This window comes from Pogona vitticeps, chromosome 3, assembly GCF_051106095.1.
Source record: "Pogona vitticeps strain Pit_001003342236 chromosome 3, PviZW2.1, whole genome shotgun sequence".
NCBI classification, from domain to species: domain Eukaryota; kingdom Metazoa; phylum Chordata; class Lepidosauria; order Squamata; family Agamidae; genus Pogona; species Pogona vitticeps.
The window spans coordinates 71,792,726-72,322,392 of record NC_135785.1 but is presented as its reverse complement, the minus strand read 5'-3'; the positions used below and the strand labels follow the sequence as shown (position 1 = coordinate 72,322,392).

Below are 529,667 nucleotides of genomic sequence, written 5' to 3'. Positions count from 1 at the left end.
CATGGAAAGAGAAAGGACAGTTTGGAGCTGGGGTGGAGAGGGGCAATATATCTAAGATTACATAGTCATGATCCAGTTGACTTCCACTTAAACTAAACTGAACCTTGGGTTATACCACAGTGCAGCATTTAAACATAAAGTACAAAATAAAACATTACAGGCCATAACTTGTGTCATGGTTTGGGATCTCTGTCAGCTGTACCTTGTGAGATGAATTTTGCTGGTACCTTTGGCTCTCACTGAACATATGGAAGAGAATTCAAGACCTGCTAATCAGGGATTACCCGGTGATTCTAGCTAAAGTACGTACGTGTGTAGGAAGTTGTGGGTGAAGAGAGATTCTGTGTTAACTCCCTAAAAGGAACTAATGACGGAGACTTTGGGTTTCTCTCCTTTATCAACTGATGTTACAGTTCTGCTCTCACTCCTTCCACATTCTGAAAGCTCGAAGACACTGCTCAAGCTTTTTGTTGTAGCAGTAGTATACTTTATAACAGTCAAAGACCAGTAAAACCAAATCAATATAAAATAGATACATATAATTATAACTTTGTTCAGTTTCAGGACAATTTAAAGTGGCAGTGATGGGGTAATGATTATGACCATTAGCACCTTGGATAAAACTGGCTTTTTGAACTGTATCTGGAGTTGTACAGCAGCCCAGATTAAATCCTCTACATTACAACAAGATTTAAGTCAGTATGGACTTGCTGTTCCAAATATTGGAAAATATCACCACACAGCTGTTTGACTCACCGTGGTACAGTGATTTCAAGAATTTCAATCAATTTCACCTTCTTGTGAAGAGGTATGAAGTTTTAGAGGCTTCTCAAAAGAAATGGGTTTGGTCTAGTTAGTCATTACTGTATGTAGGATATCACCCAATTTCATCGAGAATTCTATTATCAAGGTTTGGAATAAACATTGAGAAAAATTGCTGTTATATGCCTTAAAATGAGAACCAACTTACAGCAACCCTTAGGGTTTTTCAAGATAAGTGAGATATTTATAGAGAGATTTTACTAGTTCTAGGGACATGGTGGCACTGTGGGCTAAACCGCAGAAGTCTGTGCTGCAGGGTCAGAAGACCAGCAGTCGTAAGATTGAATCCACGCGATGGAGTGAGCTCCCGTCGCTTGTCCCAGCTCCCACCAAACTAGCGGTTCGAAAGCATGCAAATGCAAGATCAATAGGAACCACCTCGGTGTGAAGGTAACAGCGCACTGTCTAAATCGCACTGGCCATGTGACCACAGAAGATTGTCTTCAGACAAAACGCTGGCTCTATGCCTTGGAAATGGGGATGAACACCGCCCCCTAGAGTCGAACAGGACTGGACAAAAAATGTCAAGGGGAACCTTTACCTTTACCTTTTTACTAGTTGTACAGCTCAGTGAGTTTCCGTGGCTGAACAAGGATTTGAAGTCAGGTCTCCTGAGTTCTAGTCCATCACCCTTTCCACTACACCATATTGGGTATCAACTAGAGATACCGGTAATTTAGTACCTGGTATATCTCCCTTAATGCCTGAAATTGGTAACACTAGGTTTGGTAGAGCAAGAGAGTTAAGTGACTATTCTATCTGGATGAGCGAGATCATTTGTCAAGATTTGGAATTTAGTGGGACATACCTTTATTTAGTTGGAACAAAAATCTAATTCTCACCTTGTTTTATCAATATTTGCACACTAGAAGTTTGAAACCAGCTATATTAGAAAACTCTCCCTGTTTGAAAAAGCAATTTTGTTGGGTAGTCAGAAAGAATGGTTATCAAATATATAGAAAATACGGCTGGAGAGTTGACAGAGACAAAAAAAAAAAGAAATGTAGCAATAATTTAGTATAACAATATCAGACGGACAGTGGGTATATACAATACATGTTAGAAATTCATGCCAGGGAATATTAGTTATATAAACTCAAGAGAAAAAGTTTATGAAATGTAATATATGGCTTATTACACTCAAGTTAGAATACATAAAATGTTTCCTGGTGCTCATTTATGGTAGCCCTGTCATATGGGTAGAAAGTATTGGATGGATGGGATTGGTAACATATCAATATTATAATGATGATGATTTTGTGCCACCTAGCCAAGTTTGACTTATGGCAACCCTTTTTTCAGGGTTTTCCTGGTAGAGAGTACTCAGAAATCCATTCCCTTCTTATAGGGGCATCCTGAGACTGTGCAACTTATCGCAGGAGACTCTAATTGCAGGAGGCACAGCGGAGAATTGAGCTCCCAACCTCTGGCTCTGCAGATATGCTCACATTTTGAAAGAGGAAAGGGAGCTCACCTGTGCTCTGAATTTCTTACCCCAGAATGCTATTAATTTATAGAATCATATAAATACAATCTTGCTAGTGATGGAAGGTATTCCCAGTGCTTTTTGTCACATCCCCAGTCCTTCCCTCATTTTACAGCTAATTGCACAGTTGGGCACACAACATCCACCTGGAGAAAAACAAAAACCACTTCTGCAGTTGCCTTCATGCAAGTAGTTTCCCCATGGAATTTTAACTGTAGCTTTCTAACACACATCTTCAACAATAATTTTTTGCTTTTTTTCAAAGTTTCCCCCCCCCTCCTCACTGCATGGCTCATTATGTGTACAGGACATTAAGTCAGAGTTTGAGAAAATGACTTCTTTGCACTATAAGAATCCTACATGCAACATGGCCAATGGCCATTACTAATCTTTTAGCAGGATTCTTGATTTTGGAAAAGACAGCAAATATTAGCACTCGCCCAAAAGGTAATGTATATGCTTCAGAAGGTAAAAGAATGGAGCTGAACAAAGAAAAAGAACAAAACAAAAAACACCAAGCATGTTTGAGGAGAAGAGGCAAGTGATAGCAATTACGTGCAATTTAGAAGATTTTTCATACCATATGAAGCAAGAGAGATGGCTTAAGGTTGGGCCCATTTAATACAGCAGATATAGGAAAGGAAGTGGAAGTCTGCCAAACACAGACATTTCATGTTTACATTAGTTAATGTAATTCTGTCTCAAGCACTGCTTCCTAAATTGTGTTATAGTACAAAATTGTCTGGAATCCTTTTCTCTAAAAGGGTACACAGTTTAAGAGTACAATAATAAGAGTGGCACTGAATCAGTCCACAGGACTATCTAACCTGGTATTCTGTTCATGCAGTGACCACCCAGATTTCTATAGGAAGCCCAATAGCAGGATATATCAAATGCTGTTTCTGTCTTACATTCCTCAGCAATTAATACACAGAGACAATGTACCTTTGCTAATGGAGGTGATATATAACCATCCTAACAAATAATATTGGCCATATCTGGGTTAGAACAATGTCAAGAATGTACTATGTGCAGAAGCCCACTGATGTCTAGTATTGTTAAGATCTGGTCTGATCCAGAATGGCTCTTCTTAATTCTGAGTGCCACTATAGTTTCCTAATTAATACAAGGCATATCAGCTTTGAATGTGACCTTTTTCCAAAATTGCTTACCTAGACCTCTTCAAAATATACTTCAGGGCACAAATATACATAAAATGTACAAAAAGGTTTTATTTGTCAGAATTTACACAGCAGCATTAACTTGACCCCCATGCCAAACGGGCCTGTTCAAAATGTGTGATTGCCACCAGAAGCCTTGTTAAGTGTTCCACCTCTTAGAGAGTTGACCTAGGTAGATATTCAAGGCAGACCGTTTTTAATGTGCCCACAACATCTTTCTTGTGACATTGCAGCCACAGAGAGGTTGATCTAGTGTACTCCTCATTGTCCTTTTGACAGTTGCAGAAAACATTCCACTCATCTTAATGTCACTCTTTAATTAAATTATTAATTGTTGGCTGTACAAAGTGTAGTTTCTGTAGTTTTATGTTTTATTATTGTTCATGGGGTTTTTTGGGGGGGGGATTTTTGCATGTTTCCTCAAGGGCCCATTGTGTAGAAACATAATGTAAACCTTATTTTTTAATGAGGCAGTTTTGGCTTGCCAGAAATCTTTTCTTTTTTCCTTTACATAGAATTCAAGATGAACAGCACTGTTTGAAGGCAAGTCAGTCACAGCTGAATATGGTAATATTTTGTCACATACACACAATCCTGAACATTGTTTGTAATCAGTGATATAATGGAGGCATGGCTTACAGCACTGAAGCCTCACAGGATCTATAACATCATCCACCATCACCCTCAGGCTTTCCTCTTCTCTCTGAGCTTAGCTGTGATTCTCTCAATAGCCAAGAGAGAAATCCATTTTCCCAGAAACTGTACACTGTTGTCGAAACTTCTTTTTCTTCTCAGCTCTGTGGAGCCAAGTCTTATTAAAAACCACACCAGCTCAAAAGTTAGCTTATGTTTGGGTGATAAGTGTGTGTGGAATTACAGCCTCGGCTAGGTAGAATATATGTTGCTAGAAATACCAGTATATTAATGCTTACTTCTCTTCCAAAATATAATGCTTCTAATATGTGTTAAACTGTTTATGTGAAAATATGAACTGGTGCTACAAAGAGGATTAAATTCTTGCTACAGTTATTCTGGGATATAAATCTCAAAAAGTCTTCAACATTATTATTTAAAGTCATTACTATAAATAATATAAACAATTTAAAATCAAATAAAAAAAGACTGAACAGTTTCCTTGGAATGTAGCTGTAAAGAAACTGATAGGTTGTCTAATGATTCTTTGATATGATTTTGATTTCTTGTATAAAATAGTTGTAGTTGTACAAGAGGTAGCTGTGTTAGTCTGTGCAAGCATTATAAATAAAAGTAAAATAGAAATAAAAAGTGTGTGAGGGGAGACAAAAACGTGGTGGCATCTTAAAGACTACTTTTATATTTTTTTAATGTGAACTTTTCTGGACAAGTCCACTTCATCAGTCATAAAAGAAAAGGTTTAACATTGCAAATATTTATACATGGTATCAAAATAAAGATATCCAATACAGGGATCATGGTTAGTTTATTTTTATTTATTTATTTAATTATTTGATTTTTTACCCCACCCCTCTAGACCATATCTATTCGGGGCGGCTAGTTGGTAAGAAAGTCAGTGTGTGCTTAACATTGTGGTGATAGCATCTTTGATATGCAGGTCTTTAATTGAAGCTTGTGTTGTAAAGAATGTAAGAACTTCTGTCATAACATAACAATGGTAGAATAACATGAATATTAATTAGATTGGCTATTTATAGTCATTGATGAACTGTATAAATGGTCATTTTTGTATAAAAATGCAGCTTCAGTTCCCTTGGGAAAGTAGACATCAAAGGAACATCCATTACAAAGGGGAGAGGCCAGGCAAGCTGCTGAGTGTGTGAACCTCTGGTACATAATGTGAAGCCAAATGGCTAGAAGCAGACCCTGATATACAATTGGAGAGCAATTACTGAAATTGAACAATTTCATGAAGATTTACAACACCTTCTAGAACTAAAGTAGGGAGTCAAGAGATAAAAGGAACAACAGGGAAGTTTGGCCTTGGAGTTCAAAACGAAGCAGGGCAAAGGCTAATAGAGTTTTGTCAAGAGAACAAGCTGGTCATCACAAACACTCTTTTCCAACAACACAAGAGGTGACACTATATATGGAAATCACCAGATGGGCAATATCGAAATTAGATTGATTATATTCTCTGCAGCCAAAGATGGAGAAGCTCTATACAGTCAGCAAAAACAAGACCCTGAGCTGATTGTGGCTCTGATCATCAGCTTCTCATAGCAAAATTCAAGCTTAAACTGAAGAGAGTAGGAAAACCACTGGGCTCCTCAAACCAAATCCCTTATGAATACACAGTGGAAGTGAAGAACAGATTTAAGGAACTCGATTTGGTGGACAGAGTGCCTGAAGAACTTTGGATAGAGGCTCATAACATTATACAGGAGGCAACAACAAAAACCATCCCAAAGAAAAGGAAATGCAAGAAAGCAAAGTGGCTGTCCAAAGAGGCCTTACAAATAGCAGAAAAGAGAAGGGAAACAAAATGCAGGGGAGATAGGGAAAGTTACAGAAAATTGAATGCAGACTTCCAAAGAATAGCAAGGAGAGACAAGAGGGCCTTCTTAAATGAACAATGCAAAGAAAGAGAGGAAAATAACAGAAAAGGAAAAACCAGAGATCTGTTCAAGAAAATTGGAGATATTAGAGGAATACTTTGTGCAAAGATGGACATGATAAAGGACAAAAATGGAAGGGACCTAACAGAAGCAGAAGACATCAAGAAGAGGTGGCAAGAATACATAGAGGAATTATTTCAGAAATATTTGGATATCCCAGACAACCCAGACAATGTAGTTGCTGACCTTGAGCCAGACTTCCTGGAAAATGAAGTCAAGTGTGCCTTAGAAAGCGTGGCTAACAACAAGGCCAGTGGAGGTGATGGCATTCCAGTTGAACTATTTAAAATCTTGAAAGATGATGATGTTAAAGTGCTACATTCAATATGCTAGCAAGTTTGGAAAACTCAACAGTGGCCACAGGACTGGAAAAGATCAGTCTACATCCCAATACCAAAGAAAGGCAGTGCTCCAACTATCGTACAATTGCACCCATTTCACACACTAGCAAGGTTATGCTCAAAATCCTCCAAGGTAGGCTTCAGCAGTATGTGGACCGAGAACTCCCAGAAGTACAAGCTGGATTCCGAAGAGGCAGAGGAACTAGAGACCAAATTGCTAACATGTACTGAATTATGGAGAAAGCCAGAGAGTTCCAGAAAAATATCTACTTCTGCTTCATTGACTATGCAAAAGCCTTTGACTGTGTGGACCACAGCAAACTATGGCAAGTCCTTAAAGAAATGGGAGTACCTCACCATCTTATCTATCTCCTGAGAAACCTATATGTGGGACAGGAAGCAACAGTTAGAACTGGATATGGAACAACGGATTGGTTCAAAATTGGGAAAGGAGTACAAAAGGCTGTATATTGTCCCCCAGCTTATTTAACTTATATGCAGAATACATCATGTGGAAGGCTGGACTGGAGGAATCCCATTCCAGAATTAAGATTGCCGGTAGAAATATCAACAACCTTCGATATGCAGATGATTTATTTTAATTATGTATTTATTTTATTTATATCCTTCCTATCTGGTTGGTTAAGACCACTCTGATGGCAGAAAGTGAGGAGGAACTAAAGAACTTGTAATGAGGGTGAAAGAGGAGTGTGCAAAAAACGGCCTGAAACTCAACATCAAAAAAACTAAGATCATGGCCACTTGTCCCATCACCTTCTGGCAAATAGAAGGGGAAGATATGGAGGCAGTGACAGATTTTACTTTTCTGGGCTCCATGATCACTGCAGATGGTGGCAGCAGCCGTGAAATTAAAAGACGCCTGCTTCTTGGGAGGAAAGCGATGACAAACCTTGACAGCATCTTAAAAAGCAGAGACATCACCTTGCCAACGAAAGTCCGAATAGTCAAAGCTATGGTTTTTCCTATAGTGATGTATGTAAGTGAGAGCTGGACCATAAAGAAAGCAGACCGCCAAAGAATTGACGCCTTTGAATTGTGGTGCTGGAGGAGACTCTTGAGAGTCCCCTGGACTGCAAGGAGAACAAACCTATCAATTCTAAAGGAAATCAACCCTGAGTGCTCACTGGAAGGACAGATCCTGAAGCTGAGGCTCCAGTACTTTGGCCATCTCATGAGAAGAGAAGACTCCTTGGAAAAGACCTTGATGTTGGGAAAGTGTGAAGGCAAGAGGAGAAGGGGACGACAGAGGATGAGATGGTTGGACAGTGTCATCGAAGCAACCAAGATGAATTTGACACAACTCCGGGACTCAGTGGAAGATAGGAGGGCCTGGCGTGCTCTGGTCCATGGGGTGACAAAGAGTCGGACACGACTAAACGACTAAACAATGACGACCACACCCAAATAGAAGGGAAACCAAAAGAATCTGGGATTATTTCAAAGAAATCATTCCAGAGCTAGTGTATGCAGAATTCACACCCCTGAGGTTTTGAAGTGTGAAGGGAGAGGATTAAGGAGAGAAGTTTCAACAGAAATCTTGGAGGGATAAAGAGGGGAAAGGGAGACTAAGACTGAAGATGGTCAGTTAAGAGTTTAGCTGGAAAAGGGTTTTAGTTATGCCTGCAGTTAAAGAGATGGAACTTAGAAATTTGTCAAGTTGTCCTCAGGCTGCTGAGAAACCAGTGCTAGCAAGGAAAAGTGAAGGACCTCAGCCCATGAAAGAATAGATTTTTTTTGTTTAGTTTTCTTGTATGCAATTCCTTTTGCTAATGTTCAAAGTCTTGTTTTGTTTTGCATGCATTTCTTCAATATTTCTAGAAGCTGATTCTTTGATTTTGTAACTGTTTCCATTACCTTGCAGTCTTTATTTTCTGGCTTGTAGCCAAGCGTAACCTTTGTTTTGGTTTACCTTATTGTTATTTCTTTTTAATGAACTTTTAAAAGACCTTTGGTCTGGAGATTGTTTTGAGGGGTCCAGTTTAAGTAAATCTCATGCCTGACCAAATTTATCATGACTGCCATTGAGTTTTGAGAGCATGTTAAGAGTTCCCTTTGCTCTGTCTAGTAAAGGGTAAACTCTGTGCTCTGGTCCTTTTCTGGAAGGGGGACAGTGGCCGTTTTTCTAAGACCAGCACTTTCTCTCTGGAACCATGTGGAGTAAGGTTCCGATTCCAAGACAGGAAATTCACCTGTTCCAAGGAAAAGCTCTGAACTCTGTGTAATCCACTGGTGGGGCTCAAAGAGTGGTTCTATGACAATAGCTACCATCAAATCCTAGTTATTTTTAAACCTGGAGATAAAGATCATCAGTGTAAGTAGAAACCAACAATTATAGACCTCTAGCAGAAAAATCTAAGAGCTAGAATCTAACAAAGAGTTGCACCTGAGTCCAGTGAAATAAGCAGGCTTAAAGCTACTTAGCTTCGTCACACATGGCAGCCAGGAAACATGTTCTGTGCCTTTGAGTTACAACCGACTTATAGTGCCCCTAATAAATACTACTCTTAATAGGACTTTCAGGGTAAGTGAGATATTTAAGGAGTGGTTTTACCGGTTCTACACTCCTAATAAGTTTCCCTGCCAAGTGAGGATTTAAATCCTAGTCTCCAGAGACCTGGTCCATCACTATTGATTGATTGATTGATTGATTGATTGATTGATTGATTGATTGATTGATTGATTGATTGATTGATTGATTGATTGATTGATTTGATTTGATTTGATTTGATTTGATTTGATTTGATTTGTACCTCACCCATCTGGTCTTCCGACCACTCTTATGTCCACTACAACACACTGGGTATTCCAAGAAACGTACTAGCACATTTATAGAAATGCTGGAGCAAGTACAAGAACAAAGAAACAAACAAAAAAAAAAAGGATGGGAAGAGATAAAAGGAGTTGGGAAAATATGAGAGTTAGGTTTCTTCTCTACAGATATTTTCTTGTGGGGTCATTGTTAAATTGCATAGCATAAATCCAATTGCTACACTCAGCTGAAGTAAACCTGTTTTATCAATGGAATTTATATACAGTAATGTTATCATTCAGGAATTGATTCAGTGAGTTTGCACTAGCTTGGACTAGTAATTGGTTTTCAGTTTGAAATGCCATATTAATAAACAGATGAGAAAAGTGGCAAGTTCTTCCTTTAAAATAGCCAGACCAGGGGTGGGCATTCTGTTGCCCTTCTGATATTGTTTTATGATAACTACATGAAGTTTAGCCTGGCATAGTCAAAGGGATGCAGAGCTGCAATCCAGCTACTGATGTTATGCTATGTGCTGTCAAATCACCTCCGATTCACAGGGACTGTAATACGATTTTCAAGGTATGTGAGATACTTAAGGAGTGCCATTGTGAAAACTGAATCTGTCATTACTGGGTCTGAAGCAGCAGTTAAGATATCAATTCTGGCTAGGATTGTTATCTCTCTCAAGTTCTGCCTATAGAGATATAAGATCTCTTTAAACACTGCCAGATTATGTGTATGAATTTTATTTATAGCTCCAAGAAATCAAGAATTTCTCATACAGTTAATTTCCATAATTTAAAAAAATGGAGGATTGGGGCCCCCAAATTTTATGTCTATTATGTACCATTCCAGATAAAACAAATATTTTGTATACTTGTTGGTTCCTGCCCTTCTACATGTCTGCCACTGGAAATAAAATCTCAAGATCTGGAAACATAGAAAGAGCTTTTATTTTCCTGTATAAAATGTAATTCCATACCACTGATAACCAATCCGTTCCTTAGAAATTTAAAACAATGAACACAGTGTAATAATTATAAAATCAAAATGAAACACATATACTACAAATTTAACTAAAAATAATTAAAATGAAATGGAGGCAACAGAACTGATAATATAAACATTAAAACAACCACGTCACCAAATTACTTAAACAACCACATTTCCAAGATGACTTGTTAAACATATGGTTTCCTTTTATTATTTAAATTAATAAGAATAAAAAGACTTCTTTTTCACCACCCTCCGATGTCAGTACTTAGTGTGATGCTCCAATCTGCTGCAGATTACAATGGTGTGAAGACACTGTATCAGATTATACATTTGTAGTGCAAGACCTGTGCTATTTTGTTATTGTTGTTATTTCCATGTTCTTTCAATAAATATTTTAAAAAAGGAATGCCATTGCCACTACCCCCTCCCCCACGTGTGTTTGCATGGCTGACTAAGGATTTGAATCCAGATTTCCTGAGTGCTGATCCACTACTCTACCCCCTACACCATTGACTTGTTCTCAGCAACCAATAAACCCCTTTCTTTTAGGAAAGAGAAGGAAGGCACCGTTCCGTTCTGTAATGTTTATTACATATAAAGCAAATGGTGCAAGGCACTGTTTAGTAGCTGAAGAGTTAATGAATACAAATGGCTGGTGTTATGATACAAGGGTCAGTGGGATCATGTAGCTACAAGAGTTGCTTCTTGCCATAAAAGAAAGACATTCCTGCCTTTCATCATCTCAGCTTTTCTGTCACATTCGGATGGTGTGTATAAAAACAGATGCTAAATATAACTCGCTAGGAATGCCTATGGGCTAATGACAGATTTGTCTACCTACTGAGCATTTTCTACTGAGTGTGTCAGACAAATATGACAGGAAAAAGGTAGGTTGATCTGCAGAACCCCCAAGACTTCTTCTTCTTCTTGTGATGTATAAAGCAGTTTTATTAATTTTGGGATGGGGTTGCAACAGACTTTCAGCAGCATTTCTGAAGTGTCATTTAGCACAGTCAAAGCACACTTCTTTCCCAACACCATTAGATACAACTAAATGGCGCTTGTCAGGCCTCTCCCAACAGATTTTGCAGCCCGAGGCAAAACCACAAATGTCATCTCTCTATACCCAGCTATTTCGGCATCTACGAGGTAAGAGCATTTGGCTCCCCCAGGAGTAAAAGTACAATGCAAGCTACAGCCCATGAAAGCTTATGCCACATAAACCTTGTTGGTCTTTAAGGAGCCTAAAGGTTCTTTGTTGTTTTTTCACAACATACCAACATGGCTACCACTCTGGAAATCTCAACAACAAATTAAGTTTGACGCCCTAAATCAGCAGCCGCCTAAGACTGACTAATGGCAGGGCTAGCCTTGATGGTAGTTATAAGAGAAGGGTTAGCAAATGCTCATCACATTGTATAAGAACAAAGGCGACAGGGCGGCTGCAATAATTACTGTGGCATCTCTCTTCTCAACATTGTAGGGAAGCTGCTTGCCCATGTTGTGCTGAAGAGGCTCCAGGAGCTTGCAGACAGAGTCTATCCAGAATCATAGTGTGGATTTTGAGCTAATAGATCCACCACTGACATGGTATTTTCCCTCAGACAGTTGGAGGAGAAATGTAGGGAACAACGACAGCCACTCCTTGTGTCCTTCATAGATCTCATGAAGGCCTTTGATTTGGTTAGCGGGCCTTTTTAAAATACTTCCCAAGATTGGATGTCCACCTCAACTCCTTAACATCATCAGGTCCTTTCATGAGGGAATGAAAGGCACTGTAGTTTTTGATGGCTCAACATCAGATCCCTTTGACATCTGAAGTGGAGTGAAACAGGGTTGTGTCCTCATGCCGACTCTGTTTGGGATCTTTTTTGCTATCATGCTGAAGCACGCCTTTGGAACTGCAACAGAAGGTGTCTATCTCCGGACACATCAGATGGAAAGCTCTTTAATCTCTCTAGATTGAGAGCAAAGACCAAAGTCCAACTGAAATGCATGCGGGACTTCCTGTTCACCGATGATGCAGCCATTGTTGCCCACTCTGCTGAAGACCTCCAACAACTCATGAATCGTTTTAGCAAGGCCTGCCAAGACTTTGGACTAACAATCAGCCTGAAAGAAACACAAGTCATGGGCCAGGGCGTGGACTCACCTCCTGCTATTACCATCTCCATGCAAGAATTGGAGGTTGTTCATGAATTTGTGTACCTTGGCTCAACAATCTCTGTGCATGGCAGGAGAGGAAACTGAACATGTTCCATATGCGTTATCTCCAATGCATTTTTGGTATCACCTGGCAAGACAAAGTAGTCTTAGAACAAGCTTGAATTTTTAGCATGTATACATTACTGAAACAGCAATGTCTACATTTGCTTGGGCATGTCGTGAGAATGGCTGATAGTTGGATTCCAAAAGATCTCATATATGGAGAATTAGTGCAAGGAAATCGCCCCAGAGGGAGATCACAGCTACGATACAAGGACATCTGCAAGTGGGATCTGAAGGCCTTAGGAATGGACCTCAACAGATGGGAAACCTTGTCATCTGAGTGTTCAGCCTGGAGGCAGGTGGTGCATCATGGCCTCTCCCAATTTGAAGAGACACTTATCCTGCAGGCCGAGGCAAAGAGGCAGTCCCAAAACCAGCAAAATCAGGGAGCTGGACAGGGGACAGATTGTATTTGTCTCCAGTGTGGAAGGAATTGTCACTCTCGAATTGGCCTTCTCAGCCACACTAGATGCTGTTCCAAGTCCTCTATTCAGGGCACGTTACCATAGTCACTCGAAACTGAAGGATGCCTAATCTATCTAATCTAAACTGGCAAATGCTGGGTTGCAGAGTAAAACACATTGCTACTGCACCTTCACGCTACCTCTCCTTTTAAAAAACAAACATGCCACCATTATCAATTCCCATGTACGGTTTTCAGGGTTTTCTAAGTACTGTAGAGAGAGTACTTGGAAGCAGTTTATTATTCCCTCATTCTAGGGTACCCATGGACTGTGCAGATTGCCCAAGGCCAAACAGGCTGACTATTCTCTGGGAAGGCAAGTAAGGAATTGAATTTCTAATCTCTGGGTCTGCAGCATGCACACTACCTCACTATTATAGAGAAAATATCCCAATCTGGCAACCAAACACCATCTATAGTTTTAGATGTTCACCACCAGATCCAGTATGTAATAGATAATTTTCAGCAGTCATGAAAACACAACTGATTATTTTCAAGGAATGCGGAAGAAATCAGTTTAAGATGCAGATCTCTTAGGTGACTATATTTCCTTCATACACCTTGACATGCTCACATCCATTATTAATTTAAGTGTCTTTGAATTTAATGTCACACACATGACTGAGACTGAATTTGTGTAGGCAGAGATGATTACGCAGTTATTAGTCACATCATCTGTCAAAGCTGGTAATATAGGCCTCTAGGGATACCTTTAGCAGTTTGCAGTATATTTGGGACTTAAGCACAGGTACTTAAAAATATGCGCCATTTAATTCAACAGGCCTTGCAAGTAAATGTGCATAAAGATGGGCTGTAAATGTTTCTGTACTTATAAAAGAGACCATTTTCATACTGCCATTCAGTGCTACTTTTTAAATATCAAATTGTGCATGGCTTCAATTAGGCAGGAAGTGCATATAGGTCAGGTATGAATGTTACAGGATTTTAAAGACTGTTTTAAAGACCTCTATTGTCAAAGAGGAGAATAATGCACCAGTATTCTGTACATAAGAGGTAATGTTAAATGACGTTATTTGTACTCCTAGATGGTACTGCTTTGACAGTGATTGAAGCGGTGTCATTTGCAAGATGCATGAGGCAGTCCTATACATGTTTACCTGGAAACACTGTGTAGTAGTTATATCTGTGAAGATTCTCAGTCATCCAGGTGAGGTTATCTGGAAGTTGAGTCATGGTAAGTATCATGTTTAGGACTGCAGACTAGGCAGTGATGTTAAAAAGCACTAGCACTGCCTTCATGTTTTTTCTTTGCCTCTGGTCACCCCAGCAAATCCTAGTTGGTCCAAGCTGTTTAAGAATTTCTTGTACTGTACATCTGAAGCACTGGAAGCAAATACCCACTTTACTGGAATGTTTCAGTGCATTTTAAAAAATATTTTGGGCCAAGCACAATAATACTGAAACAAATGCGAAGAAACAGAATATGAAGAAACAGAATGTTTTCCTGTGGACAAAGGTTTCAGACAAGGGTGCATTTTAACTCCCTGTTTGTTCAAACTGCACACAAAATATATCAGACAGAAAGCTGGATTCGATTCAGATGATGGAGTGAAAATTAATGGAAGAAACATCAATAATTTAAGATACATGGGTGACACCATATTACTGACAGAAACCAGCAATGACTTGAAGCAACTTCTGATGAAAGTTAAAGAAAAAAGTGCCAAAGCAGGACAGCAGTTGAACATTAAGAAGATTGAAATCGCGACTGCTGAAGAACTACACAACTTTTAATGTTGACAATGAAGAAACCGAAATTGTTAAAGATTCTGTTTATCTCAGTTCAGTCATCAATCCAAATGGAGACTGCAGCCAAGAAATCAGAAAACAGACTCAGAAGGGCAACTATGAAGGATTTAGAGAAGATCATCAGGTGTAAGGATGTGTCACTAGAGACCAAAGCCAATTTCATTCAGACCACTGTATTCCTGATGACAATGTGCAAGCGTGAAAGCTGGACAGTAAAGAAAGCTGACATTTTAAAAAATGATCTGTTTAAAATGTGGTGCTGGAGGAGAGCTTTGTGGATAACCTGTACTGCCAGAAGGATGAACAAGTGGTCTCTAGTGACACATCCTTACACCTGATGATCTTCTCTAAATCCTTCATAGTTGCCCTTCTGAGTCTGTTTTCTGATTTCATGGCTGCAGTCTCCATTTGGATTGATGACTGAACTGAGATAAACAGAATCTTAAACAGAATCTTTCAGTTTCTTCACTGTCAACATTAAAAGTTGTGTAGTTCTTCTCATTCCTGGACTTTCTCTGGAAGGAAGAATGAATGTTTCCATATGTCTGATGATGTGGACGTGTTCACAAAACTCACCTTAAAATATAAAAGTTAGTCCTTAAGGTGCCACATGATTTAATCTTTTTTATTTTGCTTTATTTTGTTTATTTTCAATTTGCCTGATATGAAGAACCTGAGGCTCTGATACTTTGCATACATCATAAGAAGTCAAGATTTCCTAGAAAAGACAATAATGGTAGAACGTTTTGAAAAAGGAACTCATTACAACTATGATACTTGTAACATTTAACTTTCAAGATATGTCCCTTATATTAAACTTCATGCCAACCAGATCAGTGAAACCTCCTAGCAAAGAAAGTAGGTAAAGCATGATGCTAGTAACAGATTGAGAAGACCTGTACATAGGATAAGAAGCTAAATACTGATCCTAATTCACTGAATGTACGCTGCAAAGCAAAATGTGAGTAAGGGGGAAATTGAAATCACTACTGAAATAGCTCCTTCACAGCACAAGCTGTGTATGGCCTTAGTTGACCTCAGTAATATGGAGAAAGCCAATTCAGCATGTGACATGAAATTCTAGACCATTTATCAGGAAGGGAGAGAGAGATGCCATGGATAGTTTGTGTGGTGGATGTACTGGATGCAGGCTTAAAACATATTCTCAGCCAAAAGCAATGCCCATAATTAAAGCTCCGTAAGTTTTAAAACAATACCATTACAAATATATTTAACTCTGCATTTTACTGAGCAAAAGGGATTTTTAAAAATGTTACAGTTTTTAAAAATTGTTTTTAATGCTCCATCCCATCTGTTATTAAAAAATGTTATTTGAAAAGCAGAACTGTTAGAAAGTTGATGAAGGTAATTTGATATATTAAAAGATATTTCTGGAAAAGGAAATTTATTATAAAAGCTAATATGAGGTTTATTTCTGAGTAAATAAGAGAAGTGGCTAGCCTAAAAGAGGTGATAAAAACAGGGTCATGTAACTAGGACTCGATCATTTAGTTCTGCTGGTAAACAGCAGATTGAATTTCAGCTGAAGGTGAATTAAGCAACAGACTGTGGAGACCATATTTTATTAGGATGTTATATCTCTAAGGAGGTGCAGAGTGTGTTAGTCACTCACTACTGTAAAGGGCACCAAAGTGACTACATTCCTCACCTATTTCCAAAATAAGAAGTGTTTATTAAGATCACATGCTTTTGCTCCAGAATGATCAGTCTAATCAGAGATGTAAGAAGAGTTCAGATCCCACTACTCCATGCTCACATGAACTATAAGGTTGCCAAACTTCGAATCCTGTAATATTTGAAAAGGAAAGTTGGCCCGCATCTGCAGGCTCACACCCCTGTCACAGCTTTTGTACGGGTGGAAGGAAATGGTGCTACAGGTGTAACCAAGTAAATATCCCTAGGCAGCATTCCATTCCATGCAACCTAGGCTAAACCAGTTCAGCTTCCTGTATCTCACAGCGGCCCCACCAGATTCCTCTGGGAGCACATGAGACAACTAGATATCTGTCTCCTGATACCCCTCCCTGCATCTAACATTTATGTTAGCATAAGTGCCATAACAAAATTTAGAATAGCAAATAGCTGCTAGTTATTGACTCCCTGATTGAATTCCTAGGACTTTTTAATCATTGTCTGCTGGTCACCCCAAGTCATGCCACTGGCAAAAGTATTCATTCAATTGGCTTCTCGCCGTTTTTTGATCTGTTCATCACATGTATACATACACGCATTTTGTCCTGCGAGCTCAAGGCAGTGCTGAGGCATTGTTCCTCTCCACTTCATCCTCACAATAATCCTGCAAGGTAGGTCAGGCTGAGAGGTAGATCAGGTTGTAAATAGGCATCATATGAAACAAAATAAAAGTGGTGCGTGACAGTTGGAGAGAGTGGAATAATGACAGTGTTACCCATTGTGCAAATAAGCTCTCATTGGCATCTTAGAAAGTTGTCAATTCAAGGGAAAGACAAGATTCATTAAAAGATAATTAACAACAGCAAGAAACCTTTACTTTCTTATTTTAGCCTTATATATTAATAGTGAGAATGTGTAATATGAAGAACTCCATCTTTTAAACAATGTCTCATAGAAATGATTCCCAATATTCAGTCCCTTGGTGTTGGAGTATAGTTGCCATTCTTTCTGATCACTTCAGTAAAGCATCTGGTGTCCTAGTACAGTATCACACTTTGTTGTTGTTATGTGCCATCAGTCAGAACTCACTTATAGAGACCCTCATAGGATTTTCAAGGTAAATGAAGTCTTTGAGGAGTGAGCTTACCAGTTCCATCCTCCAGTGATTTTCCAGGGCAGAGGCAGGTAATCAAAACCAGGTCTCCCGACTCCTATTCCATTACACTATCTACTAACTACACCATACTGTTCTACACTAGAAAACCTAAATAAATATGTATTTCTCTATAAATATGTATTCCAGACTTGCCCTTTTGAGAATTACTTTTCTGGTTTGCTAGCTTACTGACATAAGAAGTGACTGGTATGGACATTCAGTCTCTGCTAGGGAGCTTTGTTTTACTGAACTGAAATTCCCATAGAACTCAACTTTTTATACTCGTTTATTTTCCTAATAACATCTAGTTAGAGGAAAAGATACTGCCTCTCATACTATTTTTTTTCCTGCACTGAATATTTCATATGCTCTGAGATACAAGAGATTCTACTCAGGTAGGTAGTGTGACGATTGTGCCACATCACTCCTGTCATTCATATTCAGGATCTCATTTGCATGAGCCTATGAGAGGAGTGGAGGGGCGGAGTCAGGAGATATGAGAAGGTTTGGCAGAAGAGAAAAGAGGAGAGAGAAAGGAGGGATACAGAATTTGCAGAGAGTGAGATAGTCAGGGAGATAGTGAGAACAGATATTAATAGAGATAAGCTGGTCAAGGTTAATAGATAGAACAAGTGTTGATTAGTTGTGTGGCAAGATATATGATATTTTAATGATTGGATTGTATGCACTAAATAAAGAACATCTGTGATTCTGATTTAATTTAATACACTTTAATAAACAAGTTCTGTTGGCAGTAACCAGACAAGTGCCTGACTAAAGTTCTTTATATATTGTGGATAAAGGGAAATCCACTGGTGGCAGTGAGGAAAAGAGAGAACGTCACAATTGGTATCTGCTGGTGAGATGACATAGTGTGAGTCCTTTGTTCAGGGAAACAAGCAGGGGCCAGATGGTAAATGTCACAGGTAGCATTAAACTGAGTTAGGGTGCACTTACACATTGAAATATTCCTGGGTGTGCATTGTGTTTAGTATAGTTGAAATCAATTTAAAAATATCTTTTTACATGATGAGCAGGCTTTTTTTGGCGAAGGAGAGTGTGGGGTTTTTTGTTTGGAAAGTGAGGTATTTTAGACAACTTTGAGGGTGCCGTTTATTTTAACTTGATTGTGAATGCAATTTATTTTGAATCATTTTGGCATGTATGCTCATCTTTGCTGGAATTTATTTATTTATTTATTTATTTATTTATTTATTTATTTATTTATTTATTTATTGGACTTATATACCGCCCCATAGCGCTACAAGCACTCTCCGGGAGGTTTACAATTTTTAATTATACAGGCTACACATTGCCCCCCCAGCAAGCTGGGTACTCATTTTACCGACCTCGGAAGGATGGAAGGCTGAGTCAACCTTGAGCCGGCTACCTGGGATTTGAACCCCAGGTCGTGAGCACAGTTTTAGCTGCAGTACAGTGTTTTAACCACTGCGCCACGAGGCAAATTGTGTCTGTGGGGTTTGCCAAGTAATGGATGCAAAGATCACAGGTTTTGGGTTGCAGGGAAACCTTGCAGTCCAATCTGTTATATTATTTTTCTGTCCATAATACTGAACTTATGCTATCCCAGTTTGAAAGAAATAAAACAAATATTAAAAAGAACACTGGCAGCAGCAATGATGAGTAACTGTGAGAGCCAGTCAGCATGAGGGCGGGCACAGGACAAAGTCTCAAATGCAGCAAGTTTGTGGCTGTCTGTCCACCCTCGTGCTGGTTGTCTTTCACAGCCACTTGCCACTGGTACCACAGTATTATTTTTAATTTTTGTCCTGTATTTCTTTCTAACTGGGATAACACTATTTCAGTATTACAGATAGGAAAAAACTAATAGATTGGACTGCAAGATTTCCCTGCAGCTTGAAACCCAACCATTACTTAGAATACCCCACACAGCTCAGCATACATTCCAATGTGAGGTTCGGCAGTTGCAGGACAAAGCCTCAAATCTAATGATTTTAAAAGCCTCAACCAAAACCAAAACTACTACACAACTTTAAATTGATTTCAAAAACCCAATCCATCTCCTGATTTATTTCAATAGTGAAATTACACATTCAAATTGATTTGTGGGTGTGGAACAGAAATAAATTACTAGTTCTTTTCTTTTCTCTGTGTTCTTCTTAATTTCCTTTCTTCATGCTTGGATATTTGGCTGCATAATAATGGGAATTCTCCCTGAAACCTCTCCCCTGCATAATGGATCACATGGCTGCAAAACGATCATTTGCATTTTTATGCCTTTAACAATGTCTTTATTAATTTCTGTGCTTCTTAGGCTTTGGGAAAGAAAATCCAGAGTACTCGCTACCACCCAGAGGTGAACTGAAGGGAAGAAGTACTTAGCAGAAGGGCAAAGAACTCCTTGGCTGTGCAGATCAGGGTGTGTTAGGAGATCCAGCCTTCCTGAGTGGTAGATCCCTAATTATCTTGGAGAACCACTGTAGGAAAAGTCATTCCTTCTGCGCGGAAAGATTTGTAATATGTGGCAATATGATCCATGAGTTAGAAGAAAACCTTTGAGTTGAAGGACTTTATGTCGGAAAGCAGCATGGGTTAGCTGATTCCAGAGAACTGAATGAATCCTTGAGTGTTAACTTGAGGTTGTCCCAGAACAAGACCCATTAAGGGCATTATCCTCGTGTATAATCTCTACACTCAAGGATGGGGAGCGTAGGATTGGGTATGAATATACTTCCTCCTTTCCCCACGCTCTCCATTTAGAAATTATTGAGAACAGTAAGGAGTAGAGGGGAGGTAGCACGAGTCTCCCTGCTGTCTTCATAGACAGAGTTTACAGAGAGTGCCAAGTCAGAACTGCAATGTACTCTGAAAGGTGCAGAGCTTTGGAAATGTACATATTTGGACTACAACTTCCAGAATCCCCAAGCCAGCATTCCCAAAACCAAAACGTTTCCATGTTCTGCAAATGAGAACATTGGTTTAGTAGAAAATTTATCCCCTCGGAATACCTACGGTTCCAACTGGCTTTCTGGCATGAGCAGGGGCCTGTCTATTACACAGCACTGGACAAAAGCCATAACACAAGAGGATGAGCCTGCTGATCTATTCATTGTTGCGTCAGCAGAATGCAGATGCTTTCACTTTATTGAGTTAAGCAGTAAGCCTATTTGGTTCCTTCTCATGCCATTAATTTTGTTCTACATGTACTTTCCAAAGTGGCAGCTGGAATAGACTGGAGACAGGCTCTTTTGTGTCTGTCTATAAATAGTATAGAATTTTTCAAAATACATCTCTGGAAAAAAAAACTCTGATACAATGTAAGGGCAGTAGTGGGAGGGGTTTACATTTCCCATTGCACAATTTCTCTTTCTTTCTTTCTTTCTGAGCACTGAACAAACAACCCCTATCCCATGCCTGCCCAGATAATATTTTGTGACGGTTTCCAAGGAACAGATTCTATATCTCCATGTATTCAGTTCCTTGGATTGTTGCACCACGTCTCACAAAGATACGTACAGTAGTGCAAAAAGCTCTGAGAGACACTGTGACATGCTCTCCAGTGATCCTTACAGAATCAGATATAGAAAAAAGAATTCAATAGACAAAGAAAAGTCAAATCATAAATGACATGTCTCTTTGTGCCTGGTCATGCAATTTTGTACAATAGTAGTTACAGACGCCCAGAGGAATTTATACCTCACAACCAGCTCCTTGGTGATCTTGGATGTTCGAAACCAGGGACGTTTCTGGAGTTCCAAAACTATACTCAAGGCTATCCTTTGTAGACTAGTTATTACTCACTTCCTCTAGGGTTTATTACAGCCACTGAACAGGCCTCAAGGCCCAAAAGGTAGAGATGATTGCCACTAAGCCCAAACGCAAAACAATTACAACAGCTTTCTTTTTATTGTTGACCAGACCAGTTCCACAATAACACTGCCTGTCTAGAGCAGGGATGGGGAACAATTGGCCCTCTAGCTGTTGTTGAATTCCAGTAGAACTAGCTATTCTGGCTAGTAATGGGTCAGGATAGTAGTAACAGTTCTCCAACATTTGGAGACCAAATATATTTCACCCCTTCACTAGAGGGCAGCAGCATTTTCACTAAAAAGGCAGTAGTGTTTGAAAGCCTATTGACCTCCATTTCAGAATATTCATACATGTATTTATCAATCAGAAATGTCATATTCTGATGATGGATTTTTGTATCTCTTTCTGCCTCATAATCAGATGTTATTTCAAAGTCAACTGTTATTATAGACTTGAATGTTATATGATGGGCCATTTCTGTTTAATACATACAACTGCATTTCCATCTGGCTCATTAGGCTCATTACCATTTGTCACAGACCTGATGATTGCTGATGTATTTAGAAAAATAAAAATTTTAGCCATAGTCTTAGAAATAAATGCTCAGACATTTTCAGAACCTTTGAAACATGTAATGTGCATACTAATGACAGGCAAATTGTGATAATTATCGGTAATTACAACATGAAAAAGGAAATGGCAGACATGCATTAAACCATACAAATGAGAAAATCAACATGTTAACTCATGCAGATCTCTTCTAAGTGATAAACAACATGTGATGCAATCAAAAGCTTCATACCTACAGAAAACTAGTCACTTCTCCAAAAGCTTTGTAGCGCAGTGGTTAAACTGTAATAATGCAGTCAAGCTTCTGGCTCACAACCTGAGTTTTATTCCGACAGATTCAGGTAGCCAGGTCAAGGTTGACTCAGCCTTCCATCCTTCTGAGCCTGATAAAATCAGTATCGAAGCTCATGAGGGGGGAAAGTGTTCCTTGCATAATTGTGTTATAAATCAGCTAGAGAGTGCTTCACCACGATGGGGCAGTATGTAAGTCGAAACAACAATATTAGGTCAAACGCGGTCTGCAATGTGTGTAGGAGGATTTAGGAATCTTTATTTAGACCCACAGGATTTGTCTCTCAATCCCCAATTTTAATAAAAGCATGTTCCACTATAATTTAATACGACTGTCACAAATTATGGGCAGCAGGGCTACCATGCAGATGCTGGATTCAAACACGTACAGATGAAATACATGATTTTCATCAGGTAATGAAATCATCCCCAGTTTTTAAATGTTATCTATCACAGAAGTGGAAATTAGTCAGTCTTCTAGTTTAATATATAATTTTTAGAAAGTAACATACTTTCATTGAAATAGATTTTGTCTTAGTGCTTCTATCCTGGTTGTAACCATTTATAAAAAACAAATCATGTAAAATAAGTAGCTTGCTTGTTCTCAGAAGCGGTGGACAACATACCCTCCCCCACCTGAGACTGGGTGTGTCTCAAAGCTTTTGTTTAAACTGAGGAATCCCATTGCTGTATACAGGATCTGCTGCTTGGCACATATCCCAGCACAGCACACCACACTACAGTATGTCGTTAGGAGGGACAATTACATGGTAACTCAAAAAATGTCCTGTGCTGTAGAAACAGAGAGGGCACATGGGGACAAAGAACATTATGTTCAGCAAGCTAGAACAGTTGCCAGACCACAGGTACAGCTGTCAAAACAAAGGTGTCTGACTTATAATTCTGAAAAGAAGGATGTTACAATATTGCATTGAGTGATGACATTTTTCATTTGTGAAACCAGACAATATTCTTTAAAGGTTCTAAGTCGCTAAACTTATGTCTATTTAATTATAGATCTATTCTGTGTTTTTAAATTATTATTATTTTCATTGTTGGTGCAAGTCAGGGCTACATATGTGGCGCTGTGGGCTAAACCGCAGAAGCCTGTGCTGCAGGGTCAGAAGATCCGGCAGTCGTAAGATGGAATCCACGCAACGGAATGAGCACCCGTCGCTTGTCCCAGCTCCCGCCAACCTAGCGGTTCGAAAGCATGCAAATGCGAGTAGATAAATAGGGACCACCTCGGTGGGAAGGTAAACAGCGTTCCGTGTCTAAATCACACTGGCCATGTGACCACGGAAAGATTGTCTTTGGACAAAAAACGCTGGCTCTATGGCTTGAAGAGCGGGATGAGCGCCGCCCCCTAGAGTCGGACACGACTGGACAAAAATTGTCAAGGGGAACCTTTACCTTTACCTTTACACTTTTTTTTATGCCTTGCAGAACTATGAAGTTGGGTAAACTGGGGGTGATTTACTTATTCCAGACCATCCAACAAGATCTATGGTGGGAGAGGAAATCAAAACCAGACCGTCGGTTTGTGATGAAAAGCCTAGTGTTCAACACACAAGACAACTCTCAATGGAACCTAACTTCTGAAATATGCATGGATAATACAGTGGTGCATTGCTTGACAATGTTAATTCGTTCCAGCGAAATCGCTGTAAAGCGAAAACATCATCAAACAAAATAAAAAAAACCATTGAAACGCATTAAAACCTGGTTAATGCGTTCCAATGGGCTGAATACCTGCTCGTCCAGCGAAGATCCTCCATACAGCAGCCATTTTCGGTGCCTGTATAGCAAGGAATCCGTCCTAGAAAACAGCGGGGGGGGGCATTTTGAAAGCCGGTGGTCATTTTGAAACCCGATGATCAGCTGTTTGCTGATCGTCATAAAGCGAAAAATCAGTTCCCGAAACAGGGAACCGATCAACGTGAAGCGAAATTCCCCCATTGAAAACATCATATTGCGATCACAAAAGCGATCGCAAAAACGTCGACAGAATGCGGATTTGTCGTAGAGCAGGGTAATCGTCCAGCGGGGCACGACTGTATCCCTAAATTGTTTCATTCTAAAAGTGAATTCAGGAGCCAAATTGTGAAAACTTTTCCAGTAAAAGGGAGCAACAAAAACAAAATACTTGTATGCTAAAGGAAACCCGTATTTTGCAAAACTGTTGATCTTACAGAAGTACCTGTTTGTGACAGTGCTTGGGAAAGATTGCCTTTAAAACAACAACAACGCACACGCACACACAGCTTTCAGAAATCCCTAGGCAGCACAGCCAATTCCCATCCTGCCGCAATGATTCTGGGAGTTATAATCCAAACAGGCCAGTGAATATTGGGTATGCTCAGTGACCACAGAATGCAGAGTTATTGCTAGGATGCAAACAGAAAGCCTGGTGAGGGCAATGGAATTGAGTGTGCTGAAGGAGAGCATGGCTGGTTGGCACTCTGAAAAAAAGGAACACTCTGCATTGTGAGCTCTGCTTTCCTGCAGATTTTACTTGTTATGATTAATATAGATGTTGAAAGACTAAAGATGTGTGTTATTGCAGTGTTACTCAGATGTACAGTAAATGCCACCACATTCAGTGGCATATACTTGCAGCTTGAAGTGGGAATGTATAGGATTGCAGTCCTTTTCTCTGTTAATGATGTGTGCAAGTTAGAAGATCCTGTGCCAGTAATAGACTGCATGGAAAAATATTTCTTTCTGCTTGACCTCAACTGACAGAGGATCGGTTTCATCAGATGATGCAAAGTTTTAGCACTTTGAAGGGGAAAGACCATTAGTGAATTCTTCTGCACTCTACATAATTTTATAAATTGCCTTAACAACTCTGCTCTGCTTTTCAGGCCTTTCCTTCTTAGCATATATGAACATATTAATCTCTCTCAATTAATCTGTACTTGTGATTCTCCATCCCTCTTTCCATTGCTGTCAGGCGATGAACACTAAGAAGACAGGAATATAAAAATGGATCTCCTTGCTTGTGTTTAAAAAAAGGAGTAAGAAAACAAACACCACTGAAGGGTAAGGTAACATGAAGCTTCTTACAATGAAGACCAAACGATGGGTGTGAGAATAGTATTCATATCACTTCTGGTGAGAAATATGAGCCAGCTGGCAAGATCCCAACTGAGGTGAAGCACAGCTGAGTCAGGTGACAGGAGAACTGGCTCCATTTCATGTGTAAGATTCTGATGGGAATGACCTATGTTGGCTGAGTTTTTCATGTTTGGTCTATCTGAGGTGCAAAATTTAAAAATGGCAGATGGTACACTCAAGTTTTTTATGTTTTGAGAATTTTAAATATAAATGCGTGGACTAGTAGCCAAGCAGGATATGGAGATAACAGTTAACCTCACCCACTTAACTCCTGTTGAATTCTCTGCACATTGATAAGAGGAGATTTGCAGCTCCCATGCAACTAGGCCAGAACTACAATGAACAGAACTGAGGCAATGTCCTCAGACTGATGATTTTATGTTATAAAAAGAGCAAAAGGTTAATTAATTTATTTGTCCTTTTCAGCGTTAGGGAGGAACATTTTTAACATAAGGTGATAAAACAATTTGAGGAGCCTTTGTTACTATAGATACTGACCAGAGCTTGGGGGTTATTTCTGGAATATGGCCCCCAGAATACCCACGCCGCCCCGGCTATGTTTATAAGATGTTGTAGTCAAAAACAGGTAACTTTCCAAGCTGTTATCTTAACATGCTGGGGTAGGGTGGGGCTGAAAGAGCCACCATTGCTCAGGCTGCAAAACATAGCTTGGGTGCTGTGCACTGTTGTGGCAAGTTAAAGCAGTCAAGAGGGAAATGGAATCCAAAGGATGGTGGAAAGTCAAGCAGGCTGAACCAGGGAAGTTCTGCTTTGTTAGGTTGGCTGTAGACTGAGCCCATTGCTTCGTTGCTCGACATTATGTTCATAGAATCTTCTATAAGGAGCAGGTTGAAACTACAGTCGTGCCCCGCTTAACGATTATTCCGCATTACGATGAATCTGCTTCACGACAATGCTTTTGCGATTGCAATTGCAAAACAATGTTTTAAATGGGTTTTTTTCACTTTGCGAAGATCGGTTCCCTGCTTCGGGAACCGATTCTTCGCATTACGATGATCAAAACAGCTGATTGTCGGGGTTTCAAAATGGCCACCTGGTGCTCAAAATAGCTCCCCGCTGTGCTTAGGGATGGATTCCTCACTATACAGGTGCCAAAATGGCCGCCATATGGAGGATCTTTGCTGGACGGTGAGTTTTTAGCCCATTGGAACACATTAACTGGGTTTTAATGCATTTCAATGGGCTTTTTATTTTCGCTTTACGACGTTTTTGCTCTACAGCGATTTCGCTGGAACGAATTAACGTCATTAAGCGAGGCACCACTGTATGGGGGAAATACCATATATGTTTTCTGTTTGTCCTTCCCTTCCCAGGGAGCAAATTTATAATGCCGCACAATCCAAATTTCTCTGGTCACAGGGGACAAAGGGTGAGCCTTCTTCACTTCTTTCTCTATACACTGTCCTTCCTCCATTGACACCTTTTGGCAGAAAGGAAAGCAGACTATAGAAAAGGGTTCTGCCACTAAAACTACCCTTTCTAAAATGGATTGTTCACCAGGAAAATAACTTATTTTTCTAAATGCTATTACTTGCTACCTGTGCTAAATAGAGTATTGAGAAATACAGCTGGGTGCTTTGCCATTTAGACGTTTCACTCCAACTATATTAAAATTGCAGCATGCTGGAGCCATAAAGTACAAGGACAAGCAATCAATTCCAAGGAAATGGATGCAATCAAAATGTTCTGTGACAAGAACCAAGAAATGCCAGCTGGAGGTAATAAATGAATCAAAATACCTATAAATATAATGAATAATCATTGCTTATGGAAATTGAGAATTCCGTCTCTTTCTTTTATATATATTAAATATATTATATATAAAATATATAATATGTGAATAGGATTTCAGCAATGGTGTATAAAAAGATATGTCATCATGATTCTATTAATCATTCCTAAACAGCATTGTAGGCCTTTGGTCACAAGACTGGGGCGCTTGTTACAATTAAGTTCCTGTCTACTTTGCTTGTTACAATTAGGTTCCTGTCTATTTAACCAAAAGTAACTATCTTTTGGGGTATTGACCCATTCAATCACATGGTGACCATCTTCTACAGAGACGGAATTCTCAATTTCCACAGGCAATGATTATTCGTTATATTTATAGGAATTTTGATTCATTTATTAGCTCCAGCTGGCATTTCTGGTTTCTTGACACAAAACATTTTGATTGTAATATATGCTCATATATATATAGACACAAAACATTTTGATTGCAATATATGCTCATATATATATAAAAGTATTCTTTTTATATTCTTCCATACTTACGAGTATAGAAGACAAGGAAAAAGAATACAAGATTAGTCCTTTCTATTCAATCAATCCCCAGTGAACCAACAATCCATGAAATCAACAATGCCTCATACATACATGTGAAAAGATTGAAGACTTAGAGGAAAATGAAAAATGAATATAACCTTCTGGAATTTTATATGTCCCTGTGAGAAATGGGAATCTGAACTTACAACCACTGGAGATAGCTTCTTCACACCTCTTCACCATCTTCTGTTTCTGTAACTCCTGTCAGTAGTCCTTTCAAAGAAGGACTGAGATCAAGAGAACTTAAAAGCAAGGCCTACCTCCTCAAACCTTATCATTGTATATCTATCTAGGCTCCAGTTGTATCTGTAAATAGGAACTCCTTGCCCAAGGATATGCAGATTCTGAAGCAAGGAAGAAGGCATGTAAAAATGATCAAAGCGGATTAAACATAAATATGCGATGGTCACCCCAGGTGTTAATAGGCCATTCATTTACAGGAATTGAGCATCTGAGTCTTTTGAAGCTTAGCATAGTCTTATGGAGGCTATGTTTGGTTTCCTGGTCACAGCATTAATTGTGAGACCTGCTGTGTATGAAATTGTGCCAGGGAACACAGGAAGTGCCTCCTCAGATTTACTCAATTGCTCTACTTTGGAAAGTAGAGCAATTGAATTAGTCTTTATTATCTTCTGTTTTCTTTTTAATACTGTGGTCCTACAGCACAATTTGTTTTTTTATCTGGAACTGGGCGTTTTTATTATTATTGACCTTTTTATCTCCCTTATTTTTTCTTTTTAAAAAAATATACAAATACTTTCAGGCAAGTGTCTGGAAGGTGACTGTGAGAGAAGTTATGGTACTAACTTTGAAGTCCTTAACCTTAGTCATACTGCTGAAACTACTAATATTGATTTTTATGGGAGCTGATGACAGACGTGGAGCCTGTACTGCTTCAGACTGATCAAGTGATCTTATCCAGGACTCATAGCCTTCCACCACCTGCCCTCTCTGGGTGCATCCACTCAGAGAAAGTGGGGAGCAGTGTGACGGAGTGGCTATAGTGAGGAGTCTGGCTGGTGGGTTCTGTAAACTACAGATCCATATATGCACCCCAAATAGTATTATACAAATCAGTACACACTGGCACAATACACATTAAAAAGTTGTAAAGGTATTTAGTCATTCGGTCCACTGATAAATTGATGGGAGTTGATTTGCATTTTCATTTTTTCAGGATCATGCAGTTGGCAATCATAAAGGCTCATAAACTCAGTCTATGTTGTTCTGTAGAGAGCTTCCAAGCTGCTGGGAGGTAGCTCAACACGACCTGAAAAGCTGGCATCTCAAATGAGGTGCTGAGTGGAACATTAATTCTGATTACTACATTACCAGAGAGGACAAAATAAATTGATCAAACATGTCGCTTTTAAAAAATGTAAATGGTCAGTTATGGCCATTCTGACATTAATGTAAAGACTGCAATATTGTGGGATGAATTATGTTCAATGGGTTCCCAGGTCACATTCTTTAAATTTGCATGAAGAATATGTGCCTTCCACATTTGAGGGGCTACATGTTCCCCAGTCCTGAAGTAAAATGATGTTTTAGCTAGATAGCAATTTTTTTACTCATTCCTGCAATGAAAATATTTTCAATGCATCAAGGCAGGAAGAGGCAGAGAGCCAGCATGATGTAGTACAATGGTCCCCAACCTTTGGCCTCCAGATGTTCTTGGACTTCAACTCCCAGAAATCCTGGCCGGCAGAGGTGGTGGTGAAGGCTTCTAGGAGTTGTAGTCCAAGAACATCTGGAGGTCCAAGGTTGGAGACCACTAATATAGCAGACAGAGTGACAGACTGGGATTTAGGAGACTGGGCCTCAAATCCTAGTTTGTTCATGAAAACTCACATGGAGTTGACAATGTTAAAAACACTCCTTGAATGTCTCATGCACCTTAAAATCTTACTAGTTGCCAAAAATCAGATTGGACTTAATGGTACATAACAAGGAAAAGGCTCTGGGACTATCAAAAGTCAGGTTAGCTGCCAGCAGTTCACAACTTTAAACTCCAAATACACTATGCAACATCACCATTGCTAATGATACAAAGTACTAATTATGTGCATTTACCACATGGATCCTCTAGTGCAGTGGTTCCCAACCTTGGGTCCTCTGATGTTCTTGGACTGCAACTCCCAGAAATCCCAGCCAGCACAGTTAGTGACAAAGGCTTCTGGGAATTTTAGTTCAAGAACATCTGGGGACCCAAGGTTGGGAGCCACTGCTCTAGTGAAAAGGATTGTAAGTTGATAATTGGTCAAGAAGAAATGTAACACATCTTTCTTTCACACCATGTGCACTCCTAGTACCCTGCAGTACAATATATTCTACAACAGAGTTTTCAGAAACAGAAATCCCATTATTTAGCATAGTAAATTGCACTAGAATAGGCCTATTAAATCAATGGGAATTTAGAAAGTCATTCCTCTGTAGGTTCCATTGACTCAAATGGGCCTACTCTTATTGCCACTCATTACACTAAGCAACAAGATTTCAGCCAATATGTCAAATCCTGTTGCTCTGCTATACTTGTGGAAGGCAAATGGCATAAAATTTAGTTGCTCCTAGCTTGCAATTAACAGGTCCCCACTGAGAATCTCAAGAATGTGCCAAACCAGTGTCAACATATGTCCCCTGCAAGAATCCAAGCAGACGCTTGTCAACTGCCATAAAGGAGTGACTGAATGTTACATCATTTGCCTTCTGCAGGAATAACAAAGCAATAGAATTTTCAGCCTATAAAAGGTCTTCCTTTCCATATTTACTTACCATGTCATTATCAAACTGATAAAGCAGAGCATGCTGCATTTGAGATAATTTATATGATCTGACTACTGTCTATTTCAAATATAATGAAACATTTAAATTAAGTTATAATTTCTATCAGAACTGGAAATTAAAGTTAAAGATTTGTTTGATAGTTAAAGATAGTTCTTTCAGCAGGATCATTAGTTTTAAGAAGCACAGTATAATAAAAAAACTGTTATATGGCAGAAAAAAAACTATACAGAATCTTGCCCCTTAAATTCCTGGCTAATAACAGGCTATCAATTTATAGTTAGTTGTATCCAGTTTGCATTCTTGTCCCTCCACTTTGTTCCTCCACCTCTTCTTTGCCTTCTGTGTAAAGAGGCAGTCACATCTTGAAGAAGTTAGGAGGAGACCAGCACTTTGCTAGGGCAACAAAGTGATGACACAAAAAAATGGAGCATGTAGGCACAACTGCAGAAATTGGGGTCCGCTGCAGTACAGTACTTCTCCTCCCATCTTATGCAGCAGCAGAGAATGTGTCACCACTACTTCCAACTGGAATGTAACTTATTAATGAGCTTATAGTCACTAATAAGAGTTTAGCGGTAATCAATATTAGTTACTGCGGTCTTTTGTTCTATAGTTTAAAAGAGGAAGCACAAATATATTTGGGATTTCCATAGTTTTATCAGAACACACTTTAAAAAGCAACGCCATAGTTCAACAACATTTCTGATAAGTTAATCAGCTAGAGTATGTCAGAGAAAATGACAAAACTGTTACGCTAAAATATTGTGTGGCTTTTGTAAATAGAGTTGTTGCCGCTAAATATGGTGTAGTATGCAAAGTAAAAGAATATTTATTAACTTGCTACCAGTCTTCTGTTGCAAGGGTCATAGATATTAGTTATGTGTGAATAAACATGAAAGGACATTTTAAGCTAATGGGTGATCTTGTTTACCCTCAGCCAGTGCAAAAATCAATATGAAGTTCTGTTAATCACTTGTTTCACTTGAGGAAAAAAAATTAACATTGCTTTCACTGGCAGATGCACGATGAAGCCTTACTGACAAATATTAAAAGATAAAGGATTAAATAAGATTTTATTGTCACATTTAACTGCTTTGTCAGAAATGTACATTAAAGGTTTCTGAGTGATAAAAAATAATTTTTCTTGAATGAACTGAGATGGCGACAGCACATGTTCAACAAACCAGCACTACAGTTGCTTGCAGATACCCAAAGTTAATAAAACCCTAGAACACTTTCATTAATTAGAGCAGACTGCAGAGATGAAAAATAAAATGCACCATGTTAAGGCCAAAGAATATGTTAACATAATGAAAACAGAAATTTTTATAGAATCCCAAATGTCCAAGGAGACAGAAATGTTTACCATATTTAAAAAGTCACTTGGTTTTATTTAGTACAGAAAACAGGAAGGCTAACAAATAGGGGAGGGAATATTTCCTACTGAGTTTTTAGCCTCCGGCAAGAAGATATCTAAAAGAAGTCTTCTTGCAGTGAAGAGTGGGATTGCATATGGCTAATATGCATTCTCACAGACCAAAGGGTTTGCTGTTCACTAATTGAGGAACAAGATTAATCAGATATAGAATGGCACAGTTTCATTTCTTTGGGACAAATGTTACTGAAAGCATAAAAGTAATTAAAAAATGTAAGTGCGTTCAAACATTCTTTAAGAGTCCATATTGTGCCTCCAAAATCACAACCCCCAACCCAACAAAAGCTACAGGTTAAATTTAAGTGGAAACCCTAGGATAGTTCACTATTCAGCCTCTTCCATTCCTCATGACTTCAAGTTGTATAGAACATATCTGGATTATTATTATTATTTTTGCAGGTGCCTGTCACCACTATATTTTCAGCATTTGTACAGTTCTAAGACAACCACCTTGACAGAACTGACCACATCATCTTCTGCTATGTGCTCTTCATATTTTTGGAGCAAAAATGAGATAATCAGGATACTGCGGCAAAGTCACTTTAAATTCACCAAAATCAAAGTAATTATGTTTGAGACATTCATTGATGATTTACTGGTAAATGCTTTTCTACGTAAAAAGGCAACCATAATTTTAAGTGATACACATTAGGCTAGTAGAAAAAGATTGAAACTTCCTCTCTATTAAAAGAACATGCAAAGAAGATAGTTCACATTTGTTCCAATCAGACTTTTTGGAATTAACAAAAGTTTATTTATTTTTTCTGGTAACGATCTATTTGGCTTTACAATTTAAAAAGCCGGCAGATCAAAGTTGTTAGAAATAACCCCCCTAAAATTCAAGGCATGATAGTGCACGAGGTAAGCTTTGATTTGAGATAATTAAAGACTGTGCTTAGTTGCAAGATCCCATTTTCTTATGGAAAACACGGCAACAAAAGCTACACATTTCATATTTCACTTTGCTTCTTTACCAGTATATCCATGAATCTCATCAATTAGTACAGTTTGATTATCGTAATGATTTCATTGCAAAAACTTGCAAAAATGTATCACAAAGTGAATAAGCCATCTATGTTCAAGTCTTCTACATTTGCTGTGCACAGTAATCCACTTCTGTAGCTCATTTTCTCCAAGTTAAATCCCAAAATACTTCCATAACAATTAGGAAACATAGTGCTATATTAAGCTTATGTTCTATTAAATTTGGGAGATTTGTGTATTCCTGGAATCTCCATCCGCATGTGCCAAATGTCGAGAATCTCTTGTCTGTGCGTATTCACTGTCAGATGACTCTGTAGGTTCAAGCAAATTCTCACAGTCACTGTCTTCCGATTCATTAACATTGTTACCGGAGGTTGTTTGAGAAGAAGATGGTATGGATGTTCCATTGCCTGAATGCTTCAATACGGTATTTGTGGAAACATAACTAGAAGAGCCCACTGCTTGAGGTCGAGGCATAAAAACATTGCTTTCTAGAACACCAGGACGTATAGCACTGTCATGATTGATCACGCTGAAGTCAGCATAAGGAGGAGGAGGGTCAGAGGAATCTGATTCTTCAGGATTACTACCTTCCACTGCAAATCCAGCATGAGACATTCGTGGGATGAATATAGACTCCAAGGTATCATTTGAGAGTTGCCTACTTAGAATGGTCTGCTGCAGTCCTACAACAGTGAAAAGTAAATGTAATTATCTGTCAGAGCATAATATTTTGTTTAGATACATACTAGTATACTAGTACATATTAGAAAGCATGGATAAAGGAATTTGGGAAAGGAACTCAAAATGTGGGTGATCTACTTAACTGAGTTTTACCAAACATCACATTTTTAAAAAAGTGTTGGATGTATAGTGTAAATTGAACTGTTTTCTTCCAAAAAATCGCTTTGCTAATGCTACCATGATCCATGTAAACTGTTTTGTCAAAATTAAGTCAATCAATTAAATTAACTCAACCTGATGTAACTTCCTCAGTAAGGGCAATCACACAAGCTTGATAATAAATCAACAGAGGTGACTCTCATTAAATTCCACAAAAAGAAAAGCGAACAATGTATTAACAATGTATACAGCATACATTTCAGAAGAGCAGACTAAAGTTTCAGAAAAACAAACACTGTGTACAATTTAATTTAATCTGTTTTTTATTTCAATTATTGCAAGACGTACTATTTTAGAAGCCAAAAGAATTTCTAGGAGGACCTAAATCTTTAGAACACAGATTACTCATCTCATTGTTCTTTATATTTAAATGTTAATGAGACCATCTGGTATATCTCTGAACCTCTAAAATGAATGACACAAACCTGGTTTTCTACTTAATGATGAGCTAGAACAAACCCCTGTATATCATGAGAATGCCACCAAGAAAGGCACACTGCTATCAATTTCTCTTCCTTTATTGCAAAATAGTTAAACGGCAGCCCTTTGGTTCCACTATCACTGTACATCTGGGCACTCGTGCTCCACATTACTGGAAAGTGCTGGTGGAGATGTATTTCTGTATTAGCATAATCCCATGTGTCATGACCTTCTAATTCGTGCAGTCTTTAAACTGTTATGCTGTTTTTGATGGCATCTCCCTGGCAACTGGCCACTATTGCTTTTGGGAGAAAAAGGAAAAACAGATAGGAGATCAACGCATCCAGCTGTGTTAGAAAGCTGCTTCATCACAACCAGCACTCAGCCAGTGATAGAAACACCTTTTACTGTTTTTATGTATGGCAACAAGACTTCCTGCATACACTGCCCTTTTATCCATTGCTTTTTTGTCAATTACAGAGCTGTCACTGCTCTAACAATTTGACAAGGAAAACCAAAGGTGTTTACTGGATAATCTTTTTAGCAAAATCAATGCTTCTCAACAGTCAACTGCTACAATGTGAATTTGCAGAGCATGCTCCATTGTCTGAGCATTCTAAGCAAAGTGGACTTGGTCTAGACCTGCTCTTTCATTGACAAGAGCAATCAAATGAAGTCAATGGTTCCCAGTGGAAGACAGATTTTTGCTGTTTCCTTGTTTGCCATATTCCCCACTGCCCATCCTGACTTGGGGTCTGTAGGCCTATGGAGTAACACTTGAAGAAGCGCGGAGAAGATAGACCTGGCAAAGATTGTTTATAGATAGGTATCTGCCATGACAACAGGCAAAACAATCCTAAGTAGGCACTGCATCATCTGCCACTTCCAATCTCATGTTACTTTGTGTTGCTCAGAGCAGGAGGTTTCACATGATTCTACAGGTGGTATGGCAATAGAAGCAGCCTTGGATCCAGTAGATCGAAGGCCATTGGCACTCTGCTTTAGAGTCTATCACTGGTAGACAATCTGGACCCAGATTCTGCTGGTATACTGAGGAGAGAATGTCCTACCTTACCTTTCCAAGCAGTGAACAGATGATTAGGACTGTACTCTTATTTTAGTAGTAAAAAATTAAAATAATGGAAAAGAGAAAAATAAACAAGTTGAGGTATAACACATTATTATTTCCATACTTTACACTTCTGCCATCCTACAGTAACATCACCTGTTTCTTGTCTTGTGTCTACTACAAATAATCTGTTCAGTGCTGCTTCATCAAAATAATCCCCCTTCACAAGGCAATTTACACGTGTGTGTGTGTGTGTAAATGGCAAAGCGCGACAGTAGTCTAATGTATTCAAATAATTAGAACACACCAAAAAACTGCAAAGAAGCAGAAAACAACTACAGTGTAAGTTGTCATACTGAACTTGAATTCAATTTAGGGTTCCATACATATGGCATGGACATTTATTCTATCAAGATAAGGTGTAAGACTCTAATGAGAAATCCAGATTTTAAAAATATGGATCACACATCAGTTACAACAAATCCTGGAAAATCTAGTATGAAAGTGGGAGGTATTTTCTCAGAATGCCTCTTGCAACCAGGTCTTGAGTTACAAATTTAAATGCTGATCTAGCTTTCCATTTGCACGCTTGTTTTCTTGAATTCACATGTAGAACTTAGTGACTATTAAACTGATTTACCAGGAATTAAGCAGTTCAATGTTAATGCACTTCCAGAAAGATAATATTCTTACGGTACTCAACACCTCTTAAGCATACATACCAAGTACTGAACATTTGCTCATGGAAACTAGAAAACTAGTACAATTTAAGAGCCAGGTTCTACCAACCATATTATTTCCCTTACAATCTAACAACATAATCTGAGAATGGTACATAAATAAACCACTAGGAACCATTGACATTAAATATGTTTAAAGCAATACATGAAAAGGCAATTACACATGAAATGCACATCTTCATGATGCTGCACTTCCACTGAGCACTGTTTTATACACAAAATCAACCATCCTTATTACAGTTAGTGATGAACAGTGATAAGGTAAATATAATATAAAATATATTGTCCAAAGTAGTGTAAGAAAATAGAATAATGGGGTAATATGTTGTGACAACATAGTTACTAATGACTATATTGCATTATAGGTGCCAGACATGATGATCAAGATGTCAATTATGGATTTGGTAAAACAAGTCCCTGGAGAATTTTAGTTGCCACAGCACAAAATTTTGCCACATGCAAGAAAGTGACTGTATTCTGGTCAGAGAGAAAACAGATACATTAGAATACATCCCATCAGCCAAGAAATTTCAATTTACAAGGGTCAATATATATCACAGTAAAAGAGACAGTACATATGGATGTGAGGTATTGATTCTGCATCTCCAGGTTCAGAGGACCCCTTGTAATGAGAGTAGGGAATGTTTTGGAGCCTTTCCTCCACAATTGTAGATGGGAAGGCATTTAACCAGGCCAGATTAAAGATTCTCTTGTGATGTAAGAGCAAATTCGTGGTAGTAGTTAGGAGTGTTGTTTTAGGTTGATTCTAGATTGTGGTGATGTTCAACACCTAGAATTTATTGCTTGAGAAACTGATGTATCTGTTTCATATCCCACAGGGATAAGGTAGTGCACGGAAATTCCATACAACTGAAATTTTGTGGACAAAGATTGCTTCCAGCTGACTGGTAGTTGCCCTGTAGAGTTAAGGGAGTTAGGTCAGATGGGAAGAAGATTAGCTGCAAGTCAGACATTGAAGATGGCTAAAGAGGCCCTGGCTTTAGCTTCCAAGAATTCCACTTCTAGCTGGAGAGCTGCGCTGGAAGTGCAGTGAAGTACATATAAGTCTGCTTTCAGGAATTTAGAATTGGACCAGTTCCAGGGAGGAGGAGAAATAGGGCAAAGTTGAGAGCACCATATTGAAACCAAGTGAATGACTTGGCCCAAACATCTCTAGAGCAGCTAGTATACAGTAACCTCCTTTAATGGGAAAGAAGCCAAGTATGACAGATACAATTCTCTGTGCTATCTGGGCAGCATGATTTGTATGTGCCTTACTATCAACACTTGAAAAATACCTAAATACTTGAAGCTCTTTTTCAGTTCAAGCTTGTGACCATGTATGAACTATTTGTACAACTTTGGTCTTTTAGCAAAAACCAAGATCTTAGTTTTCTGGCAATTTGTCTGCAGCATTTGTCATAACAGTGTTGGACAAGGGCTTGCAGAGCTTTTTTAAACCATGGGCATAAAAGTCCAAATCATGTACTACTACTAACAGGGGCCTGTCCACAAATCTAGGACAGAATTCTGAATGGTTAAGACCTGAGGCTGGTGAGTTGATACAGAAAGTAAATATCAATGCCTTACTTACTCTATTAAATGTTAGCACACTACTTGCTAGGTGACCACTACCCCACCGAGTTTACATATGATTTTAGATGCTTTTTCCTCCTTGAATCTCCTTCCCGCTTTATCCATTAAACATCAGTTTGGAATTTTTTTACAGACCATCTAGCAATTTAAATACCCAGCTAATATAGGAGGCACATTTAATCATGAGTCACAGAAGAAGGATGAAGTTCTCTACTTCAAAACGTATTGGCCTTATACTTAAATTGTTTAATAAGTTATATATTATAAGGTTAATTGCAGTGGGCTTACTTCTCCCCCACCAGGATAAAATATATAGCTTCCTACGTAGTTTTATTTGCAACCTTGCATGTCATGTGTAGTTTGAGTCTGCATGAGGACCGTTTCTGGGCTCATGTGATTGTCTATTTATCCAGTTGTTCCTTCCAGCCTTTGAATTCAAAAAGAGCCCTGCCTACCTACTCAAAAACAGCCCTGCTTTTTCTTCTCTTTTGTCTGTTGGAAGAAGTTGTTTGTTTTTTATTGATATGTTTTGGTTGGTTGCTAAGTATGTTTGCAGTAAAGAAAGCAACATACAGTGGGCCCTCAACTTATGAACGGCCCTAGTTGCGAACGTTTCGGGTTACGAACCCAATCTCATAGGAAACTATAGACCCTACTTGCGAATGCGGAATCGAGTTACGAACCAAAAAAAAGGAGGGGGGGAAGGGAAAAAAGAAAAAAATATGCCCCTAGTGGTAGGAACAGATTAAGCAGCTTTGCATTAGTTCCCCTATGACAGGGGTTTTAAACTCAATTTACCTGGGGGCCGCTAGAGGCAGAGTCTGGGTGAGGCTGGGCCGCATCAGATTTTCTGCCAAGCGGAGCAAGAGCCCGAGGAAACCGCCCAGGAGTTTCCTTAGCCGACAGACAGGTGGGCTGGCTAGCAGGCTGCATTTCTGGATGGAGGGTGCAAGAGGTGCTGTCTTGGGAGAGAGCCGGCGAGCGAGGCAAGGCTTTTTTTTACTCTTGACAGCAGAGGATGTGTGGGCACTTGGGGGGGGCAGGCAAGGCGAGGGCCACAAACTATCATCTGGGGGGGCCACAAATGGCCCCTGGGCCACATGTTTGAGACCCCTGCCCTATGGGAACTAATGAATCGACTTGCGAACCACCCCTCGATTTAAGAACCAAAAACAGCCAGAACGGATTAAATGGTTTTCAATGCATTCCTATGGGAAATGCTGATTCGAGTTACGAACTTTTTGGGTTATGAACGGACTTCCGGAACGGATTAAGCTCATAAGTCGAGGGCCCACTGTACACAAGTCTGCAATTTCAAGCAACTGTAAGTTGTGGGTGTTTTTAATTCTTTCTCCTACAAATATCTCCAAGTGAGTTATTGAGACTTCAAGTACCAGTTAATGAGAAAGGGTTGGGCTATATGGAAAATGTGCAGCAATTCTCCTCTGCAGGTCTCTGTATTTCTACTGCATAGCAAAGAGAGACTTTTACAGAAATTCAAAACTCTGCAACAGTTATTCATAACTAGCTTTAAATACAATGTGAACAGTTCTTAACTGGAATGCAAAATTTCCAGGTCACATCTTAACATTCCACTATATGCCTGAGGCTTCAGATACAGGCTGTTAAATTTCAAGGACATACTTTATTGTATGACTCTACAGAAGTTAGTACATCTTTAATTTCAACAGAGATAAAATCATTCTCATCATTTTGGATGCTACAGCTACAGACCAAAATCATGTTGTCCACCGTGTCCACCACCAAAAAGAAACCATGTGCACAACTGCAATGGTACTGTTCCCCATTCTGGTGTGCTGTCTTTGTGCAACTGGTCACATAACTGGGTATATGCTAGTTGCATAATCAGAACATGACGGGTTCTCTGAGGGAGGGTCCACTGGAAAGGGGAAAATGTTTGTGAAACTGTCCTTGCAATTTTGTGTCTCCCCAACATGATTCTGGCTGTACTATGTTTGTTCTGATCCTTCCAATAAACACTTCAATCCATATGTTTTATCATCTAGAGTTCCACTGACATAACTCATCTCAGGAACCTTCTGCATTTGTAAGTGGGCACCCTCTTTTGCTTTTCCACATATAGCTTTTCTAACTTGGCCCTGCTATCTCAAAATTATGGACTGCATATGTATTAGCATTAAATAGTTAGTTCTCTGTCCTTAACTCTTCTCTATTTGTTCTACACCCTAAAACTCTTAAAATTCAGTCAGGTAAATTGAAGACCCCATTGTAAAACAGAGCATAACGGATGAGTGATGCAGCTATTTTAAAGACTTACTTAGTTCTTGTTCCTTTTCATTTTTCCTTTGTGAAATTTGCCTTTTTAGCTTATTCACCTCAGCCTGGAAGGATTCAACAGCTCGTTCACTTTTCTCTAAATCTATACATACTGCCTGAAAGAAATAAAAGGTTAGGTTCAGCTAGCATTCAGCAGTCTGAGTAGAAATACACTGCAGAAGTTAAAATGTCAAGATCTACAAAACCCTAAACAGATGTTAATAATTCATGCCCTAATAGGATACCACTTCTGTCCAAACTTCAATTACTATAGTACGGAGGACATTATAAGCATCCTCTTAACAAGTACGGTACTACAGTGTTTCCCTGAAAATAAGACTGGGTCTTTATTAATTTTTGCTCAAAAAATGCATTAGGGCTTATTTGGGCTCGTGGCACAGTGGTTAAACCGCTGTACTGCAGCAAAAACTCTGCTCACGACTTGGGGTTCAATCTCAGGTAGCTGGCTCAAGGTAGACTCAGCCTTGTATCCTTCCGAGGTCAGTAAAATGAGTACCCAGATCACTGGGGGGGGGGGATGTGTAGCCCGCATAATTAACTTGTAAACCACCCAGAGAGTGCTTTTAGCACTATGGGGTAGTATATAAGCAGCACGCTTTGCTTTTTGCTTTGCTTTATTTTCAGGGGATGTTTTATTTTTTTCAAATACAACAATCTACATTTATTCAAATACCATCATTTATTTTATTTATTATTATTAATTTATTCCCATTCTCTTTCCCCCTTCTTTAAATGTACCTGGTGCCACTTCCTCCAGGGGTGCCTCTGCCGTGGCTAGGAGGCGCCATGGTGGTGGCTCGGGTTCCTATGGTGGTGGTGCCTGGGCTGAGGCTCCCGTTGGAGCTGGCGGGCACTGAGTTTGTTTTGCGGGAAACAACTGCAGCAATTGAGGGGGTGGTGTTGGTGTGGAGGATGGCGGGGTCCTGAAGCCGGTGAGCCCAGTTTAGGAGAGAGTGGCAGCTGCTTCAACACGGCAGTGGCCCTGCCAGCAGCACCAAAGAGGGAGCCGAACAAGAGGAGGGTTAAAAGATGTATGGTAGGAGAAAGAGGGGAGGGGGAAATAAAGGCAGGTTGGGGGCCTGACTGGCTGGGAACGGAGCTCCGCAATCGCTTCCCCCCTCCAACCTTGTGCTTTGTTAGCCTCACCTGGGCGCACACTGGAGGGGGGCATGCATACTGCAGAGGCGCAAGCCCCAAGAGCCGCTGGGAACTTAGTAGCAAGGGAACAAGTTCCTGGCGATGCCCAGCCCCTCCGCGAGCGAGGGAAGTGGGGGAGGGGGGAAGAAGTTTTAAGTTTCTCTCTCAAGGGCTTGGACGATCCCAGTGAGTCCCTGGTGGAGGGCAGGGTTTCACTTAACTAGGGCTTATTTTTGGGGTAGGGCTTATATTACAATCATTTTGAAAAACTATACGAAGGCATATTTTCAGGGTAGGATTTTTTCGGGAAACATGGTAATACAATGAACAAAATCCTGTTGGTTAGTTATGGTGGTGAAGTGCAATAGCACAAACTGCTGCCATTTAATGAGTTGTCACTTGTACTTCTCATATTGTGCACCATCTCACATGACTGGTGTGCAGTGAGGGATACAAGCACAGATTGATTAATTCACAACAATCAACCACTGCAATTACATCACTGCATTCAGATCCTGGCCACTGCACTGACATAACACTACATTTCACCAATTTATTGACTAACGTGGTTTCACATACAAGTACTATTAAAATGTGAATGGCAAAACACAGACATTGACTTTAAAAATAGGTTATAATCTGTGCTAATATCAAAGAAAGCATCAACCCTTAATCTCCACTTCTTGAATATGAGAATAATAATTTAATACTGGATTTTTAAGCCACAGTATATATGCAGTGCAAAAAATTGTCTGAAGCTCAACATCAAAAACTAAGATCATGGCCACTTGTCCCATCACCTCCTGGCAAACAGAAGGGGAAGATATGGAGGCAGTGACAGATTTGACTTTCTTGGGCTCCATGATCACTGCAGATGGTGACAGCAGCAACGAAATTAAAGACGTCTGCTTCTTCAGAGGAAAGCGATGACAAACCTAGACAGCATCTTAAAAAGCAGAGACATCACCTTGCCGATAAAAGTCCACATAGTCAAAGCTATGGTTTTTCCAGCAGTGATGTATGGAAATGACATCCGGACCATAAAGAAGGTTGACCGCCAAAGAATTGATGCTTTTGAATTGTGGTGCTGGAGGAGACTCTTGAGAGTCCCCTGAACCACAAAGAGAACCTATCCATTTTGAAGGAAATCAACTCTGAGTGCTCACTGAGGCTCCAATATTTTGGCCATCTCATGAGAAGAGAAGACTCCCTGGAAAAGACCCTGACATTGGGAAAGTGTGAGGACAAGAGGAGAAGGGGACGACAGAGGACAAGATAGTTGGATAGTGTCATCAAAGCTACCAACAAGAATTTGACCCAACTCCGGGAGGCAGTGGAAGACAGGAGGGCCTGGCATGCTCTGGCCCATGAGGTCACGAAGAGTTGGACACGACTTAACAACTAAACAACAACAAATATATGCACGAGGGATATGTAATAAAGAGGTGGAGGAACAGAGCTACGCAGTTTCAGATGCAGTGCTACAAAACCCGAGAACAGTTACAGTCAGAAGTGCTGTTACAGCTTGTTCTGGTACACCAGAGCAATAGAAACTGTGGCCATTACCTAAGATAAATGTGAGAGTACTATTACTTTAGCTGTTGTACTACAAAGTAGATGTACTGTAGAAACTGAACAGCGATGGAGCCAATGAAGATGCATTTCAAGAAAAATGTATTTATTCTAGAACCTTTCAAGAACAATTGCATATATTTAGTGACTAAGAACCAAGGAAAATATATTCAAGAAGTGAATTTCTTAAGCAATCTTTTAAGTACTCAGAAGTTCCACAAGGATAAAACACTGACCAATTCTTCATTTGGTGCATACTTAAGTGGGGCTAAAGAAGCAAAGCCAAAGACCAATAGCTCCATAATGCAGATTTCCAAATCTTCCCATCCACAGATACTATACAAGCTAAGTTCTGCCATCATAATCAGAGGTACTGCAGTACATCTCTACTGCAATAATTAAAAAGAGTTACCTGTACTTTTTCCTGAAGTGCATTATAAACCTGATATATAGCCCTGATGTCTTTCATCACGCCATCTTTATCAAAAAAGTCGGTACTACAAAAATATCAAAAATGAGTTAGAAGAAATCATACTTTTATCCATCACAGAAGCTTACAGCCATGTGAAAAATAAAATATCCACTTTTTAAAATTCTATTGTTTTATGTATCAGGATTAGAGATGGGGGCTTTGTATTCGTATATGAATATGAAGCCTCCCGGCACAGGTGGCCGACCTAATTACCTCCCATCCCCCACCAGACCACTTAGCACGCAGCGCATGTGACCAGCATCATCTTCTGCACCCCAATAATTGCAGTAGCTCGGCTGCTGCAGCCCTGCCTCCTTACTCACCCAGCCTCTCTGACAAGTGGGTGGGAGGATAAGTTCACCCATGAAGTGGCTGGGCAAGGGGGAAGGCGGGGCTGCAGCAGCTGAGCTACTGCCACGATTGGGGCACAGAAGATGATGTCAGCCACACATGTTGCACTTCGTGTGGTAAGTGGTCCTGTGGGGGTCCAGGGGTGGGAGGTAATCATGCCGGCCACCGGTGCTGGGGGGCTTCATAGTCGTATATGAATATGAAGCCCCCATCTTTAATCAGGCTATAATAAAAATCATCCTTAGCGGGTTTGAAAATTAGGTAAATACAATCTCAGATGAACAACAACACATGACATATTACACCATGCCATGATTTATTGATTTATGATTTGTTGATTTTTGTTATGCCCTGGTATCTAAAACCATAACATTCAAAGAGGGTGAACTTTCTTTTTCACATGACTGCATATTTATTCAAAACCTTTATTTTAGACAAGTGTAGATGAACTGCTGAAGGGATCTCCCAAGCCAGTCATTTTTTTAAAACCTGGTTTTAAACCCATTAATGTAAGAAAAATACTTTCTCCCTAAAATAGTAGACTTGCTGTAAGAACTACCATATTCTTTTCCTCTCCCATGTTTAATTACACCAGAGGTAATGTACGACTGTCTTATTAAGGATTCTTACAGATTTCCACAAACATTTTGCAAATGCAGATGTTTTGTAGCTAAACATTTACTGTAGTTATTACATTTTCTTGTTAACACATTTATTTTTAACTTATTTCTCTATTCCTAAACTGTAGGTACCAGTACTGACAATCACATCTATTCATGATTTAAATCCACATTCAACTCTTAACAAGTCAAAATTAAATACAAAATAATCCTTACCCATGTTCCTTAATAACTTTGGTATAAGTTTGGGAAGTATTTGGCACTGAAGAAACCTTGTATTCTTGTTGACTTGTATTGCCCAAATTAGGAATAGTGAGTGACACTCTTTGATTATACCTAAAGAAAATAAGTTTAGAAAAGCATTTTGTTTAGTCTTCATGGATTATTACCATGTTTCCCCGAAAATAAGACAGGGTCTTATATTAATTTTTGCCCCCTCCCAAAACGCATTAGGGCTTACTTTCAGGGTATGTTTTATTTTTTTCATATACAACAATCTGCATTTATTACAATCCAATCATGTAATCTTCTTCTGGATGCTGCACAATGGTTGAAGGCGGGGTTTCACTTAACTGGGACTTTTTTGGGTTGGGCTTATATTGTGAACATCCTTAAAAATCATACTAGTTCTTATTTTCAGGTTACGTCTTATTTTGGGGGAAACAGCGTACACTCTGCAATATAATTTCCTTAAAACAAATAATGTTAGGGAACCTGATGCCACTGGACCCAGGTATTATCAAAAAACCAAAATCATACTGTTGATCTCACAACTGCAGCTGTCTTTTAAATAACTGCCTAATTGCACTCACTAAATGTTTATTTCATTGATATATTGCTACAGGTACTTTTCAAGATATTGAAAGAATACAAGATTATTTTTGTTAGCTATCCATAAGTTGTTATTGGCAATACTTGAATGTTATGATGTTCCACTGCATCGTTTATGGAAATCTAGCTCTTATTTTATGTAAATCCATCTCTGCTAACAAGCTGTCACTTGTGAAGGGGTCAAATTAATACATATAATATATATCTTAGCCTAACTATAGCCACCTTGCTTTCTGTAACTTGTTTTGATACAAAAATGTGTAAACCTACTGTGTCAGGGTTTCTGCTTAGCATAGAAAAAAAAGACAAAGGAGGGAGCCTGCCTGAATTGCTGTTGCCTGCAATCTAGTCTAACTGAGAATGTGTCCTTGGTTAGTGATAAGGGACCTGGGAGTCTAACTGCCCAGAACTGGGAGGTATGATGTCTGCAAACCCTCCCTTCTTCCCCCCTGCTGCACGTCCTTTGTCTCCCCTTACTCATTTGAAGGCTTATAAAAGTATATTCTGTAAAGCTTCTTCTCCGCATGTTTCTGCGAGTGAAGTTGCAAATATTTGCTTGCTTTTAGCTGAAAATAAACAATATCCATTGGATCTTTCTGTCTCTGACAGATTGATTAATTATTAGAGACAGGCAAAAAGCCAGGAAATAGTCTCAGCACCCTTCAACACCCTTGTTAGAAGTAACCACAAATGGCAACCCAAAACCATGGTTTGTTGGCTTACAAATTCTGGTTGGTTTAAACCATGTTTTGGTTTGATATCTGAACCTGCAACTATGGCTTCTCCTTGGCTTGCTTTCCCAGATACCAACACTGAAACAGAATGTGATAAGAAAGAAAAGGAACCAAAAATGGAGAAAGGGAACCACAGCTTATTTGGTTGTCTGCTGTGTTTAATACAAAGCATGACATCATAAAGTGCAAACACAACACTCTGACCACTATACCACACTGACTTTCAGTATAGCTCTTTGCATTAAAAATCTATTTATTTAGTTCTTATTATAGAAGCACAGGCCAGCAGTGGAAATTTTGGAACAGTAAAAGCTTCCCCACCTTTGTGAGGACCCAAAGGATTCTACAGGTCAAAAGGAATCCCTAGAGAACCTCAGATCTGTGAGGGGGAGGGAGATGGGGAACTTTTAAAATTAAAGATAAAAGACCATGGATGATGACAACATCAGCATTGTACACACAGAGCTAAAACAACAGGAAACAAATGGCTTTAAAATAAAGAACAAGCTTGAGCATGCATTGCAATAGATTATTTGGCTGCTGTAGGAACATAATACTGGATTAGATAGGCCTGGTTTGATCCAGAATGCCTCTTATGTTCATCACTTCACCTATACAGATTAGCGTTTGTAGCAATGTGAACTATCCTCAAACTAATGTGTAAATACAGGCCAAACCCAGGGCTATGCGTACAGTTTTTCCCTCTAGAAACCGACCCGAGTTTTTTTGCAACTGGGACAAATGAGAACAGCTTTAAAACATTCTTGAAAAGTCAGAGAAATGGGAAAATATTGTCTGTGAAACCAGAAATGAATGTTTTATAAAAGCCCAGTTAAACCAGGGTTAAAGTAAATTTTCCAGTACTTTTGGATCTGAAATACATTCATGTCCTTATCATTCACTGCAACAGATACTACAGTTGGAATAAACTACTTTTTCTACATCCCAGAAATTGATTACCTTCGGTTTGGTCTAAAGAGAACATATTCTAAAGCATGTGTTGAGTTATTTGCAGTAGAGATGAAACTGAAGAGAAGGAAGACAAGGTCAGGCACTCCAAGAATCTGTGTCAGCTGTTTATGGATGATGTGTTCTCTATATGACATCTGTTGTTGAGTGTTTCTCCTAAACCTGTACCATCCAATAACGTTCTACAATGAAGAATGAGAGAAGAAAGCATTAACCAAAGACAAGAATAATTTCATATATTGATATCTCAAAAGTACAGCTATTAGAGATAAACCGGAATCATAACCTGGCATCAGAATTCTTAAACACAATTATTCTGATTACAGACATAAATGGCACATTCCCTATGCTAATGTATCATTTAAAAAGTGGCATAATTGCCATTTGCAGAACATGAAACCATTTCATATAAAATATAATTTCATGTTTAATGAAGGATTACATTTTGTAATGAAAGAATATCATTCCACTGATAAGTTGGCAGACATCACTCAGCTTCAAAACCTAATAGATCAAATTCTCCAGCTACTACTTCCTGAAGAAGTGGACTAGTCCATAAAAGCTCACATTAAAATATAGCATTTTTTAAGATACCACAATGTTTTTTCTTCATTTTTCTTCTGTTGTTGCCTGATATGCTAGCATAGACTAACATAGCTCCCTCTTCTAAAACTATTTTCTTGACGTATACTTTTGGGACAACTATCTACTTGCATGTCTTAATGAAGGACATATAATGCAGCTTTACAATGAGTCAGAATATTGGTTGCCCTAGGCCACAACAGAGCAGTTTGAGTGGGGTTTTAAAATGGATTATTGTGCTTTACTGCTTTGAATGTGTTTTTGGTGTTGCTTTTGTTTACTGTTATTTAGTGTGGTATTTGATCCTTTTTAGTATTTGTATACTTAATGTTTTTAGCTTTAAATATAATCTATTAATGAAGCCACCATGGGTCCTTTTTTTATGAGAAAGGCGGGATAAAAATATTTTAAATGAATAAATCTAAATAAATAGTCTCAGATGTACAGCCAGTCAGATTCCAATAAAGCCTTCCCATCTCCTACTATTTGAATATTCAACTGCTTATACTGGGGACTAACCTTGGGACCTTCTGCATGCAAACTGTATGCTCTGCCACTTAACTATGGAATAGGAAAAACAAGACACTACAATTATATGCGTTACAAATGCATGTTTAATTACCACTTGTGTTTACACCGTTCTGCATTCTGTTACAGGTCCAATCCAACAAAATGCTTAAGGTGAGCCTGAAGTAAACTCTATGCAGTTTGTGCAGATTCTTATTTCATAGCAAAAAGACACTCCTAGTAGTACCATTTAGCATGGAGTGCTGGTGCCTCAGAAAGCAACTCAAATAGCTCTTATTAAACACAAACTAACTATAGCTTCAACCCGGAGTGCTCACTGTAAGGACAGATCATGGAGCTGAGGCTCCAATAATTTGGCCATCTCATGAGAACAGAAGACTTCCTGGAAAAAACCCTGAGGTTGGAAAAGTGTGAGGGCAAGAGGAGAAGGGAATGACAGAGGATGAGATGGTTGGATAGTGTCATCGAAGTCATCGAAGCTACCAACATGAATTTGAAACAACTACGGGAGGCAGTGGAAGACAGGAGGGCCTGGCGTGCTCTGGTCCATGGTGTCACAAAGAGTTGGACACAACTAAATGACTAAACAACAACAACAACAACAAACTATAGCTTTCCTCCCCCAAAGCCAGCTATTTTTAAATAGGAGCACCGGATAAGGAAAGTCCACATGCAGAATTCTGCCACTTTCCAGTTCAACAGTTGATTTTTCCAGTTTCCAAATTATGAAATCTTGGGCAAAATCCTGGTGTGTGAATTTACACCACTGTAACCCAGATCAGTGCAGGAAGTATTTAATTTAAACTAATGGAAAGTTCTTCTCTCCCACACTTTCAGGTTCTGAGGCTTCCTAAGGCTCCTTTTTGTTCTGGGGAAACCTTTGAGAGCCTCAGAATGTAGCAGGGGAGCTTTTAATAATAAAAAATAACTCTGATTGCTACTGCTGGAATCAGGACCACTGGTGATGATCCAGCAGTGATTTTTCACTACTAAAGACTCCCGCCCCCCCGCCCCAAATCCAAGTCACTCTCCCAGGTTCCCAAAGGCTTCCTCAAGGTGAAAGGGAGTCCTAGGGAGCCTTGGAACTTGAGGGGATAGGACACTCTCCATTAGTTTAAATTAAATATTTCTAGCACCAATCTGTATTATTACACCAGTGTACATTTATACCAACAGGATTTTGTTTGTTATTTACAAGCCGCCCAAGCTTAAGTAGTTGTCCACAACTGCAGCTGCACCACAAATATTAACTAAAATTAATCTAAAGCTCTGGATGTGTATGCATAATCTTTGGTATATATTTACACAGCACTTGAAAAAATTACTGTTTCTTTTTTCACATACAATAGATACTATTTTCAGCGCATGAAATATATCAAAACATAAAAATTTGGAAAAGTCATAATAAAACATGCAACAATTCTATACTGCAAACAGTTGAATGCTGCCTTTGCTGGAAATACTAGCTTACTTTTAAGAAAACTGAAGCAGTAATGATCATTTTGATCTTTTTCAGTAAACTGCTGATGAAACAGTTGTCATAACCTATATTAACATTTAAGTTTATTTGTATGCCATTTTCCTCCCAGTAAACTGCACCTGACATGGCTCAAAATCAACCTTAACATATGGTCAAAATATATGTGAAGATTCTCAGCCATCCAGGTGAGATTATCTGGAAATGGGACTTCTTTCTTATTAAGTTGAAACATTTTGCTACTCATCCAAGATACTTCTTCAAGAAGCTACTTGGATGAGTAGCGAAACATTTCAACCTAATAAGAAAGAAGTCCCATTGCCATGACTCATCTTCCAGATATGGTCAAAATACATTATCATTTGAAACAAAGAATTGGTTACAAAACATAAATACATTCAAGACAGACAAAACAAACAAATAAGTATAGAATGTAATTTTGATTATCTGGACCCAAAACATAACATGCATAAAGCAAATTCAAACTATCGACAGATAGAACTAATACAAAGTACAGTGGTGCCCCGCTTAACGATTACCCCACTCCACGACAAAATTGCTTCATGACGATGTTTTCGTGATCGCTTTTGCGATCCCAAAATGATGTTTAAATAGGGAAAAAACCGCTTGACGATGATCGGTCCCCTGCTTCGGCAACTGATTTTTCGCTTAACGACGATCAGAAAACAGCTGATCGTCGGGTTTCAAAGTGGCTCCCTGCTGTGCAAAATGGCTCCCTGCTGTGTTAAGGACAGATTTCTCGCATTACAGGCACCAGAAAATGGCCGCCCTATGGAGGATCTTCGCTGGATGGTGAGGTATTTCACCTATTAGAACGCATTAACCGGTTTTTTAAAAGCAAAGCAAAGCAAAGCGTGCTGCTTATATACCGCCCCATAGTGCTTCAAGCACTCTCTGGGTGGTTTACAAGTTAATTATGCAGGCTACACATTGCCCCCCCCCAGCGAGCTGGGTACTCATTTTACTGACCTCGGAAGTACAGAAGGCTGAGTCAACCTTGAGCCAGCTATCTGGGATTGAACCCCAGGTCGTGTGCACAGTTTTGGCTGCAGTACAGCCGTTTAACCACTGTGCCACGAGGCTCCCTTTTAATGCATTCTAATGGGTTTTTTTACTTTTGCTTGACGACGATTTTGTTCTACAGCGATTTTGCTGGAACGGATTATCATAGTCAAACGAGGCCCCACTGTATTTATTCTAATTTTGCGGCAATCCAAGGTGTCACAGCGGCCTAACTTAAACAAAGGTCAAGGATTGGGTCTTGTAACTAAGCTAAATGGTTCACCAGTGGCTCCCTTATCTTTAATTCTGAGAAAGGAAGCAGTAAAGGGGAAGTGGTAAGGAACAACAATGATGTGAGCTCCCTCTCCCTAGCCTTCCAGATATTCCAGCTTTTAATGCTAGTCTTTATTGCACTGCTTCTCACTAAATAGGAAGGCACTTATTCACTCCCTTACTAAAATAGTTGCATCAAAACAGAAGCTCTCGCTAACTTAATGGGATACAAGTACATTCAATTTAACTCTGGCATGCTATTTATCACATGATACTTAAAAGCTTTTCTTCCCTCGAGTCCTCATGCTTTCCTAATATTCTGCAAATGAAGCATTTTTGCAGGGACTAAAAAAAGCAACCTGAAAGTATCCCCCCACCTGCAAAGTCAACCAACTCTAGAATCTGTAACCCAATACAATAATTCACTTGCATACTCAAAACTATCTCTCACATTCGATTTCATATTTTACCTTCCCTTAAAAAACAAACAAAAAAGAATTGCATTATCTGTACCTAAACAAGAAATGTTTTGTTCATAAAAGCCATAATAATTCTGTCTAATGTCAGCAGGAACAAAAGCAATGAATTCCTCTTGTACTAAAAGTGTTGATTCAAACATGTTTATTGAAAGGAATGTCCAGTATGTTGCACATACTGTATAGTCGCTTGCTAGATGGATCTTTCTGTGGCAACTGACTTACAGAGAAGCTTCCTGCATTTCACTAAGTATGCACTAGCAGAAAGCTTCTAGACAGAATGGACTTTTGCAGAAAAATGGCTTGCCACACAGACATAGCCTCCTCAAAAAAACAATTTAAATCAATCTCATGAATTATAGGCCAGTACTTAATGCCTATTTCTTGGAAAGGATTATCAAGTGTGCTGTTGCTGAGCAGTTCCAGAGGCTGATGGATGGTATGGATTTCAATCAGTTTCAACTAGGCTTCCAGGTGGTGGCCTCAGTTTTGTCTCTTCACCGTCCAGCTTTCACACCCATACATAGTGACTGGGAATACAATAGTGCGGATTATTTTAGCCTTGGAAACCAAGACAATATGAGATGGATTGATGTAATAATGGAAGTCGTGTCCTTTAGTTTTCAAGACATGGGCAGGGCTGTTATAAGATTTTTTTTTCTTGCAGCAAGCATGAACATTCCCAATCCTTCCCAAAAGTACTACTCCCTACCTAGAAAAGCTGGAAAAGAATCACTGTAGGTCAGAACGGACTTGATGGCACAGAATTTATAAAGAAAGAAAAAAGAAAAGGAAGCAACTCTGGCAGGGCTTTTCCCCTCGTCTCTCCCTGCCTTTATTCGTATTTATTTTATTTTGCTTTCTTGTGCTTGCTACATTCATGTATACATCCCTCTTCCTTTTTTTTCACGTGACCTGCTTCCTGGTGAGGCTTCTGTTTTTGTTCAGTTGCTAGTTTTCAGATTTTCAGCAGATTGTTTGGTAGGACAGGGAGCAGACTCCCTGTGGCTCCTCAAATTGCTTTGGGGTGGCATTCTACTGTATATTCCAAATAACAATAGAACAATTCAAGAGAGGCCAGGATTGCCTGGTTCAGGTATGATCCTGGCTGTACAAAAAGAAATGGTAATGACCAACAATATTGTGTACTTACTGATTTGGAAACCCCATTTGAAATTGGGTATTTGGCTCACTATAGGAGGTTTCTTGTTGTTATGTGTCATCAAAACATATGGCAACCATATAAATGAGAAATCTCCAAAATGTCCTGTCCTCAAGAGCCTTGCTCAGCTCTTGTAACACTGTGGCTTCCTTAACAGTCAATCAATCTCATATTTGGTCTTCCTCTTTGCCTACTGCTTTCAACTTTTCCTAGCATGATTCCTCCCCCCCCCCACATTATTGACTAACTATTGTTCACAAGGGAAGTGCTACTCTGTTGAAACTCAGGATGTTTCTTCTCATACGATAACCAACAGTATTATTTTGAAACCAGTCACACAGGCTGGAAGTATGAGCCATTGTTCTGGTTTTTCTGTCTCTGGGAAATGTCAAAATATGGTGCAAAGAATATGATCTTTTCTATGGAACTTTTGTGGAATACCATAGATCTCTACTCTTATCCCAGATGTCTTACATGAAAGAGGTAGGAAAGATTGTCCAATGTTCTGGAATGAATAATTACCACTATATTAATTACTTTGACTCATGCAACTTTTTTCCTTAACTAGGTGTGGATGACTCCCCAAGATCAGTATTAAAGGACTTAAATTACTCCCCAAGATCAGTACTAACTAATTCCACCCAGGTACAATGGGACTCAACATCATCAGGTCCTTTCATGAGGGAATGAAGGGCACCGTAGTTTTTGATGGCTCAACATCAGATCCCTTTGACATCCGAAGTGGAGTGAAACAGGTCTGTGTCCTTGCACCAACCCTGTTTGGGATCTTTTTTGCTGTCATGCTGAACCACGCCTTTGGAACTGCAACGGAAAGTGTCTATCTCCGGACTAGATCAGATGGAAAGCTCTTTAATCTCTCTAGACTGAGAGCAAAGACCAAAGTCCAACTGAAATGCATTCGGGACTTCCTTTTCACTGATGATGCAGCCATTGTTGCCTGCTCAGCTGAAGACCTCCAACAACTCATGAATCGTTTTAGCAAGGCCTGCCAAGACTTTGGACTAACAATCAACCTGAAGAAAACACAAGTCATAGGCCAGGATGTGGACTCACCTCCCTCTATTACCATCTCCACGCAAGAATTGGAGGTTGTTCATGACTTTGTGTACCTTGGCTCAACAATCTCTGACACTCTCTCCCTAGATGATGAGCTGGATAAATGCATTGGGAAAGCAGCTACCATGTTCTCTAGACTCACAAAGAGAGTATGGCTGAATAAGAAGTTGATGGCATATACCAAGATCCAGGTCTATAGAGCCTGTGTCCTGAGCACACTCCTGTACTGCAGTGAGTCTTCGACCCTTTGTACACAGCAGGAGAGGAAGCTGAACACGTTCCATATGCGTTGTCTCCAACGCATTTTTGGTATCACCTGGCAGGACTAAGTTACAAATAGAGTAGTCCTAGATCGAGCTGGAATTTTCAGCATATATACATTACTGAAACAGTGACATCTACGTTGGCTTGGGCATGTCGTGAGAATGGCTGATGGTTGGATTCCAAAAGATCTTGTGTATGGAGAATTAGTGCAGGGAAATCGCCCCAGAGGGAGACCACAGCTGCGATACAAGGATATCTGCAAGCGGGATCTGAAGGCCTTAGGAACAGACCTCAACAGATGGGAAACCTTGACATCTGACTGAGCCTGGAGGCAGGTGGTGCATCATGGCCTCTCCCAATATGAAGAGACCCTTGTCCAGCAGGCCGAGGCAAAGAGGCCGTCCCAGAAGCAGCAAAATCAGGGAGCTGGACAGGGGACAGATTGTATTCCTCTTCAGTGTGAAAGGGATTTTCACTCTCGAATTGGCCTTTTCAGTCACACTAGACGCTGTTCCAAGTCCTCAATACAGAGCACGTTACCATAGTCTCTCGAGACTGAAGGACGCCTAAGAAGAATGGGACTGTAGGTGAGGAAAATAATAGGTTCTACTGTTCCTGGAACATAATCACTTATTAGAGTTTATGAGGAGACAAATTAAATTTACAAGGAAATCATTCTCCTATATTCATTATAGTTTGTTTACTGAGATCAGATAAGGAGGATGCTGACTTCAGAAAGCAATTCCAATAGTTGGACATTTTTATCTCCCATCTGTCAGGTCCAAGTGCTTGGACTAGTTACAACTTATCTTTTCAGAGGCGTCAATCTTTAAGCATGCTGCAGTAAGGTGTATATATTTTCTTAATATCCCTTTTGACTGAGATATACTGCCAATTTGAGATTGTTTGGTCTTACCTGAGTTTTATTGTTGCAAATTGAAGAAATTTTAAAAGTGTGATTATGCTTCAACTGCATTTTGTGAATTGTTTACAGATAAGCACTTTTTCGTATAGTCTGATCTAAAACAACACTGCAAACATGCAAATAACTCTTCATGCTTTATGTTCTTTTCCTATATACTGTATCCTGATGTCACATGAATTTTTTTACACTCGACTGTGCATGTACCGTACAACACTTCTTAAAAGTGGTATTAATTATAGACATTGCAGATCAAGATTAACTATCTTCAGTAAGTTTTAGTCCAAACATGTGAAGTTGCTCCTTAATGATCAAGCATGATGTTTTTCTCCAGATGTATTGGTACTTTTCATGAAGACGCACAAACTTACTTTTCTCCGATCTTTAAGAATTCTGTCCAAATTCTCTTCACTGACTTTACCTGCATAGTCGTAAAAGCTTAAAAAATAAAAACAGAAGATTGGTTTATATATCAAACAAAGCTATGTACAATGGAAAAAGTTACTGATGGATTGTATTGGTATGTTTGAGCTGAACAGATTCTTCATTCATTATACCCAGTGCAAATTAAATCATATAGGAAAGTTTTATGAAACACTTAGCAACAAAGTTATAAAATTATGCTCCTCCCCTTTCAAATAACATCTAGGTATTAAAGACTTTCATAGTGACAAACTATTTTTTTAAAGGACTGTTTTGTAGTAGTTATTTAGACAATCTGGCTTGACATTTTGGCTGCATATCTGTTCAGTTACATTGCTGCATTCACACTATTGAACTTAAGAATACTTGCATTAAAATCAGATGCCTATATTGCAGCTCAGTCAAGTGTTCCTAGTGACAGTGCAACATACTGTGAATTGCAGGATCTACTCTATGCATAAAAATATTTATTCTGGAAAATGCATACATGTTTCGATAAAAGTAAATCCTGCCCCCTAATTTACCTTTTAGTGTGTTAGATATCTTGTAAAGGTTAATCTTTAACCACACTAAATGATGTTAAGGCGTGTGTGTCAGAAACACAGGTATGCAACATACATATGCCACACTCAAGTCTAAGCAACACTCAATTCCCCATGGTGTGTAAAACATAAACAAACAAGGGCTCAGATGATACATTCACAGATCTCAATATGAGATCAATTTAAAGCAGATTTTTTTTTAAACAAAGACTATGCATTCTGGTAATTTATCAGAAAACAAAATGCTATTTCTTCAAAAGCAGGTCAGGACAGAATAGCAAATATTCTGCCTGCAGTTTAAAGCGTAACAGGACAACTTCAAACTTTCTTAAGAAATCACCAGCTATTATACATTTATATAGTTATCTCACTGATGTCATTACTTAACTAAACTACAAAGTAACTAGGTAAATTCAGAAGCTTAAAAGAAATATAATTGTATCCCATGCTTAAAGAGTATTTGAAATGCTTTCAAATGTTTCTCATAGCCTTTTCTGCAACGTTTAGCCTCTTCATAAAAGAGCATTTACCATATTTTTCCGTGTATAAGATGCTCCCATGTATAAGACACTCCCTCCTTTCTAATCCAAAATTAAGAACTCTAAGTGAGGCTTAGCAAGTGGAGGGGTAAAGCATGGATCAAATTTATTTATTTATTTATTTATTTATTTATTTATTTATTTATTTATTTATTTATTTATTTATTTATTTATTTATTTATTTATTTATTTATTTATTTAATATCCTACCCATCTAGACCAAAGTTCACATTCTTCTTGGCAAGAAACTGGAGGGGGAAAGCAGGGATCTAAGTGCCGCACAATCACTTTGATCCCTTTTCCCCTCCTTACTTCCATGTATAAGACAACCCTCATTTTTTAGTCAAAAGATTTTAAAGTATCATCTTATACACAGAAAAAGACGGTAGTTTATTAAAGTATACTAGTATACACGGTGGAGCAAACACAGTGGTTTAAATCCAATTACTATACTAGTCTCTACTAGAGAAATCTCTAGGACTCATTTGCTGGATGATCTTGTAAATCCCACAGATTATATGGTCTGCTCCAGTTGGGCCTAGCGATTGGATTCAGGCCAGTCTGTCTAATAATAACACTATTTCCCTTTCATGGTATTAGAAGAGTAATATTTGGCACCTAAACCAATCATGAGTAAGTTCACACAATCTGAACTATTCAACAATGACAAAAGAATATTGTACAGACTTGTAATGCCACAGCTACATTTGCCCCAAAGCAAACTACTATCAGGTTTTGTGTTCTCAAATTCTGAGATATGTGCAGATTCTCACAGCAGGCTGTAAAAGAATGTAAAAGTAGGGGAATCTCCACTGATTATGATATATACTCTCAACTCAAAAGCAAATTTGGCATAAAAATTCTTTTACACATAGTACTTATTTATATATTATGTATTTCAGGAATCAACTCCACAAATGTATAAAGTGGTGATACTACTAAATCTGGCAAGATTCTTCAGATAAATCCTTTAATCAAAGACATCCATCACATGAAGCATGAATTTATGTGCTTCTTGATCCTATACAACACAACGAATTAGTTATACATTTTACACATATAAAGATGAGTGTTCCTAAACAGAGATTACATGGAGATAAGGTTTGCATGCACTAAAGAAAAACAAAACAGTTGAATTGAATTTGAAAAAAAATCTTATTTCTCACTTGGTAAGAATGGGGCAACCTCTGTTATTATGCGTGTCCATGTAGACGTACATACATCTAGAAGACAATACCTCAGGTATTTCAAGTTTCTTAAAAGTATGAGGTTTTTTTAATGATTAAAAAAACCCAACAGTGTTTATAAGATACCACCAGCAGTGACATGTACTTAGTACTTTTTATGTGATGTATCTTTAGTATACTTTAGTATAGACTTTATCTGCAACTTGGCTTTCCATACTTTGGGGGGGGGAGTATATACAGGATGGTCTTCCTCACCAACATTAGAGATTTCTGTTAATGATGGAGTCACTAAATCTACACTTCACAGGATAAGAAAGAATAGGTGACAAGAGTAACTTACCTAAAGAGTTTGGAACAAGGTTCATGATTGTGGATTTCTGCAATAAGAAAACAATGCATATTTCGGTGATTCAAAACAAAGGCATTAGCTAGAGTGATATATCCCATATGTATCCTTTCTATGCTTCACACTAAAAGCAAACAAATTCTTGTTGCACAGAAATTACATGGCCAAAAATGTGTGAAATATTCCTGATGATCACAGTAGCATTCCTATGTAAGATGTATAGGACATCTTCAAGCCTCCTTCAGTTGGGTTTCCACTTTTCACTAGTACACAGGAACGTCTCTCCCTGGATGTGAACTTGCTACTACTCAATCAGATACCCAGTATCCTCCTTCACACTTTTGTCTCTACACACTTCAGATTTCTGTGCCCTTTCTTCAATCTGCACTTTACTATGTGGAAAATTTTTACTTAAGCATTTTGTTACAACTCAAACCCTTAGATAAAGATCGAATTTCCTTCTTTTCCTTTCCCCACTTATTTGAGCTCTGACCAAGCAGCCAATATAGGTCTTCATGTGATAAATGTCACTAGAAAACAGAGATGTTTCAAACACAAAAGTTTTCCTTATGTTCATAAAACAGTGGACAAAATTATGTTGAGGTAGCTATGGTAGTGTAAACTGGATCTGAGCAGTGGAAATAAACAAATTCAAAGCTTCTTATTCCCCTATTCCAGGTTCCCAGGCTTCCTAGAGCTCTCTTGAGGACACGGAAGACTTGTGGAAAAAAAATTGCCACTGCTTCTCTGTCATCCAGTGACTTTCAAAGGCTTCCTCAGCACAAGAGGGAGGCCTAAGGAGTCTCGGATCTTGAAGAGAGTGAATAGGTAGCGTTCAATTAATTTTTTTAATTTTAAAAAACATTGTATTAGTTTTTCAATCTATCTACATTCAATTTGTGCTTGTTAAACATCATGTTACATGGTTGCTTATACAGTGGTGCCTCGCTTAGCGACGTTAATCCATTCCGGAAAAAACATTGCTAAGCGATTTCATCGCTAAGGGAAATTAAAAAGCCCATAGAAATGCATTAAAATGCTATTAATGCGTTCCTATGGGCTTGAAACTCACCTTTAAGGGAAAATCCTCCATAGCGCCGCCATTTTCGCTGCCTCTTAAGCGAGGAAAAACAGCAGGCGGCCATTTTGTTTTCCCAGTGGTCATTTTGAAACCGCTGATCAGCTGTTAAAAAAGGGTCGCTTTGCCATGATCGCTTCCCCGCGATCATCGCAAAGCAAAAAAACCCCATAGGGACCATCGCAAAAACTCCATCGCTAAGCGATTTCATCGCTCAACGGAGCGATCACTATGTGAGGCACCACTGTAATTGTTTTTTGCATGTTGGTGTCTTCTTAGTTGTCCCTTCAAAATCTATACTTTTTTAAACATTTAAACTATTCATGCGACTACTGTAATATACAATATTGGCTACTATCACAATATTGCTCTCATAGCATACAATGTTCTCAAAATCCTCTAATAATATACAGTGGTGCCTCGCTTAATGGGCGACTCGTTTAATGACGAATCCACATAGCGATGAAGATTTTGCGATCGCAAAAGTGATCGCATTGCGATGTTCCCTATGGGGAAAAATCATTTTGCGATGATCGTGAAAGCGAACATCGCAATTGTCCCATTTTTGCACAGCTGATCAGCAGGGCTTCGGGATGATCACGGGGAAGCACTTCCCCCCATCATCCCAAAGGCCCGCCGATCAGCTGGGCGAAAATGTCGGCTGGGGCTTTGGAAGGCCCCATTTTCCCCCAGCTGATCGGCGGGGGGTCCTCCCAAAGCCCCAGCCGGCATTTTCGCCCGTTTTCTAGCCCTTTGAGACCTCCGAAGCCAAAAAGGCAGGGAGAAAGGACGGGAAATTCGAATTTTCCGCCCTTTCTCCCTGCCTTTTTGCAGGGAGCCATGTAGGAATGGCTCCATTCGCAAAAAATTGGCATTGACTTGCAAATGGAGCCTCAACCTTGTTCGTAGGTCAAGTTCTGTTTGCAAGTCAATGCCAATTTTTGCCAACAGAGCCGTTCATAAATTGAAAAGTTCATATCTAGGGACGTTCGTAAGTCGAGGGTTGACTGTACCTAATAAAAGTAATCCTGGTTCCAAATTTATATAATTTTGAGGTGATTTAACCAACAAACTTTGTATTTTATACCGTATCTAATGTATGTTCGTTAAGTGCAATTTGTTTTACCTCATCCTTATATCTAGCTTAAATTTACCTGAAGAACCACCGTTATGCCTTTACCCTGATTACTGATCCCTTATTTCAGTTTAAATCATTTTTCTAATATATAGGATATGCCCTCTTATAATTCCAGAAGTTAGGTATATACAGTACTAATATTTTATACTAATTATACTAATAATATTTTTTCCTTTTTCATCTTTCTAAGTAACTCCTTCTCTTATTTGTCTTTTCCCAATTCTTGTTTCTATCTCTTTAAAAATTCTGCCATGCCTTGTGCCTCCTGAGAACATTGTATACATTGGTTCTATCTCCAATAGCTCTTCCAGGCATTTTTAAAATTAGATCTGTTTTTTCTCTCCCCTTATCTTCCCTTAGCACATCTAAAATTCTCCTCAACCCCAGGGTTAGAGTTAAAACTCCTAGAGTTTCTCCTCTAATTTCCTCCACCCCTCTTTTGATTGGCACACATCATCCACCACCCTCTCATTTCCTTGTTCATGATTCCCTGTCTCCTGTTGACTATAGTTCTTCTTCAACTGCTCCTTGAATAATTTCACCTCTTTGTTATGGGATCTCTCTATTTCTAAAATTGTTTGAAGAGTAGATTTTGTTTCATCCCAAAATTGTCCCTGTTGTGACATTATGTTCCAGATGTCAAATAATTGTATTCCAAGTAAAAGTTATCCAGATGCTTAAAGTAATCAATCCAGTTCCATCAATACTTGCTTCCATAGGTCCACTTTAATAGACTGATCATCTTTAGGGTTAAGCTTGAATCCAGTCTCAGATGTAGAAAGCTTCCCCCGCCTAAAGGCTCAAGGTCCCGTCAAGTTCAGAACCCAGGATACAGTTTAGAAGTTCCACTTTGGCTGGATTTGGCTTTCTAGGGTTAATTTATTTGTAGTTCACTTCAGTTCTCAAAAAGAAAAGGAATTCCAAAGAGCCATAAAGTGTTCAAGGTCACTGATTCTAGACTTTTTGCCAGCACCTTAGACAGCTGTTACAAGCAGCATAAGCAAGTTTAGTTTCCCTGAGTTGTTGCCAATGTTTTCAGGAGTAAGATTCTTAAGTTTATAACGACAAAGTAATACCATTCCTTCCTTGAAATATAGTTAAATGTCTAATTAATATCCAAGTTATTTTCCTAGTGTCTCCCTTCATCTCCTCCTCTCTCCAGATTCACCGCTGCTCAGTCAGTGGTGGGGAATAGAAGGCGCTATTTCTGCCATAGGAATTGTCTTGTCCAGGGATAGTAAAGCAATACAGTTACAAAAAATTCTCGCCCAGTGGTAACACAATGTTAATTAGGCTGATTTATCGCTTCTCCATTGCTGGCTGCTGACAGCTTGGAACCAAGCTCGTCCAAGCCGCTTGTTTCTGCCTGCTGGTTGATTGGGGAGTTTCCCAGATCAAACGTGGGTAACCACCATGCCCCCCCCATGATCAACAGGTTTCTCACCCATTTCACCACCTCTTCGGGGTGGTTTTAATGGGTTAAAACCAAACAGGTTGGAATTCAGCCTAGGAGACGGAGCTCCATCCTCCTGCTGCTGTCTTGTCGCAGCATCAAGCCGGAAGCTTTCTGTTAATTTAAATTAACTATTTCCAGTGCCTGAATTCAGTTTACATCAGTGTAAATATGCCAACAGGATTTTGCCCCCCAAAATGTAAAGGACTGCAATGACAATGAAATTAAGGTAAATGGTTTTCATACGGTCTTTTATCTAATCTTAATCCAATTCTAATTTCTCAATCCACATGCAAAGTTATCTAATCCCAACTCTTTCTTTAGCCATCTCATTTATTATCACAACACTTGTGAGTCCATCTCTATTTTCAATCTGACTCATCCATCTCTATTAAATTCTGCCCATTTTTAATCTATCACCTTATCTAACTGAACAATCACTCACATTTATATTACATCCCTCACTGTCCCCCTTGGGCTGGGGAAAACAGTCCATGGAAATATGGTTCTATGGAGGCATTATCTTCCCTTCCAACTGCCATAATGGTCTTACATTCCACATTCAACCAGCTGTCATCTGTCACTTAGTGCATTCAAACCATCGTGCAAAAGGCAAACTTATCTACCCCATTTCCCTGAAAATAAGACCTAACCAGAAAATAAGCCCTCATATGATTTTTCAGGATGCTCGTAATATAAGCCCTATCCCCCAACATAAGCCCCACTTAAGTGAAACCCCGCCCATTGTGCAGCAACCAGAAGATGACATGACTGTACAGTATTTGAATAAATGAAGATTGTTGTACATGAAAAAAAAATCCCCTGACAATAAGCCCTAATGTGTTTTTGGAGCAAAAATTAATGCAAGACCCTGTCTTATTTTTGGAGGGAACACGGTATATACAGCACATACACAAACAAATATATAAGTGAGGAAGAAAATCTTCATGGTATACAATAACCCAGTAAAATGAACTAAAAAGTAAACAAAACCAGTGGCTGAACTCTTTGGAATACAACATATAATGTCTATGGAGACTTCTTAACTTGACACAATTTGTATCCAAAAATTACACCTTTTGTATAACAACACAACAGGATTTCAGTGAGTAATTCTTCTGAAAGGCAATAATATGGAATTATCTTGGACAAATAATTATCACAGTTCATTGGTCAAAATAGAAATATGCAAGTACTGTACTGTAATGTTCTAATGATAACGGAGAAAATTTAGCACCTAAATATAATGGCATATTTCTGTAGCAATGAACTGACACCCTTTCTCTTTAAAAAAAGAACAAGAAGGCCTTCCAAAATGAAAATATATATGTGGGACTTTATACACCTTCCCCACCCTCCCAATTCAGGATAAGTCAAGGAGCATTGGTGGACTCAGCTGCACATGTCAGTGAAGGAAAACTGGAGTGGAACTTACTACACTTTTCAGTCATTCCAAGCTGTTATGCAATTAATGATGGGAGGTTTTACATGAACAATTAAATTGAACTATCAGAAATAAATTTAATAACACCTACCAATTACTTGCAGAAATTCAGTGTTGCTGATTTGAGAGTCACTAATACTGAATGTTTCCTCTTGTCTCACTTCTCCCAACAGGAATCCTTCCTACAAAATTGAAGATAAGGATTCTGATTAAAGACAAAAGGCCTGTAACTAAACACCATTTAATTTTACCATCATGTAGTTTTCAGTTACTTGCAAATTAAATGATCTTATCTCTAAAGTTCAACAATCATCATACTTTAATATAGGAAAGAAAAAAGTTAGCACTTGAACTCAAGCCTAACAAAAAAAGAGGAAACTCAGTACCATTTCTCTGAAAGCTGACATTTGATTTAGCTGACAATACTATCTTTAACATTTCCTCAGTGAAGCCATCTATAAATTGCTCAGGGCAGTCTATCAATTTTTGTAGCATTTAACCTAAAATGGAGAATGAGAGAACTGAAAGTTCAGGTACAGTGGACCCTCTACTTAAGGAATTAATCCGTATTGGAATGGTGGCTGCAAGTCGAAAAGTCTGTAAGTCGAATCTCCATTGACCTACAATGCACTGAAAACCGATTAATCCCATAACCAGTGGTTTTTATTCTATTTTTATTCCATTTTGGTTTTTTTCTGGTCTGTAAGTCGATTCTCTGGCTGCAAGTTGAATCTAAATTTTGCAGCCAGAGACGTCTGTAACTCGAAAAGTCTGTAAGTCGAGCCGTCTGTAAGTTGAGGGTCCACTGTAAATAGTTGCTTGTCGCTGTTGCTGTGTAAAATCAAGTCAATTCTGATTTATGGCAATTCTGACTTATGACATCCCAAATAGACTTTTTGAGGTACCTGAGATGTTTAAGGAATGGTTTATCATTTCCATCCTCATCACGTTTCTGTGGCTGACCAGTAATTTGAACCCAGGATTCTTGAGTCCTAGTCCAACTATACGATAATGACTGTTATCAACTATATGACAATGACTGTTATCAAGTCTGAAACGAATAGTGGGTTTCAGTCTAGGCCATTTGGAGTACAGATGCAACACAGTGAAGGAGCCCCCACCACACAGACCTGCTTGCTTCTGTTCTGCTTACACCAACACATATTTCTGAGATGAATATAGTGATTAGACAATTAAATATAATCACTGCATGAACAAATAAAAAAAGACAAACAAATAAGAAATAAAGTAAAACTATTTATGTAAACTGAATCCAAAGTTTGCTTCTGTTTTCCAGAGATCATAGGAACACAGCTTTTCTGTTTCCTGGGTGCCTGCTGTATATTCCAGTGTTCAACCAGGTGACTATCAATTATCCAGTCGGGGAAGACTGAGTATCTGATGGACAGTGCAAGTCAGATCAGTTATGTGACTCCCTTTACATGATCGCATAAGGCAAGAGGATTCCGGCCTATGTTCTTTTGAAATTTCATAACTTCTTCATATAAACCGTAGATTATTTCCAGTTTTAAAATCTTGCTCATATGGATACCACCCAAGTTTGCAGTCTACAACGCAATACTGAATAGCATGTGGACCTCTTGTGGGGAATATTAAAAGGTCCCAATAGGAAACAATATTGGTGCCACCAGTTTGCTCTATGTGGACAATAAAAAATCCATCTTTAACAAAAGATTGACATTTCTCGATTTAAAGGCTCATATGAAGGCATGTGCACCTTAATTTTTTTTCCAATTTCCAAGTCCTATTTGACCCAGAAAAAAGATCAGACAAAAATGAAAATCAAAGGTAAAAGACAAACTACTTTGAATAGAAGATGTTTTAATAGCAACTTTAGAAGCTGTCTTGTTCCCTTTATCCCAGTTTGAGCTTTAAAAAACCCCCAGAAAAGTCAAGCTTTTAATATAACAGTAATAACAATCTGCTTGGTTCTAAAATAATACAGTGCAAGGCAAGGAGTTCCCTGCATAATGCAGAACCAAAAGACAACAGAGAACACAGAAGTCTAATAATATATAAAAATTTACAAGGCAGCAACTGCGCATTGGAAAATGAAGCCAGAATGTTGCTATTTTTGGCTTTGGAACAGCTTGCACTTACAGAGCCTAGCCTTCCACAGCAGACAACAAGGTTCGCTTGATCAAGAGTCAAAATCATTTAGGATGAACACATAAGGTTTATTCTAAGGATACAAGAAATTTGGTTTTTGCAGCTTTCTTACAGTACATTCTTGCTACCTTCAGGAAATACATGAATGCATCTTTTAAATGTCTTTTAAAACTGATTTATCACAATGATTGTAATGGTTTTATTGTTTTAAATTATGTTTGTTAGCATGTCAAGTGCTATTTTTTAGTGGGAACACACAAGTAGAATAAGACACTTTTTCTTTTCAGGGAAACAGTTAAGTACCAAGTGCAGATGCATATTCAAGTCAATCACCCATACTGGTTAATTAACCCACTAAACCATATATTTGGTAATTTTTGGATCTGTATTCTGCCTTGTTGCTGGTTGGATAGCTCAGTGACTAAGATCTCTGACTGTGGAGTCAGAGGGTTGGAGTTTAATTCCTCACTGTGCCTCTTGAGAGAAGAGGCACCTTCCTGTACAGATTTCAGCAAGCAGCATAGCCTCAGTGTCCCCAGAAGAACGGAATGGTAAACAACTCTTGAGTAGTGTATACCCTGGAAGATTTGATGGCACATTATTATTCTATCTTGTTAGCTCTCAAATATGCCATCTAAAAGCTTAATTCAACACAATTCATTTCAATTTAAACCATCATTAAAATTAAGTCAGTTTGTAACTGAAAAGATTATTAACTGTAAATTGCAATATTTTAAGCACTATTATGAAAGTTGTTTCAAAAATAGTTTGGGATTCTTTACAGCAGACTTTCCAAATGTGGTACCCTCCAGATGTGTCTGGCAATAATTGCAATCATCCTTAACCAGCATGGTGAAAATTGAGTTGAAAGACATTGTACTCCAGCACATCTGGAATTCATCAGGTTGAGGAAGACTATTTATAACAAAGGATCCTGACAGGCACATCTGGCTGTGATTTTCAGAACTTTTACGTTTCTTCTGCACCATCCAGAGCTCTGTGGAGCTTGGTCTCGTGAAGACCCATATGGCTTAAAAGCTAGTTTATGTTTGCAATTTTTATGGATCTGACAAATTTATCCTGACCCTTCCCTTCAGATTGTGTACAAGGACCACACAATTTTTTTCTTCATAAAACCTGCCACTTAGATACAAAGGCTTCTGGTTTCTTTCAGCAGGTATACTTTTGTAAGGCTCTCACTGAGAAAACAGAAAGACCAGACTGAATCAGAGCAAGGCTGGTCTACTCTAATATTGTGTTTCCACAATGACAGAGAAGATGGCTATAAGAAGTCTAAAAGTGGGACATGACTGCAATGACATGCTCCTGCTTAGGTACTCTAGTAACTAGTATTCGGAAATATACTGCCTCTGATCTTAAATACTTTAAATAGCCATCCTGACGAGCAGCCACTGATAGCCTTTTTCTCCATTAATTTGTCTAATCCCCTTTTACAGCCATGGTACTGTACTTGGCATTCATCAGTACATCAGTTCACAATTTATCTGAGCTCAGCATGAAACAGTACTTGCTTTTATTTGTTCTGAATCTGCACTCCTCTGTCACTGGATAACTCTGGTTTCTGATATTCATGTTGAAATTATGTCAGTATTGAAATTTCCACCCAGAACTCAATAATGTTGTGCATGACTTCAAAAAAAAGTTTTGTTGAGAATTTTTTTTGCTGATGTGAGTTCTAGATAGCAATAGGATTACAAATGAACTGCTACCAATTCTGCTAGTTTCAGATAAACACTATTATCCAATAAATGCCCTGGGACTGAAACAACAGCTTCAATAAAATATAACAAAAGACAATGGTTGAAATCCAATAGTAAGCCACAACTAGAGTAGGCCCATTGAATCAGGTCCTCTATAAGTCCTACTGATTCCGTGGGCTTACTCTTAATGTGACTTACCACTGGATTTCATCTAATAATTTGGCACGATGTGAATGATCTTCTCATTTGGACCACTTCAACACATCTCTCATGTGTTGCTATCTAGAGGTTCCTCTTTTCTTCTTTGGACTCCAACTCCCAGAATGCTCTAAGGATTCCCCAGGTAGAATTTTTGGAGCTTCAGCTCACAATAACCCATTTATATTTTGCTTTCCCGGATAAGCACCTACCTCAGAAGCTGCATGGCCTTCTCCAGTCTTCTGTCTAAAATGCTTCCTGGGGGTTGCAGTTCATCATTAGGCAGCATCTGTACAGCCTCCCAGGTGGCAAGACAATGACTTGCAGGACACAGAGTTGCAGGCTTTTTACACTAACAATAGGGAGCAAGACCAGAGAAGGACATGCAGCTTTGGAGACTAGCCCCTCTTGAAGTGAACAAAATGTTGGTGTCTATAGATGTGTGTCTGTGAGCTGAAATTCCTGGAATTCTACCTAATGAATCCTTGGAAAATTCTGGAAGTGGAGTCTACACCCTTATGGTTATCCCCTCCCTCCCCATTTCTTAATAAACCACAGATCACATGTAACGGCAGACTAAAAAAAAAAGTAACAGCTTATTTTATATTTTATTTATTTATTTATTTATTTGATTTTTACCCCGCCCCTCTAGACCATGTCTACTCGTAATGGAAAAAACAGATATGATAGGACAAACATTTCAAATTTACAAAATATTTTATTTAATTAATTTTTAGTTACATCCAGGAATTTTAAGCCTTCTAGGAAGTACATAAGTAAAAAAGAAATAAACACAGTTCTGCAAGTAATGCTAAAAGCAGCAGACAATCATGTATCACAGTAATTACAACAAAACTAGCTAAGGTGACAAATCTGCCTGAACAAGATCAGTTTTTTATGTGATATCAATTGTAAGTGACATGGCAGGAGCCAAGCTTCTCTAGGAAAAGTGCTGAACAAATAGGACTCTTTTTCTATCAGAATCTAGGGCCACAGGCAAACAAGCCTCAGAAGATGATCCTAAGTTTCAGGCAGGATAATGTGTGAGTATTCAGTCCTTCACATAACCAAGCCTATCCTCTGTGTGTATATAGACTAGGAGGTTCTCAAACCCTAGGAAGTTTATAAACACATTTTAGAATTTGGTTTTTTAAAGCTATAAACATAAGCTGGTTTATAAAATAACATTGTTAACACCAGATGATTTAAATATCAGTAAGTTAGTTCTATACTAAATCAGTGTTTTCTATCAGAAACACTGAACCAAGAAAGTACTTTCCGGTAGTTGATAACCATTGCTAGTGATGGCTACCAACTAGTTGGGGCAGCTACATCTGTTTCTTGAGACATCTGATCTGGCCACTGCGGCACATACCCTAGGTATTTTCTAGCTGGATTATTGTAACATGCTCTATGTGGGGCTGGCAGTGGAAAGTGTCAGGAAACTTCAGCAGGTTCAAAATGCAGTAGCCCAATGGCAGACTGGGGCTGATTACAAGGATCACATCCCCCCAGTTATAGCAGCTCCACTGACTGCCAATCAGTTTCCAGACACAATTCAAAATGCTGGTTTTAACCTATAAAGCCCTAAATGGCCTGGGTTCAAACTATCTCAGAGACCATATCTCCCACTATGAGCTGGCTCAGGTGTTAAGATCACCAGGAGAGGCCTTTCTCTTGGTCCCACCACCTTCACAGGTGCATCTGATGGGGATACAAGAGAGAGCCTTCTCAGCTGCTGCTCCCAGACTTTGGAACTCCTGCCTACAGGAGGCCACGTGGCCCCATTTTTGCTGTCCTTCTGCAAGCAGGCCAAGGCAAGCCTTCCCTCAGTAACTACCTCTGTATGATTTTTAGATGGATTGTTTTGCATTACTGCTTTGACTGGTTTTTCAGTACTACTTGTGTTTTCCATTTTTGTGTTTTCCATTTCTCTGAATAGTATTTAAAAAAATATTTGTATATTTATTGTTCTTAGCTTTAATATTGTCTTTTAATGATGTTCCCCACCATTATACTACAGTAATTGTTTTCAAGTTTAAATATTGTCTTTAAATGTGGTAAGCCATCTTGGGTCCTTTTCAAGGAGAAAGGCAGGGCAAAAATATTTTAGACAGACAGACTGGGACCACAATACAGTAGTGTGTTCCATATTTTAAATATACACTTTATGAAGCACTTCCTCTTATTTGTTCTGAATCTCCCACCAATCAGCTTCCTTGGATGATAGGAAATCTGTAGTACTGGATTTCCAGTACTGTACTATGAGAGAGAAAACTTTCCCCAACCATTTTGTCCACACAAGGCATGACTTTATATCTCTACCATAATTCCCCTTTCCTTATTTCCTAGGTTTAACAGCCCTGAACTGTTAAGATTTCCTCATGGGATACTAGCCCAGTCCCTTAATCATTTTGGATGGCTTTTGGGGCATATTTTCTACCTCTAAGGTATTATTTTTGAGATTTTATGACCAGAAACACTTTTATAAGTAACAGATTCATCTCTTTCAGTCTGGAGTTATACTTTGACAGTACAGTGGTGCCTCGCTTAACGAGCGCACTGTTTAACGACGAATCCACATAGCAATGTCGCTTTTGCGATCGCATTGCGACGTTTAGATAGGCAAAAACTCGCATTGTGATGATCGGTAAGTGTTTCGCACTGCGATGTTTTTACAACGGCTGATCGGCGGTTCCAAAATGGCCGCCGAGTGCCCAAAATGGCCGCCGCAAATGTTTTCGCGCCCTGCCCTCGCTTACCGAGGGTGCGAAAATGGCGGCGCTATGGAGGAACCTCGCTGAACGGTGAGTTTGGGCCCCATAGGAACGCATTAAACTAAGTTTAATGCGTTCCTATGGGGTTTTTCGATCCGTTTAGCGATGTTTTTGCATAGTGACGATTAATCCAGAACTGATTAACATCGCTATGCGGGGCACCACTGTATTTAGGTTTACCAGCAGCACATATAATCTCTGTTATTTACTGAAGTATTATACTTTGGACAGCAGTGTGAAGATACTAAAAAATCCTCCCCTATTTTCAGGAATCCATCCACCTCGACGGTGTATATCCTAATAAGTTCATTACATCTACAGACATAGTGAGTTACTGCAAGCCTATGTAGCAATGCAGAGTAAACAAAATGAGGGTATCAATGGAATCTCACATTCCCAAATGTCAATTCCTTTTCAAACGTTCAAAATGTAGTTTTCAATAGATGCCTGTTTAATGACTGCCCTGATGACTTCCAGAATTGCTCTAACGAATATGGGAATAAGTGTTGAGTCTCTTCCAGAACTAATAGACTGTGGATCTTCAATACCAAATCCTAAATTCAAGCAGGGAGACCAATCTAGTGACTGATCCCCTCTAGCAATCTAGACTGAACAAAATGTAAGGATATGCTCACGTAATACTTTGCTACACTTCTTTGTGGAGTGAGACACATGGTTTGAAAGAGAACATATAATATAGTAAATTCGCCCTTCCTCATCCCATTTCTACATTTATGTGGAAGAACATTTTGAGGAGGTGGTGAATGAACAATGGCAATGAACAATGGACAGATATAAAGGCAAAGTACTGCAGTGACAGGAAGCTCCCAAGAAAAGGAGTATAGGGAAGAAATAAGGTATAATAGTGCATTTAGCATCACAATATCAAAGTACAAAAAGACAGCAAAAAGTGGAGCAACCGAACTAGCTTTGCCATTTTTAAAAATGTGTTTAGATAGAGATGTAAGAAACTAGGATTGAAGTAGACCAAGTATAGAGTCAACCTATACTCACTTAATATAATACCACTTAATATAATAAATATAATAGGTACTTATATTTACATTTTTATTAACATGGCATACATTAATGATGTACACTGTTTAGATCCACAGATCTTCTTTTAATTACTACATCAAACAAGAATGAAATTCACATTATATACACAAACTTTTTTCAGTATGAATGTGTACACTAAATAAAAAATACTCTGAAACATTTATTTCCACGAAGCAAAATATTAATTCTTGCCACTAAGAAAGGTAATGTAATGTAAATGCAAGAGTAATTTTAAACTTGAGATCTTTGTTTCCATAGAAACTGCAATAACCAAAAAATCTCAATCCTATTGCACTTCTTGGGATTTGATTTAAAAAAAAAAACACTTTACTTATGAGAATAAGCTGCAGTGTGCCTCAGGCTCATATCCACCTCCACTCTCAGTGGCTGAAGAAGATCTGGAGCCGTTGCTTTGGTTTCAGTCATCCAGAGACAAGCAAATGCTGGTTAATCTTAACTATGATTTGCTGAAACAAACCAACTTCAAATTATTACAATATTTAATGTAGAATGGGATGGATAACTTTTGATGTTCTTGCAGCTATGCCAGATGGGCAAGATATCACAAGCCTGAATTCTACTGCAACTAGTTCTCATAACATTATAATGTAGTTTAGCATTAATTCTCTATGTAAATATAGTAAGCAACATATATGATCGCTTGTTACTGTAATATTGGTTCCTATTTAATTTTAACTGCTGTCTTATAATTAAATTAAGTAACATCTAAGCAGAACAGTTTTTATACTGTCATTCAAAGGGAAAAACAGATTTTGTTACAAAACGTATTAGACAATACAGAGACATTAACTTTGAAGATGACATAGAGCTTTGAAAATTGCACCATGCTGCAATTTTGCTATCTTAATGGTTTGGTCCATTATCACCATAATCCTGAGTGGCACTTAATTTCTAATCCTGCTTCTTAACATTATCTGTCTTGTGTGGAATCTTGCTTCAATTATCCACTTCCATCAATGTACTTATTTCCCCAAAGGTTCATAGCTTATCATTAGCAAGTTCAAGATTTAAGTCTTGGTATCTATTTCATGTTTATGAGGCATAAGCCAAACATCTTTCAATGTAAAAATAAAAGAGGAAGTTGACTTAAAAACCACATATAATAACTTATTTCTCCTATTCTAGTTTAAGATTCTAAATTAGTAAAATGGCTAGTACAGTATCCCATTGGTATACAGTATATGTAAGGTTTGCATAACTTGCTGAGGCTAATTGTGACTAACAGAAGGAGTGAATGGGCACTTCTTGGTTCTGAAGTATGATGGCGACGAGGCAGACCACTGAGATGCATGCTGCCACCTCAACAAATAGCCATGGCAAAAAGCTATGACTAAAATTATGCAGAACTTACACAAATACCAAGAGGACTCTGCCCATTTGAAAATTACCCTGAAAGTTACATGGCAGCCATTTTGCTACATCTTAAAGAAATGGCAATAGCAAAAACAGTAGTCTCAATCATCTTCTTGTTCCCCTGAGTAAATCTCAAAAATGCAGCACAAGAGGAAATGGAACATCTGTATAAAGTTTTAATACAAGACTAGCCTCGGGAGGTGTAACCTTACATATGTATGCATATTAACACTAGATGACAATGAATATATAACCTGATGGTTGTTGTGGGTTTAACCTACTAAATATATAACCTACTAACCCACTAAGCCGCTCAGAGTGGTATAAATATACCAGATGGGCGAGATATAAATCAAATAAATAAATAAATATGTTTACAGATTTGTGCTATATACACTACCATCACTCCCTCTAAAAGAAAACTTAGGTAGTAAGTAATGATAGAAAGAAGGCTATTGAAGAACAACAAAGAATTATCAGCATGTTTCAGAGATTGTTGAGGTTTGCAAAAATACAAAGGACCTTTTAAAACAACCTAATTACCTTTTCTCACACACACTCACTCACACAACCAACCACCAATGAGAACTGAATATTCACAGAATATTTAGTGTCAACTGGAAAGAAAAACAGGGGAAGGCAGAAGAAAATTTTCTCCTTCAAGTCACTGTAGCTTGTAGTAGCTTAGAAATGGTAGGGCAGACTGACAAAAATCTATATAGGAGTACTCTTGCTAGACGATACTCCGCGAGTTAGATCCCCCATAACCAGCAATATCACAGTTCATCTGTGCTCAAAAATGAAGCTTTAAGACACGCCATTACAGCTACCTCTAAGTATTTGAAGCCTCATTTTCAAACATTTAGTAGTACAGGCAGAAGTGTTAATGAGATATTTTTAACTCCTTGGGGACAATGGACTACTTTGTCAAGCAAAAATGCCATCACCATCTACCATAACAGAAAGAAAATTATTTCGTCAGCTAGGCTCTGCACCCTAATTTTGTAGCTGGCGGTCCGTATCAAAATAGCCCCTCCTACATCATCGTGCCCCTAATCAGCACACCCAGGCACCCTGTACTACTGCGTCCCCGAAAGCCTCCATTATCAATATAGCTGTTCCATATTCTCCACATATGCTGCTCCCCGCCCCGCTTCCAATGACTGCCCTGCCTCGCTTCTCCTCTAAACACTTTCCCCTCCTTCTCACGACGCTTGGAACCCGCCGCCTTCGCCCATTCCTCCTCCTGTCGCTGCCTTCCCCTCCTTTCCTCACACCCATTTCCTCTTCCCTGTTGCTGCCTTCCTTTCCCCTTCCTCTCCGGGCCAAAGAGGGGGCAAAACGTTGGCCTCGCCACCCTCCGAGGAAGAGACGGCCGGCGGGCACCAGTACTTACGTGGTCGGCGCTGCTATTAGCGCTGTAATAACAGACAGAACTGAACGTGTAGCCTGAAATGGAAGCCGCCATGATGGAGCCCCACCACCACCTCCGACGACGATCCCACCAGGCACCGCGCCTGCCCCTCCCCGGCCCGCCTCACGCCCCGCTTTCCGGCCGCGCCGCGCGGCTTCCTGGGAATCGTAGTTCGCAGCCAAAATTCCTCAGTGGGATTGAGCTACCCGCCTGAAACCTCATATTCCTAATTACTTTCACAAAATATTTGGAGATTTGCAGCTTGGACTCCTTTTATTTCTTAATTACTTTCACAAAATATTTGGAGATTTGCAGCTTGGACTCCTTTTATTTCTTATAACCTGAGGCGAGGTGTATATGGCATATCCACCTAATGGCTGTAATGATATGTAAATATGTTTAAGTTTCTTTGTCTAGAACCCATAGAGAAGAATTGGCCTGTTGTATGTATGTATGCGGGAATTTTCTCCTGTTCTCCTCCTTTCTTTCGTATTGCAACTGTATCCTATGGAACTACAGTAGCTGCTAGTTCTCAATCCACAATTAACCTAAAGGATGAGGTCAAAGGAGCAGTGAAGTCCTCCAGAGGCCTAGAGAGGCAAAGAAAAAAAAACATTATGGGGGAGCAGGAGCTTCTTCTCGAGGAGACGCTCTGGCCTGCCCCCACTGCCTGGTTGTCTGTCACCGGTAAAGCGATGGGCGGCAAGGAGGAGGAAGGATTCGAACCTTCGGCGTTGGGGACTAAAGAGCAGTGAGTGGGACGGGCAGGCGCCTCCAGCGGGAGCATCTTATATTCGTGGCCCTATACCATAGGGAGAAATCCAGGGTTAGCCCTACCGAGAATTGACCCGCCGAAATCAATGGACTTCGTTCTGCCCGTGGAGTCCTTCCCGTTTCAGTGATCTCGGTAGGGCTAAAGTTGGATTGATCCCTTCTTCGAAATTAGGAATGTAAATTCTCGTAATTATACGCGTGCTTAATGAGGATCTAAGGTGGGCTGTGATCATTTGATGACTGTGTCTTGAGACAGGAGGCAATCTCATTTCAATTTGTTAGAGGCAGCCAAAATATGCAAAAATAAAATCGGGTTGGGGAGAATAGCAGCAAGCTCTGAGCTGGACTTTATACTGATTACTGTGTTTTGGGATGTGGTAGAACTTGTTTTTTGGATTTTAGGACTTACTGAAGTTCATAATGTTTTTCATGTTTAGAATGGAATCATTTAAAGAAATGAACTAAAGTTCAGAAGAAATTGCCACTGATGGATTCAGCCATCAGACCAAAGATTTTTTGTACTAAATCCTTAAGTCTCAAATTGAACTGTTGAATTTTCAATCACCTTTGTGTTGAACATAATCAATTACTATCTCTCTTCTGCCTCCCCCCCCCCCATCCATCTTTAAAACCTGTATGATAGTCAGGTGCAAAACGTTCTCCATGTTGGGAAAAGCTGCACCTATTGAATTTGGCCAGTGCAAATTTCTTCACATTTTGGACAAAAGAGGTTTTGAGGTTTCATAAAACTGGCTGGAGAAAAACTAAAAAATGACCAGTTTTCCCCTTTTATCATAGAATTAACTCATTGTTTTTGTTATGTGATTGAATCAGGACTTGTCCAAGATATTTTGCTGTGGGGGAGGGGCAACAAATGGCACCGCCCAACTTATCTAAGTCAATGTGCTTCTTACCCAAAGCCAGGGTGTTTGGCACATCCCTCCAGCACCTCTTCTCATATCCAGCTGTAAAAATAGTACAATAGCAAATACCCGAAGTTATTGACAATGTGTTGCCTTTTCACAACAACTGAAATTTCCCCTGAGGTGACTGGTCACTCTGCCTGATACTAAAGCCAGGTCATGTTTAATTTGAGTTAAACATCTTGTTAGCATCTTTTAAAGTGTTTTCTAAGGTGGTAAGAACGATGTATATGCAAAGCTTATTCTCTCATTTTTTATTTTATCTTTTTCACTGATTTTGGAATGGAAACTAAACTAAATATAGTACTAAATGGGAGGAATCACTGGTTTTTGTAACTGTCTGGATAGCAATGTAACTTTTAAAATCAAACCCATTTGTTTATTAAGCCAGTGTACATGTATAGCCCTATGGGATCCTGCATTTTTTTCTGCAGTGTGTAAAATACAGTAATGAGAATACATAAGGGCATGGGAAGAGTTCCTTTCCTTCAGTTAAGAATAATGAATAAAAAAGTTGTACATCTGGGAAACTTCCAGATAAAATAGTATTATTTCCAGGCAGGCTTGAGACTTTGTGTCTAAAAATATCTACAAATCAAAAATTGTTTAGAGCGTAAGACAGAGAAAAAATAGAAATTGGGAGGTGGTTAAAATGCTTTGAAGTCAAGTTGCATTACAAGGTCAAGGTGACAAACATCTGTCTCTCACTGGTTGTGCTTGGAACCTAATCTTTTAAAAGCTACCCCTTTTATGCCACCAACTTTCGATAATTTTGATAATTTATAGTATAGGAGCCATTCCCATAAAGCTCTTACACCAGTTCTTGAGTCCTAAGAGAATATCCACTATATAATTGTATCAGTCTGTTATCACTTCAATGTCATGAAAGACTCTTGAGATTTGTAATTTGGTGAAGAAATCTGTCTAGTAAAGAATTCTGCTTTTCTTTGGCAATGTATTTTTCTAGGCTCCTTTCTACACCCCACCATATCACTTTTGTTGTATCCTGTATGTACTTACCTGGGAGCAAATCTTACTGAAGTCAGTGGAGCTTTCTTCTGAGTAGGCTGGTCAGACTTCAGCCGGAAGAATTGTGCCCAGTTTAAAGTCACAAAAAGAAGAATATAGATAAACTGGAGTAATTTCTGAGGCAAAAAGCAAAGCTGGTCAGGGACATGGAAAACAACTACCTGTATAAGGAAAAGCTGAAGCAACCTGGTCCATTGTGCCTGTGAAAGATGAGGCTGGAACATGGTAGTTCTGTTCAAATATCTGAAGGTTTCTCACAAATAATTGGGCAAAAATGAATTCTTTGCTACTCCAGAGGGTTGGATTTGATCTAGTTGGTTGATGTAAAAGGGGGAGTCAAGCTTGCCTGAACATTTAGAACATTGTTTGGGGTAGGAACAATTCAACAATATAAGCAATTGCATAGGGGCTTGTAGTCTCTTCTTACTTATTTACAAAGGGAAGGCTGGACAGCCATCTTTTGGATTTTCAAACTTTGAATACTTAAATCAAGCAAGATATTGGAATAGTAGCCTATAAGACCTCACTGAATTCTTGGAGTCTTGTATATGGTACCACTGTCGATCAAGCTGCATTTGGGATGAGTCATCACCACCTCACACTGAAAATAATTGTGTGGTGGCGCTGTGGGCTAAACCGCAGAAGCCTGTGCTGCAGGGTCAGAAGACCAGCAGTCAGTCGGAAGATCGAATCCACGCGACGGAGTGAGCACCCGACGCTTGTCCCAGCTCCCGCCAACCTAGCGGTTCGAAAGCATGCAAATGCGAGTAGATTAATAGGGACCACCTCGGTGGGAAGGTAACAGCGTTCCGTGTCTAAGTCGCACTGGCCATGTGGCCACGCAAGATTGTCTTCAGACAAAACGCTGGCTCTATGGCTTGGAAACGGGGATGAGCACCGCCCCCTAGAGTCGGACACGACTGGATAAAAATTGTCAAGGGGAACCTTTACCTTTACCTTTAGTAGACTATGTTGCATTTGTTTCAGCTTGTCCTTGAGGTATAATTTGCTCTTAAAGAGGAGTAGATAAATTTTGCATATACATATATTTTAAGTCCCCTTTGTCTAATTGTCTCTTTAGATAGTTGGCATCCTTGCAATCATGCCAACTAAATAACATTCAAAAGTAGATTTACACTGAAATACGTCTCAACTATTAAAAAACAGCTTTCCTAGCTTCTTGCTTGCTTCTGGACCCCGCTGAAAGTGTTGGTTTAACATGTTTAACATAGGGACGTTCCGTTCACCAGGACTCTCCATCTGTCCTACAAAGGTCTTCAGGAAGGGAGAGGTGCTTTGAGAACAGGTCTGAAAGGAGTCACCAACTTGAGGAGTGCCTCTGAAATGGCAACGCTGTTTGTTTTGCTCATTTATTATCTTTTCTGTTCGTGAAAATTCTGTACCTTATGTGACTGTTTCTAAAGGACCACCAGTCTGTCCCAGTCCCAAACCTGAGGGTTTATTAGGATCATCATCAGACACCCTTCTCTGAGTGTTTCTGTCCTAGAAGATCCTGCGATGTTGCAGGTGGAGAAAGGGTTTTTCCATGGTAGCACTTTAGCTGTGAATGAGTTAGACCAGAATTGTTTGCCTGGCATCCAGGATGTTAATTTGCAGGTGGCAGACTATTCACTACATCTTTTATAATCAATTGGATCAATGCTGCTCTTCTACATTGTTTTGTTTTGTTTTTCTTTTTAAATAGTATCCTCATGGCTTGCACTGAAAAATTTTGTAGATTGTTGGGGTTTTTTTAGTTTCTGCAAAATCTCCTTAAAAACATTAATTTCTAATATGTGTTAACATTCAAAAATAAATAAACATGCAGTGTAATCCTAGAATTTCTCCTCTTAAATGATGTCTTGCGGTGCTTACTCCTAGGTCAACATGCATGGTATGCAGGCATGTTAGACAAGATCCAGTTTAGGATTGATAATAGGCCAAGAATGAATCCCTGTGGAATTCAGTAATTAAGAGATGCAAGCCGTTGCTCTGTTAATGTCTCTGTTCTTTTCTTCCGTAGTTGGGATGCAGTATATGAACGAGAACTGCAAAATTTTAAAGAAAATGGTGATGTTGGTGAGATCTGGCAAGTATCAAAAATTGTAACATAGTTCAGTAAATGTCTGTACCTTGTTTTCTGTCTGAAAGTGCATGTAATAAAATAAAATTGTACATCTGCTCTTTTGCTTAGATTACTGGAAATGTGATACAGAGGTTTGCATGAAAAATGCCAGTTCTTGTCTAGGCTAAACCTGTTGCAAATTAAAATACCTAATTGTCAGCTGACATCTGTTTTTTTATGGGAAATGAATTGCTGGCTACAATCTGCATCGTAGAAGCCAAGTATTTCTATCCCCAACATTTGTAAAGATTTAAGTAAAAGATGCAAGCAAAAATGCACTGCTGCCTCATGTTTCTGCAGATATTTTTTTTGTAAAAAACACACCAACAATCTCTCTTGTATTATATCAGCCTAGCAGGTTTCAGAGCCACATATTCACTTGCAGAATTAAACTAAACAAAAGTGCAATGTGATCTGTGGAGACCGATGCCTTGATGTTGACATGATGTGGCTGTATTGTATGAGACTGACAAAGCTTGTTTACCTGTCTTGTGCATAGACAAATGGAATGGGTTATCTGAACCTTTGTTTCTGATTAGGTTTGGTGAAGAGAGCATGACTCGTTTAATTAGATGGATAGAAAAAAAAGAGATACCCCGGGACAGCCCTGTGCTTGACATTGGAACAGGAAACGGTGTTTTGCTGGTTGAATTGGTTGGTATTTGGAAATACAACACTTTGTCATGCAAAATCTGAAATTATGAACGGAGAAAGCAAGAGCTGAGCATTAGTAGAGGCATCAATTGTGATGCAGAACAACTTCTTACACTGTTTCATTTCCACACTGTATTATTTAAATACATGTTGAGTCTCCATTGTAAGTGCAAATGTGTTTTGTCATACCTACATTTCATAATTTGTTATAAAATCCTGACTTGTATGTTTGCTCAAGTCAAAAGGAAGTGATTTGGGTATCCAAATTCTATGTAGTTAAAAGAGTTTCTGCTGGATCTTTCTGACTTATAAGTACAAAAGCAGAGTTTCTCAAGCTTTCAAAAGAGTGTTACCAAAAGAGGGGATGGTTAGATTAATTCTGAATACCTTGTATCTAGAAAACCCTGAGAGAGTACCCTTTATGATCATTATTAAAATTTCATATGCAGTAAAAATGAATCAAAGTGAGAGCATATTTTACTTTTCCCATGAGAATAGCTGAGGATGGCCTTATGTTTTACGTACACTTAAACAATGCTTTAAATTGTACTCTGAGGTACGAAGAGGGACTTTTACATGTTCCACCTCGGTTTGATGTGTGATTTGTCCCTTTGATTAGTATTCATGCACTGCTGTACTAGAAAAGTAATCCAAAATGAAAAACATAGAATATTAGAAATATGAAAAATTGATTCATATTTATGCAACCATTGTATTGTATCAAAGGACTCTGAAACTACCCTCATTTCTGAAATGAATGAATTCGTTGCCTGAAATCATGCCCTGAAACAGCAGTAAGGAGACTGTCCATCTAGTAGGAAATCTGCACTTTGACAAGTGTTCTAGATCAGTGTTCCCCAACCTTGGGCCTCCAGATGTTCTTGAACTACAACTCCCAGAAGCCTTCACCACCACCTCTGGTGGCCAGGATTTCTGGCAGTTGAAGTCCAAGAACATCTGGAGGCCCAAGGTTGGGGACTACTGTTCTAGATAACAAAATAATTGTTGCAACTGAGTCAACTCCTCCATATGTTCTATTGACTGAAGTGGGCCTACTTTAGCTGCAGCTTACTTTAGCGTTAAGCAACAGGAATCTAGCCAGTGTTTCCTGCTCTGCTTTATTTCTACAGCATAACTTGATTTAATTTGTTGTAATTCTTATGTTTCAATTTTGTGTAGGTTTGCTTTAAAGTAAATGCAACATCTAAGGAAAGGCGTTAAGCACTTGATCAATCTTTTTCCCTTTCCTCTGTTTAGGCCAAATCAGGTTTTACCAAATTGACAGGAGTTGACTATTCTCTTTCTGCAGTGGAACTTTCAAAAAACCTAATGGAACAGGAAGGACTACCACATGTTAAGTTGCAGGTAAGCCTCATGAGGTGAGGGTGTTGTGGAGGTGTAGAATCTGGCAAAATGATTGATTAGATTTGAACATTCTCGTACATGGAGAAAGTTAAAACATATAGGGTGGGTGAAATTTAGGAGCTGAATCAGTGGTTCTCAATCTTGGGTAACCCAGGTGTTCTTAGACTGCAGTTCCCAAAAGCCTACAGCACCAGCTGTGCTGCTCAGGATTTCTGGGAGTTGCAGTCCAAGAACAACTGGGTTACCCAAGGTTGGGAACCACTAAGCTAAAAAAAAATAGTGGACACCGGCATGATGGAAACATATTTGGTAAAGGCAGAATAGCATAGAAAAGCATGTCTTTCTCACAGAGCTAAAACCAGTGAAACCAATTTATGGTTGGTTCATGGTATTCATTGGGCTGGAGTTAGACTAAATTTGTTGTACCCATTGAGACAATGGGTCAAGACAGTAATGACTCAGGTTAACTCATATTGATTTCACTGGGTTCTTGGCATTTTTTTCATACAAGTGGGAACTAGTTTATGAAATTTGAGGATGATGACAACCTTAGATGGTTTTGAAATGTTACTAGATGTATCTATAGAGCTGAGGAATCTCTCTCTCTCTCTCTCTCTCTCTCTCTCTCTCTCTCTGTGTGTGTGTGTCTGTGTGTCTGTGTGTCTGTGTGTCTGTGTTGCTTTTTTTAATGGTGGCTATAATTCTCATAATCCTCCAAAGTTAGGATTCCATGAGTTAGCTACATACTAGTTCCAGGAAACCTCCAGGATCAGAGATGTCATTTGAGATCAATGCTAGTTGTCGAAGTTGGTCATATTTCAAGAGAGGCCTTTATGTGTTGTTTGTAATATCCCCTTAAATACCAACCTGACCACTATTGGAAGCAGCATGTGAAACTAGACTAACTTTTGTTCTGATCTAGGAGGCTTCTCCTTGATAATCTCTCAGCTTTGAAATTTACTGAGACTGTACATGTGTACCTGGCAGTAAACTGCATAGAACTCAGTGGGATTTACCTATGAGAATTCTGTGGAGAGTGATACTGAACTCTCCAGCAATCACTGTGGAGAGCAATACTGAACCAGCCTGTGTTTCAGCCTTATCACTGTCACACAGCTGTTGTGAGAATAAAAGGGGTGAAAACGTTGTACACCACCCTGAGATCTTTGAGGAAGGATGGTGCATAATGGTAACCAAAACAACTGTTCTTAAGTGTAATTGGAGTAGACAAATTGAATCAATGATACTTTGGTTAATCATTTATAATGCAAATCCAATTGATTTCAGTAGATCCTATGAATGGGTACCCATTATGGTGTAGTGGCAGTGCTGGACTTGCTGTTGTTGTTGTTTAGTCGTTAAGTCGTGTCCGAGTCTTTGTGACCCCATGGACCAAAGCACACCAGGCCCTCCTGTCTTACACTGCCTCCTGGAGTTTGGTCAAAGTCATGTTGGTAGCTTTGATGACACTGTCCAACCATCTTGTCCTCTGTTGTTCCCTCCTCATCTTGCCTTCATGCTTTCCCAACATCAGAGTCTTTTCCAGGGAGTCTTCTCTTCTCATGAGATGGCCAAGGTATTGGAGCCTCAGCTTCAGAATTTGTCCTTCGAGTGAGCATTCAGGGTTGATTTCCTTCAGAATGGATATGTTTGTTCTCCTTGCAGTCCAGGGGACTCTCAAGAGTCTCCTCCAACACCACAATACCAAAGCATAAATTCTTCGGTGGTCAGCCTTCTTTAGCTCCCACTTCCATGCATCGCTACTGGAAAAACCATAGCTTGGACTATGCATACCTTTGTTGGCAAGGTGATGTCTCTGCTTTTTAAGGTGCTGTGTAGGTTTGTCATTCCTTTCCTCCCAAGAAGCAGACATCTTTTAATTTCATGGCTGCTGTCACCATCTGCAGTGATCATGGACCCCAAGAAAGTCAAATCTGTCACTGCTTCCATATCTTCTCCTTCTATTTGCCAGGAGGAGATAGGAGCAGTGGCCATGATCTTAGTTTTTTTGATGTTGAACTTAGACATTTTTTGCACTCTCCTCTTCCACCCTCATTAAGAGGTTCTTTAATTCCTCCTCACTTTCTGCCATCAAAGTAGTATGAACTGCATATCTGAGGTTGTTGATATTTCTTCAGTTGTTCCATATCCAGTTCTAACTGTTGCTTCCTATCCCACGTATAGATTTCTCAGGAGGCAGATAAGGTCAGGCACATCCATTTCTTTAAGAACTTGCCATAGTTTGTTGTGGTCCACACAGTCAAAGGCTCTTGTGTAGTCGATGAAGCAGATATTAATATTTTTTTAACAGCTCTGTTTTTTTCCTTTCTATTATTTTCCTCTCTTTCTTTGCACTGTTCATTTAAGAAGGCCCTCTTGCCTCTCCTTGCTATTCTTTGGAAGTCTGTGTTCAATTTTCTGTAACTTTCCCTATCTCCCTTGCATTTTGTTTTCCTTCTCTTCTCTGCTATTTGTAAGGCCCTGTTGGACAGCCACTTTGCTTTCTTGCATTTCTTTGGGATGGTTTTTGTTGCTGCCTTCTGTATAATGTTACGAGTGTCCATCCATAGTTTTTCAGGCACTCTTTTTACCAATCTATTTCCTTAAATTTGTTCTTTGCTTCCACTGTGAATTCGGAAGGAATTTGGTTTAGATTATACCTGACTAGCCCAGTAGTTTTACCTACTCTCTTCAGTTTAAGCTTGAGGTTTTTCTATGAGAAGCTGATGATAAGAGCCACAATCAGCTCCAGGTCTTGTTTTTGCTGACTGTACAGAGCTTCTCCATCTTTGGCTGCAGAGAAGATAATCAATCTGATTTCGGTATTGCCTATCTGGTGATGTCCATGTGTAGAGTCGCCTCTTGTGTTGTTGGAAAAGAGTGTTTGTCATGACCAGCTTCTTCTCTTGACAAAACTCTATTAGCCTTTGCCGTGCTTCGTTCTGAACTCCAAGGCCAAACTTCCCTGTTGTTCCTTTTATCTCTTGGCTCCCTACTTTAGCATTCCAGTCCCCTAGAATGAGAAGAACATCTTTCTTTGGTGTCAGTTCTAGAAGGTGTTGTAAATCTTCATAAAATTGTTCAATTTCAGTCACCTCAGCAATGGTGGTTGGTGCATAAACTTGGATTATTGTGATGTTGAAAGGTCTGCCTTGGATTTGTATTGAAATCATTCTATCATTTTTGAGATTGTATCCCAGTACAGCTTTTCCCACTCTTTTGTTGTCTATGAGGGCTACTCCATTTCTTCTATGGAATTCTTGCTCACAATAGTAGATATGATAATCGTCTGAATTGAATTCGCCCATTCACGTCCATTTTAGTTCACTGATGCCCCAGATGTCAATGTTTATTCTTGCCATCTCCTTTTTGACCACATCCAGCTTCCCAAGGTTCATAGATCTTACATTCCAGGTCCCTATGCAGTATTTTTCTTTGCAGCATCAGACTTTCCTTTCACTTCCAGGTGCATCTGCAGCTGAACGTCCTTTCATCTTTGGTCCAACCACTTCATTAGCTCTGGAGCTACTTGTACTTGTCCTCCGCTCTTCCTCAGTTGCATGTTGGATGCCTTCTGACCTGAGGGGCTCATCTTCCAGCGTCATATCTTTTAGCCTTTTGTTTCTGTCCATGGAGTTTTCTTGGCAAAGATACTGGAGTGGCTTGCCAGTTCCTGCTCCAGATAGATCACATTTAGTCAGAACTCTCCACTATGACCTGTCTGTCTTGGGTGTCCCTGCATGGCATAGCCCATAGTTTCTCTGAATTACTCAAGCCCCTTTGCCACGACAAGGCAGCAATCTGTGAAGGGGAGTGTTAGACTACAAATCATAAAAGCCGAATGATGAATTAAATATGATTCACAAGTCTCTATTTTAGTTTCTTCTGTTGCTCTTTCTCTCCCAATTTCAATTTGCACACTTAAAACAAACCTGCAGAAGTCTGATTGCAGGGTGTTACCTCATTATTGCTGACTTTCTCCATGAGAAACTTGCATCAATATATTCATTGCAATATTTCAGTAATGGAGCTTGGCATATAAGCAGAATATGATTTTTTGTTTCATGCTTATGCACAAGATGAGGAAACAGTGTAAATCTGCACTGGATCCTGGTGTGCTATTTATGTCATCCACTGAGGTATACATAAGCAAGCTGCAGTTTCATACTGATGAAAATAATAATATGAACTATAAAGCTGATTTAAAGGAGTCCTAATCAATTCATAGAACTGGTTGCAGTTTTAATCTTAGACACAACCATACTGATAAAATATATAAAAATACATAATAAAATGCTCACACAGCTTTCAATTAAAATACAGTGGTGCCTCGCTTAGCGACATCAATCCGTTCCAGGAAAAACGTTGCTAAGCGATTTAATTGCTAAGCGATTTTAAAAAGCCCATAGAAACGCATTAAAACATGTTTAATGCGTTCCTATGGGCTTAAAAACTGAGCTTATGCAAAGATCCTCCATAGAGGCGGCCATTTTCGGTGCCTCTAAAGCAAGGCAAAACAGCGGGCGGCCATTTTGTTTTTCCAGCGGCCATTTTGGAACTGCCGATCAGCTGTGCAAAAAGGGTCGCTTTGCCATGATCGCTTCCCCACGGTCATTGCAAAGCGTTTTTCCCCATAGGGGCCATCACTCTGCCGATGGCCAAAACCCCATCACTAAGCTATTTCATTGCTTAATGGAGCGATTGCTAAGCGAGGCACCACTGTATCTATATTCCTGTCTAAATGTGCCAATTTTTTTCATTTTCAAGATGATCTTAGTGATAATTAGGTATAGTGAGTCTAGATTTTTTTTAAAGTAATGTGTGGTAAAATTAACAGCTGTAACTACCTTGTACAGGTAGAAGACATTTTAAGTCCCTCAGATGAATTATCAGGTTTTCAGATTTGCATCGATAAAGGGACTTTTGATGCCATCAGTCTGAATCCGGACAATGCATCAGAGAAGAGGAAGCAGTATGTGAAATCTTTGCACAAGGTGTTGAGACCTGGAGGCTATTTCCTCATAACATCTTGTAATTGGACCAGAGAGGAGCTGAGCAAAGAGTTCGAAGAAGGTAGATGGCTTGCCTTACAACTGTATATATCTGTTTGAAAATATGGCCTTGCTTTTTTCTGGCTTCCACATGGCATAGGTGTTTTTGATTGCCACAGTAAAAGTGCTTGCTTGTGTTTGAGCCATGTTTCTGAGGTAGAGCTGCAAAGATGCAACCGAGAAATAATGGGATTTTGGCTTAAATCACATGGACCTGCACTCCCCATGAGATGAAGATCAAACAGCATAGCAAGCAACACAATTTCACTTTTTTCTCTGGTAGTAATGCATAATATGCTTCTGTGGCATGTTAATAAAGCTCCATTTCTGAAAAGGTACACTGAAGATCTAAAATTCAGTGAAATATGTAACTTTAGTTGACTTCTAATTTTCATAACCATCCAAAATTATTTTGGCAGCTTCACGGAGTTTGAGGGCCAGGCTCACAGGCTTTTGAAAGATAAAGCACATTACAGTTGAAATCCAGTGGCATTTCTGAATTCCCATGTGCATGGTGCTTCTGTCTTCTGAGTTATTATATGGTAACTGCTATTCATGTATTTGGAGTGATGTGGTGATGCTACGGGTTAAACCGCAGAAGCCTCTGTGCTGGAAAGTCAGAAGACCAGTAGTCGTAAGATCGAATCCACGCAACGGAGTGAGCTCCCATCGCTTGTCCCAGCTCCTGCCAACCTAGCAGTTTGAAAGCATGTAAAAATGCAAGTAGATAAATAGGTACCACCACGGTGGGAAGGTAACGGCGTTCCATGTCTAGTCATGCTGGCCACATGACCATGGAAACTGTCTTCGGACAAACACTGGCTCTACGGCATGGAAATGGGGATGAACACTGCCCCCTACAGTCAGAAACGACTGGACTAAATGCCAAGGGGAACCTTTACCTTTACCTATTCATGTCTTTAACATTATAATTCTGTAATTCACAGAAGGGACATAAACAAACTGGAGCTCTTTGCTCCCTGTTTTCAGTGCAGTTTTTTTCCATGCTACTAGAGAGGCAAGCTGCTTTTTAAAAACTGATCTGCATCTTATTTCTCTGGCTTTGGAAATGTTGGTGATTTACAGCGAATTGGTTTACACATCCAGTTTTCTGTCGTATCAAAACATCATGTCTGAATTCTAACATGATACAGTGGGGTCTTGACTTGAGAACTTAATCCGTATTGGAAGGCGGTTCTCAAGTCAAAAAGTCTGTAGGTCAAGTCTCCATTGACCTACAGTGTATTGAAAACCGATTAATCTTGTAACAGGCCGTTTTTGTTCCATTTTGGTTTTTTTCTGGTCTGTAAGTCAAATCTCAGGCTGCAAGTCAAACCTAAATTTTGCGGCCAGAGAAGTCTGTAACTCAAAAAGTCTGTAAGTCAAGCCGTCTGTAAGTCAAGGGTCCACTGTATGTAAGTTTGGACTTCAAAAGCAGTAAGCCTTCCATGGGCAATCCTAACTTTGCTATGGAGAGTAAGGATTTCTAGCAAAGAGATTTGGTGAAGAGCTGTCTTGTGTTTTTTTTTTAAGAACACATTTCTGATTGCCATTGCTGCCTCTCACTCCCAGCAATCCATATTAGTTGAGGATCCTGCTTCAGTATTTGGAAGTCAAATGTGCTTTAGTTAGTCTTCCTGATGAACAAAATAACTATTTACTGTTGCCACACAATTCTGTTATCTTTGCCCCCTCCTGACACTAATCCTACAGTTTTCAGCTTGTATGCTTTGTTTTCTTCCCTTTCATTGCCTAAGGGGGGACAAAAATTTGATGCCAGACATTTCAGCTTCTGTCTCCAAATGTAGTGACTAGGGATAGTCACTACCTGAAATCAGAATTCCTGGCATGACAGTGTCCTGTTATCTGCTTCTAGACTATATATTAAATTAGCAGTCATATAAAAACATACATAGCTTGCTGGTTTGCGTGTGCTTGTATTTCAATTAATATCAGAATTGAAAAGTTATTCAATAGGAATATAACTTTATTACTTTTTAATAAAAACATATTGTATCTGACAGGATTTCTTCTTCTGGAGGAGCTGCCAGCCCCCACATTCTGTTTTGGAGGAAAAACTGGAAGCAATGTCACTGCCTTGGTTTTCCAACAGAAAATGTGACATTTATTACTTTGGGCAAAGGCTGGATGGAAGATTCCTTGACTTGAATTCTGAATAAACAAATGAAATAAAACAGAATTGTAAAGTATTAGAAAGTTTATAGGTCTATGTAAATATGGTTTCTATGAAACATATGTATCTTGTGTGGGTGTCCCTAATGATTGTTTCCGAATAATAAAATGGCACCTTTTTCATCTCCAGTGCATGTCTTATTAGACAGCTAAAAAATACAGTTGGATGTAAATTAATTGTGTCAAGGAGCAAACATGTCACATTTAGGGTTTTAATAGAATAATCCATTTTCATTGTCGTTTAGTCATTAAGTTGTGTCCGACTCTTCATGACCAGAGCATGTTACTATTTGAAAATGAATGTGCATTTTGATAAGCCTGTTGAATAAAAATAGATATGTTCTTACATGGATAAAGCATGCTGGCTGAAATTCTGTGCTTAGCATAGTAAGTTGTACTAGAGTAGACCTATTTAAATCAGTAGGGATTTCGCTAGTGAACTCCTGTGTGCATCTGTTCCTACAGGGCTAAAATACCCTGGCTGAAATTCTGTTGCTTAGCATAGTAAATTGCAATGAGATTAGGCCCATTTAAATCAATGGAACTTACGTAGGAGTTGACTCACCCAGTGTCTGCTGATTCAGTAGGCGCACTTGAATATGATTTACTACAGGAGTCGTCAACCCCCGGTCCACGGCCCAGCGCCGGTCCGTGGGCTTCCTTTAACTGAGTCGTGGACATGGATCTCTGCCCCCCCCCCCCGCATGCACAGGAATCGTGTGTCATGCTTGCGGAGGGGCATGTCGTGCTTGTGTGCATGCACACAAGCGCAACATGGCCACCTGCAAACATGACACGCCCACCCACTCAAAATCTGCCTGGCTTCTAATTTCAGCCCAACCTGGAGTGGGAGCGGCGGCGGCGGCACCTACTTGACGAACGTGGGGCTTCCTCCCCACCTTGTAGGGGCTGGGTCCTGCCTGCCCCCTAAAGTGCCCACGCATCCAGAAGGTGAGCCCTCTCACTGCCCACCTGTCCAGAAGTAGATGTTTTTCTGGAACTCTCTGGCTTTCTCCATAATCCAGCATATGTTAGCAATTTGGTCTCTAATTCCTCTGCCCCTTCGAAATTCAGCTTGTACTTCTAGGAGTTCTCAGTCCATATACTGCTGAAGCCTACCTTGGAGGATTTTGAGCATAACCTTGCTAGCGTGTGACATGAATGCAATTTTCCGGTAGTTGGAGCATTCTTTGGCACTGCCCTTCTTTGGGACTGGGATGTAGACTGATCTTTTCCAAACCTCTGGCCACTGCTGAGTTTTCCAAACTTGCTGGCATATTGAGTGTAGCACCTTAACAGGGTCATCTTTTAAGATTTTAAATAGTTCCACTGGAATGCCATCACCTCCACTGGCCTTGTTGTTAGCCATGCTTTCTAAGGCCCACTTGACTTCACTCTCCAGGATATCTGGCTCAGAGTCAGCAACCACGCTACAGTGGTGCCTCGACTTAATGAATGTTAGGGATGAAATACACAGGCCAATCATGCAGAGTGGGCAAATGTTTCAGAAATGAAACATTTCTGTTTCATTTCCAACAACTACACTTACGGCTCTGTCAGAAAGGGGGCATCCAGGAAAGGATCCCCACAAATGCTGCTCTTTCCGATCTGTGTGGGAAGTCTGTTATTGAAATCCAGCTTACATCTGGCTGCCCCCTAACAAACCCATTTATCTCCATTTAAAAACAACAGCAACCTCTCAAAAGTACCACGTCAACTGCCCTGCCGGACCTCACCATCTTAAACCTACACTGCCCAGGTAACTCCTTAATGTAGTTTCCAGAGCTATAGACAAAACAGGAAGCAATCCTGTCCGTTGATAAAGAGTACATCTCTACAAACTATGAACCTGAATGGCTGAGAAAGTCCACGGTTAAGCCTGGATGAAAGGTAAATATAAGTAATTTTGAAAAGTCAAGGTCTCTCTAACTCACTCTGCTCCCAATGGCTGTTGAGGCAGGAAAGCAGCAAGTAGGCAAAGATCAACTGTCCAGAATTAGAGCACTGTTGCTCTAGCAATCATGTGACCTCAGAGGTCATGTGACACCTCTCATTATGTCCTCAGCAGTATGTCAATAGTTATTTAAATGTCTCTCACACTCTTAAGCCCAACCAGGCTGCTTGCAAGAGTGAAATAAATTCTTGTCCTGTGGATCATAAATACTGCATGGGCTACTGCCGGGCTATTTTGTTTTTGTTTTTCTTATGAACTCATAAATTATAAGTAGTATCTCCAAATGAGCATCCATTAACTATCTTAGTTAATGACATGAAGCTATTTACCTACTCCTTTTTAGGTCAAGAATGGAATATTAGAAGATGTTGGAAAACTAATTGCCATTCAAAGCACTATTTATGTCACAGAACCCTGGTCCAAATTCAGAAAATGTTAGCACTAAAATAAATCTTTCTTTCTCTCGTCCTGACTTAGGGCACACTCCTAACTAGCCAGGCTGGCCTTAGGCTGACTGAACCAGACTCTCACAATTAAGAGGGAGATTCCTGTTAAAGGTACAGTGTGCTATTTCCCCCAAATGCAAGTCCTTTCTGCAGCTGCCATGAAACCCATTGCAACACCAGTTTGTGCCGTAGAAGGCTAAGCCCCTCCTAGTGCATCTGGTGCAGTCAGAGTGCCCCCATGACATCTGCCTTTCTCTCATCCACCCACCCACTGTCTGAGAGAACCACAGGAGGCAGCCAAAGATAACTTCTGTTTATTGATCTATAGGATGGCCTCACATTACTCCCTCTTCCCCCTGCCCTAGCACATGATTAATGGCAAGGTTAGTGACTAGAATTGTGTAAAGTTATACTTCAGGCAAGAATTCTTAGGCTGTGCTTTCCAGGGATCCTATAGTCTGTTGTCCAGCGGACACAACTCTACACAGTTCTACACAACTCTACACAGTTCAAGGCCTGGACCTTTCACTGTCCATCTTCTTTCTCTCCTTCCTGGTTGGGTAACATTGAGTTTGCACTTGGACTCTCTCTCCTGTTTTTACTCATGACTGGACAGCTTGAGTCCCTTCTACAATTCTAAATTTGTGGCTTATGATTGGAGGGCCAGTTTGAATCCCTACCACTGTCGGTCCACCTGCCCCTTACCTCCTGGTTCATGATGGGGGGGCAATTTGAATCCTTCCCACCCTGGCCTCTTGGCTCATGATTTGTTGGGCCAGTTTGTATCCATCCCAGTGATATCTTGCCCACCCCGTACCTCCTGACTGATGATTAAGGCACCAGCCTGTATCCATGCCACTGTCTTCCCAGCCCCCTCATCCTCATGAGTCATCCCATTCACACAGCTCATGATTGGCAAACTATACTTTCCTTCCCACCCTTCCCATCATTATCATTGAAAATAGGGTTTGTGTCCCTCCCTTTTTCCCGACTGAGATTCGTCTGGCGCCGACACTGATGACATTTCGGCGCCAGGTCAAAACCTTCCTGTTCCAGAAGGCTTTTAACTGAAATAATATTAACTGTGGGTCTGATGGCAATTTTATATATATTTGAATTGTATTTTAATTGTACATATCTTTATTGTGTTTTAAATGCTGTAAGCCGCCCAGAGACCTTTGGGTAGTGTGGGCGGCATATAAATTAAATAAATAAATAAATAAATAAATAAATAAATAAATAAATAAATATCCTTCCCTAGGAGCATGGCTCGGAGCTACCTTGTCTAATAAAGAAACTTGACTCAGAGTTGTTGTACATAGCATTTTATTGGGCAGATATCTCTCCTCAGAAGCACCCTTGTATCTTAGACAATGAGTAGACAGACAGCAGAGAGACATGTACAAAGTGCCTTTGTGTAGCTGTGCTACAGCTGATGCATAGCTGTCTGACCAGACCAGCTGCAGGACTCGGGCAGTTCAGTGGTTGCTGTCACACATGGGTGGGTGCTTTTGGAGCTGCACCTGTAGCACAGCTGGCTGTTGATTCCAAATCTGGATCAAGGTGAGTGTACCGGTGAAAACCATCCTTGAGCCTCGTCAGGAATTCATTTGGGGATTCCGTGGTGTTTTTTTTTTAACAATCTCATATAGTCTGTGAAGGTTTCACAGCCTTTGGCACTCCTAGTTTGAGACCATGAATTACAGCATTTCTTGCTGCTTTCAGCAGGCGGGCCCCAGCAAGCTTATTAGGATTGGGATCAATATCTCGGGTTATGAGGTCTGCTGCTTCAGGCCAATCAACTGTTCCATTACCATCGGCTATTTGTTGAACCCTATGAGTAGTATACAAGGTGTCAGTCTTAGCAAGAGCCTGGCATTTCTCATCTTCGCTTAGGAGGCTGCTCAGAAGAGTGGTGAGTAGTAATGATCCCTTGGATCAAGTCCAGGTACTTCTGAAGGGCCTCTCGATATGGTGGAAGATCTTGTTTCCAATCAAATAAATCAGCAGTGGGGAATGGGGTATGGGCCAAAACTAATTTATTTCCCATTGGAAGCTCCATTAAGGGGAGAACTTCCACAGGTTTAGGTGTAAAGAGATCTGGGGGAGCTCCCTGTGTTGTTTGTTTACTACACTAAGCAATAGGATTTTCATTGCTGCTGTATAAGTCAGGATAGAATGGTTTGTGCTATAGTTGATTGTAAGTATGAAGACATAGAAAGGAACAATAAACAAATTCATGTATAAACAATTATGTATTGAAGTTACACAAAGGACATTTCAAAGAGACAGGCACCAATTGATCCTAGTCATGACCATAGGGAGGGCAGTATCTCTCTTTGATGCAGCTAGATATATGGTGATAGTTCTCACTGATGGATCAAAGAAACCTGCTCTAACTGATTCTGTCAGAAAATGAGTTTTGGTTCTGGGGGCGAAAAGTTCCTTAAAATCAACAAATAATTTTTCTCAAATCTCCATTCTCATCTCTCATCTCCAACTTCTCCAATCTTCACTTTTCTCTCCTGTTCCCTGTGACTTCTACACTCTTCTGTCCTCCATAATTTTTTCCACTCTCCCCTCTGCGCACCACTCTGTTTCGACCTATACCATCTTCCATAATCTCTACCTTCTCTTTGCCATCTTAAATGCATTGGTGTTGTACTTGAGGATGTGAATACGTGCCTGTCACAGTGGTTGTAAAAGTGAACTTTTAATGTTAGTGAGTGGGGCAGAGGCTTCTATGTATTATTTTATTTCATCATTTTAGGCTTCCTTTCTCCCTGTGGAGGGATCCAAGACAGCTCACAATATTAAAACACACAAAACTATTGTAATGGTAACAAAAGGGTGTGTGTCTCAAAATAAGACATTATGTGTTGGGATCATTCATATTAATACATTCATTCTTTTTCTATACCGCCCATCTGGCAACCACTCTAAGCGGTTTACACAAAGTATAAAGAAAAATTATACAAAAGCAGACAATAAAATAAAATAATCAATACAACATTAACACATGAAAACAATATCAACAGCAATTGATATTGATATAAATCCTTGTATCTAACAGCTACAAATTGGTCAATGCAGAAAGGTGATTAATGGCCACACAATAATAATTGTTGGATGATGATTTGGAAAACTAGAACACTTTTTAAATTGATTTCAGAGAAAATAGGACTTGCCATTTAAAAAATGTTAATTAAATGTGCTTCTAATTCCATGTGAGTGATAAATGCCCCAATGGAACTGCATGAACATTCTGATTATATACTGCATGATTGCAATTTTAGAAAATATTCCCATTTTCTTCAGTGGCAGTATTCCATGCAAAATGTGCACGACTGGAAATCAAAGCAAGAATTCTTTGATTACCCTGTTTCCTCAAAAATAAGACCTAACCTGAAAATAAGCCCTAGTATGATTTTTCAGGATGCTCGTAATATAAGCCCTACCCCACAAAATAAGCCCTAGTTAAGGGACACTCCGCCCTCCACCATTCTGCACTATTGTGCAGCAACCTGAAGTTGATGACATGACTGTATTTGAATAAATGTAGATTGTTGTACATGAAAAAAAAAAACATCCCCTGAAATCATCCTTAATGCATTTTTGGAGCAAAACTTAATATAAGACCCTGTCTTATTTTCGGGAAAACATGGTAGTGACAGATTACTGCTGCCTCTGAATTACACCTGCTTCTCTTTTGGAGCAGTGAAACAGGATATTGACTATCATGTTGTACTCTAGCACAAAAATACTATATATGAACAACTACTGTTTCTTTCTACTGTAATTGCATTTCATTTTTACGTCTTCTAGCTGAATAGATGGCTTAGCATGTAGTTAGAGACCAATAGTGAAAGTCTGCTACTTTAGGAAAATATGCAGTTCAGATTTTAATTGCATAAAATTCATGAGTATACCTAACCAAGCATGATAACCTTGGAAGAATTAATAATTTCCCACCTGCTCTTTATTTTCTGTTTTTCTGATTTTCAGATTATAATAATACAGCTGCCTTGACGGAACACAGCCAGTTTTTGCCTAAACATAAGCACAGATTTTCAAATAGCAATAAATATGGCATTTTAGACTTCCAAGAATTTCCAACAGACAATCTGTCACATTTCTGCAGAACAGCACTTTCAATTTTGTCTGTCAGTGATATTGTAGGGAAATTTTATATTTCAGTTGAAATAAATTATTTCTAGGAGTCAATTAAGTGAATTGGATAGGAGATTCTGTTCAGCTCAGCCTCCTCTTTTCATCCCTTCAGATTTGATTCAGATTTGTATCCAATTATTAGTCCAAGCTAGGGTACATTGACTGAATGAACCCTGAATTGTAAATGCTGTTGATTCAGTGGGCCTAGTCTAGTTGAGACTAGCCATTAAATTTAGATTTTAAAATCTAAGAGAGGGACCCTATGTCGGCCTGCTAAGACCCGTTTTGATATTTTTTCCTCATCTACAGTACTTTGGGTATACTTCCCAGGTCAGACGTCAACTGCCGTATGCATATTTATCTAGTCTATGTTCTCCTTTCTTTCTGTGGGTGAAATACCACACTCTCAGTTGGAATAAAATAATCAATGGCTGAAATCTAGTAGCAAATCACAATAAAGTAGGCCTATTGAATCACTAGAACATACATAGGTGTTCACTCCCCAATCTCCACTGATTCAATGGATCTACACTAGTTAAGTTAATACTGAATTTCAGTCAGTGCTCCATGTACATTTTACTTTTTCTTTTACAAGACTAACATCTCTTTGACGACTAACATCTCTTTCACGGTGTTTTGTAAATCGCCTCATACTGTAAACAAACAAACAAACAAAAAAGAATGCAACACTGTTGTCTGGAAAACATTAACACTGGAATGATCCCCTTCCCCCCCCCTTCCCTCCCCTCTTTTCCTCCATTTACTCTGAGATTAATCGATGCCATCTGGTTTTCTTTTCTTTTTAAGGTTTTTGTTGCCAGTTTTAATATTTCTATTTTCATTTGTGTTTTCTATTTTATGAGATTGTAACCACCCAGAGTGAATGAATGAATGAACGATTGACCAGTAAATGTTTCATGCTCCCCTACTGTTCAGCTGTTCAGTGGTCATGCTAGTGAATTAAATAAAGAAATATCTCATTAATTGTCCTTTTCAAAGGGACAGTTCTCAAAGAGCTCCAGAGACCTACACACCAGATCATGACATGAAGAAAAATTCAGAAAGAGCAATAGACTTGAATAGACTTGAATGATGGTTGTGTTGATAGGCTTTCCTAGAAATCTGATTAATATTATTTATCGGAATATTACTGCATTATAGCTCCCAACTGTTTGTGTTACATCTTGCTTCAGTATTAAAGCTGCACTTTTTCTTCTCAGTTTTGATTCAAGATTAAAACACTTTGTAACTGTCTAATTGAAAATATCCTGTTCCTGTCCACTTTAGCCACCACTTTAGCCCCCCAATAAAGCAGTGTTTAAATGTTTAATTTCTTGCTTGGTTGTTTTGAGTTTATCTTAATTCATATTTCTCACATGCTGTAGGCCAATTATATGTATTATACAGCATTAGACTTCCGTTTTGACTCTGTGCTCATCAGCAACTAGATGTCCTTTCAGCTTTAGTTTGGTTACTTCATTAACAACAGTGCCATTTATACCTGTCCTTTACTGTTCTCTAGTAGTTTCCAACCTCAGAGTAGCATTTCCCAGCATAATCTCGTTTCTTTTTGAGTTGTCTCATTGTAAGATTTTCAAGTTGTAAAATATTCAGAAGTGGTTTACCATTGCTTCTTCTATGCAGTACTAAGAAAAGTTAATTTGATTGTCACTCCTGTTTTCTGTGAAAGATCCTGCACGATTGTCACTTTTTACTACTGCTGCCACCCAGAAGCTGTTCTTCAGACATTTTTCTGCCCCACTACCATTAGGACTATCAATTTTGTTCTGATAATAAGTGGGGCTCGTCAGCCTTGGAAGGCAGCTGATCTAGGAGAAGGAAAACTCCAATTTCAAACCTCCACTGCCTTGTGGCTATATCCACTGATGGAAAAAGGCTTCAGGGGTTAACCTAGAGGCAAAATCCGGAGCTGGAGTCCCGAAGGTAGTTCGTGTCATTCTGCCAACTCCTGCGACATTGCTGGAAACAATTGTACAGTATTGGCTCTTGCCTTTCCATTGGACTATTTCAGCAACGTGAAGAGGGGGGATTTGCTGCTTGGGTAACAGCCTATCCTCCATATTACTTTACCAGGCTTCATGCTCTGGAGAGGACACTCCAGCTTCGCATACAGCGTCAAAGTCCTCCATACAGAGCACGTTACCATAGTTTCTTGAGACTGAATAATGCCTATGTACTGTAATAAGTCCATTAAGGGTAGATGCATCTTAGTCTCAGCTTTGATCACTCTGTCTTTGCTGATTGTGCTAGGAGTCCAGTCTCATAGTGGAGTCTAGTCTCCCAATGGCATTGCTTTCACCTTCTCTGACACAGTCAAACCCTCTCACCACATCAAGGTGTGCTTCCAAAAAGGGGTACAACTTTATAGCTCAAATTTAAACGTTTGGATAATTATTTGAGAAGGACTTCTGTACAGTGGTTCCAAAGCTTAGCATTTAAACAAATATCTTAAATATAGGATGAAGATGTGAATTGTTATGTCATTTTAGTTCTCATTACTGTTAACGAAAATAGGTGGCTTAATGTTCAGTGCAGTACCATGTAATAGATGTGGTTTATGGAATGGGCTTATTTCACTGCGTAGGGTACCCTTGCAGATCAATCCCTGGCAAAAGGGCTTTCCTGCTGCAGAGGTGGTGATATACAGCCTGTTTATAAGGAACTAACTAATCAGCAAGCTGAGGGAAAGCTCACCAAATTACAGAGCAATGTCCTCACTGACCCTACTTTTATGATGATAATATTGTGTGTGCTTTAAGACTGTAATTGTGATTCATGCTTTTGTTTCATTTTAGACCTGAATATGGATTATTATGGCTATGATCAAATGATATTGATCTAGGCCCTGTTGTATTTGTTAGCCCTTAGTTCTCAATAAACATGCACCAACTTGTGAAAGCCCTATGCAAACAAACTTTAATGGAAGAAAATAAGGAAGATGGAGTAGAACAGCAAAGACTAATAACGGAAGCACTATGAGTAGCTTCTGAGGCTTTTCTCTCATGCCAAAAGTTTACTAGGAGAGCAACATGTGCCAGTAGGAGTCACTCTAGGCTTCTTAATTGAAATATTCAATAAATTAACACAAAGTATCATTGCAACCAACGGTACTAATTTATTTTAATTTTAGATGACAATCCCTGTTTAAAGAACACCAGGGCAATACATTTCAGTTAAAAAAAAAATAACTGTGTCTGCAGCAATTGGTATTATTTTATTATTTACTGATGAAAATCAATATTCTGATTATCAACATTTCTGTTTTTGCTTTTCCTGGCAGATAGAATGTATTGCCACTAACTGGAAAACTGTTAATAATCTTGCAATATCTCTGTGGTTGAAGTATGTCATCTGGCCCTTATTAAAAAAATTAACATCACAAATTTGTGCTAATTATTTGGCATACAATAGAAATAGCTGTTTAGATGCTTGGTGTCTCTTTATAATGTATGTATCTGAGGATTCCGTTCCTCTATCATCCATACATACTAATTTGTGGAACAATGTGTTTTGAATATGGGGTAATTTCTGCATGTGTTTTTGTTTTCTACTTTTTCTTTGTGGTTGTTTGATTGTGTAATGTATAGTTTGGTTTTAATAAATTTTTTAAAAGAGTTAAAAAACAAACCAGGGTTTTTAAAATATAGACAGATTGTTTGTAGCTTATCCTTCATGTATTTCTGGACAATAAAGGATATTTTAAAAATAAATATCAAGTTTGAAAAGAATAATGTGTACAGTACTTGTTTCTCATAGACTGTAAAATCAGTTAGCTGGGCCAGCCTGGAATATTCCTGGTATATTGTCTGAGAACTACAGATAGATGTTTGTTTCAGTGATACACAGTTGACATAGCTTTAATGTAATTGTCAAAAATAGACTTAATGGCAAGTCTTAATCTGATCTACTGGTATTGTAGTTCATTTCTAAGGTTAACTACTTCGTATCAATACATTATTGAAAATGCTAACATGGGATTGCAATAATGAGACAATGAATTGTGCATGTGTGTATAATAAGTACTTAACACTTAACTACATTTATTTTTCCCTCTTATGTTGCCTGTTCATGCTTTCCTCTGCTTTGTGTCAAAGGACATCATAATACTCTTGAAATCATAAATGCATAAGGATTATTCTGAGAATTGCTTATACAGAAAAAATAGTTTAGTTCTGTTACATGTTGATCTAAAATATCATACTTTAATTTAGCAAAGTGTCTTCACAGTAACCTTGGGTTAATTGGTTATTATTTTCATTTAAAAGTTAGGGAAGTCTGTCCTGGGTGCAGAGTTGACCTGCAATTTGAACAGATTCCTAATGCCCCCCACTTCAGTATTTTGATCAACCCTTTCAGCTGTTTATTTATTTAATGCATTTACATCTTCCTCTCAAGAGCTCAGTGCAATCTTTAGGCATCAATACTTTCTGTTATTGTGTGATTTACTACTAAATATGTGCAACCTAAGGGTGTTACTCTTACAGCAATTTTGTGAGGAAGATCAGCTGCAGAGAATCTTATCTAAGCTTGCTAGCAAAATTCATAGCTGAACACCGATTGAAAATCTGTACTGGGTTTCCTCACTGAAGTCAAAGTAATAATAGAATCCCAGATTACCACAGGATATGGTTAGCACAGAAACTTCCTCAGAGTAATTTGCAAAATGTAAGACTGTATGCCAGTTCTAAATACAGTATAGTGTTTTGGTTATATAACATATTCTGATGAGTGATATCACTATATGGACAATAGTCCCTGTGGAAGCAACTTCTTATGGCTGGGCATAAGAAACAGCAGTTATCTCCACTGAACAGCTAGAAGACATTGAATTAAATTGTTCCATGCATGCTATTACTAGTAAATTATCATTCAGTGGCCATTTATTAGCTCTGTGCAGAACAACTGAAGAATAAATTTTATTTAATATAAATCCTTGGGTTAAGAAAACAACTACACAACTCTGTACTATACTTAAAGCTAATTTATAGTTCTTCATCAGAGAGGTTTTGTTGGTCCTGGAACATTTTTCACAGACAAATTTGGAAATCTGTCCTTGTGACAACATACATCTACTTACAGATGTTTTTTTAAGATTATTTCATGCCTATCTCTTATGTTATAAGATACCGTGAGTACATCTACAGGTAAATATAGATAAATTATAATGACGATGTGTCATCAGGTTGAACTCAACTTATGGTGACTCTTTCCAGGGTTTCTGAGGTAGAGAAAACAAAGAAGTGGTTTATCATTCCCTTTTCCCGAGGCATCTGTGCAACATGCTCGTGGCTACACATGCTGGCTCTTTTCCCTAGAAGCACAGTGGGGAATTGAACTCCTCATCTCTGGCTCTGCTACCTGAACCACTGAGCAATGTAGCCAGCTGCAGAGAGATAGACATACATGCAAATAACATATAGGCAGATAAACCAGCAAGCCCAAGCACTCAATGTAATTTTTCTGCATTTGCCCTCCAATGTTTATAATAAACTACACACAGCAGTATGTTTCAAAAGTTGCTTTTTTACTGTCAACAAATGAAGGAATTTTTTAAAAAGTGCTTTATTTAGAAATTTACTGTAAATGAAAGTTTTCAAATGGAATTTTCTACTAAAAGGGGGTTCACTGGAAGTACAGACCTGATGGAACAAATTATATAAGGCCTATGGTTTAAAAGGTTTGTGGGAGGAAACAATATACATAATTAACTGCCCAGACAGGCCTTGGTAGCCAGATGGGCAGTATAGAAATCCAATAAATGAATATGGCTGCTAAGGCTTTCTACCCAGAATCCTCCAGGTCACTGTATGGGATTCTGGGGCTCATTCCTGTGTAAGGCACCAAACATATGGGCTCCTGAAAACAATTATTCCGCTTTCAGGTTGAAGGGCAACCCTTCCACTATGTCGCAGTGCTTCTTTTCCAAGTGGTTATTATTGTATGCCAGGGCTTCAATCCGCTTAGCTGACAGCCATGTCCTTTGTCCTGGAAGCCCTTTGCCCAGGCCCCGATGAGTTCAAGATGATGCCTGCGCCGGTCCATCTGTACTTAATAGGGAGGGAAGGATACTCTTTTACCAGCTTCCCCCTCACGTTCACCCTTTGTCGACGTTACCAAAAAAAGATGTGGGCATTGAAGGCCACCTCAGTGTCAGGAAAGCTTTATTATTATTATTATTACTATTATTACTATTATTACTATTATTACTATTACTATTATTATTATTATTGTTGTTGTTGTTGTTGTTGTTGTTGTTGCAACAGGCAGTCGCTCCTCCACTGAAACAGAAATGCTAATCCAAACCAGCAAACAGGCCTGGCTTCTCTGAAGGAAACCTGAGACGGCTTTGTGCATCCGTTCGACGTTTGGCAGGGAAAAAGCAGCGGCGTGCCCAGGCCGGCCGAGACAACTCCTGTTTCTTTCCCCGGGTCGCACCACCACACCGCACACAACAAGGCGCCTCTTAGCCCGAAATGGTATGAAGGCCCGTTCTTCACGCACCCGCATACACCTCACATACACACACCCCTTTCACATGCAAAAGCAGCCACGACCTTCCGCGGACCCCCTCCTTCCCTCCCGCCGCCCTGACGGTCTCCACACTGAGCCGGTGCAGAGTCGGTCCCGCACGACGCCCAACCCCGGCAGCTGCCGATTGCTTGGAAATCCCTCTTTCGCCGTGCAATGGGCAATCACGCCGCCGCAAGAGTCCCGCCTGGACTCAGCCCCGCCGTTCGGTGCCTCTTCGTTCGTTCGTTCATTAGTGGGGAAAAAAAGCGGTGGTGTGTGTATGAGACTTGGATGGGGGGCGGGGCGGGGACGAAAGACCGGCTGAGAAAACAAACCAGGAAGTGACAACCCGATTTCCTCTCCCTGGGAGGAGCGGCCCATTCGGAGCGGTTTCAATAGGGGGAAGCGCGGGCCCGTCTTGGGATGAGGTTAAGGTTCAGACTTCACCCAGCGACACGCGTCATGCTCGATAAGCCGGCAGGTCTCGGCTTTGTTTCCCCGCCCCCAGGCGCAAGAGCTCTTGCTCGGGATGGCGTTTTCGTGGCCCCATGCCGACTTTTCGTGGCCAAGTCCCTCCCCGCTCTTTCCCGTTTCTGTTGCATTGGTCTCGTCCGGCGGTGAGGGGGGGGGAGCAGATATTGTTACAATGTGTAGAAGAGGAGAGCTCAGACACTTCCAGTCCCCTCTTGGACCCGGAGAGAGGAGGAGCAGAAGCTGCCTCTATGGCTTGAGGTGCAAGCGGTTTATTATCTGGTATTCCCACCCCCTCCCCCACCGCGTGTCTTTGTGGGTTTTATTTTGGGGAGGGGAACCTGTAGTTTGGGTTTGGCATTGTGATCTGTACCTGAAAAGGAGATTGGGAAGATGATGAGAGCAATCAGAGGTGGAGAAGCGAGCCGTGTGAGACGACGGGGGAAAAAAAATTAGTATTCATTTACTAAGGCTTCCAACTTCATCATACCGGGTTGTCATTACCGGATAAAGAAGATACTTTCGGCTGAAGGAAGATGACAACTGTTGGGGGTTGGGCTGGTAATTTCTTGAAAAGTTTTAAGGATTATCCTTTTATTTATTGAACTTTGCGTGTAACTGGATAGCTGGGCACAGAGCAGCGAATGACTGGCCGCTTTGATTGATTGATCTGAGAACCATGCACTAGCTATAGCTGCTGCTTCCCAGCGTGCTAAAGAGTTTTATTCTCCTCCTCCCCCTCCCCCATCAGAGCTGTTACTTTTTTTTTAAAAAAAGCAGGATAATAATAGTTTCTTGTATGCTTCGCATTTGCACATGGCAGTAGGATCTGTCCCTGAAAGGGCTCTTGCAAAGTCACATTTTTCCTACGCGTCATTGATTTGCTAGCTGTATGAGAATTCATTGCCCAGGCTTCATTTTTTTTGCCTTCCCTGTTAAAATAACGAAATCAGACTGAACAGAAACAATCTGGCATTGCTTTATTGTTGTTTCGCAGCTATGTTCCTAGCAGCATGTTTATATCTATCCATCCTGCTGACTCTTGCAGATTGCATTTTAATTGAACTGTATTTTTGCTCCCCCCCCTTTTGTGGTAATCTTTAAGTATTGTACAGTATATCTTAGTGAGTGTGGTTTGCATATTATAGTTGGTGAATCTTATGCGAAAGTCTTCCTCCCCAGCACAATGTGTTGGACCCAAAGGGGTGATACTTACAGCAGAGCCATGAAAATCAATGGGACTTTAAAATGCGAAGAGTCTTGTGGCATTTTGATGATTCATAGGCTTTCAGAAATCGTAGCTGATTTCATTAGATGCATGATATGTAGCCTCAGTTGACAGAGATTGATGCACGTGCTGGGAGGGGGAATGCAAAACTAAAAAGTGCCAACATCATGATAATCTTAATGATTTCATTAAGTCTATAATTCTGTCTGGATCTAACCCAGTGTCACTGACACTAGCATTTCCAGGTGTGTCAGATATATGTTTGCATGTATTCAGATAGCTTGCATTTCCATTAAACTTGTTTGCAGTGAATCAGGTCTTAATTTATTTTTGTGGGGAGGCTGTAGTACTGTATGTTTAATAATTCTAAATGGATAGACAGGGTCATTTTTATATCTCAGCTAATAGTACAGTAACTTAATACTCAATTATGTATCCTGGTTTACAAGAATTTTTTTTAAAAAAGCCCAATTACAGTACTGAAATAGATATAACAGTATTAATTGGTCCCAGTGCTAATAGAGCATAATACATAAATAAAATGTTACATAAACATTAGTGAAAATAATAGCTTGTCTTGTAAGATCATTACGTTTGTTTGTTTTTTGCTTGTACTGTGGCTTAATCATGCATGTTCTCTGAAGCAATGTAGTCCAGGCTGGGTTTTGATTAGGTGGGTTAACAGTTGCAGACATTTAGCTGTGAAAATAAAGCTGAGGAAGCTGTAAAATTTAGATCAGACACCTTATTTGTTCCACAGTCCTCCTTTTTGGATCAAGGGAATAAGTGCCATTGGTTGTGATGATATAGAGGTATGCTCTCATCTGTATTCATGTATGATTCTTGACTTCTAACTCTGTCCTGTGCTTAGTAAACCAAAGTACTGTAGTACATAATTTCATTGTATGAAAACACACAGAGCAAACCAAGGAAGGAATATAATGGAAGAAGAGACATAGAACCAGAGAGTGGTGCTAATTGCATGCTTGCGTGCATGCTTGTTGGAGGATTAGGCCATAGCCCAAGTCGTTTTCAATATAAAGGACATCTTGTTTTTGGCTCTATTGATTAACACTAAACCATATTTTCTAACTGGGTTAGCTAAATCTACCTGCTTATCAAGCAACTTTGTGGTTAGTGGACTGTGATTTCTTAAGATCCTTTCTTGCTTTTGAGATTGTGGGAGGATAAAGCAGCAAGTCCTCTCAAGTAAGAAAATTTCTTGTTTCCACAAGCACAGCTCAGATAAAGTAAGCTATTGCTACAATCATACTTGCAATTACTAGGGAATGAGGTCTCTGCTGAGGTCTAAATAAACATTGGACTGTGGGATAGTAAAAGAATATCTTTATTGAGAGCAATCTGTATTCACAAATGGTACTATTAGAGCATTAGAGGATGACAGAACCCTTTATCGGGCTGGATATTTGAAAGAAAAATGCTAAAGGAAAAAGTATATGTAGGTTGTGGAATTGGCCTCAGAATTTTAAACGGAAATAAATGAACATTTATACCCAAGACTAGCACATTTCTTGTGGGAAAGTCTGTTGTGTTAATGTATGTGTTAATCACCACATTAATGCTCCTCCATCAGTAAAAATACTGATTTGTCACAGTTTAAGTAAGGAAGAGAAAACCAGCAACCAGCATGGGTGCCAGTCAGGATTCAAATGCATTCTGGATGATCCTTTTAGGATTGCAACCTAAACAGTCTCACTAGATATTAAACACCATTTGAACTCAGTGGAATTTCCTTCCAAGCAATGTGTTAAACCAAGTGCTAATTCTTTTGAACAAACCTGGGTTGAAGATCTGTGTTGAAATCTTTTTTTTTCAGCAAAGCCAAATTTGCCAACGGAGTGTCTGGATGAGTCACTGTTGTTATATCTCAGTCAAATCTATTTGCAGGTTGGTGGTTATGGCCTGTCGTGGCAGAATAGCAAAAATTTAAAGATGTCACAACAAAATCTGTATTTTGGAGCCAAGCATAAAAGAATTTTAAAAAAAAGTTTAGCAAAGACTGGTGCAGTGCATATAGTTATAGTCTCTTGAGATGATTAGTCAAATGCAGGATTCATTCTTGATTAGTGAAGCATTGGATGAACATTTCAATGAAATGTGAAGACTATTGTATTGTATGCCTGAGGAATATTGGAAATATGTTTGGTATGGCCTAAGATTTTATCAATCCACTCTTTCTTGTAAAGGGAGCCCAAGATAGGTTGCTGCCTTATGTGGAATAGACTGTGTAATCCTATGTCTGATTCTGGGCAGGGTGCACAATATTCAAAGATTTTGGCACCTGGGCCAGAAAATCCCACAATTTCCTCTCTTTGTGTCTAACAGTAAAAATGCAATAATAAAAAACAAACTGTCTGTGTCATCTTAAAACACATAAAATCTGCTGCTAGCCATCTGTCTCTGTCAATTAAAAAAATTATCTTCACTTGTTGGCAGTTTTTTCTTCATAATGAAGGTGTTTATGTGGAAGTTCCCTCACCCCTTAATTATAGATTAACAATATTCCTGAATTTGGCTATTTAATGAAACTGTTGGGCTTAAACCCCATGGTTAGAATGAAATAGAGGGAAATAGATTCAGCTAGGATCAGTTAGAAGGTTTATAGCAATCAACTGAGAAATGTACAAAATGGTCTTATTTATTAATGTGGTACACTTTGTCTGGGTCCAGGTTTCAGTTGAATAGCTCAAAAAGCCTGTATATAGATCAGGATTCAACAGTGTGTGAGAGCCAGTGTGGTGTAAATAGAGTGATGGACTGGGACTCACAAGACCTGGGTTCAAATCCTCCCCTTAGCCATGGAAACTCGTTTGTGTGTTGCAGGGGTCAAGCCACTCTTTAAACATCTCAGATTAAGACTGTAGGAGTGTTGCCATAAGTGTGTAAGGCTTGCAACAACAGTATAATTCTGCTGCTTTCACAGCAGAATTGGAAGGGCTGATCCCCTTCTTCAGCCTTCAGTGCAGCCTAAAAAACTCATGTAGAAAGCTAGACCACTTTGTGGAGCAGTTTTTTGTTCACATGCAGGGCTTTAGGGGAAGCTGAAAAAGGTCCCAGATTTGCTGGTGGAAGTACAGTAGTTAGATCCTGTAGAAGAATTCTTCTTAGCCATAATGATTTCTCCCTTATTAAAACAACATGAAATCATCAAAGCTTGCAATGCCAGGTTGTTAATCCCCCTTTTTTTAATGCAGATCATTTCTAGAAGCCTTTGGTCACTTTGATTTGGCTTGGATGTGGACCTATCTGCATAGATATCAATGTAGACAAGTTATTTTTAAAATGAGACACAATTTATTGTGTAATATGTTGATAAAAGGGTCTCCTGCTGTAGATTCAACCCAGATGTTAATGTTTTTCCTCTAAATGCTGAAACAGTACTGGGAGTGTATCTCACTAGGTTAAAAGTGACATTAAAGCTGCACAAGTAGGACCGGCTTGCAGTAATTGGGATCTTAGAAATCCTCAGTTCCCCCCTTGTGTAGCTGTATATGTGTCCCTGTTCTCGCCTTACCACAGTGCTGAATTCCACCGAGCTCTTGAGCACTTGATTTTCATGTCTCTCCCTTTAAAGAATTGTTTGCTTTGTGGTGATAATATGCATGGTGTCAGCATGGTCTGGCCTACTTGTTTCTGCCAGATGCTTTCAACGTTATCAGTTTTGATATTTAAGATGTGAGTGTGTGGAAAGAAAATACTTCTGCACCAGCTTTCAACAAATATAACCCACATTTGGTAAATTCCTGTGCTGTGAGAGCAGCCACTTCACTAGAGGAACTACCCAAGTTGAATCAAGTGGGCACTCTTTTAAATCAAGTGTGGGTCAAATACAAATGCCATAAATTGGTGAAGCTTGGATGTCCATGCGGGGAAAAATATGGCTCATCTCTCCAGGAGCACCTGGGCCATTCAGCTCTTATAAAATGCTATTTAACTTTGCCTATTTTTCAGGATGTTTGGCAGTACTGATGTATTAAGGTATTTGTGTATATGCTTTTGTTAGAGAAGCCCCTCTTAAATAGTTTTTTAAATTATAGGATTGCTTGGTCTAATTTACTAGCAACAGTTGTGCTGCTGTAACAAAAGATCTGCCTGAGCTCAACAGACTTTGATGAATCATGGCCATGATATTTGCTAACGAAGCCTATGGCTATTTTCTGTCAAAGTGTTTTGGCTTCAGCCCCAAAGTCCCACTTACGACAGACCACCAAAAATTTCCCATGTAAGACATGGTGTGATGGGTACATGATGCAGAGTTAAGGAGTTAAGAGCAAGACAGAATTCGGCTACCATTTCAAATGATATGCGAGTTATGTGAATTAGCTCCATTGTGTACTGTAATGTGGCAGTCAACTGGCAAAGTGTCACATATTGGATCAAGTAGACAAAGAAGGAAGATCACTTAAAAGCACTTGAGCCATTATTTAAGCTCTTGTCTTGTGGAACCTGGTCTAACTCTAGCAGGAAGCTTGTAGCACTGGTGGTTCAGGCAATAACAGGATGAAGGGTCGCTCCTGTGGACCACTTTTTTGAGAACCCCCTTGGTGCCCTTATGAAAACGCAACTTCTTGTATTACCAAGAAAGTTTTAATGAGCAACAGCTTTGTTCTTTAAAAAAAAACTTCATTGCCTTTTCTGAATTCCTGTCGTAAGAGGTTTTGCTGGCTAACATTTTGAATGGCTTGAAAAAGTAATTGAAGGAACTCATGAAAGATGAAGCTATCAGTGGTTACTAGTCATGATGGATATACAGTATACTCTTTCCAGAGCCAAAGTGTCTGCTGGTAGGGAAAACGAAGTGCTAGAGAGCATGAGGGTATAGATCCACTCACGTGCAGCTGGTGAGCAGACTTCCCATAGGCAACTGCTGGGCCACTAGGATGTTGGACTAGAAAAGCCTTTGGTCTTGTCCTTTTCTTACTTTTTTATTTAATTTGTATACCTGTTCATTAGTGGAAAGCACTACAGTGGGGTCTTGACTTGAGAACTTAATCCGTATTGGAAGGCGGTTCTCAAGTCAAAAAGTCTGTAGGTCAAGTCTCCATTGACCTACAGTGCATTGAAAACCGATTAATCTTGTAACAGACTGTTTTTGTTCCATTTTGGTTTTTTTTCTGGTCTGTAAGTCAATTCTCAGGCTGCAAGTCAAACCTAAATTTTGCGGCCAGAGCAGTCTGTAACTCAAAAAGTCTGTAAGTCAAGCCGTCTGTAAGTCAAGGGTCCACTGTATTCTATGTGATTTGCAACATGATAAATAAAACACAACAAAACCATAAAGTAGTAAATAAAACTGATTGGACAGTAAAACAAAAAAATGCAATATCCAAATATTTATTTATTATTTATTTTATTTATATCCCGCCTATCTGGTCAGTTAATAGAAGGCATAGCATGAGGCATCATATCAGGCAGGGCTGCATTGGAAGGGCTCTGAAAAGGAAAATTTTCAGAAGGCTTCTAAATGTTGGGCGGCAGGGCACGTCCTTAACCCCCATGATTAGTTCCACTAGGAACAAGGCTAGGGCTGGTTTTCCTGTCATAATGATCTGTGTTAAATTATGGAGCCAATATTCACCTGTCTTAGCTATTTTAAGATAATTGTTTAAATTAGGGAAGATGGGGACTGGCATGAAGCTGTATTGAGGGCTGACAAAATATAGCATCTTAACTGGAGCCACCACTTTCTTATACTTCTGGAGTAATCCCTCCATAATCATGTGTCTTTATTGAAGCAAGGGGTAGGGAAGAAAGGACACACATTTTCTAAGTCACTGTTGGCAAAACAGACAGATGCTTGATTGGGAAATATTCAGTGTGTATATATGAAAATGATCCAGCAATCCTAGTTTCGTAGTTCTTAAGTTAATTTTCAATACAGCTTTGAATACATTTTGAATATTGTGTGAGGAAGAAACCACCTTATTATATGACAGGGTGACACAAGGTACCTTAAGTTGCAGATTTGGTGGTGCTGTTCAAATAACTGCTCTGGGGTTCCAATTTTCTGCATCAGATGTTACAGTGTTTTGGGATAATTCAGTGGCTCCCAACTATTGTTCCCCAGATGTTCTTCGACTATAACTCCCAGAAATCCTGGCCAGTATAGCTAGTAGTGAAGGCTTCTGGGAGTTGCAGTCTGAGAACATCTGTGAGGTTGATAACCACTGGGTTAATTGTAAAGTAGAGTAATTTTATTTTCTTTCTATGTTTTTTGCAAATCTTTTGCTGTCATTTCTCTTTAATATTACATGGGCAGGTAACCTTAGTTATCCAGTTCATGAATGGTCTTATGTAATGCACAGTTGATTTTTAGAATTTTGGTTTGTAAGGTGTTAAGAGCAAGACAAAGTCCTAAGCTATAATTTCACATAATATGTGAGTTATATGAATTACCTTAATGTATGCAGGTGATTCTTTTCTCACTTTTAATGTTTGAATCTAGCCTAATATTTCAAACAATGTTTTTGCTCAGCAATTCCCACCCTTGATATGATGAAGATGCAGCACTGCAGAAATTGCATCAACCAATATGTGAGAATGTTATCTTGTTTATATAAGTCATAGGTAAAATGCGTTTAGCCAAGCTGATTGACAAAATCGATAAAACAGTCTATTTTTTCATGTTAATGGTAATCTTTCCTATTGTAGTATGTTCTTATATAAGTTTTATTGGATTTCTCTTCCCAGGTAAGGAGAGGACTTCGGCAGCTGCCATCTCTGCTGGCTGAGGAAACAAAGGATATCTCTGAAAAACCTTGGAGATCTGAGCATTTAAAGGTACTGTAGTTTTCACAGCATGGCATTGAGTGTCATATGTGTCTATTTGTGCAATTGGCCTTTCACCTGCAAAACAGTGGAGGACTGATTTTTCCCTTCTTGAAAGTGAGTTTTAAATAGTAAGTTTCAGTATTGCTACTAATAAGCTTATTTTTCAATGATTAATATTTCTGGAGCTGGTGTGGTATAGTGAACAGGGACTTAAGAGAACTAGGTTTTAATTCCCAGTGAACCATGAAATGCTCAAGGATTGTGAGGATAAACCAAAAAGTGAACATAGATACTCATTTGGATGCATAGTATGGAAAATATTCAGGTTATGATATATTTTATCAGTTCATAAGGTCAGAGTCACATGGACTCAGCAGGGCTCCAAGAAAAATCTCTCTTCACACTTTAAAAAACTTCTCAGCCTAAACTGTATACTCTCTTAGTATGGCTGGTCTGCCAGCCATAAACACCATGGCTAAATTCCATAAAAGAAGGGAATTATTTAACTTAGCTAAAGCCAGCTGTCACATAGTACGTCTAACAGTCTGAAAGCAAAAACCACAACCAAGGTTCTCCTGTGCGTTTTTCTCTCTCTTTCTCTCTCTTTCCCTTTGGGGTAGACTATATACTCAGCATATTTTGCAATTTGCTTCTCCAATTATTAACTCTCAGTTTCAGTAAAATAAAGTCAAATGTTAGAATTGGATGTGGCCCAGCTTAATCCAAGAATCCTGGTTCTATCTAGTACTGTGCATTTTTTGGTGTAAATTATGTATCCTGTTTGGATTTAGTAAGTGTCACTTCTTTCTCTTAAAACATTTTGGAGAATGCATGTTGATTATGAGGCAGACTTTGGAACTCCCTGTTTAGAATTTTTAGGTGAACTGACTGAAAAAAATTTGATCTGTTGATGGCTGCCAGGAATATAAAAACATATTGGCTGAAATTCAGTAGTGCAGCATACACTGCATAAGGTTGATGACATCATCAGCTATGGGAATTTTTTGGGGAATTAGAAATTACTGCTGGAGAAATCATCTTGTAGGTGGTAATTATTGGAAATTGAAGATTTCCCTTATGTCTCACAGCCTCCAATGGCTTTCTCATGACAAAAGGGATCCCAAGGGAGCTTTGGGACTTTCAGGAAGAAATCAGAAATTTTTAATTTCTGAAAAATTGCAGTGACTGATGACATCATCAGCCTTATATGGAACAAAGTACTCCACTGGGCTTCAGCCATCATCAACTTGCTGAAAGTTGCAACAATTCAATTAAAAAAGAAAAAAGTTCTGTTTTCTTTGGGATAGAAGTAGAAAGCTTCTCTTCTTACTTCTTGATATCCATGATAATTGTTTTCATCGGTGTGTTGCCTATGAGAACCAAGCAGATATGAAGAAAGCATATTGTGTGCTTAGCTGAGCTGTAATGAACAAACATCTGTGAATATTTAAAATTTTAATTTTTGTCGGAAAAAGACGCATCATGTAGATTTTTAATAAGCGGCACTGTAACACTAAAACAAGGGAGAAGAATTCTGTTGTTAAAACTGATATATTGTGGAAATTAATGAGAAGAATGGCAGACTGTTACACTGCTAAGATCACATTATGTACATAAGCCCCATGAAATAGTCCTCATTTGGCATAAATATGCATACTATTGGGCTCCCAATCATAGAATCATAGAATTATAGAATTGTTGAATAATTGAGTTGGAAGGGGCCTATAAGGCCATTGAGTCCAACCTCCCTGCTCAGTGCAGGAATCCAGTCATGCTGTCCAAAAAGACAAATATGCAATAAGTAGTAGAGATTTTATCCAGACTACCTGGTTAGGCCTCAGATATTAATCGGCATCAGAGGTATTTGGTTTTGTTCCTCAGCTGAGCATGGTTTCTATCAGTTGTAACTGTCTCTCTCTGGAGTTCTATCAGATGATCTATACTTCACTTTTGTTTCCGTGCATTCTGTTAGTAGATAATGGGTTATATTTTGTTTTAATTTGAAAGCATTCATAGACTATTGCCGAGCTTTGAGTCATGTTAAGTCTACAGTGTTGACAAATTTTCTTTTTCCATTGCTTTGCTTTGGGTGCTCTAGTTTATTCAAAAGGATAAACAATAAAAAATGTGTGCATATGTGAATAAACATGTGTTGCCAGTAAGGGATATTTGGAAAATAAATTCAGAAATCTTATTTTTTAGTGAAGGTGAGGTCTATATGAGATATAAAAACTGAACAAAATGCATTGACTTTTACAAAAAGAAGCAACAGATACATGTACAAAGTTACCTTTTAGCCCCCCCCCCCCCCAAAAAAAAAAGGTCAGATCAATCTTCTGGAGCTGAAGGATCCTACCTGAACATGAAATTAGTGGAACTAAAATGGAAGTACATAAGCCTCGCCTTGAAAACATGGAATAAAAATATCCCAAGTACTAGAAACAGGTAACCCACAGGTTTACTGTTATTGGCAAAGAAAACCATAAGGCGGGTGTTTACAGTGCAAGACAATGCGGTTTGCTCACAAAGCTGATAGGGGTTTACTACTTAATAAGAATAAAGTCATTGTGATGTAGTGAGTAGAGTAATGTGCTTACTACTCTGGAGACCTTTTTCAAATCCCTGCACAGCCATGGAAACTCACTGTGGGGTAGCAATGGTAAAAGCACTCCTTAAATGTCTCACAAACATTGAAAGCTGTTAGGGCTTCTATAACCGTGACTCTGAGCTCCCTTCCAGTTGCTCCAGAGCTTGTGGCCGACTAGCCACTCCTGGCAGAGGGAGGGAAGACGAGCCTTCCCTCCAGGCTGACTAGTGGCTAGTCAACCGTGAGCTCCGGAGTGATTGGAAGGGAGTGTGGAGTGTGGGGCCGGACCCTCATTGTGTCCACCTCACCATCTCTATTGGAAACCATAACTGTAGGGTATATCAAAAAAGTTGACTGTTTAGGAAAAAATGCTGAAAAAAGCTTTCCTTTGTGACAAATAGGCCATGATCCTAAGGATCCATACTTGGAAATCAGTAAGAGATAATGAAAATCAGATAATGGAGTAATCAGAGTACTTAAGAGTACAGTATTTATTGCAGAGAGAATACAGAACATAAAAGTAGCAGTGCTGTCTCAAAGATCCATTAATCCAGAATTCTGTTCCCATAGTGGTCAGTTGTGGTTTTATTCAACCAGAATGTAAGTATAGCACTGTCTTTTCTGCTTGTGTTCCCTAGCAACTGGTACTTAGAGGTGGACTGTCTGTGTTCCTGGAGGTAATATATAGCCATCATGCCAATATCCATTTGTTAGCATCATTCTTCATCCTTGTTTGATCCCTGTTTGAAGTTTTCCAAGCTGATCACCTCCCCTGTATCTCTAACAGAAAATTCATCTGAAGAAGTGGGCTATAGTCCACGAAAAGCTATGTCAAATAAAACATGTTAGTCTTTAAGGTAAATCAAAACTTCTGATTTTTGCTGAAACAGATGAATACAGCTGCCCATGCTCCAGCAGGCTTGTAGATCAGTTATGTGCTGTGTGGAGGTGTACACCTTTTAATCTATCTAGAGTCATGTCTTAGTTTTAGAGGAGGATGTTGGAAGATAAGCAACCATGGAAAATAAACATAGTGGCCTTGAACAGCATTTAATGACTGAGTTGGCACAAATCATCTGGTCAGCCTTCCACACAGTAGTGCAATAATTGTGCTTCTGTTCAGTTTACAGTAACTTCCAAATGTGTGTCTTTACACTCTTTTGTGCAAATGTGCATAAATCAACATATATAAATTACAGCTCTCTCTTGTCCTTTTTTGTGATGCAAAATTTGTGAACCTAGAATCTGGGGCCTAGATGAATATGAGAAGAAATGTTACGTGTGAGTGGGGTTGGAATAGAAATGCAAGCTTCACATTTGTGCCACGGCAATTTTTAATCTTGATGCTCTTTTGCCCACATGGTTTGAGGTTTTCCCCTCTTTCTCCTATCACTCAAGAACAGACCTGCTCTTTTGCACTCACTCCCCCACCACCCCCAGTTCAGATTCTGATAATGGTTTCTAAAGAGAGTGGAGTCAGCACAGTAACTCATCTATGAGGGCGTTCTTGGTTTTGGAAGGTTTTCTTCTTCTTCTTCTGAGGTGCTTCTAAAGCATTTCTGGTTATCCTTTACTGCTTGGAACACAGGAAACCTTTAAAACATTGTCTCAGTGTCTATATGTTGCACACAGAATGGCACAGGAAGTAAGTTTTGAGTTTGTGCATGTCCAGCTTGCCTCGTTTAGAATACTAAAGATGACTGAAAACAGGAGGACATCCTGTGTTCTCGATTTTGAAAACAACAATAACGAAAAAAACTCAAACCTAGACTGATGGTATGCCAAAATGTACATGCCTTATTATACATCTGCACACCAGGATAGTGTGTGATTCGTTTGAAAGACACCAGAAATGTAGATGTTTGTGATCGTGCACTTGAGAAGATTTGGCATCTTGCTTGAGAAATACTCAAGCCTTGAGATCTCGTATGCTAAAAAAGTGAGCAATCATGCTTTAGTGTAATATTTCTGTGATGCTTGCCTTATGCAGAACCATTCATAGATGGGAAGGGAAAGAGTTTCTTGCAGATGAGCATTTCCTTTCAACAGTTCTCTATCGAAATCTCTCTTGTGTAAGTATTCCATTTATTCATATGAAATGGCTTTAGGTTATCTGTCTTTTGAGTCAAGTCTTCACCAGTTTCTGTACCTTGTAAGTGGGTCACTTATGTTAGGAAGTACAGTATAATTTTCTACAGATTAAGGTTTCAAATTGGTTTATTTAAACTCGTATGTGTCTGACCAAAGGGCAATATTACAGAGTGGGATAGTTATGGCAGGTAAAGTCGTGGAACTTCACTGAACCAGATGCACTTTAAAATATATCTTGTGTTAGACTCCACAGTATTATATAGATTCATATGTTGGTGCCCTATAACATAATTGAGAAGGCTTGTAGTTTTTTTTTTTTTTTTTTTTTTGCTGTAGGTAGTTCAATTGTCTCTTTTTTATGGGAAAAATTTACACACTGTTTTATGAAAACAGGGTGTAAATATAATGTGGTGCTTTTTTGCTGTCATGCAAATTCACTTTAAAGAAAATTCACAGTGGAAATAGCTCATACTTGGAAATATTAGAACCACTAAGTATCATATCAGTTACAAAGTGCTGGCATTTGACTTGAGGATATTTTTCTAAGAGTACCCTTTCTGGGAAGAGGCGATTCTGATGTACATTACAGGACAAAGTAAGTCCATGGGAAAGTGGTACTTTTATTTTATTTTAGGACATAGAGGTCTTTGGCTCATTACTCCCACCTCTTTCATTTGCTGTGTGTTCTTATAAGGGTGAGTGGTTCCCCCCCTCCTGCCGAATAACAGGCAAACTGAGGCTGAGAGGGCAGTATGGCCAGGGCTGTGCCGTCGGTCCCACCATTTATGAGCAATGTGTTCTACCCTTGTACTTTTCTGCACTAAACCATGGTGACGGAGCATGAGCAAAGAGCATATGTAGCGAACATGTGATGCAGGGCAAAGTAGAGGAGGTGTACTCTGTATTATTTTTCAGCAGAAAAGAGAAGGAGGAAGAAAAGAGAGTAGCTGAGAGAAAAAAAAACTGGAGGCAAAAGTCATTTACAAGGAGATAAGCAGATGTCAAACAGATGGGGAAACAGACAAATTAAACAGCCAGAGAAATCATGAGATGGGAAGTGGGGCGAGTACAGGGAGGGGTGACAAACAATAATAGTTACATGCTCTTTGATAATACATTACTTCGTAAATGAATTGGAGAGGTAATAACCCATACCACAAAATCATTTAGAAACTCTCCAGGGTAGAGAAGTCCACAAAGCAACTGGTTTTAAAAATACAGCTGTATGTATCACAGGCCACAGGGGGATATTTATGTGAAGGCCTGTTGTTAAAGCCTTGGCAGTGCTTCACTAGGTGGGGCGGCTCCATTTTGTATGATAAGTATGGCTCTTTGTTTTGAGAAGCAGGAAGTAATGGTAAGGGAGAGGGAGAAAATGTACTGCTTTATCACATAGCATTCTGCATTTAGTAGAAAGTGTTTCCAACCCTGGTGATTTGTCCTTTTGTCCTCTTTTGAGATATCTGAGATGACAGCAACAAAAATTGATCTGTCATAATGAGTGGCACTGTGATCAGAAGGAACAATTGATTGCCAGTTTAATAGTCAGGAAGAAAGGTTTATAATAACTCTTTCCATCTCATTCTTTTTAATAGCTGAAGTAGCTAGATCGTTAAATTTCATGTAACATTTACATCCCTTTTTAGGCACCAAAGTCTTTTTTGATTTCTGCTTGTATCATGCTATAATTTAGATGATACTATAGATAAATAAAAACACATCTGGTTCTCCAGATGCCGATGGTCTACTGTTGGCCATCATCTCTCACCACTGGTCAAGTTTTCAGAGGCTGATGGGAATTGAAATCCAACATCTGAAGGGCCAGAAGTTCCCTACCCTGATGTAAAGGAATTTTATCTCAGAACAAAGAGCTGTACTGAACGACTGGCACAAAATTCAGCCATGGGCCACCAGCAATTTCAGTGGGTTTTGGTAAGGATTGGACCTGCAAAAGACTGTGATAAGGCTTATGCCAAAAAACGAAAACTTCTCAGCGGACTGTGTACTCTTTTATTCTGTGATATTATGTCATTATTATACTGCCAGTACCCATGCTAAACATTTAAATGTTAAATTTTAACGCAACCTTTGAATCTTGAAGGTGCATTTGTATGCTGCTTCAGTAAATGTCTTGTTACTTCTTCAAGTGGGCGCTACATTTTTTATGACTGTAAGGTTTTTTATAGTTGCGTCCTATTTGTATTATTGTAGTGAGCTGTAGATTCGGCTGCCTTTGGAAAATCTCTGGAATCTTCCACAGGTCCAGGAGATTCCGAAAAACACAACAAAACTATTGACTGAGCCTGTTATACTGAGAATAGAAATTCTTTGTCACAACAGCATCACTACTGGTTCATTTCTGGGCACGGCTCAGCATGTCTCTTAGGGCCTATAAAGCAATATATGTGGCTTAGGTCCTAAGCCTAGCTGACGGACTGTCTCTTCCAATATGAGCATGACGAGTCTTAGGATCCTCAGAAAAGCCCCTTCTCTGTATCCCACCCCACTTCTACAGTGCATTTGGTGAGGACAAACACTTTTTGATGGCTGCTCCCTTCTAAGCAAAACTAGGCTGCTGTCCTTTACTAGCAGGTGAAGGCATTTTTACTTAAACCAGAGTTTGAACACTTACCAGGATCTCTTAATTGTGAGTTCTGCTTTGCTGCTTTTGCTGCTTATACCATGTTTCCCCGGAAATAAGACAGGGTCTTATATTAATTTTTGCTCCAAAAAATGCATTACAGCTTATTTTCAGGGGATGTTTTATTTTACAGTCATGTCATTTTCTTCTAGTTGCTGCACAATGGTGGAGGGTGGGGTTTCACTTAAGTAGGGCTTATTTTTGGGGTAGGGCTTATATTACGAGCATCCTGAAAAACCATACTAGGGCTTATTTTTCAGGTTAGGTCTTATTTTCGGGGAAACAGGGTAACTGGATTAAAGTGGTTTTAAATTATATTAGTTGTGTGCACAATTTGTCTATAATTGTGTATAATATGATGATTCATTTAATATTGCTTTCATACTGTGATTTATTATTATTTTATCTGATCTATTGGCACATAACAACAATTATTATTTTTGTGGTTATTCCAGCTGTAAGGTTTGTGTACCATACTGTATTAGGAGTCTATAGAGTCTTCTCAAAATTTAAAACATATATCCTTCCCCCAGAAGCTTAATGGCTACAAAGTAGAATACCAAACACTTCTTGTAAAGCACAGATTTATTTATTTATTTACTGAACATAAGGAGGGAAGGAGTCTGCCATATCTCCACTAGTAACCTGTTACGGTGGGCATGTTGTGCTTACACAGTGGGTGTGTCGCACTCGTGTGGTGGAAGTGTCGCGTGTCGCACCTGCAGTGGTGTGTGACGCATGTGCGAGCGTGACACCCCCCGCACAAGTGTGACACGCCCACCGTGTGAGCGCAGGGGTGCCCCTGTCCCCCATGCATAGAGCTTGCTCCCCCCCAACCAGTCTGTGGCCCAAAAATGTTGGGGACCGCTGATATAGAGGCCTTAAGAGAAGGACTTCCATATTTGTTGAAATGTCTCTCCCAGAAATCAGCTACATGTTTCATTCACTTCTCTCAATCTATGATGCTAAATGCGGCCACACTGAGGGAGGCCAGAAAGGTGGAGACAAAGAATTGGGCTTTCTCAGTGATGGCCCCTATTTTCTGGAACAGGTTACTAGTGGAGATATGGCAGACTCCTTCCCTCCTTATGTTCAGGAAACTGTTAAAAACAGAACTATTCAAAGCTATCTTCGACAACTGAGTATTCTGCTTAATATTAATATATTCTGGTTAATTTTCCCCACTTTTTTTCTCTCTCTTCGTTATGATTTTTTCTTTAATTGCCATATTGCCTGGGGCTGTACAGCTTGCCCAAGGCTACACAGTTGGCTCTACTCCCAGGATGCATAGTAGAGAATCAAAGTCCTGGCTCAACAGCCTAACTTAACTGAGCTATCCAGCTTGCTAGATGGAATATACAGTACTTCATAGGTTTTCCCTTATCACTGTCTGTGACATATTTCATTTGTTCTCATTAGATGCTAATTTGTAGATTTAGAACATTGGTAGTTATTAATATGATCTGCAATTTTCAAGGAAGTATACAAAAACCACATAGTTGTTTTGTGTGGCAAATCTGGAATCCTAAGAATCTTAGCTTTCGTTTAAAACAATAGCACCAGCTGTCTCTAGCTATTATGGTTGTGAGGAAAATTTTGAAAGGCCTTTGATCCTCTTCATTGTTATCAGACTATATTATGTCAAACAGGAATTTTCCTGACCGGGATACAGAAGAATGTATACTTCTATGAGCAACAGAAGAAGGAGGCTTCTGAAGAACTTTTACAGTAAAGTTTCCGTAATTGAGAGTGGATGCAGATGGTTCTTTCTTTCTTCCAGGAAAAATGGGAAGGGAGCCTTCCCACCCTCCTATGTATTTATACGTTAGCTGGAAACATCGGAGCTGATGCTTTTGCAAACAATGCACATAGGGTCTGTCTTCATGGAAAAGACTGTAATATATTTACTATCTGAAGAAGGTAACAAATTTTACAGGCATCAAGGCAGCATGCAGTTGGCATTCAGTTTTCCAGATTTGCACTAATTTGGACAACTTGCAGGTTTTTGACTCCTCCTTCATTTGGAAATGTTTGTATCTACTAGCAGTATGAACATATAATTTTTTTCTGACAGACTGAAAACTCTAGTGACACTGGTCACTTTGTAAGCAAAGAAACACTGAAGACGTGGTTCTGTGGTATAAAATAAACATAGTTCTTTAATATACTAGCTTTGGGGAAAAATCCTGAAAACGTTTCAGTGCAACGGAAATACAGTGTTTTGGCTTTTATTTGATCAGTTCTGAATAGAAATTCAAGTGGACTGGGCATGAAGAAGGCAGCAGTCCTACACTAGGACTTAGAATAAAGTCTTGGGATCTCTGCCTGTGAATTACTGGAGATGTTTAAGCTTGCTCCGTAAATGTTGCTCTGTGAAATGTGCTCCTCATCTTGAACATGATACTCACTTGATCTAGATTGTAATTACTGAGATGTGTCTGCCTCTGCTAATTTCCACATACCAGCCCAAGCAGATGCAAGCTGCGGCTTATCAAGCTTACACAGTTTGCATAGCATCTTCCTGTCACCATTTACCTATTCTATGGTAACATGTTGAACTGTGAATGCAAGCTTGGGTATTATCTTGGAACAGGCATATTTACTGTTCCAGAACACAGTTAACACTGCTGCTCATTGTTAACAGAGACAATCTTCCCTACTTTTAGCTGCATTAAACAGGAGCAAATAAAGTGTATGCTTGAATAAACTGTAGAGCAACTGGTTATACCCCCTGCACCATTTATTGATACAGTAGTCTGATTCACATGTCACAGAGCATGCAAGCTGGTTTGTCCTCCTTCTTTACTTCTGCTTGGCTCACCCTCCTTTTGGTGGAATAAAGTAAATGAGCCAGGGACTCCCTGTATTTTGTTTAGTATTGTATGCCAAAGAGCAAGAAGGACAACATATCCAAGGTGTGGGTTCAGACATGAAACCAAGCAGACCATAGCCAGAAAGTCTAGTTGGTATGAAGAGCCAGTTGGGAGCAACTGACATGTAGAAATAAGCCCACTCACTCGTGGTACACAATAGTTCAAAAAAAAATTCTGGCTTGCTGTCACAATGGAACATGTCCAATAAATTTATAGTCATGTATTTATTGTAGGAGACTCTTTGAGGAAAGGGGAATTCCTTCCTTCCTTTCTCCTTACCACTACCAAACTGTTAAATTATTGTAACTTTAATTAATTTAACTATCACTATTAACTGACATTATTTATAAGGTCTATTGTGTTGAGCTGACGAGGTGCAGGTTGTAATAGTCCCCATAATAGGTAGGATCTTGCCAGAAATGTTTTCTGTGGTCAGCTAATCAGAACTCCAGAGATATTTTATACTTTCTGTAAGTGTGTGGGTGCAATTACTCAGATAATGCAGAATACTGTTTGCTATTTATAACCTTTATTCTACCTTTTATCTACTCTCTGGTGCATACTTTCTAGCTAGCATTATTCAGCTTCTGGCCACATAAGGAGTCTGATTCTTGACTCCTCTTTTTGATTTTACTTTAATTCTACTGGGCGAACAAGAGGTCAGCATTGTTTGCTGCTTTATGCGGGGGGTGTGTGCCTCTTGTGACACATATTTTAAACAGCACAACAAGGAGCAGAACTAGTGCTTTACCACATGGGCTGAGCTCTGTTGCACTGCCATTGCTCTTGAACATAAAGAGAACTGTCTTAGAGCAAGGACAGCCAACCTTGGCTAGGCCCCCAAATTCCATGTAAAGTGATGACTGACACGGCTGCTAGATATTCTGGGTTTGCAGATCAATTCTGCAGGCTCTCTGTCACTCAGTGATAGTCTCTCCCACATGCATAAGGGTCCTCGGATGTGAAGGAGGATATTGTTGTGTTGAATTAAAAGATAGCAACATGTAGCTTTACACCAAATTACAGCCCAGTTGTTGGTTACTACTGTGTTGACCTGCCTTTTAGCCTCTTGTCTGTTTTTCAGAAGTCATTTCCTAGTCGGCTGTTCCCTATTTGCTTATACAGTAGTAGGCTTCTGGCCACATACTCACAAGGGTGTTTGGTGCCTGGAGTTGACTCTGACCCTACATATTGCATGATGGTGTTCAGGGTTTATTCCTTGAATGTCAGGGCTGGCCAGAGATGGAAATGGTTTCCACAGGCTTCAGTAAAGCATGGCTCATAGCAGAAGTGCCATAACATTTAAAATGTGGGAAAGATAACAGTAGAGCCTTCCTGTACAACCTGGAAAGTCATGCCACAGCTTTTTATTCATGGGATGGTTCTTTTGGACAAGAGAGCTGTCTACAGTGTTCAGTATTTAATCTAGTAGAAATGGATAGTAAACTTTGCTGCAGGAAAATGAATTTTCCTGTCAAGGCCCTCTGCAATTTCTTTGGTTCTGATACTGGCATGTCACAAGTCCTACTCCTCCCCTCCCCCCGGCTCTGCATGGTTTTGAAAACTGGAGGACTGGAGTCCCTCATTTTATTTTACTTCCCTTTATTTAAAGCTTTTCACTTTGTTTCATGTCTCACTGATCAGATTCTTTGGGTGAGCTCAAGGTTGCATACTTGGTTCCTCATCAACACTCCTTATATTCTCATAACTCTGTGGGAGATTAGATTGAGACACAGTATATTTTCCCCTGAAGTCTACTTGAATAGAGACTTGAACTTTAATCTGACTGAGTTCATTAACACCTCTGACTAGTTGTGTATTTGTATGCAGATATTACAGTATAACATACTGTTGAATATGTAGGAGTCCCCCGATTACCATGTGTCTCTGGATGCTATTGTCCTTGCCCTGAGTTCTAGTGTCAGTTCTTCTTTGCACTCAAGGTGTCACAACAGTTCCACACGTGTTTTGGGCCTGAATAATCTTATCATCACCTCTAGATCCCTTCAGGTGATTTTTAAAATGCATTCTTAGAAATAAGATTTCCATCACCAAAACGAAAGTTAGAATATTATACACTGATCAGTCCATTAATTTGCTTAACCTGTGCATGAATGCTAATATAGAAATAACAGACAAAATCCTGTTCATGCAGGCATAGTGTAAAGTTATCTTGGCAACAAGCAATCAGTTGTGCATCCTTGGCGTGATCAATTGTGCAATGCACTGGTGAAAGTACTTCATAGATAAGCACATCCACTTGAGTGCTGTTCTAACCACTGCAGGCACAACTTGACATTGAATCTACATGGTTGCACAATAAAATTTTGCCCACTATCTTTTGAATTTTGCAGAAGGCAAGCCAATTTTCCAACCAAGTCACCTGAAATACTTTTTTTTGCCTAATTTGTACCTCATCCTTAAATCTTCCAAATGTTCCCCTTCAATTAATGTATGCCCAATGTTATTCTCTTTCTCTCTCTGGGTAGTGATAACAGTTGAATTGTGGCTGAAGTTTGTATAAAAAGAAATAGAAGTTTTACTAGTAAATTATTCAAGTGAGTGGATTTGGACATGAAGTTATCCCCTTATATTCTTGAAGAGGTCTGACTCCTGTCCTCTGAAGATGTCTGCCACAGAGACTGGCGAAATGTTAGGAAGAAAAACCTTAAGAACATGGCCAAACAGCCCGGAAAACCCACAACAACCATCTTATCCCTTTCTCTCTGTTGCTGCTGCCTTGTACTCTGCTTGTTTTCAGCTGGGTTTACATAAACTCAGCTGGATCCTTATTAGTGATACCTAATGGTAAAACAAGGACAGGGACAGGGACGTGGTGGCACTGCTGGTTAAACCGCAGAAGCCTCTGTCCTGCAAGCTCAGAAGACCAGCAATTGTAAGATTGAATCCACGCGACAGAGTGAGCTTCCTTCGCTTGTCCCAGCTCCTGCTAACCTAGCAGTTTGAAAGCATGTAAATGCGAGTAGATAAATAGGTACCACCTCGGTGGGAAGGTAACAGCATTCCGTGTCTAGTCACGCTGGCCACGTGACCACGGAAACTGTCTATGGACAAACGCTGGCTCTATGGCTTGGAGATGGGGATGAGCACTGCCCCCTAGAGTCAGACACAACTGGACTAAATGTCAAGGGGAACCTTTACCTTTACCCAATGGTAAAAAGAAAAAGAGGGAGAAAGTTATTTGAGGAGCAGGTTTTCTCAATGATGTGGGGAAAGTGGCTTAATATCCTCCTTAAACACCCAGAAGAGATTTGTTTTGCTTTTGGGGTTTTAGTTTTTTTCATTTAGTTGAAGTGAGTTCAGAGGCACTCGGAACATCTTATAAACAAACAAACAAAAATCACCAAACAGAAGTGGATTCCCTTAGGGTGCTCAACTATGCAGATCTTTGTAACCATGATCACTAATTACTGATCATATGCAGAAGTCTGAATTATGCAGGGAGTCATTTTCGTTCATATAAAGTCCAAAGAAAGTAAGGGGTCTCCTAGACTAAGAACAGTAGACAAGAACAGCTGTTCTTAGCTAGTGAGCATAAATATCTTATAGCTGTCCAGTCAGAATTAGCCTTATTAAGAAGCTATTGTTTTTTGGAGCCAGTCTCCAAGAAGTCTTCTAAAACCACTGTTGCTGATTTTAGGACCTAGTAGAAGTTTGAGAAGCAGCGTTTCTCACACTAAATTCCCTTGAGATATTGAAGGTCATTCTCAGCTCTAATTATTGGTTGGTAATGACACATATTTTCCCTTTTATAATTCTAGAACAGTCTGTCCATAAATCATTTCTCCTCTTGGTGAGCTGATGTCATGGCCTCCCTTCTTGGTGGTTAGATTTATTCAATTTTCCTTCTCATCAATTTCCTTAGATCTCTAGTTGTAGTGTTTGGGGACTGAAATCAGTGGTCTCCGTATCTTAATGGAAGGGAAGATGCCAGAAATTTAGGCTGCAAACTTGTCCTTGAGGAATTTACTGTTCCTAATACAAAGTGTACAACTTGCTTTGCACCTAGAGTAACTTTGGATGCTTGTTGTGAGCAGAGCTTAGAAAAGTAAACTTTTTTGGACACAGCTCTTAGAATCCCCTAGTCAGCAAGGCCATTGGAATTATAGTCCAAAGTATTACCTTTTCAAACTTGAATTATGAGTTAAAGACTCCTCCTATATTGACTACCTACAGTATTTGCATGCACACACAGAGTGAGTATTCAGATTTTTTTAAAAGGGAGTTGATATTATCCTGTTGGTCTGCAGTAGTAGGACTGCTTGCATTGCTGTATCTATTCTGATATACTGCTGCTGCTAAAACTCCCTTAAAGTGGAGAGATATTAAGACAATACTGTATAAGAAGCCAAAACGCTGATAGAGAATTAATGAGATAGTAATTGAAAGTGTTTAAATACTTGAAAGATATGATGGAAACAATCTTTTACTGTCATGTGAGGATTAAGGTTTATTTTAAGGCATTGTTCAGCATTTGAGGACCAAATTAATTAACAGAACTAATCTATTTCAACAAATGGATATGGCTTCACTTCTTGAAGATGTTTTTGGATGCCCCATTTTGTACTGGAGCACATGCATTACCAAACCATTTCTGGTGATGCCTATTTGACTTCATTTCACTGTTATGTTTTGTTAGTGATCATGGTTCATTTCAACTAAAACATGCAGGCAAACTGGTGTGGATCTGTTCACATTGTACAGTTATTGTATATGTGTGCCTATAGAGAGAGTCAGATCTTTTACTCCAATAGCCTAACAATCATTCCACCCCCACCCACCCCATCTGTGACACAGGAGATGAAATGAGCTGTTTCTTTTCTATGGAAATTACAGTATATGTGTATATGTGTGTCTGAAAACAGAGCAGTGTTTTTAGTGACACTTGATAAAAATAAATTGTCATTGCCTTTTCTTCCAAAACCAAGGAAATGCATAGCAACATTTTGTTGCTGGGATATTGTTCCAGAAGCAGATCTATGATAACTCCGTCCCTTTCTTCTTTATTACCACATTGTAAAGACTCAGTGTGGGATTTTTTCATGGATATGGAAAAACAATTATTTGCTGAAAGTTTCCAATTTCCATGTATTCAGTGTTTATGGTTATTCCTTCCAGTATTTGTGATAGTCGTCTCTATAGTGTTGTTGCTATGTGTAACTAGACAGTGTTATGAAACTATTCATATGGTGATATTTTTCAGAAGAAAGGGATGATAGGAAAAAGTTAATGGCATACCTACATTTGCAGGAGGAGAAGGGTTAGGATAGTTGCACTATATTGTTTGCTTCTGCCTTAGACACAAATCATACCACAGAAGCAAGACTCAGAAAATGTTGATATAGCAAGCAGTATGAACAGTCAAGTAAAAACATTAAGTCGGCTTATGAAAGTGTTGATTACTTAGCATATAAGCTAGACATTTATGTGAAGGTATTTAAGTTCTATGTATATAAGTGGAGACAACTTACTCTAAACTCATGAAACTAAAATGTCTGCTTCATATACCAGACCTGGGACTGCAGCAGCTTCAGGCCTTACGCCTCTTCCCTGATATTTTTGTTCTTCTGTCAAAGGACAGTGTTGAGTGTTTGACAAAAGGTTAATATTCATGAGGTATAAGATGTGGTGCTCTGCAACTTACTGGAGGAGTAAAGACCAACGAAGACCTGTTCTAACTTCAGTGGGAATGGAAGGGCTTGCCTAATCAGGAACCCTAACTGATTGATTCACACTCATCCTAGCTGTTATGATGCCCTAATTTAATATTCCATAATCAAATATGTTATACTGCAGATCCCATCAGGATCAGCTAGCACATTGGCTCAGAATAATGGGAGTTGTAACCCAGCAGTCTTAGAGGGCCCCAGACCAGGACAGGCTTTCCTCGCTGGCTGTTATGACACAAGGCACGGATTGAAACACTGCTGTGGTGGATACAGTAAGCCCTGCCACGATGGCTGAGTCTCCCCTGTCAAAACTGAGAAGGAGGAAGAAAGACAAATCGTGGCAAATCTAGGGAAAAAGAAGGAAGCAAAGCTGTGTGATCAGTATTATCTGTTAGTATTTCCAACGTTGATACCCCAAAGAAGATAACGTGGTTCCTTACTAGCCAGTGGCACCTTCTGTCACTGCTTACCTTTGGATCCTTCCCACATTAGATCACAAATCTAGATTTCTGTAATGTGTTTTAGGTAGGGCTACCCTCAAAGATGGTCTGGGTGGTGAAGAATTCAGATGCTTGACTAACAAATGTGAAGCCTACACTGCGTATTTTTTCATTGTCTTCCAGTTTGTTTCAATTGAAAGAAAAGAGTTCTTTGTATTTCCTTTCCTCCAATAGCCATTGGAACATTTTTGAGGTACTAGATTTGTGTGAGCTAACTTAGTCATTGTGGTGGCCCCAGAGCTGTTAAATGCCCTCTCTGAAATACTCTGCTTGTCGGCTTTGCTTGGTGTCAGGTGATCAGTTTGATTGAAACCCCTTCAATGCGTTCCAATGGGCTGGAAACTCACCGTTCCGCGAAGATCCTCCATAGGGCGGCCATTTTCGGTGGCTGTCTTGCGAGGAATCCGTCCCAGAAAACAGTGAGGAGCCATTTTAGTTACCCAGTGGCCATTTTGAAACGGCCGATCAGCTGGAGGAAAATCGTCGTTTTACGAAGAATTGGTTCCTGAACCAGGGAACCAATCATCACAGAGCAAAAAACCCCCATTCAGACCCCATTCAATTGCGATCGCAAAAAAATAGTTGTAATGCTGTTTTGTCGTATTGTGGGGCAATCGTAAAGCGAGGCACCACTGTGTTACATTAGTATTTTTCACAGTAAACATATGGAATATCAGTGATATGCTATTTCTAAGCACCAGTCTTCATATATTGTAGAGCCAGAAATTTAATAGTAGACTTTCAAAACTGAAACTTTTACATCCTTCAAAGTATTAATGATTACATATAAAGCCCTAAACGGTTTGGGACCTCAATATTTGGCAGATCGCCTCCTCCCACCCAGATCTACCCGAGTCACCCGACATAGCCAGCAGGGACGGCTGAGGGGACTGACGCCGAGGGAGGTCCGGAAGGAGAAAACAAGAAACCAGGGCTTCTCGGCAGTTGCCCCTCGGCCGTGGAACACACTTCCCACTGAAATTCGGCTGGCACCCTTGCTGGGTGTGTTCAAAAACCAACTAAAAACATGGTTATTCAGACAGGCCTTCCCCCCAGTCACCTAAGTTCTCCCCCCCCTTTTTTTTCCTGGTTCTTAATGTTGCCATCTTGGATAGTATTAATTATAATAATTGCGTTATGCTAGTTATTTTTCTACATTGTTTTAATGTGTTTAAATTTTTGTAAGCCACCCCTAGTAGACGTCGTCTAGAGGGGCGGGGTAAAAATTGAATAAATAAATACATACATAAATAAATAAATCCCATTAACAGAGGAAGTATTATTCTGTAAATTCGCATTTGCATACACATAATCATCCAGCCAAAAAGCCTCAATGGGTGGTTCAAAACAAAGTAATATGCTATTAAATCTTGAATAAAATTATTTGTTTGTAGTCTGTTTCATTTGTTATATGAGGGCATAAGATAGCATAGGTTTGAGCTCTGGTGATATCAAATCTCACAAATGCTGCTTTCAGAAAAGGAAGCCAAAAATGTTCTTTTGAAAGATTGGCTTGTGAAAGAACATATTAAATCTTTCTTGGAGGAGACGGGTTCGAATCCTTATTTTCTGTATAGTTAAAAACAGAAGAGTTAGGCCTGCAATTTCCTGTCCTTGAGGAGGCAAATTTAAGTTATATTCAATAGAATATATTCAGTAGAACTCTGGCTTGAGCTTTGAAAAACAAATATTTCTTTTATTATATTCTTCTCACATGGTTGCTTAGATTTATCTTGGAGGGCATGCTCTTCACAACAGGATGTCCTTTCAAGAAGAAATATTTTGCCTGTACTTGCAAAATCATTGTTGCGAGGTCTTTTTTGGTTTCTTACAAAAGTATTAATCATTACCTTGGGGAAAAGACAATTATCTATGGAGATCTCATGCTCTCATTTTAGATAATTCTGATTTAACAGCTAGATTGCTCCTCAGAAGACTGTAGGAGAACTTTCTAGGTGCCATAGTACTTTGTTACTTGCTAGTTTAATGCACAGTCTAATAATCATCTTCCATAAGTAAATGCCTCTTGGGGAGGAGGGGGCTTGGTACAGCCAGTGTTCAACACTGTCAGGTGTCCCTTAAGCATAAATAGTATCTCAAATCCTCAGTGGTAGAACATATGATTTGCATGTAGAAATACATTTGTGTTTGCTTTTTCCAAAGGATTCAAGTTGTTCTTCATTTGAAACAGCAGGATCCCCACTCCTGAGATTTGTTGAAGTACCACCTGCTGGAATGGTCATTGTTGAATTAAAGCAGTGGTTGCCAACCTTGGGTCCCCAAATGTTCTCGAATTACAACTCCTAGAAATCCTGGCCAGCACAGCTAATGGTGAAGGCTTGTGGGAGTTTTAGTCTAAGAACATCTGGGGGCCCAAGGCTGGGAACCACTGGACTAGAGGGCCCAGTGGGAAATGCAGTATTAGGCAGATTTGTATGTCTCTTTATCCAGGCTTTAGGGACAGTAACTCCTAGAATCCTTTAGCCAGGAGGATTCTACCCTGTTTTCCCGAAAGTAAGACCGAGCCTGAAAAGAATAAGCCATAGTATGATTTTTCAGGATGCTCGTAATATAAGCCCTACCCCAAAAATAAGCCCCAGTTAAGTGAAACCGCACCCTTCACCATTGTGCAGCAACCAGAAGATGACATGACTGTAAAATAAAACATCCCCTGAAAATAAGCCCTAATGTGTGTTTTTGAGACCCTGTCTTATTTTTGGGGAAACATAGTAGGAGTTACTGTCTGTAATCTGTAGTCCGAAATAGCAGACCATTGAAGCATTACCTTATATGTTAAAGTACCTCACATTCATTGCATTATACCAAGGAAGGTTTTAGTTGTCACAAGTGGAGTAAATATGAAGTTGTAATAGGTAGTGGCACTGGCTGATTTTAACTTCCATTGTTGATTTATACATTCCCTGCCCCAAGTAAATAAAGCAGAGAATAATTATAATCTTAGAAGTGCAGAGCTGGAAGGGACCCTTATGGATCATCGAGTCAAGCCCCTGTCAAGGAGCCAGTGTGTGGAATTGAACTCCCAACCTCTGGCTCTGCAGACAGATGATTTTTAGGTTTGAAAGAAAGGGAAAAGCCTTCCCTTTTGGTGTTTCTGTCATATCCCCTCCTCCCTAACCAGCACTGGTTCCAGCTGCTCCCAGCCACCTGGTTTGTCTCTTCAACATACAGTTGGGATGTGATCCTCTTAGAGTGTGTCTGCACTAGCCAGTTGTAGCAGTTTGATTTTACTTTAATTGTCATGGCTGCATCCTACAGAATCATGGGATTTATAGTTTTGAGCTAACTCTCTAGCACAGAGTTCCAAGTATCTTTCCAAACTACAATGCCCACTATTTTGCAGGTTGGAGTCATGGCTGTTGAAAGGATGTCACTTGCTACAACCATTTCATGTGGGTACACTTACAGTATTCTGCTCATATTTGGCATGCATTTTTGTTAGGATTATGCTGATGCATTGTGAAGTGGTGAGTTGTGTATTGTAGCATTTCCGTGGAATGTACTTCTTCACTGCAGACATATTGCTATTAGAGGCATATGCATGGCATGGTTCAGTCTATTCTGCTGGCAGGCTAGATTAATGTGATGAACGCTCCCTCAGAGGTAAGTGACTGGACCTTTAAATTACTGAAAAAATGTCATGGGAGAGGGCAGTAAAAGGTCATTGGCCAAGTAATTGCGGTCTGTGCATATTTCTGCTTTTGTGAGTTCAGCAATCAGAAATGCAACCTTGTGGGTCCGGTGTCAAGGTTCAGGGTTCTTTTAGGTCAGTAGCTTTGCAGCTTTAGCCACCAGGAATTAGGTCAAGAACAAGGCCTCCGAGAGGTCACAGTCTCATCACATATGACCTGTTGCAGGAGATACTGGCCACCAGCTGTTAAGAGTGGACACCTCCAAGCAGCAAATGTTTCAAGATATGTGGAAATGTAGAATTACTGTTACATAGCACACAGTCTATACTTCATTTTCAATAAAACTGCTGGGCAAGGCGGTGGGGGAACCAGTCTTATATAAAGCTGGCCGAGTTTCAGTATCATTAACTTTTTGGGTTTATACTGAATAGGCCTTTGAGGATGCCTGGCTTTCCATGTGGATCTCTGGTTGGGTATTCAGTTTATTCTTGATTCACTGATAACCAAGAGGAATAACCAAGGAACCTACAGTTTAAAGGTACTGAAACAAATAAGTTGTACATTTCATTTCCCGCATACTCTCTTTTTAGTAAAAAAAATTGTAGCTGTAGGATGAACCTACTCGAAACAAGTTTTTGAAGAATATTTGAAAGGTGATGATCATGGATTGTAGTGTAGCTTAATTCCCACGTAGGAAGTTCTTTCCAAGTGTATAATTCAGCCGTAGGATGATACGTGTGATAGTTACCATGTGTAACTGTCCTCTATATAAGACTGTATGATGTCTTATAGAGGAGTGATCTCTTTGTAGGTTTTTATCAGTCTGAAAGACTCTTCAGCAAAGAGAGCAAGTGGTGATATTTCAAAGGGTCTGCTTTCCGTATGAGTAAATCTGGGTCCATCTGTTTTGTTTTTGAAGAGTGTAATTGTATTTTAATGTTTTTACTGTTTCTGTATGAGAATTTGAGGGAAACTAATAAATAAAATACTCCTTTTATCCATCAGTTTTGTTCCATAGTGGAGAATGCATTGTGCTTTCACATCTCTGTACTGTATCTTGCTTTGGTTGTACAGGATCAGGCAAATTTGCTTTCACTTTTGCTCTTGTTCATATGTTGAAGTTCACCAAGATTTGCTTCCTCCCCCCCCCCAGCCTACATATAATTGGTCATTTTGGCAGGGGAATAGGGATTGTAATCAGGAATTGATTACTGAGAGAGATGCTTACTCCCCTTGTCTTTTACACGTTACAGAGGGAACACATGGAGACAATGCACAAATGATCACTGCTGTTTTTACAGTATTGTTAAATGTGGTCCCTGTGTATCTGAGCTACACAGAACAATATACTCAATTTTGAAAGGAAAAGAAGAACCTCTCACCAGTTAAGCTTTGTGCTTTTGTGATATGCCTTTGGACTGTGAGATCAGAAGCAGTCTCATCAGTGTGCACAGTTCTGGCCATTGCAGCACAAAAATGATACTATAGTTCAAGAAGGATATTGCAGAGTCATAAAGTAGTAGAATTGGACAAGGCTGTTGAGTTCAACCCCTTGCTCATTGCAGGAATCCAAATCAAAATAGATCTGATCAATAGTTGTCTCATTTTCTCTTGAACGTTTCCAGCATTGGAGTGCTTACCAACTCCTGAGGTAATGGGTTTCCATTATTATACTTTTCTAACAGGAAGTTTTTCCTGATATTCAACCGAAATCTGGCTTTCTGTAACTTGAGCCCATTATTATGTGTTCTAAACTCTAGATGATCAAGAACAGATCCCAGCCCTCCTCTTTATCACAGCCTTTCAAATATGTGAAAAGTGCTATCATATCTCACTATAATCTTCTTTTCTCAAGGCTAAACATGCCCACTTCTTTCAGTGTTTCCTCATAGGGCTTGGTTTCCATTTCCTGATCATCCTTGTTGTCCTCCTCTGAACTTGTTTCCAGTTTCTCAGCATTCTTCTTAAAGTTATGTGTCTAGAACTAGACACAGTACTCCAGATGAGACCTAACCAATGCCAAAGAAAGGAAAACAAGTATTTCATGGGATTTAGAGACTATACAGTTGTGTTCAAAATTATTCAACCCCCAATGCTGTAAAGGGGTTTAGGGACTATAGTGTACATTTGGAATTGTATTCAGAATGAAATCCTACAAGGACGTTTTAAAGAACCAAATGCAACTAAAATAACATCAATTGTTTATGTAATACAGTAGTAAATGTTTCTTTTGTGGTTTCTTCATTGCCACAATTATTCAACCCCTTAAAGACTACCACTCTGAAGAAGAGAGGTTCATTCAGGTGTTTTCGAACAGGTATTGAAAACACCTGTGGATGTCACCCAGCACCAATCAAGCATAATAAGCACCAATTAGGCAGCTTTAAAATGACTGTGATACTCAGCTCCTTCTAGTCATTTACTGGTGTGGTTACAAACATGGTGAAGTCAAGAGAATGGTCCAGGAAGACAAGAGAAGAGGTGATTTGTCTTCACAGGAAGGGCAATGGCTATAAGAAGATTGCAAAGAAGTTAAACATACCAAGAGACACCATAGGAAGCATCATTCGCAAATTCAAGGCAAAGGGCACTGTTGAAATGCTACCTGGTCGTGGAAGAAAGAAGATGCTGACTTCGACTGCTGTGAGCTACCTAAAGCATAGAGTGGTGAAAAGTCCCCGTGTGACTGCTGAGGAACTGAAAAAAGATTTGTCAGATGTGGGTATAGAAGTTTCAGCTCAGACAATAAGGCGCACACTGCGTAATGAAGGTTTCCATGCCAGAACCCCCAGGCGCACCCCCTTGCTGTCTCCCAAGAATAAGAAGAGTCGACTGCAGTATGCCAAAACTCATGTGGGCAAACCACAAAAGTTGTGGGATAGTGTTCTGTGGACTGATGAAACAAAATTAGAACTGTTTGGGCCCATGGATCAACGCTATGTTTGGAGGAGGAAGAACAAGGCATATGACGAAAAGAACACCTTGCCTACTGTGAAGCATGGTGGAGGGTCAATAATGCTTTGGGGCTGTTTTGCTTCTGCAGGTACAGGGAAGCTTCAGCGTGTACAAGGTACCATGAATTCTCTTCAGTACCAGGAGATATTGGATGAAAATGTGATGCAGTCCGTCACACACCTGAGGCTTGGGAGACGTTGGACCCTTCAACAGGACAATGATCCCAAGCATACCTCCAAGTCCACTAGAGCATGGTTGCAGAGGAAAGGCTGGAACATTTTGGAGTGGCCATCGCAGTCACCAGACTTAAATCCGATTGAGAACCTCTGGTGGGACTTAAAGAAAGCAGTTGCAGTGTGCAAGCCTAAGAATTTGACTGAACTGGAGGCTTTTGCCCCTGAAGAATGGGCGAAGATACCCGTAGATCGCTGCAAGACACTTGTGTCAAGCTATGCTTCACGTTTAAAAGCTGTTATAACTGTAAAAGGATGTTGTACTAAGTACTAAGATTGAATGTCACTTGGGGGTTGAATAAAAACTAATAATGATGTGAGCACAGAAAAGACATTTGTGGTTATTTCATTATAAACTTAAGGTTATATTTCTCTGACCTACAAGTGCCTCTTTCATGTAAATGTATGCAAGATGACTGAATGATCAAAATCAATGTCAAAATGGCCAAAACATTCAATTTCAGTGGGGGTTGAATAATTTTGAACACAACTGTACCTCTGTTAATGCAGCCTAAAATAGCATCTACCTTTTTTTTTTTTTTTTGCAGCCACATTGCACTGTTGGCCTCATATTCAGCTTGTGATCTACAACAATTCCAAGATCCTTCTGGCTTGTAGTACTATATTACTGAACCAAATACCTCCCAACGTGTAATAGTGCATTTATTTTATTACCCCTAGCTGTAAAACTTTGCACATATCTCTGTTAAATTTCATTCTGTTGTTTTCAGTCCAGTGCTCAAGCCTATCAAGGTCTTTTTGTATTAGTTATTTGTTCCACAAATTTGATAAGCATTTCCAGCAGCTCTTCAACGAAATCATTAATAAAAATGTTAAAGACTACTAGGTCCAGGACTGAGTATTGTGTTACCCCACTCATTACCACATCCCAATTTAAGAAGGACCCATTGATAAGCACTCTGAGTACAGCTCTGTAACCAACTGTTTATCTACCTTGGAGTTGTTCTATCCACACTTTGTTAGCTTGCTGAAGAAGGTGTAGGAAAGGGAACCCAAAATGATCAATGGGGCAGAACTGCTCCTTTTTGAAAGAAGGTTGCAAGGTTTTTGTTCTTTATTTTTTGCTTACTCTTCCTGAGTAGGGTGGAACATGATTGACTTTATTAAAATTGTGAGTGGTATGGAGTATTTTGGCAAGGTGAGATTGTACTCTTCCCATACAGTAGTTCCAAAATCTGGGATCATCTAATAAAGTTGACTAGTGAGATGCTCAGGGCAGATAAGAAGCGATACCTTTCCACAGTGTACGTTGTGAAACTGTGGAATCTCCTTCAAGAAGCTATAGTGGTGGCTGTCAATTTGGATGGCTTTAAAAGATAGTCTGATTTGTGGGAGAGCAAAGATATCAGAGCTACAGTACTTTGTAGGAAAGTAACTATCAAAGGTACTTTGCATACATTATGGGAAGGCAAGATTGCTGGAAAAGACAATAATGCTGGGCAAAATTGAAGGCAGAAGGAAAAGAGGAAGGCTCCCCCCATCTCAAAAGGATGGACTGACTCCCTAAAGGAAGCCACAGCCTTGAATTAACAAGAGCTAACTAGGATTGTTGAGGACAGGACATTTTGGAGATCACTTATTAATAGGGCTGCCATAGATCAGAGGCAACTTGACAACACATAACAGTAAGAACAAAGTGATCAATGGCTCCTAATCATGATTTGGTTACAGATTACTTCAGATATACTTTGTCTTACAATTCTCAGTTGCTGGGAAGTATGAGGAAGTGGCATCTTGTTGGCTGCTCCGGGAGGAGAATACCAGATTAAAGGGACTTTGGGTGTGATATATGTTTTTATTTTGATATGCTTGTTTAACTTTCCTTTGTAGGACTTACATGGTAACCTCAAGAATTAAGTACTGGAATATGCTGTACATTCAGCTTTGCTTGAAGACTGTTATTGTGGTTATTGTAGGATTTGACATATGGGAAACTGTTCCATGGAAACAGTGTGCATTTACCCTGTCTGGTAGGTTGCATGGATAGCTCTTAATTTTAGCCCTATGTAACCTAGTGGCATCAAGCATTCAAAATCCTGTTGTCACCGATGAACCCCTTGGCTTCCTCTTAGGCTGCAATACTATACACGTTCTATTAATAAGCCCGATTTCACTGAAAGGGATTTCCTTTTGAACATGCATCAACCAACCACAGTTCAGCTTCTGTGAAGGAAGAGAAAGCTGTATATATGTGAGTGATATCCAAAACTGAAAATCGTTGAGGCCTTGGAGGAGGTGGGTTTGTTATAGAAAGCAAGGGTCCTGAGAGGTAGGGAGCCATGCTGTTAAAGAGGATGAAATTTAGGTGAGAGTAAAAATGTACTGAGAATGGGGAACCTAAAGCCAGGGTAGGTGATTTATAAGGTTTCAGGGAAAGAACAAAGGAGGCAGTGAACTGAAACCAGTAAAGGGCTGTGAAGAAACTGCCCATTGCTTAAGATGACGTGGGACTGCTTTGCTCTAGAGAGAGAAGAAGGAATCCCAGGGAGGTTAATCAAATGAAAGAAGAGCTAAAAACATTGAGACAAAAGATGCAGGGGGCTGAAAGTAAGAACCATGGGAAACAATGGGTGGCAAATGCAGGTGGAGAAATGCACAGCCAAGGTCAGAGTAAGATGGGCAAAGCAACATACAGGCTGAAACCCCTGTTTGTCAGTGTAAGAAAATTCCTAACTTTCAGTTTTGTTCAAAATTGGCAAATAAAAGCATCTCTGCCATGATTCTTGGAAGCGTGCAGGCCAACACCAAAGCAATCAGTTATCAGATTTCTTACCTAAGCAATAGTTCAGCCATCGAGTGAAGACGTACAGTTGTGTTCAAAATTATTCAACCCCCAATGCTGTAAAGGGGTTTAGGGACTATAGTGTACATTTGGAATTGTATTCAGAATGAAATCCTACAAGGACGTTTTAAAGAACCAAATGCAACTAAAATAACATCAATTGTTTATGTAATACAGTAGTAAATGTTTCTTCTGTGGTTTCTTCATTGCCACAATTATTCAACCCCTTAAAGACTACCACTCTGAAGAAGAGAGGTTCATTCAGGTGTTTTCGATCAGGTATTGAAAACACCTGTGGATGTCACCGAGCACCAATCAAGCATAATAAGCACCAATTAGGCAGCTTTAAAATGACTGTGATACTCAGCTCCTTCTAGACATTTACTCTTGTGGTTACAAACATGGTGAAGTCAAGAGAATGGTCCAGGAAGACAAGAGAAGAGGTGATTTGTCTTCACAGGAAGGGCAATGGCTATAAGAAGATTGCAAAGAAGTTAAACATACCAAGAGACACCATAGGAAGCATCATTCGCAAATTCAAGGCAAAGGGCACTGTTGAAATGCTACCTGGTCGTGGAAGAAAGAAGATGCTGACTTCGACTGCTGTGCGCTACCTAAAGCGTAGAGTGGTGAAAAGTCTCTGTGTGACTGCTGAGGAACTGAAAAAAGATTTGTCAGATGTGGGTATAGAAGTTTCAGCTCAGACAATAAGGCGCACACTGCGTAATGAAGGTCTCCATGCCAGAACCCCCAGGCGCACCCCCTTGCTGTCTCCCAAGAATAAGAAGAGTCGACTGCAGTATGCCAAAAGTCATGTGGGCAAACCACAAAAGTTGTGGGATAGTGTTCTGTAGACTGATGAAACAAAATTAGAACTGTTTGGGCCCATGGATCAACGCTATGTTTGGAGGAGGAAGAACAAGGCATATGACGAAAAGAACACCTTGCCTACTGTGAAGCATGGCGGAGGGTCAATAATGCTTTGGGGCTGTTTTGCTTCTGCAGGTACAGGGAAGCTTCAGCATGTACAAGGTACCATGAATTCTCTTCAGTACCAGGAGATATTGGATGAAAATGTGATGCAGTCCGTCACACACCTGAGGCTTGGGAGACGTTGGACCTTTCAACAGGACAATGATCCCAAGCATACCTCCAAGTCCACTAGAGCATGGTTGCAGAGGAAAGGCTGGAACATTTTGGAGTGGCCATCGCAGTCATCAGACTTAAATCCGATTGAGAACCTCTGGTGGGACTTAAAGAAAGCAGTTGCAGTGCGCAAGCCTAAGAATTTGACTGAACTGGAGGCTTTTGCCCATGAAGAATGGGCGAAGATACCCGTAGATCACTGCAAGACACTTGTGTCAAGCTATGCTTCACGTTTAAAAGCTGTTATAACTGTAAAAGGATGTTGTACTAAGTACTAAGATTGAATGTCACTTGGGGGTTGAATAAAAACTAATAATGATGTGAGCACAGAAAAGACATTTGTGGTTATTTCATTATAAACTTAAGGTTATATTTCTCTGACCTACAAGTGCCTCTTTCATGTAAATGTAAGCAAGATGACTGAATGATCAAAATCAATGTCAAAATGGCCAAAACATTCAATTTCAGTGGGGGTTGAATAATTTTGAACACAACTGTAGGAGGGCCGGTAGTCAAGAAGTCATGGCAGAATAGATGACGGGTGTGGGATAGCCTGGTGCTACAGTCTAACTAGACTTTGACTGGGGAATTGACCAATTGTAGTTTCTTCTGTGATTGCAGCATTGTGACTTGGCAGTGTTAAGGAGTCAGGAGGAGCAAAGGAGCAGTGCAAGGTTAAGTTAAACCATTCTGTTTCAGAAGGCTTCTTTCTAATAGATAGAGAGATAGATAGATAGATAGATAGATAGATAGAGAGAGAGAGAGAGAGAGAGAGAGAGAGAGAGAGAGAGAGAGAGAGAGAGATCCCAGGTTTGACAGGTGAAGGCAACTTTTTATAGCCACAGAGGCTGCTTCAGGTGCTCTTGCCATTTTCTAATCAAAGAGTAGTCCAACTTCTCAGAACAGTTGTATGCAAATTTTCAAGTGACACAAAGCCTTTATGGTGTTCCTAAACTGACAAAAAATTAACAGTACGGAAGTATACAAACATTGCAAGAAAGTCTTAGGGAAGTAGAGTGAAGATTATCTTCTCTATCAGAAATAAATCTTTTACACACTAAATCATGCAGGATTCTACAAGAACTACACTTCTCTCTTCAACGTTGCTGGATTTAGGGATGCAGGAACCCCCCACCCCCCGTGTAGTTCAAAATCCATGTATAAGTTTTATTCCCTCCAAAATGTAACTACAAAGCATAAACAGTTGATTCACACATGCACACACACGGGAGAAATGGATGTGCAATTTCTCCACCTCTGCCCAATGCTGGGCACAATGCTGTGACTTTACCTGACCCACAGCAACCTCCTGGCATCCCTCAACTTTTCCCCAGACACCAGATGGAGCCACCATGCCAGGAGAGGGGGCCAGCTGGATCACTGCCATTGGACAGGGACCGCTGTACCACCACCAACAGGGACCTCAGTAAGTACAAGATCAAATTTTCTCAGGCCACTTCCTGGAGAAGAAAAACAGCACAGCATTTATTGAATATTTACATTGAATATTTGTTTATTTGTTTATTTGAATATTTATTGAAAAAATCTACATAGAACCAAAACTATGCTGCTCAAACTCATGCAATTCAAGGGAGAAATGTGTTAAAACATTTCACTTGTTACTGTCTGGTGATATTAATTAGTAATGTTATAGCATGATGGTAACAGCGACGTCTATGTTGGCTTGGGCATGTCGTGAGAATGGCTGATGGTCGGATTCCAAAAGATCTCATGTATGGAGAATTAGTGCAGGGAAATCGCCCCAGAGGGAGACCACAGCTGCGATACAAGGATATCTGCAAGCGGGATCTGAAGGCCTTAGGAATGGACCTTAACAGATGAGAAAGCCTGACATCTGAGTGTTCAGCCTGGAGGCAGGCGTTGCATCATGGCCTCTCCCAATTTGAAGAGACCCTTGTCCAGCAGACCGAGGCAAAGAGGAAGGCACAAAAGCAGCAAAATCAGGGAGCTGGACAGGATTTGTCTTCAGTGTGGAAGAGATTGTCACTCTCGAATCGGCCTCCTCAGCCACACTAGATGCTGTTCCAAGTCCTCCATACAAAGCACATTACCATAGTCTTTCGAGACTGAAGGATGCCTAACTAACTAACTGTTGTTGCAGTATCGCTCTTTAAAGTGAGAATGGGTAGGTCTCCAGGGTAGTCATTGTTCATCATCATCTCATAGACTTAAGACGTTTGAGGAGCTTCCATTCCTCAAATAATATACAGTTCAGTAACCCAACATCGTATTCCATGATTTGGTGGCCGCATAGCAGAGTGGAAGACTGTCTAATGAGTCTGCCTTGAATCACAGTACAGTACTGGGCTGCTAAATCAGAGATTTTGTTCTGTGTGCACTCGGCTGAGCATATTTTTAGGATGTGAGTGTTCATCTTGTTTTGCCTCATCTTCTCTGCATTCAGCTTTCATAGTTCTCAGGGGTCATTAGGTTGTTTGGAGATTAATGGGAAAGCTACCAGCAAACAGTACTTGAAGACAACTAATATGACACAAAAAAAATATCAGACTCCATCACACTTCCTTTTTTCAACAGTAAATCTTGAGAGAATGTATCGATTTTCTTCCTTCCATGGTTTTGCACTCTGGATGAACCTTGTTCTGACAAAACAATAGTAGATAATTTTTCTTTACTAGCCAGCTGGCCTCTAACTAAATGTTCTCAGTGGCACCCACTTGCAAGCTCAAATCCAAGTAAACAAGAAATATGATTTACAAGATGACTAGGCAATCAGTATTGGCTCTAAGTAAGTTCTGATGCTTATCAGCATATTCTGAATCAATGACCTTACATAGAACTCTGCAGTTATAATTGCACATTAGGGGATAAAAGTTTTGTGTCTTATAGCTCATGTTCCTATCTTCTTTTTGCATTCCTTCCCCCAAATGAAATTTTAAAAGGCCACAACAAAATGTTTAAATAGAATTACAGACTTTACGTTGGAAATTATTTCTTTAATTAAATCCCAAATGCAATCTGTCAGTTTTTGTATGGTATGGATTTAGCTGCAGGGCTTGCCAAATTTTTTTTAAAAGTCTGTCTGACTCTCCCTGATTCCCCCATGTAGCTCATGTAAATATCTCCTGGTTGTTTGAACTTTTATCTGAAATGTTTTGAAGGCTGTCTAGGGGTTCGAATAAATAAAGTTGGGTTATATACAAGCAACTTTATGAACTTCCAAATATTTTTTCACCTTTTTATTGCAATATTGTTCCAGACAAATCTCTGTGCATTTCAAATCTGGATTAACTTTTTTTTAAAGTATGGTATGGCACAGGGTCTAAGTGCAACTAACAAGCTAGAAATCTCACTTATTACTGAGCTGTGGGCTCAGTGCCTGTTCCCTTAACCCAGCAACTTTTTACAGTCTCACAGAATTCAAAATAAGGCAGATGTGCCTTCATTAAACAAAAGGAAAGCAGTGGGCATGGTTTTAAATGTTCATGTTTGGTAAACCAATAGGCTTATCATCATATTGAGCAGATTAGCCATTCTTTCTCATTTCAGTGCTTACCATCCTCACTCTTAGAACAGTGATGGCCATACTTTGGGGCAAATAAGTCACAGTGTAAGACGTAATGTCTGTCTGGTGTACAATAACAGTGCAAAAATGCAGTTTGGCTCCCCACTTCTTTCCTGGGTTTGCCTCTGGTCTGGTGAACTGGGTAGCTAGCTCTCCAGGTCTGAAGGGACAGAGAGGAATGTTGGTGTCATCCTATTTCATAACTACTGTAGATCCATGGTTCCCAGACTCCTATTTCAGACAGACAACAAATGTCCAATACTTGAGCCAACTGTGGTTAATTCTTAATTAAGCAAAGAATAAAGAAACTGCAATGTAGGCTGGTCACCCAATAGCTTAATGTTGGATTTCTGCAGAATCTTACTGCTAAAATATCTTTTGCTCTTAACCAGTCCATAGCTTGGTAGTTTGAGGCAAGGCAATAGGGTTATTAGAGAGGCTGAAGCAACAAACCTCCACAAAGAGTGGTAGTTTCCCTCATTCCCCCTATGCTACCAACATATTCTGCTGCCTTTTCTTGCTACTCAGCTGACTATTTTCAATCCTCTATGACTCCATTATCCATAACACATATTATAATGCAGTTTGTAGCATGGAAAGGTCCTGTTTCTTCTCCCCACAGATACAACTTGATCATGTCGTCTTTTTTCCTTTGGTACCTGGGGAAGGGCAGCGCTTCCTCAATTATTGTGGGAGCGAGGACTAACTTTCCACCGATCTTATTTTCTACAAGGACTTGTGAAAGCAAATTAGAGATAGTTTGCATTTATGTTTCTTTTTATTTTATTTCCCTTTCAGAGTGTGAAGATTTTGGTGCATTTTTGGATAAGTTACCCACTTTTTGAAACAGATGAGAATTTGTTCTCTTGAACCTGTCTTCTGGAAAAATGCACTGAATCAGAGACTGTGCCTAATATGGCTGACTGTGACCTTTACCTCTACTGGAATGGACCCCAATGCATGACTTTGTTACCATGGTGATGATCTTAAGGACAACTCTGGAAAACAAAGGTGCTGATTCTTTATCTTGCAGGGCTGAGCTGGTAAGAGTTCATTTCACACAAACAGTTTAGATTTTGGTATGAGGCATTTGTATTCTTCAGTTTGGAGGGCTGTTGTTGTTTTTTAATTTGGGGTTTAAAAAAAAGGAGATCTTGTTCACTGTCCCTGGTGGCTTTTAGCTCAGTTGAAGTAGGAACATGGGTGAATGAACTCAAATTGTACATATCCAACAGTGTTGTGTTTAAAGATTTCCGTTGCATGGATTGTGCCTGAACTGCTTGCCTGTAAAGGGTCTGTTACAACAGTGGTCCCCAACCTTGGCCCTCCAGATGTTCTTGGACTACAACTCCCAGAAGCCTTCACCACCACATCTGTTGGCCAGGATTTCTGGGAGTTGAAATCAAAGAACATCTGGAGGCCCAAGGTTGGGAACCACTGTGTTACAACACCACCACAAGCACTCTTTCTGCTTGAGGCAAAAAGAGAAGTGCTCCTCCTTCACACTGCCTCCCTCTCAACAACACATAGAAGGAGAGGGAAGAAAGAGAAATTGGGCAGCGGTACCTTTCTCCCCACTGCCTCTTGCTCCCCTCCTGATCTATGGCATTATTTCCATAACTGACCAAGGGATGGACAGGGTAATGGCGGGGAAAAAGAGGCTGATTGTTGCTTGAGCTGATTACTTCAGTGTGACCGGTGGGCTGGCCTTGTTCTGTAGCCTTTATGGGAGCTGAACTGGTGTGTTCATATTTCTTGAACAGCCACGAGACACATATTTGGAACTAGACAGTTTATTATTTTATTCTAAGTGTCAGTAGAAGTTTTAAAGTGCAAGCAATGTTACCAACTCTGCAGGAAGAAATGCACATTCTACCTAATTAAACTGTGTGCCATCAAGTCAATTCTGTCATACCGCAAGCCTTTCTAAGGTTTTCTTCATAGAGAATGGACCAAAGTGGTTTACTAGTCCCATCTTCTGGGGGTGTCCTGGGACTGTGCAGCTTGCCCAAGGCCAAACAGACTGGTTCTTCTCCCTGGAGGCATAGTGGAGAATCAGATTCCCAACCTCTGACTCTGCACCCAGATACCTAAACTTAGGGGTTCCCAGTTTCACCATTATTGTGTGCATTATTGTGTTTCACCTACTGGTTTCCTTGTCCATAAAATCCATATTATAAGTGAATTATAATGTTGGTTGGCTTGGTTTATTTTGTAGATGGAATTTGGGTTTTGATGTCAATTTTCAGTTCACATGCATTACGTAAGATAATATTAATATTCAATATTTTTGGTTATTGGATTTTTTAGAAGAGAAGACTTGTATAGATAATCCCAGAAGAACTTTATCAAAGCATACACAGATTCATAAATATACATTTTTCTATTCATGAAATAATTAAATCCTCTCTTTGCTATAAGAAGACAATTTGGGGATGACTAATTTGCTTCTTTATTTCCTACATGCTCAGCCCTTGTGGAATGATAACTACAGTTAAAATAGGCACAAATGTAGTTTCAAAGTGTTCTTTTCACTTCCTTATTTTTTTCAGCCATAAGCTTTATCTTTTCAACAATTGTCAATATTTGGATGTGAATATATGCTTCCTTTGTTGTCTGACTAAAGTAGGAAGCAAAACTGAGTAGCACTGCATGCTTTTGATAGTTAGGGACAAATGTAAGAGCTCTAGAGGTTTTTTGGGGGGAAAAGATAGAAAAATGCAAAATCAGCTATGAAGGAACATTGGAGTGGTATTCTTCCATCCTCTAGGCTGCAAGTCATTCAGTCCCATGTTCCAACATGAATTTAAATGTAGTACTCCAAAATGTTGGCTTAGTGCAACCACAAGTGTCATCTATTGAGAAGCATTGCCTGCTGAGTGGGGCACACTCCACTTTCTTACCTGGAGCAAGTGTATTTCTGAGTTGATATATACAGTATGGCAGTGTGTTATAAGACTGCAGACACAGAAATCAAACACATAAGTAGTGGGTGAGACTTAAATATACCTACAGTATCAGTGTATCCTTGAATGGAAAGTCAGATGGCTTACTAGAAAAAATATATGGAAAAACAGAATAGGGAATGGGGCTGTACTGCCACGGCGAGGGGCCAGTCAGTTAATGTGAAGTATTGGGATATATTGGTGCATGTCTAAGAAATTTATAGTAGATGCTAACCATGAGTTGTGTTGTTGAAAAAGGTCACGCAAGGGACCAAGAATTAATGTGAGTTTGAGTTTGATACTAATAATAAATTCTTTGGCTATAGATGAAGTCCAAGGCATGCTGTTTCTTAATTCTTAGTATATGATCCTGTATCCAAACCAGTATTTTACGGTTGACACTTGGCGTAATAAAACTAAAGTGCATCCTGCAAGCCTGAAGTCATCTCAGTCCCGAGACAGTACAATTAATTTCATGGACATTATTAACATTTTCTAAGCTGCCTAGATAGAGGAACTGCTTCTCTCTTAAAGGAATAGTCCTAAGGTAATACTGACAAAGGAGAGTGTTTATGAAGAGAAGATTTTAAACAAAATTAGTGAAATGGCTTCCATTCAAATACAGTAGAGGTGTTCATCTGCTATGAAAGCAGCCTATAAATTGTTGATCAGTTTAATTGTTGATTGATTTACAAAGTATTTTTTAGTTATTATTGTTCATATTTGTTTTATTTTTGGTAGTAAGTGATCTTTGTGTCTGCTGGCTGGATAGCTCAGGGGTTTAGATATCTGGCTTTGGAGTCAGAGGTTGGTGGTTAGATTCGCGACTGTGCTTTGAGGGAGAAGAGCCAGCCTATGTAGCCATGGGCAAGCTGCACAGCCCCAGAATAACCCCAGAAGAAGGAAATACTAAATCACGTTTATGTATTCTGTACCTAGAAAACCCAGGAAAAGGATGCCATAAGTTGGAGTTGACTTGATGGCATACAGTTACTGTTATTAAGTGATTTTTTTTTTTGTAAGCTGGCTAAATAGCTCATTGAGTTAGGCATCTGGCTACAGAGCCATAGGGTGGCAATTCAATTCCACACTGTGTGTCCTAGGAAAAGAGCCAGCCTGTGCAGCCTTGGGCAAGTTGCACAATGCAAGACCACCCTCTAGAAGAAGAGAATGGTAGGCTACTTCTGAATACTCTGTACAGTATTTATGAAACCCTGGAAGGGGTTGCCATAAGTCAGAACTCACTTGATGGCATATACTTTTTATTAAGTGAACTTGGTAATAAAGATAAACTAGAAGATCAGTTAAAGCTATATGGAAAGAACAGAAGTAGCCTTTATGCCATGTATTGAAAAATCCCATGAGTCTTAAATGAAAATTGACATGAGGTTTTGGAAATATTTCTGTGGATCTCAATGTAATCCCTAAAACCCTGGTGAATAGTTTTTTCCTGCTTGTTTTCAGAACACTCCAAAGAAGATGAGTCAAGGACCCACTCTTTTCTCTTGTGGAATAATGGGTGAGTAGAATAGTACACTTCTGTTCATATCGTTATTTTCAAACTGTATCGTTACTTATTGCATAGTGTGAGAAATCTTGGAATTCATTTTCTTTGTTTAGATATAAATACAAACTTCTTTTCTCTTTTGCAAACTGAGAAATCCATTTCCTGATATCAATGCACTTTCCTTTGAATTCCATATGGTTGGCAGTTGATCTGCTTTATGTTACATAGTAGGGCGCTCAGCTGATGAGCTCTCTGTGTGTAAATTTCCCAACTGGCTGTCCTACGTGTCAAACCCCTTATGAACTCAGCTGCATCTCAGGTATTGTAGAATCTAGTTAATCATCTATGCTCATTCCAGGCTAAGCCAGATGTACTTAATTGGGGCAATTGACAGAGAACAGATTCCATGCAAAACCTTTCAGCAATTTGAAACAAAAATCAGTACATCTGGTATATTCAAAGTTTCTATTTATCCTGTTTAACTATTTTTCTTAAGCTAATCTAGTTCCAGCGTGAAATAAAGCTTGCCTTTTTTAGGTACTTCTCTCCTTTTTAGAAGCTAGTTTTCTTTTGCTGAGTATTTCAAGGGTACCTTTTCCTCACTGTTTATTTGGTATTCTTACGCTGCTGTTAACAATGACACACCGTAATAGTGCACTTGTTGTTGTTGTTTAGTCATTAAATCGTGTCCAACTCTTTGTGACCCCATGGACCAAAGCACGCCAAATAGTGCATGCCAAATAGTGCTAATAGGTGCATTAGCATCTCTCAATTTGGAGAGGGAGATGCTTTTGAACTACACGACGTTTGGGGTACAGCTGGATGCCCTTAGGACTGGCAGTTTTGAAAGCTCCAGCGCTGCAGTCTTGCATTCACTAGTCTCTTATATGTCTGAGTAGTAACCTCTGGACCCAATTAAAATGTTAGGTGGGGTGTCAACTAAATTGCTCTATAGCAAAATATATACTTTACAAGGAATCTTTCCTCATAGGCATTATCCTTAATGAGGACTGGAACAATTTATTGGGGGTTGCGTTTATCAAACTTCCAGATAAAGAAGCCATCTGAGATGCAGGTGGTAGGAGAGATACAGCTCCTGCATGGATACAGAAAAAAGAGAGGGGGTGAATGTGTGTTTATTCGTGCATATACATTCATATCTGTATCCTCCAAATGAAAACATATAGGTCCCACAGTCAAGAAATGGGAGAAGTTTTGTATTTCTATATGTTGGTCAAAATTATGATTGTAGTTGTAGAAAGGATAGCTGTTTCTCTGTGCAAGCAGTATAGGTGAAAGAAAAAAAAACACCTCCTTCTGTTATGTCTGATGAAACGGACTTGTCGGCAAAAGCTCACATTAAAAAATATAAAAGTTAGTCTTTAAAGTGCCACCACGTTTTTGTCTTTCTTTACTTTTTATTTTGTTTTCACCTATAAAGATTATAATGTAACTAAAAATAAGCTTGTTTGTTACTAATATTTTACTAAGCATTACACATGTTTGAGTTGCATTATGTTGATCATTACAGTGGTGCCTCGCATAGTGATTGCTCCGTTAACGAAGAAATCGCTTTGCGATGCTGTTTTTGCGATTGCAAAAGCGATCACTTTGCAATGGCCCCTATGGAGAAAATTCACTTTGCGATGATCGCGGGGAAGCGATCATCGCAAACGGCCCATTTTCGCCAGCTGATCGGTGGGGCCTTTGCGATGATGATCACGGGGAATCGGAGAGAGAGAGACGAAGCACAGCTGATTGGCGGGGCCTTTGTGATGATCGCGGGGAAGCGATCCTCGCAAATGCCCCATTTTCGCCAGCTGATCGGCAGGGCCTTTGCGAGGATCGCTTCCCCGTGATCATCGCAAATGCCCCATTTTCGCTAGCTGATTGGCGGGGCCTTTGCGAGGATCACTTCCCTGCGATCATCACAAAGGCCCCACTGATCAGCTGGCGAAAATGGGGCCTTTGCGCTGACCGCTTCCCCGCAATCATCGCAAAGGCCCCATTTTCGGCCAGCTGATCGGCGGTTCCAAAATGGCCACCCACTGTGTTGCCTCGCTTTAGAGGCACCGAAAATGGCTGCCGCAATGGAGGATTTTTGCTTATGGTTAGTTTAGGAGCCCATGGGAACGCATTGAAGGGGTTTCAATTCGTTTCTATGGGCTTTTAAAAATTGCTTAGCGACGAAATCACTTAGCAGCAATTTTTGCTGCATGGATTAACGTCGCTAAGCGAGGCACTACTTGTATTTGATAAATTATTCTGTTTCCTGGGCAGGGCTTGAAAGTAACTTTGCAAGTAATCATGTTCCTGCAACATGTCAGTTTTCAGGTTGGCAGGGACAAAGCAAATATGTCTTTCCAACCAACATTCCTGTCTGGTAATACTGTAATTTCTTTTTGGTGTAATGAGAAACATTCACTTATTTCCTTTCCTTATTATTTTGGGAGTTAAAGGTGCTTTCCTGAGCCATTTTTTTTTAAAAAAAAATGTTTTAAAAGCCATTTTCCTTTAAAAAGAGTCCCCCCCCCAAGTGAAAATTAAAGGCAAAAAACAATGTCGCAATTAAGGTAACAGAGTGCTAAAAAAGGAATATAGTCCTGTTAATCAGTTATTTTTGGGATGTTGTATCTAGTTATATCAGAAAATTCGAAAAGTAGCGTTCTAAACACTGTTCCAAGGGAATCTAATCTTACCTTGATGACCGCACCATTCCACCTCTGTGCAATTATCTTGTCATGCCCAGTCAGGAAGAACAAATGGAGCTGGCATTCCTTTTGTCTTGCTTTGTAATTTTAGGCAGCTTTCCCAATGCATTTTTTCCCTTTTCCATTCTGGCTTCCAAACTGGTCTAGATTAACCAGCCAAACTGTTGTTGAAACTTGCCTGGATAGGTTCAGTGCTGAAAGCCATTATGAATTTCAAATTGCTAGACTATTTCCTATTAGATAGTTGTGTTCCTGATTGTGCAAGGGATCAAGAAAAATGCCTCCTTTCAAGTTTTGGATATGGCCAGTGGGAAGCCAAGAAATGTAATTCTTCTTGGGAGATCTTTGCATTGGAGAGAAAGCATGGCTTGTTTTCTTCTGACGTCAGTCAGGAAAGAAGGGTGTCTTGAGAACAATCGATTTTCAGTAGAGGCAAATAAAGAGTATTTTGCAAAGAGTGGAGATGAATAAAGCTGGTTTATACATAGAGTAAACAACATAGTTCATGAGAAAGAAGTTGTATGCATTAGGTTTGTATTAAAACAGGCTGAAATCTAAGATAGTGGTTCCCAACCTTAGGTAACGCGGGTGTTCTTGGACTGCAGTTCCCAGAATCCTTCACCATCAGCTGTACAATAATAATTGTAGAAAATGTGTGTGTGTGTGTGTACATCATCTCTGAGCATTTAGTAGCCATTTTTCTCTCATTGCAATTATGTGGCATGCAAAAAGTTGGCTCAAGAGAAAACTAGTTTTAAAAACCATGGTAGGAGAAAAATACGATACACTAATTCTTAGGCATCTTTCAGTTCAATCATACGGATATTTACTCAAAAGGAAACTTTGTTGATTCTCATGGATACTCTAGCAAAAAAGCATTAATCCACACTAAATATTTGGCAAGCCACAGTAACTCACATCTTTTAGTTGGGGGAAGTTTAAGAATTCTCTTGAGTTCTTAAAATGTTGAAATATATGTATTGTAATGGTGGTAGTAATAATAATAATAATAATAATAGAAGATTGTTCTCACATTTTGCTTTGCTTAGAAAGGGATGGATGAAAAATGTATCACTGTAGATTCAGTCTTAAGCAACAACCATTTTATATGCCTTGCTTGACTAGCCCTTGAGCAGTGTGCAAATAAATTGTTCCTGCTATGAAACAGAATTTTTCCTTTATCCTTCTAGACAGTCAGTATTACATTTCTCCAGTGAAAAGGGACACAAAAGGAGGCATGGGAGGATCACAGAGAGAAACTGGTTGTAATATTTAGGCATTATTTGTTTGTTCATTTTCAAATATGGTACATATCTGAAGGCAGAAGCAAAGAAATGTTAAAAACACTCCTAACAGCAACATTTCCTGTTGCACATAATAAAAGAAAATATTGGCAGTCATTTTCAGACTACTTCACCCTGAGTAATTCCATTTGTATCAATGGGACTCCGAAGCAATTGGGTAGGTTTAAGATTTATGTTGCACATATTCAATAGAAATAACAGTGAGCTCCTATAAGCATTTACTTTAATTTGCTAAAGAAGCACTAACTTGGAGGACTTGGATTGCTCAGCATTGTGATATAAAACTGTTAAAGTATACCCTGTAAAGCAGTGGTCCCCAACCTTGGGCCTCCAGAGGTTCTTGAACTTCAGCTCCCAGAAGTCCTGGCCAGCAGAGGTGGTGGCGAAGGCTTCTGGGAGTTGTAGTCCAAGAACATCTGGAGGCCCAAGGTTGGGGACCACTGCCTTAAACCATGTCCTGGGACCTATGTGAATGACAGAGTTAAAATACAGAGTGAAGTATGGACAGCATGCTTTCTTTCTTTCTACATTTATTTGTCACCCAAGGCCAAACAGGGATGGCACCTGTGATGCCTGGACTATTTTTTTCTCTCTTGGGCATCCCAGAGCCCTTGCAAAGACCCAGCTCGGTTTTTTTGAAACGTTAATTCCATTCTTAGGAAGGGTTGCACATTTTCCTTTCTGGCATTAGATGCATCAACCATGATTGCTGTGTTATTATCAAATCATGTGTGCAAGAATTGAACATCTCCCATGTTCTGTTGTTTAGCTAGGTGCTAGAAGGTGCCATCTAAAATAGATGTAGAGCATTGTGGGAGTCACTGTAGAGATACCATTGGATTGTTTTTGACATGGATGAGAAAGAGTACTGGAAGTTTTGACTCTGTGACTTGAGATTTAGGAAATTTTTTTGGCATGTGAAAGGAAGGGCCTTGGGACTATATTCCAGAAGGAGGATGGGCTAAAAGACAAAGAACAAGGTCAACAACATCATATAACCGCTCATAGAAGAGTGTGCAGAGCCAGGTGTAATTCTTACTAATTTGTCCACTGTACATCCAAAGCACAGCTTAAGTAAATGCATATCAAAGTAAGAACCATTGCAACGGTATTCAGGGAGGCAAAGCGTAGCTCAGTGGTATGCATTTAAAGATATTTAAAGAATCAGGTTTTTAAAGTTTAAATGACGTTAAACCTCTAGTCATGTCTCCTGTCAGTGGTGATAGATAATAAGGGGTGGGGTGCAGTGTGCCTGCACAGCTCTGAAAGTGGAAAGGGCAAGGCCTACAGGAGGAGGGTGCAGGGTGGATGGACCTGCATAAGCTGGATCACAGATGGGTCAGATGTTCATCTTCTGCACAATAATTCCTTAAAGTGGTTGTGATGGTAAGAATCTAGACTTCAGAAAGGAGATGCAAAAGTCACATTCCCAAATGTAGCACAATATTATTTTGCTTTAGGAAAAAGCCGACCAACATATAGCTTCACCTTAAAAGTACAGTTGTATCTACATGTAAATCAGCCTTCCCCCTATAAACAACACAGGCTGACTTTCAGGAAGCAGAAGATGTGGATGGCAAAACTCATTGATCCTGTCTCAGCCTGCAGTCAAATAAAACAGATCTGGAGCAGATATAGTCAAGGACTTTTAGGTGCTTAAATCATAAAATTCAAATGACTGCCTTCAACTGGGATAAAAATGTGCTGCTCTAATGGCAGGCTGGCCCTATGTACTATTAGTAGTACTAGTGGTAATAACTACTACTAGTAAGACTAGTGGTTATTCCTTGTCATGATAATAATGGCCATGGTAATGATAATTTACGTTTCTTGGATACCTTTTTCTTGAAAAGGCTGATAGTTAAAAACTCGCAAGTCATATCCCATCAAATCCCAGGTAGATATTAATGTTTGGACCAGGTGATCTTTCTGGGGAGAGCATTTCATAGGCAAGGGGCCTTTCCCTTGTTTACTTTCTGAATATCTCTTAATAACGTTACTGGGAGGAAGATCTTGAATGTTGATCTCAGAGTATCAGCAGGTTTGTGACATGAGAGGTGTTTCTTCAGTATGAAGTCTTGAGCCATATAATGCTTTATAACTTATAGCCAGCATTTTGAATTGGGGCCAGTATAGTTGGGTCAGAATATGTGGTCAGATCTGCTGCTTCCCATGATCAGCCTAGCTGATGCATTGACTCCTTCCTGCAGATGAGCCACATAATTGAGTGGGAAAAGAGAGTTAGCAGGTAGCATTTTGACATGTGTGCAAGAGTTTTTAATGTAATATCAAATTATATTATTATTTATAGGTGGTAGAAAAATTTCCTGTACTGTATTTATGTATGTGTACATAGTTTTCAGCCTTTCGTGATGGTTTTATTGCATTGTTCTATGTAACAAGGATGAGCAACTACTGGCTTTCCAGAAGTTGCTGGATTGTAACTCTCATTACAGGTAGCATAGTGGGAATTGCAGTTCAACAACATCCAGAGGGTCACACATTTCTCATCCCTACTTAAAATATGGCTGTTCAATATAAATACGGTCTTGCTTAGTTTTTTCTTAGCTTTGTATTGGTAATAGTGGTACAACTGTAGAACAAATTCTCTAATGGTAGTTGGCTTTCTCTGGCTTGGAAGTCTTCAAAGAGAAGCTGGATTACTATCTGTTTGTTGATGGTGTTGCTGCCTGTATTCTGCATCAAGCAAGGGTTACAGACAGCTACCTACAGCTCTGTGCTACTGTTAATCTAGCCAGTGATCCCAACAGTTCAGTATTTTCTCGGAAAAAGCCAAAGGCAAAAAAATGATGCTGCCGACAATAATGCAAAATCTTTCAAAATGTAGGATTAGCAACTAAAAATCAGATTTCATCAACTTTGCCTGAGGATCTGTGGATGCAATTCTGTAAACATCTGGTTTTGGGTAAAATATTTGCTTACTACTAAGAATTATCTGGACTAAATTTAATGAGCATATATTAAGACAGATGCATAGTTTTTCCAGGCATTACTTTCCCCAGTCTTTTTTTGCATGTATAAGAAGGCAGCCTTTCTGTGTTGTGGTTTTTGTGAAAGATAGAGGGATTGAGAAGGAAAATTATGCTGGATGCATATGCACGCATGCTGATAAAAGGCATACTGGCGGAAATCCTCTTGCATAGCATAGGCAAAGTCGTAGGTTTCAGCTTGTTTTTCACTAGTAAATAAAGAGTCCTCACCATGATTCTTGGAGGTGTGTACACATGTGGAAAAGGCACTTAAAGCTGAAATTCTTTTTGTGCAGCTATGCTGTATAAGACTGAATTAGCTGAGGTGATTTTTCAGAAATATAAAACTTCTATCCCCTCCTCCCAAATATCCCAAGGTTCTTATAACAGGAAAGCCTTGGGGGGCCATGAGATGGGTGCTTAATTTCTGAGTATTCAAGCAGCAGAATTTTTCAGATATTAGAGCCTTCCCCTGATCCTGAGGCCTCTAAAAGCTTCTCCATGACAAAGGCATTTCCATGGAAACCCTGGGACCTTCAGGGGAGGGAGATCAAGATTTTTTTATTTCTAAAAAATCACCACAGCTGATGATGTTACTATAAGTTACAGAGTAACAAGATTTCAGCCCTTGTTTTTTTAGTTGGCTGGATTTTTTTAACAATTTGTCAGCCTGCTTGGGTCCTTTCACTGGGATAAAGGTGGCATAAAAATCAAATAAATAAGTAAATGATTTTTTTTTAATGAAGAAATAAAACCACTGCCCCATGAATGAGAAGTTTTGTCTTCTCAGATTTCTTGATCACTGTAAACAAGTTCCACTGAAAGTGCTTATAAACTCCTCCTCTTCGTGCTACCTATTATAGATATCACTACTACCTGTTTAACTCTCCACAGGTTCAGGTGTAACACCTGAATATGAGAACTCATTGCTTTCTTTCACAAATATGGGAAATTGCTCAGTATAATACTCTGGCAACGCAAGAGGGCTGGAAGATTGGACTGGAGTGCCATGTTCTTTGTTGTACAGTGGGGTCTCTACTTAAGAACTTAATCCGTATTGGAAGGTGGTTCTCAAGTTGAAAAATTCTTATGTTGAATCTGCATTTCCCATAGGAATGCATTGAAAACCATTTAATCCGTATCTGCTCTTTTCCGTCCATAGAAACTACAGTGGAACCTCTACTTAAGAACTTAATCGGTTTTGGAATGGTGTTCTTAAGTTGAAACGTTCTTAAGTTGAAGCAAAATTTCCCATAGGAATGGACTGAAAACCAATTAATCCGTTCTGGCTGTTTTTTTGTTATGTAGAGGTGCGTTCGTACATTGAAGCATTAGTTCCTATAGGAACTAATGCAAAGCTGGTTAATACGTACTCTACCACTAGGGGGAGAATTTTTTTTAACCTAAGATAACCTAAGGTTAAAAAAAGAGCAGGAAAGGTTTTTTTCCCCCTGTTCTTATCTTGGATTTCTGTTCTCAAGTAGAAGCAAAATTTAGCAAATGGAGCTGTTCTTAAGTTGGATTGTTCTTAAGTAGGGACGTTCTTAAGTAGAGACCCCACTGTACTGCTTATCTAGGCCCCAGCCAGCATGGTTGGTTCTTGAGTATTACCTTCTTCCTCCCCTGGCAGCAGCAACAACAGCCGCAGGCATAATTCAAGCACCAGGAGCGTTTCCAGGTAGAAGACTCACCACAAAAAACCATTACAAAACCATTACATTGCAGCTATTGTACCTTTTTCTTCATAAGGGTTTCCTGTGTTAAAGAAAAAGGGGAAAGATGCAGTAGAAAAATAGGGGAAATGTGTAGGTAGAGTTTGACATTCTTAAACTCCTCTAAACTTCAGTGAAGGAGGCAGGATGATGATTTTCATTTCCCCACCCCTTAAAATAAGTGTATCTGAAATCACTCAGGCAAGTAGAGGAAGGGTTTCCTTCCTGGTTTTGATAGGCGATCGGTGTTCTACGTCTCTTCTCACAGTGTCCTGGAAGGTGGAGTGAAAAAGCGTTAGGGTTTGTTTTTTGCAAGACATCAGTGGTGAAAGTGGAGTTTTGAGCCCCCCCCCATTTTTTTCTAACATGAGGCTAAATATAATGGTAATTGAATAAATCTCCAGGCAATGAGACAATGTGATGCTGTAAAGCAATTCTTTGATGTGAAGTAGTTGTGATGGTGGTAGGAGATGCCTAGTAGAGTGATAGGAAGAATGAGGCTGTTGTTGGGATTTACCCTCTTCCCAAATTCATTAAAGAGGAACCTTGAGAGTCTGGAATGAAGATTTCTAGCTTTTAATCTGTTAACACTGTTTCCAGTCCATATTCTCCACCTCTTCCTGTTGCTGCATGCCCACTCTAACTCAGATTGTCCACCTAACTGATTAATTGCTATATAGCTATAACAGGATACAGTACTGAATAAATCTTTTAGTTTCTCTGTGTTGCCTACATTTGGCTCTTTTAACCTTCCCCCCCCCCTTTAAAATGTTTCTCATCTTAAGAAAGAGAAAATATTAATCAACAAAGCTGTTGTGTCAGCTGATATAAAAACTATATAGGGTAGGAGGGGCATTGCATTTGTTGCTGGCTGCCAACCTAGCTTTGCTTTGAATTTTTGTGTGTGTATTAAGCAGGAATACACTAGGAGCTGCTTGCCTGATTTTGACAGAAACAGGCATGTCCATCTGTGGGAGAAGCCACACCCTGGTTTCTGCCTTCTTTAGTTTCTTCTCAACCCCTTCTTCTATGTGATATTTGTTCAAATGGTGCCAAGTACAGGTTGTCCCTGGACTCCTCAAGGAATAGCTAGGAAGGTCTAATGAATGACCAGAGCAGATTTTTCAGATGAGAGAACAGTTCTTTGTCAGGAAGAGGTGCTAGCTTCTTGACTTAGTCTCTTTTTTTTCAGATCTGTTGCTTCCCTGTGAAATACATTTGCAGATCTCTCTCTCCAGATATAAAAAATGATACTGCATACTCATTTTGGACACAGATGTGGTATTTCTCTATCATCCTCCTATGATAATTTTTTTTTCTTTAATGAATGTTTTTCCATCCAGTGACCATTCAAAGCGCATACTTTCCAGGGCATTGATCTAGCTATGCTGAAGCATATATGAAAGATGCATTTTACCAATAATACTAAGAAGAAGGAGAAGGAGAATTATTATCATTTTTGTTCAAAATGATGTTGGGTATCTGTTTTCATATGTGATAAAGAACCTCTCTGCTGAGACACAGTGATGTGGCCAGTCTTTTCCAATCTCAAAGTTCCAAATGTTCATCTCACTATTATCATTAGAGAAGAAGAGAAGGTTCTAATTTATTCTATCTTGCAAGCTTCAGATTAAAGACAGTGCCCAGAATCCTTTTGCATTCTTACGGCACTGAAAGGGAAATGCCATTGCTCATAAGATCCATGTACTTAATGAATCCTTCCTTTGGTTCCTCATTCTATGTGCCAGTTGGTAGATGACTTGGTATGTAACCAGGAGTCCAAACAGGGACTCACTGGTTAGCGGCAATTTACCCCTGTGGGTTAATGTCGTTTCCCTTTTATGGGTGTAACTATGCAAAACTATTTTGCCCAGGAACTGAGATCTACAACAAAATATTGCCATGTATGCTTACTCCATAAAGGAATATGCCTGCAAGTTGCCTGTGCCATCCCACCATCAGCACCACTAAAAGCTGTTACGGGCTCAGTCAAGCCAATTTTTGTTCTTCTTGTCCTGCTCTCATTTTTCAGGTTTTCTTTCCAACTGATGTGCAACATCTGGTGGTTTCTGGTGAGTGCTGAGCATGCTCAGTCCTCACTGGTTGTTTTGCAGGGCTTTCCCGAGGAGAAGCTACCTCTGTGAGCCTTGGGGTTCCCCTAAGTATACTGATGTGTCCCAATTTTTTATTAGTGGCCACGGTTTGACTCAGGTTTTGTCAGTACACAAACACTCACTTTACAACTATGAAATAACACAATTGAAGTGTAAAACACAGCACTGAGTTCTTGTAAAGAAGAAAAACCCAATATTGATTCCCAATTTTAGAAAAACCCAACAACACCCAATGTTTGCATATGGAAACTTAAAAGGGAAATGTGGCTTTGGAGAAAATGTGAAACAATCTGTTTTGAAATAAAGGTACTGTGTGCATGAAAATAATAGATTTCATTCTGCTGGGCTTAATCCTGAAGAGGCAGATTTTGTACACTTTTTTTTCTCTTGAAACACCTCTGGATGCCTTATCTTTTATATATTTTTATCTTTTATTTTTTAAAGCAAAACAGGAAAGCAGTGGTACTGCTGTTCTTTCTTTGTCTTTGCCATTAACTAATTACTGCCATCAAATTTGTCACACAGTGAGAAGTTATGTCTTCCATATAAATGAAGAGGACAATGGAAAATATTACGTAATGTAAATGGAGGTGCCTCATTCAAGAGATGCACAGTACAAAGTTACTTAAAGATTTAACCATGTGATTGAAGAGATTTTATGCCACAAACCGCACCCATAACTGTAAATTATTATGAAGTCTATAATTATTTTGAGTTGCTGCAGTAAATGATTTTATATAATTTATGTCACAGAACAAGATGACAGAGGGGACCTCCACGGAATTATTATGTCCTCTTATATGTATTTTGTGCTTCCGTAACTGCATGGTAGGGAGAGGTGGGAACAGGATGATTTCTTTTGCCGTACAAGCAGAGTTCTGCTGGTCATAGTTTTGGTTGCCATTGGAGCAGCAGACTTTCCTGCCAGAGATTAATCACCAGTTGAAATGATGTTGCTTAGCACAGTAAGTCACACAAGAATAAACCCATTGAATCAGTGGGGATTTGTTGAGTCAACTCCTCCATAAGCTCCACTGATTCAAATTGGCCTATTCTATTCTATTTATTTATTTTATTTATACCCCGCCCATCTGGTCTTCCGACCGCTCTAGGCGGCAACTATTCTAGTTGTCACTTGCTTCAGCAAAGTAAGTTGCAACTAGAGTTGGCCCATTTGAATCAGTGCAACCTATGGAGGAATTGACTTACTAGATCCACACTGATTCAGCAGGCCTACTCTAGCAGCTTACTACAGTATACTCTAGCAACAGGGGTTCAGCCACTTAATTAATTCAAGGCAAATGCAATGGTAAGAGTCTACATAGGACAGCATTATAGTGTCATGTGTGTTTATGTGCATCTGTGTATTTCTTTCCTGCAGCAAGTAATGAAATAAAGCTCTCCTTTTTGATCCATATGCTTTGATCATGATAGTTATGATCAGGATTAGACCCATAGAAATCCATGTGGCCTAAGATAGTCATTAAGTTTGTCATTGATTTTAATGAGTCTCTTCTAAGCATGACTGAGTCAGGATCCAGTCCCCAGTGAATGAATTTTTGTTGTTGAGTAAACCAACAAGCTTGTCCTTCTACCAAGAAAAACACACACACCCTGGAAATTACCAATCAGTAACAATGGATGAACACTGCACATACTATGTAACTCAGAAGTCATTGATTAGTCCTGCTCTTTAGCATGCTTCCTTAATACTTCTGTAGTTTTCAGCAGAAAATTGAAATTTCATAGTCAGAAGTAGCAGCATTTAACTCCCACCTGTAGTTGTTGCTGTGGGATGCTGTCACATCCACTGACAGTATCTGTGTTTGGCTGGTTTCATTTCTTAGACTTTTCTGTAGTGTAGGCAAAAGATGCACTAACCATCTTTTCAAATCTGAGGTGTAATAAGCAAAACATTTACTACTATGCCCACAATTAAGCCATCAAGCAGGCCAACTTGATTCTGTGCAAAATAGTCTTACTAAGTTTGGCAAAGTTGTTTTTTTTTAATACAGTGACCAGGATTCTTCACCCTGGTGGTAAATGGGTCATTCTAGTCCATCAAACTCTGCAGAAGATTTTGATGTTTATTCTAAGGAGTAACTGAATATTCATGATTGATACTGGACCTTCTCAAGTTGTGAGTCATAGCTGTAACTGTCTAGAAAAAGGTGCTTTTTTGCTTCTGATAGTAGACTCGTTCAAGGACAGAATTTTTGGCAAGCTTTGAGGTTGATGCTGGCATGTATAGGTTTTGATTCAGGATGGTGTTATGACTGTTGTTACTGGTAATAACAGACTCACCTCATGTTAGTGCAAGAGCAAGACAGAAAATCTTATATCAGCCGTGTGAAATGTTTTAAAGCAAAATGACTGAGTAATGATTTATATCACCGAGGGAAAAGATCCATTTAATAGATTTAAATCCAGTTTTCTATTTTGGAGCCTCTGTGTTTTCTAAGCATGTATGCATTTTTTAAATTGCTTTAATGATGAAAACCTAACTGATTTTCAAGTAATGAGTGCCCTTATACAACCCATTGGCATAAACTTTGGTCATAGAGTGTGCGTGTTCTACAAGATTTTATTTCACTTTGTGTACCTATCGATGGCAAGGATACCAAACAAGACCACTTACCTTCCATAAACAAAGTCTTGTGGTAACTAGAAAAAACAGTATTTCTTGGTGATATGGCAGCTGGATGTGCTGCTTGTTTACTCATAATTTGAGAACTGGACATATTACAGATCTCTACTAGTTGAAGAACAGAAAACTGAAGTAGAAAATCATCCATATGGTTTCCATGGATGAACCTAGAGGATATAGTTTCTTGTGTTGCTTGTGAAACTTATGTCTAATCTTTCCTCTGATTGATTAGGCATCCTTCAGTCTCGAGAGACTATGGTAACATGCTTTATATGGAGGACTTGGTCTTTCCTCTACAATAATTATTTTCTGCATGAAAAAAACCCAATTAATCTAAATAGTTGATAGTTCTATTTCCATGTCACAAGTGAGTGTCTTATTTGCCATTTCATTTTATGATAATTTAAAAATATTAAAAATTTAAACTTTTTAAAACAAGATGCTGTGTCTGTAAGTTATATTTAGAACATAAATATAATGGGTTTTTAAATGGTGATTATCAAACCAGAATGTGAAGAAAGCAAGAAGCAGGTGAATAACTCAAGCAGCAGCAAAAATGGGCAGTCAAGGAATTAAGTGGTCTTGGGAGTGAGAGGCATAGGTGGATAGGAATTCATGTTGGCTTAGAGATGAAACATGTTTACAAGTGAGGTCTAATCCACAGTCGGGTGTACCTGTTTGGCAACCTGTGGAAACCTGTGGAAGAAGGAAGCTCTTTAAAATCCAAATAAAATACAGTGCTTACGGCATCCAAAAAAAGGATGGTGAGAAAAAACTGGGAACAGTAAAGAACTGGTGAACTCATTCTGTCAGATCCTAATATTGGGCAGGTGAAGAGGCTTGCTCTTAATGGCACCAAAATGTCTCAGGCAGATTTTGGATTCAGTATTTTCTAGTTATGTCAGGGTGATTACAATTAATTGTTAATCAGAACTTTTTTCATCAGGAGTTTGCCATTGGAATTCTAAATTGTAAATCTGGCTGTCTTATATTTCAGTCCGCCAATGTGAACTGAAGATTTTCAAAATATTGTAATTCGGGCTGTCCTTCTGTTTGAGTTCACTGAGAAAGCCATGTAGGAAGTGGATGGAGCAAATATGTTTCTAATTCAAAGGATTTTAGTAACTGTGCCCCTGCTCTTGTAAATTCTAAGAATCTGTTGCCATCGGAAAGAAGGCAGGTGGCTAAGTGTCAGCCAACACTGTGCATAGGAACTGCAGCTGATGTAACATTTTGTAGCAGTGAAAAAAAATTGCAAATAAGAAAACCTGAGATGAGAGTTTGGAAAATAGGTGCCTGTCTCTTTGTAAAACTGGTTCAGTTTCAGCAGCTAATAGTGAATGGAAAACATTTAAATGAGAAAAACAGGGGCCTTAGGGAAAATGGTAAGATTTCATAGAGGTTTCATCAGACTTTCTACCCTGATCCTAGAATACATATGAGAGAAGTAGAACTCTGCTGATAAGAGTAATCCCTTTTTTTCTTGGCTCTCTCGTTGTCATGATCTATTAGTTCACAGGCTTCTTTCCTTATAAATATTCATAGTAAACTCTCTCTCTCACACACACACTTTGTCTCTCTCACACACAAGGCAGATTTTTCTTTTATGAAACCCATTACTTCAGCAGTTTTCAGAAAATGTCCATGTTAGTTTCTTTCAGCATTGTTGCAAAAATAAAAATAACAGAGTGCGGCTTCTTAATGATTAGCAAATTTATTTCAGTAAGAGCTTTCACGGATTAAAGTGTCACCTATCATGGGTTCCATTTCCATCCATATCTAAGGAAGTTGATTGTAATCCGTGAACGCTGACACTGAAGTAAATCTTAGTTTTCAATGGATAACAACTGTTTTCTTACTATTTTTATTAATCACTTCAGGATCTAAATCTGAATCCAATATGTGTCCCCCCCCCCCATTTCACTACTTGAACAGCCCTTTCTTTTATCCAAATTGTTTGGATGTTGAAGTTGAGTTCGATTCAGGGCACAATTAAACCCTCAATCTAGCAGCTTGGATTTCACTATGAACACTAATAATGCTAAGTTTTAAATAGAGAATGTTCTCAAAGTGAAGTTTCTGTCTTTCTTTTTTGCCTGATATTGAATAGGTTGTTAAATGAGCTTTCAGATATGGTTAAACCATATTTCATGCACAAGCAGTTTCAGTTCCAATCTTCTGATTTCCTTTGTCTCTTGAGAGAGAGGAGAGAGAAAAGTAAAAGAAAAAAAGCTGCACTGCCTCATAATAGTGCAGAATCTGTTGCCTTTCTCTACTTTTTTTCTTATGTTTGTTACTTAACAAAGCTAGTGTCAGCCGTATTTAAGTCACAACCTTTAATAGCTGTCAACCACAACAGATGTAGGTGAGATGTTGAAATGAATAAGCAGCTCTTGTTGAATTATGATGTAGTTCCAGTGTTAGTGTCTTTTCACCCACAAGCCTCAAGCATTTCTTGTGGGGTGGGGGAATTATACGCTCCCACGTTGTCCAGAACCTTTTCTTTTATGGTTTTGAAAAGGAGAGCAAGCATAATGTATCTGAACAGGCCTTAAAATAGGTGTCTTAATTTACAGACCTGGGATTACAGCATGAATATTTTGGATTTGCAAGTTGTTTTCTACTATATGTTAATAAACATGCACTTACATTAAATACTTTTTATCTGGAAGGAAGGGAAAATAGTATTGTCTAAAATTAGGATATTGGGTTTGTTTCTGAGACCTAAACATATGTTTGGTGAGGCTAAGAACATAAGTAGTTTATTTTATTATACTAATTGATCCTGTTTTTGCAAGTTTGGGACATAACATTTAATCACAGTTTAGTATTATGAGAGCAAGCTTGATGAGCCTCTGTCCTACATGCCTTCACACTTGCACTTTTCCTTTGGTATAGTTGTGAGGGAGAGTTCAAACGAATTTGGTTCAGTAGAACTGAGGGTATCTTGTCATCTCAACCCAGGCAAGCTGTTGTTACCTATAATAAGTGGAAACAAACCAGTTTCAAACAATTGTTTATGATGCTAGCTGAAACAAGCCAATCATTGTTAACATTAAACACAGTTTAGAATTTTGATGACCTGCCAGGTAGTGGTAGTCTAAAATAGGAGCAAAAACTTCTGACCTTCTCTTTGACACAGTGGCAGTGAAATGGGGGAGCATATGAGCCCAAGTCTAACTGCGTTTTGCTTGTGTCCAAATATGAAAACCATCTTCTACTAGGATACTATATCTAGCAAGGAAACCAAATCTTACATTGAACAAGCTTTTCCTAGATAACACGGACTATCTATCATTATCCCAATGGTGCCTCGACTTACGAATGTCCCAACATACTACCATTTTGAGTTATGACCAGCTCTGGCTGCAAAATTTTGCTTCTACTTGCGGCCGGAGCTTCAAGTTACAACCAAAAAGGCGGGGAATTCTAATTGCTAACAGTTGGTGGCGAAGAGGCTGCTTCTTTGTAGCTCTTTCGCCCCAGCAGTTAGTGTGAGTGCGATTGGAGGAGGCTTCAGACTGCCTGGTAAGGTGCTGCTTTCTACTTTTTAAAAACTGTTCTGATTGGGTTTTGCAGCATGGTTTTGGGCTGGGTGGTGGGATTATGTTTCAGTGCTGTGATGGGTCTTGCTGGGTTTGTTTTTTTGGGGGTTTTCCCCCATTTCCGATGGGTCTTGCAGGGTTTGTTTGTTTTTTTGGTGTTTTCCCCCCCCGTTTCCGGTGGGTCTTACAGAGTTTGTTTGCTTTTTGGGTCCCCCCCATTTCCGATGGGTCTTGCACGGTTTGTTTGCTTTTTGCTTTGCTTTTTTGCATTTCTGAAGGGTCTTGCATGGTTTGTTTGCTTTCTGCTTTGCTTTTTTTCATTTCCAGAGGGTCTTGCATGGTTTGTTTGCTTTCTGCTTTCCTTTTTTTGCATTTCTGAAGGGTCTTGCATGGTTTGTTTGCTTTCTGCTTTGCTTTTTTTTTTTTTTTTTTTTTTTGCTTTTCTGAAGGGTTGTGCGTGGTTTGTTTGCTTTTCTTTCTTTCTTTTTTTCCCGTTGCCAGAACAGATTAATCACGTTTCTGATGGGTCTTGCACGGTTTGTTTGCTTCTTGCTTTTTTTTTTTTTTTTTTTTTTTTTTTTTGCATTTCCAAAGGGTCTTACATGGTTTGTTTGCTTTTCTCCCACCCCCCCACCACCCTGGTCAGCCAGAAGGGATTAATCACATTTCCGATGGGTCTTGAAGGCTTTTTTGGGTGTGTGTGTGTGATTTTTTTCCTTCGACCAGAACAGATTAATTGCATTTCAGTGCATTCCTATGGGAAATGGTGCTTCGACTTATGACCATTTCGAGTTACGACCGGAGTTCCGGAACCAATTAAGCTCATAAGTTGAGGCACCACTGTAGTGGTTTCTGGAAACAGACCATGGCCTTGAAATTGGAACTGGATACAGAAATGTGAAAGAGAAAGAAAGAAGAGTGATTTTGCCAACAACAACTCTTTCTGATCAGTTGCTTTGAAAAGACGTGTGATACCCCCTTGCAAATCCCCATGGTCTTCATGGTTTAACTAATCAAATAAACTTGAGTTTTAAACAATTTGAAATTCCCGAGAAGCTACTATTTAAGGTTAATAATTTAAACAATAATTTGGGTCCAGAGACTTCAGAATTTTTGCATTTATAGCATATAACTAGAATTGGGATTGGTAAAATGTATAAAAATCACATGAATATACCTTTTGCCATTATCTTAGGCTTCATCTAACAGCATTCCTCTGATGTAATATGTAGTCGTATATACTGTACAGAGAAACAGAAATGGTTATTGATCATCATGTATGATGCCGTTTATCATTCAATAGAATAAAAATGGTATTTCATATTTTCTGTCAAAAGGATATCTACTCATATTTCCTCAAAGCACTTGGGGCTCTAGTTCTTAGACTCCCTATAGTCTACCTTGATCATTTGGGACTGTGCTTCCTTCAAATCCCAACAGAAATGTAAGATTATGTAGAGGAAAGTAATTTGTAAAGTAGTGTAGAAGGGAGCTAGTATTTCAAAGTAAAGGGGGAGGAAGTGCTGCTCAAGGTAAGGCTTTTCCCCATTAATTTGTTTCTTTTATGCTTTTATAGTTTGTGCAGAAATCAAAGAAAGGAGTAGAAATAAAGGAGTGCCTGAGAGGTATCCTGTAGCCTCTTGTGTAGGATTACCAGAATCTTTTGTTAAATGTGACTTTTAGACTCCAAGGGTTATGGCAGGTTGCCAATAAACTAGCTTCTATTTCTGTTTCTTTTGTCTTATGGCCTGACCTGAGAATGCTCTACTGGCTGCAGTTAATATGATGGGGAAATAAATGACGTCTAAACCTAGATGCGATTGTTTAATACAGTATATGTGTCTTGCTTTGCTTTGTGTTCATGAGAGCGAGAAAAAAAAGTCATATTCTAAACTAGGCAGGATAGCTGCATCCACAAACAATTTCAGCAGATTGGTTTTTGGGCACAGCAAGCACTTATTTACAGTACATCTTTCTGAGGCCCTAAATGTGAACTTTCTGACTCTGAATATTGTGGTGTTACTGGAAGTGCATTACTGTACATTCACCATTGGCAGTACTGGATTCCTTAGAGCCTTGTTTCGCTGAATAGTTTGATTGTTTTTCCTAATTCAGTATCTACACTTTCCTTTTGAATACATTTGCATGGAGGTCTAACAGTTAACGGTTGTGTGTTTAGTGTGTGTATCAGTTTACAAAACTGAATGATAAGCAGTTGGTTTGGATCAATGATGATTTTCTGGGTTACCTGAATGTGTGCACATGGTCACCCCTGTACTGAAATAACTAACATATGTGATTTCCTAAGTGTTTTGGATTTCCAATCTTCTGCAGTCCTTTTAAAAACTGTAATTCTTGTCCGTTATATCTGTCAACAAGGGATTGATGTGGATTCAAAATGGTGTGCACTGTTCATCTTTCTATTCATGTTCCCATGGGAACAAAATGTAATTGCTCTTGTTTCCTAAAAGAAACGATATGAACAACATGTGAGAAGCCTGGTAGGTAATCCAACAGGCTGGAGCATGAAACTAATGCAAACATTTTGACCTCTAATGTGTGGAGGCTATAATTGTATTCTTAGAAAACATGGAAATAGATCCATATTTTGGTGTACGTAATAAATCCGGTGGAAGGGGACTTTCCCACCTCCTTTGCCCCTCTGCAGCCATTTACCTCCTAAAAATGCTATACAGGGCTGAGGGATTGTGATTAATCAGGCTATGACGTAGGGGCCAAGGGGGAACTTGGATTCCGCCCCACCCCCAAATTGTATGGAAGTACTTTCCATTAAATAGCTCTTACTCAGTTTTCAAGGATCCCCCCCCCACCTTCTTCAGTTCTTTGCAGTACAGCCTGTTTGGTTCAGCAATGTCCTAAAGCATGTTCAGAAGGACTGCCATGGGGTGGGGACAGCATTTGGAGATTTGCTTTTGACAGGACTGCTGTATATACCTAAAACCATATTCCAGAACAAACATTGTTTTTATAGACTGAATTATATCAAAGTTTAGTATTTGTTATTTGTCAACAGCACCATGTCAGTTCTGAATTTTGATCTTCACTAAACTGTTGTAATCATATTAAAACCCTGTGCTTAAATTTTAAACACAAAATGTCTCAGATAAGCATGTTTTTATATGTAAAAAATGGTTCCTTTAAAACACACACAAAGGATACATTTCAGCTTGTTCTTCTTTTTTATTGTTAGTTCTTCAACAATATCTGTTGTTTCTGTTGCTTAGAAAGTTGTCTCTCCCACCATCCTAAAATAATTACTTATCATGCTAATTCATAATATTTATGAAGCTGAGTCATAAAGATTAACTGATTTGTGGTGAAGTGTCCCAGGAGATTTTTGGTGTGTATGAGTGTGTGTGTGTTTTTCAAATTAATGATGTGGCAAGTGAACCATAATACTAATTGGCATTAATGAATGTATATCTTTCTATCGTTTCAAAACTAGAAAATGACAGATGGCGAGATCTCAGCAGGAAGTGCCCCCTTCAGATTGAGCAGCCAAGCACCAACATTTGGGACTGTTTGCCCGATAAAAGCGAAGAAAGCTCCATATGGCAGAGAGAGGCAGCTAGCACATGCTCAGTGACTAACTTGATCAAAGACCTCAGTCTCAGTGACCACAATGGCAACCCCTCAGCACCTCCCAGCAAACGGCAATGTAGGTCACTTTCCTTTTCTGACGAGATGTCTAGCTGCAGGGCTTCATGGAGGCCTATAGGGTCAAAGGTTTGGACTCCCGTAGAGAAGAGGCGGTGTTATAGTGGGGGTAGTGTTCAGCGCTACTCCAATGGATTCGCAACCATGCAGAGGAGTTCAAGCTTTAGCCTTCCTTCCAGGTCCAATGCTCTTTCCTCATCTTGTGACCAGTCTGGATTTAGCAACAGATTTGGGTGTCAGCCATGCCAAGGAATGAGAAGATCGGCCACACATGGACAGACAAGCGATATCTGGGGAAATGATCACAGCTCTGAAGAGATTAGCAGGGTTGATATCCAACGTTCACTCTCCTGTTCCCATGATCAGATTTCTTTTTCGGAATATTGTCTGCCCTCAGCAAATAGCACACCTGCCTCAACCCCAGAGCTGACAAGGCGTTCTAATGGGCTCTCCCGAAGTCGGTCCCAGCCATGTGTCCTTAATGACAAGAAAGTTGGAATTAAACGGCGGCGGCCTGAAGAGGTAAAAGAGCAAAGACCTTCACTGGACCTTGCCAAGATGACCCAGGTAAAACCTGATTACATCACTAAGGAATGATATAGTTAGGCCAGACATTTACAAAACACACAGGCCATTTATTGACATAAAGACAGTGTGCTGCGCTGTTGAGTGTACACTGATATAGACAGGAGATAGTTCTTGTCCCGAAGACATACCTGTTTAAGCCTCCTTTCCTTTCATATTGTCAGATGTCAAATAACTTCAACTCAGTCCTGCTGCAATGAAAGTATGCTTCCTACAACTAAGCAAAATGGGCTTTTGTTTGCAGTATGTAATCTTACATTGCATAGAACTGCAGAGGGGATGCTTTCAAGCAGGTGCTGTGGAAAGGAGAGGAAACCTCAAGGGCGCTTAGTGTTCACCTAATTTCTGTGTGAATTCTCAAAGCTGGGATGTTTTCTAGCTTACAGAGCACTGACTTCAAGCAGCATCTTGCCTTCTGTAATTTTCCACTTCATTAATGCATTTCATTTTCAGTTGCACACAGAGGGCAAAACTTTCCCCTGCAGTGGGGGATCTCAAATGTGTGCAGATGAGATCAGAAGTGCTGTCAGAGAGGATGTTGTGCCACCGATTTCTTAACTTTTGGTCTCCATTTGTGGGATAAATGACCTTTAAAAGGTGCACAACCCATAACAGTGCTGCGAAAGGCCTTTCGGGGAAAAAACAGCATCCTAAACCAGTGTCATTTTCTTATCCAGTAATGAAAAATTTATGATTCAGCATTTCTTCTTTCAATAATTTTATAGACATATACTTGTTCATGGAATAATGACAACTTTGGGTTGGTTGGAGATGAATTTGGGTTTAAAGATCTGATAGTTTCACCCACACCATTGCCCCCAGTAAGTTATTAACTTTGCTTCCTTGGCATAATTCCCAGCTTTTCTTTATTGCTGTTTGCCTGCCAAAAAGCTTCAATGCCCCACCCTCCGCTTAAATTTCCACTACCTATAATACTTTTCTTAACATTGATCATATTGGCAGTATGTGCTTCAAACAGCTGTTGTACCTCCATGAAGATCCAATCGCATCTTCTTGTGTTTAGTGCCTTGGATTCCATTTGTGTTTGGGATCCCTCTTAGTAAACGGCACCAGATGTTAGCAGGTACTCTTGTGCTTTTGCTAGTACTGCTGCTTGGAAAGCAGCAATTCATCCTTTATTTTCCCTTACTTGACATAGTTTTTTTGACAGCAGAAACTCATTTTATTTTGTATAAGAACACAATGTTTTACAATGTTTTATAACTCTGTGGCCAACAGAATAAATTCATTTTGTTTTGTAGCTGAGAATTCAGTTTGGCAGATTAAAAAGGGTAAGAAAATAATGTTTAGGTGACTTCAGGGGTAAATGGTATGTTACACAGATCTGCAGTCCTCCTTTGAAAATATGTGTCAGTGAAATGTAATATGCTAAACTGGTTTTATTAGCTAATAAACTGGATAGGTAGTAAAAACAACCTTATTATATTTTATGAGTCCCAGGTTGAAATCTCACAGCTAGCATCAGTGAAGGCCTTTTCATTTTCTTTTACTTGTGGAAACAGTTCAGAATATGTAGCTATCTATATTTCAAGTCAGGTCCATATGGGCTGTTTCATTTGCTCCAGTCTGGTATTGAAGGTGGAGGATGAAAGTCAAAAGTGCAAAAAGGACCTCTGAATGAAACAAACCTTGGTTTAGCATTTGGCCAGCAGGGCTCCAATTACATCATGCCCATGTTAAAGCCATTAAAACAGAAAATGAGAATATCAGAATTGCTGTAAAAGAACATGATGTTTCAGAACAGTTAAGTATGAAGAATTCTGCAATCACATGTCTGTCCTGAATGTAGTTTCTGTAGTTTTCACAAGTGCCACTTTTACAATGTTGTTTTAGCATTTTTAATGTTCAGGAGGTAGTTCACATACAAACAAGATCACAGACTGCTCTCTTAAGAAGGGGGAAACTAGCTGAGACATGGGGTGGTATATAAATCAAAACAATAACAATATGGCCATTTTTTGGAGCAAGCGCATATACAGTATATTCATTAAAATAAAGCTATTGGAAGCTGTGAATTTGATTTGGACTAGTGTGAGTGCACATGGGCTTCTCATGTAGGCCAGTTGTTCTGATCAGAATTTCTGAGCTACTTCTTCCCTGAATGCAGTGTGAAAAAGCGGTGGCTTTGATTGGAGAAGCAATCCTTAGAGAAAGAAATATTCCGTTCTCCCCACACTATTCGAATTTGATCAGAAGTCCATATGTTTGAGACAAAATGCCTGTAATTGTTTCTCCTTGTAAGCATAGTATTCTGTTTCTGCTTTACGTCCTTGTTCTGAGAATTTAGGTAAGTGGTGAGCAGCTTCAGTGAATCTGAGAACTAGCACCTTCTGTCAGTGTTGTTGTTTTTTAAATGGTGCCAAGCTGGGGGCTCCAGAGGTCACAGAAACAGCCTGAGGGTACATGTGTTCTATTGGACATGAGTTTTCCTCTCCTTATCTAGATATTCCCCAGAGTGTCAATTCTTCCCCTAGTAAGTTTACTGTGTTGTTCATCTGAATTGAAAGTACTAACATATAAATAAAAAACTAAATGAGAAAGACTGGAGAAACTACTGTGCTAATGATGGGGTACACAGAACAATTGTGTTCTATGTACTGTTTTTACAGTCTAGATACACTTTGTATTTGAAGAGATCCCCAAAGAGCAATGTGCTATATTTGGCAAGGGTGGAATATTGCACAGTATGTTCTGCAGTATAACAAAGTACAGTGGTACCTCGACTTAAGAACTTAATCTGTATTGGGACTGCGTTCTTAAGTTGAAACGTTCCTAAGTCGAAGCACTATTTCTCATACGAATGCATTGAAAACCATTTAATCCGTATCTGCTGTTTTTTGTTCTTAAATCGAGGCACTGTTCTTAAGTCGAAGCATTAGTTCCCATAGGAACTAATGCAAAGCCGGTTAATCCATATCTACCAGTAGGGGTGAATTTTTTAAATTTTTAAATTTTTCTTCTTTTGACCTAAGGTGAACTTAGGTCAAAAAAGGGCAGGAAAGTTTCTTTTTCTTCTTTCTTTCTTCTTTCTTTCTTTTTCTTTTTGTTCTTAAGTCGAGGCTCCATTCTCAAGTCGAAGCAACTTTTTGAGAACGGAGCCATTCTTAACTCGAATTGTTTGTATGTAGGGACGTTCTCAAGTCCAGGTGCCACTGTACCTGCTGTGGAAGACAATACAAAATTGCTCTACCGTATTTTGTGACAAAACAGTCTCTCTTGTGTGGGTGAGCTAAACCATCTGAAAGGACAAAGTGAATAAATTATCCCTAAATGGTACAGTACATCAGAGTCCTAAAAATTCCAACATGATGGAATTCTATGAGGAGGCATTCTGGTAAAGCAGACTCCCATATAATTATAATTATGATCAGATTTTCTCATCAAACAGTACTGCTTTAATTAAATGCAAAATCATCAGTCACATTCTTCTAATTTATACTAAAAGCATTCTTGGTAATGTGCTCTGTAAAATACCTTTTCTTAAAACTACCTTAGGGAGGATCAGAAAATATATCTTTAAAATTCTATAAGAATGAAGATTTAAGAGTCTGAGGGAAAAATGTTTAGAAGGTGTGGCTTAAGAGAGGTTATGGTTGAAATGCTAAATGAAGAGAGGAAAGGGAAAAAGGAAGCAGTTGCTTAGCTTTTAAACAAAAGCTCCAAACTTAATTATATCAGTTTAATTTATTAAGAACTGGATTATTATCCAGTTAGCCCACAGTAGGAATTCATTGCCATTAGAAATCTCAATTTCCAGAGCTGTCGCTGACCTCAGCCTTGAAAGCCAGTGTACACACAAGGAGGACTCATTTGCCCCGGGCAAGTGGGCCATAGTCTCTCGTCCTCAACCCACCATTCCTGCAACATGGCAATGACAATGATGATTGCCTACCGCTTGCTGTACATAATAAGTAGCGGGATCATTTAAAAGGAAAATATGAGCTTGTGCTCTGCAGTTAGATACTATATACGTGCCAAATTTAAGGAGACAGGGTGACTAGCAGTGACCAATTGTGACTGTCAAATTACTACACTGTCAGAGCTAATGTAGGAGACTACTCAAACTGTGTCAAAAACTACACTGCTGTCTCTTGGGCTATTGAGCATGCACAGCTTCTTGATCAGGAAGGTATTTGGCTGTCTGAACTCTTGATTTGACTCTTATGGCAAGTCTACTTTATTATTTGTGTGTTTTAAACGAAAGCATAACATTCAAAGGCTGTGTGGCTGGGTTCAGAAGAGAATCATGCTTCCTGGAGCACCATGTTACATATTTTAACAATTGCCATCATCACCAGTACCATCATCAACATTGAGTGAAGCTCCAGAGGCCCCCTCAAAAACAGGAATGAAAAAAGAGGAGCAGAGAGGTTCACGTTGTCCTGCTATATCTACACAAATGCTTTTTGTGTGTGTCTCAAATATGCACTCTAAATGGTCTAATATGCAATGGATGTTTAAAATTAGATGCATTTATACCATAACATATTAGCGTTATCATTTATACTGCCTTGACATTAACTGGAATGACTCCTATGCAGAACAGCGTTATCGTAAAAGAACTTTAAAAGTGTGTTTACTTAGTGAAAGCTCACACTGCAATGATGTTAGATTTTTCTGTTTTTTGATCAGAGTAAAATTGCCTTTTCTGCTCTTCAAAGGGTCACTGTGAGTTTGAACCTACTGGTGTTTATACAGATCAGTGAGATTCTTAGAAAGCAGGGATTGTTTCAGAAATGAATGGGTTCTGTATTTGTTCTCCTTTTCCAATTGTTTTTGTAGTATAAATATACTTGTTCACTATGTCCATTTTCATTTCACTTTCCATTTTAACCCAATCTGAATTTTTACAAGTTTCGTCAATTTGTATAAGTTTAATAATTTGTTTTATTTGCAAAGCTTCATAATATTTTTGGAGCTGTGGTATCCCTAATCCTCCCTTTTGACCCTGTCTGTATTTGACGCTATTTATAAATCTTATCTTCTTTCCCTTTCCTGCAATAAAATTTTCTGAAACATTAAGGATATGGAGAAAACATAGTAAAACATCCCCTCTGTGTCCCCTTATGGATCACCCAGATTTTAAGTCTAAAGAAAAATATGCACAATTTAAGGAATGGAAGCAAATTGGAATATATAGAATTAATGACTTATTCAAGTCAGGGAAACCACTTACTATCAGGCAAATAGAAGAGAAAACAAAGCAAATAAAAAGCAATTGGCTACAAATAAAACAAATAAGTTTCGCTACTCACTTACAACAAAAAACTGGCCTTCTGAGAACGTTAACTGAATTCGAACAATATTGTATACAAAAAGATAAAAATAAAAAGAGAGGATTAACCTCACTAATATATAAAAGCATTATTGAAAAAGAATATGGAAAAGGTGGAGGATCTAAAACAGTGCGGGAAACAAATTTAAATATTAATATACCTGAAGAAATTTGGACAGGAATCTGGAGAAAATATCCATATAAATCTATTTCAGCAAGTGCAAAAGAAACGGTTCTAAAGGTAGTGCACTGTTGGCATCTATGCCCTACAAAACTACACAGAATTAATAAAGATATATCTGATAAATGTTGGAGGAACTGCAGACAAAAGGGAACTCTGGCACATATGTGGATCTCTTGCCCCAAAATAGAAGCTTTTTGGCTGGAGGTAATTAAATGGATAGAAACACTGACTAATCAAAAAATAGAAATTAATGAAACATTATTGTTATTTTCATTATTCACGGAGGGAAATGAGAATCTACAATATAAAGAATTAATTGCAAATCTCATAGGTACCGCAAGATCTGAAATAGCTAAAAATTGGAAAAAAGCCCAAGATCTCTCACTGCAAGCATTCACAAGGAAAACTGGAAGCCATTATTAAAGTATGCCGATAAAATAGAGACATGTGGTTTGAAAAGAGACTTAGATTGTTGGTCAATATTTCTTTAAAAGGTGATGAGGAAAGGTATATATGTGATTTGGAGAAATGTGGGGAATAGTTTTGTATTTAATATTTGTAAAATGGTCAATTGTCTTTTCATTCTTTAGAAATAAAAAAAACTTGGAAAAAAGAAAGAAAGCAGGGATTGTGTAAAACAATGCAACCACAATATTAAAGACAGCAATCCTTTTTAAAGAAGCCTGGCATGTAGAAGATGAAAGAGGAGGCACATGACAGGAGTGAATCTTGAATCTTTATGGGGTGTTGTTAGAAAGAAAGACAAACGCCTGGAATGACCTATGACCTACGAGAGATGCAATAACAAAAAGAGTTTCTGTGGATATGTTGGAAATAAGACTACAGTATTAATAAAATGAAGGTGGGCTAGTACAAGACTATGGCAAATTGTGTACTGGTGGCAGATGGTAGAACTATTCATCTCATATTTCGCCTCCTTCTACAAGGGAAGTTCTACTCAACACATGATGATATAAGGGAGGACTTTTTTTCTTTTCTTTTTTGCAAACCCACTGTGTTTGATCTTTGAGAATTCCTGGAGAATAGGTCAGGTGCCCGAAACCTGGAAATAGCTGATTTTTTCCCCATTTTCAAGAAAAAAACAAACCCAAATCTAGGATATTGTAGACCATTCATCCTGATACTGATACTGGACAAAATTTAAGAGCAGATCAAGAAGCTTTCACTCTGTCTGCATTTGGAAATTAATGCTTTTGTTTGTGGGGGGGGGGTGTTTAAGAGTCAACATGGATTTCTTAGGAACAAATCACATCAGACTTCTTTTCCTGTGGTAGAGTTACTCGTTTGATAGATGGTGAGAATGCTGTGATAGTAGCACAACTTGCTTCAGCAAATAATTTAGTTACATTTCCCCTTATATCCTTTGGTACAATGGTTCTGGACACGCTCTCTTAAGGACACCAACAAATTAAAATACATGTAGAGAATAGCAACTATGATGGTAAGGAGTTGGAAAAATAAAATCCTAAGAGCAAATGTAAAAAGAGATTGGTACGTTTAGCCGTTCATCATCATCATCATCATGTGCTGTCAAGTCAATTCTGACTTGTGGTGACCCTTTTCAGAGTTTTCCAGCAGAGTACTCAAGAGTGGTTTACCATTCTCTTCTTCTGGGGGCATCCTGGGGGACTGTACAGCTTACCTCACAGACTGAGTCTACTCACAGGAGGCCCAGTGGGGAATCAAACTCTCAACCTCTGGTTCTGTAGCCAGATACCTAAGCCACTGAGCTATCCAGCCAACGTTAGCACATGATAGCAGTCTTTAAATATCTAAAAGGATGCTGTGCAGAAAATGGAGCAGACTTGTTATTTGCTGTGCCACAGATCAGGACAAGAACCAGTGACTGGAAATTACAAGAAAGCCACTTGTGGCTTAGTATTAGGAAGAACTTCCTAACAGTGATAGCTATTCAGCAGTAGAACAGACTGCTTTAGGAGGCGGTGGATTCTTCTTTCCCAGTTAATATTAAGAAGAGCGTGATGGCCATCTACTCTGAATTCCATAGGTACATATTTTCATGTACAATCTGCTTTGAGCAAAGGATTATGTCAGATAACTTCCAAACTCCTTTCCAACACTATGGATTTTAAGACAACTTGGTCTGGAGTTCTGTGTTTTCCCCTCAAGTTCAGAAGAACAGTCCCTTTATATACCCTGTTTGTGAATTAGTCTGTCCCTATCTGCACTAGAAAAAAATATGTTCAGACTCAAATTTGTTCAGCAGACTCCAAAACTCATGGAGCAAAGGAACTATAACCATAATATTATGTGAAGGATTTGCAAAATACACTACTGCATCTAGTTCTATGTCTCTTTCTCTCTCTGTATATATAAATTATACGTATGAAATCCAGAATGAAGGAACTGGATCTAGTTCTATGTCTCTTTCTTTCTCTGTATATATAAATTATACGTATGAAATCCAGAATGAAGGAACTATAAGTACAAACATTAAATAAGGTAAAACCTAAGCATCATTATGCATGTTCTAGATTTTGTTGCACACTGAGGATCTGAAATACGTATGATTATAGTCACTCATGATGTCAGGATTTCTACCTATATGTTGTTTGTCATTGAACACTGATATTTTGGAACCCAGTAAGAAGATCAAAAAGGGCTACTGAATACAGGTTCCTTTCTATCCTCTTCTATGTGGTGTGTTTTTTTCTGCCATGCTTCTGGCTATCAGCATTGTTATCACTTCTATAATCTATTTTTTAAAGGTTCATGTTCACTGCAGGCTCTGCAGTTTTATCTCAAAATAATGTAATGGATTTATTCTTGGAAATGCGAGCAAAGCATTCATATGACTGCTTGGCCAATTTAATAATTGATCATTGCAGCAGCGATCAGCCATAGGAAAGCAGATTTGTGGTGGTTGTGTTAACAAAGTTTACGTTTGAACCAGAAATAATATAGACATTTAAGTATATTTGAAATAAAGTAATGAGCTTAGTCAGGGTTTCTTAAAAACAAACTTTCAAAAGCTAAAATTCGATTGGCTAGAGTAAATTTATTAATCTTCAAAATGCACAAGACTTTTGTTGATTAACTGCTTGAGAATCATTGTCAGTCATGGCATGAACCTTGTGCATGAACAATAGAACACATTTTAATTAAATAAGAATTTAAATAAGAATTAAGTCTGTGATCAGCTTTCAGTTTAGGTCTCCATCTCAAAAGTTGCTTCCCTATTTCTAGTGTGTGTGGGAATAAGAATGTAATTTCATGGAAAATTTATTGATTGTACAGAGATTTTGGTTCACAGTTATTGCACTGGCTGCAGTATCTGTGAATATTTTTATCACCCCTTGCTTGTTTTAGATTAGCAGCAACCAGCAGGGAAACTTGCACAATTCCTGTGTATCTTGTGTCAGACAGGTTCAACCAGCACACTTGCAGTAGTGCAAAGCAGAACATGAAGAATAGACTAGGAGATGTCATTTGCCATCTATTCTCCACCCCACCCCCCAAATTCATGTGTACAGCGTAACTATGCATACAACAACATCGTTTTGTTGTATGCACCTGGCTTCAGGGTTCATGCCCCTCTCTTCAAAACACATAGTAAGAATTTACTTAAGAACATGTTTTATATTACTGTACTAGGTTTGCTTGAGTGCCAAATCAAGAGGCTTAGAAATTCCACTTCAGAAATGGCATGTTACAACTCTGACACCCAACAAAGCCTCCATCTGAAACTGGTCAAGCACACCTGTGCTTGTTTCTCTTTGAGTAGTGAATTTGGATGCATCCAGTGTTTTGACATGGTTTTGTGTATGGCTGTCTTGGAAAGCCATCCCATGAGCTCTAAACATTATCCAACTGGTTCTTAATGCCATTGCTTCTTTGAAAGGCATTTTGTTAGTGGGAATTGGAGGTTGAATTGTCCAAACATCTACAGCTCCTGTCGGGCCATCATCTCCTGCTGCCCCCTATGGAGAAGGAGAAAGGCAGGCTGCCATGTCTTTTCAACACTGAAAAGCTTTCAGCTGAAAAATATGTGTGTGAGAAACCTTGTGCCCATGCAACTTTAGATATTCAAAGCCGCCAGTGCATACAGCACTTCACTTTGGCATTTGAGGAACTGTAAGTGGGGTTTTGTGTTTTGTTTCTTTTTGTTCATGCAGCAGCTGAACAGCTGCTCATAGAGCTTCCTTCCCCACTTTCTCTCTCTCTTTTTTTTTAGTGCTGGTTTAATCCTTGGCATCAATCAAGCCATAACACTTAAAAAGGCACAAAAACTCAATTTGTTCTAGTATTGCCCTTGACATGCTTTTCTCCTCTTGGGAAGGCAGGAGGACAGAATTGTTATGTAATATAATAGAATTACACGAACTTCTGATGATCGAGTGAAAGAAGGCGTCAGACTGTAGTGCTTTTGAAGAGAGCGGTGAGGTATCTAAAATGACTTAATTTGGCTGTCTACATAGTTTTTGTTGCTTGCATTGCTAAATCATGTATCATTTCAGTCCTACATCAAATCAATACATGCTCTAAATGTCCATACGCTGTTGTCACTGGGGGTGGAGAGGATATGCTGAACTGTCATAGGGAAAGTAATAATTTTGAATAGCTAAGACTAGCTGGAGTTATTAGTCTGGGTTGTGAAACCTATGAATAAGGCCGAATCTACCGTAAGCAAAGCAGGTGGATAGAAGAATTCAACTAACAGGTGAAAACATGCGACACAGAGACAGTACAATTCAAGCATTAAGCACAAAGTCTCTGACTTACTGATGTTTTTTAATCTTCCCTTCTATATTGCTTTATTTCCTGATGGGACAGATAGAAATCTTGGACAAATAGAAATCTTATCCATGAGAAATGAAAACCAAAATGCACAGTTGTTAGGACCAACCAAAATGCTGTCAATGTTTGAACAAACATTATGGTTTACTCTTGGATCTCAGATCCACATTGCTTCTTAACCTTCCCGGTGGTAAAAAAATTTGGATGATGGCTGAGAAACAAGAAATCTGGCTGTCTGCCACCTAGAATATAGGACAGCTTATTAACCTGAAGACATTGTCCATAGAAGACTCAAATGTTAAAAGCCCCCACTGAACAGTTTTTAAAGATCTAATGAAAAGTGAGAACAAAACATTTCATGTTCCTTGCAGTAGAAGCATAATGAAAATATGACCTTTCTACCCTGTTGTAATTATAAGATTTAAAACTTTTAACTATTTCAGCAATACAGTTGGAATTCTTGGCTCCCATTATGAAGGAGGCTCTCTGTTTGTTGAGGTGGTGGCGGCATCCATTGTGTTTTAGTGCTGAAAATAATGATAAAAGCTGCTTTGTCTGAAGAAGTGGATTGTACTCTATGAAAGATCACATTGAAATACATCTGTTAGTCTTAAAGGCACCAGAAGCTTTCTGTTATTGTTCTCTTGTTACAAAAGTGAAGAAGAAACAACTTATGGATATAAAGCTAATCGACTGGATTCAAAGTAGTGTTAATTACTTCACTTTGACCAAAAGTTAAAGAATGCTGCCTTTAAAGGTCAGACCTGGAGACCTATGACAACGTGAGTTTAAAAAGTAAAGTTTAATAAAAATCTGCCAAGGAGAACATCTTATATTACAATTTAAATATATTAAAATTTGTGGAAAAAAATAGTAACAATTTTTTTTGAATAACTGGAAGCTCTGATTAGGAATGGGACTTTTTTTAAACACATAAGAAAAAAACACACCAAAAAAGCTTTTTATTTTCACTTTTGGGTTCTTTTGTGGCTTCCGAAAAGAGAGCCTCTTAAACAGACACACAAAAAATTACAGTGGTGCCTCGTATAACGAGTGCCTCGTATAACGAGGAATCCACATAACGATGCCTTTTTTGCGATCGTTTTTGCGATCGCATACCGATGTTGCCTATGGGGAAAAATCGCTTTGCGATGTTTTCCCCATAGGCACCATTTGCCGGCTGAACAAGCAGGCGTTCGCTCGGGAGGAGGTGGGGGGAATCTTCCCACCTCCTCCTGCCCGATCGCCGGCCTCTTAGCCGGCTGAAAGTCTGGCTATGCTTCCGACCCTCCCCCCACAGCTTGGATCCAAGCCGTGGGGGGAGGGTCGGAAGCATAGCTGGACTTCAGCCGGCTGACAACCCGCCGTTCGCTCGGGAGGAGGTGGGCGAAGCTTCCCACCTCCTCCTGCCCAATCGCCGGCCTCTTAGCCGGCTGAAGTCCGGCTATGCTTCCGACCCTCCCCCCACGGCTTGGATCCAAGCCGTGGGGGGAGGCTGGGAGCGGACTATTCGGCAGTCGCCGAGGCTCGGATCTGAGCCGCGGCGGCTGCCGAACAGTCCGGCTATGCTTTCGATCCTCCCCCCATGGCTTGGATCCGAGCCGCGGGGGGAGGGTGGTGGGATCCGGATGCCTTTCAGGCATCCCGGGCTTGGATCCCACCCGCCGCCGGTTACCCATGGTTTGGGTAACCGGCAGGGGGTGGGATCCAAGCCCGGGATGCCTGAAAGGCATCCGGACCCCCCACTCTCCCCCCGCAGCTTGGATCTGAGCTGCGGCGGCTACCCCAGCCATGGCCGGACTCTAGGGAGTCCAGCCATGGCTGAGGTAGCCGCCGCGGGTCAGATCCAAGCCGCGGGGGGAGGGAGAAAACCAGATAATCCGTTCCTATTAGAACGGATTATCCGGTTTTCAATGCATCTCTATGGGAAAACTCGTTTCACTTAACGATGTTTTCCCATAGTGATGTTTTTTTTAGAATGAATTAACCTCGCTATGCGAGGCACCACTGTATTTAGATGAAAGAAGGGGAGAAGTACCATATTTTTCTGTGTATAAAATGATACTTTTGTCTAAAATCTTTAGACTAAAAATTGAGGGTCGTCTTATATATGGAAGTAAGTTGAGGAGAGAACATAAAAAAATGGAGGGGAAGCAGGGATCAAATCAATCCTTCAGTGCTTTGATCCCTGCTTTCCCCTCCACTTGCTAAGCCCTGCTTAGATTTCTTAATTTTGGGTTAGAAAAGTGGAGGGGAGTCTTATACATGGAAAATACAATAAGTTCATGTTCATTGGTCTCATATTTAGAACAACCAGGTATCCTAACAGTAGCAGAATCCAAACTGTGCTGTGTATCCTTTTGGTTTTCATTGCATTTCCTTGTTATCACATTTTGGATTTCGTGTTCTCACATTTTGCTTTCAAACTCATTGACACTTGCTCATTATTTCTGTTTGAGTGGCAGCAGGTATTGGAAATGCAAATATAAACACTGAAGGGGAAATTCAACTACAGTGCAATGAAGGGACACATCTACCCCAGCCCTGATGAATCACAAGATACAACATGCCCACTTCTGCCATACTGCTTCCCATGACTGATAATCTAAACATATAAAAAAAAATGCTGTGAAACAACCCACATTACTTCCTAATTACGGATCTTGCTGGTTTTTGTGTGTGATGGATAACTACCACTTCCTCACAGAATTTTACAGATGTTATTTTGGGATAAAACATGTCTTACTAAGATGAGGAAACAGCAAAGGGACATGTCCCAGTTCTACATGTCAGCTGGGTGTGTGATAAAAAAACCCATGTGATCTTCCCCAGAACTGACAGTCCTGGAAAATCAACATTGTTCCCCAAATAGAATTACAATGATTTCCCTCAGGCTAGAGAAGCATCCTGAATGTTGAGGTCTGGATAGCAAAATATGTAGATTTGTGTACTTCAAAAGAATTTATATCCTCGTTCATGACACTCCAAATCCAGATCTTGGAAAAGTTACTTTTTTTGATGACTACTCCTAGTATATTACTAACTATTTACGAATTCTGGAAGTTGTAGTGAAAAAGAGGTATTTTTCTAATTTCTGGCCTGATCCAGAACAGAGTGGCAAATATTTAAAAATGTCTTGGATTCATAGAGTTGGACCACTGAGGCTACCCAGTCCAACCACCCACCCCCCCACCATGCGGGAATATCCATGAAAGTACAGTACTCCCAACAGATGGCCATCCAGCCTCTGCTTAAAAACCTCCAAAGAAGGAGACTCCACCACCCTTTGAGGCAGCCTATTCCACTCCCCAACAGCTCTAACCATCAGGAAGTTCTTCCTAATGTTCAGATGGAATCTCTTTTCCTGTAGTTTGAAACCATTGTTCTGTGTCCTTATCTCTGGAGTCCTGGAAAACAAACCTGTCCCCTCTTCAACATGACATCCTTTCAAACATTTAAACATGGCTTTAATGTTTAAACCTTCTTTTTGTAAGGCTAAATATTCCCAGCTCCCTAAGCCGCTCCTTGTAGGACATGACTTCCAGACCTTTAACCATTTTAGTTGCCCTCCACTGGACACGTTCCAGGTTGTCAACATCCTTTTTGAATTGCGGTGCCCAAAACTGGACACAATACTCCAGGTGAGGTCTGACCAAAGCAGAATAGAGTGGTACTATCAATTCCCTTGATCTAGACACTATACTCCTATTGATACAAAAGACAGTGAAAAACTTGGCTGTTTAGGCAGGCCTTCCCTCCAGTCAGCTAAGTCTTTTTATTTCTTCTTTCCTTATCCTACCCCATCTTGGTAATCCTTTCTTGAATTAATTAATATAGCAATTGTATTTTTATGATTATATATATTTTATATTGATTTATTTTATGTTGTAAGCTGCCCTGAGTAGACATGGTCTAGAGGGGCGGGGTATAAATTTAATAAACAAACAAACAAACAAAGAAAGAAAGAAAGAAAGAAAGAAAGAAAGAAAGAAAGAAAGAAAGAAAGAAAGAAAGAAAGAAAGAAAGAATCACATTGGCTTTCTTGGCAGCCGCATCACACGGCTGACTCATGTTCTGAGTTGAAAGTTCTTTAGTCAACTATTCTGGTTTCTTTAGACATCTCCCATTTTTCCTTCTTGTTGGAACAGTCTTAGATTGTGCCTTTAGTATCTCAGGTCTAAAAAATTCCCATCCATCCTAAACTCCCTTCTCTTTAGTGCCTCTGTCCATGGAATTTCAGCCAATATTTCCCTAAATTTCAGCCAAAAATTCCCTGAAAATTGGCTTTCTTGAAGTCTAGAATGTGTGTGAGATTACACTTGGCTTCCCCTTCCCACTGTATAACAAATTCCAAGAGAGCATAGTCACTCCCACCTAAGGCTCCCACCACTTCAGTCTCATTAACAAGCTCCTCCCTGTTGGTTAAGATTAGATCTAAAGTAGCTGTTCCGCTTGTTGCCTCTTCCACCTTCTGGACCATGAAATTGTCTGCGAGGCCAGTAAGGAATTTGTTGGACCTTGTGTTCTTGGCAGAGTTTAAGTGCCGACATATATCAGCATAGTTGAAATCTCCCATTACTACTGCATCTTTCCGTTTTGAATGCATGGCCATCTGCTCCAGGAAGGCTTCATCCAACTCCTCAGACTGGCTTGGGGGTCTGTAGTATACTCCCACAATGACATCCCTCAAATTTTTCTCCCCCTTAATTCTTACCCAGATGCTCTCAACCTGGCTTCCTGGATTTATACCCTGGATTTCTTCACCAATATAAGCACTTAACACGTAAAGCTACTCCTCCTCCTTTTTTACTAGGTCTGTTTCTCTGAAATAGGTTATATCCTCCAATAACTACATTTCAAACATGAGTCTCATCCCACCAGGTTTCAGTGATAACTATTATGTCATATTTATTTTGCTGTATTAGGAGTTCCCGCTCATCTTGTTTGTTTCCCGTATTCAGTGCATTAAGACTGTGTGTTCTTTCTGCAAGCCCTTTACTAAAGTTGTTTTTCGTCCCACTGTTGGGCTGCCATACTACTTGCCCTGCTCTTTCTACATTGTTTTGGCTATTCACCACAGCCCTTTCTAGATTCCTGTCCTCAAGAAAATTGTCACCCTCCCCTTGAGAACTCAATTTAAAGCTCTCCTGATCAGATTAGTGAGTCTGTGAGCAAAAATATTCCTTCATGCAGTAGTAAGGTGCACCCCATCCCTTCCGAGTAGACCATCTGTATGGAAATGCAAACCATGGTCGAAGAAACCAAAACGTTCCTGGTGACAACATATGTGGAGCCAGGTATTCACCTCTGTTATTCTTCTCACCCTTCGTGGGCCACATCCTTCAACAGAGAGGAGAGATGAAATAACGACCTGCACCCCTGGTCCTTCAGTTCCTTACCCATATCTTCATAAACCTTTGTGATATTCTGAAAGGTGTGCTTTGCAGTATCATTGGTTCCCCCATGGACCAAAAGGGAAGGGGTAAGAGTCAGTGGGCTGGATGAGTCTTGTCAGTCTCTCTGTCCCGTTCTTTTCAATAAACATGGCAGCTTTGTGAGTGTTTGCCTTTTTAATCATTGCTCACAGAGCTGCCATGTTTATTGAAAAGAATGGGAAATGAAAGGAAATAGACAGATCCTTTCATTTCCCAGGGGATTCCTGTGGCAGAGGTGTGGCAGAGGTTCGAGGATGTCCTTCATCCAAAACAAAACCCAATACTGAATAAATAGCTGTTTTCTCTGGTCTGAAATATTCTGCTGTTCTAAATGTATGTTCAGTAGTGTTCGGTTACAAGCAGAACTCTGAGCTATTACATTTTTATTTATTAATAAGTTGTGTATGTTGTCCTTTAGCAAAGTTTCCAAAGCAATTTATCAAAACAGACTCCACAAGACAAGATATCTGTGAAGATTCTCAGTCATCCAGGTGAGGTTATCTGGAAGTTGAGTCATGGCAACTAGATTTCTTTCTTACTGTTTTTATATTTCTCGTCATTGCATTTCATGTATTTCACTTTATGACTCTGGTATTCATGTTGCTGAAGGAGATCTGTTTCCTCTTCTTTGAACATAGAACAAACAAAAGAAGGCTGATTGAAGGCCACCTTATGGACACTGTAGCAGTCTTGTGACTTGAACACACTCTTCTCCACTATGTAAAACAGTTGCTGAGATTATCTGTTTTCTTAACTTATTTCTCTGTCAGAACATTTCTTAATGAACAGAACCAAAGGGCAGCAAGTCTGGTAAGGAGGCAACCCAGTTGTTTTTCTTCCTGTTTGATCATAGCTATTTCCTGGGCTGTGTCACATGCCCAGAATTTTGATAGTTTTCTCCTAAATCTTAGTGGTTCTTGGCTTTTATATATTTCATAACATGTTAGTTGCTTGACACATAAGCAGAAATGTTCTCCTATAGACCCATGGTAGTAATTGCATAAGTGCATCCACTGTTATGTGCCCCCTCAAGTACTGATTGTCTTTTCCACATACCTTATATTTCCAGTGGGAATATAACGTTGATGGAACAGGCACAATGTGTTCCAGAAGACATAAAGAAACTTTGTAACATGTTCCTTTGCTTGTCTATGCCTGCTTCACCCATAAGGATGTAAACAGGGAAGGTTCTCTGATGCAAACACAGCTTGTATTTCCCCATCTTTGTTGCTTAACACATACAAGGTGTTTTTTTTCTACAGCCTAAGGAGGTCTGCCAGGGAGTGAAAAAATATGTTTAGTTGAAAAACAGCACAGGGGGAGAGGGGAATGGTGATTTTAGCTGTTGACTTAAATTCTAATATAGCCAATGTGTTTCATGAAACATAGCACATGAACCACAGGTTTGGGTAGAGATGGGGACGAATATTAAAAAGGATCGGGTTTTTAATGAATATAACAAATTCTTCATATATTCATTGATCTGTATTCATCAAATTTTAAGTCCTGACAAATACGGCTTGATGAATATTTCCCCATTTTTATTCGTACCCCATACGAAGGAAAAAAGCCATTCTACCCATGGCCTGCTGATCAATTGATCAGTGTGCTGATAGATAACCATCCGCCCCCACAGCCTACTCTCCACCGCCTCTCCCTACCTTAGCCCCCACCCCCACCAACACCCCACCTCTGCAGCTGTAGAAAAGGAAACTGGCTGCCCTTTGCAAAGATGGCGGCTGAGGCTTCGTTTAGGGTAGGGAAGCTGCAGCTGCCATCTTTGCAAAGGGCACCCTGGATTCCCTTTTTTTAGTAAACCCCCACAAATCAACGAATAAATTTGTTATTCATTGGTTCATGGGGCAATTTTGTCCTTCGTTGAGTCATCAGAAATGCTGAGATGGCCCCATCTCTAGTTTGGGTATCTAGAGAGATAGATTCTAATCCAGGAAACTAAATATATTGGTACTTCTAAGTCCTGTAGCTAGTAAATGGAGGAATTGAGTCATGCATATGTCAGTGGTTGAGGCATATGTAAATATTAGTAAGTTGTGATTGTATTGAGATGCTAAGAGTTACTAGGGATGTGGGGAGGTACGCTAATATTTTTTCTGTTAAGATTTTCATGCTACAACCAGGTATATTGTGGTTATTAAACATTTAGGATAAATTGTTCGTAAAGTTTTTCCTCTGTTATGAGTGAGAAGTAAATTATTTCCGTTGTTAATAAACTGGAGACAAACATCTTTAAATTCATGATTATTATAGTTGTGTTCAAAATTATTCAGCCCCCACTGAAATTGAATGTTTTGGCCATTTTGACATTGATTTTGATCATTCAGTCATCTTGCTTACATTTACATGAAAGAGGCACTTGTAGGTCAGAGAAATATAACCTTAAGTTTATAATGAAATAACCACAAATGTCTTTTCTGTGCTCACATCATTATTAGTTTTTATTCAACCCCCAAGTGACATTCAATCTTAGTACTTAGTACAACATCCTTTTACAGTTATAACAGCTTTTAAACGTGAAGCATAGCTTGACACAAGTGTCTTGCAGCGATCTACGGGTATCTTCGCCCATTCTTCATGGGCAAAAGCCTCCAGTTCAGTCAAATTCTTAGGCTTGCGCACTGCAACTGCTTTCTTTAAGTCCCACCAGAGGTTCTCAATCGGATTTAAGTCTGGTGACTGCGATGGCCACTCCAAAATGTTCCAGCCTTTCCTCTGCAACCATGCTCTAGTGGACTTGGAGGTATGCTTGGGATCATTGTCCTGTTGAAAGGTCCAACGTCTCCCAAGCCTCAGGTGTGTGACGGACTGCATCACATTTTCATCCAATATCTCCTGGTACTGAAGAGAATTCATGGTACCTTGTACACGCTGAAGCTTCCCTGTACCTGCAGAAGCAAAACAGCCCCAAAACATTATTGACCCTCCGCCATGCTTCACAGTAGGCAAGGTGTTCTTTTTGTCATATGTCTTGTTCTTCCTCCTCCAAACATAGCGTTGATCCATGGGCCCAAACAGTTCTAATTTTGTTTCATCAGTCCACAGAACACTATCCCACAACTTTTGTGGTTTGCCCACATGACTTTTGGCATACTGCAGTCGACTCTTCTTATTCTTGGGAGACAGCAAGGGGGTGCGCCTGGGGGTTCTGGCATGGAGACCTTCATTACGCAGTGTGCGCCTTATTGTCTGAGCTGAAACTTCTATACCCACATCTGACAAATCTTTTTTCAGTTCCTCAGCAGTCACACGGGGACTTTTCACCACTCTACGCTTTAGGTAGCGCACAGCAGTCGAAGTTAGCATCTTCTTTCTTCCATGACCAGGTAGCATTTCAACAGTGCCCTTTGCCTTGAATTTGCGAATGATGCTTCCTATGGTGTCTCTTGGTATGTTTAACTTCTTTGCAATCTTCTTATAGCCATTGCCCTTCCTGTGAAGACAAATCACCTCTTCTCTTGTCTTCCTGGACCATTCTCTTGACTTCACCATGTTTGTAACCACACCAGTAAATGTCTAGACGGAGCTGAGTATCACAGTCATTTTAAAGCTGCCTAATTGGTGCTTATTATGCTTGATTGGTGCTCGGTGACATCCACAGGTGTTTTCAATACCTGATCGAAAACACCTGAATGAACCTCTCTTCTTCAGAGTGGTAGTCTTTAAGGGGTTGAATAATTGTGGCAATGAAGAAACCACAAAAGAAACATTTACTACTGTATTACATAAACAATTGATGTTATTTTAGTTGCATTTGGTTCTTTAAAACGTCCTTGTAGGATTTCATTCTGAATACAATTCCAAATGTACACTATAGTCCCTAAACCCCTTTACAGCATTGGGGGGTTGAATAATTTTGAACACAACTGTATATATGATTATGTTGGTGATGGGATTGTTCTTTCCTGTGACTTGTAGTTTGTGAACTGTCTTCGAGATTCGTTGTACAGTCTCACAGAATTTACGCTACAGTGAGCGAATGTATGCTAAACCAATTTAAAGTTATAATTCAGGCTTCCTTTACAGTTCTTAGGATTCAGGAAGAGAATTCACACTAATTGCAACTGATTTAAAAACTCAGATGGCTGAGTGTTTAGAAGAGTCATATACAATGGAAATTAACTAAGTCTCCTTCTCACTCCAGCAGAGAGCAAGATAATGAGACACTGTTTGATTGCAACCAATGCTTTTAAGGAATGGGCAGGTGGAGTTCCCTGGCAGGCATGCTTTACAAACTCACAAATGTTAACTCTTTGTTTATCAGGCAGCCTCAACAGTCAAATGTACCAAGCCAGTAATTTGTCAGTTGAATATATGGCTTCCTTTGTTTTCCTGTTAACATGTCATAGGAGCATATGGAAGAAGGAAATGAAATGACCCTGTCTTTGTACTAAATTTGCTATGGCTTAATTGTTAATAAGAAGCAGGCCTGGCATGGGAGAGGGTCAAACATTCTTACATGGACAGATTCATTGATAACAAGGAAATGGGGAAAGAGGAAATGCAAGGAAAGGATCTGTTTATTTAAAATAAATGATTTAGAATCCAATTTGGGGATTATAAATATCGGTGTTTTTCATTTTCAAGGGCAGACTTCACATACTTGCAGCTGCAAGTAAGTGCTCCAGATTGCGCATAATGTTTCTGAAATGATTATGGTTGAAGGCCAACAATGATGCTTCCTTGCACAAGATGTTGAAGAATTATGTATGATCTTAACAACAAGTTGGTCAGAGCTCTGAATGTGAAATTAGATGAACAAAAGACAAGTGCGTCAGCAGTTTAAATGAGGAACTATGCATCATTATAACTTCTTTTACTGTAATAAATAGTCATTTAAGTATATTTTACAACAAGGAAGAGATAGAGTAAATGATATAAATAAGTATTCAGTGTATGAATGTAGCTAGTGACATAGATGAAGATATCATTAAGTTGTGTTCAAAGGAATAGAGCCTAATGCTTTGATGTTAATTAATATTCAAATTACAAAATGAATTAACATACTGAAAAGAAAGAGAAATGCTATTTCAAGATTTCAAAAGCTAAATCCCCAATACAGTGGTGCCCCGCTTGACGATTACCTCATTATATGATTAAATCGCTTGAGGACGATGTTTTTGCGATTGCTATTGCGATCGTAAAATGAAGATTCTATGGGCAGTTTTCGCTTGACTACGATCAGGAACTGATTTTTCGCTTAACAACGATCAAAAACAGCTGATCGTCAGTTTTTCAAAATGGCTCCCCGCTGTTTTGCTGACCTCATTTCGCTTTACAGGCATTGGAAAATGGCCGCCCTATGGAGGATCTTCGCTGGACAATGAGGTATTTCACCCATTGGAACACATTAACTGGGTTTTAATACATTTCAATGGGTTTTTTACTTTTGCTTGACAACTATTTCGCTCTACAGCGATTTTGCTGGAACGGATTATCGTCGTCAAGCGGGTCACCACTGTATTTCTTTCTGACAGTCTGATAGTATCCACAAGAAAATAATCAATGTTTCAAATACCTCTCTTGGCTTTACTTTTGGTTATAATGTATTGTGTATTGTCTTCAGTAAAACTACTAAAAAACCCAAAATCCTATTTTTCCCCCCAAAAGTTACATGGCTGTTTTTTATTAAGCCAAACATGAAGAGTACCACTGAACAGAACAGGATTTCACCAGTAGTTGTCGAATTGTTCTGGAGCTACCCAGAGAGCTTTTATTGTAGTTTAGATTAATGATAATACCTTTAAAACAATACTTTAGATTAATCAGTTCCAGGTGATATTTGACTGTAACTGTATTATGTTTCAAAACATATCTAAAGTACTGACTTAAAGGTACTTAACATTCATGCATATTGTTATGTCACTTGCCCTAATTTTAGCTGTTTTTACTATTACGTCACTCTGACTGATTGTAACTGTTTTATCTTGCCATGGTCTTTGACTAGTGCAGTAAATATTATATATATTATTGATAACATTGTTGTTGTTTAGTCATTCAGTCATGTCCGACTCTTCGTGACCCCATGGACCAGAGCACGCCAGGCCCTCCTGTCTTCCACTGTCTCCTGGAGTTGGGTCAAATTCATCTTCGTAGCTTCAATGACACTGTCCATCCATTTTATCCTCTGTCATCCCTTTCTCCTCTTGCCTTCACACTTTCCCAACATCAGGGTCCTTTCAAAGGAGTCTTCTCTTCTCATGAGATGGCCAAAGTACTAGAGCCTCAGCTTCAGGATCTGTCCTTCCAGTGAGCACTCAGGCTTGATTTCCTTCAAAATACAGTGGTGCCCCGCATAACGAGCGGTTCGTTTAACGATGAATCTGCATAGTGATGTGTTTTTTGCGATCGCAAAAGCGATCACATTGCAATGTTTTAGATGGTAAAACATCGCTTTGCGATGATCGGTAAGCGTTTCGCTTACCGATATTCGCATAGCGATGTTTTAAGAACAGCTGATCGGCAGTTCCAAAACGGCCGCCCAGTAAATAAAATGGCCGCCCGCTGTGTTTTTGCCCGGATCCTTCGCTTACCAGGCAGCAAAAATGGTGGCCGCATGGAAGGTTTTCGCAGAACGGTGAGTTTTTTGCCCATAGGAATGCATTAAATATGTTTTAATGCATTCCTATGGGCTTCTTTGTACCGCATAATGATGAATCTGTATAGCGACGATTTTTCCGGAACGGATTATCGTCGCTATGTGGGGCACCACTGTAGATCGGTTTATTCTCTTTGCAGTCCAGGGGACTCTCAAGAGTCTCCTCCAGCACCACAGTTCAAAAGCATCAATTCTTCAGTGGTCAGCCTTCTTTACGGTCCAGCTCTCACTTCCATACGTAGCTACTGGAAAAAACCATAGCTTTGACTATATGGACCTTTGTCGGCAAGGTGATGTTTCTGCTTTTTAAGATGCTGTCTAGGTTTGTCATTTCTTTCTCCCAAAGGCGTCTTTTAATTTCGTAGTTACTTGTCACCATCTGCAGTGATCATGGAGCCCAAGAAAGTAAAATCTGTCACTGCCTCCATATCTTCCCCTTCTATTTGCCAGGAGGTGATGGGACCAGTGGCCATGATCTTGGTTTTTTGATGTTGAGCTTGAGACCCTTTTTTGTGCTATCCTCTTTCCCCCTTGTTAAGAGGTTCTTTAATTCCTCCTCACTTTCTGCCATCAGAGTGGTATCATATGCATATCAGAGGTTGTTGATATTTCTTCTGGCAATCTTAATTCCGTTTTGGGATTCCTCCAGTCCTGCCTTTCGCATGATGTATTCTGCATATAAGCAGGGAGACAATATACAGCCTTGTCGTAGTCCTTTCCCAATTTTGAATCAATCAGTTGTTCCATATCCAGTTCTAACTGTTGCTATCTGTCCCACATAGAGATTTCTCAGGAGACAGATAAGGTGGTCAGGCACTCCCATTTCTTTAAGGACTTGCCATAGTTTGTTGTGGTCCACACAGTCAAAGGCTTTTGCATAGCCAATGAAGCAGAGGTAGATGTTTTTCTGGAACTCTCTGGCTTTCTCCATAATCCAGCGCATATTAGCTATTTGGTCTGTAGTTCCTCTGCCCCTTTGAAATCCAGCTTGTACTTCTGGGAGTTCTTGGTCCACATACTGCTGAAGTCTACCTTGTAGGATTTTGAGCATAACCTTGCTATCGTATGAAATGAGTGCAATTGTACGGTAGTTGGAGCATTCTTTGGCACTGCCCTTCTTTGGGATTGGGATGTATACTGATCTTTTCCAATTCTCTGGCCACTGCTGAGTTTATGATAACATTAAAACATTACAGTTGGATTTCAGGGCAAAAAATGTTTTCTATAAAATACCAATGTAATATCTCATCCCACTTTCCCATCCTAGAAAGGCTACTTCATGTAATTAAAGAAATTCAGTTTTTTAAAATTGTGTGTATGATATGGATGTATCATTGATAGGAAGCTGGGCTTGAATCTTAGATGTAATTTCAGTCTTAGACTTTGCTGTTAGCAGAAAGAGAGGAGATAATTAATTTACCTTTTCTGCTATTTTTTGGAAGAAGCCAAACACATTACACTCTGAAATATCTGTACACTAGTCATAAGTGTAATGAATACTTTTGTTTCAATCTGATGTGATATTTATTCCCTAAAACTGGGAATATTTCCTGAATAAATGAATGGCAAGTATATGAAAGGATATTGTGGCCTGAAAAATAAACCTTTATAATGTCCTTAACAGTTGAATTAGAAGCTAGTTTCATGAATAATAATATTTTCCCACTGTTACAACTTACTAATATAATAATATAAGACGAAACAGAGATATGAAGCCAAAGCAAAGAAGGAAACAACAAAACAAAGATCTTAGCAACAACAAGATAGCAAGGAGGGTAAAAATCAGTGATGAGTGACTGTAGAAAATGTATTTGGTAACAGAATTTCAACAGCTGCAATGTGGATTATGTAGCATTAGCTGTTTGGCAAGAAACACTAGATGTAATCTGAAGTGGCATGAAGTTAATTGTCATCAGGAGAGGTACAGCTGCAGTAGCTCTGTCCAGATGGCATGGTTAAACCTAAGGCGCTCTGTCAAGTTGCAGGGCACTTGTTTTTGCAAACACTGAGGGTTTGCATCTTGTTCAGTTCACATTCAGGATGATCTTCAGGCTGCTCAGATATAAATGGATATGTGATCCGTTAGGATGAGGCAAGGTCACAGGTGTTTGGCGACGATACTGACACCACCAATGTCTATATAACAGGCTGTAGAAACTTGGACATCTTAATAGTTCCAGATGGATCTGAGCACTGAACAACAAACTTTGGAAAGACTGGGTTATTTGTAGTCTAGTTCTGTACAGTGCAGCAAATACAGACAACCATTTAGCAGTGATTATTTCTGATAATGTACAGTATACTCCACCATATGGTGAGCCAGTCATTTGTCAAGGGTTCCTAATCTACAAGATTAAAAATGATTCTCATGCTTTTCATTGGCCTGACAGATGTTTTTGTAAAAAAAAAATTTAAATCAAGCATAATGCTCCACAGATGAACCAGAGAGATTGTTACACTAACTTCTTATTCAGTAATGCCAACATGGTTGCTGGTATTTTGCCTTTGCTGAGTTACATAGTTTTGGTGGTCTGCAACATCAAAATGTCCTCCTATAGAAATGGCCTTTTTAAACATCCCGTTCGAATAGTGTGAAACATCCATAAGCTAATGCTCAATGGAAACATATAATGAGTAAAGGGCTTTTCAAGATTGTTTCTTTAAAAGCCAGCTGACATACTGTAAATGAAATACAGTATCAAATTAATCCAGGGCAAAATGCAAGCAATAAATAGAACTCTGTATATAATTATAGAAGGCCATTCAGGCTGCTGAAACCCTGGGTTGAACTACTGTATAAGCACTTCCTTCTAACAGTACCTCTCATTTTCCACTACTTTGCTGATCTAAGACTCTTGTTCTAATGATATGACTATTTAACATTTGCATTTTTTGTTGTAAGGAAAAAGATTTCCTTCTCTAGAAAGGAAAAGGAAAAATAATGACCTTACTTTATCCTATTTTATTTATTTGTTTGTTTGTTTAATTTATACCCTGCCCATCTGGCCTAAAGGACCACTCTAGGCGGCTTTATGTAGAAGCATGCATCACTTTAAGAGGATCATGTGATATTTGAAGACTTCTAAAAATGTTACATCCAACACATCTTGATTCTCATTCTCGGGGTGGATATTAACATAGGGAGTCAACTGGGAATTGGGATGGTGTGAAATAAAAACTGCCAACTCAAGAAACCTAAACCAATTTTGAGACAAGTGCACATACTCAGAATATGGGCCAGTCTTGGAATGGGGATTGTCCCCACACTCGGCCAACCCCCCAAACCAGTTGAGGGCCCTTCCTAAAGAAGCAAAAAACTGAAACAAAAAGCACACTTAATTTTCATAGGGAGAGGAGATCACCACCACCAGCAAAAACTCACTAAGATGTATGATTTTTTTGGTGCTCTCCTTATTTGCTTTTATTATTCCTGAGAATGCTCAAAGCCAGATTTTATTCAGTACCACAATTCCCCAGGATCCCCCCACTCAGAATTCTGGCAGCTGTAGCCAAAAGATCCAGTTCCTCAGAAGAGTTTCAGAAAACGTATCTGAGGCCCAATATGTTGTTGAAGGAGAGAATGGGTGGAACTTGCTTAGGGTTTATTGGACTGGTAGTTTTTTGAATTACGATGAAGTAGAACATACATGCATACATGCATGCATGCATGCATGCATACATACATACATACATACATACATGCATACATACATACATACATACATACATACATACATACATACATACATACATACATACATACATACATACATACATACATACATACATACATACAGTGACCCCCTCCACCAGAACCCTTTGAAGACATGCTGCATTTATTTCATTTATGATGCCCCATTCCCCTTTCAAAATTGCACTGATTCTTTTGATTGCATCTGACTTATCTTTTCAATTAATACATAGTCCGTAAAAACTCCCCAAATATATCTAAAGGCATTTTTATTAATCAACCCCTTTTTCAACTTAATATCACATGTTAGTTAATCATTAATGGCAATATACCATACCTCTTTATACCATTAATTTAACTGTCAGAGCAGTAAAACAGTTACATCAGAACTGATTTTCGCTTAATAGGTTAATCACTCATATTTGGAGAACTACTTAAATTGTTTTATTTAACTGAAACAATAACATTACATAGCATACATATTCTTGTATTTGCTTAAATAGCAATGTCTATTAATTGAAGTGGTAAAACAAAATATCTTTTAAAAAAGCAAAGTATCTTCCAAACAATCTTCAGACCTAGCATTTAAGGTACAGAAGGGCCCCCCATCCACGGAATCATAATCTGCTGATTCACTTATCCGCTGCCTGAAAACACTAAATCCTCCTCCTCCGAAAGACGTATTTATATGTATTTTCAGGGTGTATTTACCAGAACTGGCCATTAGAGGGATCCATAGACCATGCAGTGTACAGTGGGGTCTCAACTTACAAATTTAATCCGTATTGGAAGGCAGTTCATAGGTCGAAAAGTTCGTATGTCGAATCTGCATTTCCCATAGGAATGCATTGAAAACCATTTAATCCGTATCTGCTCTTTTCCATCCATAGAAACTAATGGGAAACTAATGGGAAGCTGCTATTCCGCCTTCTGCCACTAGAGGGGGATATTTTTTCTTTTTTTCTTAGGTCAAGAAAAGTTCAGGAAAGGCGGGGGGAGGCAAGGAACAGTTTTAAAACCACTTTTGAAATCTTTTTTTTCAACGAAGCCAATTTTAAAGCATGTTTTAAAGCATGTTGTGCTGATTTTTTCAGCACAAAGACACACAGGCATGCTTTTTAGCTGCTGAGCAAGCCTCCCCAAGCCTCTTCAGAGCCAGCCGATCAGCTGTTAGGCGGGGAGAGGAGGGGGCAGGAGCAGAGAAAAGCACAAAATGGCTGCCAGGCTCACTTGTAGGTGTTGGCTTTTATATGTTTGCTGCTCTTTCTCCTGCAGTTCGGGGGCTACCAAGGCCTGGTGTGACTTTCTTTTATTTATTTTTAAGTTTCTGACCTTTTAAATAGAAAACTATCTTCAGATAGATTTTTCCTCCAAAAGCATTTCATTAAAATAAATCTGATTTAAATTTGTAAAATCTGATTTTTTAAAAAAATTTTAAATCATCAATTTTAATCCACCTTGATTCAGAAACACTGCTATTTTTGGGATAGGATACAAAAGCAAACAGTAAGTATGTTTCACTTGTTTGTATTTTCCTCTAACGACATTTTGGATATTTCTGCAAAAAAGCAGTTTCCATTTTAGTAAAGGTAGAATCATGTTGCCAGAAAAGAAAAAATATGAAAAAAAATTGGCTGTCCTTTACCCATTTGAATCAAAAAAAGCTCTGAACTTGTAAAATTAGAGAGAGAGAGAGAGAACAACTTCTCACAAATTCATATCTTCTGTAATACTCTTTTAATAATGTATGATAATCTGATAATAACCTTACTGGTACTGAGATTTTTCTAAACCCTTTCATAAGATTTCTATCTTATAAAATCACATTTGAGGGCATGTACACAGAAAGTGCAACATATTTCCAGCTTGGTATTTAATGGTGAAAATCAGCATGCTGATTTAGGCCCAGAAACCAGTTGGAAGTCTGTGCAGTTATCATTTGTCTTCAACAAAACAGGATCATAATAGCAGTCGTCTGAAGTAGAACCATGGAATTGTAGAGCTGGAGGGGACTCCAAAAGTTATTGAGTACAGTTCTAGAAAATCCTGGCAAGGGTTGCCATAGACAGAAAAAACTTGACAGGAGATAATCATCTTAGAACTGCAGAGCTGAAAGGGACCCTATGGATCATTAAGTCCAGCCACTATCAAGGAGCTACAGTGAGGAATTGAACCAAACCTCTGGCTCTGTAGCAGGATATCGAAGCCGCTGAGCTATCCAGCAGTTATATAAACTTAGAACTACAAAGCTGGAAGGGACCCTATGAATCACTGAGCCCAACTCCTGTGTAGGAGGCACAGTGGGGAATCTAAACACCCAATCTCTGACTCCACAGACAGATACATCAACCACTGAGCTACCCAGCAGTTATATCATGGCAATGACTTCCAGCAATAGAGCTGTTCTCTTCATTCCCATTAACTCTAGCTAGCATAGCCGTTGGTAGCTTAGCCACCTTCTCTGGACTATTTGGATCCTGAACAGTTTTTGAAATCAATTTTGTGTATTGGTTACCAGTGCACACAGATCATGGAGGCTAGCCTATCTTTGCATACCTGGCAGTAGCCTAAGTTGATAAAAGGTTCTCCGTGCCATAGGAGACTCCTTTGCCTCCAGTGACAAGTATGGATCAAGGAACATCTGCCTTCGTGAGGAATAAAACTATATCGAGTTCAGATTTTTAGCTTGCAACTCCCCATCAGCCCCACTCAGCCTGGCCAGGTTTAAGGGATTATGAGAGTTGCAGTCTGAAATAGGCTGGGTCAGAAGCCCTCCCACTGTGTAGTATGGATTGAACTCTTATTTCCCATCTCATATACCCACAGCATCATCATTTTCTTTTCTTTACTTGTCATTCCAAAATACCATACAACTAAAATTGAGATATAGAAAGAATAGAATATAATGAATTCTCCACAATTGCCAGAAGGATTCTTTTTTTAAGTGACTGGGAGCAGGACCAATAATTGTTTTCTAAAAGTTTGAGAAGAAATTACTCTGTGTATCTTTTTCTGAGGAAAGTAGGTTGTCCAAAACTGATGCAAAAATCCTATTGCCTCCATGTGGGAGTAATATAGTAACTGGCACAAGAAAACATAACAGGATTAGACAAGTTGGGTTCAACATTCTTGACTTTGGTGGAGCAGATTTTTATAGGACTCAAGGATTTTGATGTTGGGAGAAGCAGACAAAATCCTGGAGGGAAAATAAGAGTGAAAGAGAACTGACCCTTTGTTTGCTGGGTTATGTAGAAAGAGGAATTGCTTTAGCAGTGGATGGGAAATGTGCTTGACAACCCTAGAGTGGGGATGGCTAGATAAATAAAGAATGAAGTTCGAACAGTTGTAAACACATGCAAACACATGCACATGCTACCAACCGCAAAATCCTATTGCATAACCTGATGTGAATCAGGTGCTAGAAATATTTAATTTACACTAATTAAAAGCCTTTAAAATCAAAAGCTGTTGCCAGATTAGCACTAGTGGGAATGGGACCACCGATGGTGATTTTTATCTTTTTAATTAATTTTTTAAACTATTAAAGGCTCCCCTGCCCCATCCTGGGGCAAAAAGGATCGATAGGGAGCCTTGGAACCTAAAACAGAGGGAATGGAAACCTTTAATTAGTGTAAGTTAAATTTTTCTGGCACCTGGTCTGGGTTACACCGGTGCAAAGTAACACCAATAAGGTTTTTCCCCCAGTACCTATTATGGTACCACTTATATTGGACCACTTTCTTTGCAGTAAGCAAACAGGAAACTCACTGATTTAGGATAGGGTCAGGAAAAGTTCTGAGTTGAATTCATTGTGTACTATGTTGGGTTTGATTTTTGTGGTGTTTTATCTGTGATTTTTTGAATTTATAGATCACACTGCATATTAACTGTAGCAGCACAATTTAAGAAATAATAGCAAGTTGTTTCTATTGTTTCTGAGGATCATCATTAGTGGGCAAGTGCTGTTACTTATTTCTCCTTTGAGTTACACAGATAGGCTCACATGGAAAAAGGAGTTTGGTTCAGTGGCCCATGGTTTTATATTTTGAGTCTAAGCTCCTCCTGTATGGTGTGGTGGGGTAGGTGCCACAGGATTATGGGCTCACATACTGCTTAGTCATGACGTTCACTGGCTGACCTTGAGTCCATGGCTGCCAATCAGCTTAACCTACTTCACACGGTTGTTACGAGAACTAAATAAACCCATGTGCCACTCTGTAATTTTCGAAGAAGGCTAGGATACAAATGAAAAGAATGCTACCGATAAAAACCTGGAAGATTGTGCCAAGTTTGTTTATGATTTTTTTTAATTTATAGCAAGACAGGTCTGAAATAATATTGCTAATATCTGGCAGTATGTGGAGCATAGCCTGTAACCGATTCCCCAGGGCCTATCTTGCTGCTCTCTTGCCTTGTCTTTGGGATGACTGTTACAGGAAAAATGTTTTTGGGAGATGGGCTGGCCATAAATTGTGAGCTCTGGAAACAGAGAAAGAGAAGAATAAAGAAACTACATCCAGTAATCGAGATCAGAACAGCTAGAATAGTCATAGTGATATCTGACCTCCAGTAGGAGAGGAATGACAAGGAAAAAGTAAAATATATTAAGAGTAAAAGTAAATGAATGCCCCATCCCAGCCTGTAGGATTTCATTGGTTTAATTCCTTGCTTGACTTCAAAGTATTACTGCCAGTGAAACAGTTTCATAGCCGGTATACAGTATAGCAAAACTAAATAATATGTTTAGATTGAGCTAATTAAATATAGAATGCTTAAATAAGTCTCCAGAAATTTACTCAAGATATTATGGGAATATAGGGAAGGGGCACTAAACTATATAGGCATGCCCCCCAACATCAGAACCTTATGGCTCATCTTTTGGAGCTCCATGTATTACACTTGTATTTTTGCAGGCATATTCTCTAGGACTTCTGACAAAACAGCATATTAATGTTGGAGGTGAACAGAGCGGGCATGGACCCACTCTGCTCTATGCGTGCAGGGCTTCTGAAGCAGGTGACAGAATCTAAAACAATTATACGTTCTCTTTCCTCATTATGGACTAACCCCAGAGAAGGGGAATCGCTTGCTGCTATTCCCATCATGGATAGCTCAGTGGCTTAGGTCTTTGCCTGTGGAGGCAGAGATTGGGAGTTCGATTCCCCACGGTGCCTCCTTGAGAGGGGCTGGTCCATCATATATCCCTTCCAGCCCTGCAGTTCTAAAACTATTATCATCTTCATCTTCCTGTTAGGCTGACTGCCTGCGGCTGATGGGAACTGGAGTTAAAAACCATTTGGGAGTGGGACAGTATCCCTACTATTGGATTACACTGCTGAGTTTTCTTTTGTTTTAAAAAAATCTAACAAGGTCTGCAGTTACTTGTCCAAGATGGTAGAGAACAAGGGAAACAATTGTAGTATAACTCACACAGGAAAAGCAGAAACAAATTAGTCTATTCTTGTGGCTGTACTCTAAAAGCACTGGGATGCAAATGCTTCTGCTGTGCCTTTAGGTGCTGCAGTAAGGCAAAACAATTTGTAAAAAGCATTAATTTAAAGTATTTCATTTTAAGTAATTGCATAAAGGACTGTACAGTATTGGGATTCAGCAAAGATTAAAGAAAGCTAGTGTGTTCATTTATTTTTAACTGGATCTAGGTTGGATATTGTTAGTATTTACAGCATGGTCTGATAACATTTCTGCTCTTAAACCCATTGAGCTGAGTGGATTTATTTCCAGGGAATTATATATCAGTTTGCAGGGTTAAACACTTCTTTTTTTAAAAAATAGCCTTACATTCTGACTACTTTTCATATTTTATGTTGGGGTTTAAATTGGATACCAGTACAGTCATTATTATGTAACTAAGATCCTTGATAATGCAAGATGCTCCTTAAATATCATGGAATATGACCAATTATGACAGTTCATATCTTTTAAAAAACTGCACAAGATATTCTTTCTTCTATATTATATATATTTTTAAAAGAAAACTTTAGTCCTAAAATGTTTCAACAACGATACAATATAAAGCTACAACTATGATATTCATATAGTTTTGTGATTGATTGATTGATTGATTGATTGATTGATTGATTGATTGATTGATTGATTGATTGATTGATTGATTGATTGAAATATGCCACCCCATTAATGTGATGCACTATTCTGGGTGGTTTACAAAATGATAAATAAACAGTGAAAAAATTAAAAACATTTTAAAATATAAAAAACAAATGGCGCGAAAGGCAAATTATCTCTGTGGCAGCACGACAAGAGGTGTAAAGTCAAGTAAGGTCAATGTGGAAGGCCTCCCTGACAAGCAGTGTTTTAATCTGTCTTCTAAATGTTAACAGGGAGGGGGCCAGGCATAGCTGGAGCAGAAGCTGGTTCCACCAAGTCAGTGCCACTGCAAAGAAAGTCCAGCCTCTCATAGATGACTTCTGGGCCTCCTTTGGAAAAGCTATCTGGAACATAGCCTGGGAGGATCTGGTTGGTCAGGCAGATGACACTGGTGAGAGACGCTCCAAAAAGTAGTGTGGTCCCCAACTGTGAAAGGCTGTATATATAAGCGTCGAAACTTCGAACCCGATCCGGAACACGGTGGGTAACCAGTGGAGATAAGCCAGAAGCACCATCTTTGACAGCCACTAACTGGAGATAATATGGGTGGGGAAACCTGAGTATTGCAAAATAAATGATATAGAAATCATTCTTTCTCTCATCCTCTTTCACAGTGGTCCCCTGTCTTCTCCATACAGCCATAAGCAGTCACAATTTCTAGTTGCTGCTCAGCATCATTGACCATGCCCTTAACACAAACAGACTTGCACTATCATCCTCCTTGCAGCAGTGCTGTTCCTAATGAATGGCAAACCTGTCAGCCTTCTTGATTTATGCCTGAACCTGAGACACCTATTTAAATCTCATGTAACAACACCCTGGTGCAGATGTCAGTTTAACGCAGTGCTGGTTTTGGAGCTGTTGAGCTGTCTAGACAGTTAGAGGTGATAGGTCATTCAGAAAAATGTTACAGACCTGCATGTGCCATAATTGGATTATTATGGAAATCTGAAACCAGTTTCCCAAAGTGGTGGCCCATTTGGTGCCTGCATTTTTCATCCTTCCTGCTTAGAAAAATGAAATGCTTCAGTTTCTTAGTAGTGACTTGTTAGTTTCTATTTAGGTTGCAGTCCTAAAGTGCTCTCCACTAACTTGGCATTAAACCTAAGAAGTCTGTCAGGACTGAGGACTGGACATCACATTGCATAATCTTCCTGGTGATATTATTGCATTCATAGAATTGCTTTGTAGTTCCGTGTGGCAAAAAATGATCGTGAAAGTCATTGAGTTGAGGCAGTAGGCTTTGTCACACAACATGTCTCTTAGATTAGTCCATTTCGCAAGTGAGTTGGTTACACAAAAGGGAAGCTGCAGGAATGAAGCAGGGTCAATATGTTTTAGGACATTAGGTTAATTAAAAACAGGAATAAACTAGATTGCTGAGGCGCACTAACAGATGATCAGAATGAACAATTATGAGTATACGTAGATAGCAACAATTCCTGCATGAGCTTTTTCCAAATGGGAAGATATTTTGTGAGCAAGCACCCAAATAAACTGCATGCTTCACTTTTGTGAGAACAGTATTTGTTCCATTTATTTATTTATTGAAAATACTTTTATTCTGTCTTTCTTCTTATAAAGGACCCAAGACCGCTTACATCATTAAAAGACAATATTTAAAAGTTAATTACAGTATGTGTATAAATATTTTTTTAAAAGCATCAAATACCACACTAATATGATAAACAAAATTAAAAGAGATTCATAGCATGAGCACTCACAGGTTTGTAAACCAATTCACATTATGTGTGGAGCATTTTCCTGTGCTTGCTGTTGCTTTATGGGTTACAACTTCTTGCGATTCCATTTATATTAATATCCTCCGTTGACTGTGAGGGATATTTTGTGTACACAAGTGGAGATGTATGCATGGACCTGTTCTTGGCAGTCCATGGGGAAGCTTTTGTCTATGAGTAAACATCATGGATGAACTGGAGCATGCACACACATAAGGGCCACCTACATTGAGCATAATGAGTGTTTTGTTACAACCTTGTAACCCAGCAGATAAAGAATGGCAGGTCTAAGGGAGACTAGGGTGTGAGGTTAAATCTGTAACGATGTTGCATTGAGAAAGCTGCTTTTTGTGGCATAGCTCATGAGAAGATATTACAGAAGCAAAGTAGTGATTATATTGATTATGCTAATGATGTTATAGAAATTGCACATTTGAATACTTCATGGATTCCAAACTTCTTGATCTTGCTGTAATCCTTCCAGCTATCTTGCATGGGAGGTGAATGGCAATTATTGAACTATTTTTAAAAAGCATCAGGGCCTGTATGAATTTTAACAATATTTTTATCTTTTGGAGAGTCTCAAAACATGTCATTCTTATACAGAAAAAGAATTTCATATTAAAAAGGGATGATTAACCTTTCAACATAAAGCTGGGTTTTATGGGACTGCAGAAAATTCTTATTTTTTAACCGTTTGCTCATTTATCTCATAAATATTCTGAAATCTAATACAGTATTAGGAGCACTTGCATATGAAGTTCTGAAAGTAATCTAGGATTCTGTTCTTCATCTCAGATTCAATGTTAGCATCATCTTATGTTAGTTGTGTTGTCAAGTGTATGTATGTATGCATGCATGTATTATGTGCCATTGAGTCTATTCTGACTTATGGCAACCCTTTCCAAGGTTTTTGAGGTAAAGAATACACAGAAGTGGTTTACCTTTCCCTTCTTCAGGGGGTGCCCTGGAGCTGTGCATCTCGGCCAAGGCCATACAGGCTATCTCTTATCCAGGAAGCACAGTGGGGAATTGAGCTCCCAACCTGTGGCTTTGCAGCCAGATACCTAAACTACTGAACTATCTAGCCAGCTTTTGTAATGTATCTGACCTCTATAATTACTGTAGTTCTCTTCACACTTCTTTTGAAGCATATCTCTACCAGCAGTAGTTTCTGCATAACAATGTATTGGTAGTAGTGAACCCAAATGTTTTGTCTTAACCACAGGGAGGCTCTAAGGCTGGCCTTCTGTATAACACCATCTCAGCAAGTTATGCCACACTCATGTCATGGCACCAAAACAATAAATTAATCGTTAATGTATTATGCATCTATTAATGATTTTAACCTTAACAGTAATGTAAAAATTCCTGCTCTTCTTTAGCTTTGTATACTATAGACAGACAGTAGTTTATCAGAGGTCTTGAGGCAATATTTTGACCTGTATTGGTCACATATGCATGTTCATATTTGTGTCCTACCATGGTTTCTTGATAGACCAGTTTTGTAGGCTTTTCATGTGTTAGACTGTACTCAGAAAAAGCAGATGTGTAGTCAGTTTATGTGATTGTATCTGTATATCTGTGATGAACAAGACACTTCTTTCATCTATGCCTGTGGGAGTACAAACAAGGAAAATAACAGCCATGCAGTTCCTGGTCACAATCTGAAGATGATTGGATGATACCTTTATTAGAATCCTTTTAAAAAATCACAGACATAAGCTATTTTAAACCCTTTCTGGGACTTCATCTGACTGAGCACCACAGAGTTCTGGGTGTTACAGAAGAAACATAAAAGTTTCAGAAATCATGGCTAAATGTGTATGTCAGGCTCCTGTATTAAAAGCAAGTTTCAAAATAAGAGTGGCATACTCAAGTCAGAGGTGTAAATTTTAGATTTCACTTCTAGTAATGTGGATTAGAATATTTCTTCCAATTTTGTTAGACAGAGGTTGCCAATCCTTCAGTACTCCCCCCACCCCCTCCCATACGTACACTTTCCCTATTTTGAAACACAGTCCTTTTTGGCTAGCAATGGAAGCACACAGAAATGTGAACCTCCAGCAAGTTTTTATAATAGGTAGGGAAAAGAGTTTAATAAATCTTTATACCGTATTCACAAAGGCTTTCACGGCCGGGATCTAATGCTTGTTGTGGGTTTTTCAGGCTCTCTGGCCATGTTCTACTGTGTTCCTTAACATTTCTATTACGCTGCAGAGACAAAAAAAACCATACCAGCCTTCCTCAGGACAAAAAGGACCATCATTTCCCCACAGGCCAGCCGCATCTACGACCACCTGAAACATGCCCTCCTACGGGAAAGAATCCACACAACCCATAAAAAACTGTACTCCACAGACAAAGAATTACTATACCTACACATCACTATCAGCCAAAAAATGAGAAGTCAAGATTGCGACAAGATTGATACCCTCTCTTACAAAAAAGATGGAAAAAGAAATGATGAACCACACAGCCAGACAAAAACAGAAATTCAACAAATGCCAAACAAGCCAACAGAAACCTACACTAGACACCACGTGCATCATCATCAACCTATCGGGATGCCAACTCTCCCCAGAAGAAACCTCAGTCTTAAGCAAAGGAGGAAATTTTGCAGTAACAACCAGCAAAATTCCTGTGGAAGACATAATTGCCAATGTGGAATCGGCATTATATAATCTTCCAGAAGAAAAAGCAGAGGAAATAAGAGGGGAAGTGACTAGGATCCTACGGAAAGCAAAAAACCCCAAAAGCAACATAACAAGAAAGGAGAGAAATGTCATCAAGTCCCTGAATTCAGACCCAGACATCATCATCCTGCCAGCAGACAAAGGCAACGCCACAGTAATCATGGAAACAGAAGAATACAAGGACAAAATCAGAGAACTTCTAGACCCCATCACCTACAGAAAACTGAAACGGGACCCAACCAACAAAATCACAAAACAAACAAACATGCTGATCAGGAGTTCCTCCTTGCACCCCAATGTCCTTCAATGAATCTGCAAGACAGAAGCTCTTCCATCAAGACTATATGGACTCCCCAAAATCCACAAGGACTCAATCCCACTCAGACCCATTGTAAGTGCCATCAGCTCCCCAACATATAAATTAGCCAAACACCTAGCGGCCCTCCTACAGACCCACATTAGACAAACCTCATCCTACCATCAAAGATTCAGGACATTTCATAAGCAAGATCAGCACCCTAAAACTCAACCCTGGGGACAGACTGATCAGCTTTGATGTAGTATCCCTGTTCACTAAGGTACTGATAAAGGACACCCTGACACTCATCCAGCAGATATTTCCAGAAGACATCAAGGCCCTCTTCCAACACTGCCTAATGACCAGCTATTTCCAGTGGGATAATGAATTCTATGAACAGACAGATGGAGTGGCCATGGGCAGCCCCCTCAGCCCGGTTATAGCAAACTTCTACATGGAGCATTTTGAAAAACTTGCCCTGGCTTCGCCACCTCTTGCACCCACAGTTTGGTTCCGATATGTGGATGACACCTTTGCAATCTGGAGTCACAGTGAAGAAAAATTGGAAGAATTTCTCAACCATCTCAACAGCATCCACCCAAATATATAGTTCACCATGGAAAAAGAAATAGAGGGCCAACTTACAGTAGATGTCATGGTCCTACGCAAAACTGACCTCTGACTGGGACACAAGGTCTACAGAAAACCCACCCACACAGACCGGTACTTACACAAAAACTCCAACCACCACCCACAGCAAAAAAGAGGCATAATCAAAATACTGGTAGACCGTGCAAGTCGGAATTGTGAAGCTCAGTTTCTCAGCACTGAACTCAACCATCTGAATTGGGCCCTACAGGCAAATGGCTACTCCAAAAATGAAATCACAAGAGCCATCAAATCAAGAAAACAACACCGAACTGAAGAAGAAAAACAGCCACCCACAAATAAAGTATTTCTGCCATACATCAAAGGGGTCATGGACTGCATGGGGAAACTTTTGAAAAAACACAACCTACAAACAGTATTCAAGCCCACCACAAAAATACAACAAATGTTACAGTCAGCAAAGGACAAAAGGGACCCCCTCACCACTGCAGAAGTATACCGGATACCTTGCAGTTGTGGCCAGGTATATATTGGAACCACAAAACAAAGCATCCACACCAGAATCAAAGAACATGAGAGACACTGCAGACTAAAACAGCCAGAAAAATGTGCACTAGCTGAACATGCCCTAAAACAAAATGGACATGAAATTCTATTTCAAAATACTGAAATACTGGACAACACCAGCAATCATTACTTCAGACTGCACAGGGAAGCCATTGAAATCCACAAGCACCAGCAGAACTTCAAAAAAGAGGGAAGTGTGAAGCTCAACAAAACTTGGCTCCCAGCTCTCAAAAATACAGTGTGCAAAAGGTCAACGAACTCTGCCCAGCCACAAGGACGGGATCACTACACACAAAAGACCAGCTAATGACATCCATCAACCACAGTGACAGGTAATCTCTTCTTATCACAACAATACACCCACAACAAGACACACTAATCACCCATCTACAGAAAAAGACAAAAGCCTATCTCACAGCCCTAGATACTGCACTCCCAAGCCAACTACACCAAAGCACAGAGTGCTGTCCTCTGAAGATGCCGGCCACAGAGACTGGCGAAATGTTAGGAAGAACAACCTTCAGAACACGGCCAAAGAGCCTGAAAAACCCACAACAACCAATAAATCTTTATACCTTTTAGTGCTGCACAGATGGAGCACTAAGTCTCTTCCTTGGAATGTCATCAGGTTAGATCACATCTTACAGTGTCTTCCTTTGAGACACTCAGATCTTTTAAAACCACATGTCTGAAGAATAAGCCTTGTAAACAAAGCTTTGCTAACCTTTCTGCTGGCTACTTAATAAAAACAAGTGAACTTGGCAAATGTGGATTGCATCAAGATTGTGTTGGAATAAACACTCTTTTGCCTCGAAAGGAGCTCTGTTTCTAATGATGTGTTAACTGTATCTTAGTTTGGCCTGTAGTTGTAAGGAAAGGATAAGTTGTCCCTATTCATCCAGAGTAACAGGAAGGGGAGAGGGAATGGCCCCAAAGACAGATGCTGCTGAAATGACTTTGGAGAAAAAGAAGAAAGGACACAATCCATAAAACTTCATCATGCCTACACACTGGATTTTTAACCTAAACTGTAACACAGTTTGCCTTGTATCATAAATTCCAATTGCAAGTATAAACCAAATTCTCTTTTCTCTGCCTACCCCATTAAACACAGTAACAGCTGTCAAGAACTGTGTATGTTTCGCCATGATGTCACCTGAGTGCTTCCAGCTGTGGGCAGCTGAACAGAAATTAGCTTATTTTAACATTTCATTTTTGAAAATTCTAACACCCCAGGCAGTGCATATGTCATAAGTTATAAAGGAAATAGACTTGGAGACCCATTTAGTGCTCAGATGAGAAACTTCCCCCACCAAAAAAAAAAGTAAAACTTTAGAATTTTTGTTTTCAAACAGCAGTTGGTCTCTGCCTTCCACATGGCAAGCTTCACTTTAAACTTGGGTGGAAAATGTGTACCTAAAAGAGTTCTCTTGATTATGGTCCTTGGAGGAGACAGAAGCTTGGAATACATGTTCTGTAAAGATTTTTTTAACAAATATGAGGATTAGTGCAGTCTAGTAAAAAATGTCAACCAATAAGATCTAATGTTTACACAAAGGACTAGTTCTCACAGCCATCATTTTCATGTGAATGGGTTCATCTATTAAATGATAGTTTGTGTGAAACTGCTTCTGTAGTTAATCTATCTGTTAAAGAGTTTTCCTTCTTACTGTTTGATGGAACCAGGCAAGCAGGGGATCTTTTTTTCCAACAGTCGATTACTTTTCTAGTAAAGTAGTCTTTCAGATGAAAAAGTGCATGTTTCCATTAAATTTAGTGCTATGACTTGCACAGATTCACTGCTGCTGTCTATGGTTGCACTGTTGTGCTATAATTCTTTACCTGGGTTTGTAATCTACAGTAGATGCACTTAGCATTTGGAGCTCCTGGGAATAGTTTTCCGAAGCCTCATTTCACCAGAATTCTACATAGGCTCAATGTTACATGATGAAATATGCTCCCGTGATGCAGGAAAGAAGATGACCCAAAACAGGTGTGCAGAACTTGTGTGTGTGTGTGTGTGTGTGTGTGTGTGTGTGTGTGAGAGAGAGAGAGAGAGAGAGAGAGAGAGAGAGACAGACTAAAGCACAAAGCAGAAATCTGATACAAAATAGTAATGTTGAGGTAACAGTTCCATTTTTTTTCAGCCCAGAAATAGAAATATTTGCCAACACTTGTTTCCTTTTTCGATGTTTGTGAACTAGAGTTTTCATTTTATCATGTCACAATTTCCTATTTAGGCATTAGGATCTCTGCTGACCTTTTCCAGTGCCCTTACTTACCTGTTTCCACCATTTCTGCTTCTCCACAAAATAGTAGTCCGTCTCCAACAAGACAAACCCAATGCTATCTTGATAGCTCCATGGTGGCCACAACAACCTTGGTTCCCGATTCTCCACAGTCTCTCATCAGACATCCATCACCTGCCCCGTCTGCCCTCAACTAGGAGAACTTACTGTATCTGTATGAATGGAATAAATTCCAGTCCTTTACTGAAGCCTCTACACTACCTTCAGTCAATCCCTCTCTCTCCACCGTCCTTCGTTTTCTGCTTCATCTTAAAGCCAAAGGTCTCTCTCTTTCTTCCTTGAGGGCTTATCTTGCTGCAATCATTTCCTATCAACCACCAACTTCCCCAGCAGCTTAGTTCTTCAGACACCCTACTCTGAAGCGTTTCCTGAAGGGTTTATCACATGTGTATCCAGATGTATGCCCACCTTCTTCTCAATGGTCTTTAACAGTAACCCTACAGCAACTCACCAAGGCCACATTTGAGCTTTTAGATTCGGTAGATCTTAGACTACTTACCTTTAAGACAGTATTTCTCGTTGCTATCACATCCGCCCGTCGTGCCAGTGAACTTGTAGCTTTGCATTATGATTATCCTTATCTCCAGTTTTATCCAGATAAGGTCAAGTTTTTTGTAGATATTTCCTTTCTCCCCAAGATTGTTTCCCAGTTTCATATGTCCCATCTTTCTTCCCATCTCCGTCTACTGCTCAAGAAAGAATCTTCCATACTCTGGATGTCACACGAGCCCTAGCATTTTATTTAGCCCACACGCAACCCTTCCGACATTCAGCTCGAATTTTCATTAGCTACCAATTCCCTACAAAGGGTCTCCAGATGACATCGCAAAGCATCTCCAAGTGGGCTGCTTCTACCATCCACCTGGCATACCAGCTTGCTCGAAGGTGATTTGCCCTCACTCCACTAGGGCAGCGGCAGCTTCCACAGCGTTTCTTCACACTGTTCCTCTTCTGGACGTCTGCACCTCTGCCACCTGATCACAGCCATCCACATTAATCAAACACTATAGATTGGATGTTCTGCAAAAATCCGATGCGGCCTTTGGATGTGCTGTGCTAGCCTCTACCTTGACATGACACCCTCCTCCGAGTAAGACAGCTTGCTAGTCACCCAGGGTGTGATTCACAGAGGCCACGAAGAAGAATGACAGGTTACCCACCTGCAATTGTAGTTCTTCAAGTGGACCTCTGTGGTTCGTACATCTCGACCCGACCTCCCCACTGTCACATCACACAGCTCTAATTTGCGGCCGTTGACCTAACTGAAGGGAGAGGCTTGGCACCAAGGTACATATACGGAGGGGAAGGGGTCTACTCGAAGAACTACAATTACAGGTGAGTAACCTGTCGTTTCACATTTAGAAGTAGAGTTGTAATAGTTGTTAAATGATGTCTGTTTGTACTAGTACAGTGTTTCTCACCTCCTATATGTTGCAAATTAACTTGCTTCATCTGATGACTGACAATTAAACATGGGCTTTATTTGCAAGTTTCATTGCAAGCCAAGGACTTGCAGTGGATTTCCGACGAATCCCATGGCTGGAGGAATAACGTGCCATCAACTGCTAAAGGCAATGTTGCCATTTTGTCTAGTTTGACCCTGAAAGAGTGGGAATAGAGCATGCACCCAATGTCTCTTTTCATGCCTGAATAGGTCTAGAATGATTGGCATATTTCTTACCCTTTTGGACACTGTTGTGGAGAATATTTGTGTCTCCTGAAATAATGTTTTCAAGTTTTTGATGTATTTAGTCCAATATACACTGCCGCAAACTAATCTGGATAAATTTTTCATGTCATCACAGCCTCTAATCAGTTCCCTCTTGACAAGCCTTTCCAGAAACAACTGTTCTTCCATGTTAATGGTTCTGTTTTAACATACAGCGGGAGCTCAGTTTTGCACCTATTTACATTCATGACCTCACTGTGCTTGCATTCATGACATCGATCTTGCCCAGCATTTGTCTTTCAATGAAAATAATGTGTCAAGTGTTCTGCCCTTGCTGTTGTTCTTCTCGAGTAGAACAATAAATACAGTGTTTCTCCACAATAAAAACAGATGCCAGTTGTATTTCAAAAATAAAAAAAGACATTATCCCATGACTGCTTTTCAGCTGCTGAAATATTCAAAGACATGTTGAACTGCATTAATTTTATGGGGCATCTTTATTTGTCCAGTGGGGTGAACCTACTTAATGATGCCAGATACACACCTATCTTAGCAAAAGGTCCCCAAACCCTTCATGATTAAGAAGGGGATCCTTGCTTCTTATCTTCCTGTTTACAAGATTGAAGCAGTAAAAAATGTCCCTGTGTTGTGGGGAACTGATAGTATACAATTGCTTACATATAGCCAACCATCTACACATGGACCTAGACTGCTGCAGTTGAGCAAAGGAACAATATGAGCCAGCTGCTTTGGAGCTATAAGTGGAATTATTTCTATGTTATTATCATAAGGAGATTGATTGTACCCAGTGAATGGCCTAAGCCTGGATAGTTGCCATACATTGTCTCAAGGCTGGTATGGAGAATATTTGTGCCCTAAAATAAAACAACAACATGGAATGCATGGAGTTAAAGAAGATGAGCCATAAGGTATTGATGTTAAGGGTGGCATTCTTCTGTAGCTTACAAGGTTTTCAGTTGCTATCAGTTTTGATTGATTGATTGATTGATTGATTGATTGATTTGCCGCCCACTCTACCCAAAGGTCTCTGGGCAGCTTACAACAATTAAAATTCAATTAAAATACAATACAATTAACCAGCTAATACAAGACTTTCCAGATGGTGAATGATTTTCAGGTATAATCAGTAAAATCTTTCACCTTTCAAAACGTTACCAGCATCACCTATGTTTTTATAAGTCAGTTACAGTGGTCACATTTTAGAAATGGTGAGGAGACACAATTCTATCAAATTTGGAAAACAATAGCAATCAGTGCCTGAAACCATGAGACCACTGCTGCTGCTTCATTAAATGTGAAGATTTTTCAGTTTCTAATGAAGAACTATGATTCCAGAGGTTACTTCAGTTACTCAGATGAATATCAACAACAAATATTTCGTGGCACTTTAAAAGCTAACACATTTTACATTGTTGTACATGAAAAAAATTAAACATCCCCTGATCATAAGCCCTAATTCATTTTGGAGCAAAAATTAATATAAGACCCTATCTTATTTTCAGGGAAACATGGGTAGCTGAATACTTGCTTTAGAGTATTTTCATCGCTTAGAATCTTCTTAGAATATTTTAGACCCATCAAAGACAGAGTGGGAGCCTGGATGTTAAACAATCCTTGCTGCAAACAAAGATATTGATCTGATCTTGTGCATGATTTCTGTTTGTTAACATCAGTCTGAACAGAAAAAGTCTCATATAATTGCAGTATCTTTATAGGACAATACTTATTACCTGTAGAAAACTTGCTGAGTAGCTGCTAGGACAGTTTGCCATGTAATTACCATGTTGCAGCCTTATTTGAACTCTTGTTGACTCTTGTCCAAAAAGCAAATATATCTGAAGCTGTTAAATATGATTTAGAGAGTGAGACAGTTTAAGAGTGACCTTTCTCTCTTTCTTTTCTTTCTTACTTACTTTTTTAAAAATATGAACTTGTCCCTTGTGATAGCCCTTGATGAACCATGGTTTGCAAAACAGATTCTCAAAACAAACTTTCAGGCAAGGAGATTTATGAAGTAGGTCTGGCCTTTAAAATCTTGACACATGGTCTTCATTTAACTTTCATAAGGTTCAACCTGGAGTTCAGTGTTCTAGGGGAAACACCATTGTTGGGCTCACTCTCAGGGAGGCCCCCATCATCACAACCAAATCCAGCTTTGCAATACTGTACACATGTCCACCACAAAGCTTTTGTGACAGATGTTTGGTGTGTTTAGATGTATGGATGAGTGCATCCATGTATGTACACATCTAAAATGGTTCATTGGAATTAATCTCAGTTTTTCTTTGCCTGTAGATTACTCTTAGAAGAACCAGCCAGTTTCTAACTATAATTATAGGTATGGGTGGAGGATTGTTGTGCAGTTGAGACATGTCTATTTCTGTTTCATTTAATATATGAAGAAAAAATATGAATAGCAGCATGTCTCTATCTTTGATTTCTCTAGTTAAATAAATCAGGCTTTCATTAATACTTGAACAGATCTGGAACACTTTTTCAGTAGGAGTTTAAGAGAAATAAAAACCCCAGAATCTTGATGCTTTTTAAAGACATTTTAAGCATAATAATTGATGCCACGGTTTTAAACACACTGACACAAAATCATTTGATAAGAAAGACAGGTCTTACTGTTAGAAGTTTGTCTTTAAAAATTTCTGAGCATTTTGAAAGCTGGGAGACTCAGTGTTCAGCTTAGAGTTTTCCAACTATGTCTTCTCTTTGATTTCAGTAATAGTTTGCCCAAGCTGAATGTTTAGGATGTGAGAGTGGTTAGCTGTCCCTCTGTGATATATTAATATGCAAACAGTTCCCAACATTCTGTTCTGTTAATTTGGTAAATGTGTAAGAGCGGGGGAACAGAATCATAGAGATGCCATCCACAGCCGAAAAAAAGACTACCTTTTGACTCTTCCATTATCATTATCTATCTAGTGCTATGTTATTTTTCTACAAAGATGCAACACAAAGAAAAATGAGATGTGAGGTTTATGGTGGAGATCTGTTACACTGTCACTGCGTATCCTAAAATAGAAGGATAGAATATAAAGTGGGGATTAAATTAGTATGTCTCCACTAAACCCTGGCCAAAGAGAGCTTGAAGATAACCAGCCAAACCAGATAGAAATATTATCTTGACTAGGCCCGTTCGAGGTCATATAAAATGTCTTGACCCCCATTATGAGCATCTCTAGATCTAGTTTGCTCTTTGGGCTCTGTTGTGCCAAGTAAAACAGGCAAGGACTCATAAAATAAAGATTGGGACTGTGCTGCAAATCCAAATGTAGAACCAACCAGTTTTTAAATGATAAAATCAAAATATGAAAGTCTAGTTGTTGTTTTTCCAGCTAACTCCTATAGTGTCAATGAGAGAGGGGGGGAGGTGTTCTGCAGCACACAAACTGTAAGGCACAAATGAAAATGGATTTTGTCTGCCAACTGCCCTCTATTTTAAGCTGGTGTATGTGCCTTTTGCTGGCTTGGTATCAAGGAGAACGGTCCTTTCCTGATTGTTGCTGCCAGATTTCTGACATACTGTAAAGTGGCAGCCAGAAGCATTTGTTCACAAAAGCATAAGAAATGTTCAAGAATTTTTTTTCTCCTGTTGTCATCTGTTTGAGATACTTGTCTGCCTTTCTACTTGAACATGCTGTAGGAATAGCAATCTTCTCCCCACACCTCCCCTTTAGCATGTTTGGATAATTTTCTCTTATTTTTCTGTCTGAGGTTGCAGAAGAGAATAAATTAAATGAGGAGGAAAATGTCCTAAACAGAAGTGTCTGGGCAAGACACATGGCAAGATATTAAAGGACGATTTGGGATTCACCGCCAATTTCTGCACAGCTGTTAGGCTGGTTCCTTTGAGCATGAGAAAATATTACCCTGTTTCCTGCAAAATAAGACCTAACCTGAAAATAAGCCCTAGTATGATTTTTTCAGGATGCTCATAATATAAGCCCTACCCCAAAAATAAGTCCCAGTTAAGTGAAACCCTGCCCCTCCGCCATTGTGCAGCAACCAGAAGATGACATCACTGTATCTGAATAAATGTAAATTGATGTATATGAAAAAAAATCCCCTGAAAATAAGCCCTAATACTTTTTGGAGCAAAAATTAATATAAGACCCTGTCTTATTTTCGGGGAAACACGATACCGGACGTTCCTGGGCAAATCACATTTTCTTTTGTCTATGGATATTTTTCATGCTAAAATTTTAGCCACGGTTAGAAGATACACTGAAGGAGGCCCCTTTTGTAGACCTGATTGCTGAGCATTCATAGTGAATTTTATTTTATTTTTTTGTATTTAAAAACGCCTAAACCCCTAAAGCAATCAGCGTAGGCCAAAGACCTGCTCTAGCACCTCCTCCCATTTGCACTGGCAAAGAACTTGAGGCCAGCACTCAATCTGCACATAGCAGTAATAAAAAGTCAATTTTTAAAAAACACAGTTTTTCTAAAACGGTGTGACCAATACAGTATTTGATGCAAATTTTGGAATTGAATAATCTGACTGACTTTGTGGTAGCTGTGTCTTTGGGATTTCCATAGCCTGGGCCAATATCCACCGATGAAACTCCAAAGTGTTGTGGATGGTTCAGGACCAATGTCTGCTGATGCCCTTCAAATCTGCGAGTGAGTAGAAGCAACATCTTGAGTCTTGGCAACAGGCTGATACACTAGGTTTCCCAAACCACACAGTTATCCGATTATACTTACCTTGTGTCCCAGGGATGGGGAATAATCCTTCAGTTATTATTGGACTGCACTTTACATCCGTCCTAGCCAGTATAGCAAATGGTAAAGGCTGATGGGATAAGGAATCCAACTGTGTATTCCTCACCCTTGCTGTAGCCCATATACAGTGGTGCCTCGCATAACGTTTTTAATTGGTTCCAAAAAAAAAACCTTATGCGAAAAAAACTTTATGCGAAACACCATTTCCCATAGAGATGCATTGGAAACCGGTTAATCTGTTCCAATAGGCACGGATTGCCGTCCTTAAGCGAAAAAACCCATAGGAAACATCGTTAAACGATACAATGTATCCTCCATTGGAATGTATTGTAGCTGACTCAATAGGTTTCAATGGCTTTGCGAAGTCAATTTTTGCAAAATTAAGTGTGTCATAAAAGGGTCAAAAATGGTTTTAAATGCTTGGATTAGCTTCTGCACCCTCTAAAACGGATGCAAAAGTTAATTTGGCTTTGATCTGACTTTTTGTTAATTAATGGTGAATTTTTTCCCCCCAACTTTTGACAGCTGTCAAAATCTGACAGCTCCATTATTTCCTATGGGGGAAGAAAAAATTCACAAAAAATTAATGAAGACTCAGCAACTGTTCTAAATTCTTGGGTTCGTTAGAGGACCCCCTAAGTTGTGTGCAAACCTGATTTGGTTTTGATCTGAACTTTCGTTAATTTTTTGTAAATTGTTTTCTCCCCCATAGGAAAGCATGGAGCTGTCAGATTTTGACAGGTCCATTGGTTCCTATGGGCCAAAAAACAAAAATTCACAAAAAATTAACGAAACGTCAGATCAAAGCCAAATCAGGTTTGCACATGACTTAAGGGGTCCTCTAACGAATCCAAGCATTTAGAACCGTTTTGGACCCTTCTAAGACACTTTTTAAATTGAAAACAAAAAAAACGTTAAGCGAAGCAGGGGACCTAAAACCAAAAACGTTAAGCGAAGCATGGTCCCAAAAACGCTATGCGAAAATCGCCCATAGGGAAAAACGTTATACGAAGCACAATCTGCCTCTGAAAAAATAAACGTTAAGCGAAAAAAACGTTAAACGAAGCAAACGTTAAGCGAGGCACCACTGTACTTTCACCTGTTTTCCTTTAGCTACAGTTTTTCTTCTGTAACACATTCCATGAGCTACTTCTGCCATTGAGTAATTTTCTGTATTTCTGTACCTTTAATTCAGCTAGCCCTGTTTTAACCTAGTGGGTAGTCGCCTCTTCTTCCACATGTCAGTCACCTTGTGTTCCTTCTCCAAAGTCTTACTGTGTATACTGTTAATTATGCATACATGGGATTTCAGAATGCATCAGCAAATTGCTGTGGATATGAATAAAAAGTAAATAGCCACTAACTCATTCATGGCAGAAATAAAAGGTGGAAATGAATCCCCTATGAATTGGTGAATAGAATATACCCATTTATTCTAAATTTACTGTTCCATTCTCTGCATTTATCCCCATTTATCAAACTAGTTTTGTTTGTACAACATGATCCAGTACCTTTATGTGAAAGCACTCTCCTTAATCTTAGCTGTATATGATATTCCATGAATCTTCTACTAGTACATTATCTATGTCTGTTTTGTATTCTTCATATATTAATGTTCTTATATTAAATAGTATGGTTAAAATTGCATGAACTGCCTCTTCGAATCACACAAACAGAGCTGGGAGCAGCACTTCACATTATTTAGTTGAACAGTCTGTCCCAAGGAAGGGAATTTTACACTTTAGGCCTTTTTGCCAAATGTCTCTAGTTTTCTTGCAGGAACATTCAGACATGGAGATTCCCAACTATGAATGTTGTTCCATTGTCCCACATTTTCTACGGTTAAGACACTTCCCTAACAATCAATATGAATTCAATACTGCTCCTTTCTCCTGGTTACAGTTTAAACTATTTTTTTAATGCATTAGTTTTAAATGTTTGTGGTTTGATCCTGGATCTTTGATTGCATTATTAAATGTTATCCTAAACTTGGAGTGAAATATTTAGGTGGAATTCTGGATTCCACCATTTCAGCATTGAGACAGGTATCTGCAAAACTCTGAAAACTGCGGATGATTGCTGTGGAAGAAAGTGGCTAAGCTAAAATTATTCTCCTTGACAAATTAGCTTTGCTTCTGGAGATATTTTTTGAGGCGTACCATTGTGTGTTTTATATTTTTCCATAAGACAGGTGTCCCTTTTGCTATCAAAGATGGAAGAACTGTAGCACATACCTTTCCTGTAAATTGGCTCTTATATTGTAGATGCTTATAGTCTTATCAGAATGCTGCCCCAAATAAAAGGAACATTTACAGCTATATGAAATAGTAGTTGTTAAGTAGTGCCTCATTTCCATTTCCAGAAAGCATCATGTGTTCTCCGGTAGATTAATTATTTTTGAGATATTTGGACTTATCCTGTTTTGAAAGGCATCCTTTGTTTTCATCAATTCCTCTTTTTTCCTCAAAGTATCATGCTTCCATGAGACATAATGAATTTCTCAGATATATAGGGAGCTTTCTGTAAATAGGCCAGCTGAGTTTGCATGCAAAGTGTCTCTGTAATAATTAAGCTATATGATTGTATTCGATAGCCATTAAGAATGGAGAATACTTCAGTTTTTATCAGTTGCACACTGCCTTGAATACATTAAAAAATCAGCTTGATTTAACAAAGCCAACCCTACTGTGGTAAAATAGGAAAAGCATACTATGGCAAAATGCAGAAGATTACATTTTGTATGCCTCTAGTGCAAACCTCAACTGCTAACTTTAAGGTAGGTATTTCTACTTGACAACACTGATTGTTCTGCATGTATTTATATGACCATGTTTGAGCCTGGGCCACTTCAAATAGCTCTGTGAAATAGTACAATTTAAAATGCAAGAGTGCTGCTGTTAGTCAGTGGGTTGGATCCAGAATCTGCCTCCTGCAAGTTTAAGGGCATTCTTTATAGAAGGCTCATATGTGTAGTTTGTTCAGTAAGGACCTTTTGTGTAGCATTTTCAGGAAGATGGAGGGGCTGCTGTGGGATGAAGAGAGAGTGCAGCTTGTTTTCACTAGCAGCTGCCCTTGCTGAGATCTGGACTCAACCACTGAAGACAATACTGCCCTAGAAGGATTGATGATGTGACTTGAGCCTTGTGTAGGGCAGCAGAAAAGACTCAGTAGATTTCTTGTTATTGACAGTCCAGGATGTACTGATATATAAGGCACCTTGACAGGAATTTTCCAGTTCCATTGAGATTCCTTGTCAGCAGAGAGAGAGAACACTTATTTTCTTCATCAGTATTTCTGCAATTCTTGCACAAGGCAGCCTGTTTAAAGCTACGGTCCTTTCTCTGTAAGAAGCAAAGTATACTGTATGTTCAATTGTAGAAGTACTGGCTGATGGTCAGAAAAAAGTTGTCACCATGATTACTTCCTGCTAATTGCACAAGTTATGTACAGTAATTTATGAAAAATATTTAATTTGCATAAAAATTGTTAAGTACCCATTACCAGAAAAATTCTTTGCAACGTGAACGTTCTTATATTTTTAAATTCTCCCCATTGAATTAAAGGGAAGCAAGAATTTAGAGTCTGTATTCCAGAATGCTCAAATTTTGCATTTTGAGGGTCCAACTTTAGGCTCCTTCCTTTGGTCAAATAAATCAGGTTTTTGTAATTTTGAAACAGGGGTGAGGTTTATTGGGGTATTCAACGAACAACCGGTATCAACGAAGTTGTTCCATGGCTTCTGTTGTGCCAACAACAGGTCAGTCAGGGGTTTACATCTTTCAACTAGGAATGGGTTCCTGTCACCCGCGTTCCACGGACCTGGCCAGTCCATGGATCTGTTCAGGGTCACTATCTGTCCTGCTTCTCTATCCAGTAGGGGAATGGTGTCATCGTCCCAGTCCATCCAGTCGGAGCGTTCGACTGGTGTTGGGGTCGTCCAGGGCCCACCCGGTATCCCTTCCTCCTCATTTTGCTCACCCTCCATTCTATTCTCTCTCTCCTTTCTCTTTCAGTTTTCTCCTTCTCCTCTCTTAGTTTCCTCCGCCACTCCCGGGCTTCAGCCTCTCCCCAATAAGAGGGTCTTGGGGGGGGGATTTCTCTTCTCCTCCTGTAATCTCCTGCTTCCTTCGGGACTCTGAATCTTTCCCATGCGCCGGTCCAGGGGTCCTCCATCCAGACCCACGCCCAGCCTGGCGGTAAACCTTCCTCCTTCCTTTTTATATCTGCTGTCCCAACCTCTATCTCCACCCTCTTCCTCTGCTCTACTCCTGCCATTTTCTCCTGAGCCCCCTCAACTGTTAGCTTTTGTAATTCTCCCTCTAATTCTTGCGTATTTGTCCCCCGCTGTTTTGTTTTCTTGGGAGCTAAGACGGGCAGAGTCTGAGTCTCTCTGTCTCTCTCAATTGTCATGGGGAGGGACGGCACTCCAGTGAGAGGGCTACTACTCTCGCCCCTTGTCTCACCATACATCTCTGTTGATTTTTATTTGCTAATTCTTCCTGGTGGTGGTTGAACAAGAGTACCTTGCGATGAGTAAGCAACTGTTTTAGGAACAATCTGTTCTGCAGATGACTTGTGCAGTGGAAATAGCTACAGAACACGGGGCAAAATCTGGTCTCCTAGGACTAAAATATGAGGGAATTTGTCTGGGAATAGCAGGTGGAACAGTATAAAATTTGCCAGGCACAGAACTGCTGGCAAATGTTAACAGTTATTTTATACTTAACAGTTCTTCTGATTCCTAAGGTATTTTAATTGAACCAGCATGGTTTTGTACCTTGAAGGTGTTTCCATAGAGTAATTTCCACACCTTCCCACACAATGTGTAGAGTGTGTTTATGCACTGAATAGGAAAATCACATCACCAAGATGCTGCCCAGATGCACAAGCTGGCCCCATTTTTCTGCATCAACTCTGATTCTCTCCAGGTATAGGTTCACAGAGATGTATAACATGTGAACCGGTTGTTAACTATTGCTAAGCAGATGCTCAGTGCTCTGGATTCTCTCTCTCTCTCTCTCTCTCTCTCTCTCTCTCTCACACACACACACACACACACACACACACACACACACACACTTAATTTTATGGCACCTTTCTCCCAGTGAAGGGAACTCAAAGCATCTTACAAATTATTAAAAAACCCAAACTGACTACAAACAATAAATTATTGCACAAAACAATTAAACATACAAGAATATTAAAACAAACTATTTAAAACATCTTAAAACACATTAAAGTATAATAATAGTGTTCAGCACCCAAGATCGCAGCCCTCACTTCCCAATTATTGTTAAAAGCCTGTCTATAAAGGGATGATCTTTGACTGTTGTTGGAATGGCAAGAAGGAGAGGGCCAACCTAGGCTTCCAGTGGAAGCAGCTACAGAAGAAGGCCTTCTGTCATGTTCCCACCAGATGGTCCTGTGAAGGCAGTGAGACTGAGAGAAGAGCCTCCCCTGAAGATTTTAGGAGACGGCCCGTATGGATTCTGTGGTAATAATGGCCTCAGCTGTGTTGCTGGGGCTGAGAAATATATAACAGAAGTATACTGTGGTGGTGGTTCATTGCTAAAATTTATGGAGAGGATTTTGTTTGCCTGAAGCCCTTAGTTTTCCTGTTTTCTCTGAGTCTTTAAAAATATTTACAAATTTTCCTCTCCCCCCTTTCCAAATCTGTTTATAGATTTAGAGAAGGGCCATGGCTCAGTAGTAAAGTACTGTATGTGGTTTGCATGTGAAGGTCCCTATGTTCAAATCTGGGCCTACAGTCTTCCTGGAAACTCCCAGAAGTTGCTGCCCGTTGATGTTGATAAGACTGACCAACTTGGACCAAAAGTCTTAACTCAATATTTTAAGGCAGCTTCTTGTGCTTCTCATTCTCTTTTCCTCATTCTGCTGAATGAAGGTGTGTGCTACTCACACTATGCTGCTTTCAAGACTTACTGGTACAGTATCTGCCTCTTCTATAGGACACTCAGCAACCTTGGTGTGATGTTTGTATGCAGCCTCTGCTAACTTTCCTGGTATGAGGAGATTCTAATTCCCAACTCTGTAATTGTGAGATAGACGTCTGAGCACACTGTATAAGCCCACAAAACTCTGTGGCGTTACCAAAAGAAGAAGAAGAAGAAGAAGAAGAAGAAGAAGAAGAAGAAGAAGCAGCAGCAGCAGCAGCAGCAGCAGCAGCAGCAGCAGCAGCAGCAGCAGCAGCAGCAGCAGCAGCAGCAGCCTCTCATAGAATTTAACCAGATATAGTACTTCAGGGGAAAAAATAGAACACAAATTAAAAAACAACACAAAACACCAGTATGACCTTTGTTTTGAACTCCAGACTCCCCCCCCCAAGTCCCATTCTCTCCCAACCCATATCTCACCTTTCTGTCTGCATTCCCAGCACACACGGTCATTCAATCTGCTCATATAAGCATTCAGTCTGATCACACCCGTACTCTCAAAGGCATCTTTCCATGCTATGTCTGTACCTGCCAGTGTTTATCTACCCCTTTAACATCGGAGAGTTTGAAAGAACCAAGGAGGCTCATCTCAGTGTCAAGACCATTTATTTCCATTTCAGTTAATGCAATGCCAGAAGCAGCCTTGAGCATAGGTACCTTGTAGAAAGGTGCCTGCTTGCCAAGCAGTTCCAGGTAATTCGAGAAAGTGGTTCTGAAAGAGATGCAAATGAAAAATCAAGTGGTTGGTAACCTTGGAACCACCATTAATTGTTATCTTTGCTTTTCTGAATGTTGGTCGAGTGCTATTCTCTTAACAGAGTGCAAAAGCCACTATCACAGCCATTTTCAAACACACTTTAACAGTTCAGAGTAGGCTGTCATGGAACAAGCTTTAAGAGTAGTTGTTTTTACTAAAGACCCTGGATAAGGTAAATTGAGTGTTGCCTAAGGAGAAATTAGTGCAGAGCGATTTTACGGAACAGGGATTGTGAATTACATAGAGTTGCCCCGTTCTGTGGCAGTTAGGTATCGATGCCCTTAATCTTTGCATGGAAAGAATATTGTCCTGGGCCATTTCTCTAATCAAAGTGAATCAGGAAAAGTAGTCCACCTGGATATGTGACCATAATTCATTATGAAATACAGATTAGTAAAGAATATTTTGCAAATTTGGTTGCTACTCTTCTGTTAGGCTTCATGTCTGGGTATTTCTTCAGTCTTCATTGCTAGTATGTTTTCCCCTAACTTTCTCAGTGTCAGCATGGCCATCATAGAAAGGGCCATTTCCCCATATACACCTCTGCACTGAATTGAGGAGTCGGAAATTACAGGGCCTTAGCATTGGACAGCAGCATAAAAATTATTACAAGACAACAGTGATTCAATCATAGAGTTTGCAGGGACTTTCATGTCCAGAACTTTGACCGTGCTGAAAGCAAGATCTAAAATGCAGGATGTACCGTATTTTTTGCTCCATAAGACGCACTGGACCTTAAGACACACATAATTTTTAGAGGAGGAAAACAGGGAAAATATATTCTGAACCAAATCGTGTAATAAAATATTTAATAAACTATAACAGAATAACATTTGAACCATGTAAAGTGAAAAGCAGTCAACAGTGGCATTAAGAACCATTACCACTGTCATTAACAAATGGAGAGACTTAAAGCTTTGTGTACTCTAGTTTATATACCATAAATTTGTGTACCATAAATTTAATTCAAGTACATATAGACCATTATCAGCCAGTGATAAGACCTATACCACGCTACCTATATTTTACATTTCCTTTCATCCACCTCCTCCCCATGCTTATAGAAATGTCTCAATGACAGATAAGATTGTTGTGCAACTCTGCCCAGCTACAGCTCAAGTCTATATTAAGTTAGAAATGGTTTGTCTGATTTGGCACTGCATTGAGAGGTCCCTTTTAGTTGTGTGGAGGATAAATAATGGAATTAAACTATTTAATGGCTGGTTTTCCTTATTTACTTTAGGTTATGCAAAAGAACAGCAACACAAAGCTTAACCCATTCACCAGCAGTAGCACATGCTCAGCATCAGACCAAATATCGGATTTCTGACATAATTGGACATTTATAGCATGCAAGGCACAACAGGTTAGGCCACACAAAGCCAAAAAAACTGAATACAAACTATAGTAGCTGAAATCAGGAAGCAGGTACTGTAATCCAGTTAGAAGTCACAAGGCACAGTTAGTTTCCTTGCTGCAACACCCTTTGGAAATACATTCTCTATTAGATGCCCAGAACTAGTTGAAAAGTCTGCAAGTTGAATCCAAATTTCCCATAGAAATGCATTGAAAATTAATTAATGCATTTTTATTGGGGGGAAAAGATCAGAAACTTTTAAAAACTTAAAAGAAAGTCACTTACCAGGTACTGTAGACTGAGCCTTGCTCTTCACAGTGCCTTGGTAGACCCCAGAACAGTCAAAAAAGAGCCCCAAACAGCTAAAAGCCAGTAGGCAGCTGGCAGCCATTTTGTGCTCTTCTCCACTCCTGCCCCCTCCCCTCTCCCCACCTAACTGCTGATCAGCGCTGGTCTGAAACGCTTCCCAGGCAAGCAGGTTTCAACTCAAACAAGCACCTTTTCACCCAAACAAGGTTTAACCCAAAACAGGCAGCTTTTAAAGAAAAACAAGCAGAATTTTAAGGCAAGCATGAATGTTTCTACACAAGCAGGTTTCAACTCAAACGGAGCACCTTTTCACCCAAGCAGGGTTTAACCCAAAACAAGCAGCTTTTAAACTAAATTTTACATTTTAAAAGGACAATACCAGGCAGTCCCAGGTCTCTCTCCCAGATCTCTAACTGCTTGGACTAGCAAGGAAGCAGACAAGCAGCCTCTTCACTAACTGAAAGTTTGAATTTCCCCGCTTTCCCTTCCTTCCCCACATATTAGGTATGCTGGAGGATTGTGGGGGGAACATTCCAGCCCCTGATGGGGGTCCTGTGGGGCACCCCAAAACACTGAGTCGGTCTCTTGGCCTCTTTCAGGACTGGGGCTGTGCAGCCCTGTTCTGATCAAGAGGTGCAGCCTGGGGGGGGGTCAACATGCCTTTGGGGGATAGGGCATAGAAAGGGGAAGAATTTTCAGGGGTCATTCCAACTTATACCTGGCAAGGGAGATACCATTATTGTAAAAGTGGTTTTCCCAGGGTAAGGCTCATCTATTACACTTTGGATGTGCTGACCCCTATGATTTCCCCAAATGTGGGAAAATCAACTGCCTAAGTGGGGAACTGTGTTTGTGGTTTCTCCTGGTTTTTCTAGAATCACTCTTTTTCCCCCCCTTTGGTCCTTGCCTATTCTCATTGCCTACTGCTATTGGCCTTGCTGGTTTTCCAGGTAGGCTGCAGGAAGCAGATCCTGGAAAGCCAGCAGTGCAGAATGGTGAGGTCCAAACAATAAGCAGTCTCTGGTGCCAGTTCAGAGGCCTCCCAGCATGGCAGTGGGAGGCTTCTGGGTGGTGGTGGTTGAACCCTTTTTTAACTGTATTTACTGCATAAGACGCACATACTTTCTCCCCCACTATTTGGGGGGAAGTGCGTCTTATGGAGCGAAAAATACGGTAATTATAGTATTCCCGACAGATGGCCATTTAGCCTCTGTTTGAATATCTCAAGCAGATACAGAGCACACTTCTTCCCGAGGCAGGTCTCTCCATTTACAGAGTGCGCTTGCTATTCAGAAGTTTCTTCTTAGGCTTTTTATCTTGCTGGACTTGTATTCATGTAATAGCGATATCCAGCATGAGTGGCAGGGAAGCACAATTCCTCCTTCCCAGCTCTTCCCAGCTGAAGCTACTTAAATACATAGTGGGTGCAGTGAAGGGTTCCACTTCCCATTTGTTTGTTTGTTTGTTTTTACAAATTTGACATACGTAGCTTGTACATAGAGATGGGCACAAACCACCGTGGTTCGGCAGAAGGCGGAAACAGGTGTACCACAGATCAGTGCCCCACCCTTTCTGGCAGGTGCCCTCTTGGAAGCAGTGGCTGGAGGAGATAGGGCAGGGAAACTGCTTCTGAGTGGGTGCCCAACAGAGGGGCTGGGACACTGAACCAGTGAAACTCTATTCGATCCTCTGCCAAACTGGCAAACTGGTGGTGCTCATACTGTACATAGCTTTGAAAAGACAGGTTGGGGGTGGGCAAGGATTAAAGCACACTAAGTGAAGTGCACTAGTCATGATCTGGACAGGGGCTTCAAACTGAAAATAAACAAGCAAACAAAAACACAACATATTTAAATGGCACACTGTGGATTTAATATAATATGTAGTTTAGCCAAATCAGCTCAGCCTGAAACTGTTCTGTTTAGCTATCTCCTGTTACTTAACTAAACTATTATTCATCTTTGCAGTTGTTTTTTCAAATAAGGTAGTGTTACATTATTTTAGTTATGATGCATTTATATGTACAACATTATTGTGGCTTTGATTTTAATTAGCCTGTTTTTAGTTACGGTTAAATCCTTTACTCAGTCAGACAGTTTATCTGTCTATCTCAGTAGTGCGTGCTCTAACTGTGCGTGGCTCAGAAACAGAATAAACACAGAACAGCCACAACAACAACAAAACCAGACATAGCAAAGAGTTCAGTAGAAAAACGAATTACAAATTCTATGTAGGTTTAATTTGGTTTTCTAGAGTACCCTACCCTGAACTGGTGCAGGATACAAGAATCTGTTACTGCAAATTAAAAATACAACGTCACCATGCCTGTTCCAGTTTGATTTTCAGTCAAGTCTGAGGAATAAAAGTGGATGCAGTAGTGGACATAGTTGGTGATTTGATTAGCCAACATGTGGTTGATCTTGGTTTCATATGGGTTCATAAATCTGTTCTATTCATTTTCTCAATTTGCCTTTTAAAAAAACTCTCGACACTTAAAAAAAGTATTTTGAACATATTTTGTTACCCCATTTTTCATGCAGTACACATTTTATCTCAAGATATGGCTGTCCAGTTGCATTTTGGGATATGTTATTTTTATTGAACTTCAATAACCTTTGCATTGCAGAGTTTGGAGAAAAATAACTATTCTGTCAATAGGAAAAGTTGGAGATGGTAGGAAGAAGGAAGACCAAATGTGAAGTAGATCAACTCATGAGGAAGCCATAGCTTTCAGCCTGTCACGCCCGACACTGTGGACAAGGTGCTTGATCGCTGTCGAGCTACCACCTCCTCCCTTGACCCTTGCTCTGCCTGGCTAATCAAAGCAGCCAGGCTGAAAACAACAGAATGGGCCACAACAATAATAAATGGGTCTTTCCTTGAGGGCAAGTTTCCACCTGCCCTCAAGGAGACACTCATTAGGCCCACCAGAAAGAAACCTAGTTTGGCGGCCGACGAAATTGGCAATTATAGGCCCGTCGCCAGTGTTTCTTTCATGAGCAAACTGGTGGAGAGGGTGGTGGCAGACCAACTTCAGGCGCACTTGGATGAAACAAATGCCCTGGATCCGTTTCAGTCGGGCTTCAGGCCGCGTCATGGTACAGAGTCGGCATTGGTCGCCCTGTATGATGACCTGTTGAGGGAGGCTGATGGGGCAAAACGTCTCTGTTGGTCCTCCTCGACATCTCGGTGGACTTTGATACTGTCGACCACGGTATCCTCCTGGGGAGGCTCTCCGAGTTGGGAATTGGTGGCTTGGCGCTTGCCTGGCTTCCTTCCTTCTTGGAAGACCGGTCCCAGAGAGTACAGCTTGGGGAGAGTGTTTCGGCCCTGTGGAGTTCCAATTGCGGGGTTCCACAGGGGTTGATTATCTCCCCAATGCTGTTTAACATCTACATGAGGCCGCTGGGAGGGGTCATCAGGGGGTGTGGAGCATCGTGTCATCAGTATGCAGATGACACTCAGCTCTACATCATCTTTTCACCAACTGCAGGTGATGCTGTCCTGTCCCTTCAGCGCTGCCTGGGGACCGTACTGCAATGGATGCAGGAAAATGGGCTGAGGCTAAACCCGGACAAGATGGAAGTTCTGAGGGTGGGGGCCCCCGTGGCTGGTGGCCTGGGTGACTTTCTCTCGTTTGGGGGTTGACCCTGGCTGTGAAGAGCAGGGTCTGCAGCTTGGGGGTGCATTTGGACCCGACGCTCACCATGGAAACAGGTGGTGTCGGTAGTCCGCACCGCCTTTTTCCACCTTTGGTGGATAGCCTTCCTGTGGCCCTACCTTGACACAGGGGCGCTCATTACTTTGGTGCATGCGCTCATAATATCAAGATTAGACTACTGTAACACGCTCTACGTGGGGCTGCCTTTGAGGTTGATGCGGAAACTTCAAGTGGTGCAGAATGCAGCAGCCAGACTCCTTACTGGAGTGAGAAAACACCAGCACATTTCTCCTATTCTGGCCATGCCGCACTGGCTGCCCATTCATTTCCGCATTGACTTCAAAGTTTTAATGCTTACCTATAAGCGAGCCAGGAGGTGTGGTTGAGGAGCCTGACGTCGAGGGAGGCCCAGAAGGAAAAGACACGAAACCGGGCCTTCTTGGCGGTGGCTCCTCGACTTTGGAACAACTTCCCTCCGGAGATTCGCAAGGCCCCTATGCTGGGTACATTTAAAACCCAACTAAAAACATGGATGTACATCCAGGCCTTCCCTCCTGCCAGCACTTAACTCTTTTTCCTTTGCTATCTATCATTTATTATATTTTGCACTGTTTTTATTATGTCTGTTGGTAGCTGCCCAGAGTGGTAGAATATACTAGATGGGCGGGAAATAAATAAATAAATAAATAAATAAATAAATAAATAAATAAATAAATAAATAAATAAATAAATAAATAAATAAATAAATAAATAGGTTTGCAAGATCAGAGCAGTACAATCCTTATCATTGTTCTTTTTCTGGTGTTTTCACTCCCTGTTTATCTGGGGTTCCGTTTGGCTTCACTGTGTTAACTGGCATCCTTCTGTGTTTATCATCATTCCAGTCTTTCCGGCTAGTGGTGGTATAACTGCATTTATTCTGTGATAACAGCATTTTGAAAGTCTATGCTAATTCAGCCAACAGGATCCCATAGCATCTGTCAATATTAGGTAGTTCTGGAATGTTTAAAATAAAAATTTATCAATCAGCTTTATTTTTGGTTTGGATGTAGTTCTAGTGTTGTTCCATATAAGAATAAGTACAGTAGCAGTGTTTTATAAAGAGATATCCCATTGATCCTTTTCTGCTTTGAAATCTGGCACCTCTGAAGGTCCTTCTAGCTTTTCTACATGTCAGAGAAAAATGTTGCAGAAATTCAGAATTACCTTTTTAAATTTTTAGTGTGGTGAAAATGGATGCTATGGGTTATTCTAGATACTGGTTCTGAAATCACTGAAAGCACCTTTAGTTGTCCTTGCCGATGTCTCCCACTGTATGAGTTGATGGAAGTTGTCATCCAGGATATCTGGGGGATACCACGTTGGAAAATGCCAGGAAATAAAATTCTTGAGAAACTAGGGATTAAAAACCATTATCCTCATTCTTCAATCTGCACAAGTGGGCCAAGATATTTTGTAACATGGTTTCAACAAGTGAAATAAAATGCTGGGTTTCAGTTCCTGTGCTTTTGCATGAGACACACAGAATACAATGGTGTCTCGCTAAACAGTTACCCCGCATGACAGTTTTTTCATTAGACATTGGCTTTTTGCAGTCGCTATAGCGATTCGCAAAACAATGATTCCTATGGGGGAATTTCGCTGGACAATGTTTGGTCCCTGCTTCACAAACCGATTTTTGCTAGATGGCATTTTTGACAGCTCCCTCCGGGTTCAGAAACAGGTGTTTTCGGGACATAAGCTTTGCAAGACAGCAATTTAAACAGCTGATCGGCGGTTCACAAAGCGGCTTTCCTATGGCTGATCTTTGCTAGACAACGACGATTCTTCCCCATTGGAATGCATTCAACAGGTTTCAGTGCATTCCAATGGGGAAATGCTTTTTGCTAGACAATGATTTTGCTAAACAACGATTTCAGTGGAATGGATTATCATCATCTAGCGAGGCACCATTGTATGTACAGCCCTGCCAGTAGCTGCTGGGAAACCAGTGCAGTGGGAAACTAGTTTTGCTGCTTTGTGTGCTTGGAGCCTGAGACATCAGAACCTTTTGGGTACTGACAGTTTGCAAACTGCACCTGCTATCACCAGGCTTAGGCTGCCTGATGTAACCTAGATTTTTTTTGGCGGGGGAGGGGGGCAATGTAAATCCTTGGCTTTTCGTATCATAAATGATGGTTTGCAGGGTGGTGGTGGTTACTTTGTCCGTGAGGATGAAGTTCCAGTTGCTTGAAATGATCACTGAGGGGAAAAAAGCCTGAAATTTCTATTGCCTCATTTTTATGATGAAGATTGTAACTCATCTTCTTATGGCAGGGGTGCTAAAGAATAGTTGTGTGTTATTCTTTGGCAGAACCGCCCCCATCTTCACAACAAAGAGCATCTGGCTTGCGATTTAAAGAGAACTATAATAAAGTGGCAAAGCCCTGCAGTTACTGAACATGTTTTGTACCAGCTCGCTTTGAAGTTAACATGCTTTGGTTTGTGTGGTTTCAGTAACCGGCAGCTGAAACATGGTACCTCCAGGGGTTACTTCTGCCTCATACTGCTGGCTTGTTCTTTTGCTGCACTTGGCAAATAAAGCTGGTTTTGTATAGTGTACTAGTGAACTTTGTGCAGGACAGCAATTATTTATTGGAACCTATTGAAATAAAACAAGGCCTTGCCTCGTTTAGGGTTGGCCCCACTTGTATCTGAAATATACAGTTGTTTCCTTGTTTGATTTTTTTCCTCCTAGGGGCTAGTGGTTGACTACAGACTAAGATCAACAGTTGATTACTAGTCCTTCACGCTCTGTTGGATTCTCTCTCTTGCACTCAGGGCTCAGCAGTTCCATGGGAGCTCCCAAAAAGGAGGAAAAGGAGGCTTGGAGAAAACTGAGCCAGACGTATTTTCAAGCCATGTATCCCATACAGCAATAGCGATGATGAAAATTATCCACTATGACGTCTAACCATATCAAATCAGCTTTGTTGGCAAAATGATAAGGCACACTTTTGTTTAGGACTAAGGAAAACAGGCACATGTGATTCAACGGAACAAACATTTGTCTAGTCACACAAGGTAAAGCGAGGGAAGTTACAGTAGGAGACTGAATGGAGAAGTCTGAGCTTCTTGTACGAAAAATTTTTTTAATGTACAGAAGGGAGTATTGCCTCGCTTTGCCATTCCTCTTAGCTCCAGTCTCAGATGGGCAACTTAGAATAAGAGCCTAAGAGCTGTCTTGCTGGTTTAGACTCAGATCCACCTAAGCCATCTTGCAGCATGGAGTAACTATTTCCAAGTACATTTGCAGCAGGGGCCATACACACATTGGTGTGACTCAATTCAAGTGATTATCATTGTCTATTAAAATATGCTGTTATTCAGAATTAATATTGTAGTCCTGTTCCTATTTATTAGAGTATGTGCCCCATTGGAAACATTAGTTAAGTATGCATTTGATTGTACTGCACAAGGTATACTATACCTGTACCTTTCGGATATACAGTCATGCCCTGCTTTGCGATTACCCCACATTACGATGACTCCGCTTCACGACGACATTTGCGATCGCTTTTGTGTTCGCAAAACAATGGTCTAAATAAGGTTTTTTTGCTTTGCGATGATCAGTTCCCTGCTTTGGGAACTGATTCTTCGCAAAACTATGGTTTTTTAACAGCTGATAGGCGGTTTCAAAATGGCCACCAGGTAATTAAAATTGCTCCCCGCTGCGTTTAGGGACGGATTCCTCGCTATACAGGCACCGGAAATGGCCGCCGTATGGAGGATCTTCGCTGGACGGTGAGTTTTTAGCCCATTGGAACGCATTGAACGGTTTTCAGTGTGTTTCAATGGGCCTTTTATTTTCACTTTACGATGTTTTCGCTTAACAGCGATTTTCCTGGAACGGATTATCGCCGTTAAGCGAGGCACCACTGTATTTTGTTGTCATGGCTTGTAGCCACTAATAGAACAGTCTTTCCAGGAAGATAAGGAACTACAAAGTGTTCAGCTTGGACATGTGGCTTCAAGTTCATTGCCAGAAGATAACACAGGGCAAAATGCTAATCATTTTCATTATATATAAATATATAGTGAACTATTTAATGACAAACAAAATGTGAACTGATTTAAAAATACATTTTTCACACATTGTTTTAGAACATTTCTTTACATAGAGAAAAGACACAAGAATGACAAAGCTAGCCTCCACTAGCTCATCCCAGTTGTTAGATTGAGTTCAACCTTGCATTGTTCTTCAGTGACATAAATGTTGTAGTTTGCTAATCCAGAGTGTGAAAGGTCCTTCCAGGATTGCAAAAATGAAAAATCAATATTCTTAAAGTTAAAAAAGCATTTATTTCTATTTCACCTGCTCTGTGTGCAAATCTTACAGAGAATATGCCATTATACTGAAATACTGTGGGCTGTACTTCCTAATAATAGTTCACCCTTTCTTTCCTTAGATAAACAGATTGGGCAAGGGTGGGGGGAAATCCTCTAGTCCCTGAAGTTTCAAAACCAGGACTACAGTTCCAAATGTTTAGGTACAAATCTGTCAATGTGACCACACAGATTCAGTAGCTTAAGATAGCTAGAATATTTATTATATTTAAATTGCCACACATATCACTCTTACCTCTGGAAGTATCCATCACATTACAGATAGATCCAAATGCCTGCTCCCATGCATTTAAAATGCTTAGATTTAAACTAGATGGTGCATGCATAGAAATGAGGAAAAGAAATACACAGTCCTATGAGTACATACGGATAACTATCTGCGAGAGCTCAGTGTGGATGTGTGTGTTTGAGTGAGAGACAGAGATAGAAAGACAAACGCTTACACTCCCAATCTACAGGTTTTAGTTCTTGTGATTCATGGAAGCTTGTCAGTCTGTGCAACTGAATAATGATGTAAACAATGAATAAAGAAGCATAAACTATTATTGTGGATTAAAACATTTATAAAACTGGGAACTCATTGATGGGCAAATTTGGCAGTGTCTTGTTTCCATAGTACATAACCCTATTCAGATAGCTTGCCAGACATACAGTATTCTGATGTTTGTTGTGGGTTTTTCGGGCTCTTTGGCCGTGTTCTGCAGGTTGTTCTTCTTAAAGTTTCGCCAGTCTCTGTGGCCGGCAGTTTCAGAAGACAGGAGTCAGAACTCTCTCTGTGCTCTGGTGCAGTTTGTTTGGCTAAACAGTATTCTGTTTGTATTTCACATATTTTATAGCTACTCTCTGTGTATTTTTCCCCCCAAGCATTTCTGTCATATATTTTCCTGACACTTCATTCATCACTTGAAGTTGAAGCCAGGGAAAAGAAATGCCAGCCTAATATCTGCCTTCTTTTTGCCAATAGGACTGTTGATCTTGGAGTTCTTTGGCTTTTCCTCACTGCTCTCGTGTATACTGGCACAACAGGATAATTGCCGCTGGGAGGAATAAGACAGCCACATCTTTCAGCATCTTTTGGAGCAGAGCTCCAGAGCTCATAGCCATGGTGCAAATTGGAAATCCAAGGCAGTTGAGCTATTGGATTTTGACATTAACTTTAGCACAGAGAGTGAATGCACTAGTGTGCTTCCTTTCAGGCCATTGGTTTCCTGAACTGCCATAAAAACTCAGTACCAAAATTCTCGTGATATTCAGACAGCTCAGCCTCCATCTGGACTTGCCTATTGCCTTTTCTCCAACATAGCCATGACAGGGAGTTCAGAATCTTTTGCTTCCATTTTTCATCAGCCACAACTTGTATTGCCTGCATGTGACAAAAGCTGAGTTAATTTCAACTTTGCTTTCTTTGAAACAAGCCAACTTGAAAGCATTGATTATGGGGGTGTTTTCTTAGAACAAACTTTCCAGGATTTATCATAATTTCTGACTGCGACTAAACTTTTACTTGCAAATAACTTTATTGCAATTATAAAGAAGTGACAGTGACATAGACAGCCAGTGTTACCTTTCTCTTTAAGATAGATTGGTAGCTGTTACAGGAATTGCAAATACACATAATGTATAACAGTGAAGTATTGTTTCTTTAGTCTTTCAGCAAGGGTTGCTTTAAATGATTAAATATCCACACTTTGGATAGACTCTTCCAAGTCTCATATCAACACAGCTTGTTGATGTGAAACCTAAATCTGGAAGACATATGGCCTGCCAAAAAGCCACACAAAGAGGCAGAGCAAATAAACATTTAGAACATAGATCTTTTTAGCAATCTGATACAGTCTGGTCTGCACTGTTTCCATCGAAGTCTCAAAATGATTATATGCTGTTCAGAGAAGTTTTGTTGTTGTTATTGTCCTGATTGCTTTTGCGTATGTCTTGTGTGAGGATCCATCTTGGATGCATTGTTAGACACATTTCTTTTTATCACTGAAGATGATAGGATTTGCTCTAAGTAACATCCTGTGGTCCGAGCTTATAAGTACATTGCTCAGGCCCATGTAAGCATTTCCACATAAGCATGTCAATGACCCTGTAGGAATAGGCTGTTAAGGAAAACTATTTTATACCTTCACTCCTTAAATTCATTCCAGAAATTATTTCCATTGAGTTTTTTTTTGGGGGGGAGGGGAGTCTCTGAAGGAACAATTTTAGTACAGCACGCTAAATGGCTGATGATTGTTCAGGAAATATAGGTATGGTTGACACCTTAGAGCATTACACTTTTGACAAGAAATTTGCTTGAAATTAGCCTGAACAAGGGAAAATGTCTAAAACATTTTGTTTGTTTTCCCTTTTGGGCATTGCATTATTATTTATAATGTTTCCAACAGCATTTTTGCTTAGGGATGCCTTGCTTTAGAGAGGAATACCATTCATATTTTATTCTTATAGATTTTTCATATATTCCCCCTTCCCCCGGTGCCACTTTTCTTGAAAGATCTTTATAAGATCTTTCTCAGCAGGTGACTTACAATAACGGTACCTCCGAGATGTAGAGAAACCTCTTTTCTAGATTTCTGTTTTCTGTAGACTCTTCATGTGTTGCAGTGGATGAGGATTCCTTGGAAATCTCTGGCTTACTGTCTATGAGTGGCATGTTTGTACATGCTGCCTGTTCCTGCCAAGGGAGTGGCTAAATAAATTCTATCTGTGATTTGTTTCTCATGATGTCCAAGCCAGGAACTCTGCGTCTTCTGCACAGTTACTGACAATACCTAAATTTGCTTCCTGTCAGGAAGTGGGCTGCATCACATAACCAGACACCAGAGGTGGGCAACTGTGGCCCTCCAAATTTCAACTTGCATAATCCATGACTGTGCTGGTAGACTGTAGGGCAGAATGTCTGGAGGGCAACATTTGCTCACTCATGCCTTAAACCATGTCCTGGGACCTATGTGAATGACAGAGTTAAAATACTGAGTGAAGTATGGACAGCATGCTTTCTTTCTTTTTACATTTATTTATCACCCAAAAGGCTGCAGAGGTATTGTTCTCATTCTCAACAGAAACATGCTTTTTGGTCATGGTTTACTTTGGCCTCGCGGATCCTCATGTGGCCAGGCAACAGAGAATTTGGCTGCAGGTCAAGAATTGTAAGTCTTCCAATGTTGATAGGCCTCTAAGTTAATAAGTGCCATTCAAATTCCTGATTGCAGGATGCGAGAAAAATGTAGATAATGTAACAGAAGCTACTGTACATAAACTTTTAAAAAAAGTTGCTGAAATAACATTCCCAGCCTTTTCAAACTAACGACATCAGGGAGTTGCCAAGATAAGGCTTGCATTGGCATGTCTAGGCATGTTTACCAAATGTTAGGCCTGTAGGTGATGATAAATCTAAACACTTTTCTCATGGCCGGTATCGGGTGCTTGTTCTCAAGAAGTCAGCTGAGAATAAAAGCAACTGCAGAATGCAACAAATGCCTTACAGTGCAAGCAGTCCCATGGAATGCAGGTCTATCTATAGAGATTAATTATGACACATGATGTTTTAACAGCTTGATTTTTCTTTTGCTCTAATGGGGTTCTTCTCATGTATCTAAATCAGGGTGGATTTGATTTAAATAATGGTTTAAAATAAAACATTGGATTTTTTTAACTATTTAAATTTTTTAAAAACGATTTAAACCAGTTAGATTATTTTAAAAAATCATTGATTTTTAATCCACCCTAATCTACATCATAATGGCCAGCTTGTACCTTGTGGTTGATGCTGTATGACTCCTTCACACAGCATTCTTCTGTTTCTTCCCAGAATGGGCTACTTTAATCTGGTCCACATAATTTGTAGTACAGCTGTGAAAAGTTCCTTTTTTTGGATGTTGGTTTTCAGAATCCCTAGCACTTGTGGAACTATACCTCTCACCAATCCTAACCAGGCTCCCCCCCCCGATGATACTTCCCAGATGTATTCCGCAAGAGTAACTTCACAAAGCTCTGAATGTGATGTTGTCATATTGTGGCATTCCCTGCATCTCCCACCAGTGGCAGCCAGTGATGTGGAAAGGAATGCGGGAAAATGCACAATGTGGCTTCAAATTGTAGGATGGGAGAACTACAAACGATCATGAAGCCCCCTATGTAACAGCTCCTGTGAAATGTCACTTGACATTAACAGAATGGTCTTGTCCAAAGTAAGACCAGTGGTTCACCTAGCCTAAGATTACCTACCCTCGATATCTATGGCAGTCCAGGGTCTTTGTTACCTAATGTAATTGAAACTGGAATTGTTGAGAACTGAAGAATGAATAGTACACGGTACAAAATACATACTAAGCTAGCGATTGGGGACTTCTATATTCTGGCAAAAGTGGTGAACAAGATCAGGTTCCTTGAAACAGCTTCATGTTGCATTTTGTCACGCGATAGCTGCCCTTATCTCTCAGGGATCGCTTTGTTTATAAGCTGCACTGGACATACTTCATTATCTTCCATAAATGCCATTTTCTGACCCTGGGGTTCAGTGTCTCTGATGCTATCGCTGTTATCTGTGTTCAGCCAGAGAGTACCATCTTAGCAAGTCAGATATAAAAGAGGAAACTTTCTTACTGCTTTCCACAACTGTGCCATTGGCATGTAGAGAAGAGAGAACATTAAACTTGTTTCAGTAAACAGAATATAGAAAACAAAGCTATATTCTCTACAGTGTCGTTATGCACGAGGTGGGAACACACACAAGCAGGCAAAACAAAAACCCTGTCCAGTGCTGGAAACATGATGATGAACAGGTGGACTTGTATGGCACTAAACCAGGGACTTACTCATTGCACAGTAGTGAACCTGCAAAAGAAGCAGGCTGTTTCTGTTGTGGAAGGATGGATATTAGATAAATAACTGGTGTGACTTTTCCTTCAGATATTATGGTGGGTGGGGAGCCTATCTGTACAGTTTGTCTGAGATTGTATAAGATCTCTATTTCTTTTCTGACATCTGGTACACAAGTAAAAGAAAATATAGTTGAAGGCTATAGCCATGGACTAGTGCCAGTATAAATATGAAGAGTAGCTACTAAACGGCATTCATAACACAAAGATAAAAGGTCTACTTATATATGTCTTAATCTTCTCTTTGCATTGCACATTAAACACGAGCTACTTGTCTTCATCGTTCATTCCCACCCTTGCTTTTATCTGTGCCTCATTGGTCTCTGCCCTTGCTCTAAAAATGCTGCCAGCTTTGATCTCCCACCTGTTCCAGCTACAGCTGTCTTTGTGTTTTCTCCCATGATGTTATATAAGGGCGATCCTTTCAGTAATTGTGCACGAAAGCTATAGTCCTTAAGCCAAGTAATTTGGAACAAGCCCAGAGAAATAATTATTAGGAGTATAACAAAATATTTTGTTGTAGCTTTTTGGTACAATCCTTCTCCTGACCCCCAACCCCTGTAATGTGCCATAACTGACAGCATGAAGGCAGCATAGACACAGATCTATGCTTAAGATCAGGTTGTTGGCGTTTACACACCAAAGTGCCTGGATTTTGCAGCCAGAACACCTTTGTTCTGGTCCTGGGTGGAACATAGGAAAGACATGAGGCTCATACCATGAAAAGGAGACACACCATCAATCCTGCAGATCCTTCAAAATGTATTCCTCTCACTTCTTGCCCTTTAACAGGAATCACTGCCATTATTGCTATTTCTTTGTGAGTCGGAGTAACATTCTTTATTTTAAAATTGAACCATGAATTTTAAGGACTCACAAACTTTCCAGCTTCTGAAGATTTGAAGGGGAACAGTTTAAAACCAGTTTGTGATGTTTTTGAGTGTTTTTGTTTGTTTGTTTGTTCCAAACCTTTTCCTTAAGATTTTATATCTCCTTTTTGGCTAACCCAATAATCAGTCATGGGGTGGAGCCTGCCAACTCCCTCCCTGCCATTTCCTGTCTAAATTAGAGCAATAGTGTTTTCCCCTAAAGGAATCAAGGCAGCTGTCAAATCAACTTTCCATGCAACCTCTTTCAGTACTCTGTGTGTCCTTGAAAGAGCACATTGGAGTGGGAACCAATGTCCATCAGTGCACTTTATTTTGTCTGTCCTTTCATTCAGGGCTGCTCCCCAGAGTTATCTCTTCTCATAGTTTCAGTTCTGCTCAGCGTCATCTCAGATGAATCAAAGACTGCCCTGCCATCTCCTAGAGTATTTGACAATTGCAATAAAGCCCACAAACTGTTCTAACTTGTGTCTAGGGTTAGACACAAATTAAAACTCTTCTAAATAGCTCAGTTTACCAGAGTTAGTCATGTCCAAAAGTCAGCTGCCTGTCCCTTAAGTCCTGCAAATTGGTAAAAAGTTCAGTGAAATATTTTTCTTCTGTCATCCTCAGCTTGTGAGCACTAGTTTCTGTTCCTTTATGATGGCCCATCTCAAGATGATCCTTTGAACTCACACTTAACAGGGTAAGGACAATGGGAGCTGTGGACCAGAAAAATAACCTTTCCAAGTTCTGTAGGGTAAGATGGATCCATGCTATTCCCGCTAGCGAAGCAGAATGGAGCTTTTCTTCTATATCTTGCCATTATATACCTGTCTGAAGCACATGTACAGTATATCACAGAAGTGAGTACACCCCCTCACATTTCATAAATATTTTAGTATATATTTTCATCTGACAACACTGAAGAAACGACACTTGGCTACAGTGTAAAGCAGTGAGTATACAGCTTGTAAAGCAGTGAGTATACAGCTTGTATAACAGTGTAAATGTGCGGTCCCCTCAAAATAACGCAACACACAGCCATTAATGTCTAAACCGCTGGTAACAAAATGTGAGGGGGTGTACTCACTTCTCTGATATACTGTACATTCAAGAAACTGTTTAATATGACTCCATTATTAGTTTTGGCTTGGGAAAGATGACTGTTTTGGAAAGGTGCATGTTCTTGTGTAAGAACACCTCTATTCTGAGAAGACAAAGGAAGACTGCTTTGCAACCCTCTGGAGTGGCTCGTCAGTGCACAGGACCTGACAAACAGGGTGTTTGTTTTGTGACTGTGAATGGTTGAAAAGATCCTTTTGAACCCAACGTAGTATACACCTTTAATCCCAGGGCACAGGGAGGTGGCGGTTATTGACACAGTTGCCTCTAAGCAGGAAGGAGTGAAAGGTAGAATTCAGAGAACCCGGCCACTTGGTTGGCTGTACTATTTGCAAACTAAATGCTCCATGGTGGTTTCCAGGTAACTAGAGACCAGAGAATTCTGCCAAACTCTGTGGCATCAAGATTAGCAAATGCTTCTTTCTCTCTTAAAGTGGACATCTGGTCTGTGGCGGCAATGTTCTAGCACCTATTTGACTGATGAATTGTCATGGGGCCATCCTTTCTCCAACTGCTCCAAAAAGCATTTCAGCTTGTGAAAACTTGCTTTTGGAATTTGAAGGATGGGAGAGGGAGCCTGCAACACTGTTTTGTTCATAAAGCTTCTGTTGATTCCAAAGTAGGCAAGCTTTCTTTCTTGAGCCAGATTCAGAGAGCTCTATGGTCACCTATTGCCTATTCATAGTGGAGATATGTTTGATTTGATTCAGTCCCTTATTGAAGTTTCTATAATGGGTATGGGTTTGTGTCAGCTGTACTTGTTCAGTACCCTTGACCCTTTGCAAGTAGTTAGGTTCTCTTGCTGTGATGAATCCAGGCAGCAGACTGACTTTTCAGCCAATGGAGTGAGTTGAAAGAGCAATGTGGGATGGACATTCTCATGCCACATCACAGATTGTTCCTTCATGTACAGCCCTGTCACATGGATTCATAGATGTTTGTGTCTTTTGTAGAGCTTGAAAAGAACACATTAACATCAACATGCTAATGTTAGATTTATTACATTTTAGGGTGAAGGTTGGGAAAAGGCCTTCAAAATGTAATCCTTAAAAATAACATTTTGGAAAGTGATATTAATGGAGATTTTGCACATTAAAATGATAGTTGCAGGTCCTTCTGTAGAGAGGACTATACTAGTCCACAGCATCCTTCCCCAAAGGCAAAGGGGTCTATGGTTCCCTTTAATACATATATTAGGCATCCCGCCCTTGACTTTATAAATGTACTTGGACTATAATACCTAGAAATCGTTAGTTAACAGAGTCAAGAACCAATCATTTCCTTTTGTGTTTCATTCAGATAGGCAAATTTGCAGGCACTCATAAGATGGGTAGCTCATCTAGGTCTTCAACAGTTGGTGGGGCATTTCCCGTGTACCAAAGCCTTTTGGGGCAGAGACCATGCAAATTATCCGTTTTACCTTGCACTGAGGCTGCTGGACTTTATAACATTTTTAAAACAGATTATCTATGAAAGATTGAAGTGTATGTGTGTGTGTGAGAGAGTGAGAAGTTGACCTGCTTTGGCTGCTGTAGGCCAGTGGTTCTTAACCTGAGTGATATCGCTCCCCAGGGGGCGATTTAATTTTTCAGGGGGGCGATGGAATGAAAAGGGGCGACGCAGGGGCAAAGGAACAGAAGGGGGCGATGGAGTGAGCCGCTGCCGGCTGGCGAGCTGCCTCTTTTGTTAGTTGGTTCTCTCATTCTTTCCTCTTTGGGCGTTTGATGCACACTGAGGCTGGCTTCGCCGTGTGTGTGCATCTGTGCGCTCCCAGTCCCTTTCTTACTATCTCCCTCTAGCTCCCCCTGCTGCCGCCACCCCCTCCCTTCCTGCCGCCACCACTCCTCCTCCTCCTGCCGCTCCCTCCCGCTGCTGCCGCCGGGAGGGGGGCAATGTTAACTTCCTCAATGGCTCAAGGGGACAATTCTTTCAAAAAGGTTAAGAACCACTGCTGTAGGTCACTATAATAATTGTCTGGGATCAGACAGGCCAGCAACACGTTTACAGTACTTTTCAACGAGGTTTATACACTCAGGCAAGTTTTTTGAAATAGTGCCCTGCTAAAAGAGTTTATTGATAGTGGCCAGCTGGCTCTTTATTGCGCAATAAATAAATCTTGGAGTTTATGGTTTTGACTGTCATTTCAAGGAGTCAAGAGAAGTAATGTAAATTATTAACCGTTTTTATATAAGTTTCTTAGTGTTGTCTAACTCCATTTTCAGTCTATTCCTAGTAGTAGATTATCTGTGGTAAATTTTCTCAATAGAGGTTTGGGTATCTTTTGCTTGGGTTGGAGGAGTGCCAGTGACATATCTGTTCTACAGAAAGTACGTGAAACTAATGTATGAATGAATGTGTTAATAACACACATTTAATGAGTTAAATATTTTCAGTTTTAAGTGCTGACACCAGTGAATTAATGCCCCAGTTCCTATTGTTTAATTAATATATATTTTAACTTAACATTCTAAGCTCTGGGCTTTGGATAATGTTTCACCACTGAATAAATAACCATAGCTTTCAATTTCCTGCAGCTTTCCTCATTAATTTAACTAATATGTAGTCTGTTTGGGAAAAGTTACAGATGATATGGCCATCCCAGAATATGTAACTGACTCGGGCTAGATCATTTATCTGATATTTCCCTTTCAGTAGAAATTCTTGCAGTGTTTTTATCTTGTTGAAATGATTAATGACATCCATTTCATGTAGAACCTCTTAAATGCAAGTGTCTTTGACTATGACAGTGTTGCCCTCCATCTAAAATTGATGCAAGGACAGTGGCTGGGCCACTGAGATATAGTGATTGAAGTATTTAATTGGGAACAGGAAGACCCACTTTCACAGCCTGGCTGAGCAAAGCAAAATATGCCGCTTATATACTGCCCCATAGCATTTAAAGCACTCTCTGGGTGGTTAATAATTTAATTATGCAGGCTACACATTCCCCCCCCCCCAGCAAGCTGGGTACTCAATTTACTGACCTTGGAAGGATGGAAGACTTGAGCAGCAACCTGAAATTGAACCCAGGTCGGGAACAGAGTTTTTGATGCAGTACTGCAATTTAAACACCATACCATGGGCCTGATAAATCACTGTAATTATCAGATCTGTCCCTACCCTTCAAGTTACCTTCCCCACAGAATTTTGTGAGAATAAAAATTAAATTGAGGAGAACCTCATATGTTGCATTTAGCTTTTTGGAAAACAGGTGGTATGGAGGTCATAATTTACACTGAAGTATTCTTTTCAGTGAAATCAAACTTGATGTGGAAAGGACGGTCAAATTCTTGATATCTTTAATTCTTTATTGGAGTACTTCATCTTTCTGTTTTCTTTCTTGCAGAACTGTCAAACTTTTAACAGCCTTAGCTGCCTTAGCACCACTGTGGATGACTGTTCTCCGCAGAATCAGTTCTCACCTGACATCAGCAGCACCCAGGGATGGACAACAACCTTGGATGTCATGCCAGGTAGGACACCGGCCTGTACCCCTGTGCCAGAGCCACAGTCAAACACAGAAGAATGTAAATCTAACAAAGAAGAGGAGTTCTCCTACGAGGAGTCAGAGTTTTGTGCCACAGAAGATGAGAACAGGAAAGAAGAAGAAAACCCCTCGTGGCTGAACGGCGGGACAGGAGGGGATAATGTCTTTCAGCTGGATGGCGAATTAGATATTGAGCAAATAGAGAACAACTGAGAACACAGATGGAATGATCCATCTGCAATAGAGTGGTAGACCTTCACAGGTGTTGATGTTGGCAGGTGGGAAAGGACAAGAAGCTTTGCCAAATTTCATCAGGTATCTTGTTAAACCTTGAAACTCTTTAGAACTACTGTAGCCCATGAGGTTTTTCAAAGAAACTTTAGATAAAACCTCTAAATTACATCAGCACATTTTTTGTGGGTTCGTGGATGTATCAAAACTTGAAATTGTCAAACTTTAGAATAACAACAATTTTTCTTTTTTAAAAAGTGTGTTTGGGATAGGGCTTAGGCAGAAAGAAAGGAAACAGTAGCTGTTGGCCATTCACAAAGCAGATAACATGCCATCTAAAGAGGCAGCTGGTTCATCCTCTGTCTGTTGGGAATTTAATCCACTTTGGGCTTGAGAAGGAGTGGACTATATTTAGTTTGTTTTTATTGTTGTTGGCTGGTTTTTATTCTAAACTACACCTCAGCAATCCTTATCAAAGGGGGGAAAGGTGGTGATTAGCATTGCTATCTAGATTTGTTTTTCATTGGAATATATTTCAGATTGCGTATCCGATCTCACAGATCGGATTGTTTTCTCCTCTGCTGTAAAATCAAGCTTCCCAGCATCATAGTACCTTATTACTGGTCTTAAGCTCATGTAAAAATAATAATAATAATTCTGTAGTCATCATTAGCGCCAAGAAAGAAAGAAAAAAGCACAATACATTTGCCCTGATTCTGCAGGAGGGTTCAGTGGGTGCGTGCAGGTTTTCACACATATAGCCAAACCAGATGTTGATGGATCAGACTGGAGGCATCTATTAGTGAAAATGGGGACACATTAGCCCATCTTGGCTCTGCTAGGTGTTATTTGCTACTACATGAAACTGGATTGGGACCATTGTGTTTGGGAGAAGATCAGCCAAAACACTGATGGACACAGAAGTTTAAATAACAGAAACAACTGGGCAGTAACTATATGCATAAAGTGAAAATGTTGTTTAAGTGACAGGGTGTGATGCACAGTACATAAGGATAATTAAGAATAAATAGTGGAGATCCTTGATATCTGAAAAGGAACATAAATACCTTAATTTTTCGATGGAGTGGCTAAGATGTGGACTCAACTGCATTTTGTTCAGCTTGTCACCACATCACATTTGTCACCAGCAAAAAGAACTGATGGTAAACACTTTGTTCTCCCTACATAACCTTGGGCTCATTTCCCCCTCTTAGCAAGTGTAATATAAAGTCTGTTCAGCGCCACTTTACTTTAAAGTACTTCCAGCCTCCGAGAACAGTGGCAGTTTGGAACCCAATTGTGGAGCCAGAATCCCTTCTGATTCTTTCTTCCACCATTGTTTATTTTATTATTTATTTCTTTAAAATATTGTACCCCACCTTTCTCTTTAAAAGGATGTGGATGCTTGGTCCTAAGTCCTCAACAAATCTTTTATCTGATTTTCCCAGTTTGTAGTACAAAATCTTACTTAGCAGTAAACCTATTTAGTACAGACTACGTGAGACAGCTGTCAACAGCAAAAAATATAATGGCACAGACTCTGACACACCTTTTGGGGTTTACATAGATAACCCTCAGATCAGGCTTAGTTGGATATTGGCATGAAAACCATAAGATACTGAAGAGCACCAGGTAGGAAAGGCTGCTTCAGAGGGTTAACTCTGTTTTCTTTTGAATTTGCCTGGCTTTTATGACCTGAGTAGGGCCATTATTTAATAAAAAGTGGCCTTAAACAATTAAAATGAACTAATTTGTATGCTATAATAGACAACAATAACTGTAAGATGGTAGGAGGAGGATTGTCTTCCTCCTGTTTTTCTCAGATCTCCATTCTATGTTCACATTTGTTCTCTCCCTTTCCTCCTTCAAACCACTCCATTTTTATGTTCTACTAATGGGGTTGTACATGCTCCATTTTAATATTTTTAAAATCAGAGTTCTGCACAGGTATGTAGATTCTGCACCTTGTATAAAATAAGCAAATTTACTTGATACAGGAGAAGGCTTCTAACCACTGGAAATTCTGCTTAGAAACCATCTGGTTTCTAAGATTTCATCAGGTCTTACATATTTGTATATAAGTATACAACCTTGGCCAAATGCATGTATATCTGCCTGCATTTTGTGCTTCCAGAGCTATGCTATGCACTATTTAAAATTTAAAGATAACAAAATTTGAGATTCTCAAGAGGCCAACTTCCATGACTAATCCTAATCATAGAATACAGACACATGATCTTCTGTATACAGATGTCTGTTTAGATGAATTTTGTCCAGTCTTGTTGTGTATTCTCCTGACTTGGAAAATTTTTAACTGTACATCCATGGATATATTTCCATTGGTTAAAAAAAGTTGGTTTAGCCGTAACACCAAGCTACAGCCAGACAGTTATGCAAACAGGCTATGGACTGGCATACTTTCCAGCTTCTCCCCTGGGCCACCCTTCCTTCCCTCAATTTGAAAGCAGCTAGCTGTTAACATCCAAGCTGCCAAACAATCAATTTGATCTTGTCCAGAATCTTTGTGAGCAGAGCCATTTCTGCATTTGATTTTCTGCAATCTTTGAGTAGTTTCACAAATACTATAGTTATCACTCCCCTCCTGTGTAAATGGCAACATATAATTGATGTAAAGAGTTACAGATTGCATCAATCCACTAAAATTATCTAGTATCCTAGACAGGGGCCAGAATTCTGTTAGCAATTGTGGAGAATAATTGTTCTGCAGGCGGAACACTCCATGATCGCTGCAGCAGGCTCCAGCTGACAGTTGTGCAAGCCAGAGATCACTCTGTCAAAATCAACAGCACCTATGCGTATGCAAGGGGGTAGTGCGTGCCATTTTGCAAAGTTGGCATAAAAAACCTGCCACATGGCATCAGCCTATTGTACGGAAAAAAAACAAATAGGATCCTGGCCAGGACTTCCCATTGGATTGCTTATGACATACTGTATTATGCATTCATTTGTATGTGTTTTTTCTCTGCACAGATATAAGAGAAACTCCCCCAGATAGCTTATGGTAGGGACAGGAGCGTGTGGCCCTGCAGAGGTCACCAACTCTTATCTACCCCAGCCAGCATACCTAATAGTTAAGGAATTCTGTTAAGGTAGTTGTAGTCCAATAACATTTTGAGGTTCATATGTTCCCTATCCCTGGCTTAGAGAAACAAGCAATAAATATGCACCATTCTTTTCCATATCTAGATCATGTGGGACCTGTTTTTCCTATGACAAGGCTGGTACAAAATGCAGTTTGAGATGCTAATATCTGAATGGCTTCACTCCAGCATTTTCTTCTGCCTTCTTATTGATAATGGTGAATAATTATGTACCCTTTAGCATGCATCTTTCAGTTAAATAAGCTGTTCACTTACAAAATGGAAATATTTTTTATGTTTACTTACATAAGGAAAACATAGGTGTTTTTTAAAAAAAAGATACCCTCTCCTTTTTTTGCTGCACTTTTTTCTTCCGTAGTTTAGATGTTTGTGGCATCTGATTCCACATGGGAGGTTCCATCCAAGCTGTAGCTTTACATATGTCCAGTCAAACTGCACAGATTTGTTTTTTTCACCCTCCTTATAGGATACTCAAAATAATGTGCAAGCCAAAAGAAATACAGTAATAAGATGATAATTATGTAGGGAAGAGATTGCTTCAGTTTTGGATGTCTTGGATTCCAGATTTTGGTGCTGTGAAACAAACTGGTAAACATATCTATAAAGCCTTGATTTTTCTCAGAGGATACTGCTTTACACGTTCAGAGAGTTTATTCAACAAATGCCAAGTTAACATGCCTCATCATTTCAGAACAGGACAGAGCAGGTGTTCACCATAGTGATGGGCAAACTTTCTCTGGCTTGCCTTGGGCTTCCATCCAATGAACTGAATTTGGCTCATTTCAGGCCTGAATCAGTCTATTTAACATTCAGGCCCATTCACATCTTATTTGGCTCACATGTCATCTCAAAGAATCAAAATTGTCTCTTAGGGTTTCTCCCACATGGTGGATGGGGAAACAGGGTAGTTATTGTGCTAGAAGAGCAGCAGAGGATTTGGGAGTAAGAATTAGATGTGTGTGATATGAAGCCATGTCACATTACAGTCTGACAATACTGAAGGGTGATTTTTAATTGGCAATATGATATTTGTCGTAGTTTTGCCCCAGCTAGAGTGGAAATCTGAGCCATTTATAAGGTCAGATTAATGCTGAATATATGTGGAACAAAAGATGGAAAGTTCACCCAACTAAATATCTGCATGCTGGCAATCCAAGCACATTGGTTGACCACTCAAGTACTACCTGGACAAAAATTACAGAGAACCAGCCCTTAAGAACCAATGTGAGTGCAGTATAGGCTATAAGGTATACAAGTGCAAAAATTCATATAGATATATGTACATCCTTTGCTAATAAATAAAGCATGCCATTGTTATACAATACAGCACCCTACAGCTATAGTTGCTTGAGAAAGACATAGTAAAAATGAACCTATTCAGTTGAAGTTGGAGTAGAACTTGATAGCTAGAACATTTGAGTATAGTTCAGCTGTGCTAGAAGAATCCATGAATCTACTCTGGTACCAATATTTTCAAGCAAGCTGTTTGCTGAGCTATGACTTAAGATGACAGGTTCTTTGGCACACATGGTTATTCATCATTTTATGTACAGTGAAAGGACAAACACCCTTCTTCTCCTATCAAATTCTTTTGACTCTTCCTGTACAAAGAAACTACATCTGCCTTCTCCCAGCTGCTCTTTAAAAAATACACACACACAAACTTTCTGCGCAATCCTGAATCACCATCATCATGCAGAATTACACCAACTGTACTACTAATACAGTTGTAAAGAGGAGGTTGAATCCAGACTCAGGCAGCTACTCTATGCCAACTTAAATGAGAATAGATGAACTCAGTGGGGTTTGCTTCCGAGTAAACACAAATAGGGTTTTGCTGTATGTATGTTTGTTCATGTTAGGCCCCACTAAAAACAATAGGACAAGTCTGTTCTTTTAATTCAGTGAGATCCACATTTAACTAACGTAGTCTGGCTTCAGCGTTCTGCTTCTTTTCCTGTTAGTTGCATGTTCATGAAGTTAACAGTATTTAGCTTGGATTGCTTAGAGACATTTTCCAAATCTAATCTATTTTCAGGTAAATGGTGGCCCATCTCAAGTGCATAGGCACAGCACCCTTTTCTTTACCACAGCAGGCTACAGTTGAAGTAACCGTTCCTGACAGGGGCTGGACTTGGTGACACATAGGGCCCTTGTGCCATTTAGCATGGTATACTTTGAGAAGTCATACGCATTCTTTCAGGTCTGATTTCTAGAAGTTCCATTTCCCTTTAGTGCTATAGAGATGGCATTTTTCATATCTTGGATTTGTACACTATTAAGGGCTTCAAAACAAGGGCTGCTACCTACCACTAGCTAAATACACAGAGTAGGGAAGTGCCCCCAAAGGACCACTGACCAACTCTCCTACTGTAGATCAGTATTTACGTAGTTGCAAACCTCCTTTGCCTTAGTAACTTCACTGAAAAACAGCCTTACAGTGGGCACATCAATGTAAACATAGTATGCTGTTTGCCTAGTATTAGGCCAAGGCAGTGGATTCATTGGATTGTACTGGTTTTGGTTTTATATAATTTTTATGTACTGCGTTTTTAAAAGCCTTACTTTTTAAAACATAGAAGTAAAACTTGGTGGATTTATGAATGAGTGTACATGTATGTGTGTGGGTGTCTGTGTAGATGCATCTACACACACTCACAAACATTTTTAGTCTCTGAAATACAATATGTAACAATATGTTCAGGGGACATCCTTTTGATTGTAACACAGATGGATTGCTCGCCAGTAAAAATCAGGAGCTCAGCTGGATTAGTTTCCCCATGTCAGCTGAAAAGTCATTAGCTCTGTCTCATAAGGATCCCTGTCTCGCTTGGATTAGGTCTCCTGGCAGATACTCTGTTGCTGCTACCTTCGGTGGACAAGTATTTTCATCGGCTGAGCACTAGTGAAGTCTAATCAAACAGAGAGACGGGCAATGGCTGGCTTGGAGCACAGACCATTCTGTACTGTGGACATTTCATGACAACAGCACTATCAGCAATTTCTACTTTCAAAAGTGATTTAACTGCAAGAGTTTTGCATTTATTGTTATGCATCTGTAGTCCAGTGCTCTTTGGAACAGTTTTAATGAAGTGTTAAGCTATTATCATTTTAAAAAATGACATACTTCTGGGTTTGCCTGTAATTTTTCACAAGATAGCCTATCCTCTTTGACCAATAATACTGTGTTTCAAGTGCATTTGGGACACTCCTTACTGAATGGGACAAGAGGATCTTTTTAGGATTGTAGCAGTGTTCTCCAGCGTTTTGTTTTTGATATTTAAGAACCAATGAATTAAAAAAAATGATTGGCCAAAAAGCCTTTAGGAAACCATAAACTCTGGTAACAGTGAATGGGTGAATGAATGAATGTGTGTATGTATGTGTGTGTGTTCACACAAGTGTATATTTCTCTCTGTCCATGGTAGTTGCACAGTTGCAGACATATTGATGTGTATACAAAGTCAGCACTGTAGCTGGGTGTTATGTTTGTTCAAGATCTACTATAAAGACTGTTCCTTGACCTGAAAATTAAGAAGACTGCTGATTTGTACTCTCTCAAATGACTTTATTGCACTATAGAGCAGCTCAGTCTCAGGAATTTACTTGTTACTTTGACTGTGTAAATAAAGCTTTCTGATTCTGTAACATGCTACCCATGTAATGTTCTTTGTTTCTGCTTTCCTGTGTTCACCTGGTCACTAAGACACCATTGTGGTCAACATTCTTCCCTTACTTGCTCAAAGGGCAGGAAGCTGGCTCATTGTGACTGATGGGATGTAGGTGGTAGGGGTTTTTGTGTGTGTGCGTTTTTGGTTACTAGGACTCCAAATATTCTTCGGACTCCTGTGAAATGATTCAGAACTTGAGAAAACTGCATCCTATCATTCTTAGGTGCGACATAATTTTCAGAACAGGCAGCTGGAAAGATTTAATCCACTCTTATATAGATGATTTTGTTTGCAGAATCCTATCAGTCTAGCGTGCTCTTCCATTTTTTTTCAGTCATTGAAACGCCTCCTCATTATAATAAAAATTAAGGCTCAGAATGGAGTTGCAATTTCCTTTTCTTCCCCTTGTCACATTGCAAGACTACATTCATTCATCTGCAGTGCACCACCAGCAATAGCTCACTTAGGAAGAGGGAGGATTCTCAATCTAATCCTCAACATATTCTCATATGAAGTGAAGTCACAGTTCCCCCTTCCTAGTCCCTATAGAGAATCTGATTTGTCCTGGCTGGAAAACTGCACTAGGATTAAAGCCAGTAAGAGGCAAGAACAGCTGGAGTGAACAAACAAGGACCACCAGGGTTACTTCATTTATAGACTTTGTACTCTCCATTCTCTTTCTTGTCCACCATAAAATTCTCTGTTTGTAGAACATTAACACCTACAGGGGGAAAAAAATCAGGGTACAATGCTCATTCCCATTTTTGTAAATGGTGACTGAATGGCAAATCGTCTTGATACCATTGCCACTCGAGTTCCTCTCCTCTCTTTGGTATTGTTCATAAGCTTTAGAGCAGTGGTTCCCAACATTCTTGTTCCCAGCCCTGGATTCCCTAGATGTTCTTGGAATAAAACTCCCCAAAGCCTTCACCACCAGCTGTGCTGGCCAAGATTTCTGGGAGTTGTAGTCCAATAACATCTGGGGGCCCAAGGTTGGGAAACACTGCTGAAGCATTCTATATGGAGAAGTTGGCAAAGCTGGACCTGGGATTTACCAACATTAGTTGGGGAAAGCATATGTCATAGGAGTACATATTTTTCCATGCAAAAACATTCCCATCCTCAGGCTGAAGAGAAGATGCAGAGGAGGGATGTTTTTTAGCAAGTACAGCATCCACAGGAAAACCATACTTCATAGAGCAGAGAGCATCAGGTTAAAAAGTGTGCAGAAGGCTTTCTCCAACCCTCAGACTCTGCCTGTGCTGGAGTTAAATATGTTGATTGCATGGGGAGCTGTAGTGGATCTCACTTTTACACCAGCTTAACACCACCCATGGGAAACTGCTGATAGACAACTATTATCCACTGCATGCATTGCCTTCAGACAGTATGTTCTGGAGGGCATCAGGTTGGGAAAGGTTGAAAACTGGCTTTATATAATGGCTGTTTAGTCACATACCCAGCAGTCACACCCAAGCATGCAAAGAGAGAAGCATATGTCTCTCTAGACAAGAATGATGTTGAGCGGACTTATTCCTCTGCCTTTGAAAATACCCCTTGAAAAATAAGAGATTTTAGCATCAAAGAGTATAGCTCCAATGAATCTATTATGCACATTGTGTGGCATCTAACAAAGCACTGGCTGCACTAGCAGAGGACATATATGTAAGAAATCAGAAAGTATACTTTGACTAGATGTCTTCATAGTTCTATAAACCAATAGATCTAATATCACATTATAAGAATATGGTACTGGGGATGCTGAAATCCCTTCCAATGACTAAATCAACATGTTGAAATTAACGCTCCCCTCAAATGAAAACTGCTGCTTATTTATTTACTACTTATTTAGCACTTTTCTTTTAACACTCTACATTTTAAAACTGCCAGAGCCATTTGTGTTACTAGCTGGCTGGATAGCTCAGTAATGGATAGCTCAATGAGCTGGAACGCTTGACTATGGTGCAAAGGGTCCCCGATTCCCAGAGAAGCAGCCAGCCTGTGTGGCTTTGGGCAAGCTACATAGTCTCATAATGCCCCTTTCCCACAAGGCAGGCACTGTTAGGCCACTTCTGAGTACTTTTTACCTAGAAAATCCTGAAAAGGATCATCACACAGTTTTACAGCCATTTGCAAGAAAAACAATGCTGAGATCAGGATTAGAGACTCAGATGTTTGAGGAATGCCCTAACCATGACAGCTGCAATATCCTAAACCACATTCACCTGATAAAATGTATCAGGCTTAGGTATAGCTGGGATGTTGTGTGGGCATCTTTTGTACTAATGAGCCGGCAGGAGTAACCCCCCCCCAGAAATGAAGTATAATAAAAGCTGTTTTTACAGTATATAGAATCTGCCCCCATCGTTATCTGCCTTCAGATAATTCTTCCATAAAATATGAATTTTCAAACGCTTCTAATAATGAACCACAGTACAGGCCTCATTCTAAATGATGTGTGAAAAAGCTACAGTGCTCTTCTGAAACTTGGGACTTGGCTGTTTCGGCGGGTGCCTGAGCCAGACATGCATGGAAGGCTTGTTAATACAAGGAGACCAATGAGCAGCCCATATAACACAATGAGATATTCATTGAGGAGGTAGTGAAGGCATTAATATTCCGTTATTATAGTATTTGAAGGGCATCAAGAAAGCAAAAGGTGTTACTTTACAGCAAAATGTTAGCACCATATAATCCCTAGGGAATTCTCGCAGTAAATCACTTAAACCCTCCCAATAATGCAACACTGTACAGACAGCATATAGGGTACATTCAGTCTTTTTGAATAAGCTCCACCTCTCAGATCTATGGCAAACATTGCAAACTCTGGAGTCTCAGGTTGTAATAACACAAGTTGAAAATACGCTGCTTCCAGAGCTTTGGGGAGAGAAATGATGGAGACCAAGGCACAGCTGGTATTTTCTAGCACAGCAGTGGGAGTCCAGGTGGTATTCCACCTGCATGGTCAATAAGGTAGTAATTATGGGACCTGTAGCCCTCTAAAATCTGGAGGACCATGGATTTCCTGCCCCAATCTAGCAGAAAAAAGCAATGCTTCTTCAACATGACCATTGTCTGACAGCAACAGTGTGACTGGGACTTGCTGCACAAGAGTAACAGCAATGTTGTGATCTTCTACCTCCTCCTGTTTGCTAATCCTCTCCACAGATATCCATGCATAGGCTACAGACTTCTTGTTGGCACATGTTTATAGACTGAAAGCTTTGCAGAGTGCAGTCTGTGATCATTGCCCTGAGATTGTTTTGGCTCTATGACATTTTCAGTTAAAAGGGATACAGTTTTTAGCCTCTTTCACTTTCTCACATCAGCATCTGATCAAGCTCTGTAAAGACAAATGTGCCTTTAAAGATATGCAATGTCTCATTGGTTTTGCACTGCAAAATATCAGTCTTTTTTACTGATGATAGAAGAAACCCAGAGAACCAGCACAAGCAAGATACCCAAGTTAATTGTCAACCCATGCATAGCTTGTTGACAAACCAAGCCTTACCACACGGTCTAGGTTTATGGAGTCATGTCTATTTCGGTGAAATGCACATCAGCCAAACACCAAAAAATAAATTTCATAAGCTTCTGAAATTTCACGGACAATTTCCTATTCTCCCCTCTCTAATTTATTCAGCCTCACAGAAATGAAATCTTTTCTCACTCTCTAAATACAGAAAAACATAATTATTGGGGTTTATAATGCTCATCTCAAGTGCAACACAGGCATTATGAGCTCTAGATTCATCATCCATCCCCCAGTCCTATGTTACTATACGTGCTACTCACATAACGTCTCCCTTCAACTTTCTCCCCCTTCTTTTCCCAGCACTTCATATATAGTGTGTCGCAGTACACCTGGTCACCAGTAGCCTGGGGACATGTCTTCTCTTCATTGCTATTGAGATGTCAGTTTCATTGGCTCCCGTTTCAGAGGTAGGCCACGTGCACTGCCCATACACTGACCCAGCCAACTTGGCCACTGCTCGCTGGCATGCAATCAGGAACAATTATTTTCCACAGGGATGTGTGTGAGGAAGTCAATCAGCTTATTTCCATTACCATCAAATACAAATGGTAGATGCAAATATCTCCTGTAAGGGGAGTTTCTTTTTAGTGTTATGCACAGTTCGTTATATGAAATAACAACTCAGATGTGCTGAATGCTCTGACCACTAAGTAATCACAACTCAACCTCCCTCAAGTTTGGCTCACACCTGAGAACTATGGCACCTTCCCATCACGAAACGCTCTCTGTAGGTCTGGGGTTCAAAACAGCTTCCTTATTCATTTTATTCACCTTTCTTCATACCAACTTTTTTTTTAGCCCACCTTTTCAGGGCACCCTGCCCTCACGAGGCAGCTTATAAGATTAAAAAACACATGAGCATGCATTTCCAATTCAAAGCATAGAAACACATTTCAAATGCCACCCCTTTCCTGTGGTGACGATACTAAAAAGATTTTCAGAAAGCTGTTGTGACTGAGGGGAAAAACATAAATATTGCTCAGTTTGTACAGGTAAATAAACCTACATAAAGAGGATGCAAATTATTATCAGGCTCCACTTTCTGCTCTTGCCCCAGTAGGTACAAGAGGACCACATAAATAAAATGTAATGTGCAAACTGGGCTATGCAAACAATTAGCTGGCAACTGTCATCATGACCACAGCACCCAGCATGGAAGGGGGTGCACTTTGGCTTCTAATCTGGGCTGCTGTTGCATGGTGTTCTTCTGACTGGCTTTGGTGTTTTTATGTATTTGGTCTTTTAGCACTATCTTTTTGTCTTTGTGTTTTAGCTGGTTTGATCTTGTATGATCTAGAATCCTCTCTTGTTGTCCTCCCCCCCCACATCTCCTGCCTCCCAAATTTGAAAATCTCAGCAAATTCAAACTCTCTTTTCTTCCCTCTTAGCTATCTCCAGCTGACACTAAAAGGCAAAGAATCTCTTGCCGCCCACCCGCCCGCCTGCCCATAAAAGTCTAGCTTTAAAATAAATCCTCCCCCCACAGGTTCAACTTCATTCCATGGAAAGGGAGTGCTTTGAAAAAAAAAGGAACAGAATAGAAATATATTTGGCAAAGGGAAAGATGGAAAACACATTTAAGAAGCTTTGAACACCAAAAATATCTGTGTGCAAACAGCTTAAGCAGCATAAGAAGATACACAGATGTTGGATTGACCTCTGACATGGGGGAGAGGGTGCTGCCAAAAATGGACTGATAACAAGTGGAATAATCAGATCATCTTCGTTTCATTAGCATCTGCTAATATTATGCTCTGGAAAAGCCTTATATACTATTTCCATGAGCCTATTTCAGCATCCTCTCTAATTGTACCATTGCACCTGGTACAGTGCTTGGCTCTAATCAAGGAATGCCTTACAGAGGCAATCCAAGCAAGTCTGAGTAGAAAAGGCAGTTATCTGATCTGAGAACTCCAGGCTCACAGTTCAGTCACCTGGACAGATTACACATGGCCCAAACTAGCTCCCAAGATGACCTTGGTCTGGAGTGATTTTGTACCGATCCATTGCAAACATACATTAAAATAGCAAATGTCCATCATTTCTCCCTCTCCATATCTGGCTGCTCCCCATCCTCCTTCAAATATACATGAACAGTAACCTACAACCAGTTAAATAAGCTGCAGAATGCAAAATAAAATAATTACTTTTTGATTGCTAAAGTTAAGGGGAGCTTTTGATCCTGATATAGTTTGGGACAGCGGCGGGCAAGTACTGTTGGCTCAGCAAGCAATCTTCTGCTACAAATATTATCACCCAGATGGTGCAAAAGAAGGCGCGTTTGTGTGTGTGTGTGTGGGGGGATCAAAACAGGAAAAGGCCAAATACCACTTCCAGTTCTTGTTTTTGTGGGGATCATTGAGGGTTTAACTCAATAAATGAAATTCACCTTATGCAATTTTATGAATATTTAATTCACTAGGAGGGGCAGGGGGCCTCTAGGAATCCCTAGGAGGGTTCATGTGGCCTCATAGCTGTGCTTGGCTTAACTCTGCTTAGGGTCTCAATGTGTCACAATTTATTTATTTATTTATTTATTTATTTATTTATTTATTTATTTATTTATTTTATTTTATTTTATTTTATTTTATTTTATTTTATTTATATCCCGCCTATCTGGTTGGATCAGGACCACTCTGCCGACATTTTCCCCCCATTATGAAGTCTTCACTCCCATCTCTAAGTAAAGAGCATAGTAGCAGTATTCCTTCGAGCAAATAAAGATGTCTGTCACAGCATGTGCTTTCTCTTGACCTTCATATCTTACATTCTAGCTTTGTTTTGTGATTAGTCACTGCCAGGTGAACATGGACTTAATTTGCAAGTATGATTGCTGAAGTGTGTTTCTCTGAAGAAATCTGTTTGTAGGAGGAAAAAGAACTAACAGGCTAATAACAAGGAATATAAAACTCTCCCTTATTGTCTACTTTGGCCCTTAGTTATCAGGGATGGGGACTTGAATTGTGGGACTTGACTTGCTGTCAAGTCGGATTTAAGTTACCCTGGTGACTCAATTTTTCCAATAACTTGGACTCTACTCCTGACTTGGAACCCACCCACCCCTCCCTTTTTTTTCTGGAAAAAAAAACTTGCTTTTAATATGGACTTGGACTTGAAACTAGTTCTTCTCTTCTGGCATCCAGCCATCAGAATATAGCTCTCAACATGCACAGCTATTCTTAGAGGATATGATCAGACAGAAGCAGCTTGGTTGTGGGACCCTGGTCTACCCTCCAAAGCAATGAAAGTGAGCACCAGTATGTATGGGCAAAAGGAAAGAGAACTTTCCTTTGGGCAAAAGGAAAGAGAACTCACAACATCCTCAGAATGACATGCATGCAAAATAGAGGGGGGAAACTGTCTCAAAATTGGTGGGTGCTGATCTAACCATGGTTAATAACACTTGCATGCCAAACCCTTTTGCAAACACCCCTGATATTGCATGGACTAACTTTGAAACAACCCACTCGCTCATCTATGAACAAGTGCTTCCTTTTAAGATTAAAAAAAGACAGATGTGATCTAAAAAAGAAAGCCCACGGTTGGTCCCTGAGCTCCTCTTTGCAACTGAAATAACAGATGTGCATGCCTGTGAACCAAAGGCTAGCTCAGACAGCTGTGTTACCCCTCCTCCTCTATTTCAGAGAGGCTATGTGCATCTTAAAGAAAACAGTTAAATGTGTCACATTGTATTTATGCCTTCACTCTCCACTTTATTAAAACAGGGCTTTAAAAAAGCAAATGTTAGAACTGTGCCAAAGGATGGAAGCAGGGACAGATTTTTGTGCTGCTGCTCCATGATGCTACCATCAGCAAAATACTGTACAGAGTCCTCTTCTGTTGCAAAGTTGCATTTTCCAAGAAGAAAGGCATATCAGGACTGGATGCAATGAGGCTCACCCAGCAATCTCAGTGATTTTCCAAATCCTTGCACCCATCCCCCCAACACAGAAGACTGAACGTACAGAAAGCTTAAGAAAGGATAGTACTGCCAATAAAAATTTTTAAAAAATCTTCTCATTCTCGAGTCACCTACTGCTGGCCTGATAGGTGACCCTTCTCTTTTGAGTTTCTTCTACAAAAGAAAAGATAGGGGTGGGGTTGGGGGTGGGAGTACAGCCACCCAAGGCAGGAAAAAGGTCTCACGCCAAGCACTATGTGGCACAGATATTTATTCAGGGATATGATATGGCTAGATACAACCCAACCAGGTAATTAAGACTGAAAAGGCTTCTTGTTTGAAGGGCTACCTACATGCATCAGACTTCATGTTGTTATGTTTTAGAGTCAGCATTTCATTTTAGCTACACACACTTAGAAAAAAAATTATTCTAATATTACTGCATGAAAAACTGAGTGAAGACAAGTAACCAAGGCAAACAGAATGCATGGTTTTGTCCATGCTAAGCCAGCCATCTTTCTGTCTTCAGTCAACTTCCCCAGCGTTTTCACTTGTCCAACTGCTTTAAAATTACATCCACAGCCTCTGCAAGATTATTCACATAACCATCTGCTTTCACTTCTGGGTGCTGCTCATCACAAGGCCTGCAGAAAAGACAAAAACAGTGGGAAACGGAACGGTGAGTGTAAATAATAGTGAGCAATGCAATTTCATTGTGACGTGAACCATCCTTTGTAGGGACGGTTTGCACAGGGACTTCTGTCTACTCAATTGATACCAACTCTCTCAGGCATAGGCTCACATGGGAGCAGAACAATTACAAAAATTGTCAGCAATAGCAAAGTCTTGGTACTTATTCAACAATTTTTTCTCTCTTTAATTTCTTGGCACCATGATACTGGGAACTGCTGCCAATCGTGTATGTGGTCATGTAGCCGACATAATGCTGAATGCATGCATGATAAATGCGGGGGTTTCTTGCATGTTTTGTGTAAATCAGCCTCTCATTAAATCCATTCATTTTAACTACAGTTTTTCTTGGGGGCCATTTCAATAACCTGCATAACCATGGATTTAGAGCAGGATTGGGAAACACGTGGCCCTCCAGATATTGTCAGCCTACTCTTCTACTAATACTAATAGCTTAATCAATAGGAAAAGACAATGGAAGTCCCTGTGCTACACATTTAGACCGCAATCCTTAAATTGAAATCCAGGACATAATAGTAATGTAGCAGAACTGCCGAACACTCCTTCATTGGAGATCCATAATATTGGGAACCTATATTAAACCTCTTGTTTCTACCTCTACAATAAACTGTGTTGAGGCATGTCCAATAAACCTCATACCAGCTTTATTTATTTATTTAATTTATATCCCGTCTATCTGGTTGGGTCAGGACCACTCTAGGCGGCTAACAACATAAAATAATACAATAAATGTAAATAAAAACAATTTTTACATGACTAGAGCATTAAACACAATAGAAGAAACAATAAGAAAGGAAAGAGAAGGGCGTCAGGAATTATCTGATGGGAAGGCCTGCCGAAACATCCAAGTTTTTAATTGATTCTTTAAAATACCCAGCGAGGGAGCCACATGAATCTCAGGAGGTAGGTTGTTCCAGAGGCGAGGAGCCACCGCCAAGAAGGCCCGATTTCTTGTCTTTTCCCTCCGGGCCTCCCTCGGCGTTAGGCCCCTCAGCCTCACCTCCTGGCTCGCACGAGTGACACAGGTAGATCTCGGTGGAAGTAGGCGTTCCACCAGGTATCGAGGCCCTAAACCATTTAGGGCTTTGTACGTAAGCATCAACACTTTGAAGTCGATGCAAAATTGGATGGGCAGCCAATGCAAAGCGGCCAGAGTGGGTGAGATATGTTGGTATTTTTTCACTCCACTAAGTAATCTGGCCGCTGCATTCTGCACCACCTGTAGTTTCCGAAGCAACCTAAAGGTAGCCCCACGTAGAGCGCATTACAGTGGTCTAATCTTGAGATTATGAGCGCATGTACCAAGGTAGTGAGTGCCCCAACATCAAGGTAGGACCGCAGCTGAGCTATCCGCCTGAGGTGAAAGAAGGAGGAACGGACCACCGACGCCACCTGGGATTCCATAGTAAGCGCCGGGTCCAGGTGGATCCCCAAGCTGCGGACCCCATCCTTGGCAGGCAGAGTCACCCCCCCAAAAGAGAGGGAGTTTCCCAAATCCCCAACTGTGGGGGCGCCCACCCTCAGCACCTCCGTCTTGTCCGGGTTCAGCCTCAGCCCATTCTCCTGCATCCACTGCAGTACAGTCCCCAGGCAGCGCTGAAGGGACAGCTTAACTGTAACATCTTGGATGTCAGGACAAATTTCTCTCCTTTGTAGCTCATTTGTTCTTTGTAGGGATTCACTTTAAAACCTCCCAAAAGCCTCAAGTTATTTCTAACTCAAACACATGACTTGTCATTTCTCATAAATTACTCAAAAATGACCTGAAATGAAATTCTACCCCCTCTGTACCTCACCAAATTCAATAGATACATTTGGCTCTAGGTACCACCATTTCTGCATAGTCAGGACAAGGTTGTACCTGTCTGCCATATTGGAGCTTCTCAAAAACTGAGATGGCAATCTTCATTCAAGCACAGATGTGGTTGAATACACAGCAATTGAAAACAAGGATTTTAGGGGCTTAGAATCCAAAGCCGTTGGACTGGATGGCCAATTCTGTCATTTGCAGTTTGCCTTTCAAACTATTTTTTAAAAAAAACTCAAGTTCTTTCCATTCTGGATATAGAGATGTAAAAAGTGTTGGAAGAATCTGACTGAAAAGTGAACCGAAACAAAATGTCGACCCATCCCTAGTTCAATTCATGCTCTTCTGTAGGTCTTCTTCTTCTTCCACCTCAAGGCCCAAAGCCCAGAAGTGTATTTTGGCTGGGGTGTATGCAGGAAGAATGAGAGCTTTGGAGTCCTCCCAGATGGGAATCAGGACTAGATAAATATTGAGGAGATAGTTCTAATCCTGTAGTGACTAAGCACACAGCAGCAGGACTTCAATCACTCTCCATTTCCTCTTTTCAACAGTGGAGAAGTCAAGGGTATATTTACTGTAGGGTATTTCCGCTACCTGTGAATATACATTTCCCAAGGGATATATGCTGACTGCGGCTGCCACTTGTCAGATTCAACAGACACTTGTCAGAACAAGTCGAAGGGGCTTCTTCCCTTCTGAGCACATTTCTGAAGTAGTTTTACTTTCTCATGTGGATTAAATTCCTTATGAACTCCCTGAGGACTATTCCTTCATCAGTAGTCAAGAGATAGACAGACAGAAAGATAGGAAGATGGACAGATAGAAAGACAGAAAACATTAAAAATGTCAATTCCAGAAGATTACAAGAACCAATATCTTTCACTGATGAGTGAGCTGGCTAAACAAAGTTACAAGCACATGAAAGAGCCTTGTATTCTCTGTAAACGACTGACAACTCCCCTTAAGACTATTCTTTATTGGTTCTTGACAGACAGGCAGACAAACAGGGAGGCAGGCAGACACAATTTTCAAAATATCCAGCGTCAAAAGATTAAAAATTACCTAACTTCAGAGAAGAAAAAAGGGAACATTACCAAGAAGATTATTTGGGTCTGTTTGATTTATGAGTTTACCAACCACAGATGCAAGCATGTGACAAAAATGCTATCTTCTCCTCAAAGTATTTTACCCTGAGGCAAAAAGCTGAATATTCTTGCATATTTCTCTCTGCCTCGTGCCTTATTCAGACAATACTACTCACATGCACTCAAGAGCCCAATATGAGAAAGGGACAAATTGGCACAATTACCATAGCACAAATATCTGAGAACAGATGGTTATTTTCCAGAGTTCTTTTCTTGTGGAAGTTGTTGCTGTGGTATTGAGTACAAACCTCAAACATTATATTGCTCGCACAAGTCAGTCCCTTGGGCAATATGTTAAATCTGACATCCTCCAAATTTGTTTTGCTGTAATTCCCATGACCCTTTGCCAGCAAGGCCAATAGGGGAATTGTGATCCAACAACACCTGGTGGCCTTCACTCTGCCCATTCCTATTTTTAATTTTTGAAATGTTGAATGTCAACAGTGCAGCTAATTTTAGACACTGGGTTGAAGGACCGGGGAGGGAACTCTAGACAGCCATGTGACGCACACAAACATTGTCCCCATACTAAAATGAGCATCTGTAACTAGGTATACACGTGGCCAGGTACACCCAGACTATGAAACACTTCTACAAGTAAGATGTAAGAGAGGATGCTACAGCAAGGATTGTCAGCCAATGCAGGCCCCAGAATATCTGTGACAACCCAGGTGCTGATTCCGGGCCCCTTTATAACTACCTAAGCCCCAATCTCTAGATGTAGGCGGCCCAGTGTCAACTGTAACATACAGGTGAATCTCAGCCTCCTCATCTTGACATTTTATATGTTTATCTGATTGTTTGTTTGTTTTATTTATAGGCTGCCTTTCTCCCAATAAATGCATATAGAAGACCCCTAAATATAAAGAACTAATAGTAAACCTCACACATCTCCTCTGATCTTAGCTCACCATTAGATTCCATGGTCAAAAGGCAAATTTTTCATGGCATTTAACATGATTTGAAAATAGGATCGTAATTCATAGTGCATGCAACTATCTCATGCTCATTGCCTGTACACAGAAGCAAGATGACTACAAATACTAGCTTGGCTGTTTATATGCATAATGTGCTTAATTACATGCACACTTTAAATTTATGACAAATAAGGTCCACATCTGAGATACATGCAAAGCAATATAGCTGTCCCAGAAGTCACAAACATTTTGTTTTGAAACTGTTGATATTCACCCCAGGACCTTAATTTGATGCACTATTGGGGTGCAAGTATTCTTACAGACATCTACTGGCTACATAGGCCAGAATTCAGAAAAGTTACTTGTTTAAACAACAAGTCACAGAACGCCCCAACCAGTATGATTCTGAGAAGGTGGTTACAAAAATGTAAACTTTTGAAGCTGTGTCACTGTTCCTTATTTGAGTCATGCAATAGAGATCTCTTTTCTGCTAAAATACAGGACGTGAGACTTTGGAACAAAGACCAGGATCCTGTTGAGGCAAACTGCTTGCACAACATGAGTAGTCTCCCTTGCACAAGGAGACCCCAGGGCTTCCTTCCACAACCATAAGTCAAGTCTCCATAAAGGGGTTCTCTGTTTGTGGAGTGGCAATGCTTGTGCAAGCTCTGAGACTCCATATCACAACACTGGGATGACATTAAACTTCATTAATGTCCAACTGCATCCTAGCCTAAGGACTATAAGGATCCCAGTTGGCTTTTTAACTCCTCTTTATCTCCTTTTGTCTTTTAGATTACAAGCCTGTAGACAGGTTTGATATTTCTGGTCTTTCTAAGCCTCTCTGGGAGTCTTTTTGGCTGTGGAGTGGTGTAAAATTTCTTCAGCAAATAAAAGAAATAGAAGGCCTCTGTGTACATGCATCAGACACACATGGAACTCTGAATTGGATACCTGCACAAGGTAAGTCTAACAGTGGTCTCCCTTTGTACTGCAGCAGTAACATCAGAATTAGGATACCATAGCAGAGTCATAATACCTTTTAACCTTGAGCTCAGAAATGTTCATCATTGTTGATACATAAGCCCATCTGGTAATCTGCTGTTTGCTTTCCAGTTTCCTTTGCAAAGCTACAAAATAAAGCCCAGTGTTCAAAGGAATGTGTTTTCTTTCCTTTTTTACACATCAGAGTTTAGTGAACTGCCAGAACCTTCCAGCGAATGACAAGAATAAATGGTTTCCAGGCCAATGGTATTTTATTTTATTTTTTTCAATTCAATTGGAAGAAAATTATTGTTGTCACACAGAAACATTTGTTTTACTTCACAGCAGGAGATAAAATCCAAGGCTTGACTGTTTTATTTTGAAAATATGTCAAACTTCTTCAATAAAATTCCAAAATCATATTTCTTTCCAAAAGCAACGTGTTTATACTACACATAAACGCAGCACACCTTTTGATGTGGCAACTTGGTTTAACAGCAAGTTCAGACATAGCAGTGGGAGAAAATAAGGCTCTCAAGGTAGAGATCTGAGCTGCTAATAGCTTGGGTCAATACCTCAAGGATGTATATCAAGCTATAGACTTTTAACAGAAAGTAAAAAAGCAGGAAAATGTCACCATATGTTGGAATCAACTTGATTGCACATTATTATTATTATTATTATTATTATTATTATTATTATTATTATTATTATTATTAGTAGTAGTAGTAGTAGTAGTAGTAGTAGCAGCAGCAGCAGTAGCAGTAGCAGTAGTAGTAGTAGTAGTAGTAGTAGTGAAACAGGGAAATGATGTTTTTCCATTCATATCATGGAAATATTATTAAGAAAACACATTTAACATTATTAGAGAACCAGAAGCTGCTTCCATGCTTTTCCCATCCACCTATAGACACTCAAGGTGTAAGTAATCTTACACAGGGAAATAGATTGCAATTTCGACCACTTCCAGAGCAGTCTGGTGTGATCTATTTCTTGGCAATCACACAATGTATAGGGAAATGTGCTCCATCCCAACCCCAATCCATGCCAAAGTTGGACCTTTTGGTCTACCTATAGGGTTGATACTTTCAGGGGTTGGGCTAAAGTGATTCCCAGGCAGATGGAAGGGTTGCTTTAAAGGAGATCACTCCTGTGAAAGTGACACTTTCCAGTGTAATCAGGTGCACACTTTTGCAGCTGTCTAATTGCACCCACAGTGGAGACCAGGCTACTTTATGGCATATAAGAGACCTTTTGGACACAAGTATTTCCAAACATTGTGCAATACATAAATGTTCAGTCCCTTGGCTTGTGACCAACCCACAGTAGCGGTTAAGGAGCATTTTTCCCATTTAGTTTTGGCTCATTTGGGAATTGTACCGCCTAGCCAAAGGAAAGACTTTTCTTATTTTCCCTTAGAGATGGGGTGGTTTGTGGATCAAAGGAGGAGGGAAGCCTCACTTCAAAAATTAGAGGGGAGTACCCCCTGTTCTGACTATGCGTTGCCTATGCTTAGAGACTTTTAATCAAACAGCCCTCCTCGTATAATTCCATAGTGAGGATCAATAATGTAACTCGGTCAACAAGATCCACATTCTTCCCGGAGCAGTGTAATTTAAGCTGCAGGAAGGCGTGCCACTACCTCTTGGGCAACAGCCAAGTCTCTCTGACAAACAACTCTGCAAAAAGTATTTCTGCACTTTTAATCTGGGGAAGAAAAAAGACTTGGTTCACATAGGGTATTTTAAGAGAATTGGCTACACTCCCAATTTGCTAACAATGTCATCATATTTAAACCCTGCCAATTCAAGCACTACTATTTAAATATATATAGCTGATGCCCTCAGTTCAACAGTTGGCTATATACATAGCACAGACCCATGGAAATGAATGGCTATGAGCCAATGGTGAACTGGGGGACTGAACTACTAAAACCAGGAGGTGGGGCCACTCCTTCACAGAAGCTTGCTGTGCATCCCCAAAATCAATTGCAGAGGTCTGGGACCACTCGAGAGCCAGTTTTCAGGCTGTGCAGAAAGCCCTGTGTGGAGAGGAATCATTTTGAACGCTCTGTCATTAGAACATTGGATTTATCCCAATTCATTTATGTTATAACTCACATAAGTCTCATTGATTTCGATGGGTCCTCTCTAAGCATGTGTTTTCCTGAGAAATACATACAAACTGATTTGGAGAACAGCTATTTCAGAAAGAAACACGTGACTTTGGCTCTTAATGTTACATAAAGATAACAGGATACAATATCATTTTGGTACACTTACAAGGCAGGTAATTATACCTGCTGGAGGTACACATGTAGTGTTATGCATATGTAGCAGAAGCACAATTGGTTCCACTTCTATCACTTATCCTGCAACACCCAGACTGTTCATTAATTTCCACCCCTTTCTTATTTTTACACACTGTGTCATTTCCTGTCATGCTGAAGAAAAAATTGTTTTCTTTATTTAAAAAAGCATCTTGCTTTCCAAACACATTTATAGGGATAGTACAGTGGGGTCTCGACTTACGAACTTAATCCATATTGGAAGGCGGTTTTCAGGTCGAAAAGTTCATAAGTCGAATCTGCATTTCCCATAGGAATGCATTGAAAACCATTTAATCCGTATCTGCTCTTTTCCGTCCATAGAAACTAATGGGAAGCTGCTATTCCGCCTTCTGCCACTAGAGGGGGATATTTTTTCTTTTTTCCTTTTAACCAAAGATGACTTAGATTTTAAAAAAAGGAAAGAAAAGAGTTCGTAACTCGAATCTAAGTTCGCAAGTCGAGTCCATATATTCCTATGAGAGCGGTTTGTAAGTCAAAAAGTTCGTATGTAGAACCGTTCGTAAGTCGAGACCCCACTGTATATAGATTTATGCACCAGTAATTTTAATCTAAGTAACTGAAAAGTGCCTCATGGCACAGTGGTTAAACCGCTGTACTGCAGCCAAAACTGTGCTCACGACCTGGGGTTCGATCCCAGGTAGCTGGCTCAAGGTTGACTCAGCCTTCTATCCTTCCGAGGTCGGTAAAATGAGTACCCAGCTCGCTGGGGGGGGGGGCAATGTGTAGCCTGCATAACTAACTTGTAAACCGCCCAGAGAGTGCTTGAAGCACTATGGGGTGGTATATAAGCAGCACACTTTGCTTTGCTTTGAAAAGAAGCCACATCCATATACCCCAACACAATGACATTCTCCAATCCCCTTTCTTCTTGCAGTGTGGGGGCAAAAGAAAACTTTCTTCAGTTTTAGAAATAAATACTATACTATTGATGAAAAGGGAGATGTATACAGAAACAACAGGACACAAAAAAAAAACCTGGCCAATGATGTCTAGTTTATTCGTCTTGTTGATACAACCTAAAAAGTAGTTGAACCCATCAGTGGGGTGTGCCCAGAGCAAAAGCACCCCCTGACATTTTATGGATTAGTTGGCCCATCTGAGCTGACTTGTACTGAAGGCTGATAAAAATATAGACTGTGCAATAACAGAGGCTATATAAATAGGAATTTGTTTATACAAAGAGCACATGGACCTACATGATTCCACATGTTATTGAATGTTAAAATCCTGATACAGCCAAGTGAAAACTGGTGGACTATTATCACATTAGTATGCCGACAACCTAATGTAACATGCCATGCAATCATCCTTCAGGTTGGTCAGGCCAAGTGGTTGGAAGACAGGACCCTCTGCACTGTTCTTTCCAGTGCAAATCATTGGAAAAACAAAACAATTATTCCTTTCACAAGTAAATAAATTAATGGAGTAAATATCAGGAAATATCAGCACACAGCTCTGTTTTCCTGTGACAACTTTCTCCCAGTGCAAGTGAACTCCAAAGTTTAAAACAGTGAATTCTTCAGCCAACATGTCCAAAAATATAACTTTCCCCAGCTCTACATGCTCCTATGTAGAAGAGCCTGCCAAACACTTTGGCTTTGAATAAATGACCCATGAGGACATATTTGGGTTTGTTAACATATACCAACAGCTGTATTGTATTCAGGACACTGGAGCCGGGAGCATCCCTCGTGCTACTAAGGTACCTGAAGAAGGTGGGCTAGGCAGAAAGCCGCTGCGCATGCAAACTGAAGACGCTAGGAAAGGTTGGCAGGATGCCCAGCAGAGAGTACTGACTAATAACCAGGTTCCAATTCTTTTGTTGTGGCTTTCAGTTGACAGATGACGATTAACAACATGGCTAAACCATTAAGAATCTGGCTCCATCATGTCCCTGACAAACATTAAGAAGTTAATAACTGAGATAAAGATCACCAGGGGAAGAATTCTTGTTCAAGTTTCTTGTACATAAAATGGAACTGTAGCCTGTTCCCCCTTGCCAAAGCCATTTTGTTGATTGGGAGCAAGGCCAGCTTCCTGCAGCAATGGAGAACCTTGGTTATTCCAAAGTAATCCCATGTGCTTCAGCGTAAATACACATAGCTTCATAGGGCAAGAGGAAGGTAAACAGAAAACTATCTGGCTCCTATTCTCCTGTCACATGTCAATGTCTTTATTACCATGGCTGCAGTTCTATGCATACTTATTTGAAAACAAGTCCCACTGAATGCTTTGGGGTTTGCTTCTCAGTAAACAGTGACAGGACAGGGCTGTAAGATAAAATTTATGACTTAACAGCCTCCTTCTTTTATTAAATGATCTAATCAACAAACTTCCCATTCATAGTTTCTGGGGTTTGCCTGTCTTTTTTCCATGTTTGCACACCATCAAGACACACATTGTTTTACCTTACTGCATTGAATGTGTTTCGGTGTTGCTTATGTTTTTTTAAAATATTGTATTAATTTAATACTTTTAGTATTGTATACTCACTGTTGTTAGCTTAAATACTGTCTTTTAATTCTTGGAACCTTGAGTCCTCTTTAAGGAGAAACACAGGATAAATATATTTTAAGATAAATAAATACATAAAGCTCAGTTATCTTGCCATTTAAATCCAGAAATAAGGTAGAGAATGAACAGAAATAGTTGGATGCTAGATCTACTTAGAATAGGTCCTTGAAAATATCTTTATCCAGTTTTCAGAAAATACTCTTTCCCTCCCTCTTACATGAGAGTTCACTTCATCCAGCATTCCTTTCCAGGGGGGCTTGAGGTGTTCATCTAGGGAGGGCAGCAGTCTGTTTCCATTGGCTTGGTTGCACGTGACTAAATATGTTTCCAACCCAAGAATGGGATGTGAGGAGGATATCACTGAAACTGTGGAGTTGTGTTATATTCAATACAACGTCTTGTGGACATTGTATTCTCGAAGGCTTTCACGCCTGGGATCTGATGGTTGTTGTGGGTTTTCTGGGCTGTTTGGCCATGTTCTTAAGCTTTTGTGAATTTGGAACCACGTTGAAGAAAAACTGGAAGAATTTCTAGACCATCTCAACAGCATCTACCCAAATAGAGGGCCAACTCCCTCTCTTAGATGTCATGGTCATACATCTATGTCTATGTTCTGTAGACATACAAGGTCTACAGAAAACCCACCCACACAGACCGGTACCCACACAAAAACTCCAACCACCACCCACAACAAAAAAGAGGCATAATCAAAACTCTGGTAGACCGTGCAAATCGGAACTGTGAAGGTCAATTTCTCAGCACCAAACTCAACAATCTGAATTGGGCCCTACAGGCAAATGGCTATTCCAGGAATGAAATCACAAGAGCCATCATACCAAGAAAACATCACCAAACTGAAGAGAAAAAACAGCCACCTACAAATAAAATATTTCTGCCATATATCAAAGGCATCACAGACCGCATGGGGAAACTTTTGAAAAAGCACAACCTACAAACTGTATCCAGGCCCACCACAAAAATACAACAAATGTTATAGCCAGCAAAGGACAAAAGGGACCCCCTCACCACTGCAGGAGTATACCGGATACCTTGCAATTGTGGCCAGGTATATATTGGAACCAAAAAATGCAGCATCCACACCAGAATCAAAGAACATGAGGGACACTGCAGACTAAAACAACCAGAAAAATCACCAGTAGCTGAACATGCCCTGAAACAAGCTGGACATGAAGTTCTATTTCAGAACACAGAAGTACTGGACAACACCAGCAATCATTATGTTAGACTGCACAGGGAAGCCACTGAAATCCACAAACACCAGCAGAGCCTCAATAAAATAGAAGAAAGTCTAAAACTCAGGAAAGCCTGGCTCCCAGCACTGAAAAATACAGCCTGCAAAGGGTCAATGAACTCTACCCAGCCACAAGGACCAGTTATCACTGCACACAAAAGACCAGCTAACGATACCCATTGATCACAGTGACAGATCATATCTCCCCCTTATCACAACAATAGACCCACAACAAAAAACACACTGATCACCATGATCACCCATCTCCTGAAAAGGACAAAAGCTGATCCCACAGCTATAAATACTCAACTATCCAACAAACTGCTCCAGAGCACAGACAGAGTTCTGACTCCTGTCTTCTGAAGATGCTGGTCACAGAGACCAGCAAAACGTTAGGAAGAAAAACCTTTAGAACACGGCCAAACAGCCCGGAAAGCCCACAACAACCATCTTGTGGACATATTTATATAATAGCAGGGGTGGCAGGCATGTATTCCTTTGAGCATACAAAAAGAAGGAAAACAAAGATTCACTCAAAACTTTTCATTTCCAAATATAATCAGTTACAGGTAAGGAATGGGACGTGGTGGCACTGCGGGCTAAACCGCAGAAGCCTGTGCTGCAGGGTCAGAAGACCAAGCAGTCGTAAGATCGAATCCACGCGACGGAGTGAGCGCCCGTTGCTTGTCCCAGCTCCCGCCAACCTAGAGGTTCGAAAGCATGCAAATGCAAGTAGATAAATAGGGACCACCTCGGTGGGAAAGTAACAGCGTTCTGTGTCTAAGTCGCACTGGCCATGTGACCACGGAAGATTGTCTTCGGACAAACGCTGGCTCTATGGCTTGGAAACGGGGATGAGCACCGCCCCCTAGAGTCGAACACGACTGGACAAAAATTGTCAAGGGGAACCTTTACCTTTACCTTTACAGGTACATAAGGAAAGGAACTAAAAATTATGTTATGGGATAAATAAGGATGGAGAGCAAAAAGATTTCATAGAACAACTATTGCAAAAACATTTATTCATTATACCAGTGATTAAAAAAAATTAAGGTTTCATACAGTAGATTTCTGAATGCTTAAGAATGTGTGTAAGGATAGTAACTGATACTCTTTGTTTATATCCAAACAGAGGACAAAACACTTAAGATCATAAACAAATTAAATGTGCTGAATAAAAGATCCTTTAATTAGTTTTTACAAAGCAAATATAGTACCTGTAAAAATAGGTGCAATTAACAATTTTGTTAAAAACAGAATCAAACAAGCTTGAATTTGACTTAAAAAATAATTACAGTAAAGTCCAAGGGCTCATTCATACAATTCCTTAACCTGGTGAAAGAAACACCACATAATTTAATTCAGGATGTGACCAATCTTGTGGTCTGACCAAAACTGGTATTATAATTAGCCACCGCCTAGCTCAATGGGCAGCTTAAAAAGACTTAAGGATGCAATGAGCTCCACCATCCAAAACAGCAATTCACAATGGACTCACAACCACACAAATTTTATCCAACAAACTAGTTCTACCTGTGAGAAACCCTAACTGTATAAAACAAGTTTTCTTCTACCAAATTTCCCACCAACACAGGGATGGTAGAGAAACGAGCTGAAGGAAACATGATGGAGATGTAGACAGAATGCTCACATAGGACACAATACCTTCTTAAATACAGTGGTGCCTCGCATAGCGATGTTAATTCGTTCAAAAAAACACATCGCTATGTGAAACCATCGCTATGCGAAACACCATTTCCCATAGGAATGCATTGAAAACCGGATAATCCGTTCCTATTGGAACGGATTATCTGGTTTTCTCCCCCCCCCCCCCGCGCGGCTTGGATCTGACCCCCGGCGGCTACCTCAGCCGTGGCTGGACTAGCCGCCGGGGGTCAGATCCAAGCCGCGCGGGGGGGGGGGAGAAAACCAGATAATCCGTTCCAATAGGAACGGATTATCCGGTTTTCAATGCATTCCTAGAGTCCGGCCATGGCTGGGGTAGCCTCCGCGGCTCGGACCCAAGCCGCGCGGGGGAGGGTGGTGGGATTGGAATGCCTTTCAGGCATCCCGGGCTTGGATCCCACCCGCCGCCAGTTAGGGTAACCGGCGGCGGGTGGGATCCAAGCCCGGGATGCCTGAAAGGCATCCCAATCCCACCACCCTCTCAGCCTGCCCCCACAGCTTGGATCCAAGCCGTGGGGGGATGCTGGGAGCGGACACCCCCCCACCCTGCAGCCGCCGCTTGAAGCCTCCCCGCGCTGCTTTCCCCAGCCGTTCTCGGACGTCCAGGCGTCCGAGAACGGCTCGGGTAGGCGGCCCGGGCAGGCTTCAAGCGGCGGCTGCAGGGTGGGGGGGTGTCCGGAAGGTTTCCAGGCTTTCGCCTGGAAACCTTCCGGATACCCCCCCCCACTCTGTCCCCGCTGCTGGTAGCCTGCCCGGGCCGCCTACCCGAGCCGTTCTCGGACTTCCAGGCGTCCGAGAACGGCTCGGGTAGGCGGCGCGGATAGGGTACCAGCTGGGGCTGGCTGGCGCTTCGGAGGGGCCGTGGGGAGACCTCTCCCGCGGCCGCTCCGAAGCGCCCGCCCGGAGAATGCCTGCTGGCTGGCCGGCGCTTCGGAGGGGCCGCGGGGAGACCTCTCCCACGGCCGCTCCGAAGCGCCTGCCGGGGGCCTATGGGGGAAACATCGCTATGCGAGTTTCCTCCATAGACAGCCTCGCTATACGAGGCAGTAATTTTCCCGGGAAACCCCCTCGCTATGCGAATTCATCGTTAAACGAGGCATTCGCTAAGCGAGGCACCACTGTATTAGTTTGAAACCATGATTTACTACATTCCAAGTATGTAAGTAAAAGCCGATTCTCCCCAATGCAGTTGGGGAAGAGAATATCTAATCCATGATGGTGCATAATATACCAAAGGGGGAAGGTAAGATGTAAGAGTTCCCTTTGCCGTTGAAATTATACTAGTACAGTAGATACACATTCTCCCTAAGGCTAACAGACCTTATCAAGTCCTCAGCAGAGCCAATGTAGGCATCCTTCAGTCTCAAGAGAATATGGTAACGTGCTTTGAATAGTCTTGGAACAGCATCTAGTGTGGCTGAGAAGGCCAATTCGAGAGTGATAATCCCTTCCACACAGAAGACAAATGCATCTGTCCCCTGTCCAGTTCCCTGATTTTGGTGGTTTCGGGACTTCCTCTTTGCCCCGGCCTGCTGGACAAGTGTCTCTTCAAATTGGGAGAGGCCATGCTGCTCCGCCTGCCTCCAGGCTGTATGCTCAGATGTCAAAGTTTCCCATTTGTTGTGGTCCATTTCTAAGGCCTTCAGATCGCGCTTGCAGCTATCCTTGTAATGCAGCTGTGGTCTCCCTCTGGGGCAATTTTCCTGCACTAATTCTCCATACAGGAGATCTTTTGGAATCTGACCGTCAGACATTCTCACAACATGTCCAAGCCAAATATCTTCTCTTTATATATCAAATAAGCTTTGAATACCAAAATGAAATCCATTTGTCATCAGCGTCATCACTGCCAGTGACCATCATCACCATCTGATAATGATGTCATAATGATTTTAAATGTTATAAAGATAACTATATACCGTAATGTCCATAAGAACTAAATTACTTTCTCCTAGCTTTTGAGATATTTCATCATCAGTAGAGAAGTCCAAAACCTCTACCTCTTAGATGTAGTAGTATCTAAATTACAAAAAAGAAAAAGAAAAAATCAAAAAATTTGTCTGCTCATCCATGCTGGACAATCATCTCACCAGCTGCTGAGCATCCATGTTTTGAATGTGATTTTTGACTTAAAAAATCAGAATGTATGCCAGACTCAGAGCTTGGAAGAGTATTTTTAAAAAACAAATTAGTTTTGTTACTCATTACTTCTGGGGAGCCAAATTGTTTATCATTATTGTTGCAACAGTACAGATAATTCATTGCCTTGTGCAGTATTATCACATACACTGATGTTCCCAACAACCCAGAAAAATAGAGAGAAATGCTCTGTGGTTTCTGCCAGTGGCCAGTTCTGATATTATGAACCCCCCCCCCAATAAACTTTCCTTGCCAGTTAATTTGATGACAGAATAGCACAGCATCCAAAAAATTCCTGTCGGATGTCTCAAAAATGACTGAAATACTGTGAAAAATTAACTTTTGAAAGTAACTAGAGAAAAAAATCCTTGTTAAATCTAAAAAAGTACCTTTGGAACAGACTGTTTATATTACTTTTACTGTAACTTTATAACTGACTATCTCAAAGATAACCTATATAATTTGCTGTGGCAAAGCTCTGGTCAGGCTAGATGGAATCATGTAAGCAACACAACACCGTTGCATTTTTATACACCTTTTGGATATTTTCTGAAACTTGCAACTTCCTCTTAAGAAACAAATTTTCAGATATTGATGAGTCAATTCCAATATATGTATTTTTTCTGTTCTTTTTTCTCTGAATTCTTGCAATGCTGACTCACTTTGTTTCTTTAAATCCAATTCATGCTATTAATCCCCTTTGAATCTGAGATTTGGAAGGGTATGTGTTGAAAATAAAAGATAAATACATAAGTTTTTATCTTGAAATGTGCCACGGGACCACGGACTTAGAGTGTGAGTTTATTAGACAGTGATAGAAATAAAAGCGTTCCCATGCTGAATTGGCTGGGAAAGCAGTAATCAGAGCTCTCACATGTCTTATTTGGATGCACTGAGCACGGCTGTTCACCGTGAGTGTAGCACAGCTGTTTTCAATAAAATGGCATCTCCTTTCGCCCCCAAACAGCAAATGGTCATATATGTTTTCCCCTCTCTGCCAGTTTGCTGAGAAAATCAGGGAAAGAGATCATTGTTCGGTTGTTAAAATCCAAGGTTAATATCCATCTGTCTGCTTAGTTTTATTACTAATAAGCTGAATTTTTTATCCCCACATAGCACTCAAGCGTAATTAGAAACAATTCAAAATCACCAAAAAGGACTAGGTATGCAGATGTATGTACGTTAAAGCTTCCAGGCAATGCAACGAAGTATCTACCTTAAGTACAGTTACAGAATTAACAGGTAACAGATGGTGTACTTATTAACTCACCAAATTTGAAAAGGTTAACTTTTGGGTCTTTCCCATGCTACCTCAGAGAAAAAAGAATGAAGTTCATATTATGGATTCCAACACCCATGGGTAGTTCGGACTATGGGTATGTGCATTAAATATGCTAATAGAGGAGAGGAGAGACAAAATAGGAAGGCAATTCGGACTGTTTTATTGTAGTGAATAAAAATGACACAAGACATGCCCTTATTGTGAGAAAGCCAAGCAATTAATGCCAGTGCCTGGAGACATTCCACCCATCCACAACAGCTTCCAACAATGTCCTAACCAGCATGGCAGGTTGTAGATTTTTTTTTTTTAAGGTAACTTTCCAAACTCTCAGGCAAAATCCAAACTCTGTATAACTCGCCCCAAATGCTATTCCAGGCTCCATATCCATTGTTCTGAAATGGCATTGTGTAAAGTGATCATGTGATTCAGTGACATTGGTTCAATACCACCCATCCCTACACAATGTGGGGCTGAACCAATTTTGAGCTGTTACAGAAATGTGAAATTTGGGGGAGAGGGGTTATTTTCACAGTCAGTGACCTTCGGAGATCTATCTGAATACCACTATCAGTCCTTAATCCTAGGGGTAGAGGGTGAAGTCACAGAGACACACCTTTTCTCCATCACAACATCACCTACCTCTCTCGAAAGTACCTACCTCTACTTTTAGCCTTTGGAAGAAATACAGTTAGACACTAATTAGGGTGGCTATGGACTGAGACAGGCAGCATCCCACATCCCAGTCATGAGCTGTCTATAGTGCCAATGACTCAGCTTTTAAACAGAAAGGAACCTCTTTCTCTGCAGTGAGATTAAGTGAACTAGGACAACTAGGACAATATCCTACATAATACTGGAAGATTCAAAAGCCTTGTCAAAGAATTTACACGGGCTTTCAGAATGTATGAGAAGCTCTAGTAACAGCCTGAACTCTGCGTGCATGCGCGTGCAGAGGCGTGAGTGCTGTTCCAGCATCTGAAAGCAAAGGGGGAGCCATTTTCACCTTAAGGCTGAGTAGTGGCCATCTTGGCTTGTGGCTTCCAAAATAGAAGTTCATCCACAGAGGTTTCAGATGCCTCCTTGCAATGGGCCCCAGTTGTGTGAGAGCAGTGCTACTGTTGGCTTCTAGCCATGGTGATTAACTACTACTGTACTCTCCTTTTCCTGGATCTTGTTTCAGCTAATAGATTCAGAAAGGCCTCAACAATTCCTATTTCTTCCTCCAGAGATATTTCAGATCTCACCCCTGTTATGAGCTAACTTGGTGGCCTCTCTCAGCCTCAGCTGTACTCCTAGCAATATATGGATAGCGAGACTGAACTGGATTTACTGGAAGGGTTAAAGAAAACATAATGCAGTTTCTCCAACTTAATGGGTTCTCTAAGTGTTTTTCTAACCGTGATAATATAAAACATCTTGCCATTCCTCTTGCCACTACCAGGTGATGCCCCTGCCACTGGATGCCTGTACTGGTGATCTCCTAATGGCTCACTCTTCAGAAAAGTCATCTCAGAACCATTTGAGCTGCACTAGTCAGCTTTTGCCAGCATAGTTCTTCAGAGACCCACCTGTCTTTACACAGATCCACCCACCGGGTAGGTGAGACTGAGAGATTCGGCAAGTGGCTTCACCAAGAGGCCCTGCCTCTTCGGCTTCAGCATAAGCACGGGAACAATAGCGGAGCTCTTCAGAGCACCAACACTGGTGACTTCCAGAAGGAGGTAGAACGCAATTCACTGCCACTGCCTTAGCTCTCCTTTCTGGGGCAGAGGAAGCACTTCACATAGTAAGAGGACTGGTCCTAGAGACAATCTTATTTTCTATCAGCATTGGTCCAATGGCCATACTAACCGTAGATGGCAGCAGCTACAGTATGACAAATCTGAACAGCCAATAGATTGGGGAACCTGACTGAGTTTATATGAAAATACAATGGCACTGAAACGCATGATACAAATCCAAGGATCATTATCATCGTTGTTAGGTGTAAAAAAACAACAAAGAAGAAGAGGTTGATTTCAAGCCTCAGATTCGTGACTCATAAACAACATAGCAATCATTAGAGGTTGGATGCAATAGCCAATCTGACATGCATTATGGAAACATCACTGGATGGATGAGTCAAGCGTTCCTAACTTGGTTGCCTGTACTCAGCCATTTCCCCTCCTCACTTGGCTTCCAGTAGCAGAGGACTGAAAGGGCTTATGTTTATACTGTGGACAAACATGAACATTCTACTATGCTAGCAAACGTATGAACACACTGAAGACATACAGAAAAAAAAATGAAGCAGCATTTCAGGTGCAAATTGGTGTACTTTTCCAAACTACCTCTGCCAAAATAATTATGAGCCTTTATGAGCCAGTCAACTGTGCACATGTATTGAAAAAACAGAAACTTGGGCACACAGCATAGCGATCATAAAGCGTTTTTGAACACCTGCAAGATCACATTTCAGCTGAGGTCGTGTGGGCAGTAAGTAGTTTGCTTCCAGGATTACAGCCAGAAAATGCTCAAAAATAATTTTGAACAAGAGAAAGCACAAAACAAATGTGTCACTGTTGCTATTATTTACAAATCTAAACAAAAAGCATTTGGCAATCCTTGGCAATCCTATGAATTAATGATCTACAAAAGAACCTATCCTCAACAGTCCTGCTCAGGTGGTGCAAATTAAAGGCTTTGACTTCCTTTATTGCGTCAAATCATCTCATATTAAATTTTTCTCTTTTCCTGCTGCCTTCAACTTTTCCGAGCATGATTGTCTTTTCCAGTCAGTGTTTCTTCTGGCTGGACAGCTTCAGTTTAGTTTTTTTTAGCTTATAGTATGAATTCAGGCTTGATTTGATTAAGAACTCTTTTATTTGCTTCTGGTAGCTCATGGATCTCCTCCAATGTCACATTTCAAATGAATCTATTTTTTCCCTTGTCAGCTTTCTTCATCTGATTTTTGCATCCTTGCAAAATATTGGGAATACTAAAATATGGATGATCTTTGATATTGGTCTCTTAAAAATAAAACCCTACACTTAAATAATATTTTCTAGTTCCTTCATTGCTGCCCTTCAAGACCCAGTTTTCTTCTAGGCTGCAGTCTTCATTTGGACTGATAACTGAACCAATCCACATAAAATTTGCAATTCAATTTCTTCATTGTCAGTATTAAAGTTATGTAATAATTATGTGATTCCTATTTTTGTTTTCTTAATTCTCAGCTGCAATCTTGCTTGTGCATTCTTTCTTCAATGTTCATCAGCAGTTCTTTCAAGTAATTGCTCTTTCTTGCCAGTAATATGGTGTCATCTTCACACCACAAATTATGGGTATTTCTTAGACCAATTTTCACTCCTCCTTCATCTGAAGCTAATCCAATTTTCTGGATGATGTATTCTGCAGATAAATTAAATAGATAGAGAAATAAAGTACAGTATTGTCTGTCTTTGCCTCTTAGAAGCCCTGTTTCTCTGTATTCTGTCTTAACAACAGCTTCTGATCTAGAATATGGGTTATGCATCTGTATAATAAAATGCTGTGGCTCACCCATTTATTTTAGAATAATCCACAGCTTTTCATGATATATACAATCAAATGCTTTCTTATAATCTGCAATGCACAAAATATTTTTTTCTGAAATTCTTTGAAATAGTTAAATAGCCAATGTATATATATTTGCTATATGATTTCTATTACCTCTTTCTTTCTGAATCCAGCTTGAACTTCTAGAACTTTTTGCTAAATAACGGCAAATGTCTTTGTGGGAAAACTTGACCATAATTTTGCTTGCCTACAGTCTTTGGCATCTCCTTTCTCTGGAACCAGAATGTATACTGAACATATTGCACATATATTTTGTAGGCCACTGTTTTGTTTTCCATATTTGTTGGTGTATTCTTGTTAAGATTTTGCTAGATGAGGTCCAGAAACTGGCTTTAGAGATAGACTGTATCTAATGGGAGAAAGTTCTTGCCTAATGATAACATCTGCCATAGCAAGAATGTCTCTCCCTCTCCAGGAATATGCATACTAGCTTTATTTGTACAAAGATAGCTCTTCAGAACTTAAGCATGGGAGTCTTTCAAAATCTGATTTAACAAACCTGACTACCTCAGTCATCCCTCTGCAATATTAACGTTTTTTTCAGCCATAATTATTGGCAGCCTCAAACATTTGCTCACAACCTTACTCCCTACAGTTTGAAATAGCTCTATTAGTATCCTATCTACCTCTGGTGAAATAGCAGGTTCTTCATAAAAAAATTCTTCAAAATAATCTATCATCCTTAAATTTCTTCTGTACATTTCCTCAACATATAGTTTCCACCATCTCTTTATTTTCATCCTGATCAGATAATATACTCCTTTGTTAATATTTCCAACATCCCTAAACGTGAATGTTGGGGATTAAATGGCTCTTTGATTTCTTCAGTCCTAAGGAAGAGAACTCTTAATTTTTAAGCAGTGCAATTCTGTACATGTTTACTCAGCAGTAAAACTCTGTTTTGAGCAGAGCTCCCTTCCAGATAAATGTGTGTAAGACTGCTGTCTTACAACTAAATTTAGCATTAGCCCTACACAAAAATAGACTCATTGAAGTGAAAGGGATGCATTAATCACAACTAACAACGTGTCTCCTCTGATTAGGACTCATTTATCCCTTAGATACCTAAATCCCATTAATGCAGCAACTGGCAAAGTGGCACCCTCTAGATATTGTTAGACGGTGACTCCCAGCATTCCTCACCATTGACTGTTAAGAGTCGCAGTCCAGCAATATCTGAAAGGCCACACTCTGCCCAGTCTACACTGAGCTGATGGGCAACTTTTATTTTTCTGTTAACCCAACCTTAACATGTCTGTAATTTACACAAACATCTTAGTCTCAGTACAGTAGCAGTATGTGTGACTACACTGTACCAACTAGAGTATCAAATAGTACCCAATACTGTACCAAATATTGTAGTTTGGGAATGACGTGGGAGCACTGATACACAGACATGTTCAATCTGCACACACACTCCCCCCCCCCACAAGCATTCCTGAAGTGATGTGAAGAGAACAGCCAGTGGAATGGGGCGACAAAAACTCTGCTTAAGCCATTTTCTGCATAGCCTGAGATTGGCACATGCTTTTCCACCAAACAGAACAGAGAATTTTTGAATAAAAGATTCATTTAAGCCGAGCTCATCACAGACTTAAATCACACAAGCTGGAGATCCAGCTTTATCATAGAGTCTTTTGTTGTAGTATGACTCTTCAGAAATGTAAAATGTAAGATGTAAAAATGAATTGTCAATTTCTTCTTCTGGCTGGGTGATTCTGGCAGCTAACTGCATAGCCACATAAGCACAGAAAACTTTACTTGCTAATGGACAGAAATGACAAGTCAGTGAAATCTCCCATCCCGGCAAGCCCTGGTATTTCCCTCAGCCAGCTTTCTGCTGATTTTCCATGTGACTTCTCTCATTCCCCTTCTTGTCTTCTTTAATTGGAGGGATGAATCCTGGCATACCCAAGCCAAACTATTTGCTTCAAGACACTGAGTTTCGCTCACTTCCACGGCTACAGTAAAATTTCACCATGGATGGTTCATTGCTGATGAGGAGGAAGAAATATGATGTCATTGCCCACTAGACAGGAAAGCAGTTCATCCAAAATAAGGTCAAAAGGGAGGAAAAATCAAAGGCATTAAAGACTGATTGAGGCACCCAGCTGCCCATTCAATTAGTGGGAAGTGACTGTCACTCTAAATCTCCATTGGCACGCTTGTAACACTGCAATTCAAAAGTTTCAGCATGTGGTTTATCTGCTCTATCCAGGTGAAGTAACAGCAAGCCAATAAAAACTGTTGGTTGAAGAGGGGAAAAAGGTCGTCCGATCAGAAGGTTTGGGAGGTATGTCCACCATTGGAGTTGATCTGCTAGCTCTTGGGTAACAGTCAGTTTCATGGATGGTAGGTTTGCTATGGGATCGAAGAGAGATAGGAGCCAAGCCTGAAGTGCTCTCATCTTGGGCCTTGCATGCTGTATTACTGACGTCGTTGAGGCCATGAGCCCAAGAAGATGTTGTGCTTGGTGGGCAGACACCTCCTCCCCTGAGGTTGAAAGGGTGTAATTGCTTTGTGTATTTTTAGAATCCGTTCATGTGGGAGGACTCTCTGGGTTGCAGTGAGTTGAGTCTGGCCCCAATGAAGGAGACTGTTTGGCATGGTTGCAGATGAGACTTTGCGAGGTTGATGTCAAACCAGAGTCTTTGAAGTGTATGGAAGGTGGTATCTCTTGCTGCTATGGCATCGAGGTATGATGTCGAGACGATGAGCCAGTCGTCGATGTAGGGGTAGACGTTTATGCCCTGAAGGTGTAGGAAGGCTGCGACTGGTGCCATAGACTTTGGTGCCATAGACTTGGGGCCGTAGACGGTCCAAAGGGAAGGGAACAGAATTGGAATACAGTGTTGTTGAAGTGGAGCCTGAGGTATTTTTGATGGGAAGGATGTATGGAGATGTAGAAGTAGGAGTACTTCTATCATACTCATGGAAGTACGATTAGCATAATCGATTATGATAAACCAGTCTCTCCTGTGAAAGCAAGGGGATAATAGTGTCCAGTGTTAGCATTCAGAATTTACAGGGTTGAATGAAATCATTAAGGTGTCTCAAATCAAGAATAGGACATAGTCCACCATCCTTCTTTGGAACCATGAAGTATTTTGAATAGAAGCCATAGGACCAATCAATGAGAGAAACTGGAATAATAGTATGTTTGGATAGGAGAGCAGATACCTCCTCTTGGAGGGTAGGAGAGAATGGTGTGGAGTGGATATACCTCAAGGGGGGTAGATCGTCAAATTCAATCATGTAACCTTGGGCAATGATGGAGAGGACCCATCTATCGTTTGTGATAGTATGCCAGTAATTGGGAAATGGTGCCAACCTAGTTTGAAAGAGGGCTTGGAACAAATGAAGGGAGCAAAAACTTTAAGATGTGTCATTAATATGGCTTACCCCTCCTTTGGTTCTTGCGAAAGGGTTGATGTTGGCGTGGCTGGCCCAGGGAATGAAAGGACGGCATCAGCGGTTGTGGATTTGTGAAAGACCTGTCAGATTGTTGAGAGTGGAATTGCCTGTATGGATGGAACTGTTGGAATTGATGTTGTGGATAGGACTGTGGGTATGATTGGTTGGTTCAGTATTGGGATCATTGAAAACCAGGGGATGGTTGGTATGACTAAGATTTTCTGACTTCCGTATCTTGTGGATGCTTTCCATGGTCTCGTCGGTCTTGAGATGGAAAAGTCCCGTACCGTCAAAGGGGAGATCTTCAATTCATGTCTTGGTTTCATCTGACATCGTGGAAGATTGTAACCAGGCATGGTGTCGAATGGATATAGAGGAGACTAAGGTTTTAGATGCAGCTTCTGCTGCATGTCTAGCCGCAATTCTCTATAGCAAGGGCTACAGCTTCGGAATGAGTGTTGATTAGGTCAGTTTTTATAGATTCTGGCGCCGATTCAAGAAGGGGTAGAACCTTGTTCTATAGGTAGCATTGATATGCCCCCATTGCGGCTTAGTAGTTAATATTGTTCAATAAGAATGATTGCAGGGAATAGATCCTTCTGCTGAGGATGTTAATTTTTCTTCCCTCTTTGTTCATAGATGTAACCTTGGATCTGTTGTGTCCGTGAGATTGGCTGGACTCCACTATGATCGAATTAGGTAGGGGGTGCTTATTGAGAAATTCGATGTTGCCACCATGGGTTTTGCAAAGGTTGTCAGTCCTTTGCGAAATTTGCATCGTGGAAGGAGGTTTATCCCAGGTTTCCTTGATGAGTTTTAGGACAGATTTATTGAAAGTTAAGCTGAGTGGTGGGGATCTCTCTTGGTTGATGTCATCAACACTGGGTCCGCCTCTGGTGACAGTGGTTCTTCAGTATTGAGTTGTAGTGCTCGAGCCATTCTGGATATAAGTTGGGAGTATGAAGAAAAGTCCTCTGAGGGGGAGGACGGATGATTATCTCTCGTGTCATCAGGATGGGTAGGGAGGTCTGGATATGAATGGGAAGGGACCTCAGAGTGATTGTCCTGAGATGAGGAGGATGAGTCCAGCAATGATGGGTAGCCTGGGTCAGGAAAGGGAGGAAGAGGTTCATGATGCCGAGGCTTGTGAAGTTTTGTAAGCTCCAGACGGTTTTGCGTGGTGTGTAATGGTTAAGATGGAATTGAGAGGTCATGTTTCTTCGATCACGACGTCGACTTGGCCGTTTAGAGGGTTGAGTTGGAATTGATGTCGATGTAGGATGTACAGTTTTACGAGATCAATGTCGAGTTTTTGGTGAAGATGGTTGAGCGTGGTCAGGCATAGAACGAGCCCATTTCTGCTGTTCAGAATGGTACTGTTTAAAGTGAGTTTGCCATAAGGATGGGTCAAAGAACTGGTATGGCATTGTGGGAAACGGAAAGTAATCTCCGTATGGAAATCGTGGTGGTGAGAGATGTCTCTGCTTTTCCATAAGTTTCTTAGGGGAGGAAGGCGGCATGTCAGGATCGGATGCCGAACTTTCAACTGCCTGGCCTGATGCAGGGTTGGAATGGGCGAGGCCAGGCTGGACGGAGGAGCAGCCGCAAAGAGACCAAAGTTTGGTGTCATATTCCATGCCATGGTAGAGGCTGTGAGTTGTTGAGCCTCATCTCTGTCGGAACTAAAGTCATGGGCCTCCCTCGAAGACTCCTCTAAGATGGGCAAGGGTAGAGAGGGCTGTGGAGAATCAACGCGAGAAGATTTGTCTCACTTAGACTTTTTCACAGTTGATTTAGTCTTCTTTTTCTCAGTGGGATTGTGCACCCGGGAAGAGGACTTAGCAGTAGAGGACGACTTTTGTTTAGCAGCACATTTGGTTTTGTCTGCAGGCTCCTTAGGTGGTAAAACGGACACCCCTGACTCAGAAGCGGGCTGTCCCGAAGCGAGCCTTTTGCCCAAAGGACTGGGGAATCTTACCGCCTCCGTGGATGGTGTAGGAGGGTTCATCGCCATTTGCCAGAGGTAAGATCTTAGCCTTTGTAGTCTTTGCTTCAAAGCTGGTCTCGTCAGATTTTTACAGGCGGCGCAAGAATGGGTTGGGTGATTTTCGCCCAGACAGAAGGGGCACTTGTCGTGGCCGTCTGAAAGAGCGATTCTGTTCGCACAAGTAATGCAGCGTTTCAAAGGTGCTGGAGAGGCCATAAAAAAGGGAGAGCAGAGTAAGGAGATGCCAACCGGGGGGGGGGGGGGATCAAAAAGGCGGGAAAGCGAAAAAACATAGCAAAATGAGGGGTTTAACTGATTAAATAATTAAAGAATTAAGAGAGGAAATAGTCTCAAAAGAGAGCTAAAGGCTAGCTCAGTCTTTCCAGAGAACCATACAGCTCGGTGGAAAAAAGGAACTGAGAGGCGTGGTGGGTGGGAGGAGCCTGTACCTTGTGGGGGAATCACACCATAAAATTGTTACTTTTAGCTCCAGAATCTTCTGAGAATGTCAGCGCAGGCGCAGACAAGACCCATATTTACAGAGGCCACAAAGAACTATAATTAATAGTTTTATGACATCAAGCTGATTTTCAGTTATAATAACCCTTCCCAGAGCCTTCTAGGTAAGATCCTCTAAGATCTGACAACATACTAGATATTAGCTAGCAAACATGATTTGTGATCTGTGAGATCAGAGCTTAGACATTTTACTTTTTGGGACTACAATGTGATGGAAGATTCTGGACTTTGTAGTCCAAAAAGGTAGCTTTGTTGATCTCTGTGTAAGAATATTCACTTTTATTCAGTCCATTTGGATAGCAAAGCATTTTCCTTGAAGGAAATGCTGCCTTTCCAGTGTGGTAGGAAATGGCAGTTGTCCCAAAATGAGGCAGACATAATTTAAAATAAAGCATGGCTATTTTTGAAGTGCAGAACTGTATAGTGATTTCATCTGCAGTGGTTCTTGCTTTAATTTCATGTCCAATCTTCATTTTAGAACAGGTTTTGCCTAATATCAACTTTGACACCATTTTGCTCCAAAAGAAATCTTTTCATCTACCCAAGCTTTTCACCTCCTAATATAATCAAAATGCTGGGTTTATTTATCCATTTTGTTGGATTTCAGCTGTTGCTTTATCTCATTTGTAAATATTTATTTGAAAAGTAACATTGCTGCTGACTGCCCTGGAAATTTTTGCTCAATGCAGCACAAAGATACTCATCAATTAATAAATAAGTATTGTGAATCACCTGGTCTAATCTAATTGTTAGCTTTAATTAGAGTAGATTCACAGAGTTCATGGGAATGGGGCAAGTCAACACTTAGGTATGTTCCATAGATTCAACAGATCTACTCTATTTGGAACTAGCAGCTGGATTTAGGCCTTTGCTATCACTTTTAAAGTCCTCAGTAGTTGATGACCAACCTGTCTGAATGACTGTTCCTCCCAAACAAATCAATTTATCAGCTCAAATCTTTACAAAAAGTTTGCTTTGTGACTTGCCTGTACCTTGGAAATGTTATTGGTCATCCTGGCTAAGATCTTCTGTGAGCATAGTTCAGAAAAGTAAGCTTTACAAGCTCTGACCTATCATAGTTATTATGAATTAAGGAGATGGCCCTTTTCATCAATGCACCAGCAGGAACCACTTCAGATTAAACCAACTTGCCCTAGCAGATGATGTCAGCTTGATTGTAGTATACACAGACACTAGCCTAAAATGTTATTTTTTTTCAGCATACCTAAAATCTATTGACTCTTAACTTGCTTTTTTAACTATCTGCTTTTATTACTTTCAGTTGCTTTTAGTTCATTGTGTGACTGTGTTTAACTTTTTTCATTCCCAGCCCAACTTGAGTACCTCTTCACATATAAGATAGGCAGGATGGGAATATTTTAGTAAAAGAAAGATCCTGCATAAAGAGGCAGTGGTTATGTAGTCCAGTGATTCTCAAACTTGGGTTACCAGATGTTCTTGGACTGCAACTACCAGAAATCCTGGCCAGCACAGGAAATGGTGAAGGCTACTGGAACTGCAGTCCAAGAACATCTGGGGGCTCCAGTTTGACAAGCACTGCTGTAGACCAGTGGTTCTTAACCTTTGTTACTCGGATGCTTTTGAACTGCAACTCCCAGAAACCCCAGTCAGGATAGCTGGTGGTGAAGGCTTCTGGGAGTTGCAGTCCAAAATTCCTGAGTAACCCAAGGTTAAGAACCAGTGCTGTAGACCATTATTGACCATGCCTCCATTTTTAAGACCTGAAACAGCAGCTGTGAGATGCATTGCCTGTGTTTGACTTTGACGTACATGTTAGATACTTAAGATTCCTATGTTGTAAAGTGAGAGTAATGGCCTGGTCAAGTATAGAGGGGAACTGGCATTTCTACTACTAAAACAGAGGTATAATGAGTCTCTCTGTGTGTATATGTGTACATCTATCCCCTTTATTTATTCTCAGCAAGGGTCAACAAAATGTCACATATCATTCGTGGTTTACTGACAGAAATAGTACATACTATAAGAAAAATCCTCAAGGGAAATAATGGATTAAGCAAGCAAGCTTAAAATTCCACAGTGGAAGGCCTCAATTTTTGTTTTCATATATATTATTACAGAACAGCCACACAAACAGTGTCCCATTCCAACTAGTCCAAATGGACAAGCAGTCCCTAACCTGACACCCTGTAGATATGCTCAACTACAGTTTCCATCATTCTCAGTCAGCAGGACAATAGTCAGGGATTGTTATAGCTTGAAATATCTGGTCGATAGCAGATTGGAGAAAATTTAAATAAACACAGGATGGAAAGAGAGAAGAATCAAATCAGGGATAATTCACCCTCTCTTTCCCATTGTTCATTTAGAAATACGATAATTTAGGACAATTTGTTTCTTTGAATAAATGCCTCAGCTGGACTTGTAAAACCTTTGGTTGTAAGATGTTCTGAAGCGGAGGCACACTGAATCCATTTTAGAACTGGATGCAGGAGCAAGACAAACCATTTGCCTGAAAAACAGAGCAGTTCTATAAATTATAAACATTGTGCCCACAGTCAGTTTGGGTTCTTCCACTAACAACATTTCTTTCATCTGCAGAAGCAGTCTCAATGCCCTTTTTCTTCTATAACCCCTCCACACCCTCAAAACCTCTACGTTGGCTTGGGCATGTCGTGAGAATGGCTGATGGTTGGATACCAAAGGATCTCCTGTATGGAGAATTAGTGCAGGGAAACCGCCCCAGAGGGAGACCACAGCTGCGATACAAGGACATCTGCAAGCAGGATCTGAAGGCCTTAGGAATGGACCTCAACAGATGGGAAACCTTGATGTCTGAGCATTCAGCCTGGAGGCAGGTGGTGCATCATGGCCTCTCCCAATTTGAAAAGACACCTGTACAGCAGGCTGAGGCAAAGAGGCAGTCCCGAAGCAAGCAAAACCAGGGAGCTGGACATGGGACAGATTGTATCTGTCTTCAAAATGGAAGAGATTGTCACTCTTGAATTGGCCTTCTCAGCCACACTAGACCCTGTTCCAAGACCTCCACACAGAGCACGCTACCATAGTCTCTCGAGACTGAAGGATGCCTACCACCCTCAAAAACAGCTCTGGTGGTCTGGCAAGGCACCCAGAGTCAGTTTTCAAGAAACACAGAGGGCTATAGTAGGGACAGAAAGAACATCTTGTACTCAATGTCAAAGATTAGCACAACGTTTCATTTAGCCCTATACCTTTGTATGACTACTGCTTTCTGGGGTGACTCAACACAATCAATATGTATGTGTTTCTTTGCTATGGCTGATCATCTGGGTTTGAGCAGTGCTATGATATGTGTCATTCTTCAAAAAGCAAAACAGCTATCTTTAGGAATGCAATGTGTAATCTGTCAGATCTTGACTATGGAACTCATCTGTATGCAGGTCCTGGAGATAGAATTTGGTCAGAGGTAAATCTCACTACTCCTATAGTGAGATTTTCCAGTAGTGATGTATGTGAGAGCTGGACCATAAAGAAGGTTGTCCGCCGAAGAATTAATGCTTCTTAATTGTGATGCTGAAGAAGACTCTTGAGAGTCCCCTGGACTGCAAAGAGAACAAACCTATCCATTTTGAAGGAAATCAACCCTGAGAGCTCACTGGAAGGACAGATCGTGAAGCTGAGCCTCCAATACTTTGTCCATCTCATGAGAAGAAAAGACTCCCTGGAAAAGACCCTGATGTTGGGAAAGTGTGAAGGCAGGAGGAGAAGGGGACGATAGAGGATGAGATGGCCGGACAGTGTCATCGAAGCTACCAACATGAATTTGACCCAACTCTGGGAGGCAGTGGAAGACAGGAGGGCCTGGTGTGCTCTGGTCCATGGGGTCAGGAAGACAGCTTCCTTTTCCAACAGGAAACTACATCCAAGCTTGGCTTATCCTGGGCCGTGAGGCCTTCCACCCCAGCCTTTCTTTAGGTGAACACAATTTGGGTGTCTGTGGAATTCTCAAAATGGAGTTAAAAAAAAAAACAGAACATAGATGCACATGACTATGGGCCCAATGAATACTGGAATAATGAAACGTTTGAAAATATGCACACAGATCCTTTTATTCCATATTACATTTACTGAAGAGAAAGCAACATATACCTTTTAGGACTGCAGCTCATAGAATTCAAAAATTTCCTATCTCTGGCTTATTATTTTTGTAAGTTCATCCTAGAAGCATGCACAGTCACCTTTTAAGTCTACCTTTTAATGCCAGGTTGTGTAATAAAAAGCATGGATGCAGACATTGTGTTGTTTGGCATCCCATTCCTTCATCCAAGTCACAATGATCAAGTCCGGGCTTACGCCAGTTTGCCCAAAACTGGGCAAAAAGCGCTAAGCAACAAATTCTTAAACAATACTTTCTAGACCTGTTCTTCCATATTCATTCCAGAACCAAGAGGTCTAGTAACCTTAATCTCATTCAGTGTCAGCTAAGAAAGTCACATTACAAACGCTGGAAAATTTTAAATATTTTTGCCCTTAAAAAACAAAGCAAAATCACTCCATGTAGCCAAAGTACTATGGCAGGGATGAAATGGGAAGAGAGAAGAACAAAGCAAAGACTCATGTCCAGGAAGTACTTATGAACTAAAGATGCTAAATCTGTTCCTAGGGCGATAATACTTTTGTATTTGCATCTAAGGAACTCAAGTGGTTAACAGAGTGGGACAGATGCTCTCAGCTGTGGCTAACTTCTACACAGTTGAACAGAGACTGCAGAGCATCAGGGTGCTGCTAAGCCTTTGGTTCTCTGGTTCACTGCTTGGCTTCTTCCTGAAATGGATTAAAACTGAAGATGTGCTCTTGATCACAACCAGCTTTTTGAAGGGCCTAATTAAGGAAGGTGAAACATTTTCCACATTGAGGACTCTACAAGAAATACAGTGGTGCCTCGCATTACGAAGTTAATTCGTTCCAGCGAAATCGCTGTAGAACGAAAACGTCGTAATGCGAAATTAAAAAGCCCATAGAAACACATTAAAACCCGATTAATGCGTTCCTAGGGGCTTGAAACTCACTGTCCAGTGAAGATCCTCTATAGCGCGGCCATTTTCGCTGCCTGTGCAGCGAGGAATCCGTCCCAGAAAAGAGCGGGGGAGCCATGTTTTTTATCCGGCGGCCATTTTGAAACCGCCAATCAGCTGGCCGAAAATCATCACTTTGCGAAAATCAGTTCCCGAAGCAGGGAACCAATCATCGCAAAGCGAAATTCCCCCATAGGATACATCATTCTGCAATCGCAAAACCTTCAACATAAAGCGATTTCGTCGTAAAACGGAGTGCTCATAATGCAAGGCACCACTGTACATACAAGTCTAGAAGGCACCCGTCAAACTGTTTCTGTTTCTCTCTCTTTCTCTCTCTTCCTCTTTCTCTTGTAACAAACGTACAAACCAAACAAGAACTGGTAGATGTTTTAGCACTATAAAACTAGCACTCACAAACACACAAAAACCTCAGCCTTTGAAAAACCTTTATCTGTGCCAGCCTCTGTGCTCAATCCTATCAATGCTGAGGTTCCAAAGACCCAAGCTGGAAGGAGCTTTAACAGCACACTTCCAAATGCTTCTCTAAAAACCCTTATTAAAGAAAGAAAGAAACAAATAAACAAACAAACAGGGTTTATATTATTTCCCAACAAATTCCACATTGAAATCTACAAACAGATTTGTAAATATGCTTTAGTCTGCTCAAGGACTTCACCCAGACATCTCTGGATCAATTCTCTATATTGAAAGGCCTCTGGAAGGCAATTAAGAGTCTGCCTTCCCTAGTCTGCCTTGCAGCTTTAGTCATGGTGATTAGTAACACACATGCTGGAATTGCAATCCGTGCTGTGGGCACAGCATGTTGCAAAGCAAACTAAACCCAAATGCAGAGTGATATATAATGAGATTAGAGAGAAGAGAAACCCCAAGCATGTTTGGGATAATTAAAGTAATAATCATAGCAACATACTGTACTTTAATATTGAAGCAGTTCATTTTATGTAAAACCCTGGTAGAAGCAATTAGATGAGAAGAAAGTAGGGTGGTGATTGACGGCAAGGGAGGAGAGATCTATTTTCCCAGGAATCATTCCCAAACATCAACGCTGCCACAATCAGTTTCCTCTCTTTCCCTCTGTTTTGCATACTAAGGTTCTCCCCCAGAAAACCATGTCCCTTTACCAGCCACCTTCTTGGCACTGTTTCTGTTGCTGCTTCACATTCTACCATTCACTATCAGAAATGGCCAGGAGAATACAGAAAGGAACCTGTGACCCTCCAGATGTATTGAACATCAAATCCTACATAACATAACAGAATTTAAAATTTGGGACCACCAATCCTTTATTTATTTATTTATTTATTTATTTATTTATTTATTTATTTATTTATTTATTTATTTATTTATTTATTTATTTATTTATTTATTTATTTATTTATTTATTTATTTATTTATTTATTTATTTATTTGGTATCATGGAAGTTCACTGCACAAGATACCTTTGACTTCTTGGAGTTACAAATAAAATTCATACATATAATCTGCCAGTATTTAAAGGCCACATCGAATAACTCTGTAGGCAGAATTGAAAGAGGTAGGTTATAAGCCTAGGCAGAATTGACATCTTAACTTCTGCTATGCGACCCAGTAATGAGAGATTCAATTTTTACCATTGTATTAGATTTTGTTTAACTTGATGTAACTGTGGTTTACAGTTTAAAGTATTAACTTTAGTCAATTAAGAGGGAACCATGACTCCTAAGTACAGTATTTCATTGAGGTCCTGGTTGGGGGAATACCTGTTAGGTCAGATAAATGTTGACTATCGGAGAAGACATGTTAAGCACCAGAATTTTAGATTTGCTAGGGTTAATCTTCAACTCTGAGGCTACACCAAACTCTTCAAATATCTTTAAAACATGTGGGAGAGAAATGTCTGCTTTAGATACTGCAATGGCAATGTCATCTGCAAATGTCATCTGCAACTGCATTCCCAAGATGACTATCTCAATACAGTATATGCTTTCCTTTTATTTTTATGTTAATAACAAGAATTATTTTCCACCTGCTTTGGCTACTATGTCAGATTGTACATTTCTAGTGAAAGACCTGCACTATTATTTTGGCTGTTCTTGTTTCCACATTCATTCAACAAAGATGTTTCTAAAAGAGGGGGGAAGAACATAAAATACCATAATCCTTGACTATTGGCCATGCCGGCTAGGGTTGATGGAGTTTGGTATTGAACATCTGATGAATATAGATTCCTCCCTGTCCCCTGCAGTAGAAGGAGTAAAAGGGCTGCAATAAAGCTGAGGTGATGGCACAAAGACTTGCAGCAAGAGCTGGGGATCCTTGGATTCTCAAATGTTGCACACTTCATCTAGCAGTCTCAACCAGAATTCCAACAGTAAAGAATTATGGACATTATCATCTCAAATACATGGAGGGTCAAAGTTCCCCAACCGGTAACTGTCTGATACATTGGAGTGAAAATGATCAAAGCAAATTGGATGTGAGACTAATTACAGTCAGATACTTTTAATCTTGACTGAAAATGTCAAATGACTGCTGTAATCTGGCATATAAAACTGGTTTGATGCTCAGTTTCTGGCTTGTTAAATCATAGTTTTAACATCTGGAAATGGATGACAGGATGATCAATCAATCATAGGCATCCTTCAGTCTCAAGAGACTATGGTAACATGCTCTGAATCAAGGAGTGTCCTCTCCAGAGCATGAAGCCCGGGTAAGGTAATATGGAGGATAGGCTGTTACCCAAGCAGCAGATCCCCCCTCTCCACATTGCTGAAATGGCCCAATGGAAAGGCAAGAGCCAATACAACTGGTTCCAGCAATGTCGCAGGAGTTGGCAGGGCGACACATGCTGCCTTCGGGACTCCAGCTCCCGAAGGATGATATGCTCACCTTTATCGTCACCTCCCCTCTTTCTCCTTGCTTACTTCATGATTTAACTATATTATCATAAGTTTTTACATCCAGGAGCAGAAATGTGATCTAATGCCATTTTAATAAGCATGGTCTCAAAACAATTTCAAAGAGTGGCTTAAGACCTTGATTATTAAAATGGCATGAAACCACTATTCTCTATCTTGGATGCAACAGTTAACTGAGATCTAGTTAAATCACGAAGTAAACACTTAGGAAGGAAGGAGACAAAGGGAGGGGCAAGGAGGGAGCACGTGGTTCTGTTGCTCATTCCCAACTAAGCTATAGTTTACTGTGATGAGGACAGCAGTCCATCAAATACTGCCCCAGAAACCCTGCACCAAATGGACTGTGGAAGATGAAGAAAAGACACTGAAGCACAAACAGACCTTGCACAATTAATACTGTTGGCTACAGAAATGGAGATAGCCAATAGGAAGAAGAGAGATGACCTTCTATACCCTTGGTGATCAGCAGAAAAGGAAGGGTGATGGAGACAGGCTGGAAAAGAACCAGAGAAAGTAGAAGAAATACTGTAGTAAGTCAGGGGGATATAGGGAGGGTGGAAAAGGAAGAAAAGGAGTAGGTGGGTAAGTTAGGAAAAATAATAGAGGGGAACAAGATAGAGGAGGAAGAGGAAGGGTGAAACAACACAGAGAGGAGTGTTCTAGGGCCTTTATAGCTGATAGCTTTCCTGAAGAGAAGGTTAGGAGATACTGTCTGGACAAAAGGAGGACTTAGTGAGGTTACATGATCTAGCCTGTTTCCTGGTGTGTCCCTGTAGTGAACGTACAGGCCTTCCTTGTAAGGTGTGTGGCAAAGACAAGAAGCCTTGAATGAAAGAATAACAAAGGGGGATGGTCAAAAGTATCACCCAACCCTCTGAGATTGGAACTTTGGAATCAGAACAAAGGTCATTGCCCCTGTATCAAGGACTGGAGAAGTTGTTCAAAGTGTTTCTACCCCAGTTTGTCGTGCTGCAACATCCTTGTCTTTAATAAATCCTATTTGTTCACGTGCACTAAGTGTGTCATCAATGGACTCTCAATCTGGGGAAGGAACCATTCCCATACTAGAGGTAGTAGTCACATTTACAAAGCAGGGCCCGAGTGTTCAGAACATGGCTAGCCACGCAGATCATGTTCACACCAGTAGGAGTGATGTATAACAAATCATTAGAAAGGGTGTTATACTAGGGGTCAAGCTGTGTATCACACAGCATTTAGTACATGTACAAATTGCATACCTGTGTGAACAAAGCCAATACAAATGGGCAATAGTGGCAGGATGTCTTTTAGAAAGTGGGGCCAACGTTCAGCCAGATGGGAACTGCAACATTCACTGTTGCTCACCATTGGCAGGTCTTATTGCACGAGAAGCCAATTGTTGATAGAGAGGAAAATGGAGATGCGCTTTGTTCTGAGAAAGGCAGCCACCAGCACCATACATTTTGTGAAGACCCATTGGGCTGTAAAGACATCGAAAGGGAGTGCACGAAAGTGGTAAACCTGGTGGCCAAGGATGAAGCTGAGAAAATGATGATGTCATGAGTGAATTGAGATGTGGAAGTACACATCTTGTAGGTCTATAGATGCAAACCAGTCTCCCTGCTGAAGTAGGGGGAGAATAGACTGGAGTATTACCATCCAAAAGTGCTTGGGAGCAATAAATTTGTTTAGGTCCCAGAGGTCCAATACAGGGCTCAGCCACCATCCCTCTTGGGTACAGTAAAGTAGTGGGAGAAGACGCAAGGTGTGAACTTCTTCTAGGAGAGTGGGGAAAGGTGGGGTACGTCGTATGCATCCAGTGGTGGGGAGCGTAGAAAATTCTATTGCATATCTGTGGGTAATGATGTTGAGTACCCAGGTGTCTGTGGTGATGGTGTGCCAGATGCGAAGGAAAGGCATTAAACAGATGTCTGTGTGGGTGAAAATGTGACAGACAGGAGGTGCAATGTCGAAGTCTGGCTTGAGCTCATCAAAACTGTGACTTAGGCTTCTTCGCTGCCTTTTTGATGAAGGTTGTTTCTATCTGGCAGACAGGTCTGAGGTCTTTGATCTCTTGGATTGTGAATGGTTTTTTGAAAGGTAGGCAAATGGAAAACTTAACTAGGAGGGTTTTGAATATTATACACAATATAGAAAAAAATAAACTGAAGGCAGGCATTTTATCATTAGATATATTTAAAGCATTTGATTGTGTGGAATGGCTAACATTAAAGACTTTGTTAAAGGGTTGGGGTTTTGGAAAAAAGTTTAGGGGGATAATAGATCAATTATATTTAGAGAATACCTCTGTAGCAATAGTTAATGATGGGATGACAGATCAAATAGCTCTTGGCCGAGGTACTAGGCAAGGTTGTCCTCTCTCTCCAGTTCTGTTTTGCCTGGTTATTGAAATGTTGGCAAATGTAATTAGGAATGATGATTTAATTGAAGGTATAGGAGAAAAGAAGACAAAGATTAATTTATTTGCGGATGATTCCTTATTGACAGTGAAAAACCCGTTAGAATGTATAGATAAAATTAAAACACACTTAGAAAAATTTGGAAAAATAACCGGATTAAACATAAACTGGCAAAAATCTGACTTAATGTTGTTTAATTATAGTAGAATAGAACAAGAAAAGTTTACTGAAAAACATGATTTTAAAATATGTAAAACAATTAAATACTTAGGAATAGATTTAGCAAAAAATATTCAAAAGATAAAGGATTATAATTATAACAAACTAAAGGAAGTAATTAATAAGAAACTACAAGAATATGATAAATTCAAATTATCTTGGTTTGGAAAGATTGCATTGGTAAAAATGAAAATTTTACCAAAAATTAATTTTCTATTCAGAATGTTACCAATGCACTTAACAGAGGATGAGTTGAAATATTGGCAAGGAATAGTTAACAAATATTGTAATGAAGGGAAGAAATCTAGAATAAATAAAAAGTATTGGTATAAAACAACAAAAAAAGGTGGTATAGGTTTGCCAAATATAAGAAACTATTATTTAGCTAACCAACTGAGGTTTATTGGTGAAATTATATATAATCCGGAAAGGTTAATTTGGTGGGAAATGGAATCATCAGAATTACAAGGAAATATAAAAAATATTTATTTGCTAAAGGTAAGAAAGACAAAATAAGTCAAGTTAATAATCCTTTTTTAAAGACACTGTTAAATATATGGCATAAGTATAAAAAGAATTTATGTTCATCATACTCTCCATTTGGATTAGTGACATAAATAGAAGATTTTCCTACCAATATGAAGGTGTATATGGATTTATTTAAAGAAGAAAAAGTGATTAGACTGAAAGATTGGCTGTATAAAATGAGATCGATAGATCAAATGAAACAAGTATTTCAAAACAAGACTATTTCATGGTTGAACTATGTACAACTGGAAAGATGGACTAAGGAATGGGCAAATAAATATAATAAAGGTAGAGAACACACAAAATTTGAGCAATTTTTACTCTCATATGAGGACATTCAGATGACTGACTCAGTAAAAGGTACAGTGAGTAAAATTTATTCACTTCTTAATTTAGAGGAAGAAGAAAGTGAGAAAGAAGGATTGAAATTGGTGTGGGAACAAGATATTGGGAAAAGAATAAATGAAGAAGAATGGAGGAGGATATGGAAAATGAGGATTTTAAGATTGATGTCAGTAAGAATAAAGGAAAAAATTTTTAAACTTAGTTTAAGATGTTATTTAACACCGGTAAAATTAAACAAAATTAACACCAGTCATCCGAATGTCTGTTGGAAATGTGAGAAAGAAGTTGGTACATACTTTCATATGTGGTGGGAATGTGAAAAGGTACAAAGTTTTTGGAAACAAATTTTTAAAGAATTAAGTTGTATCTGTGGAAAAGATATAGAATGTAAGGCTGAGATTGCTTTGTTATCAATATATGAGAACGTGGAATATGACAAAATGATTAAAGAATTGATAACTAATCTAATAACAGCAGCTAGATTGATTATTGCTAGACAGTGGAAATTAAAGACTGAATTACAAATTGAAGAATGGTATAAAGAAATATGGAATATAGCATTAAATGATAAATTAACTTGTAATTTAAAGATGAAGAAAGGAGAGTTGAAAAAGAATAATTTTTATGTAATATGGGGCAAATTTTTGGAATATGTGTTAATAAGGGGAAAAGGGAGAGCTCCAAATCAAGAATCTATGCAGTTCTGGAGAGGAGGACAATAGAAGAAGAAGAATGAGAAGAAGAAGAAAAAGAATAATATGGCAAGAGGTCCCGTATATGGTGGTGGGGAACACTGTTATTGTGTTGTAAGTGTATATGTTTTATGTATATGATTTTTTTGTTATAGTTATAAATAAAGAAACGTCTATATAAAGCAAAAGCAATATGGATATTGGTCATATTGGCAATCTGCTTATAATTCTGAAAACTTGCAGACTGATCTCATTTTGACCTCGTGAACCATGTGGTAGTACAAATGTCTATTATTATGAAATAATATTTTAAGCTGTCTCAGAGCCTCATATTTAAATGATATTGCAAAGTTTTAATCAGTACATTCAGAACCAACTATATATCATGTCTAATATTCCACTGTATTTTGCAAACCTTGTACAATATTAATCTAATAAAAATATTCATTGTGAAGGATTGTGACTTATAAGAGATATACAGTCGTGCCCGCTTAATGATTACCCCGTATGACGACAAATCCGCTTCACGACGATGTTTTTGCGATCACAAAACAATGTTTTAATGGGTTTTTTTCGCTTTGCGATGATCAGTTCCCTGCTTTGGGAACCGATTCTTCGCATTACGACGATCAAAACAGCTGATCGCCAGGTTTTCAAAATGGCCGCTGGCCGCCCAAAATGGCTCCCCGCTGTGTTTTTGGATTGATTCCTCACTATACAGGCAGTGAAAATGGCCGCCCCTATGGAGGATCTTCGCTGGACAGTGAGTTATTCAGCCTACTGGAATGCACTGAACGGTTTTCAATGCGTTTCAATGGGCTTTTTTAATTTCGCTTTACGACATTTTCGCTCTACAGCGATTTTGCTTGAACGAATTAACGTCATCAAGCGAGGCACCACTGTATGGAAGAGGATGTTTCCAGTGAGGGCAGAAATGTTGGGGCGGAGACCAGTATTTCTTACTTCTAAAGCAGGCTTGGGGCTTATCTGAGGGAGATGCTGGGCCATGTGAGGCCCTTTCACTAATTTAAGTGTATTCTTGTAAAATCATAATAAAAAGTAACAACAGACACATACTAATACCGTAATGTCTTACCAATAGGTTATAGTGATGAAGAGTGTGTTGCTCTGAAAAAATAATGAATAATGCCTAACACATTGCGTCATTAAAATAACATCTTATGTTCTGCCAGAGAACATCACATTCTCCACCCCTGCTTATGATCTTTGTCCCTCCTTTTGCATCAGATGGCTCCATATATGGGTACTACAACCCAGAAAACCTGCTAGCTAGGGAAAAAAGTTGTAGTCTAACACCTTTGCAGGACACTAGGCCAGAGAGGGCTACTGGAAAGATCTTAAAAGGCAAATAAGAAAGGAATAGCAGAAAAGGAAAATTTGAGGGAGGAACCTGTTACAACTCCATAATGCACCTGCTGAACACACTGAAATGTCCTGTCGCCATATTTTGTACCGTGCCATACAGAACATGCGTCATTCAATGGGTCAAATTTCCATAATAAGAACTAAAGAGACCTACAACTGTGAAGCAGTCCCAGGCAAGAAAAAAGGATGAATGTTCAAAGAAACCAACAGACAACCATTTTAAGGAGTAATTGTAAAATCATAAGAGAAAGTTACCAAAAAAATAAAATAAAAATAAACCCACACATACTAGTAATGTGTTACTGACCAATGGGGCTGTAAGGTGCATTAATGCATATTATTCCATACATCTATTCTCAATTCTGTCTAATTCTAAACATCTCCAGATGACTTTCAGATTCTCTAACATGGCATTTTACAAAGAACCTTTCATTTGCTTGTCAAGCAGCTCTGAAGCAATTCACCATTCCAATTCCTTACAAATTACAGGGGTCAACCGGCCTACTCCATCTAAAAACCCCATGAAGGTCATGATCATGGGTAACTTCTAAGGAGGACTATGTCAAATCTAGCAAAGTTAGAGAAAACATTGTGTGCAGAAAAAAGAAGATCACTCAGGCCCAGCTCTGCTATAAAACCTAACAAAATATTGTTTCAGCTTCGAAAAATACAGACTAAAACCCACATACCAAGCAAACCTTTAAACCCATATGACTTGTAGAAGCAATAGCCATACAGATGGAATACAGTACTGTATCTCAGCCTATTTAAACTTGTCTGAATATATAACACTCCTCTGGGCAAAACTATACATTATAAGCTGCTGCACATAACATTTCTTTCAATGAAGAGCAGCTGTGGGAAGCTTTAAGCTAGAACAGAAATGGCTGAGTCATTTACTGCTGTTGCTCAGAATTAACTTTCCCAAGCTGTTTTAGTGCAAACAGGGGAAAAGCTTTGATGATTTGCATATTTTCTCTTACCAGAGGGATGGAAAACTATTTTGGCAAAAGACTGAGCCAAAATAATAGCTTGCAGGGAAAGTGTTAAGCACCTTTCCCCCCACCCAGCATTCTTTGTTCCCAACTACAGATGTTGGTGGCTAGCTAACATTTAGAAAAAAAAGATGGAAGAAAAGCTAGTTAGCTAGAAATATCTGTAACATGAAGTTTCACTTTTCAATGATAAGCCACAACTCTATACTATAATTATGCAAAAATAAAATTACCTCTGAATTTTTTTCTAGGCCTTATTATAAGATATCCTCTAATGTACTACAACTTGAAGGACATGAACGTTTTCACACTTATGGACTGTTCTGGGCATTTCTTTTCTAATTATGGATGGAGAATTTTCTGGATCCATTTCAATTAGGTTTCAGGCCGGGTTTTGGTACAGAGACTGCCTTGGTCGCCCTGTACGATGGATGACCTTTGCCGGGAGAGAGACAGGGGGAGTGTGACCCTGTTGATACTCCTGGACCTCTCAGCGGCTTTCGACACCATTGACCATGGTGTCCTTCTGGATAGGCTGACTGGGTTGGGAGTTGGGGGCACTGTTTTACAGTGGCTCCGCTCCTTCCTAGCTGACCGTGTCCAGAGGGTGGTGCTGGGGGACAGTTGCTCTGCCCCATGGCATTTATGTCATGGGGTTCCTCAGGGCTTGATACTGTCTCCCATGCTATTTAACATCTACATGAAACCGCTGGGAGAGGTCATCAGGAGGTTTGGGCTGAGGAGTCAGCAATATGCTGACGACACTCAGCTCTACCTCTCATTTTCCACCAATCCAGGTGAGGCGGTTTCTGTGCTGAACTCGTGTCTGGACCTGATAATGGACTGGATGAGGGTTAATAAATTGAAACTCAATCCAGACAAGACGGAAGTGCTGTTAGTGGGTGCTTCACCGGATAGGTTGGAGGGCCATTTGCCTGCCCTGAATGGGGTTACACTCCCCCTAAGGGACAGGGTCCGCAGCCTGGGGGTGCTCCTGGACCCCAGTCTAACTTTGGAAGCCCAGGTGGACTCGGTGGCCAGAGGTGCCTTCATTCAGCTGCGGAAATTATACCAGCTACGGCCCTACCTGGACAAGCGGAGTCTCATGACAGTTATACACGCACTGGTAACATCTCGTATAGATTATTGCAATGTGCTCTACGTGGGGCTGCCTTTGAAGACGGTCCGGCGACTGCAACTGGTCCAGAATCGAGCTGTGTGGCTGGTGAGTGGCGGGGCCGCTAGAGATCACATCAAGCCGATTCTGTTTAATGTACATTGGTTAGCAGTTGCTGCCTGGGCCCAATTCAAAGTGCTTGTTTTGACATATAAAACCCTAAACGGCTTGGGTCCTGGATACTTGAAGGACTGCCTCCTTCCATATGAGCCTACCTGGCAGTTAAGGTCTAGCCAGGGGGCCCTTTTGAAAGAGCCATCCCTCAAAGAGGTAAGAGGGATGCCATGTAGACAAAGGGCCTTCTCGGCAGCTGCCCCCAGACTATGGAATGCCCTCCCGACTGAAATTTGTCTGGCGCCGATGCTGATGACGTTTCAGCGGCAGTCAAAACCTTCCTGTTCCAGAAGGCTTTTAACTGAATTAACATCAATTGTGGGTCCTGGTGATGGCAATTGTAACTGTATTTTAATTGTATTTTAATCATTTTATCTTTTATTGTATTGAATTTTAATTGTTGTAAGCTGCCCAGAGACCTCTGGGTAGAGTGGGTGGCATATAGATAGAATAAATAAATAAATAATAAATAAAATAAATAAATTTTTAATAAGTGGTTATGTATTCAAAGCTAAGCTTGACATATTTTTCCAGTTGCAGCGAAAGCCTGTTTCATCACTGGATTGATGGATATTCTTCGGATGAGATACAATATTTAGGTTGAGCATCAAGGGTATATAGAACCAACTGTGGGAAGTTGTAAATGACACATGTCCTTGCAAAACCTCTAAAACATTTTGAATCACCTTCAAATTCAGGTGGGAAAATAGCTGAGTCCTAAGCATGCTGCTACTTGTTTGTAATTTTGTTTTATAGATCTGATACAGCTCTTCAGTCCTAGCCAATATTGACTTCAGCCCTATTGACTTTAGTTCCAGCCAATAAAACATGTTTTAAAATTTCCACCTAGTTTTCTTTGAATTGGAGCATAACTCCTTGGGCCAAGCCTAGGAACTAAGGATTTACATGGGGCCCCTGCTGACTTTTGTTAACTGTGCAATAAAGCAGCCTATGACATTTTCTCTGACGATTAGCTACCCCTTTTCACTATAATACTTGCCACCAAATCTACTCTGAAATGCCCATATCTGTGGAATGGCATGGACTAGGGTGAACTAGGATGAACTATGGAAGGGTCTGATTGTTTACTGTGGGAAAATAAAATAAAAGGGAGCCATGTGGCCAATACAAAATAAAATACAAATAAAGAATAGGTGGTACCTTTTTGGACTTTTGTGGATCAAACAACACTTCATCAGGACTACACCAATGTGAAGAACGTAAAGTCCAAAAGTTCATGTCAAGATGATTTTTGCTAGGAAAGTTACTCTTAAATGTAAAGTCCAAAAGTTCTTACCAAGACGGATGTCTTAGATTTAAGTCAGGAGAGGTGCAGGAAACAGTGGCTGCTGTTTTAAGATTACAGCTGAGGCAGCTGTGGATTGGATGTTATACCTCAGTTCTTCAAAGAAGCACAAGCTATGCAAGCACCCATTTGGCCTTTGAAACCAACATATTTCTGCTAGGCTGCGGAGTGAGGGTGGAGGTGGGGTAGCTTGACTTACATCTAGCCACTTGAAAACAGGTTCATGTCTGATATTTTTCTTGGTATGGCTGTTGTTCCCAGCAGTCCTCATCTATTTATTCATTAATATCCTGATATTCTTGCAAAGAGCTCAAGCTGGTAGTCTGCTTCTATGTAGCTCTTCCCCGTCTTTTATCCTCACAGTAACTCTGTCTGATTTGTCCGACAGAATAACTGTGTTGGATCAACCATTCAACAACACAGAACATTATTCACGTGTTCAAGCCATCATGCTTTCCCCTACTGCTTTTATTTTGAGGGAAACCAGGCATGCAGACCTGCTCAGAATACTGTATTCTTCCAGACCCTCCTGTTGTTGTCATCCTTGTTTCCTAACAAAAACTGCCTCCACCTTTGCTATTGTGGCTTTTGCAGTAAATGGCACTCTGTGAGAACGGTGATAGGAGTAAGACTGTCAGGCACTAGCTGGAGTCTCAGGAATTGGTATGCTTCTCTGGGTTTCTAGGCAAGGCGATCTTAGGGCGAGGAGTATTGGAGGAGGTTTCTTTGTGTGTGTTTTTAAAGCCAAATTCTTATTAGGGAAAACTGTGTGTCTAAGGGCAACACGAAAAAAAATTGATTTGTTTGAAATGCGGCGCTGGAGGAGAGCTTTGCAGATACCCTGGAGTGCCAGAAAGATGAACAAGTGGGTCCTGGATCAAATCAAGCCTGAACTATCTGTGGAGGCAAAAATGTTGAAACTGCATCTCAGACCTGCAGGCAGGGTCTTGAACAATGAGAAGCATTCCATAATTCAACAAATTCTAAAACCCTCCATCAAGACAAACCAACCAACTCCCAAACACACTGTATGTCAAGGAGACGTTTAGGCCCAGGCACAACAGCTTGATATCTTGCTTTCTACGTGCACTTTTTTTTCCCTGGCTAGAGTATGAGGTAAAAAAATATTCCAATCACTGGCTCTCCATTTACACTTTTAAATGGCACTGCTCAGATACAGTGTTCCTGTTTCAAGAGGGCAATGTGCTGTTCCTGGATGTGGAAAAACACAAGATCTATGCTTTGTTTTCACAACAGAGAAATTACAAAAGTAAACAAGCAATAAAGGAGAGTGGCTCCCATATCAGGCTTTACAAAGTGAACAGAGAGGTTAAAGTACATGAAAAACATGCTTTGTAGAAGAACATGGAGACCTGTTTGATTTGCTGCTTGGTGTTTGACTTTTGACTGTCTTATAGGAGGGGAAAGAAATATTTCATCAGCTCAGGAGGAAGACGAAGCTGCAACTTCCCATTCTGAATGTTTTCCCATCCATGTCTCTCCACCAGCCACAAAAATGGCTGCCCATCATGGGAACTTGGTTGGGTGATGTGGGTACTTAAGAAGCTGATGCTGCATTTCAGCTGGGCCTGTTGATACTGAAGTAAGAATAGCCCCAACTGAAATGCAACATCAGCTTATAATTCTAAGAATCCCATAGTCAGCACAGCTGCTAGCTATGCTAGCTGGGAGATGTAGGAAACTATAGCCCAAAATCACTTCTCTGTGTTTTGGCAATTACTCTGATCAATGAAGCAACCTAAGTTGTAAACTGAACTGAGAACAGATGTGTCAGACGAGCATCTGAAGTAGCCCATTGCTTTTTTTCGCTGTGTCTTCTTTGCCTTCTTATCTATGCTCTGATATTTACAGATGTGCAAGTCAATGCATAAAGAGCAACACAGAAACAAAGGAAGGGCAACAGAGAACAGAGAAATGAGATGCCTGAAAATGATCTTTAAAAAGACGATCGTAAGGAGAAATGGTAAAGAAAGTCCTGAAAAATACCTTGATTGGAGGACGATATGGAAAGGACAGCAAAGACAGCAATAAGAACTTATACTGTTCTCAGGCATTTGCAGAAAATTGTGCATCCAGTACCATTCTCAGTTCTCCTTTGAACACTAAACTCCTGGAAATTCTACTGAGACTGCATAGAGCAGCCTTTCTCTACCTTGGGTGTAAGCAAACTATGGCCTCCAGGGTTACTGAACTCCCATCAGATTTAGCCAACTCAAGCCAATGGTGAGCATGTGGAGGACTACACTTTGCCCACCTTGTCCTACCTCCTGCCCTCCAGATGGGCTGGATTACAATCCCTGTATCTTCCAAAAGTACCTAACTGAGGAGGGCTAGCATAGGATAGCTGTTTGTGATGTACACCCTGTGTCCTTTGTTTATTTTGCCTTAAACACAAGTCCACCCTCTGGATGTGTGTCCTCATTTCACGCTGCCACCAGGTTTTATTCCTTTAACACCAAACAGAATGTAGACACGTGCTGCCAATTCAACAGATTTATTGATTTTATAAATATCATGCAAATCACAGGAGTCAATCACAGATGTTTAGACTTATTCATTAAATATCATTTGCTTTCATGTTGGGTTTGTTTGTTTTTATTCACTGTTATAATATTTCTTTGACTATACAGTGGTGCCTCGCTTAGTGATGTTAATCCGTGCAGCAAAAATCGCTGCTAAGCAATTTCATCGCTAAGCGATATTAAAAAGCCCATAGAAACGCATTAAACACCATTAATGCGTTTCTATGGGCTTAAAAACTAACCTTAAGCGAAAATCCTCCATAGGGGCGGCCATTCTCGGTGCCTCTAAAGCGAGGCAACACAGCAGATGGCCATTTTGTTTACCCGGTGGCCATTTTGGAACTGCCAATCAGCTGGCTGAAAATGGGGGCTTTGCGATGATCGCTTCCCTGCGATCATCGCAAAGCGAATTTTCCCCATAGGGACCATCGCTAAGCAATCGCAAAAGCGATCGCAGAAACATCGTCGCAAAGTGATTTCTTCGTTAAACGGAGCGATCGCTATGCGAGGCACCACTGTATATATATTCTCTATACTTTTAAACTCTTTCCTATTCTCTCTAACATTCTCTCTTAACTTTCTCAATACAATCTCCTAACTCTCTCTTCAATTCCCTATCTGCAACCTCTTTTCTCCAACTCTCTTCCCTAACTGTCTGTCTGTCTAACTAACTCTTCAACTGTCCTCTTGGTTCTGCCCCTCCTTTCCTCTCATAGGCTCCTGCCCTTGAGTTTCCCATGATGGACAGGTGTGACATGGGGGTCCTGCTACACTGTTTAAGTATGACAAAGTTATTTTCTGGTTGCAGCTTTAATGTTGTAGCTTTTGATGTTTCTCAGAGTGTTCTAGGTCACTCTTCTAGTATATCCAGGATTCAGCAGGCTGTAGGTTTAGGTAATGACCAAAAATACCACAAGAGAAAACAAAGTTTGCAAAGCAAAGTACTGTATCTATTTCATTAAAAACACTGTTGAGATTTGGGTGGGTACAAAACTGTGCAATGTCTTCCTGAGGAAGAGAGAAACATGGTTTACAAGGCCACTGAAAACTCTTCCTGCTTTAGATGTTACAATGCCAGATTCCAGCCTTGTACCAGTGGCCGGACCATGCAGCAAAACCTCCAGCTTTGTCACAGCTGTCACTGAAGTCACAGAGTTCAGAAATTTTATGAGTTTTGACAGCTAGCAAACAGAAACTGTGAGTCACTGGAACAAAATTCACCAGCTTATGCACGTCCCATACATGCATACAATTAAAAGGGAGGTAAGAGAAAATCAGATTAGTCTTTAGAATGTTAAGAACTATTGCAATTGTTTTGAAACATTCTGTGTGGAGCAAAATTTAAAATGCAAACTCCTTTTAATTATATATTTCAAATCCCATTTTAGGGTCTAATCTCTATTATTTATTTTAACACACTGTATCAAACATACTAGAGATCATTCCTAGTCTTGATGATGTGGTAGAACTGTCTGTTCTCTCAATGGAAGACAGACTCCTCCTAAAGGGGCAGGACAACCACTGGCATCCACTCCTAGTACATGAAGCAGAGGCGATGTATGTCCCATGCTTTGTTTTTGAATAGTCGACTATCTGGGTTAAATAGAAAGGTACAACTAAAGGTGCTGCTACAAGATCTAGTGATCCTAGCACATAAAAGATTAGTTAAGCAACAAAAGCCCCCAATGAGAAAGACTATGATAACAGTCAGATAGGACTGTTTAGGAAGTCACACAGAGAAGGATAGAGACTGAATTTTACTGAGGTAAAATTTTACTGTGTCTGATTCCAAAGCCATTTAAAGGTAGGCCAGAGGGAACCTATGGGCTGCCAGGTTGCGAATGAGTAGCTGTGAATGGGTGGTGGTGAACTAGAAGGATTCTATTGGCACAAATGTTTCATCCTGGTTAATCCTAGTAGCCTTTACCCAAAGCAGATCATTTAGGAAATGCTCAACTAATTTCCTACCATAGGGCTTGTAAACAATTCTTTCTTGCTTTAATTTACAAGTGTTTAAACATCAAATGCCAGTTTTAACAGGCTCCCAGTTGTACTTTCTTAACCCTCACATTCTCATTAGGACCTCCAAGCAGCTATGGCCAGTGGAATGTGTCACTATTGCCTGTCTGAGCCCACGCATGGGTGAGGCAAGATCCGTCCAGCCAATGACATAGAGAGAGGTATGGAAGGCAGAGAAGTCAGTGTTTACTATTATAAGAGACAAGCTTATAGAAGTTAATTTTTGGGTTATAATTCGAAGAATTCTTTGCTTGCCCCCAGCACAATTCTAGCAAAGAGATCAGAAGATGGGAAAACATTTTGAAGTTAGTCCAAAATTTATTATTTATTTATTTATTTATTTATTGGACTTAGATACCGCCCCATAGCGCTACAAGCACTCTCCGGGCGCTTTACAATTTTAATTATACAGGCTACACATTGCCCCCCCCCCCCCAGCAAGCTGGGTACTCATTTTACTGACCTCGGAAGGATGGAAGGCTGAGTCAACCTTGAGCCGGCTACCTGGGATTTGAACCCCAGGTCGTGAGCACAGTTTTAGCTGCAGTACAGCGTTTTAACCACTGCGCCACGAGGCTCTTTTTTGAGTTCTAATTCTAATTATGTGGTTTATCTTTGTGGGACAGAGCAACTGGCTGTATTAAACAATACAGAAATGTCATTCACAACTCAAGGGCTATGCAACCATAACCATGTAATCACACACTGGGACTTAACTTAGTCTCTTAAATCTATAGCACAGCGACTGAATCTTTTCAAACTTCTTCCACTGTGAAGGACCAGGAAGGGCCTCAAGTAGTTTCCTAAAAATAGGTAAACTAGGAAGAGTTTATTAGACTAGAAACCATGAATAAAGGCAGCATTGCCATTTTACAAGTGTAAGTAGGGCAGAACTAGATACCTGTGACCCACTTGCTAAGCACAGGATGCTGTTTTGAACTGCTGTAAACAATTGTTTGCACAATGTCCACAACAGCTGATCCACTGGATCACACTGACAGATGGTAGATGTCCAACAGTGATACAGAGTCCTGTATCTACAGAACAAAGAATCAACAATTGCCTCTCTAAAGCCTTGTTACCCTTGTCTAATTATTTGTGCACTAATTAAAAAACAGGAACAAAGTGCAAATGAAGCTTTTATAAGATAGCTTCTGGTTTCTCATTCTATAACAGGTACCGGTATTTCTTTTTTAAAATTGAAAACCCTTTTCATTTGTATCTTTTCATCCCCATGGTCCTTAACTTGATCACTGAGTCCTTCAAAAAACAGAAATACACGTGGATCAGGTGAGGTGGATGTTTAATCCATCTTTTTACAGTGGGATGAAGTGGACTAAAAACACACTTCAGTGGCAAGATACCATTAACATCTTCTTTTTATTGTTTGTTAAAAAACATAAGCCTAAACCCAATCAGTAGCCCCAGCTAGATACCATAAACCAACTCTTTGCAATGTTTATGTAAAGGGATTAATTAGATCCAATGGGCCTATTCTAATTGGGAGTAACACTAGAATTTATACCACAGTACATCTTGACATTATTTGACCATGGATTCATGTTATGGCAGTGTAGGCAGTTTGCAACCTTACTAAGGTTATCCCTCATCAAGTAACAACTGCAATGTAATTTTGTTATTGGAAAAATGGATTAATTGCAAATGGTTTATTATGGACAATGAAGTTTTTTCTAAGCTCATCTGTGATATGATGTGCTACACAAGGGTTCGCTCTTCTGGATCCAGACGTCTCCACATCTGGTGAGAGCTAAGCCAGGATTTTGTTGCTGCTAATTACTTTTCACTTAAGTCATGCTAAATTAGGTTGGGTCTTAAAACTTTTCTGAAGTTGTCCACTGTCTGCTTTAAACATACTCTGAAAAATGTAAATATCCACATGTCAGTTCCCTTTTTCATTTTTGTCATAAGTGATTTTGGAAGGAAGAGACCCCAGTGCAGGTCCTTGGAGAACCCTATTGTTTACTTCTTTCCACTATATGAACTACCCATTTATGCCTACCATCTGTAGCCTAATCTCTTAACCAGCTGTCAATCCACTAATGGGCAGTTCTTTTGATGCCAAGAATGAGCTGTGTATCAAAGACAGCATGAGCTGCATCATCCTGACACAAATGTTTGTGGCCTCCTTCTAAAAGTCTACGAGCTCTCTATGGCACAGTTTACAAACATTTCTGCCTTTATATTTTATGTTCACCTATGCAATTTAACCAGTGTGCTTTCCAATACAATTCAGTTCATTGGCCCAAGAATGAGCTGTGTATCAAAGACAGCATGAGCTGCATCATCCTGACACACATGTTTGTGGCCTCCTTCTAAAAGTCTACGAGCTCTCTATGGCACAGTTTACAAACATTTCCGCCTTTATATTTTATGTTCACCTATGCAATTTAACCAGTGTGTTTTCCAATACAATTCAGTTCATTGGCCCAATGCAAATACCTTCAGAAAATAAACAGGAGACACCATCAGCCAAACTGTACTTGATTTAGGTTTTTTACAATTTAGGTTTTTTACATGTACTTTTCCTTCCTACTAAGGATTTTTGTGAGCTGGTCTGAATCATCCTTTTTTAAAAATCAACTGACCCTCACACTAACTATCGCTATTTGACTTGGAAAATCCAGGTTATAGTCCACAGTAAACTACGAAATCCACTGTGTAACCTCAAGAGTGTCAGCCTCTCAGCTTACACTACTCAGAAGATTGTTGTAGGGTTAAATTACAGAGGAGAACAGTCTCTCCTTTGTCATCATATAACTTGGTCCTAGGCCTACATGATATGGTTTGAGTTTAGGGGGTTGGTTTTTGCACACAGAACTGATGTATGGGTGTGATAGCATCATCTGCAATTACCCTTCCTGACAAATAAAAACATTTTTCTTCCCATCATCCCATGTAATTCCCGTATAAATAGGCCCAAGCAAAATATTCATCCCTGGGTGGTGGTATTCAATCTGAAATGCAGTTTGGCGAAAAAAGTCCCTCTCTAGGTTGGTAAGTTTGTTCAGCACTTTTGAGAAGATTTGAAATTATCATATTTGCTTTTATTTTATTGCATTTTGGTTAAAATGACAGTAATTACAAAAGAAGATAAACCGTGGATGCATTATTTGTTAAGAAAAATTATCTGTGAAATCTACAGTTTGCCCTACTATAATCTGCATTTCTGTGCAGAGCACCTAGTTTGGTTAAATCCATAACCTGAAAATTACGGGGTTGGGCGAAAACACTGGCAGATCCAAACTTTAGTGGTAGAGTCAACCTCAAAACTAATTCAAACTAAGGTCAGGTTTAGGGGGGGAAATGAAAGTACAGATGTGTAGGGCTACAGAAATAAAAATGACAGGCTCCCTCCCCCCACCTCTGCATTTAATGCTATGACAGCTGGGAAGAATGATGGTAGGCAGGCAGTATGTAAATAATTCTGGGATTCAGCCTACAAACATATGAGATTCCTCCATCAACAACTTCATGCTTCCTCTGAAAAGCTTTGCCACATCTCACTCTCTCACATGTTTCCCTTGCTTAAAATGCAGCATGGCCAGAAGTCAAGATTCTGCCTGAGCCTTAGGCCTCTACTGGGTCATTTTACTAGATCAACTCTTTCCCGACTTTGCATTTTCATTTTAATAACAACTGAAACTGCACAAGCCGTGTTATTGTACTACAAAATGGTCAACTGCCTTCTTGTGTCCTACTGTGTTACTGCTTTGCCACAAAAAGTTTCTAGTCTGACATTCAAAGGCAACCTTACCCAAGAACTGACAGCAAAACAAGTCACCGCCAGACAAATCAGGGAGCAGAAGAAAGTATGCTGACTGCTCTATTCACTATGTGCCTTCACCAGCAGGCGGTAAGTGGAAAGTACCCACATGCACTTATTTATTTATTTATGTTACTTTATTTATATTCCGCCCATCTAGACCAAAGTCTACTCTGGGCAGCTAACAACACTCTAAGAATAATAAAATAAAATAAAACAACATTGATACAATTGAAGATAGCAAATAAATTAGGTATTGACAGGAGGGAAGGCCTGCCTAAAAAGCCAGGTCTTGAGTTCGCTCTTAAAAACACACAGCAAGGGAGACAGACAAATTTCTGGGGGGAGATTGTTCCAGAGACAAGGGGCCACTGCCGAGAAGGCCCACTTTCTTGTTCTTTCTCTTTGGGCCTCCCTCGGTGTTAGGCCCGTCAGCTGACCATCTTAACTAAAGTGAGTGATTCGGGTAGATCTAGGTGGAAGGAGGCGTTCCGCCAGATATTGAGGTCCTAAACCATTCAGGGCTTTATATGTCCTCATTAGTACTTTGAAATCAATGCGGAAATGAATGGGCAGACAATGCAGGGCAGCCAGAGTAGGGGAGATATGTTGGTGTTTTCTCACCCCAGTAAGAAATCTGGCTGCCGCGTTCTGCACTATTTGAAACTTCCACATCAATCTCAAAGGCAGCCCCACATAGATTGCATTACAATAGTCTAATCTCCAGACTACAAGCGCATGGACCAGAGTGGTGAGGGCCCCCACATCAAGACAGGAACGCAGCTGGGCAATCCGCTGCAGATGGAAATAGGTAGTACGGACCACTGACGCTACCTGGGTTTCCATGGTAAGTGCCGGATCCAGATGGACCCCCAAGATTCGAGCCCCACTCTTCGTGGTGAGAGTCACCCCCCCAATGGAGAGGGAATTTCCCAAACCACCAGTGTCGGGGCCACCCACCCTTAGGACCTCCATTTTGTCCGGGTTCAGCCTCAGACTATTCACCTGCATCCATTTTAATATGGCCTCCAGACAGCGCTGAAGGGACGAAACAGCATCCACTGTTGTTGGAGAAAAGGAGTCAAATTCTTTGACTAAAGCAAATATATCTGGCACACAAAGCTTCAAAGTGGTAAGAGGCCATTCATTCTACAGCCATATACTGGGTTATGTGACAGTAGGAGTAGAGAGTGTCTTTTGGTCCAAGCCAGGATCAGCAGTGGGCAGGGCCAATCTCGCTGCTGGCATGAGGCCCCTGAGATATCTGTCTGAACCCCTTTGCTCCTCCTCCTTCATCAGCAGCAATGGTTTTCATCTTTTGCCCTCCAACCCTTTTTCTCACCAACTTTCAGAAGCTCTAGTCCGCATGGCCAGAAGTCAAGAATCTGGGAGCTGAAGTCCAAAACATTTGGAAGACAAAAGACTATGAACACTGCACCAGGAGAACACATACTCACATTCTTTCTTCGCAGTACTTTATTACTGGTCTACAGAAATAGGAATCACTATAGAGTAGTTCTTAGAATTACTGAAGAGCTCAGTGGTTTAGGCATCTGGCTGCAGAGCCAGAGGTTGGGAGTTCAATTCCCCACTGAGCCTCCTTGACAAGGGCTAGAATCGAGGATCCATAGGGTCCCTTCCAGCTCTGCAGTTCTATAATGATGGCGACAATATCTTTATAGCTAAGACTGAGTAAGAACTGCTAAGCCATCTTCATTCTGTCCTTGTGTGCCACAAACCTTAGCTGGTCTGTGTTGTGGGTAAATTATCTCTAGTGCAGAACACCTTATTTCCTGAGATTTCAAGGCTTAAAATCCTAGACCAGAGGGCTGGCTCTTGTGATGCCATGATGTGGGGCGTGCATGGGTATGTCAAGTGAGGGAGCTGGAGCTGCTTCTGGACCAGCATACTGGGGAAACAGGGACAAAGCACTCTTTTCACGGCCTTGATCCTAATTGGATGATAAGTCCAGAAAAGGCTACCATGTCCAGTCACTGAATGAAATCTCAGGGAACTGTTGTGCTTCCCTGGGTCTACAGCTGAGAAAATAAATCTCAGGGCATGCAATGCTGGAGAAGGAGAAGGTCTGATTTCTATGTGTGAGATGTCTCATGGCAGACAGGAGACTTACAGTGAAGTGGTTAATTTGCAGTGCTGCAGCCAAGTCTCTGTTCACCACCTGAGTTCAATCCCCACAGGCTCAGGTAGCCAGCTCAATGTTGACTTGGCCTTCCATCCTTCCAAGGTCAGTAAACTGAGTACCCATCTCTGGGGAGGCGGGATGAGTAGGCTGCATAATTACATTGTAAACTGCCCAGAGAGTACTTAAAGTTCTATGGGGAGATATATAAGCAACATTTTTTTTGCTTTAAAGACTAAGTTCCACGACAGCTGGGACCAAGGATTGCAAGTTCAATGCAAGTTATTTGTACATATAGTTTGCTTGCATCTCTCCGTAGTCCCTGCCTGCTATGCCACCTCTGTGACATCACAAAGACCCACCCTGTGGAACCCAAAAGCCAAGCCTGCACCTCCAACCCCACCACTCAGTCTCAGGTTTTGGCCTAGAAATCTCAAAGAATGAGATGCTATTGAATTGGCAACCTTAGGCCCAAGTACATGCAGCCTTCAGCTCTCTCCCCAGTTTCCAGTCCTTATTCCTGGCATTTTGAGGAGCCCATGTTATGCAAACCCAAGAGACATATAAACTTTATGCTGAGTCCTAGCACTGGCTGGAAATGGGTGGACATGCATGCTCAGGCATTAAAACTACCTGACACACAAAAATTGAGCTGTGTCCTCCACCAGTACCACTCTCCCCACAATGCCTCTCCCCACCTGGAGGCTTAAGGAAGCACAGTCTTCAGATGGCACACTGAAACCCAACAACGCCTACACTTTGTGATTCCTCCACTTGGATAAATTCAATGCTCCAGCCAGTGACTAGCAACCTTTTGTTATTCCTGGCAGACATCAAAACTAGAATCATCAAACAACCGGATCTAGACATGTGACTGATGGACAATGTTCAACTTGGTGGTCCAACTTAGCAAAATTGTCAGTCAACCTAGGAAAAAAAAACTGAGGAGAGAGGAAACAGGAGTTTTATAGACAAAAATTCCTTCACTGAAGCATTCATTGAAGCATCTTCCACCAAAAGCTTTAATCAAATCAAGCTGCCCAAAGGGTTAAACACTTCTGCAGGGTCAAATTCTCTTATTATTTGAAAGGATGAAACTTCCACCAACCGTTGCACTTATTTTCCATAAATTAATTAAAATGAAATCTTCATTGAAAACATTTGGCCTTGGAACATGAAATCAAACAATTTCTGCTGGCTCCCAGACAACCTCAAACTGCTGATATTGTAAAGTAACCACTGGCAAAGTACAAAACTGAAAGACTGAGAATAATGAAGTCATTCACAACAGCCGAATAGGTCAAGAACAGTTAGAATGTGTTAGGAGATTTGCAAACCTGAGGGAGCCACAGGAACACAAGCTCCTGAACACCAACCCATAGGAGGGGTGTAAATCTGTAGCAACCCTAGGGAGGTCAATGCGGTGGCCGCATACTAAAACTAGAGTAAACAGAGGCCAGGACTGGGCTTAAGTATGAATTAGAACACTTGAAAATGCTGGAGCTAAATGAAATAATGGCACAGTCCCTATCGTAAAAAGAAAATAATGGAAAACAGGAGGATTTTACTGCTCTCTGTAGATAACAGTATGTATAAATAGGTTTCTTCTCAAGCCATTCTGGCAAAGGGAGAAATTATCAGATCACTAAAATTCCTGAATCCAGTGTCTCTGATTACCAGTTACCAAAAACAAAACAACAACAACACCACAAAGTCAAGCCTCTGGATAAAAAGGAAACGGAAAAAAAGACCTCACCATTTTATGGCCTCCCATGAATTAATTGGCCCCCAGGTTTCAATACTTCGGTGTGCATTTGACAAAGCGGTATAATTTGTAGGGATCTGTACAGCAACTGATGGTACCTTTTTTCTTATTTGGAAATCAAGCAGAGAGCCAAATGGAAAACTATTCCATTACTAAATGATCCTTGCCTGTTAAACGGTGCTGTATAAAAGTTGCTGGACAAACCATTATACTCTTCACTTGGGAAAGGCCTGGGACTCATGAATGCATGGACCATTTCCAAGTGGCTTGTGTGGAGCATATGCCAGGCAGATTCTAATCTCAGAAGTACACAGAATTGTGTGTACTCTGTACTATAGTGTATTTTGTATGTATCCTGCACTATTGAAAACAGAGTGCTGAGAGGCTGCTTCCAGCTGGGCTAAAGGGCAGAATAGAAGACTGGCTGCAGCAACAATATCCTGACTGGGTGAAGCAGAAGAGAGACGTGGCAGTAGCAAGACAGAGCTTGGGAACCTACCCACCCCCGCAACCGGCTTTTAAACCCTCCCACTCTCAGAATCCAGCCAGCTTTGGGATTATGGCACTTCCAGTCCAAAAACCTTTCCTACATCTGCAATTGAAGAGCTTGTGGGTCTGACTGGTTATGTGAAGTTTTTTTTGTCTATTTTGCTTCAGGAGAAGGGCAGTACTCCTAAAAGACTTTGTCTTAATCTAATGGCCTCAACCTACTGAGAGTTATCAGAATGTTCTATAACTGGCTCGCAGTCAAGTGTGGTTTTTCTGCTTGCATGCATTCATGCTCACCACACAGAAAAGGACTGCTGCCATACTGGATTAGGCAAGCCATGCTCAGTGGGCATATAAAACATTTGCAAATGTGTTCAAGAGAGTAACAACTGCTGCGGATATAGGTGTCACTGTGGTGGATTTCTGAGCACGTACTCAATATTAAGAGTGTAACCTGACATGTTTATTGTGTTTCAAGTGTTAATGCCATGTCACTGAAATTACACTGAGTGCTGTGAAGATAAAAAGGAAGAAAACAGTTAATTTCTTTACAGACAGGACTAACACAATATTTATTTTGTTCAATAGTATTTTTAAAGGCAGAAAAAAATCATATAAAGCAGAGATTCGCGAAATGAGGCTGTGATACATAAAACCAAAGCAAATTTACCACTGAATGGTGAGCAAGTAGGTGAGTCTGTTCTGGTTTCCATTCTGACTCCCATACATTGTGACCCAAATGAAACCACTAGGTCCAATTAAAATAACTGAGATATACACAAGTGTCACCAGTCAGTAATTGATTTTGTGTTCTACTCTAGTTGGGAATACTAACAGAATTAAGGCCTGAGAAGGGACACTTTACATATCTTTTAATAAGCCTCAAAAACTTCCAAGATGGACCAATTAATAATGCGTTTTACAGTAATTTGACGAAAGAATGCATGTATGATTTACAAGCTACATTTCCTACTACAGAATGTAGTAGGAAACCTTTGAGCATACTTCATTCTGATTTTCTTCCATGGTCAGCTGCCTAACATGCTCTAACTCAAAAGTACATGTCCTATAAGGGACTGCCATGTATGGGATGATTGGGTAATTTAAAAAATAAAATAAAATAGTAATGATTAACATGAAAATATTTAATAGTTCTATATGAATGATACCCTATGGTTAGAAATAAGCTGCACTTTGCTTGTAACACAACTGATCAAGAAAATTCATGTTTCATTTTCTGTAACCTTTGTACTCTCCCTTCCTCTGGTGCTACGTCAAAGCTTAATGTATATTAGGCCAGACTGTTTTCAGCTTACTGCCCAGATTTCTTTTTGCTAGCCCAGTGTCTCCTGTAAAATATACCATAAAAGTATCCTTAAAACATATTTTGCACTGCACTCTGAAATATGACCATCACTAAACTAAAAATACTCTGATGACTAACTGTTGCTTCAACAAGTAAGTTGGAAAGGTCCCCCTGCCAAAATGCTTCCAGTTCATGGCATCAATCTTTAGCAAACATATTTAGTTCATGGAGATAGCAGTCTCAAAGCATCACCTTCCATATGAGGTGTACACTCTCTGGCCAAAATCCTGTGGCTTAGAGTGGCAAATCACACTAGAGTAGGCCAATTGAATAAACAGAAGTTATGGAGGAGATGATTCACCAAATCCATTGATTCAAGGGACCTACTCTAATACTTCTCACTATGCAAAGTAATGAGATTTGGGCTAATGTGTGATTTAGCCAAGAGAAGAAAAAACAGTCCTATACACAATGCTGCAAAGAAGTTACACGTGAAATGTTTAGAAAGCAGGACTACAAAGAGAAAAAATATCTCACTTCTTGGTTATAACAGAAATGTACCATTTTCATAACATTATTCTACAAGATCTACAACATCTAGCCTAATGATGTGAAGCATTCCAATGCCCCGGTAACATAAGTTTCATCCATCACGATATTAAATCTTTTTATTTGGACTACACACTACTGATCTCAAATGAACTTTTTCCTGCATATCAGTTTGGCATAATTTCATACGAGTAAGTAATAAACAATTGGCTATTATGAGAGGAAAGCTATGTATGGAAGAATTTGAAAAAGCACTGGAAGAGTGAGCCACATAGAAGTACCACATGGCTGGAAGCATAATCTGCTACCTAATGCCATCACCCTATCACTCAAATTACCTGAACTACAAATCAAGTCATTTCTATTGTATTTGTTCCATCTTGGTCCTGTTAGAGTGTAATGCAATATTGTGAACTGGCTTTTGTGTGCACATTTTACTCATATTTAATAAACTTAATAGTGGTTGTTGTGGGTTTTTTGGGCTCTTTGGCCATGTTCTGAAGGTTGTTCTTCCTGACGTTTCGCCAGTCCACTCCCAATCCAACTACACCAGAGTACAGAGTGATGTCCTCTGAAGATGCCGGCCACAGAGACTGGTGAAACGTCAGGAAGAACAACCTTCAGAACACGGCCAAAGAGCCCGAAAAACCCACAACAACCACTATTAAACTAAATGGTATTTATTTAAAGAGCTATCAACACACACACACACACACAACAAATCTAAATTACCTTTCATAACCAGATTGGTTATGGGGCACTGTTTGTGTTAAACTAGTGGGTATTATTGTACAGGGGTAACTGCTTTCCAGTACAGAAGGGAGATGTTTCAGCTTGTTATTTCCATTCTTTTGTTCCCTATAGTTTTCTCAGAAAAAGAACAGCCAGTGGTTTTTCAAGAACACATTTGCTGAAAGAACAAAAGACCTAGACGAAAAAGAAACAAGAGTTTCAGCAACAGAGAACTTAAACATACATTAGATGCTGAAGAAATGTCCTTGCAAAAATGCAACTGGTAGAATATTACTCTCATGTGTTTAAAGAATAAAATCTGATGGGTGTGTAGCCAACCATTGTATGACTCTTTTGTTGATCCAGCAGTTTCATACAGAGGTCAACAAGGAATGGACAGTCCATATGGCGAAGCTGGGGAACTCAACTCAGTGAAAGAAAAGGCAAAATTTCTGACACCATTAGATGAAAGTTACAGCTGAACAGTGGGGTACAGACAAATCCAGGACACCCCCAAACACAACATGAATAGTTCAATGCAAGGCACATAATTAAAGTATTCTTAATCTCTAAACTCCAGGGAATATGATTCATCTTTGCTATCATGTTGCTAAACTCTTTGGGTAGAATCATGTCAGTCACTTCTTCTCATCCAATGAACAAGTGGTTGGACAGTTCCCAAGTTTGCAAAAGAGGTATTAATGGATACCAAACTCAAAAAGTATCCATCTATCTGCTTTGACAATTGAATGTTGAGCAATCTGGAGGAACAAAGAAGATTCTGTTCTTATGAATCATGCCCTCCAGATGAACATAAGATAACAGAACCGAAGGACCAGAAAACCCTATACTTCAAACTTTTTAAAATCAGGTTATTATATTCTTGAGACCAAATTGATAAAAAATGGACCGGATGACACTGCACCAGGTGAATATGTAGCTGTTTGACAGGCCACACCCAGTGGTTCATCATCATTCTGAAGAAATTCCTAAAAGTGAGAGCCATTCTGCAATGGAATTGATTGCTTTGGAGAGTGATAAATCCTCCTTCATTGGAGATTTCCTGAGAAACCTATACGTGGGCCAGGAAGCAACAGTTAGAACTGGATATGGAACAACTGATTGCTTCAAAATTGGGAAAGGAGTGCGACAAGGCTGTATATTGTCCTCCGGCTTATTTAACTTGTATGCAGAATACATCATGTGAAAGGCCGGACTGGAGGAATCCCAATCCGGAATTAAGATTGCCAGAATAAATATCAACAACCTCCGATATGCAGATGATACCACTCTGATGGCAGAAATTGAGGTCAAATTAAGGAACCTTGTAATGAGGGTGAAAGAGGAGAATGCAAAAAACGGTCTGAAGCAAAAAATGGTATATTTACCAGGAGGTGATGGGACCAGTGGCCATGATAAAAAAAACTAAGATCATGGCCACTGGTCCCAACACCTCCTGGCAAATATAAGGGGAAGATATGGAGGCAGTGACAGATTTTACTTTCTTGGGCTCCAAGATCACTGCAGATGGTGACAGCAGCCATGAAATTAAAAGACTCATGCTTCTTGGGAGGAAAGCAATGATAAACCTCGATAGCATCTTAAAAAGCAGAGACATCACCATGCCAACAAAAGTCCGCAGAGTCAAAGCTATGGTTTTCCCTGTAGTGATGTACAGAAGTGAGAGCTGGACCATAAAGAAAGCAGACCGCCAAAGAATTGATGCCTTTGAATTGTGGTGCTGGAGGAGGCTCTTGAGAGTCCCCTGGACTCCAAGGAGAACAAACCTATACATTCTAAAGGAAATCAACCCTGAGTGCTCACTGGAAGGACAGATCCTGAAGCTGAGGCTCCAATACTTTGGCCATCTCATGAGAAGAGAAGACTCCATGGAAAAGACCCTGATGTTAGGAAAGTGTGAAGGCAAGAGGAGAAGGGGACGACAGAGGAAGAGATGGCTGGACAGTGTCTGCGAAGCAACCAACATGAATTTGACACCACTCCGGGAGGCAGTGGAAGACAGGAGGGCCTGGCGTGCTCTGGTCCATGTGGTCATGAAGAGTCAGACACGACTAAACGACTAAACAACACTAGCAGCTTGGGTGTGCTCCTGGACTCAACCCTGAGCTTGGATGCAGAAGTCTCATTTGCACACTTGATGTGTGTCAGTTGTGCCTGTTCCCTGATATGTCTGATCTGGCTACAGTGACACATGCCTTAGTTACATCCCTTTTGAATTACTACAACTTGCTCTACTTAGGCCTGTCTTTGAAGAGAGTTTGGAAAGTTCAGGTGATTCAAAATGCTGCAGCCAGAGTGGTGACTTGTGTTAGTTATAGGAAGCATGTAACTCCTTATCACAACAGCTTCACAGGTTGCCAGTTTGTTTCCAAAACCAATTAAAAGTGCTGGTTACTACCTATAAAGCCATATATAGCTTGGATCCTGGCTATTTGAAGGACTGAATCACCCAATATGAGCCTTTTCAGCTTTTATGATGTTCTGGGGAGGCCTTTTGCTCCATTCCACCACCCTCCCAAGCTCGCATGGCGAGGACATGAGAGGGGGCTTTCTCAGTAGCTACTCTGAGACTTTGGAACGCACTGCTCTGAGAATTTGGGTTGACCCCATCCCTCTTGTCCTTTCTCCTCAGACAGGCCTTTAAGCAGTAGGTTCTCTAAGGAATACTGTTTTTAAATTGTTTTTATACTTGATTTTTAAAATCTAAATGCATGTTTAATTGTTTTTTAAAATGTGGTATTTATACAGCTTTTTAAGATTTGTTGTTTTATATGTTTTGAGCCACCTATGAGGAGAACAGTGACATACAGATAATTTAAATAAATAATAAGAAACGAATAATAATGATTCCTTAAAATTTGGAAGTGAGATCACAACAGCAATTTGATAGTGGAGAGACAGACGTCTCCAATTAGAAACTCTGTTTATTAATGCATTAGAAAGACAAAGAAATATGCTTGACAGGAATATGCAGAGATGACAAAATAAATAGGAGAGTGTTAACAGTTAACTGCTAGTGGCCAGAATCCTACTGAAGCTTATGTATGGTTGATACTGTCATCAATTGCAGCTAGTTGCAGATGCTCATCAGGGGAATATCTTGTTTGTGTGCCTAGTTGTACAAATGAGACCTCTGTGTCAACATTAATGAAAGACAACATTTGCTCTCAATTGTTTGGGGCACATTAGACTGGTTTAGACAATGTAAAAGGATCCAATTGATGACATGCACCTCATCAATTAGCCCCAATTAGCTGCAGCAAATAAGGCAGATGTCTGTCTGTCTGTCTGTCTGTCTGTCTGTCTATCTATCTATCTATCTATCTATCTATCTATTTGAATTACCTATCATTTTTCTGCCTAGCGCAGTGGTCAGGGAACAGAAGTAAATTACCCCAAATGGGATAAAAATGAAAATCCTGGGGGTAATGAAGATGTGACCCTAACCACTTACCTCCTCCTCTTCTGACTGGAGGGGGGATCCCCGGCTGCCCAAATGCCCCCTTCCCACCCCCTTCTCCGGCCCGGCTGCAACTGAGCCATGGCAGCTGGCAGCTGGTGATGGGCCCCGGCTGGCAGCATACAGCAGCCAAGGCGGTGGTAGGGCTGGCCATGGCAGAGAGTGAGGCCGAGGCGAGTGGCTGGAGTGCCCCAGCCAGGAGGAGCGTCTCCTTCCAGTGCCTGGAGAGGTGGATCGTGGCAGAGGGGGGAGGGCACGGCCATGACGGCAGCCAGGACCAGTCTCAGCCTCCCAACACCGGGCCGCCACCGCCCCACACTCCGTCCCCATTCCTGAAGGACCCATCAGGTGGCAGCAGCACTCGCCCAGCTGCGTGGCTTCCTTCAGCAGTGCCTCTGCACTGGTCAGCTGGGCCTGGCGGAGCCTCTCACTGGGCGGCAGCTGTCACAGCGCTTCGACGGTGAGGCCCACGGGAGCCCTGATGCCAAAGACTGATGCGGCCGCCCCAGCGAGCAGCCACCGGAGCCAGTGCCGGAGGAGGAGACGGTGTCGGGCACCCCCAACGGGCAAGCCACCTGCTGCTCTTCGACAGCCACCCAGGAGCCACACGCCAGCAAAGAAAGGGAGCTGCCCCCTTGGGGCCAAGGACTGAGCATGGCCCCACAAGGTGGCGACAGAGGAGGCAACGGCAACGCAGGCACGGGCGGCGGCACTCAAATGGCCACATGTGACCGAGATCGTTCCTTTCAAATCAAGGGGGTAATGTTGGCATATATAAATTTTGGGGGGGTAAAAGCTAAAAAATTTCCTGACCCCTAGCCTAGCAGGTCTCCCAAAGCAAAACAATTTACAATAGAATAAAATTACTAAAAACAAACGAAAAACATTTTTGAAACAGTACAAACATTCCTCGAAAGTGAGTTCACTAATGGTTAATTTACCTTTTAACCTTGTTGTACTAAGTTTCTTCCACTGAGAAACACTTAGGAAGAAAACCTCGCAAGAATCATGACAGTACAAAATATTTTAATATCGTTAAGGCCAAAGTACACATTCAGATGAGTCCTTTTATAGATGGAGTGTGCTCCCTCATATAGTGCTCCCTGAAGTAGCAACAACAACAACAACAACAACAATAACAACAACAACAACATACATACATACATACATACATACATACATACATACATACATACATACATACATACATACATACATACTCACTCATTCACTCACTCACTCACTCATTCACTCACTCGCTCACTCACTCACTCACTCACTCACTCACTCACTCACTCACAGGAATATGTTAAAACAAGAAACATTTGTGCCATCAAAATTATCTTTGCCATGTGCATAACAGCTTCCATTGCATGCAAAGCGTGCTGCTTATATGCCTAAGTGTAGAGGCATGTGTATTGGGAGAAAACATGGTAGGAAAGCAGGAAATATGCATTCTTCTGAATGGTGTTTTAGCCCTCAGTGTAATGGAATTGGCAATAGCAGAATCAAGGTTAAACAATCAAGGTAGTACAATCATTGAAGACAGTGGGATAATGAAAACACACCATAATAATCAGCACCAATGTACTGGCAGTACAGGTGATCTCAAAGGACAATCAATCCACAATGCTTTGCTCTGACAGTTCTGCAGACACTTTGGCCCTTGACGAGTTACGTGAAGAGCAGCAATGGCTACACTGTATGGCCATCACTGATTTCAAAATCAGGTAGATGGGCAGACATTTGTGGGGGGGAAGGCTAGCAGGCAGACAAGATGAAATGGGGGAAGGTAAGCTGCATAGCAAGGGGAAGGAAGGAGGAACGCAATGGAGGTGGAGGGATAAATCAAATGTGAAGGGAAGTAGAGATGGCAATGAGGAGGAAAAGGCAGGGGTTGCAATTTTTCTCCTCCCACCTCAGACGGTAAGACAGACTGGGCCAGTGTTCTAAACAATGAGTCATTCCTGGATCCTTTTATATTGTCTAAACCAGTCTAATGTGCCCCCAAACAATTAGAGAACGAGCTTTGTGTTCCATTAATGTTGACACAAATGAGTTTACACAGAGTAAATGAACATCCTATAATTCTTCTTAATCCATCCTTCCGAGGTCGGTAAAATGAGTACCCAGCTTGCTGGGGGGGCAATGTGTAGCCTGTATAATTACAAAAATTGTAAACCGCCCGGAGAGTGCTTGTAGCACTATGGGGCAGTATATAAGTCCAATAAATATATAAAATAAATAAATAAAAACCCACGGTTAGAATGGTTACTAATGTAAAAAACAACAACATCACTTTGTGGACTTGCACCAGGATCGTATACAAAGGCATCCTACAGTTTAACCAGATGGAATTCCAAAAGTACCCGATGGACTTAAAAGTTAGTCACAGTGTTTCTCATGTGAATGAACAGACAGAACAGCTACATTCATAACTCAGTAATGATTGAATTAGGAGTTCAATTATTCCAGCGGCTTCAAAACTACTCAAGTTCTGCATTTCCCACAAGGCAATATTATTAATGTTCCATAGAGTAACAATTTTCTTTCTAAAACGAGATACAGATGGTAGCTTTGTGGTCATCCAGCTTTGATTAAAACACATTAAAGCAGAAATGAAAATAGAAAGAAGAAAAAGTACATTGTAATTTTGGAGAAGGATCTTAAATCACAGCTGAAGCGTAACAAGAGTATTTGTGAGGCCTCCGTTGGGGAGACTGTGGACTAGATTTCTCACTCATACAAAAACAGAAATGACAGCTGGTTGCGCTACTTGCTACCTCCTAGCTTACATCACAACACTCCTGATGTTGTATGCAGTGGTCCCCAACCTTGGGCCTCCAGATGTTCTTGGACTTCAACTCCCAGAAATCCTGGCCAGCAGAGGCGGCGGTGAAGGCTTCTGGGAGTTGTAGTCCAAGAACATCTGGAGGCCCAAGGTTGGGGACCACTGTTCTATCGTAAAGAATCTAATCTGCATTATGTCAACTAATGTACGCCAAGATCCATTTGTCAGCTGCCTTGGGTCCCTACAATGGGAAAAAGGTAGGACAGAGAACAAACAAACCCACAATTAGTAAGTAAGTAAGTAAGTAAGTAAGTAAACAAATAAGGTGGAGACATGAAAGTAAATGGGGAATGTGGTGCTGAGAACAAGGCCCACTATACTCTTGCAAAGGTACTATATTCTGAACTATGTATACTGTCTGTGTGTCCGTGTCCAGGAGGAACTCTTTAATTAGAACCTTCTCTTCCCACTGGTAATTTCATCCAAAGGGGAAATTTTTGGGTAAATAGAGCCCCTCCTTTTATTTTGAGGCTCTCACAGCTCATGTGCAATGAGGCTGATTACATACTAGTCAGACAAACCATGGGACAGAAGTAGGAAAATTTACTGAAAAAAAAAACCCGAAAATTTCCCTCTGCTCTACAAGTCCATCAAAGATTGAGAGGGACTTCAAGATAATTGTCAAATAGCTGTTTAGTCACTGATAATAATGACACATCTGCCTATGCTGAATGTAGTAGTAAAGCTAGGTAGGACACTACCAGGTAGTGTAATGCTTATAGAACAGAGATGAACAAAATGCACATGTGACTTCCCAAGGGCCTTTTTAAATTGCTCTAGGCTACTCAGAGGGCTCCCAGATGACTCTATGGGTTGGCTGATGAAGGAAAAATGTCATACTTGGCAAACATGGTAATCAGGAAACTGAAGGCCTAATTGGATGTTATATTAAGTGTCTGGGTTGTAACTACTTCACAGGACTTTTACCTTTTTATCCAAAGTGTATGTTTGTGAGGGTGGGGTGGGAGTATTTGCTTTGGGACCACAGCATGCAGAAATGGAGGTTTAAGCATCCATGTGGTGGCGCTGTGGGCTAAACCGCAGAAGCCTGTGCTGCAGGGTCAGAAGACCAAGCAGTCGTAAGATGGAATCCACGTGACGGAGTGAGCACCTGTTGCTTGTCCCAGCTCCCGCCAACCTAGCGGTTCGAAAGCATGCAAATGCGAGTAGATAAATAGGTACCACCTCGGTGGGAAGGTAAACAGCGTCCGTGTCTAAATCACACTGGCCATGTGACCACGGAAGGATTGTCTTCGGACAAACGCTGGCTCTATGGCTTGAAGAGCGGGATGAGCGCCGCCCCCTAGAGTCGGACACGACTGGACAAAAATTGTCAAGGGGAACCTTTACCTTTACCTTTAATAACTGCAGGAGGAATTACATTGGTTGTAATACCTCCTTAACCTCCATTTGTGTGCGCGCGCACGCGCACACACACACACACACACACACACACACACACACACACACACACACACACACACACAGAGAGAGAGAGAGAGAGAGAGAGAGAGAGAGAGAGAGAGAGAGAGAGCCATGTGATCAGGAATTCAGCTATACTAGCATTCCGAATTCAAGTAAATATTAGTTTAGCAAGGCTGGAAAGAGGAAACACAGACACACAAATGTATCTGTGTATGTGTGCCTTCATTCTCCCACGACTCTTTCATGGGCTGACTACTTGCCTTGGGCTATTATTACCCCATACTCTACATTCCCAGAATGCTTGTATCCAAGTGAATATTCTCCCCTCCTCATAAGCTTTAAAGAAGTGGTAATTTGCCACTATACTGCCATGATACAATCATGCCCTTTATATATTTTTGGCATCAGTTTCCATTTTTGTAGCCATTGTCCTGCTTAAGGTATTTCTGTTTAGAATAATATCTTGACTATATCATGGACACTAATAGGGAAACTAAGAGAGCTATTTTTATAGTTTACAGGAAACTATTCTCCCTATGGAAGCATTATTTATCCATAGGAAGAAAAGGATACATCCATCTCTTATTTTGATGGGGCAAAAAATATATTTTAAACAAGCTGGGAAAAATCTGTGTTCCATCACAGGCTCTAGACCCATACATCTGAAAGCAGGAGATGCTTATGTGTGTATAAACACACTGGAGGGAAGGGAAGGGGAAGGGAAGGAAGAAGCCACTTAGATAACAATTACAAAAATGGTCTTGAACTTTTTCTGCATGACTGCCAAAAAGAAAAGTGCTAAAGAAAAAATCTAAGTATGATTGAGGGATTCTGTCTTGGTGGATTCTGATAGTAACTGAACTGTTAAGACACTTTATGGACAAATGTGCAGACCAGAATATGATGAGCTGCCAGATTTTGCAGTTCTGAAATGTTCTAATGCAATTCTTGGCTCACCAAACTTTTAACTAGAAATCCGATGGTCTATACATTTAGAACTGCATACTTCGAACATACTCTTAGTGGAAACAGTATTGGTAGAACTGGTTTGTTGACACAGATCTACATATTTGTCTGCATTTTTGGAGCCTATTTGCATGAGTGCCTGTGGGAACTATAACGAGGAGTACCAGTATTTAAAAATATGCATAAGACCACAGCTACCTTTGTTGAAATTTGATTTTTTTATGAATGTGTAAACAGGCAAGTTGTTCCCATCTTATTACAGGCTGTTCCAGTAAATGGCACTTCTGCTCCTTGTCATCTGGGGTACATTCTAACAATCATCTTTTTGGTGGACATTTTCTAGCTCTGTAGAGTGCCCTCAAGAAAAAGGAATGGAAAACACACACAGCACAGTGTAAATGTTCTGTCAATTACTGTTGCTCCAAAGCACTCCTATCCCTACTATCTTGCCACATAGTTTGAGGATGTACTGACAGTCTCCCTTTTACAATTATTCTTAAGTATTGTATGTATTGTTCTCAGGTGTACCAAAGGAAGACTTCAGCCCTGGAGAATCCAGTTTGGAAAAAGGGCTGTATTGTTGTTTAGGGTGTTTTCTATTTCCAATTTTAACTCAATATTATTTTAACTCAGATGATTTCATCTGCAGACTTATATAAGCCAATTTAATTTCTTGTTATATTTTGATATATGTTAAAGTCACTTTTATAACATGGGAACAACAAAAAGAAAATTGGTAAAAACATTTCACTCACAGAGACCTATAAAATGCACAGTTCTGGACCTTATATGCTTACAGCCTGCTCAGATCCTTCGGACGTCATTACAGACTTCTGGTTACGTCATAATATATGAGAATTATCCCCAAAAGTTCTTGATATCTTAGTCTCTCACTTCTTAGATATCTCCCAATTCTGATCAAATGGTGTCTATTAGCTGCTTGTTCATGGGACACTACTGTGTTTCTCCAGCTTATAGATCTCCCAGATTTCCAAAGCAGGGGAAACATGTATGAAAATATATACAAGCATGAAGGTTTCAGAAACACTCCCAAAAGAGGAACATATACACATGGTACATGGCAACACCCTTTTAGTGTCCCTGTAGCAGCTGTGTCTACACTGTCATGGAGACATTGGGAGGTTCGAAGGTGTGAACAAAGGTGTGAACAAAGCTGGAAGAGACAAAGTAGGATTCAGGAATGCAAGAAGCTGCCTTACACATAGTCGACTCTTGGCCCGTTTATCTCCCATTTTGTCTACAGTGACCGACCACAGTTGTCCAGGATTTCAGACCGAGGGCTTTCCCAGTACTAGCCAGAGATTCCAGTGACTATATCCAGGATAATTTGCATGCAAAATATGTGCTCTGCTACAGAGTTATCCCCTTCCTTTGCTTGCAAATAAAAACACACACATTCAAACTGGAGTCTCATACTCTTATAGGCAAGTGCTGCACTTCTCAGATGAATTTACAGACAGAAAGAAACCCTTCTTAAGTCAGTCAGGCCTGACAAAATGCATGTGGCTTTGTGAGCACTAGTGATTAAGGGAAAATAAAAGATTGGAATGGAATGTGAAATTTTCACTTATCCCTCATGTGAGACTCTTCTCCCACATTACCCTTGTAACTCCAGAACTAATACATGTGAACTTTTTCCTAATTATCTTTTTCTCTTCATGTGTTCCTGCCACAGAAGTTCACTTTGGCACAGCTGCCACAAACACATGTTACAGATACCTTTACCCCAAGCTAAGAAAGGTTTTGCTTTTGTTTTTTTTAACCCACAACAGTCAAAACTACAACAGCATGTCTTCTGGCTGGGTCATTCTGCTGGCTGAAGCCTTGTGGGAGCTGCAGTCCAGAAAGGTAACTTTCCTAAGCTTTTGGTTTGTCCATGTACTAGCTCTTGAGAAAACAGTCACTTTGTGATTCATTTCTTCTTTTGATGAAGGACTATAAAATTGCTGGCACTGAAGTGCTTTCCATACTTGGCTAGTAGCTGGAATGAAAGCTAAGCTAAACAGGAAACTAGTTTTGACTATGCTAAAAGCAAACCCATCTGAAGCCCAAAGAAAGAAAGGAAGGGAAGGGTGGAGGATGTTCAAGGGAGTGGGAACAATATAATCCGCTTAAGCAGATGCAGAGTGTTGGCTTTATAGCGAGCTGAACCGTCAACACATTGGCTTTCTTTTTAAACAAAAGGACTAAGTGTCACACTGCGTACAGATAAGCAGAAAAGGAATAGAGTAACATAGGATTACCGTAACACTGATGAGGGATGATGGAAGATGTAATCTAACATCTCCCGGAGGGCCATGCTACCTCTCTCCATTTACCGATCCACTACCTCCAAGGAATTATGACAGGAGAAGGATATAGCACATGGGACCACATGAAGAAACGTGGGGTGCAACAAGCACATTTCATCTGGGAAGACGCAATGGATGGGATTGATCACACTTGATATCAGATTGTTTTAGTGCTGAGAAGAAAATATTTGCCCTCTACCTCTAGAAAAAAACCTGGAGTTCAGTTTTCCTCTCATTTATTTACATTTATATCTCAACCAACTAGTAGCTAGGCTATTGCTCTGGGTGGCTAACAGAAGGACACACAGTCATAAACCGTGTGTCTTTCTAATGCTAATGATAAAACCAATAAAACAACTGTGAAAATTAATGGCAGCATATGATTAATGGCAGTATGATTAGGCTTATACACGCTAATACGCCTCTATGATTTCTTTTCTTATCATGTCTTTATTTGTGGCATACAGGGTGGCATGAGGGAATATTAAATTAGCAGTCTTGTTCTACAGCTATGGTTGTTTTTTGCTGCCCATATTAATTAGGACTGAAGTGTATATTCTCAGAGAGAAATGTGAAAGCTCAGGTTTCAATACAGATGAACCTGAGGTTTCACCTCTCCTTCTGAGATACACATCAAAAAAATCACCTGGTCAACAATTGTATGTGCTGTTTTATTCCAACTGCAGCCAGATTTTTAAAATATGAAAAAAGGTTTGCTTTAAGTGGACCAGTTTCAAAGTTTACTTCTACCTCTCTTGTATTTTGCCATCTAGAGGTTTATTAAGAAACAAATAAAAAAATGGGTTGCAAAGGAAGGCTGTTAAAGGGAAGAAAGGAAAATCTGGAATGGATTTCTTTAAGAGAGAAGGAAATACTGCCTCCTGATATGTTAATGATACTCTGAAAGCACATACTAGCCAGGGTCTGCCATGGAAGTAGGAGTAATGTTTAGTTTTTAAGAATATTCTTGCAGAAAATCAGACTAAAGAAAATCCATGTCACTGGTCCTTGACCGTAATAAAGTTACTACTACAGTACATGTTACAGTTCATTAAAATTTGCATTTTCAGTTTAATTTGGGGAAATCACTTGATACAATTGCTGTATTAAACTATTTCTATTGCTTTTGTTTGATTTGTTCATTGTCAACAGCTAAAAGTCTGTAAATTTTGACAATAAAGCTGAAATCTGTTTTGGGGCAGACTTGTCACTTGCTGAATGGAGATTCAGAGCACTCTGATGACATTTTTACTAAATTTCTGCTAGTCAGAAGAAATAGCTTGGATACTCAACCTGGCCATAATGTTTTGTTCCCTATTCTCCCCCTGTTCAGATTTCATATCTTCCTCATCTTGTTTCATGATATACTTATGAGTAATAAATAGGCAGGAGGGCAAAAGATGAAAAATACCCATGAGGGAAGGTGAATACTGCTTTTGCGTCCTATATGTGCACACTCACAATTTCAGCAAGGCTTCTCTGAAGCTCTACTCTGAAATGGAAAACTAACAGCCCTGTTTGCAAAATGCAGAATACTATAAAGTGATGTCATCATTCTACCCAATGGCCATTCTGACATACAGAAAGCAGCTGGCAAATATACACCTTTTAAAAATGCATTTACCAGGAACATAAGAAACTGCCTTATAACAGTCACAGCATTAACAGATATATCTCAGCATTAGATAGACAAACTGGTGCCATCCATATATATATAACACACAAAGTTGTTCTTAAGCCTTGTTTACCCCGGTATTCTGACTGGCAGATCTCCAGGTTTCCAGAGAGAAAGCTTTCATAGTTTTGCTTGGATAGTCTAGGGGTTGACTCCTCCTTCAATACCCATGCACTTCAAGAAGACTACAAAAATCAAGCAGTTTGGATACCCATCAACCTGAATGTAAGCTTGGCAGAAGTTTTAATTTGGTAGCTCAAGAGATGGCTGCTGTTGCGTTTGCCAGGTGAGCAGCCTTACTTAGGATATCAAAGTTTCTAGAAAACCTCATTCATCTATCAGATGGGAAAACAAAAAGAAACAAAGGTGATTATTAAGAAACATAAACTCTCATATGATGGACACATACTTTGTCATGACAAAACAATATACTGCAATACATTATTAAACGGAAGATTGAGGGTAAACATGGAAGAGATAGAAGGAAGATCCCTTGGATAAGTAACTTCAAAGACTAGCTGGGTCTTAATAAAGAACACACAGTGAGAGATAGATGGAGATATGCCCAGACGGTAGCCAACCTCCGCAACTGAGGCAGCACCCAAAGACAGCCTATCTCATTCTATACTCTCCACACAGAAGGGTTATGCAGATTCACAGTAGCCTCTCTCTCTCTCTCTCTCTCTCTGTGTGTGTGTGTGGGGGGGGGGGATTATGTGTAGCATTTTCAGATATTTTATTTCTATAGGGAGATGCCCTACAGGAAGACCTCTTCAAATCCTGATAAAAAACTCTCATGGGTAAGAAACAGAACGGCCCATCCATCTTTAGGAAGACTTCCAATAGTCAGTACACAGCTAGGTAAGTAAGTCACTGAAGACATAATCTCTTTATCTAGAGTCCTCAAGAAATATAGTATATATCTATCTAAAAGCGAAAGTCGTGTGTGTGTTTGTGTGTGTGTGTGTGTGTGTGTGTGTGTGTGTGTGTGTGTGTGAGAGAGAGAGAGAGAGAGAGAGAGAGAGAACATGATTCTTACAAAGTGGCAAGACAAGAATATTTAACATTGAGCCAACTCAGCTCAACTGTTTTGTTTGGAAACCCTCTAGCCATGTTTGCATTGAGACCGCATGATCTCTAATGTGGAACATGTGTTCAGTAAGAATGATAAAACACCTGAATTAGAAAGGCACAAGCACTGGACAGACTCTTTTCAGTCTGCTGCCTGGAAACTGTTTTGCTGAAGCATATTACTTTCAGAGCTAGAACGTGATAAAACAGGTGGGACTGGCACATTAGAACATTCACCTCAGCCATCTGCCTTGTAAAGACAAGAGCACAATGGTGTATGCAGATACAGTACATTATTATTATTTTTTTGGCATAAGGTACCCATTTATTAATCATATCAATGGTAACAAAGGATCTTATTTTTCTCCTCAATCCTATGCCCCACTGTGGAACATCATACACAATTATAAATCTTTAGCTATCTCTACCTCCCATCATTTTGCTCATCAGACATGAAGTTTATATATAGTTTTTCTTTAGTCTGCACAGCCTTTCCTTTCCTCTTCCTCTTCCTTTCCTTTCTTTTTGCTGCAATGCGACTGGGACCTTAGTTTCTTAATATTTTGTCTGTTTATGCATTTTTATTGCCATTTCTTTATTCATTCATTACATGGAACTTTAAAACTCTATAAAAGATAAAATTCAAAGGTTTTAAAAAATAATGTGGTAAAACAGTGGGGGCGTATACACTTAAACTTCAGCAGGATTGTTTGTTGAAATCTACAGAATCTATCAGCAAAATTGGATCATCTTGTTCTTTGTTTCTACAGAAAAGTAATTCTCTGGAACTGTGTAGTCTGAAATGCAAAGACTGGTGAAGTTTGGCTGAAGTCAGAATGTTTCATTTTCAGGATCCTGAAATTCGCATGACTTTCTACAGGGCACAAACACATATACGTACAGACATGTCTGCAAAATGATCAACCTTTGGACAATACAGAACAAGATCCTGATAATGTCTATTTCCCTAAAGATACACACGATACAGGCTTATTCTGTTTTAAAATAATTCTCAAACACATTGGTCAATTGTTGGGAAACACTTTCTAGTGGGAACATTTCCATACCACTTTTATACCTGAATGTAAGAACCACAGATGCTGGGTCAATTTCTACCAAACATGGCTCCCCCCCCCCCCCCAGTCAGATTCCTTCTCACAAGCCTTTTCTCCCTTCCTTCCCAAATTTTATTCCTATCACAATATATTCCTTTTAGGAGGAGAATGTAATTTGACAGTTGTTTAGCTACTTTACAACTGGGGAGCAATAAGCAACTCAACTATTTTCAACTCCAGAACTGTCAGACAAGTGTCAGTCCTGCTTCAACATGGTACTATTATAATTGTTGATCACGTGATACTGCTTTTTGTTTGCTGTCTAATTTTATCATTATATATTATTTTCTGCTTACTGTTGTAAACTTCCCAGAGCAGTGGTTTCCACTCGGTGGGTGATATAAAAAATTAATTAATTAATTAATTAAATGCATGCATGCATACATACATACGTATATACATGCATACATACGTAAATGTGAACCTAGCATCCAGTTGCCTCAAAAAAAAGGAATGTAAGTCTGGATCAAACTGTAAAAAGAAGACAAAAGGCTGATAAGTGTACTCCTAGCTACAGACCGACCACTTACCTGTCCGCTACTGCCATGAGCTCCATGGAGCCTTCCTATCGCTCCATTGCTTACGATAGATTAGCCAGTCCCGGCAGAAGGCGGGAGGACGAGCCTCTCTGCCAAGTCGCAGAGTGGCTAATCCATCGCAAGCAATGGATAGGAAGGCTCCATGGAGCTTGCGGCAGCGGTGGACAGGTGAGTGGTCGGTCTGGCCCCAGGGGGCCAGACTCTCGTTATCTGCACTTATGGGGAGATATTTGTATTTGTATTCAAATACCCCCATCTCTACTCCCAGCTGATTGATGGCCTAATCTGTTCCTTTAAGTAGAGTCTTTGAAACCACAACTTCCTCTCCCTTCCACTCTGGGTTTCTGAGTACATTAGCAAAAGACTACAGTCCTCCAAACTGGTGAAGATCTGGGTATACAGCTATATTACTCTGAACATAATGGTTTCATCAGAAGCTAAACAGATCGGTTATGGTTAGTGCTTGGATAGGAGACAACAGAGAATGTCAGGGATTTCAAGACAGCTGCTGCAAGTCAGAGTTGACAATATGCAGCTAGATGGTCTGCCTCCGAATAAGATAGAGTCCTAAATTCTTTTGTGGAGAACATCCACTAGCCAGAATGTAAGATTTCTGGGTTAAGAACAGTGACCTAATCATTCAGACTGTCCTCAGGTTCTGACCCTGCACTGTCCTCCAATCAGTCATTATGATTCCATCCGGGATGTTCCAAATTCATAAGAGAAAAGCAAGGATAAGAAAGAAAAAATGGAAAGAAAAGTGACAAGAACCAAGAAAGCATGACTGGATTACCTTTCATGCTGCAGACATTACTTGATTGGACACATGAGACTTAAGGTGATCTTTCTTTACTTCAATCATAGCCAAATATAAAAAGATCTCTTGTTACTACTCTCCACATGAACATAAACATACAAAGAGCCTTTTACTAATTTAATTGGCCCATCTAACCAATATTTTTAGTAGCCAGTGTGTTTCCAAGATATTGGGCTATGTAATTAAGATACTTTAGAGGAGTTGCCAAGAGGTGAACCTTCTGCATGCATACTCAGCTATGGCCACTCTCCTTTTTCTGCCTTGCTTAAATTGGATTTGTTCCTAGGAAACACAGTAAGGTAAGTTACTTTAAGTCAACATTTTGCCAAACAGTGCCCAGTCATTTTTATGTAGATGTATATGGCAAAATATTAAACACATAACATTTGCAAGTAATAAAGAGTATTTTGGAGTATCCTTTAGTCAGTAATAGCTTTAAAAATCCTCTATTAAATACAGTTCTTTTAACATCATTCCAGTCTGGTTCAAATCAAACACTTAATGATTGTTTATACAGCTGGAAACACGATCATTTCTTAGATCTGCAGATTCACTTCAGTGGGAACCAAGTCCCCTCGCCCCATGTTCTTTCAGAAATTTTATAAAAAAAACCTATCAGCACAATTTTCAGCAATGTCAATGGAGGGTTTCTTAATTAACCTCATCAGAAAGCTTGATGACTAGTACATACGCTTGCCTTCTAGACTAGAGTAGCAGTCATCTGTATTTAGGGTGTACTTGAATTTATGTCAGCAGTTCAGGGACTGATAGACCAAACCAAGTCTGAACACCTTGTTACTTTGCCTGAATTGGTTCAGATTAGGAATCCTACAACAGGTCAACTGATGTGTCAAGGTTTGCTGATCCTTTGGTGCACAAAACCTTGAGCCTTGGCTATTTAATGGGCAAAATAGTGATAAACTCCAAATGGAAAGGATCAATACTGTATATCTGACAATTTTAAAAGAACTAACTGGAAATATGTTACTTTGAGTATTATCTACCTCCATACATCCATGTTTCTGTTACCGATTTTCCAGGATAATGTCTCCTAATCCATTCTAATCTTGATTTTTTTAAAAATGCCTGGTTAGCAAGAGTAAATAAAAAGAAAAGGAATTCTGGAATAATGAGGGGAATATTCTCTTTTCTCATTTTTTCTTGTAATCTTCAAATAACTGAATCTGTGCCTAGCCTGTCCCTCAAAATGTTGCTCACATATGAGGTCGAATGATGGTTCTTTGTATGAGTGGTATCGAAGAGAATAGATAGAGAAGGTCACTGTCCCATTCTATCATGAAGGAGTCTCTGATTGAGTTCTTGTTGACACCAGCTTGAGAACAGTAATGTTGGCACTTGGCATTTGCTCGAGAAGAAAGATGTTGATGGAAGGGGTGCCCCAAGGTCACAGAGGAAAATGAAGTTTGTGTCGTTTACGGACCATTTGTGTGTTCTAGAGGTGAGGCGACTGAGATGGTCCGCAAGGGAGTTTTTGTCTGTGGCTATGTAGACTGCTACTGGAATTATGTGATATAGGTAACACCATTCCCAGAGCTCAACAGTCAAGTACAGTAGGGATAGAGCAGTGGTGTCGAACTGTGGCCCTCCAGATGTTCTTGGACTTCAACTCCCAGAAGCCTTCACCACCACCTCTGCTGGCCAGGATTTCTGGGAGTTGAAGGCCAAGAACATCTGGAGGGCCACAGTTCGACACCACTGGGATAGAGAGTGTGTGCCTCCTTGTTTGTTTATGTAGTAAAGGGCTGTCATATTGTCCGTAGTGAGCTGGACTGCACATCCCGCAATAAGTGGTAGGAAAGCGTGGAAAGCCTTGATAACTGTTAAAAGGCTGAGATGGTTGATGTGCAATATTTTCCCTTGATTTGTCCATGCAGACAATATGCTCCCCATCCGGACAGACTGGCGTCGGTGGTAACTTGTATGGTTAGCTGAAGAGGCAAAAAGGGGTTTTCGACAGGCAAATTCAGGAGAAACGTCCACCAAGTGAGTTGATGTGCGAGCTCGAGTGTTACTGTAAGACGCATAGATGGGTGGTCCGTCATGGGATCAAATAGTGACAGGTACCATGATTGAAATGATCTCATTTTGAGCCGTGCATTTTGTATAACTGCAGTTGTCAAGGCCAAGGAGGTGTTGGACATGATTGGTTGATACCAAGGCTAGAGGTAGGAATGGTTGAATACTTTCTTTAGTTTGAGGATTCTCTCCTGTGGGAGGAAGGCTCTGGCCTGCACGGAACTGAAGTGCGCCCCAACGTAGGCAACATTTTGAGACAGCTCAAGACGTGACTTGGCAAGATTGACGTTGAGGCCAAGGTCTCAAAGTGTATCGAGTGTGAGTTGGGTAGTTCTGACGGCATAATGATATGAGGTTGAGACTATCAAACAGTCATCTATGTAAGAGAATATATTGATACCTCAAAGTCGAAGGTAGGCAGCGACTGGTGCCATGCATTTGGTAAAAGTCCTCGGTGCTGTGGAAAGTCCGAATGGGAGAGAACAGAACTGGTATGTGGTGTCATCAAATCGCAATCAAAGGAATTTGTGGTGATTCGGATGAATAGAGATGTGAAAGTATGCGTCTTGGAGATCAATGACGACAAACCAGTCTCCCTGTGAAAGGAGAAGAATGATAATGTCTAGTATCAACATTCTGAAGCATCTACCAGGGGTTTTAAACTCAATTTACCTGGGGGCCGCTAGAGGCTGAGTCTGGGTGAGGCTGGGCCGCATCAGATTTTCCGCCAAGCGGAGCAAGAGCCCGAGGAAGCCGCCCAGGAGTTTCCTTAGCTGACAGACAGGTGGGCTGGCTGGCAGGCTGCAGTTCTGGATGGAGGGTGCAAGAGGTGCTGTCTTGGGAGAGAGCCGGCAAGCAAGGCAAGGCTTTTTTTTTTACTCTTGACAGCAGAGGATGTGTGGCCGCTTTGGAGGGGCAGGCAAGGTGAGGGCCACAAACTATCATCTGGGGGGCCACAAATGGCCCCCAGGCCGCATGTTTGAGACCCCTGATTCTAGGCCGAATGAATTTATTGAGATTTATGAGGTCAAGGATGGGACGGAGTTCTCCTTTCTTTTTCGGCACTGTAAAATATCTGGAGTAGAAACCGTCATGCAGGTCATATGGAAGGAATGTAGTTATGGCTTGTTTTTGGAGAAGGGAAACTTCTTCTTGAAGGACTGTCAAATAAGGGGCATTTTTAATTTTTCTGGCTGATGGAATAGTTTTAAATTCAATGGGGTAACTGTTTTTAATGATAGAAAGGACCCAATGGTCATTAGTTATACATTGCCAAGTATTTAAGGAAGGGACACAATCTTGTTTGGAACCAGGTTGAAGTACATGAAAGGAGTCTATGGGTATTGCTTACCCTTCTTTTGAGGGCGCTGAAAGGATTGGCGGCGTGGTAGCTATTGCTGGGTTCAAAAGGACGATGGAGCTGATGTTGAGGGTCTCTGAAAAGGTCTGTCTGATGTTTGAGGTTTTTATTGTCTGTATGGTTGTTGAAATTGTTGGTATGATTGTTGGTAAAAAGGTTGTCTCCGATAATGAGGCCGTTGGTATCTGTACGTCTGCTGGGTTGAGTAGGATCAAGCTGTTTTACGGATCTTTTGGAGGTTGTCCATCACTTCATCCATTTTTTCATTGAACAGTCCAGCCCCATCAAACGATAGATCCTCCGTTCTAGATCTGGTATCGTCCGATATCCCAGCAGATCGAAACCATGCATGACGCCCAACCGCAATAGAGGTGGCCATAGCTTTAGAGGTGGCATCCGCGGTATGGCAAGATGCAATCCTCTGTTGTTTGGCAAGTGTGGAAGCCTCTGTATGGACGTTAAGGGCTTCTGACTTAATCGATTCCGGGGCTGTTTCAAGTACTGGGAGAATCTTGTTCCATAGTTGCCTATGGTAATCTCCCACTGCGGCTTGATAGTTTGCAACTCACATCAAAAATGAGGTGAGGGAATAGAGCCTCCTGCCGAGTATATCTAATTTTCTCCCTTCTTTGTTTGTAGGAGCAATTGGGGATTTATTTCGGGCACTTGATTTGTTTGACTCTACTATTATGGAGTTTGGTGTTGGATTTTTGGTGAGAAATGTAGTATCCACACCATAGGCCTTGTAATGATTTTTGGTACATCTTGAAATTTGAAAGGAAGAGGGAGGTTTGTCCCACAATTCATTGATCAAATCAAGCATAGCTGGAATGATTGTCAAACTGAGAGGGAGCGTTTTATCTTGATTAATATAATCAAACACCAAGTCCTGCTTAGGTGGTGGTGATTCCTCAATTTCAAGCTGTAAAGATTTAGCCATTCTCATGACTAGTTGAGAATAAGAGGTGAAATCCTCTGATGGAGAGGGCGGGTGATTCTCAGTGACATCAGAAGTCGGCGTCGCTAAGTTAGATGGTGATTCCTGTGATATATCAGAGGCAAGGTCCTGAATCGATGGAAATTATGAAGGAGATTGGTGTTGAGGTTTTGACATTGATATTTGCATGGAGGAAGGAGGCTATGCTGTGAGAATCATCTGTGTGGAATATATCTCCGTGTCAGTAGGCGGAAGAGCGGGACCCTAATAAGTGGTAGCAACTTGCAGTGATGCCTGGGGAAGGTGTTTAGAGGAATAGGACACTTTGATTGAGAATGTTCTATAATCGATGAAGGGTGTTTCAAGGTTGGTTTAGATGGAAGGGTTGTATGAGCTGGTATCGAATGTTGAGGAGGAGATGGAGAGAGTGAAAGTGAGTATTGGGGTGGATACGGTAAAGTATAGCGGACCCTTTTAGGGTCATCATAATATAACTGTTCTTGAGGATTGTCAGATAGATATGGGTCATATTGGTAGTATCTATCTCTTCTATCATCTCGGAACTAATGTCGAGATGATTGCAGATAATAGTAGTACAGTGGGGTCTCAACTTACGAACGGCCCTACTTACGAACAATTCAGCTTACAAACCCGCCCGACAGGGAAATTACATACTCAACATACGAACTTCCCTCGAGTTGCGAACAGGAAAAAAGTGCCCCCTCCCTCCCCTTAGAGGCTTCTGGAGGGGGGAAAAAAGGTCAGAAACTTAAAAATAAATAAACGAAAGTCACTTACCAGGCCTTGGTAGCCCCCGAACTGCAGGAAAAAGAGCAGCAAACAGATAAAAGCCGACACCCAGAAGGGAGCCTGGCAGCCATTTTGTGCTTTTCTCTGCTCCTTCCCCCTCCTCTCCCCGCCTAACAGCTGATTGGCTGGCTCTGAAGAGGCTTGGGGAGGCTTGCTCAGCACCTAAAAAGCCTGCCTGTGTGTCTTTGTGCTGAAAAAATAAGCACAACATGCTTTGAAACATGCTTTAAAATTGGCTTCGTTGAAAAAAAGAAAAAGATTTCAAAAGTGCTTTTAAAACTGTTCCCTGCCTCCCCCTCCTTTCCTGAGCTTTTCTTGACCTAAGAAAAAAAGAAAAAATATCCCCCTCTAGTGGCAGAAGGCAGAATAGCAGCTTCCCATTAGTCTCCCATTAGTTTCTATGGACGGAAAAGAGCAGATACGGATTAAATGGTTTTCAATGCATTTCTATGGGAAATGCAGATTCGACATACGAACTTTTCGACCTACGAACCGCCTTCCAATACAGATTAAGTTCGTAAGTCGAGACCCCACTGTACTCACGATGTGGGAGGTCGTACAGAGCAGGTGATAGATGCCGTCCCCTCTCCTGGTGTTTTCTAGTAGAGTGATAAGATGAATCGAAGCCAGATAGTTCAGTTGGAATTGCCCACCCTGATGATGCAGGGCTCGAATGGGCTGAGGCCTGGCTGGAATGAACATCAGCCGGAGAGAGGTCAATACTCAGCGACAAGCTACCAGGGGAGGCTGGAGCTTGGGCTGGAAGTAGAGATGGGTCATCTCTGTCAGACAGAGAGCCCGGAGCATCTCTAGATGATTCTTCCAGGATGGGAGGTGGAAGAGTCAGTTGTGGTGGGTCGAGCTGAGTGAACTTTGAAGTTTTTTTTCCATTTCTTAGAGGCCGTCTTGTCTTTTTTCTTCTTAGAAGAATCTAGAGACTGAGTCGACACGGAGTTTGATTTCGAAGTGGACTTCAACTTCTCCTTATGATGGGGAGAAGAAGTTGCGAGGCTGGAAGCAGGTATGGGTGGATTTTGCTCATCTGGCCAAGGGTCTGGAAATTGTGCAGACTCCATAGCGACCAGAGGTGGATTCAGAGATTTTTCCCAGAGGTAAAACCTAAATCTTTGTAAACGCAGTTTAAGTGCTGGTTTAGTTAGCCTTTTACACTTGGAGCAGTAGGATGTTGTTCTCCAAGGCAGAAAAAGCAATGGTCATGGCCGTCCATTAGCAGGATTTTATTTGTACAGAGAACGCACCACTTAAAAGGCCCGGCGGGGCATAAAAGAGTGGGAAAAACAGGAGGAAAAAAACGGTCATGGGGGGGATCGGCAAAACGCGGGTAGAGAAAAAACTGGAATAAACTCACAGGGGAAACGTTCAATAAAGGAAGATGACTGAAAGGAATTTGAAGTAAATAAATGATGATTCAATAGGAAGTATTAATTCAATAGATTGCCCGAGTCCAGTGATGGTGAACCTATGGCAAGCGTGCCACAGCTGGCATGCGAAATCATTTCTTCTGGCACACGACAAACCTTCTGAAGTTGCTGCAGCTGGGATTCCCCATTTCTCTTCCTGTTCTGAGTCCTTTAACTTCCTGTCCATCCCCATGATTCCCCTTTAGCTTCCTGTCCGTCCCCATGATTCCCCCTGAAACTGCCACTTCCTGTTCCGGTTCTGGTCTTCAGGGTGGCACGGCAGCCACTGGTTTCTTCCCCACCCCCTCATTTTGGGCACTTGAGCTGAAAAAAGTTTGCCTCCACTGATCTAGTCTCTGAAACAGGTCTAGCCAACACGGAGGGAAAAAGGAACTGAGGGGATCAGTGATCGGCGGAGCATGTGCTCCATGGGGGAACGTCCCACTAATCATGTGTCTTTAAGCTCCAGAAACTCCTGAGAGGTTCATTGCAGGCACAGAACAACCCAATTGTGTGCACTCCACTCACAGAGGCCACAAAGAAGAACAAGGCTCTTATATGTTGACATAATCAATGCTCTCACCTTGTTATTCAGGTCACCTAAATCTATTCAAGCAAAACTCTGAATGAGCAGCATATTGAGCTGGTATTCATGGAGAAACTCTTTTTAATAGTGGCATGAAAGAGATGACTGAACTACAATAAAAACAGAAGAGTCCCAAATGCATCCTTGGGATCCAGTTGTTCCTGGGTTTTTGGAATCTTTAAAAACTTTAACAAATCAAACAACTGGACTTTCTTGTGGTATGAAGTATCGTTTACAGCATATTCTGTTATGACACAGAAAGAGAGCCAGATTCCATAAAATATAAATATCCGTCCTGCATGGGCTTTGTCAATACAAAAGTCAGTAGATTTTTATTTTGTATATTCCATTTGGTTACCAGCCAAGAGCTTTCAAAGATGTACAATAATATTTCTACATATTCATATTTTTCTAACAGAAGAAATGTGAAAAACTGCAAAATCTGCCATACTATATTTTCCTATAGTTTTTATTTCCCTAACACTTGAAAAGGCAAGTGGTGAAGTTCTTGGCTTGATGCAGTTACTGATAACTGATAGCTCGGCGCAGTTACTTAACTGATAGTTAAGTAGTATGTCTGCAACTAAACCGAGTCAAAATTTTGCTGTCATGGTGCTGCACTAAACCTACTCAAGATTCTGAATGTTGGTTTGCACAAGACAAACTGTTCTCCCCAAAGATGAAAGTTGGATCACATGGTGTTGTATTTATATCCATACGAATAGCCTATATCTATTGGAAACCACTGTCTTAATTGACTGGCTATATAGTATAGCCTTAAATAATCTAATTTAAGAATTAATTTCCCATTTGTTAACAGCAGTGAGATTGATTATTGTTAAAAATTGAAAAACATCTTATAATTTCCAATTAAGGGATTGGTGTAGGGAGGTTTGGGATATAGCTATAATCATGAGCTTACTTGTAATATAAAAGTTAAGAGGCGGTAAGGAAGACCAAATACTAGAAGGAACGACTCCCAAAGGAAGTCATGACACTGCAAGATAATGCACTCCCTGTTTCAACCGCCTTGATGGTTTGTGTTAAATATGATTTAGTGAAACAAGCCAACTTCAAATCATGGTTTTTGATCCTGACTTGCATCCCTAAATCACTGTTAACACTATGGTTGGTTTATGATTGGAGCAAAGCTTTCCCTCCAGTATTCTGGGTACAGCTCTCCAACAGTTGCCAGACAGTCAAGCTTTGGACATTACAAACTGTGGTAACTGTGGTTAGTTGAAAAACAGAAGTAACAGCTTCCAATCTTATTCTTGCTTGAAGAAGACTTAAAGCTCAAGCATGTAACATCAAAAATAATGGCTTAGAATTTTGTGTGAATCAAGCCATTTGATCAAACATGATGCTATGTTATCTCAACTGTTGTCACTCTGTAGCTTCTTTCAAAAGACACCAGAGTCCTTAAAAAGTAACTGTATTGATTTGATATGCTATCATGTGCTACAATGCCCTAATCTCCTACTACTATGTATATCTTAATAGGTCCTTCTTAACTAGTCCAGAATGAGGGAGCCTAACTGAACCAGAAACACCAGCATACAGAAGCATACAAAGAAAGATAGCAACTATGAAGACAAGGAAGTAGATTAAGTAGCATAGCTTCAATATGTTCATTATTATGCAAAGGCCACCTTAAAGGATACGGCAGGCAATTAAAAGTTTTTTTCAAGGTTAATTACAAATGCCTTAATTAACCAACAAATGACTGATCTTTTGATTGCATTAGTTTAGTAAATGCAATTATTGTAAGTGAAGTATAGATTACAGTCAGTGTCTAATTAAACAAAAAAAAATCATGTAGCTTCTATTGGAAGTCAAAAGCAGACTGAATGGCTCTTTAGGGTCACTTTGTTAAACATTATTAACAGGCAGTCTATGATCTCCTGTGATCAGCTTTTCTTGTGTACTTGAAAAGTATCGTGGGCTAAGCCCTGATAAGAACAATAAAGTAATGATCAAAAGGTGAAAGATCTGTAGCAACAGATCAGGGTTAGTATTAGCCAGGCAACTAAAACAGACTCCAGCTGTGCCATTACACAGTGCGTGATTGAAGTCAGGGGTAATTAAGGCCCTGTCCAGACTGAGGAATTTGGAATGGTCTGGTTCGAACTTAAAAGGTTCTTACCTTCAGTTAGATCTGTCTTATATCACATTTGAACAATTCTTTTATTCACACTGGAGATGCTTATTTTCCCATGAAAAGGGGTCCAGACAGGTCTCGGAATGGAAGGTTTACTTGCAAGTAAAGTTTACCTGGTTTACCAATAAGCACTGTTTTGCAGCGGATAGAGTTACAGGCTAGGTCTCTGGAGAACACAATTCAAATCGCCAATTGGCCATGGAAACACAATGGGGGAATGGAACTGGAAAAACCGCTCCTTAAATTTCTCACTTACCTTGAAAGCCCTATTAGGGTCACTATAGGTTGGTTGGTTCTTTCTTACTGAGTTACTGACTTTATATGCCTCCTTTCTCCCAACAAGGGGACCCAAGGTAGCTCAAAATATTGAAAAGAATATAATTTAAAACATAATAAGTTAGACATTAAAAAGAAATTAAACAATACACTGATTAAAATACAATTGAATAATTAAAAGCAAGTACACATTAAAAACCATCTTAAATTTTAAAAAGGCATTAAGGGACTCAATTACTACTGTTAAAAGCCTTCCTGAAAAGATGGGTCTTCAATAGAGATGGGAGCTTCATATTAGTCTCATGGGGGAGATGAATACATAGCTCGCCACCACAGGTGGCCATTCCAATTGGACTGCCTCCTGAACCAGGTCATCATCCTTCACGCTGCACTAACTGCAGAAGTAGCCCAGCTGGGGCTCCCCCACCTCCCTGCACTGCTGACCAACCTGGCAAGAGGGCAGGATGACAAGCCTCCCTACTCAGCTGCTGATTGGTCAGCAGCACCAGGAGGCAGGAAAGACCCAGACAGGCTACTTCTGCAATTGGTGCGGCACAAAGGATTACAGCCCTGTACGCTCTGCTGAAAGCAGTAAGTGGACACTCAGTTTGGGGGGGAGGGTCCAATCGGACTGGCCACCTGTGGTGACAAGCTTCATATTCGTCTCCCCTGCAAGAGAAATATGAAGCTCCTATCTCTAGTCTTCAGCTCTCGGCAGAATGACAGAAGGGAGGGGGCAAGCCTGACCTCCCAGGGGAGAACAATCCATAACCTGGGAGCTGCCTCTCTCACGCCTGCGCTGGCAATAGGACTGATAGGAGGGCCTCCTCTGATGATCTCAAGCACTGAGAAGGCTCATATGGGGAGATTCTTGACAGTACAGAACATGCACATACACAAGGACCCAAAACACTGTCAATTATTTTCATATATGCAAATTTGAAATAACGCAGTGATATATAGATGAATTGCATTAATTGCTGTGCTATTCTTCTATCAATTATGTTTCAACCTTGTCATATTTTTAAGTGTCAACAAGTTATCTGAGAGTCAGTACAGTGTAATGAGTTAAGAACAGTGGTTACAAACCTTGGGTCTCCAGATGCTCTTGGGCTGCAACTCCCAGAAGCCTTCACCATCTGCTGTGCTGGCAAGGGCTTCTGAGAGTTGTAGTCCAAGAACGTCTGGGGACCCAAAGTTGTGAACCACTGGTAGTTTGGACTTGTCTGAAACTGAAATCCCTGTCAAAAAAAGCTCACTCAGGCCAATAAATACCTTTTAGTCAACTCTATTTACAGGGTTGTCTTCTGGATAAAATAAGGAAAGGAGAACCACGTAAAGCAGCTATGTATGTTGCTGGTGCATATAAAAATAATGATGATGACATTTTGCCACACATAGGATCTGGTGAGATTCTTTAAAGGTGGTTAAGTTTTTACTGATGGCCCAAAGATCTAGGAGAACACCTCATGAATTCTCCCATGAGTGACACGCCGTCATCTGATTTTCAGAAAAAATGCAGGAGGAAATAAGGACAATTTGAAGGAATCAGGGGTGAAACCAGAGAGTGACTTCCTTCAGAGATACCAATTGAACACTTTATTAAATTGAGGAACATTGTAACTTTACTTTCTTTGCAATAGCTGACTTTTCATCTACAGTATTTATCAAAGCAAAGACCAAATGATATACTGTATTTTGCTCCCACTTTTTCTTAGTATATATCCTTCATAGGCCCCCCTCTCCTTTTAACTGCTGACTTGTTTCTGAGCCATGGGACTGTATTATAAGAAGGAATGAGATCAATAGCAGAGCTTGAACAACCCGTTTTCGGGGCTATACGATCCAGAATCCCTCAGGAAGAATAGTCACTGACCACGCTGGCTGGGAGAGCTGCTGCAGGATCTAGAAAGTATATCACTCCATTCAGGTGGGAGTTAAAGACAAGTTTCCTAGTCGAGGCCCCCTCCACTGAATTGACCAAATTTAAAGCAATAGGTTTGCAGAGGAGAGACACCTCTATTTATAGTGTCTTCCTGTCCAAGGGAGAACCCACATTTTTCCATATTCTGGCTCATGTGCAGAGCTGCTATCAGTAGAAGAGGCTCTCCTCTTCAGTCCTGTGACTTCTCATGAGAACAAAGCAACAGAAGAGGGAAGGGATAGAACATTCGCTCCTTGTGTATTCCAGAAACATCTGAATTAGGATCAGGACAATATGGCTACACTCATCCTAGAATCTTTGAAGGGACCAGAAACAAAAATGTATTTAGATACTGAGCCCTGCTTGGTACTATACTCTTAGTACCTTTAAACAGCGAGGCAATGTATATGCATGTGTGTGCAACACCTTCCCACACCCTTCTCAGGTATTTGACACAGTAGACATTGTTCCTCAAGTTTCAGTTCACCATAATAAAAGCCAAAAAGTATGTTTAAAAAAAATTAAACTCAAAAATCTTAGTTTGATATAGTTAGATGCATCAATGCCAGGATATGAAATGAGAAACATGCAGTGCAGACTTCATATATTCTTCCATTGTTGTGCCCACACCATGGTATTAATACATACCATGAAAGAAATCACAGCAGTATGTTGACTTGACATAGTTCAGCAATAAAGGAGATATTGTAGATACTGGTATTAATGTGCAACTGTGTTCTCACTGCCAAAAGCCTTGAAGGAGTACATGCTTTGTAGAATGTATACAAGCACAGGATAAGAACATAACACAGCCGGTTTGTACTGAAGAAGTTGGAACATGGAGCCAAAGATTTTAGACAAAATGGTCATGCCAAAGCAAGCAATCTAGGTAAAGACATGCAGAAATCTGGGTGAGGTCAAAAGGCATTAAGTCTCAGGCAACTCAATCTGTTCAGTAACTAAAACCTCTTGATAGGAAAGGTGAAGAGGTATAAAGCATTTTTCAGGGGCAAGGTGGAGATGGAAATAGTTCAAAGAAGGAATCTGTGTTGATAACAATGTGCTTTATACGTACAGCCAGGGATATAAATTCAATAAATAAATAAATAATATTGAAAGACATGGCCATATATAATTCATGGAAACTGGCACAGACCTGCAATTCAGTGGGGAAGACTGTAGCTGTTTCAGAGATTTTCAATTAAAAATCCCCTAAAAATGGAAAGTAGCATGGGCTTAGAGTAAACTGAAATTTTCAAAATCTGTTTTCCATGTCTACTATGGCTGAAAAACCTGGAGGATGTTCCTATGTGAGAAACTCAAATAACTTAAATGAATTAGAAAGAAGAGAGTTACAAACAAGTACTGTTCCTGAGTCGTTTCCCCCTCTCCACTCACATGCATGTTAGAATTTAGAAAGCTGTCAACAGATTATGCAAAACATTCAGCACTGCTGGCAATTATGTCAGTTAACCCATGGAGAAGAAGAACCAACAACTTAGATGCTGTATGAAGAAAATACTTTAAAGCACAGGTATTCCAAACATATCATTTAAATGTAAGCAGTTTGTCCCACTAGCAACAAACTTCAGGTCCTGGGCTTATCCTTTTAAAAACAATTAACTTACAGTTAATAGTTCTGAGTCACTATCATCTGATCAGCAAAGTTATTCATTTACCATTACAGTTACATCCTGTTTATAACTAAAATAGTTACTTGGGGGGGGGGGAAATCATCTGACTGCTACAAACTGATTGACTACAAAGCACATTCTCCTCACATCACTGTTCTCTCAACACCCAGCAAAGAGAAAAGGACAGTAACATGAGATGTAGTGTAAGCCACTACTGAAATTTCTCTTCTACTTTTTCATGAGGCCGTACTTGTGTAACGGTAAAAAATAACTACAAAGCTACTGTTATCCTGCAAAAAGAATTATGAGACCAGGGGAGGATGGTACAGCAATTCGTCCCACAGGGCTTTTTCAGATCAGGATGTGTGGGCAGGTGAGGAAAGTGCTGAATGATGAGGAGAAGTCTATTAGGAAGAAAAAGTAAGAGCAGCACTCTCTCCCAGTTTGCAGAGCCCCATAAAGCTCAAAACATAACCAGAAGAAATTCTAAATGGCACTGGAAATGAGGTAGTGAAAGTCTCTGTCCCTGAGGGGAAAAAAACTTTAGGAAAAATGGAAGCCAAATTATACCACAGGACTACCATACACATTTTTATGTAGTTGGACCTACCACTGCCCTCTCTCATACCTGCTACTGGTGCTGTATTACATCAAGAATTTTGTTTACAATTGCCTCTCTGAGCTCATCATTTGGAAGGCTCAGGAAAAGTGCTGATGGATGTCAAACATTGGGCCAAAATTTCTTGAAGACATTTTTCTGAGAAACACTCATGAGGTTTTCATTTTTGTTGCATACTTATAACAGTAGACTGCTTTAAATTATTATTTCCAAAATTATTATTTTAAATGGTGGGGGGCGCTTTCCTCCCTGCCACTGACATGACAATGACCTGGAATGACACCAAGCAGAAAGAAATGGGGAAGAACAGAATGATGGCTAGGAAGCCACCACAGCGGTATCTTTTGCTACAGGTAGAAGCAATACAGAAACCAACATATGACTGGGTGTATTCCAGAAGAAGGAAATATACTGCTTTCATCAGGACACTTCACCTTGTCTGTAGAACTCAACCATGACCATCAACATATCTTCTAAATTAGCCTATGTAAACATTAATAAGGAAAATCAGAGGTTTGTAGAACCAGACAAGAAAAAGCTGAAAACTCATAGAGTAAGAAAATCAAGTGTTTTTATTTCTTTGATGAACTGTCATCTGCTGCTTGTGGTGAAAACAACAAACACTGGGGCAATGATATCTTTGTCTTTGAGCACTCAAAAGCTAACTCTGCATCCTTCTTTCGATCCTGAGTTCACTTGATATCTGTGTTCAAGTTTATTTTTGATCTGGGGCAGCCATCTTTCCAGACCTTTCTCACCAGACTCACTTACCACTATTTTTTACACCTTTGACAAAAGGCTTGATTCTTACAGTCCTTATATTGGATCAACATCAATGTTGCCTCTAATTTTTGGCCCCACTTGTGCGGGAGTCTTACCCTGTGAGCGCACACAGGGACGGGGTTCCAGTCAAAGCTGGAACTAAACGGGTGCCAACTCCAGCCACAGGTGTGCAACCCAAATGGAGCACAGCTTAGAAAGCAAGTTGATCAACATCATTCTCCATACCGAGCTGTAGCACACACTATCATTAGGCGGAACAAGATATGAGATGCTTGAAATGTAGGGAGATTTCTGATCCCCTTGAAATATAGGGGATCAGAGTTGTGTTGGTCCGTATGTGGTGTCCTAAGCCCTCTTGACTAGTTTGTTGTCCCCTGATGCAGTGAAAAACACCAGCCCATCATTTGTGTCGAAATAAGACTGAATTTCCACTATCATCAGCTTCTGAACTCAGAAGAGGAGACAGTGCCATCTTGTCCTTTGCCTCAGGCAGGAAAGTGTCTTGGGGCAGATTTACATGTAACATCTCTTATAGTTTGAGATACTGTAGCAGCCAACAAAGGTTCCCAGGCTCTCATTTTATCTAACCAGTTTCTATAAGATGGAATCTTGGACAATTCTGACACTATTCAGGCTATTAATACCAACTGAATGTAACTGAAATTACAAAAACATACAGCAGATGTGCAATCAAAAGTATATAATCATATGAATACAACCAATATCATTTAATAGGAAAATCATGTTAAGTTATGCATTTCACGGAAATACAGATTTTCATGGGGTATTTCAGCACAGTTAATCCTGTTAGCAAAAGCGTTCATGCAACAAGACGGAGAGAGGTAAAAGAGCTTTAAGACAACAGCATACATACCACTTCATCAGGCTTAAATAATTTTAATGTAGTTATATATTTAGATTTTAAGAACGGATTTTAACATCAGATAATCCAAAGGAGCTACAAGCAACCTTTTCCTGTGGCTTTATTTCCATATTTTATATGCTCCAATAAAACATAGGCATGAAGATGGGCATATTTATGTAATATCCCCTCCTCCACACATTTAAAACTATCTGAATGTCCCTCTGAGCTTTTCCAAAGAAAAGGGGCAGATTGTGAGATTAATATGTAGCAGGGAGGTGTTAAATATTCATTGGGCTTTGGGTGATCTTTGTGCTATGATTAAGTCTTGTTACAGAAACTGTACCTGCATGTGCTTAATTCATTCTCAGAAATATAGTTTTCCAGTGTTTGTATAGAGCTGGGTATAAAATGTAAGTAACTGACATGTATACATGTAATATTTAATGTCTGCATTCCACCTTAATTACAGAATGTGTGAAAACAGGCCTGTACATTACAGGTCTATTCTCAAACATTCCATAATTAATAGACTCTTCCTGCCAAAGAACTAGCATGAGGAACAGAATGTATGAAGTTGTCGCTTTACATAGTTGTAGACCAAGTGTGGCCTGAAGAACTACACCAGTGTAAGCAACGCTTGAATGAAGTGGCCCATGAATACACAGCTGTATCTTCTGGGCATGTGTACAGTTCTGATAATGAAAAAGAAAAAAAAGAATCTCTCTGATACTGTTGTGTGGTTCAGAGTGATTACCATAGAAATATGCGACAGGGCAACTTAAAGTGTACGCTAAGTCCAAAAAGCTTCAGGAATAGAATGGACTCCTTTTAGCATATGAATTGCTGCTACTCAGGGACCAAGCTTCCAATCGCAAGTCAATTTAAGAGATTTTTTTTAATCTCCCAGATGGCAGTCCCTCTAGGAAAATCAAACTATAAGGGCTTGCCGCATTACTATAAATGGCGAATTGCAGAGGCCAAGGAAGATTATTTATTTATTCATTCTTAAATGCACGAAGAGCCAAACCCAGCCTGCCTTACTCATGAACATTTATTACAGTAGGACTGCTTGTGACAGCAAAGCAAGAAGGTTTTGTCCCAAAAGACAACGGAGAAAGGAAATCCTCAGGCATTACTGCAAGTGTGTGGTGTTATCATGCAAATAAACATTCTCACAACTGCCTTTAAATTGCAGCAGTTTTAACGATAAAATGCTGCTAATGTTATCAACTAAAACTGAAATAAAATCAAACTAGGTTTCATTCATCACAGGATTCACATAGAGCGAATTTCTGGAAAATATTCAGTGGAACAGCAAGTTATAATTTGACCAGAAGAAATCTAGTACTACCCCAGTGGCACATAATACACCACAAACTTTCTTTTTTCAGCACTGCCATAGCTCTCACACATTTACAGATGACAGTCCTCCATCTGAAGGGCTCTCAGAAAATAGTCTTCTACTTTAATGCACGTTCTATCCAGAGGACTCTCCAGTCCATGTTCAGTTTTAAGGTAAAACGACCTTAAGAAAGGGGAGAGGGAACCTTGAATTCATCTATTAAGGCTAAGAAGTTCAGTTGCAGGTTGAGATGGTTCACCGATTACCAGTTCACAGTCTTCACCATAATGGTGAGATGTACTGTATTTCTATTTAAATTAAGGTAATTGTTTCCAAATGTTCTTCCACCCACATAAAATAGGCATATGCAAATATTATGCAAATCTTTGCCCCTCTTTGTCTGAAAATAAAATTAATGACTAATAGGAACCAGATATAACACCAAACAAAAACATAAAACCTAGCTAAACAGTAAAATAAAACAGATTACAGCTAAAACTCCATCAAACACACAGAACGTAATAAAGTCCTTTAAAGAGAAAACAATAATAAACAAATGTATCCTTGGGGCCCACTTAATGCAAAGAGGCCAGGCTACATTCGTAATAAGAACAGAGATCCACCAATATGGATCCAATACTGAAAAAATTCACTGCCATTACCTCCCAGCAACTTTTATTAGAAGACTGTAGTGCATGCAATCACAAGTCACTTAGTAATTTTCAACCACCATTTCCCCCCATCGTATGCTTAGTATTTGCCAGAACAAAGGCCAATTTTTTTTTCTATGACTAGCTGGGCTTCGCTGTGTTTAGTGGGCATTTCTTCTCCAGTTTACGTCAGTAAAATTAAAGAGAGACTTAAGATGTAATGTCAAGGAAAGCTGCAATTCTAAACACGCACACTAAGGAGTCATTGCCTTTAGAACTCTGAATGGGAAAGAAGAGAGATTTAGAAACAGACTGGATTGTGCTTGACTTCTCTAGTCTAAATTTCATCAAGTCTATTTTTCCAGCCATCTTTTATGTTACAACCCAACTGATGTGGATTTCAGTTCAGATAGTTGAATAAAGTAGAATTATGCTTTTCTTAGCAATGACACCTTGGACACTGTTTTGCCCTCAATTCTTTTATTCCTCATTAAATTAAAATGCAGGTACTTATCTCTGAGTGTCTTAACCTCCCTAATAAGGATCTGTCAACAACGTAGACTAAATCAACTTGATATAAATTAATTTTTTATTAAACCGTCTATCCATCAGCAGGAAGAAGGTGGGCAAGAAAGCATTCACCACGGCTCTTTTAAATTACCCAGGAACCAAACAAAAACCCTCCCAGATGTTTCAAAAGCCCCCTGCTTGCAATGGCATCCAAAGAGCCCAAGCCTCCCCTTGTTGCCTGAAGAACCAACATAGACGGCCACTTTTCACATGAACCTCTGCTGAGTCTGACTTTTTCATTTGTCATCTTGACATTCTGATTATTTAATCTAGTTTTGCAATGCAAATAATTAAACAAATGCTTTAACTTCATTCCTTTTATTCCAAGACACTCTGTGTTTAAGACATTGCCTTTTTCCTCACTACTTTATCTGTCTTTATCACATCTTTAAGATGAGATGCATAATTTCAATCAGTGCTTTTTTTCATGATGCCAAAATGCACAACACAACCAGCTGAATGTCAAGCAAGGATATTGAAGATTTCTAGCAGACAAGGTGAATATTTGGTATTGTGGTGTTACAATATGTTTGTGCAATTTTAAAGCAGGGATAAGTAACTTGGGTTGAAAGTCACACGTAGAACTTAGAAATGCCATTTTGGACTCAGAATACCCCCAGCCAACATGGTCACTTTCATATCCTTTCAGTAAGATACAAAAAAGCACACTTTCGGCTGAGCTTCAAATTTTCAAACAAGTTGCCAGTTACAAAGGTAGATTTTTTTTTCTAACATTACATTTGTTTAGAATTTTTATTTGGTTTGTGTCCAAAGGATGACATCATAGTCACTTTTTTTTTTCTAAACCCCCGAGACTGGATATAATTAAAACACACAAATGTGCAAACTTCCCTCTAATTTAACAAAATCAATTAACGCAATTAACACAAATCACAAACTTTTCTTTCGTTAGGGCCTGTTTATTAATCAAAACTAAGTAAAACAGAACATATAGAAAGAAACATGATGTATTCAGTTCCCTGCAGTGGTTTGAAAGTTTTCTGTCAATCATTTTGCTGGAGTAAAATCCCTATTGCATAAAAGAAGAAAATTTGGGGTGTGTGTGTGTGTGTGTGTGTGTGTAAAATCCCTACTGCATGAAAGGTGTGTGTGTGTGTGCGTGCGTGCGTGCGTGCGTGCGCGCGCACACACACGCGCGCCAAATGCTAAAACTGCACTTATAGCTACTAAAAAGCAATAAACATTCTGGAAATTTCAGAAAATCCACTCAGAAATAGTGGAGGAGAAAAAAATGTATATTCTATCCTTGTTTTAAGAAGTATCTTTGGTTGATTTTCATACATGAGGGTATATCACTGGAAACTATGGAGCAGAGACTGCATGCACTGCCTGCCTCTAACAACAAATAACTGGCATCTAAGGAGGAGGAAGTGAAGAACTCACATATCACCATTTTGTTAGCTAGGAAAAAGCGGAAGATGCTGAAGTCCACCTGCCTAGCTTTCTGTCCATTGCCCTCCACTGGTTTAGGTTGCATTGACTGGTGCTTTTTTCATTTCAGCATCCAAAGAGATCAAGCACTGAAAGTATTTCAACAATAACAATAGCAAAAATAGTTTGTGGCTTTATAAAAAGAGATAGTTGGAGTAAGATCTACCCGTGTCACTCGTGTGAGCCAGGAGGTAAGGCTGAGGAGCCTAACGCCGAGGGAGGCCTGGAAGGAAAAGACAAGAAATTGGGCCTTCTCGGCAGTGGCTCCTCGCCTCTGGAATAACCTTCCTCCTGAGATTCGTGGGGCTCCCTCACTGGGTATCTTTAAAAATCAGCTAAAAACATGGATGTTTCGGCAGGCCTTCCCCCCAGTCAATTCCTAATGTCCCCCTTTTCCTCTCCCCCCTATTGTTTGCCCTATTTTGTTGACATGTTTTTTATTATGTAAAAATTGTTTTATATATATTTCCATTGTGTATTTTTATGTTGTAAGCCGCCTAGAGTGGTCTTAACCGAGTAGATAGGCGGGATATAAATACATTTTTTAAAAAAAGAATTCAGTAGTGTATCTCCACTGCTAATGGGTGTGGGAGGGAGCAGGGAAGAGACCTGTATTCTCATTGAGCTCGCCCTGACATAGCCAGCTGTTCTGGAGGATCACTCAACTGTCTTGGGTTTTGTTCCATGGTTGGAGTATTGGCACAGAACATCCCTGTCAGCTAAGCTCTTTTCTGCTGGAAGAAGAAATCTTGTTATCCTTATGAAAATCAATAGAAAGGTATGGCAGTATCTCCCTGTCCCCTCATGTTCCTGTCCCCCTGAATAATTCCTAAAAGCCTTGGAATTGCTTATATTACTAATAGTTCTTTGACACACTGGCTATCAAAAATAAACAGTTCCAGAAATGCAATTATCTTTTCTCTGCCTCACAGCACTGGGATGAGGAATGTGCATAAATGAACGAGTCATTGTGCAACATTGCAATCCACACACTAAGAAATGCAGCTTCTCACTCAGCAATCATGAAAAATATCCTTGCCAGAGAATTAAGTCAAACTGGAATGGAAATTTAGAACAAACTTCTATGGCTGGGAAAATAATTTGAACTAATATCTGATAGGATTTATTAATATAAACCAGAAAAAGAATTCATTCTCCAGGACTCCTGCCATTCAATTTAATGGTTAAGGTTAAGGCTTAGATTTCATTGAAAAAATATGAATAGTAAGAGTACAATGAGAAAACAAAAAGAATGCAATGCATTGAATCTGCACTTAGAGCACAAAATCAGTGGGATTTAACTTAGTCATAATTAGCACTTCCATTGACGTGTCTGTCCAGTGGGTCTACTCTAAGCATGAGTTAAGAGTGAAACTAGACGTTAAAGGGAATATGTTTGTGTGTATGTATTTTTCTATCATTTGTAGAATATCTTTGTCCCAGTGAGAGGTAGCTAAATGTTTTCTGTGTAACCCATATCCCCTCCTACCACAAAAACGTCTTCAGAGAGACATGCCTCAGCAATCAGACCATCAAATGAAGGCCATTTTCACCTTCCAATGAACAATCACAAAACAAAGTATGCTAAATGAAAGATATACAGTTAAGGAAAAACCTGTGCTATGATAAAGCAGCCATTATTCACCATTTGAGGGACCATTTCTACTTAAAAATTTTAACGTACTTCACTTTGCCCCAAACATTGGTTCTAACCCAGTATCTGCTGTACTGTACTCTGTTTTGCTTTGTTTAAATGCAGGTTAGCTTTCTCTCAGCTTCAACATTCTGTTCCATTCAGTGAGTATCTGCCTGCTGCTGAAAGCTAAAATCCACAGCAGCCAACCGTGAAGATAAACAGTCTTGTTGGAGGAAGAACGAAAGGATACCTCTTCTATATTCTTCTGCAGAATGCCCCCCCCATCTTGTAGCACTTAGCCAGTCTTTAACTGTCAGAGTTGTTGTTGCTGAAACATTTCCTTTCAACAACTTGACCTGAGGGGTCAACATATATGTAGTTTACACAGTGAATTGCTTCACAGTCAGATTCCATGCATGGTAGTCAGGCTTACACTGACCCTAGCAGCATGGAAACAATCCGGAACCCAAGCTCCAAGTAGGATGAATCTATGAGAATAAAGTAACCGTTTTTGATTATTTCTTATTCTCAAGTAATTCATTCTATATTGATCTATCTGCCAGAGAGATCTTGTTTACATACTGCCTCTGTTTTACAAGGGTGGCTCTTTGGTATGTTCTTGGTTCATGCGGCCTGTTACTCTGCAGAACTCAGAACACCTCAGAAGGTGCTCAGAGTTTCCCATGGGTTGCACATTGTACTGTAATCGAAATTCAGTAATATTAACAAACCTGCCTTCAAGAGAAGCCGCCCACATGCTAATGTCATCCAATCTGCCTTCTTTACTGTAGAGAGCTGTGTTTTCCAAGAGATGGACTCCCTCCTCTAGGAGACAGATCCTATACATTGCTCTTGTCACTTAGCAGTGAAGAACAGAAACAGTTTGCATCTCCTCCTCAGATAAGCTACCAGCAATTAGAAAGTGACCAAAATATTATTCCGCCAGAAATGCACACCTTCAAATCTGCCACATCTGTACAATCAGATAGTGAAATAAATTCTGTGTATACACTATGATGACCAAACATACAGCCAAAGGAAGCTAATTTGCAACTTGCGGAGTTTCGAAAACCTTGTAGTACAGTAAGCAAATATCTTTTCTTTCTTAAGGTAGGCTGTAATTTTCTGCAAAATGTGTGTAATGATATGCTAAGTGTGGCATGGTGATTAGAAGGCTGGACTATGGCTTGGTTGACCTAGGTTCAAATCCCCGGTCAGGCACTGGATGAATCTGGGCCAGTCACAGTCTCTCAGCATGGCTTATCTCATAGGGCTGTTATAAAGAGAGAGAGGGAAGGAAAGCATGCCATCCTGAAAAGGCATGATATAAATAGTATACACAAACAAACAAACAAACAAACAACTGTATTGTGTAGTCTGACTGTGAATTTTATGATGTCAGTGAAAATACCCTTTCCACTTGTAGTTCTGAACTATTTGAGGTGAAACAAGATACAAGACAATATTTATTCTATTCATTCTGGCACAGATTTTTCCTTGAGCTGCAATTAACTACAGCAGAAATTAAGTGCAGAAAGCCAAAAACCTGTGCTTCTATATTTTCTTGGTACTGACTTTCTGTTTTACTAACACTACTAAGAAAAGCAAATTCATGAAATGTAATCCTGGCTACTTCACTGGAAAATCCCAGGCCTTTGTGAACCCACGCTTTGTGAATAACGCCACCTAATGGAGACTTGGGACTATAGCTATGAAATGCTGTAGCAGAGGGACAAATGCATCCACTATTAGGACTTGTTTACCAATGGCAGGAGATGATATAGCAATCTACAAAAAACACACTGAAAAATATAACTTCTATCACAAGAGTTACGATTTGCAGCACAGGGCAACATTCATGAGTGCACAGCCAAAACAAAGTGTGGATGATTTACACAACATTTCACATGCAAAGTACTTTATAGCTTATTTTTGTTTGTTTCCCACCAGCACCCTATAAGCTAAATTCTCTATATCCCCTCTATTGATAGGAAACAAAGACCAACATACAGTTGCTTAATCAAAAGTAAGTGAATCAGTCATTACCCAGGAAAGAGTTTCAGCCAAGGCCTCACACATCCAAATGCAACATAAATAGAAATATGGAAAAAATAATAATCACTTCACATGTAATACATGGAAACTGTCAATATTATCTGAGAGGCAAGTATACAAACTTCTCCTCATAGCCTATTCACAAATGTGACTGTAAAGAAACATTTAGGAGACTTAGAGAAACACCTAGCATTTATCTACCAAACTATCTAAATTCTCCAGACCTTTCATACCTGATCTCTTTAGATGATTCTATACATAAGCAGAAACCTATATCAGAAAATCTGACATTTCACAAAATGATTTGATAAATAGTTCGATCATGCCTGTAGAATCATTCTGAAACAAACATGGTTTTATCATTTCTGTGTGGAACTCTTCAGGTTGCCACCATGACTATCAGTACATAATCAATCCAGTTTCTGTAGCGGTTTTAGTTTGGTGTAGTGGGATTGGACGGGCAGGATTTGAATGCCCACTCAGCTATAAAGTTCACTTGTTGACTGTGGACACCCATCACTTCTCATTCTATTTACTCCACAAAAGTCAGGAATAAGAAACTATTGAAGGTAGTTATATGCACATTGCCCTCTCCCATGATTATTATTATGGAATGAACTCAGTTAAACGTGTTGTAATGGTTAGTGCCATCAAATTGTTTCCAACTTTTGGACACTCTATGAATTAGTGACCTCTAAAAAGTCCTGTTATGCAAATCCTACCTCAAGTCTGTGCCTTCTTCTGTTGGATTGCACCCTCTTATATCTGGTCTTCCTCTTTTCCTTCTGCCTTCAACTTTTACCAGCATGATTGTTTATTTTTGGCAAATCTTGTCTTCTCATGATATACTCAAAGTACAATAGCCTCAGTTGAACTTAATGGGATATATTTCCCAGTAAAACTCTATGAAACTGCATTGTCTAATAGAACTCACATCCTACAAATGAATTGTTTCGAATGCACAACATAATTTATTCATTGACAGGCATTAATCTGCCCCGCACATGTTCACTTTCTAGGGAATACCTAGTCTAACAATTTCATCAATACCAGGTTCCCCCAAACCTCCAACATCAACTATCTATTTTTTACTTTGCCTTTATTGAGAGATTCCTGACATACGAGTAATATACTAACCTGTTTGTGCCTGTTTTCTTTTTTACAAATTTCTCCTACTTCAGCTCTGTGTCATAGTTTGTTATAGTTGTGAAAGAAAAGAACAGGAAAACTATCAGGTATTTAAATTACATGATTCTGGAAAAATCATCAGCAGAAATGAAAAAAAATATATTCTCAGTTGCATTTTTACACGTTCCCTTTGTACCTACTGAAGAAAATTCCACGATCAGATTTCCTGATGGATTATCAAAAAGACTGTGGTAATTGTATCTGTTGTTACATTTCAATCCTTCATGCTGCAGATGATACCTTATATACATACGTAATACTCACTCCAAACTGGTTCCAATCATAGGCTAATTCTACCCTTAGTAATTCTGGGACTGTACTAGTGTTTTTTCCTCTTGTACCAGATCTAACCAATATTGTACTCATTTCTCTTAGGACACTAGAAATCCTCATTATTTATCTTGTTGGTTACCTACATCTTTACAAAACAACCCTGTGAGGTAGGTCAAACTGAAAGAGGATGACTCGTGCAAGATCAGTCTGTTAGTTCCATGGTTCAATATAGAACGTGGATTTCCAAAATCCTAATTCAACACTCTAACCACTATACCATATTGGTTCTTTTTGGAGTCTCTTTCCCAACTTGGAGCTTTTCTCCTCATCCCAATCCTGATACTTTTAGATCTATGCTTCCTTTCTCTCTCTTGTAATCTAACCATTTATGCACTGCACATCCCTTTTGCCAACTTCTTTCTGCCTACCTTTGTAACCCTTTGGTTCCAACACCCTTAACAGTACAGTATCTCAGTCCTTTCCTGTTCAGTGGGCCAATACGTTCTGTACTACAAAAGATCTGGATGTTTTTAATTCAAGTCCGTACCTCCTCATATAATTTCTGGTGAGCTAAAGCATTCCCACCTCTTTTTATAAAATATAATATCCCCAAAAAGCTACCTATTTGAAAGCACCTGAACCACCCACAGTGAATCTGAATAAATCATTAACTTCTGATTGAGATCTTCTTATGGCCGTATACTTTGTAGCTCTTTCAATTCAATTTTGGGTGGAATAACTGGGACCAAATCCAGAAAGGATTGTCTGTTCTCCTATTCAAAAAGCTGCTATAAATCCTGATAAAAAGAGTGATGATTAACCTCAACCTCTTAATTCATTAGCTATTCTATACTCTTAGGCCTTCTCTCTATCATTGCTGCATTCTTACTTTTTCCAGTGAGAACTACTGAAAATGATGAACACCAGTTTTGTTGATTAAAGAAAAGATGACTTTAAGTTTTTTATAGAAGACATCCTTGACGCCAAGACTGCCTGTTCCATTAATGAAGTTTTGCCCTGAATTCCTCTGAAAAAGTTCCACCCAAACATTGGATGACTTACCATCCCCTTTTGCTGAAGGGATCATATCAGGTTTCAGTGAGTCATAGTTATCTAGTAATTATGTGCCCAGAGTTGTGCCTTGGGAGGAAACATTCCGCACAGAAATCTTCTGAACATCTGCGGCATAATTTAACTTTGTGTTCCTACACAGGTAATTGGTCGTTACATAAGACTCATGGTCCTAAGTACACTGCCAAGTATCTGGTCAACTCTTGACTGTCTGGTCAGCCTTTAAATTAGCACTAATTCTGAAAACCACCAAAGAGCCTGGAATTGGAGTGTAAGGACTACATTCTTCTATATATACCTTCTCACACGTTACAGACACTGTCTGAAAAATCGCTCCGTATCCCTCTAGAAAGTGGCAGGATACTACACGGTTGGGAGATTCTCTTCAGTACCACCATATGTAACAACATGTCAACAGAGACTTGTCAGCAATCAGTACATTTTCATTTCAGGTGTCTAGCAAAACCATAGCTGTTTATAAAACCTATAGACCTGGTTTATTTTTCATGTTGTCCTAATTTTGAGGTGTAGCCCTAGAAATTATTACGGTGCTGATTTGTTACCAAAGTAGAAGTTATGTAGCTATTGGTTTTTATTAGGAAAGGGGAACACTAAATACACGGCACATTTCTGATCCATTGGCTATTCTGAATGCCTCCTGGACATCACATCAGATATGACTTTTCAAATAAAATCATAAACAAAAAAAACCCACAGTGAATCATGTTTGTGCTTATAATCCATAATGCAACTTTTCATGCACCCTGTGAGCTGCTACGGCTCATATAAAATGCTTTTATCTGAGGCATCTTTGTATGTTCACAGCTAGATAACAGATGGAAATATTGCCCCCTACCCCCCGAAATCTCTAAGGGCCATGTGGACTGAAAGGTTGAACAGTGCAGGCTCACCATGCACCTTGCTCTTCTGGACCGAAAACAGCAGAAGTTCTGAGACATCACAAGTTAGAGCCATCTGTATCTGCTTTATTGTTTGCAGTCCACATATCTGTTGAAATCTTTGCTTGACATCGGGTCATGCCTCTGCCCTCCACCAGGATTCTTAAGAGGTCACACCATTTATTAAAAGAAACAACTGAGCCCCAGAAATGTAATCCGGACACCCACAAACGGGTTGCACAAGGCACAATGCAGACACACACCTTTGATTTCATCCTCTTCTAGCCCCAACCAATAGTACAATTTGGAAAAATTACTTTTTTGGTTCACATCAGAAACACATCAACAGATTTCTTATTTACAAATGTAAAAAATAATAATAATCTTAAGAGCTGTAGTCTAAAACGATCTGTTTTGTCAGCTCTGACCAACCAAAAACTGCCAGGATAGGCCTGTGAAGCTTACAAATGTCTGCAAAGACCATCTGAATTCATTGGCAGTATTTGGCCATATTTCGACATTTCCCCTCCCCTCGCAAAGAATCAGCAAACATAAGGAACAATGCTATAATTGGAATAGCAGCATGTGACATTGTAAACTGAAAAATCCAGAACAGTAAAGCTGCTTAATTGAGTTCCCATCAGGTCCAGTTGTTCAGATTAATCCAGGAAGCATCTGTCTGGATGAACTCTGAGTGGTGTGCTCTGAGTCTCTGAATATGGGCACAATCTTAAATCATTTCATACACTGCATCCCACTGCTTCCTCTCAATTGTCCTTTTATATCACAAGCTGTGCTCTGGCACAAGCAAATCCCCTGACAATCACCATATTAGTATACAAATACACAAAAGCAGAGGGGGCTGAGAGGCCATATTTGGGCTAAATACTGCCTATTCTGGCCAAGGAGACAAAAATCCTTCGTAATAGACAGCAACCGCTTTGCATTCCACACACAAATAAAATGTCTGTTGTCTCCAACAACATACTTTCACTAACACTCCATTGTCAAAACAACTCTGGATAAGTTTTAAAGTGTGTTACTCTCAGTCTCCTACTTCCACTGTGAGAAGCCACTGAACACATGGCAGGTGTTTTTCCTGAAAATAACATTTCCTGTCTAGGTTTTGATTGTACATTCAAGTATTCTGACATATGGCCTACTTGAGGATGGGCACGGAATAGATGCCCAACAATAATATATTGAGTTTCTGATGGGAAAGAAAGATTGGGGGGAGGGGGGGAGAGAGAGGAAAAATAGAACTAAATTTTATGCTAACTGAACACAAGTCAACATAGCAAGCACAGAGGGTGGCCAGGCCTATACTTTCTTTGAGAACTATTCCAGATGAGTAATCGTGGCACCCTGTGACGCTGTGTTGCAAACCCTTCTGGACTTGCATACCAAGCAGCCACATAACTAATAGTAATGAAAGCAATGATAGAGAGGACTCGAGGCAACTCTGCAGACTTTGTATGGTCTACACACAAGTAATTGCTTTTGAAATCCCAAGTAAATCCAGTAGAAATCCAGGCACCCCCCTCCCGCTCCCGCTCCCCCTCCCCTCCTTAGCCTAGGTTATTTGCCATTTACTGCAGAGTTCTCCTTTTAACTAAAATGGCAGTGGCACTGTGGCTCTCTGCTTAGTCATTTTGAGGACTGTTTGTTTCTTCATGACATGAGACACATCTTCCCATACTGGAAGAAGTGCAAGCAATTATTTAGCCTGCTAAACTTACCTCATTGCCCAGAAACGCTGCCAGACAAGGCTTGTAGTTTTGTGCCTATCTGCTTAACATGGATTAAATAGCATGCACTTGAGGAGGAAATCTAAGCTTCTTGTGTAACTTAAGGATGATGTGCTGCCATTTTAGGATCTGCTTTTTATGAGATGAGAACACTGGCATAACTGATTTTTATTCAGGGTGGGAGTTTTGATCTCTGCATTTGTCTCCTCAACTGCATCTACAAGTGCAAACTTAAGACTGATCATTATTCTTCCACATTGTTCTTTTTGTTATGAGGACAACCACAGCACAGTCCTCTGTAGCCAGTGTGTGCATAACACAAGCTGAAGAATTGGTCTCTCTGGTTGTTTGTTCTTGAGTTTTTCTTTCTGGGTGGGGAGGGGATGGATAGTTCTTTTCAGGTATGTTGGAAAAAGAGGCTGCTGACAGGATACACACCTCAGACATTCATTGTAGCCCCTGTGCTATATAGTGTTGGCAAGACATATTTTTGCACTAAAAAGGAAAACAAATACACATTGTACTTTAAAGGGACTTCATTTTCCTACATGAGAAAGATGACATTGCTAAGAAGAGCCATGCTAGATCACATTGAAGTCTCACACTCAGTTCTAACAATAGCCTCTGGGAATCTTAAAAATAGAACTAGTGAAACAACCTCCTCCCATTGCCACCATTGTTCTAGCATGCTTTACTTCAATTCAGGCATCCATATACAGTACGTACAGCCATAGAGAGATGAAACCCACTGATACATTTCATGACTATTGATGAACTAAGAAGTGACATTTTAAGGGAGGCAAAGATAGCCATTATTAGCCTGTTGCAGCAAAACCAATGAAGAATTTTGTGGCACTCTACTTTTATTAGGCCTAAGTGTTATTCAGTCTACTCCAGCGCTTGGGGTTCACACATATTTACACACAAAAACTTCTGTTAGCCTTTAAAGTCCCAAAAGTATTTTCGTTATTTCACAGAAGAGTCACACCTTCTCGTTTTTCAAGTTTGTTCAGACAGGGCCCTGGGTTCATTTGCCAGTTTAGTTTCATGCTATCTTGTTTTCTTCACTGTACTATCCCAAATCATATCTTTTGATTCCTGCGATTCTAGAAAAGATCTGAAAAAGCCTAAAGACTATGGGAATGAACCTGGTCCACAGATACAGGCAACTCTAGACCTTAAAAATAAATGAGTTATAAAATCAAGAGAGAAGAATGAGGTGAATGTCGAAAACAATTTCTATTCTAAAATATATAACTTGGATTATTAAAACTGGGATCTAACAAAAGAATTGTTATTCAGGATTGGAAACAGAGACCATAAGTCTTCTTATCAGCATATACCAGACTGTACTTTCTAGGTGCCTTACAGATGTACTGCACTACAATACCCATTATCCCCAAACAGCACAACCAACACCTGAAGGATGCTGGGTTTTGTAAGGACTCCCTAACACCAGCCAGTTTGCTGCTCAGAAAGATAAGGAATACTTTCATTTGTCATTTATTTGCATTTGGCAATTTCATTCATCTTGAATTTATGACACATCTTTGCAATTAATAGAGTCACTGTATTCTTACTGCAGAACACTTAGTATGCAGTTGGTCTGTTCAATAGTTCATAAGAATGACAAAGGAAACATTCTGCTTTCTCAGCAGCTTGCCTCACCATAATATATGCAATATGTTCCAGATGGGAAACTGCCTTTTGCTCCAGATATTCTGAAGCCTGATTCCCAGAGCACTTTTAATGAGTAAAAAAAGCCATGCAACAAACTCACCAAGGCAGTTTTGCAAAATGAATATTCCATTTTGCACCTTTAAAGAGATGAATGCTGTATTTCCCATGTCAGGGTGAACTTTTCCCAAATCTATTTCCTTGGTCTAGCAAAGATCATCCGATGGTTACATGATTAACAATACCCATTATAAAACACAGATGTGACAAACTATGTCTTTTGAGAAGATTGCAGGTTAAAGAAAGAGACATAGCACACTCCATTTGAAATGCTTAGACTGAATAACAGCAAATATCTGTAAAATAGGGTAAGATTTCATTTATTTCAATGAAAGCTCATTACCCTTCTTTAATGTAACCATTGGTCAGCCCAAATGGGTAACTCTTGTTGTATTTCCAAACACGGGTGCATTTGGGCAAGAGGGGGTGGGGTGGGAAGAGACGAGAACAAAAGCTATGACTCCACAGCTGTTCAAGATGCCTGAATTTCAGTTCACTCAATCTACTACCTACAAAAGCATTAAAATGAACAAAATCCCAGTACACTGGTGAAACCTATATGGGAAATGGGTTGCCCAAATGAGAGCCATGGATGGGACACTTTTCTAGAACAAGCTGGACAACCTGTGTGTGGTCGGAAGTGAAAACTTTACCCCCAGATGATGCTACACTCCACAGAAAGCTCAGAATAGGCTCCTTTCTTTTAGCCATTTAAAAACATGAAAGCCAGAAGAGCTCAGACTCCCATTTCTGGCTTCGGGTTTTGTTTCTGGAGGGATTTAGGAGATGCCACACCTCCCTTGGGTCGGTCCTGCAACAACCACTGCTCTTGGACCCCTCCAGGAGCAGAATCAGGGCTTTTTGAGTCATTGCGATAAAACTTTTTTTTTTTTTTTTTTTAAGGTGCTCAGGCTCTTGGGGGCAAGGAAAAATAGCGTCGCTGGGCCAACTGAAGCCCGTGAGTTGCATGTTGCCCACCACAATTTAAACCCTTTGTAAGCCAACCACAGCCAATATTAATGTAGAACCTTATCTCATTAAAAGGGACCTGGTGGCACTGCTGGTTAAACCGCAGAAGCCTCTGTGTTGCAGGATCAGAAGACCAGCAGTCATAAGATAGAATCCATGCAACGGAGTGAGCTCCCATCGCTTGTCCCAACTCCTGCCAAACTAGCAGTTCAAAAGCATGTAGATAAATAGGTACCACCACGGTGGGAAGGTAATGGCGTTCCGTGTCCAGTCGCGCTGGCCACGTGACCACGGAAACTGTCTACAGACAAACACTGGCTCTACGGCTTGGAAATGGGGATGAGCACTGTGCCCTTGAGTCGGACACGACTGGCCTAAATGTCAAGGGGAACCATTACCTTACCTTATCTCATTAAACCCACTCACTGCACTGTGTCTTTCTCAATACTTTTCTTGCAGTATCAACAGTTTTAACTCATCATTATCCATAATATGCATTAGACCATTTCACCACCTCTCAGCCTTTTCTAAACTGAGAAGCTGACAGGTGGAATTCTGTGGCTATGAATGAATCTGTGGCTACATGGCAGTCCAGCAACACCTTACTTACTTATGCAGTACAGCTGCAAGTTATCTCATCCTGAAGACCAATACAGTCAAATGCAAAAATCAGTGTGAATGTTCAAAAAGGGAAAGGAAATCACATTAAATGAGCTGCAAGTCATGGTTTTCATGAAGGAAGATAATGCCAATTATCTGGGGGGAGGGCAATCCTGAAAAGCAGGAGATAGATTTGAAAATAATAAACATATTGTGTTGCAGTGTTTCTGTTAAAACAGAAACAAGAATTCCATCATGAAATATAAGCTTGGGAGGCTGATGAATAAAAGACTATTCAGTCGTGCCAAGAGTCCCAGGAGGAAAGTTAGATGGGTCAGGAAAGGTAATTCCTTGTTCTATGAAAAGGTGTAATTGACAAGCCTTTTAAATTAGGTGAATTGAGAAAGGAGAAAAGTAAGTTTTCTTTGGTAGAATACAAAACAGAACTAACAAGCTGTATCCACAGGGGGAAAAATGGTCTGCCTCAACTGTGCTGGAAACTTTATTCATTTCTGTCAGTTCTGTTAATGCTCCATGAAACTGGGAAACCGCGATAGGACTGTTGACCTATGGCTGAGCTGCCATGTGGTGCCGTATTAAAAGTAGATTTATTTCCTCCACTAAAGTTTACATCCCCACCTTTCACACAATTATTCATGCTATGGTACCCTAATAATGGTTAGTGAGCAATAAAAACTAAAATAAAACCACACGTCCTTTTTCTTCTGCTTATAAAGACAAGATCCACATCGTTTTGCTCATACAGAAAAAGCTCACATAAAGCAGACTCTAATAAAATTGCACACACATCACCAATAACTAGAATACCAGGACTTCGTTTTATCCCTGATATTCACCTCTCGATGATTTCTGACTATTTTAAAATGTATATGTATAAATAGATAATCCATCACTGTAATTATACACTATTCTAATGATAGGTTACCTGCCTTGTATAATTTGGTGCTGAGAACAGCCAGTAAGTTGAACATGCAGTGAGAATAATTCTTCAGAGCAGTGATTTTCCAGATTGTATTCTGAAGGAACCCTAAAAAACTTCAGAAGCTTGCTCTGGAACAATAGTTTACCTCAGAACTTAGAAACATTAGTTGTTCTTTTTAAGATGGTTAACTCCGAGAACCAGCACAGCCTTGGCCCAAGAAAATAGTTTTGACCAAGCTATGATCAAACTACACCTGCCAGCAATTGACCTACATTTAAAAAAGCAGGTCTGCTGCTGAATACCACATAAAGTGGAGGCTCTGGTCGGGATTTTAAAAGCAACATGGTGAGGCTAGAAAGGTAGCTGAACACTTCTCCCCCACCAGCATGCTTACTTGAAATGTCTATGCCTGGACATTCCTTCTTCAAGCAAGGATAACTTTGGAAACATTAAGGAAACACCTAGCTAGCGCACAATGAAGATTGGGCAAAAACAACAGATGGAGATGATCGTTTCCCTGCTCTTTGATTCCATTGCAGGTTAGAATTCAACAGACTCAGAAGGAACAATAATGGCAGAAATGGTTTCCCCAAAGCACACCATGCCAAATCATTTCAACCTATTTTGCTGCCTAGGGCACAGAAGAAGATGGATTCCTTTCATTCCTCTTTCAGAAGCTGAAGGATCAGCTTGAATTTTGCTTCAATGATGTTGAGAAGAGTGTATTTTCCACTGCACCTAAAAACATCAGTCTAGCTTAAGGGGCACAGGGTACGCCATCACACACAGGCAGACACAAATTCCATCCTCCAAAGGTCTGTAAATTGCTTCCCATAATCTGCTGTCTGCCGCAGCTACTTCACACTTTCTGAAAGATATCCTACTGACCCACAAAATACGGAAGAAGAAGAATACTGGGGCAATTCTAGACCACGCTCTCAGTACACAAAGCAGTTCAATGCAATAAGTCTGATAAATAGCCTGTATGAGCTGCATCATGCATGCACTATAGAACACACTTCAGAATTTCTACTCATGTATAAGAGTACCCTGTTGGGATGCTCAGAAGAGTCCTTAAAAACAGATCACTATGAGAAATCAAACTAGTATTCCCCTATAAAAGTTTTAATGACAAGCACTACGATGTTCACAATTTAAGACATACTGTACTATGCCAAAATAATAGTTCTTCTGATCAGCCAATAATATTCAATTAAACTCAACTCCCTGGTTTATGAAGAGATTGATATCTGTCTACATTTGAGCAAAGAGATGGGAGGGATTCTGCCTGTAAATCATTTAACACTACTTGGTTTAGTTTGTCAGCAATTTTAAAAGAAATTATCTGACCTGTTCATATCCTGCAGTTAGAAACAAGTCAAGGCAAATTCCTTCTCCAGGCGACTGTTGGATGAAAATAGGGTGTGAAATGCCAAGGTTTTGTAGAAGGGCCCTCCAAAAAGTATCTACTACAAATGATTACAATAATCTAGAAATCCCTTGAAAATCTTGATAGCTCAGTGTTTTTGATATCTGGCTGTGGAGCAGAGGTTAGAAGTTCAATTCCCCACTATGCCTCCTTGCCAAGGGCTGGACCCGATGGTCCATAGGGTCCCTTCCAGCATTCCAGTTATAAGATGCTGATGCTGCTTATCCAGTTCTGCCCAATCTGTTGCTCTCCAGATGTGCAGGACTATGACTTTTATCATCCCAAACCAGCATGGTCAATGGAAAATGGAACTTTTGACCAACATAATCTGGAAAGCCCAATACTAAAGTCTTTCTATCATTAAACATGTCTTGTTATTACATCTGCATACCACATTACAATCATATGGAGAGACAGTGACCTGGGTTCAGCCCCTACCCAACTTCAAAGCCTCACAAACTCATTTTCAACTTGGATCCACTAAAATGGCCAAAATCCTATTACTTGACCCCACCAGCAAAACAAAATTGCCATAAACTTTACTAGCAAAATTCCATCAAGTTAAGAAGTTATCACAGAATTTGCGGTCTATGTCAAATTGCATGACTCAGTGCACAACAGCAAATGTTTATGCAGGCTTTTTAACTTGGTGGTTATTTGCCACCAAAATTTGCACAAATTCCATTAGGCTGGCATTGCAATATAGGATTTTGGCCATTCTGATAGAACTGCCTGCCTGCACACAGCACTCTACTAACAGCCTGAATTATGTTTTGAAAACATTAACATGTATTTTAGCTAAGGGACATGTAATCTGTCCCAGCGATTTTATCACATGAGGTTTTCAAGGAAAACACTTTTTATAAAACATTTCTCAGGGTAGTGGGATAAAAAATGGATTGTGGGCTAAATCCTACAAGGAAATGCAAAACATAACTGCTCCATGGTTGGAGTACTCTGTATGATCTCTGACTTGCCGATTGCCCAGCAAAAGCCACAGGACCTTTGTGTGCACAAAAACCAGATGAAACAGTCATTGTGCATGTAGTAAAACCACAAATAATTCTGGCCTACTTATGCTACATCATATGAGAACATTCATTTTTAGGAGTTCCCTGTGAAACTGAAAGGGTCTGTTTTCTTTATTTGTTTTGTAGTGTTTATTTGATCCAGAACACTTCCTACATGGAGCAGAATCAACTCAGTACAACATTCTCACAATATGTTTGCCTAGCAGAGGCTGCTAGAAATTGGGTAGACATGGACACTGCTCTATGAGGCAAGCTATTAAAGTGAACCAATTTGCTATGCAGACTAGATTTTCAGGAAGGAAAGTAACAGACTGATACATATATCACAGCACTACATGTGAATAAGTGTACGGACAGGTCTGCTACTACATAGATCTGAGCCTTTGAGGAGATTGAAAGATGTCCGAGCATGCTGATGAACTGTTACACAAATATTGGTAGGGAACAGCTAAGAATCATGGAATGCAGAAATGAATCAGAGCTTGTGTATCAACTCATTCACATATTGCCAGACTGAGACATGCTAAGGCCCAAAAGCCATGTCAAATTGAAGGGGAACCATAACATTAACAAAAACTGAGTATTTATGCAAGCACACTGTGTGTACACTTAAGAGCCCCTCATAATAAGACTCCCTAAATCACAGATTGCCCAGCTTTTGTATAAATATAATATTTGACCATAGGCTTCTCTATACAACTCTGGTTTACTCTCTTTTGGACCAAAGCTTTCATTTACATATCATGCATGGGAGAAATCTTCCACAGTAGGCAAGAGGAGTGAAATGGGAGGAAGGTATCTCTAGAGTTCTTAACAGCACATTAAAAGGATGGCATTTTTCCACCTCCTGGCCCCTGTCAAGGCCTGTTCACCATCTTTCAAGTGACCAAACTTTAGAGGGGCTAAAGTGAGGTCCCTATTGGAAGTTTTAAAACTCAAGCTAATCTTCTTTACTTAAGTCAGGAACACAGCAAATATTTCATTTCTTACATTTACATTTTTCCCTCTCCCTTCCTTCCAGGTGTGTACCTAGTGTGGATAAAGCGATAGACTAGAACTCTGGAGAACAGGGTTCAATTTCCCACTCAGCCAAGGAACTCACTGGGAGAGTGGAACTGGTAATATCACACTTACCTTGGAAACCTTGTCAGGGTTGTGTAAATCAGTTTCAACCTGACAGCACATATCAAGTTCCTTCCAAGGAGGTCAAGCTGGAATACATGATTTTTATCTTCCCAGTGAAAGAGGGCAAACTTGAGTGATAAAAACTGGTCAACCAATTAGCTTGATATCTGCATAGGGATTTGGACCCCTTGTTATCCAAACACTAGTCAAATATTTTAATCAGCATACATACTGCTCTGAATAGGACTCAGGAAGCCTGTCATGTAATCTTCTTTAGCAGAAGATTTCTGTGTACTACATGGCTCTTCACTGTCCATACTTGTTTACTGCTAGTAGGACATAAATAGTATATATTTAGAGAAAAGACCAAGTTGCTTGCTACTTCAAAGCTTTCCCTATTTGTCTTCCTACACTTCCTTTACAAAAAAATCATGAGCCACTACAAACATATTGCGTGATTATTAACCAGCACAACTGTTCACTTTTTAGACAAGCACCGTTTTGAAAGCATTTCCAATTTCCCCTTCAGATGATGTAATCCCCAGGCAGATGTCAAGCTTGGTTACAACTGCAAATTCTTCATGTCGTAGTTGGACAGACTCTTTTAAACATTCCCCTATTTTTAAGACTGAATTCAGTCCCCTGCAGCCAATGGTTTAGCAGAAGCTGATGTTATTCAACTGCAAAATGTCTTTCACAGCATGAACAAAGGTTCACTTTGTAACAGGTTACAGAGCCTCAGCCCAGCTGCTTCGCTCCGCTCTGTGCTCAGGCAGTTCACGTGATGATGAGAAGCCCTTGAAGGTCCTACTGTCCATAAAACCCCATTTCAGAGGATAAATGAGGGGCCTTGAATTCAGAAAGACATGGAAGAATTTTCAAATGGAGGCATTATGCTCAGTACAGTTCTGCGGGGGTCACACACAAGAAGGAATAATTTGCATCATGTACCAGCTAGAAACAGTTAACTTACCCACAAGGGCAAAAAAAATCCAGAACATGGTACAGAATAATCCACGGCTAAAATAATATTTTGACAAATATTTTAAAAAGCATTTAAAACTGAGCATGCTGTGGATAACTAAATCGGGGGGTGGGTGGACAAAAGGTAGATCTGATCACCACCATCAATAAAATTACTCCCTCTGCCCAACATGCACTTTAAATTATACAATTGGAATGGGGGGGAAAAGAGATTAGGGTAACTAAAAGTTTATTTTCATTTTAAAAGGATATGATCTCTGTCCACTTCTGATATACAAAACAAATTGCCGGGTTCAGAATTCTCCACATTTTGGGTACCTCCTTTGTACCAAAATCTGTCTGGCAAATCTCCAATGTTTCCTAGCATGCCGTGGAGAACTCTGGGATTACCTGCTGGTGTCTCATCTCAGTTAAGCAGAACCAACTGCGCTTAACTTCTAATGTTAAACAAGACTAGTTGGAGAACCAATGTCACAGACTTGCATTAATTGGGAGAAACTATTTTTAGTCTTAAATCTGATATATTGCTGCAGACTGCTCTTACCTGTTATTGGCGCGCAAAAAATGCAGAAGGTCCTGTCTCATTATGAGGAGTTTACAGTATTTTCCTAATGCTAGCAGCAGTAAAAAAGGGAGATGGCTAAACAATGGATAGTGCCTGTGGGCTACACAAAACTGAACATAGATGGGGAAAGGGAAAACCCCTACACATTGATAGCAGATTTGCAAGAGGCCAAGCAAGATGCTTTCTTAGAAAGTTGATTCCTCTCCTTCTCTTATATAAACAGCAGGTCATTCAACTTATGTCTGCAACCATCTTACCTCTCTTTCTGGAGACTGTCTCTAACTCTCTTCTATGGGCATTTAATGAGGCATCAGTCTCAAAGAGCACACTGATCAACACACTAATATGATGAATTCCTAAAGGTTCGTGTGGTAATGAGGCTATACACTATAAATTGAAACTTTAAAGGCAGCAGCATAATCAGGAGTACTAGAATTTGCATTAAACTGACCCATGGAAGCTCTTTGAAAATATATTAAAACAAGATCTGGATGGGTAGCTGACTACCCATTTGAGGTCAACCTAGTTCACGAACTGAATTAGAAGCAAAGAAACAAATGAACCACAAATAGCTGAGAAGAGGATTATTGTTTACAGATAACACACAACCCACATAACTTTTGGAAAGTGTTCAGAAACTTCCGTGTGGTTCCAAAACGCTGCTGCCACATTGATAACCAGAGCTGCTTACAGGGATCACTTAATTTCAGTCACAACGGCTTCCTGGGCTGCCAGTCTGTTTCTGGATGCAATTCGAAGTGCTGGCTTTCTTTTAAACAACTTGAGCCCTAAACAACTTGGGTCCAGACTACTTGAAAGACTATGTCCCTTTACAAGTCTGCCTGGCTTTTAAAATAATCAGGGGAGGACCTTCTCCTGGTCCTGCCACTATCACAGGTGTGTTTGGTGAGGATGCAAGGGAGGGCCTTCTCTGCCATTGCTCCCAAGCTGATAAACCTCATCCCACAGAAGGCCATGTTGGCTCCCTTTTTGTATCCTTCACCTGGCAGAGAAATACCTTTCTTTTCAAGCAGGCTTTTCCTCAGTAACTGCTGGCAAAGAGGGGATTCCTAAAAACAGGAAAATATTAAAATATTGTTTGTTTTAATATTGTAAGCTTCCTTGGCTCCTCTTGAGGAGAAAGGTGTGGTAGAAATATTTTAAATAAACAAACAGATTTATGGAGCCTCTTGTATTTTGAGTACTTGCTCTTTATCAAAGACTATTATGGCTTAAATCTAGTGGCTACCCTGAACTAAAGTAGCCCCACAGTATTGAATACTGAATGATGAGGCAACACTTTTGTAAATCCTATTGATTCACTTTAGTTGTGACTAGCAGCTGGATGCAGGCTTACTTACTCCAGTTTATAACATTCCTTCATCTTCTGGTCACCCACCAGTCATGGGCATGTTTCTGGAATCTACTTTGTGAGCACCCCACCGCCACTTGGATCCCTGAGATCCACGGCTTTGTGTTTCCATTAGGTGTTTCTACAGTGAATCAGTGCAACAGACATGGAATTAAAAAGACTGTGAAGTCTATCTCTGAAAAAGTTGTTCAACTCAGGAATTTGTTTTCATTGTCAAAAATGAGTGGTCATTTTCACTCTACTTCTCTGACTCCCGTTTTCTCCCCCATTTTGCTTCCTTTTAGCAGTCAGAAACAGACTTTTCGTTGTAGCTATTAAAGAGTCAGAAATCAGACACCTGCCTAAATTTACTACAAATCATCCTTGTGCAGACCATTCACTAGCTGGTTATCCAGAACAACTTTACACTAACATTGTAAGGACAGCATTGCAAGCTTATGGATCAAGGCTGAAAGCATCACAAAGAAAGCTTTTTTTTAATGTGCAAACTGCAGGAAATAGTTAAAGGCAAAATGCCTATTTTTAAATATCTAGAAATAAAATATTTCTGACCACCTCCGGGAGGCAGCGGAAGACAGGAGGGCCTGGCGTGCTCTGGTCCATGGGTTCATGAAGAATCGGACACGACTTAACGACTAAACAACAACAACAAAATATTAATTTTTTAAAATTCCTCTTTCCCTACCTCACTCATTCACCCTACCAACCTAGGAAACATTGGCAATTTCTTTGGACATTTGCAAAATCCTTGAGAAGTCATTTTCTCAGAGCAATCTCTTTCATACACTCTCATTTACAGAACTCAATCAAGTTCTATAAGCAAGAACTTCATCTTTCTGATAAATTAATACATAGGTCTGGATGGGATTTTTCCTGCGTATAGCTAATGCAAGAGCTAACTTCTTGTCTGCAAACTTCCATATACATATATGATTCAAATTAAAAATACAGAACTTGCTTATGGTTCTCGTATGGTCAGGAATGTATTCTAGTTATAGGCCTGACCCATTTGTTACAGACAAGACTCTTTTGTTCCAACTTGTGGGCTTGGTAACTCCCACATCTGCCCTATCTACAAAGCTCTAACATCCTAATCAACCCTACAGCTATAATACAGTAAGCTTTACAAACTGACACACAAAGGGGAGCCAGAAAAATCAACAGGATTCTTTGCCATTACTGACCATGTATAATAAATTATGAAATGTTGTACAGTCTCTAGACAGATGGAAGCCTGAGTTCACCACTTAATATGCTTATGTAGGGTTTTTTTCAGAAATAAATTGTCAAAGGCAATAATACATTGATGGTTGATGGCCATGCTTAATTTGGGTATTTATCGATAAAGAAAATTAAGGAATAATAATCCTGCAGGAAACTCTACACACTTTTTTGAACTAGCAAATGATTCCCATAAACTAATAAAAATTCAGTGTTTGGATTTAAAAAATATCATTACATGCAGCAAATAAAGCTGGCATTTAAGACTTGCAGTTAAACATTAATTACTTTTACTAGCTGTATCTGGATTGTTACAGCCGAAGTCTATAGTTTTAAAATCCCCGCCTAGCTAAGTCTATTGAGATATCACACATTTATTCCTTCACACAGTGTTCTGCCTTGGCATTCTTATCTGATGTAGAGACATTTGTATTTTTAAAGGCCCTCCCTAGCCCAGGGACAGGAACCCATTCTGGAGTTGTGGCACACGTTTGCTACTTTCCAACACCCTTGGAGGAATAGTTGACTTTAGAGTGGGTGGACAGATAATTTGGGAGTATTTCTATGGCCCCCTAACACCAGTGACTGTTCAGCTAAAGAACAAGCTGGAGCTTTTCCAGATGGTCAAACAACTGAGGAACTAGCCTTATCTCTCCTCCCCATACCCCATATTCTTCTTGCCAGAAAGGTAAAAGCAGAGTCTTAACTAAGGCAGGGGGAGCAGGGATTTAACCAAGGGCATTTAGTTCTAGAGGGCTCCAGAAAAAAACCAAGAGTTGCTGGGTGGACACAGATCTGCCCATCCATGTATCACTAGAGCAGTGAGAATCCACTTGTCCTCAGCTTGTATACCACAGCTATCCCATTCTTCCCTGGGTAGAAAGAGAGAGAGAACAGACAAGCTCAGAGGAAAACCAATTCTGCCACTGCATCTCAAACTGAGGCATTGGTCCTCCTTTCCCTGTCAGGGAAAATCTTAATGTCCACAGGGGAAAATCTCAATGCCCTGTATAGGGCTTCTGATCTACAGGCTTCCTATGAGGGACTTATAGATTTGTGTCTTTTACACATCTAACAAGGAATTTATTTGTATTCTCAGAAGATATTGTACCTCATTTATATTTAATTATGGTGATTCTTTATTCCCAGATATCCTTTTGTATTTTTACTTGAAAGTTCAAAAATGAATCCTTTTCTTTTGAAAAAGGTTTATTTAGGAAGCAAGTAAATAAGAGCCACAAATGTAAAATATACTTGCCATACATATAAAAACTACATGAATATATATTGCAACTCACGCTTCCCTTCTGTAAAAAAAAAAAACATTGGTTCTAATAAAGTACTGACTTCTGTTTAAATACCAATAAACTTTAGTAATTCAAAAGGGTACAAGAAAAAAAATTATTTCCCTTTAGTAAAAGGCCATTTTCTTAGCAAAAAGCTATCAGTTATAGTCACTTAAAAATCTCTATTGCAACACATATTAAAAACAATTTGAGCATAGCATAACCATAACAATAATTCACATTGCATTAGGTAATTCTCACGCAATTCCCAGCAGGGATTTCTTCCCCGTTTCCAAAAACGGGTGTCTGTATCCCTTGGGAGATGTTCTGTAAACATGACAGAAATCTCTGCTTAAATACATTTAATGTTTTGGCTTCGTCAAAACATTGTGACACAGAACTTCAGCTTTCCCGTGGACATGAATGTGGACACAGACCATGTCTGTGCAGCATGTTTGTGCAGCAGTCAGTGTCTGCTCGGGTACCAACCAGTTAAGGGTAAAACTCAGCTTGGCCAGATGAGTTGTAAGGTAGACCCCCAACTTTGGAGTAAGCACCACATTTGGGCACTACAGTACATTTTGAATGTCAATTTCATGCTTTTTACATTTTCTATTTTCCCCATTTAAACCTCTTTTTTCCATGCCATGTATTCTTTCCATAAGCTATAACTGCCACCCTTTTCTTTTCCCCACACAGGCCACTCTCATGTGACTCAAGCTTTACCAAAAGCCAAGCTAAGCGCCAGGGGCTAAACTGGTAAGTTATTGCTCTGGGTGAAAGGGAAGCAAAACTGGACACACTCAGCTGGTATTTCAGAAGCTCAGAACATCCTGAGAATTGTTCCCATAACACTGACTGCTTGTACTTTGTTCTCCCTTTGCTTTGCTTGAGGGAGGAAGGTGGGAGAGAAGCAAAATTGGCTACCCAGATGCAGAGATCCCTCAGGTAGATAACCATGGCAATGGCCCAGCTGCCTTTTGCAGAAGGGGGCAGCCAGGGAACCTTTGTGGGGCAGAGTGGAGATTTTTAGTCTGAGAGGCACCTTCACTGCTACTCTCAAGAGAATTATTACAGCCAAATAAGGAATTGAATTCTATCCATTACACTACACCGGCTCTCATAAAATAAAATAAAAATAAAATAATAACTAGAAAAAATAGAGAGAGAGAAAAAAATTTTATCTGGAAATTTCCTGGATCATATTGGGCAACCTGAAAGAATGGGTTGGCTACAGATGATTCTAGCTCAGAGCACAGCATTGTAACAGAGGTTTGGCATACCTTCTCCAAGCTGACAAATCTACGATCCATTTATTATTTTTAAAAGATAGCAACAGTTTTCCGTTTGAATGACAGGGACTGTTGTGTGCAATAAAAGGCATAGCCAGAAGAATGTGGAAATAAATCTCAATAAACTAAAGTCGAGGAAAGTTGCCAAATATAAAAATTGAGCAGAAAACCAGTTATGGATGGAAATTATCAGGAGTTATAATTATAATAATTTTGAATTGTATCTAAATTTAGTCATTATTGGAGAAGATCACAGAAATCAACTCCCCCTGATTTCAGTGGGAGGGTGTGACTAAATCTAGATTCAGTTAATTGACACAGTGAAAACAGGATAGATTCACATCTAACCCCTCCAAATGTATTCAGGAACAAATTACAGTTTTGTTTTCACTGTGGTTCCACTTCTGCTGTTAAAGTTTGAACAGGAACTTGCCTCCAGCCTAAAAGACAACATTCAGAGAAATATGACTACAGCAATCCTGTAACCTCGCTAAATTCAAAACCAAAGCTTGCAGCTTTTTAAAAAACCAAGTAATTTGATTATTTCTGGCAATTGTTTTGCAAAACAGGGTGTTTCAGGTGCCAGGCAAAAACCATTCTTTTTAGGCAAGTTTTTAACAACTGTATTGAACCAACTTAGTTTTATTCCAGAATACTGTACATGTTTATTGATACCTGTGTGGTTTTTTAAAAAAAGATTTTATATTGTTTTTAAGTTAGCAATCTTTTAATATTATTATATGTTTCATTATTTTTATGTTGCAGTTTATTCATTCTGTATTTGATTGCATGTTTAGTTTTACTAGTTCTTACTCATTTAATTTAGTTTCAGTATAATTGTCCCTGTTTTAAATCATGAGGTCTCTATAACGGGAGAAAGGTGGCACAGAAATGAAATCAAAAGAAATCAAATCCAAGTCTAATTATGGGCAGGTGTAACATCTGGATCTTCCTGTCCTACACCCACACAGTTAAAAATGTGTGCTATTTATTCAGGTTTGGGACTTTTAGAATATTCTCAAAATTATTTGCTTCAGCCTCTGTATATCAACTAAAATTAAAAACAAAGCAAAATTTTCCAGAGGTTGTCAAAAAGACACTGCCACTGTGGAGAAGGAATGTTGTTGGCTTTTGATGATGACATGGGCACTGCACTAAGAAACAGTGTGACAGCATTGCTAGTCTGAGGAGAAAAGATATTTGGATTTCAGACAAGTATATTTCTTGCAAATTATTTGCAGTACGAAAACACTCCAGAACAACCCTTTTCACGGTAATTCCCGCCCACATACACTTAATTATAATTTCCAGTAAACTAATTTTCCAATAATGATGAGAACTATATATTGAAGCTTCTGGACTAGACTGGGTTGGGAAAGAATGGTTTAGAAAATGCAGAACTAGTTCCAGATTTGATGGGACCTTGAGTAAAAAAAATATGCTGTTGGGTACCCAGTGGTGGTGGTGGCAGTGGCGGCGGCAGCAGAGAGATGCACTCCAATCAACAATGGGTGGCAGGGTCAAAGAGCTGACATTTGAATCCAGATACTGCTGGTGGTGGCTGGGGAGGAGAGGGATATTGGAGAAGAGGCACAACCAACGATTGCCATTCAGAGGGAGGAGGGAAAGATAAGCGATGAATTCTGAAATCAAGAAAAAGTACAGGGCAGGGGGTGATGTTCCATGTTAGCAGCCTGTTTGTTGGTTTGTTGGTTGGTTGGTTGGTTGGTTGGTTCCCTCCCTGCCTCCCTGCCTCCCTACCTCCCTCCCTTCCTTCCTTCCTTCCTTCCTTCCTTCCTTCCTTCCTTCCTTCCTTCCTTCCTTCCTTCCTTCCTTCCTTCCTTCCTTCCTTCCTTCCTTCCTTCCTTACAATTCCACTAAAGCATAATTGCTCTGGGGCACTGTGGAAAAATTAAATGGCAGGTCTAAGGTCTATTTGGCACCACGTTGCGTGCCCTCTCCGGAGTACTCTGGAGTATTGGAGGTATGATTACCAGTCCTAACTGGCAGCTGCCAGAAGGTGAGGAACAAAAGGAACTGGTACATCCAACAAATCTGATTCAGGAGAAACTGCAGTCCAAGGATGTAAGAAAATTAATCCTTTATTTAAACAAAGGATTTATTTTCTTACATCCTGAGACTACAGTTTCTCCTTCTGAATCACAACTGCCACAAGGTGCCAAATACTAATGTCTGCCTTGATTAGAACCCTCATAGCAAAGAGATAACCAATATATTAAAACAAACGTATTGCTGTCTAAATACAGTAGCTATTATATAAAAGAGACTAAAATCATGAAAAGGTTTGAAACAGAACACGAATGAAAATAGTATTTTAGCAAGTCTGGCTGCATCAAAGCCCAAATGCCTGGAGCTTCTGGAAAGGCTTGTGTATAGAAAACATTTAGTCAGCCTCCACAGTGATAAAAATTCCAAACATGTTTCAACCCAGAAATCTTCTTTAGTGGCAGCAGTGACAGAATCCAGCAGCTCCAAATCATTTGTCAGGAGTATATCTTAATTTTTCTTTATGTATACATTCTCATGGGTTTCATCCATCTGTTCTGATAAATATAAACATATTCCAAGAGCTTATTGCTAAAAATACAAAACAACTGAACAAGTCAAGCTCTTTCCTATATCCCACATAGTGGCAGAGTCAAAACTATAACAGCATTCATTTAGCATTTGTCGCGAAAACACCGTGTATCTGGAAAGACTTCTGCAAACACCCTTGCACCCAGCTACTATCAGACCGGATTTCAAACCTTCCATTTTTGGAAATAACTGAGTGCCTCACTCAAGCCACAGCCTTGAGGTTGCAAGAGCTGAGCAGAGCAGTTCGAAGACATATCATTTTGTAAGCCATAATTGATAGGATCGCCATATGTCAGAAGCAATTTGATGGTACATAACAATAGCAACCCTGCCTGTGTGTACCTGTTTTATTAGACTCAGTAATAGCTATTTATTTCCACTTCCAGACCCAGGAAACACACATAATACAAAGATAAGTCAAGAGATTTTTAGACCTTGAAGTAGGATCAGCAGCCTCTGAAATGGAATGTAAGCTAAATAAGCTACCCAGCACTAGAATACCAGCAACTACAGTAGGCAGGAAAGTACTGTACAAAGAAGTCTCTGGGCTGGACATAAATGTCTTGGTATAAACCAGGAGTGGCTCATATGTAGCACATGGGCTTTGCAAACATCTATCCATATTTACAGCGCACAGAAGGTCTCCTGTCCCACCTTGTGAGGCTTTTGGAGGCTACACTTTGGGGTGTAGCTCCAAGTGGGTTCAAGAGGAAAAATGCAGAATGTGATTGCCTAAAGTTTAGCTGCAAATTGCTTTGTTGAATGTTGGTGGCAGATTGCTCAAAACCTTGTAACACATAAAAAGTTCTTGCTTTAAAGGGGTTTTCAATCGGAATGTAAACCTTGCAGCCAACAAACCTCTCTCTCTCTCTCTCTCTCTCTCTCTCTCTCTCTCTCTCTCTCTCTCCTTGCAACAAGAATTCTCTGTGTAAGATGTTTCCCCCCCAAGAAATCTGGTAGGAAATTTCGCAGGATTTCTCAGATGCTTCATGGCCATTCTTTTCTGGAAAAAACACCAAGACATACTTAATCATCATCGTCATCATCTTAGAACTGTAGAGCTGGAAAAGACCCTATAGATCATTGAGCCCAGTACCTGTCAAGGCAGAATGGTGTCTTTCCTGTGCAGGTTTCTTCCAGAAACAACAGAAGAAACACCAACCTTCTCAGAATTACTACAAATCTTACAGAGAATGATATCTTTGTCATGCAAGATTGACTTCTAAAGTTTATTAAGCTGCATAGGCAGTTTCTTGTACATAATAATAGGAGAAAAACAAAACAAAAAAATAAAGTGGGAAAGTGTCTAATTTTGGTGAGAAACTATCTTACTGGTTCAGGGGAAAGTCTCAGCAAGGTGACTTGGCACATTGACACTTAGAAAACACCGACAGTGAGAAATTTCTGATTGCTCACCACTTCCCTAGTTTTCAGTTTGTCTATGAAATTCAGCAATAAACTAGAAAATACCCTTTAAAACATACATTTTCTCGTTTTAATGTTCTTAGATTTGCTGAAAAACTGCAGCAATGCGACAACAATGAAATCAATGCACCCTGTGGCCTGGCTTGGGGGTGAGGGGGGTGGAGGAATTGGTCGCTGGACCTGCCGAAGTTGTCCACCATCTATGGGCTAGGTTCATATGTTTAACAGATGTTACCACTATTCACAGAAAGACCCACTGGCCTTTGGCAACTGACTACTATACAATGAAGCCCCATCATGGTTATTGTGGAGCTTATTCTTACACTGGAAACAACTAAATCATTAAATCCTCCAGTCATGTGTTATGGAATTACATCTGCTTAGGGTAACTTGTTTAAAACTTCTAATATACATGTTGGATATTAATAACTGTTCTATTTCACTGCCAAGATACAACATTTTGCTGTGGCTTTTATCACAGAAGAAGGTGTAATTGTAAGCACTGCTCTGCATGATGTCTGTAAAAAGCTACTGCAGAATTTTTGCAGGAATCATGCAAACTAGAAGGATGATAGTTGAGGCAGAAAGAAGGAACCACAGTCAACAGGAAGGAAGTCACTACTGAAACCACAATTGCACAGCTGTCTCTGACGCTAATGCTGCTCAAAAGCAACTCCATCAGTATCTTTTAAGACAGCAACTTTTACAGCTGTTCTTGCAATGATAATCAGCAACGCTGTTGAATGATGAGCTAGCAAATATTTGGTTACACCAGAAGCCACAGGAGCACAGGAAAGCATTGTAGGTTTTGGTTCACTAGAAGGGTTATGTTGCAGCACCATCCCTCCACTGCAAAGCTATGTATACACTACAGAGGTAATGCTTACCTTCCTTCCACCAACCATATATACCTTGTCCTGTTCTCAAAGTTGCAGTGCCAAAGAAGTGGCAACAGAATCTTAGAGCAGAACCTGGAGAGAGCCAGCTCTATCGTGCACACCTACAAAATGGAACTGGGTTGTTTCAGATGACACAATGTAGGGGAGTGCAAACACTCCATAACAAACTTTGGAAAGGAAGGCATACAATGTCTTTCTTTTCATGTATTCATTCCAGCTATCCACTATTGCTTTATGAATAATGGATCAGTAAGAGTAAGGAAAAATATAAATTGGCTTGACAGGCAACCTGAATAAACTGAAGTGGCTCTCCAAATTTGTCTACCAAGTCTGCCCAGAACTAAACAAAAGGGGAGTGACACCCACCACATAATTACCAAGCTCTCTTTGAAAGAATTTACACTGTGTCTTTTGGCACATGCAGACATGTCAGTCCTCAGTAACAAGTAACAGTGCAACCCTCCCACACACACACACATAAAACAGGGGTGTGCGTGCAGAGGAGAGCACCTCAACTCCCAGTAAACGCAAAATATATGGCAATTATACGATACCATTTAAAGAGCCCAAATAATATTTAATTGTTGATAAGCTCTTGAAGAGAGTCCTGTCCAGTCCATTAACCAATTTCCGTTTTGACAGGATTATATTAACATAAGATTTCAAAGCATCAGCTGCAATGCATTGTGCGTGGCGACTATCTTTAAATGCACCCTGGAAACTGCAACTGGCTTAAAAGGCATTTGGATTATGCTATGCCAGGAATGGGAAATTCAGACATGGGAAATTTTGCCCCTTTTTGGCTGGGGGACTATTAACTTGCAGAAACTGACAGCTATCATGACTATTGTTAAGATTCTGCAAATCGTAATGCAAAAGAGCAGTGTCTGTCCAGGATTGCTGGTTTCAATATATATAGTAGTAAATCGGTGCAGAGAAACTCTGGCTTGCTAAATGTTTTCAGTTTCAGCTCCCCAAGACTCTCAGCTTGCATGGCCAATGGTCAAGGATTATGGGAATTATAATCTCAAAACATATGGAAGGCCAAGGAGTCCCCACAATTGATCTTAATAGCTTGGAACGTAAATTTATGGGAAGTGGCCAATAATGGGTGGGTATGGCTGTTGCAGGGCTCCCTTGATAAAGCGGAAACTTTAGAGTGGAGCCAGCAGGGTTCCTTATTTTATTATGTATAGTTACAAGTGTACATCATGATAATAAACAACTAGTCTTTCACATAACTACTCTGGCAAAAAATAGACATCACACACACACACACACACAGAGAGAGAGAGAGAGAGAGAGAGAGAGAGAGAGAGAGAGAGAGAGAGAGAGAGAGAGAGAGAGAGTCTACAGTGCTTCTATGGCATGGTAGGCATGTTCTGAAGGTCTGGAGCCTCTACTCCCTGGTCATGATCCTGTTACAGACAGCAGCCCCTTTAAAAATGTGGGGTTCCACATCTTTTTCAAAACCAAAAGTGACTACAAGCTTACTTCCAGTTTTGAAAAAAGCAGAAAAAACACACCCCTATGGGTACTAAAGCAAGGCATACACCTTCTTGCTTTAGCAGAGAACTGCTGCCGCTGGAGGCTTCCTGGAGCGGTAATTCTCTATTTTCAGTTCTACTTTTTTTCAACTGTAGGGAATGTCCAAAAGAGTTTGGGCAGAGGGGCACACAAAGAGGGACTTGAGGTTGCATGTAGCTGTGGACTACATAACTCCCAGCATTGCCCTACAGAGTGGAATAAGTTCTGAAATTGAGTCCAAAGGGGCATTGACTATTTAGCCACTGAAAGCATCATCATCTCCTTCTTTTTAATGTCCTTTTAGGGATCTTTCAGGCCTTGAAAGTCTTGCCAGGCAATAGTAATTTGGAGGGGTGTGAGGGGGCTGGAGAGCACAAAGATGCTGAAGGTTACATTTATGAACCTACCCGGCAGTTAAGATCTAGCCAGGGGGCCCTTTTGAAAGAGCCGTCCCTCAAGGAGGTAAGAGGGACGGCTTGTAGACAAAGGGCCTTTTCAGCAGCTGCCCCCAGACTACGGAACGCCCTTCCGACTGAGATTCGTCTGGCATCGACGCGGATGACATTTTGGCACCAGGTCAAAACCTTCCTGTTCCAGAAGGCTTTTAATTGAAATAATATCAACTGTGGGTCCTGACGGCAATTTTTAGAGTATATATTTTAATTATTTTATCTTTCTTATTGTATTTTAATTGTTGCAAGCTACTTTGGGTAGTGTGGGTGGCATATAAATTAAATAAACAAACAAACAAACAAACTGATACTGTGACGGCCACATGCACCCCATCACTGAACTTTGCAGACCCTACCCTATATCTCACACACACCATTAACACACTAAACCATGACATGATGACAGCAGATGAGATTGGGATTAATTTGATGACTTCACTCCATGCTTTGGTTCTTGGCCTTCACACACTGGAGTTTCAAGCTCATTTTGGTTGTCTTGACTTAATACCTCTGATCTTTGACATGTATTTTTCCTACATTTTAATGCTGTTTAAACAGACTAACTTTCTTATTCCAGAAATGAATACCAGATCAATCCTATTGAGTTTGCTGAGGTCTCTGCTACCCACCCTGTTTCCCTGAAAATAAGACCTAACCTGAAAATAAGCCCTAGTACGATTTTTCAGGATGCTAATATAAGCCCTACCCCCTGAAAATAAGCCCTACTGTAGTTAAGTGACACCCCGCCCTTCCACTGTTGTGTAGCAACCAGAAGATGACATGACTGTATTTGAATAAACTTAGATTGTTGTACATGGGGAAAAAATAAAACACCCCCTGAAAATAAGCCGTGTATTTTTGGAGCAAAAATTAATATAAGACCCTGTCTTATTTTCGGGGAAACACAGTATTGTCTCACACTTGCATGAAACATTTATGATTCACTGTAGGACAAGATCTCAAGGCACATTATATGTGCCTCTGATCAAGTTAAGCGGGTCTCATGCTGGTTTTATGACTTACAATTTGTGATGTAAAAAAGTGAGGACTACAGATCTTGAATAAATGTAACACAAATGAATATTCATTTGCCCAATTGCATGATCTCAGCGTATGTTCTCTACATACATTTATTTTAACTTTCATGGTTTTCCATGCACTGGTTTTATTTTCAAACACAACTTTGTCTGCAACTAGAAAGAATAAAATAACTATTTAAAAGGAACAGCAAGTTTAACTTTCAGATTACTGCCATAAATTTGATTCACTTGCAACATGAAACCCCTTTGCTAAAACCACTTAACCTTCCAGAATAATTCTTTGCTGGCTGCATATTACTGAGACTTCAGTGACAGTAATAATGCATTAAATGTGTATGCGTGTGTGCGTGTGCACGCACGCACGCACGCACACACAATCCTACAGGATAGCTGGAATGTTCTTGAATCAAGATCAAGGTGTGAATGACACAGGACATGACACAAATTTTATTTCCAGACGCTTACACAGGTTAGTTCTGTGTTGCATGTGGAGAAAGCATACTGCTGCCTTCTGTCCACAATCATCTGGCATGTGAGAGAACAAATGTCAAGGGAAGTCATAAAAACACTGGGCATAACATATTGGGTCTCTATGACTAACTGTTTCCCTGCTGATGCTGTTTAATTCAGCCTCTCTGAATATTTCAACCTGCAGCATCGCTATAGCGATCACAAAAAACTCATCAAGCGATTTCATTGTCTAATGGGGTAATCATCAAACGGGGCATCACTGTATTTCTTTTGCACTGCTCTTTTTCTCTCCCTCATATAGTATGGTGCTCACTCAGCTTGTATCAGTTTAACAGAAAAGTCCAACAAATGGCAACACTCAGGCACTATTAAAAGGTAGCTTTCACTGGGCTGAACTGAGGGCAACCATTTTTGACATTAAACCAGTCCCGTTGTTTCAGTCAGGAAAGATATAGCACCTATTCGAACTTGGATTTCCAGTTTTTGCACCTTCAAATATCTTTTAGGACAAAACAAATAAAAGGGCCCCTAGAGGAACCGAACTCAAAATGTAATCAATCCACTTATTTTAAGTTAGGAAATAAACAGGACCTGTAATAAGTACTGTGTTTCTAGCTCTTGCTATCATGAAAATCTTTCAGGATAAACAAAGAGCTCTTATTTATTCATTCATTCAATTTATATAACACCCATCAGGCCAACGGCCACTCTGGGTGGATCACAACACAAGAAATAACACAAACAAAATCATATAACACAACTGAATTATAAAGAAAAATAAAACAATATTTAAAAAATATATATAATACATTCTAAATGCTCTAGGAGAGGGATTTTAGAACATAACCTATTTAGTTCTTTATGCTGGGGTCTCTGTAGCACCCATGTCAAACTTCCTGTTTCTAGCAGCTGCCATTTCAACTACCGTTCAGCAGAACCTACACTTGTAATCAGGGTGGAACAGGGGAAACTGCACAGCCCCCAGGGCACCATCAGAAGGAGAGACCAGTATCTTGCTTCTGAGTACTTTATATTCTAAAACCCTGTTGTTGTAACTCAAAATCAACTTGACAGCCCACACTTTTTTATTGTCTACATCTCAGGGGTGAACCTATGCTAACTACCTTCATAACAAATGTGTGGAATTCACAGTGATATCTTTTGAGAGACTAGAAGAACAGGGTGTCACACTACATTCCATACACAGGGAACATTCTCTCTTATGCACTACACTGGTTAGAAATGTCAGAATTTTATATAGCAGGGGTCTCCAACCCCCGGTCCGCAGCCCGGTACCGGTCTGTGGGGTTGCCAGAACTGGACCATGGAGATGGATGGTGTGTCGCGCTTGTGTTCATGCGCAAGAGTGACACGCCCCTCCGTGAGTGTGACACGCCCACCTGCTAGTGTGACACACCCACCTGCTAGTGTGACACACCAACCCGCAAGCACAGGGGTGCCCCCGTGCACGGAGCCTGCACCCCCTCCAACTGATCCGCGGTCCCAAAAGGTTGGGGACCATTGTACTGTATAGGATTACTAACCTTTTGGTTTACAGAAATACATTTGTTTGTTTGAAATATTTTTACCCTGCCTTTCTCTTTAAAAAGGACACAAGGGCGCTTATATAATTGAAAGACAATATTTAAAGCTAGACTGGCCAATAGGAGCAATGGAAGTTCGAGAGCCTGATTACACTAGGAAAAAGAAAGGTAGTTGAATTGGGTTTAACATGTTTTTAATAAAAAAAAAATTAAAAGTGGCTACAAGACTCACAGGAAAGCACAAATTGTTTTGACAGAGAATTGTGTTATTGTGATTTGAAGTGAGGTAAAAAAAAAACCTCTTCCAGCAGAGGATTGTTTATTTAAATTTTGATTCATTTTTTAAATTGTTCTGGTGTATGTGAATACCTCTATCGGTGTAAATTGTGCCCTTCTCTACCCTTTGTGTGTGCATGTGTGCATGCACATATCTCCTTCCTTTACAAGCCGGCAGCAAGCACGAGAAGGAATTGCAAGCCTTCCTTCCCTTGAAGGATGATGAAAAAGAGAAGATGGTGGCACTAAGTAAAAGGAAGAAGATGAAGAAAGGAAGGAAAAGGAGAAGGCTGTACATTTGGCCCAGTTTTGGGACTATCTGCCTTAAACCCAAGTGTTACAACGTATCTTTGCCTGCCAAAATGTTAGGAGAACTCTAATGTCTGTCTCTCATGTAATGTCTTCTTGATCCAATGAACATATAACCCAAACACAGATGTTGGTTCTTTGCTTCCATCTGGATGCTGTGTTCAACGTAGGCCTCTTCATACATTTTGCTCTGCTCATACATTAGTCTTTGCAAATGGAAGAAAATCTTTTCCGACAACCCAAGCAGTACCAAAGAACAAACTTAACCTGAACATTTAGAAAGGTTGAAATCTTTGATCTAGGGAGTCTAGAACAGAAAAAAAGTTACTTTTCTGGAAAACAACTGCCAGAATACCAATGGCTACGTTGGTAAGAGATACCAGGAATTGTAGTATAAAAAGTTACTTTTAATTTAATTAGAAAAATCCCCTTGAAAGAATCTAATAAAGAACTGAAGCTTTACTTCCATTTGGCAAAAGCTGACAGAATCACCAGGAATTAATGCAGTTCAAACTTCTGGTAAGTGTACTAATGGCACCATCTAAGGGCACTAGAATGTAATGCATGTTATGTCAAAAGCATATTCTGCACACAGACGTATTCTGAAAACATGAAATGTAACATAAAATAAATCAGATTTGCTTCCAGTGAATGTAAATTATACAGTACATTTCTTCACATTATATCAATGTGTTATTTCATTTTATTTACAGTTCTTAGAGAATTTTACTGAGCATTTTATGTACTATATGCTAAAACATCGCTCTCATCACATCTCCTTTCACATTTCAATAGGAATTCAAAGTGTTTCCTAATTATGCAAAAGTGCTTCTGTACACACACTGGGACTTCTTTCTAGCTAGTCTCCAGAGCAAATCCTTGTTAAATGCTCCTTTGGGGTTAAGTTACAATAGCTTTCTGTACTCTATTGGGAAAGAAACAGACCATCCAAGACTCCAACTGAACCTGGATGATGATGATGAATACAATGATGGTGATGACATATTTATATCATGCTTTTCTTCCTATAAACTCAAGATTGTGTACTGAGATTTCATTGTCTTCCCTATCACTTCATCTTCGCAACAACCCTGTGAGATAAGCCAAGCTAAGACAGAGTGACAGCGAGATCAGAGAGAGAGATGCATGGATCAGTGCTAGATTAGAACCAGGATCTATTAAATCTCTAGCCAATGTTGTCAGCAGTACACCACACTGGCTTTCATTGTGCAGTGGGAGAGGAAATTACAGCCACCTGCTCTACTTCTGAGGTACGTCTGTCCTTATTTCAGGTATACCAGACAGACAGTCCTTAAGTATTAGGACTGCACATGATCTGGGCTCCTGCAGACCAACATGGGCAAGATACGTATGACCATGTTCCGTGTTGTTAAAGGTCCGAAGATTGCAAAACTCAGCGTCCTGTATGTGCTAAGGCCAATCCACACTACTCCTTTGGAATAACTCTTACATCTAACATGTAGATGTAGTGGGTCATGACTGTTTCTCCAGCATGTGTGGGCTTTATTTAAGCATGTTCTTCTAAACCATTCCATTGCTGTTGTCTTTATAAGACTACTGTTGAGCAGATTAAGGGAGAGCAACAATGACATTCCGTAGTGTGGAATTTAAATAAGGCCTGAAGAACGCAGTGTTATGGAGATTTTAAGCTGAAATTGGCTTTGTAGGAAAAGCACGGAATAGGGATAATAAATATATTAATCACAATGTGGTTATTAAAAGCTTTATAAAACAGTTTTCTGGCTCATAAAATGCTGAGGGAAATATGAAGGGTTTATGGGGTCTCAACTGTGGTCATTCATCTTAATATCTCCCAAGATGCACCCACAGACATTTATATAAAGGATTGGAAAGCCCCTCAATGCACACTAAGCCCCTGCAGTACATAAAGATGCTATATATCATGTTAGCTTTCTAAGGTCCAAAGGGCAATTATGGGCTCTCTAGCAGCTGTATAAGCTGCACTATTGCCTTCATGATATGGGAGGAGGTAGGCCTCCAAAACAGAGGAAACCTCCTGCACTTGGAGTATATGAAACTGCCTCTGTTGTAATGTATTGTCAAGTCGCCTCCAACTCATGGCAACCCTATGAATGAGTGCTCTACAAAAATGTCTTATCCTCAATAGGCCTGCTGAGCTCTTGCAGGCTCACACCTGTGGTCTCTTTTAGGAAATCAGTCCTTCCTCTTTTCCTGCTGCCTTCCAGCTTTCCCAGCATTGCTGTCTTTTACAGGAAATCCTGTCTTCTCATGATATGCCCAAAGTAGCTCAAACTGCTGGTCTGTTAGGACAGTAATATCTACCTCAGGAATGGAGAGTGTGTGGCCCTCCAGATCTTCCTGGTCTGTCATTACCTATGCTGGACAAGGCGAAAGGAGTTGTAGTCAAACAGCAGCTGGAAGACCATATGTTCCTCACTGCTGATCTACATTCAAGCCCAGGTGTTTACCTTAGGTGCCACATCTTGGGAGGCAGCAGCAATATATTGAAGGAGAGAACCAAGTAATTACACAGGCTATTCCTAGGCTAGCTTGGCACCTTCATATCCAAAGGAAATTGCACCATCATCAGTATTTGAGAATATCTGACAGTCTAGTTGGCTTCACACACTGAATGGTAGGCATGTGCTGTCTTGTTTTCTGCCTCAGGCAGCAAAGTATCTTGGGCTAGCCCTGCAGACTTTACTGGAAACAATTCTGCTGCATTTCAAACAAGGATTTTCCCTGCCCAATCTCAAAATTAAGTTAACCTTAATATTTCTCTTAAACATGTGGAGTCCAGTTAGCACTGCATTATGGAACAAATATGCAGAAAGTTGACATGTAGAATGGTTCTCAGATTCCTTTTCTGTTTGCTTCAGGAGGCAGGACAGAATTCACTGTTAATTATGATGATAAGTTATCAGTCAGAGGGCAATTATTTATTTAGATTATCTATATGCCATTTTCCCCAAATAGGGGACCTAAGGCAGCTCACAAGAATTAAAATAAAAATACAAGAACAGCAAATCAAAAATACCGCGCAATAGTATATATTAAAAACAATTAAGCACTGGTCAATATTAAAACTAAATCTAAAACATTTAAAAATATTTTAAAATATCTGAATTTTACAAATAAGAGTGTTCTCTAAACCCCCACTTATTATTTAAAAGGCTGCCTGAAAAAGAAAGTCTTTGTCTGATGACAGAAGAACAAGAGGGAGGGGGGCAATTTGACTTATGGGGCAGTGCATTCCAAAGCTTGATAGCTTTGAATGATTTTCAATTTATTGGCAATAGAGAATAGAGAAGAAGCTCTCTATCAGAAATGGATGGCTTCTTCCTGACCTTCTTCACCACATTCAAAATAATGTTATGCCTCTATCAGTAAAATAATAGTAGGGGTGGGGTTTCTATATAGAAACAAAACATTTTACTCAAGCATAGACCAACGAGTAAAAGCAAGTATTATATGAGGTTTTATGGGAAATATTTTGTAAAGCCTGGATTAGTAGGGACCAAGGACTAAGAGTTATCTCAAAAGAGAAGTTTCCACCTTTGAGGAGAAAGAACAAAATTTGGATCCAAAGGAGCACTTAAATGTTTACTATTACAATTACTGCATAATGTTTGTAACTATATTTATTTGGTTCACAACAAAACAGACAAGCTTTTCATCAATAGCTACAAACTCAGCATGGAATAGGACTTTGCAGAAAAACCCAAGGTACTGGAGCCAATATGGAAGAGGTGTTTTAGAACTCAGGATCAAACTATAAAATATATTTAGCGAGTTTTTGGAAGAGGTACTCCCTCAAATGGTTAAAAACATCCATTTATCATAGCATATTGTTGCCCTCACCTATGCATCTTGCTTATAGAATGGTTTGTGAACTGTCATTAGAAAGTTTTAAAAAAGGACTCTGTTTGCAACTTGCTGATTGATAAAACATTTATTTTGGGGTGGGGTGGAATCCCACTGTATGAAGAAAAACAGACAAATTGCTGGGAATACACATTTTCCCAACAATCTAGTTTGATCCAGAATCAGCAGGCAGGGATGGATGCCATTTCTTCAAAGGGATGTTCTAATATCTTTATCATCAAGAGACTTTGCCTGCAGATGTTTGGATCCTAAAACTTTAAGATGTTTTGGAGTGAACATATCACACACATTGATCTTTAACCAAAGCAAGTCTTAGCATATGGACTTGCTTTCCTGCCAGCTGTCGGTCTAATAGCAAACCAAAACAATTCAACAGGCTTCTAGCAACTGACTAGCTGCTAAAAAAGAGAGAAGCCTTTAACCCATGGATGCTGTATTTATTTAATAATGTGCTTTTACACTGCTTTTAATGGTGGCATGCAAACATTAGAATTGTGTTTTAACATTGTAACTTTGCATTTTTATGCATACCTGTTGTTTTTTTTAAACTCTTACTGTAAACCACCCAGAGTCCCAATTCTAGAAGGACAGGACATGCAACAAACACATCACAAAATTGCACTTCACAAAATGAAATACTTTAATTTCTCTGCAATAAATCCATGCAGGGAATGACAGCAGTGAAAGCATATCACAGCTGACTGAGACATCTTGTTTTTGCCATATCTATGTATCTACACGGGCTATAAGGTACATTTAACATGTACTTGCCTGTACTTCCCAGTCCGTACTTGCAGAGCTGTCATACCGCATCGCTGGGCACCTCCTACATCATTTACAATATCATCCCCAATCATGATGGCCTGTCAAAGCGATGAAATACAGAGAGAAGTGATGTCAAATGCATTTAACTGCTGTCCTACTCCATCTTCCCTGACATAATAAATGGCTAGATTTGATGTTTAATACAGCCATCATACAAATTAAACAAGATAATATTATCCCCATATTGATTAAAGGTCAGTCCACCTCAACTGTAACTCAGCCTCCACCTACAAGGACTCTATAAATGTAAAGGTTCCCCTTGACATTTAGTCCAGTCGTGTCTGACTCTAGGGAATGGTACCCATTCCTGTTTCCAAGCCATAGAGCCAGTGTTTGTCCGAAGACAGTTTCCGTGGTCATGTGGCCAGCGGAACTAGACATGGAACTCCATTGCCTTCCCACCGAGGTGGTACCTATTTATCTACTCGCATTTACATGCTTTCGAAGTGCTAGGTTGGCAGGAGCTGAGACAAGTGATGGGAACTCACTCCATTGCGTGAATTCGATCTTATGACTGCTGGTCTTCTGACCTTGCAGAACAGAGGCTTCTGCGGTTTAACCTGCAGCGCCACAGTCAAAGACTAAATGTCCAGGTGATTTAAAAACTATCATAACAGTCAATGTGTTTTAGACACAATTCAGGGGGTATGCTGAAATTTCAAGATGTTCTGATATGTCTTTTAAAAATGAATTGCTTGAAATTTACAGTTTCATCATCAGGACCAGCCTAACCATTTAGCAATACAAGGCAGTTGCCTTAGGCAGCAGATTCTGGGAGGGGGCAGGAAGGTGCTAAAGAAAAAGGCCATGTGTGCCACGGTTTGCTTTGCTCCTCCTAAGCTGGTTTGCAGTCTTCAAAGTCCATGGGTCTACAGTGCTCCATCTTCTGTACTGAAGGAAGGGTCAACTCCCAATCCCATTGAGTGTGGACATGAAACTAGGCAGGGCATCATCTAATTCTTCACATCAGCCATTGGAATAGCTGTTTATTGCACTACATTTTTCTTCTGTTCCTACCAAGCCTACATGGTGTTGTACTGTTTCCACCATTCCTTTAGTGTTACAGAGCAATACTGCCAACAATCAAGCAGAACTCATGAAAGAGCTGAGACAGTGCAGTTGGGTAAACAAAAAATGGGACTTGAATTAGCTTGGAAATGCTAATTTGGACCTCCCAAAATAAACTAAACAACAACAACAACCCAAGCGATATGGAACTGGCCATGCCAATTAAGGATTATGGGGGTTACAGTGCAAAACGTAACTTTTCCAACCTTTGTGACTGTCTCATACTGCATTGTGAATTGGCATATGAGCTATTTCCAATCCCAAGAGGATATCCCTGCTGATCAGGGGGTGAAAACTCTCAGAACATATCAGCACGCAGTCCTTTTTTCCCTTCTTTTTTGAATAATGGTTTCTAGCTGGTGAGAAATTATTTCTAACTGGTGTCAGTTGGAATTAACAGTAGTAGGCAAGAATGATGCAGCAGCGTTTGTAGGTATCCTTATCTCTACCACAGAGGAGATGCAGATTTCATTGGATTTCATAGGAAGTTGTGTACTTCAGAAGCATAAACAGCACACTGGGTTAATGCCTGAATGTTCATATGCTGCTGCTGGATCAATGCAAACATTTCCAATTAAATACATTCCAAAAGCCATCTCATCACTGTGACTTGCCAAACATTCCGAGCTCTGTTTCATAAGAGCAGGTGCCAATACCTATTTGCAATCCATGGTTTCAGGAAAAAGAGTTTCCCCGTGGTTTATGAAAGCGGTGAGGAAAGCTTCTTCAAAACAGGGGACTGAAGAGGATTCAAATCCCCCATGCAGCAATTAACTGAGATGTTTGATTACAGATGAAGTATTTCATTCTGCCTGGGCTGAAGTTGCCATGGAAGAAGACCATCCACACTGAAAGGGCAGCTGCACATGAGCAGCAGTGCCTATCCAGGCCAGCTTGTGGCATACGCATACAAAAATGGACTCCGGCCCCCAGGGATTTCACAGATTTACTATCGGTGAAGGGCAATAATCACTAAAGGAGGAGCAATTATTCCCAAATCATTTAGGATTTAAAAAATCATTGGCAAGAAGATAGAGGTCAAGAGGTGCACTGTCATGGGAAATAAAAAACTCTACCTGTCAAACCTAGGTTTAACTTCCTCTCTGACTGCAATATAGTAAGAAGAAGGGGGGAAAGGAGAAAAAGAGGGAGGGAGAGGGAGGGGAGATAAAACCAAAAGGTCACACACCCGCTGAAGGCCAGAATTAAAAGATCTCAAGTTTATCCTCACATTTTACACACAGAACACAGCTTTTTTGTTCTATTAGTGGAAGAATATAATGTTAAAATCACTAAAAGGGTTAGAATGCACTACATATTACAAAACCATCAACCATGTAGAATAGTGTAATGCCAGTGGATCAAGAAATTAATAGTACATCACAAAAACCAAACAGTACAATACCATCCCATTCCTATGCGCAGCTACTCAAAAGTAAGCTCCACTGAATTCAACAGGATTTGTTCATGTTTAATGCAACATAGAAAACTGCAGCCAAGACCACGGACAGACATTTTCCTGAAGGTAGTAGCTGTTAGGATCATCCCATGCTTCCTGACTATACAAAATTTAGAACTCTTGGCTCAGTCCAGGGCTCAGAAAAGTGGCTTTTTCCTGCTACAGTTCACAGGAGATTTATACTAACATGGCCACATGGCCAGGGAAAGGGGTTCTGGGGGTCATAGGCCATAAAAAAACTTTTCTAAGCTCTGACTGTGCCACAAAGCAGTTTTAGTTCTAAACTCTGTACATTCAGGAAATGTACCACTGGCCTTGAAAAAAGAACTCTCTTTTAACTCCCTCATGTAAATTTAGTAGAAATAAATGGCGATTTTAATACCTGTACACCTTAAAGAATTGGATAAATGATCGGCCATTTCAAAAGTTCAAGAACAAATGCTAAAGAAAATTTAATATTATACATACAAAATCAAGCATATAGTCAATAAAATCTTAAGACACATTGTCTTAAAGGCTATAAATTCACAACTTGAAATGGAGTGGATTCTTCTTCTTTTCCTCCTCCTCCTGCCAAACAATCAATTTATCACCTTCCCTTTCCTCAAAGTGCTGACAGCAGGATAAATATGGTTCCCAGGCAAGTCACCCTTCTAGCATTAAGGCAGATGTACTTAAGAGAGGAGACTACATCCAATGCCCATTTAATCCCATTACTCACAGATTAAATTTACATAGAGTGTAGAAGATAATTTAACTTAATTTAGAAGGAATCTACATTGTCCACTTGACAGCAATAGTCATGTGGTTCTGAATCACTGTTTGAGGTCTCACAGGCAGGGAGCTGATTGGCTCTGTCTGGGAAGCCAGAGAAAGAGTGGAGCCAAAACCCTCATCTGGGAAGACACCTCCTCCCCAGCAATCCCAGCTGGGAGATTTGGCTTTGCAGCCTTTCCCGGATTCCAGGCATGGCACCGATCCAAGGAATCAATTCCACTTCTGCCCCCAAACAAACGGACCTCTGGCAAGGGAATGGAATAACTTGCTCTTGCGGCACAGTAGTCCACATGTGCATCTGCCTTGTGTGTGCGCTTAAATGTGTCATTTCCCCCCAGTATAACCCAGTACATCTGGGGTTTTCTGTCAGGGAGATCGAACCCTTAAACAAGCTCACAGAAGGAGTGGTTTTTGGCTCCTTCCTCTTCCATGCAATCACCTATAAACCTGGAAAAGTTTTACTTTGCAGTTTTACAGGTGATTGCGAGGAGAACTTGGAAGCTGCTGTGAGAGAAGAGAGGATTTTACTTATTTATTTAAAATATTTTTACCCTGTCTTTCTCCTGAAAAAAGGAACCAAGATGGCTTACATCATTAAGGACACAATATTAAAAGCTAAAAACCATCATTCAAGTATTAAAGAATTAATTACATTATATTAAAATGTTATGTAAAAGCATTACAAAAAACAGATTTGGAAGCAACCAAATATAAACCATCCCATGTATTGTCTCCTAAATAGTCAGTCACTAAGGAAAATCCTGCCTAAAGAGAAAGGTCTTTGCTTGCAGAAGGACAGCAAAGAGGAAGCCAGCCTAGCTTTCAGTGGGACGGAGTTCCAGAATCTGAGAGCAGTGACAGAGAAGGCCCTCTCATGTCCCCACCAAGGTGGTGGGACTGAGAGAAAGACCTTCCTTGGTGATTTTAACACACAGGCAGACTCATAAAGGGAGACATAGTCCTTGAGATAGCTTGGACCCAAGTTGTTTAGGACTTTATACTTTTGAGTTGTTCTCGGAAATGGATTGGCTGCCAGGATGGAATTTTTTCTTTCTGGAAATTTACATCATTCACCTTCGCATGTAAACCCCTTCTGGAGCAATTCCTCTTTGGAATTACTGTTGGTATGGGCCAAGAGGGCTTACAAGAAAAAGAGGAATTGCTTGAGACAGGCTTCTCAGAGATTCATGTAGGGCCAAACAGGAAACTTTGCTTCCCTAACATGTTGGATCCAAGACAGTTTACTGAAGGTTTTCCTGACTCTCTCCTGTTATTTCTACTGCAAGACACAGTCTATATATTATTCTGAGAGTCAAAAATAATATGAGTAAATACAGTACTTTGCCCTACTGCTGATTTTTTGTGATGCAAGTACTGTTTAGATTTAAAGCATTATCATTATTTCCATCTGCGTCCAAATAAATTTTTCAAAATGCTCAGAACAGTGTTCATTCCTTATCATTCTGTGAAATCTAATGCAACCTGGGTTTATCTATGAATCTAGATAAACTCAGTGAGAATGAACTTGTGCCCCACCCCTGATGTTACTGGACTCCAACATCCATCAATCTTAGCTAGCACAAACTATGATGAGGTAATCTGTAATCCAGCTATATCAGTATTTCTAGTTAAACAAGTTCTTTACCCCTCCTCCAGTATAACACACAGAGACACTTTAAGGCTTGGTTACATGCATGGCTATAAAGCACTGGTTCTTGGTATTTTATATTACTACTCTAAATAATTATAAGGCAGGTGGTAACTGAGATGAGTTTGTGTTTTCCCCTTACCCCTCTTTGTTGTGTAAACATTTCTGCTTAAATACTTGCTTACATGAATATCAGTGTTGCAGACCTGAGGCTGGCCAAGAAGCCATAGTCAAATATGGTTGGTAGATTAGTGGCTATGCTGAAGAAACTTGAAGCCAACAAGGAAAGATGCATAGCTCAGTAACAGGGGAGATACTTTGCATGCAAAGGGTTTCAAAATCAGTTCCCAGGAAGACCTATTTGAGACCATGAAAAATTGCTCCTCAGAGTAAAATTATTAAGCAACATAGACCAATACTGTAAATAGTCTGACTCAGCATAAAGCCAGCTTCTTGTGTCCTACTATATCAGTAGTTCCCAACCTTAGGTAACCCAAGTATTCTTGGACTGCAGTTCCCAGAAGCCTTCACTAGCAACTGTCCTGGCCAGGGGTTCTGGGAACTGCAGTCCAGGAACACCTGGGTTACCCAAGGCTGGGAACAACTGACCAAGGCCAACTAGACTGCCTTTTATTACTGTGCATTAAGTATCATCTCTAGTGTTTTCTCACACTTCCAAAAAGCTGAATAAAAAAGAGACCAAAAAACAAACATTGCCCTTGAATAGCCACCAAGATATCCCAAGCTATCCACTAAAATACCCATCTATATCCAAAACTTTGTTCAAATGCTCAGAAAAATGTGTTTTCTTCACAACAATTCCGTGAAATAAGATAGGTCAAGCACAAGTAGAATTCAGAATTTGCTGCCCAGAGTAGGCCTTTGGTCTAGATGGGCGGGGTAGAAGTCTAATAAAATAAAATAAAATAAAATCTATCATGAAATAATTATGTGCTTAAGGTAAATTGCACAAGCAGCTTTTGTCATTTTTTTATTACTTTGTTATTTGCCTGGGAGCACAACTGGCTGCATGACCCATGTACGTCCTAGCATGTGATTGACAACAGGCTAGTTGCCCAATTTCAGGTTTAGGCTGCACAAGCCCTGCAGTATTCTGACCAACTTCTTTTTTCCAAAGGCAAAAGGAGAGAAGCAAAAGAGAATGTTACATCACCTGCTAAGTTACCGTCTGAGGACCAGGACCAGAGTGATATTCATCATTCCTTAATATTTCTTTGCCAAGATGATGTGTAGTATGAGCCAATTAACTAGATAGTTCCCCATTGTATCCTAATTGCAGGGCTGACAATTCTGTAAGAAGATGGAAATCTACTCTCAACTGCTTCCCAAGCTCAGCAAGACACACATTTGTAGACTACACAGCATGCAGTGAGTAGAGCACTTTTATAGTGTAATATAGTGACATTGCGTGAAGATGGCAAAGTTGACTTCTGTAAACACTGGAACAAGGGATATTCTTATGTGCCATTTCAACCTACATTTGGCGCTGTCAGAAACTGGAATTTGCACCTATCGGTAGTTTATGCACTCTTGTGTGACCCATTGTAACTCCCATTAGAACAGGACAATTTGCCACAGATAGACCCCCTTTTTATGACAGTATTAAACTACGGGAACCTTATCATTATTTAGGTTTTATTGTAATGCAGTAAAAATCACCCACTGTTACAACTGCCTTAAAACATATGAATTAGACTATTTCAGTAACCTTTAAAGATGTGTTATTCTTTGTCATATTACTGAATCGTAAGAAGAGACTGGTTACCTCTGTTTAAATTTCCTATCTATTAAAGTAATACCAGCAATCTGTGTTTTTTCCCAAGCCATTGAGGAAAGGTTAAAATGAAAATTGGACTTTGGGGAGTACCTCCTATTACAAGAACAAGTTGAAAACACCTCAGCTGTAGCCAGTAAAGTCAGGTTCTTTTTTACAGAGCAGTTATCAAGGGAAATGACTGCTGATAACTTTATTGATTATAGCAGCTCCAAAAAATTTCAGACTTTGGCTATAGTCTAGCTTTACTGCAGTGAGACAATTTAAGATGGTGTTGTGGCAAAATGAAGGGAGCAGAAGACTGTAACATGTTTCATAAAGCACAGATGCGGATTTACAGTGATTTAATGATGCAGTTAACTTTATAATTAAGTGGAATACAGAAATGAACACATTTATGAGGCAAAAATCATCATGTTAGCTCTTATTTTACTATCATACTCAGAGACTAACACTTGCAACGAACCTCACATACATAAATGGATAACTCCATGTACCAAACAGAACTGTCAGCTCTTTCACAAAAACTACAATAATTAAGATTGTGTCTTTAATCCCCCAGCTGAGGAAGTTACATATCCGAGGCAAAGAAAAACAGATAAATCGCTGCATAAGAACAAAAACAAAAACAACTTCAAGCATTTCAGACAGGATAGTAGTTATATTACATTATCCTATCAACATGAAGAACACATACAGTGGTGCTTCGACTTATGACCATTTCGAGTTACAACCAGCTCTGGCCACAAAATTTTGCTCTGACTTGCAGCTGGAGCTTCCAGTTACGAACACAAAAAGGCAGGGGGAAAAGGCGGGAAATTCAAATTGCTAACCAGTGGTAGGTGAAGAGGCTGCTTCTTTGTAGCTCTTTTGCCCCAACAGTTAGAGTGAGTGTGATTGGAGGAGGCTTCGGACTGCCCAGTAAGGTAAGGTGCTGCTTTCTGCTTTTAAAAAACTGTTCTGGGTGGGTTTTACAACGTGGTTTTGGGCTGGGGTGGTTATGTTTCTGTGCTGTGATGGGTCTTGGGGGTTTTGTTTGTTTTTTGTTTTTTTCCCATTTCTGATGGGTCTTGGGGGGGTTGCTTGCTTTTTGGAGTTTATTTCCCCATTTCCAATGGGTCTTGGGGGTTTGTTTGCTTTTTGGTTTCCTTTTTTGAATTTCCAATGGGTCTTGTGGGGTTTCTTTGCTTTTTTGTTTGCTTTTTTTTCCATTTCCGATGGGTCTTGCATGGTTTTGTTTGCTTTTTGGTTTGCTTTTTTGCATTTCCGATGGGTCTTGCACGGTTTGTTTCCTTTGCTTTGCTTCACCCCCCCCCCCTTAGGCCAGAACACATTAATCATGTTTCCAATGGGTCTTGCAGTGGTTTTGTTTTTTTTTGGGGGGGGGGGGTCCTTTGGCCAGAACAGATTAATTGCATTTCAATGCATTCCTACAGAAAATGGTGCTTTGGCTTATGACCATTTTGAGTTACGACCATCTTCTGGAACAGATTAAGTTCGTAAATCGAGGCACCGCTGTATTTGAATCCACAGAGTGAACTGCATGCCTTCCAGTTCAGCAGTTATAGGATTCTAGGATTATTAACACATATTTTAATATAACTGTTTATTAGTATCTCAATGGAATGTTACAACACATCCTCATTTCCTCTAACAGCAAACCCAAGTGTTGGTGGAATGGAAACTAGACCTGGACAACTTAGAAACAGGAGGCAGGGTTGTGCAGAGTAACAAGAATCAATGCAGCTTCAGAGGGAGAATGGGGCTCTGTAAATGGAAATAAAATTGGTTATACTATCTCTGGATGGTCCCAGTAAAAGGGAGCACATTATGTATTATTGTCTAGTTTATGCGGTTTTGTGCTACTAAGCTCTGTGGGTTTTTTTAAATTATGCTTTCTTTTTTAGGGGGTTTTCTGTATCTTTTTTAGTTCTAAAAATATAAAAACCTGTTTAAAAAAAACAGAAACAGGAGGTAGGGATCATCATGGCTATGAGAACCCAGAGATTTGCAAATGTATAAACATTTTGTACAAAAACAAGAGGACAAAATCCTTCCCCCCCCCAAAAAAAATAGCACCAGTCTCCAAAGGGTATCAGTTGGAAAATAAGAGGGAGAAGAGGAGTAGGGGTGAGATCCTAAACTCGCCCCTACTCCCCACAGTTTATAGGTCAGGATCCAGTGGGATTGTTCTACTGATGCAGCTGCTTCTGACAGTGGAACAAATAGGAGGAAATCTCTCTCATCCTGCAGGCCCCTTAAATCTTAACCAAAAGAGCAGAGAATGCTTCCAGAAATTTTAGGGTCACACAGTGGATGGGGGGGGATGAAAAGAAACAAAGTGCGTTTGTGCTAGTAGTTAGATGCTAGTGCAATGTTTAATTTAGGCCACACTGCCCAGAAGGCACAAAAGCATATTTTTGTAAGTCCTACCTGAAAACTGAAATTTTCATCTCAGTGCAACTAATAGCATTGGGGGGGGGAACACCACTGCCTGGCATTGAGACATTGTGGAAAAGTTCTGCATCTTGCAAGCCTAACACTGTAAGGGAGAACCCTGTTAAGACAACAGAAATGGCACCGGAACAGCAGCTCCAACACCTTTCATTTTAAAACCTTACCGAGTGTAAATGGTAGATTTCTGTTTTATATACTGCTCCTGTAATGTTTGTTTTCAAAGCAATCAGGCTTGAGTCCTCTGGGCCCATTCCTCAAATCTTTCCACTTTTCATCAAATCCTTTTTTCTCCCTGAAATGGGGTGGGGGGTTGTTCATCATAGCCTTCAAGTTGGGATTAATGGATTAGTACAAGTGGGTAACTGTGTTCAATTCCAGTCACTTTATTACAAGTAAGATAGCAACAGATTTTAAGGAGCTTGGGAAAGAGTGGCAAAAACAGGTCAGAATGCTGAGGGATTGACTTGTGAAGGAAGATTACAAAAGTGAAACGTATCACTTAGCTTCAAGATAACTAAGAGGAAAAGCCATGTTAATTGTCTAAAAATAAGCTAATGGTTAAAAAAGATCCTACTGCCTGACAAAATTAGAGATAATGTGAAGAATTTTTTAAAAGTTAAGAATGGCCAAATGGGTTCATTGTAACTAAACTTAATACCAGAAAAACAGCTCTTTTTGATGCCAAAATATAGTGATATGAAAAAAAAATATTCTGTAGAATTTCATTTAGTTATATGCCATCAAGTCTGAACTGGCTTATAGCAACCCCTAGTAGGACTTTCAAGGAAAGTGAGATACTTAAGTAGTGGTTTTAGCAGTTCCACACACCCAGCGACTTTCCACAGCAGAGCAGGGATTTGAGTCCTAATCTACCACTCTATCCACTATACCACACAGAGTACCCTGTATGAATTTGTACAGTATCAATTACCAGTACTATATAAAGCTCTTGGGCATTAAAAGGAAAAAAAAATATTTGAAGTTCGATACTTTCAACATTGGGATGAAATCCTCCTTTCCACTTAAAATCTATTCTAACAGACAATCTTCAATAATCCTCTAAGTCTGAATGACTTACTATGTCTTTTTACTGCCTGTATTCTATAATCAGCTAGAACAAACAAAGCATGAAATACTCGGTCACAACATCATTGCTAGGTTCTAGTACATGATTTTTTAGAAAATTATCATCCAAAACACTGGATGGAATTATTATCATGGAATTCATAACTCTTATTCCTTCCTGCGAAAGTTTCTGCTGCAGCAAAAAGAGTTATACCTTTGGCTTAAGCAGATATAGCTCAATAATCAACAACCAGGTTGTACTTTCTGGTACAGCAGTTTCTACTCTGACAGCACGAAGAGACTCAAACATGCGTCCATATGCTATCAATATTTCCTTCTTAACTCGTATTGTCATGTAATAAACGTAAGGACATGCCTTGAAGAACAGATTCATTATCCTAACTATAGGCCACTGACATCTGTGCAATAAAACACCACCACGATTTTTTCAGCTGTGTTTTCCCCCTCATTCACTTTGTCATTCCTTTTATGGATGGCACCTTCCCTACCATCACCACATATTAGTGATTCCCTGTCCTCAAGGGCTCCCTTTAAAAAGAATCCAAACCATGGTACCATTGACTTGCAGTGGTCTGCTCTGTGATGCCCTTTGCAATGTGATGCAAATAATGTAATGCATCTAATCCAATATAAACACAACATCAGTGCCTTCATTACCTTTATTCAAATCAACAGTGCTATATATTCTGCTATGTGATCAGACATGCCCCCTGCTTCACTCATTGTCAGAGCTGAATAAATGTGGAGCCAGATGAGCAAAAAAATGGAAATTACTTATGCGGTCCTGCCAGATCCTGGCAATCTATTTAAGCCAGTCCTCCCCAGCTGCATTAGCAAACCAAGGATTCCTAACACTAGTGGGTATTTTGTTATTATATTAACACTGCATACATAGCCAATTTAAATAAGATACAGGGTATTTGCTGCGCTGTCCTCCTCCGCATGGCACCATGTTTAAAAATTGGGTCTTAAGCATGGCCTACAGGAGTCCAGGAGTCCCAACAAGCTACAGTATTAGTGAAGAAGCATATCTCTAATTGTATTGGACAAAAAAAGTTTCACCTGTCAGCATCAATGCTTGTGGCATAACTTTCAGTGGTAAATTGCTATATGTTATGAAGTTAGTGTAGGCAATTACTGTTGCACACCAATCACGTGAGTCAACATACAACAGGACATGGTCAACTTGTCTTGTTAACTTGTGGAATTTGTCTACTATTGTGGAACATTCACTCTCATCCATTTGGAATATTCTTCAAACCCAAAATACTAATCAAGATATCTTACCTGGTGTGGTTCAATGTCCATTTCTGTCAAGGCTGATTGGAAAAACATTTTGGCTGGTTTTCCTACAACCTCAGCTTGAATGTCGCAGGCATACTAGGTGAGAGAACAAATTAAGTTAGTTTTTAAAACAAGTGAATATGAATGACGTCCACACAGACAGGGCACAATGAGTAAGCCACAAATATATTCCATTTTTGGGAACCCCATTATATTCAGCCTGATGTACAAATTGGCAACTTCACTCCTCAGCCATACATATATTTCTTTTATTAAAGGAAAGGAATCTTTCCATATAAATATCCTGGGTCTGCCAGTCTGACAGCAGGACTCCCAGACTGAATTATTTCATTCTCTGAAGCATGGTTGATTTAATTTAAATCAAACTGATTTACATCATGACTGAAATCACAATAGAATTCACAATTTAAATTTTGATTTAAATTTAAAAATTCACCCTGTTCTGAAGTAGAACCACTATTCACATCCAAGTGTGGAATACTATTAGAAAGTCAACACAAATCTTCCTTCTTTTCATCCCATACAGGTATGCTTGAATAGCACAAAACAGAGGCATCTGATAGTGACCGGGGGGGGGGGCACCTTAAAATATCAATCTTATGATGGGGCCATGCCGGTGTCCCAGAAATATTAGACTCTTCTCGAATTTTGAAATGTATAAACACAAGTGCCAATTTCCTATCCTACTGCTTATTCTATTCCTCACATTGTAAGCTACGTTTTGAATCCTTAGGTTTTCAGAGTAAAGAAGCCAAAATTACATTAAAATTAAAGTGCTGAGCATTTCTCTGCAGCTGGCAACAAATCCTTTCTCCTAAATAAACAATACTTCCAAAACAACAGTACTTTAAGAATAACAACACTGTTCATCAACAAAAACCAAGGAATGGGAAGACCCACGCTTATTAGTACTAGATGGGGTACATGTGAGGTACAGATGTTTTTGAGATTACAAAATCCAGCATTCCTGACAATGCTAGTGGGAATTCCCACCCAATAACATCTAAAGGGTCTCAGGCTGCTTACCCTTTCTCTCATACAAAGAACCTCTAACCAATTTGTATCCACATGATGAAATAAAAGCTGTACAGTACAATAACTAAACTTGTACAGAAATACACTACATGTAATATACCTCCAATGCCTTCATGTATACTCCAACATCAAGTTTTAGGCCATCAGTTTCTTTATAATAGCGTCTGAAAATGAGAAGTTAATATTTAAATATAAATACTTTACACCTAGAGTCTATTTCTTTTTTTTTCTTTTTTGTAACTAAATTTGTTTCTCACTAAGATTTTATATATTTGCATAAAAAGGAGTCCCAGTGTGGTGATGTGGACAAAGTGAGGGACTAGGGTTCTGGAGGTAAAGGTAAAGGTTCCCCTTGACAATTTGTCCAGTCGTGTCCGACTCTAGGGGGCGGTGCTCATCTCTGTTTCCAACCTATAGAGCTAGTGTTTGTCCAAAGACAATCTTCCGTGGTCACGTGGCCAGCGCGACTAGACACAGAACGCCGTTACCTTCTCACCATGGTGGTTCCTATTTATCTACTCGCATTTACATGCTTTCGAACTGCTAGGTTGGCGGGAGCGGGACTAGCGACGGGAGCTCACTCCGTCACGTGGATTCGATCTTACAACTGCTGGTCTTCTGGCCTTGCAGCACAAAGTCTTCTGCGGTTTAACCCGCAGGCCTCAAATCCCCACTTGGCCATAGAAACGCATTGGGCATGTGGAATTGGTAAAACTCCACTCCTTAAATATTTCACTTACCTTTAAAGCCCTGTTAAAGTCTCTATAAATTGCTTCCAATTTGACAGCACATCACACACACACAAGTTTTCATATGACACCCTGATTTGTTAAAAAAGCAACATAGTGGGCAAAATCCTATTGCATACATACACATTGGCAGAAGTTGATGACATCATCAGTAGAAATGGGAGGTTCATATTCACCTCCTGGAGGAGACAAATATTAAGCCCACCAGTACAGGTGTTCCAGCGGTCCTTCTCCACTCCCCAAAACTAGTTCAGTCCACTCACTGGGCTCCTCGTCATGAAGGTAGGCTGCCTGGCATTAATGACATCACACCAATTGCAGATGTCATCCCACTGGCTCTTCCCACCTCTCCGCTCAACCAACTGTTCAACAGCTGATCGGGGAGGCTTGTCTTCCCATCTCCTTTTTGGAGTGGTTGGCTGCAGGGATATGCAGGAAAGCACCAAGGGGACTACGTCTGCAATTGTGTGATGTTGCTGACCGCAGGCATGCATGCACCGAGGAGTCCAGTGAGTGGACTGGGCTGGTTCTAGGGGGTGGGGAAGGCTTGCCTGGACACCTGTGCTGGCAGGCTTCATATTCGTCTCTCCCAGGAGATGACTAGACATGGATGCTTCACATTCATCAGCTGATGCCAGTAACATTTAATTTAAATTAATTTAATTAAAAGCTCTCCTAAAAGCCTCTTCAGAGTGAAAGAGAGCCCTAGGAAACATCAGAACCTAAAATCAAGGGGGTGGTTTAATTAATTTAAATTAAATAATTACAGGTGCCAGCTGATGACATAGTTGGCTTCCATAAGTGTAAATTTACACAATAGAATTTTAACCATTACATGAATCTAGGCAGAATGTGAGATGAAAATAATACTGGGCAGATGTGACAAAATAACATAAATGTCAACCACATTGACGACCTGTGGTTTTCAGCTCAGGATGGGCCAATTATTCCACATTGCTTCACAAAGTTTCATATATTGTCCTGTTCAGGTTCACACACATGTAGTATTTAAAAGGCTGACAAGTTCTGCCTTTAAAAAGTACACACAGGAGAAATAAAGCTTTTAATTGTGTTCTACTGCAAAGGTTATACTTCAAGAACAAAGGCAGATCTACAAATGTAAGACATGTATTTATATGTCAAATTACTTAATTTGTATACTATATTCAGGAATATAAAGTGTGCATATCAACAAAAACAGCTGATCTGCCTCCAGTCTTGATTAAGCAATTCACCAGTGTAATTTAATGTTTTTCCCCAAAAGTCATGGACCAGAGCAAGCCAAGCCCTCCTGTCTTCCACTGTCTCCTGGAGTTTGGTCAAATTCAAGGTACTTTCACAATAACAAAAGCTAGCATGTAATAAAAGAAAACACTGCCTTTAAGATTTCATTTTCATTTTCTTTTGTAACAACATATTAAAATAGGCACAAAAATCTGCAAAGTTGTCCTTAACTTCAACCTGCATCAATTAAAATTTGCCCTCACTGGCTAAAATTGGTACTACAATAAGTAATTAAAACTTCAGTAGTTTCTCTTACCATTTAAGTTAAGGATGAGAAATGTGTCACCCTGTTGCCTGACTGCAGCTGTCACAGAGCCCTGGCTAGCAAGGTTGGAAGTGAAGGCAGTGCCACAAAATCCCAAGGGAGACACGTTACCTACCCCTGGTTTGAAGTGCACAGTCCTACCTAACCTTACTTTTATTCTGCAACACTGAATAAAAGCAAGAGGGAGGGGAACGCATTTTCTTGACTTAAAAAAATCCCCCTACCACCTAGTATTCATCCAATTGATGAAAACATGCATGATTTTCCATATGGGTCAATGGGTGTGGGGGTGTAAGTTTCAAGAAAGTTAAACCCTCAACCCCCAAGCCACAGCCATGAACTGAAACTTCCAGATTCACAAACATATTAAAGTCATGGGAAGTCCAATTATGGATCTCTGCATCCTCGTCCAATTGGTGTCTATATGACAGATACATTTTAAAAAAAGGCAAAAGACAGACAAATGCATTACGGATGAAGCAATGGGCCAGAGCTGCATGGATTCATCTTTAATGCATATTCCCCCTTCCCCATTATATGTAAAGCAGCCCTTCTTATCTAGTGTTTCACTGAGTGAACAGAAACAGGAATGCAAGATTCAGTGAAAAGCGTTTGCCACTGAAACTGACCAAGTTTAATATGTTTTTTTTCTGGAATTTACTTCCAAATAATAATGCTTACCAAGAAAACCTATCACCAGTCTTTTCTTCATAATCATAAACTGAATCATAATATTAATCTCTCTCTCTCTAGCTCTCCGTATGTGTGCATGACTATGTGTTGCTATGTGCCATCAAGTCATCTCCACCCTATGGTGAATTATACATATACATTTACACAAGCACACAATAGGAGAGAATGCCAGCATAATGCACGAATTTTCTTTTATGTCCCCAGACAGATAGAAAGAGAACAAAAATGTCTAGGATGAGCAGTCAGATAAGATTTTATGCTTTATCCTTCTGCCATTTTCGATTATTCAGCACAGCTTCTCTTTAAAATGACCACTTGACCTTTGCTAGAACAGCCATTAACCTTCTATAGTCTAGCGTAAACAGCTTAATTTTCTGACAGTGGCATGACAGAAGAAATTACAAAGCCAATTCCCACTCTCAGCCCAAAACAGATGCTAAATGTAAATCACTCCATTTTCAGAAAAGGAACATTCTTCTCCAGCAGCTCTAACGCTCTTGGTTTTTAGATGGCATACTACAACTTTAGTGGGAAGAATATTTCTTTCTTCAAAGAAAGTCTGAACAAATGAATGTTTTAAAATACTTCCACACTCGATATAACATTGCTGACACCATACGAGAACAAAAAACTGCATGCTGCTGCTATTATTAGAAATACAATATCAGCACAATTTTAATGAAGGTAAATTCATGTCAACTTTTCTTACAAGATAATGATAAATCAATATTTATTTTTGGAGGTTCTTAAACTTTAAAATAGAGTTGGCTTAAATACCCATTTGCAACTTTGTAAACATTTTATATTTCTGCAAAACTCTGCCTATGTTAGAGGCTAACCATATATCCAAATATAGTGATGCCTCGCTTAACGGGCGCCCCATATAACAACGAAATCACATACCGACGAACTTTTTGCGATTGCTTTTGCGATCGCATTGCGATGTTTTAAATGGGGAAAAATCGCTTTTGAGATGATCGGTTACCTGTTTCGCTTACCGATGATTTTCTAACAGCTGATCAGCGGTTCCAAAATGGCTGCCAGGTAAAAAAATGGCTGCCTGCTGTGTTTTTGTGCGGCGAAAATGGCTGCCATATGGAGGATTTTCGCTTTAAGGTGAGTTTTAAGCCCATAGGAACGCATTTAAGGGGTGTCAATGCATTCCTATGGGCTTTCTAAAATCACATAGTGACGAAATCGCTTTGCAGTGATTTTTGCTGCACCGATTAACGTCGCTATGTGAGGCACCACTGTACATCTGCTAACTGCCTTGTCCATTACTACCTGCTCTTCATAGCAGCATATCTCCAGAGACAGATTACCTGCTGAGTCTTTTAACTAGAATTGTTGGAGATGCAACTAGGACATTCTCTATGGAAAGCATGCACTCTATTAATCAGCTATGGACCCTCCCCAAAGTAAAAGATCTGTGAGAGTTGTCTTAGTTTAGATTGGCCAGAATTTATTTGGTACAGTATTTGCATAAGGTTTACGTACGGGCATGTATCTCGGTTGCATGACTGGTTATGCACCCATTTGTGGCATGTGACATATGCCTCAGCAACTCGTCAACTAGCTGCAGTTAGCCATGGTTCACAAACCTTAAGGAAACAAAAATAGGATTCTCGACAGTATATTCCTATATCTCATTAGATAGCCAGCACAGGGAAATGAATTGTTTATTAACACGAACACATTTAAAACTCTTAATAGCTGAAATAGTCAATGGCCAGAATGCTATTGACAGTTTATGTTCACACAACAGAAATCTTGCAAATCTTGGCAGCAAACTCTTGTTCATTAATGAAGTACTAGCAGAAACACAAACAGCACCTCATAAATGAAAGGCAATATACCACCAAGATTTATATGATTTCCTCCATGTAAATGTAGATCAGCAATAGGATTCTGCCCAGTATAATTTATTTATTTATTTATTTATTTATTTATTTATTTATTTATTTATTTATTTATTTATTTAAATTATACTTATTTATTTATTTATTGTCATTGTAAGTCTATACACAGTACTGTATACCCATACAATGAAATTCACAGACATCCAGAGACCAGACACATGCACACAAATAAAATTCCCCAAACACTCCCCACCCACTAAAAAAAATACAGTCCTCAATATTACCTCACACAGTGCAGCAATGTTCTACTTCGAAAGAAATGCAGATTTATACAATTCTTCTGATCCCCTTCCAGATACTGGAATAATGTGTTGCACAGCCACTATTGTTTATGCATTCCATTCATGAGGTAATACAAGTGCACACATCTACGCACAGATATACACCACATATACAGTGGGGTCTCTACTTAAGAACTTAATCCGTATTGGAAGGTGGTTCTCAAGTTGAAAAGTTCTTATGTTGAATCTGCATTTCCCATAGGAATGCATTGAAAACCATTTAATCCGTATCTGCTCTTTTCCGTCCATAGAAACTACAGTGGAACCTCTACTTAAGAACTTAATCAGTTTTGGAATGGTGTTCTTAAATTGAAACGTTCTTAAGTTGAAGCAAAATTTCCCATAGGAATGTACTGAAAACCAATTAATCTGTTCTGGCTGTTTTTTTTGTTATGTAGAGGTGCGTTCGTACATTGAAGCATTAGTTCCCATAGGAACTAATGCAAAGCTGGTTAATACGTACTCTACCACTAGGGGGAGAATTTTTTTTAACCTAAGATGACCTAAGGTTAAAAAAAGAGCAGGAAAGGTTTTTTTTTTCCTGTTCTTATCTTGGATTTCTGTTCTCAAGTAGAAGCAAAATTTAGCAAATGGAGCTGTTCTTAAGTTGGATTGTTCTTAAGTAGGGACGTTCTTAAGTAGAGACCCCACTGTAAACTGAAACAACTCCCAAAGGAAAACTGGAATACATGGTAAATAACAAGACCCACAACTTGCACAGCATCAGGTGATTTTAAACACATAAAACCCAGTGCTACAAGAATACAGCAACCAAAATGTAGCCAAACAGGTCAATGTGGGGAAAATACCATGATTTTGATGTTCCCAGTCTATTATATCATCAATACATCACACCAGTATACACTAGACCAGCTGGCTTAGTTGTGAGTTAGGTATCTGGCTGCAGAACCACAGGCTGGGAGTTAAATTCCCCACTGTGCATCTCAAAAAGAGCTAGCCTGTGTGTGGACTTGGGCAATCTGCACAGCCTCAGAGTATCCCAAGAAAAAAGGAAATGGTAAACTACTTCTGAGTACTCAGTACCTGGAAAACCATGAAAAGGGTCACCATAAATCAGAATTGACTCGATGGCACACCACTATTATTTATTCATTTATTTATTGAATTTGTTCCCCGCCCATTTAGTCAACCGACTACTCTTTATTATATTATTATACACTAGACCAACTTACCCTTTCCCCAGAGACAAGAGAACTGGATTCTCCAGACCAATGAGAACTTGGAAGGCATCGTTAAGGTTTTTGTATGAAAAGTTGTCTGCCGCATCACCAATCACCACACAGTTTGGGTCTGCTTTATTAATATCAGCAAATTCAGGGATAACATCTAAGGAAAAATAGATATTTTAAACTTTCAAGAACATGCCCATTTCCTTAGTTTTGATAAACAAATTGAAATGGATTAAGTTAGAACAGTCCAATTATTTGCAGAGATGCATGTTCCAACTATTCTTCAAACTTCATGGTACAGTGGTGCCTCGCAAGACGATTTTAATTCGTTCCGTGAAAATCATCGTCTTGTGAAAAAATTGTCTTGCGAGGTTCCCTATGCATCAGTCTCAAAAAACGTCTTGCAAAGCATCGGTCTAAATAAAAGTCTTGCAAAGCATTGGTGTAAAAAAAAAAACGTATTACGAAGCATGGTCATAGAAAAAAAAGTCTTGCGAGGCATCATAGTGATCGCAAAAACCAATCGTCTTGCAGGTTTTTCGTCCCATGAGGCAATTGTCTGGCGAGGCACCACTGTATTTACTTTGGAAAGTTCAAGAAGTCAAGAAAGAAAAAGACCTAGTTATTCTGTTTTATACATCCACACGGAACAGCACCATGCACAACTACTTATCAGCAGGCTTGAGGAAATCCCAAAATTTTCAGAAAGCTGACAAAATATCAAAATCATGAAGGACTGGGGAACGCATTGGGAAAGCAGCTACCATGTTCTCTAGACTCACAAAGAGAGTATGGCTTAATAAGAAGTTGACGGCATACACCAAAATCCAGGTCTACAGAGCCTGTGTCCTGAGCACACTCCTATACTGCAGCGAGTCCTGGACCCTTTGTGCATGGCAGGAGAGGACGTTGAACACCTTCCATATGCATTGTCTCTGACACATTTTTGGTATCACCTGGCAGGACAAAGTTCCAAATAGAGTAGTCCTAGAACGAACTGGAATTTTCAGCATGTATCCATTATTGAAACAGCGCCGTCTACGTTGGCTTGGGCACGTCGTGAGAATGGCTGATGGTCGGATTCCAAAAGATCTCCTGTATGGAGAATTAGTGCAGGGAAGCCACCCCCGAGGGAGACCACAGATGCGTTACAAGGACATCTGCAAGCGGGATCTGAAGGCCTTAGGAATGGACCTCAACAGATGGGAAACCTTGACGTCTGAGCGTTCAGCCTGGAGGCAGGCGGTGCATCATGGCCTCTCCCAATTTGAAGAGACACTTGTACAGCAGGCTGAGGCAAAGAGGCAGTCCCGAAACAAGCAAAACCAGGGAGCTGGACAGGGGACAGATTGTATTTGTCTTCAATGTGGAAGAGATTGTCACTCTCGAATTGGCCTTCTCAGCCACACAAGACACTGTTCCAAGATCTCCATACAGAGCACGTTACCATAGTCTCTCGAGACTGAAGGATGCCTACAGGGAACCATGAAACAGCGTGTTGATTACCAGCACCCCGTACATTCTACACAGCAAATTCTGATGCTGGTTTCACATGTATGTCACAGAACACAATGGCTGAAATCCTCTTGCTTAGTGCAGTCACACTACAGTAGGCCCACTGAATCAGTGCCAATTTGGTGAGTAAAATCCTCTATAAGCTCCATTGATCCAAATGGGCCTACTCCAGTTCAGACTTACTACGGTATGCAAGAGGACTTCAGCCAATGGATGAAAAAAGAAAAGAACATTTAAAACTTCAAGCCAACCAACATATTTCACATCATGCATCTCATCAAGAGCTTGCTATTCAGACTATGTAACTCTGGGAACGTTGCCAATGTTTAAAAATACCTCTAGTTCATAAAAATTTATTCTAAAGTTATCTAACTATGATGATATACTGTAATACCAGCGTAAATTTGTGTTTTGTGGCAATGCAATACAGTTTCGTACTGAGCATTTCTTTGCTAGCACTGCAAGATGTCAGGTCAGGTCACATGCCACAGGGCATTTCAAAATGCAGACATCTGATCACTGGGAAACCAAGGAAACGTATTTGTGTAATAGCAAACAGACAACAGGCATTTTGATATCGACCTGACACCATAAAGTTCCAGCTCAGCATTTTAGTTACATCTGAGGATGAAGTTTGAGAACAAAACAAGAGCACAGACATCATTGCATTCCCAAACGTGATGCTTTCAAATTTCAAGATAAATTGGCTTTCCAGATAAATATGTGAAAAAAAATTGCCTTGATAGTGCTTGGAAAAGCATGGTAAATAAAGGGAAAACCTTCAAAACCGATGCTTCAACTGTATAGGATTTTATTGCAAAATACAATATCCCATGGGTTTGGAAATAACAAAAAATATAAGTCATTCACCAAACCAGTTACTGTATTGTGAGACATCATATTTGGAATCAATCACCAAAGTAACTGTTAAATTAAAATAAAATTCCTCCATGTGAATTGGGATTGATAAAGTGCTGCCTTCAAGATGCAACTGCACAGGAAAACCCAGGAAGCCTCACACTGGACAGGGTTGATGAGAGTTGCAGCCCCACAACTGAGATGAAGAGAAGGCTGCTGCAAACTGAACATGGTAGAGCAAAATAATTAACAATGTTGTTATGAATAGTGTTCTCCTTTGACACTGTAGAAATACAAAGAGGGACATTGTGCATGAACCTCATCCTCTCTTACTTCTCCTCCCCCTTCTCAATGGATGAGAATTTTAGCACAATGATCCTGGCTTGTGTTCAGCTTTTCAACTCTCCACATTTCCCTCTTGGCACACACCAACTTTGGTACAAAAGTCTTTGCTAGTGTTAAGATAGGTGTTCCACATTATCTCTTAACAGGGGAATTCTAGCTTAACATTGGTTAACAAACCAGGGCCCAATGCCAACATCTTTACACTGAAGCTAATACATGATAAGAAGAAAAAGCACTCACAGCTTATGTTCATTTACAGATTATGTTATCTGGAACAAACATTCAAACCAGACCCCCTATATTTCTTCCTGTACCATCTCATTTCAAGCATCATTTTCAGAAACTGCCTCCTTTCTCATGAAACTTCCTTCCTCCAAATTTCTACTTCATGTTTCTACTATAGAGTACCCGCCTGGTCACATCTGTCTTTTTGTCACCACTCCCAATTCTCTTATTTCTGTTCCTCTGGAGAAACAGAGCCACAGAATCTTCAGGAATTTCAGCCAGGTTAGAAATCAGAGTAAACAAAAGATTGCACCCTGGTTGAAGGACCACTTTGGATGCTAGTGAAACCTACTCCATTTTTGCGACATGTGAGATTAAATGCATGAACACCAAAAACACCCATGTTTGTTTTTGTTTGGGATTTTGGGGGTTTGTATGTGTGTATGCCTCAAATCAAAATCGAGTCTTTCGTTTCCAGCTCAACTACTCACATGTAGTTGTTTGCTGGGAAATCAGATATGAGGCCCTCATATCACTCTACAGGGATTTTATGTCAAGGAGGGGAGCAGCAGTCCCACACTGTGGGTAAACATGGCAACTGTTCTCACAGACACTGCTAGAATCACAGAATAATTGAGTTTGAAGAGGCTAGATAAGAGGCTTAGCTGGACTGGGTCTACAACATACTCTAACACAGAGAAGATAAGTTAAAACAAGTTCTTGGACTGGGCAAACCAAGTCTAGCAACACCATCACAAAACAAGCAAGATGCAGATATGATAGAGAACTGGAACTCACACTCATGTACAGTCGTGCCCCGCTTAACGATTATCCCGCATTATGATGAATCTGCTTTACGATGATCTTTTTGCAATTGCAATTGCGATCGCAAAACGATGGTCTAAATGGGGGAATTTCGCTTTGCGATGATTGGTTCCCTGCTTCGGGAACCGATTTTCGCTTTACAACAATCAAAAACAGCTGGTCGTCGGGTTTTCAAAATGCCCACTGGGTTCTTAAAATGGCTCCCTGCTGTGCTTAGTGACGGATTCCTCACTATACAGGCACCAAAAATGGCTGCCGTATGGAGGATCTTCGCTGGACGGTGAGATTTTAGCCCACTGGAATGCACTGAACGGCTTTCAATGCTTTTCAATGGGTTTTTTAATTTCGCTTTACGACGTTTTCACTTAACAGCAATTTTCCTGGAACGGATTATCGTTGTTAAGCGAGGCAACACTGTAAAGGAAAAAGTGGAGAATTATACCACAGAACAACAATATACTACAGTCCACACAGAGAAAGCAGGTTCCAGGAAGAAGACGTATCTGGAAGAAAACACTGTCACACTGCAGTATAAATCACTACAGTGAGTTAGGGCAGTGGTTCTTAACCTTTTTGAAAGAAACGCCCCCTTGAGCCATTGAGGAAGTTATCATCACCCCCCTCCCTGCGGTGATGATATTTATTTGTTTGTTTGTTTGTTTGTTTGTTTATTTATTTATTTATTTAAGACACTTAAATCCAATGACCCCTGAAAACAAAATTAAATTCCAAGAAAATGAAATGTCCCCCAAAAAGTAACATTTAATGATTTAGTTGCAAGTGAATTTTAAGACGCAAAAAGAAATATAAAAAGGACATAAAAACAAATGCAGGAACTAAAAATTTCAAGACAAAAATCTGAAACTAAATTAAAATTGGAGGAAAATATATATTCATGCACACTGTAAAAAGGCTGCAGCCATCTTCACAGGTTTGGCTTGCTCCAGTGCCCCCTACCGCCCCCCTTCTGCTCCAGTGCCCCCACGCCGCCCCTTTTCGTTCTACCGCCCCCCTGAAAACTGAAATTGCCCCCTGGGGGGCATTATCGCCCACGTTAAGAACCACTGAGTTAGGGGACAAAAGCATGACAGTGAAGCTACTCCTTGGGGTAGCCTCAGAAGAATTACAAGCACAGAAGGAAATGGCTGCCATGTCAGGCAGCAAAAAATTGAATAATGTGATCCATCAGACAAAGAATCCTAAACGCTGAAGCTCCAGCCACCAAAGGTGAAGAATACTGACTCTGCAACCAGCATGGTCCAAACAAAAGGGATTGTGAGAGCTGTAGTCAAAAACATCTGGAGGGCCAAAAGTGTTCCACTCTCCCATAGATATTCATCATGCCAGGTGAATGCTGTTCAACATTTGGATAATGCAAACAGCATGTATGTTGTCATGCAAGCAAAACAGACACCTTCCAGTCTCATGATAAACTGAACTCCTGGAAAAGCTTACTTTGATGGCCTTTCTTCCTTGTCATCCCTCAGTTGAGAAATTAGTCATAACAAGAGGTTGTGTGTGAAAGGAAAGAAATGACTACTGCAGTTTTACAAGATCACTTCAAGAATCCACACCGTTCTGTATTCATCCACAAGAGACTGTGGCACTTATTTTGCAGAAGCACATTTTAGGACATATTTTCAGTTTCCTTGCACAATGCTCTTCCTCATCCTAATGGCTTCCTATAATCCTGTCTATATGGGGCCTTAACATGAAAGCTAAAAATAATACTACATAAGACAACAAATTCTACACCACAGAAAGTACTTTTGACCCCACAGACCCCTCCACAAAGTGAAACCGCCCAAATAAAAATGGTCAGAAAGCTTTCGGGTTACATGACTAACCATTTGCCTGGTACATCACACAGTCCCAAATGGATATTTTTAAACCCCAAATGGATATTTTAAAACTCTCTAGAGGTTACTTCCTATTTTTAAAAATGGCTATTTGTGGCTTTAAGGTCATTCACTATAAAAAGTCCTTGACAGTAAATCCCTACGCCCCAATAAAGAATAACTGACCATCATGCACAAGGAGGTGTGGCCTCAGGTTACGTTCCTTCAGAATTCGGCATGCTGCTGGTGCTGGAGCAGTGACTTCATCCACCACAATGTCAAAACCCAACCGCTGCAACTTTTCAACAAACTTGTCTCTAGTAGCTTGGGTTTCATTGGTGCAGAATCTCAACTTCAGACCAGAAGACTTTATCCTGTTAGAGCAAAAAGATGGAACATGAAACCAATCAGATGAAGAATTCAAGATTTTAATGAATAATTCTCTCAAAGCCTATGTGTTGGATAGTGGAATTTGACGCCCAAAAAGAATCACGACCCAGCAATAATTCCACACGACTTTACTTAGAAACTCCAACACACACACACACACACACACACACACACATATACATTAAAAACCCCGCCTCTCATTTAGAGGTTTCCACCCCACCCCAATTACTCAGCGTCTATGCTAATTAGAGGGAGGGAAGCTATTCACAACAGCTGCTGTCCCTTCCAGGTTCCAGCAGCGGGCTGCTACCAAAACCCGGAAGGGACAACAGCAAAGTTGATCTTATGACACAACACTATGAATGCAAATACATGTGGGGAAAAAAAGAGCAAGCAGAAAGTACCTTATTAGAAACCCAGCCATAAATAACTCAGGATGCTATGCTGCTCGTAATTATTACATAACCTTAAAAATTGATAGCACACGTTTACTAACATGACAAAACTAATTTTCCCTCTCCTGTGTAACCTTGCAGGTGGGAAAAAAGCTTTGCTACTTTAGCAAACTTCTGCTAATCAACATTAAATTTTGGGCAGTTCCCAACATGACTTCACAGCAGGTAAAAATCAATGATTTTTTAAAAACAAATTGATTAAAATTTTTTAAAAATCAGTTTTTTAAATCACCAAAACTCTGATGTTTTATTTAAATTGTTATTTAAATTGTGTTTAAAATTGATTTGATTTAAATCAAATCCACCCTGCTTTACAGGGTAGATATGATGGCAAGTATCATAATATCTGAAGGGCCAAAGATTCCTTATCTTGATACATGGGAACACACCAATCAATGTACAGCTTTTATGGGTTAGATCACAGTAAAATTCAACACCCCTTCACAGATCGCTGCCTTGTCATGGCAAAGGGACTTGAGTAATTCAGAGAACCTATGGCAGGGTCAGGGAACTTTTTTGCCTTTTACCCCCTAAAAAATTTATATACGCTGACATTACCCCCTTGATTTGAAAGGAAGGATCTTGGTCACACGCAGCCAGTCTAGCGCTGCCGCTGAAGCCTCACCGCCGGGGCCGCCTCCGCTCGGTGGGGCCATGCTCAGTCCTTGGCCCTACGGGGGCGGCTCCCTTTCTCGACCGGCGGGAGACTCCTGGGAAGCCATTAAAGAGGAACAGGTGGCTCGCCCACCAGGGACACCTGATGCTGCTGGGGAGGCCGCGTCAGGCCTCGGCATCATGGGTCCCATGGGCCCCGCGGTCGAAGTGCCATGATAGCTGCTGCATTGGAGGGAAAGAGGCTCCTCCAGGCCTGTCCGGCCAGTGCGGAGGCGCTGCTGAAGAAAGCCGTGTGGCCAGGTGAGTGCTGCTGCCACCCAATGGGCTCCTTCGGGGACAGGGGAGTGGCAGCCTGGCGCCAGGAGGCTGAGCATGTCTCGGGCCACCGTCATGGCTGTTCCCTCCCCTCTCCGCCGCGATCGACCTCTCCAGGCCCTGGAAGGAGAGGCTCCTCCTGGCTGGGGCACTCCAGCCACTCGCCCTATCCTCACCCTCCACAATGGCTGTCCCTGCCCCTGCCGCCTTGCCTGCTGTATGCCGCCAGCCGGGGCCCATCACCGGCCACCATCCACCGTGGCTTGGTTGCAGCTGGGCCAGAGAAGGGGGTGGGAAGGGGGCGATTGGGCAGCCGGGGAGCCCCCCTCCGGGCAGAGGAGGAGGAGAAGGAGGAGGGAAGGGGGTCAGGGTCATGTCTTCATTACCCCCAGGATTTTCATTTTTATCCCATTTGGGGTAATTTACCCTTGTTCCCTGACCATTGAGCTATGGGCTATGTCGTACATGGACACCCAAGACCGATAGGTCATAGTGGAGAGCACTGGTTCTTAACCTTGGGTTACTCAGGAGTTTTGGACTGCAACTCCCAGAAGCCTTCACCACCAGCTGTCCTGACTGGGGTTTCTGGGAGTTGCAGTTCAAAAGCATCCGAGTAACAAAGGTTAAGAACCACTGGTGGCGAGTTCTGACTAAACACGATCCACCTGGAGCAGGAACTGGCAAGCCACTCCAGTGCCTTTGCCAAGAAAACTCCATGAACACAAACAAAAGGCTAAAAGATATGATGCTGGAAGATGAGCCCCTCAGGTTGGAAGGCATCCAACATGCTACTGAGGAAGAGCGGAGGACAAGTACAAATAGCTCCAGAGCTAATGAAGTGGTTGGGCCAAAGCCGAAAGGATGCTCAGCTGCGGACATGCCTGGAAGTGAAAGGAAAGTCCAATAGTGCAAAGAAGAATACTCCATAGGAACCTGGAATGTGAGATCTATGGACCTTGGGAAGCTAGATGTGGTCAAACAGGAGATGGCAAGAATAAACATTGACACCCTGGGCATCAGTGAACTAAAATGGACAGGAATGGGTGAATTCAGTTCAGACGATTATCATATCTACTATTGTGGGCAAGAAAAAGGGTGGGAAAAGCTGTACTGGGATACAATCTCAAAAATGATAGAATGATTTCAATATGAATCCAGGGCAAACCTTTCAACATCACAGTCATCCAAGTTTATGCACCAACCACCAATGCTGAAGAAACTGAAGAGACTGTCACTCTCGAATCGGCCTCCTCAGCCACACTAGACGCTGCTCCAAGTCCTCCATATAGAGCACAATACCATAGTCTTTCGAGACTGAAGGATGCCTAACTAACTAACTAACTAAATGAAGACTTACAACACCTTCTAGAACTGACACCAAAGATGTTCTTCTCATTATAGGGGATTGGAAGGCTAAAGCAGGGAGTCAAGAGATAAAAGGAACAACAGGTACGTTTGGCCTTGGAGTTCAAAACAAAGCAGGCCGAAGGCTAATAGAGTTCTGCCAAGAGAACAAGCTGGTCATCACAAACACTCTTTTCCAAGAACACAAGAGATGACTCTACGCATGGACATCACCGAATGGGCAATACTGAAATCAGATTGATTATGTTCTCTGCAGTCGAAGATGGAGAAGCTCTATATAGTCAGCAAAAACAAGACCTGGAGTTGATTGTGGCTCTGATCATCAGCTTCTTATAGCAAAACTCAAGCTTAAACTGAAGAAAGTAGGAAAAACCACTGGGCTACTCAGGTATAATCTAGACCACATCCCTAATGAATATTTTTATTTCATAAATAAACTGATAACGAGAACTAAACAGCACCTTTCAAGGTTTTTCTGTATCCATTTGAGGGATGCAATTAGTCACCTCTCTATATATACGTATACTGTATAAGCATTTAAAAGAGTGACTAACAAATAGAAATATTTAAGCAAAACATCTTAGCTTCCATCCTCTTCAGCTGTTCTGGTAAAAATATTTTTAACTTTTAACAGAATAACTGGAGAAAGTGGAAAGGGAAATGTTTTGCTTTAATATTTCTGCGTGCTAGCCACTCTTTATTTTAAATGTATTGCCTATCAACTTTGAATACAGTTAAAATCTAAGAGATGTAGTCTAAAAACAGAAAGGACTTTTTAAAAAATGGTACGGAGGTAGAAGTACATTGGTGGGGGGAGAGATCAATGCAGACTAAATACGTACACCAATCAAAGGCAATTCTTAGAACTTCAGTTCTCCTATGGAAAAACATCTTGCAACTATTTAAAATATCCAAAGTTTTCATCACCACATAGGTTTTTGTTCATGTTATTTGTCTTTCCTAACCGTAAGTATATGAATTATCAATTACACTTAGTGGTTAATTGCCCTTCATAAAGATAGCTTTTCTATTTTAAATTAAACAGTTAATAAATTGTAACTAATAGCATCCACTTGTATACTATAAATATATCTTCATTGACTGGAGCAACCAATATGAGAATCACTCATGAACTAATGAAGCAATTGGGTAAAGAAGTGCAGCGTGTACCCAGGGAATAATTATTGTTAATTAATTATAATGTGACCTTCTCAGAACAATGAACCATTGGTGTGACAGTCAGATGACAGCACTTCACATCTGTTATTCCAAATACAATTTAAATAGAAATATAAACAGAATAATATATTTCATATTCAACAAAGGCTTTAAGAACAATTATATACCTCAAACAAACCCACTTAAAGCACAAATGATCATACATTGAAAATAATAATCTGAGGACATCTGACTTGAACAGTAATTTCATTACTTATTTAGATGCTTTAAAAGTTAACACACAGGAATCTGGAGCAATGTAAAACAGCCAAATATTATGTACCTACGAAGGCTTCTTTACAACTTCCAACATATCAGGTAAGGGCAACCGTGGCCTTCCAGATTTTTGGCTGAAACCCCCATGATCCTTTACTACTGAGTATATTGGTTGAAGATAATGGGAACTGTAGGCAAAAAAAACCCCACTAGTGGACCACAATTACCCACCCCTATAACTGATGCAGCTATAGCCACATCAAGCCATTTTGCTGCATGCAACAGAACAGAAAATGGCACCACACTCTCAAAAGCACAACATACCAGAAATGTCTTTCCCTGGAAGTAACCTGTAACGACCTAAATTCAGTGTAATATTACCAAGAGAACAAGTTACATTAACAGAACCCTCTCATTTTTTTCTAGCTGGGCACCAGCAGCACATTTGTTCTTGAGATCCCTTCACATGCATTCCTTATTAGCCAACTTTTTCTTATTGGGGAATGAAAGGTGCTGCTCAAAGTCTGCCTCATTCTGCCTAATGGCAGAACAAGCCCAGAATATGCTTTACTTCAAATCAAAACTGTACAAACAAGTACAAGTCCCAGGTGGAAAGTTTGCCAGGCATCGGAGGTATTAAACCAACATGCTTATAGAGACTTGACTTATTCCTGTGCTACAAACTAAAGCTGCTGTTCATTAAAAAAAGTGCCATTAAGACTACAGTATGGGATAAAAGGGTTAAGCCCCCGATTCCCTTCTCTTACTGCTACTATTCATAAAATATTCATTACCGGCCATGCTGCTTGCAATCACAAAATTAACATGGCTATGTAGGTTAGTGAATACAGTGATAGTCTAAAACCTGGGAGATCCGGGTTTGAATTTCCACCATGAAACACACCTGGGCCTGTTATTTGCTCTCAGCCTGACTTACCTCACAGGGTTGTTGTTAGGGTGAAGGAGGAGATCCATTTAAGGCTCACTGAACTGATTGGTTTAGCAAACAAAGAATCTGAACCTGAATGAGCAATACTGAGCTTGACAAAGAAAATAACAATGCAACACCACAGGAGAACACCCCATTTGTCATCATGCCATTGTTTTTCTCACAGTTAAGACTGGACCTATGGGTCATTATTTTTCATTAAAACCATAAAGTACAAACATCAGTTCTGTAATTCTGACTTGATTCTTGGTACTAAATATTTATGACAACCTTTTTAGCAGTGAGAGACAAATGGACAACACAACATGGGAAATGTGAAGGGAGAGAGTCCAACCTTTCTGTTATCTCCACCTAGGAAAGCCATTTCTCCCAGTCTCAAAGAGGTGCAGTCTGATTATAATCACACATAGGCCTTGGTATTGATAAAGAATTTATTACTTCTTTACCAATTTTTAGGATCAAAAATTGACTTTTTGCAAAATTGAGATTGAACCAACTGACCGACAACTTAGCCTTCAGTCTGAATCATCCATTATTGTTTGCTTCTTCACATTACTGAGTGTTACAGTTTTGTTTCAGCTCTTCAGCTCCTCTCTAATGGGGGGACGTTGGTTCATTTATCCATGAATTTATCAGTTTTGAGAAATATACTATACCACTGAGCACACATATCATCAACACTGATATATTCCATGTGACCCACACAGCTGTGCACTTCAATTCCCCATCATGCTTCCAGGGAGGAAAGACAACCTGCGTAGCCTTGGGCAAGCTGCACAGTCCCATGATGGCCCCAGAAGAAAGGAATGGTTAGCCACTTCTGAATATTCTCTGCTTGGAAAACCCTGGAGGGGGTCACCATAAGTCAGAATTGGCACATTAATATGATAATGATAATGATATCAGAACTAAGGAAGGACAAATAATGGTACACTGAGATGCAGACGAGACATAGCTAGAGATGGGGAAAATGCACGAAGACATGCTATTGCAAACATAGCCTCAGATATGTAGCCTTCAGATCTGCAGGTGAACTCACCTTAGCAGATTTGGTTGAATCTTCATTGTCCTTTTTCTCCATAAGAAACAAAAGCAGCAATTTAGAAATTAATGGTACTTTGACATGATCCTTTGATTTATTTCCCATCCCCCTGCTCAATTTGTGCCACAATCTCTCATTTAAAAGCAAGAAGGGTCGAAGAGGGTTTATAGTTTACATACTCATAGGCTGACCCCCAAAATGTGGGCAATAGCAGTTGTCTAAGACTGTACAAGGTCACTTAGGATGTCCAATAATTGTCCTAACACTTTACCTGTTATGGCACAATAATGAGAGTTTTTTTTTCATTATTTTCGGGTGAATGAACCCGGCAGATGCTGACAGCCAGCAGATGTGTAAAGTTCGAGGTGATTTGTAAGGGACCAGCTCATCTGACGCACTGTAATTGCATTGTGGGACATTGTCACTCAAGAGTCTTGTCCTGTTCTGTCAGAATGAGGTAAAGGTCAGTTCAAAGAACTGGCATAGCATAAGAGACACTCCTGTACTGAGATTAAAAATATTTTTATACATCTCCTCCATACCCAAGCCAAAGCATTAAGAAACACAGGAATGAGTCCACTATAACAATTTATCAGGTGACATGTGAAACTGGAAAATTTCTTATTGCTATTTGTACATGGGTATCCAGTGTGGTATAGTGGATGGAATGATGGACTAGGACTACAGAGACCAGATTCGATTTCCTGCTCAACTATGGAAACTCAGTGAAAGAGTGGAACCATAAAACCACTCCTTAAATGCCCCACTTATCTTGAAAGTCTTATCGGGGTCACAGTAAGTCAGTACCAACTTGACTGCATACAACCACTACAATTTGTACATACAGACATACAAGTTGTTATCAATTTCCACTTGTTAAGTATTGTCAAATAAACTGACTGTATGGTTAACTATTTCATTTATTGCTCACATTTCCTCTAGGAAGCCCAGAATGAAACACTGAAAGATTCATTCAAATCATTTTCTAGGTCTCCAAGAAACCTAACTAGGCACACTCATACTTGTTTGCCCAACTATCATTTTCCATTTATGATATGGAGTCATATATACCAATAGTGCAGGGAAACAAATTAAGACAGGGAACCAAATTTTAAAAAGAGTAAGATGTAAGGTTCAGGAAGTGTTGAGAAACACAGTGAGATCAAATGACCAAGGTTTGTTTGGCTGTAAGTATGATCTATTTGCTACAAATTAGTTTAGATTATAAAAGCAATACTGTTTCAGATACAGGAGGAATGACTATGCTTTAAGTTTATATACTTCCTCTTCCTCTTTTGTCACCAGCCTCCCTCCTTCTTCCATGCTTCATGGTAAACCATGATTGCCTCTAACATGAAGCTGGAAATCCAGTTCAAATAATAGATTCCAATCCCAGTTTGGAGGCAAACTGTAGTTTGCAAAAACCATCATCTTTTTAATTCAGACATTCCAGTGAACACAGAAGTACTTGTGAAAATCTATGTAAGATAACACTCTTCCATGGGAAGTTGCACAGAAGTTGCCGGAGCCAACCCCATTGGAAACCCTTAAACCAGAAACACCTGTCATTTGCCTATTATCACAGTTTCTAATTAACGCTTTAAATACTACTTGTTACTTTTTCACAGTAACACTTATGTGTTTGCCTTTTAAAAGTGCATTTGTTTTAGTTTTATAATTCTCTACAAATATAAACAGTAGAAAACAGACTAAAACACAGTAGAACAAATGTTGGATATTGAGTCATAAAGGCATTAGATTTCATTGATTTTACATAGATAGGTCATACCAAGATTTTACAGCGACAACTATTTTTAGTCTCTTCCAGTATGTCCTTCCACAGTTTCTCATGAGACTGAGAAGACAGCAAGCCTATTCTGATTAGTATATACAGCACATTTAAACCATGTGCTATGAAATGTGTCTTCTCTTTGATAGCATAGTTTTTTTTTTTCAATTAGTCAGTTTTCCATTAGTATGTTAGTCCACCTGGACAATTCTAATTACTGAAAAGAGAACTCTAGGTTTTGGCAATTTCTAATATTGCAGCTATCCAAGTAAGGAACACTTTACACAGCAAACTTCCATTATTTCCTTGGTAAATAGACAGCAATAGATTACAATGCTTTCACTGGGGATATCAATATCCTGAAATTTGAATAATTTGTTCAGCTTCTGCAAATGCATCTTCCCACAACTTTTTAGCCAAGAGGCATTTCCACCATGTGTGTATATATGTCCCCAACCGACCAGGTTTACTCCAGCAACTCACTATTAGATTTTTATGGTTATAGCTGAGTTTGGTGTCATATACTATCTGTTCATAAGTTTCCTTTGCAACACTTAAAGAATAACATCATACATACATACAGTACATACTATATTGTTACGGCATTGAGCCATACAAAATTGAATACAAAACTTCATAGTTTTATATTACTTTCTTTTTAAACACCTACAAATGGGGGAGGGGAGTCCTCATAATGCCTCAAATGATCTCCACACACAAAAAAATGTTAATGTCCACAATTACTTACGTATACCCTCTACCACAAATCCATCAGGATCAATCTCAGCTGCAGATTTAGAAGCTGGATTTGCCATTACCAGAATGTGTTTACATGATAGCAAATGCCTATGCTTATTTCTTAGCTTGTGGCAACTTGCAACTGAAATTTACACTGATGGACTTAATGCTGTCTTAATTTTTCAACTGGATTACAGGCAGTGGGTAAACTTTATTCATAACAGTAAAAATGTGAAGCTACTAAGCAACATGCAACATCACTAAAAGAGCATCCTTATGTCACTGTTGTTCCCCAACATATCATGTTTCAGGTTATACCACTACTTGTTATGTGTCATATACATTCTATATATTACTGACATTTATTTATTTATTTATTTATTTATTTATTTATTTATTTATTTATTTATTTATTTATTTATTTATTTAACTTATATGCCGCCCACACTACCCGAAGGTCTCTAGGCGGCTTTAGTGGTTAGAACAGCACTCTCTAGTCTGGATGGGTTCAGTCCAGGATCCCTCAGGCTGTACAATCTTCTTCCCATATTAACATAAACATCATCCTTATTAACACCTGCTTACCAGTGTGTAATGTTCAGAATTATCCACCATAAATGAGCATAAATGAGGAGGGTGCTGAAACACCAGAAAACATGGTCTCTGGGTGTTTCTTTAGACTCTCAGCACATTTGCTTTTACCTACAAAACAAAGAATGTTCAATCATTTCAAGATAGTGAACTAGAGCAATAAAAATTTGATATATTTACGTTGATATTTAATAGTGCTCCAGCATCTTCCTATTTTCACAACCTTTTCCCTTATTATCTCATCCCTGATAACCTTAAGTCATAATATTCTATTTCCTTTCTATGTTCGTTTGTCTTTGCTCAAAACCTTTACCTATTAAGCTCTCTTTGGTTATGTTCCAATAAAATGCCCTCTTCTCCTTTCATCTTTGTTGAGGTCCTTCTTCAAGCTCCTTCTCATTTACCAATTTTTTAATAGTAGGAAAAGGCCAAAAGTAGCAGGAGAGCAAACAGTTCAAGAATGATAGTAAGCAGACAAAGACACTTACGGTGAAAATGGTGAGCTGGATCAAGTTCTTGTATAGTGAGAATACAGGAGGTCAGTATTACCACATGGGGCAGAAAACTAGGCCATCTTGGAGGGTAGGTTTTAATAAGCCTGGCCTGTACTACATACATACCAGCAAGGGATACCAGTTAATAAAAGTAGCAGTTTCAAGACGGGAGGAAAAACCCACTGAAGATGGAATACTGTATGACAATGGAATAGTTTGACAGAACTACTTAATCCCACAGGAATTCAATTCTAGAATCCTTAAATGTATGGGTCCTGAAAGCTGGAGAGAAGGCTCCATCAACTACAGAAAAAATACACCATTATTTGAGTAAAAGCAGAAACAACAGAGAAAGAAACACTAGACTATGGAGTTGAGAACATTATTTAGGTCGGAAGTAATTCACTGGTGCTTCTGGAGTAGATGGCTCAGCCAACAGGGAGCTGTTGCCCAGGGGCCACCAGAATGTGTTTACATGTTTCACATTAATGTCACTATTCTGACGTCATCTCAATGTACAGTTTCAGCGCATGTGGGTAGGAACTACCATATTCTGAATGCATTTATCTTTACTGGACTTCAGAAGCTGAGCAGAAGCAGACCTAAATACTTGGGAGGGGGAAAAAAAAGAACAGCAGGGGTCTTCAGATGCAAGAAAAAATCCAGCCCGAAAACCTGGGAATCCACTGCCAGTCAGAGTTGACAATACTGGACTACATGAACCAATCGCATGTCTCAGTAGAAGGCAGCTTCTTAGGGTTCTTATGATGCTGGCTCCACTGCTCACAAGCAGCATACAGTAGAGGCATTTCTGAGAACTGCACATCCTATAGAGAGAGAGAGACAGTGAGCATAATGGGACTTGCACTGTCACATTTGAGTCTCCTTCCCCATGTTTGTATATATGTGCACACATATGAGAGAGAGAGAGAGAGAGAGAGATTGATTTTTGCTCCAAAAATGCATTAGGGCTCATTTTCAGGGGATGTTTTATTTACAGTCATGTCATCTTCTAGTTGCTTCAGAATGCTGCACAATGGTGGAGGGTGGGGGTTTCACATAAATGGGTCTTATTTTGGGGTAGGGCTTATATTATGAGCATCCTGAAAAATCATAATAGGGCTTATTTTCAGGTTAGGTCTTTTTTTGGGGAAACAGGGTATCAAGAAATGAGTGTTGACATAAAATCCATCCTTACTGTATGCCTGTTATATGAAACGGGCGAATGGTGGAATAGCTGTGGGTTATATACAGTTGTATACAGTATTGTATTGTCTGTGAATTTCATTGCATGGGTATACTGTGTATATACTTACAATGACAATAAATTATTATTATTATTATTATTATTATTATTATTATTATTATTATTATTATTATTATTATTATTATTATTGTTATTATTATTATTATTATTATTATTATTATTATTATTATTATTATTATTATTATTAATTTTGTTGTAGGGAGTTAGAGTTTGGTCCAGCATAGTTATCTCATGTCTGGTGTGTCTGCGGTTTGCAGCTCATGGTCTGAGAAGGGGGGCATCTTAATTCAATTCGGCAAGTCCCTCCCCTCCTTTCACCATAAGGCTCCATGACTTTTATGTAGAAAGGTGAAACCGTGAAGTTGATTGTCAGAATAGTTAAGGAATTTGTTAAGGAATAAAAAGTCATTACACAAGCTGATGGTTGAGGGGTGGAGAATGCAGGTATCAGATGCAGGTGGAAACACATGTTCCAGAAACCAGCTCTGTTCACTGGGAAACAAGAGAGAAGCAAGCCTTGTATACATTTCCTAGAACTCTGTTCTATCTACATACTGCAAGCCTTCCCAGTAACGGGAAACCTGACCTCATCAGGACTTTTTTTTACAAGACAGCATTTGTACAATTTAAATTTGAAGTAATGCAAACATCTTTTATGAGAGCCAATGTAAAAGTGGCTGATAACTATGTTAGCAGCAAAATAAACAGTGGAGATACCTCTAGGATCAGAAACAGACTCCGCAACCTTGATGAAGCATAGCAGTTTCTCCTCTTGCAGAAGATAATTGCTGCAGACTCTACTGCTACTCTCTGCAGAGTGTTCACCAATGTTTGCAAGCTGAGAGGCATTATTCTAAATCAGGGGAACCCCTTTACTGGTGAATTGGTGTTCTGCACTGATGGCTTCAAATGCAGGCACCAATGTCCTTCTGAGCTTCTGGTGAGTGGAAGGTCCTGCCAGTATTTCAACATGGAATTGTTTCACTTATGCAAGTACAGCCCTTGTGCATGTGGAGTGTGGGCTTTCTTCATTCTGATCACCTCTCGTGGAAGGACAAATGCTTCTGCATGTGGTGCAATCCCATGTTTTTATGCTGACAGAACATTCCACTCAGTGCAAGCTCAACAGGATACTTTTCTCCCACTTTTTGCAGACTTCTACATTTCACTGAATGTGTTGTTAAAGGAAACGTGTGCTCATACACAACGAAAATGGAGTTCTGTGGCGTCTCCCCCCTGCAAACAAATTCTGGTGGATCACCTTGATGCTGGCATATTTGCATTCCTGCAACAGGATGTTTTCTTCTTTGTGTTATCAACCCTCGTGCTCCATGTGCCCTACAAATTTGATTCAGGAGGTCCCTCTTTGCATCAGGGATTGCAAGCCGGAAAAAAAATGGGTTCCACTGGAGCACTTCATTTCCACTAGTGAGTTGGAGGAAAAGTTGGATTCAACCCACAATGGCCAAATGAAATTACTGCCAAAGGAAACAATTTTGAGAGGCGAAAAGGAAGCCAACTGAAATACAGTCTTTCCTTGAATGCATCCATCTGTAATGGTCATAATGTAGAACTTTAAAAGTTAGCAAAATTCCTAAAACTTTTCTTCAATGTTTATATTGTGTATCTGAATTTGTATTGATTGCAACAAGCCTTCCATCATGACAAGCTATGTCCCTTATTTCACATGTCCTGAAAATGTCTGTATAGGTTTATGTTTTCAAGTGCCCATAATTTATCCTGGCCTTATTCTTAAAAGCTGATAAAATATTGTTATTGAAACCTCGGGAATGGGTGGGAGGGGAAATCAATCCAAGGCAAAGACCTGGTATAGAACTACTCAGTAGATGACGTCTGGCAGAGTTCTAAGCCATTCAGACTAACAGGAAATAACAGCTCTTAATAATAGTTCTTGTATCTTGAGATATGAAGAATAGATAAGGATTGGCCAGTGTCAACATATGAATGGCAGCCATCTTAAGGCATCTTTAAGCATGTGTTTACACAGCCTTGTTTTACAATACACTGACCTGGAAGGAACTGCAGAAAAGAAAAATACAAAATATGTTTTACTTCTTATGATTTGCTCAAGCATATAAAAAGTTGAAAAGTTTAGACTACATTACACAGAGAAAAAGAGTGGAATTTCCAGCCACTTGTTGTGAACACAACAATAACTCCATACACATGTCTGGTTTTGAGGTAGTACAAAAATGCACATATGAAAAACTTTTTTTAATCTAAAAAAACTGCCTGTAGAAGGGTGACAAGAAGGAAAGGTAAATTTTCAGCTGTAACTTCAAATCCAATAATGGATTTATTCATTCAGTTGGATTTGTTGTTATTCGCCATCAACTCACTTCTAACCTACGGTGAACCTATGAATAAACAATCTCCAAAATGATCTGTCCTCAGCAAGCCTGCTCAGCTCTTGTAAGCTCAAGCCTGTGTTTCCCTTTAGGGAATCAATCCATCTCATATTTGTTTTTCCTCTTTTCCTGTTGCTCTGGATGCACAGAGTGCTGTCCTCTGAAGATGCCTGCCACAGAGAGTGGTGAAACGTCAGGAAGAACAACCTTCAGAACACGGCCAAAGAGCCCGAAAAACCCACAACAACCATTAGATCCTGGCCGTGAAAGCCTTCGCGAATACACAAAATCTAGACTGTGAGATAGACAAAAAACCATAAGAAATAAGTGGTTTTAACAAAGGCAATTTCCAGATTTTAAAGTGTACATTAACTTCATTTGTCTAAAATTTAAACCTGTATTACACAAGAGCAGATGCTTTTGACACCATAATGTTCTGTTGTGTTTGAATTGCTGGCAATGCCTGCAGAAGTAACTGTTTTCAGCTACAACTCCCAGAACCCCCCGCCTCATCAGGATGGTTCATGTTGTTTGGGAGCTACTGAGAACCGTAGTTCAAAAACGATTATCATAATAAAGAGCATCTTAAGATATTGCATTAAAAACATTACTGGAAACTGTTAGGATGTAGCTGTAACGGGACTGCCTTTGAGCCTCACCATTAATCCATCTAGTCCAGTGGTTCCCAGATGCTGTTTGACTAAACCTTCCAGAAGCCTTCACCACTAACTGGTGAGATGCAGCCCAAAAACATCTGGGGACCAAAAATTGGAAACCACCAATGTGGCCCAATATTGTCTCTTCTCACTGTCAGTCGCTCTTCTACACCTTAACTAGATTACTTTGTTGATCTAATCACATGCAATTCTTTAACTAGAAATGCTGGGCAATGGATTTGAGACCCTATAGACGTAAAGCATATTTTCTACCACTGAACCATAGACCATCACATCATAAATGCTTAGGACTTCAAAGACTCCCCTGTCTAAAACTTGCATGTTGCATGTCTTGAGCTTTTCCCATTCCCTTGCAGGCCAATACGAAAACATCTAATGAGACCACTTAAGAATGGAAACAGAAATATTTATCCACCCCTGCACATTAATTGCCATGATGTGGCTGGGAAGGAGGGATAAATCAAACTTTTCCGTGTAACTGTAATAAGCCAAGCTATAGCAGAACTTAGAAGTGCATTTTACAAGTGACACGCATTAACAGAAACACAACCAGTGATGCTCGAAATCAGTTCAGCTTTGAAAGGAAGACAAAAGTTTCTTTGGGGTCCTCTATCCTATTGTTCCAATTGGAAGCATAAAACTAGCAGCCCCGGGTTTATCGCCTATTAACTGAAACTGCTTAAAAGTTCACCAATTAGCCTCTGATGTCTGAGCTTGATAGCACAATAATCAGGTATCTTAATTGTAAACTGAAATTGCACAAAGAGTCTTATCTTACACAGGTACACAGTTATAAAGTCATTCCCTACTTCCCTGAACTTAGCCCAAAGACACCTATGAATCTTAGCACTTCAGCTATTATTTAATTAGTGTGAACAGCCCAGGAAATAAATTTATTTGCCATTGCTACTCTACTGAGCTACTTTAATCACAACATTTTTATGGGCAATATAATCCAGTAATCATACTACACTGGCCTTTGTTACATACTGATGGATAGTTAACTGTTTGCCTTTGAAGCCACTAATTATCATCCATAAAAGCCAATCAAATCCAATACAACACTTCCACTGTGAAATCATTATTATACTTTGTATTTAAAGAGCATCTGCTGGTAAACAATTAGCTCCAAACTAAGAGAAAGGAAGCAATCCTTTGCATCATTTTAATAATTGCTTAGCTAATGCCTTGCAAGAAGAAAAATAAGTGTCTAGTTCAGTCAGCTATGTTTTGTTTTAAAAAGCTAAAAAGTAACCACCAATTTCTACGATTTTGCAAGAACTCATATACCTTCTATAATACTGGATTTATCTTGTTATGTAAAAGGGCCGGCAGGGAAAACAGAATTATGAACTATTGCCAATTTTCACTCATGAATAGTAGGATGTACAAAGTGGGATATGATTAAGCCCTACTGAGTAATTCCTAAAGCATGCGGTCTTCTAGTCTCCAAATGTCTCCAGTGTCTTTCATATAGCTTCAATTTTAACAGCTTCAGTGACATAATCAATAGCTATGTCCAAGCACTATGCCTGAAACCATGGACAAAGCTAAAAAGATAGCAGCGACATGCGACACATATAACCCTTTCCTCAAATTCTGTCCTGATTACAGGAGCTCTGTAAACATGTTCAGCTAAATACACTTACAGGTTTTGGTTCATATCTTCTTTTTCATCAGGCAAAAGTCTGAATGACAACTAGGTGGAAAGGGAATGTAATGGTCAGGCTTACATATACATTTCCATCCTACCACCTGCTCAGCCTTGCCCATAACTTCAGGTATAAAGCTTCAACAGATTTAAGACTAAATATGGACTTAGAATGGGAGGAGTTGGACTCAACGACCAGAGGGTGCCAACCAACTCTACAGAGTTCTGTTATTCTATGATAATCTGCAACTGAACAGAGCAAAAGATACTATGTCATATACATGCTACCTAAATAATGTATCTAGTCAAAAGCCATGCTAGTCTGTTGCAGTAAAAGAGAAACCAGAAATCTTGCAGCACCATTAAATCTACAGGTACTTAGCTTTTACTTTTCATAAGCTTTCATGTGTCCAAGCCCACTTAGAGAAACCTGAAGTATGTTCGGACACATGAGCAAACCTTATAATTAGTTGTGTATCCCTTCCAGGATTATTTCCACAACAAGAACTCAGCTAATAGACTCTGGGCAAGCCCACACTGGCAAAGTAGTTCCCTATTTGGATCACTTTTGGTGCTGTTTGGTTTACAGCATCCACATGTGTTTTGATTTACAGTGATCTCATTCCTTTTGTAGAGCTGTACCAATCCTTTTTGCTACAGCACTACAGCTATAGGTTTTTTGGTGCAATTCAGAGCACCCAATTAGCCCATTCTGTGGCCTGTCTGGATTGTTAGTCCACACCAAAATAGAGCTGTGGGCAGTATTATCTGAGTGACAATCGTGTTATGGATTTGGTAGGCTGTGACACTGAAAGAGACAATGAAGAGCCCCCTTCTTCTATTTTCATCTACTCTACTGTTTTAAATTTTCTAATATATTTTCCTATTGGTGTAATGTAATAAACAGATAAATGAGATACATTAACAATATTATGGATATGATGCTAGGGAGTCACATTGCTGTTTCACTATGTCAGTTTATTTAACAAAAACTAAGGAAAGCCACCACAGCCCGCTGAATGATGGCCACAGGAAGAGACAAGTAAAGGAGTGGGAAGAGAATTGTTATTAATTGAAAAGGGAGGACTGATATCAATCTAAAAAAGACCTATCTGGACCCTTCTCATAGTAGAAAAAAGTCAATCACTGTAAATGGAAGGATCACTCAAGTGAGAGATAAAATATATTGCACTAATGATAAGAACCTTTTAATCAAGAACCAGACTGTTCTAACTTCCCCTGTCTGGATGTGCCCTCTGGCATAGCTATGCATCCCATTCATTCCTAAAATCAAGGATTCTGCACTTCATGCATGACTGGAGAAAAATGACATTTCAAGACACCAAATTGCTGCTATCACCATCTAACCTGTTCCTTTTTTAAAAAGCTGCCTTGTCATGGTGAAGGAGCTTGAGTAATTCAGAGAAGCTATGGGCTGTGCTGTGCAGGGGCACCCAAGATGGACAGGTCATAGTGGAGAGTTCCGACTAAACGCAATCCACCTGGAGTAGGAATTGGCAATGCCACTCCAGTATCTTTGCCAAGAATACCCCATGAATAGAAACAAAAGGCTAAAAGATATGACTCTGGAAGATGAGCCCCACAGGTTGGAAGGCGTCCAACGTGCTACTGAGGAAGAGTGGAGGACAAGTAGCTCCAGAGCTCATGAAGTGGTTGGGCCAAAGCCAAAAGGATGCTCAGCTGTGGACATGCCTGGAAGTGGAAGGAAAGTCCAATGCTGCAAAGGAAAATACTGCATAGGAACCTGGAATGTAAGATCTATGAATCTTGGGAAGCTGGATGTGGTCAAACAGGAGATGGCAAGAATAAACATTGATATCCTGGGCACGAGGGAACTAAAATGGACAGGAATGGGCAAATTCAATTCAGATGATTATCATATCTACTATTGTGGGCAAGAATCCTGTAGAAGGAATGGAGTAGCCCTCACAGTCAACAAAAGAGTGGGAAAAGCTGTAATGGGATATAATTTCAAAAATGATAGAATGATTTCAATACAAATCCAAGGCAGACTTTTCAACATCACAATAATCCAAGTTTATCCACCAACCACCAGTGCTGAGGAGACTGAAATTGACCAATTTTATGAAGACTTACAACACCTTCTAGAATAGACACCAAAGAAAGATGTTCTTCTCATTATAGGGGATTGGAATGATAAAGTAGGGAGTCAAGAGATAAAAGGAACAACAGGCAAGTTTGGCAAGGTTATGCTCAAAATCCTCTACCTAGGCTTCAGCAGTATATGACCCCCCCCCAAAAAAAAAACCTCCCAGAAGTACAAACTGGATTTTGAAGGGGCAGAAGAACTAGAGACCAAATTGCTAACATGCACTGGATTATAGAGAAAGCCAGAGAGTTCCAGAAAAATATCTACTTCTGCTTCATTGACTATGCAAAAGCCTTTGACTATGTGGACCACAGTAAGCTATGGCAAGTCCTTAAAGAAATGGGAGCGCCTGATCACCTTATCTGTCTCCTGAGAAATCTATACATTGGACAGGAAGCAACAATTAGAACTGGATATGGAACAACTGATTGGTTCAAAATTGGGAAAGGAGTACGACAAGGCTGTATATTGTCCCCTGGCTTATTTAACTTATATGTGGATTATATCATGCGAAAGGCCAGACTGGAGGAATCCCAAACCGGAATTAAGATAGCCTGAAGAAATATCAACAACCTCCAATATGTGTAGATGATATCATTCTGATGGCCGAAAGTGAGGAGGGATTAAATAACCTTTTAATGAAGGTGAAAGAGGAGAGTGCAAAAACTATCTGAAGCTCAACATCAGAAAAACTAAGCTCATGGCCACTGGTCCCATCACCTCCTGGCAAGTAGAAGGGGAAGATATGGAAGCAGTGACAGATTTTACTTTCTTCGGTTCCATGATCACTGCAGATGATGACAGCAGCCACGAAATTAACAGATGCCTGCTTCTTGGGAGGAAAGCCATGACAAACCTTGAAAGCATCTTAAAAAGCAGAGACATCACCTTGCCAACGAAAGTCCACAGAGTCAAAGCTATGGTTTTTCCTATAGTGATGTACGGAAGTGAGAGGTGGACTATAAAGAAAGCTGACCGCCGATGTATTGATGTTTTTGAATTGTGGTGCTGGAGGAGACTTTTGAGAGTCCCCTGGACTGCAAGGAGAACAAACCTACTCATTCTAAAGGAAATCAAGCCTGAGTGCTCACTGGAAGGACAGATCCTGAAGCTGAGGCTTCAATACTTTGGCCATCTCATGAGAAGAGGAAACTCCCTGGAAAGACGCTGATGTTAGGAAAGTGTGAAGGAAAGAGAAGGGGACGGCAGAGGATGAGATGGTTGGACAGTGTTATCGAAGCAATCAACATGAATTTGACCCAACTCTGGGAGGCAGTGAAAGACAGGAGGGCCTGGCGTGCTCTGGTCCATGGGATCACAAAGAGTCGGACATGACTAAATGACTAAACAACAACAAATCATTAATGATGTAACATCATGTCCATCCAAGCCCTTATCTCCTTCTGTTAGCATTCCTAAAATAACTAATAGAACATCTGGAAGCAATTAGGAACTTACATATTAGTTGATGGCCACACACCTTTCCACATGACTTCACTGTTTGGCAGTTTCCAAACTTGTGCTATTGGTTTCTTCCATTTTAAAAGGCTCTCCACAGTTATTGGGAATGAGACCTTTAGCTAAATTATCCTGATTCTTTTTGGCCCGAACTTTTGCCTTTTTAGCCCTGGAATGCACCCAAATGAGCTTAAACTGAATCTGGCCCTCAAGCTGAAACAGTTACTGCCTGCTTGTTAAAGTATGCTGTATGGAATATCAGGCTTAATTTTTTTTTCTATGAATTTAGAAATGCAGAAGGCATTTTTGAAATGTTTTGTCAATAACTTTACATACCTGAGAAGTTTGAAGCAGGGTGCTCAAAAGCATAAAAACCATGTTGGAAGATCAGTGGCAAGATTCAGACCTAACACTGAAGCAATGAGTTCGAAATGGGCAAACTATTGGTACATAGCCATGGTTCCCAACTTTGGGTCCCTAGACATTCTTGAACTAAAACTCCCAGAAGCCTTCACTACTAGCTACACTGGCCAGGATTTCTGGAAGTTGTAGTCCAAGAAAATGTGGGAACCCAAGGTTGGGAACCACTGGTAGAGAGAAACAACAGAGGCTTTAATAGTACTGTTTCAATGTTTTAAATATAGGATTAAACCTGAATGGAGAGAACTGGCAGGTAAATTATTGATTTGTCGCAAAGATGACAATAGAAAAAAACGGTAAGATCAACACTGTTGCAAGTGTATAAGAATTGTGGTGGTAGTCTTGGCCGGAGTTACTGTTGGGAGGGATAAATATTATGCAAGTACTTCAGAGCAAAAACCTGGATATTTCAAATTAGATTTTGGAACTGAATTAAGCTGTAAGGAAAATGTCAGATAATGAATTTCACTTTTGCTATAAAGGATAAGATTCCTAGGCACATTTCAGTCAGAATAAGCCCCACAAAGCAAAAACCTGGATATTTCAAATTAGATTTTGGAACTGAATTAAGCTATAAGGAAAATGTCAAATAATGAATTTCACTTTTGCTATAAAGGATAAGATTCCTAGGCACATTTCAGTCAGAATAAGCCCCACAAAGCAAAAACCTGGATATTTCAAATTAGATTTTGGAACTGAATTAAGCTATAAGGAAAATGTCAGATAATGAATTTCACTTTTGATATAAAGGATAAGATTCCTAGGCACATTTCAGTCAGAATAAGCCCCATAAAGGACCTTTTTTTTAAAAAAGGATGTTATTTTATCCTGCTACAGTATTTCATCATTGTGCCATTGTCATAGAAACATACATGTGGGTAGACAGTTTTGGTGGAAAAAGAACTGTTGTAACTTTATTTCACCATTTGTTTTCTCTACCTGCACTTCTTTGTATGTTTAACTGGAAAAAATACAATTATTTAACAGTAGGTTCTACAGATGTATCCTTGGGAAGCAACACAGAATCATAGAATAATGTAGTTGACAACTTGCTGGGAATTCTACAAAGCAATCATATACATCAAATTACACCAAAAAGATCAAGGTGCTGTTGCACCAAGAATGGTGTATCATATTCACACACCAATTAAATCTGTTCAGATCAACTATTATTAATACTGTATCATTACTATGTTTATCCTCGCTGTGATAAAAAAATATTTTTGCATATTAAATATAATCTGTCTAGGATGGAAAAATGAAGATTCCATAGAGAAAAGCCTCTTGTTATCTTCAGCTACATTAACATCTTTAAGTTCTGCTTTCCTACTTCCTCAGCTACCTTTTCTGGATTTTATCTGGACACGTGCATGTCCATGGGTTCAATTATTCCTCTTAGCCAGAACTTCTCCGACTTTGGTGTTCCCCATGATGGGCTTATAAGTGGGAAAAGGAGGGAGACTTCAGAGTAAGCAGCAGTTAAAGGGAAAAATGTGTCTATTATGGTTTGTTTTGAAACTTTCATATTTATAGAGATCTTGTGTGTTTATGGCCTGTTCTTCCTTCAGACTGCACATATCTTTCAAGATTGTGTATGTTACATAGCTAAAGAGAAATACTAATATTAATTTTAATTTTTTTTTTTTAAAAAAAGAGCATACTCAGAAGCTGCCATACAAAAAGGTAGAGCATGAGTAGTTAAATCTTGTTATTTATTTTTTTCCATGTACCCTGATCTGGAATGTGTCAACATCAGCCATCCTTTTGGGGATCCTAGCAGATGCCACGTGAACCTCAAGGAGGGTCTTTGTAGATGAGTTTGCAGAACCATCTGTATCAACTCCCCTGCGTAACCATCCCCCTTCACCCAGCCAGCAACAATCATTTTTAATTGTTTTACAATTCCCATTCGGCAAGCTTCACTGGCAATCCTGCCCTTGTAAGACTCTGCAGGTATCTTATTCTAACACGACGGTCCAGCTGCTCTGCTGCCTCAGGATGCTCCAGATTTCCGTCCCTCTTTTAAAGAAGCACTGTTGAAAGTTGGGCTAACAGATGCCGTATAGCAGCTAAACAACAGGATGTTGTAAATGTCCAACTGCTGTGGGCTTTTCAGATGTATATGCTAATAGGTATGCTATCAGCGTACAGCTGTAAATGGAATGAACAGGTCTCAGGCAGGACATGTTTTACTGCTCTTTCTCCATTTTCTGCATTGTAACTCACTGGTTGAAACATGAAAAGCAAATTGCTTGCCTCATGTTGATGCTGTATAAACCAACCAGGATAACAATGGTACAGGACAGGGAGATGCTAAGGTTGATTTGATAAAGCCTTTTAACTTTCAAGATTTTCAGTAGTGTTCTTTTCTATTATTGCAACAAACTCATCTATACAAGTAATTACTAGCAAGGGCAAAGGACACACAACATCATCACACTTCATATTCAGTTACAAAACTACACAAAGCCTTACCCAATCAACAGATATCTTAATAAAACAACAAAACAGACAGTGAAATCCTATTCACAGCTGCTCCTTCCAAAGTACAACTGAGTACAGTGTGACTCAGATATGTTGCTGTAGGATAGCAATCACGAGTACCATTTTGGAATGGTAACCCATAACACATTTTAAGCAACAAATATCTATTATTTCCATAATACATCTTGTACAAACACACCACTGGCCTGCTATAGAAATATTAACTATATCTGTTAGCCATTCGTAAGTTTTAACCTGCATACAAAATATAACCTAGCACTTCAGTCTGATGATTCAGCCTTATAATAAGAGTCCAATCATTCTAACATTAATTGCCTGTATCCTGGTATCTAGTCCAGTGCAAAAAGAAGTTTCAAAGAAAAATGAAATTATACTGTGTGATAAAGATAATGAACCAAGTGCAATTAAGTATGAAGAGAAATGTCTTTACTTTTGTTTTTCAGGTTCTGATTGTATTTTTCTTCCTCTCCACATAAAAACTAAAAATTTTACATCAGTTTAAACATCAAATATAGTAGTGTTCCTAAGAGCAAAGTTCCATGAAAGGCAGATCCAGCAGTAGACTTTTGTTGATGGAACAGCAGAATTCAAAGGAAGCAGGAAGAGCAGCACCACTGCCCTCTGTGGCTTCGTGTGCCTCCCGGAAACCTCCTCCAGGAGGCCAAGAAACCTCAAGCCATGCCAAGGTATTTCTCATATAAAGGCAGGAGGGGGAAAAGAAGGAAGATGTGCAAAACATGCATCTCTGCAACTTCTAAGCTATTAGGCATAACTCATACATGGGTATGGCAACACTCCTCCAGTTCTGATTGTCTATTAATCAGACAGTGGCACAGACTTCAGCAACACTGATACTGTTTTTTTTTCCCCTTTACTGGTTTAAAACATCAGGTCTCCCAGAAGGTGAGCAGAGAATCAGCATCCCTGTATGTGAATCATGAAATGTCAATTATGCCCAAATATCCACACACACCCTAAAATCCCCACCCTCTGATGCATACTGTATTTTGCCATTTGCTATTGAAAAGATATGCAGCTTCACCCATCTTGTATCTAATGAAGTCCTTTGCAGAATGTCCTCAGGGCAGATCTTGAGGAATAATGACAGAAGGCAACTGAACTAAAGTGAAAGGAGGAGGCATTTCTATGAGGAAATGAAGGGACAAGGCATTCTCTTGAATGCAAAGCTAACTTGCTCCAGCTGCAAGCAATGCACCCATTCTTGTGGGTGCACAGGCCTTTGAGCAAATTTCACCTCCTTGACTACCACTGTAGACCTAGCCCAAATGCAGTTGACTGTTCTGACTAAATATCCTGGGGACCATCGTTAGTGAGCATGTCAAAGCATACTTTGAAGATTCAGTATGTTTTCCTTCTTTCCCTTGGGTCAAATAAATGAAGAAGCCAAATTAACTGCTGAAACAAACCAATCACTAATGAACAACTGAGACTTATGGATTTCCAGCATTTCTAACAGAGCCCAAACATGTCACATTTTGCCTGAAGGCTCTGGTTTGGCTGCCATTTCAACCAATGTGGCCTGACATTACTCTACGTTCAGTTACAGTTTACATTGTCTGCACAGATTATAGTACATAAACTATACACTAAACACAATAGCAAATAATACAGCAAACTTTGTAGCCAAATGCCCAGAGGGTGGGGCTCAGAAGCTTAATACAGGCAAATGAGACTCAAGAACTCTTTTCTAAAGTAACAGTACAGACAACCCTTCGATTTGGACAATTTATAACTAAGATCTCCAAGGAGGTCAGAAAGAACGGGTCTCAGCGTAGCGGTCGCAGCACACAATAATCTCAATGTGCTTTGAGGTTCAACAAAAGAACACTAAACATACCATGGAGTTCGTACTACCCCAAAAGTTAGAATATGTCTTCTGCAATAAGGCAAGCATTCCCAACCATGTTACTGCTTGGTAGATAAATCTATGGAAGTATGAACTCCCCCAGATTATGTGCACTAGATGCAGACCTAGGCATACTTACTAGATATGTCAACCTAGTCAACCAACTGATTAGTCAAGACTTCAGTCCCACTGATTTCAATGGGTCTGAAGCCTAAACAAGTTTAGGGATCACTATGTTTGGATCCTGTATTGTACAAGTAATGATAAAGAAATAAAAGTCCTTTATGACTTGAATTCAGGCTATCTGAAGGACCGTATTCTCCCATATAAATCTGTCTGGAATCCAGCAACTTCAAAGGAAGCTCTTCTTTTGGTCCCACCACCTTCTGAGACAAATCTAGCGAACATGTGAGAGAGGGTCTTCTTGGCAGCCCCTGGCCCTTGGTAGCCACACCACCACCACCAAGGGACAGCAGCTAGGCTGGCTGCCATTCTATTATTTTTCCACCTGCAGGCAAAGTTCTTTATATTCCAAGTCTGTCTTTGGCAACTGAACACACTTGCTGCAAAAGGTGTTTTTAAATGGACGGTTGCTGGATTCTTCTTATACTAGTGTATAAAAACACTGGCACATTGATATACACTAGTACAGTGGTGCCTCGCTTAATGGCGATAATCTGTTCCAGGAAAATCACCATTAAGTGAAAACATCGTAAAGCAAAAAAAAAAAAAAAAAACCCCATTGAAACGCATTGAAACCCCTTCAATGCGTTCCAATGGGGTCAAAACTCACTGTCCAGCGAAGATCCTCCATAGGGCAGCCGTTTTCGCTGCCTGTCTTGCGAGGAATCCATCCCAGAAAACAGCAGGGAGCCATTTTGTTTACCCGGTGGCCATTTTGAAACCGCCAATCAGCTGTTTTAAAATCGTCGTTTTGTGAAGAATCGGTTCCCGAAGCAGGGAACCAATCATCGCAAAGCGAAAAAAACCCATTTAGACCATCATTTTGCGATCGCAATTGCGATCGCAAAAAGATCATCATAATGCGGTTTCATCATAATGCGGGGCAATTGTAAAGTGAGGCACGACTGCATTCTTCCTACAGTACTACTTTGTTTAAAATCATACTTTTTATTCCATTTATATTTTACAATCTATTTGTAGTATTTTGGTGTAAGCTGTCCTGAGTCCCATTCTCAGGAGACAGATATAATAAAAATCAAATAAATAAATACAACGGTGCACCATATATTTATGTGTGTTATTTGCCATCAAGTCATTTCCAACATATCCAATTCATTTTCAGGAATTTATATCTCACTCTTCAGCAAGTTTTCACAGGGGCAACAGAAAAATTACCAAAAAAAAAATAAATAAAGGAAACATAAAAACATTAAGTATACCCTAATTTAAAATAGCAGGATAAAAGTAGTCTGCAGATATAAAACAAAGAGACCAGAATACAGAAGGCTTGTATGTGCAGCTGACTGTTGTACTCTCTGCTACGCCTGGATCACATAGACACACGCCTGGGGCATGTGACCCAGTCAGGAAATTACAAACCACGTGTGTGATTTTCCTCACCATTGTGGCACTTCACAACAGGATCTTGGGCACACATAGTGTAAGATAAAATAGGACAGATTTTAAAGCACAGGGAAATAAGAATGGATTTACCAAAAGTGCACATCAGGCAAACATCCCTGGGAAGAACATTCTGCCTGCAACAGCACTAACAAAACACTTTCCACACACACCCAATGGCAGGTGCCAAAGTGAGGCGTCTTCTGAAGATAACCAGTACACAGGCAGTCACAACAGGAAACAAGCTATCCTTCAATTAATTTGCTTCATTTATATATCTGCTCAGATCATTTTATCATATACTTTACCAAATGTCCCAAGCAATAAAAATACTAAAGCTATCCCTCTGATAAATAATCTTAAAATAATACAGTAATAACAATCGTAGAACTGCATGACAGGCAGGGACCCTATGGTTTAAACCAACTAAGATGTCCGTTGAAATTAGTGCTATTAACTTCCAGATGCACCAGGGCAATGTTTTAAAGATTAAAATATGCATTTTACAATCATATAGTATGAGAATTGTTTTGATTTTAAATAGACACTGCATTTCACATCATCTTGTTGTTCACTCAATCTTTTCAGTTTTTAAAGTTCTTCCTCAATATCAATTCTACTAAATGGCTTTTAGAAAATTGTTAAATACTGTACTCTGCTTCTCACTACTTACCAAAATATTTTTTTAAAAAAAATGCTAGAGGATTCTGAAAGCATTAGATACATAAATCCCTTCCGTTTTTCATGGAGGATGGGGCTACTAAGTGTTTTATAAATATACTCTGTCCAGTACCTCAGGCAGCATATCTCTGGAGAACTTAAACAGGAAGGCAATGCTGTGCTTATTTTCTCTTGACAGGTTTCTCATAAGCTCCTGGCTGTCCCACTGTGTGGACAGACCAGGAAGGCCTTTGCTCTAATCAGGTGTGGCTCTCTTTGGCCTAAATTCTATGGCTAGTCCAAACCAGAGTAGACCAATACAACCAATTTTTGGACAGTGAATCAACATTTATGTAAATCGTACTAATTCATCCGGTCTGTTCTAGCTGTGACTACCAATATGGTCCTGGTCTTTATCGTATTAACGGTTACACTAAAAATGATGATCACCGTGGAGAAATATTTTTAAAAATGCAACATGCGTACTGTACTTGGAACAAAACTAAGAAAGTATTTTGTGGCACGTTTAAAAATAATCGTTTATCATAAATTCCCTAAACCTGAGTAAATACTGAGTAAATATGCAAATGCATGCTTTCCATTAATGACAGTGAGGATGAAACTTGTGGCAATTGCAGTGAAAATGCTGAGTGTGTAGTAGAGTGCCATTTACTCTAACAACCACCGACGGCCAATTCAAACCAGACTGAGTATCAAGTGGCCAGGACTTCTAGATCAGGGAAAGTCAGTTACAAATCTTACACCTTGTTTATTTTTAGAAGTTAAGCCACCATGTCAGTTCAATTTTATAATTACGTGCAATGGATCACCTCTAGCTGTCCCAGTAGTTCTCCTGGGGTGGGGTGGGGGGAGGCAAAAAGCGATCCTAGTATAAATTCCAAGCTTCCTGAAAACTAAGCATTTCTACAGCTCTTCTTTTCACTACTCCGATGCGGATATGCGATCTGGAGCTTACGGGAGGGCAGGCAGGGTATGAATGTAACTTCTAAATAAACTGTAAATAATGTGCGACCAAGCCAAACGCTTCTGCTTGGAAAGGAGCTTAAGAGGCGAGCGAGGAAACTCATTAGTCGGTCGCTAAAAGGGCCCCCACTTACTTTTTCACAGCTTCTATAGATCCTGGAATAGGGACTCCGCCTCCTTCGCCTCCACTGTCATAAAGTACCCCGCTAATATCTAACACAAGCCCCTTAATGCCCGCAAGGCGTTTACTCCAATCAGCCATAATGGGGAATGAATAAACCCGGCTTGCTTGCATAAATATTCGAGCCAGTACACGGGGGACAGAGAGAGAGAGAGATAGCACGACGCTGCGCCGCCGGGCTAGCAAACCCTTCCTGCCCGCGAAGGCGCCTGGGAAATGTAGTAGTCCCTTGATCACCGACTTGCCTGCTGCCACAGACCTAAGCGTCAGTCCTCTTGAAGGCCATCGGTCAGTTACTCCCGAGTAGACATGTTTCCACACACACCCTCCCCCCGTGAGGGTTGCTTCTGCGCAGACCACGCGGTAGGACGGCGCTCGCAGGCAGATCACTTTGGCTGTGTGCGCCCCGTTGACAACCTGTCCCTGCTGGCAACCTGATGGTGGAGACCTGTTTCCTTCAGTTATCATCACCCTATCACACACACACACACACACACACACACCGTTAACGCAATTTTTTACCACACTTCCGAAATAAAAGGTAGAAGATTCTACACTCTTGGTCAATTGTGTGGTTCCTTTGCAACATGGTGGTGGAGACAACTGGGCTGCCCATAACAGAGCACTGCCACAACCTTGAAGCGACAGCCCTACCTTTAGGCAGAGTGAAAAAGTTGCTGCAGGATGCAGATGCTCAGCTCCGGCAGTCCTCACCATTTTGCTCCATCAGAAATGCCCTCTCACAAGCCCACCAATCACAAGTAAAACGGGCTATGCTATCCTATCACCAGCATTGAAGTGAGAATTGATGGCAAGTCTACTCTCTAAGCCAAATGGAGGATGCATGTTCTGAGTCTTTGCCTTAGGCAACAAAATTCTTGAGCTGGCCTGTGCATTTCCCTTTCTTGGGGCCTCGCTCTATGGAAAGATAGGGCAATCCCCACCAGCATAAACCCCTTAGAGGTGGAGCACAACGGAGCTACACGTAAGCAGAGAGGCAAGAAAGATCCTCGCACTTATTCAAGTCTCCTCTTGCTCCCTGCAACATGCTAGTAGGGATGGGACCCAGGATTGTTTCATTTAAGCCATCTAGAAGAAGGAAAGCAACAAGTAGAGGGGGTGGTGAATGTTCCTGCTATGCCTGAGCAGGCCACTGTCTTGTCTTAGTCCCCAAAGAAGTAGCAAATGGACACGCAGAATCATGCAGTGGAAAGGGATAAGAAAACCTATTAAAAGCAGTGGACAGCTTTTCTCACAGCAAGGTTTGTGGGGCGTGTGACTCTCCAAGGGAAGGTACTGGGACCAGCACCCAACAGCTCCAAATAATAAGGGCAGCAGCTGGGGGTTGATGGAAGCTGGAGTCTAGAAATGGGTGGACAGTGATTCCACATTTCTGCTTTACAATTGCTACTATTTATCCAAAAGAATGAGGAAAGTAATTGCCTCAATTGGTCTACCTGCTCACTTAGTCTCTCTTTTTTAATCACATGGGAGGAAAAGATTGGGTCCATTGGGAGGAATGAAAGATATGGCTGGCAGCACCTTCCTCTACTTATTTGTCCTGCCTCTGTCTCTGCAGGCAATACTGAGGCATAACGTCTCTTGGACATGAACTTCCTCACACCTCCCATAAAGAAAGGGTGGTTGAGCAAGAGGCCTAACTATTGAGCTAGGTGTTAAATTTCTAAAAAGTATTGGCATTCATTACGTGTCTTAATATGACAAGACAAGACAAAAACATAAACCTCAACCTCACATTCTTAGTAAGTTCTTTTGTTTGGTGAATGGAGGACCATCCTTTATGGTTTAATTTCTTATAACCAGGTAAAGGGGCAAGAGATTTGAATGAGGTACACTTCCTTTTACCTATTAATTTAACCTATAGAACCCCTCTTATGCTGGATCAGACAATTAATACGCACTAACTGGCAGTGTCTCTGGTGTTTCAGGCAAGAGTCTAATTTATACAAGGATTCAACTGTTGGGACCTTCCACATGCAAACATTTTGGCTTTTAGATATCCGCTCTCTTATATGAACCCCATAATGGTTCACATTGCATCTGAGTTGCACCTGAGGGTGAACAAGTCTGTCAGTTCTATTTTTCCCACGTTAATTTTCTTCTTAAAGTATGAATCTGTTGAGTACCTTCGGTTCAGTTTGTGAGGAAATGTTTGAAGTACAGTATTTCTAAGTTCTTATAAAAAGGAAAGGAAGTGAAGAAAATTTTCACTCATCTCCTTTGGCCAAATCTAAAAGGTGAAGCTGTGCCCAGCATTAAAAGGCCCATGTTATATCTGCCTGCTATGTAGCTGTTGAAGACTAGGGGCCTATCAGCTGTGGTGGCTGCTGGCTCCAGTGTCAATTGTGAGATGAATCCTTAAATAATTCCTGTAATCTTTGGACTACAACTTGAAGTTATTTCATCCACCTTCACTACATGCTAGGTAAAAAGAGGTGGCCGTCATAATTTCACACCACAAACATAGCATGATTTATAAACATTAAAACTCAGACATCTAAGAGGTGAACAGTGAGAATCCTCCAGATTCATCAGAAACAGGGCACCAACAACCTATGGGCTTGATATGGCCCCATTTGGCCCACCAGGCTTCTTCAGGTCCCTGTCTCTCTTCCCAACCTTCCATTCTCTCAGCTCGACATGGTGAAATTCCTGTTGGCAGAAGTTATGTCATGTAACCTGTGGGAATTTTTCAAAATTTAAAAACTTCCAATTCTGCTTCCCCCTCCTCTGTCCTGAGGTTATCTCAAAGTCCCCTTTGTTGTGGGAAAGCCATTGGAGATCATGGAAGGTGCAGGGGGGGGGAGTCTTTAATTATCAAAAATGGACAGCGGTAGGATGGTTTTAATCTTTACCTAGATCATTTGAGTCCTGGTTTACCAAATAATGTACAGAGGGGGGAAAACTGAGGAGATTGGACTATTTGCCAGAAACACACATTTCTGTATTTTCCTTGACTCTTCCAGAGGATATTGATCAGCAGCTGGCCACACAGCAGATAGGTCTGTCCAACAATTTCTTAGTGCTGCTCTCTGACACACACACCCCAAACAATTGCTGCCCTAGGCAGCTGCATCACTCTGCCTAATGGTAGGGCTGATCATGTTATTCACCAGTAAACATGTAAACAGGTGTGACATGTAATTGAGTTGTAGGCTGGATATCCTCAGGTTATAGCATAACAGACTGCCACCTTATACAGATACCTTAAAACCTCATTAGTTTGTCACAGAAATAAATGGATTGATCCATACTGCTTTAAGACAATATGAGAGATTTTTATCAAGTATGCTCAAAGTGTTTTTTTTTTCAGTCTCCTGATAAAGTGCAGGTGCTTTTTATTGTGAACACAATCAATAGGCATGCCACAATTCACGAATATATAAGAAACAGTGTTGGAATTATAGTCCACTTTACTTCAAGTAAAGCCAAGGAGGCTTGGAATCATTGATTTGCCTCAGTGCTACAAGTCACTTCTTTTAAGAGATAATATCTAAACTGTAAAATTCATTATATAGACCCAGAAATGGATCAGGTTATTTAAAACAACACTGCTAATGGTACAATATCTCAGCTGTCCACACTGATAGGCAGCATTGTCTTGGATAGTGTTATCAGTCCAGGACACCCGCTATGAATATTGATCTGCAGCTTGTAACAGCCATCACTTGCCGTCAGGACAGGTCAGGGTTGAAACCCACCTAACATCAAAGCAATTTAAAGACAGCACTCAGATGGAATTTTAATGCCTGCTCCTGACTGAAAAACAAAACAAGACCAGGGAGCTTCCTCCCCCCCTGTGACTTCATAGTATTTAAAGAAGCCCTTTAGCCTTAAAATTGATACTTTAAGGAACTCCATTTGTTTCATGTCTTAAACCCCAGTCACCCAGAACAATGATTGCAATAAATTCACAAGAATGTATTGTGCTATGTATTCAACTGGCAGGTCTACTCTCCCCTTCAAAATAAACATGTGTATCTTAAGGTAGGGGCTTTCTTTAGAAACAAAGAAGAATTTAGACAAATACTCTTGATTTTTAAATGAACCTAATAGTCTAAAGAATTACGTAGTACTGCAATCATAGCAAATGCAAGTAAAAGCCCCCTTTTTTGCACCATTATGATGAATTGTAAAAAAGAGAGAGTTGTGCTTTAGACTATATTCTATCATATTTTATTCAGTTTGTTGCAATTAATGCAAAACATTTCAGAAAGTTTTCTGATATAGACAAGTATTTTTCACTTAATCTTCACAGCTGATGATGAAGTGGGCTGCAGTACATAAAAGCTGATAAAAAGTAAAATTTGTTAGCCTTTCACATACCACAGGAGTCTTTGCTATTTTTTTTCTGAAATGTTCACTATGCAGAACATGTGCATGTATATTTCCCAGTGCAATCTTATTTGTGCCTATTCAGACATTTCAATGAATGAAACAGGTTTTAATCATAGATGAGTAAATGCAAGGACCCTCGTGGTGCAGTGGCGCAGTGGTTAAACCACTGTACTGCAGACAAAACTGTGCTCACCACCTGGGGTTCAATCCCATGTAGCAGCTCAAGGTAGACTCAGCCTTCTATCCTTCGGAGGTCAGTAAAATGAGTACCCAGCTTGCTGGGGGAGGGGAATGTGTAGCCTGCATAATTAACTTGTAAACCACCCAGAGAGTGCTTGAAGCGCTATGGGGTGGTATATAAGCAGCACGCTTTGTTTTGCTTTGATAAGTGTGTGTAAAATTGCAGCCTTGCAGATATTGTACATTTAGACACAGTAAATTTATTTATTTTATTTTATTAGATATTTACCCCGCCCCCCTAGACAGTGTCTACTAGACAGTGTGTAAAAACACACCTACATGCATGTCTGCCAATACTGTAATTCATTTCAATGGGCATCATTTGCCATGTAAGGTGCTTCTCAACATGAGTAATGATGGCAGAGTCTACCTTAGGGAAAGGACTAATATGTGCTGCCTCATAAATAATGGTTTGTGAAATTATTCCCACAATACAAAATTTATGTCAGTGTCCCAAATCTTCTATTGGTGAATCATATTATTTTGCCTGTTCTCTATCCTGGCTGAGGAATAGCGATGTGTCCCCATTTAACAATGTCTGTTGTCTTCACTGACCTTCTGTTCTTTCTCCTCAGTCTTTTTATGTTGGATTGATAATACAGATCTTTGTACTCATGTACAAAGCCAGGGCAGTTTAGTCCCCTGGAGTCACATTTTTGGTACAGAATTTACACAGAACCAATTCTACAAGGGAGGTATTCTGAAACATTACCACCTTGATAGTTGTGAAACAGTGTGCCTGCCTTTTAGCCACTGAAAATGTACTTTAAAAAAGCATTTGGGACAAACATTATCCCAACGTATCTATTGCATTTTGCCATATTGTCCCAGCCAAGTATGTGTCGGAACAAAAAATGCCTTATGAGATTTTTCGGGCGAGGGGAAGATGCCAAGAAGCAGAAGTGGCATACTATGACTGTCCATTCACTGCAGTTTGCAGTGAGTTCAGGAAATACAAGATATGAGCATTAAACCTTAACCCTAATCACAGCCATAAACATCAATACACTAGAATTTTCATGGAGATTCCCTTTTGCTTACTTGATGCCAGTGTTGTGTTATCCTGGCAGCAGCTATGAAATATCTTGATTAACTTTTTTTGTTGTTTAGTCATTAACTTACTTCCGACTCTTCGTGACCCCATGGACCAGAGCACACCAGGCTCTCCTGTCTTCCACTGTCTCCCGGAGTTTGGTCAAATCTGGAGTTTGGTCAAATCCTGATTAATTACATGCCACCAAGTCAATTCTAACTCACAGTGACCATTTCCAGATTACTTAGAAGAGTTTTACCATTCTTCTTCTACCATTTTTCTTTTTGGGGGACTGTGTGGCTTGCCCAAATACACACAGGCTGCCAACAGAGCATAGTGGGAAGTGGAACTCCCGACTCCTGGCCTCTTAGCCAGGTTATCTGTCTCAGTGAGCTTTCCAGCCAGTGATGGAATATCTTACCATTAGTAATACTAGTCATTTGAATAACAATGACACAGATTTGTGGCAAATTTTGATTTCGTTGTGATAAGAGTCCCCTTTCCCTTTTGCTGTCACCAATATCTCAGGAAATGAAACTAAGGAACAATCTCCTTTCATTGCAAAGATGAGTTATGCTGGTCTGCGGGGCTAATACAGTGGACCCTCGACTTACAGACGGTTCGACTTACAGACTTTTCAAGTTACAGACTTCTCTGGCCGCAAAATTTAGGTTCGACTTGTAGCAGGAGAATCGACCTACAGACCACAAAAAAACCAAAATGGAACAAAAATGGAACAAAAACGGCCGGTTACAGGATTAATCGGTTTTCAATGCATTGTAGGTCAATGGAGACTCGACCTACAGACTTTTCGACCTGCAGCCACCGTTCCAATATGGATTAATTCTGTAAGTAGAGGGTCCACTGTAGTCAGGTCCTATAAGGAACGGGGCAAGCCTCTGAGACCATTAATTCCAGGGAATATTCTGTGTTTAGGAATGGATTGGGCTAAAAAGGAATATAGGATAGGAAAGGTAAAGGTTTAAAAAAAGGAGAGAAAGAAGGAAAAAAGAAGGAAAAATGATATAATGTACAGATTCATAAATTCATAACTAACTTTAATCTATCTAAAGGGTCATCCCAGATTATTCTTATATAGGGATCAAGAAGGATATATGAAGACGTCAAAATCTTCAATGTAACTTAAAATCCCAGTTTATACAGTTGCCTACAAACAAAGGAGCAGAACATTTAAAAGTTGCTTTCTTGAACTATGACTCTCAAAATTCTCAGCTAGTATGATAATGCTAGCTGTGCATTTCTGAGTATAGTGGTCTGAAAAGTAAGTTTTCCAAGCTATCAAGCTATGCCTTGCCCCTTTAAAGACTAACTTCCTTTCCTACCCAGGAACATCAATGTGAAGAAATAATTACAACAGGGCTGATGGGAGTTGCAAGCCAACATCAAGAAGGCCAGTGGTTCCCCCCCCCCTTTTTTTGTTTTGTTTAAGGGCATCCCAGTTCATCAACTTCATGAGTTTTAGAATGCTTCTTAGTTTGTCGCACTTTGATTTGTTTTCTCATGGGAGGTACCACATGATTTAAAAACAGCAATGATTAAAGCAGAGGTCATAATTAGAAAATGGCTTGCAACATTAAGTATTTCAGAGGGTAATTTGGAAGATGTTTGGATAAAAGAGGAGAGATATTTAATGTAAAATACTAGTTTAAGATGCCCTTTTTAAAAGTTCATTTACAGCACCAGCTGCAGATAGGAGGTCCAGAGCTGCAATTAGGAAATCTCCACCTCTGCCTATCTCATACCTGCTAACAATATCAATTGCTTGCCCATTGTTATTTAGCAAAACAGAGGAGCAAGGGATGGGCATTAGTCTCCCACTGATATTTCCGGGTGGAAAGGGTGCTTTCCAATTTGCCTTTTCAGAAATGGCCGGGCATGAGTGGTGTGTTCCACATTGCACGCTGCCATGAATGGTGGGGGTGGGTGGGCTTATGTTCCTAAACTGTTCCTCCAAATCACTGAAGTGCTTTGAAATGCCTTGCTTTTCTTTTAAGTTCTGGGTATCTCAGCCCACCAACCTTTTCAAACTAGAATGCGCATTTGCAATAATGTGTTTTACTGGCAGGGGAGTTTCTTTATGGCAATTTTGAACTGTTTTCCCTTTTCTACTGCAAATAGGTTTGTAGAGACAAGAGGCAGAGCTGTAACTAAGGAAACCAAGGGGGGCATTGCTTTCCCGGTAAATCTTCACCAACAAGGTCAGAGAAATCAGATGTATCCATGTTAGATCCACCACTCCATCAGGTGCAAATCTAGGATCAATTCATACCGAATGGATACAGCTAAACAAACTATAATCAGTTATTTTTACATGGAATCAGGATGGTTAAATCATGATAAAAATAGGATATTTGCCACTCTTTTCTATCTTTATTTGCGGGGAGTGGAGATTCTGTTCCCTGTTAGGAGCCAAAGACTTATTCCAGTGGGAGTCAATACATTCAAGAACCTAGGCAATTTGAATGGACTTCTTAACTTACTTTTTATTGTGGTGGTAGCAACTTACATTTTAATAGCAGCTTCTTCTCTGACTTTAATAGTCAAAATCAACACCTTTTAATGAAACTCACAGACCCAGGTCCATGCCACTTAGGTGTCCTTTAACAAGTACATTTTAAATAAAATATTATGAGGTTACAACAGCACGCTACTACAAACTCAGGTCATGCAACCATTTTTGAACCGATTAAAAAAGTTTCAGACAATTATCTGACTGGAAGTTGGACTACAGTTTGAAAACCTCTGTATTTTAGTGGACATAAACTTTCCCCAAATAATGGGAGATCAGGATTCATTCATTTCAAATTAAACTACCATGTAGTATTTAACACATCACTCTCTGAGCCTTGGTTTTCCATATGAAAACAGGGACAATAGTCACCTCTCTTGAAAAGGTTTTGTAGGAGACAAAGGCTGCAATCATATGCTTACTTACTTATGAGGGGGCCAAATTAATAGGTTTACTTTTGAGTAAACAGTTACAAGAGTCATCTACAAAGTATATCTATATTATAATACACTGGTGAAATAGAAGTGCTAGAATAATTCTAATTTATCTAACTAGGAGGAAATAAGAACTGTTTCATTCATGTTTGCATTCTCTGATTATTTTTTAAATTAGTAGAAGTGTCTATATAGTGGAAATGTTTGCGCATATGGATAATTAAAATATACTTCATTCCTTTATGTTTTAAACTCATTTATATTTCTATCTTATTCATATTTCCCCCTTTATACAAGCTTCTAATCAGAGACCTGACATAAAAACATTTGCTCAAATATTATATGTATCCCACGTAAGATCTAATACCCCAGGGGGTCTGCAGAAGAGGAAAGCCATCAAAAGCCAGAAAGGACAACAAAAATATTGTAAATACTTATTTTCACAAATCATATAATCAAGTCATCTTTCAAAGGAGAGAGAAAGAGAGAGAAATAGGATCTTTTTTTATCACACAAAGAAAAATGTGCTAGAATGTTTCTATTCTAAGCCAGTTAAGAATTATTGACAGTATTTACATTTATGAAAGTAGTCATTGACAGTATCAGTGTAGAACTCAGGTTTATTTCTCATTGGATTTATATAGGACTGTGTCAACTTCTAACATTTGCCAGATGAAATGAGGATTTATAACAGATAGAGCAGTCAGCTGAGTAGCATAAACAGTCAGATGTTTTCATAAGATCTGTTGACTAATATGCTTAGAACCCATATAAGTCAGTCCAGGAACATTTATCCAAAACCATGTAAGAGCCATGCTTGAGTTTGCACAGATTTCCCTCTGATCCAGTGGGGTTTGAAACCTGTGGCAGTCCAGATGCTTTTGGACTACAGAAAAATGTTGTGATCTGGACCATCGCTTGGAGACATTACCTTTTCGGAATATGGCTCCCAGAATCCTCAGTCCAAAAAAAGAGAGAATAATGTTCCCATTGGCTCCATGAATTTTTTTTTGAACAGGGGACTTCAACTGCATATTAAAAGGTTCGTCATGTTTATTCAGCTGTGTAGATTTCAGCACGACTTACTTACACAATCTTGTATTTGACTCCTGAGAAATACGTCCCATAGTTCTAACTCCCAAGTAAGTCAATATACAATTGCAGCCTTTACACATAGGATACATGTGAATAATAAAAACAAAAATCAATACATAGAGTGAGAAGAAAACTACAGTGGTGCCTCGCTTAACGAGTGCACCACATAACGACGAAATCGGATAGCGATCCGTTTTTTCGGATCGCTAATGCGATCGCTTAACGTTTTTCTTATGGGGCACAATTCGCTTTGCGAAGACCGGTAAGCGTTTCGCTTACCGATCTTCGCAAAACGAAGCCCCGACGATCAGCTGTTCGGCGGCCAAAATGGCCGCCGGAAGCCCGGAAATGGCCCAAAATGGCCGCGCGCAGCGTTTTCGCGCCCTCGTTAAGCAAGGCGAGGGCGCAAAAATGGCTGCCGGCCATTAGAAAGCTTCGTTGAACGGTGAGTATTTGGCTCATTTGGAATGCATTAAACCATGTTTAATGCGTTCCAATTGAAATCCCTGCCCCGTTCAACGATGCTTCAGCATAGCGAAGGTTAATCCGGAACGGATTAACCTCGCTATGCGAGGCACCACTGTATAGCGCTTAATTTGCAAGACCTAAGCAGGGCTGTTAATGACAGGAACTTCAGGAAGTAATTAATTCTTGAGGTCCTCATAAGTCAGAAAAGACTCGATGTCATGTATCCACACATACATACACTGACTAATAAAGCAGAAACATTGGTGTGCCATAGCAAAACCTTTTGGCCCTGACCTTCTGCTGCTTTGAATCAAAGTATGTTGTTGCCAGAGTGGCATGTTCAAAACCGGTTATTAAGAGATTTTGCAAGTTGAGACCATGTTGTGTTAAGTCAATAATACCTGTGGGTTTTTTCCTTTCTAACATTCTTGTCTCTGATAGCATTTATATTCCATCAGCTGATAAATCAGATAGTCTTTCATCCTCTGACCTGGAATGTCTTGCTGTTGGTTGTTCTCAAGATACTCAAATTTAGAGTTCCAAATTGTTTTGTGTAGGTCAGTTGTTGTTTTGCCTGTGTACTGAAGATGACATTCTGAGTATTTGGACTCATATAAAGTAGACTGCACAACCGGTAAGTGATGTTCTGTTTAAGATAGCAAATTCTGCTCATCACAGTGCTTTCACAGCATTCTTTCCCATCACAACATAGCCAGCTGAAGATATTCTGCTGTCTCGGGCAACGTAACAGACGTCTATCCATTCCATACATTGGCCAACAATTGAATCTTTGGGTCAAGCTATACATTACAGAGAACACATCTTCAGAAGAAGAAACACCTTAAGAGCTGAAAGTGTCTGATTTCTTGCACCTCTCATTTGTGAGCAAGCTTTCTCTGCTTTTCTGATGATCTTCCAGACATAATCTAATCTCTAAAAAATTTGCATGATTTCAGTTAGAATGTCATGTTATCTATAATGCATCATTTTGACCTTACTTCAACATGGATCATAAGGCAGCATCCTTTACAGAACCTCCGGGCTACAGGTTACCTTAATGAATAATGGGAAGGCCCTCCCCTCAGCATCTGCCTCCTGAGGGAACTATCTCATTTTGCCTAATATTGAGTTGAGCCTGGATCTTCAGTTTCCCACAAGCATTGGCGGGGTGATATAATGGCTGTCACAAAACATGCAATGTTTGCTAGGTTTTAAGGCTTGCCTAAAAAACAGATGCTGATTTTAAATATTAAATTCTGTATATGCTTATATTTTAATATTCTTACAGGTGTGAGATATGGTGCCTGTAGGTTCGGAACAAATTTCAGCTATTCCCAGCTGGCCAAAAAACATTTAACTGTCTGTCAATGAATGTTGCCCCTTTGGCTATTAAGGTAGGTAGGTAGTGGGCCAGTCAATTTATTTTAGCACTCGATGCAAAAATTGCACAAGTGGTTTTAATCCCACCCCCATACAACAGTAATACATTTATAATTTAAAACTGACTACACTTTCACATCAACAAAATTTTATTGCCTCAGTTTCCCTTGCAGTTCCCCTACCTCAGAATATCTGATCCCAAAGCAGCTTGGGTGATCCTCTGAAACTCCTGATCTACTGTGACTAAAGGGTCAAACAAGGCCTACAAATACCTTGTTATTAGAGATGAAATAATGTTCCAAAGATGTGGAACATCCGACAGACTTTTGTGTCCCAGTCCCATGAGACTTGCAGATGAGCAGGACTGGAGACCAATCCGAACACAAAGCAAGCTAATTGGCAAGCTGCTGGAGGTGTTGGAAAGCCCCTCCTGTCTATGCCACCTGCAAAAATCGCCCTTCCTGACGAGCGTTCACCATTGGGAGCCTAAAAGCTGGCCCCTAACTTTAACACCCAAAGACTCTCTCTCACCAGGCAAGGAGTCTCGAAGAACCCACGGGGGCTTCCCCGCCGAGGCCGAGAACTCTGCTGCCACTTCTGGCAGAAAACACGGCTCTCTGACACTTCTTCATTCGTTGGAGGAACAGGAGGAGCGGGGGGGGGAGGGAGAGGGGCAAGGCGGCGATGCCAGCGCTTAAAAGACCGCGGCCAGGCTTTGTAGGGCATCTCCACGTGCTTGGCTAGGCAGAAGGACAGAGTTACCCGTGTCCCTTTCCTTCCAATCGCAGACCTTTCCGCCTACCAAGCCGCGATCCTCCCCCCCTCCTCCCTCCCCCCCTTCCGCCACCTACCCTCGCGGAGAATCCCCCTGCTTTCCAGACGGCTGTCTCGGAAGTTCACGCTCGGTGTCATCCGGGAGGGAGACACTTCTCTCTCCCCCCCCCACGCCCCCTCCTCACACACCCGCCTCTTATGGACAGCGGCCTCCCTTGGGAACCCAGACAGGCATCGCGGGGAGGAGAGCAGGGCTGGCTCGTCACCTGGCCCTCCCTTGGCCGTCAAGCTTGGCCCGCCGCCGCCGCCGCCGCCGCCGCCGCGAGGGTCGACCGGGACCTCAGAGAGGGGGGATGCCGGATTGCCAGGACACCGGGGCCAAAGGAGACCCCCTCCACACGAAGATCTCCTTCTCCATCTTAGATATCCTGGATCCGCAGAAATTCACCCGGAAAAGGAATCCCCCGGCGGCGGGGAGGACAGAAAGCCTCTCCCCCCCTCCGCTCGCGGGCCAGCGGGAGAAAAGTTTGGCCAGAGTTGAGCGGGAGCGGACGCCCGGCGGCAAGCGGAGTCAGCCGGCGGCGTGTACCGGTAGGCGACCCCCTTCCCCTTTGGATCGGATCCGGGCGGTTTCCTTGAGCTGGCTGACAAGAGTTGCGAGTCGGTCGCTCGGGTCCTTCAGCCACAAAAGATGCCTCCGAAAGGTTGTTCTTAAAAACGGGCACCTTCCAGAGGCGCAGCCGCGGAGCCGCGCACCGAGGCTGGCTGGGACATCTCCGGAGGGGTCTTGCTTGGCTGTTATTGGTGCCATCATAGTCCTCCTTTCGGGGTCGGAAGGGCGGGCCCGCGTCTCTTTTGTCAAGCAAGTGGTGCGATCCACGGCTACGGCTAACCTCAGGGTGATCCGTAGGCCTTTCCGAGGAGTAACGGGGCGTAGCTGCGTGTCTTCTGGCTGCGACCTAGAGCCACCCAGGGGCAGAGTTTAGGCTCCGCATTGGCTTGAATGCCAGAGAGCAGAAGGGAGCCTTTCGAAAGAACACTGTTTTGACTCAGTGCCTTGAATTAAAACTTCCCAGCCCTAAACTGGGACGACTTTAAACGACTTCAGAGTCGCTTCTTGACGAAAGATGCGCGGGCTACCTGCGAGAGCTGCCGCGCGCCGGGTTCCCTTTGCTTTAACAGGCAGAAATTCAGTCGGTGAAGCTGACAGCGATGGGAACCTGGATTTCCACCTGTCGTGCACCCATTAAAGACACAGGAGGTGGACGGGGCGCGGGGAGGGCAAGGCTAGGGACTAGTGAAGACAAGTAAGGCTTTCTTTGAACCTTTGGGAGTAGCCCTTTCGAAACACGTTCCGGGGCTGAACCTGAAGTTTAAACTCAGCGCGGTTCGTAGCCGGGGGCTTTTCAGTCCCTCCCTTTCTGTCCCCCCTTTTTGATCGCCCTTCGCTGAAATGCATCAGTCGGCTAGTGTGAAGGATGAATTCTCATGGGGGTATAGGAAGGGCTCGCCCCCACCCCCAAACTGGAGCGAGAGCCTCTTGTCTCTCCTGGGAGGTCACGCCAGGGAAAAGGGGTCCCGCTTCGGAGCCTGCCTTTCCCCTTTAAGACGTGGCGGGGGAAAGGGAAGGAGCGGCAGAGCTCGCCCCCACCCCACCCCACCCCACCCCCGGGCTGGCTGGCGGGCAGGCAAGCAGGCTAGCAACCGGCCGGCTGGCCGGCCGGGCTGGTTTTCGGCTCAAGGCTTGTCGGATGGGCCTGATTGGCACCGGGACGCGCCAGGCAAAGGACAAGCGAGATAATTGTTCCTGCAGTCTCCCCCACCAGAGGATGCCTCCGTTCCCCCCTTGATCGATATCCCATTACCGACTCCGGCGTATCTCCTTCCCACAGCTTGCAGGTACCAACTTCAAAACCGCTTCCCCCCACGGTCTGATCCTAATATTGTTCGATTAAAACCTAGCTTTAATAGATGACATCTATCGATCCGCCCCTTCACAAATCTGAAACTCTATTAGTACGGCGGGGAAGGAGAAGATGGGAAAGAGCGCGGGGGGAAGGAGAGGGAGGACGAAGGAAGATGATGCATTTTTCTCTTTGAGAGAAATTTTTTAAAAAAAGTTTTTTAAAAAAATCCGTCGCATTTCACAGTGGATTCCTATACTTGTCACTTTTGAGGCGCCTACCGTTAAGTTTAACGGGACTTACGCGGAAGTACAGTAATTGCATATAGGAGGATCCTAACCCATGCAATTTTCAGCGGTTTTAAATCCCCCTCCCCAATAATTCCCCGGGTGTCCGAAAGAGATTGTTCTATGGGAAGGGGCTGCTTAAGGGTCCTGGACGTTTCGACAGGATTAATTTGTACGTCGCATGAAAACGGACGTGTATTCTCCTACATTGTGGTGATGTTGGTGGATTCACAGCGATTTAAAAGAAAATCCTTGATTTGATTGGGAGTGAAGTCCCCCTAACTTTTAATAGGCAGAGAGGGAAAAGGGGTTTATCGATATTATTGAAACATCAGAAGTCTTTATAGCTGCATTGTAAATATCCAGATTTTAGCTTGCCTACAAATCGCGCCCAGCTCTTCCAAGAAAAAGTAGGTGCAAAACGAATTTCGGAGAGGAAGCGTTTTAGATGTGTAAGACTGAAAGGAAACGTATCATTCATTGAAACGTTCCCCTTGTAAACATAGTTCCTTTGCAGTAAACGCCGGCTTAATTTTGACAGCTTTAACCTTCCGGCAAGTAGGCTGAGAACTACAGTACTCTCAAAATAGGCTCTTTCAAGTTGCCAGTTGATGGTTTTTATACAAAAACCGTCTGTTCTGGAAGTCCTAAACACACACACGGCAGCATTCCCTGGCGACCCTGCCCCTATTCTGGGCGCCAGTGGACTGCAGGCTGGCTGGGTCTGGGGGGGAAAGACACTCTGCATATGCTCATGACAACCGGTTGTGTTTTTTTTTCATCACTAAACTGTAGATTCCTCCTGCATTTTTTTAAAAGACCGCATATGTGCTCAAGGAGGTTGAACCGACGGCTTTCAGTCCCGTTGCTTCCCGAGCATCCGCCTGTGTTGAAGCGAAGTGATGCCTATCCCGTCGGAGAGGATCCACTTCCTGGGCGGGAAATAGTAGTTAGGCGGCGGCGGGGCGGGGAGGAGGGGTAGTCCGGATTGAGTAGGTCTCCTTGTGTGTCAGCTTGATCGGCCTGATTTGTGTCTCCCTTAGATGGAAGCGGCCTCGACGAGAGCGAAGCCGCCACCGCCCTGGAGGCGCCCGAGGAAGACGAGCCAGCCCCGGCCAGGAGTCGTTTCGCCATCCCTGCCACGGGGGCGGCCTCCCCAGCCTTCACCTCGCCCGACTTTCCGGCCTCCTCGCCGTCGGATGTGGAGGAGCCCGGCTCGCCGCCCTCGTCCAAGCGGCGCCGGGCCGAGCCGAACTGCGCCAAGCCCCGGCGGGCCCGGACGGCCTTTACTTACGAGCAGCTGGTGGCTCTGGAGAACAAGTTCCGCGCCACCCGCTACCTCTCGGTGTGCGAGCGCCTCAACCTGGCCCTGTCGCTCAGCCTCACCGAGACGCAGGTCAAAATCTGGTTCCAGAACCGAAGGACCAAGTGGAAGAAGCAGAACCCCGGCGTCGACGGCGCGGGGCAACCGGGGAGCAACGCGGGGTTGCCTGGAGGAGGAGGCGGCGGAGGCGGCAGCCCTAGCCCGCCCGGGCCCAGCTCCTTGGCCTACCAGACTTTCCCCTCGTACGCCTCGGCCAACGTCCTTTTCCCAGGGACCGCTCCCCTGCCGCTAGCAGCGCCTGGAGGGGGACCCTTTCCCTCATTCCTCAGCCCCACCTACCTGGCGCCCTTTTATACCCCTCACCTATAAAAGGGGAGCCATTTCCCTTCAACCGCCCAGACTCGTTCCTGTAATGAGTTGAGAGAGGAAAGGGCTGTGTGGTGCCTAAGCAGAGAACGGAAATGGAGGGCATCTTAAGAAGAACAGTGTCTTCCGCTCTCTCTGCTCCACTGACTGGCCTTCCCTTCCAAGTCTTATTTAAGAGCATGCCCTCTCATCGCCCACCCCCATGGTCACGGTTATCCTACTCAGAGGTGCTATTTGAGTCTTGACTTCTGTGGGTGGGGAAAGAGAACATGCACAAAACCCACTCACCGCACCCCACCCCACCCTGAGAAAAAAATTAGACTGCATCTGTTATTAAAGTTCCTGGAACTCCTGTGGAAGCAGAGTTACTTTTAATCCAAGGATGTGGACTGACTCCCGCCCACCCCCCCTTTAAATTTAAACCAAGCAGGTGTACATTACTGTACAACATTTGATGTTTATATGACTGATTCATGCCATTCTGTACAAAATGAAAGGATTCCACAATGAAATCCATTGTGTGGATTTAACAGGTTTGCCTCCTTGTCCCTGTAGTCTTCCTCTCAGCTGTCCCAAGATGTGCCCGGCCAGTGGCATTCGATGGTTGGATTTGCTAGATGATGGGACCAACACTGCCTGTCCCTGCTGAGACCGCTCAATTCAGTTCCCAGCAGAAATAGAGGATGTGTGAAATAGTGGGATATGCAAAATGTAGGCTGGAAATGGAAACACTATTTTAATAAAATGTGCATTCCGGTGTATATGTACGTTCCTGTGTACTTCACAACTGCTCTTGTCGGGTGAGTCTGAAACCACCAGAGGGCATCATAAACTTCTGTAGGGTTTAAAACCCCACCCTTTACTTACGCATAACCACAAGTAGGATTGCAGTGTTCTGTGGATCTCACTCTCAGATATGTGTAAATTAGACTGCACTGTCACTGTGCTGAAGGCTTCGGCCAGTTTGTGGTAGTGTACAATACTTGGGCATCTGGTGGTAGGAAAATTTGGATTTTCTTCCCATCCCTCTTCTGCCGCAGCCCAAAACACTGGCTCCAAGAAGTCTCCCAGCCCCCCCCCCCCAATTTCAGCTGCTCTACAGATGACAAGATGTGGGTGGGGTGGAATTGCCAGTTCTACTGAAATCCAGCAAAGTTACAACAACCTTTGGAGCAGATTTGGCGGGGGGGGGGGGAAGGCACCAAAATAGGGTGCATAATTGAAAACTGCTTGCCCCCCTTCAAGTTCTGCTGGTAGAAAGCTCTGCTGAATCAAAAAGACTTTCTCCAGCAGAGAAGGCACCAAATGTTTATAACAGGACCAATACTTTGCTAATTAGTGGTTAAGGAAATGTGATAAATGAGTAACCAGATACAGTAGTACTGCTATTAGACCACCTTCTTATTGAAAGGATGTATCCACAACAACTTCAAAAATACTCCTTTTATGTTACTATACTGTAGTGTCATTGTCAGTAGCCTGCTGATCAGCTCAGAGTTAGGGTAAATGAACTGCACAGGGAGCATGTGTGTATTGTATCCAAAGCAAAAACATCATTAAGCCATAGGTTACACTCTCTTGGATGTAAATAAATCATTTCCAGAATAAGGCAGTGTCAAGTGATGATGCATGATGGGATATGTGTTAAAAATACTGATGTTAAAAATACTGATGCTGTCAAACCATGGTTTTTAATTTTGATCCTCAACCAAATCAAAAGTCTGGCAGCCAGGTATTCTAGAAGACATTGGTTTCATTTGGAAGAAGGTCGTCTTTGTTGAGGATCCACCTATTGTTGATTTTTTAAAAAAGAATAATGCTTACTTGTGTCATTGTGCTACTTTGTTCCAGTGTTTTCCCAAGACAGCTTTCAAAAATACATGCATAACCCCCCTCTGGTTGTTTTTAGACCACTGGTTCCCAACCTTGGGTCCCCAGATGTTCTTGGACTAAAACTCCCAGTAGTCTTCTCCATGAGCTTTGCTGGCCAGGATTCCTGGGAGCTGTAGTCCAAGAACATCTGAGGATCCAAGGCTGGGAACCACTGGTTTATACCTCTTTTGGAGAGTGAACAATGGCTCCATCTGAGCCCTGAAATGGAACACTCTCTTCCTTAATAACAAAATAATAATAATAGTAATCTCATAGTAACTTTAAAACATTTTCATAAAAAATTATTTTGACTTAAATTTATATGAATGAGATCTGCCTTTGCTGGGTGCTTTTAATGCTATCCCCAAATGGCAAAGGGGTATAGGGATCATAGGTGGTGAGCATTTGACACTGTAGGGCTGGATTTCAACTAAAGTGGTGCCTCGCATAGCGAGGTTAATCCGTTCTGGATTAACCTTCGCTATAGCGAAACATCGCGGAACGGATCAAAAAAACCCATTGGAACGCATTGTGTGTGTGTGTTTAGTCGTTTAGTCGTGTCCGACTCTTCGTGACCCCATGGACCAGAGCACGCCAGGCCCTCCTGTCTTCTACTGCCTCCCGGAGTTGTGTCAGGTTCATGTTGGTTGCTTCGCAGACACTGTCCAGCCATCTCATCCTCGGTCGTCCCCTTCTCCTCTTGCCATCACACTTTCCCAACATCAGGGTCTTTTCCAGGGAGTCTTTTCTTCTCATTAGATGGCCAAAGTACTGGAGCCTCAGCTTCAGGATCTGTCCTTCCAGTGAGCACTCAGGGTTGATTTCCTTTAGAACTGATAGGTTTGTTCTCCTTGCAGTCCAGGGGATTCTCAAGAGCCTCCTCCAGCACCACAATTCAAAGGCATCAATTCTTCGGCAGTCTGCTTTCTTTATGGTCCAGCTCTCACTTCCATACATCACGACAGGAAAAACCATAGCTTTGACTATTCGGACTTTTGTTGGCAAGGTGATGTCTCTGCTTTTCAAGATGCTGTCCAGATTTGTCATCGCTTTCCTCCCAAGAAGAAGGCGCCTTTTAATTTCAGGGCTGCTGTCTCCATCTGCAGTGATCATGGAGCCCAGGAAGATAAAATTTGACACTGCCTCCATATCTTCCCCTTCTATTTCCCAGGAGGTGATGGGACCAGTGGCCATGATCTTAGTTTTTTTGATATTGAGTTTCAGACCGTTTTTTGCACTCTCCTCTTTCACTCTCATTACAAGGTTCTTTAATTCCTCCTCACTTTCTGCCATCAGAGTGGTATCATCTGCATATCGGAGGTTGTTGATATTTCTTCCGGCAATCTTAATTCCGGCTTGGGTTTCTTCCAGTCCAGCCTTCCGCATGATGTATTCTGCATATAAGTTAAATAAGCTGGGGGACAATATACAGCCTTGCCGTACTCCTTTCCCAATTTTGAACCACTCAGTTGTTCCATGACCAGTTCTAACTGTTGCTTCCTGTCCCACATATAGGTTTCTCAGGAGACAGATAAAGTGGTCAGGCACTCCCATTTCTTTAAGAACTTGCCATAGTTTGCTGTGGTCCACATAGTCAAAGGCTTTCGCATAGTCAATGAAGCAGAAGTAGATATTTTTCTGGAACTCTCTGGCTTTTTCCATAATCCAGCGCAAGTTAGCAATTTGGTCTCGAGTTCCTCTGCCTCTTCGGAATCCAGCTTGTACTTCTGGGAGTTCTCGGTCCACATACTGCTGAAGCCTTCCTTGGAGGATTTTGAGCATAACCTTGCTAGCGTGTGAAATGAGTGCAATTGTACGGTAGTTGGAGCATTCTTTGGCACTGCCTTTCTTTGGGATTGGGATGTAGACTGATCTTTTCCAATCCTCTGGCCACTGTTGAGTTTTCCAAACTTGCTGGCATATTGAATGTAGCACCTTAACAGCATCATCTTTCAAGATTTTAAATAGTTCAACTGGAATGCCATCACCTCCACTGGCCTTGTTGTTAGCCAGGCTTTCTAAGGCCCACTTGACTTCGCTCTCCAGGATGTCTGGCTCAAGGTCAGCAACTACATTGTCTGGGTTGTCCGGGATATCCACATCTTTCTGATATAATTCCTCCGTGTATTCTTGCCACCTCTTCTTGACGTCTTCTGCTTCTGTTAGGTCCCTCCCATTTTTGTCTTTTATCATGTTCATCTTTGCGCAAAATGTTCCTCTAATATGTCCAATTTTCCTGAACAGATCTCTGGTCTTTCCTTTTCTGTTATCTTCCTCTATTTCTTTGCATTGTTCATTTAAGAAGGCCCTCTTGTCTCTCCTTGCTATTCTTTGGAAGTCTGCATTCAAGTTTCTGTAACTTTCCCTATCTCCCTTGCATTTTGCTTCCCTTCTCCTCTCTGCTATTTCTAAGGCCTCGTTGGACAGCCACTTTGCTTTCTTGCATTTCCTTTTCTTTGGGATGGTTTTCGTTGCTGCCTCCTGGACAATGTTACGAGCCTCTATCCAAAGTTCTTCAGGCACTCTGTCCACCAAATCTAGTTCCTTAAATCTGTTCTTTACTTCCACTGTGTATTCATAAGGGATTTGGTTTAGATTATACCTGAGTGGCCCAGTGGTTTTTCCTAATCTCTTCAGTCTAAGCTTGAATTTTGCTATGAGAAGCTGATGATCAGAACCGCAGTCAGCTCCAGGTCTTGTTTTTGCTGACTGTATAGAGCTTCTCCATCTTTGGCTGCAGAGGATATAATCAATCTGATTTCGATATTGCCCATCTGGTGATTTCCATGTATAGAGTCGCCTCTTGTGTTGTTGGAAAAGAGTGTTTGTGATGACCAGCTTATTCTCTTGACAAAACTCTATTAGCCTTTGTCCTGCTTCGTTCTGAACTCCAAGGCCAAACTTCCCTGTTGTTCCTTTTATCTCTTGGCTCCCTACTTTAGCATTCCAGTCCCCTAGAATGAGAAGAACATCTTTCTTTGGTGTCAGTTCTAGAAGGTGTTGTAGATCTTCATAGAATTGTTCAATTTCAGTCTCCTCAGCAATGCTGGTTGGTGCATAAACTTGGATTATTGTGATGTTGAATGGTCTGCCTTGGATTCGTATTGACATCATTCTATCATTTTTGAGATTGTATCCCATTACAGCTTTTCCCACTCTTTTGTTGACTATGACGGCTACTCCATTCCTTCTACGGGATTCTTGTCCACAATAGTAGATATGATAATCATCTGAGCTGAATTCGCCCATTCCTGTCCATTTTAGTTCACTGATGCCCAGGATGTCGATGTTTATTCTTGCCATCTCCTGTTTGACCACCTCCAGCTTCCCAGTGTTCATAGATCTTACATTCCAGGTTCCTATGCAGTATTTTTCTTTGCAGCATTGGATTTTCCTTTCACTTCCAGGCACGTCCACAGCTGAGCGTCCTTTCGGCTTTGGCCCAACCACTTCATTAGCTCTGGAGCTACTTGTACTTGTCCTCCGCTCTTCCTCAGTAGCATGTTGGACGCCTTCCGACCTGAGGGGCCCATCTTCCAGCGTCATATCTTTTAGCCTTTTGTTTCTGATCATGGGGCGTTCTTGGCAAAGATACTGGAGTGGCTTGCCATTTCCTACTCCAGGTGGATTGCGTTTAGTCGGAACTCTCCACTATGTCCTGTCCGTCTTGGGTGTCCCTGCACGGCATAGCCCATAGTTTCTCTGAGTTACTCAAGCCCCTTCGCCACGACAAGGCAGCAATCCATGAAGAATCCATTAAACATCGTTTAATGCGTTCCAAATGGGCCGAAAACTCACTGTTCAGCGATGCTTCCTATGGCTGGCAGCCATTTTTGCGCCCTCGTTAAGCGAGGGGAGGGCGCGAAAACGCTGCGCGTGGCCATTTCGGGGCTTCCGGTGGCCATTTTGTCTGCCGAACAGCTGATCGTCGGGGCTTCGTTTTGCGAAGATCGGTAAGCGAAACGCTTGCTGATCTTCGCAAAGCGAGTTTCGCCTTATCTAAACAACGTTGAGCGATCGCATTAGCGATCCCAAAAAAGGGATCGCTATGCGATTTCGTCGTTGTACGGTGCGCTCGTTAAGCGAGGCACCACTGTATAGTAAACCCTTGCCAGCATGGCAAGAGGCCAAGTATGGTGAGGGTTATAATTTAATACTTGAAGGCCTGCAGGTCTCACAGCCCTTGGAATAGTTAGAGTTAATGTCGCAGCTAGGGCTGCAATCTTATATGCATCCATCTGTCAGTAAACCTCAGGAGATAGGCACAGGGTTACATTGGAAGAGACAATGCTCTATATTTGGGAGTTCCCCAGCCTAAATTTTTTTGTTAACTCATTAGATTATTTTAGCCCTTGTCTCTGTGCATCATTGTCTCCAGATTGAGGTCAACTCAAACTTCCTTTTAGAGGTAAGGGGAACAGAAGAAGGAAGTGAAGAACAAAGTAGGATATGAGTAGAAGGTAGTGTCATGTGAAGGCACTGGTAACATCCAGTGCCTGCAGCAGAGTGACAGTGTGACAGAAGTCTCATCTGGTTCAACTTGAAAAGCATCCTCATGTCCAACATGGAGCAAAAATATGCTGATTTTTAATAATATTTTTGTAAGGATCACAACAGGATTATACATGCTCTGTGCTTTGGAAATTTGAAAGCGCTATACAAAAGTTTACTATACCATGCATGAATTCAGAGATAAAACTAATATTGTGGTGGTATGTGAGATCTCAATGAAAAATGCAGTAGACAGGATGAGAACTGTGACCTTTCCCAAAAGAGATCAGCCACCGTACTTAAATTCTTTACAGATGAATTATGCATAGATATCTTACTGATCCGCTTCCTTTTGTGGCCTTTGATTTTGTTCACATCTGTCTTCCTTGGCCCACCCTGTATATATATTTTGTCAATGAGAACAATACTTCATACATTGGATGATGTGGACTCTTATCCCTGAAAAGCAAACCCTGTTATGTATCCATTTGTTTTTCCAGTACTCTGTGATCTGTTGCTTTTGCTGCAAGGGGCCCTTTTCCATAATAATAAGAAAGGTAATCCTTAATGTTAATTCTTACTATTTTTAAACATTAAAAAACACAAGAAGACAAAACAAAAACACACCCTGTGCCCTCTGATGGACAGTCCAACAAATATGCTTATTTAATTGGATTTTGTTACACCAAGCTAATGTCATTTTTAATTTTTTACCAGAAGATTAATATTTACTTGAGTCTATGTTGGGAGCCTTGTGACTGAGTTTTGAACTTGTGTCACACATTGAAAAATAAAGTGCTCTAGCCAGTGCACTTCATTAGTGAGTTTCAAAACATTTTATATGAATCATTGTGTTGGTCTAGTGGCCAGAGAACTCAGCTAGGACCAGAGAGACCCAGGTTCAAATGTCTAGTCAAGTAGGAATACCACTGGGTGATCTTAGGTTACATGTTGGCTGAAATCCTGTTGTTTAGCACAGTAAGTTACAATTACAGTAGGACCACTGAATCAATGGAACTTACTGAGAAGTTGACTTCCCACCGATTCAGTGGGCCTACTCTAGCAGGAACTTACTAGTTTAAGCAACAGGATTTCAGCTACTCTTTCCTAGTTTAATCTACCTTGATGTGAGGATAAAATTAGCTGGCAACAGAAACATGCTCATCACCTAAGGTCCTTAGCAAGATGCAAGTGCAGTAAATAAAAATAAATTGATTGCAACTTGTAGGAGGGAAAAGACAGAATAGACTCAATGAATCTAGCCACATTCCTCTACTACTGCAACTAGTATATTTATACCAGAGTGCATACTACTACTACTAGTATGCACTTCTGGTATAAAGTATATTATTATTATTATTATTATTATTATTATTATTATTATTATTATTATTATTATTATTATTATTATTATTACTACTACTACTACTACTACTACTACTACTACTACTACTACTACTACTACTACTACTACTACTACTTTATACCTGAGTGCACTCCAAGAAAACCAACAGCACACATACATGCAGCATGATATTTAACAACATTAATATTATGTACAATGCGTGTGCGTGTATTTCCAGTGTGGTGTAGTGCATGGGTCCCCAATGCCCGGTCTATAGCCCACTGCCGGTCCATGGCCTTTGCAGGACTTGGTTGCGGAGACAGATCTCTCGCCCCCTGCACACACTCCCCCACATGCACGCAAGGCCCACCCACCCTCATGCACAGGTGTCCTGCCCACCCGCACCTGTGTGCAAGCGTGCCATGCTCACCTGTGAGCGCACCATGCCCACCCGCTCACCCATGGTAGTCCGGAGATAGACACCTTCTGTTGCAGTTCCAAAAGCATGCTTCAGCATGACAGCAAAAAAGATCCCAAACTGAGTTGGTGAGAGGACACAGCCCTGTTCTTCTTTGTAGCCTCTGTGAATCAAACTATGGGTAATCCGCGCATGCACGGAGCCTCATCGGAATATTTTAGAGCTTTTGCCTTAGCAAAGGAAAATACATTAGCATAGACCCCTCCCCCCTGGTATATGTACCTTGGCGCCAAGGCTCTCCCTTCAGTTTCTTTCAACTGCCGCGTTGAGAGCCTCAATTGTTGCTTCTGTGGGAAATCTGAAAACGAAAGTAGGAAAGTTGTTGAACTTTATTTATTATTATCCTTATTACTTTCAAGACAAGATACACTCCGGCCTTAGGGCTGAAGCGTCTCCTCCCCTTTCCGTTGTTTTCTTTTAAAAACTGGTTCTCGGTTCATGGCCTTTTCAGGCCCATTTAAAAGCTGCGTAGCCTGCAATAATGAGATCCCGCTCTCCGACGGCCTCCCTAAATGCCTTTTTTTGCCTCGGTGAGGCCATCAAACTTCCTCGTCCCCTCCCTGCAAAAACTTTAAACGGGGAGTTCTCTGCAGTTGCCTCTCTAGACTCAAGCTTTGGCTCTGGGAGCAATCCCTAAACCATGGATGAAGTGACAAAACAGCGCTCGTCGGCTACCCCATCTCGTTCCAGTCGATAACCTATTCTGCTCTCGATATTGATGCACAAAGCCAAACATTCGACGTCAAAACCCTCAACATCGAAAACAGTCTCTAAGAGAAAACAGTCCATGGACTCAGGAAACCCACTTATGTGCATTAACAGAGGCCACAAAGAAGAGCGACCTCTGTCCACTGACACCCCTTCGACATCAACAGCTTGGCATCAACACCAATATTTTGAGGACTAGTCGCTCGACGTCAATATTGATCGATAGTTGATTGACTCGACACATGATGCTGATCCATCTGATCATGGTTCCAGGCCTCAAACACCATCAAAAATTGTAACATCACCGGATTCTAACCTGGCAGACACAGACCCTCCATCATCAGTAGAGGATTTTCAAACCTATGCTCAACTAATGATTCATATGGCCAAATACCTCGATCTACAAATCTATAGACCTGCTACTGGAGCAGCAGATCATCTTTATGATCCCATATCTAAAGATGCTATCAAACCAGTCCATATCTCCATGCTCCCTTCTCTCTTGAGCACAGCTAGACATTCTTTGACCAAACCAGCATCATCCCATTTGTTGTCAAAACGCACAGACAACCGTTATCAAGTACATGACCCAGGCACAGTCTTTTACAGAAACAACCAGCTCCCAATTCCATATTTGTCAAAGCTTCACAATCTTACTCTTGACACAGATAAATACTAATACCACCTAATAAAGACAGCATGCGCACTGACTCCATGGGCAAATGGCTATATTCTTCTGCTGCCTTCACCATGAGAGTTGCCAACTATGCGGGAGCTATTTTATTTTATTTATTTTATTTTATTTTATTTATACCCCGCCCATCTGGCCTATAAGACCACCCTAGGCTATGGGCACCTACCAATGTTTTCTCTGGACAATATGTCTACCTTTATTGATGCTCTCCCCAAAGACAAAAGGGTCTTAGCACAAACTTTTCAACAAGAGGGTCTTTCAATGGCGAAACAATAGATGCTATCTGCTAGACACACAGTTTATGCAGCACCTAAATCAATGGCTACCTCTGTAGCACTTACACGTTTCTCTTGATCTAGAACCATGGGTCTAGCCGAGGACGTGCGCATGCGCATTAAAGATCTAGCATTTGATAGAGTTGGTCTCTTCAATGCTGAGACTGATGGCATTCTTGAGAGTGTTAAAAAAAAAAAGAGGATAGCTGCCAGGCGTTTGGGAGTCTACCCCACATACCAGCAACTCCCTCAGCACAATCAGTAGCACAGTCCTTACACCTCCTATCAAAAATTTCAACAAGAACCTCAAAGACAAACATCTTACAAGCCTTACTACAAACAACAACCTTATCAAGCCAAACCTCACCAACAAACCACAACTACATGCAATGACCTTAAGTCTAAGCATCATGTTTGACATCCAACCAACTGAGATCCCAATACCACCTCCCACCTCTCCTCCTCCCCTTTGGAAGCACTTACCTACATGGAAAGACATCACTACAGTGCTCTCCATCATAAGAAATGGGTACCACATTGAATTCCACCAGTTTCCTCCACTGTCCCCCACCCACAAATTCAGGTTACTACAGATGTCAGACTTACCTGCAAATCCATGCCCGGTGGTCACAAAGAAAGAAACTCCTTCATATCAACGAACTAGAACTCTTAACACTAATAAAAGCTTGCAGAGCTTTCAAAAACCATCTTGTGGGCAAAATTGTTCAAATAGTCACAGACAACACCACCATGATGTACTATATTCTCAAACAAGGGGATACTCACTCCCCAAATCTTTTATATCTCGCTGTCGACCTGTGGGAATAGTGTCTCTCTCATCACATTTGTCTAACGGCAATACATATAGCCATCAAGAAAACAGTCTGGCAGATTTGCTCAGCCGAAAAAAAAACACAAGCCCACAAATGGTAGCTAGATCAATCTGTTTTTCTCTCTTTGTGCAAATGATGGGGCACATCCACCATCAACCTCTTTGCCTCCCGGGTATACTGGAAATACAAGCATTACTGCTCCCATGCAGGAGTAGGCAAGAATTCCCACACAGATGCATTAATCGGCCATTGGCTCAAGTCACTCATTTACCTGTTTCCACTGTTCCCGCTCCTCCACAAAGTTGTAGTTCGGTTTCAGCAGGATTCCAGCTATCCTGATAGCTCCATGGTGGCTGCAACAGCCATGGTTCCCAGTTTTCCACCAGCTGTCGTCCAGCCTTGAGCAACTGATTGTTCCTCTCATAAATCAAGGGGGGGGGATAGAGGAGCAGGGGCACGCTGGCACCATTGCAGTTCATATGGACATGACAAATACTAACCAAGGATTAGCTCAAAACTCTTACTGCCTTGAAATGGAGGAGCAGTTAAAAGAGTTTGGCCAGAGGTGTAAAGGAGATCAGTGGCACGGGGATTTCAATGATGAAACTGATGCCGAGTGGTGTCTTTTACTGGTCATTTCGAACTCAGTCCAATGCAGTGGTTTGGACATAGTTGAGCTGATGCCCAGAGTTACCCTGAGGGGAAACAAATTCAGTCTGAATATCTCTGAATGTGCAACGCGTTATCCTGAAGCAGTTCCCCTGAGAAATATTGAGGCTCAGAACATTGTAGATGCTCTGCTGAGGCAAATGGGTAGCAGGAAGTTTGCTTCTGAGCTCCTCAAGTGAACAAGGGAGATTGCATCGCACTGTTAAAGGGAGAGACAGGCAGGATAGTAGACTGGGTGAAAATGATCAAGCCCTACTGTAGGAAAGAAAACGTTGTCTTGCTGGCTTTGAAAGAAGCTAACAGTGAAAGCCTCGAGTTACATTATGGAGAAAGGAGGGGCAAACTCAAATACACCTGAGAGGAGGACCAAATCAGTTACTCAGTAACCCCAGAACAATAAAGAGAAGCCAGAGCCATGCTTCCGAGGGGCAAGCATGTTTTCTCCAACAAGCCCGAAGTAACTAAGGGTGTAGTGCACAGGTGTGACACCGGGGATGCACGCCCACAGGTGGTTACACCTTATAGAGGACAAACCTATCTATCCAAACTTTGGGGTCAGGAAGTGAAGTCTGGTCAATATAAGAGAAGGGAAAAAAGACCAAGAGAGAACAGGCATGGCCATATTGGGAAGGCAGAGCTTAATAGGTTGAAAAGTAGCCTAACCCTGCCAGTGGTGCAAAGAGCAAAAGGTTGAGAGTTAGGCTCAATCTTGCTAGGCCCTACCTAAAGGGTTTAACCAAGAGCATCACATTAGCAGCTCCAGAGGCAGAGGTGAAACTCTGTAGAGCACCTAATATTACAAGACGGAAAGAGAGATGGAAGACAGCGCCGGAGGCAGACCGCTTGCGGAGAGGTCCCAAATGCCAGAGAGGTGTCGCCATCGTGGAGGGTTCTGGATTCAAGACAGGAGCTGCGCCGAGCCAGGCGGATGACTGCAAGATCCTTCCTCCGAGGTTGTTCTGGAGAGGGAAGCTGCAGGTTGGCGAGCGACCCCAGCTGTCTGCAAGTCTTGAGTATTGTGAAGGTACAGAGGGAGGTGGTCTTCACCACATCTCAAAGCATGCCAGAGGGTAGGACAATTCCTTTATGAGCACTACCACTCCACCATGACTATGCGTTTGGGCTTTTGAAGAGGATGATAACATGGTGTTGAGGGACAACACTTACATCATAGAACTTGAACTGAGAAAAATTAAGATGTGGACAAAAGAGACTCTTAATGTTGTGGCAGACACCCTGGCGATGCGCGCCAAAGACTTATGAAGAAGAGAATGGACTTGGTTAATGTAGCAAAAGCGATAAAATGTTGATTTGCACCTCGTTAAATGTTATATGCTGTGTGTTCAAGAAAAAAATGTATGTAAATATTAAAAGTGTTATGTGTTGTTGTTGTGTAAGCACCTGTGTAGATGAATGAAGTGGTGAGAAATGTAATTGAACTAGTAACTGAATTACCCAGTTTAATGTACAGCAAGCATATAAGTTGGTTAATTATTACTTATATTCAAAGGTGGTTAGTTTTGATGTTGTGTAGTTGATTGTTTACTACCGTAAAGCTCCTTGTTGTTCATGAGGGTAAAGCACTATAGCTTTTACCCCATGAAACAACTTTTTAAGGGGGAAGGTGTGTAGCGAACCGCCTGCCCTCACCTGTCTGTCACAGCTGAACAGTGGAGAAGGAGCCAATGAGAGGACAGAAGGCGGAACCAAGGAGGGAGGGGGCTGGTAATAAAGGCTGGTGGATGGAGATTCTGGTAGTGGGAGACAGTGTGAAACTTAAAAGTGAACTATGAGTGAGTTAGAGATCTGTAAGAAAGCTGAATGGAACAGAGAGTTAAAAGAGGTTTAAAGTTAAAGTAGAACTGATTCAAATACAAGTGATTAGCAACCTGTGATTTACCTATTGAATATTAATCAGATGTTAACTTCCCTGATCTAATAAATGACTTAAGTTTTAAAAGCACACATGTCTCCATGATTAAATGGTATTAAGGCAGTAATACCTGGTGGCAGCGAAGAAAGAAGAAGAGCGAGAACCTTGTGAAGGCCTGGGGGAATAGGGGCTTCAGAGGAAATCGTCACAGCCTCCATCCATAGTTCTTCAGGTACTCTGTCCACCAAACCTAGTTCCTTAAATCTGTTCTTCACTTCCACTGTGTATTCATAAGGGATTTGATTTAGATTATACCTGGCTAGCCCAGTGGTTTTTCCTACTCTCTTCAGTTTAAGCTTGAGTGTTGCTATAAAAAGCTGATGATCAGAGCCACAATCACGCCAGGTCTTGTTTTGGCTGACTGTATAGGGCTTCTCCATCTTTGACTGCTGAGAACATAATCAATCTGATTTCAGTATTGCCCATTTTATGATGTCCATGTGCAGAGTCATCTCTTGTGTTCTTGGAAAAGAGTGTTCATGATGACCAGCTTGTTCTCTTGACAAAACTATATCAGCCTTTGCCCTGCTTCATTTTCAACTCCAAGGCCAAATTTACCTGTTTATCTCTTGATTCCCTACTTTAGCATTCCAATCCCCTAGAATGAGAAGAACATCTTTCTTTGGTGTCAGTTCTAGAAGGTGTTGTACTGTAAGTCTTCATAGAATTGGCCAATTTCAGCCTCTTCAGCATTGATGGTTGGTGCATAAACTTGGATGACTGTCATTTTGTAAGGTCTGCCTTGGATTCATATTGAAATCATTCTATCGTTTTTGAGATTATATTCCAGTACAGCTTTTCCCACTCTTTTGTTGACTATGAGGGCTACTCCATTTCCTCTGTGGGATTCTTGCCCACAATAGTAGATGTTGCCCATTCCCATCCATTTTAGTTTACTGTTGCCCAGGATGTCAATGTTTATTCTTGCCATCTCCTGTTTGACCACATCCAACTTTCCAAGGTTCATAGATCTTACATTCCAGGTTCCTATGCAGTATTTTTCTTTGCAACATTGGACTTTCCTTTCACTTCCCGGTGCATCCGCAGCTGAGTGTCCTTTCGGCTTTGGCCCAACCATTTCATTAGCTCTGGAGCTACTTGTACTTGTCCTCCACTCTTCCTCAGTAGTATGTTGGATGCCTTCCGACCTGAGGGGCTCATCTTCCAGCGTCATACATATCTTTTAGCCTTTTGTTTCTGTTCATGGAGTTTTCTTGGCAAAGATACTGGAGTGGCATTGCCAATTCCTACTCCAGGTGGATTGCATTTAGTCAGAACTCTCCACTATGATCTGCCCATCTTGGGTGTCCCTGCACAGCACAGCCCATAGCTTTTCTGAATTACTCAAGCCCCTTCTCCACAACAAGGCAGCAATCCATGAAGGAAGAAAGGTCACATTTATATCTCCTTAATTCACAAAATGCCTCTTCTGCTACCATTGCCACAAATTCACTGGCTTGCATGGAAATGCAGTTCAATGCTTTTGGACTCTGGACAGAGCAGGATGTATCCTGGCCAGCCCTTCTCTTTTCTAGATTCTTCTTCTTCAAATGTTCTTTTCTTTAATCTTAGAAAAAGGCAGTGAGGTGAGGAGGCGGACAAGCACATCCCAAGTACATGATGTCAAGGATGGTGAAAGACCAATGTTGCTTAAATTATACCCTTTTTTCTAGTACCCAAGATAAATACAAGCCATTCATCCTTCTGTTTGCTTGGAACCATTCCAGCATGGGTGATAGGCTCCCATAGTGTTTTAACAAACGAGATAAGATAGCATACTTAATTATATAGCTAAGGACATGGCAAAGGTCAGACCTGATATAACCTGAAGGCCAATTTTTCAATCCTAGCTACAGGAACAACCTCTAGGTCAGTTCACTCTGAGCTGTGGAATGGTTTTGTAAATACAGATTCAGACCCTTCAGTTTTAACTCAAATGACAGTTTTCTTGTATGAATGTTGCTGACAGGGACAAAATAGCTGTTATCCACATAGACTAACAAGCAAAACAAAACACTTTACATTGGATATTTTCTGACTTCAAGGGAAGTCCACTATATTGAGGTTTAGCAGTAGAGTTAAGGTGAGGGTTAAGGTGAGGGTTGTGTTTTGAGCTTAAAGTTAGAGTTTGAGTAACAGCTGCACATCTTATACTTCCTAAAGCAGCAGACTTGAAAGCTCCTGGAATTCCAATCTTCCATTCCCCCCAAATGGGGCCAATCTAAGACAACTGGAGTATGTCATATCAGGCAAATTTAAAATTAAGAAAGACAAAAACATTGTGGCACCTTAAAGATTATTATGTTTTAAAATAAGCTTTTGGGGAAATTCTGTCCACTTTTTTAGACATAGGAGGTTAAAATGCAGACAGTAAAACATTCATGCCTAGCTCTAAGGGACAGTGGTGTATGTGTGCATTTCACACTTAGAATGGTTTATGATCTCTGCTTGGCATTTCGTTCTTTTGAAATTCCAAGAAGAGATACAAAACAAGGCAGAAGCAAAAAAAAAAAAAAGGTGGCTGTGTTGCTTTAAAGTCCAACTGTAAGCAGTGACCTGATTAAAGGAAAGAACAGAGGAACAAGGTGTGTTAATAAAGAGAATAGCATACAGGTGTCCATTAATTCTTTTGCATAGAGATTGTCCTGCTTGTCCTATGTAGAGGGGCACTGTTGGCAAAAGATGGCAAAGGAACAAGTAAACCTTGATGTTGTGGGCGACATTGTTAGGCCCTGTAATAGTGTTGCCAGAATAAATGTGGAGGCAGAGTTGGCACCTGGATTTGTGGCAGGGTTTATTCTCCATGTCTGTGTTAGTGTTTTGTGGTCCACTGTATGTTAGTAGTTACTTGGGGTTTCTCTGTAAGTAAGTATACCTATACTTGGTCGAGAGAAGTATTCTCGCCAAGGATGGCTGGAGATCACTTAAGATGCATGTGATTAGGCTCAGTTGTTTGACTGAAAATGGCAACTAGTGGTGTTCTGTCATTTTCTTATTGTTGTGTGTTTAGGATGGAAGCTGGAAATATGTAAGCAGGTGTATGGATCAGTGTCAGCAGCTTCTGCTTCTCCTTCACCAAAACTCACAAACAAAAGGCATGGGTCTTTTTAAAAAAAATCTTACACTTGCTCAGACAAGTGCCCAATGGTTTTTTAAAAAGTAGATTTGTTCAGATGAGTTTAACCCAGTTTTTGTTTGTTTGTTCATTAAAAGAAATCTGTACAAGGCATGTAGCTGAAAACCTATTTACATCTCATTAGACGACAACGTAGAGGAAGCCTTGAGGGCTGCTAATGATAAATATTCTGTAGGTCACTAATTTGTAGGTGTGCTATAAGTCAGGGGCAACTTAATTGCACATAACAGATTAAAAAGCCTTTAAAAAACTACCTTAAAGATAAGTTTGTGTTAATTATTCATAATTCACATGGTTCTGTGGAACTGTCAGGTTCACATTTGGTTATATGAAGATTAAACATACTTAAGTCCCTTTGTTTTGCTGGATTCCGGGGGCCCACGTATAATTGATTCATTACTTAAGTGTTGTTGTTTGCTAGTATTTTTTTACTTTACCAGCCTTTATACATAACAATACCATGTTAAGAGCAGCTGGATACAGAAACACACTTACTTTTGTACATCTCACTCTTCTTCTTGTTTTTGTTGTTGCTATTGCTGTTATCTGCTATCAAGTTGCCCCTGACCTATGGCAACCCCATGAATGAGCAATCTCCAAAATGTTTTGTCTTCAACATCCCTGTCCAGCTTCTGCAAACTTAAGCCTGTGGGTTCCTTTAGGGAGTCATCCCATCTCATATTTGGTCTTCCTCTTTTCCTGCTGCCTTCCACCTTTCCCAGCATCATTGTCTTTTCCATAAAATCCTGTCTTCTCATGATGTGCCCAAAGTAGGACAACCTCAGTGTCAACATTTTTGACTCAAGAGATTGTTGAGGCTTGATTTGATCTAGGACCTACTTACTCACCTTTCTGGCAATCCAGGGTACCTGCAAAGCAATCCTTGGAATGGGTGCCTGAGCCCACTTCCCTGCTTTGTGAAGGAATCATGTGCACAATTCCTTCTAAGAAAATAAGAAAGCTTGCATTTATTAGATAAATGTGCTTGGGGTAGTAAAAGTGATGGAAGTCTTAGTTCTAGATACCCAAGTTGGAGATATTAGGCTCAGGAGCCATGACTGCTCCATGCACATCTAGAGAACAAAAGCAAGATGTCTCCTCCTTGGAGGGACAAGAGAAAGATGTGAGAAGGAAGTGATACCAGCAACCCGAAGAGTAGCAATATAAGGTCAAAGGAAGGTTAGCATAGATCAGAGCAGGTAAAGGACAGTCTAGGTGGAGATCTTTTTTAATCCTCCCCATGAGAAGAAATGTGTCTTTTTGAGTGTGAGCTGAGTTGTATCCAGTCAATTCTATCAATGACAACATAAGAGAATGGGGAGCAAGGGAAGGAAGGAAAAGGAACACAGTTAAGATAAATGTGTTTGCTACCTGAAATGTGGGTCAGTCATCTAGAGCAGTGGTGTCGAACTGTGGCCCTCCAGATGTTCTTGGACTTCAACTCCCAGAAGCCTTCACCACCACCTCTGCTGGCCAGGATTTCTGGGAGTTGAAGGCCAAGAACATCTGGAGGGCCACAGTTCAACACCACTGATCTAGAGCTATGTGCAGGTTAAGAATATGAGAAGATTCCTGATGAAGTGCTTCAAAGATCTATCTAGTCCAGAACTCTTTGCCACAGTGGCTATTTGCATCAAGGAACCACAGAAGCAACAGGCCTGCTATCTGTCCATAGAAATAGAACACATTCCTCTTTTTTTGGACTTGGATAGTCCATTTAGTTATGATAATATCCAAATATATCATCATCATTAGTTTTATTATTAATTTTATTATTATTAGTTTTATTAATATGTCACATTTTTCCCAAAAAGGGACTTATTATCCTATCATTCCGTATGAATTTATTTGATCCTTTTAAAAAAGCAGTATCAGGGGTGGGCCATTCTCTGTGCTACTATTTAACCTTGTGAACTGGTGCATGTATATTTTCAAAACCTGTTTCCTTCTCTCATTTAGTGCCATTTTTTAAACTGTAAATCTGCAGATGGGGATAGTTTTGTTTTTTGTCAATAAAACATAAACCACATTAGGAATGCTTTTGATTAAAAAGCTGGGTAGAGATGCTTTAAATAAATAAATAATGCTTGATGTTGCTTCTTTTAGGGAGCTACCAAAGGGTGATTTTCCATGGGGAGTCAAGAGGGGGAGGTGTTTTCTCCACCTGCTGTGTTCTCACTTCAACTCTTAATTTTTCACAGGTTCTTTTTTCACTTGCATGACTTATTTTTAAAAGTACAGAAGTCAAGGAAAATCTGGATCTAAATGTGATAACACTGTTACAAGTTAAGTAACATTGACTGAAACATTGTTCTCTATCAGTATCATACTCATGCTATTATAACAATACATATGTAAAACAATGTATTAACCACAAATGTCTTGGGCACACAGATCCAGATTACAGTGCCAGGTTATGTTTTTGTGGTACATTTCAGTCAGTGTGTGCCTTTTCTATGATAGCATGGGGCAAAATCCTGTTGGCTCAGTTCTGCCTTCATAACCAGAATCACATCACCATTAGTGGCAGATTATCACTGATCAAAGACTCCCCCCCCCCCAATTCCAGGATGCCCACAACTTTGTCTCATTGTGTGAGAACTGTACAAATATGGAATACCAAAACAAAGTCTTTAATGAGCTGCATACAGTGGCTGGTAGTCATGTCATTCTCATTGCACAGGCAGATCTGTGCAACAGGCTTATGCCCATGACAGTGTAATGGAAAGGGAATATGATAGTACTGTATTACAAATCATCACCTGTTGAATCCCTTGATATACCATTTGGGAGTCTCGTGTGAAACCCTTCAACCATGGATGTATGACTTTACAACAAGATACAAGACTTTACAACAAGATACAAGATCAGAGAGTCAGGAAAGAGTTCAACCAACCTGAAAAGGACATGCAGAAAGTTTTGGTAGGAACCACAACAGATAGAAAGTATGCAATCACAGCAGAGTTTCATTCCACTTAAGCTTCCATGGCTCTATCCTATGGAATCCTGGGATTAGTAGTTTGGTGAGGTACTTAGAATTCTCTCCCTGAGTCCTTAAGTCAAGTGTACTGCCCTGAACAACAACAGTGAAGTCTGAATCCAGGTATGATCAGATGAGGAAATAGACTACTTTGTAGTGTGCTCCAGAGGAGCTTTTTCCAGCGATCATATAACATACATGATATAGCGATCCAGCCTGACCGTGATCCAGATGCAGGATTACTCTTTTTTCGGGCAGAGTAAATTCTTGCATGGACAGAAGTCTTACTTTAAGGAAAATCACTCCCAGCAAAGCAATTTTTTCTGGAGAGATCAGACACAACCCTTTCTAGCTGTCTGATCACACCATCCTTCACAAACTACAGATCCCTGCGTTCTGTAATATAGATCCAATGCCAATTAAATGGAATTAAACTGATATGCCTGTGGAGTGTACATGCAACCCCCCCCCAGCAGTAGCTCCATAAAGGTCAGCCCCTGCTTTATCTCATAGATTAATCATTTCCTCTCTGTCCTTGATTCTAGGAACCATAATTTTGTCAGACAAAAAGGGATTTTTTTTAGTAGAGAATTCTTGGCATATTTATCAAACTACAATCGTCAGGCTTTTGTTTGTTTAAAAATAAAAGAGAATCCTTAATGAAAACGTGTATACAATTAAAGGGACGGGTCGGCAAGCGGTAAAGGGGGGGGGGGAAAACCACAACTTCAATACAGAGCAGATATTGGAAATAAAACGTGGACAAAATGGAAAAGACCGAAGCCTCCAGAAACTCCGCCCTCTGATTGGCTGGGAACGGAGGCTGGAACGTACTAAAAAAGATCAATGACGGAGAGAGGTGGGGCAGCAGCCAGCCAATAGGAATGGGGAACTCTAAGGGGGAGGCAGGATCATGACGCCGTGATTGGTGGGGCATTGCAGATGAAGCCAATGGGGCGCCTCGGCGGAGCTTCGTCGTGAGCGTGGGCTTGTGACGTGGCCGGTCTTTTGAGCCGCTGCTGCCTTTTTCCTCCCAGCGCTTTCGGCGAAGACAGGAGCGACGTTCGGCTCTCGCAGGTACCGCGCGGGGCTTTGGGCGCGGAGGCGGCCCCCAGGTGGGGCCAGGCGGCGCGGGAAACGGGGTTGCGCCTCTGGCAGGAGCCTTCCTGGGCAAGGCCTGTCAGTTGGGGACGTTTTTGCGTGGCAAGGCAGAGAGAGGATGCTGGGCTAGCGAGGGCCGCTTTTTTGGGGGGGTCGGTTAATGCCCTTTCCGCCTTTGCGCTCCAAACTCTCTGCTTGCCTGCAGTTTTTTTCTTAATTTAACAAAAATCCCCCTACTTGGTTTGATGGCGCGCCAAGTCCTTAGCTTTACTGCCCCTGGTCAGCTTTTGCATGACTTCTTGAGCAGAGGCAGTGTTTCCCCCCATGTCACTGCAAGGGATGTGTAGCCTACATGGGGAATCGGTACTAGTCCTGAAATCTGTTGGATTTCAATTCCCATCAACCCCAGCTAGGCTGGCCAGTGGTGAGGCATAGGAGCAGGAGGGCCTATTTCCCTACTCACGGAATAGAGGGTATGGGCGGTTCGGACATAACTGGCGATGCCTTAGACGCCTCTGTCCATCATCTTGCACTCTACAGTAATATGTGATGTCTTATGACGATGGGGGATGAGCTGCCGTCCAGGTATAATTGAGCTCAGATGTCATCAGCCCTCATCATGCTTTGTATTGGCTAGACTTAATGCCTAGCTGTCTTCATTTCTCCCAGTTGTAGAGAACTACAGGGCTCCAGTGGAATAAGGGTATTTTAACAATCGTCTCCATCCACCCAAAGTTGGACTTTCCAGGCATTGTATGGCAAAGATTGCAGGTGGAAAAAGGCAGTGATTTTCAAATGTAAATTGGCTTCAGGGAAATGGGGGCACCTATGATATAAATGGATGTTTGATTTGTTTTTTGTTATACTGGTGCTGCTAGTTGAACAGGCTTTTGTGGGTTTTGGAAACAATACAAACCTTGCAAATCCAGTTCATAGAAGCTAAAGCGAGTTGAATATATGCATTTTGAGCAACATCCCCTCTTCAGTACTGACTCAGCTCTTCAAGAATACCTTTTCAGTCATCCAAGATAGAGACATTGTTAAATAACATTACAAATGTGGTTTTAAAATTTGTTGTTGAGTGGCATGTATAAAAATTGATTTTTCACAAATATAAATAATATTTTATGTAGAAAATACTGCCTCATTTCCTTTTGCTGTTCTGTAATAGTGGTGAATCCCAAAGTCATGTTTGTACAATGCAGCCAACCAAGGACACTGACTTGTCATGAATGAATCATGTTTTGGTGCATACTAATTGATTGCTCCTGGTTGCAGTGAGAGAGCCCAAATGAATTGGTGTTAGTTTATTGTGTTTTCTAGTGATTGGCAACTTCTTTTCTTTATATGGTTCTATGCTAACAAAACCTTGATTCTCTAGTTTGTTGGGAGGGAACAGGCCAGACAAAAGAAGATGCTTACTGCAAGGTCTCGCAATAAACCCACCACAAAGGAAGCACCCTGGCTTGTTCAGCTGGAATGTTGGCAGCAGTCAAGATGGTCTACAGGGTACCCTCTTCTGCTTGCTACCATTCACACTTTTTGAAAAAGAGCCCTGACAATTGCTTTGTCTTTGGGTGAGAAGTGGTTAAGTGATGAAAAAAGGATCAACTTTTGGGATTTTCCCTTGTGTGGTGTTGATTTGTGAATGGTAGTGAACAGAAGATGGTATCCTGTAGACTGTCTTTACCATTGCCATTGGTGTTGTCAACATTCAGGCTGCTCTTTGCTATGTAAAGCTTGACATCCTTTTTCCTGCTGACAACATGAGCATGATATTGTGCAGCAATATTGGGTCATTTCCTGTATGTTCGAATTGTGGCAGAGAAGCACTATATCCCACATTCATAAACTGGAGGTTTTTAAAAGAATTGAATTGATAACATTTAGACCTGTTCACTTCAATAGGTCAGCTCTTAATATTTGGAAAAAGTAGCATCTGTTATTTATTTATACATATTAAGCAGGCCAGATTTTTTTCTCCTGATGGAACCCATCCTGTACAGTCCTATCACAGTGAGTATTTCAGTCTGATGTAACTTTCAATGATGCAATTTTACATCTGGGTCTTCTCCAAATTTTGACATGGTGAAGTACTTGCTCTTTTTTCTTGTGAAACCTCTGAATGTCTTTTTGGAATTGCATTGTCATCCTGTGTTAATATTAAAAAGAATAGTTGTTGGCTCCTTCTGAAGAATATTTGTAAAGATTCTCAGTCATCTAGGTGAAGTTATCTGGAAGTTGAGTCATGGCAACTGGACTTATTTTGTTATTAGGTTGAAACATTTCACTACTCATTCAGGTAGCTTCTTCAGTCTGAGAAGAGTTGGTAGGAGACCCCTGATACATCCTCCACGTTGGTTTCACTTCTGCCTAGTATGAATAGGCTTGTTAGATGGACAAAGGACTGGGAGTGAGTGAAAGATACAAGATAAATATCTGGAGTAGCATTGCCTAGTTTTCTTGAGACTGGAAAGCTCTGGTTACATTTTGCTTTATATGCAAATAGATGAACTTAGCAGATGTGGAGGCAGACACAACTTCAGGGCAGTTTTATGCTGTACTGCCCGATCTACAGAAAAAGACCGTGTACATTTCACCTTCAACTCTCTGTCTGCTACTCAAAACAACTTTTTCTCACTGTGTTATTTGACAGGCACTGGTCTGCTTACCACTCATCCAGGAAAACTGCTAGTTCAGGAAACATTCACAGTTATCAATTCAAGTGTTTTTCAATTTTCTGTATTTTTTGTTTATTTTTACAATGTCTTCAAGGAACTTTCCATGGTGGCTTAGAAATGTCAGAATATCTGAAAAATGTGATTTTAAACAAACATGGACTAGAAGCTGCATAGAGTAGTCAAGCCACTCTACACAACCAAAGCAATCATTAGTTTTACAGCTGTGCATTTGGAAGTCTGCTTTCTGTACTTGAGATGTGCACACAAGTAAAGATGTTCTTAGTAGCAGAATATAACTCCAGTCTATTTACGTGATGCTCTTATAATGCAGGTATTTCAGATGGAGATTGAGGCTGAATTTAAAAGACAAGTGGCTTTCTTCTGAATAGAGAACTTTGCATGCTTACAGAATGTCTCAGTTCTTAAATCTTGTATATGTCATGTCTAAAATATGCATACACACATGTGGGTTTCCATTGGCAGATAGCAAATGGTACTGAAAGATAAAACAGATCCTACGTATTTGGTTTAAGGATTAGGCACTGTCAGGGTGAAGCAATCTGGCAACAGGAATTCTATTGTAGCTCAGATTAGTTGGTCTTTAAAAACTCACGTATGAAAACTTGTGTAGCAATGTCAACCGGATGGAAAAATATTCTTAATCCTTTGCTGGCAGAATCAAAAGTCCAAGAGTCCAGGTAACTAAGCTCTCTTCTGATTTTCCAGTTTTTTTTCTACCAGCAGCTAGGAAAGTAATATTTCAATAATACATTCTATTAGTACAACAGACACTTTGATATTGGCATACTGAACTGCACTTCATTGCCCATTTTTCCAGAGCTACAGAATACTTTTTACTAGGACAGCTAGCTGGCATCCACAATGCTTCTTGAAGGCTGCATGTCTTTCTTGGGCTTGTAAATCTAAATAGGCTCTTCCTATTCAGTAGGCAAGGTGAGAAGTACCGTACATTTTTCCTCCAATGTGGACCCCATATGATGGGAGACTTAATTGGATGAATGTTCTGCCAACGTATAGAAAAACTTAATAAACAGAATATGTTATTTTGCTGCTTGGTCACCCTGGAACATCTGTTCCAGTTATCATAGCTTAGAAGTTACACTGTTTCTTCTTCTTGTACCTGTCTTGTAAAACACATATCCTCTAGATTTGGCTTCATGGTTTGGAGTGCAGATTTTCTGAACAAATCTATTAAAGTAGCTTTTCTTTCCCCACTTCCTCTGCCATGCCACTCAGTCTCACTACCAGACTATGCAGTTTATACCTGTCAGGAAGTAAGAGAAAAGCCAACTATCTGAATGAGAAGTTTGCAGCATGGAATTGTTTTTTTTTTCTCAAGCAAAAGCTACTGCATAACTCTGGAACTCCTTGACAGGTATTAGAGGTGTGAATGGTTGTAGTGGATCTCTGGACTGGTTAGAAGTGTGTGGACTTGGCCTACTTTGGAAGGTCCACCTTACAAGATGGGAAATGGTCTCCATTACTACACATATCGATACCAGATGCTGGCAAACACAGTCTGGCTGTTGTCATCATGTACTACTTGTAAATCTTCAGAAAGTATCTAGGTAGACGTTGATAGGTAATGTGAAGTTGCATGACATATCATTGATGTGATCTTACAGGTTTTTCCTATGTGACAGTGTGCAAATACAGAATGTTATGGACACTAGAGGGCATAGCTTTCACCAGAGGTTAAAGGCAATCCAAGAAGATATGAAGCAGACAGACAGCTTTTGCAATAGAATCTTATATTGAATTAGTATTGCAGAATATACATACAGCATAGTCCATTTAGTTCAGTCCTAGGTCATTCACAGAGTAGCAATTAGTCAGTCCATTTTACCAAGCCAATAAATCAGAGTTCATGGTCAATCCAAAGCCATAAATTCCTCCAGCAGCATTCCTCCTCCTTCTCCTGTCGACCTACAAGGTTGAGTACGCTGGAGCTGTTGGCTTTATCTCACCATTCAGCCAATTGTTGATTAGCTGGAATCCTCTTGGTTAGTTACACTGGCATAACTGCAGAGGTGAATTGCTATTATTGAACAACTTCTATCTCTTATCATACCCCAGCTCATGCAACTGACACATGATGAGGGATAAAAATTGTGACTTATTAACTAGGAGGAATTCACTACTTCTGTTTATGCCAATGTGTTTCAACTGGAGTGACTAACCAGTAGGATTCTGGCTATCATTGCTATTTTTATTTTGGATAATTTTATCAATTTATTTAATTTCTAGAGTACTTTATATTAGTACTAGTTTAATGATATCTAATTATGTTTCGTTATTAGTGAACATATACAGTACATCTCAACAATGATATGCCTGAGTGTAGCATATTAGGCAGAGGCTTCAAATGGAAGCCTACATTTGAGTCTCCTGTGGAGGCCTTAATTTTATAGTCAGCAATTGGAAAGTTGGTATCATCCTTTGTGAAGCAGAATCCACTCTGTGTGTTATAGCTGAAGAATTCAACCCTCCACCCCAATGCATTGGGATCTTGATTATCTTAATGGCATTGGGATACTGAGTTAATATAAGAAAATTATTCCAATTCCTACCTGTAACCTCAATGTTTTTTCTAGGTTTCATTTAATAAACAATAATGAGTCCTTTTGTAACATTGTTGCTGAAGCAATTGCCCCATACAAATCTCTTGGTTTCTTACCCATTTTGCTCATTGTGAACTTTTCTATTTTCAGATCATATTGTAATCATGTTTTCCAAACTGGCTTGTCCACTTACTCTTCTCCGTCGGGGTGTTCATGCTTCAGTGAGCTCAGCAACCTCAGTTGCAACTAAGAAAACGGTCCAAGGCCCACCGTCATCTGAATACATATTTGAACGTGAATCTAAATATGGTGCACATAACTACCATCCACTCCCTGTTGCACTTGAAAAAGGAAAAGGTATTTTATTGTTCAGACTATCTAGTATGTTCATAGGCAACAGTGATTTAAGTAGTGTTGGGGTACACAGACTTTAGTGTGGTGGAGTGGACAGAGGAATGCACTAAGACGCGGGAGACCTGGGTTCAAATCCCCACTTGGGCATGGAAACTCAATAGGGGGTGGCAATGGTAAAACTGCTCCTTAAATGTCTTACATACTTTGAGAACTGTACTAAGGTCATCATATACTAGATGCAATTTGACACCACGTAACACCTGTACAATTCAAGTATGCACTTTTTTTTTTTTTGCTTCCCCCCCATGACAGATGAACTATTACTGCAAGAAGCAATAATTACAGGGCACTACTGCTGGTAGATATGCTCAGTCTTTTTTGCTTGTCATTCCTGCTTTTTTTTTCAGAAGGGAGAGAATATTGAGGTTGTCAACAGCCATAGTACTCAGTTGTCTTTTTAACCAGCTGAGGTGTACAGAAGAATCTGAAGCTGCTGTTGTATGTCTGTCCTGATTTCCTTTTCCAGGAAAGAGAGAAGCAGTAAGCTCATGTGATTTATACTTGGGGGAGGAAAGGAGCAAAGAAGTAGAAGGAAGGGGCCTGTTGGGAGTTGTCTACAGCAAGAGATGGTAACCTCCTAGTCCCATTCCTGGGGCCTGAACCTGCAAACACCAGGCCACTCCTGGCTTAGGTTGGCCCTGATCTTACAGCTCCCAGGGCAGTACGGGCCAGATCCCGACAACATGTTTCTACTGCATGTAAAATGAGTGCATAGGCAGAGGAGGGAAGTTGGGGCTACCTCCTTGCTGTATGTGTACATATGGTAGTAATTGCATGGTAGCATTCGTTTCATGAGCATAATTATGATGATTACAAACTTTATACCTGAAGGCAAAGTATAACGGGACTTATCTGGAGGCTGCTTTTGCAAGAGACATAAGACATTTAGAGGAAGGTGTAAACCAGCAAATAGAAATTGATAGAAGGACAGAAAGGAATATTAAGTTGTTACAATATAGATAAAGACTGGGCAGGTAATGTGTTAAAAAAAGAAACAACCAATTTGTTGGTAATAAACTGGGGTGGTCAGTCCAGGCTTCCTGTGCATGTGTACAGTTGTAACATGCACCTCGTGCAAGAACATTGCATATAAAACCTTGTTCAGACATAACACGTGGTGCTTTTTTGAGCACCAATTGTTTACTGGAGTTATCATGCTGAAGTTTTATTGCCTTCAGCAAGCTTCACCGTGTCATGGGAATGCATCTTTAGTCTAATTAGAAGCTTAAGTAGTGTCAAAGTCTAACTGTTGTTGCTACTAGATAACCTTGTAATGTTAGATTAATGCTTGCAGAAAAGTGTCTGGAAACTATTTACAGGTCAACTTTTTTATTGGCTGGCAACTGCAAAGTAGAGGTTTGGTACAACAGTATTATCTCAGTGAACATTTGTTTGGCAGCTAAATAAGTTAACAAGGCAGTGTACAGCAGTCCTATCAGGCTCTTTCTTGAGGACAAATAAACTGTTTCATCTTGGCATCTTGCAGCCTGCTGAAGCATATCGATTGGGAAAAAGGAAGGCACCTTATGTTACCTTCTGCTCACTTTGGAAACTTGAAAATAGCCTTCCCTTGGCGTCATCCTGCTGGTCTTTGACTGTAATAAAGTTATCTTATCTTATCCTTGGCTTCATTCTGTACGTAGACCTACAAAAGGCTTCCTCATTGTAAAATGTGAGTTCACCTGGGATGCCTGGTCTGCCTTACAATGATTTGGACAAAAGCTGCGTGTTGGGCACTGAGAGTGAAATGTCAGCATAACCTAAATGGGAAAATCTGCTCATCACATGTTGGGGGGGAACCTCTGGTTTCCCATGATTATTGAACACATCTCATTTTTGAATGCAGATTGCTGCATGCTGATCCTCTTGGAAACTATAACTGACAATTAATTAATGCCTCCAAGGAGCTGTGTCCTGGAAGGAGATGGGAAATCTCTGTCAAACAGGGCGGTCTTTGCCAGTTAAAGTTAACTAAGAGTGCTATCTGTGGTAATCAACAGTAGATTATCATAGGTTTTACTCACAGTCAGCACTAGGAAAGAGGAGATCTTCTTGGCAATTCATAGTGCACATTAAGGATTTGCTTGGCAAAAATGCAGTACAATTTTCAAGGGAATAGAGTAACTTTTTCCCTTTAACTTTAACTGTTTGTGCTTTTGGACATCAGTCTTTCTCAACTGTCACATTGTAGTCTACCCCAGCCTTTGTAACTCATGTGTTCTTTGTACATATATGAAAACAATTTTAAACTGCAAAAAGATGAATTGTAAATCTTTTTTGTCCAAACCTCTCTAGAAAAAGAAACATGTGAGGTAGGTTTTACTGAAATGCAAAATTTATAGGAGGGAGATCGTGCTTTGCAAATAGTTTATCTCATGCTTTTTATCAGTTGAGTGACTCACTGAACAATCCTGAACATGGCCACTCAACACTGAGTTTAATTTACTCCTAGGTGAAACAGCACAGGACTGGAGTCTCAAACACTTGTGTGTCAGTCACTCTGTCCCTGAATTCTCCCAAACTATAAATGTTGTGAAATGGTTATATGCAGGTTGTGTTCTTTTAGTATTCTGCTAGAACCTATCCTAATTTGTTTTCCAGGTGTTTATGTGTGGGATGTAGAAGGCAAAAAATATTTTGACTTCCTCAGTGCTTACAGTGCTGTCAATCAAGGACATTGTCACCCAAAGATTGTAGCTGCTCTGAAATCCCAGTGTGACAAACTGACTCTTACCTCCAGAGCATTTTATAATGACGTGCTTGGTGAATATGAAGAATATATCACTAAAATGTTTAAATACAACAAAGTGCTCCCTATGAATACAGGTAATGTTCTCTGTTTTCTGCAAAGTGTGTGTATCCTTTAATTTGAATGAAAAACTGCAGGGGACATGTGTGGATTTCTGTAGTTTGAACTTGCTTCCTGGGTATTTGGAGATCTGTTGGGTGTAGCGTTCTGTCTTTGCTTTGACTACTCTAAGGCAGCTTACTACCATCAACTACAGTGGTGCCTCGCATAGCGAGGTTAATCCATTCCGGATTAACCTTCGCTATAGGGAAACATTGCTATACGGAACGGAAAAGCCCATTGGCTTCGTTTAATGCGTTCCAAATGGGCACAAAACTCACCGTTCTGCGATGTTTCCCCCATCCGGCCGCCATTTTCGCGCCCTCGGTAAGCAAGGGCAGGGCGCGAAAACGCTGCGCGCGGCCATTTCGGGTGTCCGGTGGCCATTTTGGAACTGCCAAACAGCTGATTGAAAAAAATCGCTAAGCGAAAATTGGTAAGCGATACGCTTACCGATTGTCGCTAAGCGATTTTTGCCCATTGGAACTGTTGTTATGCCTTCGCATTAGCGATCCAAAAAAACGGATCGCTATGCGAATTCGTCTTTATACGGTGTGCTCGTTAAGCGAGGCACCACTGTATATGCATTTAATTCTCTCATACTCCCAAGTGAACCAACCACTCTTGGTTCCTTGGCCCTGACATATTTGCTCACTGGAGGGGAGAGAGAGAGACAAACCAGACATGGATTTGTGGAGACTGGTATTGCTTTTCTTTCGCCTTTTCCTAGGATTCAAAGTGTTCCACTTTTATGCTTTGGCAGGGGTTGTTCCTTAACAGTTTCTTCTAGCATTACAATTCTCTGACTCCAGGGCTAGAATCCCATTCGCTTGGGCAGTTGCATAACCATTTCCTCATTCACATATTCCCACAGGCTCTCCTTTGCATGAGCAGTCTTGCACTGTTTGCAAAATCAGCTGCATAATTTGCCATTGCAAAGGAGAGTGAATAGAAGGGGGAGATGACTCCACAATTTTCTGCGTGCTGTTGTATTCCACCTGAATTTGGGGCTATGAAACTAAGAGCTTGCTCCTGCTTTGGTTTTTGTAAGGAGTGTATTTATCTTACCAGATCTTTTCATTATACTGTTGGAGGTAGTCCACATCATAGCTTCTGATATTAATGGATGTCTTCTTCTGTGCTCCCCTTACCCTATGTACATGTTCTCTTGCCTTAGGTGTCGAGGCTGGAGAAACAGCATGTAAACTGGCTCGCAAATGGGCATATACAGTGAAAGGAATCCCGAAGTACAAGGCAAAGATTATCTTTGCAGGTATGCCAGAGCTTAGTACTGCAAGAAAGCATTGCCAGACTGTAAGGCAAAGGTGATGGACACTGTAGATTATCTTAAACTAAGATTATATTTGCATTGAAGGAGTTTTTCTCCCTTTACAGAAATATGAAGTATGCCATATTGTATTTTCTGTTGCTTGCAATCAATCCACTGCATATTTTAAATTAAAACTGTATTGTTTTGCCTCCTCTCTTTTTCACATTTTAACCAATTAGCTCAAAGTTTCTTCTAATTTTCGGAAGCACTGTGCAGGTGCTTCGCCCCTTGCTTGCCAGGTTTTGGAGGAACTGAAAGCAGATGGGTGTTAACACTTGCTCAGCTGCGTGCGCTTGATGCAGCTCTGTGGACCTGCATGCCTGTGGTGCTTAGAGGAAACATTGGTTCTTGTGTTATTTGATGGCATAAACAAACGATGTCAAAGTGAGAAGGTTAAACTTTGTGTGTTGTGGACTATGGGGCTTAGAATGCTGCTAGTAAGTCAGGACCACAATCTGTGTGTGTCACATTTTGTATGTGTCACAGTCTGTATGTCTTCTTATTGAGACAGAATGCCTAGGAACTAGTCAGCTGCAATCTGATGGACCAGTTTTTCTTGGCTCTGTTTAGTTGTTACAGAATGGTTCCTTTTAAAGAAACATGTAAGGTCCCCTCCCCTCAAAATGGTCTTTGCTAATGTTGCAGCTGATGCATGTCTTTAACATGTGGATTAGTTAAACTATAATCTGCTATTAGTTATGACTTTGCACCTTAATTGACCCCCTTAACTGTAAAGTTGTTTGAAGTTCAGAGTTAGAAGCTTTTGATTCATAAAATCCATTGGATATGTTCAGTGAAAAGGAGAAAAGAAATTCCAAACGACAGATTAAAAGATGCTACATCTGGACTGGTTTTTGTCCCCCATTTGCCAGTGCCGTCTGTTACTAACTGTCCTGTTGGAGAATTCTGGGATGGGAGCAGGCAGGTGCTGTAGGCAGGGAGCAGGTAGTGGCACATCTCTACTCTTACTGGAGACTCCTGTCCTCCCTGCCTCTACTACCAAACTGCCCTGTAGGAATGGTGTCTGCAGATGGAGTGTGAGTTTTTCGTATGCTTTCCTTGGTACTGGTAACCAGCCTTGGAAAGAGTTTTATCCTAAAATGTGGGATAGAAATAATTGTGGTAAATAATTATTTTCAGTTTGATCTTTTGAGGCAAAGACGAAATAGCAAATTTAGGGGCCTATTAGAGAAAAACAACAAAAAGAAAACAAAAAAACCTCAGAATCCAGCCAGACCTGTATACCCTTAGTAGGTAAAGGTAAAGGTTCCCCTTGACATTTAGTCCAGTTTTTTCCAATACTAGGGGGCGGTGCTCATCCCAGTCGCCAAGCTGCAGAGGTAGTGTGTGTTTGTAGACAGTTTCCATAGTTATGTGGCCAGCGCGACTAGACACAGAACGCCATTACCTTCCCACCATGGTGGTACCTATTTATTTACTTGCATTTACATGCTTTTGAACTGCTAGGTTGGCAGGAGCTGGGACAAGCAACAGGAGCTCACTCCGTCATGTGGATTTGATCTTATGACTGCTGGTCTTCAGACCTTGCAGCATAGAAGATTCTGCGGTTTAACCCGCAGCACCACCACGTCCCTATACCCTTAATAGGATGGATTAAAATATTACAAATGACTGAGCATGCCTTAGGCATTCTTCAGAATTCTTCAGCAGGCTGGATGTTACACAAAAAGGCATGGAAGTAGAGGAATAAAGCTGGGTTTCCTGTTTAAGCAACAAAGTCCAGTCTTACGGTGAAGTGTGGAAAGACTGCAAACTCATAAAGCAATATGTTGCACGATGGGGAATTGGGTGGAACTAGCACCATTTCATACACCTTTCTGACTGAGTAGAAAAGTGCAGGCTTTTCTCTTTAATTCCCAGTGCATACGTATACCCTAAAATAAGCCCTACCCTGAAACTAAGCCCTTGTATGAATTTTCAGGATGCTTGAAATATAAGCCCTACCCCCAAATAAGCCTCATTTACATGAAACCCCACCCTCCACCACTCTGCAGCATTGTGCTTCCCACTAACATCAATTGAAGAGAAATTAAGAAATGCCAACTTGTGGGTAGGCATGGGTCTTAGGTGTTTATTTGAGTGTAGTCAAGGGAATGAGGCAGCTTTGAATCCAGGACCACTCTGCTTCTCTTCAACATCACTTTCCCACAACTCTCATCTAAGGCTGAAGAGTTCAGGTGCATAGGTGCCACCACCCCAAATGGAGTAGCACTCAACACATGTTTCAGAGACCCTTTAGCTGCAAGGTTGCATCTTTTATTAGATCAGCTTGAATTTGCGGTAGCTGGGGCAAAAAGACAAATAATCGCCAATTCCTTATTTTTCCAAGCATAAAATCCAAAATTTTCTGTTAGTTGTTAAACAATGTCAGGTTAATATATTTTATTTACTTAAATGATACCCTTTTTCATTAACCATTGCAGTAACTTTTCATTAGAAAGAAGACATTTAAAATTTAAATATGAATGTGTTTGCTGCCCCCAGAAATGGTTTATAGAGATTTCTTTCTTTAGGTGTGACCTTGTTACAAAAATAAGTAGGATAATCTTGTAAACGGGATCAAAGCTAGTAAAGGGGCTTGATTTAGATCCAGTCTTTGTAAACATAAAAATATCAACCTTTTAAAAATATGTGATTTCTGATCACCTAAGATTTTTGAGTTAGTGTGGCTATATTACATACGTAAGCCATCAGAATGGGTGCTGCTCTTGCAGTTAACTTTCTCTCTCCTCCCAGCTGGCAACTTCTGGGGAAGAACACTGTCTGCTATCTCAAGTTCAACAGACCCTTCCAGCTATGATGGTTTTGGACCATTTATGCCAGGGTTTGAAGTCATTCCATACAATGACTTGCCTGCTCTTGAGGTACCACATTGTTTTCTATTCTGTGAGTTCATGTATTGATTTTTTTTTTTTTTGCAATGTCTATTTTTATTCTTTTCTCTATTCCTTTTCCTTTTTGTGTTTGTCTTGGGAATCTGATTGAAGGTCCTTGACAGCTAATGGTAGTGCCATTGCACTTTATGTTGAAGTTTATGGATGTGATCCTATTCACTGATGCATATGATGGATTTGCATGGGTGAGCTGGTCCTAGATGGTTGTACATTTAAGTCTTGGGCTCAAATCTAGTTGCTAGAACCAACTGCGATAGATTCCATTTAATTAGTTGCTGAATGGTGAGTCAACACTTACATCCAACATTCCCTCTAATTTTCAGCCCTGCTAGCCAGGGCTCTGCTCCTCGAGCGTGCTGCTGCCCTTCAGATTTGGGTTCCATTGTGTCAGGAAGCAAAGAGGCTGAAAGCAGTCGCTCAGGGTGCACAGAGGAAGAGCCTTGCTCAGAGTGGGCAAAGTCACGCACACAGGCACACACCTTAGAAAGTACCTTGCTTGCATCAATCCCATTGATCCAGTTGGTGTTCTGTAATTGGTAGTACCAACTGGATTCAGACCAGCATTCACTTGGCCATAAAAGTTCATGATTTATTAGCAGAGATCATACAGTGGTGCCTTGCTTAACGATTGCTTCGTTTAACGAAAAATTTGCTTAACAATGGCTTTTTCGGAGCGATTTTGCGCTCCGTTTAACGATTTTCCCTATGGGCGATTTTCGCTTAGCGATTTTGGGACCATGTTTCGGTTTTAGGTCCCCTGTTTCGTTTAATGTTTTTTTTGACAGCCCCGTTTTTTGCTATGTTTAAAATATTCTAAAATGTTTAAAAATGTGCACCTAATAAAACCTTCGTTAAATTAATTTGGCTTTGTTCTGAGTCTTTTTAAATTTTTGTGAATTTTTTTTCACCATTGAAATGCATTGAATAGGTTTCAATGCATTTCCATTGGGGAACTGCGTTTCTCTTAAAGATGTTTCCTATGGCGATTTTCCTTAAGGACGGCAATCCATTCCTATTGGAACGGATTATCCGGTTTTCAATGCATCTCTATGGGAAAATGTGTTTCACTTAATGATGTTTTCCCATAGCGATTTTTTTGGGAACCAATTAAAATCGTTAAGCGAGGCACCACTGTATTTTGCAACTTAGTGATGGTAATTTGATATAAACCAGCACTTGGTACATTTTCAGTGGGCATAGGAGAATCATCAGTTCTTCTGATATCCAAAGAGAAAGGAATAAAATGGTTTGCATCACAAAAAGAGTAGACGGGGATTGAAAGGTAGGTGTGGGGAGTCTTGGGGCCCTTGAGGGACTCCACACAACATTTTGCAGGTCTCACTTGTTTTTAACTGCAATGTTAAATGTTGGTAAACATGATATAGTAAGGGTGCAATCTGTTCTCCATTTATCCCACTTTAAGGGGAACTGAGGAGTGGAATGGGATGCTTGAAGTATTCACCTATTTTTCTAAAATAAGTAGCAAACTATTTCTCTAGGAAATCAGTATGTGCATACCCATTTAAAGTTAGAAACGTACAGGTGTTATTGTTGAGGCTGAAAGAGTATCTCTTTGTGCATTTAACTTATTTTGTTTTCTCTGCAACATGCTCCTCTAGCGGGCACTTCAAGATCCAAATGTAGCCGCTTTCATGGTTGAGCCCATTCAGGGCGAAGCCGGTGTGATTGTTCCTCATGAAGGTTACTTAACGGGTGTACGAGAACTCTGCACAAAGCACAATGTAAGTAACTCGTTGTACTTAGAAGAGAGCATTTCAACTTTGCAAAGTCACCAAGCCTTTCAAGTAATTAATACAATGAATGCCTTTTATAAGATTGCGATCTTATACTGCTATTATGTATTTTAAGAACCATAGTCGTTCATTCTGGACATTGGTTTTTAAACACTTGAGTCTGTCTATTCCTTTTTATTTTTGTTCTGCATCCTAATAGCATATAATACATAGTTTCTTGAATTTTCCAAAGGCCCAGCAGTCAGAATTTTTGTAGAATTCAATGTTCTTATTTTCTCACAGTGACTTCAGTTTTGTCCTATTAGAACAGTTTTTTCCCCCATAGGTGAGCCATTGCTCAACCCTCTTATCTTAACAGTTCTCTGCCTATCTTAAGCAGACAGCAAATTTACTGGACTGTGGATTGTGAACCCTTTAAGTTTGGACTTTATTCTACTTTGGGACAACTAGTCTTTACTTTTCACTGTGTTTATCAGACTATTTTCAGATAATTTTGTGAATAACAGTGGAGAATCTTTCCTTTTGGAATGTTTAAAATGTACACACCGCTTGGACTTTATCATACTTACAAAGGAATTTAGAGACATACTAGGTTAGAGATGTGGTCAGGAGAATTATATTGCAAAATCTGTTTGTATAGAGCCTTTAAATATCTGTTATTTTCTGGTGCTTTCCAGTGAGAAGTGGGATGGTGGCCACTCTGAGTGTGAGGAGCTGTGTGTCTCTGTCATCCTCTATCACCAGAAGATGTCCTGATGGGCAATCTGGCGAGACATAGTTCTCCACCTTTGCTATAAAGTATTTCCTACTATTTAAGATGCATCCCTCTTATTTCTTATGATGTACACAATTCTAAACTTTTTTTTTTAACTTTAGAGCTATGCATTGTAACTGTCACTTGGTTCTGTTGAGTAGCCTTTAAAACTGGATTTGTTTGTGAAATGGTTATATTCTGTTTCGGGTAGTTTGGAATGGAGTAGGTTGAAACACTTTGAACTTCGTATACTGAGGTAGTAAGTACTCAGAATATGAGCAGCAGCTTATACACTAATCCTTTTCAAAAAAACAAACAGGTTCTCTTTATCGCTGATGAAATCCAGACTGGGTTAGCTAGGACTGGGCAAATGCTGGCTGTTGATCATGAACATGTTAGACCAGATATCATCCTGCTTGGAAAGGCCCTTTCTGGAGGTGTCTACCCTGTAAGTATTGTTTCTTCTGCAACAAAGTATTTTAAATGTCTCTGGAGTTTTCAACAAATAAAGTATAAAACAGCTGTAAGGAAAGGTCAATGATGGGGTGAACTCTGGCAGGATGACATTTCTAGCATACAAACTCTTACAGCATGGTAGTGTTCTCACAAAGCATTCCCACTTTTCAAAAAACAAGCTGTAGGGGAAGGAGAGTAGCACAGTACTATATCTACAAAGGAGGTTAATGTTGCTGGATGCTCTTATATCCATGGTATACTCTTCTTTCTTTGAAGGGGCAATGTTTGTAAGCTTTTCCATGTTCTTTTGAGGCATTATGGACCTACTGCTGTAATTCTTCTTTGATACAGCATTTTTAATGTAGGAAATGGATGTGAGATCAAGAAATGTTCTGAAGCAATTCGTTTAGAAGTCAGGGAGGACAGGAAGAAGGATCTCTGTTAGTCTGTGTAAAAACAATACAATGACTGGGTGGATCACTGAACCACAGAAGAGCATAGCTTCCACCTTAAACTTCTTTGTTGGGATCTTGTCCAAGCTTAATACGACTTTGATCTATGCTTTACGAGAAGTGATCTGATTACGTTATGGATGAGAAACCTGAGGCCATTCAGGTGCTGCTGGATTTCATCTCCCATCAGTCCTAATCACTGGTCATAATGGCAGGGGCTTATGGCAACTGGAGAAACAGAAGTTCTCCATCTCAGAACTGTCCTGTAAATTAATGTTAGCTACAATAATACAATAGGGATGTGGTGGTGCTGCGGGTTAAACCGCAGACGCCTCTGTGCTGCATGGTCCGAAGACCAGCAGTCTTAAGATTGAATCCACGGGACGGAGTGAGCTCCCTTCACTTGTCCCAGCTTCTGCCAACCCCGAGACCCCCCCCCCCATCTTTCAATCCTCATCTGCCAACCTAGCAGTTTGAAAGCATGTAAAATGTGAGTCAGTACCTCGGTGGGAAGGTAATGCCGTTCCATGTCTAGTTGCGCTGGCCACGTGACTGCGGAAACTGCTTACAGACAAACGCTGGCTCTATGGCTTGGAAATGGGGATGAGCACCGCGCCGTAGAGTCAGACATGACTGGACTAAATGTCAAGGGGAACTTCCAGTGCCACTGGAAAGGCATTGAAAAAAATATTTTTATTAATAAACATAAAAAATTACAACAAAAATCTACATATACACTTATTGTGCTCCCCTTCACTGGGACCAACAGAGATAATCTATTCCTTCTGTTTTCTTAGGAATGTATACTACTGAAAGCAACAGGGCATAAAAGTAAACTGCTAAGGATGCTAAGGACTGCTGTCTGGTCTCTGTTTAACAACAGTATCTCTGTAGATGGTAGGCAGCAAAATGTTTCATGAGTATATTATCTACTTGTAATTCAGTGGAATTTCTACAGTGCTGTGATCCACAAGAATATTTAACCTTTGAAGCTTTTAATAATTGTTATCTCATAGGTTTCAGCAGTACTGTGTGATGATGAAATTATGCTCTCCATAAAACCTGGAGAACATGGTTCTACATATGGAGGAAACCCACTGGCCTGTCGGGTAGCCATGGCAGCACTTGAGGTAAGTAAATAATAGACCTTCAAAATGGTACAAATGGATAGTTTGCTGTGTTACATAAATGGAATTCTGTCTGTGCGACCAGATGTCTTCCTTCTGCTTCTGTAGCTCCACTGTTTCCTGAAAATCTGCTCTTGACAGTCCTGCAGCCCTCACACTAAAAAGGATCAATGTACAATATCTGTGAAACTGGATACCAAAATAAATGAACACGTCTTCCTTAAATCAGATCTGTTTGTCTTTTGAACTGAATAATTATTTTCATGTTTTTATGGAGTTACGTACATCCATAAATGAACTGATATATTCCCTCAGTTCATTTTTTCATTTGAAGCGCATTGCGTAACAAAAGCTAGGGAACACTTGAGTAACAATTCTGCATTATCAAAAGGTTGCTATGCTTCTTTGCTTGCTCCCTTTGTGAACAGGGAAGAAAGTACAGAGCAGTGAGGGTATCTGGTGGGGGACAGGGGCTGCAAGAGGGAGAAGGAATTCCCCCTCTCAGTTGAAATGGCAGAAGTAACTAATTGGATTTTATTTAGTAAGTGCAGCAACAACATGGCAATATTTAGACATTGGAGATGGATTCATATTTGTCTCCTGGGAGAGAAGAATATGAAGCAAGCCATCACAGCTGACTGGTCTGATTACACCTTCCCCCCTGCAACCGGGTGTCCACTTACAGCTTATAGCGTAGTGCCTGTTGCCGCCGTTCTTCTCTCTGTGCCAATCATGGAAGCAGCCTGGTTGAGGCTTCTGTGCCTCCCTGCGCTGCTGGCCAATCAGCAACTGTGTAGAGAGACTTGTCATCCCTTCCTCTCACTCTATTGGCCCCAGGAGACGAATACAAATCCTCCATCTCTATTAGCCATTTTTTGCACTTTGAAATAACTGTTGGTTTCACCAAACCTTGTTAATTCTATGAAAATAATCAGTTTTAATTTGAAACACTAAATTAATTTTGCCAAAGAATCATGTGTCCTCTTTATGGCACATCGGCCTTTTAAGCTGAATATATATTGTGCCTTTTGATTGATTCAATATTCCTGTGATGGTTTTATAAGGAGAAGCATATTAAAGTGTGTCCTTATCTTGTTGAGGTGATTCCCCAGCATTCAGCTTTCTTGCCTTTAATTCCTACTGCTGTAGGTAATTGAAGAAGAAGAATTGGTGAAAAATGCAGAAGTTATGGGTAATTTATTGAGGAATGAGCTTATGAAGACACCCTCAGATATTGTGACTTGTGTCAGAGGGAAAGGATTGTTAAATGCCATTGTCATTCGAGAAACCAAAGGTAAGATTATTCATATACCCTGTAAACAAAGCTTCATTGCAATTTACAGCTGTGCTTCCACTCTTGCAAGGGAAATCTGCAAAATCCCCATTGGCAAGCAATGGCATGGTATAATGATGCTGTTTGAGCTGTGGAATTGTAGTCTTTTGTTTGCTCTTCCTATTTAAAGAAAGAAAGAAAGAAAAGAGGCAGGGAGATATTTTTCAGCAGAAAGGAGAAGTGATGGTCAAGAGCCAAAATGGAGCATGCTTGGAGGCACGTTTCAGCTGAAGCAGAAGCTCCAGGCATAGCAAAATTTTGTGCCTGCTTCCAGTAATATATGTAATGGCTCTCAGTATTGCCCTGTTTTTCCCTTAAGGGATTTAGAAGACTAATATTTCTCTTTAAAAATGGAAGCATAGGTATTTATTTTATTTATTTTACAATATTTTTTACTCTGCCTTTCTCTTCAAAAGGACCCAAGGTACCCTATTGGCGTAGTTAAAATATTTCTTGTAGCCTCTTTAGAAATAAATTTTGATGGCATTTCTTTTGTTCCTTATTCCTTCATATTAGCTTTTACTTTGAATTGACTGACCCTAATTACTTGTAATTTTATTTTTGTTTTAAAGATTACAATGCGTGGAAAGTGTGTCTGCGACTCCGTGATAATGGACTCCTGGCCAAGCCTACTCACGGTGATACCATTCGGTTGGCTCCCCCACTAGTAATCAAGGAGGATGAAATCAGAGAGTGCATTGATATTATCCACAAAACCATGTTATCTTTTTGAAAGTGCACCATTCAGAAGCTGCCTGCAAGTTGATTCTTTAGTGTTCTTGCAAAAGCGATATTCTGGAGGGCCCTCTTTCTTGATTTTAGCATTTGTTTTATCCTGTTGGATATGAAAACTTGTCTTCTGATATCAAATAGTTCAGGTCCCCCCCTCCCCAATTACGGATCTAAAGGAAGCAAATGAAAAAATTAAAAGAAATTGGCTTTTACGCTATTGTGACTTTGGAAAATGTGTTCAACTTCATCTAATGAATTATGTTTATGAACTGTTTAGGAACATTTCCTTACATTTCATCCAAAGTGTAAATTATATAAATCTAATGTATCAAATGCTAATATCCTAAGATTGCTTTTTTTTAAAAAAAAAATATTTGGCATGTTTCTCATCATTTGGTGCTCAATGGAGGACTGAAATCTTATTGCAGGTGCTAATGATTTTCTTTGTTGGGAAACCATCACTTTGGAAGATCAAGAACAGTAGAACCTTTCGACTTTCAGAAAAATGTATTGATTCATGAAGGTTGATCAAACGAGACGTCATCCTAGTCAGTGTTTTGTGACTGTAACAAGCAGGTGCACTTTGTATTAACCTTATTGGCCTACTGGCACTGGATGCTGATTCCAGAAATTGTGATCAACTTGAATGTGAAGTTCAAAATGGTTTTAAAATTGCATATCTGGTTTTATTTGAATTGGAGTAAAAGCATTTTGTTAATACAATTAATGGTTAGAATGAGATATCTCAGAGATTTGTCATTTCGCTGTTGGGAACTGCTTTAATTTGGAAATGTTTAAGAGGAATGAACATCTTTATTCTTTTTCCCTTGGGATTTATAAAATTTCCATTTGTATGGTGTACGTGTTGGGAGATTTCTTAGCCACTTTTATCTTAGCAGGTCACTTCTCTTCCTTGACCAATACATATGCTTGCCTATAACAAATTGACTACACTGATACTTTCTCTACAAGGTACTGTTGGTTCAGACTATAGAATTTTTCCTTCTGTTACTGCAGTGCTGATACATCAAATAGTATGAAGTTAGTTTTCCTTTAGATGAGAGAGCTGTGGGGGTTTACGTGTCATCGTAAGATGTTTTACCTAAAAATATGCAAGGATAGCTGTGTGCAAGCAAATGGGAACTCCTGCAGGAGGCAGCAGATCTCCAAAGTGGGTTTCTGCACACCTCCCACTAGCCTCAGAGTCTGAAACTGCCATCTGTCTCATTTTGCCCAGTTTTGAAGGGCAAGATGGTGGTTTGTCCACTCACTCACAGAATTCTTGACTGCTTATCTCTGATCCTGTCATCCTATTTAGAGACTGTAAATAGATGTGGGGATGAATTTTAAAAATGAATTGTGATCGTTGTAAGAAATTGCTGATTCATTGAATTTTTGTTCCTTTGTATTCGTCAGTTCGGCAGACCCTGACAAATGTGAAGGGATGAATATTTAGCCATTTTTATTTGTCCCCGTAGGCAGCGAGGGAAGACTAGGCTGCTGGAATCGTGACTTCTGTTTAAGCAGGCTAGTCTTCCCTCTCTGTCTATGCACCCACCCCACCAAATAGCTCATTGGTGGGCCCATAGGCAGAGAGGCAAGGCTCTGCTGCCCTAAGGGAAGCTGCCGCTGCTTAGGCCAGCAGAGTTTGCCTTGTTTGCCTGTGGCCCTTCAATCATCTGATGGGCGGGCCCATAGGCAGACAGGGCAGGCTTTGCTGCCCTAAAGGAAGTTGCAGTCACTGTCTTTGCAAAGATGGAAGCTGCCTGCAGTGGAGGCTGTGGTGGTATGGCCGGCGGAGGCAGACAAGGTAAGGAGGTGATGGGGACAGTGGTAGGGCAGACGGGCAGCCTGTTGGGTTGGGGGCCACCTTGTGCGGGCATTTTTTTAATGGCCACAGTCACAGGGAGATTTGTTGTTCATCAACCCTGACAGACAACTAAACAAGATGAACTGCCATTTTGACAGTTTGTTCTCATCTCTAATTGTAAAGGAATATTCATCTCCACAGTCAGGGTACCGTCATCTCTTTCTGTGGCCAGAGATTCCATATGCAGGCTCTACACAGTCTCTTCTTCTTCACTACTTTGTTGTTATGTGTCCAAGTTGGAATAGACTTATAACAGGGCTTTCAAGGTAAGTGAGATTTTTCAGGATAGGTTTTACTAGTTCTTACACCCCATAATGAGTTTCCTTGGGTGAGCAAGAATTTGAACCCAGGCCTCCTGAGTCCCAGCATGTTACTCTATCCACCACATCACATTGGTGACTACTTCAGCTCCTATATACTTTCTGCTCCACTTTAAATCCCTCCAGGCAGAAAGCCTTTTGTAAGATAGTAAAGCAAAATGTGCTGCTGATATACTGCCTCATAGCGATAATGAACTCTCCGGTCCATGTACATTTTTAAAATTATATAGGCTACACATTGCCCACCTCGTGAGCTGGGTACTCATTTTACCGACCTCGGAAGGATGGAAGTTTGAATCAACCTTGAGTCAGCTGTCAAATCCATTGGTATCAAATGCTGACTGTGAGCAGAGTTATGGCTGCAATACTATAGTTTAGCTATTGCACCATGAGGCTTATTAAGATAACTCATTGGCTGGACCAGAGATGGGAAATGTTTTTGTTTTCACCCACATTTTCCCAAAATTCCATGACCAGGGTGCTAGTAGCCACACTCACTGTGGAGTTACTGGAGTAATAAGTGGGGAAGAAGAAGAAGAAGAAAAATCTCTGTGTCTCACCTTGGTAGTGGCTCTCTGCCTCCTGACCAGCTGCTTACCTTGTCCCTCGTGTTACTGAGGCAGTGCTTGCAGCCAGTTGCAGTAGCACATCTGCCCCCTCCCCCGTTTCATACCTTTTCCTGCTTTGGTTTTTGGCCAGATAAAATTCTGGAGGAGTTATCCCCATTTAACCAAAATTAACATTATTTTGCCGTTATCCTAGCTATTCAGACAGAGCACTCAAAGGTAGAAAAAAAATCACAGCAGTGCTATGACATGTCAGTAGCATCCCAGATTTCCCAAGGTATGCTATTAAAGAGAAGTCCCTTAAGGAAGTAGGTGCCTTTAGTGCAATTCAGTCATCCTTCTCTCACTATTATAGCATCAACAGTGTAGAAGAACTGGTTTTTAGGAAGGGTATTTAGAGATAAGGCCAAAAAACATAAAATGAGGGAAATAAAATATACCCGAAAGTTAACATTGAGGAATCTATCCAATTACGATTTAGTAAGCTGGACTGCATGAAAAAAACATACCTAACACACACAAAGATTAATTTTGTTCCTTGGAAATGACAATTCTCTGCAAGTAAAGTGTGTGTGTAGTATGTGATGGATTATCTGCTTGTAACAGCTGCTCACAAATAAGGTTGTGCAATTTATTTCCTGGAGGGGAAATCACATGTTTGCTAGCCATCTAGAATATTTTAAGATGTGGTTGAAGAGTAGGTTGAAACAAGTTGTCCTTTTTGATTAAAAGGTTAAGCGACTTTTTGAGGAGGGATCAGTTACCATTTTATCTAGTGAATTTGTAGTAATATACATGTTCTTGAAAAGCCTTTAGTATTCATAATATTTACTGAGGTTGGCTTCATATTAGCTTCATAGTATCTGATGTTCTGAAGGTTATTATGTACCATAAGATTGCCTCTGACCCAGGGCAGCCCTATGAATAACTGACCTCCAAAATGTCCTATCATTAACAGTCCTGCTTAGCTCTTGAAAATCAAGGTCCTAGCTTCTTTTATTAGCCACCTAGAGTGGTCTTAATTGACTAGATAGGCGGGATATAAATTGAATGAATGAATGAATGAATGAATGAATGAATGAATGAATAAATGAATAAATAAATAAATAAATAAATAAATAAATAAATAAATAAATAAATAAATAGGTCAAACAATCATATATTTGGTCTTCTACTTTTCATGCTCCCTTCAACTTTTCCTAGCATTATTGTCTTTACCAGTAAGTCATCTAATGCTATGTCCCCTACTCAGTGAGCAATTGCTTAAATCAAGATGTGGGTAACAGATATTAGTAGACAAGAAAAGAACCCATCACCATTTTCTAACATGTCCAGAAGGGGAAACTGGTGCCAAACATTCAGGAAGTGTGCATTTTTTCTGAGGCTGTTGTGTATTCCAGAGGTTTGCCCTGATCAGCTTCTTCCATGACTGCCTGCTTCTTTGAGACATTTCAGCTGGAAGACTCCACCAGAAGGTACTAATGCAATGAGACAGGCATGGTGCTTTATTACTCCAAAAAGTCCTGGAGTATTATTGACTAGTGGATCAAACATATTGTTAATAATACTGGAAGGCTATCTTAAGTTTATTAGACTGGAGGTTTTACAACAAACATTGAACTAAGGAATTTTGGGGAAATCATAATCTTTTATCTTTTCCTCTTCAATTTATTATGTTTTAATCTCTAGAGAGGCTGTGTATTATAACAAATTCTTTAACTTTTTGAGAAGTGACAGGCATAAGAAAATAAACATTCTTTTGTTGACTTGGATCCAGCTTGGGCCTCCTGATTTAAGTCAACAAAAGATAAGCATATCACAAGGTTTGGCTTTTTCCATTATCAGTCAGTCAGTCCTTGTTCCGTGGTTTTTAGTGCCTTTTAACAAGCTGCCAGAAGATGGTGCTAAGTCCTTGTCTTTAATATAGAGAAGGGAAAAATGGGAAAAGAGGACTGTGCTCATCTTTAGCTAGGAGTCTTTCATAACAAACCTCTTCCCTCCTTTTTATCTGTCCTTAGGGTCCATAGGTCTCATGTTCAAAAACCTAATACAATTATTTTAAAACTATCACAGCAGGCAATAAAAATATTAAAGTTCAACACACAGAACCCAGCTGTTGTGCTACAGAACCACTCTGCACACTGCATCAACTTGGTTTCCAGGGCTGTCATCCCACAAAGAAGTCTCTTCTAAAGATGATGCACAAGAAAGCCCGCATATGGTTTGCTGCGGACAAGAAGACTAAGGACATGGATTTCTGGAACCATGTCCTGTGGTCCGTTGAGACCAAGATCAACTTATTTGGTTCAGATGGTGTCAAGCGTGTATGGCAGCAACCAGGTGAGGAGTATAAAGACAAGTGTGTTGTGCCTACAGTCAAGCATGGTGGTGGAAGTGTCATGGTCTGGGGCCACATGAGTGCTACCGGCACTGGGGAGCTACAGTTCATTGAATGCCAACATGTACTGTGACATACTGAAGCAAAGCATGATCTCCTCCCTTCGGAGACTAGGCTGTAGAGCAGGATTCCAACATGATCACGACCCCAAACACACCCCCAAAACGACCACTGCCTTGCTAAAGAAGCTGGGGATAAAGGTGATGGACTGGCCAAGCATGTCTCCAGACCTAAACCCTATTGAGCATCTGTGGGGCATCCTGAAACAGAAGGTGGAGGTGTGCAAGGTCTCTGACATCCACCAGCTCTGTGATGTCGTCATGGAGGAGTGGAAGAGGACTCCAGTGGCAACCTGTGAAGCTCTGGTGTACTCTGTGCCCAAGAGGGTTAAGGCAGTGCTGGGAAATAATGGTGGCCACACAAAATTGGGCACACATTGTGCCCAATTTGAATACCTGAGACTTGTGACACTAACAAATTCATTCCCATCTCTGGAGAATGTACAGAAATTGTCCCCTGACTTGGCAGCTGACAAGGCAGCTGAAAGCAGGGGTGTGTAGACGGTCTACTGAGCCTTAATTCAATTGAATTAGTCTGGAACCCTATATTGACTTGCCTGGAAGTAAGGCCTATTACACTGGGGCTTATTTTATATATATATAGGGTTGTATTGTTAATTAATCTGATTCGTTGGTTTAGATTTGATTTTAAAACTTCAGACAAAGAATGTGTTTCTTAATGCAACCAGCTGGCACAATTAATAAAAATACTATTTGGGAATTTCTTAGAAAAACCTGTGGTAACATTTTTGATTTAAAGAGGTGTGCATTCATTCTGATTTCATACTGGAAAAATGCCTCTTTGAAGATGGTGCTATGACTTGCACAACATGTAAAAATCACATACATTTCTTCTGATCTTTTATCAGTACAAACGTAAGCTATCACTACAACATGTGAAAATTGATTGAAATCTTAATTATTAATTAAACTGATTGTAAAATCTTAACACTTATTAGTCAGTGGTTGAAATCCTATTATACGGCTTCACATACACAACGATGATGACATCATAATCTGTGGCAAGTAGCCACTGACTAAAGGCTTCTTTGGTGATTTTGAGGGGCACATGGCTTTGTTGTATTGTGTACAAATTGCAGGAACCCAGAAACTGCCTTTAATTAGTGGCTATTTGCGCTGCTGCTGCTGCCATCACTTTTGCACATGTAGAGCTGCGCAATGGGATTTCAGACTCCATGTTCTATCTGGATAATCCCTTTTTTCCTACTTTTTGAACTGATCCCCATATTAATACACATTTATAGCTAAAATAATGTGGAGCTCAGTTTAATCAGTATAATGCATTCAAATAATGTGAACTGGAGTTTGAGTACTTCAGAATTTATCTAAGTCTAATATTCTACAGTGCCTCTGGGTGTGATGCCCATTTTTAAAATCATTTCTGCAGACATTGTTCCTGCTGAGCTCAAAAACGGGAGACAAATTATTATACATTTCATAAGTAAGTTTGTGATTTGCCCAATGGGGGTGTTCTCTCTCCCTCCTCTTTTTTTGGACACTGATGAAGTATGTAGTGTTTGAGGGAAGCAGAAGGAATGTGAAGTCTCCGCTCATTTCTCAAAATCTGCTTGTATTTTGCCAAAGGACATGTCATATGCCTCCCCAATATGCAGTTCAGTGAAATGAGTACCATGCTTATGAATTCAATCTTAAGAAATAAAGATAAAATTGGCTTCACAGAGGGTTGCACACATACTTTCATTTTATGAAGTTTTATGACGTAACATTTTTATCTCGCTCCTATACAACATTAGATACAGAACTTATGCTAAAAACCACTTTGCTATCTGTCAAGTAAAACATAAGATCCAGTTTCAGATTTCTTCCACCCACCCATATGCATTCAGCATTGCCCCTTTTCTGTTTTTCCATGCTTGTCTCTTTTTGTCCCATAAGCAGAGAGAGGGTGCCTTTCTAGGTTTACCAGAAGACTTGTTCAAGCCTCCCAGCCAGCCAGCCAGCCCTCAATTCAGGCAGGGAAGGGCATCAAAGACTGATTAGAGTAGACCCACTGAATCAAAGAGATTTACAGAAGTGTTGACTCACCAAAGTGATCAGTGGCTCTACTCTGGTTGGGGATCACAATTTGATTTAGCCATGTGAGTTCTGCTTTTTCTAAATTGTTAGATAGCTTAGGGAGTGTGTGCAAAGGCACACACCTCATTGCACCAGAAAGGGTCACTTTAATGGGAGCGCTCTCTCTTAAAGCAACCCTGTCATTTATTTGGGAATCACTCTAGCCCAGCCCCCCAAAGCAGAAGCTGTACATTACAGCATGGATTGGAATCGGTCTGGAGTGCATTTCACCATATGCCATGTGATCACTGGGAAAAAGATCACATAGGATTGCTCTACAGGAGGTGGAGATCATACTCTTAGATAGGGGGAAAATCCCTTCCTTGCCCAAAATTTGACAGCAACCAAAATTTTTGAGCATCAGCAAATGTCATTTTTCTTGTTGCATAATGTTGTTAAAACACTACAGACACTCAATGGAAGATGATGCCATCCACAAGATATGATGAAAGAAAAAGTGCATCCTAAATTTGCAAATTAGTAGTTTGTGGGCTGAGGCCACTAGGCTGGAAAAAGGACACAATCCTATTCCCAGTACCAAAACACATTGCCAAAATAGGCAGAATGCATTGGCCTGCACTGAACTAAGATACAGCCTCCTCCTCCAGATACTAAAGGATTATAACTCACATCATTCTTTACCATTGAAATGACCGTGTTGCTTGGGTTAATGGGAACTGGAGTCCAACAGTATCTGGAAGACTGCAGGCTTCCTGCCTATACTATGAGAATGTGGCTTCTGGTTTTCCTGCCCTGATCAATGTGTTGCCATAGATAATTAGATATGTGCATGGAAGAAACAGATTGCTAGCAATGTGCTTCCTACAGTGACTGAACCAATAACATCTGGCAAACTCACAAAGGAAGAATGGTAATACAAGTAAATATGCTGATAATCTTTTCTACCACTTGGTCCCTCATCAGCAAAGAACAGCTCTTTCCATAAGAGTCCAATAAACATTAGAATCCGGGTTGCAAATCCTAACCTAATTCATTCTCTTGTGGCAAATAAAACAACTTTTTAAATATTCTCCTTGATGCAAGATGGCACATTTTTGGTTGCATTTGATTGCATAATCTGCATATTTTCTAGTGTGATGTTTATGCATTTCTCTAATATGTGCAATATTGAAAAATGTGACAATTGCTTTGTAACAAAATCAGTAGCATTGGATAGTTTGTTTGCCTGCTGTGAATCTCACCCACACTTCTTTTCCACTGTGATCTCCACAACACTATTGCAGCTTGTACCTTTTCCTTCCTCTGTTTCCTTTTGTGCATAATTTGGCTCTCCTTTTTTTGCGCATGATCAGCTTCACAAAATTGTGCAATTGTTTTCTACAAAGGAATTTTACACAAAACATCTTTTATGAATATTGGAGAAAGGGCAAGGTAATGCCCCGTCTGGCATTTCATTCTTGCACTGCTGGTGAATCTCTAACAAAGTGGGTGGGAGTATCTTTGAGGTACTATCTTGCCTTGCTGAGATCATCACTCTCATCTCAGCAACAATGATATCTGTTCACATCCCCAGTCAGAATATATTTTCATTGTTGTGTAAGCGAACAAAGGTTTACATTCTCTGCACTCTCTAAAGTGAACCTTAATGTGCACAGAAATCTTGGCAAAGCACTCCCGTGCAGCTAGTCAATATTAAGTGGTTGCATTTGCATCAGTGACATCATCAGATCAATGAAGATAGCAGCCATCCTGAGGATGTCTTCCTTTAATGGATGAAATGGATGCACAAACGACACTAAAAGCATTATTTCGTATGGCTCTGTACGGAGATTAACTGAAATAATGTTATTAGACAGCCTGTCTGAAGAATTGACTTTTCCTAGATGATCACCCCGTTTAACAATTTATGGCCATGTGTCATTGGGGATCATAGCTAATTGTTTGTTCTAAGAAGATTCTTCTCCATAGGCACAGCTTGCTCCATGACGGCTTATTTTTATTTGGTGTTTGATCTTTCTTTTTCTGTTTTAGAACACATTTTGGTCTTTGTGTGTCGGGGGGGGGGGAATGCTTTCAAAGCAAATAGGTCCACGTTGTGGGCAGGGATGGTGTCTTCTATTTTATAACGCTTGAAAAAGCATGTCAGTAAACAAGAGTAACAATGAAAACACTATGACATGAAATATTCTGCCAGATTTGAAAAGCGGGTCTTGCACTGCTTTTGGGAAAAGGCTGGTTTGAGAAACTGGCAGCTCTCCAAGAAAAGAGGGATGCTGTGAGGTATCTCATGATGTCTCCAATCTTTGTCATGAATTTCTCACATCAATTGATTTGTTTAGTGGGCCGCCTTGTCAACTCTAATAGCTACAACTGTAGATGAATGGAAGAGGATGCAATCCCAAAGGAATATAAGGCTGGAACTGTTTGTACTGTATGTTTTCATTCTGCATTCTGTGATGCCACCTGGTGATTATACCAATGCCAGATTTTGCTGTTGTAATCCTGGGTGGGTCAACATAATTACTTATGTAAGAGTTCTGGGGAAGAATGTTTTGAATAAGGATATGTGCAGAAATTGCTGAGAGCAATCTGTCGCTTCCTAGGGGAGGGAAAGGAAATGAGAAAGGGCTGTGCTGAAAGTGGGCATCTGATTAAGCTTTTTAAAATGACATAAATGTATTAACCTCACTGATCTGTATTTGCTAGGAGAGGAGAGCAGCGAATAAATCAGCTCAGCTCAGGAAAAAAAGATCCAGGCTGTATGTGAAAAGAAATAGTTGAGGGAGGATGGGCAATCCATTTAGCACTGTGGAGTGGAAAACAAGCGTAAGCTTGAATAGTACTGATAATCTGCAAATTTTGTTCCTGTGTATTGTACTAGTACTAGTACTGATTGAAGTTCCATCAACAGGCAACCTCAAAAGTTCACAAAATACAAAAACGGCAAAGTACCAGACATTAAGGCAAGATCGGGACATCCTTCTTGTCAGCCATTCTCAATGGAGGCCATATGGCCACCTGGGGGTCCTGGCATACTTGAAGGGGGCCACAGACTGGAAACAATTCTTCACACACCACCTTTTAAGGTTTGTAATGCAATTTGGCCTATATTTCATATTGTGTTTATGGCTGTGGCCCAAAAAAAGATTGTGAATGGCTGTTCCTTGCCATGGTAATTCCAGCAATCAGCGTCATTCCAGAATCTTTAGTTGCCAATTTAAAACAAATGCAAATAACAGCTGCTAATTTGCTTCCTGAAATTAAAAAAAAATCAGTGATTTTGCTAACATGTCATCTCACCTGCAGATTTCTACGGCCTGTCTCATAATAGCCATAGAATCATAGAATAATTTAATTAGAAGGGGTCTTTAAGACCACCAAGTCAATCCCCTGCTCAGCTCCCTATTCAACATTTAGTTCACCACCATGTACCAGCAATGCAGAGGAATCAGAAGTGCAATACAGTCATGGTGGTGGAGGTGGTGGTGGAAGTAATAACGTGCTATCAAATGGATTCTGAATTACAGGAATCCCTGTGTGGTTTTTCCAGGCATAAACTACATAAAGTATTTTACCAGGTCATCCGAGGGGTGCCATTCTGAGATTGTGCAGCTTGCCCAAGGCCACACAGGAAGCAGGAGATGTAATCCTATCAACTCCCCAGTGGGTGATCTCAACTGGTCCCTTTCCTGAACAGCACAGTGGGTATTTAAACTCTGGCCAGGTGCCTAATCTACTGAGCTATATTTGCATAATAAAATAGGAATAAAATAGCTCAAAGTGGATTTCACCATCCAAACCTCAACCAATAGCTGAGATCTTTATCAATGTCAATTGTCTGTTTCCACCTTCAGTCTCAAAATAGCTGTTTTGTTATAACTGATCCTGCCCTTTAATCCCTCTGGTGGTGATATACACACAGCTTGCCAGAATAAGGCATTTCCCCCATTTTAAAACAGCATTACTATACAGTACAGGATGAGCCTGCGTGCTCTGGTGAAGTCTGTTGTGTAGCTGAGGTATGTAGTGAGACGTATACTTTAATCTTCTTCCCTTTCAGTTTTGGTTGGTAAGTACATCAGCAGCTTGAAATGTTTTCCTATCATTTTCCTTTTGGCCGGTCTGTTTCTGCTGAGATGGCTGTCAAAAGAAGACTGCATGAAATTGCCTTCACATCCAGGCTGTCAGTTTTTCTTGCATGCTGATTTATCCTGAAGATTACTTTTCACCCATGGGGTATATCTTCAGGCCACCGCCAACTATTCCTTGTGAGAGTATAGACCTAACTGTGTGAAATGTTCCTCAGGATGACCTCACTCACTGCTAGAATTGCACACTGCCTCCCCATCCCCTGGGGGAACATCTAACAGACACTCTTCAGCTCAAGAGCCAGTGTGGTGCAATTGTGAAGCTTTTGGGCTCAGACCTGGGAAATCCAGGCTCTAATAGGAAATGTTGGTCAGTTATTCAATCTCAGCCAGCCTGACTTGCTTCATAGGGTTACTGGGATAATAAAATGGAGAGAAGGGCCATGTACACTACCTTCAGTTCACTAGAGGGAAAGTGGGATATGAATATAACTGAACGAATTAACTAATAGCTAGTTCCATAACTGGGCACAATATCTCCTCAAGTGTAGGAGCTGTCTGTATGTACAGACCAGTGATGGCGAAACCTTTTGAGTCTGAGTGCCCAAACTGCAACACAAAATCAACTTATTTTATTTCAGAGTGCCAACATGGTGTGTCCTCTGGAGGGTGGCCAGGGGGCATCTCCCCCCCACCCCAAACATAGGCAGGGCCCTTGCCTGTGCTTCCTGCACTGTGCTGCCCTCTGCCCCACCCCAACTCAGTTGCTCTCCTTCCGGAGCCACAGTCAATGGGCAGCCGTGATGTGCGCTGAGGGGCAGCCAGGCGCAGCTCCTCCTTCGCCTCTGTCTCCTCCTCCTCCTGCCTCCGCCTGATCATCGCCTCCAGCACCACTCATGGGCTCCCTTCCAGTGGGGAACAAGGCAGCAGCATGAACTCAAGCTGAGCCACAGCAGCGCATGGCACCCCGCCCCACCTCTGGCCAGCATCGGCACTGGCATGGCTCGTGTGCCCACAGAGAGGGCTCTGTGTTGCAGCTGTGGCACATGTGTCATAGACTCACCATCGCTGGTATAGACGTACACACAGAATCAATTCTCATGAATGTTTACTAGACTTTCTTCATGACAGCAGTGTGGTTCTGATGGTGTGCTAGCTTTGCCATGAGCAGGGCTTTACATGAAGCCACCTAACGCCAAGCACTTTGACTTCCTCATGGAAAAGATTGCACGTACCCTTCACATCAAACTGATTGTTATGTGACCAAAGGTAAGTGAAAGACAGCAAGGCAACTTTGGATGTGGTCCTCCACCTTTCTCAAAAGAGGTTCCATCCCTGTAGAGGTTATGATGAGGGGCCTCCTTGCTGCCAAATGGCCTCAACCACCTGAGAGACCAGAATGGAAATATTTTCCAAGCTCTGTCCCATTCAGAAGCACTACAACCAACTAGGGCAAAGGAAAACAAAAAACAAACTTTACATGAGGCAAGTTGGCCAGCCACCATGTTAGACTGATATCAGTGCAATGCCTGATATTACTTCTGAGCATGGGGATATTTAGCTTTTTCCTGGCCACGCTGACTTTTCCCATTCTTCATACATGCACACACAACACTTCACAGACCTGTATAACAGAGATTGTATAGATTTTGTTTCAGCTCCCTATAGGCATATTCATTTTGTCACTACTATGAAGAAAATAGGCCAGAAGAAATACAAAGCTATTCCTTTGGTCTTTTGGACAAACATAAGAGCCATCTAGTTTGGCATGTCTGGAAAAATCCTCAGAAACTGGCCCATTGCCCAGGCTGCCAAGATGTGTCAGCCGTCCCCAGAGAGATTAATTTCCACCATACCTCACTAGGTCCACTGGTTGTTAAACAAGCATCTCTTTGGCAGTGCCAGTGTTTCAGCCCGTCCAAAAATGTGTTGGATTCCAGCACTGAAAATTCTTCATCATTAAGCAATCTTGAATTCTCCACATGAGCCCCACACCTTCTAACTCTAACTTGAGATTACCTTAATTTGCCAGTTTGTTTGCAAATGTGAAACGCCTTTTCTCTTGTTGGCTCAAGTTGAATCTTAAACAGCTAATTTTCCAGTGATTAAAAACAGCAATTTAACTACTGAAAATTTTAACACCAGGTTAAAATCACAGTACATGTGAATTTGCTTTGTGTTTTTTAGCCGTTAGACTGCATTCCCACCCCCCCACCCCCATTGTAAAACAAGAGCTCTAGGATAAATTCTAAGACTCAAAAGTGATGCTGTGAAGAAATGTAAGCATGTATGCATGTATGAGACTACACAAGATGTGTACATACCCTTTTCCCCCAAAAATAACCTGAAACCTAACCTAACCTGAAAACAAGTCCTAGTGTGATTTTTCAGGATGCTTGTAATATAGACCCTACCCCCAAAATAAGCCCCAGTTAAACAAAACCCTGCCCTCCACCATTGTGCAGCAGCCAGAAGAAGATGACATGACTGTATTTGAATAAATGTAGATTGTTGTAATGTAAATGAAAAAAAAATCCCCTGGAAATAAGCCCTACAGCATTTTTGGAGCAAAAATTAAGGAAACACAATACATGGAAGTCCTTTCCTAAATGATCTCCCCACACATTCTCCAAACTTTTTACTCTGGTTCAATGGTGGTTTCCCACTTTCCAATATTGTTAGTGTACTTGGGAACAAAATGGCACCGGTAGCTTAAATTAAATACAACTTACATTTGATTTACCAAATCTTTCCAAAACAAATTCCCAGGTTAGCTCAAATATACATCCACATACTGATTATTGATTCATTAAAGCTGAACTTCAAAAATATGGGCCTCATAATTCATAATTTAATTCTCACTTATAACAATGCTGCATGCTACCTCACATATAAAATATATAATTTGTGGCAGTGGTTCCTAATCTTGGGTCCCCAGATGTTCTTGGACTACAACTCCCAGAAATCTTGGCCAACACAGCTAGTGGTGAAGGCTTCTGGAGTTTGAGTCCAAGAACATTCAGGGACCCAAGGTTGAGGACTACTGGCTTATTGCACACTTGCACATCCAAAAGTAGAAGCTTGAGTTTTAAGTATTCATAAATCTTTCTCTCTGATGCAACAAATGTTCTAAACACTGAATTCTTTGGCTTAAATTATCATTTCTACAACTTCACAGTCCTGTCTAGGTCCTGTCCATTATACTCACCAACTGAAGAAGTAAAATATTCTTTGCAGTAGCAACTTTAGAATGGACAGGTCCCTTGTGAACACTGTCATATGGGAAGAAATGCAACAGTTCCTGAGAAGGACTAGCAGAGTGTGTGGTGTGAACAAAGATGAAAGAGACTGATCAGTTCCTTGGCATTAAGGAAAGTGTTAAATTGAACATCCAAGGAAGAGAGGGTAAGCACTCAGTTACACAAGAAAATTGTCACACATTGATTCATTGTTTTGCACATTATGCCACTGCAGTTTCTGCTGTTGAGATTGCTGTAGTTGTTCATAAAGCAATGGTCACTTATCCTGGGGAGGCATGTTGTAGGAATTCACACTGCACCTGAAACCTCTGTAATTAATGCATCACCTGGAGCACAACAGCCTCCCACCTAATTAACACTTCTTTCTTGCCTCCTGTCTATTACTTTAACTGCTTCCTTTTAAAAAAAATGACAGGTATATACCACTGATTTGAAACGACAATTTGTCAACCTACAGCAAAGCAGAACTCCATAACTTTGGCTGGCAAGTCAAAGTTGCCCTCCTTCTGAGCCAGGAATTTTGGAGAGAAGAAGTCTCCTGGCCTGCCCACTCCCTGGGTCCTCTTTTAGCCAGTGCTCTGATCTCTTCCATGCCTCTGTCCTCAGCTTCTGCTGGCGATATGCTCCTTCCTGTTTGCCTTTTTCTGAAGGAGCAAGGGAGGGAAAGAGTGGGAAACAGAGAGTAATTTTGTGCCAAAACACAGAGGGAGAGGGGAGAGAATGAGAGAGAGAGCAAGCAATGGGCTTAGGGGATGTGTCCGTTTTGGAGAGCAGCACATTTAAACTGTGAATTGCTGCCATTGCAAACAGGGAAATAGGGAAAATTTAAGTTAACATGAGTCTGCCCGAATGCATTTAAGATTCACCCCAAAAGTAATTCCAGACAACCTCCCCTCCACCTTTGGGTATTGACAAAGGATATATGATGGCTTGCACACTTTCAGGATCTGTTTTTTTTAAATTATCAGCTCTGTCTTGTATAGGGAATAGATGTCCCGGAATTTCAGATGTGCCTTCTCTCTGCCACTTTCCACCGTTACTTACCTTGCCCCCACCCCCAGCTGTCCCCTTTGAAGTGATATAGGCAATCACACATACCAGAAAGCAATGTGGGTGGAATTGCAACTAAAATAACCACAGAGCCCCTGCCAGCTGAACAAAATGCACCGAATAACTGTTTTTAAAAACTGAGCATACTCACAATTAGTTGTAATGCACATTATGTAGCTGGCACATCTGAGATCAAACTCTGGCTCAAACATTATGATGTTCTGCAGTGTAGTCAAGCCCTTACTCTCTTTGCCCTGTGATGTAATTCTCCAGAACTAGACAGTCTGAAGAAGTTGGCTTATTCATGTTTTGAGAGCCTGAAATCATTTAGGGCTTTAAGCATGGCAGGAATAGGGGTGCACACTATGCTATATGGCCAACATCCCCTTGATCTGGTTTCACAGTGTCACTTTACACCAACAAGATTTTGCCCACTGAATATCAATAAGGAAAGTATATTTAAGTGATGGGCAAAGTATGGCCCTCCAGAAGATATTGGACTCTGACTCCCAGACTTCATCACTATTAGTTATGTTGACTAGGGCTTTTGGGAGTTGCAGTTCAACAACATTTAGAAGGCTACATTCCCACCCCCCACCCCCGCCCTTTTGGTACCTATGTCTAGAGTCAACGACTTTGGATGCAGTATGACCTGTAACCCAATGTTTATGTGCTGGACAGTGGTGAGAAATAAACTGTAAGTATATGACATCATAGTATGTATGTATGTATGTATGTATGTATGTATGTATGTATGTATGTATGTATGTATGTATGTATGTATGTATGTATGTATGTATACCACACCTTTCTCCTTACAAGGATCCATGGTGGTTTTCATCATTAAAAGATGATATTAAAGCCAACAACAGGTGTATACAAATACTAAAGGCGACCAGACCAGATGGGCGGGATACAAATCAAATCAATCAATCAATCAATCAATCAATCAATCAATCAATCAATCAATCAATCAATCAATCAATCAATCAATAAATAAAGTATACACCTGTTGTTGACTTTAATATTGTCTTTTAATGATGAAAGCCACCTTGGATCCTTTTAAGGAGAAAGGTGTGATATACATACACATACACACACACACACACACTATGATGTCATATACTTACAGTTTATTTCTCACCACTGTCCAGCACATAAACATTGGGTTTATATAAGCAAAGGTACAACAATTGATTAAAAAGCACCTCTTAGGCAGCCAATCACTAAGGGAAACTCTGTCTGAAGAGAAAGGTCTTTACCTGCCTGCGGAAGGACCACAAGGATGGGAGCAGTCTGACCTCCTGTGGGAGGGAATTCCAAAGTCTGGGTACAGCAACAGAGAAGACCCTCCCCCATGTAAACTCACCTGTGAAGGTGACGGGACAGAGAGAGGGGCTTCTGATTATCTTAACACTTGAGCAGGCTCATAAAGGAAGATGTGGTTCTCGAGGTAGCTTGGGACCAAGCTGTCTTGTAAATAATGAAACAATTCAGATGTTTTTATTATTGATGTTTGGTCACTAGAAACTGTTCAATAAAGCTGAATTGCCAAACAGGTCTTATACAGTGTTATAATCAGTTGGCCTAACCCAGAAAGGAGAGATTGTGGAGGTATTTACATTTGCCTAAGGTGGTAAACTCTAACCTCGTAGTCAATAAAGAATGGCAAGAGAACACCACAGATAATGACACACAGTGGGAGCACAACATACAGTACATCTTCAATGGTTCCCTCTCTTTCACTGAATCTACCTTCTTCCAGCAGCCATTATCTACTGGTGCTGTGTCATCATCACTGCTACCACCTTCATTTGACCTAGTGTCTGCTATGTGTGATGAGAGGGTCAGCAATAAATTCTTAAATAAAAATTGTGTGCCGTGGCTGAGGATGGAAAGAAGACTTTTTTTGTGCAAATGCCAGAACTCAGCACGAAGAACAATAAAACAGATGCTCTTACATTGCTAGGTAGAAACTTTCTGACCAATATCCTTTTCAATATTTATTCACATGGAATTCCAAATCTGGAAACTGCCACAAAGCTCTGATGAGGTGTTAGTCATGTGGTGAGGCTTGTGGCTGGCACCTTGTCATATTGCTGCAGCTCCATGAAAAGTCTGAGCAGGACCCTGGCCTTTGTATATGAATAGATTGTTAATGTGAGTATGAGATAAGCTGAAGTATCTCCTCTCACTTTCTCGTCTAGATAACAACCAAAAGCTCCTGTACCATTTACTTTTAAAGAGCCATGACTCACCTCTGGAGTACTATCATTATTTCTCCACTCCTCTGTACACTACAGAAGATTGTTGGTCACATTCCCTGTTACATAGGAATTACTTCTCAGTCAGTGATCCTTATTATTGCATGGCACCAAGCTGATTCGCATTTATGGTGACCTTTTCCAGAATATTCTAGTCATAAAGTACTCAGCAGGGATGGAGACATGAATTGTGACTTGCTGTCAAGTCCGATTTAAGTTGCACCAGTGACTCAACTCGGACTGGACTTGGGTCTTTTTAAAAAAAGGCTCAGACTGGACTCACAATTCAGAACCATTTTTCTGAGTTGCATTTAAAGTCCCTATTAGGATTGGGCCTAGCTGCCTCTGCCACCACCATCCTCAGAGGCAGCCGGCTTGACTCCCATTCCTGAAGCTGGCTGCTGCCTCCACCCAAGCACCTGCCGCCCAGCTTATAGGCCAGTTAACAGGCAATGGCAGGGGCCGGCTCTGGGCAGAGAAGTTGGCCTGCTATCTCTGTACATGCCCCATGGGCTGATTTCCCTTCCTGGAGCTGGCCCCTGCCTCGGCCCACACACTGGCCTATCAGCTGGGCAGTGTGTGTGTACAGGAAGGCGGCAGCTGGCTCCTGAAAGGGGCTGCCTCTGAACCTGCTGCCTCTGAACCTGTCACCCAGCTGACAGGCAGGTGCATGCACAGAGGCAGGAACCAGCTCTCAGAAGGGAATTTGGCCCACTGTCTCTGTGCATGAACGGGCCAACTTCCTTTCCTGGAGCTGTCACCTGCCTCTGTGCATGTGTCAGCCTATCAGCTGGGCAATGCATGTAACAGTCTTGAGTCTTTGGGTTGGAGTCCGAAGCCTTGAATTCCGATTTGTTTGCCCTGAGGGCAGGGCAAACAACTCAGACTCAGACTTGGGACTTGTACCTAAAAACTCTGATTGGGACTCGGGACTTGGACCTGAAGACTCGCTTACATTCCTGGTAGCCAGAAGTGGTTCACCCTTTGCTTTTTCTGGGTGTGCCCTGGGACTGCATAGCTTGCCCAAGACTGCACACTCTAGCTGTTCTGCCATGAGATGCGGTGGCTAACTGAACTGCCAACCTCTGGCTCTGTAGCCAGGCATCTAACTCACCGAGCTATCCAGCCAGCAGCCTAAAATCTGCTAAACTAATTAGAGAATAGAAATGGTCTGCCACTGCCTTGTTTTCTTTCTTTTCTCCTTACTTTCAAAGTGTGATTTTTGTTCTGATCAAGGTACATCAGCTGCTCCACCCTCTCCTTCCAGTTTCCTTTGCTGGAAGCCAGCCAGCTGCCCCAACTGATGCGCTTTACATTGAAGCAGTTTAGGGAGGTAGCCGTTTGGATGTGAATCCTGGTAAATCCCATGCTTTTTAGGAAGCAAGCAACAAAAGGGCCAGGAGCAGAACTAGGCAGTATAAATACTCCATCTGGAAGATCCCCGAGGCAGTCATGAAATTTTATTGAAGACTTGTGCACACCTGGTTCATCTAGAAATTCTGGCATTTCAAGCAGTTGTCCTGGAAAATAAAATTTGGGTGGGAGGTATAAATTTAGGATTATCAGCACTGAGTATGCCAAGTCTTTTCAATGGAATTTTGTTAAGCATTTGAAAATATTCCTACAGAACATCAAGATTTTACAGTAGCTGCTTAATTACAAATTACCAAACTCTAAACAGACAATATTAGAAACATACTCTGACAACATGGATGTCCTTTAGTCCATATTGCCTTATTCCCCAACCACCACCCACAATTATTGCTGCAGGAAGCTAATTCAAACATCTGCTCACAAATACATATCTCAGAATATTAAAAAAACTTTTTCTTCCTTGCACAGAAGCCCAGGGATTTGCATGGAGATGGAGGTACAGAAAGCAATTTCATATTTTAACTGTGGACTTGAGGAGCATACCAATTAAAATCCAAAGTGTATACTGCCTATAAGGCACAACAAAAATGCTTGTGACAAAACAAATTTCTCTATTAAAATCTCTCTCTGTATGTGTATTGCTATGACTTGCCAAATTGCATTCACAAATACCATGACTTCCAATAAATTATTACATCTGTCTACTTACTTCCTCCCATAATAATCTTTCCACTATTTCAGAATGTTTAGTTTTTTAAAGTTTCAGCATTAACGTGTTTATTAAGCTTGTGTAGTGCTCACCCCCACTTCCAGTTTGCTCCATATCCACCTTTAGGAACCCCACTCTTTCTGTGCCTTTTTAGAGCTATCCATACTCAATCTGTGCCTGTGCCACAATTTGTGCGTTTTTCAATATCCAGGAAAAATTCCATTCCTGCAAATGGAAAAATGCAAACAGAAAAGCTGGGTACTATTGAACAAATGGTGCAACTGCAGTGGGTGCCAGAGTTTTGGAAGGCCTTGGGCTGCAGTAAGGACAAGAGGGAAGCTAGTCAAGGTGGCAGCAGTCTGCATACCTGGGACCTGTGCCTTCCCTAGTTTTCCCAGCCATTAGGCAGAAAGCCCCAATCTCACTAGCAAGTAAAAATGCTTTTTAAGGAAGCCACAGGGAAAGATTTGGGGAGTTTATAAAGATGAGGGGCTCAGTTCTTTTCTATTCCATTTTAAAAAGACAATGGAAGGAGTCTGCTCCTTTTCCACATCATCTGAAGTTTCACTTTATCCTCTTCCTTTCCCCCTCTTTCCCCATTCTGCAGAAGAGCAATATGTTTAATTAAGAAAATAAATTAAAAATAGTTTATTTTTGTTAATTTCTGTTTTTCCCTTTACATATATTTAAAGTGAGAGAATTAAATACAACATATAAAACAATAACAGAACCGAAACTGCTTGATACAGAGTTTTTGTGAATGTAACCAGGATATGAAATAAAAATAAAAAATTCAATGTGAGGCTTTAGTATTATGAAAAAGAAGGTGAGAAGTATACTGGAACTGTGCCCAGGAGGTCCCATCGTCTGAAGTAAATGGTGGAGACATTTTTTTCTGAGGCAAGCAGCTACCAGACAAAAACAGATTTCTGTGGTGATTTGAAAGGCCCTGAACAATTTGATACATGTCAGTGAGAAGTAAAAGAGGGGATATTATGATATTATACACTCTTTGTCAATGTTATTGTTGAGAGGAAAATATGGTGCTAGCTATGAAGAAAATTTGCAATTTATAATAATTTTAAAGTATAAGTGAAGCAATGTTATGTAGATTGATGTCTTCTTATGTATATGAGGGAATAAGTCCAGTGAGACCAAGCATATATACATAGAATTGCATCTAGAGATGGGATATTCCTATTTGAATCCAAATAGAAATACAAATATTGCAGACACGGATGGTACAGGAAGTCCAGTCCTCCCCCCCCAAACTGACCCATCCACTTATGGGTCACTGCATGGCGCGCACTGCCAGCAGCAGGGGGAGAAGCGCACATCTAGTAGCCTGGCTGGTGCTTCTCCACATCTCTGCACTGCTGACTACTCAGCAGTAGAGCAGGGAGCCTCGTCATCCTGCCTCCTTGCCGGATTGGTCAGCACCGCAGGGAGGCGGGGAGGTGCCTGCCGGGTTACTTCCATAATTGCTGTGATGGGGATGCTGCTGGCTGGGGATGCTGCTGGCTGCGTGTGCCATGCAGTGATCCTTATGTGGGTGGGCCGGTTGGAGTGTGTGAGTGAGGGACCAGACTTCCCTACCACCCGTGTCCACAACATTCGTATTCATATCCCTAAGGATATGAATACGAATATCCCATCTTTAATACAGTACATCATTCATTAGTATTAGTTTGTGCCTGGTACCAAAAAGATCTGGCATGCTGACAGGGTCTTATTGACTCATGGCCAGGCCCCTCGGCTTTCATGTAGTTCAGACCCCTTCTGGCACTTCAGTCTTTCAACCCACTACAGCTGACTGTCTGACTCCTGGTGTGGTAGGGACTAGACTGCAGTACATAGCCCCATCTCCACTTTGAGGGTCTCCTGAAGAATTCTATTCACAATTAAAAAAAAATTATTGCACGAGTAGAACTCTTCAGGAAAGCACATTTTGGGGATATAATTGTTAAAAAAAATTAAGGGCACCTATTCTCTGTTGGGCATCTAAACTTCAGTCTAATCAGCCTTACGAATAATAGAGCCTTGATGCTGGGTGAAGGACCAATGGCAGTTCTTCCACTGAAAATATAAAAGCCAGCAGTGGCTCAGATCTTAAGGCCCTGTCAGCACTCAGGCTTGCAATGTAGCTGATTGAATCAACCTTCTTCTCGTGGACAGGCAATGCGGGGGCATATTAAATGAAGGCAGGAATTAAGCTCCAGAGGAAGGGAGGGTGAGTGGCATTTAAGCATTTCTTTAGATAGTAAAATGTGTCAGACTAACAATGCCACATAGGCTTGTTAAATTGGCAGTATTCTGTTTCCTGAGATTTTAGGACCAAAGCCTTGGATGAGGGGCTGAGTGTGATGTCACAGAGGCAGGGCAGGCAAGTGTTGAGAGGAAGGCAAGCACAACATACATCAAGATTCCTTTGTACTGAGCTATTTAGATAGATACTTACCAACAGAGAGGTAAGTGCCTACAATCTGCAGCCACCTCACATATGAAAACCAAAACTTGATCCTCCATCATAGTTCTCAGTAAGATCTGTTTTCCTTCCCACAGACCCAGAGATGCACAACACTTTTCTTGAGACTTCTGCCACTATTCAGAATTCAGGAGCAGTCAAGATGGAGGCAGCAGCTTGTGATATAGGAGATCTGTGAAGTTTGCATGTTTTAATTTAAATCAGATATAGCAAGAGGATCTATTTTTAAAAAATAGAAATCAAAGGCAGTGGCTCTAGGGGAGATGTGTAACCATTTTCATATTGTTACTTCTCCTTTCTTTTGAACCTGTTAGCCCAGTAAGAACAATGAGCAGTGTCTTCTAGCACTATTGTTTGAAGAAATGTGAAGCCCTTTGAAGAGGCTGAAAAATGAAAAAAGAAAAAGAAGGGAGAGTCAGCTGGATCTTCTGTTTTGATCCTATGAGCATGATGGAGAGAGCTGCCCTCAGGTTTGAGAGGGCTCTTGGCACAACAGTCTCTGGTAGGCCCCTTCCTATCCTTATAGACCATAATGACAGTGTTACCAGCAGTGGCCAGAAGCAGCGATACTGAAGAAAAACTACATTTTAAAAGTTTTTTTAAAATTTTAAATAATCATTTAGAAAGACTCAGATACAGGTTGAATGGAGGAATAACATGGTTTGGGCAACACTAGCTGGAAGCTGATCCATATGGAAGAGATTATTTTCAAGCTACCTACCATATCTGGAGTTTTTCAGGAGTCCACTTCTGACACTTAACCCTTCTTTTCTGTCTCTGGGGTAAAAACAAGTTGTGGAGGATTTTATACTGCAGAATAAAGAACCAATGCCACTTGCTGGAAATGAAGAACAGCCTGTCTGTCAAAACCAGCCGGCAATCAAGTTCCTGCATTCTTAAAGCTTGACAATTATTTGGACCTCTCTTCCTTGCTCAAATTGTTATTGTACCACATTATTGTTTAGTTTTTTCGGTTGTGGCCACAGTAAACTTGCTTTGAAGTGCGATTATGGCAAATAACTTGAATTTCCATCGAGCAGGAGGTAGAAGAGACTTTCATTCCAAAAACAGGGTAGTGGAGTTTGGTGTACTCAAGACAAAGACTGAGTATATTGTATTCGCGAAGGCTTTCACAGCCAGGATCTAATGGTGGTTGTGGGTTTTTCGGGCTCTTTGGCTGTGTTCTGAAGGTTGTTCTTCTGAATGTTTCACCAGTCTCTGTGGCCGGCATCTTCAGAGGACAGCACAGATGAGAGCACAGAGACTGGCAAAACGTTCAGAAGAACAACCTTCAGAACATGGCCAAATTGCCCGGAATACCCACAACAACCACTGATTATATTGCCTGTGTCATTTCCATGTAGGTATATATATGCAAGCAAGAATTTTTTTAAACGGCTGTTATGGCTTCTTTTAGTGATGGCTGATGGGAAAGCTGTGCTATCTGTAAAGTAACAAGTAGACTGCAGTTCTTGCATGAAAAAGAGTTAGATGGAAGAGTGGAAAAGCATGCTCCCCTCTTTCTGGGCTTTGTCGCTTTCAGCCAGAGGTTAGGGACCTACAGGTATACTAGATGAAGTTGGACTATTGTTCTTAACATAATTCATGTTCATAGATTGGAAGCAGAGGTTCAGAGGTTCGTGCCAGTTTGTACACATGTCACAGTGCATTCTTTTCCACTGTATCCCTGGCCATTGACTCCTCTCCTCCTCCGCTTCAGTAGTACAGCCAGTCTCTGGCCGGAATAGGCTTCCCTGCCCCACCTCCTTGGCTGATCACCAACTCAGACAAAGAGGCAAGACAGACATGGTGCATGGGGACATTCACATCCATACCACCTATTTACCTCTGTACAGAAAGTGTGTAAGCAAGCGTCATGTCCAAGCAAAAGCTTGCAAAAGTTTATAGTTATTGAGGCCCCATGGATTGAGGAAGCCTCCATCTTCAATTTCCACATTTGGAGGACAGTGGGGCTGGTGACAGAGAGGATGTGGCTAGCAGTTTTCTCTTCCTCATGGGTGTCTTGATTACTCAAATCCATATTGCCTGAATAGGGAAGTTACTGCCAAAGAAATCAGTAGAATATTGCTGTTAAGTAGGGGGAGGATTTCTATGACATTTCACATTTTCTCTGCAAGCTACATTTGAACGCATAAGCAAGTTCAAACATATTTATCAATAATCTTGCCATTCTCACCAGATTACTCATAAACATATTCAAACTCATCCATAAGCTCAAACATAGGTTGTAGAAAAAAAGATGACATGTAATAGAAATCCCGTCCCTACTGTTACATGTCCAAAGCCTTTAATGGGAAACAGTATGCTGAGATCCACACCATTAGTTTCCTAAAAGAGATACTAATTGGGGGTGGAGTGAAGGTACCCAGTCTTCTCTCATGAGGACAGTGTGCCACTGTTCCCAGAATGTTTTTTAAAATCATCCCTGTGTTCTTTCTCCCAGTCTCCTGTAGTAGAAGAAGAAATCTGGCAGGAGGGAAAAAACAGTGCCAAGGGAAGCTGTTTTTCTCTTGAAGTGCTGTGAATACTGGCATAAAAAACCTGTGAATTTGTGGGATGAGAATGAGACTGTTCTCCACCCAGAATTTTTGCTTCTTTCTGCCCCCCTCAGCTCTTGGACAGCTTTTAAATGTGAACATCTGGAGATACTATTAGTCATGAGAACATGAGTTATCAAGATGTTTTTGTGACAATGGCAAAATATCAAAGGTGTTGATACTTAAAAGAGATAAATGGCTACTAAATTACTATGTCTGTCCAAATATTTTTGTCTGGTATTGAAGTCCTTAGAGTTAAAATAGACAATATCTTTGCCATGTATTTCTAAGTCATGCTCCCCAACTAGTGAAAGATGTCTGCATGTCACAGTGTATAATTCTCATCTCCTACATCTTTTGCTTTTAGCATGGATTCTTCAGTTATTGGTCATTGGAAGGCAAACATGGGCTTATTTTGCAAATCTGATTGCTAAGGCATCGTAGTGTCCTTCAGGAAGAGTAGTGAAGAGGTAGTGTGGTAGGCAGCAATATTCCTCTCTTTGTCCAATGCTTAACATGATGTAAACGCTAATGCTTAAGATATTGTAAAATCCTGGACACTCACAAAGCATCAGAAGCTGCTAGAGGTTATATGGGGAAAACATCAAATATTGGAAGTGGGCAGAAAACAGTCTTGTCCAGCCAAATGACTGTGTTGTTTATCCCAAATGTTCTGGGACAAGATTTTGGAAAAGCAATGAAGAATATCCAGATTCGACAGTTCTGACAGGTGTTATGCTTTGATGTCTGGCTTTTTTATTATTTTGCTCATTAATGAGATGTTCTGTTATATCATTTTGCCAGTTAGTGAAATGTAAACATCCAAGAAGATGGCTGACAGAGAGCTGTACTAATGAACAGGTGAACTCCAAGAAAAGGTATATTAGAGCTAGTGTTTTGGGCCATTGCTGAGCTTCAGTGTTGACAAGACTCCTGAGAGGAGCGGCACAACAACTGACTCCCAGGGAATGCGCACCATCATTTTTCAGGAGCTTCCAGTGGGCAGGATGGGTATGAGGTTTCTTTCTACTTTATTCTTCTGCTGCCTGTGTGTTTTACCTTACGGTCTTTTGTCTCTTTAAGAAAGCTTTGTGCCTTTTCCTTCATTGGTGCATTCACTGCTATGGAATTCTAAAAGAGCCCTTGTCAGGCCTTGACAAGACAGGTGTGCATCTCTGAGCAAACCACATTTTAAAAAGAAAAAAAAATGAACTCATTGCAGGGAATACATATTCTACAGAACATCAGTTTGACCAAGAACGGACCCTGTGATGAAAACAATATACAGTAGAACTTCATACTTAGCATTTATTCAGTGCTTATATAAGCCTTTGAACTGTCTTGGTAATTCTTACAATATGTAATATTAATTTCTGTTGACTGGGGAGTTATGGTTACAGAAAGCACCACTTCCCAGTATTCAGGGATTGCTTTTCACTGTGTACTCCATCCAGTCTAGCATTTCCAGAGATTGGAGGGACTACTGCAGGGAGAAAAGGGTGGGGGACTGACTTTCATCAGGCCAGTTGCATGTGCCTAATTCTGAGGTAGTCTACAGTCTTTAATCCTAACCTCCTTTATAAGTAAAATATAAAATTATGTTAACAATCATTATCATCATCCTATGTTCCCACTGTGCTTCTTTTCTATAGGTAAGCAGGACTGAACACAGAAGAGCTTACTTACAAGTAAGTCTACATGGGTTTGCATTGAGAGTCTCTGTTCTTTTTTGGGCCAGGATGTGTATCTGTAAACAAGTGTTTTTTCTTTATAGTTCAACCAGAAGCCCTAACTCTTCTCTTCTTTATATGTGTCATGTTTCAGGATAAAACCAATGCTGAATGTTGTGAAGCAAGCAATACAAGGTTACTGGGCATCAACCATTATTAGATATTTTCAGATATTTTCTTATTTCTTTATTTCTGTTTCTGACCTACAGCAATATCTTGTCAAGTTTCCCTTTTGGTAACCTGCTGAACGATTTCATTTCTTGTACACATGCATAGAATCCTTGCACCACAGAGTCTTGATTTTCTGCTGCAACATGAATGAGCTAATAGCTAGTTGCATATTGGAGATGAGACAGTAATTCACTTTAGGAACATGTGTCCTGTCATAAGCTGTGGGCATTTGGCCAGAGTGATTTATGAACACTGGCAAAACACTGAAATCAAATTAAGTTTCGTGTGTATGGTGCGCTTTTCAGTGTCACATACTATTATTTTCTGAGTATTTTCCTAACTCACAAAGTGTCTTAGGATATCATATGGGCTGTGGAACTAAAGAGAATTTAGAGGTGAAGGATATAAGTGCTATTATTGATTGTCTTGCTGCTTTGTAGAACTTTGGTATAGTGTTTTCTCTGTAAAGTTAGAAACTAGAGCAAGAGTTCAAAGAGGGAACATGGCAGTAATGTGCACAAAAGTGGTTCTTACCTTTTTCAGTGATATCACTTTCTTTTCATTAAGGTTCAAAACAAAATCCTGCATTTTCAGCTATTTATATTTTTAATCCAACTCTCAAAGTAGCAACTGTTTAGGGCAGAAATAGATGAGACAATAGATTTGCATTTAGGAGATGGAAAAAATAAATCCTCCAGGAACACATTCTTCTCAGCTGCTGTGTCTGCACAATCAATTTGGGAAAAGCCTGTCTTGTTTCTTCCCAAGCAGCAAGCAAAAGCAAGCTAATTTACAACATGAAAAACTGCTAAACAATATTGAAGGATAAGTTCATGTCCTTTTCTACTTAAGGTAATTCTTCTAATTGCAAAGCTGCTTGTCTCATCTATTTTTGCCTGTCTTGTCGGTTTTTGCCTTTGTTCATTTGTTCCTATTTGATTCTGGTGTCATATCCTCTATTACCCAGCAAAGTCTGTAGGTTTCTAGATCAGAAGATCAGAGACTGAGGCAGAATTGTCCCCTCCCAAGTTCTTGAAATAACAGGTCCGGCCTTTCCTAGATCTTTCTTTTCAGGAAAGGAAGTTTTCAAGAAAAGAGAAATCCTCCTAAGAGTCTGCCCTTCTGAATATCTTACTTCTACAAAAGAGGCACAGTACCCTTTGGAAAGTGAACCTTCCTCAGCACTGCAGCAATTCTGCCTGAGATGTTTTCAATGATGCAGAAATGGTGGAAAGATGACAAGAGGGGTGGTTTCACTTCTGGACAAGAACAAACAGGATTATTGTCTGAACTGGCCATTTGCTGGAGGTTAAGAGCATTGCAAAGGGCAGAATTAGTCAGATTTTATTAGTAAACACACATTTCTGAAAACTATGTCTGCCAATTTATGTGTATGCAGGGGTGGAGTGGGGATTTTCGGAAGAGAACTGGCAAGCAGATTGAAAGAAGTTTAATCTTTTCTACACACATGAATTGTTCCTTGCAAATCAACACATCCTCTTTGAAGTTATTTCTAAGAAATTGCTATGAACTTGAAGGATGCACTGTATTAATGGCACATACAACCTCAAGTTATATCAAGAGAGCCTCAATAATAATTCTATCCCAGAAATTGACTGGTTCTATCCCAGAAATGACTAAATCCCTGATGAAGATGATGCAGGATATTGCCATTGAAAGCCTTGACTTTTTAAACAATAAATATATATTGACATGACTGGAAACCTATGAGTTGTTTACACAAAAAAAGATTATAGGTGAAAACAAAATTTAAAAAGTTTTTTAAAAAAGGCAAAGTTCATTGGCACATCAAAGACTAAATTTTATGTTTTTTACTGTGAGCTTTCGTGGACAAGTCCACTTCATTGGACATAAGAGAAGGAGATCTAACATGGTAAAAACAGATGCACCTTAGAAATTTCTATGGTAAAATACTGTAGATTCTGCTCTTGCGGTCATCCATTGTCTGGGGTAATTCACACACTAGCGCAGCTGATTACAAAAAAATGGCTGGTAGAGGAGGAAAGTTCATCAACAACATAAATAGCCCATCTCATTAACATTAACATTGTTATTTTACCATTGTTAATTTCTGACAGAGGTTCCTCACATTCTTTACAGAACAAGTTTCTACTAAAGACCTGCATATCAAAGACACTATCATCACAATGTTTAACAACCACTGACTTTCTTACCAACCAATCGTGATCTTTGTATTTTGATATCTCTTATGTATGTATGTATGTATGTATGTATGTATGTATGTATGTATGTATGTATGTATGTATGTATGTATGTATGTATGTATGTATGTATGTATGTATGTATGTATGTATGTATGTATGTAATTTATTTCTATACTACCTTTCTTCTTAAAAAGGACCCAAGGTGGCTTGATGCCATGTATAAATATTTGTCCTTCTCTTATGTCAGATGAAGTGGAAGCTCACATTAAAAAACATAAAAGTTAGTCTTTAAGGTGCCACCACATTTTTGTGTTTTTTAAATTTTTCTTTTGTTTTCGCCTATAGTGTTTGCACAGGCTAACATGGCTACCCCTTCTACAACTACAGAAAAAGACTGTTAAGTCGAAAGATGTATTGTTGGAGAGCAAGGCCAAGATAATTCATACTGTGTATTCTATGGGAAATCAATTCAGAATGAAGGTACACACATGGAAGAACAGGACTGGACTACAGGTCTTTCCTTGACAGAGGAAAGGGATCTTAATTTATAGGTTTTCTTAGAGAAATCCACGAAAAATCTTATTTATAAGCATACTGATAAAGGTAGAAGATATCTATACTATATCTTCTCCCAAATCCTCAAATTTAAATTTAATTTCTATTGCTTTGCTATTTTAGTTGCCTATTTTTCAGTTAGGTTATGTTTCAAAACATTGCAGCAAGAACGAACAGATGGACAAGAACCGAATTATACAATGGAACTCTGAAAGTTAAGGGCAAAGAAAACCTGCCTGTTGATCTGTCTTCTTAATGAAAATCTTGGTTAATCTATGAGTTATAAGAAGAATCTAATTAAAACAAAAATATGAGGTGATCAGGGTGAAAGAAATAGGTGGACTAAAGATAAAAAAATTGAGGGCAGAAAGGAGATGTGATGAAAAGAGGGCATAAGGTATTAAATATAGGTTTTAAAACCATGCTTTCAACTCTAATCTCTGCTTTGCCTGATTAAAACAACAGGCATGCTTCGGATCTTGAGGATGAATTACTGGCAGGTGTAAGGCTCCATTTCAGTAATTTATTTACTTAAGAATGCTATTTTGAGAAGCTGATTCATACTAGGAGTTTTTTCACCTGATTACAGACTTTTCACTCAAGGATTTGGGAGTCTACCTGATATCATCATCATCATCATCATCATCATCATCATCATTACTGTTGTTGTTGTTGTTGCTGCTGTTATTCACTTACCGTATTTTTTTCATTTTTATACCATCCATCTGGCGGAAGGCCACGCTAGGTGGTTTACAACATAGATAAAGAACATGCTTAAGACAGAATTTAACAAAACAGAAAATAAAAATAATAAAATGTACATAAGCAATACCATCAAAATATTAAAATATATTTGTGTAGAACATTCAGAACATTTAAAACATTTACAATGGTGGGCTCGATTAAGTAGGCTATCACAGCTTAGCTGAGTCCGCAGGTATAACGTTTTGGAATGCCTGCCTAAATAACCAGGTTTTTGGTGACTTCTAAAAAATTGACCAAGAAGGGACCAAATCAATTGTCAGGGGGAATTTCCACAACCGAGGAACAACCACCAAGAAGGCCTGGTTTCTCATCTTCTCTCCCCAGTCCTCTCTTAGGGTTAGCATCTTCAGCCAGCCTGCTTGAGATTTTCTTGTAGGATGGGCAGATCCTGTTGGAAATAGGTGTTCTGCCAGGTACTGATGTCCCAAAGAGTTTAGGACTTAATGTTAGAACCATCACCTGGGAGCTGGCACAGAAACAGACAGCTAACCAATGCAAGGTGGCCAGAATTGGGGTGATCCAATGATATTTATTCACTCAGTAATCTGGCTGCCATGTTCTGAACCTGTTGAAGTTTCCATGACAGACCCATGGGCAGCCCCATGTAGATAATGTTGCAGTAGTCTAATTTTGAGACTACTAGTGTGTGGACCAATTGTGAGGGTCCGCTATTCTTCACCTCCCCCGTCCCCAATAAAGTCGTAGACGCATTTGAACTGAACCATTTGTCTTCTTTATTTAACTGGGGTAATGGGATAGAAACATCAATCAACTTAGGAACAAACTTCTCCTGTTGAAGTAACGGTTCATACAGGGGCACCCAATCTTCATCAAACGGGTTACATGACTTTGACGCCCATGGACCGGCCTGAACCCGTGAGGGTTCTTCGGGATCGAAGTCTTCTCTCTCAGTCGTTAGTAGAGGGGTCGTCTCTTCGAACCCTGTGTATCCCCAGGGTATGGAGGGCTCTGCCCCGGGTTGTTCCCAGGGTCCTGGCGATAGCCCAGTCTCTTCAACTCCTCCAGATGCCATCTGGTCTTCTCCTCTTTCTCCTTCTCTATCCTTCTCTTCTCCTCCACTAACTTCCTACGCCACTCTCGGGTCTCTCTCTCTCCCCAATAAGAGGGCCGGACTCTAGCCTCATTCCTCCTCCTCTCTTCTGCCTCCTGTTTCGTCAGGCAGACTTGTTCCCATTTACCTGACCAGGGGTCTTGGATAGATACCCACTCCCATCCGCTCTCTTCCCCTAACGGTCGGTAACTGACTTCACCTGCGGCTCCCTCCTCGGGGTCCTTCGTCCCCCTCCCTGCCCAGACCCGAGGAGTCTGGGTAGATATGCTTAACCCCTTCACTCCCTTCTCTAAGTCTACCGTATCCACGGACTGGTGTAACATCCGGGGTGGGAATGGCTTGGGAGCTGTCTGCGTGCCCACGGAGGCTTTGGGGCGAGACGGCACTCCTAGCATCACCTCTCTACCCGGTTCACGGGTGTCACACCAATGTGGTGAGGGACCTAGTGTCAAGCTGGGCGATACACCAGAGATGGAAATAGGGCAGACTTGGTTCCATTAGGACACCCAAACTACAAACCTCATCCTTTGCCGAGAGATTCACACCCCCAAAGGAAAGAAAGGCACCCAATCCACAGATGCTCAGAGCAGCCACCTGAAGAACCTCTGTCTTGTCTGGTTTCAGCTTCAATTTATTGGCCCCCATCCACTCCAGTACCACAGCCAGGCAGTGCTGAAGGGATGGGACAGCATCCACTGCAGGTGTAGGAAAGACAGAGCTGTGTGTCATGAGCATATTGGTGACATGCCACTCCAAATCTCCAGATGACTTCACGCAGTGGCCTCATATAGATATTAAACAGCACAACAGCACTAGCAATGCGGAGATGAGCAACCCTTGAAGGACTCCACAATTGTGAGTCCATGGGTGGAGACCATCCCCCCCCAAGTTTCAATCTTTGAGGGTGGTCCTCCAGGAAGGACCGGAGCCAGGATAAAACCAGGCCACTGATCCCCAATCCAGAGAGCCTCCCCAGGAAGATACTGTATCAGCATCAGAGGCTGCTGAGAGGTCAAGGAGGACCAGCAGGGACATTTTAGCCATGTTGACCTCCCTCAAAAGGTTATTGGGCAGGGCGACAAATGCAATCCCCATGCCATGATGCAAGTCTGAACCTAGACTGGAATGGATCAAGAGCATGAGTTTCATCCAGGAGTGCCTGAAGCTGGTTGGCCAAGCTTCAGGCACTCTTGTCCTCTCCACTAGCTTGCTTTAAAAAGGAACATTGGTGATAGGACAATAGTTGTTACAATCATTCGCCACCAAGGTTTTTTTTTCCTGGATGGGCTTGATAAGTGACTCCTTGAGGGTTTGGGGAACCTGATCCTCAAGGAGAGATGTGTTGATGATAGAAGTGGCCCATTCTGTTGTTACCAGCTAGGCCAGGCAAGGATCTAGGGAGGTTGCGGCGGCCCTGCAGTTATCTAGCACCTTGTCAACCTCAGATGATGAAATGGGCTGAAACTGATGTAATATATCTGGACAAGCAGGTGCAGTGGACATCTCAGGCTGATCTACTGCCAAAATGTGGTGGCCTGGGTCCCAGCAGATGGCCTCCACTTTGTTTATAAAAAATCCTTAAAAGTCGTACCAGACAAGCTTCCATACTTTTCTGGGGTGCATTTTTGTTTGGCCGAACAAATTTGGATTGTAGGCACAGGATCTGGCATTCTTATCTCCTATTACACTTGTGGAGGTCAGGGGGCAGGCTGGTGGAATTCAGGGACACTGCAGGTAGGACTAGTGGTTGCAGTTTCATTCCATCCACAGAATGTATGGATGGAATGTGAGGATTACTTTTTCTAGATAGTTAGAGCCAGGAAAATAAATGAACATTAAAATATATGACACTTTTCTTGACATTACTTTAATTGCATCAGAAAAGATGGTGCTAGTGAGATTTTGTTGCCTAAGGATAATGTTAAAATCTCCCCTTTACTGTAAATATATTTTTTTAATTGGCAGGTATGCAGTCCTTGGAAGAACATCTTTGAAGTTTCAAGAAGTAGCCTTAAATCTGAGGTCACTGGTAGTTTGAATAAACATCGCATCTTGACATTTCCCTCCCATTTTGTACTTTCCCACATTCCAGTTTATTTTTTAAAAAAATTCTTTTTTAGTTGCCTTGACTGCTTATGTTCTCACTATTATCCTAGGAAAAACAAAACTGCAGGAAGAGACCATAACCTTGAAACTTTCTAAATATTAACCAGTGTTTTGTTTTTCTGTATTTCTTTTGTGTCCTGGCAATGCAGGACAAAGTTCCTTCTGTATTGAGTAGGATTTTTCTTTTTCTTTCTTTCTTTCTTTCTTTCTTTCTTTCTTTCTTTCTTTCTTTCTTTCTTTCTTTCTTTCTTTCTTTCTTTCTTTCTTTCTTTCTTTCTTTCTTTCTTTCTTTCTTTCTTTCTTTCTTTCTTTCTTTCTTTCTTTCTTTCCAAAGCCACGATGAGAAGTGGTGTCAAAAGGTTCGTTGTCTTCAAAGGGGAGTTGGTTAGTAACAGAAGGATACGGGGTCTTCACAGGTTCAGGAAACAACAACGGTTTATTAACATTTAACAAAGGTGTGTCAATAACCACTTCAATAGGGATTAACGGGTCCCACTGAGGCTCCATTCTTTTAACAAGTCCCGTTTCATCAACTTGATAACTGTGTCTCAGAAGGGGGGAGCTGGCCGAAAGCGCTCCGATTGTTGGGCTTTCTCAGTGGGGCGCTCCTTACTGCACAGATGGTCCCGCAGCAAGGGTGGCGGGCCCAATCCCCCTCAAGAGGTGGTGTGTGGAATGATGGATCCGGGCAAACCACCCTCCTCCAGCGACCATGCCCTCTGGGGTAAACCACCACGGTCCATGGACCACCAAGCCTCCAGGGTGAGGAGAAGGGTCAGGAAGGAGCCCACCAACCTTCAGATTCGGAAAGTCATCTAAGAGAGATTTTACTTCACCCACTTTTTCTTCTTCTCCCTCGACTTTCTCCTCCTTTCCTGTCACCAGTCTGAATTCCCGCGTAAATGTTCCCTTCTCTTTATCTTCCTCCCATACCTCC

General features: G+C 40.4%; 6 protein-coding genes and 1 pseudogene across 17 annotated transcripts; 5 read left to right on the top strand and 2 right to left on the bottom strand.

Moving 5' to 3' along the window:
- Positions 1–31,480: 31,480 nt before the first annotated feature.
- On the bottom strand, positions 31,481–73,315 carry ABRAXAS2 (abraxas 2, BRISC complex subunit). The gene is made up of 9 exons (XM_020791509.3): positions 73,166–73,315; positions 62,602–62,692; positions 57,392–57,428; positions 54,732–54,798; positions 46,568–46,758; positions 44,259–44,378; positions 43,012–43,096; positions 39,871–39,985; positions 31,481–33,529 (listed from the first exon to the last, which is right to left on the bottom strand). The coding sequence occupies exons 1-9, from the start codon at positions 73,235–73,237 to the stop codon at positions 33,060–33,062; spliced, it is 1,248 nt and encodes a 415-aa protein (XP_020647168.3). The 5' UTR covers positions 73,238–73,315; the 3' UTR covers positions 31,481–33,059.
- Positions 73,316–73,503: 188 nt separating this feature from the next.
- On the top strand, positions 73,504–87,426 carry EEF1AKMT2 (EEF1A lysine methyltransferase 2). Of its 2 annotated transcripts, none has more exons than XM_020791511.3 (6): positions 73,504–73,572; positions 77,933–77,998; positions 78,574–78,688; positions 79,946–80,053; positions 84,910–85,126; positions 87,129–87,426. In XM_020791511.3, the coding sequence occupies exons 1-6, from the start codon at positions 73,541–73,543 to the stop codon at positions 87,224–87,226; spliced, it is 636 nt and encodes a 211-aa protein (XP_020647170.3). In that variant the 5' UTR covers positions 73,504–73,540; the 3' UTR covers positions 87,227–87,426. The 2 variants fall into 2 exon arrangements, with proteins under 2 accessions (XP_020647170.3, XP_020647169.3); XM_020791510.3 differs by lacking the exon at positions 73,504–73,572 and adding an exon at positions 73,774–73,934.
- Positions 87,427–100,850: 13,424 nt separating this feature from the next.
- Positions 100,851–245,886, top strand: FAM53B (family with sequence similarity 53 member B). 9 transcript variants are annotated; one of them, XM_020791508.3, is made up of 7 exons: positions 100,851–101,130; positions 108,806–108,895; positions 140,398–140,642; positions 144,009–144,063; positions 164,541–165,319; positions 238,745–238,871; positions 245,078–245,886. In XM_020791508.3, the coding sequence occupies exons 3-7, from the start codon at positions 140,556–140,558 to the stop codon at positions 245,152–245,154; spliced, it is 1,125 nt and encodes a 374-aa protein (XP_020647167.3). In that variant the 5' UTR covers positions 100,851–101,130; positions 108,806–108,895; positions 140,398–140,555; the 3' UTR covers positions 245,155–245,886. The 9 variants fall into 9 exon arrangements, with proteins under 9 accessions (XP_020647167.3, XP_072851523.2, XP_072851526.2 ...); XM_072995422.2 differs by having other exon boundaries at positions 238,745–239,200; positions 245,078–245,239; XM_072995425.2 differs by having other exon boundaries at positions 100,915–101,130; positions 140,398–140,610; positions 238,745–239,200; positions 245,078–245,239.
- On the top strand, positions 221,191–221,345 carry LOC140706174 (U1 spliceosomal RNA; annotated as a pseudogene).
- Positions 245,887–253,131: 7,245 nt separating the features above from the next.
- LHPP (phospholysine phosphohistidine inorganic pyrophosphate phosphatase) lies at positions 253,132–439,189 on the bottom strand. Of its 2 annotated transcripts, XM_020791539.3 has the most exons (7): positions 438,953–439,189; positions 411,255–411,442; positions 405,466–405,619; positions 399,182–399,245; positions 398,029–398,121; positions 386,398–386,489; positions 253,132–253,989 (listed from the first exon to the last, which is right to left on the bottom strand). In XM_020791539.3, exons 1-7 carry the CDS (start codon positions 439,111–439,113, stop codon positions 253,893–253,895), a joined length of 849 nt encoding a protein of 282 aa, XP_020647198.3. In that variant the 5' UTR covers positions 439,114–439,189; the 3' UTR covers positions 253,132–253,892. The 2 variants fall into 2 exon arrangements, with proteins under 2 accessions (XP_020647198.3, XP_020647199.3); XM_020791540.3 differs by lacking the exon at positions 386,398–386,489 and having other exon boundaries at positions 438,953–439,188.
- A 12,334-nt stretch (positions 439,190–451,523) lies between these two features.
- NKX1-2 (NK1 homeobox 2) lies at positions 451,524–455,329 on the top strand. Of its 2 annotated transcripts, none has more exons than XM_020791519.3 (2): positions 451,524–451,903; positions 454,547–455,329. In XM_020791519.3, the coding sequence occupies exons 1-2, from the start codon at positions 451,666–451,668 to the stop codon at positions 455,194–455,196; spliced, it is 888 nt and encodes a 295-aa protein (XP_020647178.3). In that variant the 5' UTR covers positions 451,524–451,665; the 3' UTR covers positions 455,197–455,329. The 2 variants fall into 2 exon arrangements, 1 of the variants encoding a protein (XP_020647178.3); XR_002300371.3 differs by lacking the exon at positions 451,524–451,903 and adding an exon at positions 453,073–453,211 and having other exon boundaries at positions 454,547–454,678.
- A 20,215-nt stretch (positions 455,330–475,544) lies between these two features.
- On the top strand, positions 475,545–495,945 carry OAT (ornithine aminotransferase). Its single transcript, XM_020791521.3, has 10 exons — positions 475,545–475,684; positions 481,122–481,328; positions 483,987–484,211; positions 485,411–485,506; positions 488,321–488,448; positions 490,098–490,220; positions 491,306–491,434; positions 492,911–493,024; positions 494,171–494,315; positions 494,927–495,945. The coding sequence occupies exons 2-10, from the start codon at positions 481,136–481,138 to the stop codon at positions 495,085–495,087; spliced, it is 1,314 nt and encodes a 437-aa protein (XP_020647180.1). The 5' UTR covers positions 475,545–475,684; positions 481,122–481,135; the 3' UTR covers positions 495,088–495,945.
- Positions 495,946–529,667: the final 33,722 nt, after the last annotated feature.

Excerpts from the sequence above, each read along its gene's own strand:
- ABRAXAS2 (XM_020791509.3), bottom strand. The coding sequence starts at position 73,237 with ATGGCGGCTTCCATTTCAGGCTACACGTTCAGTTCTGTCTGTTATTAC. Across the intron at positions 62,693-73,165 it reads CTAATAGCAGCGCCGACCAC|GAAGGATTCCTGTTGGGAGA; the intron begins GTAAGTACTGGT and ends TCAATTTTGTAG. Across the intron at positions 44,379-46,567 it reads CTCTTTAGACCAAACCGAAG|GTATAATCAAAGAGTGTCAC; the intron begins GTAATCAATTTC and ends TATTTTCTTTAG.
- EEF1AKMT2 (XM_020791510.3), top strand. The coding sequence starts at position 73,801 with ATGGGGGAGCAGGAGCTTCTTCTCGAGGAGACGCTCTGGCCTGCCCCC. Across the intron at positions 80,054-84,909 it reads TACCACATGTTAAGTTGCAG|GTAGAAGACATTTTAAGTCC; the intron begins GTAAGCCTCATG and ends TACCTTGTACAG. Across the intron at positions 85,127-87,128 it reads GAGCAAAGAGTTCGAAGAAG|GATTTCTTCTTCTGGAGGAG; the intron begins GTAGATGGCTTG and ends TGTATCTGACAG.
- FAM53B (XM_072995422.2), top strand. The coding sequence starts at position 140,556 with ATGCATGACTTTGTTACCATGGTGATGATCTTAAGGACAACTCTGGAA. Across the intron at positions 144,064-164,540 it reads TTTCTCTTGTGGAATAATGG|AAAATGACAGATGGCGAGAT; the intron begins GTGAGTAGAATA and ends TTTCAAAACTAG. Across the intron at positions 165,320-238,744 it reads ACCTTGCCAAGATGACCCAG|AACTGTCAAACTTTTAACAG; the intron begins GTAAAACCTGAT and ends TCTTTCTTGCAG.
- LHPP (XM_020791539.3), bottom strand. The coding sequence starts at position 439,113 with ATGCAAGCAAGCCGGGTTTATTCATTCCCCATTATGGCTGATTGGAGT. Across the intron at positions 411,443-438,952 it reads TCTATAGAAGCTGTGAAAAA|GATAAAGTCTTCTGGTCTGA; the intron begins GTAAGTGGGGGC and ends TTGCTCTAACAG. Across the intron at positions 253,990-386,397 it reads GTACGGACTGGGAAGTACAG|GCCTTGTGATGAGCAGCACC; the intron begins GCAAGTACATGT and ends TCTTTTCTGCAG.
- NKX1-2 (XM_020791519.3), top strand. The coding sequence starts at position 451,666 with ATGCCGGATTGCCAGGACACCGGGGCCAAAGGAGACCCCCTCCACACG. Across the intron at positions 451,904-454,546 it reads TCAGCCGGCGGCGTGTACCG|ATGGAAGCGGCCTCGACGAG; the intron begins GTAGGCGACCCC and ends TGTCTCCCTTAG.
- OAT (XM_020791521.3), top strand. The coding sequence starts at position 481,136 with ATGTTTTCCAAACTGGCTTGTCCACTTACTCTTCTCCGTCGGGGTGTT. Across the intron at positions 485,507-488,320 it reads GGCAAAGATTATCTTTGCAG|CTGGCAACTTCTGGGGAAGA; the intron begins GTATGCCAGAGC and ends CTCTCCTCCCAG. Across the intron at positions 491,435-492,910 it reads TTTCTGGAGGTGTCTACCCT|GTTTCAGCAGTACTGTGTGA; the intron begins GTAAGTATTGTT and ends GTTATCTCATAG.